This window comes from Phascolarctos cinereus, unplaced genomic scaffold, assembly GCF_003287225.1.
Source record: "Phascolarctos cinereus isolate Bilbo 61053 unplaced genomic scaffold, phaCin_HiC Scaffold_726;HRSCAF=1367, whole genome shotgun sequence".
In the NCBI taxonomy this organism is placed as follows: domain Eukaryota; kingdom Metazoa; phylum Chordata; class Mammalia; order Diprotodontia; family Phascolarctidae; genus Phascolarctos; species Phascolarctos cinereus.
Genome location: NW_027556098.1, coordinates 103,350,664 through 103,879,057, shown reverse-complemented (window position 1 = coordinate 103,879,057; position 528,394 = coordinate 103,350,664). Strand labels below are relative to the sequence as shown.

Below are 528,394 nucleotides of genomic sequence, written 5' to 3'. Positions count from 1 at the left end.
GCAGAATTACCTGATTATGCATATTCGTTACAAGGATTTGGGGGGCTGGGGTCCCTCCTATGTGAAGAAGAGGAAATAAATGTTCATTCCTTGACTGTGCGTGTTTGTTACAAAGATTTTGTTAGTTTTTTCCTCCAATGGGAAGAAGGGGAAATAATGCTTGTACGTGTTGGGGCGGGGGAAGGATTCCTTGACTCTGCAAATTCGTTGCAAGGATTTGGTGGGGAGGGGATCCAGGGATTCTCCAGTGGAAAGAAGTGAAAATAAATGTTCACAAAGGGGAAAAGTCATTCCTTGACTACGCATGTTTGTCGTAAGGATTTGGGTTTTTTCCCCCAATGGAAGGAAGAGAAAATAAATGCTTGTTCACTGAGGGGAAAGGGAGAATGATTCCTTGACTGTGCATATTTGTCACAAGGATTTGTGGGGGTTTTTTCCTCCAGTGGGAAGACAAGAAAATAAATACTTGTTCATTGGCTGGAAAATTCATTCCTTGACTATGCATATTTGTTACAAGGATTTGGGAGGTTTTTTTCTTCTAGTGGGAAGAAGAGGAAATAAATGTTTGTTCATTACAGGAGGAAGTGAGAGGGAGAGATAGCTGGTAGGCCAAGGAGTCAAGATGAAAAGGGACACAATGAAAGGCTTTAATAGTTTTAAACTGCACTAAGACTTTTGGAACACTGAATAGGAGACAAATATGATTGGGATGATCTGATTTTTAAAAAAATAACAATGAGCAGAATGGAGGGGACTGAGGATAAAGCCATAGGATTGAAGAGACATGTAATAATAACTAGCAATTATGTATCACATCAAGGTTTGCAAAGCACTTTACACATGTTAGCTCATTTGATCCTCGCAACACTGATAGTATTATCCCGTTTTACAAATGAGGATACTGAGGCTGAGGGAGGTGGAAGTGACGTCCAGAGTCACACAGCTAGTGTATGAAGATAGGATTATGAACTCAGATAATGATAACTAGTATTTATATAGCACTTATTATGTGTCAGGCATTGTGCTTTTCAAGCACATTACAAATACATTTGATCCTCACAATCACCCTGGGAGGTAGGGTGCTAAAATTATCTTCACTTTATAGTTCCTGTTTGAAGACTATCTAGCAGACTTTGTATGATTTACATTTCAGGACTGTTTGTAGAGAACACTTTTGTTCAGGTTAGGCTCAAAACCCCTTCCAACTGTGAGATTTCATAATTCATTCCTTGAGTAGAGCTTGCAGGTTTTATACTGAGTTAGAAATCTCCGACCAGCCCATCTGCCCTCCTTACTTTGTCCTGTATTTCTCACCTTCGTCCTTATGATGGGGATGGGTTTCAGAGGGTTGGGCTTCCACAGCAGGCTAAGAAATGCCAAGATCTTGTGGATAGTCCCTCAACCAATCAGAAAGTGCCCCAAACATTCTGTAAAGGACTAGTTCCTTAAGAAAGAGCCCTGGAGGCTAAACCAGCTGCAACCCTCAGGGTCAAGGACAGGGCCTCCACCCGGCAAAGGCTTTTCTCTGAGGTGCTTGCTTAATAAGGTTATTAAATATTAACTGACACACTCTGAGGACGGAGATAGCTGCCATTTTTTAACATGGGACCCATGAAGTGGGTGGAATTAACAGAACATGGAAGAACCTTCGATGGGAAGGAAGAGTGTAACTCAGATGAACTAGACCAATCGTAGCCCTGGTGGGTGGAGTATGGATCTTACTGTTTAAAAATTGATTCTACCACTGAACCCAGCGCCCACATGCTACTCAAGTTCCTTGTGCCCGGTTCCCTCTCGAGAAGTATAATGAAGACTTTTCTTCATTCAATCACCGTAGTAGATTTTTGTTTCAGATTTTTTCTAACACCCCTAAAAGGAAAACACCCCAAAAAAGAAAATCCCTGGACACATCTCAAATTTCAGGCATTTGCCTAAGGATATAATCCACTAAACTGGCCTTTCATTGTGGCTACACCCAATCTCCCAGTTCTGTTCTGATTGCCCGGGGCCACTTCCCACCCTTCATCCCATCTAGATTCCATTCTCCCTTGGCCACATGGTCTAGGTCCCTGGTGTTCTGTTCACCCCAGCTTACTGGCCACTCCCATCCAGATCCTCCTTAGACCCCTCTTCCAGTCACCCCAGACTTCTTGTCCACTCCTGATTCCCTCCCACAGTCTTTTTGTATATAAGATTCATCTTGTCTCCATTAAGGTGCTCAGAGTCTTAAGATCTGGCCCTTGCATTAGCATTACAAATGCTTAGATTCCTTAGGAGTCTGGCCAATATGACAGATGTTCTAATAAACCTTGTCTTTGGCTGAGAGAAGGCTTGGGTCAAATTCATTCAGGCAAGACCCAAGTGTTGTGATTTTGGGGTCCCACCACCCCAGGCCCCTAAACCTCAACACATACAAAACTCATAAGCATCTCAATCTGAAGACAAAGCAAATACCGTATTCAGTTCATGGCTTCTGGCTTTACACTTGTTATGTGTGTTGTACAGCTTTTCCTATGTCATCTCAAATCTATATTTCTTCCTGAATATCTGAAATGATGTCCCTTGGATTTAGGCTTTTATAATAATAATAATGATAATGATAGTAGCTTCCACTTATGTAACACCTACTATGTGCTTAAAAAAAAAGCTTTTTACAGATATTTGATCCTCAAAACAACCCTGTGAGGTAGGTGCTCATATTATCCCCACTTTACATTTGAGGAAACTGAGGCAAACAGACAGTAAGTGACTGACTCTGGATCACATAGCTAGTAAATATCTGAAGCTGGATTTAAATTCAGGTCTTCTGACTCCAGGCCCAGCACTCTATCTGTTGAGCCACCTAGCTGCCTATGTAAGATTCAAGGACAATGATTTCTTTAAAAGTGAGATGCCCAATATCATGTTATTTTCAAATTTATAATTAACAAAATTTAATCAGATCAAGTAAGAGATTAGTTGATTCAAAAACCTGGCAAACCAATGGCATGTGTAATAAATGTCAAAGCTGCCAAAAAGAGAAACAATAGCATAATATATTTTGCAGGGATCAACCTTGTTTCTGTAATTGTAAAGGGAAATCATGACTATTTTCTTTCTTTAAGGAGGTAAATAAGTATGTACAAAGGGAAACTACCAGTCAACTTTATTTAGATTTTTAAAAACCATTTGAAGAGGCAACTAGGTGGATAGAATGCTGGCCCTAGAGTCAAGAGGACCTGAGTTCAAATCTAGCCTCAGACACACATAACACTAGCTTCATGGGAGATTAGGTTATAAGAAAAAAAAACCTGTAAGTCACTTTTTTTTCTGTCATTTCAGCTTTAGCCACGTTGGAATGACAAAAATAAAGTGAGATAATCAAAGTGGTAGAACTGCTAAAAACATCTTAGCAAACTTTGAAGGTTTGGAGGTTAATCATTTTAAGATTGTAGGAGAGAACTTCTGGGACTTTGGGTATTTCCAGGAACTCACTCCCTTCTGAAATATCTTAGTGAGTTTTGGGGTACCACTCTGTAGAATTTGTTTTAACAGAAAATAAGAATGAATTTCTATAAAATTCTATGAAAGTAAATGTCACTTAAATAATTTTTCCCTCTGAAGATTAATAGCTTCATTGTTAGGGCAAGAAAGTCAGCTAGTTTGGAAGTAATCCCAGAGTGATGTTCTGAAACATAATATTAATAGGATGCAAATATGAACATCTTACAATTTTAACCTGTCTTTGTGTTTAAATTATAATATAGGGATGATATCTTCCTAAAGGGAGGGAATGATCAGACAAAGTAATAAGACAAAGATGTAATGTAAAAGTTTTCTAATTAAATGGAGTAGTAAATTTGGGGACAGCAACAGGATTAGATTATTTTCTTTAAGAAGTATATACATGTATATGATTGGCTTCCAAATTTATGTATCATGGATATTCAGGCTTTGAGTATGTTTTCATAATAAGTTCTCAAAATTGCATAAAGGATTTTACACATAAAATTATGTTGATAATAGTAAGGAAAGTGAAATTATTTTCCCGTTTTTAAAGTATCTGTCTGGCAATTTTAAAAGGCAGAAGAGTTCATTTTACAGTAGGACCCTCATAATTTTTTTAAAAATATTCTTATATCAGGTACAGGAAAGAAACATCAAATGGTAATATACACTGAAATTCTCTGAAGTTTCAAGATTGGAGAGCCAAATTTAAATGATGCTACCAAACTGTACTGAGGCTTGTGACTAGTAGGATTATCTGGGAACCTCTAGATTTGGAATCAGAGAAGCTGAGGTGTCCTGAGAATGATGCCTGTTGTCCAAGAAAAGATGTCTAAGGACCAATGGTTACCTGAGACATCTGGGACTCAAAATGTGCTGATTAAACAGACATTGAAAATAAGTTACTAGGATATAAGAAAATTTGATGTTAGTTAATATTGGTGATAATTATTATATTGCTTTGGTCTTTTGTTTCAAGGTGTTTATGTTTAAGTTTTCATGGTTACCTTGGTGACATGTGAATCTCACTTCTCAAAACTAGTCCATTATGTGCTCTGTAAGTAATCTGATATGTAACCTGACATTAATGTAATCTAAATTAACGTCCTTATGAACTTGTGAAAAAAACTTATACATTTGGCTTATAGATAAGTGATCTATGCAGGGAGTGGGTTGCCCACTCCCCTATAAAGCAAAAATGGAAAATTGAATGAATTGAGGGGATTAGAACAGCAAGTACTTAATAGTAAAATTGAGTGAAACACACTGACTCCACCTTGTGACTCAGTCCTGGAACTAGCTTAGTATCCATTCAGTTGTGGGTCTAGTCCAACTTCTGTCTTGTGATAAAACTTTGTTCAATTGTGGGAATTGGGAGAAAATGTTATTACATTGTTTGAACCTAACCCTGAATGGCTAGGAAACTAGATCATCCCTATATGCTTTTTAGAGAGTATTAACCAGATTTAAATTATGCTGACCAGAAACTCAGTCAGATCCAAAGACTGATGCAGGGAGTTTTCTCACAATTGAACATCTCAAGCAACTCACATATCTTATTGAGAACTGGCCCGTGTACTAATCCATTGGTTTATTATTTCCATGTTACAGGTATTTGGGGAGTGATTTAGGAAAAACTGAGAACCCTGAGACCCCCATAACTCTTGTAGGGATTTTTTGGTAGTGTCCCTCTTGAAATGGGTTTTGGAGCACTGACTCCCCATAAGGGAACTAAGTAATATTTTCAAGGACTTTTTCACTCTAAGTCAGATAGATGCTTTGGCAAAGAGGTGTGCCTTATGGTGAAAAGGAATAAGTTTCAAGGACCAATTAAATGCCAGTGGCTGCTAATTCATTTGGCTGACTGTTCTATGTTCTAAAAGATATCAGCACCAGGAAATGAAGACTCTTTTTTTTTTATTAATTTATTTTGATTTATCAACAGTCACTTCCATATGCTTTTGAGTTTAAAATTTTTCTCCCCCTTTCTCCCCACCACCTTCCCCAAGATGGTGCACAATCCAATATAGGCTATACATTTACATTCCTATTAAACATATTTTCACATTGGTGATGTTGTAAGTAAAAATTAAAATCAATAGGAGAAATCATCAGAAAAAGGAAACAAAACCCAACAGAAGAGAAAAAAAATAGCAATTCAACTTCCATAGTTCTTTCTTTGGATGTGGATAGCATTTTACATCCCGAGGCCTCTGGAGATGTCTTAGATCCTTGTAATGCTGGGAAGGGTTGTTTATCAATATTAGTCATTGCACAACATGGCAGTTATTGTGTACAACGTTCTCTTGGTTCTGCTCACTAAATGAAGACTCTTCTGAAGAGAAAAAGTTGACCATAACCAATGCTCTGAGAACTGACATATTTCCCTCTACTTATGGGTAGAAAAGCAATTGAAAGTTTTTCCCTGATATTCTTAGGGATATTCCTAAATTCCCTGATATTCCTAAAAATCTCAATGTTAAGTCTCCGGGCTCTAAGCTAAAAGGACAGTGGCCAAATCCACTTAGCTGAAGATTCTAGCTGAAGTATGCTATTCTCTTCTGGTTCTCCTCCTACCCATCTGACTGCACCTCAGTCTTTTTTGCTGAATCACCATCTGTATCATGCCCCTCATTTTGCATGTACCCTAAAGCTCTACTCTTGATCCTCTTCTCTTTTCTCTGTATACTCTCTCACTTGATGACTCTTACATGGGTTTAATTATCAGTCTCTTGTGTAGATAATTCCCATATATACCTATATATCCCCAGTCTCTCTCCTGAGCTCCATTCCTGAATCACCAACTGCCATGAACATTTAAAACTCCTAAACATTTCTCAAATACAATGTGTCGAAAACAAAATTAATTATCTTTTCCCCCAAACCCACCTCTCTTCCTGAATTTTCTATTGAAGGTACCACCATTATTCTAGTCTCTTAGGTTTACAACCTTAGCATTATGATTGACTCCTTATGCTCCTTTACCCTACATATACAATTAGTTGCCATTTTTATCTCCATAACATCTCTCTCATTCACTACTCTCTTATGATTCACATAACTGCCACCTCATTTCAGGCCTTCATTGTCTTTCACTTGGACTATTGCAGTGGCTCCTAATTGGTCTTGCTGTATCAAGTCTATTTTCTACCCCAATTCATTCTCCACATAGCTTCCCAAGTGACTTTCCTTAAATAGTCTTAGAAATAGCAAATAAACATTTATCAGGCACATACTACAAGCCAGGCACTGTGCTAGGTTCTGAGGATACAAATACAAAAAAGAAACAGAGCTCCTGCCTCCAAGAAACTTATAATTTAATGAAGAAACACTACACACAAAAAGAAGATGAGAAGCAGGAGGGGAAGTATCCCCTACATTAAATCAGAGAAGTCCAAGCATCCAGGTGAGAAATGAGATGTTCTGAGCTGAGCTCACTACTTCCATAGAAGTTTTGGAGTTGGCTCTGTCCTTCAATTAAAGGCACAGAGGGTAGGGATGAAGTGGAGCACCAAAGCAGATGAGATCTCGCACAATGATGAAGTTTCCCTGTTAATGAGCTTCTGAAGCATGGTAAGCTCAGAGATGTCCCAGAATAGTGCAGCCAGGTGAGAAATGAAGAGATGTCTTGTGCTGAGCTCTTTCCTTCGATGGAGACTAACTGTAGATCTGACCATTTCACTCTCCTACTCAATAAACTCCAGTGGCTGGCTCCCTATTGCTACTTGGATCTAATATAAGTTCCTCTGTATGGTATTTAAAGCCCTTTACAATCTGGTTCCAATCTATTTTTTTCAGCTTCATTAAACCTTATCGCTCTTCCTATTCTCTATAATCTAGTTAAAATAGGCTTTTTTCTTCTTTTTTCCTCACACACAATACTCCATCTCCCATCTTTGTGACTTTGCTTTGAAAGCCTTCTCTTCCTTACCTCTGCCTCTCAGAATCCAGTATTCACTTTGACTCCAGTACCTCAAGTACTCAAGCATTATCCTCTACATGAAGCTTTTCCTGATCCCCTCAACTACTAATAATACCCTCCCTTCTTAATTGACTTATATTTATTTTGTATTTATTGTGTGTATATTTATATAGCCATGTTTATGAAAAGAAAAATGAGAACAAAATCTAAACCTAAAATTAATTTTTAATAATTTATTTATTTTTAGTTTTCAACATTCACTTTTATGAGATTTTGAGTTTTGAATTGTCTGCCCCCCATCAAGATGGCATGTAATCTGATATAGGCTCTACTTATACATTCATATCAAACATATTTTTATATTAGTCATGATGTAAAGAAGAATTAGAACTAATGGAAGGAATCACAAGAAAGAAGAAACAAAACAAAGCCACAAAAGAAAAGGAGAGCAAATAGTTCTTTCTCTGGATGTGGATAGCATTTTCCATCATGAGACTTTGGAGATGTCTTAGATCCTTGCATTGCTGAGAAGAGCTAGGTCTATCAAAGTTAATTATCACACAATGTTGCTGTTACTGTATACAATGTTCTCCTGCTTCTGCTCACTTCACTCAGCATCAGTCCATATAAGTCTTTCCAGGTTTTTCTGAAGTCTACCTTCTCATCATTTCTTATAGCTCAATAGTATTCCATTACATTCATATACCACAACTTGTTCAGTCATGCCCCGGTTAATGGGCATCCCCTCAATTTCCAATTCTTTGCCACCACAAAAAGAGCTGATATAAACATTTTGTACATGTAGGTTCTTTCCCAATTTTTATGATCTCTGTGGGATACAGACCTAAAAATGGTATTGCTAGGTCAAAGGGTATGCGTAATTTTATAGTCCTTTGGGCATAGTTCCAAATTGCTCTCCAGAACGGCTGGATCAGTTCACAACTCCACCAACAATGCATTAGTGTTCCAATTTTCCCACATCTCCAACATTTATCATTTTCCTGTTTTGTCATGTTAGCCAATCTGATAGATGTGATGTGGCACCTCAGAGTCATTTTGATTTGCATTTCTAATAATCAATCAATAGTGATTTAGAGCATTTTTTCATATGACTATAGATAGCTTTAATTTCTTCTTCTGAAAACTGCCTATTCACATCTTTTGACCATTTATCAGTTAGGGGAATGACTTGTATTCTTATAAATTCTACTCAGTTCTCTATATTTAGAAATGAGCTTTAATCAGACACTGGTCTTAAAAATTGTTTCCCAGTTTTCTGTTTCCCTTCTAATCTTGGTTGTATTGGCTTTATTTGTGCAAAAACTTTTCAATTTAGTGTAATCAAAATCATCCATTTTATATTTCATAATGTTCTCTATCTCTTGTTTTGTCATAAATTTTTTCCTTCTCCATAGATCTGACATGTAAACTGTTTCTTGCTCTCCTAGTTTGCTTATAGTATCAGTCTTTATATCTAAATCATGTACCCATATTGATTTTATCTTGATATAGGGTATAAGATATTGGTTTATGCCCAGTTTCTGCCATACTATTTTCCAATTTTACTGAAATTAATTAATTTTTTAAAATTTTATTAATTTATTTTGATTTATCAACAATCACTTCCATATGCTTTTGAGTTGAAAATTTTTCTCCCCCTTCCTCCCCCACACCCTCCCCAAGATGGCACACAATCTGATATAGGCTTTACATTTACATTCCTATTAAACATATTTTTACATTAGTGATGTAAGTAAAAATAAAAACCAATAGGAGGAACCCTCAGAAAGAGGAAACAAAACTCAACAGAAGGTAAAAATAAGTGATAGAGATTCGACTTCCATAGTTCTTTCTTTGGATGTGGACAGCGTGAAATTAATTTAGAAAGAAGTTTATGAAGTTGTCCAGCAGAGGGAAGAGTGGAAAAAGGGGTTGCCCATTCTCCCTGAATACCTGTAAGTTACATATTATATAGGATTCAAAGGAACAAGGAAACAATAGATGATTGACACGCATGAGGACAGTGTCTAGAGAAACTGGATTACATGAGATACACAACAGGAGAAAACTCCTTACACTCATTCAGTTAACCTTTGGATCTGGTCAGCATAGCCGAGATCCTGAGTTAAGTATGAAACACATCTGGTCCCTCACTAACAGGTCTGGTTTCTCAGCCATGCTAGGTTCTAACAACAGAATCGAGTGTTCCCACAATTTCCCCCTTTTGGGGGCTTAAGATTATTTTAGCAGAAGCACAATTACAGAAACAGACAGCAAGGCTAAGGTTTAAAATAATTTGAGTCAATGGAGGCGTCTCTTTCCCTGCTCATTTCTCATACTTAGTTCAATGTCATAAAAGCGGAACAAACTTAGTTAAGCAGAGTCATAATCTCATTTATCTTCTAAGGAAACAAACCTAAACAGACTCTACAGGTAAACTAAGTCAGGTTAAACTACATTGAATCACTTTATTTCATCTTGAGTCTTAGCTGTCCCATGTAACTCTCTGATACTTTGAAACGTTTTCCCATAGAAATTCAAAAGTCAGCTAGGTGGCACAGTGGATAGAGCCCAGCCTTGGAGTCAGGAGGACCTGAGTTCAAATTTGGCCTCAGACACTGGACACTTACTAGCCGTGTGACTCTGGGCAAGTCACTTACCCCCAATTGCCTCACAAAGAAAAAAAAAAGAAATTCAAAAGTCCGAACAATATCAGATTATAGCCCCAACAGATTTTTCTTCAAACCAATAATTGCAATTTAGGTTTTATTATCATGTTGTTGCAATTGTTGTTTAGTCATTTTCAACTCTTCATGGCCCCATCTGGGGTTTTCTTGGCAAAGTTACTGGAATGGTTTGCCATATCCTTCTCCAACTCATTTTAAAGATGAACAAACTGAGGTGAACAGGGTTAAATGACTTGCCCAGGGTCACACAGCCAGTAAATGTGTGAGGCCAGACTGAATCCAGGCCCTATGCTTTATCCACTACACCACCTAACTGCCCTGTTGAATACGTTAACAATGAACATATACAAACCTTATGCACACTTTCTTGTTTAAATCTATCTTGAAGCAGACATCAGTTATTAGAAATTAAGAAAATAATCACATTCTATGATTGCACACATACAGTGAATACATGATAGTTCATGGAAAACCCAGAAAGACACTGGCTAACGTAAGACTTGAGGCCCTTAGATATCCATATCTAAGTGTATTGCATATTAACCCCTAAGGCCAAAATAAAATCTTTAAAACTGGGATCTGTCAATACTCAGCTGGTTCAAAGATATAACTTCAATATATATTATTCCAGGCGCACTTTCATAATTTTCATAGTAATAGCCAAACAATCCATAAGATAAAATTCATTTTTTATAAAATAAACTTATAAGCTCCTTTACTTCAGTTGGGAGAGATCCTGGTTCTCATTAGAACTTCACAACATTCTTTCAGAAACTAGTTCTCAAGAGCTAGTAAGATTTTATAACCTTGCAAAAGCTGAAGATCCAGAGGAATAAAAATCCAACAAGTCCCCAAAGAGTTCAGATATTCCCAAGGTGTGTGGTACTTTCCCAAGATCTAAGTAATTGTTATTTATTTTAAGTAAAATATACACAGTCAAATACTTGACAGTGACTTTTTTCTTTAACCATAATAACAATAGTCTCTATTAAAAAGGAGTTAATTTTCCAAGAATACAATTGTATCACCCTCTGAGTATTAGTTTTCAAAGTAACAGCATTTCTTATACAATGATTTCCCCAAAATCACAATACAAGAAAAATTGGAAGCCTAACAAAACATAAACAATATTATGAATTTTAAAAACATGCCATGGAACTTTTTGCCAGTTGTTTGTTCAGTTGTTTTTCAGTTGTATCTTACTCTTTGTGACCTCATTCAAGGTTTTCTTGGCAAAGAAACTGGTTTGACATTTCCTTCTCCAGCTTATTTTACAGATGAGGAAACAGAGGCAGAGGAAAGTGACTTGCCTAGGATCACACTGCTAGTAAGTATCTGAGACTAGATTTGAACTCACAAAAATGAGTCTTTCTGACTCCAGGCCTAGTGCTCTATCCACTGCACCACCACTTGCCCATTAAATAACATTAATTTGGTTGAATGTATGTCCAAATCATCTTACATAGTAAGTCACTTCATCTAATTTGGCTCTCTATACTAATCACATTCAAAAACTAGTATAGAGTAATTATATATTAAATTCTTATTAACGGAGTTTCATGCATATCCACCTTAATGCCAAATAGCAAGTATATTTTCTTTCTTTTTTGCTAGGCAATGGGGTTTAGTGACTTGCCCAGGATCACACAGCTAGTAAGCGTCAAGTGTCTGAGACCGCATTTGAACTCAGGTCCTCCTGACTCCAGGGCTGATGCCCTATCCACTCTATCATCTAGCTGCCTCACAAATATATTTTCCATTAAGGTCTGATCTACCTATAAAGGGTCAAACATCACGATTATCTCACTTTAGATGGGACTACATTATAATTTAGTTTTATGACAAAATCAAATCTAATCTGAATTTCCAATTATAAATGGTGTCATTCAAAATCTCAATTTTCCCAAGGACCATTAGCTGTCAGCACTTCAAATTATAGAACCCATTGCTTTCAGTTAGCTCCATTCCTAAGATTTATGGTGGGAGTCTCACTTTCTCCTTCTTAAAATATTTCAGCATGAACAAAAATCTTCAAACCATGATTTGGAAATTTACAGCAAAGATATTACATTTCAATTACAAATTTAGTCTCTGGCTAGTTTATAATGACATAAATTTTTACAAACCAGGAAAAAGTTTTTCTTTCCCTGCTTGTCTGACTTTGTCTCTGTAATCCTAACCTAGCCAGGGCTGAAATGACAAAAAGTATCTTACAGGTTTTTTCTTTTCTTTTTTTTCTCTTCCTAAAACTTTGTTTCCTACTTGAAGTCTGAAGTGAGAATAAATCCCTGCTTACTGGGACAGAGGGTTTAGCATCAGATTACAGAAAGCTAGGAGAACTGTTTCAAGTATGAAACTTCATTAATCTTCCCCAGTATTCTAAACTCTCTGGCTGCATTTTTTTTTTAACAGCAGCCTTTATGGCTAGCTGCATTTTCCTTTCAGAAATCTTCCAAGGTAGCAGAATCTATAAATAATACTATATACAACATAAGACAAAGATTTTTCTGAGAAGCTCATAGGGAGAATAGAGAGGGAAAAAAGAGGGGTTCCCTACTGTTGGGGTATGAGCATTAGGTCCTCAAATGGCTCAACTTTGGACAATAGTTCATTTGACTAAGACAGACATGAGTTTCCCTCCTAAATCTAAGGTCATCCTAAGTGAATGAGTATGGACTAATCAATGTTAGGCCACCAGTTCATCAAGGTTGCTTAATCAATTAACAGATAAAGGATTCCCTCCCTGTAGATCATATGGTTCAACTGATGGCCCTTGTGTTTGCTGTCATCAAGATAGTCACAGACCTGGTATTTAGTTTATTTTCTAATAGTCATGAGAGAGTAGAAGAAATACAGGAAGAGGAAAAGAAGGAGAGAGAGAAAAGAGAAACATCTGCTGGAGGACTGGTCCAATTAACCGGTGCTGGATCTACCTCCGCAGTACTCGTGGTGGATGAGTCCAGGATTACTACTCATTTGCCCATGAGGGTGGCTATGCCAGAGTTACCTCTCCCTGAGTCATTGCCCAGGACATGAGGAGTCCTCAATCCTAAGGCCTAGCCTGGGCCAGGTGCAGCTCAACTGTGTTCCACCTGAACCACTGGGGTATGCACCCAGTTTTCATTTTGCAGAGTGATCCCTTCTAGGCCAAAGTCCACCTCTAGGATCAACCATCAGAGACTCCACTTCTGGCACCAATTGTTAGCTGAGAACAAAATCTACAACGGACATAATTTAGAAAGACATTTATTGAGTAGTCCAGCAGAAGAGGAAAGCTGAAAAAGGAGTAGCCCACTTCCCTCAGTGTCTGTAAATTACATATTAGATAAGATTCAAACAAAGGATCAAGGACAAAGTAGATGCCAGCAGCACGAAGGCAGCTTCCAGATAACACTCATGAGTTGCTTGAGATGTGTAAGAAAACTCCTTACATTCTTTGTGTCAATCTTCAGATCTAACTGAGTTTCTGGGCAACATAACCTAGGTCCTGGGTTAAGCATTAAATCAATCTGGTCTCTAAGTAACAGGTCAGGTTTTACCATGCAGCGCTAGGCTCAAATGCAGTAAAGTTTTTCCATAGTTTTCTCTCCTTACACAATGTAAGCTCCTTGAGGGAAGGGACTATTTCATTTTTTGTTTTTGTATCTTCAGTAACTAGTATAATGCCTGGTTCATAGCAGGTACTTTATAAATATTTGTTGATTAACTGACATCAAAATGTGTAGGATGCAGCTAAATAAATTCTTTCTTACTTTTTTTTTTTTTTGGTGAGGCAATTGGGGTTAAGTGACTTGCCCAGAGTCACACAGCTGGTTGTAACGTGTCAGAGACCAGATTTGAACTCAGGTCCTCCTGACTTCAGGGCTAGTACTTTATCCACTACGCCACCTAGCTGCCCCTAAATAAATTCTTAAACATAATTTTTTCTCCAAATGTATATGTTAATAAAAGAGTGGAGTTTGCAGTTTAAAGAGCTAGAAAATAAATTAATATTCCCAAAACACTTACAAAAGAATAGATTAAAATTTTCAAAAGAGAAAAATAATAGGTTGAAAGACAACATATAATTGAATTAATGCACAAATAAAGAGCTATTAAAAAAAACCCTACAAATGAATGAACTGAAAAGAAGAGATAGGAAAGCCAATTGAAAATTGGAAAATTTTAAATAGAAAAATCACAATGAATAGTAAGGAATTTTTTTAAAATCAGTAATATCACATATAGTTTTATAACAACAAAACTGGGAATAGAAAAAAGTATGAATACATATAAAGTACCCAAATTGACATAATAAAAAATAAAAAAATAGATAACCTAAGTAAAGCTATTTCGGGGGAAAAAAGTGAACAAGCTATCAATGAACTGCTATTGAAAAAATAAAGTATATGCAGGACCATATGTATTCAGAAATGAATTCTACATAACAGTTAAAGAAAAATAATCTTTATGCCATGCAAACAGTTTTTGAAAATAGAGAAAGATGACATTTGACCCAATTCTTTCTTTGAAGTATTGCTAGAGATAAAAATTAATATTACCTATGATCTCTACTGTATTTATTTTCTAATATAACCAGCATTTATGCTGCATTGATTTTTAAGAACTGTCAGTATCTGCCTTAAAAATGTCTATCCCTGTCTGAAGGTGCTTACAGGCAGGGTTGAAAAGGAGTGGTGCTACAGCTTTCCACTAACTTTTCCACCAGCTCCCACTGGCACACTTCCAAACTTCTTTGCTAAACAGTTTAACCTGGAACTCCTGCTTTGTTTACCTGCAAACAAAGAATCAGACTAGGCTGGGCCTCTCTCCCAGAGACAGCTCTCTTGTCCCTGTCACTTCTGGTCAAAATTAGGGGTGATTTGCTCTCTCCAAGGTGACAGCTCTGATTGGGTTGGTTCTGATTTCTAGCCAAGATCACTAGAGGCAGTTGAATCCCATAAAACAATTAACATTTCTTAATTGTAGGAGAAGGGTGTTATCAGCCACCTCTGAAGGTGAACACACTTTCCGCAGCTAATCATAAGGCTTACCAAGTATCCCTACCCTCATTTTTTTCAGGTCTCAATAAAAATTTTTTTTCCATCCTGTGGCATCCTTGACCTTGCTGAAGTAGCCAGAGTGACCCACTTCACTAATAGGTATATGAGTCACTGTTAATAAACTGTTAGCTTGCCCAGAAAACTTGTTTCAATGTTATTTTACTGGCCACAGTATATACAGTTCTGATCCCCAAGTCATGCATGGAAAGATAAAACAGAGGGAAAAAACAATAGGTTAATATCATTAAATATTATACTTAATATTGATAATATTGATGCAAAAGAATAAAATACTTTTGAATAGAATGCAGTTATATATAAAATTGTTTATGACAATCAAATTGAATTGAACAAGATGGTTTACTATTAGGGAAACAATTAGCATAACAAATTATAATAATGTAATGGAGGATAAGTCAGTTGTGGCCCAGTCCAGGAAGCATATGAAATTATGTTCTGCTCGCTGGCAGTTTATGAAGTTACTTAGGGAGCTTGTGAAAACTTGAGAGAGAGAGGCCCAGCTCTCCACTTCAGAATACAAGAAGGTACTTACTCTGTGACTGTTACCCATCTGCTTACTGGGTGAAGAAAAGCCTTTTCATCGGTTGCTGAGGCAGAACTGAGTGTGGGCACAAAAGGCCCTATGCAAGCAAAACTGAGGTCTCTCTTTCCTGACAGTGACTGAACAACCGCTTCTCTAAGCCTCCTAGTTGGGGGAGAAAGAGCTAGGATTAGCAGCCTACACTCCTCACTCACCTTGGAATAAGAACACATGGCCCCACCTTGCTGCTGGCCCTGTTGTAACTGCTCTTTCCTGCTCACTGGGGAAGGAGGATTGGAGACAGAATGAACCAGGCTATGGTGGGCTTTGAAAAGCTGGAAGAGCCACAGAGGTCCAGGAACTGGAGCCTATATACCAGAATTTGCCAGCATCTGAGACTGCTGCATCAGCAACAGCAATGAGGAGCAACCTTCTTTTTAAAAATGTTCATTTAAAATAAACAAATAAGTTTATTATTTTACTTTTTTTCAGCTAACAAACACTTTTAAAATTAACCTGCATCCCATCCCCCTTGCCCCTCCTTTGAGCAAATAGAAAAACAAACCTGCATAGTCCAGCAAAACAAATTCTCCCGTAGCAATGTCCAAAAATGAACTTCTCTTTCTTCTTTTCGAGTCTATCATCTCTCTTTCAGAAGGTGAGTGCCATATTTTATCTTCATTCCTTTGACCTTGTGATTTTTTATTGCAAAGATCAGAGATCAAAAGGCTTTTGAAATATTTTTGAATATTGTTATCTATATCTATAATATTAGTATCCTATATCTATAATATTATAGATTATATATGTCACATATCGATATCTCTAATATTGTTATGATATAGTATGTAAGGGTAGCTAGCTAGTGCAGTGGATAGAGTATAGGACTTCAATTAGGAAGATTTGAATTTGAATTCTGCCTCTGATACTCCTCCTATCTCTAGGAGATTTGCCTCAATTTCCTCATCCGTAAAATGAGGATAATAATAGCACCAACCTTATAGGATCGTTGTGTGACTCAAATGAATTAACTAACACACGTAAAGAAGCACGTTTTGGACCTTAAAGCACAATGTAAGTGCTGTCTTATTATTAAATTGTTCCCTTGGTTCTGCTTATTCACTCTGCATCAGTTCCTTCCCAATTTCGTCTAAAACTGTGTTTGATAATTTTTTACGGCACAGTAATATCCTATTACATTCATGTTCCACAACTTGTTTAGCCATTCCCCAATAGGAAGAAGAAAACTAAGGAAATCTCTCCTCCATTTTCAATTTGGGGCTACCATGAAAAGAGCTCCTACAAATAATTTTGCACATATAGTTCCTTTTCCTCTTTCTTTTATTTCCTCAAACTATAGGCCTAAGACGTGATATTACTGAGTCAAACAGTATACTCAATTTAGTAACTTTCTGGGCATAGATCCAAATTAATTTCTTTTTTCTTTTTCTTTTTTTTAGGCAATTGGGGTTAAGTGACTTGCCCAGGGTCACACAGCTAGTAAGTGTCAAGTGTTTGGTCTGAGGTCAGATTTGAACTCAGGTCCTCCTGACTCCAGGGCCGGTGCTTTATTCACTGCGCCACCTAGCTGCCCCAATCCAAATTAATTTCCAGGATGGCTGGATCAGTTCACAGCTCCGATACCAGTCCCCTAGTGTGTGCGTTTTCTCACGGCCCCTCTAATATCTGTCATTTTCCTTTTTTGCCACCTTTGACAGTCTGCTAGGTATGAGTGCTTTCATTTACATTTATGCAATTAATTATGATTTAGTTATTTTTTCATATAATTATTAATAGTTTACATTTCTTCCTTTGCAAACTGTTTACATCGTTTGACCATTTATCTCTTGGGGAATTGCTCTTAATTTTATAAATTTGAGTCAGTTTCTTATGTATCTTGGATATGAGACCTTTATCAGTATAATCTGTTGCAAAGATTTTTTTTTCTAGTTACTCATTTCCCTTCTAATTTTTACATTGGCTTTGTTTTAAATTTCATATAATCAAAAAATTTTCTATCTTATCTTATGTGATCCTCACTATCACTGGTTTAGGCACTCTTCCCTTATCCATAGATCCAAAAGGTAATTTCTTTTTTTTAATTTAATTTTTTTGGTCTTTTAAAATTTTTTTATTAATTTATTTTTAGTTTTCAACAATTACTTCCATAAGCTTTTGAGTTTTAAAATTTTTTCTCCCTCCCCAAGACAGCGAGCAATCTGATATATTAAATATTTTCACATTAATCATGTTAAAACCAATAGGAGGAACCATAAGAAAGAGGAAACAAAACAAAACAGAAGGAAAAAAAAGGCAAATAGTATGCTTCACTCTGCATTCAAACTCCATACATAGTTCTTTCTCTGGATGTGGACAGCATTTTCCATCATGAGACTTTTGGAGATGTCTTAGATCCTTGCATTGCTGAGAAGAGCTAAGTCTATCAAAGTCAGTCATCGCATAACATGGCTGTTACTGCGTACAATGTTCTAGTTCTGCTCACTTCACTCAGCATCAGTTCATATGTCTTTCCAGGTTTTTCTGAAGTCTGCCTTCTCATCATTTCTTATAGCACAATAGTATTCCATTACTGTAGGTATAGGTATACGGTGTAAGATTTTGGTCTATGCCTAATTTCTGCCATATTCTTTTCCATTTTTCCCAGCAGTTTTTGTTAAATAGTGAGTTCTTATCACAGAAGCTGGGGTCTTTGGGTTTGTCAAATAGTAGATTACTATAGTCATTGATTATTCCACTGATCCACCACTGTTTCTTTTTTTGGGGTGGTGGCAATTGGGATTAAGTGACTTGCCCAGGGTCACACAGCTAGTAAGTGTCAAGTGTTTGGTCTGAGGCCAGATTTGAACTCAGGTCCTCCTGACTTCAGGGCCGGTGCTCTATCTACTGCGCCATCTAGCTGCCCTTCCACCACTGTTTCTTAGCCAGTACTGTTGTACCGAGAAGTCAGTGAGCGAGACCCAGATGTAATTTAAAATGTGGATTTATTAGTGTGCGGCTGCCAGGAGTATGCACATCCAAATCAAGCAGCCCCAATCAGGGGTCGAGCTAGGGTTTATATGGAAAAAAAGCATGGGAAAGAAATGCCTGGAACACTGATGAAGTAATCCAAAGGTGCAGGTGTCTTTGGGGGCTATGGATGGGAAAATACAGGGAGTATACCAGAAAGGGAGGGGGATGGACCTTTGGAGTCTGGCAGGAGGAAGAGTCCTTGGGCTGGTCAAGGACACCCCTCTCCCTCTGTCTTGATGAAAGAATGCTCTGCAACCAGGGAAAGCTTTCTCACAACACAGGAACTTACTAAGGAATTGGGAGGCTTCCAGAGACATGATCTGAGGGCTGGGACCTGAGCAGCCCAGTTCTGTGTAGCTGTATCAGGGAGAGAGATAAGGATCATACTGAGGCCCATGCATGAATAACTGCTAGGCACAGTGTCCTTGGGCTGGGGAATGGTTGTTAGAGACAGTGTTTCTGAGACTAGGGAGAAATTGGGGCACAAGTACAAGCACAAGCACCCGAGCACCCCATTATTATGGGTCAGAGATCACACAAACTAGTCCTGGTCTCTGGTATAAACATAATTATCTAAAGCAATTATATTGCAAGCTTTCTTATCCATTTGCATTGGAGGTACAGGCTATGCTGACCTATGCAAGAGTACATTTCACTACTGTTTAGATTTAGGAGGAAAGAGGTCTGGGGCAAGATTAAGCACCAACTTTTGCTTTCCATGGCTTAAAGGGCCCTACTACCTAAATGATAAAATAATGTTCTGCATTACAGTACCAAGTAGTTTTGATGATTGCTGCTTTATAATACAATTTAGGATCTGAAATAGCTAGGCCACTTTCCCTAGCATTTCTTTTCATTAGTTTCCTTGATATTCTGGGCCTTTTGTTCTTCCAAATGAATCTTATTATTTTTTCTACATGTATAAAATAATTTTTTGTTAGTTTGATTGGTATGGCACTGAATAAGTAAATTAGCTTAGGTAGAATTGTTATTTTTATTATATTAGCTCGGTCTACCCATGAGCAACTGATGTTTTCCCAATTATTTAGATCTGAATTTATTTGTGTGAAAAATGTTTTGTAATTGTATTCATATGGTTCCTGGATTTGTTTCGGCAGGTAGACTCTTAAATATTTTATAGTGTCTACAGTAACTTTAAATGGAATTTCTCTTCCTATCTCTTGCTGTTGGGCTTTGTTGGTAATATATAGAAATGCCAAGGATTTATGTGGGTTTATTTTATAACCTGCAACTTTGCTACAGTTGTTTATTATCAAAAGGTAATTTCTTTATTTCTCCAATAATTGTTTAAAATGGAAACTTTTATATTAGTTCATGTATCCATTTGAGAAACAGTCTGCTTGATCCAGCCCAGCTTTGGATCAACCAGAGACACTCACTGCACCCTGCAAGTAAAGGAGACACTCTCTCCATGGGCTATGCGACTTTCAGAAATAAATTTGGGGGGCAGCTAGGTGGCATAGTGGGTAGAGCTCTGGCTTTGGAATCAGGAGGACCTGAGTTCAAATTCAGCCTCAGACACTTGACACTTACTAGCTGTGTGACTCTGGGCAAGTCACTTAACCCTGATTGCCTCACCAAAAAACAAAAAACAACAACAAAAAAAGAAATAAATTTGATGAGGGAAAGCTTTGTAGTAATTACTTTATGTTTGAGCCCACTCTTGTTTGAGAAGATGGTTTTATTCTTTGATTCTTGCTATACCTTTTCAGTAAATACCTATTTATGAAGCCTAATTGTTTTAATCAGATAATTGATATTGAAGAAAAATAAACTGGTTTAATTGATAGTTAAGTTACTGCCCCAATGTCAGTGACATTTAGGAGATATTAATTAGGCAGCTAGGTGGTGCAATGGATAGAGTGGATAGGCCTGGGGTCAGGAAGACCTCAGTTCAAATCAGGCCTCAGACACTTACTAGCTGTGTGACCCTGGGCAAGTTGCTTAACCCTGTTTGTTTCAGTTTCCTCATCTATAAAATGAACTGGAGAAGGAAAAAGAAAACCACTGCAGTATCTTTGCCAAGAAAACCCTAAATGGGGTCATGAAATGTTGGACACAACTGAAAAACATCTGAACAACAAAACTGGCCCTGACAAATGATATTGGGGCAGTAATTATTGGCAGTTGAGATAGGGCAGAACACAATTGAATGAGAGTATTGATATTAAAAGAATATTACAAGAATACCATTGCCCCTCAAGGGCACCCCTAAACACTGAGGGGGAAATATAGCCAACTATACTTTGGAGACCTAATTTTCCAGTGTGAGAGTTGGGATAAGGACACCCAAAGTTTATAAAGGCTACTTTAATAAGAATTAAAACTGCATGAGTATATTAATAAACACAAAAAGCTTTTGAAAATATCCATTATTTTAACAATATTAAAAATATGGAAATAGAAAGATTTGTACTTATCACAATAGAATGCATTTATTTGAATCTAAGAACCAACATTATATGTAATGCGGAGATCTTAGAACCTTTCTTACTAAGTGTAGGCATTAAGCAGGGCTGCCCTCTTTCATTTCATTACAAATGCTAGCTATAGGACCAAGACTGATTCTATTTGACTGGAACTATGATTTTATGGCCAAACAATTTCCAATGAGGAAACTCCCTTCACCAATGCAGAGTGGCATTTGCTTTGCAATTTATAATCTTAGAGAATTGCCTAAGACACTTAGTCAGTATGTGTCAAAGGTGGGACTTAAATCCAGGTCTTCCTAAGTTGGAGGCTGAATCTCTGTCCACTTTACTATGTTGCTTTTCAGGACTAAGAAAAGTTTAAAAGAAAAAATATTGATAATTTAAAATATCTGTTTGCGGATGACATGTTGGTTTGCTAAAAAAAAAAAAAGCCAAGGGAGTGAATAAAAACATGAAATGAAATGTGACCCTGACTTCCTGATATGAGCAATACTGCTTGCTTCCCTGTGTCCCTTTCTGAACTTCCTTCTGCTTTCTTCTATGGGTTTGTGTGAATGTTTTTACTGTTTCATTGACACTTCTTTCTTCCTTATCTTTTATCACTATCATTACTTATTCACTTCTCCTTCCCCTCAACTATTATGTTCTTCAGAGGTTACCTATCAGTGATGGATTTGACAGAGAATTATTATCAAATTAAAACAGTTTAGAAAATATGCTACAATGCAAAACTTTTTTTATAAAGTTATTGCAAGTTTTGGTAGTAATAGGTGTAGGGAGTAAGAGAAATTAAATACAAGTTTGAGGAAGATTTCATGACCATAAACCAGTTTTGGGATTTCACTGCATGACTCTGCCTCTTTGTGGTGTCAACAGGCAATCACAACGTCATGAGACTTCTGTGAAAACCAGGTTTATTACAAAAGAAATGAGCATGCATGTGGAACCCAATGAGTTCCCAGTCTTTATAGAAGTTTATATTTTTATAATAGCAGGACAAAGGGAGGAGGGGATACCAGGAAGGGGCTGATATGGGAGGGGGACTGGTGCAGCAAAGGTGGGAAAAAAGACAAGACCACTCCCTGTGGGGAGGAGCAAGGTGATGTCAAAAGCCAAATTCTTTTCCCTTGAAAACAGCTAGACTATAAAGATAGAAGGGTCCGCTTATCTGCAAAGGACCCCAGCTGTGCAAGAGTTTTCCTAGCCTGGCACATACTGGCTGGCTCTAAGTCTTGCCTCCCAGGGACACACAGGAAATCCAGCTTGGGGAGCAACAACAACTTATGTCAGCTTGACGTGGTTTAGGGATGCTGGGACCCCTAAAATGTCAGGGTACAGGGTGGCATCACCTGAAATGAATTCACAAACTCAAACCATCTTCCAGTCTAGTGGCAAAGTTTATTTACTATTTATTTATTTTGGCAAAGTTTATTGTGACGTCAGTAAGGCAGGCAAAGTTCCTTAAGGAACTTGCAATTTAATGGGGTTGATACTAATGCTTATATGGAAAAAGGACAGAAAAAGGAATGCCAAGTATGCTAATTAGGTGATGGGGAATGGGGTGGAGTGGTCAGTATATGCAAGTACTCCAGGTGTTGCGCTGCTGGAACATGTTGGAAAACTCCGGTAGTCAACAGAGATAGCTTTGTTGAAGATAGAAGGGTTGCCAGAGCACGGTCCTTGGGCAGGCACCCTGTGCCTACACTGATAGCTTTTATCTGAGGAATTGTATTGTGCCTGTAACAAGGAGAGAATTTTCTTACAGGAGACTACTGAGATTAGGGGTGCTTCCAGAAACATGGTCTTTGCCTTGTGGGGTCCAGGTCCCTTCACTCTACCAGGCTGAGGGGGAGTTTCATTCTTGACACATTCAGGGCCTCCTGCATGCTCTAGGTCCAGTGTTTCTGGAAAATATGACCACTCAAAAAGACAAGTTCACAGCCCTTAACAGTGGTTAGGATCATGGGGCTCTGAAAAGCAATCACATCGTAATTTTTGAAAGTTTAGAAAAACCCTAGGTATAAAGTATTTAATTCCAAGGGCCCTTCTCAACATTATCTTCCCCAGAATTTTGAATGTATTCCAAACTGGTATTCTAAGAATTAGACCATAAAGACAATTGAAAACCAGTGGTGGAGAGAAACAAGAGCCAGTCCAGTACAGGAGCCAGTTCAGTTCCCAAGCAGATCTGCAGGGCCTTTTCTCTTGCTCTCCAGACCTGAAAGGTACAGACCTAACTTTCTCAGGCAACTAGAGGATCATAGCACCACTTGAAAATATAAAATGAGGGCTGGGCAGTAAAGTCTACTGTTGCTATGTAAACCAATAAAGTTTATTTGGAAGCCATATATCTGGGCGAGTAGGTGGTGCTGTGGATAGAGCACTGAGTCTCGAATTAGGAATTCATGAGTTCAAATCTGGCCTTAGACACTTACTGGCTCTGTGACCCTGGGCAAGTCATTGTTTGCCTCAGTTTCCTCAACTGTAAAATGAGCTGGAGAAGCAAATGGCAAACCACTGCTGTATCTTTGCCAAGAAAACCTCAAATGGGTCATAAAGAGTCAGACATGACTAAACTGACCGAACAACAACATATCTGTTTCATTGAGAGAGCTGTGACAATGTGTAATGAAAGTGCCTTGTAGAGACTTGAGCACGTTTTTAAAGTGGTTACAGTCTTGTCTACCAGACCAAACCAGCCTCTAACCTGTGGATGGTTGAAGCCGAACAGAGCAGGCTTAAGATAGGAGAGCAGGAATCAATCAAGAAGTTTAATTGGGTAAGTAAGTGGTTCAGTGGATAGAGCACTGGCCCTGGAGTCAGGAGGACCTGAGTCCAAATCTGGCCTCAGATGCTTACTGGCTGTGTGACCCTGATTGTCTTATTGTCACTTAACCCTGATTGTCTTGCCCCCCCCAAAAAAAAGTTTAATTTCAAGGTGAGGCAAATAGCTTGCGAGCAAAGTCCTCCTTTCTAAGAAGTTCTTATGTGAACAGTCTTGGTGAAGAGTGAAGGCATTAGGCTCTTTGAGCCTTGTGGCTATTCAGAGGGGCTCAGAACCAGGGTCAGTGCGGCCAGGAGCAGCAGTGAGGCACCTGATTTGGTTTACTTGGCAGTTACAAGTGTAGGGGGCAGGGATAATTACACATGTCAAGGGATTTGATTGATCACTTCAGCAGCAAGCTCAGCTTCCAAGTCAGAATCTCCTGGAAAGTAGAGAAGATCCAATAAGTCTAAATGGTTAGCATAATCATTATACATATCATACCTATTGATATAAATATTAAAATATGATTTTGATCATTTCTACTCCACTTCCACAGTCTGCTAGCCACATGATTAGGAAAAGCCTCTTAGGCTGCAGTTGTGAAGAAGGAACTAGGAACACTTTTAAAAGGCCTTAATCAGCCTTGATAAATTCATTTTGTCTGTTGTTGCTCCATCTTGGTGTATCTCTTCACTGACAGTGCCAAGTAAGAGACACTGCTCTTACGGAAAGGGTCTTGCTTCTTCCTCTCCAAGGCCATGTGAAAATGGGCCTCTTTGGGTCTTTGCCTGACTCAGCATTTGTTTATTTCCATTCTAGGTGAAGAAACTTAATCTGGAAGCTTTGACTTTATGAGTTTTGAAAGGTCGGGAAGGTAGGTAACCAACCTATCATCAATGACCTGAGGAGCAAAGAGTGACCTTTGAGACCCAATCTAGTGGTAGGTAGCAAAGAGAGACTCTCATCCAGCAGCCATGCCACATCTGAACATGAACTTGTACCAATGAGCTAAATTGAACCCACCCTACCCAGAGATTGAGGTGGGATAGGGGAGAGTATATCCCTGAGGTGCTTGAGAGGAAATGTTTGTACATTGATATCTCTACAACTTTGAAGTAAAGATCTCTTTTAAAAATATCACTTTAAATAGTTAAGAGGAACTAGGCTGCTAACAGTGGAGGTGGGGGTGGGAGAAACAGCCAACAGGGGCTTGAGTTCATGGCAGGAGAAGAGATTAATCCTCAAACCCCTCAAGGTACCCTTAAAATCCTGAGGGTGTGATGTAGCCAGTCTAGTTCTGAGAGAATTAGCAAGAGCATACTCACTATACCAAGACAATGTGTTGACAACCTTCATAAGTAACTTGGTGGTAGGTGGAATATATCTTACAGAATGCCTGCTTTCCTGGGTTTTTTTCCTGCCCGAGGTTCTTTGGTTAGGAAATTCCACTGGCAAATCATTAGGGTAATGGCAATAGTTACTTAGGGGGTCTGATGGCAGGAAGTTCTTTGCATCCAGAAGAATACATATTATCTCAAAACAATTTTTTGAGGTAGTAAGAAAACATCACATTAAGGCACAGATGGCATTAGGCAATTACTTCATACTAAAATGATCCAGACTTTTTTACAAATGAGTAATTTTGGGGGGAAATCTACACCAAAGTCATGAAAATAAAATAAAATCAAAGACAATCTAATTTCCAGTGCTTTAACTAGAGACTAGTTAGCCTAGGATTGGACTCGAAAGGAGTTCAGCTGAGCACTGTTAATATGTTGCAAAGGGGCAGATGTTTTTCTAAGAAGCAATAAGTTCCAGTCATACTCATATTTATTCAATTTAATGCTGACTTAAGTTTTTAATAGTTAGGAATGAAGGTCAAAATTCATTTTTGAATAAGGTGGGCTGAGGCTGTTGGGATAAAGTTCAGCAAATTCAAGGAACAAGTACCTACTATGGTTAAAAAGGACATTGTACTAGGTTGTCTTTTTTGTGCATTGAATTATGTAATAGTTTGGGTATTATGACTGTTGCATTTGACAGGTCATGGGAGAGAAAAGCTCTAACATTTTGGGGGGATTATAGCAGAATCCACTTCTGGGATTACAGTGGGGCTTCACAGAAGAATTAGATAAATTCGTCAATACAAAATCTGGATTCAGACATTTACTTGCTATGTGATCCTGGTCAAGTCACTTAACCTCTATTTGCCTCAGTTCCTCATCTGTACAATGGGGATACACTGGAGTAAAGATACTATGCCTGTATCTGCCGTGGACTTTGTCCAGGGGGTCACAGAGAGTCGAACACGGCTGAACAACAAATGCAATAGTCCCTTTTATTTGGTGTATAAGGAAAAGCCCCACAGGGAAGGTCATGTGGCTTATTAACTGGTGATACCCAAGAAAGCTGTAGACACAGACAAAGGAAGGGTACTAGGATAGCCCTCTCATCTTTCCTATTCTCTAATTATTTCCCTGCCCTCTATGCTATGCCCCTGCTATCCCCTCCCTTCTGCTCTACTTCTTCTTAGGGTCAGTTCAAGCACTATCTCTATGAGGAAATTTTCTATAATGTTTCCATTTGTTAGTGTTCTCTTTGCCTCCTGAAATTATCTATGTGTGTCTGTTATCTCCCTAGGAGAGAGAATGTAACAGCAGAAACAATTTTTGTCTTTGTATTGTGAGTGCCTTACTCATAATAAGCACTGGCAGTAGGCAATTAAAAATGCTTCATTAGTTGAATGGAATTGTATGCAACAAAAGAGATACAAAGGTAAATAAGACAATACCTATCCTCTTTAAGGATGTATATAAAATATGCATGAGAGGTGCAGAGTGCTGAGGAAGTTCAGAAGAGCAAATTCTTTGAAGGGTTCATGGAGCACCTAACCGGGTCCTGAAGAAGTGAGGGCTCAGAGGAAGCTTGGGGCAAAGAACCATCAAGTCATAGGATGCCCTGGGAGCAAGGGTAGAAAGGGGGCAAATAGTGAGTAATTGATTTTGGTCATACCATTGAATATGTTAAGGGAAATCATGTGAAATATTGGTATACATTTTTTCAGCATAGCAACTCTCAGATGTTATAGGGGGTTGTGATTGAATCCTTGTGAGATTTGATCACTGGGTAATTTCCTCACATTAATGAAATTACAAAACCTTGAAGTTTTAAATAAGTTTTTATGTCAGCTTCTTCTAAGCCATAATGTTTTTAGAAATTGTGTTGGCTTTTTTTTTGCACTCTTCTTAGTGATTTTAAAATATTCTTTTTGAGTATTTCTGTTAGTTTTGCTGCTTTTTGGTATTTCCATTGTACCTTATTCTGATTTTTTCTCTCAACCACCCACCTTGAATCTCTATTCCTGTTTTTCTGTTGACTATCATTGTCTTTAGTCTCACATATCAAATTTCTCATGTTCAAAGCTGGTACAGGCCAGTACAAATGAGAATTGAAGCAACTAGACAGTATGAGTCATAGTATAACAGCAGCCTCACTATTAAACTGTATCATATTTTCATGTTTTTAACATCAGAGAAAATAACTAACAATCTGGGATGTGGTATTTTATAGTGTTATGGCTCAGTGAAACCTTTATTCCTAGGTCATTGCCCACTTTTTTTTTTTGTTTTTGTTTTTTTCATTTTTAGTGAGGCAGTTAGGGTTAAGTGACTTGCCCAGGGTCACACAGCTAGTAAGTGTCAAGTGTCTGAGGTCAGATTTGAACTCAGGTCCTACTGATTCCAAGGCTAGAGCTTTATCCACTGCACCACCTAGCTGCCCCTGTCATTGCCCACTTTTAAAAAGCTCAATTTCCGCACATAAAAAAGACACAAAAAGTCAATTTAGTTATCAAAGATGCAAAATTCTATACAAAGACCACAGTTCAAAATAAAAAATTGCCTGATTTGAGAGACTTAAGTAAAAATCGTTAATGAGAAGATGACAGAGTAGCACAGAAAATACCAGACTCTCCAAACTTCCCCCACAAACAAGACAAAACATCACCTCAGAGTGAACCTAGAATGGCAGAAATAATTAAAAGTCAGAGTAAAGCAATTATCCTCTGTTGTGCACAACTAGTTCACTTGGCTATAGAGCCTACTTAGGGCCTAGGATTTCCCAATCACCTGATGAATCAAGACCAGCTTGATTTTCTATCTCGAATGCGCATTGATGAGGCAGGATGGAAGCAACTCCGTTTATTTTTAGCAAAGCACTTACTTATATAGTAAAATAACAGGAACTCTTTCTCAAGTTACAATGACGTATAGACCATGCTGTGCTCAAGGACAGTGCATGCACGTCCTGTGCGCTTATCTGACTCCAATCCCAGAATAGACTGCTAATGACCATATAATAACTAGGGGAGTTAAAGATTGTTAAAGATCCATACGATGGAGCACTGAACCAGGCGACCTTTGCTCAGAGATCAGCACCCTAAAGGGGCCTCCGCCTGTCAGTGAGACCTCATGAACAGCCTGTGGCCCTCTACATCCTTACAGATCGCCAACAATCCTCCTAAGATAACTCTGAGAAAACCTTAGGAAAGGCCCAACCTCTAGGAGCTGAGGTTTGGCCCTATAGAAGTGCAAACGCATCTAGGCAAACACAGCTGAATCAACAAACAGCTAGGGCTGGGGGCAGTTGGGTCCAGTAGCATCCTGGGCTTCAGGAACTTTCACCTCCCTGACAGTGTGGGGGTCACTGACAGTGAGCTCAGGCCTGGTGAGCGCAGTAGCAGAGAAGGGGATGCTTCTGGCTGTGGACACTTGCAGCAGAGCTGAGTCCCTAGTTTTGGTTCCAGGGCAGAGGGGTGAGCTGACATTTGCACCCATGGAAGGGACTGCAGGAAGCAAGATCATTTGCAGTGACAACATGACTAGGGATCCTAGCTGTGGCTCAGGGACAGAGAGGAATGCCCGAGGTTGGCCCACAGACAGTGCTTAGAAAGCAAAAGGAGGAAAAATTTGAGTCCTGATAGCTTGCTCTCTCTCCTCTCTCTCTCTCTCTCTCTCTCTCTCTCACACACCACACACACACACACACACACACACACACACACACACACACACACACACACAAACACCCCTCAGGATTAGAACCCTACTATAGTAATAAATCACTAAAAAATTAATAATGAGTAAGCAAAGGAGAAAGAATCTGACCATTGATACCTACTATGGGGATAAAGAATATCTGTGTTCATACTAAGAAGAAGTTAAAGTGAAGTTTAAAAGCCACTGCTACTTTAAAGAAAAATGTCAAATGGTCACAAGCCCAAAAAAAGTTCTTGGAGTAGCTTAAAAAGGACTTTAAAAATCAAATAGGAGAGGTTGAGGAAAAAATTGGGGGGAAAAAAAAGAGTAATCCAAGAAAATTATGAAAAGAAAGTCAACCAATTGGAAAAAAAAGACAAAAAACCTCAAGAAAATAACTCCTTAAAAAGAATTGTGCAATGGGAAGTTAATGACATTATAAGACACCAAGAAATAATGGTTGTTGTCCTTCATTCTCGAAGAGGACCAAAATGACATCACTATGTTGGAGTCAAGGTATAGTGTGTTCTACTGTGGCTGATTAGACCAATATGAGCTTGACCTCCTCTACCACATTTGGGCACAAATAGTCCAAATGAACATTTGGAGTAGAGATGTCTCTAAATTTGTGCATCTCACATTTTTTTTGTGGGGGTGAGGTAATCAGGGTTAAGTGACCTGCCCAGGGTCACACAGCTAGCAAGTGGCAAGTGTCTGAGGTTGGATTTGAACTCAAGTCCTCTCAACTCCAAGGCTGGAGCTCTATCCACTGTGCCACCTAGCTGCCCCTCATCTCACATTTCTTTTGAGCTACTGCAATTCTGTTTTACTCATAGGGCACAGTGCCTTCTTTGATTCTCATAAGGCAGGCTGGGAGGTCCTTTGCCAGCATCTCCCATGTCACACAATAGATCCCAAAGTTCTTCAGAGAGACCTTGAGAGTGTCCTTGTATTGCTTTTTCTGACCACCATGTGAGTGCCTACCTTGCATGAGTTTTCTGTAAAGTTTGCTTGGCAGTTTAGCTTGAGAAAGGACCTCAGTTTCTTTCCCCTATTTTCCATCGGAGCCTTTCAAATACTGAGGTAGTTCTTGTAATCTATGTGTCAACCTCATCATCTCTGTGCACATCCCTGGAAAGTATACTGCCAAAGTAAGTGAATTTTCCACAATATTCACAATATCTCCATTTGCTCTAACTAATGGTTCCACATATGGATGGTTGGTGCTGGCTGCTGGAAACCTGTGTTTTTTGGGGGTAAATTGTTAGGCCAACATTAGCACAAGCAGCAGAGAATCGACCCATATTCTGTTGAACCTCAGTTTCAGAGGTTGCATTGAGTGCATAACAATCTGCAAACAAAAAAATCATGCGTCAACTCTCCCTCCACGTTAGTCTTGGCTTGTAGCCTTTTCAAGTGCAATAATTTAGCATCAGTATACTAGCTGACCTTGATGCCACATTCGTCCTCGTTGGAGGTGTTTGACAACATTTCTGAAAACATCCCGCTAAAAAGCGTGAGAGTAAGCACACAGTCATGCTTCATTTCATTGGTGACTGGAGTGTTATCCATTATCCAAAACCTGGGCAAGTATGCCATCATGAAATTGATGTACAATACGATTAACTCTGGGCAACCAAACTTTGAAATAATTTTCCATAAGCCCTTATGACTGACAGTATCAAAGACCTTATCAAAGACCTTGGTCAGATCAACACTGTATACAGACTTCTGTTCTGTTCCTGACGTTTCTCCTGAAGTTGTTGGACAGCAAACACCATATCAACCATTCCTTGGCCCTTTCTGAAGCCATACTAGCTATCTGGTAGGTGATCATCTTCCAATTAAGGAAGACTCTGTCAAGAATTTTGCCAGCAATGACTAAGAGAGAGACCCCTCTGTGATTGTCACAGGACAATCTATTTCCTTTACCTTTATAGAGGACAGTGGAGGCATTCTTGAACTCCTGGGGGATAGATAATCTTCTCTTGCCATATAACTCAGAAAATTTCATCCAGCTTTTTTTTTTGTTTTTTGCTTTTAGGGAATTGGGAATAAGTGACTTGCCCAGGGTCACACAGCTAGTAAGTGTCAAGTGTTTGGTCTGAGGCCGGATTTGAACTCAGGTCCTCCTGACTTCAGGCTGGTGCTCTATCCACTGCACCACCTAGCTGCCCCATCCAGCTTTTTATATGAGCAGTGGACCTCCTAGTTGTAAATCTCAGCTGGAATAGACTCAGCTCCAGGTGCTCTGCTACAGGAGAGGAGCCCAATGGCATTCAAAACTTCTTCTTCAGTTGGAAACTTGGCTAGAGAGGGATTGACTTCAGCCTGAGGTATATGGTCAATGGCATCAGCATTGATTGATGAGACTGCTAAGAACACTATGGAAGTGTTCTTAAACTTAACCCATCTCTCCAGGATCATATCTTTACCACTAATCAATGTGGCTCCATCAGCACTGAGTAGTTGAGATGTAGTATATGTCTTATGTGTCTATATGCCATAAATAATCTTCAAGGCATCACAAAAGTGCTTTGGATTGTTACAATCAATGTAAAACTGAATTTCATCTGCCTTCTTACTGAGCCAAGAATCCTGTGTTTCTCTAAGCTTCACTTGCACTTTACTTATGATGAAGTTAAACACTACCTTCTTAGAGACCTTCTTAGAGGATGAACCATCCTACTGGTAAACCCTGTGGAGCTCTTGTTTTTCATTTAGCAAGTTCTGAATTTCCTCATCATTTCTATCAAACCAATCTTGATGTTTGCAATTGTTCTGACACAGATGAGTAAATGCAGTGCTATACACCAAATCTCTGAAAGCTGCCCACTCCTTTTCTGCTCCACTGTTGCCTACAGTATATTGGCTCAGCTTTCCTTCCAAGTTAGCAACAAACGATTCCCACTCAGAGAAGTGCTCTAATCTGTTGACATTAATTTTCTGGTGGTCAACTTTCCTGGGGGCTGCTGCTTTTGTTGAATACAAATATTTAGTTTGGAAAGAGTAAGTCTATGTTCAGTCCAGCACTCTGTACCGCACATTGCCTTTGTCACTTTCACATCCTACCTGTCTCTTCTTCTTACAATGACATAATCTATTAAATGCCAATATTTGCTGCAAGGGTGCATCCACAAAGTTTTATTACATTTAGGTAAACAAGACAGTGTTGTTAAGGAGGTCATGAAATGCACAAATCTTCTGTAGTTAAATGACCATTGCTGTTGCTGTTTTCAACTCCATTCCTCCCATGGATGTCTGGTAGTCTATGCCTACTCTAACATTAAAGTCACTCAGAATTATAGGCTTGTCTTCTTTCAGCACATTGATGATGAGGGTCTCCAGGTCTTCATAAAATTTTTCTTTGACCTGATCAGGGTTCATCATGGTGGCAGCATATGCACTGATGATAGTGCCATGGCACTTCCCAGCAAGTGGCAAATGCATTGTCATGAGTCTGTCGTTCACTCCTTTTGGTAGGCATACAAACTTGTTGATCAGATTAGTTTTGATTGCAAAACCTACACTAGCTTCATGGTACTCCCCTTTACTGTGACAACTTCAGAAAAACATGTATCCAGCTCTACCTTTGGTAAGCTGGCCTTCATTTGACAGCCTTGTTTCACTCAGGGCTGCTATTTGGATATGCTATCTGCTGAGTTCTCTCTATCTCTCTTTTTAAAAAATTTAATGTTTAAGTTTTTAATTAATTAGTTTGTTTTTAGTTTTCAACATTCGCTTTTATAAGATTTTGAGTTCTAAATTATCCCCCCTCTCTCCATTCCCACATCCCCAAGACTGCATGCAATCTGATATAGGCTATACATGTGTGACCATATTAAACATATTTCTACATTAGTCATGCTGTGCAAGAAGAATCAGAACAAAAGGGAGAAAAAAAACAACAAAAGAAAGATAAAATAGTATATTTTGTTCTGCATTCAGACTCCACAGTTTTTTCTTTGGACGTGGATGGCATTTTCCATCATGAGTCTTCTGGAATTGTCTTAGATTATTGCATTGCTCAGAAGACCTAAATCCAACAGAGTCAGGCATCTCACAATGTTGCTGTTATTGTGTACAGAGTTCTCCTCACTTCTCTTCATATCAGTTCATGCAAGTCTTTCCAGGTTTTTCTGAAGTCCACCTGCTCACCATTTCTCATGGAACAATAGTATTCCATTACATTCACATACCAAAACTTGTTCATCTGTTGAGTTCTCTTGCAACAAGAGTTGTTTGTCTTTCAGGTCTACTGGATTTCGTGTTGTCCATAGACATGTTCACATTCCATGTGCTGATAGTGAGTGGAATCGTCTTTGCAGAAATTCTTGTTACATTTTTTTGTGTTTTGATCACAGGGTGGGATCCCCTCCTGGCAGCAGTAAGCAGGCCAGGTTGGGTAAGTAGACATTTTTAGGGCACATTTTCTAGCCCTTTCCTCACACCAGGAGGTGAGCAGTGTGGTCCTTGAAAGGCTACTCAGACACCCAAGGGGCTGCAGAATCCCATTGCTGCTTCCAATGAAAAGAAGACCCTATGGCCTAGGCTGCCTATGTGCAGGGTCATGACTGCAGTTCTCAGTGTATCTGCACCTGCTGCTTTATTACTTGCCTGTTCACAGAACTTTGAAATAGGTAAAAATAGCAAAATGGTATGAGTGATATCTTTGATTTGTGCGTAAATTGGATTTAAGTGAGGAAGAGTTGTGTGAAGTCATGGGCCTCACTTTTTCTTCCAGAGCCATCACAGTCCAGTGGCAAGATAAAACCAAGACAATTGGTGACGGCTCAGGGTGCAGTGCATGCCTTCGGCTTCTTTGATGTTTGTCCAACCAAGCTCTAAGCACTCCATAGTACCTGCTTCAGGCACCTTCCTGGCAGTTGGAACAAATTGTTCTCATCCCCCCATTCCACTGAGGATGTCTTCACATGCTTGGGGTAGACATCCCCCTAACTTACAGAAGGCTTGAAGCCCTTTGGTCACCCTTGATCTACTTTAGCCCATCTGCCAGAAAGGTTTACCAGGATGTGATCACTGCACATGCTACAGCTTCTTGGAGCCACAGGTGAGAGTTGGGTGGATCAGATGGACACCAAAGGTGGAAAGCAGCCCTCACACCAGAGGTACTAGTCTTCCCTGAACACACCTTACACCCTAATAATAAAACAAAATCGGGGCAGCTAGGTGGCGCAGTGGACAGAGCACCGGCCCTGAAGTCAGGAGGACCTGAGTTCAAATGTGATCTCAGACCAGACACTTGACACTTACTAGCTGTGTGATCCTGGGCAAGTCACTTAACCCCAATTGCCTCGCCAAAAAACCAAAAGAAAACAAAACAAAAAACCAAACCAAAATCAAAAGAATGAAAAAAATAGAAGAAAATGTGAAACACGTAACTAGAAAGAACAGGTCAAGGAGACACAATACAAGAATTGTTGGACAACCTGAAAGTTATGAGAAAAAAAAGTCTAGATACAATATTATATGAAATCATTAAGGAAAACTGCTCTGAAGTTCTAGAATGAGAGGATAAAATAGAGATAGAAAAAATATCAATCAGTACCTGAAAGAGATCCCAAGATAAAAAAAATCATAGAAACTTCACAGTCAATTTAGAATCTCCCAGGTTAAGGAAAAAATACTATAAGCAACAAGAAAAAAAAAATTAAATACTGTGGAGCTACAATTAGGACAACACAAGATCTAGCACCTGAAGGGCTTGGAATGTTATATTTTATTTTTTCTCTCTTTTTTTCAAGGCAATTGGGGTTAAGTGACTTGCTCAGGGTCACACAGCTGGTAAGTGTCAAGTGTTTGGTCTGAGGCCAGATTTGAACTCAGGTCCAGACATTCTGACTTAAGAGCTGGTGCTCTATCCACTGCGTCACCTAGCTGCCTTGGAATGTTATATTTTAAAGAACAAAGGAACTGATAAGGTGAAACTTCAGAATTGCTTTAATTTGCATTTCTCTTAACAATTAGTGACTTAAAATAAAATTGCCTGTTTTTTCTTTTATCTGACTAGGAATTTTCTTGATTTCTAATTTAAAAAAAGCTAAGGGAGTAGAAAAAGAATGTCAGGACTATTGGGCTTGGAATTAAGAGGTTTAATAATTAAAGCACTTTAAGGCTGTGAAGTGATTTATAAAAATTTCATTTTCTCCTCATAATTCTGGGAGGTGGGTGATATTATTATTCTCACTTAACAGATGAGGAAACTGAGGCAGATGGCAGTTAAGTGACTTTCCCAGAGTCACAAAGCTAGAAAGAATCTGAGGCCTGACTCCAGATCCAACACTGTCCACACTGCCACCTGGCTCCCTAAGTTTACCTAGATCTGCTTTCTAGTTCTAACTCTGAAGGCTTGGACAAGTAACCAAACATTTTAGGGCCTCTGTGAGTGTAGTTTGTAAAATGAGGGTGCTGGGATACATGTTCCATAAGTTCTCTCCTAGCTCTAAGGTTGCCTGATTCTACAGGTGTCACTTCCCTTACAAGGAAATTAAATCCCAACACCTGACTTCATTCATACCTCCCCCTTTCTTTAAAAATTTTTTTTTTCCCTTTTCTGAGAATCATTATAGACCCTTCTGATTTTTCATTTGTTAAAAATGGCTTTTCAGTTATTTAGTAACTTGTTAAGTTCCTCAGAAATTGTTATGGAAATCCCGTTTTGTGTTTTTAAGTAACAGAAGCACTTCATGCTCCAACCTATTTCATCACTTTATTTTGGGGAACTGGATGCTTCCTTTTAGCAGGGTTAGATTGAAATGGTCTCTTCTATAGCAATACATTACCTAATATCCTCAGAGTCATTTTCAAAGCACCAACAGACCAAGTTCAGGGCCTTTGACAGAGACCTACTATTCCTTCCTGTGGGTTATTTTTATTTAATGTTTATTCTCTAGAGAAATTTGGGCTTTTCTTCCAAGAGGTGTTTGGTAATTGGAAGGATATTAACAAAATACTGTTTAAATAAACATCCATGTAATTTCCTATGCTTCCTTATAAGTAAGCTTAAATTATTTATAAGTAAACTAATTTATAAGGCTTTACTTCTTGTCTAATAGACCTCTTGAATTTAAGTGCAGTTTTAGAGACTGAAATTTAGAGAATTTTAGAAACAGAAATTTAGAGATTTGGAAGGTTCTAGGTGCTATTCTTTAAAACTAAAAGGAACACAATTTTCTTTTTGGAAGGGAGAGGGGTCGTTTTGGGACCCTATCATTATTCAAATATTAGCTATCAGTAGCAAGATGAAAAGAGGAGTTCACCTGTAAGCTAATTCCAAAAGTATTAGTAGAAATTGATTACAAATTCAAACATTTTGTATAGTATTACTTTAGTAGATTTGGCCACAAAAAAAGGAAAACCCAGGATTACTTTAAATCCACTTTTTATTCTCTCATAGATGAACAATTATACACAACTTGTAACATAAAGGTAGTGAAATCTCAAGAAGAAAATGGGCAATATTTTTGCCTCATTCCTGAGGTGGGGAAGAAATTTTTTAATGGGCACAATGTGAGATTTAACACTGGAAAAAATACAAATTAAACTGGTTGAACTGGCTCCATCTGGCCAGGCACAGCACAATAAATACAGAACTGCATCATCTTTTTTTAAAAGATTATTTTAAGTTTACCACACCCCTATTAAAGAAATAAGATCAGTCTCCCTAATCTGAAATTCTATAACATGGTACAGTGGTGAAGGAACAACATAGATGAAGGATCATGGTTTCCATGACAACTTCTCATACTCATACATCAACATTCTTAAAAGGAGATGCAAACACGACATTCAGGTAACAATAAAATCTTGGTCACTCCTTCTTCATCACACCACTGATTACTGGCACAATCTCAGTTTGCCTGTTGGTTTATGGTAGGTTAAGGAAGAATTTTTGATGTATGGAAAATATGTTTTTAATTTCTGTTGGTCTTAGTGCCAATGGGTAGGAAGCCACATTGGAAGCAAACTGATTAAGCAGGACCATGAGGTCTAGAGGTCAACAATAATCCAATGCATAATTTCTCTTATCTGGCAGTATGTTGAAAAGGTTTCAAAAAAGTTTCATGGGAAGAACACCTTTCTTGAGCAGCAGGCCATCACAAGAATATGCAATCTGTAATGGATAAACAAGACTACAAGTATAACTTCAAATGATAGCACCTACCCTTAATAGGCCAACAAAAAGATACTGTCTGAAAATCAAACACTCTATCACGGAATAAAATAAATATGTTACTTTAACTGGGCTCTTACAACTATTTGAGACAGCTACAAGTGCTCCCTTCAAAGAACTCTCCCCCTTTCCTTCTAAAACCTATTAATTCTGAAGCAATAATGCCAGAACTTTTGGCAAGTGATAGTTAACGGCAAACTTGTTCTCAGAGTCTCGTTGTGGTTTTCCTTATGTACCCCACAATGAGCACATTTTAAAATTTGCAATAAGAGACAGGATGAAACCACCTCCTTTTTCAGATGACTTTTAGTATTTCTGTAGAGTGGAATGTAAAGGCCATTGTCACCAACACCTTTAGGGATTAGTAACAAACACAAGAATCTACTATTCCCATCAGCCCTACAGAATGGAGGGGGACCTTTGAAGTTATGTTGCTATGGCTACAAACAGACAATCTGGGGAATCTCTTGTGCCAGTAATGGGAAAAACCAGAGCCAGCATCACCAATCACGAGAAAGAAAATGCTCTCGAACAGGTTATTTTTCACAAACTGGCGAACAGATACTTTTTTTTTAAAACATGCATACAATGTGGTAGACAGGTAATCATTCCAAAAACGTGATTCTTGGGGCCAGGGTAGCATTTTTACAGTCAAATTTTTCCTTAACAGTACCAAATAGCCACAGAGCCAGCATTCTCCCTGCATCTTACTACTCATACATACTCTACAAAACTTGGTAGAGCTTAGGTCTCTAAAATGGTTGTCAAGGAAAGAAAGGGAGTAAGGGTGGCACATGTCCCTGATGATCACCTGAAGCACACTTTTAAAAGAAATTCATCATCAGTGCAGTACAACAGTTCTTGATGCAATATATTTACCTACAGAAACACAGCATGCTTTCAAAGTATGATGTTAATGGTAAGCTGGCAACCTGGCTCCCCCTCCCTTTTTTGGTACTGATTCAAATATTTTGTTGAGCCCCATATACACTTTCAATACACTCACCATACTTCAGGCACAACTGGAGAAACAGTGTAATTCTCCACAATTTTCTACAAATATTCCTGATTTTTATTAGTAGAAGCAACCCATAATTGGAACAATACTAATCAATCTCATTACTAAAAAAAAAAAAAGGAAACCACTAATTTTCTGCATAGTAGGCAACTAGCAAAATGCTAAGCTGCAAACACCCTCACCACAGAGAATAATGAGTCATTCCACATACTGGCTCCCTGTCAAAAGATACAGAGGCAAGGCCTTTCATGCCAAAATATCTGCTTTAAAAAAAAAAACAACAAACCTGTATACACTCCTGTCTGTAACTTGGGGAAAAGGAAAAATTAGGAGAAAGGGGGAAAGTCATCAAATCATCCTCTATCCAAGTTAATGTTAGTGTAGCCATTCCCACTTTATACCAGATATAGTCCCAGTGATTATATTCGACACTTCAGACAAAGAATCAGGGAGGCCCATCAAACACTGAAACCAAGGAATGTTTGTTTTATGTAAGACCTACCAAATATGACAGGAAAACAAATATTACACATACTCGCGCACACACACACACACACACACACACACACACACACACAAATGTACTGGTCTCAATGATGCACAATGAGGAAGAACAGGGGAAGAGATGTGGAATTTAAAGAGATAAGAACACATGAGCTGGTCGAAGGAAACGAGGAGAGAAGAAATACAGTTCTAGTCTTCCAGGCTTCGGAATGCATTCTGCATATCTTCATGAAGTTGAGCGTAGTCAGCCTTGATCTTAGCTTCACCGTCTTTTACTGGATCCTGAAAACAAGATGCATTAATTTAAACAACCTTGGAAGCCTCTCAGTATTTTTTGTAAGTTACAAGCATTTAATAAAACTTTGAATAAAGTCAGCACAAGTCATATAATTATCAAATGCTGTGCCCTTTTTGGCCGACTGTGAGATACATAAAAGGAAATGTGTTCTAACCAAAGAGAAACAAAAACCCCTTATTTTTGTTTTGGCTTCTGACTATATACATGCAAATTATGAGGTCTTATTCTTAACACTACTGGAAAGTATCGCTAACTACAGGTGTAGAGGACACTGGGTGCCAATGTCTGTCAAAAAGCAATAATGAATATAAAGATAGCATAGTTCATTGCTGGGCCTGTAAAACAGACTCTCTCCAAAAAAGACTGTAATCTAGAACTATACAATAGGAGTTTCAAAAGGACTATGTAAAATAAAAAAAAGGTTTAGTGTCACATACTAAAATTTAAATTCCTTAGCTTGGCATTCAAGGCTCCCACACTCTGATAGCACTCTTCCAGATTTGTTTCATACTACTTCCCTTTACACAACTATGCTCTGGCCAAACCAGACTAATCATAGTATCCCCATACAGATCTTGTAATTTCTTGCTTCTTTACCATTGCCCTGTTGACTATCCATTACTTCTAAGAAACCCATCTAATCTTCACTCCCTGCTCCCCTGACCTTGCCCATCCAGTTGGTGGTGACCATCACCCCTCAGGTTTCATGTATCACCCTCTCTCCATTAGATCAAGATTTCCTGAGCACCTATTATGAGTGAGTCATTAAGTGGGCCACAAAGATGAATAAGGGACACTACTTGTGCTCTAGGAGTTTACAGCCTAGAGGAGAAAAGATATTCATTTCGCATGTTATGCACATATCACACATTATTTTACATAACTGTTATTTTTGTATAATTCTGCACATAGCAGGCACTTAACAGTTGATGCTAGTCAACCACAACATCATTCAAAAATGCAACAGTTAACTATTATGCCACTTATTGTTTCTTAAGGTGATTTACAAAGGAAACTTATGAATTATATTTTATTATTATTTTACTTACATGTTTAATATAATCCACATATTGTTATATTTTTCATGATTGGTTTTTATTATGAATTATAATTATTTTATTATGAATTATAATTATTTTATTATGAACGTTAAACATCAACGTGACCATTTCAACACACAAAGAACAGAAAAAGGATCATAAAGGTAACTGTGAACTTAGACATTTTGAAACACACACACACACACACACACACACACACACATGCACACTCAATTTAAGAAAACAAAATTGTCCTGTCTGTCTGTTTCCCTGCTGAATATCTTTCTACCCTCCTCTTTGTTTTTAAAGAATATTTAACTGATGCTCTTTTTTTGGTATCACTATTACACCATTATTCATCAATTTCTCCCTTTTCACCCTTTGTTAAAACAAGTAAAACACCTAAAGTTTCCCATTTTCCCCTCTGTTAAATGAAATAACTCCGAAAAAACCTCATCTCCTTTTACCATCATTACCTGATATACCCAACATGCCACCCACTTTGTCTACTGACCTCCTGTGGCTGCACCACGTCCCTGCCTTCACTCTTACGCTCCAGTCCTCAGGGAAATTATACTTTATCTGTGACCAAGGAGCCTACACCAGCAGCTAGGCAAGCAAAATCCTTCGGTTTGTAGCATACCTACACTCCACCCTACCCCACCCCCACCCCCCTGGTTGTGACAAGGATCCTTCAGTACTCAACTCCCTCCATTCCTTTTTGTTTTGGGTGGAACTGAGTGAGTTACACAGGATGAACACGTGGATGGATTGTGATTAACATCACATCTCATGACAATCTTTTCCCAGAAATTTATCCATCTTCTATAAACTTCCCTATATCTGTTAACAGTATCATGATCCTTCCAGTCACCCAAATCCACAACCTTTGTGTCATCCTCAGCTTCTCACTGCACACATTCAGGGAACTGCCAAGTCTTGGAGATTCTATTTTCAAAGCAGCTCTTGCATTACTCCCTTCACATAGTCACCACCCTCATTCAGGCCCTAATCATATCACCTACAAAAGTCTTCTCATTGGTTTCCTTGACCTATGTCTCTCTCCATTCCAATCTTTCCTCCACACAACTGACTGACCTAAAAGTGCAGGTCTGATCATGAGATGAGACTGTCCTGGACACAAAACACTCCAGGATCAAATATCATCTTTATTTCAGTTCTCGTCTATCATTAATAAATAAGTAAACAGAGCTATATTGGGGTCCTTACCTAAATTACTGTAGCAGCTTCCTAATTGATTTCCTTGCCTCATGTCTCTCTTCACTCCAAATCATCCTTTAAACAGCCACCAACCTGATTTCCCTAAACCCTATCTCTGACCATGTCATATCTTCCTAATCAACACTCTAGTGGCTCTATACTACCTCTAAGATCACATCTATGTCCTATTTGGCAGTTAAAGCTTTTGACTACTTAGCCACACGTCCCCATACCCAGTCTTCTTTGCACTGGCTCTTTCCTATGCCTGGAACACTATCCTTCCTCACCCATCTCTCAAAATCTCTGGCTTCCCCTTGAGACTCAACTCGAATGCAATCTTTTACAGGAGGGCTTTCTGGGTCTCCTCAGCTGCCAGTGCTTTCTCATCCAAGGCTACCCTGTCCTGCTTTCTGTCTTACATAAGTTTATGTATGCACATATCAGCTCTTTTGAGGGCAGGGACTATTCATTTTTATCTTTCTTTCTCAAACAGTATAGTGAACACACAGCACTAGAATAAATGCCTGGTGGCTGATATACAACAAACATAAATTGGGAGGAAATTTGGTGCAAGGGGAGAAAACTAGACAGTTAATAGCTAGGTGACCATGGACAGATCACCTTTCAGAGACTCAGTCACTTCATCTACATAATGGAGCTAATAGTTATACCGACCTACATCATTAGGTTGTTGTAAGGAAAACACTTGACTAACTTTAAAGTGCTATATGTAAACGTGAGTTATTCTTATTAAAAATAATTATGGAGATGAAGTGCATAAGATCAATGAATTGACTAAATAATTTTTTTCTCCCTCTCCCTCCATGTATTTCATTTATTAATCCAAGACTTAGAGGAATCTTACATATTCAAAGGTAATGCCCTTAATTTAGCAATTGTAATAGTATAAAATGGAGTAGAGGCTATGTAATAGGGTCATATATTGGAAAGCATGCCTACAGTCTCGTAGAATGGGCAGAACCTAAGATGGAATAACATGATTAAGAAATTTAAATCCCAAAATGTTGGGCTTAAAGTTAGTTCAGGATGAAACTTAAGCTAATTCTGTTACTTTTTTTGTTTGTTTTTTAATTTAGATCTGTGACTTCAACAATGCAGGGAGATCTGGGTGTGGAACTCCTCTCTATAGAGGTAGATCAGTAATTTAGCTGTACTTTATCTTAAGAGAGTTGCCTGGGGCATAGAGAACGTAAGTGCCTGAAGTCACACAGGTAGTAAGTATGGTCTTCTTTAACTTACTCTTTTTCTTGCCTCAAATCTATTCTTAGTTTCCCAGTAACTAAGGCAAAAAGGGAAGCATATTATTAAATATGTACAAACATTTAAAATTTGATAACTGGAATTTCAACTGCTATATAATTTTTAGGCCTGCTCTAGTTTCCAGAACCTGGGTATATGGATATGGAACAAATTTGCATGTCTTAGACACAGTAATTAAGAACTTAGTTAGGATTTAGTATTTAAGACAAAAAAAAAAAGAAATTTCCTAGTAAAGAATACTGGGAAAACTCTCAAGAATACCGTATTACCTACCTTGAATTTCATAGAGGAAAGTTTATAGAGAATATCCCCCATATGTTCTCGGATAATGGCCCAGGTGATTTTATTATCACTCTGGGCAGTTGTTTCAACAGCTCTGCGTGCCATATCATAAAAAGCAATCATATTGGAGAGCATGCCTACAGTCTTGTAAAATGGGCAGAACCTAGGACAAATGGAATAACATGATAAAGAAATTTAAATCCCAAGATGTCGGGCTTAAAATTAGCTTAATATGAAACTTAATCCAAAAGATGTTAGAAGATGAGGTGAATTAGGAAAAAAGGAGGGAATTTTGAGCAACGCTTTCTCATGGCAAAAAAACTCAAGATGAATCAATTTCCTTTGTTTTCTACATAGTATGGTAGAAACATATTTGCAGATATCAAATAGAAGGAGAGATGGAATATTACTGCTAAAATTTAATTACTCTCTGGGGGCTTGTTCTGGTGCTCTGCAGTTTAAGAAGTAACTCAAATGATAATAAATGAGTGGTAAGGACTCCTTTGAGATAGATGGACAAGACTTAATGTAACAAACAAACAGCCCAGGCTTTAAAAAAAAATACAAGCTTCCCATAGGCTAATATGGGCTAGTTGCTTCAAAAACGTAACTTGTATCATTGCAAAATGCAATATAAATATGTGGTTGACAGAAACTTTATGGAATACAAAAAATATACAGGATAAGAAGGCCACATTCGCATCTATGGGCTATACTGGTAGAGGAACTATATCATACTGATTAGTATAAAGCATTTGTATCATCAACCTATTCTGACATCTATGGGTCACGTGCACGCTGTCATATGTTGGATTTTCTAATATTTCTGCTGCTGAAACTTTAATACATAAAACAACTTGCTTGCCCAGCAACTTTTCTATGGCTATGCTGTTATCTTTAGTTTTACACTTGGATGTTATTAGGGAATTAGAGAAGACAAATTTAAGGACCGTAGCTGTTAGAAAGGAAAAAAGGTCATGGTTAAGTCAAAGCTGCAGCAGAGATCATGACAAATGAAAACTAGAGATACCGAGTGTGTGAGTGTGAGTATGAGAGAGAGAGAGAGAGAGAGAGAGAGAGAGAGAGAGAGAGAGAGAGAGTGTGTGTGTGTGTGTGTGTGTGTGTGTGTGTGTATGACAGTGTGTTCATCCGTTTGCATACAGAGAGGAAGGGGTTTGAAGCTCCCAACAGAGATTTGGTAAAGAAGAACGAGAAACAGGACTTTTGGGGAAGTGAGGAGCCACAAAATAGGATAGCCATGAGTGGAGAAAGTGAAAATAAAGACCTTTAATTGTAACAAGGGAAAGAGGTGGTAAGCTTATGGTGAGGAAAAGTCTTTGGGAGAGGTAACAATAAATGATTCCAAAATTATCTTTGAGTCAGTGAAATGTCTCCTCAGAGAGTATTACCTGAGCAGTTAGGGTCCTGATGGTCGTAACTGGACAAATGAGCAATAGAAAAATGTAAGCTAAAACAGTAGGAAGGTATTTTTTCTACTCTTCCCACGATGGGATATACTACCACTGGTCACGCAGTAACTGATGAACAGAAAGGCTCTCACTGTACTAAAACAACAACAAAAGAATAGAAATCACCACGGCTTACTTGTCATAAGGAGTATATCCATTTTGCTGCAGGAAGTCATCTTTGATAAGTTTTGCTACCTCCAAGGTAATTTTATCTGTTTCTGCTAAAGAAGCCTATAAAATACAAGGCCCACAATATTTTAAATTGTAGAACAGATAACTGTAAATAAAAACATCATTTTAGTTGGATCTTCACAGCTGTTAATATGACAGCATGTGTAGTTAGGCACTCAATAAATTCCTTGAGATTGGATTCAAAATACCCTTTAGTACTGCTAAATGCTTCTCTCATCTTGGCATATTTATTAAGTAAACACTGTTTGAAGCTCAAATTTTTTATCTTAAAGGTACCCAAAAAAGAGTTCCAAATTACGGTTTGTCTGAAAAGCAGTGATAATGACAACAGTGGTCTCCAACTAAAATGGGGGGGAAAAAAGGTACTGATCTACTTTGAATACGGGTAAAATCACACAGAAAACAAAGTCCAAGTGGAAGGGAATTCAGTATTTTTAAAAAAAATTTCATATACAGTATTTTATTATTCTTAAAAGCTGACATATTAGCCTATTGAAGATTAATAAATGGATTACTTCTCTTAATTGCCTACTCCAAAGAAAGCTGCTGTCTACTGCTGCTTCTACATAGTTATGACAGTCTACCCACTTGAGTTTTCCTTTCAACCTTGTTCTTCATTATTTTTAAAAAAAATTATTAAAATAGCAGGTGCCTAATTTTCTAAGAATTTTGGTTCATTTTTATTCTGAACTTAACAAATATTTCTATATAAAAAAAGGAAGATTCTACATGAAATTATGAATTTCTACTATGTACAGCTGACTTTTCCATTCAAATATGCAATAAATCCAACACGTAATTTTCAAAACTGCTCTTTGTCCAAGTTCCCTCTAGCCTTTCTTCTCTTTTCTTTTGTGTACTTAAAAAAAAAAAGGATTCAATGACCTTGTTTACTTTTCAGCAATCCTATTGCTAGTCCCCTCTCCTTCCCCACAAGCAGAAAAAAGCATGACTCTCATGTCAGTAGGATAAGTCCCACCTATTCTCACACTGCTACCAAAATTTCACCACTTTCTAAACGTAGGTGTTAATAACATACCTTTCCTACGAGCTGCACAATCTCTGCCAGATCCTCTTCTTCCTGAAGGATCTCCTTAGCCTTGGTCCTCAGAGGCACAAACTCTGTAAAATGCTTGTCATAGTACTCATCCAAGGCACGCATGTACTTGCTGTAGCTGATCAGCCAGTTTACTGAAGGGAAGTGCTTACGCTGAGCCAGTTTCTTATCTAAGCCCCAGAACACCTGTCCAAAAGAACAATGTTTAAACCGTTCTTTAAAAAGCCTTCAAAACCAACTCATTTTTATATATGGAGTCCCACCACACATTAATGGTTCCATTATGGATTGCAAATCGCATAATATGGTCACATTTGTATAACACCATCACTTGCCTGTTTGAAAATATTCCACACACTCCAGTCATATTTAGGCAATAATAAAGGCCCATGTGATAGGGGTAATCAATTCTCCAACGATGAATATTTGTAAACATTTTACATATATATTCATAAAATACAACCAGAAAGGCTTTTGGATAGCAGATACAAATTTTACAACAAATATTTTATGTGAGAACAATAATTTTCCTAACTTTTATCTACCCTTCACAATAGACTCATGTAATAAGGGAAAAAACAGGCCTTATACTGGTTTAAATATAAAAAGGCTCTCTATCTACTATGCCATACATCCTGAATATTAGTGATGTCCAACATAAGGAATGTTTCTGAAAAGTATTTAGAGTAAATCTGGTTATTCACTAAGGTTCATGCTTCATAGATAAATTTGAATAACACCCTTAAAGTCACTAGCACAAAGAAAATGATCCAATGTTGGTTCTACCAAAGAACAACATACCTGAACAATACCAAGAGTGGCAGATGTGACAGGATCGGAGAAGTCACCACCAGGGGGAGAAACACTAAGCAGAAAAATCAAAGAGAAAAACAAGTTATTACAAACATCCATGGGAAGAATTCACACACACTCAGAGAAAGCAACATGGAAACACTGTGAGAAGTGACTACTAGGATTTTATCATAAGAATGTTATTAAAATAAAAAAGATGTATCAAAATATTCATAATAGCTTTATTTTCTGGAAAAACTAGAAACAGTTTATATGTCCAATGATTGGGGAATGGATAAATTGTCCTGTGTCACTGTAAAGGAATATTATGCACCATAAAAATGACAAAAATGAAAGCTAATAAAGACATACAGAAAGACATGTTGAATTAACAGAAAGAAAACAACATAGACTACAACCATATAAAAGTAAATGTTAGAAAATCTGATAAAAGATTACAAGATATAGAGCAATTAAGATTTCATGGTAATTATTTTGATAAAGCTATACTGTATATTTCCTTTGGCTACTGATAAATTGGTTTTACAGGTCACCTACTATGTTTTAAGTATGTGAGACTATAAGACATAGGTCAAAACAGAATGAAACAAAAATTGAATGGGACACTACATACACCCAAATGGTCAAGACTGAGTATTTTAAACAAAACCAAGAGCTGACAAATTTAGTACATTTTTATTTCGGCAATTAGTGGCATGATATGTACAAGTCCATCTAACAGTTCCAAAAGTCACAAAGCAGTGACAAGACATCATAGAGTTTAAATGTAATGAACATCTGAAAAACAAACAAAAAACCCAAACCCTTTTATTTGAAGAATAGAATTTGTACACTTACGCTCCAACAATGCTGACACTTCCTTCCCTTTCTGGGTTTCCGAGACATTTTACTCGGCCAGCTCGCTCATAAAAAGAGGCTAAACGGGCACCAAGATATGCAGGATAGCCACTGTCTGCAAAATCAGGAAAGAGAGTCAGTCTTTTTAAAAACTGAAACACATTCATACACCAAAGTGTTTGGATTAGATTAAAAAGTAATATGATGACTCACCAGCAGGCATTTCAGCTAATCGACCTGAGATTTCTCTAAGGGCTTCAGCCCATCGAGAAGTAGAGTCAGCCATCATACTGACATTATAGCCCATGTCACGGAAATATTCAGACAGAGTAATTCCTGGATTTGAGGGGTGAAGGGGGAAAGAGTTATAAGGCTAATGAAATGCCACCAAAGTCTTTTTATTCAGAAGAGTACAAAAATTGTAAAGCAACAAATACAGATTAAGAACATGGTGAAAACTCTCCATGTTCTTTATAGTGCCTCAATGAGAGCCTGAAATGATTTTTATTTAGGAAGGAAGGAAACAAGCATTTATTAAGCATCTATGATGTGTCAGGCTAACAAGCTCTATCTCATTTGATCATCACAACATTTTCAAAAGGGCTATCTGAACATGGATCAAAAAAAATTTCAGCCACAAACATTTAAAATATACATTAACATTCTAACAGTATGTATATCAAATTAGACACTTTCAAAAAAATAACAACCACAAATATTTTGTGGGAGGTCTCAACACAAAACTGAAAAAGATAACAAGTGCTAGCTACTCTGTTATTTAGATCTCCTGTAAATGTTCACCACATTAATATTCATTTTGATACTCTGATAGCTTTTTAGAACAGCAAATATGCCTTTTGGCTACCAACTGTACTGTTAAAAAATTTACCTTAAGTATATTAACTTAAGAAATTCTGTTTTAAATGATTAACACTCAAAAAAAAAAAGAATTATCAATTTGCTGAGAGCCATTACATTTGGCTTTTGATTTGTCACCAACACTGTGTGTTACACGTATAAGCCCATAAGCCAAAAATGTTAGTAAGCAGAACCAGGCACAGAGGAAAATATGAAAGGCTCAAATTTCATACATTTTTTAAAAAACCCATACTAATAGAGTTTGGATATAGAGGGATGAAAGAAAAATCAAAAAGAGAAGGTTAAGACCTAGCACTAAATCTTTTGAGAACAGATGAAGAATATGTTATTGGACTCACCAGTGTAAATAGAAGCTTCTCTAGCAGCCACAGGCATATTGGAGGTGTTAGCCACCAAAGCTGTTCTCTTCATGATAGACTCCACCTTCCCATCCACTTCCATCGTTAGCTGCAAAGAAAGAATCTGTTTAGAATTCTCCTAATTTCTAAGTCAGACTGAGTCACCCATTGAAACAGATTTTATCTTAGAAAATTTCACATATAAGTATCATTCATTCATTATTCATTCAGTCTGAGGACCTGGGTTTGAATCCCAGCTCTCCAGGGAAGGTGAACAAAGTCACTTGCAACTTTCTGGGCCCTAATTTCCCCCTCTGTGAAACGAGAGGGCTGGACCAGAAACTGTAATCACTACCACTAATGTCCCTTTATGGCTCTGATCTTGTTATCCACTCTGCTGCTACCTTCGGCAAGTTACCCTCTCTCTCCCTAGGCCCCAGCTTCCTCTTCTATAAGAGCAGGAGGCTGGACTGTATGATTTCTAAGTTTCTTTCTTGCTCTAAACTGTGATTTTCACAACCAAGTATTACCTATTAAATACTCTGCTGGGGCACCTACATGCTGTATTCATGTCACCAGGAAGCTAATGTACTTTTCAAATTGTCCAGTAATAACAGAAAGCCGTAGTTTATTGACCTTGTAGGATACAACTGAGCAGCACACTGGAGAATCAAGAATGGTGTTGGGTATAAGGCCAAGACGGCCATGGACCTAGTACAAGGTATTTTAGCCCTTGGAAAGCTAGAAGGACTCAAGTCATAGCAGCCTTTGTCTTTAACACGGTCTGACAAAGTGGACACTGACAATATCATCTTATTAATAAAATGAAGAATATCTGAAAGCTCCTAAACACTCTTCTGTTTAAACAGAGATAACTTTTTTGGTTTTTTTTTTCTTCTTTAGATTTATATAATCTTACTTTTCAATGAAATTAAGAACTGACCAAGCATTTCACAGGTTATAAACCATATGACTTTAGATCAAGAGTACATTATTTCAGCATGATCTCTCATTCTGCCAAATTTTTAAAAATATGTTCTTTTTTCTTTCTACTTTGTTTTACTGTTTCTTTCTAAAATTTTAATTTTTATTATTTTTTCCCACTTAATAGTATTTTATTTTTTCCAATTGTTTTCCACATTCACTCTTACAAGATTTTGAGCTCCAAATTTTTGCCTCCTTCCCTCTCTCCCTTCCTTCCGCCCTCCGCAAGATGGCAAGCAATCCGATATAGGCTATACATGTACAATCACATTAAACATATTTCTACATTAGTCATGTTGTGAAAGAAGGATCAGAATGAAAGGGAAAAAACACAAGAAAGAAAAAAAAATGAGAAAACAATATGCTTCAATCTGCATTCAGACTCCACAGTTCTTTCTCTGGATTTGGATAGCATTTTCCATCATGAGTCATTTGGAATTGTCTTACATCATTGTATAGCAGAGAAGAGCTAAGTTTATCATAGTTGATCATCACACAATGTTGCTGTTACTGTGTACAATGTTCTCCTGGTTCTGCTCACTTCACTCAGCATCTGTTCACGTAAGTGGGTTTTTCTGAAATCCACCTGCTTACCATTTCTTATAGTACAATAATAATCCATTACTAATATGTTCTCTTTCTTTTTTGCTGTTACTGTGTACAATGTTCTCCTGGTTCTGCTCACTTCACTCAGCATCAGTTCACGTAAGTGGGTTTTTCTGAAATCCACCTGCTTACCATTTCTTATAGTACAATAATAATCCATCACTAATATGTTCTCTTTCTTTTTTTAGGCTATACATATACATTCCTATTAAACATATTTTCACATTAGTGATGTTGTAAGTGAGAATTAGAACCAATAGGAAGAATCACCAGGAAGAGGAAGCAAAACTCAACAGAAGAAAAAAAATAGCAAACAGTTTGCTTCGATCTGCATTCAAACTCCGTGGTTCTTTCTTTGGATATGGATAGCATTTTCCATCGCAATCTGCCCAATTTTTGGAAGACATTTATTTATCATGCCTCCTTTAGGATAAGCTGATCACCTGAAATCTCATTATGACGTTGGGAGACTGTTAACACCTTATCTCTTTCAGTTGCTTCTCCTTTGGTTTCGATAAACTTCTCCCAAAGCCTTCCTTAATAGAGGGCTCAGAACTTTCATGGTAACTCTCCATTTCCATCATCATCTTTGGTTTGATTCCACTGAAAATCCCTCTCTCCCTCCCCCTTCTCAGTTTCCTTTTGTGTTTTGTCTCTTTCTTTCTACTGTAAACTCTTCAAGGGCAGGTACTGTGTTTCTTTTTCTTATTTTTTTTATCCCCAGCAGTTAACACAGTGCCTGCCTGGAACATAGTATGCACTTAATAAATGTTTGCTGAATTGAACTGGTGATTATACACCATATTCACCCTTATAAATATCCTACAGCATAGTCATATTAACAGCCTCCTCACAAGTCTCCTGTGAAAAATGCAACTGCCTTCCTCACTTAATTAAAAAAATGGATTATTTACTTGAAAATAAATCTATTAAGTTGCACATATTAAAGAACACTCAATATCAAGTTCACAAGTAAAAATTTTGTAGTTGTCTTTTATTATCTTTTTACTAAGAACTGAAAATCATCACAAATTCTAGTGTTTTCTTTGCTGTAAATAATTCGAAAAAAACCCAAACAAAAAAACCATAATCTTTCCCTTGAACTTATTTCCTAAGTGGAAATTCTTCACTTTGCTGAAAGCTAAGGGGTCTTTTTTAGTCTTGGGGGTCCCAGCTGCTATAGTGCTACATTAATTACAATGACCATTCAGTAGCAGGGTGTCTCCCAAGCATTATATGATGTTCCGTCTTGTGGTTACCAACCTCTGGGAAGTCTCTGAGTACTTCAGACATTTCATTTCCTCTTTCTCCACAACCCACATAGATGATCACATCACTGTTGGAATACTTTGATAAAGACTGTGATATCACAGTTTTTCCACAGCCAAAAGCACCAGGGATAGCAGTAGTTCCTCCTTGTACACATCTGGACAAAGAAAATGGGTTCTAGATTATTTACTTTATAGTGAAGCAAGAAAACCATATATATGGCAATACAGCACTTCTATTTCTAAGAAAGTAAAAATACTAGATAATGAAAAAAGCTTTTTCCTTTTTTAAAAAAAGTATTTATAGAGGAAATCACTTTCATTAGATAGTTTGGAGGAACTTTAAAAAGAGGACTGCAATGCTTTTTAGACATGATTTTTTTTTCCAGGAAATTTTATAAAACACTCTACTTTTGAATCTGGGAAAGCATAATTTATTCTAATACAGGGCATAGTAGGAAAAAGTTCTACTACCTGGAGATGGGACTTGGGTTTAAATCCCATTCATGACATTACTGGCTGTAATACCATGGACAAAACATTTTTAACCTTTCTCAGTCTCAGTTTCCTAATCTGTAAAATGGGTGGCATTATCATCATTTACCTCCCCAGGTTCATGTGAAGATCACATGAAAATAGATGTATGGCATTTAGAAAACTTAAAACTGTTTTCTAAGGGTCTGCTCCTGTTAGTAATGGCACGTGGATAACCCATGGCAAGATTAGCACAAACAATCCCAACCAGGGACTAGCCAACACAGAGTGTGCTTACGGGAAAAGGGCATCGAGGACTCGCTGGCCAGTTAACAAAGGGTGATTGGCAGGCAACTTCTCTGTGACAGGACGGACTTGACGGACAGGCCACACTTGGACCATGGTGAACTTCTCTTTTACTCCCTCAAATTCAAGCTCTAAGACAACATCCTATAAGAGGACAACAAAATTTCCTATCAAATTGAATGTTTCTTATTCTAACTGTAACAAAATGATAAATTACAACATTTAATCTAAGTATCTGACATACCTCAACAAGAGAACCATGATAAATTTGAACATTAAACTATAGTTTTTAGAAAAAGTTTCATCCCCGTTATATGCTCATACCATTATATAATTAGGTACATAAATAAACAGATGAGAAGAAAGCAAAGTCTGCTGGATTCCCATAGGAACAGAACATCAGGAGGGCAGAGTTTAAGAGAGGAAAATGAACAAGAAATTTCTCCTCTCTCTTAATCAAGCCAAATAAGAATATACTTTGTAGCCCTTATTCCAAGACAAACCCTGCTAAAAAGTCCTAATTAAAATAAGAATTACAGGAATTCTTCCCGAAGTTTAAGTTTTAATTAGTTAAGGTGAGCATGACATGGAGACAAACATGACACGGAGATATAAGAATTATATCCTTCAAAATGTTTGAAAGATACTTACTGAGGCATCATAGTTGCCAGGTGGAGCAAGGTATGTCACTGTACCTCGGTTTCGGGGTGGTAGCATAATTTTATGTTTGATGAGAGAGTTCTCGTTTACTAATCCATAAATGTCGCCACCAGTGATATGACTGCCAACCTAGAAAACACATAGTTGTTTTATTAATTTTATAACAAATGCTAATCAGTTCACCTCCACTGGCATAATCCTGAGGTCTTGCCTAATTTGTAAGTACATCACTACTACCATTTCACTGAATATGGCTGCTATAAAAAACAGAAAAATTCAAAATATATGTTGTGGTTTATTTGGGATTATACAATAATCACACAGAATCTCCTAGTGTTACTTCCTTCATTCCAACCTCTTCTCCCTTCTAGCTATAAACTCTAAGATCTTCTTTGCAGAACCATTAGAAGATCTTGGTCACTGAGCCACAACGTACCCGAAGGTTTTTAGAAGGTGCAAAATCCCATTTGATATCTCTGCTAAGAGCAGATACATTTACACCTCTGGGAATGTAAATGCTTTGAGTTTGATGGCTGATGTCTGACAAAGGCCTCTGAATGCCATCAAAAATGGCTCCCATTATGCCAGGACCTAGCTCCACAGAGAGGGGTTTGCCAGTCCGAAGTACTGGATCACCAACAGCTACACCAGCTGGAAACAATAAGCTAAGGAAAAACCTGACATAAAAGTTTTAACAGAAATAAAGCACTATGCTGCAATACATAGTGTACATACATATTACAAAATGCCGAAGTACTATATTACAGCAGAAACAAAACTATGAATGATGGACACATACTTTAAAGTTTAATATTGGTGCCTAAAGTCAAGTCCAGTTCTTAGAAATAAGTTCAAAATTCACCAATTAAAGATAATACTTAAGAATCTGGAAGTGATTTATATGAGCAAAGAGATGAAAACCACAGAAAAATGGAGGTAATGAAGTAAAAAATTCAGAAACTGACTGAAAACTGATAATGATAAAATTCATATATTTTACAACTCCTAGTTTCATAGCTTTTTCCTATAGTACATTTTCTGAATCACCATACTTTGAGCTATAGTTTCCTAAAAACGTATTAAATGTTTACTATTTGCAAGGCTTTTTTTAAAAAAATTAATTTATTTTGAGTTATCAACAATCACTTCCATAAGCTTTTAAGTTTTAAATTTTTCTTCCTCTCCCTGCCCACCTCCCCCCCAAGACGGCACACAATCTGATGTAGGCCATACACATACATTCCTATTAAACATATTTTCACATTACTCATGTTGTAAGGAAGAATTAGAACCAACAAAAGGAACCACAAGAAAAAGAAAACAAAACAGAGGGAAAAAAAAAACCAAACAGTATGCTTTGATCTGCATTCAAACTCCATAGTTCTTTCTTTGGATGTGGATAGCATTTTCCGTCATGAGACTTTTGGAGATGTCTTAGATCCTTGCATTGTTGAGAAGGACTAAGTCTATCAAAGTTAGCCATCGCACAATGTGGCTGTTACTGTGTACAATGTTTTCCTGGTTCTGCTCACTTCACTAAGCATCAGCTCATACAAGTCGTTTCAGGTTTTTCTGAAGTCTGCCTACTCATCATTTCTTACAGCACAACAGTATTCCATTACATTCATATACCACAACTTGTTCAGTCATACCCTAATTGATGGGCAACCCCTCAATTTCCAATTCTTTGCCACCACAAAAAAATTTGCTATAAATATTTTTGTACATGTGGGTCCCTTCCCAATTGATATATGGTCAAAGGATATGAACAGGCAGTTCTCAGATGAAGAAATTAAAGCCATCTATAGTCATATGAAAAAATGCTCTAAATCACTATTGATTAGGGAAATGCAATTAAAACAACTCTGAGGTACCACATCATACCTGGCCAACATGACAAAACAGGTAAATAATAAATGTTGGAGAAGATGTGGGAAAACTGGAACACTAAGGCATTGTTGGTGGAGTTGTGAAATGATCCAACCATTTTGGAGAGCAATTTGGAACTATGCCCAAGGGGCTATAAAAATGGGCATACCCTTCCACCCAGCAATAGCACTTCTAGGGCTGTACCCTAAAGAGATCATAAAAACGGGAAGAGGACCCACATATACAAAAATATTTACAGCAGCTCTTTTTGTGGTGGCAAAGAATTGGAAATTGAGGGGATGCCCATCAACTGGGGAATGGCTGAACAAGTTGTGGTATATGAATGTGATGAAATACTACTGTGCTATAAGAAATGATGAGCAGGCAGACTTCAGAAAAACCTGGAAAGATTTGGATGGACTGAATGTATTGTATCAGTGAAGTGAGCAGAACCAGGAGAACATTGTATCCAGTAACAGCCACACTGTGTGATGACTAACTTTGATAGACTTAGCCCTTCTCAGCAACGCAAGGATCTAAGACATCTCCAAAAGTCTCATGATGGAAAATGCTATCCACATTCAAAGAAAGAACTATGGAGTTTGAATGCAGATCAAAGCATACTATTTGCTCTTTTTTTCTTCTATTTTGTTTCCTCTTTCTTGTGGTTCCTCCTATTGGTTTTAATTCTTCCTTACAACATGACTAATGTGGAAATATGTTTAATAGGAATATATATGTAAAGCCTATATCAGATTGCACACTGTCTTGGGGAGGGAGGTGGGAAGGAAGGGGGAGAAAAATGTAAAACTCAAAGGCTTATGGAAGTGACTGTTGATAAATCAAAATAAATTAATTAAAAAAATTTTTAAAAAAGAGGGGAAAAAAAGGATTCTCCCAGAGAAATAAATATTATTGTATATTACTAACATTCATTTACATGGTTATTGGTTTGACTGTTTTCCTTAACAATGTCATCATGCTAACTCTAGGTTTAGAATACAATTTAAAACCAAATTTTTTCATTTGAAGAAACAGGCAATTTCTTACAAATCTTTCTGGAGAAGATAGTAACTCCCTATTTCTAGTGCTTTTCCCTTTTCTAGCAGCTGCTTCCTTTCCCTTTGTTCCCCCAATCTATTTTGCTACATGTTGGAGGAGGGTTTTGTGTGTGTACATGTATTTTTAAATATCCTGCTTCGGATTTTGTAAATTAAAATCTGAAAACCATATCTGCTGCTTTTGCCTTTGGCAGAAAATTCTTGATATTGAGAAAAGAGCAGTGCTGTCTATTAACAAGAAGGATACAGGTTTCTTCATACACCTGGAGAGTGGCCATCTCACCTTCCAACCGAATAATTTCTCCAACCAGTTCACTATGGCCCACTCTTACCAATTCATACATAGCTGCACCGGCCATGTTACAGGCAGTGACCACTGTAATAAAAGAACAATTGTCACGTACTTTTATTTAAAATTAAAATATATTTCAAGAGTATACAGTTGAAACCAAAGCTAAACACAACATAATTTTATTCCTTGTGCTTAAAGAAGCAAAGCAGCCACGGTGGATCAAGGAACATTTATAATAACTAGACATAAAAACTCACTTTCAGGGGCATAAGGAAACGGACAAATAACATTTGTTGAAAAGATCCTTTAGATAATGTATATGAAGGTACTTTGAAAAGTAAAAAGTAAATGATACAAACTCTACAAGTATAATTAGTATATATTATAGTTAATATCTGGCAATGGTTAAGAAAAAGGGTATTCTACTTAATGGAGATGAATTACATGCAAGGATTGCCAATTTTCAGAGAATTAAAATATGATAAAAACAGAAACTGAAGCTATCCTACAGAGCTTCAGGTGGTAGGATGCTAGACTATTCTATTACCAACATTTGATGTGAAATAGGTCCTTCTGATTAAAGTAGCACCTCAACATAATGACCATAATGATCCAGGTACCTGGATAAAGTCTGAATCCACTAATATACATAGGCAAGACAAGACTGCCAAATAAACCAAATTGATAGGCTGGTTGTTTTGATTTTGTGGGAAGGGAGGAGAGGAGGAAGAGACCTGTTTTTTCAGATCTAAACTGAAGTAAGCCTGGTTAGTATTAGGCCTACTGGTACATTTGGTTAAAACTACATAATAGTGAACATTCAAGGAGGAATTATTGTAAAACCTAGGTTTAATATGAACATTTTAATTAACTGTAAGGGTACCACACTATCAGTTATGAAAATAATCACAGATGCTGGTAATTAGTCTAAACATCAAGTATGAAATCAAAAATTAAATATCAGCCCCTGCTAATCTGGATACTAATACTCTCATTACAATGAACAAGAAGCATCTTTTTTTTTTAAAGTATGAACCAAAGACAAAAATTTTGATATAAAGATAAGAAAATAGAGGACTGTATGTGAACACATGAACTTATTTAGGCAGTTTATGAGGTAGTAATAAAACTGTTTGTATCCCTCTTCGAACTTTGCTTTCATGTGGTTTGTCCTTTTTGGCATCTCTATCACCATCCACTAACTCATTCCACCAATACAATCTGTCCCACTCCCAATAAATAACACATAAATAAATAACAAATCAACATGTTGATCACATCTGAAATGTGTGGGAGAGAAGTATTTTACAAAAGCAAAGCTACTCATGAGAAACAGTTTCCAGAGATGGATGTGATTATATAAAAACGTTTAAATTCATATAACAAACACAACAACTAAGTAACCTTATAAAAGAACACGAAAAAATTTAAAGTCAATGCTTCACCTGGTTAGTAATAAAGGGCAAGGGAAAACATACTAACTTTTCCAGTTTACTCAAACACTGCCTATTATGTACATAGTACTGTACCTAATAACTTCTATTTTCGGATCTAGCTAGAGATGACAACCTAGAGCTGAAGGAACCTTCGAGGTCACTTGGTTCAATCCCCTCATTGTATAAAAGAGGAAACTGAGGCCTAGGAAAGTTAAATGACTTGCCCAAGATCATGGTGGCAGTAACTAAGTGTCAAACATGGGGTTTGAATCTAGGTCCTCTGACTAATAAAGTTGGTCGGTGCTCTTTCCACTGTGTCCCACTCCACTGTGTAAACTTGTTGTTTTCTGTCTTTTGGAATCCAAAGGCATTTCTTCTTGACAAAGAAAACAGAAGCAAAATATGAAATGAATGGCCGTTTTCTTTCAATTGTCTGCTATCATTGTGCCATCCACTTCCTCCTTTCTAGTATTCTTATACCTCATTTCCTCTTACACATTCCACAATTCAGCCATACTGGGCTTTGTTGCCCCTCAAACACAATACTATATCTTCTCTACCCCAGATGCTAGAGCCATCAATTCATGGAGAGAAGGTTGCTGATTCCAGCTATGGACTATCTGTTATATTATTTTCCATTTCCCCTAAGTTATTTCATCATGTCCTGAGATCTATAGGCTCAACTAAGTTTTCTTTCTCTAATGCATTTATAAGGACAAGTGGATATTATGTTTCTGGAGCTGTCTATCACATAATGAATGTGGTTGATGGCATCTTCTGCTTCTGTTTGTAATTTATGCCTTTTAAAACTTCTATCAGAGCTCTTTTCAATTTGCCCCATGTTTAATGAGTTGTTTTCAGAAATTTTGTTTCTTTGGTGACACTTCTTTAGCCTTTTTAGGTGAGGTGAGAGGGTCTAGAGGAATAAGGTTCATAGGATTTAGCTAAGCACAGAGTATAAGGGAAAGCATGCCAGGCAGTGGAAACAATAACCAAGAAATAGGAGCAAGGACAGGTATTGTGTATGTATAAGGAAGACTATGAGGAAGTTGGTGTCAGTGGAGCAAGAATTCATGTTAGAAGTATAATGGAACCAATTTAAAACCTTGTTTTAAATTTCTGTTAAAATCTTGTATTTCCTACAAAGCATAGTTAATTTAATTAGAGCTATTCTGAAAGATCTCTGACAGCAGAAGTTTTTTCTCTTTAGCACAAAGAAAGATAAAATTTATCAGGGACTCAAAAATTAGGTTTGTTGAATTAAACAGGGATGAAACACTAACACAGAGGATCTTTTGAGCATGAGAGCTGGAAGGAACTGTAGCATAATTAACCTATGTCCCTTTGTGGTCTGATCTGGAAATCTAGAAATGGAAACTAAAACCTGCCTTTTAATTAGCTAAAATAGACCACGCCTGGCAAATATATTACAGTCTAGGGATACTTTGATGACAAAAAAGTAAGGCCAAAGGTTGAAGACAAGCTGTTAGGGTCTTTTATTTTAGGCAAAGAAATACGATATATTGGTAAAATACATAATTAAGGCATTTCAACAACAAGGTATTTGACAGTTTCCCATGATAACCTTGTGGAAAAGACTGAGAAAAGTGGATTGTATAACTCTATAGTAAGGCTGACTTACATTAAATATTCTGAGGAAAACATGATGCCCTACAGTTTGGTACACTGTCTTCACAGTGGCTTATGTCAAAGAGACCATGGGGAAAGGGTATTTTGGCTGATTAACTCAGTATAAATCAATATTATGATTCACCTCCTCCAAACCTATTAAGGCCTTAAAACCTTGGCAGCAGCTAGATGGCAATGTGGACAGACTTTCCTGGAGTCGAGTCAGGAAGATCTAAGTTCAAATCCAACTTCAGACACTGTGAGACCTTGAGAAAGTAAATCACTTTACTTTGTCTCAATTTCCTCATCTGTAAAATGGGACCTATCTCCCTGTTGTGAGGATCAAATGAGATAATATATTTGAAGCACTTAGCTTAGATCTGGAAGGGAAGGTAATGCAGCTAACACTCTGCTCCCCACTAATTTCCACCCTGGAACCTCCAAAAAGAAGAGAGCTGAATAGTTTTGTCAGAGATGGGACTTTTCCTATATAAAATGGAAAGCTAGGAAGTCAACTTTGGAAAGAGCTGCCAAGTAATCACTCAGGACAAAAAGAACCCTCTTACTGTTTCCATCTAGTTGTAAGGTAAATCTTCTAAGGATTGCTTTGTTCTTTACCATCTGTATTCCTAGCACTTAGTACAGCGCCTAATATACAGAAGTGCCTAATAAATGCCTGATGACTGACTGGCCATGTAAGTCTTATGAATAGGCTTCTTCCTTTCACCTTCTCTACTGTACATGGGTTACCACATAATCAATTAATATGAGGCATTTGCCAACACATGGAGGAAATGAAATAGGTAGAAGAAAACCTATTAAACTGCTTTATTTCAAAACTTCTCCAATTCATAGGGCCCTAATTCCAATTGCTGTGATAAGTGACCCTCATTTTAATAGCTGAATAATTTTGAAGGTTCCAATTTTGGGGGGGAGGGGTGCTAGGCAATGGGGTTAAGTGACTTGCCCAAAGTCACACAGCTAGTAAGTGTCAAGTGTTTAGTCTGTGGCCGCATCTGAACTCAGTTCAAGACAACAGAAAAAGGTTACATGAGTGTACATAATTACTGCTATAAAAGTATGGGGGGAAAGAGAGATCACTGAAAGGCTAAGGTGGTTAGGGAAAGACTGACAAAGTAAAGGTATGGGCTGGTTCTTGAGAGGATGCCAAACATGTCTACCTGTCAGTGTTCCATGCATTTATATAAGAACAAACTCACCAAAGAAATGAAGCAGCAGCACTTACCAGGTCCTGAGACGCCATACATAACCAATCGCACTTTCTTGCTCTTCATCACGGATTTTGGGTAGTTGGGAGAAATTCATCTTGTTAATTTATCTATATAGAACAAAACAAACAAACAAATGGGATTTAGAGTTGAAAGGCTCTGAGACACCACTCAGTTAAACTCCTCATTTTACAGATGGGGAAACTAAGGCTCATAGAGGTGCCATCACTCACCCAAGGCCACCAGAGAACTAAGGAGCAGACTGAAGATCTGAACCCAGGTACCCTAGCCCCACATTTTTTTTTTCACTAGAACACTGATGTCTCCTATAATCAATGTTTATGTTCAGATTCCCCTTCTGTTATTACTTTCTTTCAAATTTAAGGACAAAGTAGGGCTCTTAAAAGTTAAAACTGCTTATTTTCCTGACACAAATGTTAATAATTGACATTTGTGTGAGTTTTGTTTTGTTGTTTACATCATGTCAATTTCTCAATCACATTCTACCTCATGCTAACCCCATTGAAACTCTTTCAGTCTCATTTTCTTCATGTGTAAAACAGAGATAATATCATCCACCTCACAAGGCAGTTGTGAGGATCAAGTGAGAAAAATGGATCAAGTCCTTGTAAAAGGAAAAAGTAAGACTAATTAAGCAAAACAGACACCAATTCTAACTCCCCACACTCATAGTTTCCTACTTCTCTATCACAAAGAAGGTGTATTTCATTCTCCCTTCTCTAGGATCATAGTTACTTATTGCAATTAAATCTGAGTTCCACTGCTTTCCAGTTTTGTTTTCATTAATGCTATTATAGCCATGGTTGTCTTAGTTCTGCTTTCTTTGTATAGAATTCTCCCCTCGTTTTTCTGATTTCTTCATAGCCATTTCTCATGATGAAAAATATTCCACTGCACATGATAAATTTATTCTGGAAATCTTAAAATTAATGAGATTTGTTGCCAATTTTTTACTATTTCAAAGTATTGTTATGAATATTTTCTTTCACACGGGATTCTTCTTTCTGTCATCAAATGTACTTAAATAATCACATTTAATGTTAACAGTGACTTTCATTAATAGACATCATAGCATTCTGTTAACAAGTTCATTATCACCAGGGAAAGAAATGAAAACTTCTAACCTGAAATTCATCTAAAATATATACTATGGGAATAGAGGCTGGACTTACGATTTAACTGATAAAAGGAAATTCCTGTGTGAGGAAACTCCCTCTACTAAAGCAAGTCAGCACTTTCTCTGCAATCAGTTGCATCCAGCACTGAGAAATTAAGTGACCTGTCCAGGGTCACAGAGCCAGTCTATATGTCAGAAGCAGGGCTTGAACCAGGTCTTCTTGACTCACTTCCTGACTTCATTGCAGTATGGCTACCTCTAAAATAAAAATACTTCATTAAATTTTACCGGTATCTGCCTATTGAGCTCTTGTTATTTTTTTTTAATTGATAAACATAAACAGCTATATCCTAGCTATGACTTTATTCAGAATTTGATTGCAGTTAACAATCTAGGATTTTCCTCTCAGTCTGCATTTTCTTCTTCAGGGATGAATAATGACACATGCTCATTATCTCCCAGTTCAAAACAGAGTGGGTATTACAGTGGTTCTTATTATAGTTTTCCACTGGAGCCAGTGACTTCCAGGGTAGTTGAGGATTTGTCTCCTTTGAGACAGCCCCTACTGTCATTCAATGAGTACTGAAGAAGCTAGATTTCTTACTTACCAGACATGGCCACTGACATTTATGTCACCATCAGATCTGGCAAAAGCTGGTTTTTACTACATAGGACCGGGAGACATGGTAGCTTGCTTTGCCTGTGGTGGGAAACTAAGTAATTGGGAACCAAAAGATGATGCCATGTCAGAACATCAGAGACATTTTCCTAACTGTCCTTTCCTGAGAAATCAAATCCAAGAAGCATCAAGGTTCAGCGTTTCTAATCTGAGCGTGCAAACCCATGCAGTCTGTATGAAAACTTTTGGGACCAGGCCACTTCAAATTCCAGTTCATCCAGAGCAGCTTGCAAGTGCTGGCTTTTATTATGTGGGTAAGAAACCTAACTCAGTAGAAGAAATATTCATAGCTAGCCAGTAAATTTTCATTTAATTGGTTGTGCACATTCAAGTTTTGGCTCACTTTTTTTTTTTGTTAGGTTGCGATGATGTTGTCAAATGCTTTTGCTGTGATGGTGGACTGAGGTGCTGGGAATCAGGAGATGATCCGTGGGTGGAGCATGCCAAGTGGTTTCAAGGTAATTATTTTAAATTCTTCCTTGTAAAATTCTTCTAAGTTGTCTTTGGCATTCGTGGATTGAGGAGTCTGGAAACCTCCACAGCTGCCCGTGATTCAGTCCTCTGAGGCCTGCTCCAGGTTTGCTGCGGCCTGTGTGCCCATGCAGTGCTGCGCTGCGCTCCCAGCCCAGCGTGATACACCTTTCTGATCAATCATCCAGGTTGTCTTGGGCTGGAAATTTGTTCCGCTTTGTCTTTTTGTGGGTTCTGCTGCTTCAGAATTTGTTTAGGGCCATTTTTTATGAGTATTTGCAGGGGTTTGGAGGAGAGCTCAAACAAGTCACTGCTTTCGCTCTGCCATCTTAGCTCTTGTTATTTGTTGAGCACCATACTCAATGTCAGGACTCTGAAGCACATCACACAGTCCCTGTTCCCAAGAAAGAACACTAGTGACCCAGGGCAACCTTCTCATCTTACACAAGAAAAAATTATGATTTCAAGAATCAGAGATTTTAGAGATCAGAAAAAGATTCATGGATGAAGCGTGACCAGGGTAGTAAGGCTTCGAAAGAGAGAAACTTCAACCAGTTGAGAAGAATCTATTCCAGGCAGAACAACTTATGTGACTAGTACAGGCAAATTCAGAAAGGCCAGAGAAGGCAGGATGGTTCTGTTCATTTCACTCTGAGTCAGTTCCTGCAAGTCTTCCCAGGTTTCCTTGAAATCATTCTCTTCATCATTTCTTAGAGTGTAGTAGTACTCCATCACATTTATATTCCACAACTTGTTCAGCCTTTCCTCAATTGATGGGCATCCTCTCAGTTTCCAATTCTTTCCACTGGAAAAAGAGCTATAAACTTGTTTGAACATTCTTAGGAGTTTGCTATGCTTAGGACTAATTTCTTTTTAATCTACTTGTCCATCATTCTTTTTTTTCCCTATGCTATTTCCCTGTTTAATGTAAAATATATCTCTGCACCTAACAGTGTGTGTTTTATATTCTTCCCTCCTTTGAACAGGTCAGATGAGAGTGAGGCCCATGTGTCATTTGCACTGCTCCTCCTCCTCCTGGGTTCCATTGAAAGTCATTTTGATCAGTTTGTTTTTTTTCTAAGAGTTAATCACTCCATCTCATCTATATACAGGGATGGTAATACTATCTGATCTCATTAACACCCACCACTGTTCCACATCCACTATGCATAGCTCTAAAATTCCTTGTGGCCATAATCTCCTGTCTTTCTAGCAGTCCCTGGCCTCCCTTAATAAACCTACTTTCTGTCCTTACTGCAACAAGTAGTCACTCCACCCCTCCTGGGCTTGACCTCATTATCCTTTCAAAATCTCTACCTTTTAGTTAGCCATTTCAGCTTTACACTGTCCTTCAACTCTTGAATCTCCTGTTCTATCCCTTTCCAAATTCCATTGTTAGATTAGTTCCATTATGAGCCTTCTCCCCTCTTGTTAGCATGCTCCTGGGAAATGTTTCATACCTCATTCTCTCCTTTGCTCTGGTCTCAAAAGGACATCAAGTCCTCTAGTTGTAACCCTAATCCTATTTTTTCACATCTCCTCGATGATAAACTTACTCCTTTAGGTATATGATCTCCCTTCCCTTTTCTTTCTCACTCCTTATTCATTGGTTCCTTTTCTTATTGTCTACCCCCATGCCCACATCTCCTCATCATACACTTAAAAAACTTTCCCTTCATCTTATGAGCCTTTCAAGCCATATTCCAGTATCTAGCAAACTCCTAAAAAAACTTGCACCATCTCATACCACTCACTTTTCAACCCCTTACAATGTGGCTTCTGTCCCTATCACTCAACTGAAACTTCTCTCTCTGAAATCACCAATTATCTCTATTAATAAATCTAATGACTTTTCCTTAGTCCTCATGTTCATTATCTATCTGTAATTTTTGAAATTATTGACTACCCCCTTCACCCTAGGTATTCAGGATACAGTTTTGCTGTGGTTCTCTTTCTGTCTGACTCACATAATAACAACAGGCTAGCATTTTTATAGCACCTACATGTGTCAGGCACTATGCTAATCACTTTACAAATATTGTCTCATTTGATGTTCACAAAAACCCTTAGATTTTTATCTATCACCTATGCTATTATTGTCACCCCAATTTTACAGTTGAGGAAAGTGAGGCAAAGGTTAAGTGACTTGCCCAAGGTCAAGTATCTGATACTACATTTGAATTCAGGTTTTCCTGATTTCAGGCTCAGTCTTTTCTATCCACTATCTAGCCACCTATCTCAAACTGCCTTGCAGATTCTTTATCCATATTCCAAAAGTATTGCATATACCCTAGGGTTCCATTCCGGATGATCTGATCAGATATCATAGGTTTAACTACCATCCCTACGCAAATGAGTAAAATTTACACCCTGCACTTATGTCTCTTTCAGTATTCATTCTCACAATTCAAACTACCAACTAGCTATTTCTACTTGGCTTGTTCCATATTCATTTCAAAATTAACAGGTCCAAATGGACTTTTCTTAACTGCCCCTATTCTATTCAAGACACTACCATTTTTCTGGTCACCTAGGTTCAAAAACTCAACCACCCTGAATCCTTCATTCTCCCTCCCCTCCTCAACCGGTTGCCAAGTCTTATCTATTCTATCTCAACATCTTTCACATCCATTCTTTTCCACTCTACTTACACCACAAACATCTTATTTCAGGATCTCATCATCTTTTCTGCTTGGACTAGTTTGATAGCTCCTAATTAGTTTTTGTACCTCTAGTCTCTGCGTTTTTTCAATCTATCTTCCACATAATTGCTAAATTTACATTTCATACCATATGCACAGCTTAGTTTTGTTCCTATCATTATCATTTATCCTCTTCTCCACTTGCCCCTCCCCCAAGTACCTCCTTCAAAAGGCCTTTTCTCCCCAGTCCCAAGTCACTATGGGTTTATTTTCTATATATCTGTTGATACTCAGTACCTACCAGTAGAATGTAACCTCCCTGAGGGCAGGGCCTGTTTTATTTCTGTATTTGCCTCCCTAAACATCCAGCAGAAAATCTCTAGCACATAGTGTGATTCTAATAAATGTTTGTTGATAGATTGGTAAAAGTATGGCTGGATTTGGTAGTTGGGGGTCAGGGAAAGAAATCCATGGAAGCATGGCCAATTAAGGGAGGTAAACGTGTTTGGTTTTAGACAGTGAGTTTAAAGTGATGATAGCAAGATACACATGAGGAACTATTTGGTAAGAATCTTGTGTTTGGGTTTAAGTCTTTGAATTATTAACTAAAACTATTAACAGTAATACAATTAACTTATTCATCTTTTCTTAGGGAAGCAGTCAGCTTGCTGGCTAGAATGCTTTTTTTAGTAGCCATCCAATTCTTGGCCTTATTTCCTTCTCTAAATCCAATAATGTGGCCCACCAATTAGGTGGGGAGTTGGGGTAGAGAAGAGAGAGAAAGGAATCATGATAAAGAAACAAGTCATTTCCTTTCCCCTCCTCCCAGGCTTTGCTATATAGCTGTAGCTTTACTTCAGGGAATAAATTTCTGGTCTCATAGTAATTCCCCATATACCCCTCAATCATGGAGAAGGGAAAGGAAACCACTGCATTCAAGCAATCTCCTTTGCTTCTTTTCTGAAAAATTCACGTTGCTACTCAACTCTCTGAACTTGCTTAGATGCAACAATTCAAAAAGCACCCCAGAAATTTATCTATGTTCAACCTACTCCTTGACCACGTGGGACCTCAAAAAACAAACAGGCAAGCCCAAATCACTGGAGGGGTTCTGGCTAAGCCAGATGATGACATGACAAAAGAAAATAGCAAGAGTAAATTCAGGATTTATTTGTTGCCAAAGCGCCAATAACAAGGCTTCAACAGCACTGGAAAACCTATAGGGTACAAAACACTGTTGTGTGCTAAGTTCCTTAAGAAATTATATGCAGGAACAATTTTAAAATACCTCACTCAAATCTACTCTGAATCAATTTATTCAATATTATCAAGTATTTAGTAAGTGCTTATTATATGCCCCAAAGCGGAAGTAGGAAAGCAACATTTCCTGTCCTCAAGGGCGGATTTTTTGGGTGGAAAGTCGGAGGGAAGAAAGAAGATAACATTTACATAACAAGTATAAACAAAATAAATACCAAGTACTTTTGGCAGGGAGGAGGAACAGAGAAAGGTAGCTATAGCAGCCTCAGACACTTACTAGCTATGTCACTTAACCTCTGCCTCAGTTTCCTCAACTGTAAAATAGGGATAATAATAGCACCTTACCTTCCAAGGTTGTTATGAGGATCAAATGAAATAATACTTGTAATGCACTTAGCACAGTGCCTGGCACAGAGCAGGCACTTATAGATGTATGGTATTTAATAAGTCCTACTTGATGTACAGGTACTAGCAGCTTTCAATCTAAAAAAAAATTGTTGCCTCTTTAAAACCTTTGCTCTAACAAGTAGCAAAATGCAGTCAGTGTGACACACAGCTCTGCAGTGATAGAGAAACCAACCTGTAATCATAAAAGAAATGATTCCTACCTCGTTCAGGTGAAAAAAATGAATTCAGTCTTAAAAACTGTTATTCTATTCTCTCATTCGGAAAGATGTAAAAAGCCTGCTGCAGAAGGGAAATTTCAGCAATACAACTGTAAGGATCACCGGATTCAATGAGTGAGTCATCAGTCTCACCCTCACAAAATCCCATAAAACTCTGAAATGACAAATCACAGAGCCAGAGGCCCACTTTATTTCCATTTTGCCATGTCTATTCCATATTTTGGAAGCACTATGCATGCTCTAACTTGGTGGTGTCAAACTTAAATAGAAAGGCCCTGCAGATCACACAGTGACTCAGAAAACCACAAATTAACATTATCTATATTATATTGTAGCTATTTATTTTGTTAAAACATTTTCCACATTACATTAATCTAGTTTGGGAGTTTTGTGGGTTGCAATTGGATTCCTGGAACAGACCCTTTCTAGATACATCTTTCCTCCCGGACAAACTCTCAGATGATATGGGCTGTAGGACAAGAGAATACCGACATGGTATGATGGAGAGATCACTGGACGTGAAATCAACAAAGGGTAAAGACACCACTGATTTGCTTGCCAGAATATAATTTGCCCTCTCAGGCTGCTTTTCTCATATTTAAAATGTGGATAACCCCTTTCAGTACTGAATGGGATGTCCCAGCGAAGACTTCTCAGTGTAATTAAGGTTTGGGAAAAGACTATCCTAAATTTGGAAGGAGGCAGGATAGGGTTAAGTATAGATTTCTGTAAGTCCCCTTTTCTCCCAGTGCCACACTAGTAGTTAAAGTTTGCTAAGCCTGAAACCCTTGAAACGCCCCCCTGTATCTTGTTGTATCTGTTGCTATATTCCAGTTATGGTGACCTGGTTATACAGTACAACCTATCTCAGTAGTCAAAGTCTGAAACCCCCCTGTACTTTGTTGTTACATCTGTTGTTATATTTCGGTCACAATGACCTGGCTACACAACATAGCGTCTAGCTTGACTGCACATTTTTAATTGCTTCTTTGATGTTATTTCAGCAAATATACATATAGATATGTATACTATTTCCTTTGTTCTATGGCAGAGTTTCAAGTTGCCAAGTAATAGACAGTTGGTGGGAGGGGGGATTTGCCCCTTAGGGCTATTTAATCTGGTTCTTTTGTTTCAGTCTCTGTCTTCCCTCACCAGAGCATCCTGGTGGAGGGACACTCTATTCTCGAGAATAGCAAATAAATTAACTTTCTGTTTCTCCTTGAAACAACTTCTAAGTGTGTTTTTTTAAAATTTGAGTGGCATCCCACACAGTACCAATTTCACAAGATTGCAGTGAAGATCAAAAGTGATATTGTATGCAAGCTGCTTTGTAAACTTTAATGCTCTTATAAATTTCATTTATTAAAATAATAAAAGCTTGACATAAATGTTCCTAGCACAGATCATCTATTCACCACAAAATCCTTAATCCAGTAAACTAGTTTAAATAATTTGGCACATTTAAAATTAACATTACTTTAAAAGAATCATCTCCTCAAGAGTTTGAAGAGACTAATTCAGTCAATAGACATTAAGTGTCTACTATGTGCCAGGCACTGTGCTAAGAGACCGGAGCCTTTGCTTTTAAGGAGCTTCCAACACATAAAAAAGCTAAAAAAGGAGCGAAGAGAAGAGGATGACAGAAGACCTCCAGCCCAGTGGGAAATGCCAAAATGGCTGCTCAGTGTGCCCGGATTAAATTAGGACCTGGGAGGAGCTCTCTGGAAATCTCTAATCAGAAGGGGCTGGGGAGGGGGGTCCCTGGGGACAGGGTGGGCAAAGGGTGGGGTGGGTACTGATCAGAGGTATTTCAGAGCAGATGGAATTTTGCAGGAAGAGGAGTTACTGACTAGAGAAAATGATGAGGAGATCAGCCCTGTGAGAAATGAAAGGGGAAGAAGTGCAATCCTGGGGAAAAAATGCTGGATTTGGCATTGGAGGATGGGGCTCAAATCTATCTGTCACTTACTACCTACTAAACTGTCAGGTGGAAGAGGGATTTGACATTTTCTTCCTATGGTCTCAGAAGGTAGAAGTTGGATGGAATCAAATTAGGTTTCTTTTTTTTTGGGGGGGGGGAGGAAAAGACAAACAAATAACAAACAAACAAAACAAAGCAAACAAAACCCCCAACTAACCACTGCAGTGAGCTTAACCAGAGGGCCAGAATGGGATAGTTTAAATACTACTAATCTGTGATGACCAATCAGAACAGTTCTGTGGTCTTCTAAATTCAACAAGTATTTATTAAGCGCCCAACATGTGCCAGACACTATGTTAGATACTTGAGACATAAAATGTAAAAACAAAAAACAGTTCAGTCCCACAAGAAGCAGACATTCTATTGGGAGTGGGATGCAGAATACAACATACATAGAGATATAAATACAAAATACAGACAAAATAAATGTGAAATGTGTGTGTGTGTGTGTGTGTGTGTGTGTGTGAGATACCTTGAATCTGAAGGTATCAGCAAAGGCCTCTTTTAGGAGCTGGTACCACAGGCTCCAAGTGCATTCAGGACCACCTGTATTAAAGCCTGGAGGCCAATTTGGAATGACTAGAGTCTGTGAGGGAGAAGGATGTGTAGAAAGACAGGATGGAGCCAGACTGTGAAGGGCTTTAAGTGCCAAATATGATCCAGGGTTGAGGATTAGCAAGTGCATAGTAAGTAATGGGCATTTATAAAACCAAAGATAACACCAACAAGGAGAATGCCTCAAACTGACTATTCAACAAACTGTAACAAAGCCAAAGGAATCCTCTCATTGAGTAAAACTATTATCTATAACACCTTAAGGGGTGGCACTTATAAATCCCTCTGATTCCCCTTATAATTTATGTGTGGTTTCTGACCATTCAAATATCACAAGCAGCACAGTGAAACAGAAATGATGCTGTATGTAAAAGAGTCAGGAAAGGCCTAGATTCAAATTCTAACCCATTAAATTTAAAAATCTGCGTATATTATGGGCAAGTCAATTGGCCATGAGTCAGCCAGTTTCTTCTTTTACAAAACAGGGATAATTCCAGCAGTACCTATTTCACAGCAGCTGCTGCTGCAATCAAATGCATTAATATACAGAAAGGACTTGACAACCCTTGAAACGATCTATGAAATGGAACTAGAAAACTGGAAACTGGAAAAATGGAACCAGAAAATGGTTGAACCTATATCACATTATATTTTTAATCATGCTTTAACTTTTTAATACTGCAAAACCAGAAGAGTTTAGATTAATTCTGTGAGGACTCAGAATAACCTCTGAACCCTTTTGGGAAATAGTTCTTTAGGAAATACCTTCATGTACACACATGCACATATATAGAGAGACTGATAAAGACATACATCAAATTCAGCAGGAAATTTTTTGCAAAAGGGTTTTTTGCAAAGGCTTGCAGTGATCCAAATTATTTATGGCAAGTTTTTACAGATTACTAGTGAGAACCCAGTTATAATTTTGTCACCTTACTCTTGTGGAGGAGGTAGGACTCCCACAACAAAGACAAAGGGGTTGTAGCACTAAATGTCAATGACAAAAACTAGATTTTCCTGGTAAAACTTATATGGGTATCAAAACCAGCTTATCATTTGACTCTACTCTGCTATACCTGATAACAGTAGAAAAGAACACTGGTTTTAGAATTAAAGGACGTGTTAAAATACTGACTCTGCTAGACGCCGCTGATGTGACATTGAACACATGAGTCATTTTCCTTACAAATAAAATAACACTAAGACAATATCAAACTCAAATAGAAATGGATCCCTGCATTTTAACTCAGAAAACTCTAAGTTAACATTATCTAGGTTGTATTGTATTTTATTCTCATTTGTTAAACATTTTTCAATTATATTTTAATCTGGTTCAGGCAGCACTTGGGAGTTTTTTGGACCTCGAGTTTGAGGCCCTCAGACCAGAGGATCTCCAAAATCCCTTCTCCCGCTATATCTACGATTCTATTAAGGCAGCAGTTGAAGAAAAACAGGATATATCATCAGTACCTCATGACTAGATCAGAAACTACAAGTCATTCAGATGGTGAATTTCCAAACTCTTAACTTCCTTTTCCAATAACCATAAGCATTCTGAGTCTAGAGGAATACATGAGTGTTTTAAGGGTATACTCATTCTCCTTCCATATATGTGTTTAGTGATTTAAAATATAGACATATTTCATTTAAAGTTGCATATTAGAAAAATTACCTGAGGGGAATATAAGTATAGAAAATAAATGAACGATAATGGTAATTTATCACAAATAGCTCAAAATACTTTCTAGATACTTAAAATTCTTAGAGGTAAAGAAGCAGAAGGATGTGTTTTAGGGAAAGTTTAGGTTAGAAAGGTGATCTGCAAGGATCACTTAATGACGAAAAACTGGGTATACAGAAATTCAAATTGGACTCTGGGTTAGGAGACCTAGGGTCCAGTAGGTTGTAGAGCCTGTTAAGACTGTGCTTGATGTATTTCATTTGCAATGTAGTGTCCGTCTGACTTGAGGTCTCTATGACTTCCCTTCTTATGTGTTTGTCACTAATTTTGCTTTTTTAAAACACTGTAACTGAAAATGCTATCCTTCACCCTGAGGAGTATAAATGATTCAATACTGTTTGCTGTAGAATATATGTATACATACATTAAGTATAACTTAAAATATATTGATAAGGCCTTAATCTCTCATTAGAATCTTTGTATATTAAAAGTTTATTGACCCTCTCCTATGGAACCTGAATATGTCATTTGTATTATCATTTCACATACAGAATACCAAGGCGGGATACAGAGGAGAAACCATGAGCACCTTTGCAGCCTTTGATCCCTAGCTTGAGATAATAACTTAAAGGCAGTCTTCAGGCATTTTCCAGATAGTTTAAGACAATGGTGTTAAAATCCAGGCATGTTGACTTAGAAAATCACAAAATAACATTATCTACATCGTATTGAATTTTTATTTATTTTGTTTAAACATTTACCAAACAGATTTTAATCTGGATCAGGCTGCACTCACTAAACTATACTGAGTGCTCCTTAATTTGTAGGCTGTTGGGATTCTTTACCATACTATCCCCTTATCCAGCCCCTGCCTTTGGTAAAATAGGGTTTAAAAAGTTTTGTAAAGTTTTCCATCACTATGACAAACATTTATTGAACAACTAATATGTTAAATTATGGGATTATGCTCCCTGGCTCATGTAAAGGCTATTCTCTGTAAGTAACTAAATTCAACAAGCATTTAATAAGTTCCTACTATGTGCCAGGAAACATACCAGGGGCTGGAGATACACATTTTTAAAAAAGTAACAAACAATCCCTACTGGAAGGAGATTGACAGTTTAACAAATTCTGACAGTATATATTGACATTGTTTATTTTTGAGAATTATTAATTATCTAAAAAACTGATTTATAGCAATGCTGACATCTACTCTTAACTAAATGCTATGCAGAGATTATATTTTAACTTTCTACAGATACTAATCCTACATAACTCTACTTTTATTGCCTGTCCTAAATACAAGATAGAGATGGGGGGGAGGGGAGAGGAAGGGGGCTTGATCTGTGATTTCACTGGCAAAGTGAGTTCCTAGATGAAGAAACTTCCTTTACCAATATCAGACTCTGCAACTTAGATATCCAGAATATCAGTCATCTGGAGCACTGAGAGCTTAAGTGATTTGCCCAGGCTCTACGGTCAGTCTGTGCCAGAAGAGGGCTTGAATTCATGGTCCATCCTTCAATCCCGCCCCCCAGCCGCTTTTAGGCTGTTTCCAAATATATGTAGTGAAATATGAACTCAAAGGACTGATCATCTAACTACTCTTCACAGTCTCTTCTTGACTGCAGATTGGCATTTTTCATACCCTTATTTCTTCTTTATGGATTACTGAATAATCAGAAAGGGTAGGTTGGATTGTATTTGTGAAACTGTGCAATGATTTTTAACGATCCTGTCAGCAAAGAATACCTATTTTTTCAATGCAAGTATTGTCCAAAAGATGTTATATTGCTAGAAGTCTTAGAACACCACAATCTCTGAGGAATCAGAGTTGTGTCAATGGTAGCTCAAAATGGGCTACAGCATGTTTACAGGGATGACTTGTGGAGCAGCCAGTAGTTTAAGAGAAATTATGAAGGAAATATATCAATGAAAAAGGAGGTGTGCCAGTCACCTAAGGAGGAGGAGAAGAAGGCTTCCAAAGAAGGGGTGAACTGGCCCCAGGACGAAATGGGGCAGGTCAAACCTCCCATGATAATCAGCAGTGGGGCTGTGCTGTTTCTATTGCACTTCTAGCCTGGCAAAAAAGATCCAGTGTCCCCCTTTACCTCCTAAGAAAAGAATTTTTACAAAAAGGTTAAAAAGAAAAAAAGTTAATGTCGAATAGGTCAGTACTTATCACAACAGGGCATACATAATATGTTTATAGAAAGATATTTGAATACTAATAAAAACACCAAAAATTCAGGCCTCTCTACAAAAATGCAGCTCTCAAGTAGGGAAAGAGAAATGAGTCAAGAAACTCAAGGGTTAAACACTACCTTTAAGACTGCTATACACTCCACAGAGGCACAGTCAATATTGTTTAAGAAGAAAAGAACTTTTTATTCTATTTTTATTGTAAAAGGATATTTAGCAAGGAAACTAGTTAAAGTGCCACATAAAACAGGATTCTATCCAAAAAAACCTGTATATCTCAATGTAAGTGGAAACTACTCAGCCTTGAGATCTTTAGCAGTAAATTTCACTGAATTAACTGAAACTATTAATTGCCATCACAATCTTTTAATAAAACCATTATATCAGAATGAAACAGTAATCTGCAAGAAGTTATTTAGTAGTACAGCTATTACTCTTAAAACTCTTATTTTTGCAATGCTTTTTAAAAAAGGATGAAATAATGTATTAAACAACTATTGATTTCTCTTTTTTCTAAATATATTCTTATTTGAAACTATGCTTAATTTGAGGGAAACAAACCTATAATTCAATTTTAAAAGCTTATAGAAATTTTGCTCACCCAAACCTTCACATTTCCTGATGTGAATCCTGTCACACGATTAGAAGTCAGGCGACCCAGGCCAAACTTGTGCAATACTCTCTATACCTCAAGGGCAAAAACCATTTCTCAATGGCTTACCAGAACTATCAACTTAAAAAAAAATTATCTGGTATTTATGTTTCAATTTCTTCTGGCATATCCTGATAACCTAAGACTGTATTTACATATACAAAACAAAGTAGAGAATCTATTTTTATTACCTGGATGATTTTTTTTAAAATCCAGCATGCTTGAAATAATCAAAAAATTGTAAAAAATTAAACTGAGATAATTCAAGTGTCTAATTTTACACGTTCAAGCAGCTTGAAAGAGTGTGAGACTCTCTACAAGGTGGTTTGTAGTGGACAGGCTGATCCTGGAATCTGAAAGAAAGATGTGAGTTTGTCTGGCTTCTAATATCTTATTCAATCAACAAGTATTTATCGCTAATTCACTATGTGCCAGACAAATAAAAACAAATGAAAACAATACTTATTTGCCAAAAGCTTATAAGTTAGAGGTGAAATTGATCAAGGTGAAGTATATCACACTTCACTTCCCAGGCAAATGATTTTCTAAGTCAAGTTATAGAAGAATTCCCTTCATTGCTGAAACCATAGGTCTAGACCCAAAGAAACAAAACCCACATAGTTTATGAATTTACTATTCTTGATAGAAATTGTAATTGGTATTTGCTGAACCTATAATTTCATCCTATTGGGAATTCTCTGTGTAGAAAGTCTTGGTTCATACGAAGTGGTAGTTCTCACATCTTAAAGTCTGGACAGTTAAATTTCGGGTGCCAGGAGATGTAGGTATGGAGCCTGTAAAGAGATCAGGGCTGGAAACAGATTTAAGAGTCAACTCCATAAAAGTAAGACTTGAAACTCATAGAAATCATGGAAATTTTGGAAATATGGTAAACATGACTGGAGAGAGACAGAGAGCGTGCACGCTTGGTAGAGAATAAATTAGCCCGCAATGGGACAAGAAAAGAAAAAAGGTTGTGAGAGAACCTAATCCAACTCCTCATCTTTCACCTGAGGAAAATGAAATCCAGGAAGGGAGTAGTACCTATATAAGGCAATATGGGTGAATTAGTGGCAGAATTCACACTTAAACTCCTAACATCCAGTCCAAAGCCCTTTCTACTATACACACTGGCACTAAATTCCCTCAGAATTTGCAATATGTCAGGGGATTGCTATACAGGCTTACTTTGATTTCAGCAAACAAGAGAAAATACTTTATACTATCCTTGTGAAAAAGGTAGACAGATAAGGCCTAGATAATAATACAATTAGGTGGATTCAGAACTGATTGGTTTGCCTCATTTGTTCTCAATGCTTCAAGGTTACCTCTATTGAAAAGTTCCAGCAGAAAGTTCCAGTATCTAAACTAGTTAACATACTTATCAATACCCAGAGAGACACACAGGGTGACTGCTCAACAAATCTACAGATGAACACAATACTGGGGATGGCTAACTCCCAGGAAGACAAACCTAGGATCCAAAAGGATCTAGGTAGCTTAGGACACTCTGATTCTAATAAAATAAAATCTGACAGGGATAATGTAAAGTCTTACACTTAGCTCAAAAACACACAATTTCACAAGTACGGGATGGGTAGGGAATAGTTAGACAGTAGTTCATCTGAAAAAGAACTGAGAGGTTTTAATGGACCACAAATTGAGTCAGCAGTGTGATGTCATAGCCCAAAATGCTAACCATTTATGTACTTGTTGGAATAGTTTCAAGGAACAGGGAGGTGATGGTCCCTTTGTACCCTGTCCTGATCAGACTGCATGGGAAGTATTGTATTCAGGTGTGAGCAACGCAGTTTAAGGAGGGCAATAATGAGCTGTAGTGAGCGCATCTAGAAGAGAGTGGCCATGACAGGTGAAGGGAAAGCATACAGAGAAATTGGGGGTGCTTACCCTGGACTAGAATCAAGGGGGTAAGGGGACATGTTAATACAATCATTTAAAGAGCTGTCATGTAGAAGTGGGGATTTGATTCATGCTGTTTATACTGGGCAGAACTACAAAGTAATGGGTGAAAGCTGCAAAGGGGAAAATTTCACCTTAATAATGATCAGGTAGCAGCCTCCTCCTCTGAGCTGGGTGGTGTAGTGAATGGAATGCTGGACCTAGAATCTGGCAGAGTCTGATTCAAATCATGCCACAGACACTTATTAGCTGTGTGACCCTAGGCTATGTCACTTAAACTTCTCAGGGCTTCAGTTTCTGCATCAGTAAAATGGGAATAAAAATAGCACCTATTTGCCAGGGTAGAGGTGAGGATCAAATGATCCTATGCCTAAGTAAACGGCTTTGTAAATCTTAAAGCAACATAAATGCTACCTATTATTATAAAGATGACGATTAATCTTTGGAATCTCCCTCAGGGCGGAAAAGCACCCAGCAGTCACTCAGCAAATGCTTGTTGAATGAACTATATCTTACTGTCTAACGAACTAACACTTACTGCCTGTGTTATTCTTTTAGCATGTTGAAGCAGCAAAGAATCATAGAGTTAGAGTTGGAAGGGTCCTCAGAGATAATCTAATCCAGGGGTTCTTAACTTGGGGTCCATGAACTTAAAGCACTGTTAATAACTATACTTCAATAAAGGTTTCCTTTATAAATGCTAAGTATTCCATGCATTCAAAAACATTTTTTTCTGAGAAAGGCTTCACCAGACTGCCTGGGCCACGAGAAAGCTTAAGCATCTTTGCTCTGGTCTAACCCTGGCACTTTCCAGCAAAGGAAATTGAGGCCCAGGGTGACTGAATCACTTGCCCACCATCACACTGGTAGGAATTAGTGTCTGTTACCTTGTATTGGGTTACGTTTTCCTCAATCAGACCGTAAGTGCTGTAACTAAGTCTGTCTCATACTAATAATAATATTAATAGCATTTACATAGCACCTACAATGTGGCACTGTGCCCAAGGGCTTTACAAATAGCTAATTTTATCCTCACACAACAACCCTGGGAGGTACTATGATTCTTCTCATTTTACAATTGAGGAAACTGAGGCAGATAGAGATTAAGTGACTCACCCAAGGTCAGACAGCCAATAAAATGTCTGAAGTCAGATTTGAACTAGGCCTACGGCTGTATCCTTTGCCACCTTCCTCCCAATAACACTTTGTATCTATCGTGCACTGCACAATCCATACCACTCTGTAGAGCCGGTGAAAACTGGGAAGTCACATTTGATGGAGACAACTACTTGGTATAATGAGCTATCTTTTCAGTATGTGTCTTAGGTCTCCAGATAGACAATAAGCTACATGAAGGAAGAAGGGCTTCTTAATTCTCCTCAACTCTGTAGCTTCTAACGTGGTTGTCTAGTGTTACAGAAACTTAGGAAATAGTTACTAATCTGATATTTCAAAGAGTAACTCTTTAATTAAATGAGACACACTGATAGGGACAGGGAATGGAACTGAAATTTCTTTAGTATAGGAAATCCAATCCAAAGAAGAAACTCCCTCACCCAAAGAAGGTCTACAGCTTCTCTACAATTTGGAATCTCAGGGAGGGAGGTGTCTTGGCTAATGAGAAACAAAACGACTTGTCCAGGGCAAATTGTGGGCTTCAAGGTTCTCTTTTTAACTTTGACATTTTCTGATTCTCCAAGTACAGCAGCAGTTAAGAGAAAGCCATTGCAGCCAAAATGCTTCCTGAGGACATGAGGCAGAAACTGGAGTTAGAAGAATGAAGAGAATTTGGAAAGACAGGAGGAAAGAAGGAAGACATTTGAGACACAAAGAACTGCAAAAGCAATAACTCAGGGCTACAGCCTGGGCATGGGACAAGTGAAGGGACCAGCTCAATGGGGAAAAAGTTACATATTGGAAAACATAACCAAGTAGTATTAGATCAGATTTCTGCGAGCAAATTACAGAGCCTGGAAATCCAGGAAGCCAAATGCCTGGTGCAATTAAAAGAATGCTGGATATTCTGCTTCTTACTATCTGTGCCTTTCTTATTTCATCTGTAAAATGGGTATAATACTTGCACTAACCTGACAATTTTTTTTTGGTGAGGTACTTGGGGTTCAGTGACTTGCCCAGGGTCACATAGCTAGTAAGTGGCAAGTGTCTGAGGCCGAATTTGAACTCAGGTCCTCCTGACTCCAAAGCCGGAGCTCTGTCCACTGCGCCACCTACCTGCCCCCACAATATTGTTTTGAGGATCAAATGAGAGACCGTACAAAAGCATTTTGCCACCTTTAAAACACCAATCAAATGCCAGCTATTGTTCTGGAGATCCTTGAAGAGGAGTGAAATGATGAAAGTGATGTGTTAGGAAGATTAGTCTGACAGCAGCATGCATAAAGGTTTCATAAAAGTTATGACTATAAAGACTGTAACACTGTTGTCACTTCAAAACATTTTAGAATGTGAATAACTGAAGTCAACAAAAGTTCAAATTCCTATTACATAAATGCACTGGGCTATTCTTGAGGGAGTGAAGATTTTTAAAAGGTAGTTCCCACCTTTAAGGAGCTTACACTCTGTAAAGGATAGTGGTGGACAGTTCTGACATAAAAGAATAATACAAAGTAGGGAGACCAAGAGAGGCAAAAATAGGTATCCAAATGAAGAGCTCTAGAAAAATCTGTGAAAGGAACGTGACGTGGTGTAGATGTGCTTGCGTATTAATTTTAGTTTAATGCTATCCATCAAAGTTAGTTTACAATGAAAAAGGGGCATCTTCCTAAGGTTAAGGAGTAATTTCGAAACTTTTGATTAGTTAGGAATGAAAGATGAGTCCAAGCTAGGAAATACATTTTGATGAAAAAGATTTTTAATACAAAAAAAATAGTACTAGTTATTCACCATTTCAAAACGTATTTTCAGAAAAGATTAGAGGTTATCAATCATACTTCATTTGAACATAATTTTCAAAGCTGTGCCAATGAACGGTAGATTTTATTGCTGTTAAAATACATACTATACTTTGCTTTTGTGCCCAGAAATCCTGAAAACAAATGTAATTGAGAAATGTTTAACAAAATAACACAGACAGAGATTTGCCTAAGGTCATTTGCCCAGATCCACTGACTTCAAACCTAGCCCTCTCTCCTCATCCCCAGCCCCTACTAAAAGTTGGTGTGTTCTTCCCTGCTTGATTCTTAAACCTCTCAGTTCCCTTAAAGGCTCAGCTCAGGTACCAATTCTTACACAAAGACTTTTCTGAGGCTCCCCAGTTGCCAGGATCCCCCTACTCTAATATATTATTTTATCTACTATTGTGTATTTTCTTATCTGTGTACAGGTTGTTTCCCTCAGAAGAACTGTAAACTCCTTGAGAGCAGGTTGCTTCCTTTAATTTTTGCTTACCTAGTAGGTGCTTAATGTTTGTTTAAAAGGTACCAACACTAAAGAGAATACCAAAAATCATTCTTTTATTAGAATTACTAATATTCTTTTCAAGAGTGCAGTGAAACATAAACAAGTGACAGTTCAGTTTAAACTAACGTTTGATCTATATTCAACAATTTTCCAAGCTAAAAAAAAAATCAAAAACCCACATAGACTAATCCTTTTTCAGGAAATGGAAAAATCTACTTGGGTTCAAGTATTTCATTTTCCTTATGTGTCTAACTCATATAGTGGTTGGGAGGATAAAAATGAGATTTTAAAAATTTACCAGATAGTAAATTTAATTTAAACTTTGTATCTTTCTTACTGCCCAAAAGAGTGCTTAGAATATGTAACGTCTTTTTTACTCCGAAAATTAAAGATCCACTTTTGTAAATGTCCAGATAGCATTTATCAAAGTTACCCAGAAAACTTATTTTACACTGATATTTCTCAGGGCTTTTGTTTTGTTTTTGCTTTAGCTCCTTTGCTCGATATATATAAGCAAAGGAGGGAATTCACACATACATACATACATACATACATACATACATACATATATACACATGTACGTGTACCTCTCCCACCTCCCCTTCCCCCAAATTCTTCCATGACTCAGTGTTCAAAGCAAAGATAAACCATTGGAAGTTGAAGGCCATGACTTCCTTTAGAGACCATGCCCATTTTTCAGCTTCAGAGAATACTAAAATGCCACCATCAAATATACATAAGCACAGGTGCTTCATACTTCTAAGTAATAATAACCGAAATTAATACAGCACTTTAAAGTTTACAAAGTGCTTTACACACATTATTTGATTTGATCCCCAAAATTCTCCATTTTACAGATGAGATGAGGCTCGTAGAGGTTAAAGTGAATTCTCTTAAGATCACACGTAAGCAAGGCTGGAATTCAAACTCAGGTCTCTTGATTTTAAGTCCCATGTGTTCTTTCTACTGGTTACCAATCTATTTTCCCCAAACAAATGGCTTGATAATTTGAAAATTTTTGCTGAGGTTATTATTGTTTGAATAATTGCATATAAAATCTTTTTTAACAATTTCCCTGCCCTGTCCCAAACAGTAGCATAGATTGTATTTAGGTTTTCAAAATGTTTCTACTAAGCTTACTCAAAAGTCAAATCAATATTTGACAGTATCCTTAGTTAATATCAAATAGCAAAACAGCCAGAAAGGAGTTCTAATAGCTATGACCTAGCATATTTTAGAATTCTTTTCTAAAATATTTTCAGGCTGAAGCTGATATGTTTGTGGGCTAATAGCTGGTATAGAGTCTTTGGTGTTTTATCCTCTAATTATATGTGCAATTGTTTTAATTAGCTACTATATCCTTTCTGTACCTATGATAAAAAGTGTGTCACATACTCAATGATTACCATTATTGTTAGAAATAACTTGGATTTTCTTATATAATTAATTTTGCAGAAATGTTACGAAGACTTATGAAACTGCATATGGAAAGTGTTTTGAATTCTAATTAGGAAAAGTACGTTAATTAGAGTATCCAGTTAGTTGAGTCCAGGGCATGCTTCCATCCCAGTTAACTTATCACAAAGAAAAACTCAGGTTCTAGTTCACAAGTTCCACACATTGGCTTTAAGCCATTCAATTGTTTTACAAAACAAGCTACTTATTTACTACAAAGTGAGAAAGGGTGGATGGCTGAAGTCATCACTTCTAGAAAATCAAGTCAAACCACCCCTCCCAAAGATAGTCAGCACAGCTACACCTAACCTATGAAAATTCTAGTACCTGTTAATGTTAATTCTAATTTGGTTGTTCACCTCATGTGCATTAGATAAAGTTTTTTTTTCCCCCCAGAGACATTTAGTATGTAACCTTGGGCGAGTCATAATTCCTCCAGGCCGAAATTATTTCATCTGCAAATCAAGGAGGTGAGAAAATAAGATACCTTCTAACTCTAAATCACAAAGTCAGACATGACTGATCAACTAAACAACCACAAACTCTAAGTCCACGATCCCATCAATAATAATAAAAAACACTATAGAACTGGCTCACAAAAAACTGCCAAAATGGATCACAATTGGGTCACTGAGAATTTCACTGGAAGAGAGATTTTGTGTGTGAATGTGTGCACCTATCTAAATACTTCTCCTAGTAACTCTTATCAGCTGAAATGTGCCTTTTGGTCAGCACTCAAAACCCTATGTAGCCATAGGTATCATGGGATTTAGTTATCCATATCCTCAGGGGTTCAGGGATGATACCCTCAGGTCATTTATATACTGGTTTATAAAAATAGTTGTATGGGCTGGGTGTGGTGGTGTACACCAGCAATCTCTGCTAGCCAGGAGGCTGAGGCTGGTGGATCTCAACACAGGTGTTCTCAGCTACACACTGGGTTAATCATGCTGATATAAAACCCTTTCCTTTATTTCTCTATCCTAAATAAATGTAACTCAACAAACATTATATATAATCCTAATGACATCAGTCAGATGGCTTTCCTGGTCATACTGCTTTTGCCTCACTCAGTCTGGACTGCCTCAGCCCTTTCAGAAATCTTGAGAAAATCATCCATATTTGGTGGAGATTCAACTGGGCAATGAAGTAACACTTTCCTGGATATGAAGGGATTTTTTTGTCCTCTATTTAGAGGTCAGGAGAGACTCTCTAATTGGTAGGTTCTATCTGGAGGAGTTGCACATACCAGAAGTGGCCTTTTCATACCTGTGGGAAGTTTGATTATAGAAGTTAGGGCACTAATTTTACTTGTCAGTACGTGTCATCAAGCTGAAAGGGAGTTTGCCATAATGGATGGAGGACTGATATTAAGAGTGAAGACACCTTTGTTCAAGCCTTGTTGCTGACACTTAACTGGAGATGTGGCCACAGTCAATTCACTTAATCTTTTGGAGTCCCAGGCAACTTTAAAACTCCATCCATATTAGCTTTACTTTGTAATCTCAGCTCCCATTAATTATCACCTCTATCTATCTAGACCCAACTTCTCCACTGACCTTGAGTCTAGCATCTCCAACTGCCTTTCAGTCACCTTGAACTGAATGTTTATCTTAAACTCAACATGTTTAAAACTGAACTCACCATTTCCCCCCCTAAACACTCCCCTATCCACACTTTCCTATTACTGTCAGGCAAGCCCACTCTCCCAGTTCCCAAGAGGCTCATAACCTAGGTGTTATTCTCGATTCTCTCTTGCCATTCCTCACCCTTTGAAATGCCTGTTGATTTCACCTTTGCAACATCTCTCCAATATCCCCTCCTTCTCTTCTCTAACTCTACCACCAATCTAGTGTAGGACTTCATCTCCTAAGATCTCAGACCTGGACAACTACAATAGCCTGCTGGTGGATCTGTCTATCACAAGTTTTTCCCCAATCCAATCTATCCTCCAGCTGCCAGGCTCAAGTTGACCATGTCACCACCGTACTCAATAAACTCTAGCTGCTCTGGGTCACCTCAAAGATCAAATATAAAAGTCTGTGTTTGGCATTCAAAGCCCTTCGTAACCTAGCATTCCAATTTTCTTATACTTTACATCTCCTCATGAAGGAATTCTTTGATCCAATGACAATAGTCTCTTAGTTGTTCCTCAAACAAGACATTTCATCTCTCAGTTCCCATGCATTTTCTCTGGCTTTCTCTATATGCCTGGTATGCTAGCCCTCATTTCAGCCCCCTGGCTTCCTTCAACCGTCAACTAAAATCCCACTTTCTATAAGAAGCCTTTCCCTGACCCTCTTAATTCTAGTACCTACCCTCTGTAAATTATTTCCTATTTATCTCGTATATAACTTGTTTGTACATATTTGTTTGCTTGCTGAATGAAGGAAACTTCATTAGCGTGTGAGCTCCTGGAGGGCAGGGACTGTGTACTGCTTCTCTTTGTACCTGAAGCGCTTAGTATGGTGCCTGGAATATAGTCTGTACTTAATAAATGTTTACTCACTGAGAACTGCCCATCTGTGTTGCTGGAAGAAGTTTCCTCTTCGAGAGTTCCCCCACATGGATGAGATTATAGGTCTAATCTAACAATGTGTCAGGCACACAACCAGAGAATACAAAAGAACTGGAAAAAGGGGGGTAAGGTGGAGGGCTATCAAGTCACACCTTTCAACTTTCTTTTGGAACCTACTTATTCAATATGGCAAGTTTTTTCTTCTTTTGGATTTAATAATACTGTATTTACCCAAGCCAAATTATCTATTTTTTTTCTTTTCTTGCACATCTGTTCTTAGATTACATTGAAATGATAGACTTAACTACTGATATATAACATTACAGTTATATTAAGAAAAGTGAATCACATTCTAAATTTCAAAATCAAATTAGTAATTTTCATAGCACAGCTTATGTTGGGAAGGGAGGGGGAAATTCAAGGTGCTGTCTAAGTTTGCTATATATAATGGACATAGTTCATCTCCAACCTAAAACATACCCACCTCTAAGGTTGCAGCACTGTCTGGGGAAAAACACATATCCAAATGAAGTAGCAGTACAAAAAAAAAGTACCAGCAGTACAAAATTCCTAGTCATTCAGAAACGAAGGATTGCTTGTGTTTTGTAAATAAAATGCTTTGAATTTCCGTAGGTTTACAAAACACCAACCCTGACAATCCAACTAGGTCACCCGGAATTTTACAGCTAAGAAATCCAAAACAAAGGTGATTGAGGTTATATACAAATTACAAAAAGAAAAAAACCCCAAAACCAACCCCCCCCAAAAACCCCATCATAAGACCACTCCTTTATCATTATTTGCGAATGGTTAAGAGCAGCTACTAAGGTATGGATCAAATCGGAGAGGGCTAGAGTGAGGAAGGGGGGAAAAAACAACTGTAAAAATGTCTAGGAACTTAAAAAAAACGCCAACACACCAGAAGGACCCAAGATAGGAAGGAAGCAACATAGGCATATAACCTAAAATTAAGGTACACTACTGCTTAATAAATATTGGGTTTATATTCTAGTTCTTGCACAGCAAATTAGTATTGCCTTCCTTTTCTGATTAGAGATCAATCAATGGCAATCCACTTCCCCATGGGTTAACACGGGCCTCCTACAGACCAAGATGCTGCAATACCATGTTCTTCAACTCCTCCCCATCCCATCTGGACTGACGCATCACTACATATTTAAGGATGCAGTTTAATACACGTTATCTATCTAAAATGTATGTTATATACATATACGTAAACATACATAACACACACGGACATATATATGGATATGTATATAAATTACATCCTAGTTTTCAAGGCAGGGAAATTCAAGGTTTGCATTTCAAACGACCCCTCGTTCTGCCCTCCCCGTTGTTCCTGATGACCCGAAAATACCCAAAGGACTCTGAGGTTCAGGGTTGGAGGCTCAGGAGCAGGCTCCGAGCCGCGGACCGCAGCAGGCACGGGGCCGGCCCCAGCCACTCCCAGAGCCAGGTGACTACCCCGACGGGAGACCCCCTCCCCCCGCCGCAGAGCTGCATCCGGAGCGGAGCTCGCCGAGAGCTCCCAAGGCTAAGCGGGTCCCCAACGAAGGCTCGTAACGGCCGGCCGCGCTCGCCTCCGCCCCGACGCTCAGCCCGCTACCGTGACCGGCCCGAGCAGGGCTGCGGCGGCGCCGGGAGGAGGACGCGCGGCGCGGCGGAGGGACTAGAAGCCTCTCGCCGGTGCGGAACGGCATCTGCCTCCGGTGCCGGCCCGACCAAGGCCGCCCCCCCCCCCGCCCGGAGCTCACCTACTGCGGCGCGAGCTACCGAGGACTGGGCGAGCGGCCGGGTGGAGAGGAAGCCCTTCAGCTCTGTCACTGCGGACCTCGGCGATTGCAGGAGCGGCGGTAGAGGGGGCGGAGCCTCGCTAGTCAAATGATTCCCTAAGCCCCACCCTTTCTTCTCCAAACCCGCCTCCCCATGGCGCATTGCATCTCGGGAATTTCTCTTTCAATTGGGATGGTTTTTAGAGACTCACTTTTTGGCTATTTGGGTCCCCTGTTATTGTTTTTAGCTGTCCAGAAAGATACACGTCGTAAGGAAGGGAAAACAATCTCTCTTCATTTATAGAGTGTGAGCGCGACGGGAATGGGGTCAAAGGGTATTGCCAAGGAAATGACGTTTTTCTTCGATGAGCGGAAATGGCGATGGGGATTCCATCTCCCTGGTTCTGATTTTAATAACCCGGGTGCACAGATCACGTGACCGAAAAAGCTCGGGTTGGGGGCAGGCAAGGTATCAGAATGTAATGTTTTTATTAACTTTTAAAAAAAGTTCTCATTACTTTGCACTATTACCTTATAATGGAAGAACAGAGGCAAATAGGTCATTCGGAGCGATATTAAAGTTCGAAGGTCACCCAAGACGGAGGCGGAATGATCCAAAACGCTGGAAAAAGCAGGGGTGGTCTAGATCGATCCAGTCTGAGATAACAGAAATAAGAAAAGGCAGGAGAGGCAGAGAGATCCGGCTTCTACCGCTCCTAGTACGGCGCGCAAGCCCAATGAAAAGCGTCAAGCGGATAAAGGGAAGGAGACATGACTACAGATGGTACAATCCAGGAAGTGGACGGTTTCCTAAGAGATCTAGGTTGGGGCGGGGAGAGGAAGGCGAGCGAGCAAGAGGAGGCGGGAGTAGCGAACTGCGTGCGCGCCGGCGCGCTCGGAGAGGGCGGGGTGAAAGGTCACGGCGGCGCAGCGGCGGGTCTTGGCTGGCTGGCGGGCAGGCGGGCTGGAGCGCTGCGAGCGGCCCCGTGTGCACATGTGGAGGAGCGGAGGCAGCCCCAGCCCCAGGGCAGCGGCCTGAGACGCCCTCGAAGGCCGCGGCGGTCCCTAGCGAATCGTGCACGGCCTCCAGCCCGGAGGCGGTGGCGGCAACGGCTGAAGAGGCGGAGGCCGGTGTGTGGAGTAGGGTCGCTCCCGGGCTCGGGGCGCTGCGGCGGCGACGGCGGCGGGATCGGCGGTAAAGACGGCCACGGCAGGCGGGGAAGATGAAAGGGTGAGGCAGGGGCGCCCGGGCAGCCCTCGGGGGGGATGGCGGCGAGGGGGAGCAGAGGGCGGCGAGTGCGAGACGTGCCGCGCTCTGCCTCCAGGCCGAGGGAGGAGGGAAGGCGGCCTGGTCCGGCGGCCAGAGCAGCCCCGGGCGCGGGGCGAGAGGAGACTAGAGGCCGGGGCGGGGAGCGGGGTTTGGGCTGGGCCTCGTGGGCGCGCGGTGGGGGCCCCCGGGGAGGAGGGGGTCGCTTGCTGTTTCCTGGCGGAGGCAGCGAGAGAGCCGGGGCCGCTTCCTCCTCGTCTCGGTGCGGGCCGTGGCCGGCCGGCGCTGCCGCCCCGCGTGTCCTCCAGCCCCGGGCAGCCGGGAGGCAGTTGTGGGCATTGGCCCACCGGGTAAGGAACTTGGGCAGGAAGGGGAGCTCGTGGTTTGACCGGTGATTGGGGTGTCAGAGGCGGGCGGGGGAGGAGAGCCCGGAGGCCGGAGGAGGAGGAGGAGGAGTGCCAAGTATTTGAGGAAGTGAGCGGGCGCCTCAGTAGGTGGAGCTCTCGGGCCTCGCTGGGGACCCTCACCTCCGCCGGGCCGGGCCGGGCCGGGCACCGGCTTTGTCTGGCCGTGAACGAAAGGCCGGTACTTCGCCTGCGTCTGGCTCCGGGAGCCGCAGCTGGACGAAATGCTTCTCTTCCTTTATCCTGACTAAAATGTTACTGTGGGTATTTAAAGCAAAAAAAACAAAACAAAACAAAAACAAAAAACATGTATATTAAGGCCCATTCTAAAAGAGGTTGAATTTTTTTTAAATGTTGAATGAATTCCTTCCTTGGAAATCAAATCCCCAAATAGACTTTAGTACAATGAAAGTTTGTGCTCATTTTTCGTTTAAAGGACGTGACCTATAGTTTTTGAATAGTAACCTAAGCAGGCTGGTCAAAATCTGTGGTTAAGACGAGGTGCTAACTTTTTTCTTTTCAGTAATCTTAACTAAGCAGGCTGGTGAAAACTTAAGTTAGGATGAGGTACTAATCTTTTAAATATTGTTGAAATTGGCCTAAAGGTTCAGTGATTTGATTTAGCTTCAGTTTTGCTACACTTCCTTTTTTCTTTTTAAAAATTTTAAGTATGAAATTTTTTACGATGGTGATTTTGCTGATTTCTAATCAATTTTTATAACAAAGTTAAACATTTTGTCCCTAGGCAGAAATTTTTCCTAGGGTGTTCTACATTTTCTACCTCTGCCTCCAAACCTTAAAACTGTTAGAAGTTACAATTAATCAGGCATTCTTGATAAAGTTGACTTATCAGGACATTTATTAGTGCTCATGAAAATTTAACAAAAGTACACCGTGGTGAGATGGGACTAAATTATCTTTTCTACTAAAAGGATTTTTTTTTTAAAAAGAAGCTGAGACCACTAATTAGCATAAAAAGTGTGGGAAAGGTAGTGAACTTGTATATTCTTTGGCACTTGAATTTCATTTAAGTAGTTCATTGAGAGACATAGGAACTATGTATGGTCATTAATCTTGTTTCGATTATTATCATAGCATCATAGGTTTAGAGCTGGAACAGATCTTGAAGGCCTTCTAGTTCAACTTTCTTGTTTTTTAGGTGAATAAACAAGCTTAGAGAGGTTGTGACTTGCAGAACTAGGATTTGAACTCTTGATTCCAAATCCTTCACTCTTGCTGTCTCTCCATTAGAATCATAGATTTATACCTGGAAAGGGACCTGACGTAGGAGTTCTTTGGCAGTTCTGTCCCTGTTAGAATGTTTTGGTACCTACACATAATTGATGGAAACCCTGCAGTTTCAGTTGGAAGTTGGAAGTTCACAGATCCTCTGAAATGTATCCATTTGTAGACCTCAGCTTAAGAATCCCTGATCTAGTCCCAACTCTGATTGGTTCCTGGTTAATTCTTCCCAGCTGCTAGTGCCTCTTTTGTATATGTGTATGTGTACATTCTCTTTCCCATTCCAATATAAACTCTTTTAGGTTTCAGTTTTGTCTTTGTGTGTCCAAGCCCAGCACATACCTGATGAATGTTAGGTACTTAATAAATGTTTGTTGATGGATGGAATTCAATTCAACAAGTGTTTGTTAAGCCCCTTCAGTAGCAGGTGGGGTGATGGGGGTAGGGAAGACAGATAGAAAAATGAAACAGTTCTGCTCTCAAAGAGTTAATGTTGTATTGGGGAGGAATGTATATATATACCCAGGTAAGTGCAAAGTAATTGAGTACTAACAAGAAAGGCCTATTGTAAGAGATAGAACTTGGACTAAGGCTCATGGAACTTAAGTGACTTGCCCAAGGTCCCACAAGTAGTGACACAGGTGGGATGTGAACCAAGTCCTTTGACACTAAATTCAGTGTCAGAAAGTGCTCTTTCAATTGTACCATGCTGCCTCGTAGGAATTATGTCTACAACTTTACATAGAATAAGAATTTATTCTAGATGTTTGACTTATCTGATCTTTAACAAAAGAGTGTCTGGAAAGTTCCCATTAAATAAGTACATGGGAGCAGTATTTCAAGATTCTTTAGATTTTCATGTCAGATTTGTGCCCAATCCTGGTAAATGCATATGCTAAATAGACTTTATAATACCTTCTTTTCTTTTCCCCTTCACCTAAGACCTTTCTTAGCAAATACCACCAAATCCCAGCTGAGGAAAAATGCTGAATACCACTTGTGGTTTGCCCTTTCTTTCTCGGATGGATAAAGGCAAACAGGTTAAGTGACTTGCTCAGGGTCACACAGTGAGTGTCCGAGGTCTGATTTGAACTTCCTGATTACAGAACTCAGTCCACTCAGTGATCTAGCTGTTGGTTTGCCATTTCCTTCTCCAGCTCATTGTACAGATGAGGAAATTGAAGCAAATAGAGTCCTTGCCCAGGGTCACACAATTAAGGAGTGTCTGAGAACAGATTTGAACTCGGGGCCTCCTGACATCAGGGCCAGCACTCTAACCACTGCATCAGCAACTGCACCAAACCAATAGAATAGAATCGATACCCAGTACAATAATAGTTCATATATAAAGCTCTTAATAACTTTAGGTCAGATTTTTTTCCTAGGCTAGTATTTCACTTCTTAGACTCTTAAACCTGATCGTATCTGTCAGTATTACTATATTCGTGAAGCAAGAGTGAATAACATCTACATAGCTCAGCTTCAGCCAATATGGTTCATGGGGATTCAGTAATGTTTATGAGGAATAACAATAATACTAGGAAAGTGAATCAAAATAATATCATTTATTGGAAAGGGATGTATAACTCACCCAAACTAGTTTCATATGCCATACTCAACCTAATAACTAGGGAAGCAGGATTTGTTATTTTTTTTAAATCCTGCTGCCAAAAGGATGTTTTGTTTTTGTTCTGGATATAATAAGAGAAATGAGTATCTTTTTGTAGTAAACAGTGTTTGTATATTTGTTTGTGCCTAACCCTTCTGCCTATACTGAGACTAAAATAAGGGGAAATTTAATCTCACCCCAACACACTTAATTTCTCCTGAAACAACCTTAATACCATCAGAGACTTCTTCAAGCAGAACATATTTTGTTCTTACTAGAGCAAAAAGGGTTAAATTAAAGAATTAGGTCTTGATGGGAAAATGAGAACTAGTCAGCATTCTTCTATCCTCTGTACCACTGTTTCTCACTCTTTCCTCCCTTCATCTTTGGGGACAGACTTGAGAAGTGGACTTGACTGAATTTGGACTGTGTTTTCAGATTCTTCATGTGAAAAATGAAGTGAATTGATAAGTGCCCCCTTTCTATCATCTAGAAATCATGTTCTTGTACTTCAGTGTCTATTTTATAAAACATTTGCTAAGGGGAGAAAGGCTAAATTGAGAGTTCACATAATATTGGTAAGTTGTCGTGAAAAATCTCAGATTTAGTGGTAAACTTCTTGTAACTTAGTTGCTATTTTCTAATCCCACCCCAGACAAGATATACAGAAATGTAGCTCGACATATATGTGTCTTCACTTACACATTGCTGTTCTTAACCCTTGCCAAGTGAATTAAAAACAACCTGGAGAGCCTAGAAAAACTTTATGAAACGTTCAGTTTAATTCAGTGCAGTCACTAATTCCTAAATATGCAGTGACATAAATGTGATCTCCATATGCCAAAACCCTGTTTCTGCAGCAAGGTTCAAGGAAGTGTTTTTCCAAAGAGGTATTTTCTCTCACTCTCTTAGGCAAAACTCTGAAATAAAGATTGGAGAAAGGGATGAACAGAAAGGACATTACCCAATGTTTTTTCATTCCTAATGTCTTTTTCTCCTTTGTTTACTGAGTAGAGAGAATAAATTGTTCAATATTTAGCACTCATTTAACTAAGATGTATTAGTCTGGTAGCTGCATTTATTTTCTCTTGCACACACTTAAGACTCCTTTTCTGTCCATTTTTGGTGTTCATAAATAGAGTGTATACACAGTTATTGTAGTTTCTTTTCCTTGCCTACTCAGTGTATGGCTCAAAATATATTTTACTGTAGTGGGCTGTTGACCCTTACTGGATTATTCTCAGGAAATTTTGATTTTGAGAGTGGTGTAGGCAGGTGACACAAATACTGATTAGTGGTGAAGGGTAGGATACGGTACTGACATTTCTTCTATCCCCTATTACAATTTATTGAAACCTAAGAATAGTATTAAATGTCATGTGTTCCAAAATTTCCTTATGGGGAAAAAATTGTTAAAAGCAAGTTAAAGCAGAGATTTCACACATCATGTTAAAAAGAAACCTGCAAATAATTTTCATGTAGACTGTCATATGAAAGCTGGACAGATAAAGAAAATTAATGTTGTTAACAAAAGCTAAGAAAATGTTTTATTAGCTGTTTATGTTCATCACTCTGCTCACATGCAGAGAGCTAATTTTCTTAGCTCATTCAACTTTAACTATTGATATGTCCATAGTTGGTGGAAAGGAGCAAAGGCACGAGGTCCTTTTGGTTTATTACAAAATGAATATAAAGAAGTATAATTTCTTTGATATTTCTAACAAAACTTGCTTGGGTTTTTTTTTTTACCCTAATTTTAGAGGCATCCGCGAGGGAAAAGATAATGAAAGTATAGATTTCATCACTACTAAATTTATGGATTAAATTGTGGGAATTTGGAGTGGAAAAGGCCTTAGAAATGGTATAGTGCTGGCCTTTCATTTTACAGATGAGAGACTATTGTAGGGAAAGTGACTTAACTTTTTATCTTTTATTGGGGAGTGGGGCAGTGTGAGGGCGAAATAACATATTTGCATAAATAAAGGGGGGCAGTATTTCAGTTCTATTTCTTTGGCATAATTGGAGGGGTTACCTTTATTTGCTAAATGATACACCAAGGTTTTGCTCATGGGGGAGAAAATATAGGTGCTGAGCACTGAACAAGATATCTCACATGGTTTATGCCACTGCTACCATTATTTCTGCTTCCAGAAAGACAGGACAATCTAGAGTATCTTAGGAGACACATTGTATGGCACTACTGAAATCAGATCAAATAGTTCAGGTGACTGAATCAAACTCAAGGTAATCTAGAGAGATGGGAAAAGAAAGGTGAATATTATAAAGGATTTAGGCATACATAAGCATCACTACCATGGGTCATACTTTACCACCTACAAATGTTACAATCTTACTGCTACATGATATTCCACTTTATGAAACAGCTTGTTTCCTGGGCAATTTAAGTTTTATCATGGGATCATAGATCTAGAGTTGGAAGAGACCTCTGAGGCCTAGATCTAGTGCAGCCTCCTCATTTTACAGATGAGGAAACTGAAGCCCAGACGTGACTTGCCCAAGGCTACCCAGGGAAGTTAGAGGCAGAATTTGAGTCGAAGTCCTCTGACTCCCAAACCACTGTTTTTTTCTCACTTTATCACACTACCTCTTACATGGTTTTTTGTTAGTGTTAAAATGGCTTTCTTTGCCAATTTTGTTTTTTCTTGAAATTAATCTTAATCAAGGGAATATACTGTGCATAAAACATAGTTAAGGGTCTGTGATTCCCTAATAATGATGAGAAATGTGGATTGGCCAAAACCAAAAAAGCAGACTGCCACCGATTTGCTCTTTAGTTTCAGTGAAGATGGGTTTAGTAAATTGAAATTAAAATGGCCCTTAATTGAAGGTATGCATGCAAGTAGTAAAAATAAAAGGAAAACCCCAAAATACTGTAGCTGTTATCGTCGACAAAAAATATAAATCATGTTAAACCACTTTTTTTTTGGAGTCCATGTACCTACATTGAGCTATAGTAAATTTTTGTTTAAAGACTATTTTAGTGATTGAAGTATGTGAGTGGAGACTATCAGGTACAACTGCAGTTAATCACTTTCTTTTGTTTTTCTATCCTCTAATAATAGGTTTGAAGTTATTATTTGTGATTTGTGTTTGCTTCTGTGACATGCCTCTTTAGAACCATTTAACTTCAAACATGGCTTTGATCTGCAGGAAATAAGATCTTTTTTTCTCCTATGGAATGGGTAGGTTTCAAACTTATGTAGTTGTCTACATATCTGGTGTGGTGAACTGAACTCAGAACAGAAGTTGTTAAATGGGGGGAGGGGAGAGAGCCACAAATCAGGAGCACTTGGAAAGCAATTGCTTTCTTTTATTTTTTTGACTAGGCAATGGGGTTAAGTGGCTTGCCCAGGGTCGTACTGCTAGTAAGTGTCAAGTGTCTGAGTCAGGATTTGAACTCAGGTCCTTCTGACTCCAGGGCTAGAGCTCTATCCACTGTGCCACCTAGCTGCCCTTGAAAATGCTTTCTTAGGCCTATTAAAGGAATTGAGTCTCAAATAGTTTTTAGAAAACCCTAGGTTGGTCATCTGTGCCAAGTCAGAGATTCTAGTTTAGAGGAAAAGAGATCTCATTGGGTCCAGGTGGCTTTTGATGTCACTCATTTCTGATGTGTGCCTTCTCAGACTTTCCATACTATTCTGTTTGGATCATCCTGTGCACTTATATTTTAATTTATAGTATGTATTTTTGTTTTAACTAATTAGATTATGAGCTTCTTGAGGCCAGACTACTTTATTTCATCTTTGTATCCTTAGTGCCTAGCACAGTGCAGTGTATATCATACATACACCTAATAAGTATAAAATGAATTCGGTTAGGGGCAGGGCACTTATTGTTCTTGTTATTTAAGACAGGCATTTAACATACCATAAATACAAAATATATTTCTATAATAACCTAAACATTCCAGTATTTAAGCTCTAAATGAGGAAATGTGATCTTAATCACTTTGAGTGACTTGCAGATTATCAACCTTTCTCAGATTAGTAGAAACAGCCAGGGAATGTGAAATCAGATCAGGCAGTACAAATACTTTATTTTTCCATCTGCCAGTGAGTAGAAAGAGGAGGAGGAGGTTGGGAAAGTATTATCCAGGTAAATAGAGTATGTTGATCTTGGTAATAAGGAAAGGATCTCAGGACTCTTCTATAAAAATTTAAAATTTATTTCTAGTCTTGCAGGAAAAGATACATTTGAATACAAAAAAAGAAAGGTGTGTGTGTTGAGTAGCTTTTCTTGGGTAGAAATGTAGTCAACTGCAGTGCATATTCAAGAAAAGCCTCATATATAAGACATTTTAAAGCTTCGGCACCATTCCTTTCACTGTTATTACTCTTAACTCTTAAAGGGGTTGGACATTTTTCCACTGAGTTCAGTTTAGGATTAAAATTTGTTAGAAAAATTAGTTCTGCTTGGTACATTACCTGGTTAAAAAAAATGATAAAATTACTTCTTAATAAATCTAAATAGGTTTGCATAATTGTCATTGAATTTGAAACAAAATAAAGTTATGTTAGTTTCATATGGTGTTTTAGTCTGTCTTTCATTTCAGGTTCACTAGGTGAACTACAACAAACTAAGTCTGCAGTACTATATGTGCAAGACGTAACAAAACATTCTTTATAAAGAATGTACTTTGAGTTTAATCTTTGTTTGGACTCTACTTATACATCAGTATTTGCAGTGAAGAATAACATATCTTATTGTAAAGTACAACGTTCATCTGTAACCTTGAATTTAGAATTTTAAGATCCTTACAGATCTAAATAAGCAATCTATAGCACTTCAGAACCTCTAAATTTTTGAATTATATAATAGATTTTACTGAGCATATGCAGTAGTCTTATAGCCCAGAGGTGTCAAACTCATGGCCTTGGGCCACCACAACTACCAACTGTTAACAGGAACCAGATTGAAATGTAAACGTTTAATAAAAAAAAAAATGCAATATAGCATAGATAATGTTAATTTTGTGGTTTTCTAATTATACTGCTCAGTGGATCCTTTTGGAGGAGGTAGTTGACAACACTGTTGTAGCTCAGTTTTTTGTTTTAAATCAGACCTGTGATTTTATTGGTTTAGGAAACTCCTATAATGCAGATTGGTAGTTTTCGGATAATTTACAAACTTAGAGAGATTGCCTGGGACACAGAGGTTAAGTGACTTGCCCAGAGTCAGGCTGTCAGTATGTGTCCAAAGCAAGGTTTAACCCCATACCTGTCTGACTCTCTATTCGCTGTGTAGTGCTGCCTTTCTTTGTTGCCTATAATGATTACAGATTTGGCTTCCAAGTTTATCTTAGAATTATCACTGTGAAACATAAAAACAGAATCTCCAAATGTTTTTCTTTCAACTTTCACCAAGTTGCCTATGTGTCACAATCCCTACTGTTTTGGGAAATGTCGGCAGATGGTTTTTGTTCTTATTCTCTTTCTTTATGGGTACCCTTGATATCATATCTAAATTTATCTGGCAGCTTTTCCTTTGTAACTTCTAAACTTGCCCAGTCTTCCTAATAATTCCAAGTTAAGTCAACAAACATTTCTTAGGAGTCCTATTATGTCTTTTCTAGGTCCTCATCATCTCATGTCTGAAGATAATTGCATTTTGGCTAGCCTTACCTTTATTCATTTCTATCTTAGTTACCTTTTCTCTTTAGAAATCAAGGATTTCATTTAAAAAACTCTTCATTTGAAACTAGTATTAATTCTGAGCCTTCCTGGAGCCTCCCATCTGGTATTCTTTTTTCCCTAAATGAGCCCTGATGCAGTTGACATGGTGTATCCCAAGGTTTGGTTCACAGCTGATGGCCTTGGGCATAGTAAGTGCTAAAACTATCACTTAACCTGCTTTCATTTCTTTTTTTTTTTTAATGTGTCAAAAATCTGTATTTGGTTCTGAGAATGAGACATACTTCATATGGTGGTGGGATTGTTTTTGAGCATCTCAAAAGCTGTAGGCTGTTATGATACCAATAATCTATTTAGGGAGATGGATATTTTTATAGTATTTTTTGAGCCTTAAAATGATAATCCTGTATTTACAGTATTTTTGGTATCTAGTACAATTACTGGGAATGGGAGAAGAACATGGGAAAGGAAGAGAAAGAAAAAGTGGAATATTAAGATATTGGGTCCAGTGTGTTACTGAGTTAATTGTAACCTTTTGCTGATAATTTGTATCTCTAGACTTTATGCCTCTCCTTGCATTCTGATCCTGGATTCCAAATTTCCTATTGTAGAAGAGGCAGACATGCAGCTGAAAACAGCATTCTGGCCAGAACACCGTCAAGTGTAGCCTGAACCTATCTGATTTTAATGTTAGTGTAGTAATAACAAAAAGAAATAGATGGTTGTATAATTTCTCTTCTAAGTCAATGTACAACACAAGCAGATCCTTGTGTACAGTTTAGTGGCCCCCATTTCTATTTCGGTTTGATATTACTTGTCTACTGGACCTTTCCACCTCAGACTCAACCTACAGTTAGCCACCCTGATTCTTATTCTTTCTCCCCAGCTTTCAGTCCAGCCTGTACACTGCTATTAGAGTACTCACTCTGCTTCTAATTTTTTTTGTGTGATCTTAGGCCAGTTCCTTAATCTCTTGGACTTAGTTTCCTTCTTTAATAACAATAATAATAATAATAATAATAATACTGATAATAACATGACATTTATATACTACCTTGTGTACATATTTGCATTTTGGTCCTTGTAACAACACTGAGGTATACAGAGTACAAGTATTATCTCCATGTTATGGATGAAACTTAAGCCAAGGTCAAATGACTTGCCCAAGGTACTAGAGCTAAGCCAAAACTTGAGCCCAAGTTTGTCTTTTTTATGATTCAGTGCTCTTTCCAACTTTCTTCTACCACTGATATATTTTCACTAATAATCCAACCTCACCCTACAAACATTTGCTCATGTAATTTCTCCCATCCTTGAACCCCTTTCTCAAAACTTTTTGTTAATGTGAATCCTTTCCAAGTAATACCACTCTTTTTTTAAAATATAAATTTATTTATTTTTAATTTTCAACATTTACTTCCACAAGATTTTGAATTCCAAATTTTCACCCCATCTTGCCCCTCCCCCCACCCCAAGATGGCATGCATTCTGAAGACCCCTTACCCTAGTCTGCTCTCCTTTTTATCTCTCCCCCCCTTCTCTTATCCCCTTTCCCTTGTATTTTCCTGTAGGGCAGGGTAGATTTCTGTACCTCATTTCCTGTATTTCTGATTTCCCAGTTGCATGTGGAAATATTTTTTAAAAAAACATGTTTTTAAAACTTTGGGTTCCAAATTTTCTCCCTTCTTCCCACCCCACCTACCCTCATTGAAAAGGCAATCAAGTCAATATAGACCATACATGTGCAGTTATGCAAAACACTTCCATTGTAGACATGTTGTGAAAAACTAACTCTATTTCCCTTAATCCTATCCTGCCCCCCCATTTATTCTATTCTTTCTTTTGACCCTGTCCCTCCTCAGAAGTACTTCCTTCTTATTACCCCTTTCCCAATCTGCCCTCCTCTGTATCATCCCCCTGCTCTCTTGTCTTCTTCCTCCCCTATTTTTTCTGTAGGGTAAGACAGATTTCCGTACCCAATTGAGTGTGTGTGTTATTCCCTCCTTAAGCCAAATCCTATGAGAATAAGATTCCCTCATTTCCTCTCACCTTCCCCTACTTCCCTTCTACTGTAAAAGCCTTTTCATGTCTGTTTTATGTGAGATAATTTACCCCATTTTACCTCTCCCTTTCTCCTCTTAGTGTAATCCTCTCTCACCCCTTAATTTTATTCTCCAGATATCACCCCTTCATCTTCAACTCACCCTGTGCCGTCTGTCTGTCTATCTATCTATCCATCCATCTATCCATCTATCTATCTCTCTCTCTCTGTATCTATCTATCTATCTATCTATCTATCTATCTATCTATCTATCTATCTATCTGTCTATCTATCTATCTAGTAATACCACTCTTAAGGACTTATACTTATTGGCTTTAACTTCCAGGATAAAGTTTTAATTTTGTCTTTGTGGCGAAATCTACTTTTGTCAAGTCTTATTCTCCAAATGATAGATTCCTTATCCCACAACGTTCATGTGAAGCTTAAATAAAAGTATGTAAAGTTCTTTATAAACTTCAAAAATAATTTGTTTTCATCAACAAGCTTTCCCACCCCCTCCTCATCTCCTTACCCATTGGGAAAAAACAGTAAGAAACTTTATTTGGAAAATTCATAATCAATGTTATAAGAAACGATGAGCAGACAGGCTTCAGAAAAACCTGGAAAGACTTATATGAACTGATGCTGAGTGAAATGAAGAAAACCAGGAGAACATTGTACACAGTAACAGCCACATTGTATATTGACTGACTTTGATAGACTTAGCTCTTCTCAGCAATACAAGAATCTAAAACAACTCCAAAAGACTTAAAATGGAAAATGCTATCCACATCCAGAGAAAGAACTATGGAGTCTGAATGTAGATGGAAGCGTACTATTTGCTTTTTTTTCTTTTGTTTTCTTTGGTTTCTTCTTTCTCGTGGTTCCTCCCATTAGTTCTAATTCTTCTTTACATCATGACTGAAAATATGCTTATTATGAATGTATAAGTAGAGCCTATATCAGATTGCACGCTGTCTTGGGGAGGGGAGGAAATTTAAAATTCAAAATCTTATGGAAATGAATGTTGAAAATTAAAACTAAATTATTTAAAAAAAATTCATAATTAAGCAAAACAAATTCCGACATTGGCCATGTTCGAGAATATCTCTTATGCCGCATATTGAGTCCTTCATCCCTCTGTCATGACTTGGGGAGCTTGCATCATCATTAGTTTTCTGGAATTATGATTGATAATTGGCATTCATCTGAATTCTTTCAAAGTTGTTAATTTTTACAGTCTTGTAACTGTATAAATTGTTCTTTTGGTTCTGATAATTTCACTGTATCAGTTCATGCAAGTCTTCCAATTTTCTCTGAAAGGATCCCCTTCATTTCTTACAGCACTCTAGTATTCCATTGTGTTCATAATACCATAATTTATTTGACTGTTCTCCAATTGATGGGCACCTCTTAGTTTGAAGTTCTTTATAAGTACTTTTGTAAATAATGAGTCCCTTTTTCTTTGCACTCTTTGAGAATATGTGCTTAGTAGTGGCATCACTGGGTCAAAGGGTTTAATTTTTATATAATGTTATCAACATGTTGTGGCCTTTTAAATTATTGGTGCTAAACACCTTGAATAAATGAATTTTCCCAATTATAATTGAGATTTCAAATTAGTACTTGCTTGCTCCACAAGTTGAGAACTTAGGGTTCTTCATTTGGGTTCTGCATTCTCTATTGAAAGAGTTAATCAGCACCTTGTGCTGTGTATAGTGTTTTTCTGAGTCACCTGAGGCCGATAGACTGCTTATTCAGGACAGTAGTAGTCATAAATATAGACAATTTAGTTTTCTAACAAGACAGATCCCATTGCCTTTTTCTAGTATTTAGACAAATTAAAGGATTTAATCTTCTGGTACAACTGTTGATCTTTTAAAAAATTTCTGCCAGATATAGTTCTTACTCACTACTAAATTAAACTTCTTCCTTGCGTTGGGTTAATTCTGATAGGCTGCCAAAGGATAAGATTATGTAATATTAATTTTGTAAATTTAATTTATGTAAATTAAATTTTTATTAAGACTCTTGATTTGTATGCTATATTATAGTTCTCTTTATTGAATATTTCTTTTAATAAGAGACCCATTAGGTTAGAAATGTCTTAAACATTTTTATTGTAATTTATTTTTCCTATACTTAGGAATACCATCAGAATTTTATTCCTGTTTTTTAGTCACAATTTCTAATGCTAATTGAGCTAGGCTGTAGTAGTTTAATTCACCAGCAGAGGTTGTACTCTAACATTTTACTGTTCCAGAGATTCTTAAATTTGAGGATTCTCATTACTTCAAAAGTAGGTAACTAATTGAGTACTTAGGGAAAATCTAGTTTGCAGATCATAAGAAGTCATTTTTTACATAGCTTTGTGTCCTTTTCTGCTCCTGTGTATAATGTACTACTTAATTCCTGAATCAGAATCCGGCTCATTTCTAGCCTGTGTGTTACTTTCTGTATTCCTGTAGTGTCAGAGCCAAATCACCATTGTTGCCCTCTTTGCTGCTGTTCCTTATAACTCAATTTTTCCTACTCCACAGAATGTTAGAGTTAAAAGGGGGCTCTGACACAGCTTTCCACTCCCAATCTACCATTATACTAAGGAAACTGAGATAGAGAAATTATGTCATGTGGAAGGTCACAGAATAGTTTAATTGTGGAGCTTAATTAGAACCAAAGTCTCTTAGTTCCTGATTTAATGTAGTTAGGTTGTACTGTATACAGAAATTTTTCATCAGGAAAGAAACCAAACAGAAGAGGGTTAGTTAGGAATAGAGCAAATTGAAAAGGACTTACTAAGAAGTAACTGTTAGCAGTTAGGGTTAAATTCTTAATTTAGCTATAAATAGCCCAGTTTAAAGGCCTACTGCTTTTTCTTATGTTAAGTCCCTGTCTCTCCTTCCTCAGTTGTCAGAGTGTTGGAATACTTTAATATGCCAAAGCATGTTCTGGGATTTAAAATGTCAAGGAGCATTGTGCAGTTACTTATAAATGAAATGAACACATTATTCTTTGTGAAAATGCTTGTTGTATTTTATAAATCCAAGAAAAAAATACCTTTCTTTTAGAGAGTTTGAGATAATATAAAAAGAAAAAAATACTTTACCTTATCAGAAAATGGGGTAAGTGGTATGCTGTCTCCATGTAGAAATAATTCTTTCTCCCATATGGAATATAGGTGTCTTTCTAGCTATTGAACAGGTCATTTATATGTAGTGAATTTGGTCCTTCCTGCTGTGTAGAGCTCCTCATGTCTTCCTAGCTTTGTACCTTTTATTCCTCTCTTGAGTGATTCTAGATCTCATTTAGGAGTCTGCAGTATTCTACAAACATTGGAAGAAGAAGCATTTATATTGATTGGTAGTTATTATTTTTCTGTTTTGATGAAGCACATACCATTTTCTCACAACATCTATTACCCTATGCTGTTTTAGAAATATTGAAAATCGATCCTTCAGTACCCTCCCAGTTGTCTTCCCCACCACAAAGCTCTCTGTATACAAGGTTTAATCCCACTGCTCTTCCTGTCTGATTTTCTTTAGTGCCATTTGTCCTTCCTTGTAGATAGGCACAAGAGCTGGGAGTGACAGCACACGCAGACCACTGGTCCTGATTCCAGCCCAACCTTCACAGTCATTCTTCTGGCAAGTCAGCTCCTTTGGAGAAGGGACCAGCCATTCCCACCAACTGCTGCCTATCAAACAGGCAAGCTGGTTTCATTGAAGCCATAGGGCACCTTGAGAGACACTGGAGACAGTAAGTGTTAAGCAAATCGGGCCACCACAACCACCTTGACTGCTGTCTTTTCTGGAAGCCTGATAGAGACAGTGAAGGACCCTACACCCGAAACTTGGGAATACCACTGCTTCCAGCTCAGCCATCATCCTGGGAAACAACACCTGGGGAGATGCCGTCTGGCAGATACTCCTGTAGGTGTTCCATCCACAGCCATCAAAGACTCAGAAAAGAAAGTTTTTGTCACCGAAGTCCTGCCAAGGACCTTGGCAATATTTAATAGTTCAACATCTGAAACTGATGTTATTTTATTAATGGAAATGACATTAAAGAAGAGACATTACTATCTACTTTGCCACTGTACCCTAAGATTATGGGATCTTTCCATCCGACTTGCCACTTAAACCTTCCATTTGTGTTGTCTTCCTCATTAGAATGAGTTCCCAGAGAGTAGGGACTAGTCTTACTTTTCTGTTTGTATCCCCAGCATTTAGCTTAGTGCTTTATTTATTTATGATACTTATTTATTGATTTATCAATAGCATTTCAGTGGCTGTGATGTTAAAATCTGCATGTGATAGTGGAAGGAAGTTATTGACAGTTTTGTCTGTTTTCCTTCCAGTCTCATTGTTTACTGTTGTTCTCTTCCTGATTGTAGTTGTGTCTCCAATCAAACTTTGTACAAGTGTTTTTCCTTTCAAGTGATATTATTTTAAGGTGATATTACACATAATCTTCCACTATTATCTTTTGTGAGATTCTACAAACAGGCTTAAATACTAAGCCAGTATTGTCCCTGGCTTTCAGATCTTTTTGCTTGGCAAGATTCAAGTGTTTTGCTATCAGGAAGTTTATATTTGGTCTCCTCACTAGGGTTATTGATTTATATCAGTTAAACTTTTTTAGGAAATGGTATCAGTCTTTCTTAATGTATCTTCTTTTACCCATTTTTCTCCACTAGTAGTTTATTTAAAGTGCTTCAATTATATGCCATATGTGGTTTTCCCCCTCTAGTTTGGTATTGTTTAACCTTGATTTTAACATTAGCAGTGTATGTGTATATGTGTGTATATACACACAGAATTAATTCACTCTTAATGTCAGTAGCCAGTCACTTCTGTCTTAAGTGTCAGTATTATTTTTTTATAATGTTATTTGTTGATCATTTTGTTGAACCTCTCCTGACTCTTCTTGAAGGATGAAAGTATTCCATATGTATAGGAATAAGGTTTGTTTGTAATTTTCAAGATTTTGGGCTTTGTTTTCTCTTTTCCTAAGCTATATATGTTTTTGCTGTTCCCTGTACCGACGTATAGCATTTAAATTACAGAGAATTAGAGTATTTGTGGATTTTTCTTTGGAGTATCTCAATGAATTATTTTTAGACTATCATTACCTCTTCTGTCTCCAACAAATGCTTGGTCAGAAACTAGAATAATCCTTGTGGTGGTGTGGTCTTTTTACCATTGAACATCCTGATTAGTACTTAAATAGGAGTGGCAAAGTATCTCATGAAATGATTCTTGTTGCCTTTGAAAGCACATTAAAATCTAATTCAACTGACTTCCTAGATGTTTCTCCTTGGAATACAAACAGACTTTCAATGTAGCTGCAACTTTTTTTTCTTATAGCACAAATGACACAATTGATTCAGCTCCTCCAATAAAATGTTCACTTGGTCAGTGGTCAAGATCAAAGATTTGTAAGTAATGTTTATAAGTGGTCTAAAAACAGATTGTTAAGCACTCCCTGCTGCTTTTCTTTAACTCAGCCAGTTAGCTGCAGAACCAGGACCAAAGGCCATTTTATATTTTTTTAATGTTTGTTGCTAGGGTTGTCACGTCCAAAGAATTCATTATTTAGTGACCTGTCATGTGTTGATAAACCTTTCTGTTTTGAACTAGGCTGGTCCTTGAAAAGGAGATCATCTGCGGCTCAGACTGTACTAAAACCTTTAGGATTTTGTAGAACCCAGCAGAGCTTGCACTTGACCTACAGTAGCCTTAGAAAACTTAGTCACTTCTATCCTGTGAGCCATCAGAGTAGGACTTTGTGAAGCATTCAGATATCACAGTTACACCTATGCTAAATAAATGGCTTTGGGGAAATGATGGGCCTGAATCCAACAGACTCTTAAGTATGAGGGTCAGATTTCTGACTAGATTATATCTGCTGTTCATAATTCCAGCAGAACAGAAAGAGGAGAGGGGCAGTGGGAGGCAACCCACACATTCTAATCATTCTCATTCACTTGTTATTTGGGGATAGTGATATTTTCAACTCCTTGGACGTTTAACCACTTACAGTAAATTTAAACACAATTTGGTAATCCTAATCTAGAAGGTTAGGTATTTCTATTTCTAGATTGTCAGAATACACGTTACTTCTGTGTGTTTTCATAGATGTCTTCAGAGGATAAGGTTATATAGTCATTTCAAAGACATTTACTGGTATAATTTATAATGCTTTGTGTATTAATCTGGATTCTTAGCAATTCTGAATTAGAAAGCATGGCCAATAAAAATTTTTTTGTTGCTTGTTGCCAGATATTGCTTTCCTAAAATTATTTTCAAACTTCTCGTTTACCTCCTTGTTTGTGCCTTTAATGTAGCGTGATCTATTTACTAAGGTATGTTTACAAGTTGATGATACTGCTCTGCTATGTTTAAAATACCCACAGGCTTAAATTTGAGCCAAGTGATCAGTTACAGAAGTATCTATTTCAATCAGACCTCACTCTAAGGGAACTATATTTGAAGTTGAATTTTGCTGATGAGATTCTATGTAATAAGCATGTCTAAACAGCCTCTGGTATTCTGGTGATGATAAAGCTTTATGCTGTCTACTTTGTACAAAAATCTATTGTATACCAGTTAAACATTGTCCTATGTTCAGGGTTATTTTGTCCTTTCTGCTCAACTTCCTGGCTGGCTTTTACTGATGTTTTTAATCACTCTACCTGTCAAGAAGTTCTAGAACTAAAATACTCATGCTGTAATATAAACTGTTTCCCCTTCCCCAAATCTCTCAGGGAAAATGGAGAATAGCTAGTCTGTTCTTTGTCTGTAATATTTCATCTACTGAAAGGCTGGTTAGGTATGGTCAACCTAACAACTGGACTATGGCTTTTGCTTATTTCTTTTGAATCATAATGGTGGTAAGAAAGTCATAGGCACAAATCAATGTATTTTTTGTTGGAAGAGACCTAGGTTCAGTGCCAGCTTAGCTTTGTGACCGTGAGCAAGTCGTGTAACCTCTTTGAATTTGTTTCCTCCTGTAAAATACTTGAAGTACATACCTCACAAGATTATGAGTCTTGAGGCTGCATGTAAATGTAAGTTTTGAGAAATATTTTTTTAATAAAATAGTGAAAAATGAGCTGGGGAAAGAGTAGTTATTAATAGGTCAGTGTCATCTTGGAAGAGAGGTATTACCTTCAGAGTGCCATGGCTCCCCCCCCCCCGGGAGGGAGGGGGCTCCATCATGTTTAACCTTTTTATCAGTGCACCATTGGTGGAGGCCACATTATGGTATGGTGTGCCCATACGTAACAAAGTCATCCTTCTTTGGTGACTCTCAGTTTGTCAAAGACTATGCATGCAAAATAAAGATGTAGATGTGATACTTACAAATTATTAGAAGATACAAAATTAGAAATAACAGCTAACATTTATGTATCACTTGTAAGTTTTTCAAAGTGCATTACAAATACCTCATTTTACAATAACCCTAGAAAACTGAGGCAGGCAAGGTTAAGTGACTTACCCAGGGATATAAATAGTGTCTGAAGACAGATTGCTAACGTTAGTAACAAAATCAGGATCTGAGATCTTGATATTAGATGAAATTTAATAGGAATAAATTAGAGCTATTCAAAAGTGGAATGGCTTACTTCAAGAGATAGTATTTGATTAATAAAAGCAGTGTTACTAATCAAATCCTATTTGAAGGTCACCAGAAGAAATTCTTAAAATAAGATAGGAGAGAGACAAGGTAGGGATTTTTATTTTGCTGAAAGAAAAAGAGGGAGTTCTTTAACCCTTGCCCAGCAACTATTTTCTGACCATATTTTCCTCTTCTGGAAAGTTACGGGGGGAAGGTAGAAATGATGAGTACAACAGGGTTTTTGTTGCGGTGTGTTCATGTTATTGGAATGAGGCAACATTTTGTTGTGGTATGTGTGCACATAATGAAGTCATTCTACTTTGGTGACCCCTCAGTTTGTCAAAGCATGTACTGGAGGATCACAAGCTCTAGAAGGATCTACTGTGCTAGAGAAGCTTTGAGTATAGTCCTAGCAACAATTTTTCTGCTTTTAGAAATCCATCCTACTGAAGTGTAGAGAGATTTAGTACCAGTTGGCTGACCATCTGATAAATATTTTTGGCCGTGGTACTCTCAAAAAAAAATACAAAATGACTGTCATTCTGGGCAACTATTATCTGTTCTGCAATGCTGATGGGTTGAACAAATTAATATATAACTAATTTTGAATACTGGGGCTTAAAGTTCTTAATAAACTCATGAAATTAATCTTAAGAGAATTTAATATCATATGATCATTTGTTGTTTTGAAATGCTTTTTTTGCTGGTCTTTTGGAATTGCTACTCAAGAAAGGTGTCTCTCTATTGGTTTTAATTTTTGCTTACAACTTCACTAGTGTGAAAATATGTTTAATGGATATGTAGATATAAAGCCTATATCAGATTGTGTGCCATCTTGGGGAGGGTGGGGGGGAGGAAGGGGGAGAAAAATTTTCAACTCAAAAGCATATGGAAGTGATTGTTGGTAAATCAAAATAATAAAATTAAAAACAAAAATCAGTGAACCAATTAAAAAAAAATGTCTCTCCCCCTCCCCGCCTTCCACCTTATTCTTAGTATTCAAAATCTATACCCTTATTCAAGTAAAAGGTAATTTGTTTGGGGATAAGATGGTGGGTGTGAGGAGTAGAGAAAAATAAACAAGTTTATTAAGTTTGACTCAACAATTTTAAGAAAAAATGAAAACATACAATTAACTTAGATTTTTTAAAGTGTGGTTTTTGTAATTTGTGTTATTATTTGCTGTATGAGATATGATCACAGACTAACACCTAGAAAAGGATTGTAGAGGTCATCTAGTCCAAACTCTCTTTGCCACCTTTTATTGACAGGAAAATCAGACAGAGAAGTGAAGTGAATTGTCTAACTTTATTAAGCGTATAGATAGCTTCCATTTTTATTCACTTTGCATTTTCCGTCCATTTATTCAATATTGGATAATGTTGGTACCTTTTGAAGGATTATGAATACAGGAATGACATGATGGAATTTGTGCATAAGGCGGATTAGTTACGGCACTTCAAAGGATGGATTGGAGGCAGGAGAGGATAGAAGTGTGAGGATCTTTTAAGTTATTGCAATAATACAGGAGAGTTGTAATGAAGGCCTACAGTACTGCCTTGTCAAGAATTTAAGGACATAAGAGATATTTGAAAAGGTAGAAGAAACAGATTTTCATAATGTTTAAATTATGAGGGAAAAGGAAATACTAAGATGACGATACTGATATCAAGGTTTAGGGAGATAGGGTGAATGGTGGTACTATTGAAGTCAGATTCTGTAGGGGGCAGGGTATGCCTAGTTTTAGAAAAGTATTAGGCTATTGAGCTTTTTGTGAAAGGAAATTTCTTTTAAAGCAAAATCTGTTCATTTGGAGTCTATTTGGAATTTTTTGTAGAGCTAAAAGTTGTCCAAAGTGTGTTTCACTTTGAAAGGTCATTTTGTTGTGACATTTGAAAAATGTTGCTGTTCATTTTTTTGTAATATTATTTATTTGCATTTGGGAGCAAAGGTGACATCATGAGGTGAAGGTACAAAAGACTTTTTGATGCCAAAAAAGTCATAAAATTGTTGAGTGGAAAGGATCTTAGAGGTCATCTAACCTGATCCAACAGCCTATGTTCATCCATCCTGTGATTTCAGTGGTTGAGCAATCTCTTACCTAGTGCCTTGTTGGGTGAGTGTGATTTTCATAAAGTTGTTATTTTTAACCCAGAATTTACCATCCATTGGTACTTCTAGGTACTTAAGTCCACTTATCTAAAAAACTCTTTGAGGAATTGTTATGTTACAACATTCTTGGTAAAGGCTATTAGTAAATATTGTACTATTGATGTCTGTATTTTTTCATATTTTTAATCAATATTTAGGTCACCTAGGTGTCAGTGGGTAGAGTGCTGGAGTCAGAAAGAACAGAGTTCAAATCCCTCCTCAGACATTTATACTACCTATTGTGACTGTGGGCACGTCACTTAACCACAATTGCTTCAGTTTCCTCTCCTGTAAAATGAGCTGTAGAAGGAAATGGCATCCTACTCTAGGACCTTCCAAGAAAACTCCGAAAGGGATCATGAAGAACGGACGTGACTGGAACCACTGAATAGCAACAAAAATCAGTATTTCAGCAGTGTTCTTCCCTAGGGCCCATCACCTGGTTGTCTGCCAGGTAGTGTGTTTTTTGGCCACAGCAACTCTCAGAGACCATCTACTAAATTGTAGAGGGGTTACACTGTTAGAAGAACCTGTATCGCACATACATAAAATATTATAATACCCCTTCTTGCCTTTGGGTTCATTTGATAACTGAAAGTTGCAGCTTTATTCATTGAGTTCAGCCTTTTGTTTTCAACTGTGTTAATTATTTTGCTCATTTCTTTTGGATAGTTGTCCTGTTACAGTAGCAACCTTGTGAAATAAATGAATATTTTGTTGTTTTGTCTTAGATTTAAAATTAGGCTGAAAAAATTGTTTCACTGAATACAAAATATTGCCAGGCTGTCATTTTAACTAATTGTGCCCTGAACAACATTTATCTTATTATAATAGGAATAAGTAGTTATACTTTTCCTGTGGAGCCTTTATTACTTACCATAACTACTTGCAAAAAGATTATGTTGAATCTTTTAATTCTTAAGGAGGAAAATAGGCATGTAAATTCATTATTCATATAGAAGTCAGGCTTTTTTGGCACGGTATTGAAGTAGTTCCAATAATTGTCATTTGTGGGGGTATTGAGCACATTTTGGTTTGTTCCAGTAGCCGGATCGAGCTGGGAGACGTGACACCACACAACATTAAGCAGTTGAAGAGGTTAAACCAGGTCATCTTTCCAGTCAGCTACAATGACAAGTTCTACAAGGATGTGCTGGAGGTTGGCGAACTAGCAAAACTTGGTATGTGGCTTATGTGGCTGTTTTTGACATTGAAATCTTAGGACTGTGTACTTTTCTACAAATAAAATCCATTGTAATGTAGTTTGACAAAGATTAACTTTGATAAAAAAGAGGCAGCATGGTTTAGTAAGTAAGGAGAACTTTAGAGTCAGGAAGACCTAGCTTCAGATACTCTCTGATGATACTAACAGTCATTATGGGCATGTCACTTCCCAATACAGGAATTCCCTACAATGATATGAAATCATAGGTTCTACCCAAGAAAAACAAAGAACTACTGATAGGGGAAGGGGACCAAATAATATTTGCTTAACATTGTCTGTTGAACCTCAAACCTTTCTTTGTATCCTTTCATGCAGCTTATTTCAATGATATTGCAGTAGGTGCAGTGTGCTGTAGGGTGGATCATTCACAGAATCAGAAGAGACTTTACATCATGACACTAGGATGTCTGGCACCTTACCGAAGGCTAGGAATAGGTAATTTTTTTCCCCCATTTTCCTGAAAGAAACTTGAACATATTGCCTTCTTTTAGCTGACACATCTTGGTATGGGGGTGGGATGGAATTTGTAAATAAATTTTTTTCTATCTGTTTGGACAAATTTTCAAGGAGAATATTGGCCTGTGTTGTAGATCAGAGTAAGATAATTAGTATTAATAAATAACTGATTAAGGCTTAATGCTTTGTCTTATGCTCTTAAAATTCACATTCATAGGATCTCATTTGAAATTATTGCTTAATTGGTCAGCTGATGACGCATTTCATTCAATCCTGAATGTTAATTTTGATATTGGAGAATTGGCTATGATATCTCAAACATCAGTTGGGCTTATGTTACTTCTTTCTTCTTGAGGGAGACCTGTAGAAAATTGTCCTCCCAGCTCTTTAATGTACTTAGTCCCCATGGATGCAAATCTAAGATCCTGGAACATAAATGTCTGTGGCATTTTTCTTGAAAAATGTAAGTATCTATCTTACCATTTTCATTAGAAGGCATTTTTATACCTCTATAGTAGCAAAACTGGAGAACTATTACTGATCACTTGAACTCTTAAGGTTAATACTGTTCAGGCTTTGGGGATTGTTAGCTAAAATGTGATTAGTTTTTGAGGAAGTTAACACATTTAAGAGGAAAGTTAAGACTAGAAGTCAAACCAGTGAACTCTCAAAATCTGTTTGGGATAAATATTATCCTTATTTCCAAATTTCCCAAAGTGAAGCTGTTTAATGTGCATCAGGGTGTAGGATACAAGGGTTGAAATAGTGATTTTGTTTCAATAAATAGCTTTTAAAATGCATTTCACTTATTTACAGGAACTAAAATGTTGAATCATGTCTTAAACATCTGTGAAAAAGATGGCACTTTTGACAACATCTATCTGTAAGTAAATTATTTACATGTCCTTGTTTAAAGAACTACCATGTTGGAAATAATAGCTTAATATTTATGTAATGATTTTCATATCTTAAAAGTTCTTTTACATATTATCTCTTATTCTTCTTGTTTAATAGATAAGGGAACTGAGACAATGGTAAAGCTCTTTATAGACTGGCTAGAGTGGCATACTATATGTTTAATTCAAGATTATCACTGACCTTGAAGTATTAATGATAAAAGATTTGAGGATATTCAGTTGATATAAGATATTTCATTCTTAAGGGTTATCATGTTTTAGAAAGTCAAGACTGGATGGAACTACTCGTTAACACATTAAAGAAAGTCGAGAGTAGCCCTGGAGGAATTCATATCCAGCCTCAGACACTTGACAGTAGCTGTGTGACCACTGGCAAGTCACTTAATCCCAATTGCCTCACCCCCCCAAAAAAACAAACCAAAAAACAAAGTCAAGAGCAGATGAAACTTGCCCAGAGGCCTGCCTGTTTGTGAAATAAAATTTTCCTTTCTTCCAATTTTTTTATTTTGTAGCTATTTATATTCAGTAGGGGAAAGGGAAAGGAAATAGTTGGGTTTCCCCCCCAAGAAATAGATATTTACCCAAAGAAGAATAAAGATTTAAGAGCTTGAGGACTCAGTTTACTTCTTTCCCCAGCTCCTCGTATTTTTGTTCGCATTAATGAGGTTACATCATTGAGTTGCCTTTGTGAACAAGTTAGTTCTGCCCTTTTCCATGGTTATTCTCTTTTTTAAAAAAAATTTCTTTGGTGCTTTTGAAAAAAGTAATATCACTTCCCAGTACCCTTCCTTTGTAATGAAGTTTTTTTTTAATGTTACTTTTAAGCTTTTTAATATCACTTTTTTCAGAATGTATTCCTCTCATCCCCATAAGCCATGTCTTGTTTAAAAAAATTTTTAAGGCAGCTTTTTAAAAGGGTAAAAGGCAGCTAGACAAAACTAATCGAAGTATTGGCCAAGTCTGATAGTGTATTCAATGTTTCAAGGCCTCTGCAAAGAAGGGAGAGAGCTACATTTTGTTTTTTCTTTGGAGTTACATTGTTGTCACTAAGTATGCAGTTTTCTTGGTTCTGCTTATGTCACTCTGCATCAGTTCATAAAAATCTTCCCAGAATTCTCTGAATTCATCATTATCTTTTCTTACAATTCAGTAATATTCCTATGCAGTTCTGTACTTAATTTGTTTAGCAATTCCTCTATCAGTGGATATCTTATTTGTTTCTAGTTGGTACTTTTTGTTGTACATTGTGTCTTTTTTCGGTTTCTGTTTTTTTTTAAAATTAATTTATTTTGATTTATCAACAATCACTTCCATAAGCTTTTGAGTTTTAAATTTTTCTCCCCCACCCTCCCCATCTCCCTCCCCAAGACATCATGTAATCTGATATAGGCTATACATATACATTCCTATTAAACATATTTTCACATTAGTGATGTTGTAAGTAAGAATTAGAACCAATATAGGAGGAACCACAAGAAAGAGGAAATAAAACACAGCAGAAGAAAAAAAAATAGCCAATAGTATGCTTCGATCTTCACTCAAACTCCATAGTTCTTTCTTTGGATGTGGATAGCATTTTCTATCATAAGGCGTTTGGAGATGTCTTAGATCCTTGTATTGCTGAGAAGGGTTAAGTCTAGCCATATTAGTCATCGAACAACGTGTCTGTTGCTGGGTACAATGTTCTCCTGGTTCTGCTCACTTCACTCGGCATCAGACCATACAAGTCTTTCCAGGTTTTTCCTGAAGTCTGCCTGCTCATCATTTCTTATAACACAGTAGTATTCCATTACATTTGTGTACCACAGGTTGTTCATCCATTCCCTAATTGATGGGCATCCTCTCAATTTCAAATTCTTTGCCACCACAAAAAGAGCTGCTATAAATATTTTTGTACATGTGGGTCCTTTTCCCATTTGTATTATCTCTTTGGGATACAGCCCTAGAAGTGCTATTGCTGGGTCAAAGGGTATGGTTCCAAATTGCTCTCTTTTTTTGTTTTTGACCGCCTTTAATTATATGCCTAGCAGTGGGAACTCTGGGACATTAGTCACTCTTTTTTTTTAAACTGTAACTCCAAAACGATTTCCACAACTGTTGGTCTAATTCATAGTAATGCTATTACCCTGTTAAAGATTAGTGTTCCTGGCACACTCAGTGTCAAGGTTGAATTCTAGGCCCCTTCTTAACCCAAACTTTCCTCAAGGATTCTCCTGACCTTTGTAACTTCAGAATAGAGATTTTAGTGAGAGACATCCCCCACCCCCAACAAGCCTGTGAAGGTGGTAAGTGCAGATTCACCATCACTATCATAAAAAACTATAAACTTAAGCCTTACTATTAATAATATTAGTGTAAGTACTTACTGACGTATAAGATTCTGGCTAAGTGCCAACTCCATTTTTACCTGTTTGACTTTGAGACAGTTGTATAGACATCTGTGGGCTAACATGGTACTGATTGTGGAATCTGTACTTAGAAGTATTTTTCATGATATCTTTTATACTTTAGGCATGTCCAGATCAGCAATGAGTCAGCAATTGACTTCTACAGGAAATTTGGCTTTGAGATCATTGAGACGAAGAAAAACTATTACAAGAGGATAGAGCCAGCGGATGCTCACGTGCTACAGAAAAACCTCAAAGTTCCTTCTCTTGGCCAGAATGCAGACGTGCAAAAGACCGACAACTGAACAAATTACGAATGAACTTTCTTGCACTTGCTTGTCGCCAAATAAAAGAGAGGCCCTTTGATTTCTCTTCCCTCCCCCTTTTAGAAGCTTTTTTTCCCTTCCTTAACCTTATTTCTCTTCTCCTTTGTTCCTTTTCCTCCAAAATTTTAATACTTCTTCCAAGGACTGTAAAATTAATCATGTTTGGGTTTTTTGTTTGAGGTTTTGGTTTTTTTTTGTGAGGGGTGGGGTGGGTAAAGGGTGGAAGAGGTATCTTATCTCTTAGTTTTACAGTTGGAGGGGACAGGTGGTCCTAAAAAAATTGGATGTTATAATTTCAGATTTACTTTCGAGTGATTTTTATGTCCTGCTTTCACATTGAAGGGCAGATATTAACAAATTGTTTGTGTATTTCTCTTTTCTCCTCCCCCACCCCCCCAAAAATAGCAATATCTTGTCCTTTAATTCACAGACAAGTTTTGTGTGTTTGTGGTGTTTGGGATTTAAAAAAAAAATCTGTGGGATACTTAATCCCCTGAAACATTGCCTTGCACTCCACCTTTCAACCCTTCTGAGATACTTCTCGGGAGTTTGGAGCATTGTTAACCCTGTAAGAAATAATAAGCTTGATCCTTTTTTTTTTAAGCAGTTATTTCCCCCTAATCTTTGAAAGGGGGTGAAAAGTGTTATGTCCTTTGGTCTCAGTATTTTTGAGTTAAGCTTCTCTGCTTTTGCTGATAAGTGGACTGGTTGTCTTGCAGGCATATCCTACCTGCTGCTGATTGTTACTAGTGGCATTAATTATTTTTGGTATATCTTGGCTGGTAAAGATGTTAATGAAGTCCTTACATCCCAGCTAGTACTATGTTCCTTAATTGACCTGAAAGGTTTGGTGTGACTTACTTTCCTCTTATTTTCTGCAAACACCTTGTCTGCTTTTGGAATCCTTAATAGTGGTCAGTCCCAGCCTTGAAATTGAGTGGACACCCTTATATAAGTCAGTCCTCCTAAATTAACCTGGATGCAGGTACTTGGGCTTTTAAGGGACTGCTCATCATTTTATTCAAAATATCTGAAGTGAGGTTTAGATGGGCTTATGCATGATGATTTGTGCATTTGTCAACTATTCCCCCTCTTCCTTAAAATTCAGCTGATGCAGACTCCTAAACCTGTGGCCACTGGGATTTGAGGTGCAGGGCAAAGAATGTGTGCAAATTATTGTTCTGAGAATTATAATACAGGGATCTTGTGCTTACCCATAACCTACCAGGAAACATCCCAAATTTGCTTACACCATGTGCCTGCCTTGTTTTTGTTACAGGACATTGGGGTATGGAGGTGTTACACATGTTTCTGCTCTTGAAAATTGTTTTCCCAGAAGGTGTTAAATAATGCAAATGTCACTGTGACTGCCTCTGCCCACTGAACTGGTTTTATGCCATATCATTTTATGGCATGTAAAAAGAGGGTATTGACTGGTTGACCATAATACATTACTTTTGTGCTAATTAAAAGCTATGGGAAATAGGTCTATGAAAGTTAGAAATGCACATGATTTCATGCTTCCCTATCATGATCCTACCCCCTATATATTTTAATTTTGAGTTGCCAATGTTGATGCCTAATAATGCAAATGTTATTATTTAGACTCTTGAAGATATAATACATAGAGTTTGAACTGTCTGTCCTTTGTTTTTAAGGATACAGTCAAATTATATTTTTGTCCTTTTATGTAAAGTTTTTACACATTTGAAGAGGTGACAGATTCCACAGGTCATTTGTCACACATTTCATAGCCATCTAACTTTTCAAGAGATACTATATGAAATCATAACTTTCTCCATCTAGGATCATTTTGGGTGCCATAATTAAGTGCTACCAAAAAGGGAGGTCCTTAATGAGTGTAGTGATTGTAGTCATTGACTACACTGGATATCTACAAATGAGTTCCTCATCCACGGTCTACAGTGACTTAAAGCTGAGCTGTGTGTAAAAGAGGCCCTAATTTTCATATGTAGATGAAATTTGGATTATGGTTATTAAGAAAACTGTGTTTGAGTTAAAAAAAAACGCAGCAGAACTTCAGGTTTTTTGTATGCTTCCAGAATTCAGTATAGGTTGTAATGTATATGACTGATCTGAGTTCACTTCACTTCCCATTTCTAAAACCATTTACAGTGAGCCATTACCCCTGTGAATGTGTCCCTAAAAGTGGTTATTGAAAAACTATATCAAAGAGTAGCTGTCTCACTGTGAACCACAAGTACATATTATATAAGGGGGAAGAAAAAATGCAATTCAGTATATGGGTAACCTTTTGTAGGGACATACTGTTCTAGTCTGTCTCTTCTCCACCCCACCCCCCAGGTTTAATCTGAAAGTTCTTATAATAGAAAGTTTTGAGGGAAAGTAAAAGGCAGTAATGGTCATGGAACTGATACTGATAACCAAATTTGTCCACTGAGAAAGGAGAATATGAGAGAAAGAAAGTGAAGAATGGTTCTTATGTCTCAGTAAGATCAAAAGGAGATTGAAATACAGTGTCCAGTATGGAACAATTATTTGGGTCTATAGTAAAATTTCATTACCTCTGGTGTTTTAGGAAAGGAGGAGTTCCACTAATTGGAAGACCATAAGAGAAAATATCCATTAGTGCTTTAACAGTTAAATATTTATATAGGGTCTTAATTGACAAAGTTTCCAGGGGGAAGAGCATGCAAAGAAAATCTATGCAAATAATAACATTCATCCAGATAGAAGTTATCTGTGGGGAAAATTGTTCTCAAATTTTCCCAGCAGCTTGGTCACCAGTTGAAACAATGAAGAAGTAGTTGTCCATACACAGAAATACCAGGAAATTGTGCTGCGGGGCAGTGGGAAAGAAAAGCTCCCTCATTTTTGGGGAGGGAATAACTTTTTAAAAATACTTAAGTGGCTGAGTTTACTTGGTGCAGTTAAGGATTAAACCTGTCAATTTTAACATGACATTGCTGTTACATCTGAAATAAACTTAAGTGATGTTTTGTTCTGGTAGTGCCCTGTGATGTCTGGTAAACTAAATTAAAAATCTTCCACTATATTCTGTAGTTCATAGATATCCCTATTCAGTGTTTTTGTAATCAGTTCCTTTAAAATTTGAACTAGAGAAACTACTCATTTTAAAAGAACCAGATTTGATTGTGAATTCCTAATTGAGATTTATTACAGTATTTATATATGTATATACATGTATAAAATTTGAAGTTAGGTGAGGAGTATACACATAACGAATGGGAACATTATCTAGAACATCATATTTATTTAACCTCCACCATGTGCAAGTACTGCTAAATAATTTTTCATCAAGCACTTTTTTGGTGGCTCCCCCTCCCTGCCCTTCAAAGTTCAAACCACAAAACTTAGGTCAGAAAAATGTGCTCTGAGTTAGGCATGTTTTGTTATGTGTGTGGGTTTTCCCTCCTTCCAAGTATGCTACTTTTTAGTAGTGCAGATAACCTAATGTGCAGTTCCAGTGAAAGAAACATAATTTAAGCTCTAGCATGTTGCCTGTGGAGTTTTATGCTACTTTGGTAAGTGTTTTGGAATTTTTAGGTGGCCCCTTACCTAGCAGGTTTTCACTCTGCATTTGGACTTACAGGTTTCATTGAATTCAAATTAGTCATGCTTTGGATGGAAATGAATATGTTTACAAATGTTCAGGTTGGGAGAGAGTAGAGGGACTCAGTGCACTTACTGACCAGTTTCGAGTTTTTTTATGGAGAAATGCAGTTAAAGATGACAAGCAAAAAATATCAGTGTGATTTCATTCATCTCTTTAAGAAAGTCAAAGCACCCCTAGATAACTCAGTTTCAATTTTACTTCAAACTTGGTAAAGCTGGACCTGTAGTTGAGTTAATAAATGTGAAGGTATTATTTTTCTTGGTGCTTTAAAAGAATACTTATCGAATAAGTAATTTTAAAAAGCACAGTTGCTCCTACCTACTGTTGGGGTTCTGAAAATCTCTCATTCTCATAACCCAGTGTAGTTTTGGAGCCAGTCTAGTTGTGATTCTAACTCATTTTTTATTTAATAGAGAGTCTCTGACAAGTTAATTGTTTCTATGTTTATCAAGTGGAGCTCTTCATATAATTTATTAAGTGCCTACTGTGTCTTAGACACAGTATTAAGTGCCGGGAATACAAAGAAAGGCAAAAGATAGTCCTTGGTCTGGGGAAGCTCATTAGGGAATGCTTGTAGGAGATAATAAAAGTAAAGTGATGTAGATCAGTCAACTTGCTATCCCTATTTTTAATTTGAGAAGTACTTATTTTAAATAGTCTAGGACTTTAATAACACTTCTTAGGGACAAAATTTTATGATTTTAGGCATTTTGCAGAAATTTTGTGGAATAACAATTCTAATTTGTGGACTGCAAAACCAGTAAAAATCCACTTTATTCTACTACAGTGAGGATTGGTAATTTTATTGTTTAGTGATTGGTTTTGGCTTCTCCCAATTAACTCTCCAATACCATAAAGTATTGTATAAATACGAGTCATTGTTTTGAAGAATTTTTGCACTTCTATCTGAGCTGAGAGGTAAGATAGTGGCTAATGTAAGAAGTTGGCCCAGGACTGTTGGAGAATAGATTTTTTTTCTCAGAGATAAGACTTAAAAAGCTCTCACCAATTTAGGTCCTTGCATTGATTAACAATAGGTAGAAAGTTGGTTTTTATTTACCAATACAGAATTTGGATTAGGCACTTAAATTCCATATTGTTGAATAACTTCATTTCATAGATCAGGCTAGAATAATAGCCTACATTTAACTTTCACTTTCAGGTTTACAAGGCAAGATCTGAACTTAAATTCATTTTGTACTACAAGAAGGGAATGCAAGATACCAAATTTGTGTTTTCCGAAACCCAGAAGAAAACTTCAAGTTCAGCTCTCAGAATTGCCATTTCTTAAGTTTCCTAAGGAATCTATATATTGCATTTGGCTTTCAAAAAGGTAAATTTGTGCTTTGTTCAGACCAGTGATTTTTTTGAAAGTCCATGTGAAATAACAAGAGCTGTGGTTATTAAATAGTCTGAGTCTGGCAGAAAGATTTTAGGATTAATGGGGTGTGGTGGAAGTCTTGAGGTAATCAGAATGGAGTTAGAAGGGACTGGAGATCAATCTAGTCGCAATTCACCATATTTTATGTTGTCCACAGAGTTGAGTGACTTGCCTAAGATCACAGTGCCAGGAAGTCCAATGCTTTTTCTATGCAAGTTTAGGCTTGGTGAATTATATAATTTTTATGATTCCATGAAATATCAATGTAGCCACGTAGAAAAGAATTGAATGTTGTAGAATAGGAGGATGCTATTAGAATATTGAGGAATGGGACATAATTGACAAGTCTCTATCAAAGATAAAAAACGACCTTTTTGCTTGATGTGTTCTATGCTGTTTTATCCTGTGTTTGTGTCTCTTGTCTTTTAAAATGACATGCTCTTAAGTCTAAAGCACCTGGCCATAATAACCATATCAAAGACCAAAATCTGCTAGGAAAATCTACTTCACAAAAGATCTGTTGAAAGCATTTTCTCCTGGAAAAGTGTACCTTATAAAAATCAAAGTTTACTTGAAGTTCTGGAGTTGACTGATGTGATTTTACCTCACTGAAATTATTTGAGTGCAGAATTAGTTAAGAACCAGAAGTTGCTGGCACTGAAAAACCTGAAGAATGAGGTAGGCCCAAGAACCATAAATCAAGTTTTTGATGGAAACTTAATTGTTAGACTTGGGACACTAACACAGGATTGGAATGTTCACTGGTTTGCTTAATCTTGTTATAACTAGGCTTCATCTTAATTTTAGATTTAGTAATATATCAATGGTTTACTCTGGGAAAAATAATTTGAATGTTTTAATTATGAAGCACATGAGAAGTGGTAGAGATTGTTCTTTATTAATTCCCCAAACACCTTTGAAATATAAGAAAACTAGAGATATTATTTAGACATCAAAGCACAGTTGAAAAGTGATCCTCTAGGTTTGCTGGTAGATAAATGCACAAATGAAGGCTTGCAACTGATCCCTCTCAGAGACTATAATATACAGATCAAATCCTAAGAGTATAAAACTCGAGCAAAAACACGCTCAAATCCCCAGTTAATTAACTGCTTATTTTAAACAACATCTGAACAAAATTATTTCCATAGGATCTCTTAGATCCCATTATTGTAGGATTTAATCCGTAATGAGTTAAATTCAACTTGCTAGCAATTTGCTATGGTACCCTGTGATGAAGCTACAAGGAAGAAGCATATCATATAAACGTGCATATATATATTTAAAGCAGATTATTTGAATATGCAAAAATGTTGCTGTTTTTTTCAGTCGTGTGCAACTCTTCATGACCCGTATGGGGTTTTCTTGGCAAAGATACTGGAGTGGTTTGCCATTTCCTTCTCCAATAGATTAGATAATAGGTTACCTGACTTTCCCGGGGTCACAAAGCTAGTATCTGAGGCCAGATTTGAACTCAGCTTTTGTTGACTCCAGGCCAAGTTCTCTAAGCCACCTAGCTGCCACAATTTTCAGTACCGTGAAACGAAGTGATCGATTTCTTTCTAAGAACTGGGTAGTACTATCATTACATTCTGATTTTTGCTTGACATTACTATGAAGTCAAATTAATAATCGCTTCTTAAGTGCTTACTTATGTGTCCAATATGCTAAGTACAGATACTACTACTAGCATTGTGAGAAAATAGAGATTTAGACCAATGGATAAAAAAATGGATCAGAAGTTATGGCTTACTCATAACTGATCCTACAGCTAATGGCAGAGAACCTTAACTAAAACATTGGATGAAAAGATTTTGCTTTAGATTAATATAGTTGGATTTTTCTGTTGAATTGTATAATTAAATAGATATCTTTTATGTAACTTGGAATAGAATTCAGAGCTATTGGGTCACCTTAATAGAAAAAGTGAGACCTGCCATATCTGCATTATGATTAGCCCTGTTAGAATGATGTAGGTTGTTTGGGGGCTGCTGGAGGGAATGGGGTGGGCTGGTGCTGGGACTTAAAATTAAGATTATCTGGAATCTTAAGGGAGGATGGTAGAAAAGAGATGTTTGCCAGTTCAGAATGAAAGGTAACCCCTTAGACGGGAAAGGAACTTCATTTTAAAGATAATAGGGCCCTGCAAAGTTGCGACTTGCCTGAGGCCTCACAGGTCTCATCAGCTGAGAATTGGGACCAGGACTCAGGGTCTCCTTGGGGGCTATAGTAATACCAGGGTATAATTTTTACACCTCAATCCAATTATATGCCAGTGTATGATTTCAGCGAAATGTAATCTCCGGATAAAGCCAGAAAGACATCATTTCTCGAGATCGTTGTTTTTTCATAGTCTTACTAAAAAAAATTTGTAGAGGTGTCAGTCATCAGATGCATGTTAGTGTGAAATTCAGAGAAGTACAAAGATCAAACCCTCCAGGGCAATAAAGCAAAAGGGACCCTGTATAGAAGCAACTGCCCTTACAATGAATGGTTTTTGCTTCAGTAAAGAAATAAGGACAAAACAGGATCAATATAATGTTCTCATTTCAATCAGAAATCTGGATTATCTGGTACTTCTGAACGATAGCAGTATAATGATAATTGGTGCCTGCAGTGATGATCCTGAGGCATTTTAAAAACCTGGCCTCCCCTTCATCAGTTATGTGCAGTAGTAAGGTTTTACCAGTGTGTGCTAAATATATATTTTTACATATGTGTGTGTATATATATGTATCTATATATAACTATAGGCAACTGGGGTTAACTGACTTGCCCAGGGTCACACAGCTAGTAAGCATCAAGTGTTTGGTCTGAGGCTGGATTTGAACTTGGGTCCTCCTGACTTCAGGGCCAGTGCTCTTATCTACTGCGCCACCTAGCTGCCCCAGCTAAAATTTTTAAAGTTTTTTTTTTTAATTGGCAGTCTATGTAGTGTAATAACCTGAACCCAAAAGGCACCATTGGTATTGGGGATACAGCTGGCCTCAAGTCCTGGAAGACCTGGGTTTAAGTTCCACCCTGATGCATCCTGCCTGTGACTGGGAAAGTCACTTGCTGTCAGCCTGCATTAGGAGAGGGAGTTTCTTCACCTGAAATTTCCCTAACCCAATAAAATAAGGTCCAGTCCCTATTTTGTCTTGAATATAGCTGTAAAATGAGGATACAAAAGGTACTACAATACACTGGAGTGTCTTTAAGGAAATAGTCTGTAAATCTCAACAGTACATATAAAGGCATGTTGTTGTAGCCCCTTCCCCTATACCTGAATAAAGCACTTTACATCTCTTATCTCATTTGAACTAACAGTCCTTGAGATTGAGCACTATACTATAGTTATCCTCATTTATACATTAGGATACTGGGCTTGAGGGGAAGTGACTTTCACAATCACACAAGGATGATCTGAGGCCAGATTCAGACTCTTGCTTTCCAGACTCTTAAGGTCAGTATTCTATTAAGCCATTAAGCTATTAATTCTACCCTCTACTAAATACATAGTATTGTGCTAAGTAATAGCTCTAAGAGCTTTTTAAAAAATTAAACTTTTTTAACCTGGTATTTTATTGGTTGAGGGAATCTTCCACTGAAGCTGCATTCAAATTCTGGCTGTGAACCCCACCTATATGGCAAGAGATTTAGCTGACCAGGTTACTCATTTGTTTAAAAGAAATGGCAGTTGAATTTAATGACCTTTGAGGTGCCTTCCGGCTTTCAGTCTGTGATTACACGTGCAATAATTTCTAGGGAATGGCCAGAGTGCTTATGCAAATGCATTGGAGGTGGCTGTGGGTTACAAGAGACCAAACCCATTAGACTGAACCAGAATGGGAATAGTGGGAAATAAAGCTGGAAGGATAAATTTCAGCCAAGATGCAACGGGCCTTGAATAATGGCTATAAAAGTTTTTCCCAAGAATAAGGGGAAACCATGGATTAGTAATATCGTAGCAGTATGAAGGATAGATCAGAGGAGTGAGAGACTAACAAGAGAATATAGGCAGAAGACAAATACAACAACAGGGCAAAAGGTGACTGAGGGAGATGAGATGGAAATTTTACACATGCACAGGTACACATTCAGTCAGCATGGCATTTGTTCAGCATATGCTGTGTGCCAACAACTTGGGCAGTGGAGATTCAGATGCAGAAAGTGAGATATTTCTTGTTCTCAGAGTTTGAAAACCTGCATAGAGGCTCTGGGGCTCACTCTCCCAGCCCACACTTAAGATGGTTCATTTGGCAGAGCAATTGGCTACTGCACCCCTCTGGGTTCAGGTATAACCCTGATAGTTTGGGGGGTGGTAAGGTCTCTAAATACTATTATATAGTTTGGAGGGTGGTAAGGTCTCTAATACTATTATCCATAGAGGTAGACGAGATGTACAAGCTTGTACAAGGTGCTATCTTGGGTAAATAATGCAAAAATAATTACAATCTAGACATTTTTGCTTTACAAGAGGCAGGGAGAAGAGCGTATGTTTGCAGTGCACTTTTTGAGATTTGTATTGTGAGGTACATGCATTTTTATGATATTAAGCATTGCAGTGATCCCCAATTACAGATGGGAAATTTGTAAACTAAGGCTGAGAGGCCAGATAATTGCCTCAGGCCCCTGGGCTAGCAAGCAGCTATTGGAGGTTCGAATCTTAAATCACTCAATATATATTAATTCAACACCTACTATGCACTAGGCAGTAGAGCTACAAATATAAATAATTCCTATACTTATGACAGTCTTCCTCTACCTACAAGCTGCAACCATCCATCTGTCTTTATCCAGTATTATCCATGGCCTAAACTGGACCTACCCAGGGTAAGAAACTCCCTTTCCCAATGTAGATTGACACCTCAGAAACGAGTCAAAAAAGACTGCCCAGCGCCTGAGAGGTTAATGTGAAAAGTTTCCTCACCCTATCAAGCTCTGCACCATTTCTGTAATTTTAAAACTTTGTCTCCGACGGCAGAGAGAGATTAAGTGACTTGGCAGGGGTCACTCGGCTAATAAGCATGAGAGGCGGTACTTGAACCCAGGTCTTCCAGGCTGGCTACTCTTTGCCCCACCATACAGAGGCACACCCACTCCCCAATTCAACCCAGCAAGCATTTATTAATTGCACCCTATGCTCACGCTGATAATACTAGGTTGGCAGATGGATGATTAGCTGTTCAGACAGACAGACAGACAGACACACACACACACACACACTCACACCCCTTTTTGTAGCTGCTGGTGCACGTGTACACACGTATCTGTATCCCAGTTAAAAAAAAAGTTCCGCATGCCGGTTCTATGGGTAATTTTGGTCCAAATGCTTGCTGGGGCAATCTACCCGGTTCGGGATGCAGATGAGCTACCTCTGCTCCCCGTGATCCATCAGAACTCAGCAAGGTCTCATTGCTCAAACCCAATTTCCGCAGTGATTCCGACATAGGACAATGACAGAGACGACAGCTGGATGCTAACACCAGCAGCGTCCGGAGCTGAGATTTTCCCAGCAGTCTTTTCCTTTCCGGGCAGAGATGAAAGGCTGCTACGCCTCTGCCTTCAGTCCTAATCAACTTCACGAAAACACTATTCCCACCACCTCGTCCCTAAAGGTGACTTCCTCCTTACCTGAAACCTAGTCCGCTTGTCCATTTTCATTATTGAATGTATCACTATAGGAGTGCATAAGGTGCTTTTAAAAAGGATAGGAAATCTGGGAAGTTTCTTACATTACATTCTTTGAGCGTCCCCTTTAAGGGATTTGGTCCCACCTTTTCCCCGTCTGCCCGCTGGCTCTGCTTCTTGCCAATCACCCGGTCTTTAGAATATTTCCTGTGTACTGCAACTAAACTTGCATGTCTCCGCCTCTTCGCCTCACTCATTGGGCCAGCCTGGGTCCGTAGACTCCTCAGCCTTCCCTCCACCTCCTCCTCCTCAGGGTGTTCTGGCCTCGCATTGGCTGGCACAGCTGACTCCCTGCCGGCGGGTTGGCCAGCTGCGTGGCGGGGGCGGGAAGTCGGACCATCATTGTAGGCTCTGCGCGTGCAGAGCGGTTGCCGCGGGAGGGGGGAGGGGGAGGGGAAAGGGGAGGGGGGGGCTGGGAGAGTTGAGGCCGTGCTGCCGCCGGGGTCTCCGGCCTTGGGGCCTCTTAGCGGCCGCAAGAAGAGGCGGCTGGGGGCGGGGGGAGAGGGGCCGGGGCCCACGCTCCCCCAGCCCCGGAGGAGGCCGAGGCGGAGGGAAGGACAAACGGACGGACCCATCCCAGCGGCCGGACACCCTCCTCCACACCACCCCCCTCACCCCGTCGTCCGCCGGGGATCATGGCCGGGGCTGGGGCAGCTGCCGCTGCGGCCAGGAGCGCCCTGCCGGCCGGTGAGTGTGCGAGGGGAAGCACCGCTGTCAGCTGCCGCCGCCCCCAGGACGGCGCCGGGCGGCTCTGGTCCACCCCTCCCCTGCCTTCCTCCCGGCGGTGCCGGAGCGTGGAGGGGAGAAGCAAAGTGCGGACCTCCCTGGGGCGCGGGGGCGGGGGCAGGGGAGGAGACCCCGAGCTTCGGGGGGTGGGGGGAGGAGGAGGGGTGGAGCACCGGGGCGCCTTTTTCTTCCCCTCCTGCCCCTCTTCCTTTTTTCTGCATCCCATCCCTCCCCATCCCCTGTTTTCCTTTCTGGGAGAAAGATAATTTCAACCACCCTTTGACGTCCCCCCACCCCCACCCCCTTCCATCTCTCGGCCCTACCGCACCCAGCTTGCCTTTCTTTCCGAGAGGTTTCAGATGGGCTGGTTCTCGTCTCTCCACACCCCCCCCCCCCCCCCGGCAGCTGCATGGAGACCGGCTCTGAACGGCCTTAGCCCCTTGTCAGCCCTACTTTGCAGTCTTTCCTCTATTTCCTAATTTCCTCTCTGTTTCCTAATTACCTGCATCCCCCTCTCCCCTCAGACTTGAGCTTAGGGTTTGCACCTTTACTCCCGGGGTCTCTTCCTCCAGAGAGTTATCTAGCTCCTGAGGCCAAACTGCTGTGTAAGTCAGTGAACAGGCATTCACGAAGCACTTAGCATGCGCCAGGTACTGTGCTAAGCTCTGGGGATACAAAGAAAGGCAAAACGAGGAAAATTCCAAAATTTAATTTCAATTCATTCCACTCGATTACTCAGATGGATCTCTGATCTCATCAATGTGTATGTTTCCTTTCAGCTCCTTGTGCCATCTTATCCTGTGGTACTCCCCATGCCCATCCTGATCTGTTTGCCATATTGTTCTTTAAGCATCCACAGCTTTAAGTGCCATATAGAACACAAGAAAGACAAACTTGACCAACATAGTCTGAATGAGAAAGTGGGTTGGTTCTTTTAAATAGTGGGTGAAACAGGGTACAGAGTTCATAAATTTATATTTTGTATTGAAATACATAGATAAGACAACTTATTGTCGGTACAACAGCTTTCTTCAAAGAAGAAAAACTGGCCTTTTTTAAAAGATAAATTCAGCAATCTGACCCTAACCTCCAAATATCCTGTTGAATTTTTTCAGCTAAACGTCATGCTTCATGTGATGACCAGTTGTGGTATGGGAGAGGTCGGGAACAAAAGCATCTTGATTTTAGTGTCATTTTATTTTTGCAAAGTGCTTTAAAAGCATTTTAATCACAGTTCACCTCTTAATAATAGGCTTATTGAATGACTTTGAATGTTTATTGGAGTGGATTTATAGATCTCATAGCTTACTCTAATGAAGGAACATGCATTCCTGAATACTAAATTTTCTCAGTATTTAAAGGAAGCAGTTAAAAAACTGGACTTTAATGTTATGTCTGACTCGTGCTTGTTTACTGTATAGGAAAATCACTGACAAATGTATTCACCATAGTTCTGAAATAGCAATTTTCTGTTATTTGTCAAAGAGATGCCTTGAAAATAGCAATTCTGAAACTGTACACTATGCAATCAGTGAACCAATCATGTAAAAAGAATTGACAACTTTTTTCTGTTTCCAGAACTTTAGCATTGTTTTCTGTATTTCAGTATTTCCAGAGATCTGTGATTTCATGTATGTGGGTTTTAGGAGATGACATGAATTGATGCAAAAAAAAAAATTCATCACCTGGTAGGTAGCCAGCCCTCTACTGACGGACCTCTTCACATTTAACTAGGTTGTTGCTTGGCCAATAGACATTCAGCCTATCACTGAACTGAAAGTCAGTATAGTTATGATAAGGAGAAAAAGCTATTTTAGTACAAGAGAAAAATATCTAAATTTTAAACTACCGCAAGAATAAGTGGGTAACCACTTCAGAAGTGACTGAATATAAAGAGAGGCTCAAACTTAGTTCATAAATTACTGCTCTCCTAACCTTGTTCACCCCATTTCCCTTTTTTAGAATGCTTTTCCTTTTTTTTCTTTGTCTGTTTAGCTTTTCTTCTTTCTTTAAGGCTCATCCTTCCTTCTCTTTTGAGAAGTCTTCCTAGATCACTGCAGTTCCCAGTCATTTCTTCCCTGAATCTAGATCATAGAATTTTAGATCTGAAAAGGAGTTTAGAGATTATATAGACCCAACTCCCTAATTTTGCTGATAGGGCCACTGAAACTCTGAGAAATAAGGTGTTTTACCAGTGTTCCAGAGCTAGTTATTGGAAGAATTGGAACTAGAATTGAATTTTCTTGACTTTTTAGTCCACAAGTGTTTCTCTAGCTTTTGTCTATACCATTCTTTTCTTGAACATTATTATTTAACTTTTCATGTATGTACTTCTTAATTCTCTAACTAGATTGTAAGAGAGTAAGAAACGTCTAGTAATTTTTTTTCAGCTTCTCCACAGCTTTTAGCACATGCTTTGCTCATGGTGCACAGCTCTTGTTTTTTGATTATTTGAAATAATCAGTTTTGTTCAAATATATTTTTGCCATTCTAATTTTGTTCAGGTTCAGTAGTTTTATCAAATACATAGATTTTGTTACATTTTGAGTCTATTTGCCATTATTGGGATTTTTTTGATTGAAATTACACTTTTGGCTAGTGTGTTTCAGGTGTTCTTTGTGTAATTCTTCAGTTTTGAATTCAATTTGGAAAAGATGTATCACATACCCTTTAAATGCAAGGCACTGTATGAGATGCTGGGGATTAAAAAAAACAACAACCCACAAACAAATGAAACTGTTTCAGCCCTCACAGAGTTTACATTCTATTCAGAAGCAATACAAAATATGTACATAGTAATTCCCAGGGGGAGGGCATATGTCTAATATGGAGGGTAGTTTGTTAACAGTGGAGGTGAGGAGGTAAAGGGAAGTGCATGTTGGATATCACAATGGAAGGGTACTGTGAATTGGGCCTGGGACACAGAAGGGATGAGACCCACGTGGATGGGTACAAAGAAAAGGGGAATAGTGGCAGGGAAGGGAATTTTGCCCAAGGCAGCCTAGTACTCCAAGTGCAACAAAATAGGGTAGCAACGATGTTGTTGATTTGATTATCGATCCTTGAGAGAGAGAGAGATTTGTAGTGTGAGGAATGCACCAGTGGCAGGGCGGTCTGGTTCTTTCTGAAGGAAAGGGATCTGTAGAGTCCAGAGTTATGGCAGGTCATAGACATGTAAGACATATTTGAATTGAGATGTGGGTAATAAGAATCCTCCCTACTCTGTAATCACCTTCAGGTTTGGGGTAACTAAAAATAAATTTTGTTCAGGACACAATTTTTGTTGAGACTGTTTTTGTCAGTGAAATCTGTATAGCTTTCAAATAGCTTAACTAACAGAGATAGCACAATTAGTTCATCCCCTTTTAAAAAAAGTATTCAGCACTTACTTAATTTTGCAATTGCTGGGCTAAGTGTACAAAGAGTACTTCAGAAAACACATTCCTACCCTCTGGCATGAGTTAAGAATAGCAAGATAGCTTAGTGTTAGCTGGCTTCTGCAATGAAATAGTCTTATGATGTCCCTTACTTCCAGCTGTTCCATACTAGGGGATTGAACTGTGGGATAATGACAGACCCTGTTAGTTCTGTCTGATCCTTTCCTACTCTACCCATATGTGTACCTTGAATCTTTCATTCAGAGTTCCAAAGTTTGGCTCTTGTAATCAATAAAGAGCTTGTGGAATGTCTCCTAAGAGTAAGGCTATTAACTGTTCAGTTGGATGATTATTCCTTTTCTCATTAAATTTTACATATGGTTGCAGTTGCATTGCCTCAGAAGGCCTAATCTTCTAATTATAATGGTAGGCTGTGATAAGTAGCTGCTATTAATGCCTATATGTTGTATGTTTTAAATTCAATTCAGCAAATATTTATGGAGCACATACTTAGAACTGCTAGTTGCTGTAGATATGAAAAAAAGTACAGGAGAGACCCTGTCTTTCCTATTGTGGATGTAAGTAAGATATGCATGTAACAGCAAAAGCACAATATGTATCTGTAAGAGATAGTGACCAAATTGTGTAGTAAGGTATCATAGGTGCTGAGAAAAATAATAGAGCAGTATAAATTAGAGTCCTTAAGGAGAGCTTACTGGAGGAGATGGAATTTGGGATGATTCTTAATAGGATTTGGATAAACTGCAGTGGAAAGAGCTTTCTAATTGGGGAACATAAACAAATACAAGAATAGAAAAGGTTTGTAAAGATACTGCTCTCAGTGAGGAAGGAGGATACTTAGTGGGAAATTGTGGGTGTAAGATTGGGAAGGAGGGGCCAGTTGATGTAGCATTTTGTTTTCCAGGATGAGTATCATCAGTTTTAATCCAGCAGGCAGTAGGAGGGGAAAATAATAGATTTTTTTTTTGTAGGAAGGGTAGTGACATGATGGGCAATAGAGTATAGGACTTTTTTTTTCCTCAAGAGAAGAGACTTTGCAAGCAGAGACACTAAACTATTTCATTTGAATAGAGCCTGGACTAAGTTGATGAAGTGGATAGAAAATTGGAGTGATGGAAGTGAGGAACATTGGAAGGAAAGAATTGTCAGAAGTTGGTGAGAGAGAAATAGAAGATGAACTCTGACCTTAGACAAATCAGAAATGGTGGTGTTGACCAAAATGGGGAAATTGAGAGTGAGATTGGTAATAATCTCAGTTTGGGACATGTTGAGTTTGAAGCAATTAATTGCCTGATGTCCAAGTGGAAATATTTTGAAAACAAAACTAGTCTAAGAATTGGTTTGGATAAGATCAGAATTAGAGATATAGATTTGGATGTCATTCAGTTGAACGGATATTTAAATACTATTTAAAAACTGCCATGATAGGCTCTAGGGAGAAAAAGGATAAAAATGAAACTATTCTTGGGTTGATCCAATGTGTGCACAAATGTAATATAAGATAATTTGAGGAGAGAGAGAACACTAATAGTTATAGAATGGCAGAGAGGGAAGGTTTTCTTAGAGTGGCACCTCAACTAAGCCTTGAGGGAAGGCAAGGATTCTGAAGAGTAATTTGAAGGAGATCATTCTAGGCGTGGGCAGTGGCACATGCAAATGTATAGAAGCAAGACATGGAGAGTCAAATTCAGAAAACAGTAGTACAATATGGTTGAAGCATAGAGTGCATAAGAAGAGATTTGATGTTGAGAGAGACTGGAAAGATAGGCAAAGAGCCAGATTATGGATGACTGAGATGCCTAGCCTGGGAGTTTGTGTTTTATCCTAAAAGCAAAAGAAAACCATGGAAGGTTTTTGAGCAAAGGAGTGATGTGGTAAGATGTGTAACCTAGGGAATTTATTTAACAGTTGTGTAGAGAATAAGTGGCACAGAGAATAATAGGCTGGAAGCGGGGAAGACCAGTTTGGTTGTTTTAATTGACCAACAAATGGGTTGGTGGTGTTGTTCAATCCCCTCATCTAGTAGATGAAGAAACTAAGGCTCAAAAAAGTTAAGTGACTTGCCAGGGTTACACAGCTAGGAAGTGATAGAGGCCGAATTTGAACCCAGGTCCCATGATTCCAAGGCCATCACTCTTTTACTCTACCAGGAGTTTGGCTGTGAGAGAAGGAAGAGATGCAGGGTATGGCAATGCCAAGTGAGGGTTGGGTGTTTTTTTTTTCCCCAAAACTGGGAAGACCTGGAGCCCCTGAGGAAGGAACCAGTAGATAAAGAGAAATTGACAATGAAAGAAAAAGGCAATGAGGGACCATCAAATATCATCAGTATTTGTTCAACATTGACTTATTAAGGCCCTGCTGTGCTCAGCATTAGGGGAATACTATCCAGGTAATCAATGAAATTATAAATTAATGTTCTTATAGAAGAATCTAAGATTATAGTCTGAGAGCTGGAAGGGATCTGGGGGTCATTGAGTCCAACCCTCTTCATATATTTGATCAAGGTCACATAAGTAGTAGCAGAACCAGGGTTCAAACTTGGGTGTTTGGCTCCAAATCTAGTTCTTGTTTTCCTACACCATGCCACTTCTAAGGGGAATATTGAATACGTATGGAGGTAAAAGGAAGAAAGCAAAATCATGGAGTGGTTAGATATAGAAGAACCAGTATAGTAGATAACAGAAATAAAAGGAGATTTTTTTAAAGTGAGTTATTAGCAGAAGAGTTTTTGTAGAAAAGAAAAGTAGGACAAAAGTGTTTTGTGAGAAGGAAGTCTTTGTTGATCTCTAAGGAATTTGCTTCCATTGAGTAGAGATCCTGAATGTAATGCAATGAGTGAAATGGTGAGGGAGTAGATACTGTATATATAAAGTTTGCCTTTGAGAAATTGGACAGTAAACTGAGGGAGAAAATATGATGGCTAAAGAAGGTAATAGAGTTAATAGGTTTGTCCATCACTGGGAAAACCTGTGTTTTGAAAACAGAAGAGTGCTATTGGAGAGGGAAGAGAGAAATGTGGGGCAAATGGCACAGGTGGAGGGTGAATGTTAGAAAGTAGCAGGGATTCTCTTACTCTAAGACTGTAGGGAAGAATGAGAAAATAGATGGAATCAGATGTGTTAAAGTGAACAGAAAGGCATATGACCCATATCAACATAAGATTATCTGCTGAGAATGGGGAGGAAGGGAAATTAAAGAGCTTGCTAGGCCTGCACAACAGTTGCTTTATGAAGTTTCTGGGATTAGAGGGTCGTGATATTTAAAAGGACCACAGAGATCATTTCACCAAATGCTCTAATTTTATAGATGAGAGATAAGAGATGTAGAGATGTTGTGACTTCTCCATGGTCCTACAGATAATAAGTGACAGAATCAGGATTACAACCAAAATCTTCTGATTCCAAGCCCAATGTTCTTTTCACTATATTGTAATCAAGTTAGCAAATCCTTGCTAATGCTCAAGCAGCCTTACTAATTGATATTTGGACAACTTAATTACACAGTTGGCTAAATCAGTATAGTTCTAGCAGCAGTTGAGAACCTGAGAAGAAAAAGATGATGAAGGTGATGGAAGGATGGGGACTGGCATGACAACCTGCTAAGCATTTGAGGGTGGTGGTAAGGGAAGGAGGTCACTACAGAGGAGAGGGCATAGTGTTAAAGAACAAAAGGTATGTTTTTCCTTTGAGACTGAAGGAGAAGATGAGAGAATAAGTGTAGAGTTAGAAATGTGTTAAGGTGAATGTACGGATAAGTGATCCTGTTAGGACAGCTAGGAAGGTAACTGATGTCATAAATGAAATAATAGGAAAGGTTGAGGTAAAAGCATCTTAAATGGGTCTGGAAAAGATGACACTGTCAGAGAGGGGAGTATCAAGGTAGGCATTTCTTACAAGGGTCTTCTAATAATGAGGCCCCCTGTGGAGCCATGCCATTTAGGAGGAGATACACAGTTGAGATATCACAAAGAGAATATTCCAGGAGTGCACTGGGACCAGCCTTTAAGGCCTTGTTAACATTTGTCATTTATTGACCATGTTGTTATATGCATTTGGGGGATTTTAGGCTTTTTGTTGAAACTAAGAAGTCAAAACTACAATTAATTGCAATAGAATTTGGTTCTGCCAATTTTCAAAATAAATAAGCATTAAGTTTCTGGTACTTAATTCAAATTCACTAACTTTAAAGAAATATTCCTTTTACTTCATTTTATAACTTTTAGCAGAATATATGTGTATGTGTATGCATATATATATATTCACACACATGTATGAATATATGTACATATACATACATATGTACATAAACACACAGGTATCTGTTGTTCAGTCATTTCAGTTGTGTACAACTCTTTGTGACCCCTTTTGGGGTTTTCTTGGCAGAGATCTGGTGTGGTTCACTATTTCATTCTCCAGCTCATTTTACAGATGAGGAAACTGAGGCAAACAGGGTTAAGTGACTTACCCAGGCTCACACAGTTAGTAAAGTATCTGAGGCCAGATTTGAACCTAGGAAGAGGAGTCTTCCTGACTCTAGGTCTGGCACTCTATCCACGCTGCCAACTAGCTGCCTCACACCAGTGTGCTTGTGTATGTTCACAGGGGCGTGTATGTGTGTGTGTGTGTATGTGTGTGTGTGTGTGTGTGTGTGTGTATGAATTAAAATTATGGTTGAAATTAAAAAGCTTCGCACTAATAAAATCAATACAACTAGAGCAAGAAGAGAAGTGGTTGATCAGTTCAGGGAAAAAAACTTTTTTGTCAAATATCTCTAATAAGGAGCTAATACCAAGATAATTATACATATATCTGGCTATCACACTATATACATACATATATAATATATATAAAACACTATATACATACACACACATATGTATGATATACATGTTGTTATTTTCTGTCCTTCATTTTCGAAGAGGACCATGACATCAGGAAGGTTTGCCCTGACTTGCAAGTGAATTGGATTTAAGTGAGGGAGGGCTGTGCAAAGTTACCAGCCTCACTTTCTCCTCTGGAGCCATCCATGTTATTTTTACATAAATATCAAACACCTCAAACCATTGCATAATGTATATATGGTCTAAGGATATGAACAAATAGTTCTCAAAGGAAAGAATAGTAGGCTGTTAACAGCCATATAAAAGTTTGCTCCTAACCCTTTTAAGAAAAATAGGAATGCAGATTAGAACAACTCTGAGATTTCATTTCATTGTCAGCAAAATGGCAAAGGTGATAGAAGATGGAAATTGTCAATGTTAAAAGAGTTATAGGAAGACAAGCATACCGATGTCCTTTGGGGAGAACTGTGAATTGATCCATCGGTTTTGGAAAGCAATCTGGAATTATGTTAGAAAGTGATGAAGGATGTTTAGGCCTTTTGACCCATTCATTGGTCCCACTGTTAAACATATATCCTAAGAAAGTTAAAAAAAGAAAGATCCTATCTATGTATACAAAAATATTCACAACAGAATTTTGTATAGTAGAAAAAAACTGGAAACAAAGTAAGATGCTCATTGATTGGGGAATAGCTAAATAAATTGTGGTACATGAATGTAATGGAATATTACTATGATATAAGAAATGATTAATATGAGGAATATAGGCAGGCATGGAAAGACTTGAATTGGTGCAAAAAGAAGTGAGCAGAACCAATAAATGACTGACACAATAACTACAGCAATATTAATAAAGAATAGCAGCAGTAAATTAAAACTGAGTGCTGTGGAATTAGAATGACCAAGCTTGACCCTGAAGAAGAGAAATGGAATACACCTCCCTTCTTTTCAGAGGTAGAGTATTAGTGTGTTGAACACTGCTTGTGCTGTTGGACTTGATTGTTGCATTGGCTGATTTTGCTGAACTGCTTTTTTCTCTCTTTTATTCTTTGTTATAAGGTATAGTTTTGCTTGGGGGGAAAGAGGGAATATTGGGAAATGAACAGAATATAAAAACAAGATAGTACACATCTTTTTAAAAATTAACTCTAGGGGCAGCTAGGTGGCCCAGTGGATAGAGCACTGGCCTTGGATTCAGGAGGACCTGAGTTTGGGTCCGGCCTCAGACACATGACACTTACTAGTTGTATGATGCTGGGCACGTCACTTTACCCCATTGCCTAACCAAAAAAAAAAATTATCTCTGGTACTATGAGACTTTTATCTTTAACCATAACCATATTTAATATAATGGTGATTAGTGGAACCTAAAATAAGTCCTGGTCCTCATCTTTGTCTGAAGTGACTCATCTTCTTACAAGAACATATGAATCCCAAAACTCACATCTCCTTACTCTCTCCTGGCCCTGGGATCCTTCCCCACTTCTTATTGGAGGGGGTGGAAGGTGGACATTGAAGAGCTTATTTCAGATCTATTTAAGGAAGGGGCTCAGTACAGCCACGTCTTTATTTTCTTACCCTCTGCTGGTCTTCATCATGGCTCTGTGCTTTATTTTCCTACCCCCTTTTCAGCTTTTTAAAAAATGTGTTCTCTTCCTTTCCTTCTCCCCCCCCCCCATTATGTATTATCTTCCTCGAGGGCAGGGATTGTTTTTTGCTTTTCTTTGTATCCTCAGTGCTTAACATAGCCCCTAGCACATAGTAGGAGCTTAATAAATGTTTGTTGATTAATAGGTTGAACCAATGTAATCAATTAACAAATATTTAATGGGACCATAACTTTAGCATTGCAAAGGACCTCACAAGGCAGTGAGTATAACCCCCTCATTTTACAGATGAGGTTGCTGAAGAGGAGTTAGGTGACATAATTTTCCCAGGGTCACACGCTAGTAAGTGGCAGAATCTGAATTTAGTTCTTCCTTACTCCAAGTCCAGCACTCAATCCGCTGGCCACCTAGCTGCCCAATTGAGTGCTTATAATGTGCAGTTTACAACTCACTTCTGTTTATATCATATTCAGGTTGTTATTGTTTGGTGGTTTTCAACCATGTCTGACTCTTTGTGATCCCTTTTGAGGTTTGCTTGGCAAAGATACTGAAGTGGTTTGCCATTTCCTTATTTTACAGATGAGAACATGGAGGCAAACAGGGTTAAGTGACTTGCTCAGGGTCACGCAGCTAGTGTCAGAGGCTAAATTTAAACTCAGGTCTTCCTGATTCAAGGCTTGGTGCTCTCTACTGTGCCATCTAGCTGCCCATTCAACCTGTAGCAGTGATAAATTTTACAAGGTTGATAAGATATAAGATGAGGTCAAAATTCATAGTATCTTTTTTTTTCTTTCCTTCTTTGGCAAGGCAATCGGGGTTAAGTGATTGCCCAGGGCCACACAGCTAGTAAATGTCAAGTGTCTCAGGCCAGATTTGAACTCAGGTACTCCTGACTCCAGGGCTGGTGCTCTAGCCACTGCCCTACCTAGCTCCACCTAAAATTCATAGTATCTTAAAAAGGTTCTTACACCCATCAACATCACAGATCTAGTTTTTATTTCTTGTTCTGTAGGGGGATCATATAGCTATATACATACACATATATATTTTCATATATGTACATATGTGACACTCTGTGCAGTTATTTCCACGAATAAAAAACTCTTACTAGGGGCAAAAATTTGTAAAATCTAATGTTATTTGAATAGTTATAGTTTTCTAATTTGAAAGAGTTGTAATGCAGATTTGGAAACAGAGAGAATTACAGATTTAGTTAAGTTCTATTTCTCCAGTTGTATTACGGCTCAACTCTGTGCTAAATGGTGTAATGAAAGGACCTTTTTTTACATCATGGACTCATTTGTGACAATGTTCTGGCTACGACTTAAAGAATGGCTTTATAGTGAGAAATACTACTTAGGTTGTATACATATAATCAAGTACAACTATCCAGAAGCATTAGGGTTGCCCAGGTGATTGTGATAAGCCAAATAGAGTGATGGTTTCATAGAAAGGGAACTTTTGATTAGTGTTTTGCAGAAGCAGAGGGATTTGATTTGTCAGAATGAAAATCAGGGAGGGAATTTTAAATGAAAGAGGAATGACCAAGTGACCAAAATCTCACAAGGGGAGATCAGGCAAATTATTTGTGGTAATTGTACAGAGTATATACTGGACTGTAGTAGAAACTGGAGGGCATAAGGAAAAGGGAAGCCAGGTGGTAAAGAGGCTTGAAACCAAGAATTAAGAGTTTTAATTAGATTTGGGAGATTTTGAGAAGCAGTGATATGATCAGAATGATGTTTTGAGCAAAATGATTTTCTGAGTGTAAGATAAATTGAAGGTGGGATAGACTGGAAGTCAGCTATGAAGCAGTGGCGTATTTGCAATTGAATAGGACTTAGACCAGAAGTTTGAGTTTAGTTATGATGTTATTTCAGTATCCACTTGATCAAGGAAAGTTATGGATTAGTTTATGGTTTTGGAAATAGAGCTGACCTGAAAAATGTTACAGAGAAATTAGTGTCAGCACTTGATGATGGTCTGAGTGTGGGAGGTTAAGGAGATGAAAAAAAAAATACTTGAAGGTTCTGGGTCAGATCTTTCCTGATCAGTAGTACCTTGAATTTACATTGTCATCGACTTTGTACGTGTTTCATATCTACTCATATGTGTACATGTTGTTTTCCTCAATAGAATATAAACATCTTGAGGTGAGGGACTGTTTAATTTTTGTGCCTATCACAAAACCAGATCATACTTGGCCTTATTAAATGCTTGATTGATACATTGATTTTGGGAGGATTGGTAGTACATCAAAGTTTATTTTGTTTTTCTTTTTTTTATTAATTTATTTTGATTTATCAACAATCACTTCCATATGCTTTTGAGTTTAAAATTTTTCTCCTCCTTCTTCCCCACCACCCTTCCCAAGATGGCACACAATCTGATATAGGCTGTACATATACATTCCTATTAAACATATTTTCACATTAGTGATGTTGTAAGTAATACATCAAAGTTTATTCATGAAGAAGTAGCAAATACAGAAAACTGGTTAGATGCGTGTAACCTAAAGTAACATCAACTCTTTTATAAAGTTATTGCCAATAATTGTGAAAATTTAAAATGTCTCAAAAAACAATCATTATAAACACCAAATTAGAAATTACACATAATCCTTAAGCTATGGAAAAATGATGTAAAATAAAATTAGCAGGATATAAAATACTTGCAGTTAAGGGCATTCAGGTTAGTTTTTTAAAGTCATCGAATCACAAACCATTGAAGTTGGAAGGGACGTTCAAGACCATCTGGTACAACTTCCTTGCTTTATAAATGAGGAAATGGAGGTGCCAAGAGGGGAAATGATTTGCTCAAGGCCACGTGACTGGTGAGAGGTAGAGTGAACCTAGAACTGCACCCATGATTTTAAAGGTCTTCCAAGTTTATATCTGTATTGTTCTTGTAACATATATGTCTCCAGGCAGAAGATGCTGCAGCTTTTGTTCTTCACATTTAGAAGCAGGGCCTAGTTATTCCTTAAGTGCAGATAACAAAGCAGCGATCCTTAGGAAAGTCTTGGAAAGGAATAGTTCTCACACATTCAAACCAAAGTACCATAAGAGTAGAGGAGTTCATTGTCTTCTTGACCTTAGGCAAATACTTTCCATCTTTGGATTTCAGTTTGCTCATCTGTAAAATGAGGTCTAGACCAGGGGTTCTTAACCGTTTTTTGTGTCATGGATCCCTTTGACAGTCTGGTGAAGCTCATGAACTCCTCTGCATAGTGTTTTTAAGTGCATAAAATAAAATACATAGGATTACAAAGGAAACCAAAGGTTGATGAAAATAAATGTAATTTTTTCCCATCCAAGTTCATGGACCTCCCTGAAAGCTGTCCATAGACTTCGAGGGGGTCCGTGGACCTCAGGTAAAGAACTCTTGGATTTTATACACTCTCAGTCCCTCCCAAGTTCAGATTTTTTACACTCTAAATCTCAGTCTTCCACATCCCCAGATGATTTTCAAGTAGTAATGATCTGTATTTAGATACTTCACAGATCAACTAAATGAATTCTTTTTGTAAAGGAAAGAATCTTTTGGTAATTAAAAATCTTCCTCTCCCCACTTATGTACACCAGCACAGCATTTAGTTAACAATTATTCACAGTGCAGTTCTCCAGATAATGCTCTCTTACCAGTTCTTAGTGGACAATGAGAAAATACAAAAAAGCACCAAAACCAAGCACTAGAATTCTGCTTAAGAGAAACAAACTTGACCGAGGTATGCGATAGCAAATTAGCACTCAGAAGAGTTTGGCTTAATTGTCTTCACAGGAAAAAAAAATTGGGTGGAGAATCCCTGTTGTCTAGACTATGACACGTAACCCATGGGGCTGGTCCATCAATATGTAGCTCTTGAACAGATGCTGCAGAAGAAGAGTAAAGTGGACTGAGAATTGAATAGGAGCTAGAAAATGGATTGAATTGCTTTTAACGTATAGTACTTTTAATGGCCATAAGGCTCTTTCTAAAACAAAGAGCCATCTTTTCTGCACCAATATTCTTGGTGATGCTATATCAAGAAGCATTTTTTACATGGTTTTGAACCATTGAATACCATAATATGGTATTCAGGGTAATTGGGATATACATGGTGAACCTAAGTAGGCAGCAGTATGTTACCAATGGAGAATTGCTCACAAGAAGTAGCATAAAAATTGCATGAAGAGGATCTGTAACCAGGAAAGGCTGGCTGGTCATGTAGCAAGAACAAGATAATAGTTTGGTGTGCATATATTGCCAAAAGACCTAGAGGAAGGCTCCCAGTTCATTGGATGGGATCTCAGTGATGGATATAGAGGGTATCATGGGTCAGAGTCCTTTGGATGAATTTTGATGAATGAGTTAAGAGCTGTATTTTGGGGTTTTTTTTGCTTTTTTGGTGAGGCAATTGGGGTTAAGTGGCTTGCCCAGGATCACACAGCTAGTAAGTGTCAAGTACCTGAGGTGGGATTTGAACTCAGGTCCTCCTGACTGCAAGGCCAGAGCTCTATCCATTGTACCACCTAGCTACCCCAAGAGCTGTATTTTGAAAGTAATGTCTATGCAAGTATGATCACAGATCAATTGAAATATCAAAGTATTCTGTAGGATGAGGTATACTCTATGGTTTATCATTTTGTCTTTACCTCATTGAACTAAACTGGAGGTTAAATAGTATTGGTTAAAATGCAGTCTTACCTGTATTCAAGACTGAGTGTTTGGTTAATGATATAGTAGGTAGGTCACACTTATTTAAGTACTTTAAGGTTTACAAAGCTCAACCCCTTTGCCTGTTTCTTGTGTTTAGTGAGTATATATGCCCGATTTCCCTGTAGGGACCTTCAACTATCTAGTTTAACTTTGTAATTTTACAGAAGCTAGAACTTGGGCCTTTTCCTGTCATAATTGTAGCATCCTTATTGAAATTTGTCAGTCTTTCACAGCTGACGTATGAAGATTCTGACTCCTTTTCTTGTAGTTTGCTGGGGAGGTTATCAGTGAACAGATATCAGTACTCAGAAAGTATAGGAGAATATGTGCTGACTGTTGTTGGGAAATGGGGGTAGGGTGGTAAGGTAGAAAGTCCAGCTTTAGCCCTAAACAGAGTAGTATGATTTGGGGGAGGGGGTCTTTGGAAGGTCTCCCAGCCTATTCTGCGTATAATTCTCCTTTTCACATTGTCACACTGTTTGACATCCCACCGATTTGAGAATTGTTTGAGTTTGCAAGAGACCTTTTAAAATTCAGATGTTTCTGAGGAAGACTTTCATTTAGTGATTTAACAGCCCTTTATTTAGTACCTGCTCTGTACATTGTGTGTGCTGTGCTAGGTATGTTAGCTCCCTTCAAGGCAAAAATAAAAAAAGATGTGAACCTGTCCTCAAGAAACCTCACTGTGAACAGTATGTAATTTGTTTAACTCTGGTTTTTTTCTTCCAGCCATTTCACCTGAATTTATTTTCATTGACAAAATAGTTTTAGTTGTTTATTGGATTAGGAAGTCTTGAGGATACTAGGTACCTAAGGAGAGGAGAGAATGCCTTTCAGGAAAGGATAATGGAAAAGATATTATGAGAGGATACCAAAGACCTCTTTCTTAGGATAAGCACCCAGGGAGAACTTTGACCTTGTTTCTGAAGAGGGATGGTATTACTCAAAGGGCAGTATTGTCTCCCAGGCAGTAAGGAAGAGGCCATGGCAGCCTGCAGGCCCTCTTGGCACATGTATACAGACCCTTATCCTATGTTTTTCTGTCAGAGAGCCAGGAACTGTAAATATCCTTTTATTTTTTCTCTTGATAGTAAGAAGAAATTATATTATATAGACAGTCTCCTGGCAGAAGATGATACATATGGATCAGAAACAGAAGTAAGAAGTTGGAAACCAGGAATCCAAAGTGAAGAAATTCTGTGAGCCTTTGGATGAGAAAGGTGATCAAGTATCCTTAAATACCAGGCATTATGATTCTTGGGTTTTTTACCAGTGCCTTGTTTTTAGGTGATTAATATCTTCACGAGTTTCTGGCTGGAGTTGTAACAAGCTTATGGAAGTGGTTCTTGAGCACATCCTTCTTCCTGGGACTCGTTTACCTATTTAACGTTGTTGTTCAGTCGTTTTCAGTTGTGTCCAATACTTCATGGCCCCATTTGGGGTTTTCTTGACAAAGATACTGGAATGCCATTTCCTTCTCCAGCTCACTGTACAGATGAAGAAACTGAGGCAAACAGGGTTAAGTGACTTGCCCATGGTTACATAACTAGTAGGTGTCTGAGGACAGATTTGAACTCAGGAAGATGAGTCTTCCTGACTCCAGGCCTGGGCACTCTATCCACTCTGCCACCTAGCTGCTCTAACCTTCAGGCAGGGCTCAATTCAGGTTTCACCTTCTTCAAGCTTTCTTCAAGTGTCCAAGCTCTGGGAGATTTCTCCCTTCTCTGAATTCCTGTAGGACATAATGATACTTTATTTTGGAAGTGGGGGAGTGGACCTCAGTCATTTTTTACTCTTAGGACGATTTTCCTCCTTTAAATACATCTTTATTTTATTCTTCTATTATCCTACAAATCTAAGCCAGAACTTGAAATGTCTTACAGAGAAAACATAGAAAAGTTTTTTTTAATTTATATTTTATTGAACATTTGAAAATTTAAACTGTAAAACAGTGATAGAAAGGGGACTGCCATTTTAACTTGTGTAGTACCGAGGAGAAAGAATGTTACAAGGAATGTAATGCTTTCTCCTTTCTCTCTCTCTGTCTCTCTCTCTCTCTCTCTCTCTGTTTCTCCTCTCGTTCTCTCATATCTAAACCAGCTTGTCTTTCAAGGCTGTTTCATCCTCTCTATGAAGCTTTATTCAGCTGATCTATCCCATAGAAATCTCTGCTTCTGAACTCTTCTAGTACTTGTTTCCTTTACTCTTCATTTCACACTTAGCATATGCTACCTTGTATTTTTCTGTTTATATCCTCTTTTTCCAACTAAGCCATAAGTTCCTTGAAGAATTGCCTTATGACTGTATTTGAAGCACTTGGCATAGTTCCTCTCCCAGAATAGACATGCAGTAAACACTGCTATTCCAATTCAAGTCAGTTTTCTGTGTTTTGAATTTCTGTATAATTTTTAATTGACAGTATATCTTTTCGTATCCTTCCAGGTCCTCCACTCTATAACCATGCCAGAGATGACAGAAAATGAAACTCCTACAAAGAAGCAGCACCGGTAAGGAACTAGTGCAGAGACAACATACTGACTAGTTAGGCTAGCAATTTTGTTCTTTTCAGCAAGCATTTATGTTATTTTTATTTTCAGATTCTTTTTTATTCTTATCATTTGTTTATATTCTACTCATTTTTCCTTAGTTTCTTCCTCCCCTGGGCTGTTGAACTCTTGCTTGTAACAAAGAAAAATATTTAAGCAAAGCCAACTGACAAAAGTAATTATATCTGACAGTGTATACCACATTCTGTCTCCATAGTTCCTCTCATCCCTCCCATCCCTATCAAGAGGTGGGAGGTGTTTGACAAACATTTATTTAATTAATTTAATTTACTTTATAAAGCATACGTACCTATGCTAGGTGCTGGTGACAAAAGACAAAAACAAGACCGTCTTCATACTCAAGGAGCTTACATTTTATTAGGTGGTTTATAATGTATACAAAAATAAATAAATATTAAATAACGGAGAATAATGTTAAATAATAGAGAATACTAACATTTAGATGTGATAGAGAAAGCTTCATAGAGCAGGTTGCACCTGAACTAAACCTTGAATAAAGATAAGGATTCAGAGAGGTAGAGATTAGGAGGGAGCACATTCCCAGCATGGGAGACAGCTTGTGCAAATATACAGGGAAGGGAAATGGAAGGAAGGTCTAGTTCAGGGAACATATAGTAGTCCCGCTTGACTGGAATGTAGATTTGTGAAATGATGTAATGTAAAATAAGGGCAAAAAAGCAAGTTGGAACTACATTGTAGAGAGCCTGAAAAGTCAAACAGGAGAGTTTGTATTTGATCTTAAAAGAAATAGGGAGCCACTGACGGTTTTTGAGCACATAAACAACTTGAGCAGGCCCAGGAAAAGGAGTCAAAGAGCCTAACTTAGAGAGGTGTCGGTGTGAGTGAAGAAAAGTAGACAATTAGGGGAAGTGTGATGATCGTAGAACCAACAGCACTCGACAATATTGGGTATGGGGGGTAAAGGAGAGAAAGTATTGAGATGTTCAGAAAGCAGTTGGTAATCCAGGACTAGGATTTGAGAGGGAGATTGTAGTTGATCTGTCGATTTGATAGTCATGCACATGTAAGTGATAATTGAACCCTTAGCATGAGATGAGATCATTTGGGAGAGAGAAGCAAGAGAGTCCAGTTTAGGGGAAGTGTAAATTTAGCTGCTATTTTACAATTCTCATGTATAGATGTTGATTTTTAAAACATGAAACCTGTTCATTTTGATGACATGAAAACCATCAAATTTTTTTTTGGGGAATTTTTATGAACACAAATGGAATAACAGAAACGGATAAATGGCTACATTTTTACTCACTTTATTCTTATTCATAGCTTTGTCTTTGTATCAAATGATAGTGGGCATCAGTATAACAGTACTGTATCTTCTATTTAAATTTTATTTAAATCTTTACTTGTGCATAAAACAGGCTCTGCTTGACTTTCTGATTTCTTTTTAGGTATTAGGCAATATGTGCTGATCTGAATGCCTTATATAGATATTTTATCATATTGCAGCCAGTTTTTGCTTCTTGGAATATGAACAAATATTTTTCTTAGACCCTTCTTGGTTTTGAGCTTCTTGTGCCATTTTTCTGCCTAGAATTAAGATGCAGGTGCTGTCATTAACACTTTTCTCTTTTTTGATCAACTAGCAAGATATGTATTCATGTAGTAGGTATTGTATAGCAAAAGGAGGAATCCAGTCCTTAAATTATTTGGCTTCAGATCCAGAATGACAACTTGTGACATTCATGTTGGGGTGGCACAAGGATCTTTGATGAATGACATATAAACTGAGCATTGCTGTTGTGCTTCTCTCACCTGTGCTTGTCACATTCTTCTCCTTTCTCATCCCCCTGCCACCTCAGCCACCCAAAAGGCTAGATGCTTATACACACATGAACACATTCATTCTTGCCTAATGCTCACTAGAAGAACGGGCATTGTGAATTTATGACTAATTCCTCAATTAGGCTTTTGCTTCCTGTGAATTCTTGAGACATAAGAATAAAGAATTTTATGGGTGTGACTCTTCCCTTCTTCCTCCCCGCCCCCTGTGCCCACCATTGTGGCTTCTAATTCACATTGAAATATCTACAATTGGGAGTTTCCAGACCACAGTACTTGCTAGGGAAATTTATCTTCATTTTGATTTCTTCCTTACTTACCAGATCAGATGTTCATTTATATGATTTGCTAAAAATCTTTGATTATTATTTTTATGCAGCCTATTTTATACCTTTTGTTACAGAAAGAAAAACCGGGAGACACACAATGCAGGTAAGAATATAAGAGTTTAACTTTTATATTTGGCATTCTCACACTCAGAATCAAGTTACTGACTTTGGAAACCTAGAAGAATTATTCATTTAGTCATGGAAAAGTACAGTTTTGCTATATTCATTTATTATAAGGGACCTATAATAAGCCCCTTTATAATAATAAAGTTATTATAAGAAGTCCCTTTGCAGTATTTAATTTTTATGAAGGACTCCAAAGTGTCAAGGAAGAAAAAAGACTTTGCTTAATCTGTTTCTGACTCACTGTTGCTTTAAATACTGAAATCCAAAGGTAGTGAAGCCCCAGAATCCATCATTTCCAATGACTTAGATGAATAACATTAATTAAGAAAATCCCAAAGTAATTGAAAGGCATGTATGTATGAGGAGAAAAAGGAGGTTTGCAAAATGTGTGTCACAGGGGTTCTTTCAGATCTTGAATGGAGAATTCTGAGTTTATCAGTTACCAGGAGGGAAAAAACCCTCAGATTTTTATTTATATTAGGTAATTTTAATGTATTTTTCATGTGGAGTTTGACCATACTGAAAGACAGTGTAAGAAGCACAGGAGTTATTTGTGCATATACTTATAATGCTTCGAGCTGAGTAACTTTTTATTTACATCAAGGTATAGAGCCAGGAGAAGCTTTCTTTTCCTATAGGTGCCCTCATCATTCCACTGAAGACCCTGGAAAAACCTGATCTGTTTCCCTGCTGATGCAGGGAAATGTGTGACTGGCCCAGGAGGAGATTACTACTCTCCAGGCAGAAAAATATCTTTAGTGTTAAAGCCTTTGGATTTAAATTGTATGCTCTGTTTTGCTTTTTTTAAAAGCTGTGTCTGGAACTAGGGGGTGGGGAGAGCAATCAACATTTCTCATTTTTTCCTTCATTTCTCCCAAAGAAAAACAATCTGTGATAGATAGAAAGCCAGCCTTGAAACCTGAAAACCTGGGTCTAAGTCCTGCTGTCCTGGTTCTGTGACTTAGAATAAGTCACTTAACTTCTCAGCGCCTCAGGCAGCTCTCCAGTCAGTCAGCCAGCAGGGATGGCACTGGCCTTGCAAAGAAAGGGAAACAGTAGTCCCTGCCTGTAATGGGGGAAGTAACCTTAAAACAACTATATACGAACAACATAGATAACAGGATACATGAACACTAAAAACAGAGGATTTTATGTTTGATCCTAGAGGTCCTAAGGAACTTCTGGAACCTATTAAGTAGGAGCAGACCTGTACTTTAGGAAGAGGAAAAAACATTTCTGTAGCACCTGTTGTTGTTGTTGATCCTTTGTACTCAAAGAGGACCAATGACATCCTGACGTTGGGGGCAGCATGGAGTGTGTCAGACTGTGCTTGAAACAGTCCAGTATGAGCTCAGAAGGCTGTACCACAGGGTGGGCACAGATAGTCCTTTTGGAGATGTCTCTAGATTTGCGCATCTTATGTTTCCTTGGTCCTACTGTGATTCTGCTTTGCTCATAGAGCACAGCACTTTCTTTTATGTGGGTATGGTATGCTGAACAGTCCTGTGCCAGTGTCTCCCATGTCTCACAATTGATTCTAAGATTCTTCAGAGAGACCTTGAGAGTGTCCTTGCATCATTTCTTCTGACCTCTGTGTAAGTGCTTGCCTTGTGCAAGTTTTCTGTTAAATAGTCTCTTAGGTAAATATACATTTGGTATTCGGGCTGTGTGCCCAGTTCACCCTAGGCGTGCTCTCTGCGGTAAAGTTTGAATGCTTGGCAGTTCACCTCGAGAGAGGACCTCAGTGTCCAGTACATTATTTTGCCGGGTGATTTTCAGAATCTTCTTAAAACAATTCAAATGGAAGCAGTTCATTGTCTGGCGTGGTGCTGTTATACTGTCCGGGTTTCATAGGCGTACAACAATGAGGTCAGCACCGTGGCTCTGTAGACCTTCAGTTTGGTAGGCAGCCTGATATTTCTTCTTTCCCACACTTTCTTTTGGAGCCTCTCACACTGAGCTGGCTCTGGAAATGCTTGTGTCAACTTCATCATCTACGTCGACATCCCTGGAAACTATAGCATCTACTAGGTACCAGGCACTGTGCTAAGCAATTTACAGATGTTATTTCATTTGATCCTCACTACAGCCCTGGGACATAGGTCCTGTTATTATCCTCATTTTACAATTGAGGAAAATGAGGCAAACAGGTTAAGTGACTTGCCCAGGGTCACATAACTAGTAAGTATCTGAGGTCAGATTTGAAGTCAGGTCTGCCTCCCTCTTTCACTTTGTTCACTGTGCTACTTAGCTGCTTCATCAACTTGGCAGACCACAGCTGAGTGGAGGATGGAGTGAAATGGAAATAGACTTGAAGTGAGGAGACCAGCCAGCAGGCTATTTTGGTAGCCCTAGGCCTGAGATGATGAGTTCCTAAGCCAATGTGGTAGCAGCATCAGAGGAGAAGAGGGAGTGCTATGAAGAGAGAATTCACAATCCAGGTTGTGAGTCTACATGACTAGGAGCATGGTGGTGCCCTTGACAGTAATAGGGAAGTTTGGAAGAAGGGAGGGTTTTGGGGGAAAGATAATGAGCTCAGTTTTTAACAGTTGAGTTTAAGAAGCCTACTAGATGTCTAGTTCAGAATGTCCAGTAGGCAGTTGGAGATGTGAGATTGGAAGGTGAGAGAGGTCAGGGCTGGATGCCTACATTATTGGAGGGAGTTTTCCTCAATTGGGAGTTCCCTGTATCCTTCAGATCATAGGTCCAGTCCTTATCCTCATCCCTTTATCAAAAACATTTTCCTAAATATCGTCTCTGCATCCATTGCCAGGGAATTTGGGGAAAATCAAGGGGATGCTTCATTTATACTGTGTTGCTTTTATTTCCAGCCTTGTAAATTTATTCCAGTTGGAGGGGTTACTGGCAGAGCTGCCTAACTCTAACAGCAGCCTATTATGGGGGAGTAATCAGAGGCCCGCTAATAAATGATGTTCTCAGCTATAGATCAGAAGGCAACAAAAGTATCCACTATAAAACAGGTGTAGTTACCCATTGTGATAGGACCAGTGTTTTTTTTGACTCAGTGTCCCTGAGTTCCTGGACTTGACTGACTTCATTGACTTCCTCCTCCCATGTAGCCTGATTGGTTCCTGATTCCCTGGTGCAGCTTCCTGGCCTGGGGGCATAAAAGGGATCTGTCAGACTTGGTGGTTGCCCAAGACCACATGAGTCGCCATATGCTGATGATGTACTGACCAGATGTGTTTATCTGGACACGGTGGGGACCACATCCAGAGAAGTTACATCTCAGTGTCCTGGCTGTATATCCTTGCTGTGACAGAGTAAACCTCCTTTGTTCCATGAACACCTCTTTTCATCCCTACATTGAACCTGAACTAAGAGAGGGCAGACTTTATTTATTTATTAGTTAGTTATTTTTGGGCTGGGCAGTGGGGTTAAGTGACTTGCTCAGGTCACACAGCTAGTAAGTTTCGAATGTCTTAGGCTGGATTTGAACTCAGGTTCTCCTGACTCCAGGGCCAGTGCTCTGTACACTGCACCACCTAGCTGCCCCAAGAGGGCAGACTTTAGAGCCATGCCCACAACACCTGTGCTCTTAGAAGTATTATTACTAAAGAGGTGGATTTTGTTAAAGGTATTGACAAAAACCTGATATTTGTGAAGTTACTTCTCTGAGTTTTAATACAATTAAAGAAAATCGGTGTTTCTGTTATTTAGGAAATGGTTGTAGCTTCTTGTATATTTTCCTCTTTCCTTGCAACCTTCAAAAGCACAATTTTGCTATATTCTCATACGATGATTTCTCAAATCAGTTATAGAAATAACAGGCCACAAAATTTTGTATGGAAGTTGTGAGAATCCTGCAGGCCTAGAGTGGGCAGGCAGCCCTGACCTCACAGAGAAGGGACGAGTCTAGAAGCAGAAATTGTTTAGTTGTTTTAAGCCATGTACAATAAGCATTCCTCCACCTAACTAGCTGTCTAGCCTCCTTGAAAAGCTTTTTAAATATCTCTTTTATCCAGGTTGTCAGGTCTAGCACAGCAGCTAACAGTTAAGATGGTTTAGAGTTTGTGTCCCTTGGTAAAGCTATGCAAGTTCCTGATATCTTACTTTGGTTATGGGCTCTTGAGATTCATCATTTGTTAAAGTGTCTAGTAATTGTTAGTTTGAAATAAAATGCCACATAATAATGGACTAATGAATGTAGAATATAAACATCGCCATTCTTTCTTTTTGTAATTTTTGTCTGTCATTTCAATCTTCTACTATGCCTTGATGTGCTTGAGCTTCTTAAAGATCCCATAAAAAAGAGTAGCTGTATTTCTGTTTATCCAACATTGATCTTAAAACACCACAGGCCCTTTAAGAGTTTAAAGGGCTCTCAGAGGCTCCATAAGCCAACTAGTGCCTGACCAAGAATGCTTTCTATGTGGGGTAGTAAGAATACTAGACTTGAACTTGAGAGACCTGAGTTTGCATCCTGACTCTGATGCTAATTGTGTGACTCTGGGCAACTCTGTTAATCAACCTCTCAAAGCTCCTGTTTCCTTATGGGCAAAAAAAAGAAATGGGGATAATCATACTTGTACTACCTGTTTCATAGGCTCATTATGAGGGAAAAGCTCTTTGTAAATCTTTGACTAGTATAAGCATGTCTTAATAGTTATTTCTTTGAAATATCTTTCTGGATAGGAAAAGAGGTTAGATAGCACCTAAATATGGAATAGATATGACATTTCATTAGTTCTGTGATGACTTTTCTTCTATTCAGTGGAGAGGCATCGAAAGAAGAAAATTAATGCTGGAATCAACCGAATTGGAGAACTCGTCCCATGTTCACCTGCACTGAAGCAGGTAAACAGTCATTTATGCTTACATTCATTGCTTAGCAAAACCCTCAGTTGTTTCTTTCCACTTTGGACCTTTTCTTATCATTAGAATATGTCTGCCTCCCGTAGAGATCATGATGCGTGAGATATTTGAATAGTTTTGATTGTTTTTCAACATTTATAGAAACAAAACATCCAGAGTTTTGTCTTGAGTTACTAATTTCCATGACTGTGCCCCTCTTCACCACCTAAGTACTTTGCCTTGTATTAAATTGTACACATTGTTTACAATTATTTGTTTCATGCATATGTTCTGTCTCCCTAAATATATGGTAAGTTTGAGGGAAAGCATTATGTCCTCTTATTCCTTTTTTTCTCTACATAGTACACAGTAAATTTGTTGAATGCACCCTCATATGGTTTCTGTCCTGTCAGGTCCTGGTCTAGGTATTCACCTCTTGGCTGTCCCCAAAGGCAGGTGCAAGGGAGAAACTATGACCCTGCTTCTCTCTCCCCTCCCATCCCCAATCCTCTAAATTCCAAATGGAATCCAGTCTTGGGCATCTGAAAGCAGGAGTGGATAAAATTCTGGAATCATTATGGAGAAGAGCTGTAGATGCCTTCCAGATGACTCCTTTTCTCCATTTTGGACTCTCCACTACTGCTACATGCAGACAGTTCTTGCAAACTTATTTGTGGTGTAGAAACTGGTGGGCAATCAACCAGAGGGGATGGCAGGTAAACTTCATTAATTATTTGTGTGCCTATTTGCATAGCAATCTTGTAAAATAAAACAGCATGATTTTCCCCATCTTACAGTAAAAGGATATTGCTTAGGATCATATAGCAAGTCTCTGCTAGGGCTAATTATTAAAAATTTGGTGGACTTAGCTTGAGTCAAGAAAAATCCCTCTTTGCCTGGAAGTACTTACTGTGTTGCTAAAATCCAAGATTCAGCTTTAGGTGAGCCAGGGCATAGGAAAGTACTTTGCACTTATGTAACAATTAATACATTATCTCATTAGATCATCACAATCACTTTGAAATAAATAATACAGGGTATCACAAAAGTCTTGGTACAGCTTTAAGCTTAATAGTTTAAATAGTATTTAACTAAAAGCTTTTAAGTTTAAAAAACTAAAAACTTCACTGAGACTATAGTACAAATATTACTGTCTTTTTTTTTTTTTAACAAATAATGAAATTGGAGCTCAGAGAAGCTAGATGATTTGCCGAATTCACTTAGCTGGGAAGAAGCTGAGCCAGGACTAGAGACTAAGTTTTCTGATGCTGCTCGCTGCTCTCTCCACCACATTGTGATGTCTTTAATACACATGAATTGCCTACTATGTACTGTATATTGTGCTAAAGATGAAACAAGATGTAGTCTCTATCCTTATTGAGAGGTTTTTGTAGTGGCATTGGCGTATTGAAACATAATTAATGTTTATCAGAATATCTCAACACTTCAAGACATTTTGGTTTAAAATACAATTGTCCTGAATTAGTCTAGGCATAGAGAATGTTGGGGTATGACACTAAAACTCTTCAGTGAAACTTTTTTTTACTGTATCAGATAATACGTTTATAATGGTGGCTACACAGATATAATAACATGAAATGTGTTTGAGGATGGCATTGTTTTAAAGTTACATATAGACCAAATTTTCAGATATTCTTGTTGAGAACAAATGTAAGCCTACTTTTAGGATTTTGTGACTGTTTCTTACCATTTAATGAAATTTTTTAAAATTTGGGTTTCTCTGGCAGAGCAAGAATATGATCCTGGATCAAGCCTTTAAGTACATAACAGAATTAAAAAGGCAAAATGATGAGCTCTTACTCAATGGAGGAAACCATGAACAAGGTAAACATATATCTACTCACCCATAATTTCACTGTTCCATCATTTTTATATAATCAGATAAGTAGTGAATATTCTCAAGTTTCCTGCAAATTTTATTAAGTAGTGATACTAGGAATACTCACTTCTTTTTCTTATGGTTGTGTCTTCCAGTGAGGGCAACATGAAAAGGTTGTAGGGCAGATTTCTGCTTAGTTTAAGTTGAAGCCAGGATCAGTTATTATGATCAGTTATCAATTATTATAGCTATGCCCACTCATGTCTCCTCACATTACTGGTAGGGACAGAAATAGCTGATGCCTCATGATGGTGTGGAAGTGACCAGCAGTTTTCAGAGGCGGTACCAGCAGAGCTCAGGCTCTACCTGCCCTCTTCTACAGTATGTAAAGGCTTCATTTCCAGATGAAGATATTGAAATTCAGAAAGGTCAAATGACTTGCTCCTGGTCATACAGCTGTGAAGTGTTAGGGAAAGATTTTAACTCAGAGCAAATGAAGCTGCAATGGTAACCTTTTAAACTGTAGCGAATTATTTTCTTGTCAAGAATTAAACTTTAAAGATGTTGACTACGGGAAATAGGCATATTCCTGAAGTGGCAAATGACTTATTATTTGTTTAGCCCATGATAAGATCATAGGAGCATAGATTTAGGGCTGGAAGGAACCTTAGAAGCTCATCTTGTTTTATGTAGGTGAAGAAACAGAGTCTCCTGGAGGTTATATGACTTGTCAAAGGTCAAACAAATAATAAGTGGCAGAAGCTGATTCTGAATCCTAGTCCTCTGCTGCCAGGTCCAGCACACTAACTTGTGTTAGAAGAGAACTTAACATTCCCAGTACTGTAGTGAGGAATTTAGACCAATTCACATTGGCAATTTCACTAAATTATATTTTTGTGTTCCTAAGATTATCTTAAGTTGACATTCATGACTTATTCTTATAATTTTTTTTTAAATTTTGCAGCTGAAGAAATTAAAAAACTGCGGAAACAGCTGGAAGAAACCCAAAGGGAAAATGGCCGATACATTGAATTACTGAAAGCAAATGACATTTGCCTGTACGATGACCCTACAATCCACTGGAAAGGAAATCTCAAAAATGCAAAAGTCTCTGTTGTTATTCCTAGCGACCAGATTCAGAAGAACATCATCGTCTATTCAAATGGAAGTCAGCCTGGTGGAAACAACCAAGGGACGGCTGTTCAGGGAATTACATTTAATGTTGGTCATAATTTACAAAAGCAGACAGCCAATGTTGTGCCTGTACAAAGGACTTGCAATCTGGTGACTCCTGTGTCCATTTCTGGAGTTTATACCCCTGAAAATAAGCCATGGCATCAGACAACAGTTTCCTCCTTGGCTGCTAGCCAGTCTGTTCCTCTTTGTCTTCCTGCTACCATTCCTGCTCAGAACATTCTTGAAATTTCCACCTCAGAAAGTGAGTCAAGTGTACTTAGTTCTAACAGCTCACAGATTACCGTTCCATCTGGGTCTGAACCCCACCAACAGAGTTCGTCAAATATGCCACTAAGTGGTCAGAATGCTTCTGAAAGCAAAAATGGACAAGAGAGCCCCAAGTTAGCCAAGAGACCTATGTCCTGTGCTACCAGCATTCCCCCCAGCACTTCTGTACTTTCCTTTCAAGTGCAACATGGAAACAAATCCTGTCTAAGCTTGCAGGATTTTAGAAGTGATGGTCAGGACAACTTTGTGGCACCAGTTGCTGATACAGCTTGCTCCCAATCTCTGAGACCTTCGGTCCCTAGGAATTCCTCTCCAGTGAACATTAGTAAGAACGCAGACTTAACAAGCAGTGCTGGTGTAGAGACACCTTCAGTAGCTTTAGCAGTCAAGGCTGCAACTGCTATAAGCACAGTCTCTGCAAGCCATTTAGACAGTGGTTGGTCTCTTTCTTGCTCTTTGCCTTCTTCAAGTGTTAGTGCTTCTGATTTGAAAAACATAAGCAGCCTTACTCGCATCCCCTCATCTGGAAACACACAAACAACATGGACTACATTGCAATTGGCAGGAAACACTGTTCAGCCTTTAAGCCAGACGCCATCTACTGTTGTGACCCCAATACTAAACGAGCTGGGCACTGGTACCTCAGCTACCAACCACAATAGACACATGGCTACATGTGTCTTGAATGGCTTGAATGGCTCATTTCCTACAGATGGGCAGCAGGTTGAGCAAGTAGTTGTGACTTTGCCTTCTTGTCCATCTTTACCTATGCAGCCACTAATTGCTCAACCACCAATTAAAACTCAGCCTCCCCCAAATATCCTTCCATTTAATTCAACAATGCAAGTAATTCAGATGGCTCAGCCTGTTGGGTCAGCTGTTAATGCAGGTCCAGCTAATCAAAATGTTATCATTCTTCAGCCACCTAATACTACACCATGCCCAGGAGTTATGAGAGCAGAAGTTCCCAATCAAACAGTTGGTCAACAGATAGTGATTATACAGGCAGCTAATCAGAATCCTTTGCCGCTCCTCTCCGCTCCACCTCCTGGTTCTGTTCGTGTCTCTGTTAATGGAGCCAATCCTGTAGTAGTGTCTAATAATTCAGGGCAAAATGTTTTGGCTCCACAAACATTTGGAGGAAAACACCTCGTCCATATATTACCGAGGCCTTCATCATCATCATCATCTAATTCTACACAAACTTTTTCTGTTACAATGTCAAACCAACAGCAGCCTCAAACTATTTCTTTAAATGGACAGTTATTTGCTTTGCAGCCTGTAATGTCCTCATCAGGAGCTACAAATCAAACCCCTATGCAAATTATTCAACCCACCACCAGCGAAGATCCAAATACCAACGTTGCCCTGAATACATTTGGTGCTTTGGCCAGCCTCAATCAAAGCATTTCGCAGATGGCTGGGCAAAGCTGTGTACAGCTGGCTATCAGCCAGCCTGCCAATCCTCCACCTGCTACTAATAGTAGGATCACCCCAGTTAACTGTGTTTCATTACCAACTACTGCAGCATCGCTTTTAACTACTGATAACACAACAGTACTACCCAATACTGCTAATCAAATGAACACTTCTCCAGTGAAAGCTCTAGCTAGTTTGCCTTCTAATGTGAAATCAAAAAGAATGAATAAGAAGCCAGGCACCAAAAAACACGTAGCTAATAAATCAGCATGCCCAGTGAATCCTGTTAGGGATTTGGGGAAATTAGATTGTGCCAACACAGAAGGATCGGCTCAGCAGTCATGTGCTGATGGGCTGCTAGAAAGCCTACCTGTGGTGTTAACTCCTGCTGTTGAATCTCAAGCAAATAGTGTGACTGTTTCTGATTCGCATTCCTTTGAGGGTGTAAATCCTGAGCCTGTAGTCTCAGAATCTGATTCATTAGAGGTGTCCCATTCACCCTCCCAGGAACCCATAACAAGTGAACATTTTGTATTGGCTCCACCTGATTCCAGAGATTCTGTGTCCACTTTGCAATCAGGGAGATCTCACAGTAAGCCAACCACTAGTCCCGAGTTGTCAGACTCTTCCAAGTCCTGCAATTCATCTAGTATCTTAATTCCCTCTCCAAATGATCCACATATTTTGGTTTCTCAGGTTCCTGAGTCCTCATCAACCCAAAGCATGGCAAGTACCAGTGGTGCTTCAGAGGTGGAAATTATGGCTGAGCCATGCAGACAAGATTCATCAGCTGCAGTGCAAGCCACGAGTTTATTAAAGGGACATGGTTTAACTGCATTGCTCTCTGACCTTACTAAAGAAAAAGAGGGTCAGAAAACCCCTCTTTCAGCGCAAGTGGACCATCCTAACTTTTCTTTAGAGAACTCAAAAATTGTTGGATCTAGTATTGATTTGCCTCAGAAACAGGAGCTATTACTAATAAATGGTGAAAGTGGGAATTTACCACAGCATCATTCCTGTATTCCTGATCAAGAGGCCATTAATAGTTCTTTGCTTGCCAGCAGGCAGACAGATTCCCCCATGTCAACGAGCTCTGGTAGTAGTCGTGGTTTCTCAGTTGCTTCCATGCTTCCTGATACCACTAGAGAAGATGTCACCAACAGTACATCAGCTAATACATGTGACAGCTGTACCTTTGCAGAACAAACTGATATAGTAGCACTTGCAGCAAGAGCTATTTTTGATCAAGAGAATCTTGAGAAAGGAAGAGTTGGTGTCCAGGCTGATATCCAGGAAACAACTCCAAAGCCATCTGAAACTTCATCTTTAGAGGGAGACCAGTCTTTCAAAACCCAGACAGCAAAAGAGAGTACCACAGGACAGGTAGAAGCAACAGCAAATGAATTTAGTTCCCAGGACCCAGTTCAAGGAAATGTGGATAGGTCTCTTGAAAAACCAAGTTGTTCAGTATCAGCTGAAACATCAAATACCTCTATACAGGTTTCAACTTCTCAGTCACCAAGCATTTCCAGTTTAAGTGTTAATAATCTTATCCATCAGAGCAGCATCAGCCATCCCCTAGTAAGCTGCTCAGAGCAACCAGCTATTCCTGCAACAGGGAATCTATCAGTTTCGTCTAGTTCCTATGCCAGTCAACCTCCTGAACCATCGCTAATGACTGAATATTCCCAAGACCAGCTAAATACCATGACTAATAACATACCAAATTCACAAATTCAAGAATCACACTTAAAGTCAAGTCATGAAAGTCGTAAAGATCCTGCCAAGCGTCCTGTTCAAGATGATCTTTTACTTTCTACAGCCAAAAGGCAAAAACATTGTCAGCCAGCACCCCTCAGACTCGAAAATATGTCCTTGATGAGCCGGACACCTGACAGCATTGCTGATCAAACTCAAATGATGGTTGGTCAGATCCCTCCTAACTCTTCCAACTCAGTGGTACCTGTTAGCAACCCAGGGCATGTGGATGACCTTTCTCAGTTATTCCCACCCAGCAACAACTTTGTGACACCTGCTTTGAGACAACCTGAAGTTCAGTGTAATTCACAGCCTGCAATGACTGAGCAGCAACAAAGCCAGGCAGGAAGTCAACATCTGCAGCCTTTGCAGCAGCATGTACCTCCTGCTCAAGGCATATCTCACCTTCATAATAACCATCCATACTTAAAGCAGCAACAGCAAGCAGGACAATTAAGAGAGAGACATCACTTATATCAACTGCAGCATCATGTACCTCATGCAGACAGCTCTATTCATTCACAGCCCCACAGTGTACATCAGCAAAGGACTATTCAGCAGGAAGTTCAAATGCAAAAGAAGAGGAATCTTGTCCAGGGAGCTCAAGCCCCTCAACTTTCCATACAGCAGAAGCATCATGGAAGTGACCAGTCACGACCCAAAGGTGGGCAACCTCACCCCCACCATCAGCAGATGCAGCAACAGATGCAACAGCATTTTGGAGGTTCCCAATCAGAAAAAAGCTGTGAGAACCCTTCAACAAGCCGGACCCACCATAACCACCCCCAGAACCATCTAAATCAAGATATTATGCACCAACAGCAGGATGTTGGAAGTAGACAGCAAGGTTCAGGAGTTTCTTCTGAGCATGTGACTGCACACAATCCAATGCAAAGACTTATGCCACCTAGAGGTTTAGAGCAACAAATGGTATCCCAGCCAAGTATAGTAACTAGGTCTTCCGATATGACCTGCACTCCACACAGGCCAGAAAGAAATAGAGTTTCAAGTTATTCTGCAGAGGCACTCATTGGGAAAACATCATCTAATTCAGAGCAGAGAATGGGCATATCAATTCAGGGCCCTAGGGTTTCAGATCAACTGGAAATGAGAAGTTACCTTGATGTTCCAAGAAATAAAGGTTTAGCTATTCATAATATGCAGAGTCGTGTAGATCATACTATTACCTCAGATGTTCGTCTTTCTGACTGTCAGACATTTAAGCCAAGTGGAGCTAGCCAACAGCCCCAGAGCAATTTTGAAGTACAGTCCTCAAGAAACAATGAAATAGGTAACCCTGTGTCATCACTGAGAGGCATGCAATCACAGGCCTTTCGAATTAGTCAAAATAGTGGTCCACCTATTGACCGGCAAAAAAGATTACCTTATCCACCAGTTCAGAGCCTTCCAGCTGGAAATGCCATTCCCCCAAGAGACAATGAAAATGCATGTCATCAGAGTTTCATGCAGAGTTTGCTTGCCCCTCACCTTGGTGATCAAGTCATTGGAAGCCAACGATCAATCTCAGAACATCAGAGGAATACACAGTGTGGCCCATCTTCTGCAATTGAATATAACTGTCCCCCAGCCCATGAGAGCATCCATATTCGAAGAGAGAGTGAGACTCAGAATAGAGAAAGCTGTGACATGTCTTTGGGTGCTATTAACACCAGGAACAGTACTTTGAATATCCCTTTTTCTAGCTCTTCTTCCTCAGGGGATATTCAGGGTCGAAACACAAGCCCCAATGTTTCTGTACAAAAGTCTAATCCCATGAGAATGACTGAAAGTCATGGAACCAAGGGCCACATGAACCCCCCAGTTACTACTAATATTCATGGGGTAGCACGGCCAACTCTGCCTCATCCAGCTGTATCTCATGGGAGTGCTGATCAAGGACCTCCTTCAGTTCGTCAGCCTAATTCTTCAGTTACCCAGCGATCAAGACATCCCCTACAGGACAGCAGTGGTGGCTCCAAAATCCGTCAGCCTGAAAGGAATCGTTCTGGAAACCAAAGACATAACAATGTCTTTGATCCTAGTCTTCCCCATCTCCCTCTGTCTACCAGTGGCAGTATGATTATTGGACGTCAGCAGTCCTCTACAGAGAAGAGAGGCAGTATTGTTCGTTTTATGCCTGATAGTCCACAGGTGTCTAATGATAGTACAGCCCCAGACCAACACACTTTGTCCCAAAATTTTGGATTCCCATTTATTCCAGAGGGTGGTATGAATCCACCAATAAATGGCAATACTTCTTTCATTCCACAGGTTACTCAGCCCAGTGCCACTAGGACCCCAGCACTCATCCCAGTAGATCCCCAGAATACATTGCCTTCCTTCTATCCACCTTATTCCCCTGCTCACCCTACACTGTCCAATGATATTTCAATCCCTTATTTTTCCAATCAGATGTTCCCAAATCCTAGCACAGAAAAGGTAAACAGTGGAGGTTTAAATAACCGATTTGGAACAATATTATCTCCTCCCAGGCCTGTTGGATTTGCTCAACCAAGTTTTCCTCTTCTCCCTGATATGCCACCAATGCATATGACCAACTCTCACTTGTCCAATTTTAACATGACATCTTTGTTTCCAGAGATAGCCACTGCTCTTCCTGATGGCTCAGCAATGTCTCCTTTGCTTACAATAGCAAATTCCTCAACGTCTGACTCTTCCAAGCAGACCTCAAACAGACCTGCCCACAACATAAGCCATATTCTAGGTCATGATTGCAGTTCAGCAGTCTAAACACTGATAGAAACTAAATGTGATGGGTGAGATTATATATTTGTGTATATGTATATATATATGTATATTTCATGTTTGCATGTTTGTATAGTCCATTTTCTGTTATCCACAATAGGGAAGCAACAGCAGAGATAATCCAAAAAAGAAAAGTGGCTTACTGAAAGAAATTACACTTAATTTTGAAATGCACTATGACTTTTCCCCTAGTGAATTTCCCAAGTTTCATTTAGGGTGCTTTGTATTTCTTGGGTAGAAATCAACTGGTGTTAGACATAGGCTAGCCTTGTATTGGGTGGTAAGCAAGAGGGAGCCCAGTGTTAAAACCTATTTTTATAGATAATCCATAGATAGTAAAAACATTATGGCTAGTGACCAAATTCTGGCTAATGTCCATGATGAAAGCAGAACAGTGAGTTGTGTTTATTTAATTCCTTCCTCCCTCTATTCCCCCAGTAATTGGCTTGCTTAAGAAAAGGTTTTTGCCTTGATTTATAAAGCTCCAGTAAATTAAAAATCATTTGAATTTCATAAGTCTTGCATTTCAAAACAGGGAGCCAATTTCAGTAGACACTTTTTTAATACGTTTAATCCAGAAGTCAAAAGTGTTTATTTAGGTATTATTAGCCTCACCAATAGGATAGACTTAGAGCTAGAAGAAACCTTATAGATCATCTAAACCAACCCCCTCATTCACACAAGAGGAAACTTAAGGCCCATTAACTTTCCTGGATAGATTTTAAAAAAATCCATGTTTGAATTTGCTAATTGTTCTTCCTCCTTTTTGGAAAGTAGAGCTATTCTGTAAAGGCATAAATATCCCGTAAATGCTTGATTAATTAGGCCCATTCTATTTAAACTAATTTCCTTTGTATTTGTTCATCATTAGTTCTTGTTAATGATAATATGTTGAATTTCACAAGATTGAGTTTTTCATTTTTCAGTGGAGAAATATTTTCACATTACATAATAAATAGAGAGCCAGCCTTGAAGATAGGAGGACCTGGATTCAGGTCTTGCCTCTAACACATACTGTGTGCAAGTCACTTAACCTCTCAATGCTCTAGTCAATTCTCTTAAGACTATGAGTTGTTGAAGTTGTTGAAAATTACTGATCTGCATCAGAAGAGGAAGTTACCTCATCTATTAGTACCTTATATGATTAAAATCATGGGTCCAACTAGTTCTATTGGTTCATTGCCTACCCCTATCCTTACTGATTTGTCTAAAAAAAAGATGTACTTCACAGTGGAACTATACAGAATTCACTTATAGGAATTTTCTAACTATTCTTCCCTGCTGTGGATATTAAGGAGCTTAATCCTCATTTGGAAAGACCATAATCTTTATATTTGGGAGGAAAATATATACACATATACATACACAGGCCTATATACAGAAACTGGCTCATTGACAGGTCTGCCTTCATACAAATCTGTAGGTGGAACCTGCTAAAGGGGTGAGAGAAAGCTTTTTAAAAAGGTTATTGGATAAAGAAATGTCTATTTCAGAAACCTAATTTTATATAGTTAGTTAACAGGGAAATGACCATGTTCACTCATAATTTCCCTGGCCTTTTTAGTAGGTATTTTACTGCCACAACAAAGTGAGTTGGTGATGGTGAGTGGCTTGTGTTAATTATTCCTACTGCTGTGCTAATGGGGTGAACTCAAAGGACCACAGCTTCTACAGCATAATTTTCCCCCCAGTGGTAGAATCTCTAAATATTTGGTCAGGGCAGTTTACTCCTGTTAATACCTCTTCTAAAGACTCTTTCATCAGTAGGGTCATTTGTGCCTCTTTAGCTGCTCTGGCCAAATTCAATTGCTTTGCGGCCCAGGAAAGCAGCCTCCTGGGCATGGGGGAGGTTGTAGTTGTGAAGATTAAATGAGACAATGTTTGTGAAGCTTTTTGTAAACTTATATAAATGCAAGATATTATTTTCCATCCCCTCAATTCTGTATTTTCCTCATAATTTAGGGATGGAGTATTTACAAATTATTTAAGGGACAGTGGGTAGGTGGTGAATATAGTAAATCATAGCAGGAGGGAGGGCAAGACATGTTTCCGAGCTCATTTTCAGATTTTAATCTACAAAATCAAACTTGTATCAGCTCTCATTTGCCAGTTAGAAAGTGAGCAGGTTTGGAAATATAGACCACACATGAATATGCACTTCTGTAGAACCATTTGTGACCATTCAAAGCCTGGTAGCTAAGCAGAATAGACAAGCTTAAGTAGGAACTAGTTAAGCTGCCTTTTTCTGAAAAGTCCTCAAAACCCAAATGTTTCCCAAGTACCTTCTAATGAACTTACTGCTTTATTCTGCTCAGGTCTAACTAGAGATAGTTATTCATTTGCATTATACTTACCTTTAGATATGTAGACGTTTTGATTTTAGAATGACCCTAAATGATACTCTATTTTGTCAAGGCCCATCCTTTCTCCTACTGTGTCAAAGAAGGTATGGCTATGAATGGAGGGGAGGGATTTTCCTTGCTATGGGCTGTTATATTTATGTGCTTACATATATCTCATTACTAAGGGGAACATTCCAAATGAGGCCTCAAATATAAAAGTAAATTGTGTATTTACCTTATGTATCAATGTACATGCTCTTATTTGGATTTGAAAACATCAGTGCCTATGGTGATATCCTAACAGTATTAAATATGTGATATACAAATCTTGGCAATTGATTCTATAATAATGAGTGATCTGGTATTAGCTAATCATCTACTAAAGTTTTTGGGTAAAGAAATATGAGGAATGGGTTATTTTTGTGGAAGAAATTTAAGCTCACAATTGATTTGCTAATTCAGGGTTGGAGATTGAAGCCAGTTCTGGAGATGATTTTATAATCTCCTGATTGTTCATGGTTAACTAACTCCAAGTCAGTGTAGTTGTCCAGGGAGAATCAATGACTATCTTTTAATTAGTGGATTTGTGTGTGTGTGTGTGTGTGTGTGTGTGTGTCCAATATTGGTTTAGAATTGGTTATGGAAAAAGTAACATTGAAACATTTCATTTCTCTTTAAGTATAGCACTGTCATTTAATGAAATGGAAGATTCAGATTTCTGTTTGTGTGTAATTTTTATGTAATTGTCCAAGATGAAAATATTCATGTTTGATACCATCATTGACTTTGTCACACAACAAGTTAATAGAGGTGGAGGAAAGATGCTCTTTCATGATGATTATGCTTTTTCAGTGAGTCTCTTTTCTTTTTTGTTGGGTGTTTTGGAAGAATGAGACCTGTCCCTATTTTTCAAAATAATGAGTGACAAGTCAGTGATGGATTTGCTTTGTAAAATGTAACATGCATGAACTGTGAAAAAAGGAGAATTGGAAGCTGGGGTTGGGGAAAGGCAGAACATTCCTTTGCCAACAAATCTCAGTCATGTCACAGTGCTTATGCTGAACTGGAACCAAAATGAACCATTTAAGTCATCTTACTTGAATATACAAAACATTTATGCATCTTAAGGGAATTACTATTTGTCTTTAATATTTTAACTACTTGCTTATGCCTTCTTAGCTGTTTCTATAAAGTGGGTGAGACTAGAACCCAACTTTAAAAATGTGATAATATAATGGATTTTGAGTGCAGTTTAAAACATTGGCGAAAATAGAAACTCTAAAAATGTTTTTGCTCATCTTTGCCCTTTCTGTCTTGACACATGAGTACACATACTTTTTTTTTGTTTTGTCACTCCATGTCAAGTGGATGGCAGTCAGTCAGCCTAGGCATTCTTGTAGTAGAATGAAAATTTCCTTTGCCATGAAAAGACCATTGGCCTGAGTAGAAGGTGGTGTGCTATATTCCTAGATCAGTGATCCCCAATCCCTGGTTTTATTGACCCAGCTTGTCTACAGTTATTTCAAAGGGCTGTCAAGGAATTCTCAAAACCAAATTAAAATTGTTTTAATTTTTTTTAAAGTGTTATCTTGCACTAGATTTGTTTTAGAGGTGGTGGAATTGGGCAGGCAGAGGAAGGGATAAGAAAAGTGGGGAAGTGAGGCCACAAATTCAACAGGAACTTTTGAGTGCAACTCCAAAAGGTTGGGAATTTCTTTTCCAGTTTATTAATTTACAACACATGTAGATCTTTGCCCCCAGTTGAAATGCACTTAGGGCTCTGTACCCTCCAGAGGGCAACAGTGACATCCAATGGCCAGTTGAGACTACTGGAGTCAATATCTCCGATGGGTCTCATGACATCCATCAGAAATAAAGGTTACAGCCCCCCCGAAGATGTCTGTTTTGCTGAATGTTGCTTTCTCTTTCCTGTTCCAAAATTAAAATACCACTTTACTTTTTGGGTACCTTCCTTTCTGTCTTCTAAACTTCTTATGTGGACCCTGAAAGAATACTGGTGTTTATTTGCAGGTGATTCCAAGCTTAGCCTAAGCCAATCCAGTAAAATTTACAGAAAGTGAAGATCTTCCCAAGGATACAATGTCTAATTCTGCACACTTCCTCCTGCGACAGTACTGCACTTTAACTGAAACTGTGCCTCTGGTCCTTAGACCTATTGTTAGAACATATCACCCACCCAATCGTTAAAAAAAAAAAAAGCAAAGGAACAGCCAGAGTGGTATCTACCATATCACTGAATGCTTTTCCCTCAGAAGTCCAGCTCTTGTTTCTCACTGTTGCCTTATCTTACTGAGCCATCTTTGATACTGATCTTGTCAGAAACAGTTAATGGTAGCAAAACTTTAAACTGAGAGCTTGTTTGTGATGGCATTTCAGATTATTGACTCTAGGTTTAAGTGAAACCCATCAACATTGATCTTTCTCTTTCTGTGGCCCATAGACCCTGTGTAAAGAAGGTAGGAGTGGTCAGACACATCTTATCCAACGACTCAACCTTTTTTTTAAAAATGAATTTTAAAATATGGAAATGTCATTTTTGGATTACTGCATAACATGTAATGTATCATTGTAAATGATGTGATCCTACAAATGGAGAATTTGGAGGGTGTATCTCCATTTACATTTTTCACACATACTCCAAAACAGGTGGCCTTTATTTTGTAGATCCTTTTGTTCTGTACAACTGGACACTTTTTGACTGTGTCCTAGAAACTTGAAGTTTTCGCTATTTGGCTTTTGAAGATCCCATTGTTTCCTCAAGTCTTAGAAGTCATTTTTCATATGTGGGGTCATTAAGGCACTGGACTGTGCTATGGTGAATTGTCTTTAGGGGAAGTTGAATTACTTCTTTTCCAAGTAGGATGGGACCATACAGTGTTGTTTAAGATGCTGCTGCTGTTTTAGTGTGAAGGAGAATGGCTTGGCTTCCACTTTTCGCACATAAGATGTTTCACTTTGGTAACAGGGTGGAGGACAGTGAGGTAGAAATAACAGTTACCTTCACAGATTTTTACATATGCTGCCTGAGAAGATTAATACGTGGCAGTCACCAAGAGAAATTAAATGCATTTCTTTCAATAGTGTAATTATTTGTATCTATACTAAGCCAGCAGGATCTGCTGTGCAACGTGTCCTATAACTGTAAATTACCTGGTTTATAATTCTGATGGAAATTCTAGTTTCCTTTTTGTAATGGAATTCAGAACAGAAATGTATCATATGATCAGGAACATCATACAGTTGTAAATAAGATTGTGTCCTGTTTATTTTGACATCTTTTTATAGATACATTGCATTAGGGTGTGAATATTCTAAACCATGCTCTTGTTTAAAGTTTTGAAATTTTTATTGTTAAATGTAACACTTTAATGGTTGTAATAATTATTTGTATAGATATGAATATAATATTTTATTTAAGAAAATAAACATTGCATTTTTGCATTGTAAAGTCTCTCTGGTTCTGATTACTAATTGTGTCTCCCAAACTGAAATTGCCCTTGAAGTTTACTTATGAGCAGGCTCTGCATTTTATCACGTTGTGTTCATGGAAACTATGTTGTAAACCGTATTATAACTGGTGGTTGTGTGCCTGGCATCAAATAAATCATAGATAAGGCCAACAATGTGTCATAAAAGCAAAGGTAAAATAACTACATGCTATAATAAATTAAGAGTAACATTATATTCTGTTCATAGAATTTTATGGTTGTAAAGCTTAGAGACCATCTAGTTCACCCATTTTATTCCTAAATAAACAGAGGCCTGGGAACATGCAGCAACTGACCCAGTCATACTAGCTAGTTGGAGGCAAAGCTGGGACTAAGGCCTAGTTCCAATCCCCGAGACCAGTGTTCTTTCTCCTTTAGTCAGAGTCCTATAAAAATGATTCTAAGTTTATTGCATACTTCCATTTTTTATTATAGTTATGTTTTCTTAGCCTTCTGAGTTCTAAGGTAAAGTGTATGATTTATCTAAATTTTCTGTCCCCCCCAACACCTAGCAAAGTGTTCTGCAACAGAGTAATAGGTGGTTTAATATGTATTTTCTTTATGTATACAAGGGGCTCTACAGTACTATAAAGTGTGCATGTAACAAAAAAAAATGTAATTCTGTGTCATAGATTTCACATTTTCACTAGCTACAAATAATATTAATTATCTTTGCTTGTCTTAAGATTTGGAGGAACAAAAGTAGATTACTTAGATGGCCTATGTTTCTTTAAAAACATAGGGATATTTGAACTGATACCTTTCTTTTAGATTTCCCAAGTATCAAGGTGAGATCAGCTCCCATGTATTCAATTATATGCGAATAATTCTGAGATCTGCCCTTTCTCCTGACCTCTAGTTTAGCATCTCCAAATGTCTTTTGTACATCTTAAACTCAGCATTTCCCAAACTGACTTGTTTACTAGATCTGGAGGCCATATTTCTTTCTGCTGCTATATTTTCCCTGTGTATTGATTTATCTGCTTATGTTCAAGGTCCTTTGAGTTTGTTTCTTCCTTCAGATTTCTAGGCCCCGCCTTATTTTTCCCTGTTGTTCACTGTCTGATTCCCTCCCCTCTGATGGTGGTTTTTTTTCCTTGGGGGGTGAATCCTATGTTTCTCAGCCTCCTTCCACACTGGGTAATTTACGGTTCACCAGCCTAGGTCTCTGCCCCAACTGACTTTTCGGGGGACTGGCCTGGCTTCAGCTAGATGCTAACTAAACTCTTTGTCTCAGGCTTAGTGGAATGGTGTACAGCCCTCCCTTGCTGCCCCTCCCCCACCCCCCCATAGTGGGGTGTACTTCACTGGCCTGCTCCCTCTGTTGCGCCTGCTCCCTCTGTTGCTATTTTATGGCCTAGTACCAGCAGGCCAGAGAGTTGCCACGTTGGTGCAATGGGTTGATTTCTTTAGTTTGGGGGTCACCAGGGCTCTGTGAGAAAGGTGGGATGAGAGGTGGTGTTGAACTCTTATTTCAAGACCAGACAGAAGTCCTGCCCCTTGTCCTCTATTCCTGGCATTCCTGCAGAGATCTTTTGCAACACAGACCTCTCCCCAACCACCTCCGCATTCATCCCCACCCCCACTTTAGCAAGTGTCTACCCATGGAGCTGTAGCAGTGCTGGCTGTCTTTTGAGGCCTGAGCAAACTTCCAAAACCCAGAGCTAGAGATCTCCCCAGCGCTAGAGAGAGGGGAGATGGACTGGGGTGTGGGTTTGGGTTTTATTGAGAGCCCATCAGTTGGATCCTTGGACAGGCTAAGTGTAGTCTTGATGCCAGTTGTATGGGATGTTGGGGAAGGGTACTCAATAAGCTCAATATAAAGTCAGCTCATGGTTTGTTTGGTTTTTAAAAAAGTATTTTGGATTCTGGGTGTCCTAAATCATGGAGACAGCTGAAGTTGCTTTATCTTTGGCACATAATTTCTATTTTGGAGAGGTTTGTGAGGTCAGGGGATCAGAGAAATGTCGAAGTCTGTATCTTGCTGGTCAGAAGTCCAAAAGCAACATTGCCTAAACTGAGCTCATTATCTTTCCTCCAAAACCCTCCCTTCCAAACTCCCCTGCTACTATTGAAGGTATCACCATCCTCCCAATCTTAGGACAGTCCTCCTGGGCTTACAACCTGGGTGTTATCCTCACTCACCCTCCATGTCCACTTGGTTGCCAAGTCCCATCGATTCTACCTTTGTAACATCTCATATTTCTCTCCTCTCGGCTGATATGGTCACCATCCCTGTCCAGGCCCTTATCACCATATGCCTAGGAGTGTTGCAGTAGCCTTGGGTGGGTCTCCCCACTCAGCTGTCAAAGAGATCTTCCTAAAGCTCAAGTCTGACTGTGTATGTTCCCTTCTCCAGTGGCTTCCTCTTACCTCCAGGAGTGAATATAAAATCCTATTTGGCCGACCCTTTCCTACCTTTCCAGTCTTCTTACACCATACTCCCATTTACTAGTGACACTGGCCTCTTTTCTGTTTCTCCCCCAAGACACTGCATTTTTTTCACTTCCCTGAGTGCTGTCCTTCCTAACCTCTGCCCACTGGCTTACTGCAATACTCAGCTGAAATCCCCCCCCTAATAGAAGAAGGCTTTCCAGGTCTCTCTCAATGCCAGTACTTTTTTCCTTTGAGATTACCTTCAATTTATCCCTTACAGGTCATGTCTGTACATAGTTGTTTGAACTTTGTCTCCCCCATTCACATGTGAGCTCTTTTTATTTTTACCTTTCTTTCTATCTCTAGTATTTAATGCAGTGCCTGGCACAGAGTAAGCATTTAAATGCTGGTTCACTTGACTGGCAAAGAAAGGCATTCAGAAATACCATGCCACTGATTTTCTTTTCAGGAATAGCCATTGTAACACTTTGTAGTGGAGAGAAAATTTAACCTGAGAGTCAGAACACTGGGGTTTTAGGGCTAGATTTGGTACTGATTACACTAGTGTATCTTTTATTTTTTGGCTAGGCAATGGGGTTAAGTGACTTGCCCAGGGCCATACAACTAGTAAGTGTTATGTGTCTGAGGCCAGATTTGAACTCGGCTCCTCCTGAAACCAGGGCCTGTGCTCTATCCACTGTGCAACCTAGCTGCCCCTCAGTAGTGTATCCTCGACCAAGTTCTGTTACTTCTGGGTAACACTTTCCTCACTTGTAAAATGAAGCCCTTGGATACAATGATTGCTAAGGTTCCTTCTGTGATTGGGACTTTAGCTGAAAGGGTTTCGAATTGTGTCTTGATTTAGGTCTCTAGTTCAAACTCTTTGTACATCAACCCTCTATCACCCCCACCCCAAGAAAGTTACACTAACCAAATGACCTGGTATATGTTTAAGTACTCTGTTATTAAAGGCCAGCAGCTGTTTTTCTCTCCCCAAACACACATATATGTATATTTTAAAATTAATTTTATTTTTTTAAGTAAAAGAAAAATCCATTTCCTCCCCTTCTCACATTGAAAAACAAGAACAAGACCTTTCTAACAAATATGCGTAGAAAAGAAAAGCATTCTTGCATTGGTCATGTTTGAAAAGTATATAACTCAATCTGAAGCTTGAGTACATTAGCTTTCTGTCAGGAGGTGTTGAGATCTGAGAGGCTGAGACCCCTCAGGGACCAGAGTATAGGATGGGGTGGTCTGGAATGAATTCACAGACTCAAGTGTTCTTAAAGTCAAGGTGGCAAAGATTTACTGTTGCACTATACAGTGGGCAGAGGTCCTTAGTGAACTTGCAACCTAACAGAAATGATGCTAAAGCTTATATAAGGAAAGTAGTGGATTATGCAGCAAGTATACTAATTAGGTGATAACATACAACTATGTCATTCCCTACTGGAAACTGGGGAGGAGAGTTTCCTAAGGGGTGTGTTTTTGGTCTGTTATGTCTGTGACAAGATAGCTTCAGGAGTTAATAAATATAACTTGACCTATGGATCCTATATGGTAACTATGGGCATCATTATATGATAGTTTTGTTGTTACAAGATAGTATAAGGCAAATTCTACAGAGGTCAGCTTGTTCTTGTAACAGGGAGAGATAGTTTGCCTCACTGGGCCCACTCATGAGTCACTGCCAGAGAGAGGGTCTTTGGGCAGTAAGGAAACTGCCAGGGATAGTGTTTCCGAGGTTAGGGAGAAATATGATCTTAGAAGTGGGGTCTGAGTACAAGCACCGAAGCACCCCATCAGAGGTGTTTGGCATATTTTGTCATGGATCTCTGGACCCATGTAAACCCTTTTATGTATTTTTTTGGTTTTGGTTTTTGGGTTTTTTTGTGAGGCAATCAAGGTTAGGTGACTTGCCGAGGGTCCACAGCTAGTGTCAAGTGTCTGAGGCAGGATTTGAACTCAGGCACTCCTGACTCCAGGGCCGGTACTCTATCCATTGTGCCTCCTAGCTGCCCCCAAGTCCTTATATTTTTAAAGAAAGCAAAGATAACATTAGCTTCTAGGAGCTTTGAAAAACTCCAACACTCTATTTTGGATGCAAATATAAACTTGTAACCACAGAACGTTGGTCTGGCCGACTAGGTAATGTATTAACTTTGTTGGACCTCATCTTTCAAAGTGATCTGAAGTGAAGCATACCAAGAGAAAATAAGCTACAGATATTTATGGTAGGATATTTTATAAGCCCAGGTTTTAACCAAGTCTGCTGTATGTGCTTGTTTGTGGGCATCTTTCTTAAGTTGCTTAATCTGATTCAGATCAGCAGTTTGGAAAGACCTGAAGCAAAGCTGGCTCTGATTAGCTCCCTAATAGGGAACTTGTGGTGGTGAAGAATGTCCCACTTCTTTGAATGAAGGTCAAATAGAAATTCAGATACTTTGATGAGGTTAAAACATGTGTATATCCGTTTAGGATTTGAAAAGCATATACATGGATGATCTCATTTGATTACCACAGCAGCCCTATGGAGTAGGTGCTGTAATTATCACCATTTTACAGAGGGGCCCTATAGTGGTTTATAGTGGTCAAGTGACTTGCTCAGGGTCACACAGCTAGTAAGTATCTGAGGCAGGTGAACTGAGACCTGGGAAAGGCTTTAGCTTAAAAAGGCTCCCCGACTGCATGTGGGGCCATGGCCAGACATGCTGACCTATGTCTTACCAAAGGACCCAGATGGCTCTGGAGGAAAGAATGAGTGTGATGACTTTGCACAGCTCTGCCTCACTTCAACCCAATTCACTTGCAAGACAGGAAATCACCCTCCTAATGTCACCGGTCCTCTTTGAGAACGAAGGACAAAGAACAGCCAATAGCAGTCTGAGGCAGGATGCTTTGACATCGGTCTTCCTAATTGTAGGTCCAGCACTCTTACCCACTGAACTACCTAGCTGCCTCTAAATACCATTTTGTGAATATTGTCATGCATTTAATGTATGAGGACTTTGCAAGTGTTGCATCAATTACTTAATTATTTTAAGTATTAAGCCAAAGAGCCCTTTGAACAGCTCTATTATGTAGAAAGATGTCAGTTTTTTTTTAAATGGACTGTTTTGCTTGTGATTTGCTTGCTTCTCTTGAGAACTTGTTCCCAGAGAGAGAAGCAAACTTTGTCAAACATTTATGGCCATTATCCCTATGCCCTCCAAATGAGGGATTCAATTTAATGTTTTGGTGTAGGCAAGTTCTGTCTGAATTTGCCTGAGGATGAAATCACTACCCATTGGAAAGGGTTGGGTGCTATGCTATAAGTGAGGAAGGACAATGATTGTTCTGTCTTTAATTGGAGTGGTTGATCCTGTTTTATTCATCTGGCTGGCACAGCCAGAGTCTCAAAGGTAGCCTGGAAAGAGGCCAGAAGTAAAAACTAAAAAACAAAAACAAACAAACCCCCCCCAAAAAAAAAAACCCCAAAACTAAATGTCTCTGACTTTTGACAATGTCTCAAGTCTGGGAATATTCTTTAGGAACTGAAAACATACCAGGGCCCACTGCCTTCCCTCTACCATTTTCTTTGCTTTCTGTGCAGGGGAAACCTGACACCTTATGCTGTGCATGTTTTAATTTTAAAAATGAATCTGGGTCCTTAGCCACTGCCAAGTGCAATAATTGAATCTGTGTAAAAGGCCTTGGCTTTTGATTTTACAGGCTTTGAGTCTGATGGAACAGTTTTTCATTGGAATCCAGCTGTTCCCACTTAGAGGCCAGAGCTTTCAATAGCTGCTTTCTTATTGGTTGGCTTTCCCTGAAACACAGTAAATTTCATTGTTACTCTGGATTGATAAAATAGCCACACCTCTTCTTAATTTTTAGAAAACTCCATTCTTTCCACTAACAGCAACCAGGGAACCTTGTGTTATGGGAAGAGCAGTGGAAGGGTTGCTTAGATTCAGGAATGGATGGACATCAACACTGGCACAAACAAGCTGTGTGACCTTGGCAACTCATTGCATCTCTATGGACTTTAGTTTCCTCATCTCTAAAATAAAGGTTTCTGACTACCTGGCTTTAAAATTGTGAATGCGTATGTTTAAGGAATTTTTATAATTCTAGGCTGTGATTTTAACATATAGACACGTGGCCCCAGATAGGCTTAGTTTATGCTGTGAATGAAGTATGTGTTTGCCAGCTGGGGTACAGAACCCTGTAGCCACTGTGTGATTGGGGCTCAGCTTCCTCATCCCCAAAAGAAGGATGTCTGACTAGATAACCCCTGAGGTATTTTCTAGATCATGATTATCAGTGTGCTGGAGATTGGAGGTGGGTGCAGTGGGACAGTAGTGTGACCAATAAGGCCAGATTATTTGTTCAATATTTCACTAGATCTCATTGTGGGTACTCTCTCCACTGCAGAACACAGCCCATCTATTCCTGATCATCCTGGGCAGTTCTGGTCCATGTCTCCCCATAAATCCAACACAGAGGATCCACAGAGGATTTCCTGAAGCATAGAAGGCCTGTGGCAAATTGGTGGTGTGACTCTGGCAATTCCTTTCTTAATTTACAGTACCCATTGCTATGGTGAATGATAAGGAGGGGCGAATCACAATGCAATGGAGGCCTTCCTGTGAGTCTTTTAATAGTTCACTATGCAGCACTCAGGCCCTCCAACCCTTATTCCTCATTAGACCTGATCGACCCGCCTCTTTTTCTAAATAATGTTTCCTTTATGAAAAGTTGCTGCGACTTGGAAACACCCCCCCCCCCAAAACTTAGCAATTACTGTCCTGGGATAAGGGGCTGTCTCTTCAAAGGTGGGTTAAAATTACATTCTCATCTTTTCTTTTCCTTTCAACAGCAAAGGCTGTCTTCTCTGCTGGCAGGGACCCAAATGGAATAATAACTCTCTTCCATTAAGTTCCAGGCATTGCTTAAGCACTGGGAGGACCTCCTAATTCAAGATCCAGGCCACCTTTCCCTTTCTTTGTTTTATCTGAGAAATTCAAGGCTCCTCTGCCTCTTGCTTGGTTTTCTTTTATTTCCTGGGGAAGAACATAACTGTTCCTTCTTGAGTGGGCATTCTCCAGGCATCCAGAGCCACCAGAACCTTTAAATCCAAATAAGGAAACTTCAAATAGATTCCTGGCTCCATTGTCTCCTCTGGCTCATGTCTCTCCATTACTTTATAGGATATGGTATATTTCTATCTCTTCTCAATTTTCCCCCCTTACTATTGCCTAGTCATCAGACTTCCATTTCCTTCTTTCCCTTTTGTAGGGCCCTGCTCTGAGTCCAGGCTACCCTCTTTACAGAGGACACCTCCCCTAAATGGAATCCAATGGATTCTACCTATTCTTATAGCTTTCTTATGGCTGACCACTGTTACTTCTTCACCTAGCTTAATTCTTTATTTATTGAAAGCACTCCTCAGAAAAACCCAAGTGTGCCCAACTTCCTCTGCCATGTAAAGTTAGGTTCCTGTACTGGAGGAAGGGGAGTCAGCAGCTAGATGGTCAATTACTTCTGCCCCATGCATTCCTAAATTATTACCACTCAGAATTTCTGTAATAGCTAGTCCAGCTATAACTGTGATCCATCTTCAAAGAAATCTTAGCTACTTAGCACTAGTTTGGTGTAGTAGGAGGAGTACCTTTTATGTTGCCTGGGCTGGTTTCCAAGGGAATGGAGAAGCCATTCTTGAGATTAACATGCGTTTAGTTTCCTTGTTTTCTGAGGCATGAAAGACCTATGGCAAATTGGTGGTGTGGGGCTGGCAACTGCCTTCTTGATTACTTTACCTATTGGTGAATGGTAAGGATGGGGTTGGGGTAACTACCTTAATTTATATCTTTTTAACCCAAAGAATTGTGTCCTTTGTCACCAGCAGAGGGGTTTTTGTTGTTTTTCTTATTTTGCGTTTTATGATTCCTAAGTGCCTCACTGCATTCTAACCCTGAGCTTCAATCACAGAACTGATTTGAGTTGAGCCTGGTCCAAGCGGCCAGACGGTGCAGTGGATGGAGTACTGGGCCTGGAGTCAAGAAGATCTGAGTTCAAATTTGACCTTAGATACTGTGTGACCCTGAGCAAGTCACTTAACCCCTATTTGCCTCAGTTTCTCATCTGTAAATTGGGGACACAGTGGAGAAGGAAATGGCAAGCCACTCCAGTATCTCAGCCAAGAAAATCTCATGGACGATGTCCGCGGAGTCACATAGAGTCAGCAACAGGTCCATCTTTAAAGAAATCTTAGATACTTAGCACTAGTTTGATGTAGTAGGAGTACATTTTGTGTGGCCTGGGCTGGTTTCCAAGGGAAGAAGCCTGGTCCAGAATTATTATTCCTTGAATATGTAACTTTGACAGCACAAGTTCCTTTTACCTTTTCACTATCAGTTTTGTTTCCTTGACTCAGTGGAACTGGGGATGGTACTTCGAATGTATGTTACTGTTATTGTCTAGAGTGAGGGGATAGTATGCCTCTCTTTGATAAGGTCAGGCCTGTGGCAATCTTACCTTCAGACAGCTGAGAGTTACAATTAAACATAGTATCGTCTACAAATAGGAGTGTTTGGAAAATTTCTCCATCAATAGGGAATCTAATTCTTTTATTTGGATTTTGCATGGGTGTAGGACATCTTCCATCATATGGGCTAGTACCTTAGGTGAGCATGTATTTTCAAACTGAATTTGAATACAAGTACTCTGTCAAACAAAGTTGTGTCCATAATCCAATCCATTATAGAGGTTTGTATAATTTTAACACTTGGGACACTTGTTGAGATGGGCAGTTGAGACTGTGTTTTGTTCTACAAAGACAGATGCTTTGAAACAATCAAAAAGACAAGATTTTATATTCTCTGTATTTTTGTCGGTTATATGACCATAAAGACATTGGCTGCTGTAGACGCCTGTCTGTGAGAGACAGCCTTTTTCCATCTCATCAAGGATGTGTGTGTGTGTGTGTGTGTGTGTGTGTGTGTGTGTATACGTGTTATTTCATTGGTGCTGGGCACACTAGGTAATGAAACTCCTCTCACCAATGTAGAAAAGCAACTCTTTTGCAATTTATTGAGCCTGTGGGGTTTTTTTTTTTGCCTGTGGCGCTGAGGAATTAAATGATTTGCTCAGAGTCCCATGACCTGTATGGATTAGAGGCAGTAACTGAATGCAGCTCTCTATTCATGCTGCCACTCAAAGATATGCTGGATTAAAGCAAAATCTTAAAAAAAAAAAAACAAAACCTGACAGGGGAAAAAAAAGTGTTACTTTGATGACTCTTATACCTACTTGAAGATACTCCACTATTTAAGCACAAGTTATTTTCTCAATCATGATTATAAGCATGAAGCAGGAGCTGGGGAACCCAAGATTTACCCTTCTCAAGGCTGAAATGTGATGTGCCAGTCATCGGGAAGGCAGCACTGGACTTAGTGTGACAGGATCTGGCTTCTAGGCTCCACTTGCCCATTTACTAGCTGTGTGACCTTCCTAAGCCTCGGTTTCTTCTATCAGATAGGGACAATAATGTTTCACCGTCTCACAGAGTTGTGAGAATGAAATGAGATGATATGTGCAAAGTATTGTGGAAATATAACTGCTATTATTAGAATTTTCATAGTGGAGGAGATGAAAGGTTGATTTTAACCTCTCTGATGAAACATGAAGGGAGTGTATCAGCAGGCCAGCAATTTCTAACCCTTTGGGGATTCTGGATCATAGGGTTTAGAGTTGGAAGGTAATTAAAACCCCTGTCCCTGTTGGGCACATTTCTGCCCTTGCTGCTTGTAAGCACCATAACTCCATCTTCCCTCCCCTGGCTGACCCCATTGTTTATTTAGTCACAGAATCATAACCGTCTAGTCCCTGCCCAAACAGGAATCATTTCTCCAAGGTGCCTGACAAGTGGTTGGTCACTCTTAGCTTTTCTCACCAGCTTTGGCTCCTTCTGAGCTTTGTCAGTCTTGGCTTATTGTTACAGGATTATGCCACACTTTTATATTTATCCCATCACTTGCCCTTGCTTTAATTTTCTGCACAGTTTTTAGAAGTCCAAGTTGTAAGTTGTGGTACATGAATGTAATGGAATACTATTGTGCTCTAAGAAATGATGAGCAGGCGATTTCAGGAAAACCTGGAAAGACTTACATGAACTGATGCAAAGTGAAATAAGCAGAACCAGGAGAACATTGTACCCAATAACAGCAACATTATGCAATGATCAAATATGAATGACTTAGCTCTTCTCAGCAATGAAATGATCCAAGATAATTACAAAGGACTTATGGTAGAAAATGCTATCCACATCCAGAGAAAGAACTGATGGACTCTGAATGCAGATCAAAGCATATTATTTTCACTTTTTTTTTGGTTTTATTTTTCTTTTTGGTCTGTTTCATTTTTTTTCTGCAACTATAACTAATATGGAAATATGCTTTACATGATTGTATATATATATACACACATATATACCTATACCTATATCAAATTGCTTGTCGTTGTAGGGAGGGGGAAGAGAAGGGAAGGAGGGAGAAAAATTTGGAGCTCAAAAATTTTTTAAATGAATGTTAAAAATTGTCTTTACGAGTAACTGGAAAAGATAAAATGCTATTTTAGGAATTTAAAAAAAAGTCCATGTTGATTGATAAATTCCCTATTTTGTCCCTGTTGTTCTCTCTAGACCAATGGTTGGTCTTCAAACTTTGTTGGTCACATGCCCCTAGCAGTAAAGAAATTTTGAGTATGTGTCCTCCAATATGTATCTACTTATTTATAGAATACATACATGTATAACTGTACTAATTATAATTATCATGTATGTTATAATATATTATTATATGATATATAATTATATAGTATATATAATTATAAAAACTTGCACAAAAATAGAAATTTTGAAAGGACAAGATAAAGATAAAATAATATTTGATCCTAGAGTCACTGGGGGACAGTGGAATTTATTGAATAGAGGAGTGACTTGGTTAGTCCTGCACTTTAGGAAAATTACTTTAATAGTTATGTGAATATGGATTGGAGTAGAGAAGAGATTTGAGGTGAAGAGGCCAGTTAGGAGGTACCACAATGGCCAGGCAAGAGTTGATGTGGGCCTGAACTGGAATCATTGCCATGTGAGTGGAGGGAAGGATACAGATGTGAGATGTGCGATTGTGTGATCCTCGATCCAATGTGGGGGTAGAACTGACAAGATTTGGCAGCTGAATGGATATGCGGGATGACAGAAAGTGATGCCGAGGTTGTGAATAGGTACTAGTCAGTAACAGGGAAGTTTGGAAGGTGAGTGGGTTTTGCGGGGGCAGGAGATGATATCTGTGCCCCAGATCACAATCCATCCACATCTGTTCATTTTGTGATTTCTGTTCCACCCAATATGAAGAGGGAAATATGGGACCTTATCCTACTGGTCATTGCCCCCAAGCACAGACCCAGTCTTCTGAGAGGTGTTGCATGTCTGCCACAGTCATGAGATGATTTAGGGGCAGAATTTTCTCATTGGCACCTGCTCAGCTGCTGTAGCTGCCCTGAGAGGTCAATCCCCAGCCTAGAAGGAAGCTTGCTCAGCACAGAGAAGACATGGGTGATTGAAGGAATGTTGGAGTATGATAGTAGATGGATTATGTTGCATTGGAGACAGGTCCCCATGGCAACGCTATTGCAGTGATGGCTAGAGCAGGATGCTACCTGTCTTTACCTCCTCTCATTGGTTGATCGTGTATCTCTTGGGGTCAGGCTACCACTCTACTTTGGAGGCCACTGCTCTGGGCAATTCCCTTTTTCATCTTTCTCATCAGAATGGTTTCTCTTTTTCTCTTCAGAATTTCATTTCTAAGAGCCCCTCATTGTTCCTGACTTCCCCTATAGAATATTGGGCCATGGAATCATACCTGTCCTTTCTCTGAATTACAAAGCTGGAAAGGATGTTAGTAATCAAGCTGGTGTTAGCATGTAGTGTGCTGCACTGGAGTATCATCTTGTTGATATTGGAATTTTGGTGTGCATTTGTAAAGGCTGAAAATTTTAAAAGGCTTTTGTGCCTTTTAATTTAACATTTAAGGATATTTAATGTTATTTATTAGTATTACAATCATTATATATTATCATTTATAATATATCATAATATAATTATTAATATAATAATTATTTAATTTAATATTTAAAGATAGCAATTAGCTCTTGTTCATCTTTAATGAAGGCAATAAGAGAGGAAGTAAGGGTAAATTCTACAAGAAGGACTAATGTTCTGCCAAAAGCTTATCAAACAGCTAGCATGCGTTTCAGAGAAAGTTCAAGATTCTTCATCTAAGATATCTTTAAGAGGAGAACAGATTTCCACCTCTCTGGAATAATGTGGCAGTTGTGTGGTATGGAATGCTAGATTTGGAGTCAGGATAGACTTGAGTTCAAATCCCGTCTCAGATGCTTCCTAGCTAGGCAAGTCACTCTCTCAGCCTCAGTTTTCTTGTCTCTTCAATGGGGTTAATAACTACATCTATTTCACAGAGTTGTTGTGAGGAACAATTAGATAACATATATAAAATGCTTCACAAATCTTAAATTGCCATGTAAATTCTAGCAACGATGATGATGATGATGATGATGATAGTGGTAATGATGATGATGGTGATGATGATGATAATGATAATGATAATGATGGTGATGATAGTGATGATGATGATGATGATGATGATGATGATGATGATGATGATGATGGAGTTACATTAGCCCTTAGTCCTACTCTAATGCCTTATCATGGTGTGGGGATGACCCTGTTTTTTTGAAGACTGGGGCAGGAAGCAGAAGCTCCTTGTTGATCCTATGGAACTTTCAGTATGGCCTGACAACATCTATATGAGGATTGGCTTAACTAAATTTAGAGAAGCTCATTGCCTGAAGGTTAGCCATCATGCAATTTTTTTTTGGGGGGGGAGGTGGGGTTATTTTTGTTAGAGCAACTCATTTAAGCCATCTATTAAGCCATGAAGGGGTCTGAACTCTCAGTGAAGAGAATAGCCACACACATGAAGTCAGGGAGGTGTTTTGTTTTTTTTTTTAAGGAACCGGAACACTGAAATCAAGATTTGCTAGACATAAAAGTGATTAAGTCCCAATTTCTTTACATTAAAATGAGAACAGCAATGCTTCACCCCTGCAGGGATAATTTAATAAAGTCACACTTATTAAAATACTTAACTTTGAAGAGAAAAGTTCTGTCTTTACTCAGTGGTCACGGCATAGGGACAATATGGTCAGTGGAGAATGATGCATTGGAACTGTGACCCTTCCTCAACTTACCCACTAAATCTTGAAGCTTTCCAAATACTTACCCTTTATTTTGGTGGGACCATAGTTGAGCTGCAAGCAAATTAGTCCCTAAATGGGATTAAGCCAACAAACCATGTCCCATACAGTATCATGATGGAGATTAATTCTGCAACAACAGGTTTATAAGTTGCTCTAGACCGAGGGGAATAGCCATTTTTCTTAGCACTCTTTCGTAGCCCGTTTTACCAGGGGCATTAGGGCCAGGGCCAAATGTTACGCCTCCTTTGGCTGCAGCCTGTTTCATCACCATTTACCTGAGGGCTTTCTCCCTATCCTCACACAGCCTGAACATCCAGGAATTCCAAAGGAAGCAAGGGGCAATATGTGCTGGCTTGGTAGACAGTAGACTTGGGTTTCAATCTTAATTCTGCCACTTACTCGATATGATCTTGGACAAATCACTTAGCCTCTGCAGGCCCCAGTTTCCTCATTCCTGTAAAATGAGAGAAAGGAGCGGTTGGGCTAGCTGGCCTTTCCTGTCCCCTCCAGTTAATCTAAGATCCCATCACTGAGGGCCTTCCTCTGAAGATTCCATGATGTTACCATGCAAAAAAGCATTCCTTATGATACAGTTGGAAGAGCTGCTTGGGTTGGGCTTTCTTCTTGAGACATCCAAGGAGAAAGGGATAATGAGGTGTGATACTCCCCAGACAGTTTTTCCACTTAGACAACTTTGACTTCCAAAGTTGTATTTCTCTGAGTTCTGCCTGGGGTTGGGAAGGCCAGGGTCAGGCCTTTACAGTGGGCTAATAGCGGCCAAGTTGTTAGGGATCCGGCAGGCCCTGTCCAAGGTATACAACAGCTGGAACTCATGGGCTGCTCCAGGGGAGGGCTATTCCAGCTGCCAGGAATAACCTTCCTTAATGACAGACATGACATTTGAGTGAGGGTCAGGAGACCTAGCTTATGAAGCCTCTGCTACTTCCTGTGAATCTTATGTGAAGAACTGTTACCACTCTAAGATTCAATCTCTTTCCCTGAAGAGAATAATACCAGTTCCCTATCTACCGATATCTGAATAATAAGTGTCTAACTGATGCATATCCTTTCCAGACAGCCCATGTCTTTCTGTGGCCATGGTATAGGTGTTATAGCATCGTATGTGCTATAGCATTATAGAAGAAAGAATAGTCCTTGCCCTGAATGACCTCTCTGTTTATTTTCATGAACCTTGGAAAGTCCCTTCCCCAAATGAGCAAAGCTTTTTCCCTGAGTCTCTCGTATGGCTAAAATAAAACTGGAGCTAATCTCTTAGCAATCCCCAGCAAACAGGTGGGGTCCCATTTGCAGCAGTTTGTCAAGGGCCTAAGCAGGCTATTTTCATGTGCAGATGCAATTTTGCCCCTTTTGGGGGTTAATACCCTTCCCAGCTTAACTGCTCCTGTTACTTATCTTTGTCCTGCTAACAGCTCCTCACAGGGATCTGAATTTCCTTTGGCTTTCCCATCTACTGAATTCATCATTGTTGGACTTACCCTTCCCTCCTCCTTTAACAAAATAGGCCAGGGATTATCTTAGACTTCAGCTTCCCAGCCACAAGCACATAATTTTAAATTTAGTCACTGCAGACCAAGGCCTGCTCTAAGCTAACTGGTTGCTACCCCCTTACCCTTGGGGTGCTCCTAAGAAGCTTACAGTTTGGCATCTTTCTAGATAGAGTTGTATAAAACTTGAGCAATAATCACTTGGGTCTCAGTATTTATCATGGCAGGGTTGATTTGGGCTTACAATCCTGCTGCACAGAACAAAAGCCACAACAATCAGGGAGTTTACAGCACAAAGCAGACATCAGAGTAATGATAAACAACACAATGTTATAATAACCATCCTGATTTCTGCTGGCCACCTCCCAACCTCTGGTTCTACTGACTTATTTTCCAAGGAAGATGCAGAATTGGAAATAGACCTTACAGCTTGTTCAGATTAGGCCATAGTGCTGGTTGGATAGATTTTTTTGGTCTTATTTTTTCCTTAGTAGGGCTTATAACAAAAAAAAAATTTAAAAAAAGAATTCATGGATTACAGTCTAAAGAGTGCCAGGTGCAGTTAAACAGGCTTTGGACTTATGGTTTAAGATGAGTATGTAATTAATAGCCTCCATGTGTCTGTAACTATAAAAATGAGCCTTTTTAAGAATGAAGAAAAACAGAATGCTATTAAATCCATTTTGGCTGTTCAGAAATTTTTCACAAAATATTTCACTGCAAGCATCTTTGTGCATGTGCACATGTTTTGAAAGCAAGAAAAGGCTTGCCAAATAAAACTTCCAAAATGTATTTTTTTAAATGCTATGCAAATATTTTAGGGTAAGGATAATGCTAAAAAGCACTTTAAAAATGTAAAATTCATCTCTTTGAGGGGCTTAGTCAAAAAAAGTATAGGCAACTTAAATTTCATCCAAAATTCTGTTTTCCTCTCACATCAAACTAAGAAGGGAACAAGGTAAAAATGGAGGCTCCCAGCCTCACAGAGGCAGGCCTGCCACACACTAAGATAGTGGGCCTAGGATTCCAAGCTTTTCCATACCCTTTTTTGGAGAAGAAAAAGACTGTCGGTTATTACCAAAAGAGATCATTAAAATCCATAGAGCTCTCTGCAGCTAGGAAAGAGTGTTTAAAAACAGCTCAAGGCAGAAGGGTCTGAGCCTATTAAAGAAGGGATGAACTAAGGGACAGGCCTCCTGTTAGGGCCAGAGCTCATCTGAGTGCATTGCCAAGTCTCCTGGCTCTGGCTTGTTTGCCTGCTTCCCTCCCATTGATGTTTTAGGTGCACCATCTAGCTATTTGGGTAGAAGAACAGAGTGAACACTTTTACTATGGGGAATTTGCACCAAAGTCTAGAATCTTCTAAGATTGGGCCCCTTGGGGTGAGGCAGATTGTGTTTAATCTTGAAGTTGCTGATGTTCTTGCCAACTGGAATGTTGGGTTGACTTCACTTGCTGGATATCATTATGCTGGTAGTTGGGGTTTTCCCACCCCGACACATGCTTTGAGAGGGTGTCTGTCACACCAAGAGCTGGCAGGAGGATTAAGGAGCAGGGCCTTCCCAGGAAGGTTAAGCTGAAGTATGGAGTCAACAGAAGATCAGTGAGATGCAGAGATGCATGCTTGATAAGCAGGATAGTTAAGAACATAAGTATTCTGAACCAGTTGACCATCATGGAACAAGGGCTCCATCATAAGGAACAGCCAGCAAAAGTCTTATTCTGAGTCCTCTTAATGGACTCAGGAGTCTATACAAAAATATACAGCTTTCCTTCCAAAGAGTGTGCCATGCTGGATCTCATGATACCACCCCTGGCTGAAGGGAGATTTTGACATATACCACCTAGTTTATATACCACACACTGAAAGGGTGACCGTCACCACCAGGGCCCAGAAGATGCAAACTGAAGCTTTGGCTTATCCAGGAGCAGAAGAGCTTACAGAAACAAGTGACTGAAGCCAAAATCTCTCACGTGAAGTCAGTTTTTTACTCTTACTGGGCACTGAGATTAAGGAAAAGTGGGCACCATCAGTTTGCCACTGCTGAGCAATTCTGGAAGTGGGGTTTGCAAGACAATTCCATGTAAATGATATCTATACTTCTTGTTCACATCTCACTTGCAGAGTGGCAAACAGAAGAAGAACTCAAAGTGTTTCACTGGCCTTTGGAGTTGGCCGTGATTCACTATGTCCCTTTTCACGGGGCCGGGGTCTTTCCAGTTCCTCTTCCTTTTCTCACATGCTGACTATTTGAATGTGGACAGGTCTGTCCTCTTGGCAGATGACCAGGGAATCTCTGGCAATGGCTGCTCTGATGCAGTCATTGAATGATCTATGGGGCAGCACCAAGAGTGAGCACTTCCTCTCACATCACGCACAGCCCTCACTCAGAAGACAGGGATCTGATCTCTCCGGACAACATCCAGGTCATCATCTAGAGTTAATAATACCTGAAATGAGAGAGAGAGAGAGAGAAATAGGGAGCCATATTTGGTACCTATTTTCCATCTTACAATCCAAAGGACTGAAAACAATGTGACACTGAACAAAATATGGCAGATCCTGTTACGTAAGAGATATGGTTTTCCACCTTTATTTCTTCCAATGTCCCCTCCTCACAATCCTTGCTTCTATTTTGGTGATCTGACCGAAAGTTGCCAATTTATATGAACAAAACACCCAAAGAGAAAGTAAGATAGCCATTTGGGTTTACATTTTCCATAGGAATTGGTATTGCTTTAAGCAATATTTCCCAAATTAGACTCTAGGGCTCTGTTTACATAACCCCATAATGTATCCAGTGATTGATAACAGTTTGATGGAGAGCTGTTGTCACTTCAGCCATTATACCACCATTTAGGGCAGATAATCTAAGATAACATTGAAAAGGTGGTGATGCTGTCTGCTTATAATAGGGGACTGTTGCAAATATACATGTGAGCAATCAATATCACTGCCAGGAAGGTCAGAGAAGTTTAGATAAAAGACGAAGCTGATTTAGGAAGATTCCAGAATAAAAGATTCTATATTGAGGCATGGGGAAATAAAAAGACCTATCTGGGGGCAGCTAGATGGTGCAGTGGATAGAGCACTGGCCCTGGCTTCAGGAGGACCCAAGTTCAAATCCGGCCTCAGACACATAACACATACTAGCTGTGTGACCCTGGGCAAGTCACTTAACCCCATTGCCTAGCCAAAAGGAAAAACAAAAAAGGACCTATCTGCGATGTTGAGTCTACCAATTGGTTAATAAAACAAAGCAGTGGAAATATAAAATGGTTAGGAAAAATAACCTCCAAGGTCCTTTTTCTATTCTAAATTCTGTGAGCCTAAGAGAAGATTGGGGCATCATCTGGACAGATAGCCTAATGCTACTTTGTAAAAGAAAAAAAAATCCAGTGTGGAAAGCAACATGACTCCTATAGTTGTTAAGGCCTAGTTTGACTTTTGTCCACATGTGCTTAGTCAATTATTTAGCCTTTCTATGCTTGAGGGAAATGTAAATGCAACACCCAAGAGACATAACCAGCAATTTTTGTGCTCAGGACAAATTGTGTAAACTGATACCTCAATTCATCTGGAGTGTGTGTGTGTGTGTGTGTGTGTGTGTGTGTGTGTGTGTGTGTGTGTAGATCCTTAGCAGGATCTCATGACGCTGCTGCTGGGAAACCAAAAGAGAAGAGGGATAAAGCCCAGGGAAAGGGAGAAAGGGGAGAGGCAGAAGAAAAAAAGACACAGAAAGTATTGACGGTGGGCTAGAGAAAGAGAACAGGACAGTAAAATGGAAAAGCTGCAAAACTCACCAAGAAGGAGAAAAACAAGGCAGTAGCAGAAAGGAAGTGCCAGACATCGTGGTCGTCAAAGAAATCCAGCAGGATGCAATCACGATTCTTCTCTCGGGATTCTGCTGGGGTTTCCTGGGGAGGGGAGATAAGCCAGGGCAATATCCCAGTAAATTTACCTGGTTCCTTATTAAATCCCTACTGATAAGGGAGATGATTTCCAAGGCACAGGAAAAAGTACAGAAGATGGCACTTAAGGCCATCCTATCTAATAGTGGGTTGGAGATGCAACACATGCACAAATAACTTTGAGACAAAATAGGATTTAAATCCTAATAAGATAAGTACAAACTAACTGCTATACACAGTTTCTACAGTTATAATGAGTCTAAGTGATAGGTGACATGTGTGGAAGTGGCAAAAGTAGTGCCTGGGGACCTTCATAAAGCATCTACAAGCAGATGCTGAGAAAGTTTTGATTGGTATAGCATTAAAAGTATAGATTTTGATAGTATTGTCATTTTTATTACATTGGCATGGCCTAACCATGAGCAATAGATATTGCAATGAATATTCTTCTAGATATTTCTTTTACATGTTTCACCCTGTAATTTTATCTGTTTTGGTTTGCCTCCCTCCATAAATGACATCTATCCATCCAGGCCTCAGCCATTCTGGTCTTATTCTTACCCTATCAATCTCCCACTTCTCTTAGGGCCTGAAAATCAACTAGATGCCTCTCCTGGGACAGCAGCAGGACTCAATAGGGCAAAATGAGCTCCAGCTGAGGTCTTGATAGTCCTTCTTAACATATAAAATATGAGGAGGGCTGGGCATAAGACCAGATGAGACTCTCTGAGAAGTTTCTAGGGGTCTGTCAGGCAAAATTCAGTCCTCAGGATGGCAGGGTAGGGTACAAGCCAGGTTTTTCCTACTTGAACATGTTTGGGACTGGTCAGTGTCATGCTAGCCTGGTTGGTGTCTGTTCTACTCAGACTCTGAAGTGGAGGAAGTTAAGCTAAACTAAGCAATAAGAGTTGGAGGACAGGATCCCATAGAGTCCTGGGGGCCTTTTGGGCTCTGGCATGGACAGAAATGAACTGACACTATCCAGTTTGATTTTGGCCTTTTTAGGCTTGACAAGCATTCTTTTCCAAACAGTGGCCATGACCCTATCCTGCTTGGTGATGCCACTGAAGTCAAAGGTGGTGATTCAGGATATAATGGATAGCACATATTGCCTGTATACCTCTTCTTCCTCTATAGGGTTCCCATGGAGAGTCAAGTGTCAAAGCTTGGAAAGTTTTGACAGTTTATCTACTTCCATCAGGTGTCGGATGCAGTTGCACTTGAAATAAAGGACACTAAGGTTGAAGACCATGTGGTCAGCACATGGTCAATATTGGAGAGGTCATTGAAGGACAAGTCAATCCAAGCCCAGGTTCTGGGGATGCTCCAACAGCTGCGATATGGTTTGGGTGAAGTTGTGCTGAGGTCATTGAACACGTTGTTTTTGATGCACGGGGCCTACGGTGAGTAACTTACCCTGTTTATAGCATTTTATTGGCTGGAGCCCAATCCTGGGCTTCTGACTTTTCAGACATCAGATGAAATGTATACTTTTGAAAGAAAAGCTGAGAGAATGGCTCTTGTGCCAAAATCTTCACATAATCCCAATGGTCAGTCATAGTTCAGGTCATTATGGGGGTGTGGAAAAAGCCTCGGGCCCTGGGCTGCCAGTATCAGCCAGCTCTGTCTCCTCCAGCCTTTGCTTTCCCAAACACAAGGACACACTTAGTGTAGTGAGTGCCATGGTAACTACCATAGGAACAGCCTCCCAACCCCGGTGCCCTCCTCCAGCTTTTTAAGTTGTTCTTCATTTCTTTAAGGAATACTTTGTAATTGAATCTATACAAATCTTCCATGTGTTTTGATAGGATGATCCCCAGATCTGTTATTTTATGCATTTTGTAGTTATTTGGGATGGGATTTCCCTTTCCATTTTTGGTTCTTGTGTTTTGTTATTATTATATAGAAATGTAGTTGGTTTTTGAGGCTTTATTTTGTAATCTGCAACTTTCCTGAAGCCATTGTCTCAGTATTTTTGCTGATTCCCTTGGATTTTCCAAATAAGCCATCATATCATCAGCAAACAGGAATACTTTTTATGTCCTCTTTACCTCTCTTTATTCCTTTAATTTCTCTCTTGTCTTATTGCTGTTGTTAGAATTTCCAGAAATATATCACATAATAGTGGGGAAAGTGGGCATCCTTGATTCATCCTTATATTTATTGAAAAAGTTTCTAGTTTATCCTCATTGCAAATTATGGTTGCTTTTAGTTTTAGTTAGATGCTTTTTAAGATATTAAAAAAGATCCCTCTATACCTCTGCTTTGTAGGGTTTTTAGCACAAAAGAGTGTTGTACTTTGTTAAAGGCTTTTTTCTGCATCTCTTGAGATGATCATGTGATTTCGGATGTTTTGGTTTTTGATATGATTAATTATAATGATTGTTTTCCTAATGTTGAGCTATCCTTGCATCTCTGGTATAAATTCCACTTCATTGTAATGAATGATTTCTTAAGTAAATCACTGTAGTCTGTTCGACAGGACTGTTTAAAATTTTTGAGTCCATGTTCATTAATGATATTGACCTGTAGTTATCTTTCTGTGTTTTATCATTCCCTGTTTAGGCATTCAAACTAAATTTATCTAATAAATGGATTGTAGTTGGGTGCTTTCTCAATTTTGGAGAATAATTTTGAAATATGATACTGTTTTCTAAAACTTTGATAGAATTCTCCATCAGGAGATTCCATCAAGATCAGGATCCTTTTTTTCCCCCTTTGGTAGTTCCTTTACATGTAGATCTATTTCCTTGTCTGAGATTGGGTTATGTCAATTATGTTTAATTATGTTTAATTGGGTTTAGAGGTATCATGGGCCACATGGGCAACATGTTTGACACCTCTGGTGTATTAGATGAAGTGCTGGGCTTAGAATGTGAAGAGTAGAGTTCAAATCTGCCTCATATAATGACTAGCTATGTGACCTTGGGCAAGTCACATAACCTTTTTCATCCTTAATTTCTTCATCTATAAAATGGAGATAATAACAGAACCTAGTTTACAAGGTTGTTGTGAGGATCAAATGAGGTGATATCTATATCTATAGCTATGTACAGAGCTTTGTAAACCTTAAAGTGGTCTATATATGTTAGCTATAATTATTGTTAGTCTTCTATAATCTTTCTCATATCTATCACTGCTTTCCCATTCCCACTTCCATACTTGCTACCTCTCAATAGGTTTAATATGGTCTCCTTGTCTTTAGTCTCTCTTCCAATCCATCTCTGGTCATGTCACTCTCAAAATATTTAAGTAGCTCCCTATACTCTGATAATACAGGTTGAAGTCCTTATTTTGCCACAGTCTGGCTCGAGATAACTTTCTAGGCTTATTTTCCATCATTCCTTCTCACAAACTTTAGGCTTCAGACTGCTTTCCCTTCCTCAAACATGCTGCGGGCTTTCTTTGCTCATGCTGTTCTCTGTGTCTGAAATGTACTTCCTCCAATCACCATTTGTTTAAATCCTACCCATCCTTCAAAGCCCAATGCAACTACCATCCCTTCTACAGAGGCTTTCAACCCACAGTGATCCTCCCTTGTCTGGACTCATAGCATTTTGTACCTCCCTTACATACTTATCACAGTCTATTTTGGGGTTGTAGTCATTTGTGTGGCATTCTTATCCTCCTTCTCTCCCAGCACATACACATACTGTGAGGTAGGATCTCTGTAAACAGTGTATTACCCAAAGTAGGCATTGCATAACTGTTGAATGAAGACTGTGAGGAGCAAATGAGATGATTCATGTGAAGTGCTCTATGCAGCAAGATATTATTATATGAATGAAATAGCTCTGGTTCAAAAGGAACTTTCTCCCTGAAAATTTCAGATGAATGTATATAGTAATAAATACATAAAGCAAAGTAGGGGATTATCAAAGAAAAGAGCAAAAAGGCAAGATCCCTGAATCATAGATCTTTAAAGATGGAAGGGAGCCCACTGGCCATCTCTTCCAATGCATATCTAAAAAGGAATTCCCATTGCAATAATCTGACAAGTGGTCATCTGCCTCTGCTTAAGGGCTTCTAATGAGGAGAAATTCATTATGTGCTGAGATAGTCCATTCAGTTTATGGACAGCTTGAATTGTTAGGAAGTTTTCCCTAAGTTCAAGCCTACATATTCCCCTTTGCAACTTATACACAAAGTGCAGAAACCAGGAGCAAACAGAACTATTTGCAAAGATGGAGAGGGAATGACTCCTTGTAAAGGAAGATGTTCTCTTACCTCCCAGCTGCTAAGATTCTGGAAGAAAAAGTAAAGGGCTGCTGCCCACACCACAGCTGTGGCAACGATGCAGAACAGTGGGATGGGGAGGACCTTCTCAGAGCTGCGGAGCTATAAGAACAGAAGTGTGAGAAAGGGTTAGGGCTCAGGGCAAAACCTAGGTTATTAGCCTAGCTTCTGCCTGGAAGGCTGGGTGCCTACGAAATCAGCCCTGCCCCTATGCAAACCCTTACCTTCATGATGATATAAAAGGCCAGGTACAGCAGCAGGTTACAGATAAAAATCCCCAACATGTAGGAAGCAAAGTCCCTGGGTCGATACACCAGTCCAAAGAGGGCACTAAAGGGTGCAAGGGGAGGAAGACTAGGTTGGCTTGAATTTTTTAGACTCGGGAAAGTAGATTTATGATAGCATAATTTCAAGGTTCATGACAACTTTATCCAATATTATTTTCAAGGGAAGATTATCTCTGAAGGGAGAAGTACCTATCCAGAGGATGCATTTACTAGGTAATTACCACAGTATTTCACAGATCTCCATCTCTAACCATCATCACTCTCTCTGATTCAATTAGAAGAACCAACTGGTTTGGCTAGTCAGAAGAACACTATGGCTTCCCCATGTCTCAACCCACCCACAACTCTGATATACTTGTATTTGTAGCAGGAAAGAGGGGAAGGAGCAAGAGACTGACTATAGGGTTATGGCTTCTGAAGTAGGAATCCAGTTCATAGGCACCTTGCTTCATAGATCTAGAGTCAGAAGATGCTTTAGAGACCTTTTAATCCAACCCCCTCATTTTATAGCTGAGATCACTAAGGCTCAAGCAGTTGCTTAAGGTTGACTTGCACAGGTATTAAGAATGCAATTTGAACCCAGGTCCTCTGACTCCAAGATCCCTTTTAAGTTGCCAGAGAAGCTCTCAATGACTGGATTATGGTTTTCTCCATGCCCTTGCATGGGTCACTGTAGACCAGGAATGGAGAATTTAAGAATAGGGATAGGGACTAGATCTGTGCTTTTATTGGTAAAGGGAATTCCTCAGGTTGGGGAACTCCCTCTGTCAATGCAGGTCAACACCTTCTCTACGACATATAGTCTTGGAAAGTTGTCTAGACTGCTAAGAAGTTAAGTGGATTGCTCAGGGTCGCAGTATATGTGAAGGACTTAAACTCAGTTCGTGGTTCCAAGACCAGCTGTCTATCCACAACACCGTACTGCTTCTACTTCATAGGGAATAAATCCAATTAGGTTCATAACACAAACAGCAAGTTAATTTAAGACTTTGCTTTGTTCCTTTTCTTTTCAGGAAGAATTAAAAAAAAAACCCTTTCTACTCATTTGATTTTAAATTAAGAACAAGAAACATAGAACTCAATGAAATTAACACAACTAAGAAAAATACATTAATTCTATAGTTCTATTATTGCCAATTAACAGTCAGAGTGAGGGAGAAAGGAGTGGAGGAAGAAGAGACAGAGAAAGACTGTAGATAACTATAGATGGAATGGGAAAGACAGGAAAAGAAGGGAAAATGGAGATGGGCCTTTCAAATATAGAAAATGAGATATATAAACATATAGAGAAATATATACACAACTGCAGAAAGAGACACAGGTACATAAAGAGAGAAGTAGAATTCATGGAATAATATGCATATCATAAGGCCTTTTAGAATATGGCTGCTAAAGATTTTTAAAGCCATATTGAATTTCTGCAACTATAGGTACAAACAGGGCTATCACCTGTTGGGACTTGCCATACAGATCAGATGACATGTTGAGAATGAAACAAAAGAGACCATTGTTTCTATATAACAGGTACTGACTTAGAGGGAAGTCCACTAAAGTCCTATTGTAATGCTTTTATGTGGCATGGAGGTGGCTGTGTATTCTTGAAAGTTATTTTGTTAGCAAGATCTGACTGACATAGTCTATCAAGTTGGAAAGACTTTCAGTATCAGTTCAGTTATTCAGCCTTACTAAGGTCAAAGATTTATCACCAAAGGCTTGGCCATTAGGTAACATATTCTTTGGCCACAGCAATTCATGATAACATGGAATGTTTAGACCTACAGTGGTGGAAGAAATACCTACACCAACAAAATCATGGCTCTTTGAAGTATTTTCCCTATGTCTCTAAAACATAGGCATTGATAAGAGCATGGGCTGGGTATGCCAGCATACTCAGCCCATCCTCCATCAAGCCAGCATAGACCTGTTCTTTCCTGCTTAATTTTAATTTCTTTAATAGACTCAGAGTCCAAACAGTTCTGTCCATAAACCTTAATGTCACAACAATTAGTGATAAGAAAACCACAATGCTCTAAAACTACTTACAAGGACCAGTTAACAAGATTCCCAACAATAAGCAGCACCATTCTGTCCTGGGGGGATGGAAAAGGACATCATATCAGTTCATTATCATTCTGTTTTCTGCCCTATTATAAGGAAGGAAAAGCTGGAAGAAAAGTATTTCTGGGGTCCATGCATTAAACAAGCAAGCAAATTCTTCCCAAGATTCTCAAGGTGACTTCCCTAATACCGGTGAAGGTTTCATTTGATAGCCTCCATCAGACCAAACAGTGATAATCTGCATCACTGAAGATGAACAGGGGGTCAAGAAACAAAACTCAAGCAGTGACCAGGGAGGTAGCTGGGCTGGCCCTCTTCAGCTTCCTCGGTGTTGTATGATGGGTGACAAGTATCTAAAATAGTACAAAATTCTCCAGCTGCCATCACTATTATGTAACAGTATAGTGTATAGAATGAAGACTTTCCTGAGACCTTATTAAATGGCCCTCAGAACACATGTGAAGTACTTAAATAATTTTTCTTTGGTCTGGACCTGTGATTTCATTAGCATGAGGAACTCCTGGAGAAGGGTTCCTCTACCAGTGAAAATTGGGGAAGGGAAGGAGAAGAGAGTAAGCCTTTATATAGTGCCTACTATGTGCCATGCACTGTGTAAGTGCTTTACAAATAGAGTACCAAAAAGGGTATGGGACTCTGAGAGGTTAGTTGGCTTACCAATCATCACCCAGCCAATGTATGTTAAAGAAAGGACTCGAACCCAGACCAGCTCTCTATCCACTATTACATGCTGCCTCTTTAGAAAGCTCCATATCCTCCAGAGTACACTCAATTGTATTCTAATTTCATGGTGGCCCTTTCAGTTCCTTGTATTTTGGACATATGCTCCAGGCCCTGGCAGCATCTTGTGGTCAGAGCTAATTTGCTTGGACATTTTTCCTTCTTCTAGTTCAGCTTATTGAGTGTGGGGGAAGGGAGGGTGAATGAGAAGTCTCAAAACCCTTGCATATTTATTAAAATATGTTTTATTGATTCTTTTTGTTTTTACAACACAGTCCTTTCTAAATATCCCTGTCCCCAATTCCTGCCAAATGAGCCCTCTCTAAAGACAGAAAAATAGTTGAGCACACCCAATCGACATAGTGGCTGACCGTGTACTCAGCATTCAGCATTTGCAATTCCTCATCACTCTACCAAAGGTCATTTCTTGAAAGTTTGACACGTCACCAGTGTTTTTTAATAAGTTGTGCTTTTATAAGCTGTAAAGCATGACACAGATACAAGAGATGATGATCTTCATGATCACTCATTTATGGCTTAGAGAAGAGATTCTTCTTTTCCAGAAAGACCCCTCCCCACACCTCACCAGGGGGACCTGTTTTCATCTAAAAAAAATGCTTTTCATTTTTTTCCTCAGTTTTTCCCTCTTGTGCTCTATAGCCAGGGCTTTCCTTTACCCCAAAATTTGAAGGCTTGTGAACTTTGTGGGCCACCTCAGATTCTTTTTGAAAGCAGGCAGGGTATAAATCATAAATCAACCAAATCTCAAAATGTCTACGACTCTTTTTAGTGCTCTTTTCCTTATTCTTCCCCTAAAAAGCAAACACTAGCCTCATTTCCCTCTGCTTGTGCTTTCTTTTTGGTCCTAAAACCTTGTGCATGAGTCCTGTGAGATTCATGAGAATTTCAGACCCTGAACTGTCATTATTAGATTGTGAGCTCCTTGAGGGTGGGGGCTCTTTTGGCCTTTCTTTGTATCCTAAAACTTAGCACAGTCCCTGGCACATAGGAGGAACTTACTAAGTGCCTGTTGCCTAGACTTGACTTGTCAAGTCCTGATTTGATAGGCTTAAAGAAAAAAAGGCATGAGAGAAAAGCTAGAGGGAATGAGCAGTGACTCTTGTTCAGTTGCCCAGCTGATGGGCCCTCAGCTGCCCTAGGTCCTCTCTAGCTGTGTAACAGCAGAAGCATTTCATGACTGCACCAACCTGCTCTCCTCCCTCCCCTCCAGGTGGCTGATGCTGTACTTGCTGGCACAAGTCCAGGGGACATGAAGACTTCACCTACCATGTACAGCGGTCGGCTACACTGGTGGAAACAGTCAGTATAGAATACCATGGCAATCCGGCGGAAAATTCCCAAATCTGCTGACGACAAGAGAACATGCAAAGAGTCACCATCCAAAAAATAGCACTCACTCAGGCACTGAGTTATGACCCCCAAGGGCAGAGCTGATGGGGGGGAACCTTGCTGTAAGGCACAGGTTTGAGGGGTTTTTTAGATTATGTTAATTTTTGTGAGGAAAAGATGGCATCTTTCTTATATGCTATTTGTTTTTGTTTTGTTTTGTTTTTTGTTTTTTGGCTAGGCAATGGGGTTAAGTGACTTGCCCAGGGTCACACAGCTAGTAAGTGTTATGTGTCTGAGGCTGGATTTGAACTCAGGTCCTCCTGAATCCAGGGCCTGTGCTCTATCCACTGTGCCACCTAGCTGCCCCCCCCTTTTTTGTTTTCTTATATGCTGTTTGGATGAGCACCATATCCACAGTAGGGATTTAACCAGAGTTTGGTTAAAATAAACTATCTAGTCATTGGGCTGGTGTGGCATAGACTAAGACCACCCCTAGGTGTATTATAATGTGTAGTATAAAAGACCAAACAGAAGAAAGGGGAACTTTGGGGCAGCTAGGTAGTGCAGTGGATAGAGCACCGGTCCTGGATTCAGGAGAACCTGAGTTCAAATCCGGCCTCAGACATATAACACTCACTAGCTGTGTGACCCCGGGCAAGTCACTTAATCCCATTGTGTAGCCCACCCCCCCAAAAAAAAGAAAGGGGAACTTACTTTATCAGATAATACTTATAAACAGGAGGCAGCCAAGGCACAAGACAGCCTTGCCCGGCTGTTTTCTTTAGGCTGACTCCACATAATTTTTAGTTTTACTGGTAGTTTTTTACTTGTAGGAAGGGAATGGGACACCTTCTTCCTTAATCCGTACATCTGACCTTGTCCTCATGCCAATCTGATTTTTTTTCAAGTCTTATTTTCCCCCTAGTTGGGGTAGGAGATATTTTAACCTGTCTTTCTTATAGTGGTCATTATTCTTGGTAAGAGTTTACTCATGTAAGTATAGAAAACTCTATAGATCATGTAGAAAAAGCCTACACTTACCAGTCAACTGATTTTGGTTTGAAACAGAAATTCTATAGGATCGTAGACTTAGATGGGCAGCTAGGTGGTGCAGTGGATAGAGCACTGGGCCTGGAGGTAGGAAGACTTATCTTCCTGAGTTCAAATCTGGCTTCAGAAATTTACTAGCTGTGTGACCCTGGGCAAGTCACTTAACCTTGTTTGCTTCAGTTTCCTCATCTGTAAAAGAAGCTGGAGAAGGAAATAGCAAACCACTCCAGTATCTTTGCCAAGAAACCCTAAATGTTGAAATGACCGAACAGCAATAGACAGAGCTTGATGGGACCTATAAGATTATCTTGGTTAATCTCACTTTACAGAAGAAGAAACTGAGACCCAGAAAGCACACACAGGAAAATAAAAGAGGCTAGGATTTGAAACCAGGTCCTCTGACACCAATTCTAGTGCTTTTTCCCTTGTATCTCATGCTTGAGGTTAAAAGAAAAAAGGAGTATAAGCAAATAAAAATCAAGTCAGATGTGGAAGGAAAAGATAAAAAAGAAGTGGAAAAACTTGCAATGAAAGACATAGGAACTTGTTATGTACCCTCTTCATCTGACAGGGGTCCCAGTCTTTTGGGGTACCTCCTGGGTATTTGACAGCTTGGGCACAAGGTTTCTAAAGGAAGACTTTCACAGCAGCATGCTTCTTAAAGGAGGAAGGAGATCACTAAGTGACCTTTGCAGTTGAAGATTAAAATTATGAGGCAGCGGATGACAGGGGATCTGGACCTCACTACCACCCTCCATTACTGTGTGTTCCTCAGAAACTGCAGGTCCAATGAGAAGGGTAGTCCTTGTGCACCCCATACCTGGGGTCTGTCTTCCATGAGGTGCTTAGCCCATGGGGTGGTGGGAGGACTGTGTAGGACTCTGTGGGGAACAAGGATTCACTGGAATATCAGAGGGCTGTCCTGGTAGCATTCCAGGGGATAGCAAGTCAGAGAGAGAACTCTGGGAGCAATTAGAGCAATGTGATTATTGGTGACTTGGGGCAGTTGACCTCCCGGGAGTGCTGATGTAGTCAGTGCCTTATGCGCTTCCAGCATCCATTATGGGCTCTGTGAGTTCTTCCTTTTTTCCTTTCTTTTTTTTTTTTTTCCTGAATTTTCTGTAGGGTGAAATAAAGGTAACTTGAGTGCCAGTATGGGCCACCTGGGTCTGTTATTTACATTTGGGAAAGCCAAGACACAGGCCATATGTAAGCTACGTGGGGCAGCTAGGTGGCATAGTGGATAGAGCACCAGCCCTGGAGTCAGGAGGACATGAGTTCAAATATGGCCTCAGGTACTTCCTAGCTGTGTGATCCTGGGCAAGTCACTTAACCCTGACTGCCTCCAAAAAAAAAAAAGTAAGCTGTATAGGAGAGATTGTTCTGGAGTAACTCCAAGTGGGAGAAATGAGTCAAAGAAAGACAATAACCCTTTAGTATAGTCTGCAAAACTGAACTCTGGACCTTGGGCTACATTTTGCATTTGATTATCTGAGTCCATGTTGTTTTCTCCCAGCCAAATGTAAGCTCTTTAAGGGGGGGGGGGGTGAATATTATATTTCTGTCTTTGTATCTCCAGTACCTAGCAATCCCCAGTGCTTAATAAGTGTTTATTGAACTGAATTAGAAGTTGCTTCATCTACAAAGTGTAGATAATCACTCTTTATTGTACCATCTATCCCAGGATATACTGAGAATGAAAAGCATGCCTTTGTAACCCTAAAGTGCCATATGAGTGCCAGTTATTAGGATTTTCACTATCATTAGTCATAATAGTAAGAACATCCAAAAACTCTCACAAGGGAAGAGAATTTAAGTAAAATGTAGAAACAAGGAGGCATATAAGTAAAGTGATGCACAGAAGCCTGGATAGCTTCCGATAGCTTATCACCATTTAAAAAATTTTTAAAAATCAAGACAAAGAAGGTTGGGTCTAAATGACAAGCATTTTAACAGCTTTAGCTCACAAGGCATAAATTTTTACCTTCTGTGTTGTCTGTCTTCACTGAGCTAATTTTTGTTGTTCTGTCTTGTCAGGCTCGTCGTGAACCCATTTGGGGATTTTCTTGGCAAAGATACTGGAGTGGTTTGCCATTTCCTTCTCCAGCTCATTTTACAGATGAGGAAACTGAGGCAAACAGGGTTAAGTGACTTGCCCAGGTTCACACAGCTAGTACGTGTCTGGGGTCAGATTTGAACTCAGGAAGATGAATCTTCCTGACTCCAGGCCCACTGCTATCTCCACTGTGCCACCTAGCTGCCCATATTGAGCTAGAGAAAGTATTAAATACAAGAAGGTAGGGTGGGAATAGAACCACTGACAGACAACTGAGTAGTTTTTGTCCAGAAAAACTCTGTTCTGCTAGAAAGTTAGTCAATTAGGTGACTGAACCATTTCAGCCAGAGATTGAATTAAAACGCTAAGTTTGGTTCCTTGGTGTAGTTCCCCATTTCCAGTCATTTTATTGGCATCCTATGGACCAGGGCCATCTCTAGAGCGTGGCAATTCACAGCCATCATGCTGAGACCTGTGCTGCTCCAGGGGCCGAACAGCTGAAGCAGCCGGAACACTCAGATCAGAAGGGGGTGGGAAATAGAGCTTGCCAAGTAGGGTTACAAAACAAAACAAAACACATAATTCAGGAATGGCCTTGGTGTGGACACTGCCAACATCTGGCTGACTGTAATGTCAAATGTTAGAGTAACTAGGTCTTCACCCAAGCCTGGTGTGCTGTTTATGCCGTAGCTTTGGTGCGACGGGGTTGGTGGAGAGAAGGTTGGTTCTGGTCAGCCTGCCTGTGTGAGAGGCGAGCTGGTGCAAAAGCTTTACAGAAGACAGATGTTCTTTCTTTGACAGGGCATTTGTAGTAACAGATTCTCTTTGGGACTGACCCCAGGTATAATAGAGAGAGGGAGGAACAAAGGCTTTGGGAGCTGTCAACGACAGGGGGAAGCCACCATCTCCACATGTCCCTGCTTTCCACCTCGCTTCTCTAGAGACTTTGGAGAATTTCTCCTTGGGTAAGAATGGGGCCTATCTGCTGGTTTGGGCTTATCTTGTTCTCAGCAAAGAGTTTATTCACTCTTTCTTTCTTTCTTTCTTTCTTTCTTTCTTTCTTTCTTTCTCTTTCTTTCTTTCTTTCTTTCTTTCTTTCCTTCCTTCCTTCCTTCCTTCCTTCCTTCCTTCCTTCCTTCCTTCCTTCCTTTCTTTCTTTCTTTTTCTTTCTTTCTTTCTTTCTTTCTTTCTTTCTTTCTTTCTTTCTTTCTTTCTTTCTTTCTTTCTTTCTTTCTTTTTCCTTCCTTCCCTTCTTCCTTCCTTCCCTCCCTCCCTCCTCCTTCCTTCCTTCCTTCCTTCCTTCCTTCCTTCCTTCCTTCCTTCCTTCCTTTCTCTCTCTCTCTTTCTTTCTCTCTCTTTCTTTTTCTCTTTCTTTCTTTCTTTCTTTCTATCTTTCTTTCTTTCTTTCTTTCTTTCTTCCTTTCTTTTTCTTCCTTCCTTCCTTCCTTTCTTCCTTCCTTCCTTCCTTCCTTCCTTCCTTCCTTCCTTCCTTCCTTCCTTCCTTCCTTTCTTTCTTTCTTTCATATTCTAATCCGTAGGACTTTTCCACCTTTTGTTGTTGTTGTTGTTTGTTTGCTTTCTGCATGGATATGACTTTACTTTCTTTTAGCTAGTTCTGATGGTCTTTTGTGTAATCTGAATTTGGTGGAGGAAAGTAGCCAAGCTGGTGGGTGTAATTCTGAGGCATTCCTCACTCTTTAAGTTAACTCCAGGTTAGCTGCTTTTTGTTTTAAACGAAAATCATATCCCTAGACCAGCAATATTTGGGAGACAAATAGATCTCATTCTAGTCCAGTAACCTTTTCAGAGATAGGAGGAAAGAACCATCAGCCTCATGGCTATTCTTGGGCCTCTCCCAAGGCAGGAATCACAGTCTGTTTTGGAAAGGAGTGGGCAATATTCCTCCTCTCTCTATTCAATGCCTTTCTAAAGCTCTTGCCCCAAATCTGCCCCTCATGCAGATCTGCAGCCTAGCCTCAGCGTTTAACACTGACTCAGAGCTGCATTTAAGTAGTAACATGACAAATGTGTCAGATTTGGGTCAAATCCCAGTTATTTCAGCACTGACGAAAAGCAGCATGGTGTGATGGAAAGAACACTGGATTTGGAGGCAAAGGACCTGAATAATCTTGGATAAGTAATATTTCACCTTCAGGTCTCAGTCTCCATATCTGTAAAATGATAATGCTGGGCTAGATGATCTGCAAAGTTTCTTCCACTTCTAAATCTACGATCCTGTAAAAGTGGCCTTTGGAATGAAAACAAAAAGAGCAAAACAAACAGAGAAGTGACATGACACCTCAGGCTCTTTACCGTCCTTTCAGTAACAGAAGTTGTAGTCTGCCTGTCCGTCTCTCTGTACTCTCTCTCTCTCTCTCTCTCTCTCTCTCTCTCTCTCTCTCTCTCTCTCTCTCTCTCGTCTCTGTCTGTCTGTCTCAAGTGCACTAGGCAGATATTCATCCCCACCAAACCCACCCCAAAGTGCATTCAAAAACATTGCTAATGGCAAAAGCAGGGGCACTTTTATTACGAACGTTTTCTAAGAACCCCAAGAAGAGAGAACAGTTCATCATTACCTGTGTCAGACACATCTGAATCAGGGGAAGCAGTGGAGGGAAGAAAAAAATGGTTTGTGAGAGTGTGTCCAGGTTGACACATTTGACTACATAGAACACTCAGAGTTTGGTATTCCCTTGGAGTGAATAAAGATTGGTCTCTCTGTTCTCCCACTTACATAGACTCAAATGATACAATACATGTGTTCTCTCTTGGAGTCTATTTTCAACTCAATGCCTAGGGAGAGAGTGAAGAACCCGAGTAGTGCTTTCTGTGGAAGGGCACACATCTTCAAGTCCATTTAAAAAACTTCCAACCTATTATTTTCTGTGTTCTTATGCTCTACTGGTTCACATTTTGAGTACCTATCCAGAGAGTTTTCAAGGGAAGGAGCATTTGGACTGAAAGTAAAGCTAAGTTAGTCACAAAATAAGGCTAGATTTGCCTGAGCATCTATGATCCAATCAACATCTTCTTGGCCTTGGAATGAATTCAGATGAAGTCAATGCTGTGCTGCACAACACTCAGAATTTCCTTTTTTTTTACTTTTCCATATCTTTATCCATCTGGAAAAACCCCCATGATAATAAAAATGAGTAATATTTGGCCAAATACTTGATCCTGACATAAATAGCTCAGTTCCACCCTGTTTCATTTCTACAGGCATACATACATGAGACAATGGTGCGTGCCACATAACAAAATGTCTTGGAGGTAAGAATTGGGAAACAGATCACCTCCCTGCATAAATGGCCTGGATTCATCCCAACAAACAGGTTGACTATGTACCAGGTGCTTCCAATGACAGCACCAGCCTCCGAGGGACAGCTTTGTAGGTGCAACAGATATTAAAATTAAAGGCTATGTGCTGGCTGAGGACAGAATTACCTAGTTTATAAATTGATTTTTTTTGGCTGAATAGGGGTTTCTATCTGGATCAGAACCTACTGACATAAAAGCTGTTTCCTAAAGCAGTGGTCTGCAAAGAGAGAGCTGTGAAGCTATTGTGGATAACGGCATGACTCCAAGGCATAACTTACCGGAGCAGGGTGTGAGGTCCCTTTTTAAACTATGACAACCATTAAAATCAAATATAAAAATAAACTGAACTTAGAACCAGACTTTCAAATGTACATAATTATTAGCAGAGTAGTAAATGTATATAATATATGTAGAGTATGAATAAGTAAACATATACACATAGGCAAACAGGCACATATATGTACGTACATATCTATATATACACATTGAGAGGGAATGCAAAAATTTTTTCTAAAAAGGAAGCACTGTCAAAAAGATTGGGAGATTGCTGATTTAAAGAAGAACTGATAAAACTCAAATACATTTGTGAAATATAAACAAATGTACATGTGTGACAAAAGGGTCACCATCTGGATGCCCACAGTCCTGAAGAGAATATAAGCTATCATATTACAACACAAATCTAGTTTATTGAACCTACTAATTAGTTTCAATTTTGCTTTCACTTGGTATAAATGAGTGAGCAAAAGGGAAACATTAATTTCTTTTGGAAAAAGAGAAGTGACCTACCTATTTTGAAGCGGCCCATATAGTAGATCTGTGTGCTGAGTGCAAGGGATGCCAGAATGTGGATCGCAGAGAAGATAACCCAGAACCATATATCATTTTTTCCAAACAACTGTAAATGAAAAGGAAAGTCACCTCTATCTGAGCTTCAGGTTTTTGCCTACGAAGCCAATTAAAAACTCTTTGACTCAGTGAGATGTCCCACTATTGGACAACAAAGAGGTCAGACAAGAAAAAAAAAGTCTCATATATAGTAAGATATTTATAGTGGCACTTTTTGTAATAGTAAACAACTGAAATCAATGTAGGTTCCCATCAACCCAATCGATGCAAATAAAGTAGGATATTTGAATGCAATGGTACCATCTTGTTGTTGAGTCATTTCAGTCACGTCCAACTCTTTGTGACCCCATTTTGGGGTTTTCTTGGTAAAGATACTGGAGAGGTTTGCCATTTTCTTCTCGAGCTCATTTTACAGATGAAGAACTGAGGCAAAAAGAGTTAGTGACTTGCCTAGGGTCACACAACTTGTAAGTGTCTGAGATCTGATTTGAACTCACCAAGATGAGTTGCCCAGCTGCCCTGCTATGGTATAATAAGAAACCGCAAACATGAGGAATTCAGAAAAATTTGGGCTGGCGTTTGAATAAGCTGAAACAAGTTAGTACAATCAGGGCTTGCTATACAATGGCTCCAATATTCAAGGGATATGTGATCTCATCAATTCTGACATTCCCTACAATGATGCAGATTAAAACCCATCCATACCTGCCCATCCTGTGTGACTCTTATGCATGTGTTCCCATAAGTTTGCCACCTGGGGTTCATCCAATGGGCTAAAGGCTTTCTTCCAACATCATGAAGATAGTAGTGTATGTCTCAAGTTGTTTACCTGTCATATCTTGCCATCACCACATGACCAAACCATATTCTTTTTCTATCACAGAGCTTCCTAATGGTATATTTTTATGTTGTTCTAAATCAAAGCTTTTAAAAGTAAGATTATAAACCAAAAATAAGTACCGTACATCTTTTAGTCAGCTGTGTGATGGTAAAAATGTGGTTCACTTCAGAATACTGTTTGCAAAAATCTGCTTGTTCCCTACCAATACCCTCATCAAGGATGTTCTTGATGTGGTATGGAGATAAATCTCAGATAGGAAAATGGGCACAGAGATCAACAGTTGTTATCTTTTTTTTGGGGGTATTATTAATGTGAAAAATTTCCCACCCCTTTGGTATCATATCCACTTTCATAGTGTTGTTGACAACAACAACTTTCATCTATTTTGTGAATCATTCCCTTAATGACCTTAAAATTGTGTCACCTCTAGCATAGGTTTCCTCTGTTTGTGGTCTTCTTTGGCCTCTTTCCCCATCTTGTTATTTTTAGTGCCATTTCCACTTCACTTATAATATGATGTTAAAATCCAACTGTAGTTGCTCTGCTTCATAGTGAAAATAGTTTATTATGAAATCTTTGTATCTTTTTCCATTTCTCTCTTTTTTGTTGTTGTTGTCGTCTTCCCCTTTCATCCTTAAACGCCCTTAAGGTGATGTTGCTTAGTTGGGTCTCTTGCCAATATTTCTTTTAATTGATTTTACCCTCCATTACTTTTCTTGCTCTTTGAGGCAATACTACTTATAAACTTCCATCATCTTTCTTTATAAGATTTGCAAACAAATGTATAGTCTAAACCAGCGTTGCTTTTGGCCCCCATCTATCTCTTCTTGGCAAATAAATAAAATCTTTGCAGACTAAGCTGATTTTTAAGCTGTTTTGATTTTCCTTGTTATGGCAGTTGATTTATATCAGTTACACTTCTGTATAAAACCATTTTAATTGACATCGATGTCTTTTATACTGTCCATTATCCATTTCTGGTATCGATTACTTGTTTAAATAGGTCAGGTTGGAGTTGTTTCAATTGCATGTAATATATTCCCATTATTAGTATTTCTTCTAGCTTTATACTAATTCTGATATTTTCTTTAACAAGATGGTGGTTTGGCTGTACAAAGACAACTGATTTAAGGATGACTCACACACCAACAAGGAATGAATCTTTCCAGTCTGTTAAAATATAGCCATTTTCATTTTTTGTTATATTATTTAGTGTCTGCCATATCTAGCACCTACTAATTTTTCTTGACTAAAGTAGTCATGACAGGGATGTGAGGCTTCTACAAGTCTTTGACCTTTCTTGTTCCTTCTTCCTGATCAATGCTTTCTGAAATATTTCTCTTACCATTCTTCTCTATTCCCACCATTTCAACAAAGACATGAAGTATTAAAGTGCATGGTGATTTAATTTGGAAGGTCTTAACAAGTTTGTTATAGAATTTCTTTACCTGTTCATCCTTTGCAACTGATATTAGTGTGCAAGCTGCAATTATGAGTACTGCAGTATAAGATAACTAATTATCCCATGAAATGATGTTTTTGGGCTGTTTTTGGGCAAATGATACAACTAACTCTGTCAACTCCTTTTTTTCTCCTTCAAGGAGTGCCTATGAGCTATCATTCTATTTAGTTAAAATTTCCTTCTTCTGGTTTAATTTTTAGTAAGATTTTCAGATTGATATGATGAAGTTTCTCCAGTATCATCATAAACAAGCATTTATTAAGCTCTTACTGTATGTTCAGCACTGACTATGTTAAGCAAGCGCAGATGATAGAAAGTCAAAAATATGGTCCCTGCTCTTGAGGAATTAAAATTCTTTTTTCTTTAAAAAAATTATTTTAAACTTAAATACATAACAGAAAAAAAGAAACATTATAAACGTACATACTAAAACTTAAATACAAAATAAGAGAAGAAAAAAAAAGCATGGCCGTGTGCACAGCAGAATGTAAGAGAGGGTTCAAAATATACAGCAATAAATTTCCATTTGAAAAAATACATAATAAATAAGTAATATATAATAAATACTACACATTGTACTCAGAACTGTCCATCTTCTCTTTGCTTCCTTGTAAATTTTCTTTTGTTCTCTACTGTGCACTTTTTACTTTGTTCTTTTTCCCCCCTTTCTCCTCCCCTCCCCCATGAAGGCTACAATGAAGCATGTATATACATATATTATACATACATTCATACCTATCAAATATACATACATATATATCACACATACACACAAACTATATATAATATACATAATATACACATACATATATACATACATATATATACTTAGATATCTATAATCATGCTCACATATGGACATATACATTCATATGTATCTATGTAAAACTACTATACTTGTTTGTCCTCTGTTTCTCTGAGAGTGGATAATATCTTCCTCCATAAGTCCAAGTCTTTCCATATTCTTCTAAGTCCACCAACTCATCATTTCCTATACCACAGCAATATCCCAACCTAATACTGTCTAGTTATTTTAAGTAGTCTAAAACAATATTGATTAATATGGCTGATATATAGTGTATTTCCCCTATTTTTCTCTTTTGATTAAATCTATTTTAGCTTTAACTTTGTCTGAGATCATGATTACTACTCCTACTTTTTTCCCTAATAAATTCTACTCTTGAACTTTATTTAATGTTTGTGTATATTTCTTATTTCCTCTCCCTCCTGACTCCTCTACTTTACTTCTACCTGCTACCTTGCCCTCATATTACTTAACCTACTCACCCCTCCAAAGATCCCTCCCTTATCCTCTCCCACCTTTTCCCATTATCCTCTTGTTCCTATTTGAAGTTAGAAGACTTTTATAGCCTTCCAAATATATATGTCATTCCCTCTTTATCCCATTCTCTTAGATAGGGTTCCAGAACTACCAGCCTTCCTCCCCCTACATAATTCCTCTGTGACAATTTTTCCTCTCACACCTCATTTGTGGAAGATAATTACTCTTTTTACCTTTTCCTAGATGGTTTTACTTTTTAGAATCATATCATACTCAGCTCTACCCTAATCGTTCTTTCAAACTACTCAATGACTAATAACAATCTTAGACATATAGTTTATATTTCCTCGTATAAAAAGTAAACAGTCTGTCCTTATTGAATCCCTTATAATTAGTCTTTGATGCTTACCTTATATTTCTCTTAGATCTTGCATGTCAAATTTTCTGTTGAGTTCAGGTCTTTTTGCAATAAAATCCTGAATGCCTGGCAATTCATTAAATATTCATTTTTCATTCAGCATTGTGCTTCTTTGCTGGGCATGATATTTTCGGCCACAGCCCTAGTTCTTTTGCTCTTTGATATATAGTGTTCCATGACTTACGGGACACTATGGTCTTTTAGTGTCACTGCTTCCAGGTCTTATGTGATTCTAGGAACTAAATTCTAAGGGGGCAGACAACATGCAAACAGCTATATATGTGTTTGTGTGTGCATGTATGTGTGCATGCATACACACACACACACACATACACATATAATGTAGACAAGGTAAATGGGAGGTAATCTCAGAGGGAGATGAGTCTGGTAGCTGGTCAGTCATTGGGATAAGGGTCTCACATTTACAATGCCAATAGTTAAAGTTTATAGATATTCTAAATCTGTGTGATTCTTAGGCCTCTTTGCCTCCTTTTCCACTTCACTGCAGAAGTGGAAGTGGGTTGTGCAGGTCTGAAGGCCATTTTGTATTTGTCTTTATTTCATGGGTTACCATGGTCTAAGAATTCACTACCAAGCGACCAGTCTACTGGTAAAGAGACTCTGTACTTAGCTAGGCTGCTCCTTGGAAAGCAGATTTAGTCTATTGCCAGGTCAATATTTAAGCTTTTACAGCATGGTGGAACCTGCTAGAGCTTACTCTTTGGTGGCATAACCTTTGAGAGCTTAGGGTTGCCTCCAAGTGCAAAAGAGGCATGGGGATTCAGACTTGGTGGATGACCAGAATGGTCTAAATGAAAACAAAACTAAGAGGTGGTGTGACTACTTCTTGGAAGATCTTGTGGGAGTCCCTTAGCACAGTATGCCAGATAAGTAGGCCACACCTTCTTCCTCTACAGAGAGCAGTGGGACTCTACAGAGGGTGTTCTGTAAGAAGCTGAGAGAATGCTGGGAGGAGCAGTTGTTTTTATCAGTTGATTTTGTTAGAATGACTCTTCTTTCCTTTTTTTTTTTAACAAGGGTTGGGTTATGTATATTGGGAAACAAATGGCGGGTGTAAAAAACAAAAGGCATCAATAAAACTTTGTAAGGAGCCATAGTCATGGAACAGAGGATCTCATCCAGTAACCACAGAATCAGGGTCTTATAGATGCAGAGTTAGATGGAACCTAAAGGAAAGCTGAGCTTCGAGATACAGGCCACAACACTGACTGTCTGAGTGGCCTTGAGGCAATTCTCTTAACTACTCACTGATCTGTAAAATAGATATAATAATCCTGTTCCTCTCATTTGAAAAGGATATGTTAAAAACAAGATTAGAACTCTAATATGATAAAGTCACTTAACCCTGTTTGCCTCAGTTTCCTCATCTGTAAAATGAGCTAGAGAAGGAAGTGGCAAACCACTCCAGTATCTTTGCCAAGAAACCCCAAACAGGGTCATGAAAAGCAGACATAATTGAACGCATTGAAGGAGATTTGTACAGAGTTTAAAAGTAGGTTGATAGGGACTCTTTGGGTGATTTAGGATCATTGAATGGCAAGAAGGCAGTTAGTGCAATAGAAATAACGTTGGATTTAGGCTTAAAACCACAACCCTCCTGCAGGAGTGACCTTGGTCAAATCATTTAACTCCTTTAGGCCTAAATTTCTTCATCTGTAAAAATAGGGAGTTGGGCAAGATGATCTCAGAGGTCCTTTCCAACCTCAAATCTGTGTTCTTTCTGGTACAACTCTCTTATTACAGATGAGGAAACTGAAGTCCAGAATGATAAATGATTCTACTAAAGTAATACATCTTCTGATTAGAGTTGGAATCTGGTCTAGTTCCCCCAATCTGTGTGTAGGTCACCGTTTCACTCTTGTCTTAATGTCATGAGCCTCTTTTTCCAAAAATGAGATTAAGACAGACATACCACTCCAAGGACAGTCAGACAGATGACCACAGCAAAAGATGCATAGGCAGAATAGGCACTGGCATTGATGTCAGGGTGGCGGGTCTGATAGAGCTTCAGCATGCAGAGTCCTGCAATCATGTACATGAAGGAGGTGTCTGGGGAAACAAGGTGAGGCACACAGTATTCATTCATATAGGGACTTATGTTCTGACTTCTTTTATCATTACACTCCTACCTCTGGGTTGTCCCTTACTTAATACCCCCTGGAGCACCACCTGGTATCTTCACGCTATGATTTGGCTAATCAGAGATTCCTTCTCCCCCATCCTCACTTCTGTTCTCCTGACAGACTCTTATATTTCAAATGATACTTCCTTCTCTACCATAACTCACTCTTCTCTGGTCCAACAAAAAACTTCCCAATTCCCTTAGGGGGCACATCTCAGTTAAACTAATTTGTAACAAAATATGAATAAATGGTCATCCCCACTTAATGCTATCTCTTTGCAGGTATATTTTCATTTATTTTTAAGTTAAAATTTATTTTTTTTCAATCAAAAATTTATCCTCTTCCCCCCACCCCCACCATTGAGAAAGAAAAAAAATCCTATTACAAACAAATTCCTATATTAGCCATGTTCAATATATATATATATTATATATATAATTATATATATATGAATTTCAATCTGCATTCTGAGTCCATCAACTTTCTGTTCAGATGTGGGCAGTATGTTGCATCGTGAGTTCTCCGGAATCATGATTGGTCATTATGTTGATATGAGTTCTTAAGTCTTTCAAAATTATTTGTCTTTACAATGTTATTGTTATTGTGTAAATTGTTCTCCTGGTCCTGTTTACTTCACTCTATATCAGTTCATACAAATCTTCCCAGGTTTCTTTGAAATTATCCCTTTCATCATTTCTTACAACACAATAGTATTCCATCACATTCATATTCCATAACTTGCTCAGCCATTCCCCAACTGATGGACACCCTCTAGGTTTCCAATTCTTTGCTATCCCAAAAAGAGCCATTACAAATATTTTTGTATATATAGGCCCTTTTCCTCTTTTTTTTAAAATTTCTTTGGGTATAAACCTAGTAGTGGTTTCACATCAAATGGTATGCACAGATTACTAACTTTTGGGGCATCATTCCAAATTGCTTTCCAGAATGGATGCACCAATTCATAGTTCTACCAGTAGTGTATTAATGTACCTATTTTCCAACAGCATTTGTCATATGTCTTTTTTGTTAACTTTATCAATTTGATGGTGTGTGGTGGAAACTTGGAGTTATTTTAATTTTCATTTCTCTACTTATTAGTAATTTAGAGCATTTTTTTAGTATGACTATCTGAGCTTGGGATCCTATTTACACTTAAAATGGGTTTTATTAATCTAAAAGAATGACTCTCTAATAGTTAAACTTCAGGCAGTATATGAAAGTGAAATGAATTTCAGGTAATATGAGGGAGATATTTTTTGGGTTCAAGTGTCTTCTTGGCATTTATTTAAATCCCATCAAGAAACTATTGTCCACATAACATACAGAGCATGGCCACAGGACCAGACTGTTAATCCTACTTCGACCATGCAGTCCTTCAAAGTTTAGAGTCACTGAAGTAACTCTTTCAAGGCCCTTCTTGTTGCATACTCTGGCTTCTGTCCTAGCACTTAATTCATGCTAATCAACCAGAACAGTCAATTAGCAGAACCATTAGTATTTGTTTAGCATTATCTCAGAGGATGCAAGTAGAGACTAGGAAAAGCAGCTACATAGGAGAAGGATGCCCCTCTACTATGTGCTCTTAGGTTCCTTCATCATTGAAAAGAAGGCATTAAATCCTTTGGCAGATCCATGATTATTTGTGGATGTGGCCTCCCCAGATGTAGACTACAGTCCCCCCAGAGCTATTCATACCATGTGATTCTCGTTTGTGACTTTCAATAGAAGATATTCTCAATGTCAATCAATCAATCAATATTTAGTAAGCACCTACTCTGTGCTAGGCACTGTGATGTGCTAGAGTTCTTTCTGTGGCTCTTTTAATATTTCATAGATTGACCAGTATGGCACTCAGGCTGCCTATCTGTTATTCTCACAGAGGGGTCTACTTCATTTCCAGGTCATAATTGCCTTTGATGATATTTTTTATGCCACTTCTCACCCATAAGTCTTCACAAGTAATATTCTGCTTACATCCACTACGTATCATTTGATCCCCCTTTGGTCCACCGACAATTTTCATTCTTCTGAGATCAAGATATTCCAGGATGTGTAGCCATATAGCATTACTGGAAAAATAGCGTTGGTAAGAAGATGCAGTTTGGGGGTCAGTGAGCCACAGGAATAAGTTCCCCAATGTAAGCCAGTGTAATCTCTAATTTCAGGCTGGGTAAGACTTATATAACTATGTATATATGTGTATATGTATATCCATATGCATATCTGTGCTTGTGTGTGAGTGTATGTGTCCTTTTATGAATTACCTGTATGTGAGTGAATGTATTCTTTTATGGGTTACCTGTTGCTGGAATTTCAAATGAAGTTAATCCATTTACTCCACCAGCACATATGTATAAATACATAGATATGCATGTACATTCACATTCACATACATGCACATATAAACACACATGCACATATGAACATGTATCCGTATCCAAATAGGCATGTATGCATACGCACTGGTGGACTAAATGGATCATTTCATAATTCCAGCAACTGGTAACCCATAAAAAGACATTAATTTTTGAAAAAGTGACTCTAATGCTCTTTTTCATGGTCTTAGGCTCGCTTTCCTATAATTCCTATAATTATGTAGTTGTTACAAATTCTGATTACCAAACTGGAAGTTGGAGTAATTAGGACAGACATGGTAGCAAGCACTGAGTACTCCTTCCATCATCAGAGCAATGCCCATAGCATAGAAAAGGCCAAAGTGTTTGGGAATCCCATATTCCTAAAAGAAGAAAAAATGTGGTAAATAGAAAAATACTTGTAATCCCTGATATATTTTTAGAATATTACACCCCTATATTCATGGTATCATGGAGCCCATTATTCCACACTGTAATGGGTCCATAAAACATGGTGCTCTTTCTCTAGCCATTGCCTTTACTTGATCCTTTGATCCTCCCAACCAGCCCAACTCCAATTCCGGCATCATCCCTTTACCATTGCAAAGATGTCTTTAGCTTCCAATGATCTTCGGTGGAGGATGTCCTTACGCAAGACTATCAGAAGGAAGAGGAAGCCCAGAAGTACATGACCAAGGTTACTGAGGATGTTGTTGAAGGCACTGTGGGGAAGAGGAAATGTTAATACAAATGCAAGAAATTCAATGAATGAATGAATGAATGAGTCCAGCCCTTTCAACTGCAGCCTTTTACTAGGATTTGAGAGCTGCATGGGAACTTAAGAAATCCCCAAGTACAAACCCCTCATTTTACAGATAAGGAAACTGAGGACCAGAAAGATGAAGTAACTTATCCAAATTACTATTTTTAACAGAACCAAAACTGGAACCCAGATATTTTGACTCCCAACCCAGTACTGCTTCTACTATACTAAAAATGGTCTCCATTTTACCTATAGAAGTCACAAAGATTTAGTCAATCACAGCTGACATGGAGAGTCACAGTTCCCAGTTCATCACAATGTATAGATATCACAACAATATTTATTCATTCAGTTATTCAGAAAACACTTGTACTAACCTATGGTGGTATACTAAGTGTTGAGGAAGATGCAAAGTTTAAATAAGACATAGTACCTTGCTTCCATAGAGCTTATAGTTTGGTGGGGGATAAAACCCAAACTCAGAAAACTATAACAGCAATTATTACATAAAAGTGCATTGGATAGGTTCAAAACAACATGCTTTGTGAAGTTGGAGGATGAAATTTGTTACCACTGGGCCGATAATGGAAGGCTTCATGGTGGAGGTGGCATGGAGTTGGGCTTTAAAGTACAGGTAGGAAGTCAGCAGATGACAAAAGGAAGGGATGATATTCTGAGCAGAGGGTACATTAGACACAAGCACATGCTTGTGAGCAAGCATAGCGTAGGTTCAGGAGGACAAAGATTAGACCAATTTGGCTAGAGAGGAGCTAAAGTTGTGTAAGGAAGACAGAAATTTTGCTAGGTAAAGGAAAAATGTCCAGTTTCATCGTCTCCACATGTTCCTTTTCTAGTCTTGCTTCTTTGTTGATTAACATGGCAACCAAAAGCATGGTGAAAGATGAGAAGAATCTGCTCACCCTAATTCCGCAACCTCCTTTGCAGTTGTGCTAAGTGGAATGCCAGTGATATCAAGAAAATCCAAGTGAGTGAACCGGGGTATTAAAAGGAATTTCAGACCATAACTTAGGTAAAAATTTAGAGTAAGAGACCAGATAGCAAGAGAAAAGAATTTCAAAAAGCCAGATTCAATCTAAGCCTGAAGGCTTCTGTTGGCTTTTGCTGGCTGGCTGGCTGGATAAGTCCTCTCCTTGCTGGGGAGGTGGATACTATTCAGCAGATGGTGGCAGAAGGCAATGGAGTTGAGATCAGTGGAGATGCTTAGCAGAGAGCTACAGCAGCAACAGAGAGGTGTATTCCTTATGTATGTGCCCTTTCAGGCATGTTTCTTGGTCGTGTGTGTTTCATAATCATGTTTCCTTCCATACATATTCCATTCTCCACTGATGGTATGGTAACTTTTGACAGTGTGTACCCCTGTGTATATAAAAGAACTTTCTTATCACTTATATTGCTATGATATTTGATTTAATGTCTTTTGCTGTGGAACTGTCATCTTGTTGGTCTAATAAAAGAAACAAAAGGGTGGGGATTGTGATCTGTGGTTATGAGTGGATGCTGACTCATAGAGTACTTTAAACCTGAGGTAGAATGATGGGGGACCCATGTATTAAGGGCCTCTGGGTATTATATTTTTTGGGGGGGAGTTCTTGTTGGCCAGTAGTAATTGTCATTGTCTATTATTGTAGTTATTATAAAACTATATAGCACTTTTACTGGCTTGCAAACCATTTTCCATACATTACCTAATATGTTCCTCACACTAACTTTGGGAGGTAGGTAAGGGTAAGGACTGGATCTGTGAATTTCATTGGTATGAGGAACTCCCAGATAAGGACATTCCCTCTACCAGTGAAGGTGACCACCTTCTCTGCAACTTAGTCTTAAGGAAATGCCTCTCTGTGGGGCAGGTACTATAGATATTACTCCCATTTTATGGATAAAAGAAACTAAGGCTCAGAGAGTTTATGACTCATTTATGGTTTTTGTTGCTTCAGTCATGTCAGACTCTTCATGACCCCATGTGGGGTTTTCTGGGCAAAGATGCTAGAATGGTTTGCCATTTCCTTCTCCAGATCATTTTACAGATGAGGAAACTGAGGCAAACAGGGTTAAATGACTTGTCCAGGGTCACCCAGCTAGTAAGTGTCTGATGCTACATTTGAACTCATGAAGATGAGTCTTCCAGACTCCAGGACCAGTGCTCTATCTGCTGTGCCATTACACAGCTAGCAATTGTTAGAACTGAGATTTCTATCAAGGGCTCCTTGACTGCAAGGCCAGCACTCCTTCCACTACCCTACGCTGACTATGTGAGAATGACGTGAAAAATACGTATATTATATGCTGTGGCTAATTTGACCCGTACGGAGATGTGTGGGGAGGAAGACACAGCATTTTCTGTATTATTTAAAGTGTCTGAAACAATGTGACATTCCAGCATCCTTAAAGAGATGAAGGTTGAGGGGGATTTCTAGATGCCAGTTACTAGTCACCTCCCCCCACCCCCAACACATAGGCACTACAGAAGAGTGGATTGTGAGAAGACCTAAAACAGTCCTGGAAAGAGAAAGTCGGACTGAAAAAAAAATTAAGTGCCTGCTAGAGAGGAAGATAATAGCTGCACTAGGTGGATGGAGAACAGATAGTATTGCAAATAGAAGAGACTCACTTTGAGAAGCCTTTTCAGGGAAGATGCCTTGCTCATCACACAAGGTTGAATCCCAGCTAGAATATGCCACTAAAATAATACACAAGTGGCAGAGGACAGCTGATGGAAAGTCTTAGGGGTTCTGCTTTTGATCTCACGTATTCCCTGAAAATGCAGAACCCGGAGGTACCAGGATTGAAGAAGCTGGGTGGAGATTTTGGTGGAATGGAGATGGAACATGAAGGTTTTGTCCTACTTCTCCACAGCAGCCAACAACATTGTTATTCCCCAAAGGCAGGAAGGTGGTTTGGGGACAGCTTTTGGAGGGCCTTGCAGGCTAGGCAATGAAGTCTGAATGTCATTCAATAGCTAAACAGGATCACAGATCTGGACCTGAAAGGGACATCTAGACCAGCCCCCTCATTTTACAGGTGAGGAAACTGAGGTCCAGGGAAGTTAAATGACTTGCCCAAAGTCACACAGCTAAAAGAACCCAGGTCCTTTGATGCTAGGGCCAATGATCTTTCTTTCCACTGTAGCACATTTATCTGATGTTTTTAAAACATTACATTATTCTCAGGTTATTATTATCATTTCCTAGGCCAATGGCATTTCAAAAATGTCTAGAGATGAAAGGAGCTTTCTGATCCTATCTGCTAGATTCAGTTATTTCAGTGCTGGAGCCCCTCTCCATCATCCACTGCTGCCTTGTTTCCACAGTTTCCCACAGCTGTTCTGGCTATTAAGAAAAATATGTCACTGAGATTAAATAGAGGGGTGTCCTAAAATGCCACTGGTAACCCAGAGGAAACCATGTTTACCTAAGGACCCCCAAGGGATGGGCACAGAGGAAGTTGTAGTAGCAGATGTCCTGATTGCCAGTCACATTCACAACCTAGAAGGTGAATAAACAGAAAATGAAACTCAATTGTGCTCAGCCCCTCAAGTCAAGCCCAGCACCATGCAGAGCTGGTACAGCTTACAAAGACGGAAGGTGAATGATTTACAGTCGTGCCAGCTCCCAGAAGCAGCAGGCAACACATCATTATACTGTACAGCTTTATAGGGCAGAGGCAAATTTCTCATTATATTTCACAGTCTTGCATTGAAGGGAAATATTATTTATATGTTCTCACTCTTATCCCACTTCCTCAAAATGGAATTTATGACTAGCAGCAGTTTTCCCTCTGCTATAATATACCATTATTGTCATTATTTTGTAATATAAATAGCTGATAAAAATTGAGATTGGCAACAGGCTTTTTTACGGCTAATATGTGATGTCCTGCTTTTCTCTTCTGTTCTGGAAGGAAGAATGGTCTTTATCCTCTGAGCTGAAATAAAAACGCTAGGTCAGTAAATGGAATATCACCAGATTTAGATCTGGAATGGCCCTCAAAGGTCATCTGGCCCAACATTGTCATTTACAGAGTGAGTCTGCTGAGGCTGACAGAGTTTGTGACTTGCCCAAAGATATACAAGTAGTAAGGGGAAGAGCCAGGATTCAAACTCAGGTCTCCTACCTCCAAATCCAATGCTTTTTCCACTGTACTCTGCAGATATCTGATAACCTGTCTCAGTTCACGATCATCTCTGTGAGCAGCCACCCACTTGTACAAAGCATTTGGCTAAGTGTGATTCCCCCACTTCTGCAGTACATGTGAAATAGGCCCTGACGTTATCTAGCAGTTTACACTGTTTTGAGAGGTAACCAAATCAATGGGGAAGGAAGGGAGGAGGTGGGGGGGGGGAGCGAGGAAAGGAAAGAAGGGAAAGAGAGAGGGAGAAAAGGAAGGGAAAGAAGGAAAGGAGGAAGAAAAGAAAGGGGAGAAGAAGGAAGGGAGGAAAGGAGGGAGAAAGAAAGGAAGGAAGGAATGTAGGAAGTAAGGAGGGGCAGAGGGAGGGAAGGAGGGAAGGAAATAAGAATTTATTAAGTACCTACTTTGTGTCAGGCACTGTGCTGAGCACTTTACAAATATTATCTCATTTGATCTTCACAATAATTCTTTGGGGTACATGCTATTATTATCTCCATTTTATAGTTGAAAGAACTGAAGTAGACAGAGGTTAAGTGACTTGTCCAGGGTCCCACAGCTAATATGTGTCTGAGGCTAAACTTTAACTCCGGTCTTCCTGACTCCAGGCCCAGTGCTCTATCTGCTGTACTACCTAATGAGAAAAAAAATGAGAAAACTTTCTCTAATGAGAAGATAAGTATTGCATTTCTGCTGAGCACACAGTGAAATGTTGCATCTTCCAAGCTCCTGATAAACCTGCTTATTACCAATTCTCATCACCAGACAGTGGCCTTTGCATTTTCTATTCTGCATTGAGTCAGTGAAGAACAATCTCTTACACGTACATTTAAATTCCAGGGAAGACTGCTGAAGTCTTTTCTAGAAAAATAAATAGCTAAATAAATAAATAAATAAGCTAACTAGAGTCTCCAGGGGCGCTCATAGCCCTAGTATCATCGAACTGGACCATTTGTATCCAACTTATGGGGGGCCCTGGATCACAGTCACACAAGATGAGTGAGCACTGGTAGGTTGTATGATCTGTATTGCTGGAAAGAACAGCCCCATTGGTAAGGTCACAGATCCACTTGTCCATCTCTCCATGTAATGGCAAACTGAGAGTCAGAATAGTCTCAGCGGACCAACTTACAGTCTGGTAGGTGATAACCAGCTGGATCACAGGAAGGGCATAAAACACAGCGATAGTCGTGATGTTCCTGTGAAAAGAGAAGGAATAGGAAACTAACTCCATAATGACAAAAGAGCAATTATCAGAACTATGCAACATTTGTACATAATAGAGATTCACAATTTCATTAAAGATCTGCTCCCTTTTGTTCCATAATATAAGGTAATGTTCATTCCATTTGCTGCTTGTTAAGTTCAGAATAAAAAGAAAATAAAATGGGAAAAATTTCAAATTAAAAAATAAAAGAGTCCTGAGATGTTCAGCCATCATTAGCTACTCTACTCTGACTGCCAAATCTCACAAGTGTTTTAGCCTCTGGTTTACCTGGCCTCCTTCCCCCCTCATCTTGGTCACTTCTGGAATGTTTTATTCATTAACACTTTCACTGAAAAAGGAGTTGGAAAAGTACAGAAGAAATTCAAATTGGCCACTTATTGGCAGCCCTGACAAAACACTTGCATAAGGAAGAAAGTGATTAAACTATGAGCTAAAAGGTGATTTTTGGGTTACCCAGGAACTTCATTTATTCAGTCTAGCTCCAGCCCTCATTATCAAAGTTTTCTAATTTTTTTTTAATATGCAATTTCTCTCAGATACCTTACTATTCAATAGAAGTGATACCAGTTATAAGAGCAACTTAAACTAATTTCACGATGAAATTTGGAAAATAGTCTGGAAAATAGAATACTTGGGCTGAATCCTATCTTTGCTCATGCCTCCCTTTGTGACATTGGGGGAAGCTTAAATCTCTCCTACTTATGTCCTCATAGTTGTAAAAAGGCGTTAGCAATGGGGCAGGTAGGTGGCACAGTGGATAGAGCACTGGCCCTGAAGTCAGGAGGACTTGAATTCAAATCCAGTCTTAGAGTTCACACTTACTAGCTGTGTGGTCCTAGATAAGTCACTTAACCCCAATTGCCTTGCCAAAAACAAACAAAAAAAATGGGGTTAACAGCATTGACTTTTCCCTATTTCATTCCTGTTTTGGGAAAATAATGTTAGAAATGTTTTGAGTTCTTTGGAAGTTCTGAACTAATTATAGGGGCATTCTTAGGGCAATTTGCATCATATGGGGTTTGTGGCCCCTTGTTTAACATTTTTGTATGAGGGAAATATGGTTAAAATGAACATTAAGGGCATCCTTGAAAAGAAATGTCCCCAGCTGAGGTTGGGGGGCACAGTGGGGACGAGAGGAGGGGCATTATATGTGTGAAAGGGTAAAAAGCACAGTTACAGGGCAGTGATTCTCAGTGCCTTGGAGATACAGTGACTGATAGCTGAACGTCTCAGGGCTTTTAATTTTCTGTTTAAAATTTTTCCCATTTTTAAAATTCTGAACTTAACAAGCAGCAAATGAAACGAGCATTTCCTTATATAATATGCAACAGGAGTTGATTTTACATGGAGCTGAGAATCTCTATTATGTACATTTACTTTTAAGTGTATAATAAATTAAACATGTAACTTTCAAAACTGTCCTGCTTGTCCATGATTCCTTCCAGCCTTCCTTCTGTTCTTTTTCTCATTTTGAAGGAAGAGAACTCTATCCCTAGCCTCTATTCTCTCCCACCTCCCTGCAGGTCTCCTTTACCCCAAATAGAGACACCATTCCTTCTCTTCAATCTTGTGTAGCTCCAGCCGCCTTGTCTCCAAATTAAGGAACCCTCCCCCCTCCAAAGCAAAAAGCTAAGCATTATGGTCTCCAATTTGCCATGTTTCAGGATCATTGGATCGTGAATCTAGAGCTAGAAGGAGCCTCAGAGCTCACCTACCCCCACATTTTACAGATATGAAAACTGAGGCTCAAAAATAGAATTACTTTGCCAGGTAGCAAATTGCTGAGCTGCGATTTGAATTCAGATTCCCTGATTCCAATTTCAGAGGGAAAGTTCACTACTTTTTCCAGTACACTACTGGAATGGTGTTGACTATAAATTATTTCATCAAGATAGAATTGTCGCTGTATGCTGTGCTCTAGGAGAAGGCTCTGGGGTTAGGCATTTGTGCATTAACTTGACTGATGGGGTATTACTATCACTGTTATTCTTATTCTGCATTTCTGTAGATATTTTTTCCCAGCAAAGCACCTGCTGAAAATACACTACAATCGTCTCATAGAGACTGACCCCTCTGTTCCACTAAAGTGGCTGTTTCAAAGAAAAGCCAACAAGCTCTTCCTCAAACTCCAATTTAGACAATTACAGTGATTTTTCTAGCTGTGAATTTGTATTATCTGTGGCTTTACCCACCTTTTACTTACCAAAAATAAATCTTATATTTTTTGCTGACAATTCTTCGGTCCTTCCTAGACAGGTCTGACAGGTAGAGGAACATCTGGGTGGAGAGGGAATATGTTATCACAAAGGAAGTTTTTGTATGTTAATCAGGGTTAGGTCTGTAGGCAAGCTGAATGAGGAGAACAAAGTTACTGATACTGAGGTTCCCAGCTTACCATTAACTGAAAAACTTCACCTATACAACAATCTGGATTTCTCATGAGATGATCATTGTTTTTCTTCAAATAGGGAGGAAATGTATAACTGCCCCTAATCACTACTATAAAGAGGAGAAAGGGGAATTGTATGTATTTCAGTGTGATTTTACTCTAGAGGCTAAAGGTTTTGATAATAGCTTTCCCTTTCATTATGTTTTTAAGAACACTTTCTTAATGAAAACAAGACAAAACAAAACAAAACACCAATAACAAATAAGCCAAACACACCAGGATTTTCTCTGGCTATTGGGGATAGATTGAAGTGAAATATCTATTAAGTGTCTGGGATGTTTTATTAAATCATTAGACTGAAAAAGGAACAAAAATAAAATAAAAATGAATTTTGAAAATCATTAGAATTAACTTTTCAGCTTTTTGAGAATCACAATAGGGCAAAAGCCATGTCTTGTTCATTGACACAGTAGTGCTAAATAAATGTTTACTAAATAAATGAATGAATGAATGAATGGATGAATGAATGAAAAAAAAGAGACTTTTCCCTTGGAAGTACATTTTCCTTATAGTATTAGATAATCTGGTTGTCTGTACTCTTTGGTCATGTAATCCTTCTATTTTCTATAGACCCCTTCTACCCTCACTGGCATCAAAACTTTCTTTTAGGATACTGATTGTGGTCCTCTCTCTTTATTCTCTTTCCTTAAAGTTCTTATTGTCATTTTTTTCTAACTTACAGAAAGACATGTTTATTAACAGGTAGATTTACTTAAGTCCATAGTTCTTTTTTCTCTAAGCAATCTTGAAAACTGTAGGACACATCTGACTTCTTTTCATGGAGAAAAAGTGAGTTATCTCTGAAGTTCTAAGTTCATTTCAAGTGAACAAGGCCAGGCAGACATACCTTGGTGCGGATGACATTTTTGTCACTTTCAATATCTGGCATAGTGTCAAAATCACTCTCCTCTTCCACTGAGCTATCTGTGTCTGATTGGTATCGGGCCCCACCATCTGATGAAGACATCTGTCTGCCACCACTGGAGACTGATTCATCTGGAAGCAAAGAAAATGAGGAAACTCACAGAAGTCCCCAAACTGGTCCAAACTTGACTTTCTATAAATGTTGTACAGCTTATAAGCTGATTATTTATACTCAAGACACATTCTCTCCTCCAAATTCCTTCTCACTGGACCGTTGCTTAATATTTTTTCCTTCTGCCTATTTTAATAGGCATTTTAATGATCTAGGCCCAGAGCTGAGTGTAAATAGCTATTACATTAATCCTTTCAAAACAACAGATACTCTTTTGGGGTAGAAAAAATAAATCATGCTCATACTATATATTTCATGTTTTCTAGTACACATTTCACATAAATAGTGTAAAATTTTTATGTGCATAGTTGTGATTCTACCATGCTATGTGTGTAAGCACATGCAAATCTTCTGAACAGAGTATTTGTACACAGGGAAAGCCACACATACCATACCTACATTTATATAATAAAAATATTCTCAGGAAGAAGATGCCTCCTGTTCCCATGAATGTGTCCTGGAGCAGATGGGAATCTGTTTAGTTTGTTGAGGTTTGGCTACCTCTTCTGTTCAGATGGTTTTTTTAAATCCTGTTTCTGCAGCATCAAGCTCACATGCCTCTAATTGTTGCAGGGATATATAACTCTATCATGGGACTTCATGTCTTACTATATGGACATTTTAAGGAACATTTCCCATATGCATGGAGGTTTCCTTAGGGGGTAGTTTAATTTGTACAACAAACAAACAAACAAACAAACAAACATATTTCTCCAAGCTCCAACAAGAGAAGTATTCATAGAAGTTGTATTGCTTGTTGTTATTCAGTTGTGTCTGAATTTTCATGACCCCATAGACCATACTGTCCCAGAGGTTTTCTTGGCAAGGTTACTGGAGTGGTTTGCCATTTCCTTTTCTAGTGGATTAAGGCAAAAAGAGGTTAAGTGACTTGCCCAGGATCATTTAGCTAGTAAGTGACTGAGGCTGGATTTGAACTCAGGTCTTCCTGACCCCAGGCCTGGCACCCTATCCACTGTGCCACCTACCTGCCCAAAAGCTGTGTTAGTACCTATGAGACAATTACTGCAGCAGGAATATTAATGAGTTATGTGGATTATCACATTATTGAATTGGACACAGTGGTTGGGTCAATCACAAAGATAACCAAAAAGAATGGACTGATTCTGGCTACAGCCCAGAGTGCCTATAGTATATATATAGCCTACTCTTCTAATATGCCCTTACTTTTCTGAAGTGTGAGAGTAAGCAATTTTGTCCATCAGCAACCTAGTACCAGACATGTATTATCTAAGCACACAGGATGAATTAGAAAAAGCCCCCAATGGATACTAGGGTAGAAGAAAAAGCAACGTAGGAAATCCTACTAACACAGCACATACAACATCAAGAAGTAGAATTATAAAGTATTAGAACTGTAAGGGATAAAAAAGATTGTCTAGTCCAGCCATTTGTTTTACAGATGAGGAAACTGAATCATAGACTGGATAAGTCACTTGTCTGATAATCCAAGGTCACACAGTCAATGTTAGAAAGTGCCTCTTCAGCCCATGGCGCCCCAAGAAACACTTCCAACAAAGGACTCAGCATGATATACCTATTGCCCCGTAGCTGCTCCCTTCAGGTGTACTGGTGGCAATGGGGTGGGAATCAGTTACATTCCTAGATCCTGTAAAGGAAGCAAAGACGCAAAAAGTTTACCTCTGGTTGGCTAAAAGTCATATCAAAAAACTCAGCTTATTAAACCAGAAGCTTTTTAATATAGTTTTTTTGGTTGTTGTTGTAGTCATAACTCATCTATTACTCTCCTCCTTCTTTTCTATATTCTGTGCCAAACCTCTAGAAGCCAACGAAAGGGTCGAGTCATAGTCTAAGCACAGGGCTTTCAGGTAAGAAGAGCCCTTATTTACATGATGCTGTCTTCACAACAATCTTACAAAGAGGTAGTGCAAGTATAATTATCCTTGCTTTATAGAGGAGAAAATTAAGACTTTAAGCAATTAAATAATTTGCCCAAGGTCACACTAGTGGGTGGTAGAGCCAAACTCTAGACTGCTGACTCCAGGGTCACTGCCCTCTCCACAACATGATACTCCTTTAGGATGAAGGACATTGCTCCAAAAACCTTTATTCTACAATGAGACCTGGCCATGCGCAATTCACTTCAGGAGTGATTCTAATGGCCCATTTGTTCACTCTGCTTATTTTCAAAAGCTTTGAGAGACTGAAGCAAGTAAGAGTGACAGATTTTCTTGTAGGAGACACAAAATTCAGGAAAACTAAATTCAAACAGATACACATATATTACATGCATATATGTATGTATGTATGTATATTTATATATACATATATATATTATATATAGTCTAAGCCACATTGAAGAACTGATATGTCTGTATATATGTTTATAGAAATATTAATTATTGAATGTATATATACATATACACATGTATATCTATCTATCTATCATCCATCTATCTATCTATCTATTTATCTATATCAGTTCTTCAATGTAACTTTAGATTCCTGATCCTTCATTTGTCAGCTCCTTTCTCTTGTTGAAGTTTGCAACCTATGCTTTGAATTCTGTTTGGCATCTGTCTATAGAATAATCAAATATTGTGGCTAATAATCAGGGTATCCCATATATCATATATGGGTTGCCATGTTTCAAAAAATTAGAAGAGAATATAATACACAAAACACTAAAATGACCACATTAACCCAAAATGATGACAACCCTCAATTTAGTATGATCCCTACACAAATGTCACACACAAAATATATTTATTGTGTGTTTGAAATACATTTATGATGAGAATTATTATTTTTTTTACAAATGACTAGCCTTGTTAGTTTCTCTTATTATATCATTTTTATCTTTCAATTTTCAAACTTGTACCTCTTGCATTTCCAGCTGTCATTCTCTTTATGATTTCCAACTTCTTCACTTTTACTCTCTTCACTATTTCTCAGTTTCCTTGAACTCACAGAAATTACCTTTAGTTCTAACCAAGAAATTTAAAATATAGTAGCTCTTAAACTCTTAAATTCCATCTGTATCTGTCTTAGTCCAAGGACAAAACAATGATGTATTAGACTGCCCTAGTAATGGCATGTATCTAGGTGAATTTAAAGTTATATCACAAATTCTTAAATGTCCTGGTAATCAATATTTGTGCCTATAATTTTTGTTACTATATGATCTACACTTACAACTTACAGATCAATTGCTGTATAAAATCCAGGACTCATACAATTGCCCCAAATCTCAGAGAAATTCCTTGAACTTCTCTCTGGGCTTCAGCTTCATTTTTAAAGTAAGGTTGTTGGGCTAAATAATGTCTGAAGGGAAAAGAATAAGTGTTTATACATAAATTGAGGAAACTCAGGCTGAGAGAGGTTAATAGACTTCCAGAGTCAAACAGCTAATAAGTGTCTGAGGCTAGGTTTGAACTGAGGTCTTCTTGACTCCAGGTCCAATACCCTGTCTATCTACTGAGCCACCTAGATGCCTCTAAGTTCTTTCCACCTCTAAGATTTCTATGAGTTGATGCATGAAAGCCATTAACAGTTTTTAGACTTCACCAAGGCCCTCCTCTAATGCATCATCATGACACAGAAGTGACCCTGGTTTCTCCAAGGTTATGGCCATAGATTGCAAGCAGGTCCTACTAAGATGCAAGACTTTGTGTATAGGCCCAGTGATGACTGTATTTCTATCATCCAAGGACAGCCTGTTTAAACTTCAAGAGGTTCATCACGAGAAAGTTAGCCATGGGGGTCATGAATTTTTCTGCCACAAAGACTAATATAGGCCATCCACTAAATTATAGAGGGGATGAGACCTACATCAATGGAAAGAGTAGCCACATTGATGAAATCATGAATCTTTAAAATAAGAAGCATGATAGCTTGTCGGAGATGGTTCAAGGAGCTGGTCCTGCATTAAACTGCTAACAAAACTTTCTTACTGCATTTCAGGATGGGACTGAGCTCAACCCAGATCTGTTTCCTCACTTGACTTTGGATATCAAAGTTTCTACCCTTTTCAGGTCTCTGGCCCAAATATCTTTAGGCCATATACACTAGAAGAGCTCCTTAGCAGGTTCACCCATATCTAAGTGAAATCATAAGATTTGGCACCATCCAATCTGACTCTCATTTGATAGCTGAAGAAACTGAGACCAAGGTGTGTTAAATGACTTTCCCAAAGGTCTTGCCGGGAGTAAGCATCAACACTAAGATTTGAACCAAAGCCTTTTGACTCCAGATCTAGAGCTCTTTTAAATACTCAGTGCTGCTTCCTTTGAGTGTCAACCCCTTATGTTGTTGTCCATTTTCTGATGATCTTCTTTTGTTTGTTTGAATGATGGACAAGATTGAGCTGGCCTAACCTGAAGAGCAAAGAAAGGCTTGCTTGCAGTGATCTCTTTTGGAATTCTTCCAGGGTTGTCTAGCATCCCAGACACTTCATAGCAGAGCCCTTTGTTTCTCTACATTCTACCCAGCTGGCTTGATTGTATTACTCTCACCTGGTACTCAAAGGGATGTCGACTATGACATTCAACAGTTCAGAACTTCCTAACTCTATCCACTGAGCCACCTAGCCGCCTAAGGGAACACAAGAAGTAAGTGGCAGTGTTGTCATTTTTCTATCCAGTCTTCTGATACCAGATCTACCCGCCTTTCTGCTATACTAGGTTGACTCAAAAAGACACTAGGGCTTGAGGGAATTAAGTATTTTTTTTCTATGACTGGTTAACTTAATGGGCTAGGGCACAAGGACCATGAGGCCGTGTTCATCAAGACTTAAACTCCTGTGTGATCCAGGTAGACTCATCCCCCTTCAGAGCCATGGTCCAAACCCCTAGCCTCAGTCAGCTGTTTCATAAATGCACATCCTTGGTCAGAAGGCATCAGAAAAACAATATCAAACGAATGCTCTGATGACTTTTTATGATCTCTGAAGAGAAAGAATAAACATTTATATATACATTAAGGAAACAGGCTGAGAGAGGTTAAGTGACTTCCAGGATCAGTACTTTTAAAAGGATGAGAGAGGCTCATTTTAGGTACATCTCAAAAGAAGAAGGTGTAGATGGAGTCCCCACAGTCTCCTGCTGCAATCTTGTTCAAAATAGGAAGTAGCAGTGTGATCATACTAATAGAATCTCAAATTTGGAAGAGACTTTAAAAGTCATTTAGTACAATCTCCCTACCAATATGTAAGTCTCTTCTATAAAATCTCTGAAAGATGGTTATCCAACTTCTTGAACACCTCTAGTGATAGGGAGCTCACTATTGGGTGAACTTTGTAAAGCTGTCATTCTACTCTGATCAGCTCTAATTATTAGAATTTTTTCTTTTATTGCAACAAAATAAGAATCCTTATAAATTCTGCCCATTGGTACTGGTTACCTCAGTTTCTGTATAATTGTAGAATCATAGAATATTAGAGCTGGCAGGTAATCTAATCCACTCCCTTCACTTTACAGAAGTCTATAATAGCCAAATGACTTTATTCATTCATTCAACAAACATTTATTGAATGACTACTGAGTGGAAGACACTTTACTAGGCAATGTTGGGGATCAAAGAATGACAAGACTTGGTTCATGTCCTCAAAGACTATACGGATGTGGGGGAAGAGTTAGGAAGCAATAAATACAGTTCTCTTTTACCTGACTACTTTTCATCTCAACACTCTGGTCTTTGAAGTGCATCACTGTTAATAATAACGGCATCAACACTGCCCCCCCCCAAAAAAAACCCACGACCCAGTTTGTACTGAATTGCTTGAGAGCCTGTGTTATTATCTAGTGGGTTCCCACAGGTTTCTTAAAAGAAAGTAGCAAAGAGCAATTATATTTTTTATTGAGCTATATGTCCCTGTGCCAACATTACTTTGCAGGATTTATGAATTTCTTTAGCACTGAAAACTTCATTATAAAGAAGCTTTCAGAGGATTCAGTAATTAAAGGATTATTATATATGATTTATATGATTTTACTAGATGGTACAAATTCTTCTACATATTTTATGGCAAACAAGATGAGGCTGGTCAAAAGAATACTTTCTTCAATATCTTCAATACTGAATTCAATTCAATAATATTTTCAAATTTTGTACAGAAAAGTTGAAGGATAGTGTTATTCAGTTTCTATGGAAACTTTAAGTTTTATAGCTAGTTTAGGTCACTTGGTTTGCTAGTCATCCCATAAGTTTAGAATCTGGTTGCTCAGTATTTAGGAGTGGCAACTTCCTAAAAAGGAAATTCTATCTCTACTCTCCTACAATTATTCCACTTAAAAGTTGCTCTGTCAATTGAAGCCAAGTAAATCAACTAATTCCATTCAATAAAAGCCTCCTCAAAGAGCATGGAGTTGATCTTGGGTTCTCCAGAGATAGGCCAGTGGAGCAAAAGCTCTGAGATATTCTATGGAGCCTCTAGTTCTATGTCTACAATTTGAGGAGCAACCCACTAAGTTATCTCATTAAGTATCCTCACTAAAGAGACATTCATAATTAGTATGTTGACCCCTAGGCAATGAATTCTTTGATCACGGCAACCCATGAAACAAAAAATGCAAAATGGCCCTTATTCCTGTATAGCTCTCATTGGCCACTGAATTGTAGAAAAGGCAGCTGAGAGTGCTTAGAATTATATAGTTTTTAGGCTGTTAATATTAATTTGACTGTTGAAACTCTGAAGTGTAAGACCCCATCCAAAACCAACAAATGGCCATTTGATTACAGGCACTAAACCATATCAATCTAAGCATTCTCACCTGTAAGTGAAACCATAAGACATAACATTTTCAGCTAAGTTAAAGGATGGTTCATAAATTGTCTCTGAAGAAAATAAATAAAGTTGTTGGCAAGCTTAGTTTCACTGTGTACTTAAAGTCTTCAGGAAACATTTCAGAGGTTACTTGGTTATTCTTTGCCAACCAGAGAATATAGTGGTCAAAGGCAATACTGGTTTAGAACATAAACTCACTTGTAAAACATAACTGGGGAAAGTCACATTACCTCACAAAACAGCAAAGAACAATAAAGGGAAAAATAAGTCTATAGAAATTTCATTGTAAGATACAACCAAGTCAGATTATACTTAAAGCATTTACAAATAAAAAAAGAACAACAAACATGAAAAAGTAGAACAGATACATCAGCATGTATTTGTATAAAAACTACTTTCATCAATGAAAACACAGTGAAAACATTTTAACATGTCAACCTCTAACGCGGACTATATAAAGAAGCAAATGTCACTAAAGAAGATGAAGGTGGAAAGAGCAGCTAGATCAGACCGAGTGGACGTGAGCAATGACTTATATTTACTGCCTCCCCATCCACTCATTTCTCAACCTTTTGTAATATAGCTTCAGATAACCCACTTAACTTAGCCTGCTCTCTCTAAGGTTGCAAAAGATTCCTTTGATACCAAATCCAATGGCCTTTTCTCAGTCCTTAACCCCCTTGACTTATCTGTAGTTTTTTATATGAGTGACCACACACCCTTCTCCCTCAATTTCTGTGACTGATCTCATCTGATCATTCTCTGGCTGAACACTTCTTTTCAGTTTCCTGAGTGTAGCTGTCTCCCCATATCCCAACCCAGGCAATGACATGGCACTTTTCTTCTCTTTATATTCATCTGGTCCTATGGCTTCAAAAAGCATCTCTGTACAGATCAAATCTATACATCTAGCTGTAGCTCCACAATGCTCGCTATAAATCTCCTTCATTTCCCGTAGACCACTCAAACTCAGCTATGCACTGGGCCAGGTGCTGGGTATACAAAGACAAACACAACAATCCCTGACCTGAAGAAGCTTACATTCTTCTGGGGAGAGAGGTGGGGAAAGAGGCATATAACAATTACATAAATAAGTAAATACAGCTAATTTGAGGAAGATGAGAAAAGTAATAGCTGGGGAATGGGTGTACAGGAAAGTCTTCATATAAGAGATGGCATCTGAACTGAGCCTTGCAGGAAGCTGTAGATTCTAAGCAGAGGGGGTAAGAGAGGAATTGGGGGACATTTTATGCAAAGGCATGATAATAAAATGCAGGATGTTGTGTTTGGGGGAAGCTAATGGAGAGTGAACAAAGACTAGCAATACGAATAGTCTGGAAAGGTAGGTGGGAACAGATTGTGGAGAGCTTCAGATGCTAGACTGAAGGCTTTGATTTTATTCAAAAAACAACAGGAATTTTGGAAGAGTAGTGATATGAATAAGTCAGTGTCTATCCTAGGCTCTCTTCTATTCTTTCTCTCTTTCTGTCTCCTCACCACCAGATCACATGGATGTAATTATCTCTATGCTGATGACTGCCAGATTAATATATGCAGTCTTAGCCTCCTTCCTAAGCTCCAGTACCACTTTATCAATTGCATCTTGGACAGCATGGACATCTTAAATTCAACATGTCCAAAACAGAACTTTTCTTCCAAACTTTCCTATTTTTGTGATTCTTCTGGTCACCCAAGTTCATAATCTTGGCCTCATCTTCAACATCTCAATTTTACTCATTTCACATATACAATCAAGTCCCAAATCTTGCTGTTTCTATTTCGACAACACCCACTGCATCTGTCCTTTTCTTCCTATTTACATAGCAGACATACTTCACACTCTGACAATTCAGGCTCTTTTGCTCATTCATCATATATATATATATATATATACACACACACACATATGGAACTAATCAGTATTTATAATAAAGAGCCATTTGCCAATTGATAAATGATCAAGGGAATTTTTTTCTAAGAAAGAAATCCAAGCTATCAAGAGCTATATGAAAAATACTTTTAAATCACTAATAATTAGATAAATGCAAATTAAAGTAACTTACAGTCATCAAATTGGCAAGTTTGACAAAAAAGGAAATGACAAAGGTACTATGGGAAAACAAGTGCATTAATGAACTGTTGGTGAAGCTATGAATTGGTCCAGCCATTCTGGAAAGAAATTTGGAACTATGCTTTAAAAGTTACTCAACTATGAATATCCTTTGACCTAGTAATACCACTATATCAGACATATTGCCCAAGGAGATAAAAGAAAGGAGAAATGACTCATATGTCCAAAAAAGCCCCAACCTCAACACGTAGTATCTTTTCATAGTGTCAAGGAACTAGAAACTGAGAGGAGTACCCATCAACTGGGGAATGTTTGAACAAATTATGGCATACAAATGGACTAGAATAGTGTTGTATTATGGAAATGATGAAAAGGGGTGGGTTTTATCAGAGAAGCCTAGGAAGGCTTCTATGAAATGATGCAAAATAAAGTGAGCAAAACCAGCAAAACAATCTATATACTGATTTTGTGAACAAAAACAGCTTTGAAATACTTGGAAACTCTGATCAATGTAATAACCAGCCACAATTCCAAAGGACTAATGAGGTAGAGTAGAGCATTCAGGGAGGTGATGCATTCAGTGTAGAATAAGATATTTTTTGGATGTAGGCAATGTGGGAAATTGTTTTGCTTGATAATGCATGTATGTTGCAAGGGGTTTGTTTTCCTTCTTTTTTATCCCCCACCCTCAATGGGGAAGGTAGAACTCATAGAGAAAAGGGAGAGTTTTTTGTAAATCTGTATTTGATTTTTAAAAAGAAATAAAAGTGATTCAAAAAGAAAACATATCATTAAAATTTTAAGTAAAAAAAAATAAAGTTCTTCAAAACCTGGCTCCAGCTTACCTCTCCAGACTTATTACACATTATTCCCTTTAATGTGTACTGCAATAGAGTCAAATTGGTTTTCCTACTATTTCTTATACATGACACTCCATCTTCTCTCTCCAGACCTTTGCTGACTCCCATGTTTGGAATATACTCTCTCCTCATTTTCTCCTCATAAAATTCCCTAGTTTCCTTTAAGGCTTAGTTCAAGTGTCACCTTCTACATGAAGCCTTTCCAGATCCCATCAGCTGCTACTGCTTTTCCCTCAAAATTATTTTGTACCTATTTTGCATATTCTTTCTTCCTCTCTGTCTCTGTGTCTCTCTGTCTCTCCATGTATATAACATATGCACATATGTATGTATAAACATATACGTGTGTATATGTATATACGTATAAAATATACATATATTTTCCCCCTCCAGATTAATTGTAAGTTCCTTGAGTAAAGGTATTGTTTCACCTTGGGTTTTTTTTTTATCCCTACCACCTAGCACAGTGCTTGACACACAATAACCACTTAATAAATGCTTACTGATTGATGAGAAATATTTATTTGGCAGCTGCATAAAAGATGGATAGAGATGGAAGATGCATATATGGAGAATGGATTGGAGATAGAAGAAAATAAAAGCAGGAAGCCCAATTTGGATTCTATTAAGGCAAGAGATGGTAAAGTCTTAAACTAGAATAAAGATGAGTAGAGTGAAGTAGACAGAGATGTTGTGGGGAAACTATACCATTTATATGAGCTGGCAGTCACCAACTACAATCCTTCCACTAAGAGGGATGACCACCAGGCCTGATCATCTGCCCTGAAGCTGAACCCCACTATACACACTGGCTCCCCCAAATATTGTGTGAGTTCTAATTCTAAGAATATGAACTGTTTTGATTTTCTATTTGAATTCCTAGTGTTTAGCACTGTTCTTGGCAAACACTAAGGTCTTGATAAATGTGGTTCTACCCCTCCTCATTCATTCTTCTGATTTGTTATTGGTTTTGATTTCTCCCCCCAACAAACCAACAGTCTGATTATAGTCAGATTAGCTGATTAAGCAGGGACACCCATATCACTAGCCAATGTTTTTTCATTAGGATTTAGAGAGTTTCATGTTTTGTAATGTTATTTGGTGCCAGTCATGTTCAGTACCTCCAATTTCTATGGGGCTTTTGTGTAGACTGCAAGTTTTAAGACTTTTCTTTCTTAATCTTTGAGTCATACTTTCCAACAAATATTTGCTCCTTATGCCTATATTTCCATGGAAGTTGTTGAGAATGAATGTATTTGTTGATTTGTTAGTGGTTTTAGTTGTACATGTTCTCTCCTTCATTCCCTGTAGCAAATGGTTGTACATATGCTGCAGTATCCTGCAGGTTAGTCTTTTTACAAATGCTTAGTATAAGCACTGCAGTTATAAAGTGATCAAGTGCCCATGAAATGATGTTTCTTGTTGCCTTTGGAGGCAAGCAAAAAGCAAATCTGCCAACTCTTTTATTTGCATCTCCAAGGAGAACTGTAAGCCTTCTTCCACTTTCATGTAACTGCTTTATGTTTTTAGGCTTCATTCACAGCAAGAACATCAGTAGTTGTGTGATTCAGGTCCTCCAGTAGAATTCTCACTTGTTGGTCATTGTAGAAGGATCTCACATTTGGGGTGCCAACAGTTAAGTTAGTATCTATAGAGAATTTAAAAACTCTGGCTTTTAGTATCTTCTGCCTTTTTGCCAACCCTCTAGCAAAGTATCTGCAGAAACCCAAGGGGGACTCACAGAAATAAGTATCATTTTGTGGTTTTCTTTGTGCTATGGCTTGTCAAGTTGGCGACCAACCCGTCAGTAATGAGTTCCTGCAATTTTAGGTAGGCTGGACTTTAGAAAGCAGATATAGGCTATTACTGGGGCCATACTTAAAGCCTTTCCATCATGATAGAACCTGTAGATAGACATCTACTGGCATTAATGGTAGAACCATTAAGTCTTGTGGAACCAAACTGAGGAGGAAAGAAAGCATTAGTTGGACCAGGAAAGGAGGATTTTTGGGTTCTACCATCAATTCACCTTGTAACGTTGACAACTATTATAGTCCAAGTATCTGGGAAACTTTTTTTGGAATTAATTGGCAGTAAAATTGAATCATTAATCCATGTTTAGTTCAAATGCTTCAGCTAGGAAGGGGCATGCCAATTAGAAATTCATTTGGAATATTGTTCGTTCTCTCTCTCTCTCTCTCTCTCTCTCTCTCTCTCTCTCTCTCTGCCAAACCCTTTCTTCCTGGTTGTGGGAAGCTATTTTTTGTTTTGTTTTACATTAACCAGAAAAGCTAGTAAAGCTTCTCAGGCTGGTTCATAACTCACTGATTGCTAACTTAAACAGTGAATTGGGAAAAAGAGTTGGGAAGTTGGGAAGTAGCCCAAAAGAATAAAGCTGAAAAGACAGTGGCAAGCTAAATCAGTTTTCTTTTTGTGTTTCCATGGGAGTCTATAAATTCAGCAGAGAGACATACTTCAAGTGAACGCCAGCCAACAAATAGCTGGCAAATGTGTTATGCTGTCTCCAAAGGCAAGTTTGGCTCCAGGAGCACATACCTTGGAATGGGTCGATTTGGTTATATTTTATACTATACGGGCTCACGTGGGACAACTATTCTTTTAGAACAGACCTGGGTATGTTCTGATCCTTAGTTTCTCCAAATGTAAAATGGAGGCTTGGACTAGATCATCTCTAAGGCCCCTTTCATTTCTGACATTGTATGATTCACCATGACTAATTAGTAACCAAAAGTATTGCACCACTATTTGGTGGCTGACAGCTGTTGGAGGAAACAACTTGAGAAGGGCCTCTAGAGGCCATCTACTTCGTCCTCCTGCAGGCAGGCTTACGACTAAATCACTTTAGACAGACAAGACTTCACCTTGGTTAGTGAAGCTGCACAATCAGTTTCCTTATATGTTGTACAGTCCTTCTAAGTTAGGAATGGTTTTCCTTGGCACTAGGCTAAATTCTTCTTGCTCGGTGTTCACCCATTTCTGTATTTTGGAGCCCAGGGAGATGGAGACCAGTGGGTGATTTTATCTTACCTCTGGAACACAGGGAAATTTTTCAAATTCAACGAACATTTACCAAGCACAAAGTCCTGAGGTAGGGCTGAGGCATTGTGATTAGATCCAGATGATTTATGAAGGAAACAGGCCTTAAATTTTACTATTTTTTCTCTCTCTCCTAAAGAGACACGAAATCAACCTCACAAGTTCAAAATAGGGGAGGAAGGCTTTGGCTATATAGTAATTAGTCTGAAGAAGATCTGGTGTTTTTGATAGACTGTAAACTTGGTATCAAAACATGGCAGCCAACAGAGGTAATTCAGTCTTAGGCTTCATTAAGAGAGGCATGGTGTGTGCTAGAGAGGTACTCTGTCCTGTTCAAATCAACAAGCATTTTTCTTTTTTTTGGCTAGGCAATGAGGTTAAGTGACTTGCCCAGGGTCACTCAGCTAGTAAGTGTCAAATATCAGAGGCCAGATTTGAACTCAGGTCCTCCTGACTCCAGGGCTGGTGCTCTATCCACTGTGCCACCTCGCTGCCCCTTAACAAGCATTTTTAATGTGCTTGGAATATATCTGGAAAATTTGCTCTGTTCTGGGTATAATATTTTACTAGTGACATTGATAAGTTAAAGAGCAACCAGGATGGTGAAAGTCCTCAGTCATATCACAGAGAGGAGAGGTTGAAGAAACTGGGAGTGTTTAGCTGGAAAAAGACAAGACAAAGGGAATATGATGACTGTCTTCATGTATTGAAAAGCTGTTTGTGGAAGAGGAATTGATCTTGCTCTAGAGGAAACATACAGGAACTTTCTGATAGGGAGTTTAAAGGTGGAGCTGCCTGGAAGAAGATTTCATCTTGAAGTGAAGGCAGATCTTAATTATTAGCATTGTTTCAAAGTAGAAAGGTTCTCTTTGTGCTGACAGTGCTGTTACTGACATGGTGGTCCCTAAACCCCACAAAATGTACTTCAAGAAGTGTGGCAAGTGGGGCAGCTAGGTGGTACAGGGGATAGTCAGGAGGACCTGAGTTCAAATCCAGCCTCAGACATGTACTAGCTGTGTGACCCCGGGGCAAGTCACTTAACCCTGAATAACTTAACAAAAAAAAAAAAGGCATGTCAAGCAGCAGCCTCACAGACTGACCTAGTATGAGGTGGGTAAATACTACCTATGTGGTTAGGGGGAAGTCGCTATACCTGGAAGCAACAATCTAGTGATCAAACAAAGCCAATATTCCAAATAAAGACCAAGGCCACCAAGAAGAGGGTTGGCTAGATGCCCTCTAGGGCAGGTGGCTCAGTGAATAGAGTGCTGGGCCTGGGAGTCAAGAGGACCTGAGTTCATATCTAGCCTCAAACATTTACTAGCTATGCAACCCCAAGCAAGTCACTTAACCTTGTTTGCCTCAGTTTCCTCATTTGTAAAATGAGCTGGAGAGGGAAATGGCAAACCACTCCAGTATCTTTGCCAAGAAACCCCAAATGATTAAAAAAAAAAAGAATGTAAGGACTGCCATACGTAGTGATCTAGGCAATATGATATTCTTTTGGGACAGCTAGGTGGTACAGTGGATAGAGTACCGGCCCTGAAGTCAGGAGGACCTGAGTTCAAAAAAGGCCTCAGACCAAACACTTGATACTTACTAGCTGTGTGACCCTGGGCAAGTCACTTAACCCCAATTGCCAAAAAAAGAAAAAAAGAAGAAAAAAAGAAGAAAGAAACCCCAAATGGGGTCACAAAGAGTTGGACACAACTGAACCACAGTAACAGATGGCCTCAGAGGTCATTTCCAACTCTGTGATTTTGTGATTCTGAATGAGAGGCATGACATAAGCTCTGCCCCCTCAAATCATCTTGTGAATTGGACCCAAATTCCTTCCTTGGTGTAAAAGCAGGAACATTGGATTTGAAATCAGAAGACTGATCTAGGTTAGAATTATATCTCTTCTGTTTATTCCAAATGTGTCTTTGAACAAGTAACATCCCCTCTCTGGACCTCAATTTCCATACCTGTACAATGAGGAAGTAACCTAAACAGTTGCTTCTAGCTCTAAATATGAAATATCAAATATGTATAAAAGTAATTTTTAGAATGTTAATGCTCTGTCCTTTTGACTGGAATAAAGCTAAATCCAAATAGCTCCATGAAAAGCATGGATGTACAAATTAAATGAAAGGCAAGGTTGATATTAGGAAGCTGTCACATTAAGGTTTAATTTTACATTTTCAATGTTGGAGTTTGCATCCAAAAAAACTGCACCAGAATTTTAGTATATTGCCACTAGGGGGCAATAATTTGCCAACTGGGACCTGAGATGCCGGTTCTAACTCAGTCCTACCTATGTATCACACAATTTTGTTCATATAAAAATAGATTCCTCTATTAAAATAGCTAAAGTGAGCCAAACATTCATGAAATAACAAAAACAGCTTATACTTTGGGGGGCAATTCTTTTTTAAAAAAGGAATAAACTCCAATATGCTGTATGTGTATGTGCACTAATTTTTCATTCCTTTTCTAATAGCTTATTCTAACCATAATCTTGTATAAAGACCTTGATTAGTAAAATAATCTTCAAAACTTGCTCTTAATCTTAACTTTGTCCCATAACGTTTTCTGGGGCAGTTTGGTAGTACAGTGGATAGAACACTGGGCTTGGAGTCAGGAAGAGCTGCATTCAAACTTCTCCCTGGCTGTGTGACTGAGCAAGTCATTTGACTTCTGTTTGCCTCAGTTTCCTCATCAGTGAAATGAGGATCATAATAGCATCTACCTCCCAGGGTTGTTGTGAGGATTAAATGAAAAGATGATAACTGTAAAATGCTTAGCACAGTGCCTGGCACATAGTGTTAGCTGTTTTTATTAATTATTATTTTAGTAACTTGTCACTTAACTGTCAGCTTGCTAGCCTTCATGTTTTTTTCTGTATTTGGGAGAACCCTAATTGCCCTCTTCCAGTCAAATCAAAAGGGAGGTAACAATTTTCCTTCCAAGGCCTCTTGTTCAATTTAAATTGCCTGTGTCTGGATCTGCCACCATAGGCTTCACACTGAAAGCCTAGCTCAGGTCTGCAGAAACCAGATCTGAGATAAAGCCACGTATGTTCCACATATGAAGTATATTCTCGGTATATTATCTGGGGCTGAAGCTATATAATAGACACTCAGTATGAGTTCAGCCTTCTTCTTGGGGACTAGATCTCCAGAAATTTATTGGCCAAACCTCTCATTGGAGCTCCCTGATACCTTCACCTCCCCTCCCCACCCTACCCCCCATCCCATTACAACTCCCTGGTGTTTCAAGATAAAACAGCCACCCACCCTAACTCCACCATATGTCCAACTAGAGAGTAGTGATTCAAATAAACTGGTATTTCCATAGTCCTATTATTAGTAGATGAGCACCACCTATATCCCTAATTCCCACCTTATCACTTTCTTACTTAAAAATCTCCAATGGCTCCCTATTGCTCTTAAAATAAATACTTCTTAGCCTGGCATTTCAGGGTTTCCAGAATCTGGCTCTAATTTTATACAACTTCTTTTCACATATGCTGTGAAATAGTAAAAAAAAAAATCCAGGAAAAAAGAGAAACTATTTCAGGGAGATTTATCAGTGCTTTGGAAACCAGGAGATAATTGTTACTAGGAATGTCCACTGAGGTCTCTTCCAACTCTACCAGCCAGAAACGAGACAGTTTCAGTTATCAACAGACATAACAGAAAGTGAGAGCTCTGTCTACATTGGAGATAGAATCAGGAAGAGGAAACAGTAAGTGAAATTGGTGGTAGCTATAAAAATCTAGTTATTGTGCTAAGTCCTGTTGAGCTGAACTGAATGACATAGTATATACCTATAATTTACCTGTCCACAAGTCATTTGTAAGTCAAATCAACAAATATTTATTAAGTGCCTGTTATGTGCTAGGCATTGTGCTAAGGGCTGGGCACTAACTCAGTACCCTGAAATTTCCCCCCACTCTGTTGAACTTCTCTTTTATGTGTCTGTTGTGGTGAAGATTCTGGGAAGTAGGGATCAGTGGGGGAAAGTCTGTGTTCCCAAGATCATGAGCACGGAGACAGAATGCCAAAGAGCCTTCCATTTGGCAATGAAGTGAAGCATATGCTTCTTCTAAGCTCTCTAGAAGACTGACCCTCTCCAGGAGCAAGACTTCATTGAAGGAAAACTGCAATTGATTCAAAGTAAAGCAAGCATGAGAGAAAGCGTGGGAGGCTGGGACACGGAAGCAGGAAATATTGGATAAGATTTAGCAATCTTTTGTTCCATGGCTGTTGAATGTCAATAAGTCAGGGAATACTAATGTCTCTAAAGAATTGAAATTAAGGACTACACAAAGGGCAATGAAGAGGTACAGAGTGAGCACAATCTCACTGTGACATCGCAATTGTGGGATCATGAGGGAGAAATGGGATAAAGGATCCCCATACAAAAAAAAACATAAGTGAAAAAAAATGAGCTGGTCCCATGGTGAAAGCAAGGGCTAAGTGATAGATAGCCTTGTGCTCTCCTGGCATCCTTGTGATTCAAGCGAGAGTAAGGAAGGCCCAAGCACACTAATGGCAGGATTTGGACAAGAGTCATTCAGAATGGGTAGGTATGGGTGGGCTGCAATCTGCATTATTGGAGGGAATATCCACACTGATGAAAGGTCACAGATCCATTGGAATATTTGAAAATAATGACATAATGCCTTACATTATCATGAATGTATTAATTTCATAGGATAACTAAAAGTAAATATCTCAGTTAGGAACTCATAAGCATATCAGGAAGTAGTAATTTTCATTGTGTTTCCAAGCCCCCTTTCCTTTTGGTGTTTCTTCTCCACCATCTTTCCTTTAGATCAGTGACCAGATTAATTTTCTATTTGAATCTCTAGTGCTTAGTAAAGTACTTTGCACATAGCAAATACGTAATAAATGTTTTACTCATTTATTCATTCATTCAGACGCATGGGACCCCGGTTGTCTCTGGACTGCAGAAAAACTTAAGGTAACAAGTGTTATCTTCAAGAACAAACTTGCACATGACAAATGTCATTCTGACACCCTGTCAATTTTTCTTAGAACCCTTGGTCATCTTACAAGTGAAATCATCTTGTCATAGTAAAGATGAGTCCAGAAAGAAAAAAGAAGTATCCAAGACAAGTAAGAACAGCACAGTAATCTCCAACGGACCAATCAGGGAATGGCTGCGCTGAGCCAATGTTATGGCAATGGTTTTAGTCTCATCACAAAGGGCATGCATTGAAAAGAAGCTGTTCCATAGAGAGCACTTCAGTCAAAGATAGGAATTCATGAGAGGTTACCGCAGGTAGGAAGGAACGCCTTTCACCATCTCAGTCCCGAGTTCTCTGCCTCCTTGGGAGCTTCCAGTGCTACCCACTATCTCCTCTCTAGGGGTCTATTAAGCCTTCTATGTAACCCAATTGAGATGGGGGAAAATGCACTTTTTTCTTCAGTCAGTCAAGTGGGTTGGGGTTTTTAAACCTTATTAAGTAATTAAGGGTGGGAGTGGGGTGGGAGGAAGAAAATAGAAAAGCACAGAAACAAAAGAACTTACAGAATACAGGCTGCTCATCCTAACTCAGTAAGTTTAGCCCCTGCTGGTCTGTTTCAATGTCGCAGGTTAGAGCACACACAGTCCCCATTTCTTTTCTTTCTTATTCCTCTCTGGAGTGAGATGGGAGAAGCTGGACCAGGTTACTCAGAGGTCATATAGTTGGACCTGAATTTGAAAAAGAATCCCCTCTGATCAGATTTAGATGAATTTCATTTGAAATTCTGGCCAAGTATTATAGGATTTTCAGTCCCCTCCCTGAACCAGCTTCTTAAATTTTTTCCCATCTATGGTCCAGACCCCAAGTTTATCTCGTTAGTCTTAGGTGTTGTTGGTCGGTCATTTTTTCAGTCATGTCTGACTCTTTGTGACCCCATTTGGGGTTTTCTTGGCAGAGATACTGGAGTGGTTTGTCATTTTACAGAGGTGGAAACAAAAACAGGGTTAAGTGACTTGCCCAGGATCACACAGCAAGTAAGTGTCTGAGGCTAAATTTGAACTCAGGTCTTCCTGACTCCAGGCCTGTTGTTCTATCCATTGTGCCACATGACTGCCAGCCTCAAGTTGCATGCATTCCTGATCTAGACCTACTTGAATTATGACGTCCTACCCTGGTCCTTGACACCACCATACCCTCTTACCCCCAACACCAAATTTTACTCCAAGATCAGGCCATCTTACAGACATTTCCTTCTTCCCTTACCTAAAGCTTTCTCTGGGCTCTGGAAGTATTACCCTTGACCCATAATCCATTTTCTCAGTTCAGTTTAACTAAATTATATTTGCTATACTTTGGCAAGGGAGAGCTTTGATTATTACTCTAAGACAGTATTTCAGCCTAGTCTCATCAGTGGCCACATGGCTTAATGGGACATGGAGGCTAGGAGTAAATTGCTTTTTCTTGGAACCTGCCTGCATTGCACCAACTTCTAATGTCCAAAAAACAGATTCTTTGTGTCTTTCTATTGCAAAGACTTTACTCCCTTCTTAAGTCCACTTCCTTTTTTTGGAAGGATATGTCTACCACTCAGCTAATGTGCAGAGCAGAATGAGTAATAGGCGCAAAATTCTATGAATGATCATGCTTAAGTTAACTAGTTCCACCGACTTTCCAAACTTTTCTTTGATGATGTATAGTAGGGGTAGGAGAGGAGGGAAGGAGAATTACTTTTCATGTTAGATACTAAGGAAGAGAATCTCAGGGCAAGAAGGGATCTACAGGTAAAACATAACTGAATGAGAATACCTTTTATAACATCACCATGGTTATCCAGTCTCCACTGAAGAGGAATCCACTTTTGACTCTTGTTCCTAAATGCATTAAGATCTAGCCATACCCAAAATCCTACCAAGCAATATTTTACTGATTTTCATTTAAAACACATTTGACAAATAAAACAAATTTCCTCTATCAGCTTAAATATTACTTGTGTTGACTTAAAAAAAAAACCCCAAACCAAACAACACTGCTTAGTGAATACCAGGCTCTATATATAATTTCTCTGCCCTTAAGGAGCTTACATTCTAAAGGATACAAAACACTTTGTAAAGGGAGAAGGATCTGAAGCTGAGGGAAGAACCAGTGAAATAAAGGAATCAATATCATCAAAAATCAATAAAACACATGAAAAATGGGGAGGCAAAATTCTAGGGGGAGTAAGCAGAAGAAATCACTGAAAGTGTCAAAAGAACGGCTCAATAGCTACCACCTACCTATCCTTGATGCCAACACCTAGAGTAGCAGTTTGGAGGAATAAGTTTAGACTTCAGAAGTTTTATGTTTACCCCCAAAAGACCCAAGTAAGACCACTGTACCCTTACTTGTCAAATTCAAATGGTAGGAAATAGGTCATATTTTCTCTAATTGTTTATTTTGATCACCTTTGTGTACTGTGTACTGTTTAATCAATATTAATGTGGTTTTCTAGGACAGTGCTCTTGGTCTATTTTAAATCCTTTAGATGGTTTTAGTTTACATTTATTATTTTTAGTTCAAGGAAATGGCAAGGTAGAATTGAACTGGCTTTTGCCCAGACTGAACTCTGTATGATTTTTGCCCAGACTGAGCTGTATATAACTATACACTGGCCATTGAATGTGGCTCTTGCTAAGGGCCAGTACAGTACATTCTGCCCCTCTGGCAATGGTATGATCCCCAGTCACTCGTGATTTCTGTGGTTTCTTCTAAATACATCACATTTATAAGCAAAAGTTCACGGTTAGTTCACAGTTCAGAGACTTAGAACTGGAAAGGACCCGAGAGGCCATCTGGTCCAGCTCCTTCATCTTACAAATGAAGAAACTGAGGTCCAGGGAGCTTATTGACTTACTGAGTGTCACACAAGTAGTAAGCATCAGAGGTAGGATCTGAACCCAAATCCCCTAATTCCAGGGCCAGTGTTTTTCATTATACCATAGGACGCCTTTACATAATGTGTCTAGTGTCTCAATAATTGGCACTTTATTGAGAACCTAAATCTAATCAAGGTAGGCTTCGTAATTCCTATTGCCTTGGTTGCCTCAGAAAGTATTCTACCATGTCAAACTACCTTGTGGGATATTGCCCAGAGGAAGGTTTTTCAAAGCTACAGAAGTAAGAAAGTATGAGCTATTGAATCATTTTTTCCCACTTTTCTCTGAACGGGGGTTGCTGATATGATATTTACTATCATTCCAAGTTCAACAGAAGGTTCTTTTAGTCAAAGTTTCTTCTTACCATCACTTGAACAATATCTGCCATCTATGGATTTCCCCCGAAATCTGCAAAGAGATACATATAAACATTTTTAAGGACAGAGAAAGCCACAGAATCTCACAATTATCAAGAACTTCTCCCCATGTTTGTTTGATAGGATCAGCAGTGTTGAGGAGGTTAGTGGATACCAACCAATACGCTGATATCGACATCTATTTAATTCTAGTGAGGGTTCTGGGAAAAACTCAGATTCATGACAAGTTTGTTGGTAATAATAATAATAACTGACATATATAGTGATATAAAGTTTGCAAAGTACCTTACATTATCTCATTTGAGTCACACAGCCCTATGAGGTAGAGACTATGGATATTGGGCAGCTAGTGCCAGATCTGAAGTCAGGAAGACTCATCTTCCTGAGTTCAAATCTGGCCTCAGCTTACTAGCTGTGTGACCCTGGGCAAGTCACTTAACCCTGTTTGCCTCATCTGTAAAATGAACTGGAGAAAGAAATAGCAAACCATTCCAGTATATTTGCCAAGAAAATCCCCAATGAAGCCACAAAGAATTGGACACAACTACACAACAACTATGGCTATTATTATCCTCATTTTACAAGTAAGGAAACTGAGGGTCCCAGAGGTGAAGTGACTTGTCTCAGGGTCACACAACTAGTAAACTGTAGAGGAGGGGATTCAAACCCAAGTGTCCCTAACTCTAAGAACTCACTGGAGGTGTACAATTGTATACAATGGCTGAGTCTGCGGCTAAGGAGAATCGTCTTCCTTACTGATCTCCAAAAGATTCTGTCTAGCCTGCTCTGTTTATGCTACCAGTCTTCAAAATGTTGTGATAAGCTTCCAGGGCAATAACGATACTTAGCGTTTATCCCATCTTCTTTCATCTTCAAAGGTATTAAAAATAAATTAATTAATTCACTTTAAGTCATTAATTAATTCCATGAGACATAAATATCCATGCCTGGTTTGCTCCTTGGCACTAATGTGTTTATTCAGTTACAGCACATTAACAGATGGAAATCTTTGCTGGAAGGAGTTTAGATTTGTTTTATCTGTCAGTGATCTCTGTGATAACTAGGATATCTGCCTGTCTTAATGAGCATTCTGTAAAACTTAAACCACTATGCAAATGTGAACTATTCATTATCACAATGCTTGAGTGACCAACTGAGCAAATAGGAGATTAAAAAAAACCAGGAGATTAAAAAAGAAAATGAGCCATAGCCAGGGCCATATATCTTAATCTGCTTTGGGATAAGGCATTTGAGGATCTCATCCCATTAGGGTAGTTTAGATTGAGAGCAGGAAGGCATCTTGGAGGCCCTCTAGGAAGATCCCCTTATTTTACAGAAAAAGGAAAAAGGAAATGGAAGCACAGAGAGAGAAAGCCCAAGGTCATCCAGGTAAGTCAATAGCAAAGCTGGGATTTGAATTCAGATCTTCTCATTCCAATCTGATGTCTTTCCACTATTTAGTGCTGGAATGGAGGGCCTTTTTTTTGAAGGACAATGGATAAACAAGAGAATCCAGAGACGGGTGTCCAAGATGGCAAAAGGCCTCAAAATCATGCTTTGTAATAACTGCTTGAAGAAATTAGGGATGTTTAACCTGGAGCAGGGAAGATTTAGGGGAGAATATAATTATTTTAAAGTATTCCAAAGGCTGTTATATAAAAGAAGGCTGAGATCTACTTCTCTTGGCCTTAAAGGGAAGTATTAGAAGCAAAGAGTGCAAGCTGTTGAGATGAAGACTGAAGCACAATTTCCTAACAAGTATCTCTGCTTGCTGTGCCAAAGTGAAATGGGCTGCTGCAGTGGAAAGCAGGCTCCTATTCCCTCCAGGTCTTCAAAAAAGGCTGGATGGCCACTTGGTGGCCATGTTACAAAAGAGATTTTTTTTTCTTCAGATGCAGGTTGGATTAGTAGAGTTCTGACTGCTGTTCCAAATCTGAGATTCTATGATCTAAAATTTAAGGTAAAAAGACAGTGCAGAACCTAATTACTTATTGGATGAGTCAGCTGTTGTCCTGGATGCTTATTTCATTTCCTCTCCCCTCTATTAAGGAAATAGAGTATTTCACTTAAGTCCTACTATGATGCTTTAATGTGTCATGAAGTTAATCTTAGGTTTATCATGGCAGTTGGGTAGCACAGTGGACAGCGAGCTATAGGCTTGGAGTCAGATAGATCTAAGTTCAGATCTGACCTCAGAGACTTACTAGCTGAGTGATTCTGGACAAGTCACTTAATCTCTGTATATCTCAGTTTCCTCAACTCAAAAAAGTGGATAATAATTGCATATACCTCACAGGTTGTCGTGAGGATCCAGTGACATAAGATTTGTAAAACGCTTAGCACAGTGCCTGGCACATAGATGCTATAAAAATGCTTATTCCCTTCCTTCTTTCCCTTAGTAGGCAAAAGGACAATAAATTTTTGTAGGTCCTACCAACCAAAAAAAGCTTCAATCACGGGGCTGGTTACTGAATATGGGTCTATTGAAGAGATTCCCAAACTTATTTGGCTTACTGCCCCCTTTTTAAAAAATTACTCAGCACCGCTCTGGAAATCTTACAAACTAGGAAAGAAGTCTCAGATTAAGTGTACAATTGCACCTGAGGCTACTCCAACCCCCCCCCCATTGTTCCAGCACCTCCCAGGGGAGCAATATCGCCCACGTATCATCTGAAAGTCAATCAACTTAATTTCAGAGAAGTTTGGCATTGGAAGGTTGGGTGCTGGATGTGAAATTACTCTCATGGTAGAATCATGGAACTCTGACGTACAGAAGGATACAACTCAATTATCAATACCCCTTCTTGGTAATCTAACAGGTATGGCTACACCAACGTCATCTTAGGGGAAAGGGGCACAGAACATTCTGCGAAGACTAGGCTAGACTATTTAAACAAGATCAGTAATTCTCAAAGTATGGCCCAGGAACCTACAGGGGTCCTTGAGACCTATTTGGGAGTTCACAAAGTCAAAACTATTTTCATAATAAGGAAGATGTTTTCATTGCTAATACAGAAAATCATAATGGATGTAGCCCCATAGAAACAATAGCTCTTTGGAGGGTCCTCAACAATTTTCAAGAATGTAAAGAAGTCTTGAGACGAAAAAGTTTGAGAACTACTCAACTAGTTTATGGGATCATAAAGCTGGAAGATAGCATTTGAAGTCTTTCTGTCTCCTTGGTTCTGTGATTCTATGGCCCACAAAAGAAAATGGTATCTAGGTTTAGGCGCAGGAACGAGGTCCTTAGCACATCACAAAGGGATTTGGGGGTTAGAAATGTCTTTAGGGTAGGGAACATTTAGATAAATAGATAGAGAGATAGAGAGGGAGAGAGAGATAGATGTGTGTGGAAATATATGTAGGTTGATATATAATGTATATATATACATAATATATGTAAATGGATACATATGTGTATGTCTTTACATCTTAATATCTGTCTATATAGAAAGGAATCTCTATAATGTAAAGATATTATAAACTCTCCCCCCCAACACACACACATGCACACGTACGTTTTACTCTGACATCATAACCTCTGCTACAAGAGCCATGGGTTGTAAATAAAGACCTACTGAGCAAATGCTATTAGACCTAGAGAAATAATTTGACTTTTGAAAACTTTGCACTATTTCTATCTGGTGCAGTGAAGCAAGAATTTTCCTCCTGTTACCATTTTTTCCCTCATTCTATTTTCCTATTTAGATTGCCAATAGGCCTTATGTCTCCAGATTTCTATTTTCAGTTTGTCTATATTTGGCAAGGATCTCTGCTTGTGCATTTAACTGCAGTAAAATTCTGGCACCTTAACGTTTCAGTATAGCGCCCTGTAACAGTTTAAAAAAAATTTACACTTCTCAGTAGGTTCAATACCAACCAATGGATTTTCACATGGTAGTCGTGTTAGTTTTTGTCTTCCTGTAAGGATGTTACTGATGAATGGAAATCATATCCATTAAAAACAAAAATCTTCAGACCAGAGCTTTCTTAGAACCAGGATCCTGGAATTTCTCTTGAGAATCTGACAAGGCCCATCCAAGACGAAACTGTGACGCAGGCCAGGTTTATCCTTGGCACCTTCTTTGCTTCTTTTGTGATTTCCCTGTACCTATTCACAGTCTTCACACTGTACCCTCACACAGAGCTTGCTTAGGGTCCCTAAGATGTAGCACCCCAAACTTGTTTTTACATGTAATGGGGGGAAAATAAAATACTAAATAAGAGCTTAAAAAAAAAAGAAATGTAACAACCCATCTAGACTTTCCCTTTCCATTTCCTTAAAAGTCACTAGCCCCTCAGGATTCTCTTCCCTTTTCTGCTGATCTGATTAATTCACATAGCTGATATAACATTGGGGTGATGTGTTATCTCTCCCCGGTGGCCATTATTAGGAGCACAATGATAATGGCAACAACAATTCACCTACATACATATAGTGTTTTCATGTCCACTATCTTATTTGATCTTCAAGACTACTCTGTGAGGCAGGCAGGACAGGGATGATTATTCCCATTTTTCAGATAAGGAAACTGAGGATCCAAAATGTCATTGATTTGCCCAAGAGCACACAGCATCAGAGCTGGGGCTGGAACCCAGATCTACTGACTTCTGATTTGAAAATTTTTTCTTTCAAAGTTTTATTTATCCAGCGACTTCTTTTGAAGGCACTCAAAGACATCCCTGGGGCAGCTAGGTGGCTGCAGTGGATAAAGCACGGTTGTGAAGTCAGGAGGACCTGAGTTCAAATGTGGCCTCAAACCAAACACTTGACACTTACTAGCTGGGTGACCCTGGGCAAGTCACTTAACCCCAATTGCCTAAAAAACAAACAAACAAACAAAAGACATCCCCAAAGACACCCTACCAGATCAGTGAATTGGGATATTTTGAGGCAAGAAGGCCTTAAGGAACCTCTTAAACCTTATCACATAGGCAGATAGTAACTCTGGGTCCACAGGGGGCTAGCCCAAGTCCATCAGTCATAGAACTGTTTATATCTGTTTCTTTTGCATGTTCAGAGGGAGAAGTATCATTAGCTTATCATGAAATTCTCTGCTCCTCTTTTGTAGTTATATGAAAAGTGTGTATATGAAAAGTGCAGAGACTCCAGCCCTCTCTTTAAAAATCCAAGCTTCAGGCATAGTGGGATGGGTTACAAGAAATTCTAGCTTTTTTTTTTCAGAACTTCTGGGAAGAGAAAATGCCTGTGGCTTTTAAAAAATTGTTCATCCCTCCATGCTTTCCTCCCCACTGTTTATGGAGCTTTCAGTGGGATATTGGTTCTGTAACATTTAGGTAAAGAGAATGAGGAGATCACTAGAAATAATTTGTGCTGCTACTGTTCCTCATGATCTATTTAAGCTTCCACTTTAATTTTTTTCTTCTGTTCCTTGAATCCCTATGCTCTACTTTTAAAAATGATGTTTAGATGGATCTATGACCTATGATCTCATCAATAGGGTTTTTCCTCCAATAATACAATTCACAAGCCATTCAAGACTTCTGATCCAGGGTGACTCTTGTCCATGTCTTCTAGTAATTCTTCTACTGGGAATCCATCCATCACCCCTTGGGTCTTTCTCTTGACTTCTTCACATTGTGTGAATACCAAAGGAGCACAGGCTATCCATCAATTTTCTCTCCCTCTTGTTATTTAACTGCCCTACTTTTTTCCCTCCCATCATTTATCTTTCTTGTACAATTAATTCTTCATTGGTAACGTGTTGTAAGTTGCTCATATCCACAATGTCCTTTGGGTGATCTGGAACTCTAATACTTCAGAGATTGTGGTATTCCATGACTTGCAACTATACATCATCACTAGAAAAAAATACTAATTTTCAAGTAGAAGAGATTTTGTTTCAATGAAAAGCTTGAGCTCATTAAAAGGAGTATATAATTTCCCAAAGGCTGGTTTGCCAGTTTGATAGCCTTAGCCTGTTAAGGTTTTTTTTAAAGGCAATTGGGGTTAAGTGACTTGCCCAGGGTCACACAACTAGTAAGTGTCAAGTGTTTGTTCTGAGGACGGATTTGAACTCAGGTCCTCCTGACTTCAGGGACAGTGCTCTGTCCACTGTGCCACTTAGCTGCCCCTAGCCTGTTAAGTTTTAATCTAGATTCCTTTCTATCCTCAGTGTGTCCAAAATATATATATTGAAGGACCAGTTGCATCATTAATTAAATAACATAAGACAACGTCCATTAACTGAATAACATAGGACAATAGGCATCCTTTAATAGTTTAACAGCAAATTCCAAGAAGTGCTTTTTAAGCACCTATTACAGGCAAGATAAAAATTTATAATCAAGAATAGTAATGAGAAAAACAAATGGTATATAATTACGAAGATTTAAACAAACCATTGAAAATAGAAAATGGGAAATGAACAACAGGAATGACATCAACACTGGTTTAATTTCATCCAGAAGTTAAACTAATATAAATTAATTGCTGCAACAAGGAGACCAAAAGAGCCCAGAAATCACCTTAGTCAGCAAACATTTGACTTAACTTGCCAGAAAAAGATGGCTGTCAAGGGCAAAAAGAAGTAGGAATATAAACTCATTTATAAAATCTTATGAAGAAGGATAATGGATGATTACGAGCAGAATCTTCTCAAAAAGCAGAGATGAGTAGTGGAGGGCAGAACCAGTTTTAAAAAAAACCTGGCAAAATATATGACTAAGCAAAGTCATCCCAAGGGTATTCTAGATGAAACAGAAGGAAGGCCATAAATGGAAGAAAAATGGAAAAGGTTTGCAAAAATCATTGTCTTCTCCATCAAGAATAGTGGAATCACCATACTTGGGTCCTAATATCACAGTTCTTGAGGAGCTAACAGAGAACACAGAAATGTCACTAAGAAGAACAAAGGTAAGAAAATGTGTATGTGTGTGTGTGTGTGTGTGTGTGTGTGTATGTATATGTATAGATATATATGTGTGTGTATACACATATTTCTATATTGAGACCCTCAAAATTACATTGATGGTAGAGCAATTCTATGTACACATACGCATGAGAAAGACAGAGACAAAGACAGAAAGACAGAGAAAGGAGAACCAAGCTTGGGGGATACATTTACAAGGTATCTAAAGGAGGGGGAATATACCAAAGGCTTGGAAAAAAGTCTTAGACTTTAACGATTTCAAAAAAAGTGACCAAGAAAACCTCAACTACCAACCTATGTGCCTGCACTCCTCTCTCTCTTTCTGTATTTGAGATACACACACACACACATACACACACACACACATAAGCATTTGATTCAGCATGTGATTTTGTATACACACACAAACACACACACATAAAATCTTTATTAGAGTTATCTATAGGGGGCATAGTGGATAGAATGCCAGGTCAGGAATCAGGAAGATCTGAGTTCAAAATCCTGACTCTGGGCAAGTCATTTAAGTCCTATTTGCCTCAGTTTCCTCATCTGTAAAACTGGGACAATAGTAGCATCTACCTTCCAGGGTTATTGTGAAGATCAACTAAAGATAATAATTGTAAAGTGCTTAACACAATGCTAGACACGTAGTAAATGCTATATAAATGCTTATTATTATGATTATTATTATCAGAGCAACCACACCTTCCAAAGGATCTTATATGATTTTGATAGGTGCCTAGGAAACATCATCATAGGAAAACCTTTAAGACACTATTTTTCTTCTTCTTCTTCTTCTTCTTCTTCTTCTTCTTCTGCTAGGCAATGGGGTTAAGTGACTTGCCCAGGGTCACACAGCTAGTAAGTGTTATTATGTGTCTGAGGCCGGATTTGAACTCAGGTCCTCCTGAATCCTCCTATTTTTCTTCTGCTGAATCAAATGCTTTTTAATAGTCACAAACAATACACACAATTGAGCTTATTTTCCTATTCCTTTCGGTCAATTCTGTGACTGTCAGATGTGATCTGCTATAGAACATCTTTTGCAAAAGCCTGCCCATTTCATTCTTCTGTCATTATTAAGGATGCTTTTGATATATGTGCAGATTAATTTCTTAAGGATCTTAGAGATGAGAGAAGGTATATGTGAGTCACAGTTGTTGATGTATTCTTGATCAACTTTTTTTTTTTGCTGATAATAAATTTTGTGATCTTTTCTAAGTGTTTGATATTCTACTGTTTCAAATGTCTTTAGAATCAACCCCTCAATACCCTCAAAATTATATTGATGCTAGAGTAATTCTATGTACACATATGCATGAGAAATATTAATAACAATCCAAATGTGGTAGTTCCGCTGTCATTGGTGGATTAAATGGCTTATTAGAGAAATCTTTATAGATCTCTTCTATTTTTCAGCATTCGGTAATTTTATCCTTAAATCATATTGGGATAAACTGGTTTAATTGGGTCTCTAAACATACTTTATGTAAACTTGTTTTGTCCACTATTGTTTTGTACGTGTGTGCGCGCGCGCGTGCGCATTGCTACTGCTTATTCTCTTCTACCATTCTCTTTAAGATTTATGTACAAATTTATGGTCTAATTAAGAGGTTCTTAACCTGTGGTTCATGGACTTGTTTGTTAAAAAATATTTTGACAAATGTATTTTAGTAAAATTGGTTTCCTTTGTAGCCCTATATATTTTATTTTATGCATTTGAAAATGTTACTCTGAAAAGGGGTCAACAGGCCTTACCAGAAGGCCAAAGTTGTCCATAATTTAAAAAAAAAAGGTTCAGAACTCAAAATGGATGGTGCTCTTTGGTGCCATATCTCTCAGCAAGGAGATTTAAGAGTTTGATCAAGATCACAGAGATGAAGAGTAGCCTGGGCTTTTTTTTTCTACTCATTGTGGTCTTTCATGCATGCTAGTTGTGCTTCCTTAGGAAATAGTAACAGGCTGTGTTGACAAACGCTCTTTTATCTTTTTGGTTAGTGTTGCCTCAATTGCATCCTATGTCTTTTCATTTCTCTTCTTTCTTCTACCTTGGTATTTATTTTCACCTTGGCTCTAACAAGATGGTGGTCTTGATGATACAGGTATAGCTGAGAGCTAAAGCAGAAGTGACTCCATGAGAGTAACCAGTTATTTCCTGCCCATTAAAATATAATTAATTTTATTTTATGTGGTACTTGCCATGTCTAACACTGCTTAGTTTTCTTCTTGAAGAGAGTATTCATGATAAATTAGCATGAAGCTTCTGTAATGTCTCCATGTCTTTTGCATCTCTTATTTCTTACTCCTGAGTCACGTTTTCCAACATTTTTTTTGGTCAACTTCCACTATGCCCACCTTTGCATTAAAGCTGCCGGGTTTGGTTGTTGTTTAATTTTTATTTTCTTTCAGAATCTGGCAAGTATTAAAGTATGTGGTAATTTAATTTGGAGGGTCTTACTGTGGGCTTTATTGATAGAGTGTAGTGATTAGGGTACTAGACTTGGAATCAAGAAGACCCAGGTTCAGATTCTACCTTGAACACTAGCTGCGTAAGCCTAAGCAATTCACTCATCCAATGTATTCTCAGTTTCTTCATCTGTAAAATGATGGGGTTAAACTTAATGGCCTCTAAGGTCACTTCTAAATCTATAATCCTATAGTGTTTGAAGAATTATTCTACTTTCTCATCCTCTGCAACAACTGTTGGTGAATAAGCTGTAGTTATTTTCATGGCGTTCTTTTTGAGATACATATATACATATACATACACACATGCATATGTATACATACACATATATGCACACATGCACACACATATATGTGTATGTGTACTGTATATGTGTGTATATGTATGCATATGTATGTATATGTGTATGTGTATATGTGTGTGCGTATAATTTTTGTGCGTATGAGCACTGTGATCTGAACTGACCAAGAGTCCCATGCAATGATGTTTACTCTTGCTTTTGGGTTCATGATCAAATCAACTCTGCCAATTCCTTTATTTGCCTCTCCAGGGAGAACCTGTAAATAATATTTCAATTTCACAATAACTTCCTTCTGTATTTTGGTTTCACAAGAAGGTCAAGAATGACAGGATTCTTAATAAATGCTGGTTGACTGGTTAGAGGGAAACCAGAGTAGTGTGAAAAGAAGAGAAGAGGATAAAGTAGTGGTGAAATGGAAATATAGTTACCCTTTAAAAATACTCAGACCCATAGTCAACCAGCCACAAAATGATATCTGTCTATAATAATTTTTCCAAGTAGCTGTAAAGTAGGAGAACAGAGGGGGAAAGGGAGGCAAGGGAAGAAGGAAGTGGGAATAAATTAACCAGGTTAAAAAAAATCAAATCAAATCAAATCTTTAAAAAATGACAAGATTCAGTTTCCTCTTCAGTATAGTCCCTCATTGGTTATTCCATATTTGAAGTATCAACAATTGAGCTAATGTTTACAATCCAAAAACTGTTGGTTTTTTTTATACTCTCTATTCCCTTTGCTACAGTCACTGCATGAGTGAAAGAGGGCCCCACAAGACTGAGAGGCACTCTATTTTTCTTTGCTTTGTCAAATACTGAAATAAATAAAAGCCATGAGCTAAGGAATAAAACGTCTTTAATAGAGAGTACAAGGTAGCAAACCTGCTACCCTGGGGGATGTCCCGTGGACTTCCCAACCAAAGAGTCCCAGGAAAAAGTTTTTATAGTTTTAGGAGAGGGGGAAGAGACAGTATGTGGTTGCAAGGCCTGATCTTGAGACCCCAGTGACCCTTGGCAATCTGGGCAAGGAAAATCACTTTATTCTGGCTGTTTTGCCTTTCATGCCATGAATCCCACTGGAAGGAGGTAAGGACACTGGAAGCTGAGATCCAGATTGAGCTGGCTCCCCACAAGGCAAGCTCCCTGGGTGGGGGTGGGGGACTTAGGGTGTGGTTCAGTTCAGCCCAAGCAAGAGTAAATATCTTAAGCGTAGGAATGCAAGGAACTTACTGAAATTCTGACATTACAGGGAACATTTAAGGGAGTGGCAGTCCATATTACATTTGGCATCAATTTCTGTCATTCTATTAACAATTATGCTAACAGTTTTGTCAGCTTTGTGGGTTGTCATGGCCAAAAAATTTAGTGCCAAGCAGCCAGTCTAGAGGTGATGAACCTCTCCATCTTTAACTGGCTTGGTCTTTGGTGAGTAGAGGCAGTCTCCTGGAGTGACTATACTTGAAACCTTTGCAGCACGGAAGACCTCATCAGTGGTTGTGCTCTGCTGGCATGATTTTGGAGAACCTGGGATCACCTCCATGCACGATGACGTATCAGAGTGGAACTTATTTGAATTTGTTATGCTGGGAAGAATTTCAGAATTTCTGTATTCTATCTGACTTATGGCGACAATTCTAGGGACTTGAAAAAAAGCAAGGTCCCAAGTGGATGACTTTCCGTCCCTTCAGAGAGAATCATTTCCAGTCCATTCACAGATTGAATTTGAAGTTCCATAAATGACACTATAAGTTTCAGCAGAGAAAGGGACAGAGGCGTGACTTTCACAGAAGTTCTGTACTTACCTGACATAGTGCACGAAAGCAACAAGCAGAGACCCCAAGTAGAAGGAGAAGAATATAAGGAAGCTGAGTAATATGGCTTTCACATAAACAGATTCTGAAGGAGAAAGAGACACAGTCAGGTTGGGGAAGGAGAGGGGAATGGGAAATGCTTTCTAATCAGAAAGCTTTAACACTTTAAGGACTATTATCCATTATGTCTGGGGTTGGGGTAGCTGCTGGTCCCTAACTTCCATTATTTCTATTCAAAAGCCCAACAGAGATTTCTGTTAGGAGACACAGAGTTCCTTGAGCTCATACACAGACATCATAACCAATGGTCACTGTCTTCACCTTCACCAGTAATGCCCACTTTCTGTAGGAAACTGGGTCTGGAATCTCCATAAACAACTCCACAATTTTTGCTCCTTTCCTTTGGAAGAAACAGTATGATGCAACTTAGTGCTCAGCTATCAGCATGTGCTTAATCAATCTCATATTGAACTAACTTGAATTGCAAAACCAACCCCCCCCCCAAAAAAAAGCAAAAAAACAAAAACCCGCCATTCTTTTTATCTTTACTGGGGAATGGGCTGAGAAAAGGAAAAGGTGGAACTGAAATTGCTACTGTGTTCCCTCAGGCAGGAATTCTGTGCCATTCCCCAGAGGCAGAACTGACCTTTAATGGCGGGAACAACGGTCACTTTAAGGTTCTTTGTTCTCTGAAGGTTCCAGGTGTGGTTTTCCTTTCCTGGAAAGAGAATTACAGACAAAACCAATCGGGAAACTCTTGACTTCTGGTTTCTTGCATTAATGGCTGCTCAAAGGAATAGTCTCTATTGGTTTGATTTCTCAATCTATCAATCAACAAGGACTTATTAAATGGCTGCTCTGTGCCAAGCACTGTGCTGGGTGCTGGGGATACAGATTTAATTTAGTGAACAAAATAAAGAACTTACATTCTGATGCAGAGATGACACGGATGTGTATAATGCATATACAGAATAACCAGAAATAAATACAAAGTTACCAAAAAGGAGGTAGTTTGAGAGAGAGCACCAGAAATTGTTGGGGCTCGGAAAGGCTTCCCATAGAGAGTAGTGTCAGAGCTTTGTCTCAACGGAAGAGAAAAATTCTTCAAGGTTTGGGTGAGGAAGGTGTGTGTACCTTCCTTGCAGGAGGGCAGCTCATACTTTCAAGGGCAGGGAGACAAGAGACAGAATATCACGTGTGAGGAACCGAAAGAAGGCCACTTGGGTTAGATATACAATCTAGGGTGCGGAGTAATGCCCAATAAGGCTGGAAAGATAGACTGAGGTACAGTTATGAAGAGGTTTAAAAGCTAAACAAAGGAGTTTATATCTGATCCTAAGAGCAACAGGGAACCATCAGAGTCTCTTGACTGGGCTGGGGAATGACATGATCAAATCTAAGAAAAATTCCTTTGGGAGGTATGTGGAAGATGGATTTGAATGAGGTGAGACCAGATGGCAAGGGGACCAATGAGTGATTGTTACAATAAGGTGGTGAGGGCCTGAACTGAGGTGGTAGCCCTGGGAGTAGAGAGAGGGCTGAGTATGAGACATATTGTAGATGTAGTAACAGAAAGATTCAACAACAAGTTGGCTTGATGTGAGGTAGACAAACACATTATTTTTAAGAACCCAGTGCTATGCTAAGAACCTAATGAAAACTCCCCCTTCAAACTTCACAGTTTAAACACCAAAGAATATTTGACGGTCTTTTCCTCATGGAATTTGAGCTATCTCCTAGACCTTTCTGTTAAAACCCTCATTTTTTTTCACTGAGATTGACATTTAGCAGTGCTGACTTCTAATATATGCCAATGTGTACCTCAATCTGTCCTTCCAATAAAGTAGGATTGATAGTCCTGCTATAGTCTGGAAGAACACTGATTTTTCAATGTGTTTTTCTAATATTTCTCACTCCAACAAGCTATGTCTTCTTCCTACCTCATCTTCCTACCTTGTATTATCTCCTTTCTGTCCCACTCCTTTTCTGGGGCCATCATCCCCCCACCTTCCCATTTCTAGAATCTTTTATTTTAGAGTGGAAAGTTCCAGATTCCTAGCTGATTGATGTCTCCCTGTCTGTAAGCTCAGCAGAGAGAAACCATTGTGTCAGAAGCCCTCCTCTCCTTATAAAATTCCTGGAGTGGCCCTGACCTAAGAGCTTCCTGAACTGCTGCTAGGTCTTAGGAGCAGCCTCCAGAAAGACCATCATGGCCTCTCTCATATTACTGTAGCCTGAAGGTCATCATGCTCAAAACTCCCAGGCAATATCCTTAGTTGTTGTCCTGACCTCTCCTAGTCTAGCTCTTTTTTTTTCCTTTTTGGTGAGCCAATTGGGGTTAAGTGACTTGTCCAGGGTCACACAGCTAGTAAGTGTCTGAGGTGGGATTTGAACTCAGGTCCTCCTGACTCCAGGGCAGTGCTCTGGCCACTGTGCCGCATAGCTGCCCCCCTAGTCCAGCTTTAAAGGTGTCAGTCATGGCTTCGTTTTGAGGGGGGGCTGGTGGGCTTCTCTAGTAAACTTTGCTTGTTGTCCCCTTGGGTGTCTCCAATGAAGCCATGTGGACTTCCCTTAAACATATTAAACAACAATAACAATAACTAGCATTTACATAGCACTTTAAGGTTTTTCTAAGTACTTTACATGTTATCTCATTTGATTCTCACAACAATCCTGTGAGGTAAATGCTATTATGATACCCATTTTACAGATGAAGAAGTGGAGGCTGAGAGAGGTTAAGTGATTTGATTAGGTTACACATCTAGTACATGTCTGAAGTGGGATTTCAACCTTAGGTCTTCTGGACTACAAATCCAGTGCTGCTATCCACTGTCCCACCTTATTGTCTCAGGGTGGATTACTTTCACCATTGACTGTCCCTTCTGATTCATCTCTAAATCTCCTTTAGTCACCTCAATCCTCTCCCCCTCCCACCCCCGGCCCCAAACAGGACCAAACAAGATACACTAGCAGGGATGTAGGTTTTGGACTCAGGGGACAGTGAGTTTAAATCTTGTCTCAGTCATTTACTACCTTTGTGACCTTGGGAAGGTTGTTGGACCAAATGACCACCAGCAGCCCTTCTATCTCCAAATCAGTGGTTCTACCTTTTGGGGACATTGTGGAAGGATCAATAGGCCACATAACTTTCGTGAGATTTGCTGGCAAAGTGGAATTTAGAAAGCTACCTTTGGTTTGTAATTTTTACAGTCAGTAAAACTTTCTACTTTTATAAGGTCATGAAAATGTATATTGGATAACATGAGCAGAATCTTCATTTAAATACCCAGGGAACCACATCACGGTTATGGTAAATACCCTTCAGCATTCTGTTGTCAGATATCCACTCATCAGCTCAAGAGTTATCTGTGTTCAAAAACAAACCTAATAGTTTCTCAAGGCAGTTCTTGGGACCCACACTTTTTTTTTTTAAACCAGGCTCAATATTTCATACACCTGTTATCATTCAGGGTGAATTACTATACTGTGATAGACACTGTTGATTTCTTACTGTCTGTGAAGGCATATCTTTAGCAATAAGAATTTAAAACTGAATTTTCCTTCTCTACCCAAGACTGAAATGTATAATGATAAATGTTCAGTGTTCTGTTTTCTACCACCTATGAAGGGAAAAAATCCTGGTCTCTTGATTTACCATATAAAAGCTCTGTTCCTTGATATACAAGTGTAAGGATCTGCAAAGGTGCATTATACTAAAGACTCTTATATAGGAATATATTTGCAATCTATCATTTTCTCTCTTTGCTTTGCATTGCCTTGTCTCTGAGACTGTCTTGCTAGGGAATAGTCATTGTCTCTCCTGATTCTTCCCTTCTGGTGAGATCTCATTTAGAGAGAGCTAGAGATAGTCACCACAGGCTAGTTTGCCTCCCTCATTGGTCCTCTTGTAGGCTGAGTGTCTGTCACCATGTCTTACCTGGGATGAAGAATGATCCTCCACAAGCATAATCTTCAGGCTTTATCACAAACACCACAAAGAACTGCTCTCCTGGAAAATCCTTCTTCTGTACAAGACATAACAACCTTATGGTAGGTAGAGAAGAAAGAGAAAGAGAGAAAAGGGGAAGCAGGGGAAGGTGGGAGAAATAAAGAAAGAAAGAGGAAAGTAAAGCCCACCCCCAACCCTAAATCCCTTCATAATTAATTATATTCACACAACCATACAAAATCTTGATATAGTTATTATTTCATGTTTTGGAGGGTAAAAAGATACATATATTCTCATGACTTCTGTCTTGTTCCTAGATACCATAATAGGAATTATATAAACTAATGCATCAATGGGCAAAATGTAATGTTTTGGAAAGGGTTATTAGCTAACCCTTGTGAAATGTTTTTTATTATTTAAAAACTGAAACTAAGTAACTTAAGAACACATAGTGAGTGATCACTAAGAATGAGCTTTTTTTCAAATTTTATTCATGTGTCTTGTTTTTACAAATACTTCCAGATTATCCTCTGTTGTTATTATTGTTCAGTCAAGTCTGACTCTTAATGACCCCATTTGGAGTTTTCTTGGCAAAGATACTGGAGTGGTTTGCCATTTCCTTCTCCAGTTTATTTTACAGATGAGGAAACAGAGGCAAACAGGGTTAAGTGACTTGCCCAGGGTCACACAGCTAGTAGGTATCCAAGGTCAGATTTTAACTCAGGAAGATACGATTCCAAGCCCGTTGCTCTATCTACTGCGCCACTTAGTTCCTCCATAGATTATCATCTACCCTCTGCCATTGTGGTGAAATAGAAGCAATACTGGACTGAGAGTCAGGTGTTGTGAGTTTGAGGCTTGGCTCTGTTACTGTGTGACATCCTGTTGCAGTTTGGGGTGTTGGGAATCCCAAAATGTAAGGGTACAGGGCAAGTCTGCCTTGAAAGAATTCCACCACTCAAGCCTTCTTTCAGTCAAAATGTTGAAGTTTTATTATAATACCAGTATACTGGCAAGATTCCTAGTAAATCTGTGAATTTGATGAGGATGGAACTGATGCTTATATACAAAAAAGTCTGTGAGAAGATTTGGATGGGATTAAGGAGTGGTAAATAGCCTGGGGGGCCCAGATGCAAACAGTGAAAAGAGTGGCCTGAGCTGGGTCAGAAAGCCACAGTGAAAGGACTATTGAAAGGGTTATTGAGTATTTAGGTAGGCTGGGATGGGCCTGATGCCTTAGGCTAGATGCCAGGGACTGGGTTACTAAAATGTATGGGAAAACTCAGGGTCCAGGTCCCATCACCCCATCAATTTCATCTTTGGGCCTCAGTTTCCTAATCTATAAAATAGGAGCTTGGGCAAACTGCTTTTTCAAGCCCATTCCAATTCTGAAATTCTTTTATTATCTTGTTTTGAGCCTAACATTTAGTCTACTGACTCAAAATATCACAACATGGATATACCATTAGCTCTAGAGAAAGGGACTCAAGACTGGAGGTTGTACTCCTAAAGGGGATGCATTGGTATATTTTGTAGTATCTTCATTGTTTGGTATCATAAATACTATTAAAAAAAAGTGTTCTACTGTTTTCATTTTAAAAAATTTCTGTCATTCCCCATTTGGGATCATCAGTGTAATTGTGGGGACATTCAACAAAAAATAAACAATCAACAGAGATAAGAGTGGAGGTTTTGGGTATTTGATCTGAGGTTTTGAAAAATGAAAGAAGGAGAAAAGGAAGAGATAGAGCCTGCTGCCTAATCAATAATTAACCTTTCCCTACTCTTCCACTGCTATTCAAGAAATAGCACCTCTTCTCCAGTAGACCAAAGCCAGCTCAAGTATTTCTGTGTTTCTAGCACTTTTTAGATAAAGCAGATGCAAAGAAGTAAATTAAACTCTGTTTAAGACTGGAGTCCAACTTCGCATATCCTGTGCAAAATCTATGCACACTATTGGTATCAAACAAATGCTAAATGATGATAAAAGAATAATCTCAGTCCTAATTTGGTTACTGCCAGTAAGTCAAAGTGTTAGAATACCTTTAGGGGGATAGGGACTAGACCTGTGATTTTTTTGGGGGGGGGTCTAGGGAATTCCAAGGGGAGGAAACTCTCTTTCCCAATTCAGGTCAGCATCTTCCCTATAACTTTCATAGAGACGCATAAGGAGTTGTCTTGAGCACTGAGAAGTTAAGAGACTTGCCTAGGGTCACAAAGCCAGTATGGATTAGAGACAGGACTTGAACCCAGGTTTCTTGGGATTAAGGCCAACTCTATCCATTACTTGATGCTGCCCAATTATCTTAAAGTTTCATGAGTTGAATCTCACATTAAAGTAGAAATCCTCAACTAGTAGATTAGAATCCAGTCATCTGGAAGAACCTGAAGACTTATCTAGCAGATAGATTTCCACACCCTTTGCTCTTGACTTGTTCCTTCACATTCCACTCTCAGCACAAAGGTTCTCAGGATGCCAAGCCAGGAGGGGAGCAGGGCTGGCAGTGGTCTTCTTTTCTTTACTTAACTCAGAGATTTCTAGAGTCCCCTTTCCTCACATCTTTGCTCTGATCTCTGGGCTTAGAGACACTGGCCTTTAAACAAATCTTTTTATTAAAATAGTATTTTATTATTTTTCTCATTATATGTAAAGATAATTTTAGCATTCATTTTTACAAGATTCTCAGTTCCAAATTTTTCTCCCTCTCTCCTTACCCTCCCGTCTTCCTAAAATGGTAATTTGACATAGGTTAGATATGTGCAATCATGTAAAACACATTTCCATATCAGTCACAGTTGTGAAATAAGAAACAGACCCAAAGGGAAAAAAATGGAAAAAATTAAGTGAAAATAGTATGCTTCAATCTGCATTCAGAGTCCATCCGCCTTAAACTAATCTTGAAAGCAGGAAGTTATTGGTTACATAGGGAATAGTTTTCACTCTGAGGTGCCAGAGTATTGCAGGTAATTTATTATAAACCATTTTGTCTGATAGTCATAGAAAAAGGAAAGCTACTACAAGGGGAAAATATCTCACCTGTATGGTGATAGCTGCTTTCTTGGTCATGGACTGATAAACACCATTAAATTCCACATTATGGTCAAGATCATACACTGGGCACTATGAAAGGTTTGGGGTAAAAAGAAAAGGCCACATAAAACATTGCCAAAGTTGTTTTGGTACCTATATATAAAGGTCTAGATATTATACAAGCACAAGAATTTCTTATTGTGGACCTATGGATATTGTTTCCCTAGAAAAAAAATTAAACAGCCCTCTTAGATTTCTCGCACACATAACAGGTAAAGTCCCTAAGGTCAATTTTTTTTATATCACAGACAACTGCAAAAATATAATCTGTAATGCTGTATAACACAGTGTACTCCATAAATTGCTTAATGCAGCCTGGTGAAACTTTCAAAATAGCATAAATGTACCCATTGATTTCCCTCATTCAGCTTCCATCTAGTTTGGCCTGGCTTCTCCTGGAACATAGCCCTTTGTTCCTCCTTTCTTTCTGCTCCCCTTTTAATTTAAAGCCTCTTTATGTTCCTAATATTGATGACTAAAAACATGAAAAGTCCACTGTGTATAAGTTACTATATTAGGTGCTTGAGAGTTGGGAGAGAGAATAAATTATAAGAGGTCATGATTTCCATTCTCCTCTATCCTTCTACTTTATAGAATATAGGGGCTCCCTCCCTATTCTTCAGGTTGTTCTGGAAGTAGTATTTATAGTATATATCACATCCACATCCACATCCATACATACATAGTAAGTTTATAGTATATCTATGTGTGTGTAGATATATAAACATACATGTATATATGTATATATTCACATGCACATATATGTACATGTATATATGTATATGCATATATGTGTGTGTATGTATATGTGTGTGTATATATATATATATACATATATATATATAAAATCTATTGATCTGTCTGTCTGTCTATCTGTCTGTCTATCTATCTATACCAATATCTAAATAGGTTAACAAGGTACTTGGACTTACCACAATATCCTGTACTGACACAACCGAGCATGGATAGACCATTTCAGATACCACTTTAATGATAACAGAGTCCACATCTTTAGGAAACTTGTATAGAAAATACTGAGAAAAAGAGAAAGAGATAAATTCATAAATGTTCACATTTTCCCTCAATCAGGAACATAATTAAATTTCTATTTTTAAAAAAAGTTTTATCAATGTGTTTTGTTTTTATATTACAAACATTTACAGATTACCTCCATTCTGATAAAGTAAAATAATTAAGTAAAATTTATAATACAATGACCTCATTTGACAGTGCATGAAACATTCCTCATCTGTAGTGCCCCATCCTCACTTCTCTATGTAAAAAAAAAATTGACAGAAATTTATTTTATCTCCTTCTGATTTCCTACCTCACTGGGGGGAAAAAAGAGGAAAGAAAAATTCCTTGTAACAAATATGTTTAGCAAAGGACAACAAATTTTCTCATTGGCTCTGTGTGTGTGTGTGTGTGTGTGTGTGTGTGATTCTACACCATATATATCTTACTTCTCTGTCAGGAGGTAGGTAGTATGTTTCATCCTCAGAACTTCAGAATCATGAATGGTCACTGTATTGATCATAGTTTTTAAAGCTTTCAAAGTTGTCTTTATGATATTGTTGTTGCTATATAAATTTTTCTTCTGCTCCTGCTCATTTTATTCTTCATTGGTTTATAAAAGTCTTCAAAATTATTCTCTTTTACAGTATTGATGTTATAATATAAATTGTTCTCCTGGTCCTGCTTACTTCATTCTGTGCCAGTTCACATGATTCTTTTCAATGTCTCTTTGAAAAAGTAATCAATTTCTTCATTCTTACAGCACAGTAGCATCCCGTCCCATTCACATACAGCTTCCTCAGCCATCCTTCTGTTGATGAACATCTCTTTAGTTTACAATTTTTTTTCTTCCACAAAAAAGAGCTGCTATTAATATTTTTGTAGATATAGAAACTTTTCCTCTTTTGGGTATAGGCCTAGCAGTGGCTTAGTTGGGTCAAAAGACCCAACTACACACTGATTGGTAACTTTTTGTGTATAATTCCAAATTGCTTTTCAGAATGGTTGTATCAATTCACAGGTCCACCAACAATGCCTCAATACTTCTGTTTTCCCGTAGACCCTCCAACATTTATTATTTTCCTTTCTTGTCATCTTTGCCCATTGGATATCACAACTAGAAGTTTTGTGCTCTGGACAAGTGCTATGAGGCACGTCCTCAGTTAGGATGGGAAGGGGGACTTGGGGGCTACAACATGGCCTTCGAAGGAAATAAAGATCTGGAACATTGACATGATGACACTCAGTGAAGGGGTGGGAATAGTGCTGGGAGAAGTTCAAGCTAGCCTATCATTTGTTAGCCTTCTATTTTAACTAATATTCCTTGCTAACCAGGCGATAATAGCTTTTGTTTCAGTGTTGCAGAAGGTGCTATCAGCACTCTCTGAATTAGTGCCCTGGAGCAAAATCTCAGTTGCCCTGTTCTAGTTATGTCTCTGAATAGGAAAGACCCTAGAAATGCTAAAGACTATTCCATGCCATCAGGCAGAAAATTCAAATAACCATCTCCAATGGCTAAAACTTAAATAATTTTCCATTATTTTTCATCTAAACTAGCAATTACTCTTCCTTTTTTTGTAAGCAGACAAATGAGATTTCACATGGCTTTTTCATTCTTAAATGTATCAGGACACTTCTAATCAACCAACAAATCAATTAACAAGCATTTTTTAAAATAAATTTTTTATTTTCTTCTTATTTACTTACAATTTTATAATCAAAGTTAAAATTGGAACCTATAGTCAATATGACGAATTAAACCAGGTAAGCCTGTTCTTCTAGAATCTTTAATAATTCCTTTCACCTGTGCCAAAATGTGATTGCTACATATTTTACTGGCACTTTGCTAAAGAATCTCTCTTGCTTGGTCTGCAACAAGGATATTTTTCTAAAAACTGTTTCGCAGGATGATAGGTTTTAGAGGTGAAAGGGACCTTAAAGGTCTCCTAGTCCAACTTCCTCATTCTACAGATGAGGAAGCTGAGGCTTGGAAAATTGAAGTGACTTGCCCACAGTGATATGTAACATTTGTTCACACAACTATTTGTACAATTTCTGACCGGGAATGAGGTAACCTGGGGCAGCTAGGTGGTACAGTGGTTAGAGCACCGGCCTTGGAGTCAGGAGGACCTGAGTTCAAATCCAGCCTCAGACACATAACACTTAATAGCTGTGTGACCTTGGGCTAGTCACTTAACCCCATTGCCTAGCCAATAAAAGGAAAAGAGAAAAGAAATAAAAGGAATGAGATAACCTGACTTCCGGTGCCAAGATGGCAGAGTGAGGAAGGAATCCTCTGAAGGCCTTCCAAATTCCCCTCCAAACAACTTGCAAACCACCTCAGAATTGGTCTAGGAGCAGGGAAGCAGCTTACCAGCCTGGCAGGAAAGGTGGGTCTCACTGGAGTGGGAGGGAAATGAGGTCCAAGAGCAGCAGCAGCAGCCAGCCTCACAGGGCAGGGGTCCTGCAGCATGGCTCCAAGCCTGCGCCAATCCATCAGCGAGGCCCCACCCTCCTGCAAACTAGCAGCCTCCTAAGCAAGCGAGCAGTCTGTGCAGTGCAGCAAGATCCCTTCCCAGTGACCCCACCCTAGCAGAAGCCAGGTCTTGACCCCATTGCTGACCAGTTGTGAAGCCCCATACTAGGGTTGGCCATCAGCAAGACACCTCCCCTAGGGTCTGCCAGCAGAGAGACTCTATTTCAATAGCAACCCAGCAGCAGGGTCCCACCCCTGGGGCAGGCCAGCAACTAAACCCTATACCCAGGAGAGGCCAACAGGGAGGCCCTACCTCCCCAGTGAAAGCCAGCAGTAAGACCCTCAGCCCCAGCATAAAAAAACTTGAGATAGTGCAGAACCAGAGCCCAACTCTCACATAAAAACACCAAGTCACAAGAAAAGGCAGGGGAAAAAAATGAGCAAAAGCAAAAACAAAACAACAACAACCCCTCCCCCCCAAAACCCCCAAACAGCTCAACTCCTGAAAATCACTATGGTAATATGTAGGATCAAGACATAAACTTCGAAGAGGACAACATAGTTACAGCCAAGTCAAAATGGCTACAGGTGAAGCCTCAGAGAAAAATATAATTTGGTCTCAGGGCCAAAAAGAATTCTTGGAAGAGGGGCAGCTAGGTGGCTCAATGGATAGAGCACTGGTCCTGGAGTCAGGAGGGCCTGAGTTAAAATCCAGTCTCAAAAACATAATGCTTACTAGTTGTGTGACTCTGGGCAAGTCACTTAACCCTAATTGCCTTGCCCCTACCCCCCTACCCCACCCCCAAAAAATTCCGGGAAAAGCTCAAAAATTTTAAAAAGCAAATTAGAGAAGGAAAATTGGGGCGGGGAAGAGAGTAATGCAAGAGCATCATGAAAAAAGAATTTTTTTGCACAAAATCAGTGCAACCAAAATTATAAGAAAAGCAGAAAACTGAGCGGGAAATTTGTAGCAAGTATCTCTGATAAGGGCCTCATTTCTCAAATATATAGAGAAATTAGTCAAACTCATAAAAATTAAAGTCATTCCCCAATGACTTCCTCATTTTACAGATGAGGAAGCTGAGGCTTGTAAAATTGAAGTGACTTGCCCATAGTAATATGGGCAAAGGATATAAGCAGGCATTTTTTGGATGATGAAATCAAAGCTACCTAGTCATATGAAAAAATGCTCTAAATCACTATTGATTAGAGAAATGCAAATCAAAACAACTCTGAGGTACAACCTCACACCTATCAGATTAGCTAAGATGACAAAAAAGAAAAAGGAAAATGCTGGATGTTGGAAGGGATGTGGGAAAACTGAACATTGTTGGTGGCATTGTGAACTGATCCAGCCATTCTATAAACAACTTTTTTTTTTTTGGTGAGGCAATTGGAATTAAGTGACTAGTTAAGTATCTGAGGTTGAATTTGAACTCAGGTCCTCCTAACTCCAAGGTCAGAGCTCAACCCACTACGCCACCTAGTTGTCCCTTGATCCAACCCTTCTGGAGAGTAATTTGGAACCAGGCCTAAAGGGCTAGAAAACTATGCATACTCTGATTCAGCAATACCACTGCTGGGTCTATATTCCACAGACATCCAGAAAAAGGGGAAAGGATCTATTTGTACAAAATATTTATAGCAGCTCTTTTTGTGGTGGCTAAGAATTGGAAATCAAAGGGAAGCCCATCAATTGGAGAATGACTAAACAAGCTGTGGTATATGATTGTAATGGAATATTACTGTGCTATAAGAAATGAGAAAGAATAATTTCAGAAAAACCTAGAAAGTCTTACATGAACTGATGTATAATGAAGTGAAAAGAACCAGCAGCATGTTGTACACAGTAATAGCAATATTATTCGATGAAGAACTATGAATGATTTTGCTATTCTCAGCAATACAACGATCCAAGACAATCCCAAAGGGCTAATGATGAAGTGTACTATCCACCTCCAGAGAAAGAACTGATATTATTTGAATATAGACTGAAGTATGCTATTTTTCACTTTCTTTCATTTTTTTCTTTTATTCGAGTCTTCTTGTACAAAATGACTAATATGGAAATGTTTTACATAATTGCACATGTATAACTTATATGTGATTGCTTACCATCTAGGGAGGGGGGAGGAAAGGGAGGGAAGGACAGAATTTAGAGCTCAAAACTTTAAATAAAAATGTTAAAAAATAAAAAAAGGGAATGAGGTAGCCTTAAAATATTATTAGAAGACTTCCAAAATCTGACAATGGATATAGTGATGAATGTGATTCATATAATTTAGAATGTGAATCTATTCAGTGGAACTTATTTAATAAAATATAAACTACTCTGTTGACTGATTGATTGAATATCATCATAGCATAATTACTTAAGGTAAAATGTGACAACTTTGCCCAACTATATAATTAAGTGTTTGGTTGAGAAATTCCACTTGAATTATATGGAAATGACTCAGATGAGAAAAGGTGTGTCTATTTAATTACTGTAGTGTATTCAATATCATTTGCACAGTTCTCTGTTGTCTTAAGCCTGTCATATGATTGCCACCTTTATTCGTTCTCCTTATTTTATGTATTACAGTCATTGTCACAAGTGAATTTTGCAGCTCAAAAAAATAGTATACCATTACTTCAATAAAACAAGTACTTAAGAAATAATGTAAAATATTTTCACACTTAAATTTCACTCAGAACACTCTTAAGTAACCTGATTTTGGGGAATAGGGCAGTGAAAACAGTGTGCTTCACTAATTCTCAATCTTATTTTTTTCAATGGGGTGGGGGAAGCTCTCTGGATTTACATATGTGATTCGTTTTCTAAAAATGTGTTTGTGCCTCTAAGCAGATAGATGCTCTTCCTTCAAACCCATTCACTTCACTTTACTGTTTCATTTTGAAGCACTATTCAGTACATGCCAAACAAGGCTGCCCTGTAAGTCGGTGCAGTACTAAAGAGCCAGGAAGAATGCTAGCTTCTTAGGAAGGAAAATACTTTATAAATCAAGAATATTGTTGTTCGTAGATCATTGGATCATACATACATCCAGGGCTATCTCAGGGCTATCTCAGGGCTCCAGCTAGTTCAATCCACCTCATTTTATATATGAGGAAACTGAGGCCCAAGGGTGTTAAGTGGCTTGCTTAGGATCACAAAGGTGAGGTGTGAATTAGGCTCTTTGGATTCTAAAGTCAATGTTCTTTTCACTGCATCTTACTTTCTGGTTACCAATAACATTAATAAAAATTAAATATCTCATAATAAAAGGTCTTATTCATTTAGCTGCTACTGACTGAACATCTAAATGAATACTTTACAAAGTATTGTAAACTCACACTTTTTTTGTGATAAAATTCACCAGGAAATTCAAATAACTGGATTGTTGGTATCTCTGTCTCTTGGTATGTTCCACAGAGGATATGCTCAACTTACTTTTGAAGGCCCTTCGCTAGGTCTCCTTATGTTTCACAATTACCAATGTGAGACTCTGGTTGTACATCTCTTTTCGCTGGCTCCTGCCATGTGACTAGTCTTCTTCTTTTTTCCAATTGTACCTTTAGTCTATAATATGCCTCATGCTAACTTTTCCATGTGGAACTCCTATATTAGAAAAACATTGTAACCTATTTGTATATACCATGAATCTCTCCATGGCCTTTGGGACCATAGGCAATTTGGGTTCTTTGGAGACTTCAGTATTCCACCACACGGCAAATTGCTCCAGTATCTTTGCCAAGAAAGCCCCACAATGGGTCATGAAGAGTTGGACACGACTGAAAAGACTCAACAACAACAACAACAACAACAACAACAGCAGAAGTGTTCCAAAAACTCACAACCATATGAGAACACTGATGATGAAAAGATGAGATTTTGTACTGGGAGCAGATTGGGACTACTGAAAGCACTATATAATTTCCCAATCTCTTCCTTTAATTCTGGACCTAATTTATTGTTCATCAGCAGCCCCTGTCTCAGACATCCCTTTTGATATATTATTCTCAATAGGCTAGCTATTATTTGGACAATAGGCATTTTTTTGTCCATTTAATTTTTCCTATGCAGATTATTAAGCTGTTATCTTTTGATTAACACTGAGGAGCCCCTTTAATGTGCTGGCGATTGATGTGATCAGCACATTAACATCCACAATCAGGAATCCCTGGAGGACCCCACCATACATGGATTCATCTGGATCCTGTATGAGGCATCTTCAATAACATTAGCAAACACAGATCTACAACCACCTTTACCAATTCATTTGACAGATTTTGCACAAACCAACCAAGAATAGCTCATGTGTAGTGAAGATTGTGTCTTACACACCTAATAAAAAGACCTCTAATTATTAGGTGTGGGCAGTACTGTTTTGATATTTCTAATGTGCCCATAAGACCTTATTTAAATGATGCTAATATCCAATTTTTGGATGCGTGGCAAAGGGGCTCAGTGACTCTTTGAGGTGGAGAAGGAACTAGATTCTTAGCTGAGAACAAGGGAAAGTGTTTTGGAATGTTTTGGTCCTCAGGTGTGTCTGTACGATAATAGGAGGACCTAGAAGCCATCACCATTCTAGTTCATCTGGATCCCATGAAGAGTCACCTCAAAGACTGTGGCAAACATAAATCTCCCTGTTTTATTCTTCTCTGAAGGCTTGGCTCTTGTGGATACAGGGGAACAAACACCTGGGAGAGAACAAGTTAGTCTTGAGAAACAAGGGAGGAGTGAAGCCCAAACTCAGTGGGGTGGAGCTGGGGGGAAGTCTGGCTTGGCTCGGCCACAAAACCTGCAGCTTGCATAACATAATCATTAAAAGTGGAAAAAGTTCTAAGGCCTGCCTTGTGGACTCTGCTTTCATAACTACGTCAGGATAAGAGACGAAGTGGAAAGGGAAATAGCTTCCAATGCAGCCAGATCATATAGTGATCCAGGGAATGCTGGCACAAAGCCCAAATTTAAGGTGAAAGCTTTAGGGGTGAAGAGGGAGGAATACTTTCTTACCAAGAGTTTGGGAGGTTGACATAGATTCTCCTAAGCTTTGGCCAGCGAAATCTGCACTGAATGACATCTGGGGAAGCAGATTCTAGAGCATTGAAAGGTTCTACAAGCGTACCCAGGCAGCGCAGGAGAGAGAGCACCTGACTTGGACTCAGGAAGACTGGAGTTCAAATTTGGCCTCCCACACTTACTAGCTGTGTGACCCTGGGAGAATCACTTAATCTCTATTTGCCTCAGTTTCCTCATCTGTAAAATATGGATGATAATAGCACCAACCTTTCAGAGTTGTGGTGAAGATCAAATTAAATCTTAATTGTAAAGTACTTAGCACAGTACCTGGTTTATTAATGCTGTAGTATCCAGTACTGGAAGAACCAATTCCCCGGCATACAATAAGAATCAAGTTAATATCAAGGCCCAGACCAAGGAGAAGAATTTCAGGAAGGAGGGAGCTAAGGAGAGTGGGAAAATGTTCTTTAGCTGGCATAAGTCAAGGGGCTGGGCTATAAGAATCTTTGTAAACTGTGAGTTGTTAACCTTTTGGGGTCTGTTACTGTCCCTCCAGCCCCTAAATGTACATTCTCTTGCAGTATGTGTTAGGAATATAGCTATATCTCACTTGATATATCTTGGATATATCTTGGAGCTCATGAACTCCAACATCTACTCCATGGAGTAGAGCACAATCCATCTACCTCTTCTCCTCCTGGGCAACTCTTATCCATGTCCTCCCAGAACATTCTCCAGAGCCCTCCTAGGGTCCCTTCAACATCCTGGGAGGCCTTCCCAGATATCCTGATAGCAAGTGGGCACCATCTGAGCCAAAAGTACATCCCTTTGTTATCCTTACCTCTCATCATGTAAGCAGCCCACCTCCTTTTCCAGCTGTATATGTCTGCCTAATGATATTCTGCTTTTACTGTGCAGTTCTTCCTTGATAAAAGCTGAAGGCTATTCACACTTACCATGTTCCATTCCAACGCTCTTTGGTGACCTATACTTTAAATTCTTTAAAAACTGTGCTGTTTTATGATTTGCAGCTATCTCTACCTCCTGGCTTCCCCACCTTCCTTTAAGTCCCAGCAAAAATCCCATCTTCTATAAGAAACCTTTCCTAATTTCTCCTTAATCCTAGTTCCTTTCTTCTATTGATTATCTCCAATTCATTGTGTATATACATAGTTATTTTCCTATTATCTCTCTCACTAGAGTGTGAGTTCTTTGAAAGAAGGGAGTGGTTTTCCTTTCTTTGTATCCCAGCATTTAGCACAGTGCCTGGTTACATAGTAGGCTTCATAGATGTTTACTGACTAGAAGGATACTAATATTAAAAAATTGGTCCTTTGTTTCAGGGATAAGTTTTGGAGTCACTGAAAGCCTTATATAATTTTCCAAAAACAATCTAGCCTTATTTCTTCCTATTTGATTCTAGGCCAAGTTCATTATCCGTCTACCGTGTCTGTCCAAGATACTAGCTTTTTGACTGTGAATTCAATTGCAAGTCATAATCTGGACAATAGGCAGCTTTCATCCACTTGGGTTTTCCTGTGAGGAGTAAACTAAAAATCTGACTGGTTTCGGTTTGTTCGGTATCTAGGAGATTATGCAATGTTCTGAGGGTTTAAGCAATTGGCATATCATTTGCAAATAGGAGCATCTGAAGTACTCACTATCAATAGGGGATCTTTCTTTCCTTTGTGCTCTATATTGGACATCCTCCACAACTGTGGCAAAGATACTTTAGCAAGTTTATATGTCTCTGTTTTATGTACCAGGTGACATTAATCATCTAAAGGTCATTTATGATCTGGTACAGAGTGAGGTGAGCAGAATCAGGAGAAGTAGAGTTACTAAGTCTTTCACAATTGGTTATCTTTACAATATTGTTGTTACTACGTACACTACTGTGTACATTATGAAAGACTTAGGAACTGATTCATACAACGATCCAGCACAACCTCTAAGGGCTCATGATTAAAAAGGTGATCTACTTCCTGATAGAGAATCGATAGACTCAGAGTGCAGACTGAACCGTATTTTTTTTCGTTCTTTTTTTTCCAGAACATAACTAATGAGGAACTATGTTTTACATAACTTCGTATGTAAAATGGATATTCCAATTCTTGCCTTATTAATGGGCAGGGGAGGGGGGAGAGTGAAGGGGAGAATTTGGAACTAAAAATAAAAATAAATTTGAATTTGCGTACGTATCAAAGAATCCTGTATGATTTTGACATTGACATGGGAGATATCTTGTGCTTCCACTGCTGCTGACTGATGCAGCTTCACCTGATGAGTTGAACGGTTATTTGGAATACTTAGTTCCCGGATCAGTAGGGTGTGGTCCCTCAGGAAAAGAATGACAGGCTCCTTTGTTAAACACCAGAGAGGGTGTATCTCCAAAGAGAGTAGATTACACAAAGACTGCTCTAGAATAATTCTGTGTATATCAAGTTGGTGGATGCTCCAGTGGGTGAATTTCTATATGAAGAGGAGGAAAATTTCTATATGAGAAGGGAATAATCCTCGGCAAGAGGGAAGTCTTTGGTTTCTTATTCTTAAAGCTGTGACTTTTGCAGGAAAGATCTTTAATTCCTATCTAGACAAGGAAAGAGACTCTCAGTGAGAGGAGTCTAATACCAAATATTTTGTTGTTCAGTCGTATCCAACTCTTTTTGACCCCATTTGGGGTTTTCTTGGCAAAGATACTGGATCAGTTTTCCATTTCCTTCTCCAATTCATTTTACAGATGGGGAAACTGAGGCAAACAGGGTTAAGCGACTTGCTCAGGGTCATACAACTAGTAAGTGTCTGATGCCACATTTAAACTCAGGACCTCCAAACTCCATGCCTGGTGCTCTATCCACTGCACCACCTAGCTGTCCAATACCAAATGTACCCAGGGAGATAAATGGCCTGGTGAAGATATGCTGGGAGGACATCCAAGGGTAAATGGGGACAATATCTATGCAAAGGAGACTAGCGGAGCTTTGAGGGGGAGGGTTAATAAGCAGCCATTGCAGAGGACATTGGACAGAGTATACAGAAGAATTGCTCACTAGATACCAAGGACAACAGGTGACAGCCAAAAGCAGGGAACAATAAGCCTGCCACAGAAGGGAGCCCACAAAGACTCCTAGCAGTTGAGAGTAAACTCTTTGTGTTGATTTGCAGAATTCACCAGAATGACAGGACTTGAGCTGGGGGTCTAAGTGACCATGAGGCACACTTAGCCTGGGGCCTTGCTTATGAGACAACTCTATTACCAATCACTTACCATAGAATAGATGATTCTTTGATTCTTATTTTCTCTTAATTAAAACTTTCTTTAGCTATATCATGGCCTGTGTGCTTGCAAACAGCCTATTGCATAATCCAGTCAAGACATTTTCTGCTGGTTTTTGGGAGACTTAAGCCAAGAGAAGGGTGAGACGCCTCAAAAATAACCTAGGCCCTTCTTGCTATGGGTGCCTCAAACAACAAATGCAGAGATTTAGAGTTGTATCTTTGCTTTTATGATGTATTTGGTGATTTACTTGAAATCAGTTTCTTAGGAATTCAACCTACAAGTGTAACTTTGTTCCTATGGTAAAATACCATCTGTCTTATAACTAAATTTCCAGGAATTCAATATGGCAAAAAACAAGGACTATATTCAGTTAGGTTCAGGCTGCTGACATAAAAGAATTTTTGTTAGTGCTGTGATAAAATAAATTAAAATGCTTTCAGTTTTGTTTTATTTGAATACTTAAAATTGAAAAACCTTCTCTTTGTATCTTGAAAACAATTGTTAGGAGGAAACTAGAAAAATTACTATAAATCAGTAAATAAAGGTCTTGTATATGTGGAGAGACATAGGAGGATGGGTGTCTGCTGGCAGATCTAAATTACCCTCTGTCTAGCTAATGGAGCCTCTAAGGGCTGTGGCTGTGTCTGAAAGAGACGTCTTCTACTTTCTCATGCTAAAGGAGAAAGGAGAGCTGAAACCTCAGGAGAGGCTTGAAGAGTTCTGGCAAAATTATACTAGGAAGCTTCAGCACCAGGGCAATGTGATGGTGTGAGGAGGCAGGGGCTGCTGCCCATTCCTGTCATGACCTCCTCTCTACCAGAGAGGCTTCAGCACTGTTATGACAAAAAGCAGGAGGCTGGGCCGGCTTCCTGCCCCTGACACAGTCTCTGTGATTAAGCAGCTTACACCATAAAATTAAAAGGGGCTAGGAGTAAAAAAATGCTACTCATGTGTCACTTGGCTGACTATAAGCCAGATAGCAACTTCTGTGCTCATGATGGTATAGAGACAGACAAAACTTTCATCCTCTCTGCTTCTTCCTCCTATCATCTCTAGGGAGAGATATATCTGTTTTTATTAATCCTTGTTCATTAAAGTCTGTTGGCTTTCTGTTTTACCACTTCCTTTAAAAGAAACTGGCTTTTAAAACCATATGGTTGTTATTATTGCACTGATTTATGCGTGTCCTTGGTGGGAGGAGTGCGAATAGGTGGCCACCTATCTAGGAAGAGAGTTAGATTTTTCATAACTGCTGGGAATATTTCCAGCATAGGGGCTTAGAGACAGGCTGAAAAGATATTTTATTGATTCATATTTTATAACTTCCCAAATATAAAGAACAGCTGAATAGAGGCAGACCAAAAGAAACTCAGGTACAACTGAGCTTCATAGTGGACCTTATGGAGGAAGGGCTGGATTCACCTTTACTGAGACCAGTGGCTTTAGGTACTATCAGTTTCTTGTTCTTCCTGTGCAGGTTTAAGAAACTTGTTCCCCCCAAGGGATGGAGCTAAGGGTTTCCCCTAAAGAGAACACCGTGCTTGGGAGAGGAGCTGGGAACGTGGAGCACTGCCCACTCTAAGGTGGAAATCATACAAGTGGAAATAGCTAACTCCCCTGCAAACTCTTCACCTTCTACCCCACACACTACCAGATGCACATAATCCCACTATTAAAAAGTATTAGATTTATAAAATGCCAAATACAAGATGAGAGGAATACAAATTAGAGTTTAATGATCCTAGGAGTAATAAGAAATTGTAACAGAGAAAGACTATTGCTTCATAAACAAGGAAACTGGAAGCTGAGAGAGAAACTATTAAAATTGTCAGGCTTGCCTTGATTCCTTGCCCCTGCACTCATATCAGCCGGATGTTTTTACCTACAAGGATTAGTACATGCCCCCTTGGAATATCTAGAATTGGGAAGGAAGCTGTTTCCATGATTAGATCCCAGTGAAATTGATGTATGTTGCCCATCCTGCTTCCTATGACCCTGACTCCTTAACTTGACCACAGAACACTTTGGGCTTAAGTTATATTGATAGAACATATAAATGTATTTTTCAGTTTTTTTTTCAGACATACATATAATTTCACATTTGACATTTTGGAAGAAAAACAGTAATATTACAATAGTCATATAGAATCCCTAATTTGAGATCTGTAGAACAAAAGAGTTTTACAGAATATCATTTGGAAAACTCCACAGAGAAGAGGATAAATAACTAGGAAAGACAAATATAAATATTAAATACTTTCTACTTTGTTGTACCAATTTGTTTTAAAGTTTATCATACTACAAAATTTTGAGTTTATACATTAGTTACTTGAGCTTTAGCTATCTTAGACAATTTCTTCCTTTCTGGTTGCCAAGTATGTGGACTATTTTGAGCTATTCTCAAGAGTCATATGGAATAAGGGGCAATTTGCCCCCCTGAGAAGCCAGGAGGTTAAGTCTTAACTTGACTCACATGAGGTGAGCTTTTGAATGGATGCCAGGCTGCCTTTCAAATGAGTACCCCAAAATGAATGTGCCCAGGTTTGGAAATGATCTTGTAAATTTGAAAGGCCAGGAGACTCTGGTCCCATCAGTTGTAGCTAGCTGGTGGCAAGGGAAGATTCCACATCTGAGAGGTTGTCCTCTAACAAGAGGATTGGCTCTTTTATAAAGAGTTGTAAGGACAGTGCCAAGCAGAGGTGAAAAAGAATATACCTGATTAGCAATACTGACTACTCTACGTTCTGATGAGGTTTAAATATCAGCTTTGCAGAAAATTATAACAGTAGTTCTAAGTTGTTATTGATTTTCATTTTAATCATTCTGTTAATGAGAAATGAGATTATTATGTATAGGAATAAATTATCTCTCCCCTATATGATTAATATTGCATATTAAGTATTTCTGGTTTTGGGAAGACCTACATACAAGTTATCTAACTCTTAAGTAATTTCCCCCAGCCCACCTGATTAGGGCATTTAATAAGCCAAAGAGTATGAGAAAAGGAAGTCTAATGTCTATAATTAGAGGAAGGTTCCTCCTAGGATTGAACCTGATCTAAACCATATGCTCACGTTCAGGATAGGGCATGGTATAGTAACATCCTGCAAATAAGTGTCATTTATTCTACTTTACATTAGTTTCAGAAGTAAGATTAAATCCCCTGTCCAAAATTCTGGAAAATGAATAAAGCACATACTGATTTCTCTGTGACATTATGTGTAGCTTTCTTAATTTTCTTAATAAAGTAGGTGAATAATACATATCCTTCAGATATGTGACTTACCTGAGGTTGAGAAGGGCTGGCAGTGAAATGAAAGGCAACATTTGTCCTGAGAAACAGAACAGGGAAAGGGAGAAGGAAAGGAACATAAGTAAGTAGGGCTGTATTTACTTATGTAAAAGACAATCTTTTAAACTATAACAACAAAAAATAAAGCATCACTTTTTGGTGTTTATACATGGATCATTTTGCCCTAGTTGTTCCAGTTCTCCAGAACATATGGGCAGGAGTCAGATAAGACAGCATTCTTATGTCCTTTAAAGTATCCAGGGAATAATACATAATAAAATAATGCAGTGGATAGAGTATTAGGTCTGGAGTCAGGAAGGCCTGAATTCAAATGTAATTGCACTCACTAGCTACAAGACACTGGGAAAGTCACTTTACCTCTGTCTGCCTCAGTTTCCTTAGCTGTAAAATGGAGATAATAATAGCACCAATCTTGTAGGGTTGTAGCATAGATCTAATGAGATAATTGTGAAAAGCACTCAGTACAATGCATGACACATAGTAGAAATTTAATTAATGCTTATTCCCTTCCTATGTAAATCATAACAATGATCTCTATTACATGTACAGCCCTAAGGCTTCCCATCACTTTTGCCTTAGGATTCTCTGGCAATAAAGGTGGAATATCTTGATATCCTTCCCCTCCCCCCAAATCTGAGAAATGGTTAGTTTAGCACTCTTGCTAAGGTAGATGACGTTGGCAGATGATTTGTGTGTATATGTGAGTGTGGAATTCAACCCCAAAAGCATTTGTTAAGCATTTACTTTGTGCAAGATACTGTGCTAGCCAGTAGTGATACCAAAACAAAAACAAAACAACTCCTGCCCTCACAGAGCTTACATTCTAGGAGAGTGGGGGAAATAAGAGTAGATACAAAGGTAAATGAATACAAAGTAATTTCAGGAAAGAGAGCACTTTCACCTGGGGTTATCAGGAGAGGTTTCCATAGGTGGAGGCATCTGAGCCCAAGTTTTGAAGCAAGCTAGGGATTCTGGGATAGGGCTGGATGAGGTTGGAGTCCATTCCAAGGATGAGAGAGGGCTTGAGCAAAGGCTAGAGAATGGAAATGGCACATCAAGACCTGGGAATAGCTGGCCAGTTTAGCTAGAATACAGATTCCACGAAAAGTAATAATATGAAATGGATCTGGAAATGTAAGATGGCACATGAATTATGAAAGGCCTTAAATGCCAGGCTGAGGAATTTGTATTTTGGCCTAGAAATTACTAGGTCATAGCAGACAAACACAGCTAGAGATGTGACCTTAGAGATTTGCTAGAGACAAGTCCAGATGGTCAACTGGCAAATAACAACCACTTCTCAAGTCCATAGCGAGGCAATGGGATCCTCTCTCCATGATGGTCAACCAAGTTAAGTCAAGAAGCATTCACTGTGATAAGTGTGGAGGATACAAAAAACAAACAAACAAACAAAGAAAATAAACAGTCCCTGATCTTAAGGAGATCACAATCTAATGGAGGAGACAACTATGTAGGAACAAAGTATGGATAGGATAAATTGGAGATAACTTAGGGAAAGCTCTAGCATGAAGGGAAATGGGAAAGACTTTCTGGTAGAAGGTGAGATTTTTATTGAGACCTAAAGGTCTTATGGAAGCAGGAGATAGAGATGAGGAGGAAGAGAATCTCAGGCATGGGAGACAGCCAATGGAAATGCCTAGTGCCAAGAGATGCAGTGTCTTATTCAAGAAACAGCAAAGAGGCCAGTGTGGAGTATGTGATGGGAGGGAGCCAAGTCATGAGGAGCTTTGACTGCCAAGCAGAGAATTTTATATTTAATCCTAGAGGCAAAAGGAAGCCACTGGGATTTACCTAATTGGGGGGTGGGGAAAGGAGGATATGGTCAGACCTGTGCTTTAGGAAAATGAATTTGACAGCTAAATGGAGGATGGACTAGAATGGGAAGAGACTTGAAGGCTACTGCAATAATCAAAGTATGAGGTGTACCAGGTAGCAATGTTAGAGGAGAAAAGAGGGCACATACAAAAGATGTTGTGAAGGTACAATTGACAAGACTTGGCATGTGTAGGGTGAGAGAGAGTGAGGAGTCATGGATAACACCCAGCATACAAACCCAGGTGACTGAGAGGATATGTGGCTCCATAAGGAGAGTGGTTTCTATATAACTTTGAACATATGAAAGGCAGAAAGATTGCTGAATTTTAAATTTAATAGTGCCTTAAAAACTGACAACTAAATTCAATTTAGGTATATGGGAAGAAGTCACTGTATAACTTTAAAAAAACCCCAACAACTTTTGAGCAGACCTACACTGCTCACTTTATTGTGGCATGAGTCCAGACAACTTGTCTGAGGTCCTTAAGATAAGTTTGGTTTGACTCAGGGCCAGAAACTCTGAGAAATCAACCAACCCTAAGTGCTTAGTCCCCTTTTGGGAGCTTCACTTCTTGGCAATTTTCTGAGTTTGTTTTATTCCTTTTTAAACAAGCTGCCTGTCCTATTGAGGAGCGAGTCTGGATCTCCACTTGTATTGTCCTATGTGCTACAGAGATGCCTTGGGAAAATTTTAGGTATCCTATATGTTTCATGGACTCACTGGAAATTTTTTGCATGTACCTATAGTTGAAATTCCCTGTGTTATAGTGATGCAGAAGAATGTCTACCCAGTTTGATTGCTCACCTGAAAATGAAAGAATAACTTCTATTGAACCTCAGGTCCTTTATTCCTGTTGGGAGCCATCTCGTCACCAGACTTTCCCTCAGAGGGTGAAAGCTTGATTTTGTTTTCCCTTTTCCTTATTATCTTTGGCCTTTGCAAACACTAAGACAGGTGGTAACCTATGAGAATTTTGTAAAGTGATATCAGCTTATTAAGTTGTATAACCATGAATTTGGGGTGTGTAATTCCAGGTCTACCAGCAATGGTAGGTCTTTTCTCTCATGAAAGCATGTTAATTTCCAGATTGTCCAAGAACTGTGCCTCATGGATTTTGCTGAAGCTCTTTAATACAAGGCACTGAGGAAGGTACTCAAAAGAATAATGCTTGAGCCTCCCCAAGTTATTAGAGAACTATCCACAATTGGGAATATGGATGAATGTGCCAAAAACAGCCTAGCTGATTTGCTGGGGACAATAAATGCCTAATTAGTTTGCACAAAAAAGGAGCATTTATCAAGGAATGCTGGTTCTTTGCTTCCCTCTGACCATTTGATGTTATCACAGAAATTAAATGGCAGGTGGGCTGTTAAATAGACAAGGTATTAATGAGTTGAATGAATTTTAAGGACATGCTGTGCTACTTTTCTATGAAGTATAAAGGAGTTCTCCCTGACACAATTAGAGGGCTAGCCTGCCACTGGCTGGCTAAAGATTGGCCAAGCCACCACCATGGCCTTTAAAAAGAAAGCTATCCAAGACAGTCAAGGCAGGAGGCAGCTAAGAAGAGAGTCAGCCATGGATTCAAGAGAGCCCTGATAGTCAGGAATCAAGATGTAGGGAGGAGTAGGCCCAAAGAGCCAAGCTGCCTATGGAAGACCCTACGGAGAACACTACAAGAATGAAAAAGACATGGGGGACCTGTAGTGCCAAAAGGTGTGAGCTGCTTTGGCCACATGTGACAATACTAGCAACATATTCTGTATCTCTGCCTACTCTTCCATGTATGCTGTGTGTATTTGTGGAAGAGTGCACTGCAGGTTTATGAAGGGAATGTTTTATAGCTACTGTTCTTGGAACATCATCCCAGTAAATGCTTTACTTTGGGTTAATTCTATCTGCTGGCTGACTATCAAAGCACAATGGTGGAGTTTGTGAGCTCTAGTTTAGGAAAGTACCCTAGAAGGGTACTTACTACTATTTACTAGTTACTACTAGTTGCCCTCCTAAGGACCCAATTGGAAATCTATGAATGTAGAGTTGGGAGCACAGCCCCAGAGGGAGTGCTATGGCTTAATTTATAGAGATGTTATCCTACCAATTAAATGGCCAGGGTATTTTTTTTTATAGACTTGTAATTCTATTTATGTAGCAAAGTCCCAATGAGGAAACTTCCTTTATTGCTGTAGATCAGCAGCTGTTCCACAAGTTAGAGAGCTGCCTGGGGTCCTGAGAATTTATGACTTCTCCATGGTCCCAAAGCCAGCATGTCCCCACATGCAGTAATTGAGCCTGTATCTTCCTGCCCTGAGACCAGTTCTCTGGCCACTAAATTATGCTGGCCTTCCTAAAGAAACCAAAGAGTTAACTTGATAGAAACAGACAAGATTCATCGAGAGGAACAAAAGGTCAAGAATGTCAAGAGAAATAATGAATGAGAAAAAAAAAAGAGAATAGGTCATGCCAGACTAACCTTATTTCCTTTTGTGATAGTTACTAAACTAGTAAATCAGGGGGAATGCTCTAGACACAGATGAATTTCAGCAAGGTATTCAATAGAGAAATTATTTTATTCTATTCTTGGGAAGAATGAAGAGATAGGAGACAGACAGTAGTACAATTAGATTACTGTATTTTGGAACCAGTTCAATGGCCAAACTCACAGGGTGAGTCGGCATTAAAGGTTTGATGCTAACTTGAAAGGAGGTCTCTAGAGGATCGCCCCGGGATCTGTATTTGGTCCTGTCCTGCCCAACATTTTCATCAATAATATGGATAAAGCTATAGACGGCATCCTTATCAGGTTTTCAGGGGACATAAAGCCAGGAAAGGAAAGCTGACATGCTGGATGACAGAGTCAGGACCTAAAGGGAACTCAGAAGAAGAGTAGAGAACAGTAGGCTACATCTGATAGGATGAAATTTAATAGGGATACATATAAAGTTTTACACTTGGGTTCAAAGGGTTGATTTCACAAGCATAGGATGGGGAGGAAGTATGTCTAAAAAGTAGTTTGTTGAAAAGGATTTCATGAGTCAGTGATGTGATTAGAGCCCTAAAGCTAATGTAATTTTAGGCTTCATTATCGAGGCAGCTATGTGGTGCAGTGGATACAGTGCTGGGCCTGGAGTCAGGAAGACTCATCTTCCTGAGTTCAAAGCCAGACTCTGGCACTTACTATCTGTGTGATCCCAGGCAAGTCATTTAACCCAATTTTCTTCAGTGTCCTCATCTATAGAATGAGTTGGAGAAGAAAATGGCAAACCACTCCAGTATCTTTGCCAAGAAAACCCCAAATGGGGTCATGAAGAGTCGAGTACTTTTTGCCTCAACAACAAATAGTCCAAACAATTGGACTATAATACTATAATAATAGTACTATAATTACTATATATTTATAGTAACTATAAATTACTGTAATTTATATAGTAAACTATATATACTACAATATAGTATAACTATAATACTCTGCCTTGGTCAGATGATATCTGGAGTCTTGTGTTCAATTCTGGGAAAATTGTTTAGAAAGGACCTTGATAAGATGGAGAATTTCCAGAGGAGGCCAATCAAGATAGAAGATATCTGTGGGTCCATGCTATATGAAGTGATTACTTGAAGGAAGTGGACATCATAAGCCTGGAGAAGAGAAGAGTTAAACAGGCAGGGCAAGAGAGTTATCTTCTAGTATTTATTTGAAGGATTGTCATGTGGAAGAAGGACTGGACTTCTTTTTAGCTTCAGAGGGTAAAACTAGAAGCAATGGATAAAAATGTCAAAAGAGGAAGTTTTGTTTAATATCAGGAAAAACACAATAATTAGAAGTATCTAAAAGTATGTTTCCTCTCATTGGAGGTCTTTGGTCAAAAGCTGGATAACCAGTATTTAGTTTGCATTATGGTGGGGATGTCTTTTGGGTATGAATTGGATGAGAAGATGGGTGAGGTCCCTTAGAATTTTGAAATTCACTGATTCTGATTCTGATACTAAACCCAAAGCCTTTGCAGCCTGGTACAATCTGATAGAGTGTTTCTGATGACACCACTTTCAAGAATTTAGCATCTCCTCCATATCACAGGACTTTGTCGATTTTGGTAGAAATTAAAATGTTTAAATGAAACATTCTTTAACAAAGGGTATAAGAGAGGAATTTATGTATAATAAGATTTTTATATTTGGGAGTAGAGTTAGGAGTGAAAAGAAATCAGGCATTATTTCTAAGGATGGTGACACACTTTTTTTTTTTAAATTAGTAGTAGAGTGAATCACATTTGCTTCATTTCCTAGAATTGGCTCAGAGATAATGGAATTATTTTCTCGTTCATTTTCTCTAGTCAAAAATCCCCTTCATCAGCTACCATGAACTACAATTGGGAGTTTTGGCCCCGTGTCATGAAAACAAAATAAAGTCTACATTAAGGTTCATTTTGTAATCTGATCCAGTGATCAGGGTTCTGTGTTTACATGGCAGGACTTCAGAAAACCTCTGGGACTGCCCTTTCCTGGGAGCATTCAGCTCAACCACCTGGACACTGCCCTTTCAACATAGGTTTCAATGTTGGTAATGTCATCAGGTGTCACCCAGGCAACAGAGCACTCTTACCACCTCTCTGTCAGGCTGTAGGAATGATGGAGAAACTGATTTTCTTGGCAACCCTGAATCACCCTGGTATTTCCGGAAGCAGTTCTATCTTGGCCAAAAACTTGTTTTCTAAGCTTTGCTTGATTACCTTTAATTTCCAATTATTTCCCTGTGTGAACATATATATATAATTATGAGGTTGCATTTTTCTCCATTATTTTCCTAAGCATGACATGCATAAATCCAGGAAACATGTTGTTTTCCTTAAGTTCACCACATTTCTGTCCTCCAATACAGATTATGATAACACATAAAAGATAAATTGATTACTTTAGCAGATGGCATTATGTAAACATTTCTCATTCCTTACCTCTCTCTACAATAGAGATAGGAAATCTTTTATAACAAGGTCCATTGTTAGGGGGAAAATATCATGAAGAGCCCATGTAATTTTTTTTTTTAATTTAGAGAAATATAAAGTGTTCATTTCTCTTGCCACAGTTCCATATTATGGCTAGTTTGGGACCAGGTGAGGATGAAGGAGGAGAGCAAAGGAGACCTAGGCTGTCAGTCTAAATCTGTAATCAATAAGCTAGATATTTGCTAGTGTCTAATCTATCAAACAATACTACTAGCTTACTAAGAGGCAGCTTGGTACAGTACAAAAAATGGTGGATTGAGACAGAGGACCCAAATATTGGCCCTGCCATTTATTATCTGTGTTACATCTCCCCCTCACTCCAAACAAATCTTTTGCCAAGTCTTGTTTCTATTTTCACAATACAGTTATCCTTTCCACATCATGGGGGCTAGGAGCACAATGCCCCTGTGATCTGGAACATCTGTGTAAAATTTTTTGGGCAACAGAAGAAGTTGGAACTTTTTCTTTGTCTTTTATGGGGTGTTTACAGTACCCTGTTGTAAAATTTGGGTTAAGTATTTGGTCATAGGTTCTGTGTTGTCTGCTGGCCTTCACAAGAAAAATATCTCTTGTATATATTCCTTTCTATCCATTCACACAACTGCCAGCCTGATGCAGGCCCTCATCACCTTATGCCTGGACTACAAAATGACAAAAGTTATTTGGTTTTCCTGCCTCAAGTCTCTCCCCAAGACAGTTCATTCTCCACTCAACTGCCAAAATGATCTTCCTAAAGTACAGGTCTGACCATGGTACCCTCTCCCCGCTACTCAATAGACTTTCTTCAGGATCACACAGATAAAACTCTATTTGGTTTTTAAAGCCTTAATGACCTTTCCCCTTTCTACCTTTTCCATCTTCTCACCCTTTGTTCCCCACCCTCTGCTCAGTGTCTCAGCAACAATGGCCTTTTTGATGTTCCTAGCACATGACATGACTCCATGAGCTCTCACTGCTGTCTCCTCCTGGCTAGAACATTCTCTTTCCTCATCTCCCCCTTCTGGATTCCCTGGCTTCTTTCAAGACTCAGCTCAAATCCTAACTTCTTCAAGAGGCCTTTTCTGGTCGGTGCAATGCTCCTCCCCTGCTCAGTTCCTAGTGCCTTCCTTCTGATGTTACCTTTCACTTACATGGTATAGAGCTTATAGGCACACTTTTTTAGGCTTTGTTAATTTACTTATTTTTAGTTTTCAACATTCTCTTCCACGAGATTTTGAATTCCAATGTTTTTCCCCATCTCATCCCTCCCCCACCCCAAGACAGAGTGCATTCTGAATACCTCTTCTCCTGATCCGCCCTCTCTTCTAACCTGCCCCCCCCATCCCTTTCCCCTTCTATTTCCCTGTAGGGCAGGATAGAGTTCCATACCCCATTGCCTGTATATCTTATTTCCCAGTTGCATGTGAAAACAATTTTTAACATTTGTTTTTTAAAACTTTGGGTTCCAAATTTTCTCCCTTCCTCCCTCCCCACCCACCCTCATTGAGAAGGCAAACAACCTGATACAGGTAATACATGTGTAGTCAAGCAAAACACTTCCATAGTAGTCATGTTGTGAAAAATTAAATTTCCCTTCATCCTATCCTGCTCCCCCCCCCAGTTAATTCTATTCTCTCTTTTGATCCTGTTCCTCCTCAGAAGTGTTTGCTTCTGATTACCCCCTCCCAATCTGCCCTCCCCTCTATTATCCCCTCTCTCTTATCCCCTTTCCCCCTATTTTCCTGTAGGGTAAGATAGATTTCCAAACCCAATTGAGTGTGTATGTTATTCCCTCCTTAAGCCAAATCCAATGAGAATAAGATTCACTCATTCCCTCTCACCTTCCCCCACTTCCCTTCTACTGTTTTATGTGAGATAATTTACCCCATTTTGCCTCTCCCTTTCTCCTTCCCCCTTTCTCCTTCTCCCAGTATAATCCTCTCTCATTCATTAATTTTATTCTCCAGATATCAACCCTTCATCTTCAACTCACCCTGTGCCCTCTATCTATCTATCTATCCATATAATTTTTCCCCTCCAACTACCCTAATACTGACAAAGGATTCATGAGTTACAAATATCATTTTTCCCATGCAGGAATGTAAACAGTTCAACCTTAATAAGTCCCTTATGATTTCTCTTTCCTGTTTACCCTTTCATGCTTCTCTTGAATCTTGTATTTGAAAGTCGAATTTTCTATTCAGCTCTGGTCTTTTCATCAAGAATGCTTGAATATCTTCTATTTCAATGAATTTCCATTTTCTCCCCTAAAGGATTATACTCAGTTTTTCTGGGTAGGTGATTCTTGGCTGTAATCCTATCTCCTTTGACCTCTGGAATATTATATTCCAAGCCCTCTGAGCCCTTAATGTAGAAGCTGTTAAATCTTGTGTTATCCTGATTGTGTTTCTTTCTGGCTGCTTGCAACATTTTCTCCTTGACTTGGAAACTCTGGAATTTGGCAAAATATTCCTAGGGGTTTTCCTTTGGGGATCTCTTTCAGGAAGTGATTGGTGGATTCTTTCAATTTCTATTTTGCCCTCTGGTTCTAGAGTATCTGGGAAGTTTTCCGTGATAATTTCTTGAAAGATGATGTCTAGGGTCTTTTTTTGATCATGGCTTTCAGATAGTCCAATAATTTTTAAATTATCTCTCTTGGCTCTATTTTCCTGATCAGTTGCTTTTCCAATGATATATTTCACACTGTCTTCTATTTTTTCATTTTTTGGGGTTTTGTTTTACAATGTCTTGATTTCTTATAAAGTCACTAGCTTCCATTTGCTCCATTCTAATTTTTAAAGAAGCATTTTCTTCAGTGAGCTTTTGGACTTCCTTTTCCATTTGGCCAATTCTGCTTTTTAAGGCATTCTTCTCTTCATTGGCTTTTTGGACCTCTTTTGCCATTTGGGTCAGGCTATTTTTTTTTTTTTGCCTAGGTAATGGGGTTAAGTGACTTGCCCAGGGTAAGTGTTATGTGTCTGAGGCCGGATTTGAACTCAGGTCTTCCTGAATGCAGGGCTGGTACTCTATCTACTGCGTCATCTAGCTGCTCCTTAGACTATTTTTTAGGGTGTTATTTTCTTCAGTATTTTTTTGGGGTCTCCTTTAGCAAGCTGTTGACTAGTTTTTCATGATTTTCTTGCATCACTCTCATTTCTCTTCCCAATTTTTCCTCTACTTCTCTTACTTGCTTCTCAAAATCCTTTTTGAGTTCTTCCATGGCCTGGGACTGATTCATATGACTTTGTTGTCTTCTTCTGGTTGTATGTTTTGATCTTCTTTGTCACTAAAGTAAGATTCTATGGTCTGACTTTCTTTTGGGAGCTGTTTTCTCACATTCCCAGCCAATTACTTGCCTATTAAACTCTTTTTAAAGGGAGGGGTCTGCTTCCAGTGTGGAGAATGTACTGTCCCAAGCTTCAGGGGTTTTGTGCAGCTGTTTTCAGAGATACTTTCAGGGACTTGTAAATTTCTGTTCTTTCAAGGTGGTATGATCAGGAGAGGTGTTTACTCCTTTTTTGGCCTGTGCTCTGGTATATGAGTGACCACAAGCACTCTTTTCTGTCTTGGAACTATGAGGAAGATTTCTCTCTTCACATTCACTACAACTCCACCACCATAGCATTCCTCCTTGCCCCAGGACCACCACCCAGAACTGTGACCCAGATCCAAGCACAGGCAAAGCAAGAGATTCCTGTCTCAGCACCAGCAAAGAGATCCCTGCAATCCCTCTCTGATCAGCCACTTGATTCCCCTCAATCTATGGGCCAAGAGCTCCAGAAGCAGCTGACACCCTGGGGCTGCATTGGGAGTGGGGCTGGGATGGAGCTTCTCTCTCACCGAGGTCTGACAGACCTTTCTTACTGACCTTCTAAGTTGTCTTTGGCATTTGTGGGTTGAGAAGTCTGGAAACTGCCACAGCTGCCCATGATTCAGTCCCCTGAGGCCTGCCCCAGGTTCACTGAGGCCTGGTCTTTGTCTGTGTGCCCACACTGAACTTTACTCCTCTCCCAGCCCAGCGCAATAGACCTTTCCCATCAACCATCCAGGTTGTCTTGGGCTGGAAATTTGTTTCACTCTATATTTTTGTAGGTAGTGATACCTATAATTTGTTTAGAGCCATTTTTTACAGGTATTTGGAGAGCTTTGGGGGAGAGCTCAAGCAAGTCACTGCTTTTACTCTGCCATCTTGGCTCTGCCCCCATATGTACATTTTAATTTTTGCTCACATTAGAATGTGAGCTCCTTGAGAGCACAGGCCATGTTTTTGCCTTTCTTTATATCTTCCCCTGACCTCCAAAAACTTATTCTTTTTCTCCCCTGGCTCCTTTGCCTCTCCCATATACCTGTTGGTTTTTCATATTTCGATGCCTCCTTGTTGACTGACTCCGGGAAAATTACTAAACCACTCTCTGTAGTCCTTCATTTTCTCATCTGTAAAATGGGGAGGTTAGACCACATGACCCTCAAGGGCTCTTCTAGCTCCATACTTAGGAACCCGTGAAATATATTTCCCTAAGCAACTAACTCACTAGCAAGTGATAGCTTAGATAAGATATTAACTTCATTGTTTCTAGAGGTTGAAGAGGAAGGAAAGAGACAAACATTTATTAAGTACCTTTTCTGTGCCAGTCATTGCACTAAATGCTTTATAAATATTTTCTCATTTGATCTTCATAACAGCTCTGGGAGAGAGGTGCTATTATTATCCCCATTTCACAGTTGAGGAAACTGAAGAAAACAGAGGTTATGTGACTTGCTTAGGGTCACACAGTAAATGTGTCTGGATTTGAATTCAGATCTTCCCAACTCCAGGTCCAGCACTCTATCCACAAAGCTGTAATAATAGGACATTATCCTTTTGACTTTTCAATAGAGGTTGTAAACCTCAGATTAAAACCAGAGAATGATTTTTAACTATTGTGATGGGCATTTCTGAACCTGAGATCCTTTATCACTAGGAACAAGACAGAAAGGTATCAATATGAAAGGGAATGAATCCTAGGTAAGTACTCAGAAGATATAAGTACTACCCTGCTCTATTCCTAACTAGCAAAGTAATCTTAAGGAGGAGAGAATAGATTGAGCATTTACTAAACACCCACACGTAGGTGGCACAGTGGACAGAGTGCTGGGCCTGGAGTCAGGAAGACTCATCTTCTTGAATTCAAATACAGCCTCAGACACTTACTAGCTGCATGACCCTAGGCAAGTCATTTAACCCTGTTTGCCTCAGTTTCCTCATCTGTAAAATGAGGTAGAGAAGGAATTGGCAAACCACTCTAGTGTCTCTGCCAAGAAAACCCCAAATGGGGGTCACAAGACTGAACAACAACAAAAATGTGTCACATACTGTGCTAGCAACATTTACAGATATCTTATTTGATCACCATAACAACCCTGCAAGGTAGGTGCTATTATTATCCCTGTTTTATAGTTGAGGGAACAGGGACAAACACAGGTTATGTGACCTTCCCAGGGTAACACAATTAGTAAGTGTCTTAAATAATGTTATGGACTTTAGTGAGAGTCCAATAACCTGCAGGTGCTGGGATCCTAGAATTTGGCACAGGCACATCTGTCCAAATAGAAAAGGGCTCTGAAAATATTGACAAGGACACACCTATCACTAATCTTGTGAAATAATACAATCATTGATTATCAGGATAACCTCACCAACAGGTGAGATCTCACCAGCCTTAGTACTATACACTACCCTCTGCCTGTCAACCTGGAGAGCAGGTGGGGCCTTGAATTCCAGACTTCTATTTAAGGAGACACTTTAGCCTAGACCTCTTCTCATTCCTCCCCTGGCCATACTACCTTGGGGCTTCTTTAACTGTAACTACTCCACTGTGTTTCCATGTTCAGTACCTACCCACTGCCCCACTTTCCATCTTCCTTTTGTGTTTTGTCTTTCCCAATTAGATTGCAAGCCCCTTGAGGGTAGGCTCTTTCTTTCTTTCTTTCTTTCTTTCTTTCTTTCTTTCTTTCTTTCTTTCTTTCTTTCTTTCTTTCTTTCTTTCTTTCTTTCTTTCTTCTCCTTCCTTCCTTCCTTTCTCTTTCTTTCTTTCTTTCTTTCTTTCTTTCTTTCTTTCTTTCTTCCTTTCTTCCTTTCTTTCTCTTCCTTCCTTCCTTCCTTCCTTCCTTCCTTCCTTCCTTCCTTCCTTCCTTCCTTCCTTCCTTCCTTCCTTCCTTCCTTCCTCTTTCTTTCTTTCTTTCTTTCTTTCTTTCTTTCTTTCTTTCTTTCTTTCTTTCTTTCTTTCTTTCTTTCTTTCTTCCTTTCTTCCTTTCTTTCTCTTCCTTCCTTCCTTCCTTCCTTCCTTCCTTCCTTCCTTCCTTCCTTCCTTCCTTCCTTTCTCTTTCTTCTTCTTTCTTTCTTTCTTTCTTTCTTTCTTTCTTTCTTTCTTTCTTTCTTTCTTTCTTTCTTCTTTCTTTCTCTTTCTTTCTTTCTTTCTTTCTTTTTCTTTCTTTCTCTTTCTTTTTCCTTCTTTTTGTATACCCAGAGCTTACCACAGTACCTGGCACATTGTAGGTGTTTAATCAATGTTTGTTGACTATCACTGCCTATCATTTCCTGGCTTTGGGGTGTTATGCTCTATTGAAGATCCCTAGCAGCTAACTAATGCGTGAGACTTTTCCCAGGGGCACATAAGACACAAAAACAGATATGTAGGAAGGCTACTTAGGTAGCTTGAGTGGCTCTGCTCTGCCAAAAAGAGGTCTCATCTGCTTACTTGTGGAGAACACAATGAGTGTTTAGGGGCCTCTGACTACAAGGCCTCATAACTTTTGGCATAGTCATGTCTGAGAAACTAAAGGGTTAAGCAGGTGTCATCCAGGGTTGCAGCTTTCAATGATTTCTATGACCTCAAGACCCAGTGTCATGAGTAACTGTGATATGGGCTATGTCTGAGACCTCTTGTAGCTGACAATATTGGCTAATGCATGAGGCTTTCTGCACACACACACACACACACACACACACACACACACACACACAGAGAAAAAGTCACCCATGTGGGTAACCAGAGTTCCCTGTGTCACATTTCCTATCTTCCTTGCTCTCTCCTTCCATTCAAATCACAGGAATATATCAATGAAGGGGCAAAGGAATAAGCATTTACATAGCACTTACTATGTACCAGACACTGTACTAAAAACTTTACCAAAATGATCTCATGCGAAGCTCACAACGACTCTATGAGGTATGTGCTGTTATTGTTCCCATTTTTCAGCTGAGGAAACTGAGGCAAACAAATGTTAAGCAACTTTCCCAGGGTCACATAGCTAGTAGGATGGATTTGAACGCAGATCTTCCTGACTCCCAGCCCAGACCTTTAACCACTGCACCACCTAAGCTGCCTCATTGCGCAAAGTGCAGAAAACAGTATCAGAGAGGGAGAAAGGATGTCTTGTACCTTTGATTGTAATTACATTTAATTTCCTCATCTGTGACATGGAGGGATTCAGCTAGCTCAAAGTCTGTCTCAGCCCTAAAATTCTAAGATTCTAGAACTAAGACCTCATTTGATACACAAGCCATTCCCCCGTGACTGCAATACTCACTCTCCTTATCTTCCTCCTTCCTTCAAGGCCCAGCTCAAATGCCGTTTCCTACATGAGACCTATCCCAATCTCATCAGTTGCTACCACCCTTCCACCTCAAGTTATTTTCATTTTGTATTTTTGTATTTATTTGTGTGACTATATGTTACTTCTAGCAAATAAGCTTCTTGAGGGCAGGGTCTGGTTTACTGTTTTGTCCTTGCGTCCTCAGTGTTGACCATAACACCTGCTATACAGCTAGTACCTAATAAATACTTGTCAGATGAATACATGTACATTCTACTCTGCCACTTAAAAAACCCAAATTATTTATCTTGGGAGTACAATCATGCAATGAATAATGTCCATGATAGCTCACAGTGCTTTAAGCTTTACAAAATATTCTCCACTTTTACGTTGAAGTTGATAATGTCAGTTAATATTCCTAAAAGAACACACATACCAGTTTGATTCAGAAATGGTTCTCTCTCTTTCTTTCTCTCTCTGTTATAGAAAAGCTAGCTCACCTTTCCCGTGAACTGAAGCCTGTCTTAATATCTCTGCCTTTACTGCTACTGTTGGAAAAATTTCCAAGATGCTGCTTCTGCAACACTATAGTTAGGAGAGGATGTTTAGGTAAGGTTGAAGTAAAACGATATCTGAATGTTCTTTGATGTCTTTTTTTCAACTCTTACAGCCCAATTCTCCTGTCCTCCCTATTCTTTTTCCTTCTTTTTCTCCTCTTCACTCAGGTATTTCTATGTGGATTTGTACTGGGTGGATGAGTTAAAAGGGAGGAAGTGCCTAAATCATGGAGAGGTGACTTGCACAGAATCACAGAGCCTGAACCCATGCTCTGAGGCCAGCTCTTTAGCCATTACACTTCATATCCCCTCTCTTCACAGTATGTAAGTTGCTTGAGGGGAGGGACTATCTCATTTTTGTCTTTGTATCCCTAGTTCTTTGCATAATACTTGGCACATAGTAGGTACTTAACAAATGCTTACTGATTGTCTTTCTTCCCAGTCACTTAACTATTATTGCTACACTTTACCTTCTTTTAGGTGACTTCAGTAAGAGTAATAATGGGTTCTTCTGACTCATCTGCTTCACTCTGGATCAAAAGGCCCTCCTGGCAATTTATCCTCAATTCTATTTTGAGGATGACTTAGCACAGAATCCTAGTATCTGGAGCTGGAAGGAATCTCAGCCCGGCCCCCTCAGTTTTCTGATGCCCAGAAAGAATGACTTGCCTAAGAAGCAGGATCCAAACCCTGCTAGCTTTTCTCTTAATTCTGGCTTCTCTTTCCCACTGTCTTCTGCAGAAAAAGAACTTTCTAGGGAGGCAAAGATAGAAACATTACATTTCCTTCCTTTTAGCTCCCTCATCTAAGATCTTTCTTTTTCCCTCTTCCAAAGTCAATAGATACTGAACATCCATCCAGTAGGACGTGGGAAATACTTGTGATTAGCTTGCATTTTAACCACAGAACATTTTCCTGTTACTTTTTCCTTTGTATGAGTTCATGCAACAAATATTTATTGAGCTCCTACTGTATGTATACTATGATTGCACGTTGTGCTAAAATACCAAGAGGTATAACTAAAACTGCTTCGTCCAAATATATCTGGAACGCTCTAGAGAAAGGGGAAAAAAATGATTAAGCCTTTTAAGAAGTCTCCAGCCAGAGTCGGGATGGGGAAAATATGCTACTAGGAGATGCTTAGTGGTTTGAGAACTGACTGGCATCTTGGGATTTTTAGTTCAGAGGGACAAGCATTTCCCTCTCACCCTTGAGAGGGATTTGAGACTATACCATCTTTGAGCGAGATGGTTTTGACTCATAACCTGGAGTCCTTAAAGAGACATAAAATCTATGAGAAATAGACTCAAAGTGATAAGGTACAGAGTTGGAGGCATGGGACAATAAAAAAAAGAAGGGGGGGGAAAGTGGGGCTGAGCTCTAGCAGAGAAAGGAGGAATGAAGTAGGGCTCTCAGTCCCCACTGGAGTCTTAGAGGAGACGACTTGGACAGAAACTACCCACTTGTACCAATCTCTTCAAGGGCTGAAGGAAGTTCCAATGAAAGATCTGTTCCTTCCCCAACCTGCCCTTCCATGACTTGTCTGGGGCAAGTACTCTGTATCTGTAACAGATACTCTAACAGACTCTACTAATTTTTTACTCTGATGTTTCTAGTAAATTGATTTTTACCTCAACTATAATGAAACTAGAGGTTAGAGATTAACATAAAATTAGAGCAGAAAGCCAAATTTCTGCCTAAATAGTAGACATTTTCCTATTGGCATATAGTAGGTACTTAATAAATGCTTGCTGATTGTCTTTCTTCCCAGTCACTTAACCATTATTGCTATGCTTCGCCTTCTTTTAGGTGACTTCAGTAAGAGTAACTTACTAACTGGGAGCTCTGAGATAATATGTATACTCCTAAGTTTTTGTTGAATATAAACTCTATAAAGCAGCAGAAGAGAGGACCATGTAGACCAGAGGGACCCTTGGAAAATTCTCCCAACTGAAAAAAAAAAGTATGATTTTGCACAGAGTAAGAGCAAAGACATATAATATGTACTTTTCTATTTTGTGAAAGAAGCAAAAATGTTCTTAATCAAGGGGAGACCAACTTCTTCATCTGTAGAATGTATTAGATGACCCTGAAGGTCCTTTCCACCTGTAAATTCTGAGATTCTAAGATCACAGCTAGTTAGGTAGAACTGAGCACTCGTTAACATCAAGAGACTAGGTTATAAAGCATTAGCCAGAGAAGACATATTAGGGACTTGCTGTGAAGCCACTTACATTTTTTAACACTGTAAGTAGGAGAATGTAAAAGTTTTCCTGAAAGAGTTAAGCATTAATTTTTAACAGTCATTATCTAGCAAAAAAAAAGGTACCTAATTAACCTATGATGAAATGACCCTGCCCAGTGACTGGGGAGTGAGAATATGTGGCATCGCTGAATGCCCAGGCATGTTTTATTATCTTTAATGTTGTAACAACATCTAGTCTTCAGGATCCACACCCAGGGAGGAGGGTCCCAAACACTTTGACTCGTACTTGGAAGGTATATGATCTTGATCTGAAAACATGAAAAAGGTCTCAGTTTCTATTGAATCTAGGGTGTATTTGTCAGCTCCGCTAATAATAGGGAGCTCATGGGAAAGCTCATCTAGCAGCACAGGGGCATAGGATTTACAAGGGGAAGAGAACTTGGAGATGATCTAATCCAACTCTATCATTTTACAGGTGAAGAAACCAAGGGTCACAGAAGTTGTGACTTGTCCAAGGTCACTTAGGCAGTAAATGGCAGAGCAAGGATTTGCACCATTGACCCCAGGTTCAGGATTCTTCCCAGCATGCCATGGCTGCTCCTAATTCAGAGTTTGAGAGCCAGTTGGTTTGGAATGAGAAGCCATATGATGAAAACATGGTTACCAAAACTCAGAGGCACCAACTGTGCATTCAGACCAGCAGGTCTGGATTTTGTAGGACACAGATATGAGAAGTGACTTACCCATCAAAGGCCAAAGCAGCCAAATATATTAGACTAGTAAAATTTGCCTCAGGGAACCATCCCTAAAGTAACAGGGCGTGCAAACAGCTTCACAAAGGGATAAAGCATGGAGACCATCTAGAGGAAGAATGAGATGGTCAAGGCTAAAGCTCAAAATTGGGGAAGGTAGTATTAGCACCCAGACAGGGAATAGTCCGTTTGCATTTTGGTTCTGAAAGGGTGAGAGGCTCCAGTGTGCTGAGGAGAGGACTCAGGAAGAGGTATCCTGAGAATGACTGAGGTAAGGACTCTAAGGAAAACCCCAGACTCCCGTATCACACAACTGAGGACTAGAAAAGCAGATTCTGGAGGGCTGAGGAACTGTAGCCTTGCCAGCTAATTTCAGGGCCAGAGAGCCAGAACAAAGGTAATATCAAGACCAAAAACTAGGAAGAATTTGAAGCAGGAGGAAAGAGCAGGCTGAAGTAAGTCCATGTGCCAGGTGGGATGTTGGTGGAAGCCAGCTGTTTCTCCTGACCTGCTGGGTTCAGGCTGTTCTTTCATGGTGCTAAAACATGCACTTTTTTATATTTCCTTTAAAATTGCTCTATATTTTTATCTTGACAAATTCACTATGGAGATGTTATTGATTAGTGAACAGATAATTTTTATGGCTTCTTAACAAAAAATTAAATTTTTATGTTGTTCAGTCATTTAGTCGCATCCAACTCTATGTGGCCCTATTGACTTTATCTTTCTTGGCAAGGACAGTGGAGTGTTTTTCATTTCCTTCTCCAGTGTGTCTCCATTTTACAGATGAGGAACTGAGGCAAATAGAAGTTAAATGACTTGCTGATATCTACTAAGTATCTGGATTTAAACTCAGATCTTCCTGACTCCAGGCCCAGTAATCTATCTACTGTACCACCCAGCTACCCAAGTTTCATACAAAAGGCAATAAATGATTGGATCCCAAGTTAAATGCTTTAAACCTCAGCTAACTAGGCTTTGGGAAAGCCTAGGCAATTGGTTTAAATCGCTATAACCATTCAACTAGTAGCAGTTACTTGAATTCTAGGTATAATACATAGAAAGAATTAATCAATCTCTGTAGGGTTTGCCTGGCAAACCCAAATTTATAGGTGACAAATCTGGTATAATCACATAAATGTTTTATAATAATTTATCATTAGAATTCTTACAGTACATATTTCCTAATTATACCCTGTCTTCCATCTAATTAACTTCGGAAGCAGCAAAGACAGATTGCGTAACATGTCAAATATGTAATCTTATTTGGAAAAACATCAGAGTTTTAGACATGAATAAACTATATGCTCCTTTACAAGTCATGTTGACCTCACTATTCTATTTGGTTCCAACTATCTTCCTATTATCAAGAGTCTGGGAACTGGTTCTTCAACTGTGGGATCTTAGGTTGCTAATGAGAAGATGATTTACTTTCAGAAAATGGAAGCTTTTCTATGAAAATCAAAACTCAAATCCATACACACACTCATACACAACATTGATCTGGCAGAGAAAGAGAGGAGGACCATAATGAATCCTGCTTACTGCAGCTGGAAGCTCTTGATTTTGGTAACGAGCAGGTTGTACTGGGCCCCTCGGGGAGCCATGGACGCTACATCTACAAATATGAGTTGCTCCGAAGGTCTTGTTTCATTGGTGGGTTCAGAAGGGCACAATGTTCGGCTCACTTCCTGGTAGTTATAGGTTCTCTGGTACCTGTAGCCCCCATAGCAGGGGGGGAGAAAAAGCAGAAACAAGAATAATAAGGTTCAGTAAACAGGCAGTAAGAAAAAAATCTTTCCAATTTTACTCCTTCCAAAATACATTTTTTCTTCATTAGGTTTTATATTTCTGACTGAAACACAAGATGTCTTTTTGAGAACAGTGTCATTGAGACTTCTGACATGAAGTAAATTCAGGGAAGTTAGGAATACAAGTCTTGTTCAGGCCTGTCCAGCACATTAAGCCCATACCTATTTAATCTGGCCATTTGCTGCGTTATACCTATATTTCACCAGAACAGCCAAGTTTTATGGTGCCCAGCATACAGCAGGCATTTGGGACACCGGCCCAGATCTCTTTACTGGTATATCCAGAGAATGAATCATTACCCCCATTTGAGATACAGAACATTTTGAAAAAAATTTTCTTTCAGAGCTCTGTAGAACCACATAGGCTTTTATGCATGTCTGAAAAGCAAACAGAACGGAAATATGAAGTTGGCCAGACAGAAAATATGTATTCTCTAGATCCCTGCGTACCCAATGTATTTGTACTTAGCTTATATAAAGTGGCAACAATACAATGATTTTATCTTACTTTCTCTTGCAGTGAAGCAAAGGCCAGTTCTGAGGTCTAGTAGTCAGTGGAGGAAACCTAAGGCCATCATCCTCTACGGAGGAACAATCACTTACAATCCTCGGAAGAGCAGAGGCACCTGCCAGGACAGCACCCCTTTTTGCTGGCGAACCACGAAGAGGACAGGATACTTGAGGTTCTCAGACGAGCTGTTCACATAGACACGCACAGCATCCACCTGTGGGATGAAGCAGAAAGAATTTGAAAAGCATATCCTCCTCCTAAGTCTGGGTAGGATAGTGCAAAGAGGGTTAGGCCTGGAGGCTAGAGATCCTGGCTTGAAGTCTACCTTGGACACTTACTTGACTAAGTGATAAATCATGTAACCTTGCTGATTGAGCCTCTGATTTCTCATCTGTTTGAATGGGATTTCCCAGTGAAGACTTCTCAGTGTAATTAAGGTTTGGGATAAGACTATCCTAAATCTGGTAATAAGTTCAGAAGGTAAGATAGAGTTAAGTACAGATTTCTGTAAGTTTTTTTTTAGTGCCACATATCAGTAGTTAAAATTTGTCTAGTTGTTAAGCCTTAGCCTACCTTTTAATCTTATTCAGATGTGCCTTTGCCCCTAAAAAGAATCTGGCTCCAGAAAACTCTTAAAAGGTTTCTTATCTACTCCCCTTATCTCCCTTTGAAAGGACCTTGCTCAGATGCCTTCCAGTTCCCTCCATTATCTATCCCCATTGTCTATTCAATCTCTCAGACCTTCCAAAACAGTTGTAGACCATCTTTCTGCCATGGTGGCCTGGCTAAGGGACAGCTAGTGGGAAGGGGAATTTACTCCTTAGGGCTATTTAACCTGGCTCTCTGTTTCTGTGTCTTTGTCTCCCCTCATCAGAGTATACTGGTGGAGGGACACCCAAATCTTGAGATTTGAAATAATAATAATAAATTAACTTTCCGTTTCTCCTTGGATACCTCTTTTTTTTTTTTTATTTGAGTGGCATTCCACACATGTTGAATGGATACAAGGATATTCATACCCACTTCATAGGCCTGTTGCAAAGGAAACATTGAGCAAACTTTACAGCTATATATAGAACTATAAAGCTATGACTGCTGGAGGGTTTGTCTTCTGCAACTGAGCTGCAGCTAGAAACCTTTTGATTGCTGATGGTAAATTTTCTTATTTGTATTGATCTTGCCCATTTGTTCTTATCTACTGCACACATAGAGAATTAACTAAACTTTGGGAACTTTTTTTTTGGGGGGGGCGCAATCAAGTTTAAGTGACTTGCCCAGGGTCACACAGCTAGTAAGTATCTGAGGCTGGATTTGAACTCAGGTTCTCTTGACTCCAGGGCTGGTGCTCTATTGAATGCACCACTTAGCTGCCCCTCTTTGGGAACTTTTCAACTTGCCCCTGGAGCATGGGAAAAGAGAAAGAAAGAAGTGCTCTTTGTAGAAAGAACTTTATCTTTTTGAATGGATATTCATATATTCATTGAGTAGCTTCCAATTGACTACTCTTTATGAAGAATGGAGGGGGGGGCAGGGGTGATGGTGGACGTAATTCTAAATTTTGATTTGTTCAATAGTTTGAATTTTGCCAGACTAGACTTGATTTTCTAATACAATTACTCTACACTTTTCAATTTGGCGATTAGATGACTTGAGTCCTTGAACGAAACATTTTTCACTGGCTGTCCTTCAAACCTAGAATTCTCTCATTCCTTGTCTCTTCCTCTTGGCTTCTGTGGCTTCTCTTAAGCCACAGCTAAAAACCCACTTTATACAAGAAGTCTTTCCTGATCCCCCTTAACACTAGTGCCTTCCCTTTGTTGATTATCTCCAGTTTATTCTGCCTAACTCTTTTGTACATGATTGTCTCCCCTTAGTCTCTGAGCTCCTCAAAGGCAGGGGTGGCTTTGTGGTTTTTTTGTTTTGTCTTATTATTGCCTTTCTTTATATCCCCAGTGCTTAGCACTATGTACTTGGCACACAGTCGGTGCTTAATAAATGTTTACTGACAGAATGACTGACTGACTAGAATGGGGGAAAGCATGTTGGATCTGGACTCTAGAAATCTGCTTCTTCATCCTAACTCTGACACTTAAAAGCTGCACCACCATGGGCAAATCATTTCACTTTCATGTATCTTGATTTCCTCATCTGAAATATGAGGATAGATAATATTTGTGCTACCTCACAGAGCTATTGTGGAGAACAGGCTTCCTAAGTCCTAAAGGTCTTTATGAATGTGAGCTAGTAAATACTTTCCCATTTAATAGGTCTTTTCTTTTAAAATGACTGAACAAGAGTAATAATTATCAAAGGTATGCCCTTTAAAATAAAGCATTTTAAGCTTCAAATACATGTAGCTCTATAGAAATCTGAGGAAGTTGAAAAGCTGGACATTGTCCTGTGAGAGCAAATATCAAGGCCAAAATCAACAGAAATCAGGGGCTGAGCCTGTGGACTCAATTGGCAGGTGTTTATTAATCACCTGTAACATACCAGACACTGTGTGCCAGGTGCTGGGAACACAAGTGCAAAGAATAAAGCAATCCCTACTCACGAGGAACTTACATTCTAATGGGGGAGATTATAAGGACACATACAAATATATATAGCATAAACATAAAGTTAATACATACAAGAACACACACAAAGTAGTTAAATGCAAGGTAACTTGGAAGGGAAAGAACTAGCATTTGGGGGAATCAGGAATGACTTCCTGCCTGAGCTATATCTTAAAGGAAGAGAGGGTTTCTGTGAGGCATTAGGCAGTGTGCATTAGAGGTAGGTGGCATGGCCAATGCAAAGGCATGACAACTGTTGATGAACACACAGAAGCCTAGTTTAACTGGATCCCTTGTATAGGAGGGAAAATGCTGTCCAATGAGCTGGAAAGCTTATGTAAGGAAACCAGGTTACGTAAGGCTTCAAAAGTTAAACAGAGGAGTTTATGTTTGATCCTAGAGGCATGAGGGAACCACTTGAGTTAATTGATTCAATTTGTGCTTAAGGAAAATTACTTTGGCAATATGAAGGAGACTAAACTGAAGAAAGACAAGGCAAAGAAATTAATTAGGAGACTGTTGCAATAATCCAGGCAAGAAGTGATGAGGGCCTGAACTAAGATGGTAGCTGAGTGAGTGAAGGAAGAGATGAGAATGGTGATAGTCAGACAAGTGAAGGAAGAGAGGAGAAGAGAAGTAACAGATGAGAGAAATGTTGTGAAAGTAAAAATGGCAATATTTGGCAACTGGCAACTGGTGATATTTGGATATGTAGGGTGAGGGTGAAGAATCCAGGATAATGCTGAAATAAAGTTTGGGGCTAATGGGAAGTCTTCCATTAGAAGACTTTTTAATATGAAAATCCAAATCTTGCAAGAATTGAATATTCAGATGCTTTTTTTTCTCTTGTTGCATTTCTATCACTATCCACTAACTCGCTCCATGCCCTCCTCCCATAGAATTTTCTTCCTTGAAATAAAAATATATAACCAAGCAAAATGAATGAATACATTTGCTGTAACTGAAATACACATTCTTGTACTTCAGACAAGATTCTTGTTGTTCTTTACTGAAATGTTTGTGTTTGCTGATGATTGTTAATTTCATAATCAAAATGTTAAGATTTAAAGACATGATTAAGGATATGATTAAATTTTCCTCTCTATGCTAACACTGAGGCTATGCCCTACTTCGTGGTAAATATGGTTCTCACCATTTAAGTTGGCCTTAGAACAATCATAAAACTAATGTCTCTAATCTCTTTTGGTTTTTGAGACCATTAATATTTCTATAAATTTTTATTTCAAATACAACTGTGTATTCTGCTTGTTCGAATTTTCCCTGCAGTTTCAGATGAAATAATGGCAAGAACTTTAAAATGTGCAAGCTCAATGAATTTAATAAAAAAAAACTCAATTGTTTTTTCTCCTTTCTCACTAAAAACTGTCATTGCTGAGACTTCAAGCAAGATGTCATACTGTGATTTTGCTATTTGTTTCAAATATGATTTGGATATTTTCTAGCATCTGAAATTTTTAAAAATGACACTTGTTATAGAGAATAGGCATCATCTATTGTAATTCCATTGAAAAAATGTGTGATAGGGGCTCATAGGGGTGCTTCCTGGCCAATTAGTCTGTTTCTCTAAAAAGTATGAGATACGCCCATTAATACCTTGTAAAGAGGACAACTGACATTCCCGAGTCATTACTAATGACTAGGCTCCAGATTTAAAAAAAAAATTTTCTATTTTTACTGTGAACTTAACAAAAATCAGCAAACATGATATATGAACAAAAATGAAACTGTGAACTAATGTTACATACAGTTATTTCTTCATTAAGTATAGCCTAGGTTTTTGTTTTTGGTCTGTATTCCCTTCTGCTCTCTTCTGTTTATTTTTTTAAAAGTTTTTATTAATTTTATTTTCACATCCTCATAGTTTTTCCCAGTATCCCTTCCTTTCCCTGAGAGTCATCCTATATGACAAATAGCGTTTTTTCAAGACTGGGAAAAACAAAAGAAAAAGGGGGAAAATCAGCATTATTCATCAACACATAGAAAAAGTCTGAAAACAAGCAAGTGCAATAAGCAGCAACTGTGGACCACCCACCTCCATGAAGTGGTGGATCGGGTGTGTTCTCTCACATCTCTTCCTTCAAGTCATGCTTGATCTTTATAATTTCGTTACGTTCACTTTTGCATTTTTTTGATATGTGCTTGAATGTTCCAAACATTTCCATTGCTTTAGTTGTTTATTTTTTTAATGATTAATTGATACCCCATCCCCACCCCAATACACACACACACACACACACCCTAACTTTTTTCTCCTGCATTAGAAAGTGAGCTCCTTGAGGACAGGGACTATTACCTTTTCATTCCCAATGTTTACACAGGAAGAATTTAATAAACGTTTGTAGTCTTGTGCATTTTTTTCCTGACTGATTTTCCCTCTTCAAAATGCAGATAAGCAGATAGTTGAACAAGACTGTGCATTCTAGGAGGGAAGTCTGTGTACCCAGACACCATGCCCTGGGAGACTGAATTGAGTCAAGTTTGGAATTCTCGTTTTGGGGCTTTGCTGTCCTGATTTTTAAGTCAGTGAGTATAAATTTGCACTGCATCTAGCTGGCCCCAGACCACCAGGCCACGCTACCAGGTATCTACCCTAGCCATATTCTTATAATCCACCTGGTTTATTCCTACCTGTCCTACCTCTCCCCTTCTTGCTCTAGAAATTATAATCAAATCAATACTACCATTACTTCTGGAAGGGGCATACCAATCAACTCTAGAGCTTCAATCACCATCCCTCTAACTTCCCAGACCAGCTTTCCTGGCCACCAACCCCCTTTTCTGTGTTGTCTCTCCCCATCAGACAGTAAGCTTGTTGAAGAAGGACTGTGTCCTTTTAATACAGTATGCAGCACAGTTCTTGGTATATAGTAAGCACTTAATAAATACTTTTCATTCATGCATTGGAAAATTTTCCTCCCTGCAGAGACTGGTAATACAATCTTGGGGCAGAGAGCTCATGGGAGTTCCATGTGCTCATCTAAAACTTTTGGAATACAGGTTAGAGACCAGAGATTTGAAAGTAGACTTTCCCAGCTCAAGAGACCCAAAGTTACCATGGGAGGACACTGGAGAAGCTGAATTGTGATTTTCCAGGTGACTTGAAAAGATCGTTCATGGACAACGATCTTGAATCCCAACCCCTTATGTAGAAGGGAGAGATGATTTCAACTTTTGTGGGAAGGGGCACCTTCTAGCAAGATGCTAAGGATGATGTCTAGCTCTATGGAAGGCTACCCTTTCTGATGAAGTTCCTGGGCTTCTAATCTTGTCCAGATTCTGAAGCAGCTAGTGGTGTAGTGGAAAGAGTAGTGGGCCTAAAGTCAAGAAGACCTAAGTTCAAACCTGGCCTCAGATACTTACTAACTATGTGACTTCAGGTAAATCATATAATCTTTGCTTTCCTCAATTTCCTCAACTATGAAATGGGGATAGTAATACCACCTATCTTTCAAGGTTGTCACTTAGCCGCCGTTTGCCTCAGTTTCCTCAATTGTGAAATGGAGATAATACCCAAAGCTGTTGTGAGGATTAAATGAGATAATATTTGTAAATCACTTAGCAAAGTGCCTGGCCCATAGTAGATGTTATGTGAATGTTAATAATCATTATTATTATCTTAATTGGGGGATCTCATCAAACCAAGAAGTTCTTCAGCACCCTTGTTACAATCCAATTGTTTATATAATTAGCATTCATATCAACATAGGATTTATATTGTTAAAAATAATCTTGTATTTTATTTTGTAAAGCTGTGTCCTGTGCTGTACAATATACAAAGAAAGGGACTAAATACAAGTTCTGAAATCAAAGATGTTTAAAATTGAACTCCAAAGCACCAACTCTAGGATAGGTATTGTCAGTGTGTTGACCAGTAATCAGTTTCTAAATGTAAGCTAATTGTTCTTAATTTAACTTGGATAGAAGTGCAACTCATAGGCGGCCCAATGATTATTTTAGGTAACTTCTGATAAAATTTCCTAAGCTATTTTCCAATTCATTCAACTTCTGCAGACATGTAATTAGACTCCATAGAAAGTCTATAACTTGTTAATCTTGTTGGTTAGAGAATGTTTTTACTTTATTTTTTAAAAATTAATTTATTTTTAGTTTTCAACAATCACTTCCATAAGCTTTTGAGTTTTAAATTTTCTCCCCTACGCTTTCCATCTCCCTCCCTAAGACAGCGTGCAATCTGATATAGGCTCTCCATATACATTCCTATTAAACATATTTTCACATTAGTCATGTTGTAAAGAATTAGAACCAATAGGAGGAACCACAAGAAAGAAGAAACAAAACAAAACAGAAGAAAAAAAGGGAGAAAATAGTATGCCTTGATCTACATTCAAACTCCATAGTTCTTTGTCTGGAAGGACAGCATTTTCCATCATCAGACTTTTGGAGATATTTTAGATCCTTGCATTGCTGAGAAGAGCTAAGTCTATCAAAATTAGTCATTGCACAATGTGGCTGTTACTATATACAATGTTCTCCTGGTTCTGCTCATTTCACTCAGCATCAATCCATACAAGTCTTTACAGGTTTTTCTGAAGTCTGCCTGCTCATCATTTCTTATAGCACAATAGTATTCCATTACATTCATACACCACAACTCGTTCAGCCATTTCCCCGTTGATGGGCATCCCCTCAATTTTTAATTCTTTGTTACCACACAAAGAGCTGTTGTAAATATTTTTGTATATGTGGGTCCTTTTCCCATTTTTATGATCTCTTTGGGATACAGCCCTAGAAGTGCTATTGCTAGGTCAAAGGGTAAGCACATTTTTATCGCCCTTTGGGCATAGTTCCAAATTGCTCATGGTTGGATCAGTTCACAACTCCACCAACAATGCATTAGTGTTCCAATTTTCCCACATCTTCTCCAACATTTATCATTTTCCTCTTTTGTTATGTTAACCAACCTGATAAGTGTGATGTGGTGCCTCAGAGTTGCTTTGATTTGCATTTCTCTAGTCAATAATGACTTAGAGCACTTTTTCATATGACTATAGACAGCTTTAATTTCTTTATTTGAAAACTGCCTGTTCATATTCTTTGACCACTTATCAATTGGGGAATGACTTGTATTCTTATAAATTTGACGTGGTTCTCTATATATTTTAGAAATGAAACCCTTATTAGAGACACTGGTTGTAAAAATTCTTTCCCAGTTTTCTACTTCCCTCCCAATCTTAGTTGCATTGGCTTTGTTTGTACAAAAACTTTTCAATTTAATGTAATCAAAATCATCCATTTTGCACTTCATAATGTTCTCTATATCTTGTTTGGTCACAAATTCTTCTTCTTTCCATAAATCTGACAGGTAAACTATTCCTTCCTCTCCCAGTTTGCTTATAGTATCAGCCTTTATATCTAAATTGTGTACCCATTTTGACTTTATTTTAGTATATGGTGTGAGATTTTGGTCTATGCCTAGTTTCTGCCATACTCTTTTCCAGTTTTCCCAGCAATTTTTTTTGTCAAATAGTGAGTTCTTATCAAAGAAGCTGGGATCTTTGAGTCAAACAGTAGATTACTATAGTCATTGACTACTGTCTCGTGTACCTAACCTATTCCACTGATCCACCATTCTATTTCTTAGCCTGTACCAAGTAGTTTTGATGATTGATGCTTTATAATATAATATAAGATCTAGAACTGCTAGACCACCTTCCCTAGCATTTCTTTTCATTAGTTACCTTGATATTGTAACCTTTTATTCTTCCAAATTAATCTTGCTATTATTTTTTCCAGCTCTATAAAATAATTTGGTAGTTTGATTGGTATGGCACTGAATAAGTAAGTTAACTTAGGTAGAATTGTCATTTTTATTATATTAGCTTGGCCTACCCATGAGCAATTGATGTTTTTTCTAATTATTTAGATCTCACTTTATCTGTGTGAAAAATATTTTGTAATTGTGTTCATATAGTTCCTGGGTTTGTTTTGGCAGGGAGACTCCTAAATATTTTATAATGTATACAGTAACTTTAAATGGAATTTCTCTTTCTGTCTCTTGCTGTTGGGCTTTGTTGGTAATATATAGAAATGCCAATGATTTATGTGGGTTTATCTTATAGCCTGCAACTTTGCTAAAGTTGTTTATTATTTCAAGTAGTTTTTCCTTTGATTCTCCAGGATTCTCTAAGTATATCACCTATCATCTGCAAAGAGTGATAACTTTGTTTCTTCTTTGCCTATTCTAATACCTTACATTTCTTTTTCTTCTATTATTGCTAAAGCTAATGTTTCTAGTACCATATTGAACAACAATGGTGACAATGGACATCCTTGTTTCACCTCTGATCTTACTGGAAATGCTTCTAGCTTATCCCCATTACATATAACACTTGCTGAAAGTTTTAGGTAGATACTACTTATCATTTTAAAGAAGACTCCAGGAGGTGGAGCCAAGATGGTGGAGTGAAAGCAGTGACTTGCTTGAGCTCTCCTCCAAACCCTGCAAATACTCATAAAAAATGGCTCTAAACAAATTATGAAGCAGCAGAACCCACAAAAAGACAGAGTGAAACAAATTTCCAGCCCAAGACAACCTGGATGATTGATCAGAAAGGTGTATCACGCCAGGCTGGGAGCGCAGACCACTGTGAACCTGCAGCAGGCCTCAGAGGACTGAATCTTGGGCAGCTGTGGAGGTTTCCAGACTCCTCAATTCACGAATGCCAAAGACAACTTAGAAGGTCAGTGGGAAAAGTCTGTTTCTGTTGGTGCTGAGAAATGAAGGTGGGGTTTCAGCTCCATTCCCCAAGAGCGTGGTGCTGGGGGGGCAGTTCCTTCCTGACCTTCCGGCCCACAGACTGAGGGGGAATTTCAGTGGCTAATCAGAGAGGGATTGCAGGGATCTCTTTGCCAGTGCTGAGGCAGGAATCTCTTGCTTTGCCCATGTTTGGATCTGGGCCACAGTTCTGGGCAGCAGTGCTGGGGTGAGCAGGAGCACTGGCTTCGTGGAGCTTGTAGTGATTGTGGAGAGGAGCCCCTCCTCACAGTTACAGGACAGAAAGGAGTACTTGTAGTCGCAGGCCAGGAAAGGAGTAAACACCTCGCCCCTTATCATACCACCTTGGAAAAACTGAAAATTTACTGGTCCCTAGAAGTATCTCTGAAAACAGCTGTACAAACCCCGCGAAGCTTGGGACAGTACATTCTCCACATTGGAAGCAGACTCTTACCTTAACAAAGAGTTTAAAACTCAAGTAATTGGCCGGGATCATGAGCAAGCAGCACAAAAAGAGTCAGACTATATTATCTTACTTTGGTGAAAAAGAAGATCAAAATATACAACCAAAAGAAGACAACAAAGTCAAAGCTCCTGCATCCAAAGCCTCCAAGAAAAATATGAATCAGTCCCAGGTCTTGGAAGAGCTCAAAAGGGATTTTGAGAAGCAAGTAAGGGAAGCAGAGGAAAAACTGGAAAGAGAAATGAGAGTGATGCAAGAAAATCATGAAAAACAAGTCAACAGCTTGCTCTAAAGGAGACCCCAAAAAATACTGAAGAAAATAACACCTTAAAAAATAGCCTAACCCAAATGACAAAAGAGGTCCAAAAAGCCAATGAGGAGAAAAATGCCCTAAAAAGCAAAATTGGCCAAATGGAAAAGGAAGTCCAAAAGCTTACTGAAGAAAATACTTCCTCAAAAATTTGAATAGAGCAATTGGAAGACAGTGACTTTATGAGAAATCAAGACACTGTAAAACAAATGCAAAAGAATGAAAAATTAGAAAACAATGTGAAATATCTCATTGGAAAAACAACTGACCTGGAAAATAGATCCAGGAGAGGAATTTAAAAATTATTGGACTATCTGAAAGCCATGATCAAAAAAAGAGCCTAGACATCATCTTTCAAGAAATTATCAAGGAAAACTGCCCTGATATAGTAGAACCAGAGGGCAAAATAGAAATTGAAAGAATCCACTGATCTCCTCCTGAAAGAGATCCCCAAAGGAGAACTCCTAGGAATATTGTAGCCAAATTCCAGAGTTCCCAGGTCAAGGAGAAAATATTATAAGCTGCCAGAAGGAAACAGTTCAAGTACTGTGGAAACACAATCAGGATAACACAAGATTTAGCAGCTTCTACATTAAAGGACCGCAGGGCATGGAATATAATATTCCGGAGGGCAAAGGAGATAGGATTACAACCAAGAATCACCTACCCAGCAAAACTGAGTATAATCCTTCAGGGGAAAAAATGGTCATTCAGTGAAATAGAGGACTTTCAAGCATTATTGATGAAAAGACCAGAACTGAATAGAAAATTTGACTTTCCAATACAAGACTCAAGTGGAACATGAAGAGGTAAACAGGAAAGAGAAATCATAAGAGACTTATTAAGATTGAACTGTTTACATTCCTGCATGGAGGATGATATTTATAACTCATGAGACCTTTGTCAGTATCAGGGTAGTTGGAGGAAAAAAATTATATGTATTTATATGTAGATAGATAGATAGATAGAGGGCACAGGGTGAGTTGAAGATTAAGGGGTCATATCTGGAGAATAAAATTAAGGAATGAGGGAGGATTATACTCAGAGAAGAAGAAAGGGAGAGGTAGAATGGGGTAAATTATCTCACAAAAAAAACCCAGAAAAGAAAAGGCTCTTACAGTGGAGGGGAAACGGGGGAAGGTGAGAGGGAATGAGTGAATCTTATTCTCATAGGATTTGGCTTAAGGAGGGAATAACATACACATTCAGTTGGGTATGGAAATCTGTCTTACCCTACAGGAAAATAGGGTCCAAATTGGTCACCTCATGCCTTGACTACAGCAATAGTCTGCTGGTTGGTCTCCCTGCCTCCAGTCTCCCCCCACCCCAGTCCATCCTCTACCCAGATGCCAAACTGATCTTCCTAAAGCACAAGTCTAACTGTGTCAACCCCTATTCAATTAACTCCAGTGGCTCCCTATTGCCTCCAGGATCCAAAAGAAAATCCTTTCTTTGCTTTGTAAGACTTTCCATAGCCTGCCTCCCTCCTAGCCTGACAGTCTTCTTACACTTTACACCCTAATCCCTCCAGGTAGTCTTCAAGCCAGAGACACTGGCCTTCTTGCTGTTCCTCACACTAGACGCTCCATCTCCTGACTCAGGGCATTTTCACTTGCTGTCTGTCTCCCAAGCCTTGAACTCTCTCTCCCCTCATCTCTGACTCCTTTTTTCCATTTTTTGTCGTATTGTTGTTGTTGTTGTTGAGTAGTTTCAGCTGTGTCCAGTGGGGTTTTCTTGGCAAAAATACCAAAGTTGTTTGCCATTTCCTTCTCTGGCTCATTTTACAGATGAGGGAATTGAGGCAAACAGGGTTAAGTGACTTGCCCAGGGTCACACAGCTAGTAAGTGTCTGAGGCTGGATTTGAGCTAACATCCTCCTGACTCCAGGGCTGGAGCTCTAGCTGTACCACCTAGCTGCCTTCAAGTCCCAGTTAAAGTCTCACCTTCTACAGGTAGCCTTTCCTGATTCCCTTTAGTCCTAGTCCTGCTCTCTTTTGACGATCTCTCTTGACAATCTCCCATTTTTCTCGCTATACTTACATCTTATTTTTATGTTGTTGTTTGCATATTGTCTCCCCCGTTAGACTGTGAGCTCCTTGACAGTAGGAACTGCCTTGTGCCTTTCTTGACATCCTCAGTCTGTTGCACAGTACCTAGCGTGGCGTAAGTGATTAATAAAAGCTTATTGACTGACCCCCAACAAGGAAGAACTAAGAATTCAGCTCACCCAGGTAATTATTGTCAACCTTCAACATTATAATGACAAAAAAAATCTTTTAAGCTGCTAGAAGATGTCACTTAGTTAAAAAAAAATGAATATCATAAGATTGTTCTACAAGTACCAGAAATTAGAGAATCTGGAATATGATAATGATAATGTATCAAATACTTAAGCATTAACCTATGAAGGTACTCACACTTGTAAATAGTAACTGTTTCTCTTTTGGCCAGCAACCCTGAGGGTCTTCCCCTCCCAGTTTGATTTTTTCTTTTTTTGATTAAAGGGGCCATCCCTTGACTCACTTTTTGGAGAAGTCTATTCACTCAATGGCCTTTGCCTCACTCAAAGTGAGAACCTGTACAGACCTTAACTTAAAAGGGCCAAGGTCCCCGACTGCATCCTGAGAGTCTCCAGTCCTTCTTTTCCATATCTGGCCTCTGGACCCAGATGGCTCTGGAGGACAAAGTGAGGCTGGTGACTTTGCACAGCCCTCCCTCACTCAAATCAAAGTTAATTGCAAGTCATGTCCCTGATCATCTCCCTGATGTCATTGATGTCATGGTCCTCTTTGAGAATGAGGGATAAACCACAAACACAACCTTCTGGTGAAAGAGACGCATATGGTTTGGTGCAGACTCCAAGGAAGGAAAAGAGAAAGGCTTTGGTAGCTGCAGACCTATAGGGGAAGCTGGCTCCTCAAAATACCCCTGATTTCCAGCTTGCTCCCCTAGAGACTTTGAAAAGAGAACTGGGGGGTGGGGTGGGAGTGGGTGATTAAATCTACTCTCTTAATTGATCTGAGATCAATCTTACTTTGATCCCATCTGAAGAGCTCATTTACTCTTATGTATTTGCTGCTATATTTTAATCTGTATTATTTCTCCAATTTCTATTTGCTGTTTTTGTTGGATAAACAAGTTTATTTACTATTGCTATTCGTAATGATCTTTTGTGTAACTAGCATTTGATGAGGAGTGAAGCAGGTAGTATAAGTTTGGATATATCCTGCCCCTTAAGAGTGACCAGAGAAGTGGGTTTCCTTTCGAATCCCTAAAATTGTACCCCTAGACCAGCAATATTTAGAGGGGCAATTAGATATAATTCTATTGTTAACTCACATAGTCTTTAGACTATTTACAAACTCTAACTTATTTGTTGGTACTCTAAATGTGAGGTCCTTGTCCAATGACCAATGGGGGAACATACTCTTGGAAGAATTAAATTGTATTAATATCAATATTCTCTCTCTCTCTCTTAACAAAGACAGAAGATGGAAAAAAGTTGTGACAAATGTGAGGCAGTGACAATAGATAGTTTGTGTGCTCCATTTTTATTCTCAAGAGAAAACCAGGAAGCCCCTAGAAAGTTGGTTGCACCTCAAGTGATGGATTTATGGGAAGACAAGGGCAAGAGAAATACAGGGTAGGCAGGTATGCACTAATTGCAAATTATATTAGAGGGCACATCCACATTAATAAGGTTATAGATTTGTAAGAATATTTTTCTAATTTTGTTTATTTGACTGCTTTATTGGTAATTATGTTTACATTTTAATTTTTTAAAGGAAAAAGTCCATATCACATAAAAATAGGTTTCATTAGAAATAAAATTATTATACTCAAACAACAGTTTTATCATTGGCTGTCCTCAAACTCAGACAACTGATTCTAAAGAGAAGCAAACATTTTCTTTACTGACATAAAACAGGCTAAAACTCATTAGGATGATTGACTTGATTTAAATAAATCAACAGCAAAGACTTTCTTAGGGCTGGGCATATTCCCCAAATAGCTCTACTTGAGCTCTAGTTATGATTAAAATTACTTTGAATATGTGAACCACATTTTAAGGACATTTGCTATTTTAACATAAACTGCTAAAACCACAAAACTACTATACTGCAGTGATACTGCTAATGCTGCATGCAAGGAAACAAAAGTATAAAAAAAAAGCCATAAAGGATAATAGTCATCTCTAAACATTCACAATTCTACAAATAATCAAGGGTTGCCAAGATCCTAAGGGGAAAAAAAACGGATGCATTTTTCCAACTTCAATACAAATAACATAAATTCCTAAAAAATGATTTACAAATGTCTTAATGTATGGAGTGCAAACTCCGATGTAGGTTTAGTAAATTCTGTCCTATATCAAAATGTTATTGTGTAATTTTTACAGTTACATCTTTTTAAATCACAACAGATGTCTTCCTGCCTCCACCAGAAATGAATCATAATGTTCTGGCAGGAGAAAAAAGCAAGTGATTATTCTTTTCTCTTTGCTCTGCTTCAGGGTAGAAACCAAATGCTGTCTTACCTTAGACTTCTACCAGTAGCAGATCTGAGCATTTAGACTCTAGGATTGTTATCTTCAAGGTGAAGGAGGCAGAGGTGTGTCTCTGGAACTTAGCCACTTTGGGATCTCTATTCATTCAGTTCATTTATTAAGGGTTCAGTTCTAGGTACTGGGTTGGGTTTGGGGAAGAGCAAAATTCTTGCATTTTAAAAATATTGTGAAAAACATAGATACTCTGATAGGCCAAGGTTTCTCTGTTCCTGCCTCTGCCATACTGGGAGCTATTGGGTTAGTTCTTTTCCCAAAAAGCTAAGAAAGTGTTCCTAAGACTCGACTGGCTCAGGGGGCTGAGACACAAGCCTCCTAGCTACTGACACAGCCTTCTGGTGGCCTTTAGCTATTAGGACATACTTTTTTGGTTATCCAAGGGCATAAAAAGGTCCACTCATAAGGAGAAGGAATCCTTCAGACATGTTGGCTATCCCAAGGCCCCACCAGTCACCACATCCTATACTAGAGACTAGATGTGGTTCCATATGGAAATTGAGGGAGGCAGTGTTTCCACATGGAGGCAAGAAGGCTTCCTACTCAAGCTAAGTACTGTGTCCTTGTAGTGAATCATTACAATCACCTTTTGTCCAGAATTGCCCATTATGAGTAATGAAAGATGGCCCCTCTATCAATATGGGTAGGATTCATTTGGCCTCTATTGTTAAATGGAAATGGTACATTCAATATTGCTCTCCCTCAGGTCACTTGGGCATTGGTGTCCTTAATAGGTATATCTCAGCCATACTAGAGCCTCCAGTACAGATCTTGATACTTTGACTCTTCATAGTCCAATGAGCTCTTACCTATGAGAATCTGCTCCTGAGGAACACTTTACTGATAGCTCCATGCAAAGGGGTATGCACTATTGGACTTCAGTGGCCATTAATCTGATAGTTAGGGATACTCTAACTTAGAGTCTAGAGAATGAAGGCTCTGACAAGTCCTCCCAATGGTCTGAGTGGTGAGCTACATAGCCAGTACCTGAGATACCCCTGAGAGATGAGTTGGATGAGACCTTCATCTACACTGACTCCTGGGTGTTGGTCATGTGTCTGACAAAGTGGTCTGTAGCCTACAGAGAATAGAAGTGCACAATTAAAGGCTCCCCTGCAGTACTAGGAACAGTAGAGAAATTCTGCCTGCCTTACTACAGATGACCCTGATTCATAATGAAGAACAAGTGACTATATACCAGAGGTATCATCATCTTTGCTGTGGTGTGATATTACTAGTGCTGGTCCTAGTCATTGTCATTGTCTTTTTTTTCCTTTTTTGTTTTTATTGTCATTATCTTATACTAGAAGGTCTACCATGAACTGCAAAGACCTCTTATTGACCTTAGTACAGATTACCTGGACCCTTAATGAAAAATTTGTGGCTATGCTAGAGGTGTCATTCTCTGTGCTGTAGCCCTCATGTTTCTGATGCTAACTAGTACCACCTTAAATCAGGAAAGAGCCGTTGTGAATTGCAAAGATTTGACATCATCTGCAATATGGACCAGACCGTTGGGATCTATGACATAGTTGTTCCAAAGTGAGGAGGTGAAGCTTAGGATTTCTGGTCTTTATTCTCATCCACACTTGGTCACTCTTTCTGGAAGCCATTAAATTTTTTGTTTGTTTTGTTTTTGCTGTATTTTTAAATTTTTCTCTTATCTTAACTATTATGTTATCTATGCCAGGTTTCTGACATTCCTGAGATTAGGGTTTTCCATTAGGATCCTAATGTAATTTACATGTTGAAAGGTTCTTTAGAAGACCTACAGGATCTTTCCACCAAAGGGTGGGATGTGATAGGGCACTGCTAGGCTGGTTGTTTTTCTAAAAGCCAGAGAAGCTTTCACCAATATTTGATTGGCCCAGGGGTCTAAAAGCCAAGCCTCTTAGTTGTTGATTCAGTTTCTTGGGGTCCCAGGCCATATTGACATAGCTTTCTGTTCACCCAAGAGAATAAAGAGGCCTGTTCACATGTGATTGGGGCCTTTAACACTTGGTGGATGTGCCAAGGCCAAGCAAGTTACCACACTCTGCCTTGTTGACCAGATATATTTCCATATGGAAGCAAAGCTCACCCTTCCCATCATCCCCTACTCCCTATGTACCTGAGCTGAGTGCTTTAGCCTTATTGAATATCATCTTTATGCTATAGCTACATAAACCTCCTTTTGTTAACTGTTGAATGAACTATGAGTGTCCCATTTTGTTCCAATATCAGATTCAAACTACCAGAGAACCACTCTGAATCAGAATCAGCACACTATAAAGAGTAAAAAGAAAAGGGAGAAGAAAATGAAATGGTAAAATTCTGACCTTAACATTTAACCTATCAAGATTCAGAGTAGTTCTGAATATTTCTTTATTAGAGGAAAGAAAAGAACAAGAAAATCCTGAAGTTTGCTCCAAAGGTCATCTGTATATTCTAACTGACAGGTGATGGGAGGTAGTGAATTATGGGTTTTGTAATAAACATTTGGCTCTTTCATATGAATGTCCTAACCATCGCTTCATTTTTGTGTGTTGAAATAGACCAAATGCTGTTTATTATTAAATCAAAGCAAGGACTTTTTATGAAAGGAGCATTATTAACTCATGTTTAAACTACATGTTTTAATGTAAACTATTATAGTTAAATTTGAAAATGTACTAATTTTTATGTTTTTAATGTAAATAAAACTATATCACAGAATATCTTTCTAAAAAATGAACCATTTGTCTTTTGGCTTCAACTTGGTAATTAGGTTTCATGGTCAGTTTTGGGTCAAAATTGTGAACTATACAAATTTTACTTTTGGTTATGTTAATTTGATTCAACAAATATTTTTCTAGTGCCTACTACAAGTAAGACATTGTGCTAAGCATTAAATATGCTTAGATGAAAATGGCTTAGTCTCTTCCTTCAAGGAACTTTCAGCCTCATAAAATTTAAGTACTACCTGGTCTAGTCGAATAGATTTTGTCTTCTAGTACCATGAGCCCACTAAGATATCAAGTACTCTCATGGGGTCCTCCAATTTCTTTATTAAAACCTGCCTTCAGAAAAGAATTGAGTCCTGGATGCCAAATTTTTTGAAAACACATTTAAGGGATGGGGAAGAGGGTGGGTTAATAGAGAGGGAAGAATAATAAACAAAACAAAGTTTCTGATCCTTAATGGGATATTATACTTGCTTTATCCAATTCTGGGGAACCAAGAGATGAAAATTATAGGGGGATAGATTTCAGTTTGACACAGGGAAAAAGTTCCTAGAGGTTTCCAAAATTAAATGAGCTTCCCTGCGTCATAATTGTGTGACTACTTGCTAGGGATGTTGTAGAAAGTATTCATGCACTGGATTGGTTTTGGACCAGATAGCCTCTAAGATCCTTTTCAAATAAGATTCTGAATATAGGCTTCTAGTCAGTATAGCTGCCTGAACAGTAGGCCATCCGGCTACCATGAATTTACTATAGCAAAACCCTGAAATTTCACACCAGACTGAATAATTAATTTTGTAAAATCTAATAAGAAATTAATTCTCCTGTCCCAGAAGTATACATCTACACACGTGTACACATATAAACAGTACACACACACACACACACACACACACACATAGTCAACAGGAAAAGAGGTTTCCAGCAAAGCTGTTCATTATAGGCACCAGCAAACCTCACAGTCACTCAACACTAGAGATGGACTAGAAACATTAGTAGTCTGCAAGGGCTGGTGTCAAAAGGCAGCCAGATTATTAAAGTTTCCCTGAGAAAGCCCGAAGGTGGTCAGAAACCCTAGGTTGGGACTTTTCAAGCCCTAGTATGTGACAGCAATCATTATCAGCATGACAATACTCAGTCCAGGACCCCCCAAGGGCTCTGAAGTCCCTAACACCTTCTCTTAAGATTAGAGAAAGCCCTGAAGATTTAATACTTTGAACTTCAAAGATTCAGGGGTGGGGCTGACCCCAAGAGGTGTAAGTCAGAGAAGGAACCCAGGGGACACAGGGCTAGACCAAACAAGGCTGACCACCTCATTTAAAAATGCAGCATGGGGCAGATACTGCCCGTAGTGTAAAGCCCCTATTTCAGGTTCAAATGTTGGAGAAGTGAGTAAACCAAAAAAGACACCAATTAATATTAAAAATTATTATAGATCTAGACATCCCCAAAGTGAAGAAGACAGTACCTCTATGGAACAGAGACTTAAAGGGGAAAAAATGGAGTTTTCACAAAGTCTCTAAAAATACAATGGATGAAAGAATTGGAAGGAGAATAAACAGAAAGAAACGTGGTAAGTCTTATCCAAGAAAGGAAATTGTTAAAACTAGAATAAACCCAAGATAATTCAATGATTCAATGAGACAGCAAGAAATATGAGAATAAAATCAAAAGACAGGAAAAAAAGAAGAAAATGTAAAATAGGTGATACCAAAAATGACTGATCTGTAAAATAGTTCAAGCAAAGATCATTTAAGAATCAATGAACTCAATATAAGAAATATGTTTTGCATGACTTCACATATGCAATCTATATCAAATTGCTTGCCTGCTCAAAGAGGCAGAGAGAGAGGACAGAGGAAGAGAGAAAATTTGGAGCTCAAAAAATTTTTAAATGAATGTTTAAAAAAACTATTTTACATGTGATTGAAAAAAATAAAACAAAAGTTTTTTAAAAGTTGTTGTTCAGCTGTTTTTCAGTCATGTCCAACTCTTCATGACCCTATTTGGGTTTACTTGCAAAGATGTTGGAATGGTTTGCCATTTCCTTCAGCTCCTTTTACAGATGAGGAAACTGAGGCAAACTAGGTTAGTGACTTGCTCAGGATACACATTTAGTAAGTGTCTGAGGTCAGATGTGAACTCATGAAGAGGAGTCTTCCTGATTCTAGGCCCAGTGCTCTATCTACCATAGTCCCTATAACCTATAACACTACCTGTACATTGTGGCTTTGTTAAAGCTGGCCAAGAGATTGGATGTGACATCTTTGGTAGGTATAGTTTCATAGCTGTTCAGCAAAGCTTCATAAACCTCCATAAGCTGTATTAACGTAAGGGGTCCTTTTTTGTTAATTTATGGATAAAAGTTAATAGATTTTATTTTAGGATTCCTAAGGATCTATTTTGAAGATTTTTTCACAATTTGGAATTCTTTCAGGGGTTATCAGACATGCAGGAGAGCAGCAAGAGTGCTCAAATGGCTGGAGAAATATTTCCCATTCTGGGTTGGGGGCAAAAAGGATGGGAAAACAGTGGTGATATTATCAATATACCTGCTGAGGTGCGCGCGTGCACACACACACACACAGAGTAACACCTTATTTATTTGGCATTGCTGGGAACAAGGAGTTCCAAATGAGAGAATTTTCTAGATGACTTAATTCTTTAAATGTCAAATACATACATACATACATACATACATACATACATACATATATATATGTATACATATATATATATACACACACACACACACACACACACACACACACTTTTTTTGGGGGGGGCAATTGGGGTTAAGTGACTTGCTCAGGGTCACACAGCTAGTGTCAAGTGTTTGGTCTGAGACCGGATTTGAACTCAGGTACTCCTGACTTCAGGGCCGGTGCTCTATCCACTGTGCCACCTAGCTGCCCCCAAAAATATTTTTAAAATTTATCTATTTTTAATTTAATCTTCACAAAATGTGTTATATTTGTCTGAATCTTAAAGTAAAATAAACATACTTTTAAAAATTTTGGTCATCATTATGAACATCAATTATCATACTATATATCCTCAGAGGCTACTAAAATCTATTGAGCTAGTTATACCAACACTAATTAGCTCCAAGTAATTAATAGATTTTGAGTTTGCTCAATGCTTTTGGGGCTTTTTGTTTGTTTCTTCTCGTTCATTATTGAGAAAATCTAGAGATGGAAGGGACATCATTAGTGGTCAGATAGTCCAACCCCCTTACTTTACAGATGGGGAAACTGAGGTCCATGAAGGTTAAATGACTTTCCCAAGACCACGTAGATACTAAGTAGCTATCACTTACTTAGCTGTTACCTCTTTTATTCAACAAATATTTATTTAGTGCCTGTTATGTGTAAAACACTATTTTAGATTCTAGGAGAGAAACAAGGATACAGTTATCAAAGTACATTTAAAACAGAAATTCATAGAATCCTGTTCCAAGTGTTCCCTCCAATTTCTGTTGGGGGGGAGGGCTGGGAAAAACAAGCTTGTTAGAATTGATGCCTAAAATAAGAGTAAATAGTTACTGAGTGAGGTGAGGGCCTCAGAAACTCTCTTGAGTTTGAAAATATATAGATAGATGCACCATCTTGTCTGTTTTTTGCTTATTTCCTGGTCCTTTGTTTTCTTTCTGTTTCATGTCGTTGATGTTGCTGAATAAAAAATTATTAAAGGTTTCTGCTAGAGGTTTGAATATGGTAAAGTCTTGTTCAGAATTCATTTTGCCATTCCAGAGGTTGATAGGAAGCAGGGAGAATGCAATTAAATTTGGAACATGAAAGCAAGCCATGTGAATAAGGGGGAAAAAAGTAGCCATAGTCTCAGTGTATAATGACTAGATTCCAGCACCTTGTAAAAAGCCAATTTCTTAGGAGTTGAAATATTCCCTCCTGTTGCTTTTTTCCTGTTGTCATGACAACAAGATCTACTTTATTAGAAATCCTCTTCCTCCCTGTGTTTACTACAAATAAAGAATTATGGGGAGGGAAGGAAGAGGGAGAATGAGAATTAGAGAAAGAGAAAATATTATTTAAGCACTTTCATTTACTCAACAATCATGGGGGACCCTAAAGCTTGGAGGCTCCCATTTTAATTTTTTAAAACTTGGCAATATGAAAAGAGAAGGGGAAAGTCCCCAGTGGCATGAAAATGTTTCTGTCTCTGTTATATAAGCAGAGGGAAGAAAATTAGTTTGATTTGAAATCTAGTTTACTTTTGTTAATATAATGAAGTAGCAGGGCCTAGAGATTTTAATACTAGATGATGGAAAGAACGCTTAGCTTCCATTACTAAGCAGCACAATTGTTTCACTTCATGACCTTAGGTAAATTATTTTCTCCATCTGAAAAAACAGGTGTAATAAACTGCCCATTTTCACCAAAGCGTAAAATGTATGAGTCCAATTAAATCTCCTGGAATGTGTATATCTGTGTATGTGTGTTGGGGGTGGCATGGAGGGTGCTGTATACAGTGTGTCTGGCACCAGTTGAGCATCTGTCTTTATTCACAGATTTTCACCCAGAGAAAGGAATTTGAGGAGAATAAGTTGATGATTAGAATGACCAATGGTTTTGTCAATCATGAAATAGCCCTTCTCTTAGCTCCCTTAAACTGCTTCCAAAGTGGTATGAATAAGCCGTAAAGGAGAAGGGGCTCTGATGGTAGCCTCGGGGCAGGGGAGGGAAGGAAGTGGTTGTGGAAAGAATCCAGGAAAGCAGCGGAAAGGTTTTCTTCTGTTCGCACTTTCAGGAGGGCAAAATAGAAGAGTAGAAAGAGTGATGGACATAGAGTCAGACAAGTCTGGGTGTGAATCCTGCTTCTGCCACTCATTAGCTGTTTGGCTTTGGCTAACACTTAGCCTTTTTGGTCCCTGGTTTCCCTCTCTATAAAATGGATACTGGGCAATTAGGTAGCACAGTGGATAGAGTGTCAGGCCTGGAATCAAGAAGACTCACCTTCCAGAGTTCAAATCCAGCCTCAAACACTTACTAGCTGGGTAAGTCACTTAACCCTGTTTGCTTCAGTTTCCTTATCTGTAAAATGACCTGGAGAAGAAAATGGTAACCTACTACAGTATCTTTGTCAAGAAAACTCCAAATGAGGTCATACAGAGTTGGACATGACTGAGAAATGACTGAACAACAACAACAACAAAAATGGATATTATCACACTAGTACTACCTAGCTCAGAGGGTTTCTGTGAGGATCATATGAAATGATATAAGTAGAAGCATTTTATAGCTATAAAGATCTACAAAAATACAGGCTATTGCTATGTTTATACTCTATAAGGACATCAAGTGCAAAAATGGGATGAAAAAAGGGCATTTAGGACCTTGGATGAAAAGTATTCAATATAAACACAAAGAAGTATATATTTTGAAGTTAGTTATGAATTTATATAATTCTGATACTGCAAAATACTCTCAGAAATGTCAAATCAACCACATATCGAATCCTTTAATCCCTAAAAGTATCATTGGCCAAAGGAAAAACAATTTATATAGAAATTTAGGGTTTATAATAATTATGGCTAATATTTATATAGTGTTTATTATGTACCAGGTACTGTGCTAATTGCTTTACAATTATTATCTTATTTGATTCTCACAACAACCCTGGGAGCTAGGTACTGCTATTATGTCCATTCACAGATAAAGAAATTGAGGCAAACAGAAGTTAAGTGACTTGCCCAGGGTCAAACAGCTAGTAAGTACATAAAGCTGGACTTGATCTCAGGCCTTCTGACCACAGGTCCAGAATTCTATACCTCTGGCTACCTAGCTTCCCCTTTTTGGAATACTTTCCTTACAACAAATGAATTGGTACAACTCAAATTATCCTCATTTTACAGATGAGAAGACTGAGGCTGGGAGTAATAGCTTGCCTAGGGTCTAGCAAGTAGTAAGAGTCATAATCAGGATTCAAACCCAGAAGCTGAACTTTGGACTACAGATTCAAAGCCTAAGATTCTTTCCAAAGAACCAGGATGCCTGTGGGAAACAAAGTCTATGTAATTAAAAAATTTGGGGACTAAGAGATAGTGACTGGAACTAAAATGAATCCAAAAAAAGATAAAGACAGTCCATTTTTACCTCAGGCTTCTTTGTACACAGCTGAGAGATAAATCCATTCAAATCAAATGATTCAGAGAAATGCATACTCTAATCATAAGACCCAGGTGATAAATTGTCTCCCTTCCTCTGGACATGTTTATGTGGTCAATGTCCCTACGTGAGGCTAATACAGTACTGAACCATAACGCACACTCCTGAATACTCTCTTATCAGGTCTTTGAAATCTTCTAGCAATAAAGTCATTTTCCAAGGGCCTATGCATCATTGTGAAGGCTGGCTTATCTCCAGCCAGTCACATAAGCCAGGAAAAGACAACATGCATATTCTGTCTCAAAGTTTGGCTCAAGACAATGTAAACCTAACAGTCCCTTTCTCAAGAGGAATGTTCCCATTATTTAACTCTTCTGAAAAGATGACAGCAGCTAACAATTAGAGTTAATTTTAATCACTAATATGTTTTCATTAGTGGTGACTTTTTGAATGGTATTCCCTGAATAATAAGGGCAGCTAGGTGACTCAGTGGGTAAAGTGCCAGGCCTGAAGTCAGTAAGACCTGGGTTCAAATCCAGCCTCAGACACTTACTAGCTATGTGACCCTGAGCAAGTTACTTAACTCTGTTTGCCTCAGTTTCCTCATCTGTAAAACAAGCTGGAGAAGGAAATGGCAAACCACTCCAGTATCTTTGCCAAAAAAACCCTAAATGGAGTCACAGAGAGTTGGATATGACTGAACATCAATGACAACAAAATTCACTGAATGGTCAAGCTACTATGAAGCATTTCCTCACAGACAACCTGGAACCACTCTGGGTGGGGTGCCTGTGTAATTCTGACTACACTAAACCAATTGAGGGTTATCACTAAGTTCTACAACAATATGGTGAACCTCGCAGGAAGGTAGGGGTTGGGGTAGGGAAGAGACCAGATTGCCTAAACGTGTACAAACTGGCCCAGGTAGGAAAAGGAAGGAGGTCAAAGCTTCCATGCTGACCAGAATGGAGCCCAACCCATGGGTAACGCCAAGCTTCCCACCTGCCAGTAACCTCTTCACAGTCCAGAGACAGAGGGAGACCTAGTCTTAAAAAAAAAAAAAGAACAAAACAAAACAACTGTAGGAAACTCTGCTGTTGCAATCATTAACATATACCTTTTTTTTAATCAATTGCTAAAATACCTAGAGTTCTTTCAGTTATTTATACAGACATTCAAAATTTATTCATACCCATTTCACCTCTGGATCAGAGGAAAAAAGGACTGCTGTATATTTGTCAAAATATATGTATTGAGGGGGAAAAAGCCTTCCCTCACAATCCCTGCACGTAGGCACCTTTTTTTGAGAGGTCACAATACAAATCCTATCACACAGTCCTGAAATGGGATTTCATTGTGCCATAAAGGTTAAATCTGGAATTTTATCACAAACATAGGAAAGAGTCCCTTTACCATATATGTAACTTTTCAGTTTTGAATAGTCTACTCTATAAGGTAGTATAAGCAGTCTGGGCAAAAGGACTATTAGATTAAAAACTTCAAGAATATACTGTATATAAACATTGAATAATATCATATAACAAGAATTAAAAGAAATGAAATAGTACAGATGGGAATTTTTCTTTCATTAGCAAAAACCCCTAAGTTCTAAAACATAATCACAGTTTTACACAATTTTGAATTTTTAGTGCTGCTTTTCATAGATTTAGTTCTGCTTTACATCTTTTTTTCTTCAAATAAGTAGAAATTCTCTCTACCCTATTCTAAATGATGACCAAGGAAATATTTCAGAATCTAAGCATTACACTCAATCAGTCATATTAAATCAATCTATCAATCTATTTATTTTCCAATAAAATAATAAATAAACACAAAAGGAATGCTATATCACTTCTACTGTTTCAATAGAATATTGGTATCAGACATATAAACAGATAACAGATTATTCAATAGAATAAATTTCACCAATGCAAAGATAATCTTTTGAATGCCTACTACAGTTTGGTCCCAATTAGTGTGAATAATGAATTCCCCTGTTAGAGACACATTCTTTGAAATCACACTGTATATTTCCGTTGGGCTGAAACCAATTACCATATTTCATATATTGTAACTTAGAACAGTGAGATTATGAATACATGCAACAAATCCAAGTGATTTCTTATTCACACACGTGTATCGTCTATCATATTATTTTTAATAAATATCAGTTCAATTGATAGTCATCATGGATGGTTATCTGATTTCCAAAGTGACATAATATATCTTATTCAGTAAAAAAAAAACCACTTAAATGTTACAACAAATAAAATGTTGGTAATAACCAGAGTGAACTGCTGTTTTATGATTTGTAGACCCTTTTTTAATATGCTTGTAATTATAAATATCTCAGTGATATAATGAGTCATAAAATCTTAGAGTTATAATTTGGTTTATAATTTGGTAATATGTACCAATATTTGGTTTATGATTTATAGACCCTTTTTAAATATGCTTGTAATTATACATATCTCAGTGATATAATGAGTCATAAAATCTTAGAGTTATAATTTGGTTTATAATTTGGCAACATGTACCAATATTTGGTTTATAATTTGGTTTATAATTTGGTAATCATGTACTCTGATCTAAAGTGCTCCTGCCCTATGCTGTGGGCTCCTGGGCATTAGAGACCTCCTTTATTGCACAGTCCAATTTGTTGCTATTAATATCTTACAAAACTCTCCTCCCTCTTTGCCATCTTTCATTACGCCACCTGAAAACAGGAGGCACCACTGAGAAGAGAAGTCATGTTGCCCTATGCAGTATCCCTTATACTATTCGCAATTAGAGGATCTATTTATTAGAAGCCATAGGGATATCACTACCATGGACTATCGTCATGCAATCTTGACCTTAAATTCTGAAATTTCCCTCCTTGATCATAATCTCCTGTTTTTCTCCTCTCCCTCTGACTGATTTCATCCCTTCTTTGTCCTCTCCACCCCCTTGACCCAGTCTCTCCCTTTCCCTGTTTCCATAATGCTGAACTTGCTCTACTTCCTTCTATAAATTTTGAAAAATGTTATTGATATATTTTTTGCTTTTGCACATCTTCATTTTAAAAAATGTTCTTCTTCCTTCCATTATTCAGAGAGTCATTTCCCAGATCAAATAATTAAAAAGAGAAGGAAAAGAAGAAAGCATTTCAGCAAAACAAAGTGAAACCTTGATTGGATTTAATGGTATATAGAGAATAATATTTTACGCCTATAGTCCCAAACCCCTCCAATGAAGGAAGGGAGCTGCATTTTCTCATCCCTTCTTCAAGGGCAAGCTTGGCCATTATAATTACACAGCCTTCAGGTTTTGTTTTTGCTCTTTCCATGTATATCATTACATTGATTGTGTTTACTGTTTTCATTGTTCTGCCCATTTTGTTCCACAGCTGTCGGTCAACTAGCATTTATTAAGCAACCATTATGTGCCAGACGTAGTGCTAAGTGTTGATGAAACAAAAAAGAACAAAAAAAATAGTCCCTTCTCTCAAGGAATTCATAGTCTAATAGGAAAGACAACATGTAAATAACTAGATACCAGCAAGCTATATAGGGGTTCAATTGGGAGTGGTCTCAGAAGGAAAGCATTAAGATTAAGGATGAATGCAACAGGCTTGTTGTAGAAGACAGACCTGATTTTTTTCTGCAGCCACATGCCTTGCTAAATAAATCATTTGTCTGGGTGAAACTCAGTTTCTTTATTTCATTGTAACAAGGTTAACAGGAAGGATGATTTTGGTTCAGTAAAAGGAAGAAACTGGAATCATAGAATGCTAGAATTAGAAGTAACCTAGAGGCTACCCCCCTGTCCTATTAGAACAATTCATATATGTCCAGAAACACAACTGGCTACTTTTTGAAGCAGGTTCTCTTACAGTGTATCTTACATAGAAACCTCACTACGTGCTATAGGACACTATAGATGAGTTTCCTGTACGGTGGGAAGTTGGGCTTGCTGGGCTTTCCTTCACTAGCCACAGTTTTATCATCTCTCTCTCTCTCCAAAATATCTCATATCAATATCCTCCCTTTTGTTGCCACCATTCTCACTCTTGTTGAGGCACTCATTACTTTTAACTTGGATTCTTGTAAATGCTTCTCTCAGTTTCCAGACTCTTCTCTCTCCCATCAATCCTTCAAACTACTGCCAAAATAACCTCCCTAATGGTCATGTTCCTCCCCTACCCCCCAAATCTCAATAGCTAGCAAATAAAATACAAAATCTTTAGCCTAGTATTCAATAGCTTTTGCCCCAGTCTGGCTCCTTTCTACCCTTTCTAGCCAGAATTCATTGTATCCTTCTTTGCACATTCTGTACTTATGCCAAAGTGAACTTCTTACTGTTCCCCACCTTTGTTTTGCCCCTTCTCACTTCCATGAACATGTCTAGGACTGACTACTTTTTATTCCTTCCCATTTATCTCGATTTAGTGAAACCTGTCCCTGATTTCCCCAGGCTAGAAGTGATCTCTTGCTCTTTCAATTTCTCATGCTAATAAGAGCTCAATGATACACTTATTTTAAATGTGAAATATATATGTTAATATATACATAATGTATATGTAATATGTATATAACATGTATATATGTATGTATGAACCCTCCAGTAGACTGTAAGCTCTTCAAGAACAGAGACTGTTGATTTATTCATTTGCATATTCAAAGCACTGGAAATGCTGTGTGATGCCTCATACATAGTAAACACTTAATACATTTTTGTTGAATTGAAGGACCATTCTAGATCCAATTTTCTATGATTCTAATCGAATGAGGAGGAGAGTTATCATTCTGATCCTCCGGGGTAGCACTTCTGTTTTCCTTCTTTGCCACTACTTTGCCCCTAGCTGTCTGACCCTGGCTCTGTGCCTACTTATTCTTTCCATAACACTGCATCTTAGCCCATCTTGCTTTCCAGACATCAATGGTTTTGTGCTTTCCCTCATATAAACGAATATGAATCAGAAACAGGGCTAGAAGGAGAGGCAAGGTAAATGTTCAACTGTTTTTATAAATAAGTTTTTTTAATATGTAAGTTTGGATCACACACAAAATTATATAAAATGCTGTATATGGAAATGCAGTTGATCAGAACTGGAAGGTAGAAAACAAGTATTCATGTTTAAGAAAGCATTAGCAAAGGTTCACTTAGTACTACTTGTCATAGCTCATCAACATGGCTGCATTGTGGGGATCCGGAAATTCTGATTTCCAGCTAGAAATGGCCTTAAACACCATCTCATCTAACCTGTTCATTTTACAAATGAAGCTCAAAAAGACAAAATAACTTACCCTAGGTAACACAACTAATAAATAGCAAAACTGGAATTTGACTCCAGGGCCTATGACTATCCTGGAAGAATAAGAATTTGAGGATGAATGGAGAGGAAGTAAGGAATATTTTTGGACCCTAGTGAAGGCATGCTTGGGTCAGATGCTGCAGTAGGAGACTCTGGAATGTCAGCTGAGAGAACTGGTTTCTTGGGTAAACAGGATATAAGAGAAGTCATCAAGTGTGTGCCGAACAATCATTTGCTGAAGATGTTACAGAGACGATTCTTACTCAGGTATGGGTTAGACATAGCTTCTCAAGTGTCTTCCCAGATTTTGTATCCTGTGATTTTGTAGGGGCTTTTAAATGTAACATAGGTGCATCTAAGAGGAGGACTATATTTCCTGTAAGACTCTGAGCCTCAGTGATGGTCCCGACTGAAGTGCTTAGGATTTAATTTCTGATAAGACTGTCTTATCTTGTATCAGAAGGTCAACAGAGACCAGAGAAAGAAGGAATGGAACTGCATGGAGGAGAGGAGACTGCTATGGCATCGTTCAACAGCCCAGGGCTCCCAGCATGTTCTTGACACCTGATAAGGAAAGATGGCTATGGAAGGTGGAGGCAACTGCAGAGCCACTTGATGCTGCAAGATGCAGCCTTCAAAGAAGATGCCTGTACTTAAGGAGGAGAGAGAGAGAGAGAGAGAGAGAGAGAGAGAGAGAGACAGACAGACAGACAGAGAGACAGAGAGAGAGAGAGACAGAGAGAGAGAGACAGAGAGAGAGAGAGAAAGAGAGAGACAGAGAGACAGAGAGAGACAGAGACAGAGAGAGAGAGACAGAGAGAGAGAGAGAGACAGAGAGAGAGAGAGAGAGAGAGAGACAGAGAGAGAGAGAGAGAAAGAGAGAGACAGAGAGACAGAGAGAGACAGAGACAGAGAGAGAGAGACAGAGAGAGACAGAGAGAGAAACAGAGAGACAGAGAGAGAGAGAGAGACAGAGAGAGTGCTTAATTTAGAGGCCCAAGTTTCAGAAGCACTGTTTTCCTAACCCACTCTGAGTTGGGGATGTTTGTACTCATTCAGGAATGGGTGTTTAGATACATGTTTTCCTATTACTTTTCTTTGCAATTCTACCTTGATTAAATATTTTTTCATATCAATGCATGTTCATTATCTGGTCTGTTAGCCTAATACAAACTGAGTTTAGATGATTTTAGGTGTTTCCAGCTGAATTAGGATGAGGGTGCAAATAAAAAGGAAACAATTGTCACCCAGTATGTTCTACAACAAACCCAGCATTTCACATGAATTCAGAATTCACTATAACTCAGGCTACATTAATAAATAAATTTAATTGAGTTGGTAGAGCAAGTGAAGCTCTACCAACCTGTCCTAAGAAGGAAATGACAAGAAGGTGAGAATGGTGTGGAGGAAAAAGCACTAGATTTGGAGGAAGAGAGTCTGGGTTTGAATCTTGGCTCTCCCACTTACTTCCTGTGTAATTTTGGACAAATCACTTTGTCTTTTTAGTCTTCAGCTTCCTCATCTTAAAATAAGAGAGTTAGACTTCAAGCAGAGGCTGGGCGACCACTTTTTGGTTATACTATAGTGGGCATTCCTTTGGTGTATGAGGTTGCTGCTGAGGTCAGTCAGTCAGCCAATAAATGTTTATTAAGTTTATTCATTAATTGGGCATTTATTAATGCCTACCATGTACCAGGCATTGTGCTAAACACTGGGAATACAAAAAGAGGCAAAAGACAGTCCCTGCCCTCAAGGAAGGGAAGCTAGGTGGCACCATAGTACATAGAGTGCTGGACTAGGAATCAGGAAGACTCATTCTCCTGAGTTCAAATCCGGACTCAGACACTTATTAGCTGTGTGACCCTAGGCAAGTCACTTAACCCTGTTTGCCTCAGTTTCCTCATCTGTAAAATGAGCTGGAGAAGGAAATACCAAACCACTCCAGTATCATTGCCAAGAAAACCCTAAATGGGGTTGCAAAGAGTCAGACATGACTGAAATAACCGAACAACAACAACAAAGCCCTTAAGGAGCTCCCAGTCTAAAGGGGGAAACAACGAGCACATAAATATGTACAGACAAGCTATATGTAGGATAAACAGGAAATAATTAAGAGAGTGAAGGCACTAGAATTGAAAGCAGTTGAGAAAGACTTCCCATAGAAGATGGGATGTTGGCTGAGACTTAACCAGCTCTCAAATTCTGTTACTACATGGTCTCTAAGATCACCTCCCAGCCATGGGATATCAGATTATGATCTTAAAGACAAAACAACGATTATTAGCATTTCTAATAAACCTTCCGCCTATGCCTGGTTTTGTCCCAGACTAGCTTGTGACACCAATCCAGTAAACTTAACAACTCTGAGCCCCATTTTCCTCATCTATAGAATGGGCCATTTGTTCTCGAAGGTCCCTTCCAGCTCTAATATTTTATGATTCTACTCCAGGGGCCCAAACCTTTTTGGTCATCGACCCTTTCGGCAACCTGGTGAAGTCTGATAAGTCCATGTCAGAGTAATGTTTCTATACATTGGATGGCCAAGGCACCAATTATATTAAAATACAGTTATCAAAATTTTAAAAAAAGACTAGTTCATGGGCCCTGGGTTCAGAATTCCTGCTCTTGTTTCTTTTCATCACTAGTCCTTTCCTGTTCCAATCTATTCCAGACCCCTCTGGCAGAGATCTCTTTTCCTCCTTCTTCAGATCTCTCATCACATTTTTTTTTTTACAGCTCCCCAAGGCACTTTTCACATTCCAATATGTATTATAGTTACTTATGAAACTGTCTTTATTTACACTTAATGTCTCATGTATTTTTGTATTCCTTAGCACCTAACATAGCACCTTGCCCATAGTAGGAACTTAATAAACATTGTTTAATTGTTGAATGGATAATGAAAAATTAGTATACAGAACATGAAACTGTCTTTATTTACACTTAATGTCTCATGTATTTTTGTATTCCTTAGCACCTAACATAGCACCTTGCCCATAGTAGGAACTTAATAAACATTGTTTAATTGTTGAATGGATAATGAAAAATTAGTATACAGAACAGAGGAATAAAAATGCTTCCTCCATGCTCTGGCTGACTGGCCAGCCATTTTTCACAAAAGAGGCAGAAGGGGCAGTAGACAGAAAAGGCAAGAAAGAAGAAAAGAAAAAGAACTGAAAAGTTAAGAGGATGGCAGAATGTAGCTGTAACTGTGGCTGCAGCAGCATAGCCTAAGAGGGAAGAGGGGGTGACCAGCAGGAGACATTCTGAAAGCAATAAGAAGAGACTCAACAAAAAAGGAGGCAGGAGTCAAGTGTCCTAGAGTTTGGGGTTGGGGGAGAAAGAACTGCCTATGCCTCAAGGGCATTTGAAATTCTAGCACTTCAACATTTGAGTTCTAAGTTATCTGGGAAAATGCTTTTCTCCAACAACATGACTCATTCTCCTGTGATGTCAGATAACCAAGATTTTATTGTACCATCATCTTGAGAAGTAAACTACTTCCATTAACCAATATGGTTTCAAGAAAAAATGAGTCAAAGGATCTTAGACTAATAAACCACAATATTTTTCTACATTCCCTGGTTTTCAAGTTTAACTAAAATGTGTTTATCTTTGATTTCAATGTAAACACAGAAGGCAATTATACAATTTTAAAAAATAATAATAATATGAAATGTGTTGGTCTTGGTTTTTTGCTTTTGCTATGTAAAGTGAAGTCAAGATAAAAATCTGTTACAACTGACTTTTTTTCTCTCTCACATTCACAAATGTGAAACAAAACTAAGTTTATGAATAGAGCTATTAAACAAAAAGAACTTCCTATTTTTCTGGCAGAACTATGAAATACATGAAGTTGTTCTCACCAAGCAAACAAAATGGATTATTAGATCTCCCATTCAAACAACTGTTGCATTTGAGTGGCTTTAATCATTAACGCGCCATCTTGGTGTGTTGACATGGAACTTCCGCCAGTCTCAGAAAGAAACACCACCAGAGAAGAGCATTCTGACATTGCTGGGAGTGCTTCCTGGCAACGTGGGATAATGTCAACACGAGGTGGTTACTCCTAATTGCAAGGAAATAACAGACCAAACCTGGCATCTTTCAGTAATAAGCAGAGGTCATGGGCTGTCACGACTACCGCGATCTCTTCCCATGCTGTTCTACGATCAGAGATGATATTGTTAACTACTCACCTGAGAAACTCTTACCGAGATGAGAAAGGGGGAACACTATGAAAATCCCTATATACAGCACAAAGTTAAGCCGTATTCCCCTAAGCAGCCTGGCCTGGAAGGTGAGATTACAGCGACAGTTTAGAACATAAAAAGCCACCTTATTACTGTGACCCTTGACAAGAATACAAGCAAGAAGCTAGAAAGAGCTACAACACCATCGCTATACGGGACAGGCATTTAAAAAATATCACGAGGTTGTTGTGAGGAAAAAATGAGATATTGTTGGTGATAATATTGACATAAATTGTTCTATAAATAAAAGTAGTATTAATACTCCATATTATATTGACAGACAGCGCAATTCAATGGCAACATTTGTGTGGTATTCTTGATGAAGATTCCATCTTTGCGCATTTCATTTATTTTCCTATCCAGAATCAACTTCTTATTTGAGTACCAACTTTTCTGGTAATTCCAGTCCAAAATATTCATTCATTTCCTTAAATTTCTAATATACTTATGGTCTAGGACACACAGCCCAGCCTTAATTGGGCTGCCTCAGGAGAAAGCGGGTTCTTCTCCCTGGAGGCCTTTCAGAAAGGCTGGACACTCACTTCAGTAGGATGTGCTAAGGATTCTTTTTCAAGTATAAGTTCCAACACCGAAATTCTGTGATTCTTTCATTATTTACTGCCATGTATTATTCTTTATTACAATAGCTCACATTTATAAGGCACTTTAATATTTACAGAGCACTTTCCTCACAACAACCCTCTGAGGTAGGTAATAGAGTATTATTATTATCTTCATTTTGTACTTGAGAAAACTGAAACACAAGATAGTTCAGTGATTTATCCAGGGTCACATGAGGAATTCACCTCAGGTGCCCCAACTCCAGGTTTAAAACTTTCTTCACTTCATCATGCTGCATTTCTGTTCTCCCTATAATAGTCTATCTGTATGTTAACAACAATCACGGAACATATACTGAGCTGCCCAAATCACTTTGGGCTAACCATACGTAGCTCAGAGCTGAAAGACTCAGGAGCACTGGGAATGACAAAGCAATTCCCTTCCCGAACTTTGAGAAGGAGGAACTACTGCCTCAGTGGATCCCTAAAAGTGAGTGGGTCCTACTCTCAGTTGCTCTCTTTTTTAATGCCCAAAGAACTGACATACTATTGGAAGAAATGAATTACCGTAATATTGAAATTCTTTCAATAAGCAAAATCAGTAGACAAATGGAAGCTACACTCAAAAATTTGGAAAACTGAAAAATATAAAGGTATTGACTTCAGTTATTATCATTTCCTGTGAAAACGCACAATAACACAATGTCTAGAGAGCTGGCCTGGAAGGAACCAAGAAGATCTGGGTTCAAGTCTCACCTCTGACACATATGTGACCCTGAGTAAATCGTTTTCTATTTCAGTGCAATAAGAATCTCTAGACCAGGGGTGGGGAACCTGTGGCCTCTAGGGCACAAGTGGCCCTCTAGGTCCTCAAGCACAGCCCTTGATTCAGTCAGAGGGCTGCAATTGAGGACCTAGAAGGCCACATATGGCCTCGAGGCCATAGGTTCCCCACCCCTGGTGTAGACTATAAATTGTAGAAGATGTTGATATACTTTGTGAGAGGGGGTTTCCTCACCTGGGAGTTCCCCAGCCAATGAAATCATAGGCTCAGCCCCATCTCCTGTCCTGTACAAGTTTAACAGGCCCCAGGAAGATGAGCACCAGAGAGCCCAGACACTGATCGAGAAAGAAAACATTTGAATTCTTTGTCAAGTAGAAAGAGGTGACTCCCAAGGACAACTCCAATATAGACAAATTCATTTGTAAAACATTATAAGATTGACGAGAACAGCTGAGAAAACTGGAAAGCAGGTTGGCAGAAATTAGATTAGATCAACATGTCATACTATTTGCCACAATTAGCTCAAAATATATATACAACCTGCATATTAAAAGTCACACCATAAAAAATTAGAAAAAAACCCAATGAGTTATCATTCACTGCTTTGGCTAGGGGGGAGGAATTCTTAACCAGACATGGAATAGATGCAACCAAAATAGATAGTCTTGATTATATGAAATTCGAGAGTTTTCCCATTAACATAATCAATGCAATAAGATGGGAAGTAGTTTATTGGGCAAAAAAAAATTAATTCAATTATCTTTGATAAAGGTCCAATATCCATGATAAGTGGAAAACTAACAGATATATAAGACCAAAAGTCATTTTCCAATAGATAAATAGTTAGAGAATATAAACAAACTGTTCTCAGTAGAACTGCAATTAGTAAGCACGTAAAAGACTACTCCAAATGACTAATGATGAAAGAAATATAAATCGAAACAATTTTGAGGTTTCACCTCACATTCATCATATTGTCAAAGGTAATAAAAGATAGGAATAGTCAGTGTTGGAAGGGCTGTAGAAAGACAAAGCTACAATCTTAATGTAGCTGTGAATTGGTCCAACCATTTTGGAAGGAAATTTAGAAGTATGCTAAAAAGATAATTAAAATGCCCATGCTTTTTGATCCAAAGATTTCATTGCTTAGCATATACCTCATTGAGGTCAAAGACAGAAAGAAGGGTCCTAATATCGATAGATCTTCTTAAATAACAACAGCTTGAAAACAAAGTGGATGCCCAACAATTATACAAATTATATTATATGAATGCGATGGAATATTATTGTACTGTAACAAACAGTGAATAGGAGGACCACATGACGTCATGAGAAGACATAAAGTGATACAGAGTGAAATAAGCAGAACCAGGAAAACAATATACACAATGAATACAACATAATGAAAAAAATTGGAACTGATCACTGTTCCTTTATGATGACCAAGCTTATCCACAAATAAAAGTCGATAAAATGCAACTTCTTCCCTTCTTTGCAGATATAAGAGACTATAAGTTTAGAACATTACATATGTCAGTCTTAGCTGATGCGATTACTTTTGTTGAACTGTTTTTCTATTTCTCTCTGTCTCTGTCTGTCTGTCTGTCTGTCTGTCTGTCTCTCTCTCTCTCTCTCTCTCTCTCTCTCTCTCTCTCATTGTAAGAATGACTGTCTACTAAGGTAGGGGAGAGAAATAATAATGCCTAACATTAATATAGTGCTTACAAATGCCAGGCACTGTCGTAAGCTTTTAATAGCTATTATCAACTCATTCGAGCCTCACAACAACCCAACAAGGTAGGTGCTATTATTATCCTCATTTTACAGATGAGGCAATTGAGGCAAATAGGGTTTAAGTGACTTGCCCAGAGTGTCTGAGAAAGTGTCTGAGGTCAGATTTGAACTCAGGTCTTCCTGACTCCAGGCCCAGAGCTCTATCCACTGGACCACCTTAAATACTTAGGGAAATGAAGGTGATATAAAAGCAAAAGTTATTAATAAAAAAATTTTTTAATGATGGAGGATGATGGTGGAATAGTATGAGCAATATCATCTCACCAAATATCAAAAAGTAAATCTACAGATGCTTAGGCATGAGAACCAAGTACTGGCTTTCGTATTGCCTTCAATTTTATCAATAGTTTAACCATACTCAACTGATAACATGGTACTTACTATGTTTTCAATTCATTTTAGCTTCAAGGCCATAGCTATTAGCAACAAACAAAAATGTTTGTTGACTTGTCTGATAGAAGAATTTTCTCTCAAGGGCTTTTGATTATACTCTGATCCTGTTGAGTTAGGACCAGAAGACTGACTCTATAAATATACTCATGCTGATTTCTAGGTTGCCTGTGTTCTTGAGCACAGTATCGTACTGAAGAATCAATCAATAAGCACTTATTAAGTGCTTAATATGTGCCAGGCACTGCATGTAGGGAGTGTGGTGACTTCATTGGTGGAAAGAAAGTAGAACAAAGGTCACCAGCACCACTCATGGACATTCAATCTTACCAGATAAGTTGCCTTGGGGCTAATGTACATGGACCAAGGTACAAGATAAGAATTAAAAAGGGTTGAAAGGAACTGTCCTACCCTAGCTCAAAGAGCAGATGCTGTTATAAGGCTTACATTAAAGCATACTAGATGGAGAACTCCTAGTGAGGAAACTCTCCCTACCAATGTAGAGAACAGCACTCAATCTATAGAGCCTTTCTCTCTAGAGACCGTTAGGTGGTATAGTGAATAAGAGTGCTGAAGCCTGGAGTCAGAAAGATCGGAGCTCAAATTTGGCCTCAGATATTTACCAGCTGTTTGATCCTGAGCAAGTCACTTAACCTCTATCTGCCTCAGTTTCCTTGACTTTAAAATGGGGACCATACTAGCACCCACCTCCCAGGGTTGTTGTGAGGATCAAATGGCTTAATAATTGTAAAGTACTTGCCCCAGTGCCTGGCATATAGTAGGCAATAAAAAATGCTTGTTTCCTACCCGTCCCCACCCCAGTTTAAAAGAGCTGCCTGGGGCGATTAGAGTTAAATGGCTTGTCCATGGTCCCACAGACATTATGGGTCAGATGTGGGGACTTAAATGTAGATCTTTTTAACTCCCAGGAAGAAGGTAGTTGTTTGGGGGCATTTTTGCTGTGGGGGAAGGAGGGGGCTGGGTTTTTTTGGAGACTAGGTCTCCTTATCTTACTCAAGCTTTACCACAAGCACTACACACAGACTGTTTCCCACTACTGATTGGCTCCGGAATTTTGACCTTCTTTTCTGACCCATCTAGTCCTTCTTTAGGTAGTCTGGTGACTCCTGGCTCCTCATAGAGGCAGGTGTCTCACCATATTGGTGCTAGACTTAGCGCTGATACCTGATAGCACCTTAGCCCTCTGCAGCTCAAAACTCCCTTTGATAGCTCCACCAGACTCAGCCTCCAGGGCACCAGGGAGGGATTACAGGTATGCCAGAACACAGAGCTAGGGGCCAGCCTGTCATACTCTGCCATACTCCCTTTTGGTATCTTCTTTTCCAGAGTTTAATTTCAAGTCCTTGTTAACAGACTTCAAAATGCCCATGGATACATTTTAAGTGCTATAACATTTTAAAGTCTTCTCCACATTTAAAAGAATTTTCTGATAGGATTTAAGAAGATTCTCTTTTTGAAATCATTTCTTCAACTCAACTATATTAATCCAACTATATGAATTCAAAGGTATATGGGCGAAGGAGGACTTAGTATGAATGTTTTTAGTCTGCACTGAGAAGAGCATTGTATATGTTGTACACATAACAGGATACAGAACAACTCTACATTGATGGGGCCACATCTGGAACATTTTAGTTTTTATTGCCACAATTTAAGAAGGGCACTGACAAATTGGAACATAGCCAGGCAAGGGTGACCAGGATAACAATGATTGAAATGATTCAATCCAATTCAGCAAACAATTATTAAATGCTGTGTTAGGTATAGGGTTACAAAGCTTAGAATAGGAGAATGTAAAATATGTAGCTATAATGCAAAATAATGCATCATAAGTCTAATAAAAGGAAGCAAAGTTTTGGAGAGGTTGTTGAGAAGAATAAAGTCCTTCCTATGAGTGAAGCAGGGGAAGACTTCATGAGGAGGTGGGATTTGAATTGGGACTTAAAATATGATTTGTAAAGGGATGCCCATCAATCGGGGAACAGCTAAACAAGCTGTGGCGTATGATTGTAATGGAATATTATTGTTCTATAAAAAATGACAAGCAGGATAATTTCAGAAAAACCTGGAAAGACTTACATGAACTGATCTATAGTGAAGTGAACAGAACCAGGAGAACGTTGTGCACAGTAACAGCAATATTGTTCAATGGAGAACTGTGATGACTTAGCTATTCTCATTGGTACAATGATCCAAGATAATCCCAAAGGACTAATGATGAAGCATACTATCCACCACCAAAGAATTGCTATTGATTGAATACAGACTGAAGCATGCTATTTTTCACTTTTTTTCTTTTATTCGAGTCTTCTTGCACAAAATGACTAATATGGAAATGTTTTACCTAATTGCATATGTATAACTTATATCTGACAGCTTACCATCTCAGGGAGGGGGGAGGGAAAGGAGGAAGGTAAAAAATAAAATAAGAAGGCTGACAATAAAATAAAATAAAATATGATTTACAATCCAACAGGTGGTGTGCAGTGGGGTGAAGAGGTGAGAATATGAGGAAGGCATTCTAGCTATTGAGAATTTCCTAAGCAAAGACCTGTAGGTAGGACAGCATGGAACATAAACAAATGACAATGAGTAGTCCAGTATGGCAAATGCAAAAGCTTGTGGTGGAGGCAAGCAGTAAAGAATAGGATAAGGTAAGTCTGGAAAGGTAGAATGCCACCAGATAGTGGTTGTCCTTGAAAAGCAATAGCATTCGATGTTTCTTGGTAGTTACTCAATAGGCACTGAAGAGTTTTGAGCAGAAGAATGGCATGACCATATCTATATAGGAGGCGGATTAGTCTGGGATAGGTCTGAAGTATGGGTTGAAGGAAGGAGAGTCAAGTCAGTCAGTGAACAAACATTCACGAAGCCCCTACCTGTGCTAGTCACCATGCTAAGCACTACGAATATCAAAAAAGGCAAAAGACAGTCCCTACCCACAATCTAACTGGGGAGTCAAAATGCAAACCACACTATACCCTCATATAATAGAGAAATGTATTAATTACATTTATTACTTATATACTTAGATACTAGGACAGATGTGGGGGCATGCTCTCCAGCAGTGGAGATCATAACCCACCTGTGCTTCCTCATCCTGTGTGATCACTTGTCCCTGTTCTCCAATAAATCTTCCATATGCATTTACCTAACATGCAGGATACCTTTTTCTCTATGTCTTCAGGTTTCATGGATGCCAGTGGAATTTGCGGGCTATATGCTAACTGCTCCTTGCCCTTGCTACATGACTGGCTCAAATACTTTTCTAGAGATACACTTCTTTTAGTGATATCCCAGCAAATTGCCTCTCCTGCAGTACTTTGTTGGCAATATGTCACAGCCTGCTCATACACAGAATCCACCTTTCCATTATCCTTCAGGTAACCTGCAGCTGTAATTCTTCAGAAACTATGGTATTCCATGACTTGTGGCAATACACTCACCATAAGAATAAATGTGGCACACTGGATATAGAGTGCTAGACTTGGGGTCAGAAAGGCCTGGGTTCAAATGCTATCTCTTATACTAATTAATTATATGATCATGGTCAAGGCATTGAAACTCTCCAAGCCTGAGTTCCTTTGTGTAAGATGGAGATACCAGTAGCACCTACTTTATAGGCTTGTTGTGAAGCTCAAATGATATAATGTATATAAAGTTCTCTATAAACTTCAAAATGATATATATATATATATATGGATATATCCATATATGCTTATATAACTGCCTGTTATTATTATTATTATATGGTATCCCAGGAAAAATATTGCTCTTCAAAAAAATGGGTTTTTGTTTCAGTAAGAAATTGTGTCTTTCAATTTGTCTCCTATGAGCCTTTTATCGATTCCTGAAATATTGCTACCCTGCCCTACCACCTCACATTCAATTTCTGCCTGACAAAATTCTACATATACCATAAGACCCATTTCCACTACTAACCTTTTCAAGTCTCTTTTTCTTGAAAATATGACATAATAGCAAGAGCACTGTGAGTTTAGGGTCAGTCAAAGGACCCAGGTTCCAGTTTGGCCCTGACATTTAACTAGCTGTTTGACATTGGACAAATCACAGACTCTCTGGTCCTCAGTTTCTTCATCTGTAAAATAGGGATATAATATTTGCATTTTCTACCTCACAGGGCTTCGTGAGAAAAGCACTTTGTAAAGATTATTTGAAAATGCTCTTTGACTACTCCAGAACTCAAATATCCTTTTCTTTGTACTTCTCCTGTGTGTTTAAGATCATAAGATTTAGAGATAAGATAGTTCTTAGAGGTCAGTTTATCCTGTTCTCTTTTGTTTTATTGTTATTTTTATACTTTAATCTTCTCATAACTAGACTGGAAACTCCTTGAGGGCAAGAAATATCTCCCCTTTAGTTTTAGTATTAGTATTTCTCATGAGTAGTTCTCATTCCAAGTGCAACGAACAAGCATTTATTAAGCCACCATTTCATGTGCCTGGTGCTGCGCTCGATGCTATGGACAAAGACAAAAATGAAACTGTTCCTTGTCTTCTGTGGCCTTACATTCAATCGAGAGACAACATGTGCACATGTCAGTTCATGCAACACTGATATAAAAGAAAACCAAGGTAATATTTTGGGCAGGTGTTGTTATCTAGGAGGATAAGGAAAAACCCCGTGTAAGAAGTACCCTTTGAGCTTTGAGGGAAAGTCAGGACTCTAAGACGCAGGCGTGGGGAAGACGTGATCGCTTCCTAGGCATGCAGACAACTTTGCAAAACAACAGGTTGGATGGGATGGGATCTGTTATTTATGAGGATTAACAAGACCAGTTTGGCTAAAGTGTAGCATTGGTACCATGCTTTACCCAGTAGTGCTATGTAATAGAAGTTTGCTGAATCAAAGAGTGAATCTCACTGTGAAAATTATGGGAGGATCCTTTTTTTTTTTGCCAGATGATTCTCTACTTAAATTTGGATTTAGCATAGGATTTGGGACAGTGACAGCAGAAGACAAATTTTCTTAATTTAACAGTTAGGATGGACATATACTATTTTGAAGCAAAAAGAATCAGCAATTATGTCAACTTATATACATTATAACAAAGGAGAGTTAAGTCTCATGGGGAAGTAGGAAATTAAATTCTTAATGTATTAGGGCAGCTTTTGTGTGTGAAATGAAGCTGTATTACATCCGGCCCGTTGTGAATACTATTTATAAACAGGTGGTGGTAATGACGCCAATGACATTTTAAATATTAAATCTCAGCTTTACCATTTTCATTAATAGTTTCTCAATAAAAACAAATCCCAACAAAACAGTTCTCTTTTCTTACAGTTCTATTTAGTTGTTGTTCAGTCATGTGTGACTCTCCCTGACCTCATTTGCTGTTTTCTTGGCAAAGATACTGGAGTGGTTTGCCATTTCCTTCTCATTTTACAGATGAGGAAACTGAGGTGAACAGGGTTAAGTGACTTGTCCAGCGTCACACAGCTAGTAAGTGTCTGAGGCCGGATTTGAACTCAGGAAGATGAGTCTTCTTGACTCCAGGCCCTATACTCTATCCACTGAACCACCTACCCACTCTTCTATTTAGAACTATCTGTTAATAGCTTATATTTTTTATCCTGGACAAAGAACTTTAAAAAATGATTAATATTAACCAAAGAGCTTGTACACAGCAAAGGAGATAATGAGCTTGATTATCTCACATGAGAATCAAGGAATATATTTATGTAATCTCAGAGAGAAAAATTCTCAAAAGATATGTACTCTTCTTGTCCATTAGCCCCATTCTTATTGTGGCCATGAGTGCAAGTATTGTGCGAGGTGTGGAACCCACTTATGAGAACATACTAGGATTGGGCATGATCCTAGTTACATGTAACAGTTACATGTAATAACTTTCTTGCAGTTATATAAGGGCTGTCCCTTATATCTCTGATATTTTGAAGTGCCACTTTCAGAGTAACAGAAAATTATTGGAGCTGGCAGTGAGCCCCCCAAATTAATCAAGGGAGAATGATTCTCTCCTAAAACAAAAACAAGTTCAGCTCCATAACATGAATTGAGATGGAGTGGAGACAGAAAACATTAATTTCCCCCTGTATTCAGGGAATACACATTTTTCAAATCAGGAATTCTAATTTGAAATTCAAATTTCAAATTCAAATTTCCATGGATAGATTTCAGCGAATCAACAAACTAGGATAAGAAAAATTACTTCTTTATTTTTATTAATCCTTAACTGAATTTTAGCATTTCCTTCAATTATGTATATAAGCGAAACACATGATTCTGAGGAGTCCCTAGGCTTCACTAGACTATCAAAAGGGTCCACAACACTGAAAAGGTTAAGAGCTCCTACCATAAATAAGAGGGGAGAAGTGAGCTTATGCTCAAAGTGTTTTGAGCTCTTGCTGTGTAGAGTAGACATGCACCAACAGCAAAGGACTCAGGGCATTGTGAAGGGAGCCAAGCACTCTCTAAAAATCCTTTCCTATAATGCTATAGGCCTAAAGCACATGTTCAGGAAAAGAAACATGATAGAATGGACTGGTAGTTTTGTGGGATCATGGCAATGATTAGGAACACTGAACTGGCTGGTCGCCGTGAACACGCCACTCTCTAAATAACAAGGGGCCTGAGTCCTGGGATGACTCCGTCCTGAGGCTGGCTCAACGATTTCTGAATACTAGCCTGAAACTTCCACAGCATGAGAAGTCTCAGCCGTACCACTCAGTCTCCACTATTGGCTCACTCTGCAGTCTACAAGACCTCTATACCAGCTGCCTGTCCCCTGGGGATGAGGATAACCTGCCTGAATTCATTCTGCAATGTTTAGCATATGTTCCTATCCTGCCTTTTGCTCATCTGCTTCCTCTCCTAGCGATTCTGACCTTCCCATTCTCTGTCTCCCCACTGTCTGCCCCCTTGTTCCCACCCCCCCTCAACCCCACCCCACCACCATCCTTCTCAGAATCTACCCGTCTAATCCACTGTGCCTCTGAACACCTTCTCCATAGGTAATAAACTGGTTCCATCTTAAATCTTTTCCTTTCTCACGTCTTTCATCTTCTGGTGCTGACTCCCTTCTGTTTATTGGCACACCACCCTTGGCCACTCTTTCCAGACCTGGTTGCACTTTTGCTCATATCCACCAACTCATACGCCATGGCAGGGGATAGGACTTCCCTGCTCCTCACTCTCACTTGCAGCCTCTCTCACCTAAACTCAGTAACCTCTTTTCCTCGGAGGTTCATTCAATCCATATTTATCACCAAATCAAGATTCTGGTAGCTATTATCTACCTATTTCCAGGACATCCTCTTTTCTTCCTCAATGAATTCAAGGCCTGGCTCACAATCTTGTTTCTCCTCCCCAACTCCTGCTGTCATGCTAGGGGACTTTGACATGTATTGCTTCAAACACTCCAATGTCCTAGCTCCTCAGCTGACTCCTGTCACATGACCTACTCCTTCCCTTGATCTTGCTAATCACTTATGAGGGCTCTACTTCCACGTTCATGAACTATGAAATTCCTTTATCTGATTATAATCTTTCATCATTCTATCTTTCCCTCTGCCTTATGACCCCTATCTCTGTTCTTGTCCTCACCATGACTACTAATCCCTCCACCCTCTGTTCTTTCCCAGGCCCTCATCCCTGCACTGACTATATTCTCCTCTGTACCTCATCTTGATCCCTGGGTGAACCACCTCATCTCTACAGTATCTTCCTAAGTTCCTTGCCTCCTTAACCTAAAGTGCAGGTCTGGCCATGTCACAAGTGCTCCCACCCTGGCCTCCTCACTCAACTAGTTCCAGCGGCTCCCTTTTACCTCCATGATCAACATAAAATCCTCTGGCTTTAAAAGCCTTTTATAACCTGGCCTCTTCCTACCTTTCTAATCTTCTTACACTTAACTCTTTTCCACACTGGTCTCCCTGCTGTTCCTCAAACAAGATAATCCATCTCCTAACTTTGGGCATTTTCACTGGCAGTCCCCTATTGCTGGAATTCTCTCCCTCTTTCTTCTCTGCCTCCTGGCTTTCTTCAGTCTAAGCTAAAATTCTACCTTCTCTAAGAAGACATCCTTTTAATTTTTTTTAACATTTTTATTCAAATTTTTGAGTACCAAATTCTATCTCTCCCTTTGCTTTTGCTTTGTCTGAGATCATAATTGCTACCCCGGCTTTCTTTGCTTCAGCTAAAGCATAATAGATTCTGCTCCAGCCCCTTACCTTTACTCTGTGTGTATCTCTCTGCTTCAAATGTATTTCTTATAAACAACATATTGTAGGATTCTGGCTTTTAATCCATTCTGCTATCTGCTTCCATTTTATGGGTGAGTTTATCCCATTCACGTTTATAGTTATGATAACTGTTCTCCCTCCATGTTATTTTTTGCTTGTTTATTCCCCTCTCTCTTTTACCCCCCAACCCTTTCCCCTCCTCACAAATGTTTTACTTCTGATCACTGCCTTCCCCAATGTACCCTCCCTTTTATCAGTCCCCTGTCCCCCTTCTACTATCCCTGCCCCTTTTTACTTCCTCATATGGTAAGATAGATGTCTATATCTAACTAAATATGTATGTTATTCCCTCTTTGAGCCAATTTTGATGAGGGTAAGGTTTAAGCTTTGCCCAACACCCCCACCACCCATCTTCCCCTCCTTTATAATAGTTTTTTCATGCCTCTTTTATCTGGGATAATTTATCTCATTCAATCTCCCTCCCCCTTCTTCCAGTGCAATTTTCTTTCTCACCCCTTTATTTTGTTTTTTAGTATATCATACCATCAAAGTCACCTTATATCCACATCCTCTGTCTGCATATACTCCTAATTGCTCTTATAATAACAAAGTTGCTAAGTTACAAATATTATCTTGTCATATAGAAATATAAACAGTTTAACCTTATTGAATTTCTTACGTTTTCTCTTTCTTATTTCTTTTTTACCTTTCTATGTTTCTCTTGCGTCTTGTATTTGGAGGTTAAATTTTTTATTCAGCTTTGGTCTTTTAATTAGAAATGCTTAAAAGTCCTCCATTTCATTAACTATCCATTTCCCATCCCCCTGAAAGATTATATTCAATTTTTCTAGGTAGGTGATTCTTGGTTGTAATCCTAATTCCTTTGGCCTCCAGTATGTCATATTCCAAGCCCTCTAGTTCTTTAATGTGGAAACTGCCAAATCCTGTGTAATCCTGGCTGTAGCTCCGTGATATTTGAGTTGTTTCTTTTTGGCTGCTTGCAATAGCTTCTCCTTGATCTGTGAGCTCTGGAATTTGGCTATGATGTTCTGGGAATTTTCATTTTGAAAACTTGATTGGTAGTTTCTTTTAATTTCTATTTTTCCCTCTGGTTCTATTATATCAGGGTAGTTAGCTGATAATTTCTTCAGTGAGCTTTTGGACTTTCTTTTCCATTTGGCCAATTCTACTTTTTAAGGTATTCTTCTCCTCATTGGCTTTTTGGACCTCTTTTGCCATTTGGTCTAGTCTATTTTTTAAGGTCTTATTTTCTTCAGTTTTTTTTTGGGTCTCCTTTAGCAATCTGTTGACTCATTTTTCATAATTTTCTTGCATGACTCTCATTTCTCTTCCCAATTTTTCTTCTACTTCTCTTACTTTTGTATTTCTTTTTCCATTTGGCCAATTCTATTTTTTAGGGAGTTATTTTCCTTGGTAAATTTTTGTATTTCTTTTCCCATGCTGTTGACTCTTTTGCCTTGCATTACTTTCATTCTTTTCCCAATTTTTCTTCTATTTCTCTAATTTACTTTTTAAAATTCTTTTTAGCTCTTCCAGGAATTCTTTTTGAGCCTGAGACCAAATTACATTTTTCTTTGAGGACATTTTGACACTATTATCCTCTTCTAAATTTATGCCTAGGGGGCTGCTGGTTTGCAGGAAGGTGGGGCCCCCCCTCCAGTGGATTGCCTCAGGCTTGGAGCCCTGCTGCAGGCCTCCTGCTGTGAGGCTGGCTGCTGCTGCTGTTCTTGGACCTCACTGGCCTCCCACCTCGGTGAGACAAGACCCTCCGGGAGAGGTGGGTGCAGCCTTTACTGTGATCTCCAACTTTCATTCATACTATTGTGTGGCCTTCAACTGGGATTATGAATTTGTGACTGCAGTGATGAATGCTGACCCTCTGGGTAAGGGAGAAGAGGAATGGTCCTATTCCTTTGCTGAAAGGGCTAGATGCTAAGCTCCTTTTCGGCTCTTTATATTCCTTGTGTTAAATTGATCCTATCTTTAGTAGTAGTAGTAGTGCTTGTATGGGTGGGTCAAGGTAAGGATAGAAGTGAGGACTGAATATTACAAGAGGAGAATTTGAAAGAAGTTAAATTCAAACATTTCCAGGGCCTGAATGTGTCCCCAGGGTGGGACAAATATGAACCATGTAGGTTTTTATTGGAGGGGAGCCCTAGGATTAAATACATGAAACAGGCAGAGGGGAGAGGTCAAGGATCCTCAGTTGGTATATGGGTTGTAAACATAATTAGCTGTTTATAAAGCTATAATTTATCATTCGAATATAAACACAATAGACCAAATATATTCCAGTAGTACTATTAAGGACTGAATAGAAAGTATAAAATTTGCCTTCAGAAGACTGGCATAACTAGATCTAAATACATATTGTAGATCTTAGATGAGATAGAGCTAAAGTATTACTAAAGCTACCCATTATTTTCAGGTTAGTGTGAAATATTATACACTATTAAAAGGTGGATATATCAAATAGATAAACAACATAAAAATATTTTTAGAGGCAGGGTGGCATAAGGAAAAGAACATTAGCAGGAAGTTAGGAGGTGTGGATTCTGTTCCCTAGTGAGGCAATTAACTTATTGTGTAACCTGAAGCAGGTTGCTCCTCTTTGGGCCTTGGTTTCCTTACCTGCAAAATGAAAGGGTCGAACCAGATGATTTCTAAGATCACAGAATCATAGAATTTAGAGCTGGAAAGATACTTAGAGATCAGGCAACTTAGCAATACAGTGGTAGAGTGCTGGACTTGGAGTTGGGAAGACCTGAGTTCAAATCCCGCCTCAGACACTTACAAGCTCTGTGACCTTGGGCAAGTCTGCTTCAGTTTCCCCATCTGTAAAATGGTGATAATAATAACACTTCCACCCCAGGTGAGGAGCAGATAAAATACGTAAAGTGCGTTGTAAACCTCAAAGCACTATAAAAGTACTGCTTCTATTATTGTTGCTGTTGGAAAGGTTATCTTGAGGAAATTGAAGCCTGGGAAGGATAAAGGACTTAACTCAAGATCACATAAATCAAGTACTCAAGAAGCTGAGGTGGAATTTGAATCCAAGTCCATGATTCTTGATTCTAAATTTGATGTTTTTCCTAGTTAACCTCTCTACCTTCAGGTCCTCTTCCTTTCCATGCTCTTCATACCTTCTCTTCTTTGAGTGGTCCTCCCATTCCCTCTTAATTTAAAAAAAAATCTTTTTTTGGGGGGGTTGGGCAATGGGGGTTAAGTGACACAGCTAGTAAGTTTTATGTGTCTGAATCCAGATTTGAACTCAGCTCCTCCTGAATCCAGGACCGGTGCTCTATTCACTGTACCACCTAGCTGCCTCCCCTCCCATTCTTTCTTCCCTAGGGCTAACTCACAACTTCTTCCTCTCAGGAATTTGTTAAACTTTTTCTTCTACACTAAATACAAATTCATGCTTCTGTTCACTCTGTGCTGCTCCAGCAGCTTATGCTGCCCTCATCCCATTCTTCTTGTAACTAGCGATCCCCTGACTCTAGAATAAGGCTTCTATATTGAAGTCTAAGTTAGTTATTTTCAGTAACCTTTTGTTTCCTTTATAATCCTATGTATTTTATTTTATGCACTTAGAAACCTTATTCTGAGAAGAAGGTCTTCCCCAGACTGCCAAAGGAGAAACAGTGGGGAACCACTGGACTTAATGACAATGCTTTTTAATTCTCATGTTCCCCAATCACTCTTTCCTATGGATTCTCCCCGGGATCATCATTCACCCTCCTCTGTCCCCCATGCTTTTTAGCTCTAAAATCCAATGAAACATTGCAAGCTTAAAAACCTATGTGGAACAACTGGTATCTCTGAAACCACATAACTCTATAAGGAAGAGAAAGTCTGACACAATGGTTAGATTTTCATCTAGATGCTTCCTATCTCCAGATCAAATACAAATATCTGACTCTTGCTTTCATCAGCTGGTCCCTTCCAAACTAGTTATTCTCATCTTGCAATAAACCTTGTCCTATATTCTCCATTCCAGACAGACATCTTCTGTTGGCCTGACAATATCACCTCTGACTTTGTCCCAGAAGCATGGAACATCCTTGTAACTGTACTGTATTTCTGTGTTCCTTTAAAGTAGATCTCAGAAAATGAGTGCCTGTTATTCTCCAACTTGCCCAATCCAATCATTATTTTCCTCAATTTCTTCTTTTACTCACTGTATCTGTTTATGTTGCTAAAGATTTTGTACAGCATAAGGACTTCTGATGTTGGATTTGCCTAAATAGGGTTACACAAGCTTGGCTGAATATATCTCTTAGTTGGTGTTTTTGTGTGGACGATACAGTAGAAAAAAGTGATGAAGAAATAGTTCTCAGAAGCACCTTCCTCCCTTTACATGGTTATAAACAAACAGGGGGAAGAAAGGCTCCTTTCTTTTCTCCTCTATATTAAAGAATTATGGGAAAACAACTGAGAGAAACTGAACTTTTGTTACAGACCAACATAAAAATAACAATATCTATGTACAGAACATTAGAACTAGAAAGGCTCTAGTCTGATCCTGTCATCTTATAGATAAGGAAACTGAGGCCCACAGAGGTTAAGTGACTTTTCCCTAGTTATATATACCTTGCAGGTGGCCTAGGCCTTGTATCCATGTCTTCTGAGTCTAAGAAACCTGCTCTTGCCACAACAGCACACTGCTTCAGTGAAACAGTACTGTCAAAAAAAATCAAGTAGTATCTACACTATTAACTTTCTAATCTTTTAAATTAGGACCAGCCTAAATTTTTATTTTTATTAATTTAAAACTGTTTCTTAAGGCACTTGTGCACTAATAATTCTTTGCTCTGTATAGCTCGTTGCACAAAGGCCCACAATTTCTTATGAACTTTCTATCCCCATAATGTAATTACCTTGCAGAAAGTACCAACACATCCTCCAATGATGTGTTCTACCCCCTGACTATCTGAGCTTCCTTACCAATGAATGACAGAGAACTGACCACTCACAGGAGAGAAAAGGGTATTTTCCAAGCTTACTTCTGGTTCAACCTGCAACCAAGCATCCCACTGTCATTCATGATTGGGGTGGAAGGAAGCCAGTTTGTGTAACCGCACATTAGAAAGAGAGTATGATGTTATGTGAGATCAGGGAATAAGAACTGCAACCACTCCTCCCAACTTTTCCCAGATTGAATGGCTCTGTCTCCTCACTTCACAAACCTGGGGTGTGATGTAACTGGGGCTGAGCCAAGCTTGGCTAGGGAGCATCGCTGTGATTCTGCAGTAATGCTCTTGTCTTTTAACACAAACACTCGGAGGTGGGAAATTAAGCTTTTATACACAGTACATGTGATAGGAAATATGTAAATGGTTTTAGCAACTGTCCCCTCTAGCCAATGGAGGAGAGTATTTTAAAAGAATATTCTTCTTTCTTTGTCCCCAAAGGGTTTCTCTTCAGAGGACAACCTAACTCTATGCATTTTATTATACTGTACAAGCATATCTATGGTTAAGGAATAAACTTGCTATTGGTATGATTGCCAGCAATAGATTTACAATTTTCACCAATTTATCAATCAGCATTTACTCAGTCCTTGGAAAAATCAACTAGTAGTCTATGATCCAATTTTTAAAAATTGGATCTGCTGGTGTTTCTAAAGCATAAAAATATGAAAATAATATTTGAAAACAGGGAATAACAGGCATATATTTACATATCATTGTAAGGCCACAAAGCACTTTATTGATGCTATTTAATAGGAATTACACAACCACATTTGATTATTCCCATTTTATACATGATGCAGTACCGACAGCATCAGCGTTTAAGTGACTTGCCTAAGGTCACAGAGCTAGCAAATGGCAGAGTCAGAAAATGAACACAGATTGTCTGACTCCCAAAATCCAAGGCTACTATGATATGCAGCTTCATGGGTTCTGTTATTTTCATCTATTCTTGCACTGGTTTTCAGTTTTGATTTTCAGCAGATCTCCCCTCCTGGCATCAAAATCAGTAAGGCTTGACGGAAGCAGTACATTAACCACAAATGAAATGATAGTCCCAGCATGTCCTTACTTCAAGGGAAAAAGGTGCTCTCTGTGGTACCCCAATAATAAAATTCGAGATTTACCCAGAAAAATGCCCAGAGTGGGAGAGGGACCACAGAAAAGGCTCGGAGATATAAATGAAAGCAAAAAACCGGAGCGTGGGAACACTGCAAAGCACGGGGGAAAAAATGACAGTGACCTGGCACCAAGAAGAAGGGAGGTTAAGAAGAGTTACTCCTCTGGTCTGATGGGTAATTTGTGGAACATGGATATGTCAGGAAATCCAGACTTCGGAAGAGAAAAGGACTAAGGGTTCTTCTCCTCTCCACCTCGGTTGCAGGGGATATAGGACATGGAGATGCAGCACTGTCCTTTCCAAGCTCACAGATTTTGCAAGTTCCCAAGAGACTTGGAATAGAAAAGCCTCTTACCTGCTCTGGTTTGCTGGTGTAATTGAAGGAGTAGATCTCCTCCGTGCTGAGGTTCACCACCCCGCTGTACACGCGATCAAAATCGGCTCCCCTGGCAGTATCTTGGGAGCGGCCACTCCTCGTCCGAGCCTGGGGGAAGCTCTTAGGCTGCCCCCCGTATGGTGGAGGGAGCTGGGGCACTGCAGCCAGGAGCCAGGGGAATGCATGGAGCAGGGCGAGTCCCAAAGAGCCCCGCATGGTGGGCACCGAGCGCTGTCTCCTTCGCTGGCAGCCTTAGAGGTAGCGCCTGGCTGGAATTTAAAAAAGAAAAAAAGGGAGAAAAGGCAGACTATATAACCTTTTAAAAGCCACCTCTACTGGGGCTGGCTAATGTTTCACTCACTACAGGCTGGGCGCTGTCTGACTTCCCCCACTGGTTTGCGCTAGGAATCTGCTAGCGATAGATAGACTGATAAAATATTGATCTAGTCTTGATGGGAGGTAACAGGATGAGGGGTAGGAGGTGGGAGGGAACAGGGGCGACTGATGTTTTCTTTTTCTGGATTAAAAACCCATGTCCTCTTCTTTCAAGCCCACAAGAAAGCTTCACCTAGTCAGCCAGTATTTCCTCTCTGCTCTCACTTCCCTCCTCCCCAACCTCCCACCCTCACCCCAAAGTGGATTTTCTACCATTTGGGAACCTCAAGAGAATGCACCCGAAGTTCAGAGCGTCAAACTATCTAGTTGTCTACCGCAGGGAATTATGTGCACTCCCCACTATGACTTTGGGGGAGGTGGGGGGAGTGAGTTGGGGAAGTGGGGTGGGGGAAGGAGAAGGGAAGGACTAATTAGCAGTAGGCATATTAAGCAGTTAATGCTGACAGAATAGTGAGCTTAATCCAGATCCTAACCCAAACTAAAATGTTTGATTTTTTTTTCCAGGCTGAAACCTATTAAAAACTATTAGTAGCTTAAATATTAATCTAAAGTCTTTTCTTCTTTAAGAGAGCCTCCTTATAAACACCTGTTTCACTTTTTATTTCCTCCACAAAAACAGTCATACCTCATCACATATATACATATATAAATATGTATAATGATAAAAATAAATGTAGTAAAGAGAGCAATTGTGAACACTAGCTGAAGTCTAGTTCCATAAGATACCAAAGACAAATAGCAGCAATTGTATTTATTCAAAGGTACAGTTCAACTAGGAATAATTCTTTCTCTCTATTTATCTATTCAAATATGTCTTCCAAGATTCTAAGAAAAACTCCTAATAGTTGATAGTTTACCTTTTTTTTTTTAAAGACAGAAATCATTGCCTGATAAAGAAAGGAAGAACAGTGTAATTAAAAACTAGAGAATTCTAGAATGTGGTCCTGTAAACCTGTATCTGTGTATTTAAAGAGTGAAGCTTTGAAAGGCATATATTATATGCAGAAGGGAAAAGAACCCAAAAATAATACTCCTACCCCAAAATCCCCAAATCATTAGCCTCCTTGGTAAATACTAATCTCATCATATAAATTGGACACATTATCCCAATAGCTTCAGGTTGTATGTATTTGCTAGAAGAATGTTAAGAGGATTCAGTAAGATTGTTCAAAACAAAGCAAAAGCAAACAAAATTTTGTTCAAAATGCCCACGTTCTTAGATGATGTTCTCTAGCCATTAAAAGTCAAAGCATTGTTTTTCAGTAAGTCTGTGGTATTCATTTGAACATCAAAAATTAGTGTAGAACTCAATGAAGGCCATTTTTCACACGGTATTTGCTTATGCTGTCAAGCTCTTATAAGAGAGCATTCTGCTAACAATGCTGAAGGAAACCAGGAATTTCTTAACACCTAGAAGTATTTTCAGGAATCTGTAATGTGCTTGTAAATTTGTGGACAACTAGGCTGCCATTTCTCAGACTTGAATTCAGCTTGAAATTGAATTCCAGGGCAAAGTTTGCTTGAATCAGATCATTCTGCTTTTGGGAAACATAGCAATGAGCAAAACAAGTACTCTGCACTTGAATAATTTCATTAAGAATTTGCATGTGAGGGGCCAGCTAGGTGGCGCAGTGGATAGAGCACCGGCCCTGAAGTCAGGAGGACCTGAGTTCAAATATGGCCTCAGACCAAACACTTCATACTTACTAGCTGTGTGACCCTGGGCAAGTCACTTAACCCCAATTGCCTTAAAAAAAAAAAGAATTTGCGTTTGAAATACAATTTAAGTGGCCACATTTAATCTTCTTTTGTTCTGAATTGGGTTAAATTTGATTAAGTTAGAAACAATTGGAAGAGAGCTACAATTGAAAATTATATATTCTGTGAAAATTCTATATATGAGGTAGTATAGGATAGTGGAAGAGTATCTTTGAAGTATATGGGATAGTGAAAAGACCCCCAAACTAGGCTTAGCTCATGTGCCATCTCCCACAGGAAGACCTTCAACCTGTATGACCTTGAGCAAGTCACTTAACTTCCCTGGGCCTCAGTTTGTTCATATGTAAAAATTCAGGAGTAGGACTGGATGGTCTCTGAGGTCCCTTCCAACTCTAGACTTCTGATCACTCAAGGATGTGCTCATTCCCTTTCGTATTTTTTTAAAATGTTTAGACATATTTCTCTACTAAAATGAAACCTCCATTGAGACAGGGATTGCTCTACATTTTGCCTTTGTATCCCTAGAAAGAGGCATCTCATTTTGAAATTGAGCCGGCCTCAGAGTCTGGATGGACTAGATTCAAATCCTACTTCTAGCACAAAACAGCTAAGTGACCCTGAGTAAATCCCTTAATGTCTCAGTGCCTCAGGCAACTATGTAAGGCCATAAGTAACAGAAATTGCCAATTTGTTTTAATGGAGAAAATATCACTGGGAGTTCCTTACATTAATGAAAGCACAGGCAGGTTTCCAAAACAAACAGAGCCTAGCATAGTACCTTGCACAAAGGAGGTATTTAAAAGTTTGGATGGGATTTTTAAAACCTGGTTTCTGTGCCCCCCTGCATCATTATATTATTTAGATAAATGACTTAATCTCTTTGTGTATGAGCATTTTCATCTATAAAATGGGAATGCTATTCACCCTCCCTACTTTGAATGGATACTGTAAAGATAAAATGATATGAGGTATATGAAAGTACATAGATAAATATGAAGTGCTACAATGTACTAATGAAAGATATTATTGTATGACACTAAAACAAATGAAAAAGCAAATTCATTCAATCAGTTGTTTCAAATACTCAAAACAAGTACTACTTCTATCCATGCTTTACCTCAACTGTTTTCATGTCGGGCAGACAGAACGTAAGTATTCCCTATAATCATAATACTTAGATTTTCTGATTTTAAATGTAAATATTCTTAATGTGGGGGAAGTTTGTTATTAGGGCACAGAAATTTATTTGTTTCTTTTTTTTCAGTTCTGTGAGAGACATGGAAGTGAATGTCAATTATTTTATGCAAAAATCAAGTAGGAAATATACTCAAAATGTCAAAATAATTCGTGACTAGGATCATTCAAATACTCAAATGGCTCCATGCTCTTAACAATACCAGTATTGTTATGCAGATCAAAACCCATCCATGCATGCCTTTCTTGTGCTAAATGTCTATACTGTTCCATAAATTTAACACAAGGAATCCACCCAACATGCTGAAGGCTTCTTTGCTTTCTCTTAACATCATGAAGATACCATGAAAATTGGTTATCCCTTCATCAGGTGACCATCCCATTTTGGTTTTGGACCATAAATTGCTTTGAGGATATATCCTATAGCCATTTTCACTATAGATACGAGGTATCTAAATGCCGATGAACAAGTTTTATAGGTTGTCCAACCTGTTGCGTATCATAATCTGGACAACAGGCATTTTTCATTATTTGATTTTTGTTGGGCATACTCCTTTGAGTGGTTATGTTCCTCATCCAGGGGGCTCTTCAGTGTTCCGTTGCTTAATGTAATCAGCAAAATGTCATCTGCAAACAGGACTATATGGAGGACCTTGGCATCTGTAAGGAATCCCTTTGCAATTTGGATTCTTCCAAGACACTAGCAAATATCTTTGTTGAATATACAATTCCCTGTTTTGTGCCTCATTTGATAGTAATCATTAGATGGTCATCATGCAAGTTTATCTCTGTTAGAACTTTCACGGAATCTTACATAGTTTTTTGTTTTTGTTTTTTGTATAGAAGGGAGATATCTTGTTAAAAGAAAGCATTTATAGTAGAGTTTTTCTCTACCCAATCAAATGTTTTTCTATAAGTAAAGTGGGATCTTGTATTCTCTGCATGTTCCAGTCAATCGCACGATGGTAAAGATGTGACATGCTGTGGAATATTGCCTGTGAAAGTCTATATTTTTACTGGTCTCATCAAGGATGCCCTTGCAGATTGGTCTTATAACAATTTCATAGAGATGTAAGCACAGAGGTTGGTATTTTTTTTTTATTGTTCTCTGTGTCTTTTTTTTTTGGTATAGTAATAAGGTTTCAGGTATTTTTCTCACATCTTTGTTTCCTTGAGAATAGAAGTCTTGATGCCCTTATGAATGTGCTGGTTCCTACATGAACCTCATCTGTGTGCACTTGATTTTGTTCATATCCTTTTCTTACATTTGTCCTCTTCCATGACATCTTTCCTTCCTCCATAAGCATATCCAGGTCTATGATAGAGAAAAGAGATGTGTAAAAATCTTTGTAGCTCTTTTTCATCTTCCATCCATTTATTGTCTTCCAGTCTTATTATGAAATGTCCATGGGATAATTTTGTTTACTTAGGTTTCTTTCCATATTTTCTTCAAAAATTGCTTCTATTTGTTTATGGGGTAATATTGTTCATAATCAACCACCATCCTTCTCCAAAAGATTTTACAAATGAATTTACATTATAAATTGATATTGACCTTGGTTGCCATATTTTTCTTTCTGGCAAGTAAATCAGTGTTTGCTTTCTAAGGTGCTTTTCAAACTCTTCTCTTCATCCATAGCAATTGATTTACATTGGTTAAACTTCTCTATGAAATAGCTATAATTGTTAATAATGTCCCTTTTTCATCAATATCTAATTGTGGGGCATTAATAACTTGTTTAAACAGATCAAGTTTTAGTTGTTTTAATTACATGCCATATCTTTTTTTCTCATTCTGATTGTTTCTTCTAGGCTTGTATTAATTTTGAGCTTTGCTTCTAAGAAGTTGGTGGTCTGACTATACACAGATGGCTGACTCAGGAATAACTCCCACATCAGTAATGAGTCATTTCCTGTCTGTTAAAATATAATTTTTAGCTTTTGTGATGTTATTTGGTGCTTTCAATATCTAGCATCTTCTGATTTTTTGCTCAAAGAAAGTATTCATGATGCATAGGTGTGAAACTTCTGTGTATTCTACAAATCACTTGTCACTACCATTCATTTCTCCTGATCCACATTTTCCAATGTATTTTTTCCAATATTCTCATCTATTTCTGCCATTCCATTGAAGGCAATGAGTATCAAAGTACTATTGACTTAATTTGGATGTTACTGTCGAGTCCTTCACAGAATTTTTCTATCTTTTCATCTTCTGCAACAGATGTTGGGACATAACCTGAATTATTTTATTGGTGGTCTTTTTGCATACACTAGCACTGCAATTCACAATGATCAAATGTTTCATGAAATGTTTCTTGTTACCTTTGGATGGAAAATAAAACCATCTTCATCAACTCCTTTATTTCTTTCTCTAAGAGGAACCTCTCCTTCCAGTTAGCAGAGACTTTGTTCTGTCTTCTGGTTTTATTGATAGAGAGAATTTAGATTGATATAATTCAGTTAATCCAGTAGTACGTTCACAAACTGGACACTGAACAATGGCCTAACACTGAGTGTCAACAGCTAAATTAATGTTTGTAGTCTAAAAACCATATGATTCTTAGCATATTGCTCTGCAACCATTACTGCCAAAGCAAAAGAGAATGGCACAAGACTTGAGCCATTTTGTATTTTGGGGTTATCCATGGGTTACATTGGCCACAAAATCTATCACCAAGTAGCCTGTCTACTAGTGATAAATTTCTTTATGCTTAGTTAGATTGGTGCTGAATGGGGTGTTGCTGGGCCTATACTAGAAGACTGTTTGGCCTGGTAGAAAATGTATAGCTTTCAAGAACTCAGGGCTACTTTCTGGGGGAAAAGAATTAGAAGTTGAGGGGAAGCCCATTAATTGGGGAATGGCTGAACAAGTTGTGGAATGTGATTATGATGGAATGCTATCGTACTATAAGAAATGATGAGCAGGATGCTCTCAGAAAAACCTGGAAAGACTTTCACGGGCTGATGGAAAGTGAAATGCACTGTGTACAAAGTAACAGCAATATTGTAAGATGATCAGCTGTGAATGGCTTAGCTATTCTCAGCAGACAACTCTGAAGGACTTATGACGAAAAATGCTGTCCATACCTGGATAATGAACTGATGGTGTCTGAATACAGACTGAAACATACTTTTTTCTTTATTTATTTTTCTTAAGATTTTTTTGGGGGGAATCTATGTTTTGTTTTACAACATGACTATTATGGATATGTTTTGCATGACTACACATGTATAACCTATACTGAATTGCTTGCCTTTTCAATGAGGGGCAGTGGGGAGGGAGGAAGGGAGAGAATTTGGAACTCAAAGCTTTAAAAACAAATGTTAAAAATTGTTTTTAGTGTAACTGGGGAAAATAAAATACTAAGTAAAAGTTTAAAAAAACTCTCAAAGATCTGAAACCTGAAATGGTTTCACCAATTGAATGGTTCTCCAATCTATACTGCCATCAGTCCTGACCTATCACCTGATCTCCAATCCTTAATCTCCAATGGTCTAATTTTCTTTTTCTTTTCTTTTCTGTTCTTTTTGTTTGTTTGTTTTTGTTTTTGGTGAGGCAATTGGGGTTAAGTGACTTGCCCAGAATCACACAGCTAGTGAGTGTTATGTGACTGAGGCCGGATTTGAACTCAGGTCCTCCTGACTCCAAGGCCAGTGCTCTATCTACTGTGCCACCTCGCTGCCCCCACAATGGTCTAATTTTCTAGAACAATTTTGAAAGACTTAAGAACTTTGATCAATGAAACGAACACCATAATTCTAGAGTACTGATGCTGCTGCTCACTTCCAAACAGAGTGGTGATAGACTCAAGATGAGTAATCAACTATACATTTTTTGATATGGTTAAAAAAAAAAAGAGCTCAGGGGTAGCTCCATACCACAATGAGATGTCAAAGTAGAACTTTGATCCTTCAAAGTAGGAGGATTTTGAACATAGCCTCATTAATTAGCTTCACATATACATATAACATATAACATCTTGAATGTTACCTAAAAGCATCTTGTATGTTAAATATTTAGTAGACATGAACAAAGTATAATTTTTAATCTTTGACCTTTTCTTAATTATTTAACAAGCATTCATTTGGCAAGCACTTATTAAATGCTCACTATGTAAGGCAGCATGGCAGAACAAATAGAGCTGGCTTAATAACCATAAAGACCTAGATTCAAATTCTACTTCTGACAGAATTGGCTATGTGACTCTAGGCATGCTACTTAGTGCTCTAGATAACTCTCTAAGACTGTAAGTTGCAGAGAAGGTGTCAGCCTCTACTGGAAGGGGAAGTTTCCTCATTTGGGAGTTTCTTATAACAGCTAAATCACAAATTCTGTCACTTTCCCTATCCTAATATGTCTGAGACATTTTGTCAACATTAATTCCAAATTTATCATACATAGGTTGATTGGGCTTCTGTAATAAGTGGAGTTTCATATTTGTACTCTATTGGGTTTTTTTAATGCAAGAATCTCTTTGAATTTTGCATTTTCAAAATTATAACAGCTTTTTTAGACTACCCATAATAAAATTGTATTAATGATGCCAAAAGAACTGTGTGAATTTTAAAAAATCAGTTAGTAAATCAACTGTTTTTCCTATACCATAACCAAAAAAATGAATAGAATTAAATGGCTATTTTGGTGTTAGACATATTATGTAGCCATAATGCCAAAGTAACATAGACAACATTCTAAAAGACTGCTTTTGATTTGAATAACTGAGAGTAAAGTTAAATCATAAACTACTAGTGCTGGAAGAGACCTAAGATCAATCTAGTCTAACATTTTTATTTTATTGATGAAGAACCTGAAATTCAGTCACCTAAAGTGAAAAGCACAAAATCACAAACCTAGTATGAAAGAATAAAGAATCAAGGTCTTCTGGCTCTGGTTTGTACTGCATTGTTTCTGAACATATATTGCAGATTTAACAATTGTTTTTCCTAACTCAAAGAATGAAAAAAAGTTGTATACTGGATTAAAGAATCTTTTTATAGAAACTTTTCCCAGCCAGACCATAATAGAACCTTCCCAAATGGATGAAAATTAATGCTATATTGTGAGAATTTAATGGAAGGACATTCCTTACCCTACTTTGTTAAATAACTTGTAGCTTGCACAAATGATCATCAGCTTTACCCATACTTATAGACACCAGTGCCTTCTTTTTTCTGGATAGTCCTGCTATTCACAGGGATAGGGATTGGACCTGCAAACTCACTGCTATAGGGAACTCTCTGGTGAGGAAAATCACTCTATGCCAATCCAAGCTGGCATATTCTCTGCAACTTGCAGTCTTAGAGAGTCGTCTTGAGCACTGAGAGGTTAAGTGACTTGCTTAAAATTATTCTGTAAAATAAGGCTAGTTGTAGATCAAAATAGTAACACCTGAATTATCTGCAGTAAATAATCCAATATAACTAATGCTTTTTCAATTATATTGAAAGTATCTGGTTATATGCTTGTGCTTATGTTGCTATAGCACTTTTCCTTTGCTAATTAACTGTGAGAGGTAAAAAAGGAGAACTGAACTGAAATTGAGCCCTTCATAGCTTTTTTCTGACATTAAACAGCAAGTATTTTTACCTACACATTCCTCTGTTCCTCACACATATGAACAACCTCTGGAAGAAATATGCATCTAAACTCTTTAATCATCTTCCAAAATAAAATGCACACATACATCCAGCGGCTTGAAGGAAATATAGGGTATACATAATACCTCTCTCTTTGCACTAATATTTTTACAGCACTTATTTTCACTTGCTATTTAACTACTTACCTGGAATTAGTTCTTCATATTCATATATTATGTCCCATCCTAAAATTACTTTGTATTTGTATGTTCTTTGTATATATCTTGTATTTACTTTAATGTATATATAAGGTTCCTGAGGGCAATGGTTCTAGTTTTCTTTTCTCTCCCTCTGCATCCCCAGTACCTAGCACAGTGCCTGGCACAGAGTAGTAGCTTAATGAATGCTTGCTGAGTGATTGATTTATTTCTTGCAACATATTCAGTATACCAAAGTTCCACTACTCTGGAAAAAATGTGTATACCTCATGAGAATCTGTATTAAACTGTTGATATAATACATAACAATATGCATTCACCAAAATTTTATGAAATATTAGCAAAAAGTTAAACAGAGGGTAGAACGTCTAAAACTTTCTAGCCAGTATTGTGGGCATTTTGTTTTGTTTTTAAATAAAAAGGTAGATAAGTACATACTGATTTTCATAACACAAATAGGTAGAAAATATTTATCAAGACTGTACTCATCAAATCTAGAAGAAGAAATTTCCCTCTCTCCCTCTTAAGAAGCTCTAGTGTATGCAGAGACAAAATGGCTTTAATAGCAACATCTCAAGATTATGTAGTTAAAGGTCACACGTGAGTACAGGGCAAATATGTCACAATAATCACAGAACCATAGATGTAGAGCTGGAGGACACCTTGAAGATAATCTAGTTTAACCCCCTCATTTTACAGATGAGAAAACTGGGGCTTAAGAAAGACAGAATGACTGGCCCAAGTTTATAGGATTATCAAGTAGCAAAATTGGGATTTGAAGCTAGGTCCTTTGACTTCAATCTAGTACTCTTTTACTATATCATGATCACAATTATTCCTTTTAGCAGGAACCTTACTTCTTTCCCCAAATACAAGTCATACACACCCAGAAGTACATATTGTTATGAAGGGGGTAACTAATTCATGAATTTTAAATATAGTACACTAGTGGAAATACAAACAAATAGGAGTTTAGGCTTAAAATACACCAGAGAATCAAAGAAGCACAGAATTGGAAGGGCGCTCAGAAGTCATCTAGTCCATCACACACTTTACCAAGAATATTCTCTTATCCTCTAACCCCAACAATTGGCTATCCAATTTTCAAGTGAAGATCTCCAATAAGCAGAATTGCACTATCTCTCAAGGTAGCCCATTTCATTTTTGGATAATTCTGTTAGGAAGCTTTTCCTTACATTCACCTGATCTGGCTCTCTTCAACTTCTAAACATTATTCTTAGTTCTTCACCATAAGGCCATGCAGAGCAAATCTAATCTCTCTTACATTTTTTTCTTCTTCAAATATTTGGAGACCACTGTTCATATTCTCCCTGTCTTACCCTGGGCAACCCTCCCCTTTCCTCCAGTACCTTTCACTCCAGAGAAGGACATTGTCAAGCTGGAGTGAGTCTAGAACAAGGCAATTAAATTGCTAAGTAATTTCAAGATCATGCTATATGAAGATTAATGTTTGAGAGATTAGATCTGCTCTGCTTGTGAGTGGCAGCGCCATTGGTCTAAGGGTTTGGTCTCTGTGGATTTAACTAGTCAGACATTTGCTCAGTCCCCACCCACCAAGAAAAACTCAGTTCTCTTCCCTCTATTTTGTGCACTTCCATTCAGTCACACCAGTATTGTTTAATGGAATTGGTCTCACAGTCATAGTTTGACTGTTTATAGATCTTTATTACTATAGAAGCAAAAGAGTTGAGATCAAATATATTAAAATGACTACCATGTAGGTTTTATATCCATGGCTTCTCTCAGATCTAAGCAGCCCTTAACTAGTTCATGGGTTCACCCCTTTCCTCACTCCTTCCCACACTCAAGAATTTCAGGGATACAGTTCAAGTGCTTAGCTCAGACCTCCACATGAGCCACTCCTATCAGGAGCTGGCAGCTTCTCTATTATGTTCAACTCATGGTGTCCCAGGAAGTTAATGTCCAGTCAATGGGAGGAACTTGGTCCCTATGACACTGATTCCTTCTCTGGATATTTTTCCTTGCTTATCACCACTTTACTGGCTGGGATCTCTGATTCTGACTTTCTTCTTATCAGGATTATAGTATAGCATCCTGATTTCTTTTGATCTATGCTCATTACTGGTGGGGTGCAGTTAAGGGCAAACTCAAGAAGAGAAACTCCTTTTGTACCTGCCATTCCCACTTTTCATACTTGACTTCCCCACTCAGCCACTGCATTCTCCATCACTTGGGCACCAGTCTCTTGGTTCTTTCTCCCTTGGCACCCAAGGCTTGGTGGGCACGATCACTTCAGGAGCCTTATGGGTGGGGCTACCTCAAGACATGGATCTCATACTTTGTTCCCTACTCCTCCCCCACCTCCATTAAAGTTAGCTGAGAGGGGGCTACATATGGAACTGTATCAATTCAATTGGACAAGTATTTTTAAGTTTTTACTACATGTCAAGCACTTATGATGGTGAGAGGAGTACTTTTCTCTTAAGAGATAAGAAACTTGGTTTCTTTTGTGATATATCGGCTCTATCTTCTCCTTTATGGGGCAGTGGTGGTGGTGGTGGGATAGGGAGAATATGAACCAAGACTGTGCTCAAAGTACTGGTGAATTTAATATTATGTAAGAAGGTGAAAAGTCTATGTAATGGGTAACAAAATGAAAACTGCTATGAAGAAGACTCTGGGGTATGCTAAGCATGCAAGAACCAATGGATGAAGAATGAGGTGCTTTAATGCACTGAAAATAGTTCCTTAGTACAGCAAGATTCCATTTAATTGGCAGTCAGTCACTTAGCCCCCTCACCAGTCCAGAATAGGAACAAGTGCAAATGGAACCCAAAAAGCCTCTGAACACAAACCATGTCTAAAATAGATAAGAATTGCTAAAGATGTAAAGATTACCAAAAAGGTGACATGATCAGTCTGTTTGCATAACTAGAAGAAAAGGAGCTTTTTCACCAGCTGAGAGGCAGCATTGGACTTGGAGTAAAAGACCAGTTACTAGGTATGCTACACAGTAACCATGTGACTTAGCATGTTACTAAACTTCCCTTAAGTATCAGTTTACTTATTTGTGAACTTAGAATAACATTCCTTCCAACTACCACACAAGGTTGTTGAGAGGAAAGCACCGTTGTGAAATGTTACCTATGTAGCAATGTGTAGCAAATATACAAATAAACAACTACACACTGATTTACAGGGGATTATTTCTGGATCCAAGGGAATACATGGAATTAGGGAAGAAGAGATCAGAGACCTAGTAAGAGCCTTGCATGTTCAAATAGCCTCTACAGGGAACCATGTACACTTTGAGGCCAGCATCAGATGGATAAGTAACACGGTACTGTGGAAAGGACAATCAGAAGATTTAGATCAGAAACCTAGCTCTGCCATTTATTGTCTGTGTGACCTTGGACAAGTCACTTTACTTCTGGACCACGGTTTCATTGTCTGTAAAGTGAGGGGGTTGAGATCAATGACCCCTAAGGTCCATTCTAGCTTTAAATTTATGATCTTATGAGATCCTGGGAGTCTAAGCCTCAAAAACGGTCCAAAGCAAGAAAAATGGCACTTTAATTGAGAGCAAAAGGAAAGGGATTCAGAGTGCTAATAAAAGGGAAGAAAGGGATTCAGGACATAAATAAGACAGATACTCAGCCTTGCTTGGAGGATCTGGAGAAAGGCCAGATGACTCACCATATGTTTAGCTCCCCAAGGAAATAAGGAATGGCACAGCAGGGAATTACAGGCACTAGAGGTAACCTTGATCTACCTCTTTGCTGATAGTCACATGAATATGTCTCATGGAAAGGAGAGAATTCCCCCCAGCCCCCACCAAACCTAGGTTACTTGATATCCAATAGAAAGGAGAAGAAAGTTTTTCCTTATGGCTTAAGGGCTCGATTAAGAGCCTATTTCGCATTTTTTTTTGGTCCAGTTAAATAAAACCTCCTGTTCTCCCAAGTGCTTCTACAGGAGCTGATAATCCTTCTGTGATGAAGCAAAATGAGCTGCTTATTGATATTTTCATATTTTCTTGGGGTGGGGAGATTAGCTATAAAGATTTCATGACAGACCTAAGCCAGATACTGATGTTCCTAGGATTTCCCTCAAAGTGGAAATGAGCCGAAGAGATATTGAGAAAACTTTCCCCATCTCACCCCCTAAATTGTCCATGATTCTATCATGTTAAGGGCTGTTATCCAAAAATCATATAAGAAATGCAAATACATAAAAATAAATAATAATTATTATTAGGTGGCTGTGATTATACTTGTCAAGTCTTACCATTGCTAGAAGTATGGGAGAAAACACAGGAAAAGGAGAAAGGCAATACAAGAAACAAAAAAATAAGGTTAAAAAATAAGAGAACGCAAAAAGAAAGAGGATAGTGGTTGGAAGAAATGTCAGTGGATTATAGGTGACTTTTTTCCCTTCATACTTTCCAGGGATACATACATTGATAATGAGGTTGATGCATGCATTGCCAGAGCTAGCTCAGTGTTTGGGAGGCTCTGAAGGAAAGTATGGGAGGAGAGGTATTACCAAACTGAAGGTCTACAGAGCTGTTGTGCTGACCTCATTGCTGTATGCCTGTGAACCCTGGACAGTATACCAGAGCCATGCTAGGAAACTGAATTGCTTCCATTTGAATTGTCTTAGGAAAATTCTGAAGATCACTAGCAGGATAAAGTACTGGACACTGAGGTCCTTTCTTGAACTAAACAGCTAAGCATTCAAACCCTACTACAGAGAGCGCAACTCTAATGGGCTGGCCATATTATTTGAATGCCAAATATACATTTGCCTACTGTTTTATGGAAAACTTAAACAGTACAAATGCTCACATGGTGGTCAAAAAAAGTGATACAAGGGTCTTTCTTAAGAATTTATGACATGGGAGATACCGACAGAGGACCACCCAGTATGGCATGCCCTCATCAAAGATTGAGCTGTGCTCTATGAGCAAAGCAGGATTGAAGTAGCTCAAAAAGAAAAAGAAAAAAACAACCAACCCACAAGATATGTGAATTTAGAGAATCTACCCCAAATTTTCACATAGACTATTTATGCCTGACCTGTGGTAGAGCATTCTAAGCTCATATATTGGTCTGTTCAGCCACAGTCAAGACACACTGTAACTTGACTCTGTAGTGATATGATTTTGTTTCTCTTCGAGAACAAAAGACAACAACCTTCAGGAATCTGGTTAAATTTCAAAACCCATCTTTTACAGAAAGCCTTTCTTGATCTCCTTCCTGCTGAGATTACCTTCCAAATATTTACACTATATATCTTGTATATGTGTAATTATTTGCATGTGCTCTCTTCCTTAGAGCATGAGCTCCTATGAAGTGGTACAACCATTTTTGAAAATATTTTGGAATTATGCAAATAAAATGACTAAAATGTCCATACTCACTGACCCAGAGATTCTACTACTGGGAGGTCACTGATAAGAAGATGCTTATTAGCAGCATGTTTTGTGATAGCAAAGAGCTGGAAACAATATAGATGTCCATTGATTTTGGGAATGGCTAAACTGTGGTACACAAATACAGTGGAATATTATTGTGCTGTAAGAAATGATGAATGTGATTAATTCAGAGAAGCAGGTAAAGAACAACATAAATAGATGCAGAGCAAAGCCTAAAACCCAACATATATAACTATAAAAATGTAAATGAAAAGAACAACTTTACACATACAAAATCAAAAATGAATGCTGCAAAATTATAAAGAACAAGCATGGCTTGAAAGAAAAGATATGAGAAGACACTCTAACCTATCCTTTTGCAGAGGTGAGAAGTCTACAACTATTGCACATTGCACACATTCTCATATACTTTTTTTAGTTGTAACTCTCAGTTATATTGATTTTTTCTTCTTCCTTTTTTGTCTTTTTTATGTGAGATTGCTATCTGGAAGGGGGAGGGGAAGGAATATTGAGGGAAACTATGAAGATGTAAAAAACAAAAGATATCAATAAAAATTTATTTTTAAAAAATATTTTTAAAAAGAACACGAACTCCTTGAGAACAAAGATGGTGTTTTTGCCTTTCTTGTATTCTGTTTCTTAGCACAGTGCCTGGCACATAATAAGTTCTTATTAAATGTTTGTTGACTGAATACTGCATAAGAAATGATTACTATGAAGAATTCAGAGAAACAGGGGGAAATTTGTATGAATGGAGCTGAGCATAGGGACCAATCTTGACTACACAGAAGAGAGGAGGAAATACACTGACTTTCTTTTATTGGAAAGGTCTTTGATTTCTATGGGTGTGGAAGTTTTATCAGTCATTTGCTGTGTCTATATGTTTTGCTTAACTGCTTTTCTTTGTTTTGGGGAAGGCTCATTGAGAATTGAGAGGGAAGAGAGAGGTATATACAGAAATAACTGATATAAAAACAAAAAGCATCAATAAAATTTTTTTTAAAGGGAGAATAGGATTGAACTGTAAATAAAGTATTTTTTAAAAGAAAAAGTTGAAGATGGAAGAGTAAAAGCAGTGACTTGCTCGAGCTCTCCCCCAAATCCCTCCAAATACCTGTAAAAAATGGCTCTAAACAAATTCTAGAGCAGCAGAACCCACAAAAAGACAGAATAAAACAAATTTCCAGCCTAAGGCAACCTGGATGGTTGATGGGAAAGGTCTGCTGTGCTAGGCTGGGAGAGGAATGCAGTTCAGCATGGGCTGCACAGGCAAAGACTAGGCCTCAAAGAACCTGGAACAGGCCTCAAGGGACAGAATCACTGGCAGCTGTGGCAGTTTCCAGACTTCTCAACCCACAAACACCAAAGACAACTTAGAAGGTCTAGGAAGGGTCTGTTAGACTGTGGTGAGAGAGGAGCTCTAACTGGCCCCCTGGTGCAGCCATGAGGTAGCGGTGGCTGCTTTCAGAGCTCTTAGACCACAGATACAGGTGGGATTGAGCAGCTGATCAGAGGGGGATTGCAGGGATCTTTGCTGGTGGCGAGGCAGGATTCTCTTGCTCATCCCATGCTTGGATTTGGGTCACAGTCCTGGGTGGTGGTCCCAAGGCAAGAAGGAGTACTGGCATGATGGAGCTTGTGGTAGAGGTAAAGAAGGCATACTCCTCACAATTCCAAGACAGAAAAGAGTGCTTGTGGTCATTAATAGACCAGAGCATAGGCCAGGAAAGGAATAAACACCTCACCTTTTATTATACTGCTTTGGAAGAGCTTAAAATTTACAGGTGCCTAGGAGTATCTCTGAAAACAGCTGCACAAAACCCCTGAGGCTTGGGACAGTACATTCTCCACACTGGAAGCAGACCCCTAACTTAACCAAGAGTTTAATAGTCAAGTAATTGGCTGGAAACATGAGCAAATTGTGCAAAAAAAAAAAAGTCAGACCACAGAATCTTACTTTGGTGACAAAGAAGATCAAAACATACAACCAGAAGAAGACAACAAAGTCAAAGCTCCTACATCCAAAGCCTCCAAGAAAAATATGAATTGGTCCCAGGGCATGGAAGAGCTCAAAAAGGACTTTGAGAAGCAAGTAAGAGAAGTAGAGGAAAAACTGGGAAGAGAAATGAGAGTGATGCAAGAAAAACATGAAAAACAAGTCAACAGCTTGCTAAAGGAGACCCAAAAAATATAACACCTTAAAAATAGCCTAACACAAATGGCAAAAGGGGTCCAAAAAGCCAATGAGGAGAAGAATGCCTTCAAAAGCAGAATTGACCAAATGGAAAAGGAAGTCCAAAAGCTCACTGAAGAAAATAATTCTTTAAAAATTTGAATGGAGCAAATGGCGGCTAATGAAAAAATGGAAGACAATGTGAAATATCTCATTGGAAAAACAACTGACCTGGAAAATAGATGCAGGAGAGATAATTTAAAAATTATTGGACTATCTGAAAGCCATGATCAAAAAAAGAGCCTAGACATCATCTTTCAAGAAATTATCAAGGAAAACTGCCCTGATATTCTAGAACCAGAGGGTAAACTAGAAATGGAAGGAATCCACAGATCACCCCCTAAAAGTGATCCCCAAAGGAAAACTCCTAGGAATATTGTAGCCAGATTGCAGAGTTCCCAGGTCCAAGAGAAAATATTGCAAGCAGCCAGAAAGAAACTGTTCAAGTATTGTGGAAACACAATCAGGGTGACACAAGATTTAGCAGCTTCTACATTAAGGACCAGAGGGCTTGGAATATGATATTCTGGAGGTCAAAGAAGCTAGGATTAAAACCAAGAATCACCTACCCAGCAAAACTGAGTATAATCTTTCAGGGGAAAAACTGGACATTCAGTGAAATAGAGGACTTTCAAGCATTCTTGATGAAAAGACCAGAGCTGAATAGAAATTTTGACTTTCAAATACAAGACTGAAGAGAAGCACAAAAAGGTAAACAGGAAAGAGAAATCATAAGGGATTTATTAAAGTTGAACTGTTTACATTCTGACATGGAAAGATGATATTTACAACTCATGAGACCTTTCCCAGTATTAGGGTAGTTGGAATATATAAATATATATAAAATATAAAATAAATATATATAAAAACAAATATATATATATATACATATATATACATATATGTAGAGAGAGAGACACACACACACACAGACAGACAGACATAGGGCACAGGGTGAGTTGAATATGAACAGATGAAATATAAAAAATATAATTAATGTGTGAGAGAGGATTGTACTGGGAGGAGGAGAAAGGGAGAGGTAGAATGGTATGAATCATCTCACATAAAAGAGGGAATAAAAAGCTTTCACCATGGAGAGGAAGAAGGGGGAGGTGAGAGGGAATGAATGAATCTTACTCTCACTGGATTTGGCTTAAGGAGGGAATAACATACACACTCAATTGGGTATGGAAATCTATCTTACCCTACAGGTAAATAGGGGGCTAGAGGATAAGAGAGGGGGGATGATAGAAAGGAGTGCAGATTTGGGGAGGGAAAATCAGAAGCAAACACTTCTGAGGAGGGACAGGGTCAAAAGAGAGAATAGAATAAACATAGTTTTTCACAACATGGCTATTATGGAAGTGTTTTACATGACTACACATGTATAACCTGTATTGAGTTGCCTGCCTTCTCAATGAGGGTGGGTAGGCAGGGAGGAAGGGAGAGAATTTGGAATGCAAAGTTTTAAAAACAAATATTAAAAATTATTTTACATGCAACTGAGAAATAAGATATACAGGCAATGTGGTACAGAAATCTATCCCACCCTACAGGAAAATAGAAGGGGAAAGGGATAAGAGAAGGTGGGGATAGAAGGGAGGGCAGATCAGGAGAAGGGGTACTCAGAATGCATGCCATCTTGGGGGGGGGAGGGAAGAGATGGAGAAATAATTTGGAACTCAAAATCTTGCGGAAGTGAATGTTGGAAACGAAAAATAAATAAATTAATTTAAAAAAGAAACACCAAAAAAGAAAAAGTTGAGGCTAACTGTAAAAGAAAATAATTTTTGTACATAACTTTAAAAAGGCAAGCATAAGAAACCATTGATGGAACAATACAATTCTGGTCATTCTCAATATTGTGACTCAGAATGAATCAGTGGTCAGATATTTTATAGACTCCCAATCAAATTCAGCTGTTAATCACTGATGTACTACTTAGTATATGGTTAAATCAGAGTACAGTACTCACATCTTGTTTTATATGCAAAGTTCTTAATGAAAAGATCACAGAATGCTCTTATATATATTGGCCCAATACTAAATGAAAAGACTGAAGTTTTTCCAAGCAAAGTATAGCCACATGTATTTTCCAAAAGGTTGTTTCTGTCCCTCAAAATAGATATAATTAGAAAGCTAGATATAGCTTGTGCAAAATATTCAGCAAACCCTGACATCACAGAACAATTTTGTGCCATTTTCAGCAAACTCATTTCTGAATATAATCTATCTAACTCTAAAACTATCATATAATATTGATGAAACAGAGCTATTTTGACAGTGATTTTCAAATTCTACCCTGGTTGTTACCAGTGAATCAAGTTCCCCTAGATTTAAAGTTCTTAACCAACTGCCTGTTCTGATATGCTAACTGTACAGGCACCTATAAATCTATGGTGATGAATAATTAATTATCTTAGGGTTTTCCAAGGCATGACACGTTTACCTAAAAGTTCAAAGATGGCCAAATTTTTTAAAAAATGGTTCCAATATATTCGGACCTATAGAGAAGAAATATTTCAGAACCACAGGCTTATTTGAAGATACCATAATTATGGGGTTCACTCTGAATATTTTTTTTACCATATTTCAACCTAATATTACCTCAATAATTCAAACTATTAACTTGGATGGTATTCAGAACGTGGAAATGTTCTTTCAAAAGAGATTTCATGAAAAATTGATACGTAACATAAGCTCTATGCATGACTTTCATTCTGGTTAAAACATAGAGGCAAAAATTATTACCTATGTCTCAAAGGCTATTAAGGGTATAGATAACTGTGCTTGATATTATATTTGCAGAAATGTTTTCTTTTGATGAGGAATACATAGATCTTAATTCAAAACTAACCCAAGATATAGCAATACACAACAATTGGTGTACTCAATATCCTATCAAACAGCTCCATGGAATAGAAGAATGAGTTGAAGCTGACAAAGAGACTAAGTAGCAGCTACTGTTTTGAATAACAGTGTCATGTCAAAGGATACTGATGATGCTCCTACAACACCCTGCCCAGAACCGAAAACATATGGAGTATTGTTTTCAGTTCTAGCTACTGCATTTTAAGGAGACTGACAAGCAGAAGTGTATCTAGGGGAGCATGACTTGGATAGTGAAGAGACTAGAAGTCATGCTATACCTGGAAGATTTAGTGATACATTTCCTGTCTTCACCTAATAGCTGTTATGTGGAAGAGAGATTAGATCAGTTTTGACTGGTCCCATAGGACAGAACCAGGACCACTGAATGGAAATTACAGAGTCAAGTTTAATCTGGATTTAAGGGAAAACTTTTAAGCTAACCAGAGTATTCTCTAATTCTGAGTACTTTATTACTCTACCAGGCATTATTTTGTAGAAAAGACAGTATCTACTTTCTCCTCAAATTTCTGGAGATCCAAATTCCTTGGTTTCCAGATGCTTTCAGAGTTTCTTTTCCCACTTTAGGATGGTGACATGGTTCACATGGGGTCTGAAGAAATCTGAGATTATCAAATACAATTCCATCATTTGTCAGATAAGGAAACTCAAGCCCAGAAAGTTTAAGTAAGTCAGCAAAGGTCACAAAGATAGTTAAATGGCAGAACCAGGATTTGAACATGGGCAAATCTACTGCTCTTTACATTACAGCTTTGACCTTTCAGGTGCAAAAATGTGACAAACCCTAATTGTTGAGACCCTTTCAATTCTCCCTATACCCTTTCCTAGGACCTGAAGCACTAGTGGCTAATCACTTCCCATTCCCTTAACCCTCCCACAGCTAGCCTGGTAAAGACTTCCCTGTCCCCTCTCCTCCAAATACTTGTGGGGAGAGGGGTATTGGGATTTCCATGGCTTGGCGGCAACCACTAGGCTTCAGAAGTGGGCGGTCTAATGGAACAGGCTCTCCTCCACTCCTCTCCTATAGGCCCGAGCCCTCCCTTCTCCCTTCCATCCAGGGTCAGTTATCCCAACTCCACTTGATCCAGACACACCTTGGCTTATCCATCTACACTGTGGGTTCAGCGGACACAAGCCACATCCAGACACAACACAGTCCTTAAGTGATGCTACTTCAGGGAGTCCTGGACCCTGGTCCATTTCCTGTTCTGTTGGGGGTGGTGCTGGGGGCAGAGGGGGTGGTGCTACGGTTCCCAGGATGGTCCAAGCTTCTTCCCCACCTCATCTCCTAGGGGTTCCAAGAAAACAACAAGGTTCTAGCTCAGGAGTGTGGGGGATTTTTGGTTTGGTGGCAAGGGGACCTATTCAAACTAAGGTGAGGAAGGAAGTAAGAGGGAGAATAAACTGTGGGGTTTCAGCAGAAAATGGAAGTACTACTGCTTAGATATAGGCACCATTACATGTTCTGACCCAGGTGAAAATTGGATCAGTGGATCATTGATTGAGACATGGAAGGGACCTTGGATGTCATCTGCCTCAAGTCCTTCATTTGATAAAAGGAGGAACTGAGGCCCAGAGACATGAAGAGACTTACTGAAGGTCACATAGGTAGTAATAATAATTATTATTATCATAGCTAGCATTTATATAGTACTTTAAGGTTTTATAAAGTGTTTTACATGTGTGTTTTCATTTATCCTCACAATGCTGTGAAGCAGATGCTATTATTTCCATTTGACAGCTGAAGGAAACCCAGGATTACATTTGGTAAATGATGTGCCTAGGGTCACACAGCTATGAGGCAGAATTTGAAGTCAGGCCTTCCTGACTCCAAGGCCAATACTCTAACTATGGTACCACCCAGCCATAAGTTTTCTGGCATCAAATCCAGTGTTCTTCCTGGTATATCACTATATTTCTAGTATATGATATTAGAAATAAGGGATATTTTGGCATATTGGGGATATCAAACAACCTTACTCTGGCTTTTCAGAGCATTTTGTCTAAAATTGTTGTCTTTTAGGGCTCAGAATACTGGTTTAATGCACAAATATTCAGTATGCACGAGGATTTTTGAAATCCAAAATTTCTTTTTTAGAAGGTGAATTCCATCAACCTTCCCTTTTTTTTCATTAGGCAATTATTTATGGCTTTTGAGATTGGTGGTATGTTCTTGGCTGATCAAATGATCACAGATCTTAAGAAATTAGTGTCTAACTATGTGGGCTATGTCCTTGTAAACAAATATTCTTAAAAATCTACCCAGTACAAAACATTAATACAAAAAAAATCAAATAATGAAGAACTTAATTTTAGTTTTTTAAAACTTCCTAATAGTCAAGAAGTAAAAATTATATAGCCCTACAAGGAAATAAACTGAAAATCTTTATATGTTAAGCAGCATTCTGTTTGTATAGACACATATGCATACAGAACACATACAAAAAGATTATCTACAACTATAAGACAATTGGTCAAATTATAGTTTTCTTTCAGGAGGTGATCATTGGATTCTACTTTCATTTTTTTTTTAGCTTTAGTTCTAATAGATTTGGGCACGTCTCATTTTTGATTTATTGAAATATGATATCTAGATTTTTTCTGGTTGTGTCTAAGGGAGTGTCATAGCTTTTAGGGAGTCCAGTGATTCTTAAATTATCTCTCCTTGCTCTGTTTTCCATAGTACTTTACTTTTTCTTCTATTTTTTCCAATCTTTCTATTTTGTTCTAATATTTCTTACTGTCTTATGAAGTCATTAGCTTCTATTTAATCCATTCTAATTTTCAGGGATTTTATTACTTGAGTAAGGCTTATCTTCTGTTACCTTACAACCTTCTCTTCTAAGCTATTTTTCTCCTTATAATTCTTTTCTCCAGAAGTCTTATTTTAGTTATAATTTGTCACTTAATTGATTTGTTTGAGTCATTCTTGTTGCCCTTGTGGACAAGACACTTTTTTCTTTGAAATTCTGCTTATGATTATTGTGGAGTTACTTTCTTTTTCTCAGTTTATCTCTTGGGTATCTCTAGATCCATAATATTTCTTTACAGAGCTAGATGTCATTTTCTGTTTATATTTCCAGCCTCTTTTCGTGATTTAGACTTTCTAACAGGGCCAAGGCTCTACTCCCTTCTGCATCTTTGGACAGGCTGGTGGGCCCCTGTTTGGTCTTGACCTAGATTGCCTAAGCTTTTGCTACTGATTTCCATGCTATCTGGTATGTCTATGCTCAAAGTGCTGGTAGGTTTCAGGCCCCCTGTATATATAGGTTTAAGAGTGCTTCCTTCTTCAAGTCTCTCTGAAACATCTGGGGGTCAGCATGCTGTGAAATTCCAGGGTCTTACATCCATGTTCAGAGGGCTGCAGTTTTCTGACCCTCCCTGAGCATTTTGGTTTTCTCGTCTCAGAGTTCAGTGCTGCAAGTTTCAGTTTTCTTTGAAGCCGCCTGGCAGGCTTCTCCCTTGTTTACCTGGACTGTTTGCTTTTCTGATGGGTCCCTTTTTCTTGTGCCACCTTCGACAGAATGCACTTATTGTAGTTTCTCTTCAGATTTCCTAATAATTTTTTGGTCTGGTGCTCTTTTTATTATCTTTTAGGACCTTTGCAAGTATACATGTAAGTCTTAGGCTCCTTCCTTGCAATCACATAGTCATCTTAATCAGAAGGGGTTAGTGGCCCTCCCCTATCTCTCTTCCTATTTGAGTTTTCTCATCACTGCTCCAGGTAATTCTTTAATACTATAAATTACAGAAAAGATACAGATCTGCATCGGCAGAGGGAATTTCCTCACCTGGGAGTTCCGTATACAACCACAGGTCCAGTCCCTTTGTGGTGCATGAAGCACTTCCTTCACAAGAGTTCTGAGGAAGACAGCATAAACATTGATTGTTAGCCTACTGCTAGAATATTTCTGGCTAGCATTTCTTGCTATTTGGATAGCAAGTGCTTTCAGTTTCTGCATTTGTTTGTTTTTATAGTTGGTGGGGTCTGAGACCTCCTTTACTAAGCTCTTTGAAGGTCAGGACAACGTCGTCCCTTCCGAGACACGTGTGTCTTGCACAGGCTGGTGTTTGGCAAATATTTGCTTGCTTTGCGGGGGGTGGCGTGGGAACGGTTCTTAACGTTTGTTTTCGGGCTGCTTGCATAGGTCAGGATGCGCTGGGAGCAAAAGAAGCCAGGGTGATTTCGTGGAATAGCAACCGCCTTCTTCACGCACCACGAACATGAAAACACCCGGGTTTGGGGGCTCTTCCTGTAGAATTCACTTCCAGTTCTCCACCCTGGGACTGAAGTCTCTCTGCACCTCAGTTTTAGCTCGCACCCTAGTTTCAAGTCACGTGCCAGCTTTAGCTACCAGCCTCTCTCACTCCTTACAACAAGCCACCCTGCTTGAAGGCGGGCTTGAGGGAAGTTCTGCGCATGCGCATCAAATGCTCGGCAGGGTGCGGCGCTAGGCGGGTGGGGGCGGGGCCTCGGTAACCCGGGCGACTCGGCCGGAAGCTGAGGGACCGCACCGAGCTACTGCGGGGCCGGGCCTTTGGGGAGGTGGCAGGATTTGATTAACGAAGCCGAATGGCCGCGGAAACATTAAGGCAAGTGGCGGCATCCCTCTGCTGCAGCAGCGACTTCCTGGGGATCGGGAGGCAGAAGTTGGGGGGCCGAAACGCGCGTACCGATTCTCCTTTCTCCTTCCCTCCCTCTCATTCCCTCCTTCCCTTCTCTTCTGGAGCCCGCCGGGTCCCTGAGGTCGAGCTGAAAAAAAGAAAAAAGAAAGAAAAAAGTGACACCCCCCCCCGTGGGGGGGGCATCGCGCGTGCGTGGCCCCGCCCTGTGGGGGAGGGGAAGTGGAAAGGAGGTAGGAGGGGGAGTGTAGTTGGGGGAGGGAAAGGGCAAGGAGGAGGAGGAGGGGGAGGGGTGCAGCCTGGGAGGAACCACACGATTTTCTCTCCTGCCCGAAGATTTTCCAGGCTCTTACCTCGACCTGCCCTTGTGGGTTAGGTGGGAGACTAGCTGTTGTTGTTGCACGCCTGCCTCAGCGCTGCTGGGGGGAAAACAGAAATCAGATGGAGTCAGCAAGCATTGATTAAACGCCTACTGTATGCCAAGCAGGAGATACAAAGAAAAAAAATGATTGCTATTCTTAAGGAGCTCACTGTTCATGGGAGGCAACATGCAAATAACTAATTACATATTTATATGTATCTATAGATATATCTACACACATACACATATTAGACATACCATATCTAATATGGAATCCAACATGCAAATAACTGTACAAGCAAAATATACACACATATGTATATTGCAGTCTAATCATGGGAGACAACGTGCAGATAAGATGTATATGTATACATATGCATATGTATATATCACAATCTGTGATAGACAACATGCAAATAATTACAAACAAGATATATAAAGATATACATGCATGTATCAGTCTAATTATGAGAGACAACAGGCAAGTAACTATATATATGTATGGATACGTAGGATAAATTGGAGATGATTAGCAGAGAGAAGGCACTTGGACTAAGAGGATCTGGGAAAGGATTCCTGTAGACTGTGGGATTTTAGCTGGAATTTGAAGGAGGCCAGGAGGTGGAGATGAAGAGGGGGAGCATTCCAGGGTTGGGGGACAGCCAGTGAAAATGCCCAGATGGGGTATGTTGTGCCAGCAAAAGCAAGAAGGCCAGTGTCACAGGACTGTAGACTATGAAGGGTGATATGAGGTGTGAGAAGACTGGAAAAGTAGGAGGGGTCCAGCTTATGAAGGGCTCTGAATAAGAGACAGAGCGTTTGACCCTGGAGGTGATAAGGAACCACTCAAATGTATTGAATGAAGGGGGATATGGTCTTACCTGGGCTTGAGAACTACAGTTTAGTTGATAAGGAAGACTTGAGGCTGGGAGACCAACCAATAAGCTATTGCAATACTAGGTGTGGGGTAATGAGGGCCTGGACCAAGATGGTGGCAGTGTCAGAGGAGAGAAGGGAGCATAAAGGAGAGACATTGTAAAGGTGCAGTTGACAGGGCCTGGCAACGAATTAGATGGAGAGAGTGAGGAAGGAGTTGAGTATGACATCTGCTTGAGATTCTGGGTTACTTAGTGATTTGCTCAACAGAAGAGGTGTTCAGATACATCCTAGAGATTATCTACCGCGACCCCTTTATTTTTGTAATTGAGTCCCATCTAGGTGGAAATGATTAGCACAGGAGCAGAATTTAAGCTCAGGCCCTCTGGTAAAGTGGATTGAGGGCCGAATTTGAAATCAGAAGACTTGTGCTTTCACTAACCAGCTATATGACTAGGCAATTTGCTTAATCTCTCTGGACCTCAGTTTCCACATCTGTGAAATGAGAGGATTGGATTAGATCAATTCTTAACCTTTTTTTGTGTCATGGACCCCTTTGTTAGTCTAGGGAAGCCTGTGATGGTTAGTTCCTCAGAATAATTAAAGTAAAACAAACATAAAATACATAGAATTTTGAAGAAAATCAGTTCTGCTTTAAAAAGTTCAAGAACCCCAGGTTAAGAACCTTTGATGGCCTTTGAAGTCACAGTCAACTACCTAAGGTACTCTGCCCAAAGAGAATGTAAATTTCAATCTCTGAAATTTAACCCTTTAACAGCCTTAGCCCGTATCACTCTGGGTCTCTTTGATTGGCCAGCAATAGGTCCCACAGGCCAAGCCCTTGGCCATTGCTTGGGTCCTGATCGGGGCTCAGAATGAATGTAAATAGCAATTGTTTCTGTTTTGGTCTGAAATCCTGCTGGCCTTCCCCTCCCAGGTTTTTTTTTTTGACTAGGTATAGAGGCCATTCATTCTCTGTCTCATTTCTTATTAACCTGGTGAACCTTAACCACTGAATGGGCATTGCCTCAGTCAGCCTGAGACCTGTTGAACACCTTAGCTTGAAGAGGCCAAGGTCCTGCACTGCATCCTGGGCCATCTTCTGTCCTGACTCCACTGACTCCTGTCCATCTCCACTGGACCCACATGGCTGTGGAGGAAAAAGTGAGGCAGGTGACTGTGCACAGCCCTCCCTGACTTAGATCCAATTCACTTGTGTCATGGCATCACCCCCCTGATGTCATGGTCCTCCTTCAGAATGAAGGACAAGCAGTTGTGGCTCTGGCATGGTGATGAGTCTTGAGAGAGACAAACAAAAGGTCCCTGCTTTCGAAGAGTTCACAGTCTATAGGGCGAGACATATAGGTTGAAAACAACCATTTACGAATAGGATATATAGGATTAATTGGAGATAATCAGTTGAGAGAAGGCATTAATATTAAGAGGAACAGGGAAAGGCTTCTTAAAGAAGGCAGTTTAGCTGGAACTTAACAGGAGACTGAGATGAGGAAGGGAGAGAATTCAGACTTGAAAGACAGTCAGTGAAAATGCCTGAAGTGTGGAGATTGAGTATCATGTATGAGGAACAGCAAAGAGGTTAGTGCCATTGGATCACAGAGCACATGGCGGGGGGGAGGGAGTGGGAAGGTATCAGAAGACTAGAAAGATAGGAGGGCCCAGATTAGGAAGGACTTTGTGTATCTACCAAACACGGGATTTTCCATTTGAACTGGGACCAGGTGGAAAACCTGCAGTTTATTGAATAAGGGAGTGTGTAACATAGTTGGACTTGTGCATGAGGTCCTTCTGGCTATAAATCTGTGATCTTAGGTGACTTTTTCAGCTCAAAAGCTTTGATCTTGTAATCTTTTCAGTATACCTCTCTGACTGTTATTGATTATTATGCTGAATATGAAGATGCCCTGTTGGAGGCGCTATTGAAGATTTGTATGACTGCTTACTGCTAAACTTGATTTCACTAAACTGCTGTGCTTTTAATTTTTGTGTTTTTTTAAAAATAGTTTTAGTGTCTGAACCTTCCCTTACTAATATGCCTACAGTTATTGTGGTAAAGTAAGAAACTTTAATAGCAGTAATAATATTTATATTGTCCTTTAGCTATATTTTCTCTTTGCTTTAAGGGGCTTAGAATTGTACATGAAGTAAAAGAGACCCTTTAGATCCATGGAAGTACTCCTTTATTTGGAGAATTTTGTAGGCATGATTTTGCCCATTTAGAGGGCTTTCTCAGGTTCTTGGAAAAAGTGTGTGTGTATGTGTGTGTGTGTGTGTGTGTGAATTGAATGCAGAGTTTCTTGAAAATTATCTTCTTTCCTCTCTATGTTCTGTACTTTTTTAATTTCATAGTCAAACTCTTAGAAAAAGTTGTCTAAAGGCTCCCTCAATTTTTTCTACTTAGTTCTTAACCTCTAGCACTCTGAACTCTACAGAAAGTGTTCTCTCCAAAGTCAGAGCTGCCCAAACTTACTGTCTTTCTCAGTGCTCCTCCTGTTTTGACACCGACTTCCCTCTCATCCCTTTATTTTTTTCTACATAATGCCACTGTCCTAATTTAGGCCCTTGTTAGTCTCTTGTCTGAGCCTTCTAATTGATCCCTGTGCTTTGAGGCTCTTGCTGATGTCTTCTATCATCTGCAGAGATGAAGGCCCCAACAGATCTGTTCAAGGAGTCCCTGTTCATAGGATATTAGTATCATAGATGTAGGCACCTTGACTCTAGTCCAGTCCCTAAGTTTACAGATGAGGCAACTGAGGCCCGAAAGTTTAAGTGATTTGCGCAGTGTCACATGGGATGTCAGTGTCAGTTGCCTCTTGAATAGAAATTCCTTATCCTGACATTTCTCGTGGTCCACAGTATGGCTTCTCTCTTTCTTGCCTCTTCTCACACAACTTTCATGACGAGCTCAATGCTCCAGCCTACTATGCTTCTGACTCTTACCTTTGAACTTGAGCTCCGTCTCTTACCTCTGTGCATCTGCTCAAGGTGTTTGTTCTCTGTACCTGGAGTGCACTTCTTCCTTATCTCTGCCTGTCAGTGCCCTGTGGCTTTCTTCAAGGCTTGTCTGAGGTGCTGCATCTTACATCGAACTTGCTGTGAATACTTTCTGTCAATGTACTTGTTCTGAGAAACCAGTTCTGCTACTGTCTTTATGACCTTGAGCACCTCACTTTGCCTTTGTGGGTCTTAGTTTCTTCAACAAAACAAAAACAATATTTGTTCATCACCTATTATGGGTGAGGAAATGGGGATTTTTTTTTTTCTGAGCCTGTGAATTGTGGTAAAATCTTAGGCTTACAACTCCCTCCACTAAATGCAGGTCAGCGACTCAACAGTCATGATAAAGAGGCATTTATTAAGCACGAGGCACTATACTTGGTGCTGCTGCTGCTGTTGATGATGAGAGTGAATTCAGGCTGGCGCTCTTATCTATTGTGTGTGTGTGTGTGTGTGTGTGTGTGTGGTGGGGGTGTATGGTATAGTTAGCAGTAATGTTCTCAGTCTGGTAGATGAGATGAAGAAAATGAAATTTAAGGACTTTTTTTTCTAATCATCAAGTCTGGGATGAATTTGTAGTGCAGAAACCAGTCAAAAAGATATGATAATGAGGGGCTCAAGGGCCTGGGTTAAATTTTACATCTATATATTATAGTTCTTTAAGTTTATAAATTTTTAGGGAGCAAGAAGCATGAGTCTTAGATTTTTGTATAGAGTCTTCATTGTTAGGAGGATAGGTATATATTAGTGGTCAGTCAATACTGGTTTTTAATCATCATATCATTAAGCATTATGTAAAGCATAGCAGGCCAGTATTGGTGTTATTCCTCATTTGTGTGCTCTTTAGTTTTAAGGCAAAGACACTTAGAGTCATTTGGGATTGAGTGTTCAGAAGCATGATGGATTAAACACAAACTTTATCCTCTTTTGGTCCCCATGGCCTCAACTAAGGCCCTTTTTAACCGTTTTTTTGTGTCATGAATCCTTTTGGTAGTCTAGAGAAGTACTTCTTAAACAGTGGGTTGTGACCCCATATGGCATTGTGAAAAATTTGGCAACAGTAAGAGGTTTCTGAATGCACAATGACCAAAAATTAAAAATCAAATTCGTAATGAATCCGAGGTGCTTCTGGCAGCACTTGCCCCTGTTGCATTGGGCAGCTTCACTGCTCCTTGATTCTGAACACAAAGCATGTGCACTTTGTATTGCATATTCCTTCAGGCCATGCAGTCTGACAAAAGTTAAAAAGGAATCCTAGTGGAAAAAGTTTAAGAAGCCTTAGTCTAGAGAAGCCTGTGGACTTTTCTCAGAATAATGTTTTTTAAATGCATAAAATAAGATACACAGGATTACAAAGGAAACCAATGACATTAAAATACAATTATCAGAATAGTTTGTGGACTCCAGGTTTAGAATCCCTGCTCTAAGATATTAATTATCAAGTGCTTAGAACTTTCCCTATTGTGTATTTGCATGTTTGATGGCAAGTTTTCTGACTTCAATTCTAATTCTATTTTTTAGGTTATATTTAACAGATTTATTTATGACAAAATTAGTAATATGATTGACTAAAAAACTTCCATTTAAAAAAAAAAGCAATCACTCATTTCATCTAATCGAGACCCCTCATTTTATAAGTGAGTTAACTCAGTCCTGGAGAGGCAGAGAATCTGCTTACAGTTGCACAGAGAGTATGAAATAGAGCTAGATTTGAACCCAGGTCCTCTGATTGTATGTCTGTTGATCTTTATATGATACTATATTAGAGGAACTGTCTAGGGAGAGGAAGTGAGGTATAGTAGAAGGAACTCAGAATGAATTGAAGGAAGAACTCTTTTAATGATTTTGCCCAAATGTGAACTGTTACAATTTTTTTAAGTGTCTTAGTTTTTCTTCTAATTTTCAGATGCATTTTCATTGAAAGAAACATTTTCTACAGGCATACTTGAAAAACTAGCACTGATTTCACTTGAGAAAACAATAAAATATCTTGTATTTTTAAAGTTTACATTATCTTATTCGTTGCAGATGTCATTTGTGAGGTTGAGTCGCTTTGGTCCCCGTGGAAATGGAAGAAAAGTGCTGAAAGCTAAAAAGAAGAAAACTCCAGTGAATCAAGAATGGGATGTAAGTCTGGGTGGGGTGTTATTACATTACTTTTGAGGATCAGATGTGATTCCGTGGCCTCAGCCATACATTGGATTGCTCAGAGTGGTGGTCAGTATCATTGGGATGGAGCATGCTGTCAAATATAAACCATACCTTAATAACCTGTGGTACTAAAAGGCCCTGAGAAGCATATGAGGTGATTTCATTGAGTCAGTTACTAAACATTTATTAAGTGCTTACCATGTGTTAAGTGCCAGGGACTCAAAGGAAGGCAAAAGACAGTCCCTGCTTTCAAGGAACTCATAGTCTAATGGATATCCCAGCAACTATATATACAAAGAGCTAGGAACAAGATAAATTGGAAATAATCAACAGTGGGAAGGCATTAGAATTAAAAGAGACTGGGGAGAGCTTGCTATAGAATGAGGGATTTTATCTGGGACTTGAAGGAAGGCAGTTCCCTAAATCATTGAAACCACAGGTCTTGATTGAAAAAACAAACCAATCCAAAAAAACCATTCCAAGGGCATACTGTATATATAGTATCTTTAAAATAGTAACCTTAGAAGACTATATGCACATTTCTACAAGTTATGATTCCTAGCAACATTCTTAAAAGACTTCTTTTTTTCTGAGCTTGCATCACATAATTTAATGATATGATTAAATTTTAGAAACTATTATTTTATGAACTATATGAACACAATTATGAAACACTTTTCACACAAATAAAGTCAGATATAAATAATTGGAAAAACATCAGTTGCTCATGGATAGGCCAAACAAATATAATAAAAATTACAATTCTACCTAAGCTAATTTACTTATTTGGTGCCATACCAATCAAACTACCAAAAAATTATTTTATAGAATTAGAAAAAATAATAAGATTCATTTGAAAGAACAAAAGTTCCAGAATATCAAGGGAACTAATGAAAAGAAATGCAGGGGAAGGTGGCCTAGCAATTCCAGATCTTAAATTGTATTATAAAGCAGCAATCATCAAAACTGCTTGGTACTGGCTAAGAAATAGAGTGGTGGATCAGTGGAATAGGTTAAGTATGCAAGACATAGTAGTCAATGACTATAGTAATCTATTATTTGTTAAGCCCAAAGACCCCAGCTTCTGGATAAGAACACTCTTTGAAAAAAACTGCTGGGAAAACTGGAAAAGAGTATGGCAGAAACTAGGCATAAAAATCTCACACCATATACCAAAATAAAGTCAAAATGGGTTCATGATTTAGATATAAAGGCTGATACTGTAAGCAAACTGGGAGAGCAAGGAATAGTTTACCTATCAGATTTATGGAGAACAGAATTCATGACCAAACAGGAGATAGAGAACATTACGAAAAGCAAAATGGATAACTTTGATTACATTAAATTGAAAAGTTTTTGCACAAACAAAGCCAATGCAACTAAGATTAGAAGGAAAGTAGAAAATTGGGAAAGAATTTTTACAACCAATGTCTCTGATAAGGGCCTGATTTCTAAAATATATAGAGAATTAAGTCAAATTTATAAGAATACAAGTCATTCCCCAATTGATAAATGGTCAAAGGATATGAACAGGCAGTTCTCAGATGAAGAAATTAAAGCCATCTATAGTCATATGAAAAAATGCTCTAAATCACTATTGATTAGAGAAATGCAAATCAAAACAACTCTGAGGTACAACATTACACCTATCAGATTGGCCAAGCTGACAAACAGGAAAATCATTAAGTGTTGGAGAAGATGTGGGAAAATTGGAACACTAATGCATTGTTGGTAGAGTTGTGAAATGATACAGCCATTTTGGAGAGCAATTTGGAACTATGCCCAAAGGGCTATCAAAATGTGCATATTTTTTTGACCCAGCAATAGCACTTCTAGGGCTATGTCCCAAAGAGATCATACAGATGGGAAAAGGACCCACAAGTACAAAAATATTTATAGCAGCTCTTTTTGTGGTGGCAAAGAATTGGAAATTGAGAGGATACCCATCAACTGGGGAATGGGTGAACAAGTTGTAGTATATAAATGTAATGGAATACTATTGTGCTGTAAGAGATGATGAACAGGCTGACTTCAGAAAAACCTGGAAAGACTTGTATGGTCTGATGCTGAGTGAAGTGAGCAGAACCAAGAGAATGTTGTACACAATGACAGCCATGTTGTGTGATGATTAATATTAATAAACTTAACCCTTCCCAGCAATACAAGGATCTAAGACATCTCCAAAGGCCTCGTGATGGAAAATGCTATCTACATCCAAAGAAAGAACTATGGAATTGAATGCAGAGTGAAGCATACTATTTGCTGTTTTTTTTCTCTTCTGTTGAGTTTTGTTTCCTCTTTCTGTTGGTTCCTCCTATTGGTTCTAATTCTTACTTACAATATCACTAATGTGAAAATATATTTAATAGGAATGTATATGTATAGCTTATATCAGATTGTGTGCTGTCTTGGGGAGGGTGGTGGGGAGGAAGGGAGAGAAAAATTTTAAACTCAAAAGCGTATGAAAAAAAATTAAATTAAATTTTAAAAAAATTGTAGAAACAGTCAAAAGTCATTTGGTAACAAGTCTGGTGAATGAGGTAGATATTTAAACTCAATAATAATTTTATTTTTGGTTAAAAATGAGTATTGAATACAAGTTAGTCAAAGAAGTTTTCATGTAAAGTGGCTGAAGGCAGTTCCAAAAGATGAATTCCAGTGATGTTCAGAACATTGGCAGCATTGCTAGAATAAATGGATAGCCTCCCAAGGTGACTGTTTTGAAGTGAAATATATATATTTTTTTTGCATTTATTTATTCTATTACTTTAGGACATAATAGTGTTGTGGTATATGCTTGAGAAGGAGCATTATCTTTCAGTATCATCATGATTGTTAAAACCAGTCTCATCAAATTATAGTTTACACCTTGTACTTTTGTAAATCTGTATGAAAGAATTCACATTTTACAGTAGGAAGTCATTAGTTTCAAGCCAACGCAGAAAAAGGTTTACTCTCTGACTTTTGAAAAAACTGTTTTATTAACATCAACTTTCTTTTTAGTGTTGTTCTTATAGAAATATACCGTTAATTCTGAGTAATAGTCGTTCATACCTTTTTACCTCACTAAATTTGTTATATAGTATATAAAGCAGCTGAGTTCAGTCTGAAAGGTCCATGTTGCTTTACTGTTTAAGGTAGTATATTTTAATATCTCCTGAATGTATATAATATTCTGGAACTACATTTCCTGGGCTCTCATGCCATTGCAGTGGATTAATAAACAACCTAAAATGATCACTTTTTCCAGGAAGCTATACAAATGTATCCACAGACCTACAGTTCCATGAAACACAGTTTGAAAAATACTATTTTAGTTTAAATGGATTAATTTTAATAAAGCTCTAGCCTCCTTTATTCTTATAAACTCACTAAACAGGTTTGGTATACTAAAAAGGTCTGTGTTTAAAAAGGGAAAAGCAAATGCCTAGTACCAAAACCAGACTTCTTAACACACTAACATATTTACTCACATTAGAATATTATATATTTCATTATTTAAAAAAAATTTTTCTTTGCAGAGTACCGTGAATGATCTAACAGTACATCGTGCAACTCCTGAAGACCTGGTAAGTTTAATACCAAAAGTAGTTAAGATTATTTATATGTAACATTTCAGTTGAAGTGTTTTTGTTTTTAAACTAAATGATAACAGACTGCCTGCTAGCTATTCATCAAGTATTCCTTGAGATTTGCCTATGTCTATACAAAACAGGCCAGTTGTTTTAAGTACCCAGACTTGAGCCAAGAATCTCAAGTATCAGATCTAGATTGGGTTCTGAATCTTACTCTATCTAGCTCTATGTTGCCCTCCCCAATCTGGTCCCTTCCTTATTCTTCTAACTTTATTTCTCATAGTAATCCCTTATGTGAATCCTCTATTCTAACTCTGTGGTCTGCTTATTCCACAGGTGTATTGCCACCTCAGTGTCTCTGGTTCAGGTTATTTTTCCTGCTTGAAAGGCCTCTCCCACCTTTCCTCTAAGTCTTAACCCTTCCTTTGAGGTCCAACTCATATCCCACTTCTGTGAGGACTAGAGTAACTTAGTCATCTCAGTGATTATTCCTTCTGATCTTGTGTAACACTTAATGTCTAGAGAACTCATTTAATGCTTAGTATATACTACCTTTATTGTTATTTACAAACACCTACACACACACTTGCTCACACAGACACACGTCCTGTCTACCTAGAAGTATTCCAGATTTTTTGAAGGCAGGGGCTTTCTTCTTTATACCTCTCTGTATTCTGCCTACTATGGTGTTCTGCATGTAGGAGGTGCTCATTTATTTTTTGCTAGTTTTAATGGCACTTAATTGTTGATTTTTTTTTTTTTTAGGCAATTGGGGTTAAGTCAGTTGCCCAGGGTCACACAGCTAGTAGGTGTCAAGTGTTTGGTCTGAGACTGGATTTGAACTCAGGTCCTCCTGGCTGCAGGGCTGGTGCTCTATCCACCTCACCACCTAGCTGCCCCAATTGTTGATTCTTTATTCACATATCAAGAAAAAAACAAACATGCACTTTAATATAAGATTGCTTATATATTTTCTTCACATATGTAGTTCTTAATTGTTAGTGTTTTGTCAAGGCAGACTATTCTTGCCTTCCTTCTTCTTCCCAAACCAGTGAACTCTTGTAATTCATTTACTTAAAGACCTTGTGCGTTTGCTCTCGTTCCTGTGTCTGCCTGAACTTCTGCATCTCTCTTCACATTTCCATGAGAAACCATAGTTATATTAAATACCTATAATAAGGAAGTGATCAGGTGACTTAAAAATATGTTCACTATTGACAGAGATTTACTAGATTGTATAAATACTCTTAGAGAAGTAGAGATTTGCCTCTCAACTTTTTACTTTTGTCAGGTTGGGAGTTCAAAGGACCTGGTTCAAATCCTGCTTCTGATGCTTTCTACCTGTGTGACCTTGAGAAAAACACTTAACCTCCCTGGGCCTCAGTTTCTGCAGCTTAAAATGAGAAGGTTGGACTGGATAGCCTTGGAGAATCTCTTTGAGCTCTAGATATAATCCTGTGATCTTTGCCTGCCCTGTTTTTTGAAAATTCAGTGGACAATTAGAAGTTTCTTGTGATTTCTTGTTTTGAACTAAAGGAATCATTGAGTATCTTGCACAATGCCTCTGTCAGCAGTGTGCTTTGCATGCAGTAGATACTTAATAAATATTTGTTAACTTGAACTAAACCAGGAAGACAACTGATTGAAATGTCATATTGTCCAGATTGGGATATTGTTTTCCTGAATATTGACATTTGCCTTAGGTGAGTGCAGAACCATGTGGCTGGTATAAAACCCCAGGGGCTGAGGGAGGAAAGAGAGGAGTAGTAACTATGTTGAGTTCTGTAGGGGAATACTGAGGGCTTGAATGAAGCTGGATTTGTCTTTACTAACAACAATGATGTTTTTGTTATTTAGTTGTTCGGTTTTGTCTTACTCTTCATGATGCCATGGACCATTCTGTCCATAGCGTTTTCTTGGCAAAGATCCTGGAGTGGTTTGACATTTACTTCTCCAGTAGATTAAGGCAGAGATTAAGTGACTTGCCCAGGATCACACAACTAGTAAGTGTCTGAGGCTGGATTTGAACTGAGGTCTTCCTGCCCAGGCATAGCTCTATTCACTGAGCCACCCAACTGCTTCTCAGTGAGAGCTGCTGCCAGGGGGCTATAACACTGGGGGGTGGGGGTGGGGTGGGGGCTGCTGCTGTGGAGGCCCATAAGAGGCGGACCCCTGAGAGGTGGGAGGAAGAGCTAGAGAGAAAGAGAGAGAGAGTGCTCACAAGGCCCCCTCCCGATGTCACCCAACCCAGAGCCCACGTGGTGACCTAGGTCCCTTTTGGCCCCTGCCACAAGTGAACCAACCATCTGGCCAGGGAAAAGGCTGGCCTTCCCAGCTGTTCAGGAGATGGTTGCAGTGTACCACCTCAGGGGAAATGATTAAAGCCAGGTTAGAGGTTATTGAGTAGATCGGTTAGAAGGACTGAGATGGCTATAATCAGTTTCAGGGAGAAGTAGAGGAATAAGAGCACAAACTAAGTTTGCAGATACTGAAGGTAGGTGAGGTAGGACAGGAACTGTGCTCAGTTGCCAGGTAAGTGGGTTAGAACAGAGTTCATCTAATTGCTGTGTTTATGGTTGCAATGGCTAGACGTGCCTTTTATATATGAGTGCCTGTGCTCCCACCTATGCACTGTCCTTTTTCCTAGGGGGCCTTCCCAGGGCCCTTTGTTAGCTTTAGGTCATGAAGGTTTCTGTCAGGCTTTAAGGAACGGCCCTCTGATCTGTGGCTTTTCCAATATATAAGGAAATAGACCTGATTTTTACCAAGGATTTGATTCCAGAACTTGTATACTCACACGTGACGGCCGATGAAGTGGGTAAGGGATGAAGACTTGTGGGGAAAATCTCTGAGGCGTAGGTGTATCTTTTATAGTAGTGATTGATGGATTAGACCTTGGATTTACAATGAAATAGGGGGAAAGCACTGAAAGGCTGCAGGACTTGACTGTTAATATGATAGCAGAGGAGCCAGTGGAATGATCCTCCAAGCTTCTCGGTGGCTGCCAGAGGAAAGGTTCTGGGTAGACAACCAGATCTGGCCTTTAACTTAGAAAGTCCATCGAGTTCTGATGTGGTTGGCTATCTGCTTGGATGCTGTCTTGGCTTTTTCCAGGGAAGTCAGTCTCTAGTACACTTGGCTTCACAAAGCCATATCTCCACTTCCTTCCCAGCCCATTAAATTCTTGCCCATCCTTTAAAGGCTAATGAATTGGGTTCTTTTAGCTTTGGCAACATTGTATCTTGGAAGATTGTACCCAACTATTCATACTCTCACAGGTCACTTAGAAATGTAAAGGTAATTTTAGTAAGTTTACAGATTTAAAGCATACATCAATAATACTTGGAAAATTTTAGCTCACAGACAAGTATGCATATCATTGTTCATTGAGAAAAAAAATTAGGTCAGGTAACTACTATGAATTAAAAACTTAACTTTAGCAACTTCTCTTTGTAAATCACATACCTCACAGTCAAGTCCGAAATGACAGAGAAGATGAACAGGGTGAAGTTCATGAGAGGGAGAAGAAATATATATTAAGAAACAATATTGGGAACAGATCTGGAGGCTGCAACTTGGGGTGAAAGTAATCTCTGGGAAGATAGGTTAGAACAATAAAGAGACCTTTCTTAGGGTCATGTCCTAGGAACTTTGAAGTTCCTAGTTAGACAGATAAAGCAAGATAGTTTCCAAGCCTCTCAGGCGTCAGAAAAAAAGATGAGGGGGTGTCCCCTGAACTATGCAAGCCAGAAAGAGAGAGAAAAAAATTCCCAGCACAAAACTCTTTCTTCACAAAACAAGAAGCACTAGGAAGAGAGAAGAAAAAAAAACCTGCTTCTACTTTTTAGTACATGTATTTTTTTCTAAACTGCAAAATAAATAGATATTGCTGTCTCTTACTTTCACATTGTAGGGATGCATATGGAACTGTTCTAGCATGTTGTTCTGTTTTAATCTGTGTTTCTTCTTTATAGACACAAATCAGGTAGTTTTGCAAAAGATGGGGGGACACTTAAGTGTCTTCCTTAATGAATTTGCTGGGGGAGGAGGTGAGAAGAGAGGAAAGGAAGACTGGTGGGGATCTTTTGTAGAATGTTTTTCCAAGTGTCTATGTGACCATGGGCAAGTCACTTAATCTTTTAGTGCATTAATCTCCTTATCTGTAAAATGAGAGGGTTGAACTAAATGATCTCTAAGGTCACTTTCAGCTCTAAATATATGACCCTGGGATCTTAAGTTTTAATCTTTGAATTGCAGACTGACTTTGCATAGTTTTTCTGTGCCTAGTTTAATTCTGTTTTAATCCTTGCTAAAAGTTAGGTTCAGAATGATCAATTTATGTAATTGGTCTTTGGGTATAACAATTAAGCCCTATTGTCAGTCAGCTGGAGGCTTCTCTTTTTGAGAGGAAACTAATGAAGTCTTCAGAAAAGCCCAGTCATCACCTTCATGAGGCTGCTTCTCCAGTCCTTCCCATTGCAACTATATATCCACCTGAAACGGATGCAGTGCTCAGATTGGCATGCAAGACCAGTATGTGTTTTATAAGCACTCCGCTAAGCAGCCTGCTACAGCTGTGTACCAGCCAGGGTGGATCCCCTGCCCCTGGAGAGTCTAAGGAGATTTGAAGTTGGATCTGGGTATAAGAGTTCTCCTGCAGCTGTTTGCAATGAAATATTTGATGTCCACACATGGCTGAGGGGCTGTGAGATTCTTGGCTTGTAGGAGGGCTTGTGGTGGTTAATCCTCTTTAAGCCCTCCAGAATTCAGTTTCCTGAACATAGCCTTGTTAATCGGTTTGTAACCTATGTACACCTGCACATCCCATGTGACTCATCTATCTATTCCTATAAACTTATCTCGATATGCTTGACTTTAAAGTTATGAAGAATTGGGATGAAGACTGGGACTCATTGGATTTAGTGATGAATCCTTTTGCAGATGGTCTGAAAATATTTCTGGCTTTGAGGTCTATTTGCATGAAGACTGACTGCTTAGACCCCTTGAAATAGTGTCACCAAACTTCAAAAGCTGACTGGCCAGCAGTTCTTTCTCCAGTTTTTTCTACCTATGGATAAGTTCTATGAGTAGTGTGTGATAAAGTAGGATGAACTGTGGGCCAAGAAGACTCCTGCTTTGTTAAACATATCTGCTTTTCCCTGAAAAGGTTCATGTGGGGATTTTATGAGGGGCTCAGGAATGGGTTTCTTGGTTTTGTTTGTTTGTTTGTTTTTTGGTGAGGCAATTGAGGTTAAGTGACTTGCCCAGAGTCATGCAGCTAGTGAGTGTTATGTGTCTGAGGCTGGATCTGAACTCAGGTCCTTCTGACTCCAGGGCTGGTGCTCTATCCACTGCGCCACCTAGCTGCCCCAAACTTCTTGTTTTTGGAATGTCCTTTCAGCTCCTTATGGTCACTAGAATAATTTTTTATGTAGGTTCATGATGAGTGTGGAAGGGAGGTGATAGAGGGGGTACCAGGAATGAGGGACCTGTAGTGAAACAATGCTAGTATCTTGTAGCTCCTTTCAAGGAATTACTGTAGAGTCTTCATGTTTTTGTCCCTCCCTCCCTTAGGGTAGCATCCGTTTTCTGTGCGTCTGTTTCTGCTTATAATGTGCCTGAGGATTCCATTTCTTCCCTATGGAAATAACACTTCTCTAGTTTTATATAAAGTTGATTGTAAAAGGTGGCCCAAAACCATGTGGAGTCGTTGAATGTGGTGTAGGCATCCCAATAATAAATCAAAAGTATTGCCTGAATTCAACACTTCCAATTAACTCAGCAGGTTTTATGAAATGGAGTTCATGGAATGTGATCGGGGTATTTCAGAGCCTAAAAGGTTTGACAGTATATTTAGTAGAAACCAGAGGGTAGCCTGGTAGGGCTAACCAGCTGATCAGCCAAGTTCCCCTAGAGAAATAGGCCAGGAATGAGACCTTTTTGCATTGGACTGTCTACTGAGTATCCTTGATATTTCCTAACATTCAGGGCTCTCATAACCTTTGATTGAGTAGCTTCCTGAATAGCATCAAAGTTTGTAGTAGTATGAACAGAGGCATTGTAGTATGTATATGTGTTCAGTAGATGTCAAGCTTCTACTGTGTGTGTGGATTCCAGCACAGTGGGGTGCCAGATAGTCTCTGTTCATTAGTGATAGATCTGACCAGATCCTCAGAGGATGCAGAGGTATGACTTAATTCCATGTCAGGTCTTGACATAGGACACAGTAGTAGTGGTAAAGTCAGTGACCAGCCCCTTTTATTGCTGGGGTTTTTGGGTATTCCAGTTGGGTGTGTCACCATGGAGGGTATTATCAGACTTCTGTCAGACCTTTGAAGTGAAAACTGCAGACTCCCAACAGAAGGCAGTTTTCCATAATATAGGGAATGGTGCAACAGCTGATTTGCTTAGTAAAACAGGGGAAAAGAAATTTCATGTTGGCCTGGTCAATGATGACAATTCTAGGGTCTTTATTCTAGGAATGGTTGAGTCAGGGCTAGACACTGGTGTGTCTATTATTTTCTCTGATAGGGTATGCTGAGTGGAAACGCTTGTTTTAGTTGATCTTGGAATTAAGTTTTTCTTCTTGAGGGGCATATTATTCACCTGGTGCTTGTCTATTTTGGTTTGCAACTCCATGAGGGAAGCCCCCAGATCCTCCATGTTTGGTTAAGGGCAGTATGTTCTTACCCAGCCCAGCCCCATGCTCTTTGGGTGACTGACTTGAGTATTTCTGGCTGTCAGCTGTGGCCAGGACAAATTTGGGATTGAGCCAGAATCTGTGTGCTGAAGGTCCTGTGGTGGGGAAGGCACATTTTCTGGGAGATGTTTTCTTGAGTCATGCTGAGTCTGCATTGATGTAGGGTAGCAGTTATGGATGGTCCAGGAGCCACATGTTTGAGGTTGCAAATGCAGGTGGTGGGAGGAAACTCCTGAACTAACCCGAGCTGGCAAGACCTCAAGGTGACAGTGGATAGAGTGGGACAAGAACTGTGGCCAGTTGTCAGATAAGCAGATTAGAATGCAGCTAGTCCTAGGAGATGCACTAATTGTTCTGCTCTTTCAGTGACTTGCTACAGCTTTCATTTGATTGCTGACCCTGCCCCCATGGGAGGATTGTGATGGACTGCCTGGCTGAGCCCATGTTCATTTGTAACAGGAAATTTTTTCGTCTATATTAGGTACGTCGTCATGAACTGCACAAATCAAAGAATAGAGCACTTGCCCATTGGGAACTTCAAGAGAAGGCTTTGAAGAGAAAATGGAAAAAGCAGAAACAGGATACACCTGATCTTCTTGGAAAAAGGAGACTGGCTATCATGAAGGAGGTAATGCTTAAAACTTTATTCACATTTAGTAGTTCTGACATGATTAGAAAAAGGAGTAGACAAGTGATTTTTTTTTTCCTTTTTGCTTTCTCACAGTTGAATGGAATTAGCAGAATCCTGTTGCTCAGTAATTGCCGTATATAAATACTTTTAGTTCATCAAATCAGTAGTAGAAGGAAACAGTGTGTAATCTCAAATCTAATAGTGTTTTATATCGAATTAAAATTGAATGCTTGGCCAGCTGGTTATTAAGTCACTTAATTCTACTCTCACCTTTTACTAGAAGTAAAGTATTTACATCAAGGATTGGATATTGTTTTGGAATGGGCTCATAGGTTAGAATGAGGGAAATGGAGAAGGACTACAGTTGTATATCTTATCTTCATTTGTCATTGCCTTTGAATAGTATGGAAATTTGTTCGTCCCTTATTCAGGGTGCTTCTTGCAGGGTTAGTGTTTAGCTTATCAGGTAGAGTGTGTAGCCAAGTGACTTTTCAAGTCTGCTTTAAAATATGTTATATCTGCCTTTGGAGGAGTTAAAAGTATTTTGGTTCTTTTTCCATTTTCTCAGTGAGAAAATCTCATCAGGAAATACTTTCTTGAACATAAAAAAAGCAATGAATTTGTGAATGGGTCTTATCATTGGAGATTTTTATCTGACTTTTGACAGACATTTACATTTTCATAATATCATTTAAGAGCTAGAAAAGACTTTGGAAGAATGTATGTTATAATTCCTTCATTTTACAGGTGAAGCAGCTGAGGCCCACAGAGGTTCTGTGATGTTCCAAAAGTCACACCAGGTAGAAATGGTCGCTTTCCTACTATTGTATTCGTGATCTCTGAGAATTCAGAACACCTTGTATACGTAAAACTACCAGATGCTTATATCATGATTCACTGCTTGATGTGAGGCCTAGCATGGGATTGGGTCAGTGCGTACTTGAAACCAAACTAAACCTTGTTTACATTTGCAGGGATCTATATAACATTGAATACCAACCCCAAGCATGCAGAAGTATCCTTATGTTTTTCCCTAATATTATTTATACTTCCCTGTAGATAGGGAGAGAAGATAGTAAGAATATGCTGTTGATTGGTTGCCCCATTTAATATATTTCCCATTGAAAATCCAGTTGGGTGCCCAAAAGAACCTAAGGTCCATGTACTCCTCTTCCTCCTCTAAGACTTTGTCTGTGGTATAAAAAGTCAACGTGTTTGTTACCCAGTGATCCTTATCCTGTTCTGTGTCACATTTTGTTCTTTCAGTTTAGTGAAAACAGATCCTCGTCTTTTTTCTTCTTTCTCCTTTTTGGTGATCTCATCAGCTTTCAGAGGTTCAGTTATCATCCCTATGCAGATGATTCCCAGATCTGTGTTCTCCTGAGTTATAGTCCCTCATCACCAAACCCCTTTTGGACATCTCAAATTAGATGTTCCACATGCAGTTCAGACTTAGTCTGTACAAAACAGAACTCATCATCTTTCTCCCCATATTTTCCGCTCAAGTCACCTGGGCTTGCATCTTTGATGTCATCCTCAGCTCTTCATTTGCACCCCATGTGTCTGGTCTGCTGCCAGATCTTGTGGCTTCTACCTTCACAATATCTCATATATGTTCCCTTTCTCCTACTCACATAATTAGCACCTTAGATTAGGCCCTTGTCAGCTCTTACCTGGTCTGTTGTTATAGTCTTCTAATTGGTAACCTTGCCTCAAATCCCCCTATTCTATTTCCTCCTTTACTCAATGGACAAAGCGATTTTTCTAAAGCACAGGCGATATCATTTCACTACTTACTGAGCTCCAGTGACTCCCCATTACCTCTGGGATCAAATATAAACTTTTCTTCCTACTTTTACAGTTTCTAACACTTTACTCTCCTCTATGTATTCTGTGCTAGCGTACTTGCTGTTCCTCCTGCATGACACTCCGATCTGTCTTCATGCCTCTATAATAAGAGACAGATTTATTCCTCTTGACAGTTAAAGCCTTTCGCAGTGTAGTTGTCGTCTACTTTTCTGACTTATTTCACATTTCTTCACTTTATACAAGGTACATTCCAGGGCAAACTGGTCTATGATTGTTCTTTTTAAACTCAGTCTCTCCATCACTGTCTCTGGTCTTTGCATAAGCTATCTCCTCCCATGAAATATTCTTCCCTCCTCACCTCTGCCTCAACTTCGTTAGCTTCCTTCAAGACTCAGCCTAAATCCCACCTTTTTCAGTCTTTTCTGGTCCCAGAAGCTTCTAGTGAGATTCTTCTGTGAGATTATCTTCCATCTACTCTATCCTGGTCATACCTGTATTTTAGGAATATCACTTTGATGGCTGTGAATGGAAGATGGATTGGAGTAGGGAGAGACTTGAGGCAAAGACACCAACAGAAGGCTATTCCTTCAGTAAAGCAGGAGAATAGGTCTTCTGCTGAGAGAGAGTGTGAAGGAAGTGACATAACATAGGCTTGAAGAGAGAAGAGGAAGTTTGAAACAATTGCTGTGGGGAGTTTGATGGAGAGTCAATTAGGGGAGGATAAAAGTAGTGTCTTGCTGAAGTGGGGACTCAGTGGAGATTCTTTTGAATCAAACCTATGATTTCATTGATTAGGGCATTTCCAATGAGGAAACTCCCTTTATCAACATGTTAGTGCCTGCTTTGCAACTTGCAGTCCTAGCGAGTTGCCAGCTGATATTAGATAACCTGAATTCATAATGAATTTAGCATGTTTGTATAGCTTCTTATACTGCTATTGATGGGGAATGCTGATGTTTATGAATAGGAGTAGAGGCAGTTGGCGGGGATCACCAGGTTTGGATTTTGGCATCTTGGATTGGAAGGCCTGAGTAGAATAGGGAACCAGGAATGTTAGTTGGGGTAAATGAGGTGAGGATGAGGAAGCAGGTTTTTGATTTGGCAGTCTATGACTGAATTACTGGGATTAGGAATTGAGAAGGGGGATGTTTGTGAGCATTAGGATGGGGAAATATGGAAGACGGGAGATTTAAAGGGCATCAGAGTTAGTAAACACCTGGTGATTGAGACCCAAGGATCTTGACCCATCTTACATTTAGCATCAATTTCTTTGTCTCTTCCCAAGATGGCAAGAAATGATTAAAGCACAGTCAGAATGTACCTAAACAAGGGTGTTCTTGATGAATGAATGAATGAGAAAGGACTAGAAAAGCTTTCACAAATGGTATTCTTTAGTAGACCACATCTCTGTGGTCACAAAATTAACTGAAAGGTAAAGATCCTGCTGTTTACTCTTTGTTGGTCTTGAGAAAGCATTTGATTAGGTTGAAAAAATTATTGCCTAAGGTTGTCTTCCAAAGTAATGTCACCCATTCAATTTAAATCATACAAGATTCTTTGAAAGATGAAACAATGAAAAACTTTGACAACCTCTGGTTAATATTTAGTGAGACATAAAATACAGAAGTGTATATTTTGCTAAAGGTGTTTGCCATCATCATAGAAGATGTTCATCACAGAATGCAAATTGGAGAGGGATTCCTTTTAAATGGTCAGGTCCTCCAGTGTTTCTTTTTGTTAATTACAGCATGTTCAAGCCCTGGAACATTTTAAAACCTCCTCATTGAGATCTGTGAATAATCAAAAAGTTTCTCCTAACTATACACACAAGAAAAACTTAACTGGATGAAGACTGCTTGTCATCCAGACCTTGGTATGCATTTGGACTGGTTCATCAGTACATGTATGTTGGATGGGCATTGAATGACTAGAGAACATTGTCTAACAGAAGTGACTTGGAAGAGGAGAGCCTTCCAATTGCCTGTGGGAATTTGAGCAGTGTTTCCAATAATCCTGAGCTTCTTCCTGAAACCAAGGCTCATCATTTTTCTGAATTGCTGAATGACTGAATTACGGAATACCCCATTCTTTGAAGAATGACATTTTGGGGTTACTCAGTGAGGAGCGGAGAGTGAACATATTACTAATGAAGAATTACACAGAACAAATTGTGTAAAGGATGTCTTCAGTGGAGCCTGATATTGTGGGTTGTCCACCTTCTCAGACTTTTACCTTTTGTAAATGAGTTCATATTACATTGTATGGCAGGATTTTGTCTGAAGATTTCACAGAGGGTATCCCCAGATCCAGACAATCTCACTGCTATTACTTGGGTCTTTTGAAAAATCTATAGGTGAAAAGCTATTCTACTTTATTCAGCACTTCTTGCCATAGAGATTTTATCTGTTCCTTTCTGAAGTGTACCACTTTCCTTCACAATGTCCAGTAACAGTTGCTCAAAACCCAAGAGTACCGCACCCTTTTTTTCTCCAGGTTCTCTGGACCCTTGAGTTCCAGAAGTGACAGCTTTCCTTTTCCCATTTCCTTAGTTTTCTAACCCTTTTTATTAATAGGGATTTCCCAACATATTAAGGCATTTATCCCCAAACCTCTAAACCAACCTGACCATAACACAGGACTGAGATTTACAGGTCTTCTTGAGTGATCAGGTCAACTCCTTGTGCCCTAATACCCTCAAAATGAATATAGATAGAGAACTTCTGAGTCTGTTATGATGTCGGTGCTGAGGGCCCAGAAAAGGAAGCTTAAACTAGGTAAGGAAATACCTTATAGCAGATTTCTTTGAGAAGGATCCTGTAGAAGTTAGGACTGTGGGGAAGATGAAGGGATCTCAGGAAAAAGTGAGGTATGGTTTATTGCATGTACTGTCTGTATGACTTTAGACAAGTCACTTAACCTACCTGGGTTTTAATTCCTTCCCTATAAAATGAGTAGGTCTGACTTCTGAGGCCACTGTAATTTCACAGCCCTTTTAGAAGTCAGAGATTGGGAACCTGCAGCCCTTGAGGTCTTCTGGGTCCTTGAATACAGCCTTTTGACTGAGTCCAAGTTTTACAGAAGAAATCCTTTTATTAAGGGGATTTGTTCAGGGAAGTTTAGATTCATTCAAAGGGCCACACACTTGACCTAAAGGACCACATGTGGCCTCAAGGCCACAGGTTCCCCACCCCTGCTAGATATATGGTCTTATGACCATATGATTTCCTAGCGCTCCTCCTGTTGCTGTGAGTATCTCATATGGTGTGTGGATGTGAAAATGGGAATTAGAAGAAGAGTCTGGATGAGCAGGATATGTGGGTTTTCTTACTCATCCAGTGGAATGAGGGAACTCCCAGCCAACTACTTTACCTATTTCCATTAGCTGACTGTTCACTTATTCATTTTCATAGTTATTTATTAAGTAGCAGCTGTTGGAGGAAATACAAAAGATAATTAAAATGATTGACTTCATAGGGTTTACAATAGAGTGGAAGGGTACAACACAAATGATACATTAGTTATAAAATAACTATATAGTAATTTTAATGTAAAATGCAGGATAAAAACATGAGTACAAAGCACTATAAAAGCCCTAAGGATTGAAAGATATTTTCTTTTTGGATGGTGGGAAGGGAATCAAGAGCGACTTCTTGGAGGAGCTAACATTTGTTCTGGGCTTTGAAAGGGGAGAGTAGGATTTCAGAAAGTGGAATTAGTGGGCAGTAAGGAATGGTGTTAATAAAGCCTTAGAGGCTTTGGACGTGGGAGAAGTGATTTAAAGATTGTAGCATTCCCAGCTTTCTCTAGGACATAAGAAGTGGATGGGGACATTGGAAAGCATCTAATGATAAGGGAAGTTATGAGGATGAGGAATGGCAGTGATAGGATATTCTATAAAATATTTCTTCAAATTCTCAGGCCCTCTAGAGATAAGTAGAAGTCATGGGGCTTAAAGTAGTTAGAGAAACGTTAGGAATATTTTGCTTCTCATATCACTTCTTTATGATACTGGGTCTGCTGGTAATAATATGAAACAATGAGTCTGGAATATTTTATGAAAACAGGATAAGAACTAGATGGACTGTGCTTTGGGGTGTGTAAGTAGATTCTTATTTATGTTGACTTAAGAACACGTGAAATGCTGTATGGCGTATATTCCAGTGGTTTCACTCAGCCCCAATTTATTTTCTGTTGCATTGTGGTATCAGGCATGTTTTTTGGCAGAGCACTATTAAACAGTCACTCTCTATTTTATCAACCCCAGATGATTTTATAACTTTTGCAGTGTTTTGCCTTGTTGCTCTCCAAAAAAGATTCAACCAGTCATGTGGCTGATTGAGAATCCTCTCATGTAGTAACATCCCCATCTACTGGAACTATAGGATATTGCCACTAAGACTTAAAAAAATATAATGCTATCTCTGGTTTTACATAACTTACTTTCCCCATCATATTATTCCTTCTACCCACTCCGAGAGAGTTATCCCTTATAGCAAAGACTTTTTAAAAAGAGGAAGGAAATAAAGTTCAGTAAAACTAAGCAACATATAGAAAAAGGCTGTCATTATGTGCAGAGTTCCACATACATGGTCCTGTACCCTTCAAAGAAGCAGGGGACATGTATTCTCATATCTTTTGGTCCAAGTTTGGTCACTATAATTTCATAGCATTCCATTTTTTTGGGTTCTTCTTTATTGTTCTTTCTATTTATATTGTTTGTCCTCATGTTGTTTGCCTTGTTGCTCTTCAAAAAAGATTCAACCAATCATGTTGTGTTTTCCTGGTTCTGCTTACTTCACTTTGTGAAGCACATTTATATAAATATTTTCAGGCTTCTCTGTATTCATTATAGCACAGTAACATATCATTACATTACTTTTATATTATTCTTACAGCACAATAATATTCCATTACATTAATCTACAGTTTGTTCAGCCATTCCCCAATCAGTGGGCATCAACTTTATGTCCAGTTCTTTGCTACCACAAAAGTATTACTTTTAGTTTTTTGGTGTATCTTCCTTTTTGCTGTTGACCTTCTTGGAATGTATTTATAGCAGTAGAATCTCTGGGCCAAAGGGTATGACATTTTAGTCATTCTTTTACATAGTTTCAAATTGCATTGCAAAATGTTTATGTTATTGGTACAAATACATACTATTGGTAGTTTGCTTCCAATTTAGTAGTTCCCTACACTTCCTTAGTGTGCCTGCCTTTCTGCCTTCCCTCCAGCATTGACTGTTCCCATCTTTTGTCATCTTTGCGAATTCGCTGGATATGAAGTGAAACTTCAGAATTGTTTTGATTTGAATTTCTTTTATTAGTGATTTGCCACCAAAGAGTTTTAAAGGCAAGTGATGTCATTCTTTGGGTAACTACTGGCATAGACAATAACTGAGAAAAACAATTGGAATCTTGTTTTGAAAATAGAAAAGAAGGAAATTAAAAAATGCTTTAAAATTAGCTTTCCTGGGTAGAGAAGGTGAAGACACCAATTTTCCTCTTTCTAAAAGAGCAGTACTACATTTTTTGTCTCTAGACAGAACCCAGTATAAGGATATAACATCTGTAGTGCTAATAGTAATTTGAAGGTGGTGGTAACTTCTTCCAGTATATAGTAATTCATATGACTTTCATTTTCTAATCACACAAAATTCGCTCACTCCTCTGCTTAAACTTAATGTGATTGGTAGCACCTCATTTATCTGACGTTGGAAAACAGAACGTTTCATATAAGTGAATTTCCCATGTTATTGAATTTTATTGCCAGACTTCATTTATTTTGATCATTTTAATGGAAAATTTTCTAAAATATGTTCTGTACTTAAACCAAGAAGAGTAAACATAATTTAATCTTTTCCTAGCAACTCAGGGTTGTCATTATGAATACTGTTTCTTACTCTTTGATACTTTGAAAATCTATGCTTTCATTGGAATAGATAGACCTTTCAACAATGCAGGTCATAGGTAACTCCAGTTTTCTCATCCTGTAAGATTCTTGGTTGTATTTTTCCATAAATCACCATAGAAGATTTGACCAATTGGAGGTTGTCTTCTTGTTTCTTTAATTTCATTGGGATACTATTGTTCTAGCTGCCCATCTTTTGTTTCTTATTCTCATAATATGATTGATTCATGTGGTCATATGTGTTCTTGATAATGTTATTTATGCCACTTTTTGCATAAGAATATAGCATAATAAACAAAATGATGGGCTTAAATCTAGAAGCCTTGTATTTTCATCCTATCCTCACTTTGGCAAGTTACTTAATTTCTGTCCACCTTAGTTTCTTCATCTGTAAAATAGGGATAATAATCAACTTACTTCACAGGATTGCTGAAGGATCAAATAAGGAAACATGTAAAGTGCTTTGCAAACCTTAAATTACTATGTTAGTTACTATTATTATTATCATCATCTCATTCTTCTTTGAGGTTCAGATAGAAATGATTGTGGGACAAGTCACCATCCTACTACTATACTTTTTAAATTTAATTTCTAAGATTCTGCACTTACTCAACAAAAGAAAAAACTACAATTTCCAAATGCACAGTAGAATAGTAAAAAATTGATAATCTCTATATGTTCTCTGTCCAAGTGTATAATAGATTTGGCATATTATTTTCAAAGATGATTGTGTTTTCTTCTGAACTTCCTTCTGTTTTCTTTTTTCATTTAAAAAATGTTAGAAGACTCTCTTTTTTTTTCCCCTTTGGGACAACATGATTGCTTTTCTCCCCATCCCTGCAATCCTCACCGCCAGTTTAAAAAAAGAAACAAAATTCTTGTAAGCAATATACATATTCACCCCAAACTAATACATTCATTGGTCATCTCAGAAAACTGCGTATTTATTTCTTCATTTGAGACTATCACCCCTCTGTCAGAGGTTGGGTAGCTTGCTTCATCCATTAGTACTTTGGAGTCACTGTGATTGCTCACGGCATCAATCAAAACTTGTAAGTCTTTCAAAATTGTTTCTCTATACAGTGTTGTTATTGTATAAATTGTTCTCTTGGTTCTGCTCACTTCACTCTAGATCAGTTCATATAAGTCTTCCCAGGTTTCTTTAAATTAATATTTTTCATAATGTCTTAATAATATTCCATTGCATTCATATTCAGTTTGTTCATCCATTCTCCAACTGGTAGGTACACCTTCTTTGTTTCCATTTCTTTTCTACAACACAAAGTGTTGCTAGAAATGTTTTTGTGCATATTGGTCTTCTTCCTATTTTAAAAAAATCTTTTTGGGGCACAGATATGGTAGAAGACATTGTTGGGTCAAAGTGTAAGCCTAGTTCAGTAATTTTTTTGGCTGTAGTTCTAAAACACTTTCCAAAATAGCTGGACCAAGATAAATATCTACTAACAATGCATTATTATTAGTTCTATCTTCCTGCAGTCCTTGCAACAACTTATCATTCCTTTTTTTTTTTTTAAAGTTCCTTTTGCCACACTGTTGAGTATTCAGGAGAACCTCAGAATTGTTTTAATTTTAATTTCTCTAATTATGTATTAGTGATTTGGAACATTTTTTTTTTCATATGGCTATTGATAGCTTAGATTTTTTAATTTGAAAACTGTTTATAGCCTTTGACCATTTATTTATATTTTGGGAAATGACTCTTTTTATATATTTAAATCAGTTCCTTTTATATCTTTGATATCAAATCCTACCAGAGAAATTTAGTTAAATTTTTTTTAGCCCAGTTCACTTTTTTTCCTTTCTTATTTTAACTGCATTGCTTTTGTTTATACAAAAGCTGTTCAATTTTATATAATTAAAATTGGCTACTTTATCTTCTGTGATCCTCTTTATCTGTGATTTGGTCATGAAATCTTCCTTCATCCATAGTTGCAAAAAGCTAACTCCTTTCCTGCTTCTCTAATTTGTTTATGATGTGACCTTTTATATCCAGGTCATGTACTAATTTGGAGCTTATTGTGGTATGTAATATTCTAAACCTAATTTCTGACAGACTAGTTTCTAGTTTTCCCAGTAGCTTTTTTTTTTTTTTGGTGAGGCAGTTGGGGTTAAGTGACTTGCCCAGGGTCACACAGCTAGTGAAGTGTTATGTGTCCAAGGCCGAATTTGAACTCAGGACCTCCTGAGTCCAGGGTTGGTACTCTGTCCACTGCGCCATCTAGCTGCCCCCTTTCCCAGTAGCTTTTGTCAAATACTAAGTCCTTACCCCTGGTTTCTCACACTGTATCTATATCTATATCTATATTTATATCTATATCTATATCTACATCTGTGTCTATATGTGTGTGTATAAAAACGTTTATTTGCTTCTAAATGTTGTGTAACTAATCTGGTTCACTGCTGAACTATAGTCTTTTTTTAAAAACCAGTACCAAATAGTTTTGATGATTACTGCTTTGTAGTGTAGTTTGAGTTCTGTTACTGCTAGGCCTTCTTCTCACTTTTTTGCATTGACTTTTTGTTTCTCTAGATTAATTTTTTTGTTATTATATCTCTTTTTGTAAAGTTATCTTTTGGTAATTTTATTGATTTGGCATTAAATAAGTGTATTAATTTGGGTAATATCATTTTTATTATATCTGTACATTATGTTTTGTTACATTAGTCCAACCATGAGCAATTAATATCCCTACTTTCATTTAGGTATGCCTTTATTGCTATAAAGCATGCTTTGTAGCTTTATTCATATATCTCCTGTATGTTCCTTTGAAGGTGGATTCTGAAATATTTTAAACATTCTGTAGTTATTTTAAATTGAATTTCTCTGTTTCTTCTTGATGAATTTTGTTGGTAATATGCAGAAAGGCTGATGATTTATGTAGATTAATTTTATATCTTGCTGTTTTGTAAAAGGTATTATTTCAGTTAGCTTTCTAGTTGACTCTCTAGGATTCTCTCAGTAGGCTATCATATCATCTGCAAAAAATGAATTATGTTGTTTCTTCTTTATCTATGTTTATTTCCTCAATTTATTTTTCTTGTTTTATTGCTATGGCTATCATTTCTGTAAATTTCCAGGTTCCTTAAAAATAATCCAAACAAGAGTGTTGATAATTGATATCCTTGTTTTACCTCTGGTCTTATTAGAAAGGTGTCTAGCATTTCTTCATGACATATAATGTTGGCCTTTGGTTTTAAATAGATTCCATTTATTATATTAAAGAAAAAGAAAAAATAATCTTGGAGAAAGTACCAGTATGCTATTTTTTTTTCTTTTTAATGTTCTTTGGGCACAGGTATGTAAAATAGCATTGCTTTTTGTTATTTATTAAAAGTATTAGGGAATAAATAGTTAATTAAAAGCATTAGGATATAAATATTCTCTGTAAGCTTACTGAAAGCATCCTCCATACAACTATGGTAGCCGATGAGAAAATAGGGATGGTGTGTACCTCATTATGTTTCTGTATGATTTTGATCTCAGGCAAGTGATGATAATGATGATGACGATGATGATAGCTAATATTTTTTGAGGAGGGGAATACCTCTTTTTTCTTATTTCTTTGCTTCTTAAGTTTCTGTAGTAAAGTTTTTGATGATAACATGGGTGCTTTTTTAATAACAATTGACAATGCAAAGGCACTCAGATAGGTAGAAGAAGACAGGGTAAGATCAGGGAATAACAAGTAGTCCAGTTTGGAAGGATTAGAGAAAGTATAAAGGGGTATAATATGAACTAAGGGTCGAAGCAGGTTAGAAGCAGATTGTAAAGAGCCTTGAATGCCAAGCCAAGAAACTTGTATTTTATTAGGAAGGCAAATTAGAACCACTGGTTTTTTTTTGGTTTGTTTTGTTTTATTTTGTTTTATTTTTAGCAACAGGAGTGATATAGTTAAATTTTTACATTAGAAAGGTTACTTTTGTAGTAGTTTAAAGGATGGCTTGGAAAGGAGAGAAGTTAAAGTCAGAGAGATCGGTTAGGAAGTGATTAGAATAGTTTGAGCCAGGATTAAGATGATGCTAGTGATAATAGAAAAGAGGGGATGGGTACTTCAAAGATATAATTGGTGGGAGCTCTGGTTCACCTCCACCTGAAAGTTCCTCAGCATCTGTCCTATTGTGCTTGGCCACCTGGCCAGCTTCCACGTCAAATGTGATGTTGTTCACTTTCTCATCAGTTCAACTTCACTGGGTAGTGTCCTGCCTCTTGTTTGTAATTATCCCAGCTCTGTGGACTCTTTGGTATTAATAAGTACTAAGAAGTGGCAATGTTTGGGACAAATACAGGTAAGGAAAGAATTAGAGCAAAGAGTTAGTTGTCCTACAGCTGTCGAAGGCCCAAGGAACAAGGATCTTCTTACCCTCCTCAGAGAGAGATAAAGTTAGAACTGGGGAAACTCCTGTGCAGGTTCTTAGAATCAGGAAAGGTGAGAAGAGGGGTCTTACTTGTCTGACTGGTGAATTGTAAAGCAATAAAAAGTAGGTTTTTTGCCTTAAAAAAAATAGGGGCAGCTAGGTGGAGCAGTGGATAGAGCTCTGGCATTGGAGTCAGGAGGACCTGAGTTCAAATCCAGCCTCAGACACATGACACTAACTAGCTGTGTGACCCGAGGCAAGTCACTTAACCCCATTGCCTAGTAAAAAAAAAAAAAGCAAAAAGAAAAGTTAAAAAAGAAGGATTTGGTGCTCAAGTTTTTCTTCTTTACCTCCCTGCATTCTTGCTGTGTGCATTCTTGTTAATAAAGGCCTTTTTTTTTTCAGATGTAAATTTAGGATGGTCAACCAAAAGAGAAAATTGTGGGGGCGATTCTCTCCCCTACCCCAGTTCTGTATAGGATAAAAACTTGGGACAGTGGGAAAAGAAAAGACTCTATGTCCTAACCTTAAGTTAAAATATACCAGTTATTGCTTGTGTGCTGTTATAAAATAGAGAAGATGGGTAGGAAGAGAGCAAATGAAGGCAGGAGTGGATATAGGATGTAAGCAGAGGACACAGAACTAATTAAAGGGGCTTTCTTTCCCTTCCTAACATAGGAATGTTAGAATGACTCGTTAAAGCAAGAAAGTAGCTTCATTATAAGAAAATTGGTTGTTAAAATGAGAGTCTATTTGCATATTTTTGTGGTTATTTCTCTAGGCTTTGAAGTTTTTGATGAGTAATCAGATCTCTCTCTTTCCCTCTCTCCACCCCCTTCTCTCTTCCTCTTCCTCTCTCTCTCTTTAGATTCTCTCTGATCACTATCAGATGCAAGATGCATTGGAAAGATCTGATGAGATGATGGCTATAGCAAAAGATCTGTTTGGTGATGCTCCTCGTAGACGCACAGGTAAATTGTTCAATTTAAGCATAAGAGATTTTCTTTTATTAGCAATAACACTACCAGTGTGTATTGAATACAGTTCTTTTCCCTTACCAGCTGCACTTATAGGTCGAGCTGGCTAATGAATCTGTGCAGACATCTCTGTTAGGTATTCTTTGGTCATTTAACTGGCTTGTGTCCTTTAGGAATTTTATGGAATGGACTAGATCACCCTTTCAAGTCTGAGATTCTTTGTTAGCTACAAGTAGCATAGCTAATGGAAGACTAATATTTGGATTCCAGTAATATATTTATTTCAAGATGTTTACAGGAACTGTATATTAGGTACTATATAATTAACAAGAAGTGGCCCATTTAACTTTCATTACAACTAATTATTATAATAAATCATAGCATAGCAACTAATTATTAAATTTTAATCCAAAAGATAAAACATTTTGTCAGAACAAATCTCATTTTGAAACCAAAAACTTCCTTAAAGTCCTCTCTTTAAAAGTACATTTAGTGACTTGGGCAGTGTGGAGTACTGTGTATGGAAAGTTGGCCTTGGAATAAGGAAGGCATGGGGCCAAGATCCATTTCTGTGTGACTGTGGGCAAGCAACTTAAACTCTCAGTGCCCCAGGTACTCTGAGACTTTAAGTTGGTAGAGGAAATTTATTTATCAGGAATTCTCTGTCCTAGTGAAATCACAGGTCCAGTCCTCTCTCATCCCCTCCAGATGATGAAAACACAAAACGAACTAATTATCCTCTTCCCTGTGAGGAGGCACATAAGTATCTTAACTGAAAATATAAAACTTGTATATTTTAATTTGGGATTCAGTATTTCATAAAAGACTATATATAAATGGAGAGCTATCTTTTAATAATACACAACAGTATGGAAATCAGCTGAGTGAGTTAACCAAATAATTGTGACTTGCTTCTTTGTCTTCTGTAGGCTATCCTAATGTAACAATAGCTCCTGACTCTGAGATTGGTTCCTCCTCTGGCCCTATTGTGTCAAAAAGAGACCCTCTTACTCAGTCAATTCTTAACGAATCTGCTATTGACCCTCAGGTAATGTTATCCTATTCTAGCTCTAACGATATATTAAGTGCTGGAATTAAATTTAAGCTTTGCAGTTGAAACTTAAACAGTTAAAATAGCATCAAATGTGAGATTGTTGTCATAGTAATGATTACTCAATTGCCATGTACATTCTGTGTGTAATATTTGGTTTTACTATGCTAGGGAAAAGTAGCTACAAAGTAGTATGGCTAATTCCAAAAACAATACACAAATCAGTGTCATCCTTTTATGGTTACATGTCTTACACATTATTAGTATGTTTAAACCATAGTGGCTTTGAGAAATGAATTTACTGTGTAGACAAATAATACTACATCAGTTATTTGGAACCTAACTAATTGCAATTAGATATTAACACAGACTTTTACTGCAATCATTTTTATGAAAGAGGCAAATAACAAGAAAAGCTTATGTTAAAAGTATAGCTTAAAATGTGTCCTGGGGGAAAATAAGGACAACTTCTAAGGACTGTCCTGGACACAGTAGTTACTCAGCCCAGCCTTCTAAATCTCTGCTGACCCTATGGTAACTTATGTCTTTTGGACCTAACAGCAGAAAGAGTGCTGGATGTGAAGTCAAAAGACCTTGCTTTGAGCCCTGACTCTGAGGCTGGTTGTATGATCTTGGGCAAGTTCATTTAACATCTCAGCTCCTGTTTTCTCACCTATAGGATGGGAATAGTAATACTTAACCTCTCTATCTCACAGAGTTATTGTGAGGATCAAATAAAATAATATATTTAAACTACATTGTAAACTCTAAAGTGTTATATAATTATATTGTCTAATCATAAACCATAAAGCATAAACTTACTTATTAAATTGATTATGTGAATTAACATAATTTTGAAAGATTTTCAGGAATAAGGGTCAGATCAAGGATTCCTTTACCAGAAAATGAAATTAACCAGACTTCCTTAATAATTTCATGTAACAATTCTACGTAATCAAGATTTTACTCAATGTAGTATTTATAAAACTAGCTAGTAATGTATTTTGCTTCGTAGTCAAGAATTCCTGTACAGACCCTTCACCCCTCTAGAACATAGCTGCTGATCTGGAAGTAATTGGAGGGGGAGAAACCCTAATGAAACAAAAAGGGAAAAATCTTCATAGAAGCGAGTGGAAATAAATTTATTCATACTGTAGCAATTCAGAATTTGTGACTGTATGGTTTTTTTTTCTGTTTAGTAGATCCCTTCTTTATATATTATATGTCAAGTGGCACTGTAAATAGGAGTTTAGTTTAGTAGTTGAAGCTGTTAAAAGGAAATTCTTTTAAAATATGTCTCGGCATTCCTGTTGCCAATTGATGAACTTATTATAATTCATTCTTATTTATTAAAGCACCTTTGATAAGGACCTCTGCTAGCCAGCACTTTGACTACTTTGAAATCCATTTCAAAGTAATAAAAGTTATTTCTCTTTAAAAGTAGTCACTAATCTTAACCTCACAAATTTCATCTTCCTTTCTTCTGAATTCATTATTTCTCAGTGAGTAGTTTTTTTTTTTTGCTTTGTTAAATATACAGAAACTTCACTATGATACAGTGATATAATTCATAGAAACTTGCATAAGGTAATTGTCAACTTAGACCCCTGTCCCCACTATCACCCAAAGGGATTTAATTAATAAAATACTAAACAAAATAACTGTTATAAGTCACTCTTACTTATAAGGTAATCTTAAGATATTAATGTTAGATAGCAGGATTTTCTGTTTAGGCCATTCAATCAGTATAGGAAACTCTGCTGGTACATCTGTGCCATCTACAGCTCATAATCCTAAAACAATTGTTTGAAACTCAGAGAGATTAAGTGATTTGACTGTACTCACATAGCTTGTATGTGTCAGAGGCAGGACTTGAACCCAGGTCTCCCTGAGTCCAGTGTCAGCCATCTGTGCACCACTCCATATTACCTCTCAAGGACAGTGTTATAATTTTGGTACTATATTGTACCTAACATAAAGGAAATACATTGGATCTCTCCATACCACCTAGCATAGAACTATACATACAGTAGAATCTTGATAAGTGATATTGACTGTTTTCTTTTTTTAAGAAAAATTTTTAAAAGTAGCTAGCATATTGCAGTTTTGGCTAGATGTGAACTATTTTGAGTTAATATATTTGAAAACAGAATTCTTTTAATCTGCTATATCTAAACTATCATTTTGTACTGTATATAGAATTATGCTGTATGTAGGATATAAAGTAGCATAGCTCATGTATATTAACATTATATGTAATATGCATAGCATATATAGACACACACACACACGGCATATGTTAACATCTCACTTATATGGAGGTCAGAGTTCTAACAACCTAAGTGACAAACATTTCTAAGCTGCACAGATGTTATCACAAAGCCATGGTATGAAAGACCATATACTTTACTTCATTTGCAAGGCTCTGAAATCTTATTCAGAGCTTCTTTTCTTCAATTTTAGATACAGGTTTTATAGTTAGGATTATTTGGTGTTTTTAGCACATATTGGATTATGTTAACAAAAAATGATAGTTGACATCTAGGAAAGACATAAGAAAATCATATTAAACACGAAAGCACCATGGTCTAGAGCTATTAGGGTAGCCTCAGGGTACTATTCAATTACAATAGAGTAATTGATATTGATAATAATGACCCTTGTTCTTCAGTAAAAGGTTGATTATATTTATTATCTTCTGCTTAAGAAGACAGGAAAGTACAGAATACATGTTGGGAAGATTCCATCAAAATGTTTAAATGGTATTTTAGCATTTAAAAAGGGTTGAATTATACTTAATTTACAAAATTTCTTATTTGGAACACCTTCCCTGATAGTGCTGGATAAGTGTGATGTTATATGTGCCTTTATTTTTGCACAGAATCAGATTAAATTGAAGCTTTTGTGATTTTGAGTTTATGCTGACAATATTACTCCTAATCCAAAAGAAAATTAGTGTTGTATAAAAACGGGGGCTGAGGGGAGAACTGCTGTTTCCTTTCTGATTGGTGGGAGCTTTGCCCAACTTGATCCCAATTCTCAAATTTGCAGACCAGGGAGCAGACTCTCATTGACCTTTGGGTTTATATAATAAAGAAAACAGTGATGTTGTAGAAAAAGTCCTGGATGTTGGTTAAAATCCACATCTACTTATTATCTGTGTGACCTTGAGGAAATCACTTAACTTGTTTGGTCCTCAGTTTCTTCATCTATAAAATCAGAAGTATAGACTAGGTAACTTTTAATACCCCTACTAGTTCTAAATCTTTTGATTATGTGTAACGGTGGAAAAGAACCCTTAGGTTGTAGTTCATAGTACCTGAATTCAAATCCTGATTCTGCTACTTATTACTTATGTGACCTTAGACAATTCATTTAAAATCTCTGAGCCTCAGTTTCCTTACCTTAAAATAAGAATATTGAACTACCTATCTCATCTTTAAGTTCCTTGAAGCTCTAATTAGATCAGAGGTCAATAAACTCTGGCCCACACTGCTTGTTTCTTGAATAGCTGTGAGCTAAGAAAGGTTTTTTACATTTTTAAGTAAGATTTGTTATATTTAAAAAATGTGAAAGACATTTTTGGCATGCAGACTCTACAAAATCAGGCAGGCTGTAGTTTGCTCACCCCTGATCAAGATCAATGATTCTATGGTCCCTAAAGGAGCAGTAAGTCAAGACTTACCACCCTGTATGGTTTAGTAGCTCTGTAGTTGGAGCCTAAGAAAGGGGAGAATTGATCTAAATACACAATTTTTTGTGATATACTCTGAGGTAGGCTCTTAATGAAGTAGAGGAAGGAGAAGGTGAAGAAACTGTCAACAGCCAGTCAGAAGAAAGTGAAAATGAACTGGATGACTCTATGAACTTTCAGTCTAATATGAGAACAGACAGGTAAGAATATATGAAAGAAATCTCTGTGACTCTTTGCTTCTCAAAACTATTTCATATTATTTATTTAATGCATCTTCTAAGGACCATATTCCATCTTTGGAATTGGAAGCCTTTACTAAAGAGTCAGACTTGGCTGCTGACACTGAAAGCAGTAGTTGTTTCTTTTTTTTTTCTTTAGCAAGCATATTTTTTCTCACCCAAGGAATGCTTGTAGCTTAAGCAAACATCCACAGTGGGAACACAGAGGAGAAGGGGAACAAGAGAAAGCTACAAGTAGAATGGTCTTCTGTCTTTAGACTACTACAGTTGGAGGAAGGGTGGCTCACTGCTCTGGAGAAGCTTCTCCTTGACCATTGCAGAGTGTTTAGCTCTCCAGACTCATTCTTGCTAATCACTGTGGGAGGTGGTTAGATTCTCTGTGTATCCCATGGGGCAGTATGATGAACCTTGTTACGGGACCAGTAGCCAACACCTCCAAAACCAAGGTTGTCTAGTAGATATCTTAAATTCAACATGTCCAACATGGAACTCATTATCTTTTCCCCTAAATTCCCCCCCTCACCTTCCTAGTTACTTCTTAGAGGGCAATACCATCTCCCCCGTTAGATTGTAAGCTCATTGAGGGCAGTAACTGTTTTTTGTCTCTTTTTGTATCCTCAGCTCTTAGCACAATGCCTGGCACATACTAGGCACTCAATAAATGTTTATTGATTGCTATAATAAAAAATTGACTATTTTATCTCATGTAATTGCCTCTATCCTTTGTTAGGTTAAGAAATCATCTTTTCATAGATGTAAAATGTATATGATTTGCTTTTCTTCCACTTTTTTATGTTGTAATCTTTAATACTCAAGTTGTATATCCATTTTGAATTTACTGTGGAATATGGTAATGAAGTTTTCACTCAATTTTATTCTGCAGTGTTGTCTTCAGACTTGCTGTTTTTCTTCTTTGAAATGTAACTTTCTCTGCCTGAGAACACTTGAGCTTGCTTTAACATAGGAATGCTGACGGACTTCTTATAAGCAAGAATACCTGTAGATGAATCTTTCTGATACTGCAGTTTTTGGGATCATGCACTAGGATAGACACGCTTTGTACTGAATTCTGCTATATAGGAAGTTCATATGGTGATTCTTGAATAATAAACAGGTAGTACAATAGTGTTGATTATTTAAAACCTGCTTTCTGTAGTTGTCAGTATCATTCTCTCTAATAATTTTTTCTTACTGGAAGTGAAAAAATGTATTTTCTATTGGGATCTAGAGACAATCTGGTGTAATGGGCTGGAACTCAGGAGAGTTAGGTTCCAATCCTTGCTTGAACTATCTAATTGATTTTAAGCCAGTTAGTTGCTAAGCTTCAGTGTTGTATTTATACAATAAGGGAATTGGAGTGGAGAGTTCATAAGGTGTTTTGAAATGTTGCTATTGCATGATTCTAAAAGTTATTCTAGACTTAATCAAATTGAACAATTTTAACAGTCAGACTTGTTGATATTTTATTGCTACTTAAACCATAACTATTTACGTATGTGTAATTGGTCTGAAGGCTTCTTCAGCGCCTAAATGAAGAGAATTCTGAATTCATATCTAAGTTATGTACAAGTTTGCGGCAGAAAATAGCTACAGCACAAACAACTCCGCCAACAACTCCAACAGTTGCTACTCCATCACTGGAACATAGAGGTTAGTTCCAACAATACAGTGTTCTTAATACTGTTCTTAATATCTCGTATTTACATAGTACTTTAAGCCTTATGCATTATTTTCTTCACAACAATCCTGTGAGGAGGTATTATCTCTGTTCTACAGGTGAGAAAATAGAGTTTTGAACAGAAAAATTAAATGACTTGCTACAGATAAACATCAGAACTGGGAACTGAATTTAGGTTTCCTGGCCCTAAATCCATCACTCTCCAGGGTCCTATGACCCATCAAGGAAGGGGATGACTACTGTTTAGTGTTCTTTATAAAACAGGGCGGTTATGAAAGGAGCATCAATTGAGTTTTGGCCTGAGTATGATACTGATATTTTTGTTACTTTAAATAACTTTGTATTTTGTTCACATGAGGTGAAGTTGTTTCCTTTCAACAGCTTTGAATGCTACTCAGGCAGTCAAGAGGATCCAGTCAAGGCTACCACCTGAGGAACCTGCACAGAATGTAGACTCAAATTATGTTGTGGGACAAGTGCTGAATCCTAACTCAAGAAAACAAAAACAGCAGTTAGGCAAAGGTTCGGTTTCTTTGTTAATAAAGATGGATTATATGTTTAACGTGATAGAATTATTTTGGTGCTGAATAGAATTTTCTTCCTGGCATATGGTCAGCTACCAAGCTAAAATAGAAACTTATTGAATGATTCCAGGAAATTTCTTCTTCTATTCCAAGCGACTGTGTAGAGAACTGATTCTGTTTTATTTAGAGTAGGTGCTATAGTATGCTCTTTCTAAATTATAAAAAGTAAAACTCTGTTAAGTATGTATTTTATTTTAACTTATCTTATTTTTATTTTTTATTGATGTATTTTGTTGTAAGATTACAAACATTTACTGATTACTCCCACCCCATGTGAAGTCTTTTGAGGTCTCTTGTAACAAAGCAAAACAGTTAATATAGTGACCTCATCTGAAAATGTATATAGCACTATCCACATCGGTAGCACTCCCCACCCCTCTATTTAAAAATTTTTTTTAACAAAATCTGTTTTTTTTCCCTCCCATTCCTCATTCCATTGGGAAAAAAAAGAAAAGAAAAACAAATTTCATGTAACAAATATGTAATTAGGCAAAACGAATTCTCTCACTGGCTGTATTCAAAACTATAAATGTCTTATATAAATCTATATTATCTTTCTGTCAGGAGGTGGATAATATATTTAATCATTCCCCTGGAATCTTGGATGGCCATTGTATTGATCATAATTCTTACAGTTTTTGAAGTTATTTGTCTTTACAGTATTGCATACATTTTTCTCTTGAGTTTGCTTGTTTTATTCTTGAACAGTTTATTAAAGTCTTAAAGTCTTCATTTTTAAAACATGCATGTTATGGTATAAATTGTTCTTCTGGTTCTGCATACTTCACTGTACATCAGTTTGTATCATTCTTTCTATGTTTCTTTGAGATAATCTGTTTATTTCTTATAGCACAATAGTATTTCGTCATATTCATATATCACAAGTTATTTAGCCATTCCTCAATTGCTAGGCATCTCTTTAGATTCTAGTTTTTTGCCACCACAAAAAAAACCCCCTACTTTAAATAATTTTCTATGTGTGGGACCTTTTCATTTTTCTTTAATTTTGGGGGGGGGTATAAGCCTGGTAGTAGTATATCTAGGTCAAAGTACATACATTACTTAATAATCTTTTGTGTATAATTCCAAATTGTGTTCCTTAATGATTGTAACCATTCACAGACCCACAAATAATGCATCATCATTGTGCCTATTTTCCCACAGTCCCTTCAACATTGTCATTTTCCTTTTTTGTGTTCTTTGCCAGTTTGATAGGTTTGAGGTAGAATCTCAAAATTGCTTTGAGTTTCTCTAAATTAGTAGTGATATGTAGCATTTTTTTAATATGACTGTAGATAGCCTTGGTTTCTTCTCTTGAAAACTGCTTGTTCTTATCTTTAGACCATTTATCAATTGGAAAATGGCTCTTATTCTTACAAATCTGAACCAGTTGTGTGTGTGTGTGTGTGAATAGGTTTTTTTGTAGTAGGTGTTTGAATGCATCTTTGCCTGGTTTTTCATCAAAAGATGCTGCTTTCTCACTCTCAGTGAAGAAGAAACCAGGTTTACCTGTTTCTTCCAAGGTGAAGAAGAATGTTTCTTTCAACAATGAAACCACCTCAGATTTACCAAGTGCTGATGTCTCCAGCCTGGATACCCTGAAACACATGATACATGAAGTGGAACATGAAATGGAAGAATATGAACGATGGACAGGGCGAGAAGTCAAGGGATGGAAAAACAATCAAGGTCTAACTGGTTTTACTTTGTCCCTAGTGAGCTCCCTCTGTCGGCTGGTGCGCTACCTTAAGGAGGTAAGAGAAAGCGCAGGCCCACGTGGTTGTTTTAATTTCTAGTTCACTTTGTTAAAAACCTAAAAGTAGCTTGAAGCACCAAACTAAGTACAATAAACACTTGACCATGTAAGTTAATAGAAGAGGGTTCTGTACTTTAAATATTATCTGCAATAAAATTTTAGCTTCAGATAGATGTTCATTGGGTACTAAGTGAAAGTCAGCATAATGAGGAAACACATGGTAGTTTTAATTTGAGCCTAACCAAAATGTAAGTAGGATCAAAACATATGTCAGACCCAAATACAAGTAATGTCAAACTTATATGTAATTTTGGATTATTTTACTTTGCTTCTGATAGTTCACAGCTGAGAACTGAGCATAGATGAAATGAGATTGAATTAGTTTGTTCCCCTTTCATGATTGTAATGAAAGCACAAAGAATTCACTGTATAGCTAACTCAGTCTCTTGTCACCATTTTAGAAATTACCAGACTAAACATTTTAGCGTCATATTGCCTTTTGCTTCCTATTTTCATCTTTTTTAAGTTCAGGTAGTAGCTAGCCTGTGAACTATAGCTATTGCAATTAGATAATCCTTTATTTTACCTTGATAGGTAAGATTCACTCATTCCCTCTTACCTTTCTGTTTCCCCTCCACTATAAGTGCCTCTTCTTTTCTGTTTTTTTGTGAGATAAATTACCCTGTTCTACCTTTCCCTTTCTCCATCTCCCAGTATAATCCTCTCTTACCAGTTAATTTTATTCTCCAGCTATGACCCTTTCATCTTCAACTCACCCTGTGCCATCTCTCTCTCTCTCCCTCTCTCTCTCTCTCTCCCTCTCTCTCTCTCTGTCTCTCTCTCTCTCTCTCTCTCTCTCTTTCTCTCTCTCTCTCTCTCTCTCTCTCTCTCTCTCTCTCTATATATATATATATATATATATATATATACACATATACATATATATACATATACATATATATGTATGTGTATATATATATATACATATACATATATGTATATATATATGTATATGTATATATATGTATAATTTTTTCCCTCCAATTACCCTAATGCTCACAAAGGTCTCATGAGTTATAAATATCATCTTTCCATGCAAGAATGTAAGCAGTTCAACCTTAATAAGTCTCTTATGATTTCTATTTTCTGTTTACCTCTTCATGTTCCACTTGAGTCTTGTATTTGAAAGTCAAATTTTCTATTCAGCTCTGGTCTTTTCATCAAGAATGCTTGAAAGTCCTCTATTTCATTGGATATCCATTTTTTCCCCTGAAAGATTATACTCAGTTTTGCTGGGTAGGTGATTCTTGGTTGTAATCCTATCTCCTTTGCCCTCTGGAATATTATATTCCATGCCCTGCGATCCCTTAATGTAGAAGCTGCTAAATCTTGTGTTATCCTGATTGTGTTTCCACAATACTTGAATTGTTTCTTTCTGGCAGCTTGTAATATTTTCTCCTTGACCTGGGAACTCTGGAATTTGGCTACAGTATTCCTTTGGGGATCTCTTTCAGGAGGAGATCAGTGGGTTCTTTCAGTTTCTGTTTTGCCCTCTGGTTCTACTATGTCAAGGCAGTTTTCCTTGATAATTTCTTGGAAAATGATGTCTAGGCTCTTTTTTTGATCATGGCTTTCAGATAGTCCAATAATTTTTAAATTCTCTCTCCTGGATCTATTTTCCAGGTCAGTTGTTTTTCCAGTGAGATATTTCACATTGTTTTCTAATTTTTCATTCTTTTGGATTTGTTTTACAGTGTCTTGATTTCTCATAAAGTCACTAGCTTCCAATTGCTCTATTCTAATTTTTAAGGAAGTATTTTCTTCAGTAAGCTTTTGGACTTCCTTTTGCATTTGGCCAGTTTTGTTTTTTAGGGCATTTTTCTCCTCATTGGCTTTTGCCATTTGGGTTAGGCTATTTTTTAAGGTGTTATTTTCTTCAGTATTTTTTGGGGTCTCCTTTAGCAAGCTGTTGACTTGTTTTTCTTGATTTTCTTGCATCACTCTTATTTCTCAGTTTTTCCTTTACTTCTATTACTTGCTTCTCAGAATCCTTTCTTGAGCTCTTCCAGGGCTTGGCACTGATTTATATTTTTCTTGGAGGCTTTGGATGTAGGAGCTTTGACTGTGTTGTCTTCTGGTTGTATGTTTTGATCTACTTTGTTACCAGAAAAGGATTCTATGGTCTGATACTTCTTGCAAGGTTTGCTTATGATACCAGCCAATTACTTGAGTTATAAACTCTTTATTAAGGTAGAGGTCTGCTTCAAATGTGAAGAATGTACTGTTCTAAGCTTTGGGGGTTTGTACAGCTGTTTTCAGAGATACTTCTAGGGACCTATAAATTTTCAGTTCTACCAAGGTGGTGTGATAAGGGGCAAGGTGTTTACTCCTTTTCTGGCCTGTGCTGTGGTCTGTGAGTGATCACAAGCACTCTTTTCTATCTTGGAACTATGAGGAGAATTTCCTCTTCATGGCCACTACCAGCTCCACCAGGCCAGTACTCCCCCTCGCCCCAGGATACCTCTCAGAACTATGACCCAGATCCAAACATGGGCAAAGCGAGAGATTCCTGCCTCAGCTCTGGCAAAGAGATCCCTGCAATCCTCCTCTAATCAGCCACCCAATTCCCCCTCAGTCTGTGGGATGGAAGCTCAGGAGGCAGCCACCGGTCCAGGGCCACGTGGGAACTGGGGTTGAGACCTAGCTTCTCTCTCACCACAGAAAGAGACTTTTCCCACTGACCTTCTAAGTTTTCTTTGGTAGGTTGAGAGGTCTGGAAACCACCACAGCTGCCTGTGATTCTGTCCTCTGAGGCCTGTCTAGGTTTGCTGTGGCCTGCACGCCCACGCCGAACTGCACTCCTCTCCCAGCCTGGCGTGATATGCCTTTCTGATTAACCATCTACGTTGTCTTGGGCTGGAAATTAGTTTCACTCTGTCTTTTTGTGGGTTATGCTGTTTTAGAATTTGTTTAGAGCCATTTTTTATAGGTATTTGGAGGGGCTTGGGGTAGAGCTTAAGCAAGTCACTGCTTTCCCTCTGCCATCTTGGCTCCATCCCTCAACTATGAATTTTTTTTAAATGTATAGGCCTTTTGTACATTAAAAAAAATGATGGGAAATAAGTTCTAGCAATAGAACCATACTGAATTAAAAGATATGATCAATTTTATGACTCTTATTTGTGCACTTACTCTTGAAAATGCTTAATAATTTAAATCTATAGTCATTCACTTTTGAATCTGCACCCAAATTTTCATTAGTATAGTGCTAGACATACTACTGTTCTCTTACCAGATCTCATGATATTAACAATTGAGATCAGTCTTCAAATTGTGTTATTTCAGGAATGGTTTGTATTGTCTAAAATTCTTCCTCATTTAAAATAATTTTAAAAGTAGCTTTAAATTGTGTCATATCAGCTGAATAGTCTTCATTGTTCATCATGCCCTTTTTAATTCTCTTAAAGAAGGGCTGAGGCAGCTTAATTTATCCAGTGGAATCTTAAAATGTGAAGTATCATTCTGATTAGCAGTATAAGGCATGTATTTCTGTGTATTAAAGCATGTATTACTTTTCATGATTCTTTCTTTTGAATAATCCTCGCTTCTTTCCCTCTCCCTTTTAACTTGTGAATTTGTTACCTTTTTTTCTTAGAGTGAGATGCAACTGCGTAAGGAGGTAGATACAAGGCAACGCCTCGAAGTGGTATTAGGTGATCATCGAGAATTGATTGATGCCCTGACTGCTGAAATTCTCCTTCTCAAAGATGAAAATACTGCTTTACAAGTACTTTAATAAGATTCCAAACTTTTAATGTGTGATTATTTTGAAACCTACTGTAAAGATTTAATAAAGGATTCTAGTATAGCTGTTGATATTATAGTTTCAGTATTTGAAACTAGTCATAATTACTTATTAATTATTTGTTCTTATCACCATTGACAACATTTATTGATCACTTGCTGTGTACTGAGTAGTATGCTACATATAGAATGTTGAAAGAGGCACAGATATGGTGTACCCTCTGAAAGAGCTGATGGATCTCTAAAATGGTATGGATTGACTCATGCTAAATACCAGTAGAGTAGTGTAGAACTGAACTACTACTTTTTTACATTATAATCTGTAAGAGGCACTTTGCAATTATATTGTGTGCCCTTTATAGTTGTGTGAAACATTCATATGTACTAAATAAGCTGGTACTTAATAATGATTTTAAAATTCCTTCAGAAATATTATATAGGGTAGCAGTTTTCAAATTTTAGATTTCATTTATTTATTACACATATATTCAAGATATGATGATTCAGGAATGTTGTTTAGATACAAAATAAGAGACAAAATGGTAGACTCAGAGGACCTGAGTTCAAATGTTACTCTGTTATGTTGGTTAATATTTGTGTGATTTTGGGCAAGTCACTTAATCTCCATGGGTCTGAGTTTCCTTACTTTAAAATGAGAGGTTTGGACTAAGTGGTTTCCATGGTTCCGTCTTGCTCTAAATCTACGTATTATCATATTGTGTTATTGTGCTGTCAGTCTGCTTCTTTGACTACGCGTGAAAAGATAAAAAACAAGGTAAACGTTAGTAGTATTTTCCGTCTCAGTAGAAGTAGTTGAGTGCAGACTGGCTGTTCACTTGTTCGGGATGTGGCAGTGGCCTTCTTATTCTGATCCGGTTTAGGTTAAATGGCTTCTGAAGCACAGCTTCTAGATTCTGGGAGAACGGAGTCAAGTCCTGAAAAAAAGCCACAGTCAATAGAGTTATTACAAGGGCGTTTTTGGTGGAACCTTGCCCAGAGGACATGAGTTCATGTCTTGATTTTTGGAAGAATTAAGACCAGTGCAGCTGGCAGAAAAAGGGTACTTGGAGAGTTGTGATGAAAAATTTAAAAGTCCGTAAGATCAGAGTGTTTGGTTGTTGTTCAGTCATTTCAGTCGTGTCTCACTCTTTGTGACCCCATTTTTGGGTTTTCTTGGCAAAGATACTGAAGTGGTTTGCCATTTCCTTCTCCAACTCATTTTATAGATAAGGAAACAGAGGCATACCAAGTTAAGTGACTTGCTCAGGGTCACACATCTATTAAGTGTCTGAGACTGGATTTGGACTCAGGAAGATGAGTCTTCTGACTCCAGTTCTGGTACTCTATCAGATCAGAGAATTACAGAAGCCAAATTTAGGAAGAGTATCAAGGAGTAATTAGGTAGTCATTAGTGTCAAAGGGGTAAGATTGAGAAGTACCTATTCAGAATTATTTCATTCAGTTAACTTTGAGTGCATTTCTCTTCACTATCACCAAATATGCAAGTGGCATAGTTGAAAGAGTATGTGGTTTGGAGTCAGAAGGCCTAAGTTTGAATCCCAGTTCTCTTAACTTTTCTGTATGATTTTAATCTTTTTGGACCTCACTTATCTCATATAAAATGATGGGTTTGGGCTCCAGAATTTCTGAAGGCCCTGCCAATTCTAGAACCTCAGTGCCTGTGCTCTAGAAAGCTCTTTCTATTTTTTAAAGCTCTTTTATTTATTTAGTCTTGTGCTTTTATTATTATTATTTATCGTCATTTGTGTTTAATTTCTTTAATTTCTATTATGACCCTAAGTATTTCTCAGGATATCTTTCATAGTCTTTTTTTTTTTCTATCTCCTAATTGTATTGGTACTTTGCTTTTTTGCATTTTAAATTGATTTTTATCGTGTGTGTGTGTGTGTGTGTGTGTGTGTGTGTGTGTGTGTGTGTGTGTGTTCTTTTGCCATTTCTTTTCTCTTTATTGTCTTACAGTGTTGGTGGGGGGAAGAGGAAAAGGGGGTAAGTGGAGAAGAGGAACCTAGCTCTTTTATTAGATCAGTTTCTAATTTCATTCAATTTAGAATGTAGGCCTTTGGGGCCATACTGCCTTATACCACTAATTTATCAACCATAAAGAAAATAAATATAGTAATTAGTAACTGATTTTGTCCTGAAAATAAATTCATAATTCAAAATTCATAAAAGCTTATGGAGTTGAATTGCTATATGGTAGATTGTAAGATCTTGAGGGCAGGGACTTTGTTTTCCCCATTGCCCCCATAGTGCTTTGCATATAGTAGACACTTAATATCTGTTGAATTGAATATCACAGGGAGTCATTTTTAGCCTGTTAGACTAGAATAAAATTATCCTAAACTTTCTAGAATGCTTTAAATTATGAGTTGGATAGTTTCTCTTAATATACGTGTTTTGTTTTTCCTTTTTCTAATTCAGATGCTTTGATTTCAGGATATGGGTGTGTTATTTTGTTATTTTTTTTCCTTTATCTTCCATAGGCAAAGTTCCAGCAGTACATGGTAACAACTGATGAGCAACTAATTTCACTCACACATGCCATTAAAAGTGTCCCTGTAATAGGATCTATCAGAGAAGAAAGTGTAGCCTCAGAAAGGGGAGTTGCAGTCAGAAGCATTGCCAGTAGTCAAGGTATATGTGTGGGTAGTATTGAATTATGTGAAACCATGTCTGGGTCGTACTGGATTTTGGAAAGTTGTATTTTATCTTTTATCGTTGAATATGACTGCAAAGTAATGACATTGACTTTGATGTGTGGCTTGTAAAATCCTTCTCATTACTTTGTAGGCATACTTCATTGTTCATCATGACCATCAAGTGAACCTTGAGAACTTATTGTAGTGATGAACATGATCTCTCTGAAGTGGTTTTCTTGTAGTCCCCTGGATAGCTCCCCAAAGCACTTCTCTTTCCCACCATCTTTCTAGGGCTGCATCCTGGAATTAGAAGTCGGGGCCTTGATATTCAATGCTGGGAGGGTCAGAAGCTGAGTGATGGAGGACGTCCTGTATTAGTAAGGTGTAGTGAGAGACTGTAGCTGCCTAGCATTCCAGGGAGACATACATAAATTCATGTGGAATGTTCCCATTGTTGATGTGATTCCTGACTTCTGTGTACTTAGTAGAGCCTTTTTTCTTTTTCTTCAGAGGCTCCAGTTGTAAATGATAATGTCTCTGTTCCATTGATATTCAGAAGAGATGAATTCCCCCAGGAAGAATTACCTGTTAAACTGACTCAGTTGCCAAATCCCACAGATGGTTTGAACCTTGCCAATAGTTTACCAGCCCATATGTTTGAGCCAGCTGTTATGCTAACACCTCCTAGGCAAAAGAACAACCCAGAGTTCCCTCCATTGCAGGAAGGTAAGGAAGCTTCTTGTCTAATTCAACTCAGCAAACATTTCTTAAGTGTTGACTGTGTTAAAGGCCTTGTGTGTAGTATTGGGAGTGCCAAGATAAAAATTAAATAGTCCTTGTCCTCAATGAGTTTACATTCTAGTTGGGGGAATAAACATACACAGATAGTAAATACAAGGTATTTGGGGATGAAGAGAGTACTGATTATTGGGGTAATTATGAAAGGCTTCTTGTAGGAGATGAACCTGAACTTGGCCTTGAAGGAAATCGAATTGTAAGAGGCAGAGTATGTTCTAGGCATACCGTGTCCTTTGTGAAAATGAGAATACCAGGTGCTGGGAAAGGCTGGCATCACTAGACCATACAGTATGTGAAAAAGAGTAATAAGAAAAGAGGCCAGAGAGGTAGGGTGGACCTGGACTATAGAGGGAACACCAGACTGAAGAGTTAGTATTTTAACTTAAGGCAATAGAGGTTCGAGGTTTTTTGAGCAGATGAGTGACATAATGAATAAGACAACAAGCCCATACTTGTGCCTTAGGAGGATAATTTTGGTATCCTTTCGGAGGAATGATTGTGAGGAGAGAGTCTGAAAACAGAGACCACATAGGAGTCAGTCATCCAAGCAGAAAGTGATGAAAGCCTCTGAGGTAGTGGTTGGGCATGTAAGGTCATAAAAGGGGATAGATTCAGGAGACTTGGAGGTAGAATCAACAAAACTTAGGAACTAGATAAGGAGGATAAAGACTAAGGAAGAATGAACAGTGACTCAAAGGATTAGAACCTCATTGATTGGAATGAAAATAGTACTCTCAACAGAAATGGAGGGACTGGGGGAGGGGCAAGTTTAATGAGGGAGATAATGTTTTAGAAATGTTTAGAAAATTCTAATCATAACACACGATATCTATAGATAATGCTATCTAGCAGGCAGGTGATATAAGATTATTTCTGGAGAATGGTTATTACCATATTGTTCCCTTTGGGGAGTCATCTGCATAGGAAAGAAAGAAGAGAACCTAGGATAGAGCCTGAGGGGGTCCCTTGGGTAGGAGACTAAGGATGACCCAACAGAGGATCATCAAGTCAGAAATTAAGTTGGAGTCAGGGAGAGGTCAAACTGATTGGGTAGAACTGGGAGAGAGCCATGTCCTGGAAACTAAAGGAGGAAGGGGTCAAAAAGATGGAGATGTCAAGTAGAAGAGGATTGAGAAAAGGCCATTGGAGTTAGCAGTTAAACAGTCATTGGTGTCCTTGGAGAGAGCCAGTTTCAGTTCAGTGCTGTGATTGGAATATAGATTGCAAGATTTTGAAAAGTGAAAACCTGGCAAGTTAATGAACATTGATAACTTTTTTGAGCAGTTTCATTGTGAAAGGGAGAAGAGAAATGGGATATAAGTCTTTAGATTAAATGAAATTTTATTGTTAAATTTTCCGTGCTTAGCACAGTGCCTGGCACATAATAGGCACTTTAAAAATATTTATTAACTGACTGACTCATATATAACTTAGGGTGCTCCTTGTTATTTAATAATTTTTAACCTACAGAATGAATAAAAGGAATGACTGTGTCTTGTATAACCCAAAGATACAAACTTAAGAAATTTTTACATTTGCTTAATAATATGTTAGATGACAGCATCTGTTGATAAAATGTGACCAAAGGAGAAGGCTGCCATATATTCTGGGAACTGTGAAATTGAGAGGTGTTTTAGGTAAGGAGATAATGGCAGGAAGACTACCCTTACCTCACCAAAAATTTTCTACTTAATCTATTGAGGGTTTTTAATTCTTTTGGGGGTAGAGCTGAAATTTTATCATGGATTTTAGATGAGAACGTAAAAGGAAATGTTAAAGAACTTTGAGAAAGGATTCCAGTACACAAGTTATGTCCTCTGTGTAGAATTTGTGGAAGGATAGGAGGATGGGATGAGAATGTTTAGATGGATTGTGATTGGCACCTTTGAAGGCAGTACCACATTTATGAAGTTGTGGATCAATTAAAATTTTGTCATTTAACTTCAATACTTTCAAAAAGTATTGAAGTTAAATGTAAAAAGACTAGTTTTAGAGCCACCTAACTTAATTGGAAGGTGTTTGGTAAATTGAAGTATACTTTACCTATATTTGACTATATTTGAGAGTTTAAAAAAAACTGCTCTAATTCTTTAAAATTCTCTCTAGAATTCTTGGAGAAAGGATAACTTGCTTTAAAAGATTGGTAATTTTTTATTATGTAAAAATTGTTAAGAAATATTGAGTTGCTATGTAGTATATCTTAGAAAATTCTATTGATTTGAATTTAATTAAGCCTCTGATTTCAGGGGCAAGTGAGTGAAGAAATGGCATCAATATGCATTGACGACTTTTTCTAGCACTTTGGCTGTGAAAGGGAGAAGAGATATAAGATGGTAGTCTTTAGATGATAATGAAATTTGATTGTTATACTTCCTATATATAGGAGTTGTTTCAGTTCTGATACTAAGTCCAGTGTAAAACTTCATTTCCTAGTATAAAAACCTTCCTCAGAGATTTTAAAAACTGAGGACATAAGATGAGGATAGAGACTTAATAAAAATAAAATACAATAAAATCTTTTGCATCGAAGTTAATTGCAATTTGTGATTCTTTGGTGACTGAAGTTTACTTTCATGTAGCTGACCTTTTCATAGATATTAGGAAAATGTTTAAAAGTATTTTAGAGAGAGAACATTTTCCCAAGCATTTTCAATTGTTTCTAAAACTATTGTTACAGTGTTTTAATTGAGATAATTTTTGTATGTTCATTAAAGCAAGGACCTTTGTAGATGATACTTTGTTAGCCTACTTCAAATTATTTTATATCCTTGAAAGTTGTAAAATTCTTTAAAAGAATTCACTAATTTTTATCAACCTTTCTCCTATTATTCAATAAATTCAAAGAACACTAAGTACTGGGTTGTGTCCAGGGAGATAGAAAGATAAGACTTGCTCTAACACTCATGAAGCTTACAATTTAGTTGGAGAGGCTGTGGCATATACATAAATAACTGTAATACATAATTAGAACATAAGTTCATAAGAGAGGTACAAAGTGCTATTTAGCTTGAATAGTTTTATGATGAATATTATTTTAAATCCTTAGATAAAAAGTTTAGTAAAGATGTAAGTGTGAAGAAAGGGTCCATTAGTAAATAAAATGTCCTTTAGAGAATAAAGAATCATTCTTTCAGAACAATAGGAAATCATTTTAAATATCAGACTTTTAACTAGTAATATGAACCCAGATCAAGATACTTTGGCCTTTGTTTTTCCATTCTTTAGCCAAAATATTTGTTAAATGTGAATTTGTCAACTTGCATCCCAGAATGATTTGGTAGAGTAAAATCAGTCTGTGCATTAGGATAAGTGGCTTGTTTCTGGCATGTTCCCTGTTTGAATTAATGAAGCCATTTGCAATCTAAATCCTTGCATAAAGATATTTCTTTGATATTTCCATATTACGCTCATGACCTTTATATATATCATGGACTTGCTATAGATTGAACTTCATTGCTCATTTCTTTATTCTTATCTGTAGTATTGAGGAGGACAGTTCAGACTCGTCCTGCCCCACGTATTCTTCCAAGTGTAGAAATAACTGAGAAGGAACAAAATTGGGAAAAGAAGAACTTGCCTAGTGCTGTAGAAATTCCAAACTCAAATGAGGAAAACCGTCTCTTCACCCAGAGATGGAGAGTTTCTCATATGGATGAAGATTTAGCGAACAAAACCCAGCCTTTATTTGCTAGTGTGCCGCAGGCCCAGTGCCCTCCTTCCCATTTTCAGCCCTCAGGAAACTGTACTTTTCCAGAAGAACCTCCAGTACTTGGAGATGGACAGCAGCTAAGAACAAACGAGCCTTTCCTGCAGAACAAAGATCTGATGGCACGAATTGCTGAGTTAACGCTGCAGAATTCTGCTATTAAAGCACATCTGAACAATTTTATAGGACCCTCAGGGGAACAAGGGGATGCACCTCAGGACCTGGCCAAACTGGAAAATATAAATGACATGACAACAGTAAGTACCAATCACAGATTGCTTAGTTAGGGATGAATTCAGGTTTTATTTAGTAACTTTAGTATATAGATGGATTTATGTCTCCTTAGTATTCCTACTTGGTCCTTCTGTAGCTGTCACTAGAATTCTTAACACTCATTTAATCAATTGTCATAATTTATAGTTGTTATTACTTTTTAACTAAAACTGGACCTTCCTTTGAATTACGTGTAAAAGAATGGTATGTACATGCAGTCTTCAACTTATGCAAGGTTTATTTATCAAAATTTTAATTATAGTTTGTTATTTGTAGATTGGAAAGTTACCATCCCATACAAACTATTATAAAATGTGGTTAGGTTCCCAGGCTAGCCCATAAAAGCCTGTTAACCTACAGTGTAACTAACTATAAGGTTTATTATTTTTTTCAATGGGAAGAGGTAATCTGAATTCTGTTTTGGGGATCCCAGGAGCAAATCTTTACCGCTCCTAGTCATGAATAGGATTCTACCTATTTCCCTTTTACTCCAGCAATTTAAAAACTTCAACAAGGGTTAATTAAGGCTTTGGAGTATGTATGTCATGTCGTGGGAGGGGACTCTTGAGCATCTGCCATATTTTAATGGTGGATGTCGCAGCAGGGGAAGGAGAGGAATGAAGGGATAGATGAGGAAGGCGTAATGGTAGCTATGCTTCAATCAGAGCTCTAGTAAGGGTAGATCAGGGCTCCAGTGAACAAATAGGATTTTCCTGGGCAGTGGATCACAGAGGGGTAGGAACTATAAGTTAGAAATTGAGTCCCACAGATAGTAGCAGCAGCAAGAACTCTGGCATAATAGGGTAGAGAATATTGGCAGTACAGCTGACTAGTTGTATGTGTGTGGTACTTATTAAGTCCAGGACTTATGATATAGTGGATAGTGTGAATAGTGGACTGCTTATTTTTTGAGTATTTGAGGATAATAGTTGTGTAAAATTTTTAAAGAGCCTTTGACACAAGCTTATTTTGGTCAAACACCCCCACCTCTCAGTCTAAATGTTAAATAAAAATGTTAAAAATGCTTTTGCTTTTTGTAATTACTGTATACTTGCAGAGTCACACTGCAGTATAGAATCTTTACTTGTTCTTTTACCGTGATCCAGAATACTTCCTAATTTCATACTTTTTTCGGTCTTGCTATTCTGTTAGTGGACATAGGCTATCAATTAATGATCTCTCTAATTTGTATTCCTCTTCTTTCCCCACCAAGGGCAACATCTGTCTATGAAACAATTCAGAGGTTCTGATATATGTATGTGTGTGTGTGTGTATATATATATATATGTATATGTATGTATATATAAACGTTACAAGAGCATCCCTATATAGAATGTACAGTTATTCCCTTGTTATTTATTTCTTCTTTGCTCCTTTCACTGTATGTGTTTACTACCCTCTTGCAGTGTGTTAGGAGTTAGATATACTATCAATAATAATAGGTTGGTAAAGATGGATAGATTGAAACAATTTGATAAATAATTTCAAGGAAAATGGTAAAGTTTAACTTGAAAGCTGTTCCCATGTCATACCAGGTGAGCAATAGCCTGAAATCTCTGGCCGGCTTTTCAAGCCTTCAAGTCTAGATGCATCCTGACTTAGGGCATATAGAAGGGCCTGGGCCAGCTTCTCTTAGTTTTGCTGCCTGTACTGTTTAAAATTAGCTAGGGAGAGATTGCATCTAAGGAGTGACTGAGTCTTTGTGGCAAGTTACTGAGCTCTCATACATAATGCATTTGTGTAATGAAACAAACAGTCCATGAAAATCTCTTCCCCCTCAGCCCTTCAAGGATTGGTGCAGACCAATCTCTGTTTTTATTAAATCAACATAGTTGGTCTCTCTAGGTTAGGAAGACATTCTGGAGAAGCTATGATGAACAGTATAGGTTTTGTCAGCCTCATTCCCCATGAGGGGATAAGCTAAATTGAATGGACCTGTTGCTGGTACATATTTCAAGTCGCATAGAAATGCATTCAGAGGGAAAAGGGCTTATTCAGTGCCAACACTAGAAGAAGTAATATTCCATAGCTATAGGCAAACATTTCTAATTGCAAAATATGAAATTCTGCTCTGTTTGGCTATGCAGGTTTATAGAGAGCACTGTTTGCATGATTTTAGTAAGTAGTTCTTATGAGGAAAAGAGCTAGTTTATATAAAATGCTGAAAGATAGTATAATTGAGTTTTTGAATTCTTATTTTTCTTTAAAGACTTTTCCAGCTATGCAGCCACAAACACCAAACAGCATGGAGGAACGAATAGCAGAACTGAACCGCCAGAGTGTGGAGGCTCGAGGGAAATTGCTGCAGTTAATAGAACAGCAAAAACTTGTCTGTTTGAATCCTTCCCCTCCATTAGGTTCCCCTGGTCATTCACCTTTGAGAGCATGGACTGGTGGGTATTGTGGTTTAAAAAGCTAGGAATAAGAGCAGTAGATGAATAATTAGCATGACTATGAGGCTGTAGTGTATGGGGGGGTGAGGTAGGAAAGAACCTTTAGGGTAACATTGCACATTATGCTGAATGCAACCCTGAAGAGCAAAACTTTTCATTTATCTTTTCCCTCTAAGCACCTCTATTACAGATTCAGTGACCATAGCAGTAGAATTGCTTTGACCTCTAGCACCACTTTGTAGACTCCAAAAAGATGTTTTTGACAAGTTTATTGAATAAGGGGAAATTAATTACTTTCACTTTTTCATATAGCACTTGTCCTAGAAAACTGTTTGATACAATAAATAGTTACTAAGCAGTGACTCAGTTCACTTAAAATACTATGTTTTTTAATTGATGCAATTAAAAAATTACCTATAAGGGAATTAACTTGGCAACTGTTCTGTGAAATTACATTTTAGTTTTGTTTTCATACATGAGATATTGGATATATGTATATAAATCACTGTGGTACAAATATTTCTAAGACAGTCCTGTTTTTAAGAAATTTACAATATATTTGGGAAAACAAAAGTAATATTTATGAATTAAATATTAAATATCTAATATAAATTATAAATGTAGAGGTTATGACAAGGAAGAGTTCATTGTAGGTAGGAACATAGCACTATATACCTACTTATGTTTATGCATATGTAAGTATCCACACACATAGGAGATTATAATAGGTATGTAGAATATGTATTTATAAAATGTGCATGTGGTGCACATAACATACGTATATGTATTTGTATACACCTGTTAATATAAATATAGATATGTGCTTTAGGATTTACAGTTTCATAATACTTTTATAATTTGCAATTTTATAACTTTAATATGTCCTTTTGAGAATTCTATTTAAATTGTATAATATATGTACGTGCATACATATATATATATTTTAGGATCTATATATTCTTTGGGGGGGGTGTGTGTAGGAGGTATAATTTGAGCTGGGCTAGAAGGATGGAAAGGACATAGATGGTAATGGAAAGGAACAACATTATTCTAGGCAGAGAGAACAGCATCATAAAGAGGCTGAAGCAGCAGTGACCAAATCTACCAAACTGTGGCAGGTTCTATGTGTGGTGGTAAATAAGTTTGGATAGGTAGAGTGGGGTTAGTTTACAGAGGACCTTGAAAACCAGGTAGAAAAAAGGATAGATTTGATGCAGTAGATAATAGGAAGGCATTATGAATTTTTGAACAAAGAATTTAACGTGGAGAAAGTGTTGTCTTAGGAAGATTAGTGTGTTGATCATGTGACAGATGACTGGACAAAGAGATTTGAGGCAAAGATGCAGCCCACTGGCCATCATACACTAGATGGGTCTATGATAGCAACAGTGAGAAGGTAGAGGAAAGGGAAAATTTTGAAGGACGTGACTTAAGTGACAAGACTAAGTTTCAGACTGGAAGACTTGAAGGATGATGGTTTCATTGAAGAAACTTGGTAGTTGGGGATAGAAAAATAAGCTTTTTTTGGTGGGAGCAAGGATGGAGAAGAATATGATAAATGAATTTAATTTTGGATATGTTGGAGAGGATGACATATTTATCTAAGAAACAGAGGATTCCTTGTTGCCTATATAAAAAATACATTGGACAAAAGGAGTCATATTTTGATTACGTGACATTTATGCATAGTAAGTCAATTAACTTGCTTTAGTGTAGTGTGTTGTTTAATTAGAATTCAGTTTGGTAGACTTTTTAAAGCACTGACAGGGCATTGTGCCAGATCCCAAGGGAGATAGAGTTCAGCTAAGATACAGTCCTTATCCTTAGGAAACTTCTATTCTGGTACATTTAACTAATGTATGTAGTAAAATGGTCTAGTACATCTATGTAAAAGATGTTTAATCTAAATGCTTTAATATTTAGAGGATTTTATCAGTCTGGATACTCCATCCACTGATGCAGGTCACAGCTCTTGTCTATTTTAGTACCTAGATAAAATACTCATTAGCCTATAGTCAGCTTGGTGAGGAGCCTTTCCAAATTTAGCCATACTATGGTCCTTGGGCAACGGACATTACTAGACTCATTCTTGAAGCATTTCCACCTGGAGTTGTTTACATTTTGCTGGCATAGCTTTTGATAAGCCAATGTTTCTTCCAAGTAGAAGGGTGACTTTTTAATTTCCTATTACCTCTTAAACTCTTTTACTTACTTAACAAATGTTAAACTCTTCAGAGAAGCATCTGAAAACTTTCTTTTGTCTGAAAACTTCAGACACATGACGTTTGATTGAAGACATCTTTGGGTTTCTTTTAGATATTCCCTGTTTTCCATTTGTTACTTTTAAAAGTTTACCATGGTTTCTGTTACTAGAAAGTTTCTGATTACATGGGTCTCACTTTACTGGGATGTTATGTTATTAACAGCAAAAACTACATTATTTTTTTTCCCCACAATTCCATTTTCTAATAACTCAGGCATATCTGTGGGTCATAATTGTCAAAAAATAAAAAAGTACTGAGCAAAAAGATTGCTAATATATAAATTGTAGCAAGACACAAACAAAATTGAATGATCATTTCTTGAAAGAGAAGATTAATGGAACTAATATTTTATTTTCTAGAAGGTGGAAAGAGGACTATTGAGGTGTCTGTTCCAGGGGCAGAAACTACAGAGAACTCAAAAGGCAGTGCTATTTCTCCTGCCAATGGGATGAATGCCAGAAGGTGGGGTTATTGTAAATAAATATGTATTAAACACCAGAAATACGAGAGGCACTTTGTACAACTCTTTATGATAAGGTATTTGTAGTCTGATTTAGTTTTAGTTGAGAGGGTAGATTACTTGGATAAAGAGAAGAAAAGAGGTCAGGAGCAAACCATAATTGGGTATGAAAGGACTTGTGGACCAAGAAGCTCCAGAGAAAAGTGGAATTGAGGGAGATTCGGTTCTCCCAAACCCACTTTTTTAAATGAAACTAATACTTTATTGACTGGAAGGACATATGCAAGCACACTTATATACTGTAAAGAACCTGGGCTTATCTAGGCATGAGTCATCTTTTTCTCTTCAAACAACAATTAAATGCAAATATGTTATTTGAAGGAAATTTGTTAAAATTAGGAACCATAAAGGTGTGGTTTTTACAGAATTTTAATAAGTTCTTTATGTAATAATCATTAACTTACAGTTTAAAAACACATTTAATTCAACTTTCATTATTAAAGACTTTGATTATGGCATATAAAATTACACCAGATATGAGAATAGTGCCATCATTCTAAAATACACCCTGACAGTAAGAATTTTGTATTTTGTTTGGGATTTTCTGCCTTTAACTATTGAAGTTTTGTTTTGTTTTAGAAATTTGCTATTAATTCTAGTTTCAGTGCAATTTTTTTCGAATAGTGTTTTTATTCCTCTAAGCCTACAGATGGTTTTCCATTTTTATATGTAAGTTTTGAATTGGTTTCGAAGATACTGCCACAGGAAACCCAAGAGAATTCAGTGTTCTGGTTTTCAAGGCTGTGTGAAAAATGATTGTAATGTAACTGTTGTAGCATGTGGAATCAGTTAAATTACGTTATAACTATGTCATACCTGTAGGACCATCATATTTAGATTGGTTATATTCAGTAGAATCATGGGAAGTGCTTTGCTTTTTCTCCCTTAAATGGATCTTTTCCACATAAAATAATCTTTGAGGGAAATTATCCAACATAAAAGTACCACAGTGATGATATTTTAGTTATAAAACTCTGTGAAACTGGTATGTTAACAAGACTTTGTAGAGGAATAACAGAACTATTATTGATCTTTGCCTTTAAGGCAGAGTTTGCTAACAAATCAGTTAGGACTTCACATCAGTAGCTAATGAGTTTGAAAATTTTTTGAAATGATAAAATACTAAATGAAGGCATAAATGCACAAAGAATATAGAATATTACAAAAGTTTTGTGAAATGGAAGTCATGAAAAGAAGTTTAAATTCAGAATTTATTGTTTCTCCCAGTAGAATAAAGGGAAACTCTTTCATTCCAAGTGATTATTAGGTTTCTCTGTTGATAAAATTCTGTTTATTATTGTTATTGTTAATAGTTATTGGTTTTATGTTAATTCACATTTATATAGTGTTTTATAATTACAGAGGACTTATGTACATTATCTTATTTGCAGTTAGCAACATTTGTAGTTGTTTTAGGGTATCAGCTATGTTGTTTTAATGTTTTTAATTTTTCACATAGCCTTTAATGTGTTTAATAAATATTTGTTAAATGTATGAATGCTTATTATTGCAAGATTCTATAATAATGTGACTATAAACACAGAGTTCTTAATAATTTAAACTTAATGTGGATAAAAGCAGAGCATGATGTTAAAGGAATGTTGAAACTATAACTACTAAGTATTCCTAAAATAAAGGAAAGGGGGTTCTTTTCTAATTATTTACCTTTTTTTGTAAATATTTAAATGTCCTGAGATTGAGAAATTGCCATGTTTTCTGAAGAATCTATTCAAAAATGGAAAGAAAAAGCACTGGACTCTAGGAATCAGAAGACCTGAATTCAGATCATAGTTCTCATAACATCTAGCTATGTGACATAGGGCAAATCACTGAACCTTTCTGGGCATCAGTTTCTTTTATGAAATCAGGGGCATGGGTTAGAAAATCTTTAAGGTGTCTTTCAGCATTAGGAATTTATAAATTAGGATTAGGAAGAATTAAAAAGCAACTAAGAATTAATGCATATTCATTTAAATTGGAAAGATAAACACTCTTCATAGGTAATTGGTAACTAATATATTACCAGTCTCCGTGGTGAAAATGTAAGGGACTTATGAAGTTACGTGATTTGTATATATTTTATATATTGTATATATGCACATGCATACATATATATGTGTGTGTATATATGTAGTGCATATAAATATCTTTCTCCTACATCACCTGAGCCTCTGTCTTATATTTCTTCCTACCCTCTGGATAGCATGGTGTGGTAGAAAAAGCATTGGATTCAGAATCAGAGAATCTGTTGGACCTTCATCTCTGCTATTATTTTTGTGACCTTGAGCAAATCTTCTGGGGCTCAGTTTTCTTAAGTATAAAATGAGGGGATAGGACTAGGTGACTAGGTAACCTCTGAGGTTCTTTCTAACCCTAAATCTTATGGTTCTATCTCTATATACCACCTGGGTTACCCATTGTGACCTCCACATTAATACTTCTACAACTAAATTCATTATCTTCATCCTGCCACAACCAGCTCTCCTCCCATCAGCTCCTTCTCTAGCTTTTCTTCCTTTTGTCAGTGGTACCATCAGTTTTCAAATTTGAAAGTTTGAAGTCATCTGACTTGCTTATCCCTTCCCACATCCAGTTAGTTTCCAAGTCCTGTTTAGCCTTCTTTCATGTTATTCCTTATATCTGTCTCTTCCTTTCTAAACTTATTGCTGCTACCCTAATCTACAGTCAATCATTACCTTATAATTAAATTAGAGCAGTAGCCTCCTGGTGATCTCTGTCTCTATTCCAAGCTACAAAGTGCTGCTAGATTTCAAAAACACTGCCTTACTTCTGTAAACTACACGTACAAAAACTTTTAAAACTCTCCATTTACTCTAGAGTTAGAGTTTAAGTACTTTATCCTAATATTTGAACTCCTACCTACTTTATCCTTTATAGCATAGGTTCCCAAAGTGGGCAGTACCACCCCCCTGGGGGATGCTGGAACGATTCAGGGGAGCAGTAGTAGCCTCAGGTGCAGTTGGGGGGCATTGACTAAAAATAAGGAGGCGGTGAAACATAAGGAAGGAAGAGAAGAAAATTTTAAAAAACCATTCGTACATGTTTTATCTGATGTGTAACAGAGTTAAAGTCATAGTGATTATATTGTTTTCCAGATAACCACACAAAATGCAAGTTATAACCAATCAGTGGTCAAGTCTGCCGACAGGTCTTAACAAGCAAGTGTTGGCAGGTGAGCATGTGGCACATTGTTGGAAATCCAGTGTGCATCAGCAGGAATATGTGCGTGTAATGACTTGTTTACAATACAATAATATACAGTTTCATGATACAATACTTTGTCATCAAAATTTCAATACAGGAACCCCCCCCCAAATTTAAATAAATTATTAAATTTAAGATACGTCATTTAAAAAAATTTATGGTTTTTTTTTGAAATGATGTAAATTTTTAAAAAAATAACCATTAAAAGGTTAAAGAAAGTAGATTTCCAAGGCAGGTGCTGAGTAACTTTTTTTTTTTTAAAGGGGCAGTATGAGGGGGGCAGCTAGATGGTGCAGTAGATAGAGCAGTAGCCCTGGAGTCAGGAGGACCTGAGTTCAAATCATATAATTGACACTAGCTGTGTGACCCAGGGCAAGTCATTTAACCCCATTGCCTAGCAAAAAGCAAAAAAAAAAAAAGGAGAGAAAAAAGGGGCGGTATACCAGTTAAGTTTGGGAACCTCTGCTTTATAGGAATCCTCTGCTTCTACCAAACTAGCCTATTTGCTGTTCACTGAACATACTGCATATGACCAACTTGATGTCTTCACTTATGCCTTTCTCCCTTCCTAGAATATCCTCTTTTCTCCTGTCAGGGTCCAGGCTAAATGCCATCTCCTTCATAAAGCTTTCTTGGGTTGCTCCAATCTTTGGTGATTGATCCCTTCTTTGAATTCCTTTAACATTTTTCTATACCTCTCTTTGCTCTTAGCTCATGTACCTTGTATTATAATAGATCTTTTCATATGTAATTAAGTCTCATCAACCTAGCTAGATAGCAAGTCATTTGAAGATAGGATCATGTCTTATATCCCTCTGTGCTTCCACTTTCTTGTGTATATTAGTTTCTCAGGAAAGGTTTATTGATGATGATATTTTAATACTTCAGTATACCTTATTGATAAGCCTACTCCCTACATCAGTGCAGATCATAGCCTACATATAGCTTCTCATCCTGTGAATTCTTCCAATCTATCCTGCAGACATTTAAGTGTCTACTAAAGATGGATTTCTTTGATGGGGAACAGTATAGTCATTCTGAGTGCTGGGCAGCTTTCCAAATAAAAGCTAACCTTTTTTATTCTTCCTGTTTAATTTTTGATTCAGATGCAGTCTTTGTACTATATGTCTTAATGAATTAATTTGATGAATGGCCCATCCAGCTCTATGTTATATCCTATCCTCTATTGAGATCCTATTCTCTATCCACTTGATTTTTTGTATGGATTGCTAAGGCAGTCTTTCTTGAATATTTGTGGATCTAATTGAAAAGGCTTTTAAATCTTTTAGGATTTGATGCATTCATCACAATGTGTTCTGCAAAAAAGAACATCTGGAAAACCTTAAAGTCACTTCTATAGGAAATCTTTTTTTCATTTGAACTTTATACAAGACAGGCTCTCAGATACTAAGAAACATACATCTGCTTGCTTCATCACTGGTAATGATATTTGGGAGTATTGAACAAAGTTATCTCTGTAATTGCATTTATCCAGTAATCTTGTATGATCTTAGCATTTGAAACACCTTGTTGAAGAATAGCCTTTAAAGGCAGTGTTTTGCTTTGCCAAACAAATGCTGGTAGGTTGTTTTGGTTTTTTGGTAATTAAAAATGTAGACTTAGAAAGTTCTTATGTTCTTTGGGCCAAGTCATTTGTATAACTGTGAAGCTATAGTGTGCTGTAGAAAGTACTAGAAATGCATGCTATGGCAATAAGACAAGAAAAAGAAATTTAAAGAGTAAGCACAAGTTTAGAGAAAATATAATTATGACTTTTTGCAGAGGATATAATGGTTTACTTAGAGAACCATAGAGAACCAAGTAGGAAACTAACAGAAACAACAACTTCAGCAAAGTTGTAGGGTATAAATCATCATTTCTGTGTTCTACCAACAAAATCTAACAAGAAACTAGAAAGAGAAATTACATTTAAAATTATTAGTCAAAGCATAAAATACCTGGGAGAGCAGCAACTTCCCCCCTACTCCCTTTCTTTGCATTGTCAGCATTTAGCAGCCTGCCCTACACATAGTAGGTATTTAATAAATACTTGTTGACTTGTATTGGAGCCTCTGCAACATCCTGGCTATGTGGCTCTGGTGAAGTCAGTTAACCTCTTAGTGTCTCAGGCAGTTCTCCAAGACTGAAGTTTCAGAGCTGGTGTGCGTTGGTAGAGGGAAATTCCTCCTTAAAAGCTGAAGAAATCACAGATCCAAGGGGGAAAAGTTTTTCATGGATAAAATCAATGAAAGACAGATTTAGAAGAGAAATGGTAGAAGAGGAGAAAAACATTTTTCTCTAAAATCACAACTTAAACAGAACTTGCAGTTAAAATTTCATTGTGCTCTTTGTGCCAAGTTCCAACATTTTAATAGTTTTACACCAGTTTTGAGTGTTGAATATGATAGCTTTCTCTTTTTTTCTTCTTTATGACTAGATCTTCAGGTGCCACCAGTTATTCCTGCTCTCCATTAAATACGACTTCAGGGAGTGGACGATTTACACCTGTCAGTCAGAGGGCAAAGGTACGTGAGAAAAAGTGACTGCAGTGCTTTGCCATTCCTGTTATATTTGTGCTATCGCTTTGGGATGGGGGTGGGACAGCGATTAGTGGGAGAAGGAATTATTTTTCTTTTAGGACTTTAATTCTTAACCTTGACTAGTCACCCAGGTTAAGAGATGCTCATCATTGGAAAGTTGGCCCCCAGGTGATGAATTTTTTTTGGTCATGACAACTCATGAAGACTTTTTACTAATATCTCTTGTAGTACTTTTTTGTGTGTGAAGAGTGTAGTATACATGGTGGTATTATGGATTGAGGAGAAAAGATTAAGTTGTAAGATTTTAAAAAAAAATGTGACAAGTCCAAAAATATTGTTTAGGATAATAATGGCCTAAGGCAGTGCTTCTTAAGCTGTGGGTCAAGACCCCACATGGGGTTGTGAAAAATTTGGCAACAGTAAAAGGTTTCTGAATGTTCAGTGACCAAAAATAAATTAAAAATCAAATGTGTAATGAATCTAAGGTGTTTCTGGCAGTGTTTGCCTGTGTTGGTTCTAAACACTGCATTCGTACTTTGCGCTGTGCATGCCCTCATGCCACACAATACCAGCAAGTGCTCCTGAAACTCAGAAAGGGGTTGTGCATGAAAAAAGTTTAAGAAGCCCAGGCCTGAAGGATGGATGTCTCTTATGAGTGTTTTTCATATGTCTAATTGTGCTATAGGAACATATATAAGTTTTATATCTTGTAACATATTTAAAAGTTTCTGTTATGACCAGACACAACAAATCAACAAATCAAATTTTGTGTCTCTGACAATCATTTCTGAGGAAGAATCGCTAGGAATCTTCTTACATCCTGCTTCTGACACCTAATGCCTGGTCAGGTGACTTAACTAGCCATTTTATGCCCCAGGCAGCTTTCCAGTCCTCTTAAGTTTGCATTGGCAGAGAAAGTTTCCTCTGTGGTAATTAATTCCCAATACTGAAATCCCCCTAATGAAAGCATAGGTACAGTCCAAAAATAAGTAATATAGAAACTAATAAGTACTTAAGTGCATCTTACTTGCCTCATACCACTAAGATTGGCTGTTGTTTTTCCTATATGCTAGCAAAATGTTATGGATATCCTGTGTAATTTATCCCTTTTACCTGCACTAGGAAAACATTACTTCTTTTTCTCCTTGTTAGTTTGTGTCCATGATATGGTTACACAGATCAGTCTTTAAAAACAAAAAACTTCAAGATTAAAAAGTGAGAGATTATCTGTTCCTTCTCCAGGATATTTTATTTGGCGATCACTTTCTTAGTAGAGGATAAAAGTTTTAGGCAGTAGCAATTGCAATTAAAATCTGATTGTCTGATATGATGTATTTAACTTGCTTACTTTAACTTCTGAAAACCGAGTGATCTTCTGTATATTGTACGACTCTTCAGATAATTTATTTAAATCCTCTCTGCCTCTGTTGAACAGGTTGAAAAGCAAAGAGAAGAAGGCTGGTTTGCTCTCTCTACACATGTGACATAAGTGAAGTCATGTTTTACAGATCTTGTTTTATTTTTAAATATTTTCTTCATGAACTTCCATTTCCCAGCCCCCCCCTGCTTTTTCATGTTATTATTCCTTTAATTAGCACACAAAAACCAATGCATCAGTTCTTCTGGTGGACAGAAGTAAAACATTTGTCATATTTCTGCATTTATTTTGAATGTTGACCTTTTGGAAGAATACCTATTTAAGAAACAGCCCTTCTGAACAGAAATTTGACAAGTGGGGAATTAAAGTATTACATTCCAGTCAGTGTGAGGACATAACAAGCCTTTTAAATTTCTCATGATTAGATTTTTTATAAAAAAAACTCTATGACATTTGTACCTACAACAAATTGAATTCCTGTTTTTGGTTACATAATAAATGTCATCTTTGACATCTTTTAAATTTTTTTTCTAAAAAACAGAGTTGCTGTGGGTCAATCTTTGTAATAAAAGTTTTCTCTCTGGTTTGAGTATAATTACTGACTTATGGAAAAACTTTTAACATCATCTTGGTCTCAGACTTACTGCTTTGAAAGTCACTGCTTTCTCCCACCTTTTTTTGAGCACATTGTTTATAGAGTTATTTTTTTTTAAATGGATGTGTGAGTATGTTTGTGTTTTCAGTAGATGAGAATAGTTGTATATATTATAGAATATGCTTATGTGTTTTTTAAATGTAAACTTTTATCTATAATGGTGTGCAGTGAATTTTAAATAAAAAATCATAGTAATTTGAATCTTAAATTTTTATATTAATTATTCCAGCAGTACCTGTGTCAATAAGCTAGCAAGTGTCTAAGAGCAATAATAATGAGTTAATTCTAGAACTAGTACTTGAAAAGAGATTATGGTTCAAAAATGATTCCTTCTCTGTGTTATCTTGAAAGAGGCCATTATGGGACACTAAGCAAACTCAGTATAGGTAAGTACTTTTGTTGATTCCCAGATAAGTTGGGCATTGAGTTCTCTTGAAAACTTGATTTTTAAAATCTTGCTTTTTTCTTAGGAATTGACTAATTCAGCCTACATTTGCTTGAAGCTTTTATTTATTTCTCATGCTCAGTGGTAGAAATGGAAATTATTTCCTCAAGAAATACTGAATATATTTCCATGAAACCATATGTATAATTTGCTTGTCCTCCTCCATTCTTATTCAGTCTTTTGTTTTAACTGGCACTGCACTGTGTATAATTGGTACCTTAATAAATGTTATCCCAATCTGAGTCATAAACCTTTCTAGTCTCATCCCTTTTTTGTACTTCTGAAGAATCACACAACTCATTTTGATCAATGAACTCATTCTCTTACTCTGCTTTTTGTTTACTGTTTTCCCAATGGTCCATTATCTAATTTTAGTTTCTGGTTCTTCTGAGCCCAAGATTCTACAGTAGCCACCAATCCCACATTTTACCCAGTGGGTAGGTTGTGGATTTTAGCACTCACCATATTCATGTCACTTCTCTCCTGACAAATTAGAAAAGTAAACATCTTAAAAATGAGAATGAGAGACAATATGATATAGTGTATAAAGAACCAGCCTCAATGCCAGGAAGATCTGGATTCAAGATTCACCTCTGATGCCTCCTGTCTGTGTGACCCTGGTCAAAACATTCAGTGCTCTAGAAAACTTTCTGAAATGATGAGTTGGAGAGAATGTGCAAACCTGCATTGGTAGAGGGAGTTTCTTCATCTATGAGTTCTCTCTACCAGTGTCATCACCGGACTAGTCCTCATAATTAATAACAAACAATAGATGAGATAAGATAGTGGTAGTTCATCTCTTCATTTTCTGATTTATCTATGTATAGGTTACCTGCTATTTGATCCATATCAGAGCCTTCCATTATTGTTACAACAAATAGCAGGCAGCCTTCTTCAATTGTTAGACTTAAAAAAAAAACCACTTTCTAAGGTTCATTTGTGACCTAAATGCAAATTAAGGTAGTGTAAGTTTACTTTTTATTAACATTGAGAGTGAAGGAATATTTTAATTCCTTCACAATGTCTGAGTCAACAGAGGTATTTGCATCCATCTTTGATACATATGTGAATTCAGTATTTATACAACAGTATATATAATACGTTAAGCATTTACTATATGTAAGACAGTTCACTAGATGCTGGGAATACAAAGTTGAAATAAGACAGTCCTTGCTTTCAGGGAGCTTGCAAATTGGGGATAAAAATCAGGATGTGGTATCCCTAAAGAGACTATTGACTTTTAAAAAACAGTATACCCACTCAACAAATAGGCCTTCTTAACAGATTTTTCTGCAAAGAAAAATTTCTTTCATATCCCAGTTATATCAGTCAATAAACATCACTGTCAAATATGTATGCGCTAGACACTGTGCTAAGCACTAGGAATATAAGAAGAGGTAAAAAACAGTCCTTACCCTCAAGGAGGTTACACTGTAATGGCAAAGACTAAGTCTTTACAAGCAACCAAATCAAGCATTACACAAACCTTTTAAATGTCTTTCTTTGGTTCAGATCTGTTATTTCATTAGTCTAAGGATGCTGATTGTGGAAATTCCTTCCACTGATGCAGATCTGACAACTCATATGAATTTTCTAAAGAACCTAGAGGTTAGTAACTTGGTCATGGTCACACATCTATTTTGTGTTAGAGGCTAGACTTTAACCCAGATTCTCCTGGTACCAAGTCTGATACTCATATCCATTATGTCACATTGTATTTTTAGTAAAGGACAGTCTAGGGTGAGGCATTTTTACCTGCAATAATCTATATTTTTATAATTTTTATAATTCTCATGTCTTTTTTCTATGTATGTAATATTTTTTCCTATATTAATACACTTGAAATACAGAAAGGTAGTGATTGCCTTTTTCTGTATCAGACTGTGACCTAATAATGCCTTATATTTTTGTGGCATTTGTCAAAATATTAAGGAAAAAATGATGTTCCCTTTTGCTTGCACAAAAACTTCCTGGTAAGACTATGTCTTATTTATTTTTGTACTTCTGGTGACAAGCTCAGTACTTTGAACGGGATATATATTTATTAATTGGTAGCTCAGTAAGTTCTCCCACATGACCAAAAATCAACTATACTGTCTAGGGAAAAGGAAATATTGGTTGCCTATAGCTGAACTTCATTGAAAATATAAACTTTCATAACTTGGGAGAAAATGAAATTAATATTCTCAGTTGTGTTTTTAGCATTTTGAATTCCTATTTAGATAAATCTCATTACTTGTAAATAGTATAACTCACATTTAGGTCACACTTTGATGTTTATAAAGTGCTTTTCCTTACAACAGTCCTGTGAAGCAGATAGTACAGTAATTATCATCTTCAGTTTTACATAAGAGTATACTAAGATTCAGACAATGACATCTTTATGATCCCTTGGGATTGTGAGTTGGGCATTCTGTCATCCTTGCCCACCCAACATCATTCCTCACAATAGACTGCTCCATTTGTGTCCCCAAACTTCTGCTGTGTTCCTCATTTGTCATATGGCCCCAAAGAAAGATTTTATGCAATGATCTTTACATTGCATGTTGGGTAGCTGAAAGCTTTTATTTTCCATGGTTTGTTGTGGACCAGTTAGTATTCTTAGGTGTAATTCATTGCTAGCAGCACAGAAGATTTCATCCCTAAGCTTTGATCTCTTTTCATTAATCATTGTGATTATGACTGAAAGAATCCAGCCAGAATTTTTTCACCTTGTCTGATTCACTTTTATTCTTTGCTGTCACACAGAATTCAGTCACTAAGGTACACATTTCCCACTAATCTCCATACTGTCCGTATATATTGCATGAAATCTTTGTTTCTTATTCACATTATTTTACCGGAGCTCATCTCTAAGTTATATAATTTTGATACCTTTGGCAGATGTTGCAATGATTTTTCTTTGGGATATGCTCCTAAATTATTGAAAACTATCTTGGATATACTACACCAGCACTTGGACTGGAAGAATGGAATCATGATTGATGGTGAACACTTTGTGCACTTACTTTTTGTAGATTATAGCTTATTTGAAAGTGCTATTCCATACAAATATTTGTAGCAGAGTCTTTTGTAGTAGCAAAGAGCTGGAAAAAAAAGCAAATGCCCATTGATTGGGGAATGGCTAAACAAATTGTGGCAAATGAATGACATGGAATATTACTGTGATGTAAGAATAAATACTAAGATGCAGAGATGCATGGGAACACTTACATGATCCTATGGAAAATGAAGTAAACAATCAGGAAAACAAGGTACACAATTACTACAACAATGTTAACTGGAAAGAACCATCCCCCTCTATTACACCCCCCCCAAAAAAAAGCTGAATAGAATGCTGTGTAATCACAATAATAAAGCCTGGCCCCAAAGAAGAGAGGGAAAATGTACCCTTTGAAGAGTTCGGGGACCACAGATGTAGAAAATTAAAATTTACTTTGTCTCACAGTTGATGTGGTAGTCTATTTCGCTAAACACATGGCCTTGAGACCACAGGTTCCCCACCCCTATAAGCAGTGATTCTTAACCTAGAGTCAGTGAATTTTTTTTTTCTTTTTGGTGAGGCAGTTGGGGTTAAGTGATTTGCCCAGGGTCACACAGCTAGTGTTAAGTGTCTGAGGCTGGATTTGAACTCAGGTCCTCCAGACTCCAAGGCCAGAGCTCTTTACTGTGCCACCTACTTGCCCTAGAGTCAGTGAATTAAAAAAAAATTGATAGCTGGATTTCAATATAATCTCCATTGTTATCCTATTTTATGCATTTAAAACATTCTGAAAAGGGGATTATGACCAAAAAAAAGGCAAAAAACATACTTGATAAAATGGAAAGAACAGCAAATGTAGAATCAGAGACAGCTCTCTGGCCATTCCTTTCTTCATCTGTAAATAAGGAATTTATACTATATGGTCTCAAAGGTCCATTCTAGATTTAAATAATTTAAATAATGATTTTGTCTACCTGATAAGTGTGTATGTGGGGGGGGGGTGTTGAGCTGGTAGAATGATGGAAGCAACTTACTAATACAATATATGTGGTGACCTTAACTAAAACGTGTTCATTATATTATGTACATCCAGAAATACTTTTTTGTAAGGTTATGATCATAATACGAGCTGGATGCCACAAATACACGAATCCCTTCGAGTGTGGCCCCTGCTCCAAGAAAATTGTTTTCAGTCCCTAGTGCTAGGAACTGAAATACAAAACAAATGTTCAAAAACAAAATAGATATTCAATTTCCATACTTTCCCCACAAAATAAACAATTGAAAACGTCCGAGTTTTCCTGGTGTATGCTTACATAAAATCATTACTCCAATAATGTTAAATGCAAGTGCGATGCTTTTATGCACAGTTCCCTGGAACCAAAAAGAAATACATTTGAAGAGCACAAACCCGTGGTGTAAATCATTCAAAAGCAATTTCAAAAGGATAGATAGACCATCAAAATATGTTGTAACGGTAACTTTAAATACAGAGGTAATCGAGCAACAAAAAACAAAAAAAGCATTAAAGAGTTATTTTTAAAACAGCCCAGTAAATGGCAGAAACCTGTCCTGCCCGGATGTACCTTCGATTCCGCCAGGTTTCCTTTACTAAGAAGCTCCGGTTGTAAAATCCTGCCGGTTTTTTAAGACCACGTGCAGGACAGCGCAAGAAGCTGACGTACGTTTTAACTTGTCAAGTCGATGCCACATTATAAGAAGTTGGGCTTCCTTTGTGCCTCTGACAGGTTTGCAGCAAACTCATTTCAACTGCATAGTTTCATACTGAAAGGAGAAAGGCCTGGAGGTGGGGATATCTTCGGGGTAGCTTTGGTTTTTGAACCCAAACGATCTTCTGGGAGGAGGTAGACAGGAAACCACCGCCTCTTCGGCGGCCTGGAACTGGCGCGCACCAGCACCTTACGCAGCCTGGACCACGGCCCATCAGCACCTGTTACCTGTCACACCCGGGGATGCTTTTCAGGGCTCCATCACGGACCCGAGCATGCGCATTGAGGCTCCACTGAGGCACTCCCCTTGTGCCTCCCCTCTCAGAGGGAGGCTGGCCTGTGGTTGCCGTGGTAACGGCGGTAAACGAAGGGAGAGTTCAGAAAGTGCTTTGGAGTGAGCTCTGCCGCTGGTTCTCTCGGTGAGTACCACGTCCCCAAAAGCCCGGGCCCCCAGCCTCTGCCTAAGAGCGGGCTAACTTCGATTCGTATTCACCCTGGTCTTGACTGTCTCCCCTCTCAGAGGGAGGCTGGCCTGTGGTTGCCGTGGTAACGGCGGTAAACGAAGGGAGAGTTCAGAAAGTGCTTTGGAGTGAGCTCTGCCGCTGGTTCTCTCGGTGAGTACCACGTCCCCAAAAGCCCGGGCCCCCAGCCTCTGCCTAAGAGCAGGCTAACTTCGATTCGTATTCACCCTGGTCTTGACTGTCAGCCTCCCACTTCGTTCGTCCTCCTCCTCTCTTTCGTTAGCTTGCAGACATAAATTCACACACACGCACACACCCCTCTATTCTTCTCCTTTCTCTCAGAGCTCCCCAAAGAGTGAGCGTCTTTTTCCTCATTCATACATTCAACAAATATATGTATATGTGTCTGTATGTATATATTTATAGATGTTTATACCGAAACTAGCAAGTTGTAGGTTAATAACATTTAATGGCATAATTAGGATCCTCAAAGTTCTGGACAAAATAGAAGAATGGGTTGAATGTAGAAAATTGTATATATTTTGTACATATTTTTGTGTACTTTGATATGTACCCTTTTCATGCTAGGTAGGTGGTGCACTCTTAGATAGAGCACTGGGTCTGAAAGTAGGAAGACCTGAATCGAAATTTGGTACTAGCTGTGTGACCCTGGGCACTTGCTTTGTCATTTAACCTCTTATTTGCCTCCATTTCCTCAACTGTAAAATGGGGTAATAACAGCAAATACCTAGTAGGGTTGTTGTGAGGATCAAATGAGAAAATATTTGTAAAGTGTTTAGCACAGTGCCTTTCACATAGTAGGTACTATGTAAATGCTTATTCCCTTTGCCAATAGACTGCAAGCTCTTTGAGGTCAAGGGCAGCTCAATTTTTGTCCATATTTGTACCTAGTTTAAGCCTCTCACATAATAGGTGCTTAATAGATGGTTGCTGATTAATTAAAGAAAACCAGCTACTTAAGGATCTTAATGGGAGTTTTTGTAAAGAAAAAAAAAGACCTGGTCAAAGACTTGGAATTACTGGTAAACGAGAGGAGCAGTCACTGGTAAAACATACAGGAGACTGAAGAAAGTATACTTGTCATATAACTTATTATAAATAAATGTAAATTTTCTTTTTTTTTTCTTTTGAATTTTTTTTTAAAGCAATTGGGGCTAAGTGACTTGCCCAGGGTCACACAGCTAGTTAAGTGTCAAGTGTTTGGTCTGAGGCCAGAGTTGAACTTAGATCCTCCTGACTTCCCAGCCGATGCTCTACCCATTGTGCCACCTAGCTGCCCCAAATGTACATTTTCAATGTCAGAAAATTACATTCTGTGTCACAGAGATTCTAATTTTGTGATTTCAGATTGCATGTATTATTACAATGAAGATTCAAAAACCTCCATTCTACAGTAACACATAAGGTGAAATGTAAAAAGCTCTAAGCTGCACAAATAGCTTGTCCCAGTGCTGCCTGCCTGTTGTTGTTCAGTCAGTAAAAAAAAACATTTATTAAGTGCCTACTATGTATCAGGATACAAAAAGAGACAAAAGACAGTCCCTGCTCTCCAGGAGCTCACGATTTAATCAGAGATAATAAGCAACCTCATGTGTACAAGCAAGCTATATACAGGGTAAATAGTAAATAATTCAAAGAAGGAAGGCATTAGAATTCAGAGAGGGTAGGAAAGGCTTCCTGTAAAAAATGGGATTTTATATTTATAGCAGCTCTTTTTGTGGTGGCAAAGAATTGGAAATTGAAGGACTGCCTGTCAATTGGGGAATGGCTGGACAATTTGTGGTATATGATTGTGATGGAATACTGTTGTGCTATAAGAAATGATAAGCAGGATGTTTCAGAAAACTTAGGAAGGCTTATATGAACTGATGCAAAGTGAACTGAGCAGAATCAGGAGAACACTGTACACAGTAACAGCAATATCGTCCTATGATCAACTGTGAATAGCTGTTCAGTAAAGACACCAACTATGCCATTTCTTAGGTAGGAGACACAGGAGGGCTTCTAGCACCTCTCTCACTAGCAGGTTTACTTTTGATCCGGCCACACAGGAAGACAGGAATGGAGTCATAATAAGGGGTTAAATAAGCTTACTTTAGTATAATCTAGTCTTCTCAAAGGGGGTTGCTGGTAATGGGGGCACCAGCTCCTACAGCACTCCCTAATTACGCTTCTTGAAAGGGCAGGTGAGAATAGGCGTATAACTCCTTCAAGATCCTCTAAGCCTCAATGGGGACTGGTTGAGGCAAACACATTGCCCCCAAGACTTGATGGAGGTACATGCATTCCTCTATGCATTACCCAAATGCCCAAAATGGGTCCCTACCCCCTTACTGACCAGTGCCCACATGCTTTATAGGGCAACATTAAGCTCACAGTTAACTTTAGCAATATTGTCATGACCTAGCACAGCACAGGTGTACATTATGTCATCCCTGTATCTCACTGTGCAAGCGTGGTGGAGATGTTTTCAACCATAATCTGTGGGAAGTATTATCTAGGATCCTGGAACTATTATCTAAAAAGGATAACAAAATCCTCCTTACACACACTAAAATTCACCTTACTTACAATGGATGGCATAGCTATTTTCAGCAATACAATGATTCAAGACAATTCCAAAGTACTTATGGTATAAAAGCTGTCCACCTTCAGAGAGAGAGAACTGATGGAGTATGAATGCAGACGGAAGCCTACGTTTTACTTTATTTTTCCTGTTTGGTGTTCTCTTTTGCAACATGGCTAAAATGGAACTCTGTTTTGAATGACTACCCATGTATAATCTATATTAAAGTGCTTGCCTTCTCAGGGATGAGGGGAAGGAGGGAATTTAGAACTCAAAATTATTTTAAAAAAATTAAAATTGTTTTTACATGTAATTAAAAAAAATCATTCTTAAAAAATTAAAAAAATATCAAAAGAAAAGAAAATGGGATTTTAGTTGAGACTTTAAAGACTCTAGGGAAGCCAGGTTGTGAAGATGAGGAGGAAGAGTATGCTAGGCATGGAGGACAGAGAAAATTCCTAGAGCCAAGAGATGGAGTGTCTTGTTTGTGGAACAGCAAGAAGGCCATTGTCACTGTATTGAAGAGTACATGGTGTAAAAAGACTGGAAAGCTAGTACGAGGCTAGGTTATGAAGGGCTTTGAATGCCAAGCAGGGTTTTGAAATTGATCTTAAAGGCGATAGGGAATCTCTGAAGTTTAATGAGTAGGGGAGGAAACAGTCAGACTTAGGCTTTGGGAAAATCTCTTTGATGGCTGAAAAAAGGGTAGATTGGAATAGGGAGAGACTTGAGGCAGGAGACCCACCAGGGGCTACTGAATAGTCATGAAGTGAGGGCCTGCACGAGGGTGGTGGCAGTGTCAGGGGAGAGAAGAAGGTACACTTGAGAGATGAAGGCAAGGTGAAATTTACAGGCCTTAGCAACAGCTTGAATATGGGAGGTGAGAGATAGTGAGGAAGAAAGGATAACACCGAGGTTGCAAACCTGAGGAACAATGAGGATAGTATTGCCCTTGACATTTATAGAAAAGTTAGAAATGGGGGTAGCCTTGGGGGGAAAATGATTGATTCAGTTTTGGACTTGTTAAGTTGAAAATGTCTACTAGACATCCAGTTGTAGATTTTTGAAAGGCAGTTGGATATGCAAGATTGGAAAGTAGGCAGAGAGATTGGGGCAAGATAGGTATTTTGGAGAATCATAAGCATAGAGAAAGTAATTCAGTCCATGGGAGCTGATGAGATCACCCAGTGAGGTAGTATACAGGGAGAAGAGGACAGAGCCCTGTAGGACACCTCCAGCAAGGTGTGGCCTAGATGAGAATGTAGCAAAGGAAAATGAGGAGGAGAACCAGGAGAGAGTGAGTGGTGTTCTGGAATCTAGAGAGAAGAGAGTGTCAAGGAGAAGTGTAAACGGCTGCAGAGAGGTCAAGGAGAAGGAAGACTGAGAAAAGGCTTTGATCACCAAAGGATTTGACAACTGAGAAATCATTAGTGACTTCAGAGAAAACAATTTTGGTGGAATGAAGGGGTTAAGAAGACACCAAGAGAAGAGAAAATGGAAGCATATCTTAAGTCTTTCAGAACTGTTTTGGATCATTGTATTGCTAAGAATAGCAAGTCAAATATCTGTTGTAGATGCTCATTTCAAGGAGCATAGCCACAAAGGGGGAAGGGGGAGATACTGTACAGGACAATAGGGGATAGAAGGATCAGGTGAAGGTTTTTTGATGATGAGGGAGACATTGGCATGTTCATAGACAGTAGGGAAGGAGCCAGTAGATAGGGAGAGATTGAAAATAAGTGAAACAGTGGGGATGAGAGAGGGAGCAATCTATAGGAGAGGACAAGATGGAATGACATCATTTGTGCAGGTAGAGGGCCTGTTAGCCTTGGCAAGGAGTAAGGCCACCTCATCATGTCAGACGGGATGAAGGAGGAGAGAGTGGCAGAAGGAAAATGAATGAAATGAGAGAAAAGGGAACTCGTGGCAAATGGCCTCAATTTTTTCCTTTAAAATATAAGGCAAAGTTTCCAGATAAGATGATGGGGAAGAGGAGCCATGGGAGTTTTGAGGAGAGGTGAAAAAGATTTGAAAGAGCTGCTGGGAGAGTGGATAGTGAATTGATAACGGAGATGTAAGATTGCCTAGTAGCAGTGAAGGCCCGGTTGAAGTTGTATGACATATATTTGTAGTGGACCAAATCAGAACAGTTGTGTGATTTTCTCTACCTAATCAGTATGCCAGCAGTATCATGTGTTTGCTAAAAAAATTCATGAGTCCTTTGTTGTTGTTATTGTTCGGTCTTTTTCAGTCATGTCCAACTCTTTGTGACCCCATTTGGGATTTTCTTGGTAAGATATTGGAGTGGTTTGCCGTTGCCTTTTCTAGCTCATTTTACAGATGAGGAAACTGAGGCAAAAGGGGTTAAGTGATTTGTGCAGTGTCACACAGCTAGTAAGTGTCTGAGGCCAGATTTGAACTCAGAAAGATGAGTCTTCCTGACTTCAGGCCCAGTGCACTATCCATTGTGCCACCTAGCCGCCCCTCAGGAGTCCTTAGGGTGCATTAATAGAAGTATAATAACCAGAACAAGGGAAAGTATAGTGTCACTATTCTCTGCACTGTTTAAACCACATTGGTAGAACTGTGTTTTAATGAGTATTATATTCTAAAAGCAATATTGACAAGTAAAGCCCACATGTCATTTGGGCTCTGGCCCCTACCACAATGGACCTGGTTATAACTTTGGGGAGTATTGTCTTTTATTATTTTTTTTTAAAATAATATTTTATTTTTTCTCAATTACATGTAAAAACAATTTTAACATTCTTTTTTTTTAATGTTGAGATCCAAATTCTCTCTCTTCCTCCTTCCTTTACCTCCTCCCTCCTTGAGAAGGCAAGCAACTTGAAGTAGGTTATACACGTGCACAAAACATGTTTCCATATTAGTCATGTTGTGAAAGAAAGCACAGACCAAAAAAAACCAAACAAACAAACAATAAAAATAAAGTTTTAAAAAGTGTGCTTCGATTTGCATTCGAACTCCATTAGTTCTTTCTCTGGAGGTGGATAACATTTTTCATCATAGCACCCTCAGAACTGTCTTGGATTATAGTATTGCTAAGAATAGCTAAGTCATTCACAGTTGATTATCATACAATATTGTAGTTACTGTGCATAATGTTCTCCTGATTCTACTCACTTCATTTTGCATCACTTCATATAAGTCTTCCTAGATTTTTCTGAAAGCACCCTATTCATCATTTCTTATAGCACAATAGTATTCCATTACAATTACATACCACAACGTGTTCAGCCATTGCTGCATTGATGGGCATCCCATCAATTTCCAGTTCTTTGCCATCACAAGAAAGCCTCCATAAATATTTTTGTACATATAGGTTCTTTTCCTTTTTATTTGATCTCTTTGGGATACAGACCTAGTAGTGGTGTTGCTGAGCCAAAGGGTATGCACAGTTTTATAGCCTTTTGGACAGAGTTACAAATTGCTCTCTAGATTGGTTAGATCAGTTCACAATTCCACTAACCATGTATTAATGTCTTAATTTTTCCACATCCCCCTCTGACATTTGTCACTTACCTTTTCTATCATATTAGACAATCTGAAATGCATGACATGGTACCTCAGAGTTGTTTTAATTTACATTTTTCTAATCAATTGTGATTTAGAGGGTTTTTTTCCCATATGACTATAGATAGCTTTGGTTTCTTCTGAAAACTGCCTATTCATTTACTTTGACCATTTGTCAATTGAGGAATGACTTGTATTCTTAAGAATTTGACTCATTTCTCTATATATTTGAGAAATGCAATACAACTATTTTGGAAAACAATTTCAAATTGTGCAAATAAAGTGACTAAAATGTCTATAACATTTGACCCAGAGATTCCACCACCCAGAGATTATACACCAAAGGGGCCTTTGGTAAGAAGAAAGTCCCCACATATACCAGTATATTCATAGCAGCACTTTTTGTGATAGCAACGAATTTGACTTGAATTTCTCTTGTTATTGATTTGGAACATTCTTTAATGTGGTTGTTAATAGTCTGCAGTTCTTCTTTTGAGAGATATTTGCTCAAATTCATCTACTTGATGACATTTAAATAGCATTAGGTTAACAAAGCATTTTATATAACTTTATTATGTCCCTTGATGCTTGCAATCTGTGAAGTGGGTACAAGGATGTGTTGGAGCCATCTCCAGCTGGATCACAAGAGCTGATTATTAAAGTTTCAATGTGAACATTTACTCCTCAGAAATTAGTGAATGCTACAAATCAGTTTCTGACTTGTTTTATTGATTGTCTAGACATAGGAAAGTGATGGAGAAAATGTTAATGCAGATTAAGCTTAAACTTAAAAATGTTTCATGTATATATTTTTCAAAGAGCTGCAGGCACATTTATACTACTTCAAGTATTATTATAATGGTGGGAGGAGCATCATGGAGGAGAAAATTCAGTTTGCAAAAGAAAAGAGGACTGAAATTAGACTTTATTGCATGATGTTACCTAGGGTTGACTCTGATGGGAAGCATCACTTGATGAATTTGATAAGATTTAAACAATTTTATTTATGAATGCTTTATTTTCATTTTATAAACTGCAAAAGTACAACATGGCACAGCAGATAGAGAGCCAGCCTTAGAGTTAGGAAGACCTGGGTTCAAGCCCCACCTTTGACACATACTACTATTATAAATTTGGGCAAGTCACTTAATAATAAGAATTGCTAACATTTACATAAACCTTAAAGGTTTGCAGAAAGCTTTCCATACGTTATCTCATCTGGTCCTCACAAATCTTTGGGTGCTATTACTATTCCCATTTTACAGATGAAGAAACTGGGACAGATAGAGATTAAATGACTTGCCTAGAGTCACACAGCTAGCAAATGTCTGAAGCACAGTTTGAATTTGGGTCTGCCTGATTCCAAATTGACGCTATCCAAAGTAGCATCCAGCTGTCCAATCTCTCTGTGCCCCAGGCAACTCTCTAAGACTATAATTGGCAGAACTATTGTAGGTAGGCACCAACAGACTGATTTTTTTCACTGGAAAGTTTGAAATAATATGTATGGACTGAAAAAAAAAAAGCAAAGTGGTTTAAACTGCCTTGGGAAAGACATGTAGAAAACTGCAGCATTTTCTCTGAAAGAAAATTGTTATAGATACTGTATGGGAAAGTTTATTTACAATGGAATGACTAGGGAAGAATTTAAGAATAATTGCTGTTCAGTGGTCCAGATTTCAGATTTGAGGTCAGGTATCAAATCTGAGGTTGAATGGTGAAATTCTTAACCCCAGTATTTTTTATTTATGGGTTTATTTGTTTATTTGTTGCTTTGTTGTTTTGCTTTGTTTTGCTTCTTGGAGATGAGAGGGAAGAGAGTTCGTTGTTAAAGGGAACCACTGGAAAAATCTCTGTCTGCAGAAGTAACTTACCTCAAGACATAATTTGTAAATATGTTTGAGGCTGAGTGATCATACTTGGTCACTTTCTCAAAAAATAGAGAACTGGGAGAGGTGTGGGGGACATATGAATAGAAACAGTGATTTATTGAAGCCATAGCTGATGCTATTGAGTACCAAACAAATTGTACAGGTGTGTCTGTGTGTTGGGCCTACTTCTCGTTGGTGCCTGGAGTCTTCTTACCCTAGGATGAATGCATATGGAAAGGCACCCAATAAAACAGTGTAAGCTCCAACATTCAGGGGTCACTGATGGTCCACTGGTGGCCCTGGCACAGTTGGAACCCTTGAAGTGCTGAATCATGTCTTTTATCAGGACCAAAGGGACCTGGCTGACTACATCACAGGCTGGCTCATTTCTTCCTCCTATTCTAATGCTTTCCTGGAAATTGCTTTAAGTAATGATTGAGTCAAGTTTCTTTACCTTTACCCATTTCCAATTTCATGTATTAAAAATGCCATGCTGGGGCAGAGCCAAGATAGCAGAGTAAAAGCAGTGACTTGCTTGAGCTCTCCCTCAAACCCCTACAAATACCTATAAAAAGTGGCTGTAAACAAATTTTAAATCAGCAGAACCCAGGAAAAGAGTGAAACAAATTTGCAGCCTGAGGCAGCCTGGACGGTTGATCCAAAAGTTATATCACTCTGGTCAGGTAGAGGTATGAAGTTCAGTATGGGCACATAGGTAAAACAGGCCTCAGCAAACCTGGAGCAGGCCTCAGAGGACTGAATCATGGGCAGCTGTGGTAGTTTCCAGATTTCTCAACCCAAATGCCAAATACAACTTAGAAAGTCGGTAGGAAAATTCTGTGACTATGGTGAGAGAGAAGCACGGTTCCAGCCCCAGTCCCCAAGCATGGCCCCGGGGTGGGGGCTGCTTCCAGAGCTTCCAGCCTACTGACTGAGGGGTAATCAAGTGGCTGATCACAGAGGGACTGCCGGGATCTCTTTGCTGGTGCTGAGGCAGGAATTGCTTGCTTTGTCTGTCCTTGGATCTGGGTCACAGTTCTTGGTGGCGGTCCTGGGGGGGAGAAGGAGTGCTGGCGTGGTGGAGCTTGTAGTGGTGGTACAGAGAGAATCCTCCTCCCAGTTCCAAGGCAGAAAAGAGTGCTTGTGGTCACTCATAGACCAGAACACAGGCCAGGAAAAGAGTAAACACCTCATCCTTTATCATACCACCTTGGAAGAACTGAAAATTTACTAGAAGTATCTCTGAAAACAGCTGCACAAAACCCCTGAAGCTTGGGACAGTACATTCTCTACACTGGAAGCAGACCCCTACCTTAACAGAGTTTATAACTCAAGTAATTGGCTGGGATTATGACCAAACCTTGCAAAAAAGTCATATCATTGACTCTTTCTTTGGTTACAAAGAAGATGGAAACATACAACCAGAAAAAGACAATAAAGTCAAAGCTCCTACATCCAAAGCCTCCAAGAAAAGTATGACTGGGTCCCAGGCCATGAAAGAGCTCAAAAAGGGTTTTGAAAATGAAGTAAGAGAGGTAGAGGAAAAATTAGGAAGAAAGATGAGAGTGATGCAAGAAAAATGATTCAATAGCTTGGTAAAGGAGACAAAAAAATACTGAAGAAAATAACACCTTAGAAAAGGCTAGGCCAAATGACAAAAGAGGTCCCAAAAGCCAATGAGGAGAAGAATGCTTTAAAAAACAAAACTGGTCAAATGGAAAAGGAAGTCCAAAAGCTTACTGAAGAAATGCTTCCTTAAAAATTAGAATGGAGCAATTGGAAACTAGTGAGTTTATGAGAAATCAAGACACTGTAAAACAAATCCAAAAGAATGAAAAAATAGAAAACAATGTGAACTATCTCATTGGAAAAACAACTGATCTGGAAAATAGATCCAGGAGAGATAACTTAAAAATTATTGGACTATCTGAAAGCCATGATCAAAAAATGCCATGTTGGAGCTGTTATAATTTCACTCAGTGTCTTCTTCTTTTTATCTTTTCTTCTACTTTGTTGTTGATTTTATCTTTTATTCTGTTTGATAGTCTAACTTGCCAGACACAGATGGTTCTGAGGATGACTTCCACATGAGTTAGTAGTTATTTTCCTGTCTATTAAATTATAGTCAATTCATTTCTTGTGTTATGTTGTTCAGCCTTTACTATTCCAAAACATTCTGGCTGTCTTCCTAAAGAAAGTATTCATATATGTTGCAATCACATATATGAAAATATTTGTGTATGTTGTAATTACATGTAACAGATGTGATTGCTTTGCTGATTTTGCTTAGCTTTTTTTTTTTAACAGGAAGGTTTAACAGTGGAGGTGCTATGACGGGGTGTATGGGAAGTTATATAAAAAGACAAAATGCACCAAACTTTTTTTAATAAAACAAAAGAAAATATTCACCCTGTATTGGCACAAAGCTTCTGAGTAATCTTTATGACGTTGACCTATCATGTTTCTTAAATCTGAACCATATTTCCTAACATACTTTTGGCCATATTCTCCAATATATACATACCTTTGAAATCATTAAGTACCAAAGTAAATGGTGATTGGATTTGAAGGTTTCTGCCAAGATCTTCGTATTCTTTCCTCTACCTCTTCATTCTTGGCAATTTTTGTTCCATAAGCTGAAACTGTCTCCCATGGAAACTTTTTTTGCTTATGATCATCATTGAATGCTGCAGGCCAGGATGACCAAGGATGCTGTGAAATGATGATTCTTATTACTCTTGAGCACGTGATTAAAACACTTCTGATAACTTCCTTGTTTGACTCTTAAAGGGGAACCTGAGTATCATCTTTCCATTTAGTGGCAATTTTCTTGAGCTCTTTGGTTTCATTCATGACAAGTATGCCAATGTTGATGTAGGTCTGTTCCTTAATACATCAGCCTGCTTTTGGGGAGGGGCAAAGACCTCACATTTTGAATTAATGATTAAATTAATATTTATAAATGGTGGCATCATTAAGGTTTCAGTGGCATCAATAGAGGACAGCGGAAGCCTTGCTCATTGTTGGACAAAGCCCCAAAAATGTCTAGCCATGGTACAAAGAAGTGAGAGCAAGATAGACAGAAAGTAAGAATACACGTCAACAGTGTGAGATCCATTTAGACTTGAGAGGGGACCTGGTAAAGCCAGCTGGTTTATGATATGAGTTGTAGTGTAGACAAGGGTAATCTGATATTAATTTAGGCATACATAGTACCAGGTAGGCAGGGTCAGAAGAGAGTAAAGCAGAATATCAGGTTTGAGAAGCAGGTCCAAGATTGTAGTCAATATAGGTAAACATACAAAGAATAGTTAAGTAATGTGACAGACGCATAGCAATCAATCAATTAAATATTTAGTAAGCATTTCCTGTATGCCAGGCACTTTGCTGGGCTCTGGAGATACAAGTACAAAGAATGAAATAATTTCTGCTTGCAATAGCTCTACAAGACTGAAAGCCTTTTGGTAACCACTCCCTCCTTCCAGCCACTGGCTCTCCCCTTCTTCACTATACCCTTATCCCAAGTTCTTCCTCCCACCCTTCTTCTTGACAATTAAAGGATTCTTCTGATAGCTCTGGTGCCTGACACAATTTATTTATCTCAAGTCCACCAGCTGGAATTTGGTAGCAACTTCGAGGCTTTTTTGCAGACTGGTGGTTGTCCATAGGAGTGAAAGGATTCTTATAAACTTACCATCTGGTTGTTTCCCCAACTCAGTTATAAGCCACAGAGGGACTCTCTCTATTTCTTTTACATCTCCTCCAGTGCCTAGCATAGTGCTTTATTCAGAGAAGATCCTAACCAGTTGGTTTATGAGATGAGTTGCAGCATAGACAAGAGTGATCTGATATTAGTTTAGCATACATAGTACTAGGTAAGCAAGGTCAGAAGAGAGTAAAGCAGAATATTGAGTTTGAGAAGCAGGCCTAAGATTGTGCCAGTGCCTAGCACAAGTGCTTTATTCAGAGGAAATGCCCAGTAAATACTTCCTGAATGATTGAGATCATCCTGGATCTTGTCATTTTCCTTCTATCTCCATGATGACTTCATGATGAAATACATTTGTATTTCAAAAACAACTCCTATTGGCTTTAGAATACTTAATACTTCATAGTTATATTTGAATATAGATAACTCTAGTCCCTGCTCTGGAATGCTTGCTACCTATGTACCCCCTTTGAGAAGAAAGGCATTATTTTATAGTTATTTTCTTTTATTTTTTATTTAGTATTTTATTTTTCCCCACTTACATATGAAACAATTTTTAACATTTGTTTTTAAAACTTTGAGCTCCAAATTCTCTTCCTTCCTCCCGCCCCCTCCCCATATTGAGAAGGCAAGCAATTTGATATAGGTTCTGTATGTAGTCATGCAAAACATATCTGTAATAGTCATGTTGTGAAAGAAAACAGACAAAAAAAAACTCAAGAAAAATAAAGTTAAAAAAGTATGCTTCAATCAGTGTTCAGAAACCATCAGTTCTTTCTCTGGGGATGAATAGCATTTTTCAACATAAGCCCTTCAAGATTGTCTGGGATCGTTGTATTGCTGAGAATAGCTAAGTTATTCACAGCTGATCATCTTACAATATTGTTGTTACTTTGTACACAATACATGTCACTTTGCATCAGCTCATGTAAGTCTTTCCAGGTTTTTCTGAGAGCATCCTGCTCATCATTTCTTATAGTACAATAGTATTCCATCATAATCACATTCCACAACTTATTTAGCCATTCCCCAGTTGATGGGCATCCCCTCAATTTCTAATTCTTTGCCCCTAGAGAAGAGCTGCTTTAGATATTGCTGTACGTGTTGGTCCTTTTCCTTTTTGTTTTTTATCTCTTTTGGGCTACAGACCTAGCAGTGGTATTGCTAGGTCAAAGGGTATGCATGGTTTTATAGCGCTTTGGGCATAGTTCCAAATTGCTCTTCAAAATGGTTGGATCAGTTCACAACTCCACTAACAGTGCATTCGAGTCTCAATTTTCCCACATCCCCTCCAATATTTGTCATTTACTTTTTCTGTTGTATTAGCCAATCCAATAGGTATGAGGCAGTAGCTCAGAGGTGTTTTAATTTGCATCTCTCCAGTCAATAGTGAGATATAGTATTTTTTTCAAAAGGCATTATTTGAAAAACAAAGAGAACAGAATTATCAAGGTCTTCTTTTCACTTTCTTATTTTCTACCATCTGTTAAGCTACAAAACAAAGAATTCTCTTCTTGATATCAGTTCATATAAGATTGCTTCCCTATCTCCCACCCTTTGCCCACCTCAACTCTTAGTGTATGTAACCTGTTTTTGTTCTGTGATTCCATTTAAGCCATGCAATTCAAATTAGGGACCAAGGCCTGGGTAGAATTAATAGCCCCTAAGACAAAAAAATTACAATTTTTTATTTTCTTCCCATCAGTTTCTAACATGGATCAGGACGAAGAATCAGAAAAGCCAGATGATGAAGAAGATTATTACGAGGAAGAAGATGAATTTGAAACAGAAGTAGAAGAATCTGAAGAAATTTCTGAAAGAACAGACACGGCTCCAGAACGTAGGGGAACACAGGCCCAGTGGGGTGGGATATGGGTGGTGCATGAAGGTGTAGTGTAGATGAATAACACTATCGTTACATCAGTTCCCATTATGACTTTAAGTATATCCTGATCATTTTCTCAGTAGAGAAGTAAATGATCATGAACCAATGCAAAGATCAGTAACAATAGCTAACATGTATGTAATGCTTTGAGGTTTGCAAAGTGCTTTACAAACATCTCATCTGATCCTTGCAATAACCCTGGGAATGTAGGGACTATTATTACCTCCATTTTACAGATGAAGAAACTGAGGGTGAGAGAGATAAAGTAGTTTGCCCAGGGTCACAAAGCTATTAAGTGTCTGGAGCTGTATTTGAACTCAGGTCTTCCTGATTCCAGGTTCAGGGCTCTCTCTACTGTGCCCCCTGGCTGCCTTAAGAACAACCATGCAGGATTAGTGATGATTGCAAAAAAAAAGATTCCATTTCATGGAATGATGTTGCCTAAAACATCCTAATCTCCCAGTTCCTCACTTCAATTCCCACTACCTTCTCCACTTTACATGAATGGTATTCATTCCTATGATTTCAGCCACCACCTCTAAGACTTTCTGAGGGCTCTTAGATTTTATTATCCTCAGTTATTGTCTTTTCATCTTTCAGAATCTGAATATTCATATTCTGAAGATCCTTTCCTTGAAGAAATCGAAAAATCAGGTGAAGAACCAGTGAAGAAAATTTCAGAGAATTTCTTCTACAAATATAATGAGGTGGCTTCAATTCCTTTTGTGACCCAAGACTCCGGCATACCATTAAACCTCCTCACACTGATGTATCCCGTCTATCTGAATACGTATACAATAGAGGTTTCTCCATTTGTTGGATCCTTTTTTTGTTGAGGCAATCTGGGTTAAATGACTTCCCTAGGGTCACATAGCTAGTAAGTGTCTGAGGCCGGATTTGAATTCAGGTCCTTCTTGACCCAGGGCTGGTGCTTTATCTACTGTGCCACCTAGCTGCCCCCATTTGTTAAATACTTTTAAAAAGTAGTTTGCTAGTTAGGGGATTATGGTCAGGACACATGGTTAAAGTTTGTATTGAATAATTATTTTGCCACAGAGAAAAATAGAGTGAAATATTTATCTTGGGCAAGCTCTATCTACTACATAGTTGGAATAGGCAGAAACTCATATGCCTTGCTTTGAGGGAAACTAAAAGGTCTTCTTCCCCCTGGGTACCTCCTGAACTCTCCCTGAACTATAGTGCCTAAAATTCTCACCATGCTTTTAAGGCTTTGAAAGCCATTACTAAACTACAAATATGTTTTCTGGGAGGTTTAACATATTATAACTATTACTAGCAATGAATGTATTAGCAGAAATGGATGGGGAATCAGAAAGCCCTGGATTCTAGACTAAGTTATGTTGCCAATTCGTGGTCAGATCTTGAAATTCATCACTTTCCCTCTCTGGGCGTCAATAACTTATCTGGAAAGTGAGGAGGCCGTGTCAGATGAGCACTATTGTTCCTTTCTGAATTATGATGAGGAAAGCTACACTCCATGTCAAAATACCAAGCCCCATCTACAGCCATTCCTTAGGCTCAAGGCTGGCAGCATTTTTCTGTAGGATGAACCTGAGACCTCTACATCTGAGAACATCATTGGATTGTCAGATTGTCCCCTCCCATTGCTGACCTTGTCAGACTTGTCACCTGCTGTTCCACAAGGTCTGCTTTCTCCACACTCTCAAAGAAAGTTTTTGAGCCCTAAAACCCCAGGCCCAATTTTCCAGTTTTTTAGCCTTACACCATCATAGTCTATGGTCAGAAGGAAAATTTGTGCCAACATCTCTACGTGTCCATTTCATCACTATATTCAAAAAGTTTTTGAGCCAGCTTCCAGCTTAGCTTACCATTAAAGTCAAGTTTCCTTGAGCTGATTTTCCACCTTATCTCAGCAATGAGTCAAGTTTCCTAGCAGAGTTGCCACAAAGTTTTCTTCTCCTCCCTAGGTGGTTTGAATTAGTCAAAAGGAATGTTTGAGATTGAGACTAGAAGAAAATGTTCTGAGCACAGCACACCAGGCACCTCCTTTGAAGCATCTTTCTTATCCTTCAAGGCACCCTTAAATCAATGTGTTCATCCTCATTTCCTTTCCCACTCCCTGTAGGAATTGTACTTTCAATCAGTCTTTGCAAAACACACCCTCTTCCCACCCCTCTAACCAAACTGGTCTCCATCCTGCCTCTCCCTTTCCCTTCTTCCAGTATCTTTCAAAAGTGGACTGACGCTGAATTGGATGTATTTGACTGTCCTAACCAAAGACAGTCACTTCAGAGGGAATTTGGTAGAATTCACTTTGTGCTGACTTGCCTGAAGCTGAGGCAAAGAAACTAAACTAAAAGGAAGCCCCTTCTCTTCTCCCTTCCCTTCCTCCTCCCCTTTTCTTTCCTTCCCTTCCCCCTCTTCTTTCCCTTCCCTTATTATGAAGAGACTGAGGTCCAGGGTGATTTAATGAATTGTCCAAAGTCAAACAGGTAGGAGATGGAAGATCAAAAATTTGAACCCAGACCCCTCCCCTGATACCAAATATAAATCTATCTCCATTCTGTCATGCTGTATTGGGACTGTGTTATCTGCTGGGCAATAGAATCTCCAAAATCAAGGCTTTGGTTTGGGTGGGAATAATGACATAAGAACTAAATATAGACAATGACCAAATTGAAGTGGTGTTTAGAGATCATAGTCTGGGGAGGTAGTGAGGGGAGAGAAACTGTTGGTAAAAGTATCTAGATCTTTGTTTTATCCTATCACAGAAACCACTTCAGCTGCAGGCAAATGTAAACAGCATAGTTTGAGGAATGCACCTATGAACCTAAACACAATTTCAGAAAGTGAGCCTTTCCCAAATCTCAGGATAGCCTGATAATACTACTGGAGACTGTAGGAACCTGTAAGGGAAAAAGGCCCAGAAGCTGGAGCCTACACAGTCTGAAAGAATGCGCCTGATCAGAAGAGACATGTTATAAGCGAAGGTAAGGAGCAGACACGGTAGAGAGTGCACACAGTTGATGGGAAATCCAGCCACACACCTTGCTCTCAAGTATGCAGTGGTGATCCTGGAGGTTCAGATTAGCTATGGTGCTACAGCTGAGGTGCTCTAGCCTCTCCAGAACACTGTTTACTTGTGGAAAGGTCAAGTCTACAAAAGACCAACATATATTGGTCTCTGTGAGATAGCTGAGACTGGGAATGAGTATATTGACAGTGCTCAGGTCCTGTTAGCTAATTCTAAAGTTGAGAATGTCACAGAGTGTTTCCCAGGTTCTAGGGATCTAGAATAGTCTATAAAACAGGCTATAAGAAGCTTTGTGTATGGTGGTGGTGGGGAAACCAGCAGTACATTCCAACATATACTGGTGAGCCTGTTGGCATTCACAGACAACAACCAAGGAGCTGAGAACGGCTAAGCTCTCCATTTATAAATAATAAAAACAAAGACTTTTATTTTCTCTAGCCCCATATGCATGTATTTTGTAAACCTGTCAATTCCTAGGTAATATTGCTTACCTATGTCTAGTAAAGCAAATGCTCTTTTACTGAAGATTATTAATACTCTAGGGGCAGCTAGGTGGCGCCGTAGTGCACAGAGTGCCACACCTGCAGTCAGGAAAACTCATCTTCCTGAATTCAAATCTGGCCTCAGATTCTTACCAGCTGTGTGACCCTGGGCAAATAATAAACCTGTCTGCCTTACTTTTGTCATATGTAAAATGAGCTGGAGAAGGAAATGGGAAATCACTCACTATCTTTGCCAAGAAAACCCCAAATGGAGTCATGAAGAGTCAGACACAACTGAAATGACTGAACAGCACACAAATTGCAAAGCCCCATATGAAAGCAATAGTTAAAAAAGTTGCTAATGATACGTTGAACCTGTGACAAAGGCCAGTCAGAGCAGGAGGAACAGGACTGGTGTATGTCGAGGGAAGCCAGAAGTGAAAATAAAAAGAATCCAAACCAGAAGATAAAGATTATTCCCTGGAAACAAAATTGTAAAGGTCATATTGGGGCACCAAAAATCCCTAAAAGAAAGCTACTGAAGAGAAGTAACATCAGATGCAAGAAGACTAAGAGAGTCAGATCACTTTGGATTTCACTCTCTAAAGGAGGTTATTATTAAAAGAAAAAAAAATGCAGTGGTAGATTTTGTTCATTTTGACTCCAAAGAGTGTGCCAAGCCTGATGGTACTCTTTCAGCTCCTGTCTATGAAAACTCACATTGAAAAAAAGTATTGGCCAAGATGGCAGAGAGATACCTGAGCTCTCCCCAGTTTATGCTAAGTCAAGCCTCTAAATGGATTCTGGAGCAACAGAACCTACAAAAAGACAGAATGAAACAATTTTCCAGCTTAAGATAACTTAGAAGGACTTCAGGAAAGGTCTGCCTCTCTTGGGTAAAAGGGGAGCACAGTGTGAAGCAGCCCAGTGCAAGCAGATGGAGGCTCTTAGCCACAGCACAGATCAACAACTGAGGCCCCTGGATCCTGGCTCAGCAGACCATCTGTGAGACCTCCAGCCCCAATGTGGAAGGCACATTTCCAGCCCCAGAACCTAGGCTACAATAGGCACAACTAGGCCAGACCACCTTAGCTCAGTGGGCAAGCCACAATTGCCTGAGGCCTTAGCACAGAAAGCCAGTGACCAGGCCCTTGGCCGCCAGTGCAAGAAAGCTGGGACAGTGCAAACTCCCCCCCCCCCCCCACAGCTCAACTTTAAAATATGAGCAAAAAAAAAAAAGCCCAGACCATAGGAAGCTACTATGGTGAAGGGAAGATAACACAAACTCAGAAGAGAACAACAATGTCAAAATGCCTACATGTGAAGCCTCAAAGGTGAATATGAATTGGTCTCAAGCCCCAGAGGTCCTTTTAGAAGAGTTCAAAAAAGATTTTAAAAATCAAGTAAGAGATGTAGAAGAAAAATTGGGAAAAGAAGTGAGAGTTATGCGGGAGAATTATGAAAAAGGTGTCAACAGTGTAGAAAAGGAAGCACAAAAATTGAGTGAAGAAAGCAACTTTTAAAAAAATAGAATTGGCCAAATGGAAAAAAAATCCACTGAAGAAAACAACTCCTTTAAAAGTAGAATTGGCCAAATAGAAAAGGAGGTAGGTATAAGCTAACTGAAGAAAATAATCCCTTAAAATTAGAATTGGGCAAGTGGAAGCTAATGACTCTATGAGACATTAAGAATCAGTCAAACAAAATCAAAAGAATGAAAAAGATAGAGGAAAATGTGGAATATCTCGTTGGCAAAACAACTGACCTGAGAAATAGATCCACGAAAGATAATTTAAGAATTACTGGACTGCCTGAAAGCCATTACCAAAAAAGCCTGGACAGCATCTTTCAAGAAATTATCAAGGAAAATTATCCTGATATCCTAGAACCAGAGGGTAAAATAGTCACTGTGAAAGAATCCACTGATCTCCTTTTGAAAGATATCTCAAAATGTAAACTCCAAGGAATATTGTAGCCAAATTCCAGAGTTATCAGGTCAAGGAGAAAATACTGCAAGCAGCCAGAAAGAAACAATTGGGAAAAAAAAAAGTATTTATATGAAATCACCCCTTCCCCCAAAAGAACTATGTGAGTCTGTAGAATTTTATACAGCTGGACATGGTAAGGATTATTCTGATCTGAATAAATACCCTGCTCTACATCAGTTACAGAACCATGAAGGAAGATGTTGTGCCTCTGGACAAAGAGACAAAAGTGAAATTGATCAACTCAATGTGACTGTCTCATGATTCAGAGTAAATCGTTACAGGACATTTATTGGATTAGCATTTGAAGACAGCTATGACAAACTGGTGATACAGTTTTTGTCTGGGAGATTATAAAAGGATACACAAGGGTTTCATGTAGAAAAGTGTGTCGAGGAAGGTAACGAGAGTTTTGTGAATCTGGCATGTCTGGGAGCAGGTGACAGAAAATTGGAACTCCTCAACCTTCTGCATGGTGACTTTGTTATTTCAAGAATAGCCTACTATTAAGTGGCATAGTTGCATGTGTTCATGAGGAGCAAGGATGCCTTCTGTTGGATGACTCTGAGCCAGCCTTTTACCTTCTACCTTTGCAAGAGGTCAGGGGAGTACCTGATATATACCTGGGACATGCTTAGGTCTCATTTACCTCTAGTGCCAAGTAGTCCATGGACCACATGAGGATGAGAGGGTTCAGCAACCTGAGAGGTAAGTAACCATGTCTGTATTCAGGAGAACATTTTCTAGGGTAGCTACCTAATATGGTCCTTCTGGGGCTTATGGATAATGATGCACTGTGTGGGAATTATGCCCAAACCCCTTCATTATGAAGTTGATTTTGTGGCTTTAAATGTGTAGAGCAAATAGATTCCAGCTGGTCCCCTGTGACATGTGTGAAGCTAGAAACTGGATTAGAGAGTGCCTGGAGGATCACATGTTCCTGGTAAATCACAAAGGACACTCCCAGGGATACATTCTTTTCACCTCTGACTTGCCTTCTGACCAGTAATGGTTGGACCATTAATGGCTTATTGAAACAGGGAATCTGAGGGCAGAAAAATGTTTTGTGTTGCTGGATTTCCTGTCATTCAGTGTGGGATCTGTACCAAGATCTACTTCCTAGCTACATTTGTGGCATGTCTCTCTAGATTGGGACACATTCTTTTTTTTAGCATTTTGTGGAGGCTTCAGCTTCTGGGCCTCTCATGGACTTTCTCATTCTCAAATAGTGTTATCAGGTGTCCTAAGGTTTAGGCCAAGGCACATGTCTTGTGATTGTCTTTGGGTGCATGGGGTGAGTTCCCCAAACCACTGTTTTTGTTTGTTTTCAAATTACATTTTTTCAGTTAACCAAAATCCATCTTCTCTCTCTCATACTTCCTGCTTCCCATTAAAAAGGAAAGAACAACAAAGATCTTGTAACAAATACGTATAGTCAAGCCAAACAAATTCTCTCATTGGCCATATCTGAAAAATTATATAGCTCAGTGTGTGCTTTGGATCCATCAGCTTTCTGTCAGGAGGTAGGTAGCATTTCAAACCATTGTCTTTAGGTTTGCTTGCAATTAGAGTACTTTCAGAACTGGGATTAAAAACAAAATCTAGATTTATTTAACCAACCCCTCCCCCCACCACAGTCAACAATCCCTAAAACCACTTTAATTTGTACATTGTCTAAAATCATTGCCACCCAAACCAAAGCTTTGATTCTACATTCTATTGACAACAGACAACTTAGTCTCAAACAAGCCTAGTGTAGTGGAAAGAGCATTAGATTCACCAATAGTGAATCTGGGTTTGAATGTTTATTTTCCACCTCTTACCCGTATGACTTTGTACAAGTCACCTAACTCCCTGGGTGTCTCTCGGTTTCTTCATCTATAAAATGAAAAAGTTGGAATAGATGACCTCTGAACTCCCTTCTGGCTAGAAATCTATGATCTTATGACCATGAAATTTTGCAAGTTAAAAAATATTTTGCCAACCTAAAGTTGTGTGTGTGTGAGACAGAGAGAGAGAGAGAGAGAGAGAGAGAGAGAGAGAGGAGAGAGAGAGAGAGAGAGAACACAGAAGTCATTATAACATTACGTTCAGATCTCCAAAAAGTGACTGGCTCAAATTCCCTTTAAAGCATTTCATCAGTTTTAGTGCTCTTTTAAGAGACAAAGGGAAGAGGAGGAAGGGGTGGGGAGAGAGGCCGGTTGTTGAACAGCTTAGTTGAAGGGTCAGGGCTCCGGTGGGGTTTTGAAGATTGATTGAAAGTCTTTGTCCATAGAGATGATAGGAGGGGATATGGGTGTGCAAATTGATGGCAAATTTCCTTGAAGAGATGGAAGGGAGCTATTTGAAATGAAGTGCCTGGCATGGTAAGTTCACAATCTTTTCTTCTTGTCTCAGACATTCTTTTTTTTCCAGAAGAAGAAATTTGAGAACACAATCCTGCTGAAACTTAACAAAACACTGAGGTAAATGGGAGATTGGAAAGCCAGTAGGGCTTTGGGGCTTCAACCTTCCTTCTAGTATAGGGTGTAATGGTGGAAGCTGGAAAGTGGTCAGGGACACCAGGCTCAAAAAGTTTTCTCTCAGCCTTGAGGGTATAAGGGGGAAGTTGAAAAGGGAATTAGTTTCAAAGTAAGGAGAGAACATGTCTTACTTTTGAAGGATTTGGAGACAAGAGGTGATTCCATCAGTGAGGGGGGCTCATTGCATTCACTCATCTGGGGTGATGCCAATGATGTCACATGGTAAATGGATCTTGGGAGTGGGGTTAAGGCCAATGATGCCCCAGGGGGAACCCGTATGGCAGTTACAGTGATGCCACAGGGTAGGCCAGGTTTGAGTTTTACTGAGAGTTGTAGAAAGAACTTAGCATTTTGACATGTTCTTTAACCTCTTTTTACTACTGTGATTTCTTTCACATTATGGAAGCTGATTCAGTTTTAGAGAAAGAGAGGAAAATTTACTTGATTATTATCTGAAGAGACTTTTTATTTTATGATAAAGTTGAGATTTTTAAGGTGAATTCGGGATGGCTTGGGGGAAACTTAAAAAAAGTTGAAAAAGCAGCAGTAGTAGGACTTTTTCTGCTTAAAAACAAAACAAAACAAAAAATATTCTCTTAGCATCACAAGGTAAAACTTATGAATTTTAAGGCAAAGATCAACCACTGGTTTATTCTGTATATAGCAAAGAAAATAATTTTGTTCCATCAATTTCTGTTGTAAACCTGTTTGTTATTAGAAGGGTGGTATGTCTACTTTGGAAACTTTATCTTCCTTGACAGTTTTGCATTAGACATTCCTTTGGTTATGACTCCACCAGGCGGGCCAATTTGCATCTTCTAGACAGCCAAACCTTAATCTTCATAGCTGGCAACCAGATAGTCTTTGTGGATTTGACCACCTTTGAGCAGAGTTACCTCCGGAGCAACAGTGGTAGAGGAATTGGTGCTCTTGCGGTATAGCTTTTAGTCACTTCTGGGGGTGGGAGAAGATTCTATTTCTGTAATCATTTGAATCCATCAAGTAAGGAAGACTCATCTTCTTGAGTTCAAATCTGGCCTCCATCACTTACTAGTTGTGTGACCCTGGCCAAGCCACTTAACCTGGTTTCCTTCAGTTCCTCATGTGTAAAATGAGCTGGAGAGGGAAATGGTAAATCATTCCAATATCTTTGCTAAGAAAATCCCAAAAGGGGTCATGAAGAGCTGGAAATGAGTAAAAAATGGCTGAACTACAACTATGTGCCAGGCTCTGTGCTATTATTAAGCTCTTACTATATGCCAGGAACTGTGCTAAATGCTGGGGGTACAAAGCAAGGCAAAAAAACCAGTCCCTGCCATCAAGGAGCTCACACTCCATTGGAGGAGACAACATGTCAACAACTACGTACAAGCAAGATCTATACAGGTTAAAGTGGAGATAATCTCAGAGGGAAGACACTGATGTTATTGAGTATCAACTATATCAACCTCATTAGACATTATGGGGGACAGAGGAGAAATACAAGCAGTCCATGACTTACAGATAGACTCTTAGGCTTATAGGTCTAAAGTTGAAAAGGGGATTAGTTTCTGGCAAGAATCTTTGCCAGCAATGAGAGAGAGAGAGAGAGAGAGAAAGAAAGAGAGAGAGAGAGAGAGAGAGAGAGAGAGAGAGAGAGAGAGAGAGAGAGAGAGAGAGAGAGAGAGAGAGAGAAGACTCCCTGTGATTGTCCTTTTCCTTTATAGAGATAGACAGTGGAGGCATCCTTGCATCCTTGATCTCCTTGGGGATAACTTCCTCTTGCCATTTAATCCAGAAGATTTCAGTCAGTGATTTCTGCTGGGGTGGAATTCATGCCATGCATTTTGCCACTTGAGAGGAGCCTTATGGCATTCAGTACCTCTTCTTCAGCTGGAGGTTCAGCTAGATAGTGATTGACTTTGATACATGACCTAGCTATAAAGAGAGATGTTACAAGAAAATTAGAAGAACACGGAACATATTATTTATTAGACTTATGGATAGGTGAACAATATATGAATAAACAAGAGATAGAGAGCAGAGTGAAGTGTTAAATGGATAATTTCAATCAAATTAAAAAGGTTTTATACAAATAAAACAAAGCCAAGATCATAAGGAAAGCAGAAAATTGGGAAAAAATTTTATAGACAGCTTCTTAGATAAAGGTCTCATATCTTAAATATTTAAAGAACTTTCTAAAATCTATAAGAATTGAGTTATTCCCCAATTGATAAATGGTCAAAGGATATGAATGTACAATTTTTAAAAAAAGAAATCAAAATAATTTATAGTCATGTGAAAAATGCTCTAAATCATTATTGATTAGAGAAATACAAATTAAAACAACCTTAAGATAACCTTTTATGCCTATTAGATTGGCTAGAATGATTGAAGGGACAAGAGAAAAATGTTGGAGGGGATGTGGAAAAATTGGGACACTAATTCATTGTTGGTGGAATTGTGAACTCATCCAACCATTTTGGAGAGCATGCTGGAATCATGCCCAAAGAGTTATTAAACTGCCTAAAGTCCTAGACCCTTTGACCCAGCAATTCCAAAGATGATTAGTAAAAAAGGAAAAGAGCCTCTATGTTCTAAAATATTTATAGCCACTCTCTTTGTAGTAGCAAAGAATTGGAAATTGAAGAGATGCCTATCAATTGGGGAGTGGCTGAACAAATTGTGGTATATGATTGTGATGGAATGCTACTGTGTTATAAGAAATGATGAGCTCAATGATCTTAGAAAAACACAGATAGATTTGCATGAAATGATGAAGAGCAAAAGGAACAGAACAAAGAGAACATTGTATATAGTAACAGCAATATTATTTTAAGAACAACTTTGAGTGAATAAGTCATTTTGACTATTATAAATACCCAAATTAACTACAAAGGACATAGGAACGAAGATGCTGTCTGCATCCAGAGAAAGAACAGATAAATAGAAGTATATATAGCATGTTCATATATCTATATCTATCTATATCTATATCTATATCTATATCTATATCTATATCTATATCTATATCTGTATCTATATCTACACATATATAATCATATGTATACACACATATATATGTATATGTGTATGTATGTCTAATGGTAGTCATTTGTAGGGCAGAGGGAGAGAAAGAAATTTACACAATAACTTTATTATGTATATAAAAGTAATAGCAAGTTGTACATAATAGACTTGCACTTTCATGTGCAACCATCTTTTTTATTATACTATGTTATGGAAATTCTTGTTTTATCCCATAAATTAAAAATAAATAAAATTTTTAAAAAAGAGGGAGGGATTGACTGCAACTTAAGGCACATCAGTGACTTCAGTATTAGTTGATGATGCGTACTATGGAAGTGTTCAGCCCATCTCTCCAGGATCATGTCCTTGTCAGTGATCATTTTGGCTCCATCAGCACTGAATAGTTGAGAAGCACCAGAGGTCTTTGTCCCATAGATAATTTTTAGCACATTATAGAAGCACTTTGGATTATTGCTGTTGGCATAAAGTTGAATTTCACTTGCCTTCTTACTGGGGCAAGAATCCTGCATCTCTCTAAGCTTCACTTGTACTTTACTTTTGACAAGAGTTAAACACTACCTTCCTGGAGACAGACCAGCTGCCCTGCTCGTAAACCCTGTGGAGTTCTCATTTCTTGTTTAGCAGCTTCTGAATTTCCCCATCATGTTTGTCAAACCAGTCCTGATGTTTGTGAGTGTTCTGGCCCAGATGAACAAATACAGTGCTGTACTCTAACTCTTTGAAAGCTGTCCCCTCCTTTTCTGCTCTGCTATTATTAACTGTGTGCTAACTCAGCTTTCCCTTCAGGTCAGCAGTGAACTGTTCACTAGGGAGAAGTGATCTAATCTGTTGATGCTAATTCTGGCAGTCATCTTGCCTTGGGGCTTCTGCTTTTGCTGAATGTGAATTTTTAGCTTGGAAGAATGAGTCTCTGATTGGTCCAGCACTCTATGTCACACATTGCCTTCATCATTCTTACATCCTCCCTCTCTCTTCTCCTTACAATGACATAGTTTATTAAATGCTACTGCTTTCTGTGAGTGTGCATCTAGGACATTTTGTTAGGGTTAAGTGAATGGATGTTGGTGATGAGAAAGTCATGAGCACACAAATCTTCAGTAGTAAGTGGTTGTTGCTGTTTCTGACTTTGTTCCTCCCAAGGACTGCCATGTCTAATAGTCTGTGCCTCCTCTGGTGTTAATCACCTAGAAGTACAAGCTTATCCTCTTTTGGCACATTGATGAGGAGGGTCTCCAGGTGGTCTTAGAATTTTTTTTACACCTTACCTGTGTCATGGTGGGAACATACGCACTGATGATCATGGTGTGGCACTTTCCTGCAAATGACAGTTGCATTGTCATGAGCCTGCTGTTTACTTCTTTTGGATGGAATACCAGCTTGCTGACTAGATTAAATCCTTTAGTTGGAAGACATCATCTGTCTGAGAGCCAGTGTGGCTTCAGAAAGAGCCAAGGAATAGTTGACATAGTATTTGCTGCCCTACAGCTCCAGGAGAAATGCCAAGAGCAGAACAGAGATCTGTACACAATGTTCATTGACCTGACCAAGGCCTTTGATACTGTCAGTTGTGAGGGCTTGTGGAAGATCTTGGCAAAATGTGGTTGCCTGGAGAAGTTCATCAGTATTGTCCACCAGTTTCGTGATGGCATGCTTGTGAGGGTGCTGGATGAAGAATAATGTTCTAATGCTTTCCAAGTTGCTGATGGAGCGAAGCAGGGCTATCTGCTTTCCTGTGATGTTGTCAGACACCTTTAATAAGGATGAAAATGGAATCGAGGTTAGCTACTGCACTGATGGTAAATTAGTTAACGTGAAAAGACCATAAGCCAAGACCAAATTGGAGTGAGTGCTGATGTGTGACTTTTTGTTCTTAGATGATTGTGTACTCAGTGCAGCCTCTGAGGCTGAGATGCAACAGATTATGGGTTGATTCTCTGCTGCTTGTGCTAATTTTGGCCTGAAAATCAACATGAAGAAAACAGAGGTCCTCCATTAGCCAGCACCACACCATTTATACATGGAACCATTGTTCACAGTAAATGGAAAAATTTTGAATGCTATGGATAAGTTTCCACTTACTTTGGCAGTATTCTTTCCAAGGATGTCCACAAAGAAGATGAGGTGGTTTCATGCATTACCAAAGCTAGCTCAGCATTTGGGAAGTCCCTAAAGAAAGTGTTGGAGAGAAGTATTGGGCTGCATACCAAGCTGAAGATCTGCAGAGTCATTGTGTTGACTTCACTGTTGTATGTCTGTGAAACCTATATGGCGTATCAGTGCAATGCCAGAAAGCTGAACTACTCAATTGACAAATGGTCAAAGGATATGAACAGACACTTTCAGATGAAGAAATCAAAGGCATCTATAGTTATATGAAAAAATTCTCTAAATCACTATTGATTAGAGAAATGCAAATTAAAATAACTCTGAGGTACCACCTCACACCTATCAGATTGGCTAATATGATAGAAAAGGAAAATGACAAATATTAAAGGGTATGTGGAAAAATTAAGACATTGATGCACTGTTGGTGGAATTGTGAACTGATTCAATCATTCTGGAGAGCAATTTGGAACTATACACCAAGGGTCATAAAACTGTATACTACAGCAATTTCACTTTGATTCAGCAATACCATTACTAGGTCTGCATCCCAAAGAGATTTTTTTTAAAAAAAAAAAGGTAAAAGGACCTATTTGTACAAAAATATTTTTAGGAGTTCTTTTTGTGGTGTCAAAGAATTGGAAATCAAGGGGATATCCATCAATTGGGAAATGGCTGAAGAAGTTATGGTATATAATTGTAATGGAATACTATTGTGCTACAAGAAATGATAGGCAGGAGGATTTCAGAAAAACCTGGAAAGACATATGCAAATTGATGCAAAGTGAAATGAGCAGAAACAGGAGAACATTGTACATAGTAACAGCCATATTATACAATGAACAACTGTGAATGACTTAGCTATTCTCAGCAACACAATGATTCAAAACAATACCAAAGAACTCAAGATGAAAAATGCTGTCCAATTCCAGAGAAAGAACTGATGGAGTTTGAATGCAGACTATTTTCACTTTCTTTTTCTTTTTTGGTTTGAGTTTTCTCCCATGAAATGACCAATATAGAAATACATTTTACATGATTGCACATACGTAACCTATATCAGAGTACTTACTGTCTCAGGGTGGCAGGAAGAGAGGGAGAGAAGGAAAGAATTTGTAACTAAAAAAATTTAAAAATGAATGTTAAAAGTTTTTAAATGCAATTGGGGAAAGTAATATATTAAAAAAAAAAAAAAGAAAAAACTGAACTGATTCCATTTGAATTGTTTTAGAAAAATTCTAAAGATTACCTGGCAAGATAAGGTACAGGACATTGAAGTCCTCTCTCAACCTGAACTACTGAAGAAAGCACTGCTCAGATGGACTGGCCACATAGCCCAAATGCCAAATGCATGCTTACCTAACAGACTGTTTTACAGGGAACTTGCACAAGGCAAGTGTTCATACAATGGTCAGTGGAAGTGGTACAAGGAAACTCTCAAGATCTCTCTGAAGAACTTTAGTATCAATTGTGAGACATGGGAGATGTTGGCACAGGACCGCCCAACATGGCGTGTCTGCATCAAAGAAGACACTGTACTCCATGAGCAAAGAATCGCAGTAGCACAGAGGAAATGTGAGCTGGGCAAATCCACAGACATCTCCATCCCAAATGTTCTAATGGACTACTTATGCCCGACCTATGGTAGAGCCCTCCAAAGTCATATTGGATTGATCAGCCACAGCCAAAGACACTGTACCCTGACCCCAACATCGTGATATCATTAGTATTCTTTGAAAATGAAGGACAGGATGAACAACAACAAATCTAAAGTTGGAAGAGAATTCAGAGGTCATTATCTTTTAGATGAGGAAAGTGAATCCCAAAAAGGTTAAATAACTTGCCCAAAGGTAGTAAATATCAGAGGCAGGATTTGAACTCAAGTCCCCTTGACCACGAAACCAGTGCTTTTTCCATATATAACAACATTGGCCTAACGTTCATTGTTACATATGAGTGGCCACCCCTAGATAGTTAATAGTTGCAGGATTTCCTTGTCCCTCCATTTTTGCCACTGGTCTCTCATACTCCATGGCATTCGGTGGCAGTGTGGTATTATGAATAGAGAGCTAGCCTCAGACTTAGGAAGAAGTGGGATCATGTCCTGTCTCATTTTTTCACTGACTGTGTGACCATGGATAAGTCATTTAACCTCTTAGTATTCCCAGATAACTCTGTGATGCACCTTGGTAAAGAAATTCTTCACAGGGAGTTTCTTATGCCAATGAAATACAAGGTCATGACCCGCCCCCCGCCCCTCCTTCCATGGCAAAATGGAAACTTCATTGGCTGTGAAGTTAGAGGACCTGGTTTAAAATCTTGTGATCTAGTCCCTCATTTTCCAGCTGAAATCTGGAAATTTTTGGTGGATTGAAGGCTCAATATGAGTTAGCAATGTGTTACAGAAGGCAAAGAAGGTACTGTGATGTTAGGCTATATTTAGAGAAGCATAGATATCAGAAATAAGGAGGTGATAGTCCTTTCTGCCTTGGTTAGACATATTTATGTCAGCATTGATTATTGATTTTAAAACAGGTTTTATAGTAGGCTGGTGGCTGACTTTTGGTGGAAGTTAATTTGGCCCTTGTAAGCCTATTTATAAACCTATTTAAGTTGTTAGATAAGGTGGATATGGATCACATAATCAGTCACCCTAATGAAAGAAAGCAAAGATCATCAACAGATCTGAGGTGGTTTTTAGGTACAAAAATAGAAATGATTATTAGTATAGAACGGGTTCTGCTTGGTTGAGACGTTGTTAATGAACTCACCTAGGATTTATAGAAGGAAATAGTTATCTTGTCAGTGTTCCATTGCAGTGAGAGCAGCAATTTGAGAATTTCTATAGAAATTCAGCACAAAAACCTCACCCTGCCCCCTCCAGTTTGGCTAAGTGAAGAGCCAGGGTAATCTGCATATCCTTAGTGTTGATCTCCAGTGATGTAATGGGAGTAAAAGCAGTGTACTCGCAACAGCCTAAATATTAGGCAGGCCTGGGAGAATTGCATCAATGGACATGATAGATATGACCTAAGCAACTATTTCATTTTTACTGGCTTGATATAGCTGTGTGTCTGACTCACGATAGAACTGAAATAGTCCTAAGGCTCTGGGCTATGCTCACAAAAGAGCTGTAAACACAGACCTGCAGAGAATAGACTAACTATATAGTAGTTACAAGTCATCTGTGTACTAACAGATGACAGGCACAATTGAGCAGACACTGAATTTACGTTGTAGTCATTTTATTCCCCTCCCCATTGTGATAAAGAAAAAAAATCTAACAAAATGTGCACTCTGTCATAAGGGGCTAGATATATTTCATTATTTGTTTTCTTGTAGATTCATAGGGTTTTCAGTTACTCATAGTTTGACTGCCTTTTTGTGATCTTTTCATTTGTGATTTTGTAATGATTTTGTGCATTATTCCATGGTTTTACACAGGTGATCTGGATCTACATTTTCATTATGGAAATGCCCCTCATGTGTGATCTTTATGTGTGCGCACTCTTCCCACTGATAGTGTATATTTTTATAATAGACTGTGCCATAGGTTTATGGGAGGAATATTTTATTGATACTTGTCTTACTGTGCTCTTTCAGTAAATGCTTTTGCTTTGAACAAATTGTGTCTGTGGAAGACTAGAGAAAAGCAAAAACATCATAGGGGCTTGTAAGCTATGGTTTGGGGGTAGATGTGGACCTATATGGTACCTTGAACCTAGGATGCCTAGAGAACCTTGAGTTTATTTTTTTAAATAATATTTTATTTTTTCCAATTACATATAAAGACAATTTTTAACATTCATTTAAAAAATTTTTAGTTCCAAATTTTCTCCTTCCCTTCCTACCTCTCTCCCCTCTGCCCTCCCTAAAATGGTAAGCAATTTCATATAGATTATATATGTGCAATCACGTAAAACATATTTCCATATTAGTCATGTTGTGAAAGAAGAAGTAGACCAAAAGGAAAAAAAAACATAGAAAATAAAGTAAAAATGTCATGCTTTGATCTGATTCAGACTCCATCAGTTCTTTCTTTGGATGTGGGTAGCATTTTCCATCAGGAGTCCTTTGGAATTATTTTAGATCATTGTATTGCTGAGAAGGGCTAAGTTATTCATGGTTATCATCTCACAATGTTGCTGTTACTGTGTTCAACATTATCCTGGTTCTGCTCACTTCACTTAGCATCAGTTCATGTAAGTCTTTCCAGGTTTTTCTGAAGTCTGCCTACTCATTTCTTATACCGTAATAGTATTCCATTACATTTATATACCACAACCTGTTCAGCCATTCCCCAATTAATGAACATTTCCTCAGTTCCCAATTCTTTGCCACCACAAAAAGAGCTGCTAAAATAGTTTTGTACATGTGGGTCTTTCTCCCATTTTTATGATCTCTTTGGGATATAGATCTAGAAATGATATTGCTGGGTCAAAGGGTATGCACAGTTTGATTGCCCTTTGGGCATAGGAGAACCTTGAATTTCTAGGTGCCCACTATGTGTAGGAAGGTAGCACCCCCATTGCTACAAATATATTTTTCACTGGATTCCCCTTCTTCTGAGAAGTATCTGAGGAAACCTACAATTTTTCTGCTTTTATTGGTTCCAGTATTAGCTTTGTAAAATGACAAAACCAACAAAATACAATATGAACATCCATCAAAATGATAAAATTTCTTTTGAAAAGTTTACATTCGTTCTGAGCACATTATTGGTGTTTTGCTTCACATCCAGTTGAGCACCAGCTGCATCTTCTTCTCTAAGTTTATTTGCCTTTGTCTGGAAAGAGGGAACCTTGCCAGAAGTGATATTTTTGTAGAGGGGAATTTTTAAAGCGATCAACCCCTTAGACAACATGTATTGAAACCTACATTTTTATATAGAAAAATTTAACTTGACCTAGACATTGGATCAACTTATACCCCATGTCATATAAAATCAAGTTAAACCAATAACTACTCCATCTATTAATATAAAATATGTATGTTGACATGGTTATCTATATATGTCTAAGATGAAACTCCAAGTTAGCACAACTTTACTTTTAGTTGAAATCAGAGTATTCATTATTGTTATGAAATATTTATGAAATGGCTATTTTTGTGCATGATCCTAACAATAAAAGCTTGAATTGAGTGAAATTACTAATATATAATTGTATTATATGTGACAGTTGCATCCAGAAGAACCTGATTCTGGTGAATTAGTGAATTTCTATTTTTACAGGTTCACCCAGACAAAACCCACTTTGTGGTAGCTGAGAAAGGAGTCTATCCAAATGTTATCATTTATGATTATCCTTTGCTGAGGCCCTACAGAATCCTCCGAGGTGGGTTCAGTGGAACTTGAAGCGTAAACCCTGACCTAAATATTAAAGGTTACAGAATATGGCAGAAAATGTAATATCATGCCCTTTTATGTACTGCCCTTCTACTCTCAATGAGTTGATTCTGAACATAGGCTGTTCAGAATGCCATAGTTTCACTTTGGAATGTATCTGCAGCAAAGTTTTAATACTAGGTTCTGTGTCCCTGCTCTCTTGTTCCTCCTCTATGTAAGCTGGGTTCAGTGAATGCAACCAAAATTTGTGTTTTCCCAAATAAAACAGAGTACTCTTCTAATGAATATAAATCCTGTAATGCTTTCCAAAGTCAAGGATTCAGATTATATGTAATTCTTTTTTTTTTTTGTAATTCTTGATTATATGTGATCCTTTCTTCTTTCTTTGTCAAAAGTGGTAGTATTTGTAAAGTGCCTGGCATAGCGTGTGGCATATAGTAGGTGCTGAATAAATGCCTGCTCCATCCCCCCTTCTTTAATATAAGTAATCAAGAGTTATGGTCAATATAGTCATTAGGGAGATCCTGAATAAAAATGATATGTGTAAAAATTTTTCCTGTTGATGTAGTATAAAAACATTTTATATGGTCTTTCCTAATTATCGTTTATTCTTCCAGAGGGGACTGAAGAAGCCTATGCATATGCAAGCTTTAATTCTGTTGGTTCATTGCTGGCTACTGTGGGTAGCTACCCTGATTACACAATAACAGTCTGGAATTGGAAAGAAGAACAGCCAATCCTGAGGACAAAAGCATTTTCCCAGGACGTTTTTAAGGTCACCTTCAACCCTGAAGATGAAGAGCAACTTACCACAGCGGGATCAGGTCATATCAAGTAGGTTAAGTGATCAGTACACTCTCGCTGTCAGTGGAGATCAATGGGGATACCTTGTGAAAGGTTCTTGGAGCTGGGATATGTTTTTCCAGTTTATCTTTGGATTATTTTAAAATGTGTTATTTTTCCTGCTAATAGGTAACATGACTTTTAAAATTAGACTCTTAGAATGACATGGAAAGAAGTCATCTGATTCATTGCTTTACTTTCAAGTATGTCTTTACCACTTGAGATGTGTATTTAGTATATTTCAATCAACCAGGCAGTCAATAAATTAACATTTATTAAGTGCCTAAGTGCCATGCACTGTGCTAAGCACTAGCGATACAAAGACAAAAGTGAAACAGTCTCTGCCCTATAGCTTGTGTTATAACAGATTATATAACATGTGTCTATATACATAGATACATATATGATATATGCTCAGAGAATACAAGGTTGTGTTGGGAGGGGGTGCACTAGCAGCTAGGAGGATCAGGAAAGGTGTCAGAGAAGGCAGTGCTTAGGCACAGCCTTGAAGGATTATGAGAGGTGGGGAGGGAGGAGTGAGTGCAGTCTAGGCATGGAGGATGAGCTATTGCAAAGGCGATGAGATGGGTTGTGTGTGGGAAATAGCAATAGGCCAGTAAGGCTGTACTGCAGAGTGTAGAGAAAAGAGCTATATGTAAGGAGCCTTTACACATTGTGTAGAAAGTAGAGGGGAGTTTTTAAAGGGATCAACCTCTTAGACAGCATGTATTGAAACCTACGTTTTTATATAGAAAAATTTAATTTGACGTAGTCATTGGATCAACTTATATCCCATGTCATATAGTATCAAGTTAAACCAATAACTACTCCATCTATGTGAAGAGCTTTAAATACCAAGTAGAGGAATTTCTGTTTAACTCTAGAAGCAACAAGGAGGCATAGGAATTATCTTAGTGGGGGGAGGGGTGACATGGTTACACCTGCTCTTTAGGAAAATACTCTTTTTAGGAAAAGTCATTGTAGAGGATGGATTGGAGAAAGGAGAGGTTTGAGGTAGGGAAGCCAAATTGGAAGCTGTTGCTATAGTCCAGATGAGAGATAACCAGCATGTGCTGGCCAGCACCTAAATAGAAGAGGTTATATGTCAGACATGTGGGGACATAACTAATGAGATTTTGGCATCAAGGATGAGGTCACACACCTAAGAGCCTGGAAGGTTGGTGGTGTCCTTGACTATAATAGGGAAGTCCAGAAAAGGGATGGGTTTGAGGGAGGGGTAAAGATGAGTTTTGTTTTAGATGAATTCTGTTTCTGACAAGTTGCATTTGAGGTACTTATGGGGCATCTAGTTAGAAATGTCTAATAGTAGAGATGTGGATCTGGGGCTCAGGAAGAAGACTAAGGCAAGATAGGCAGGTCTGGGAATCATCTACAAAGAGGTGGTAATTGAATCCATGGTAGCTGATGAAGGTTCCAAGTGAGAGGGCACAAAGAGAAAAGAGAAGATGATAGATTTTAGAGTGCATGCACATACACACTTCTGGGTGTTGTGATGTGGATCCAGGAAAGGAAAGGTCAGACAGGTAGGAGAACCAGGAGATAGTAATACAATGAAAACACAAAGAACAGACAGTTTCCTGGAGGAGAGGGTGGTCAGTCAGTCAATATACATTTATTAAGCACCTACTATATGCCAGGCAGTGTGCTAAGCGCTAGGGTTACAAAAAGAGGAAAAAGCTCTTTGCCTTCAAAGAGTTCGCAATCTAATTGGGGATGAAAACAAACTAATACATACAAACAAGCTATATGCAAGATAAATAAGAAATAATTAAAAGAGAGAAGGCACTAGAATTAAGAGAGGTTGGGAAAATGGGCTTTTGTTGGAACTTGAAGTCAGGAAAGCCAGTAGGCAGAGAGAGGGAAGGGAGAGCATTACAAACATGAGGGAAAGCCAGAAAAAAATGCCTGGAGCCGAGAAGAGTGTCTTGTTTGTGGAACAGCCCAGCAGCCAGTGTCACTGGATGGAAGAATATATGGTGAAGAATAAGGTGTAAGAAGACGAGAAAGGTAGGAGCAGGCTGGGTTATGAAGGGCTCTGAATGCCAAACAGAGCATTTTATGTTTGATCTTAGAGATGATGGGGAGTCATTGCAATTTACTTAGTAGGGAGTGGGTGGCAGGTAACATGATGAAATTTGCCCTTTAGGAAAACCTCTTTGACTTCCTGATCAGAGACTGCTAGGAAACTGGTAGACAATGAGATAGATTTCTTCATAATCACACAAATAGTAAGCTCTGTTGGCTACTACAAATGTCCTGGCTCATGGGGAGGTGTGGTAGGAAGAGCCCTGGATTTAGTGAGACTTAGGTTTCAGTTCTTCTTTGATGCTTGTTAGCTGTGTAACCATAGACAAGTTACCTTACCTCTCTAAACCTCTCAGTTTCTATAACTGTAAAATAGGAATGATAATAATATACTATCCATCTTATAACCTTGTTAGGAAAGTGCTTTGTCAAGCTAAGGTACTATAGCAAGATGAGCTCTTGTTTTATTTTCTCCAGTCCTTGTTGCAAGGGATCCACCTCAAACGTGTGCTTTATGAGAAATAGGCATAAAGGGAAGCCCAGCTATATGAAAGAAGTTCTAGTGTATCTGCCTGGAAGGACTGAAGATGAAATTCAACTACAATGAGAAATAGTATTAAAAATTTCCATCTTTAGAAGAAAGAAAAAATGAGTCTTCAGGAATGGACAACAAAGAAGAAAGAAAAAAAAGATATGTTGATGTTGAAAGAAAAGTCAGAGGAAGTACTCATGACTAATGATCTTCAACAAGAAGATTCCCAAAAACAAAAAGAGGAGCAAAGAAAGAAAGAGAAATTAGCAAACAAAGCCTGGAAAAAGCAGAAAATTATGGAATTATCTACGAAACAAGCATCTCAATTAAAAGAAGAAGAGGAAAAAGAGAGGAAGCAACAGTGAGAAAATTAGTTCCAATTTCACCTAAAATTACTGCTACAAAAATATACTCAGTAGAAGAAAGAACAGGAAGAATTGTTGAAACTTGAAAAGGAGATGGGAGAGAAGATTAAAAGAGAAGAAAGAAGAAAAATGTGTATAAATGAAATTGTTAGGTTTTAAGAGAGAGATTTATGTAAAATTGAATTAAGAATTCTGGAGAGAAAAGCAAAGAGAAAAGATAGAAAAAGAAAGAAGATTGGCAAAATTAAGAGAAAAGGTTGAAGCTAACGTTAGTCAGAATCCATCCAGGTTGTACAAACTTACCAAAGGATTGGAAGAATGTACAAAAGAGATAGGTCCAACAGGTGCAGGGCCTCTTCTGCTATACACATAGGGCTGTTCCCACTTGGAGACAAGGATTATAGAAGAGAATTTAACCAGTAAAATTGCAATCCAATTAATGTGAATATTGGCATATCCTTTACACATGAAAATAAATGATTTATATAAAAAGTAGAGAAAAACCATGTTCTTTAACAGGTATTGATTTGCCAGGTATATAGGGGATGGATCGATGAAGAGAGAGACTGGATATAGGAAACCCAATTAGGAGGTTATTGCAATTGTTCAGGTAAGAGGTGATGAGAGCTTGACCTAGGATGGTGAGAAGAGATGGGAACAGGTGTGAGAGATATTGTGGAGGAAGAGGTGACAGTTCTTGTTAGCTGATTTGATACTGGGGGAGTGGGTAAGGGAGAGTAAAGAGCTGTGATTGTCAATTATAGAGATTAGATTATAGAGTGTATAGATTATGTTGTGAACTTGGGTGACTAGAAGAATGGTGGTGCCCTGGTTATATAAAGGGATGTTAGAGGAGAAGTGGGCTTAAGAGAAATGAGTTCTGTTTTTAGAAATTTAGAAAAATGAAATTAAGATGCTTATGGGAAAACGAGGTGGATATGTCAGGCAAGGCGCTGGAAATGTCAGGGTAGAGCTCAGGAGAGAGGTGAGGGGTAGATACGTAGATTTGGGAGAGGGGGAGAGAGAATATGAAAGAGAGAGTGAGAGAGAAAGAGAGAGACATGAGAGAGACGACAGAGAGAGAGGAAAGAGAGATATGATGCTGCTGCTAAGGAGACTGAGGTGGCTTAATCAATCATTCAGACAGGGTATGAAAAGTTAGGGAAGAAAGAGTATCTTGGCAGAAGGGATGGTCAATAATGTCAAGTGCTGCAGAGAGGTAAAGGATGAAGGCTGAAAAAAGGCCATTGGATTTAGTAAATATAGAAATTCTTGGTGAATTTGGGCAGAACAGTTTATTTTGAGTGGTGGGTTTGGGAAGTGAATTGAGTGAAAGGTAAGAGAATTATGTGCAAATAGCTCTTTCTAGTAGTTTGTGAAAGGGAGAAGATGTAGGCAGGAGGATAACTTGAGGGGATGGTAGCAAGTGAAAGCTTTTTAAGGATGGGGGAGGAATAGCCATATTTATAATTAACACTAGGAGCCAAGAAAATTGTAAAGGAAATAAGGTCTTCTAGAGGAATGGAAAGAGTACTATATCCTGGATGATTTGTTTGAAGTTAAGGGGGTTGGAGAAAGCAAGTCACTAGGAAGAAAAGTTAGGAGGAACCAAGGATATCAACAAGATTAAAGGTTCAGACCAAGGCTACTATCAGCCCAGAACAGAGGAAAATCTACCCAGGAAATTTCTGTGGACTGAATGTAGGAAGGCAGGTAGGTAACAGTGAAACTTTGGAACTTGAGTCAGATGATCTGAGTTCAAATCTCAATGCTACCACTTATTACCCATGTGATTTTGGGCAATCTGCTTAACCTCTTTGGGCATTAATTTCTTGATCTGGAAAATGAGTGAGTTGGACTAGATGAACACTAAGGTCCCTTCCAATTTCTAGTTCTTATCATCTAGTGGTAGGAGGCTTTGAGGAGTTCAATTTATACTTGAAATCAAAGAATCAGATTGAGAGCCCTGACAGAATTAGGTCTTGATCCTGCAGGGACAAAGGGATGGAGTTAATGGCTCAGTCCTTAGAAGGCACTTATGATGAGTGAGCAAGAAAAGACAGTGACAAGTATAAGGCATTGAGGGAAAAAAATAGAAGGTGGAAGAGTAATTAAGCAGTAGATAATGGAAAAGAATTCCTTTAATTTTTTAAATTTAAATTTGTAACTGACCTTATTGAATAAACTGAAACTGGATACCTGTAAGTCTTCTAATCTGTATAATTTGCGCTTTGAGTTTTACTAGAACTGGTGTAGAAATGGATATGCATTCCACAATTGAGTGCTTGTGTTATAAAGCATTTGACAGAAAAATATGGCGGTATACCACCAGGGAAGTGAAAGGGGTGGGGTCACAAATTCCAAATAGGCAGTTTTGGAAAAGAAAATCACCCCCACCCCAACTTTTTGAATACTGTGGAATGATAGTGGAAAATTATCCAGAGAAACAGTAGAGAGAATATGGAGAGGGGAAGCCTTTTATTTTGAGGAAATCCCAAGGGTAGAGAATGGGGGGAGGTATTTCATAATATAAACTTCTCATAGCATCTGCTTTCCCAAAAACTGACAGCTTGTGCCCAATAGGAAAGTGATTTAGTTGCCAGCAGCTGTTTGGTCTTTAAAAATTCACCCTACAGCTAGAAAGCTCTCTCAAATTTGTCTGCCCAGATGGAGAACAGAAGCACGAAGCAAGAAGATGAAAATAAGACTGAACAATAGAAGAGAGGACAGACAAAAGCAAAGCACTAAGAAATTAAGACAACAGGAATGAAACCCACGCTTGAAAATTGACTTCAACATCATGGCATTCAGGAGGAAATTACAGCAGTAAATGTGAAGGTTATTTAAGCAATAGAATTGACTGGCAGTGACACTAATAATCAGAGGGTCACTGAACAGAGCTGTCTTAATCTTGCATTTACCTAGTAATCCGGTACGGTTTTAATTTATGTGTGGTCTTAATTTTTGTTGGAAGAGAGCCTTTAGAACATTTTGCTCTGCTAAGTAAACCACTTTTTTTTTTGATAGTCAACAAATAAAGGACAGTAGAGTTTTATATTCTCTAGTTAGTTGTGTGATCATGAAGATATAAATCTGCCATATAAAATAATCTGCAAAAGTCTTCATTATTTCATCAAGGACACCACTTGATCTATGTGTACATTGATTCTGAATTGAGATAAGAAGGGATGCATATGGATTGCTAGTTACTAATGGCCTCTTACTCACCTTTTTGATAAAAATATTATCTATATATATTTTTCCATTTGGGGGATATCTCCTTCTTCCTGAGATTCCTTATAAAATGATCCCTCAGTGCTTTCAAGACTATCCTGCCTCCAATATGGACTTCCTCAGTTTGTACTTGGCTTGGGGCAACCATTCTTCCTGACTTCCTTAAAAGTACTATTTCCACTTCTTCGTATGGCACAAAAGGGATTAAAGTCTAAATGTCATGACTCTACTGTCATTGGTAATGCAAATAGATAATTATAAAAACACTGAAAAGTCTGTTAAATTTTCCATTTTTTGGTTTTTCTTCTGCCAGTTTCATCTATGAATGATCTGGAGATGATATAGCTTAGAAAGTTTCAAGACAAACTTGAGTTGATACTACTTGTAATTTTTTAGCATCTTTCTCTATAAGTTTTACAAATGAATAAAACTATAACATCCTATTTTGATGGTCTATCATGACATAAAGGTGACCCTGCCTTCTTAAAAGTTATGCCAGTGGAGTGTAAATTCTGGCAGTTTCTTTTAACCTGGAAAAGCTTCAAGTATGGTCCTGGTGATGGATTGAGTCTGCTGTCCAAAAATGAAGCAAGCTAAGCACAGAGAGGCTCATCATCAGTATGTTGGCCACTGGTGTTTAATCTTTTCTGTATGGAAAGCTGTGAGATAAAGAAAAATACAGAATGGTCCTTGGTGCTGTATGCTGGGTTGATGGTTCCCCTTCTCTTCCCTTAGAATAACTGAAAAGGAGAGAGAATTAGGGGAGGGATTTTAAACCATGTGTAAATATTAACTTAAATGGGAGATCTTTGTCTTAAGGACTAGCAGATTGACATTATTGGAAGAATTGGGGGATGTTGACATTTACTCTAGGAAGTTGCTGCAAAAAGGAAAGCTGGTACCTAGGTTTTCCTTGGAAAAAGAAAGCCGGTGAAGCTAGTGCCATCATGCAAAAAAAAAGAAACCAAAGAGAGACACAGAGGGACACGTGGTTGCCTTGTCTTGCAGTATTTATAAGTATACACAAAAAGACCACTACAAAGATAGAAGTTGTGCACAAATGTCTACTGCAGATGATGAAGAAGTCAAAAAATTCTATGAAGAACTTGATGATATCTTGCAAATCAACTCAGCAGATACTTTGATACTAAGTGATTTCAAGAACAGGGAAACATAGCAAAAATATAGTTCAGCTTTAAGAAATGGAAGAGACCAGAGGCTTTTGGGCTACTTCATAAGAGAGAAAAAACGCACTGGGCAGGGCTTGGAGAAATGAACTTCATGACGAAAAATGAAATTGATTCTGAATAACCAGGAAATAAGTATGGCCAGTCCATTGATGAAGCAGAGCTCAGGGGTTCTTAGCCATTTTTGTGTTATGCACCTGTTTGGCATTTTAGTGAAGTCAATGGACCTCTTCTTGGAATAATGTTTTTAAATGCACAAAATAAAATGCATAGGCTTGCAAAGGAACCAATTATACTGAAATATTTCCAAAATTTATTTAAAAAAAAAAGACAACCACATTTGCAGATCTTAGGCTAAGAACTGCTGTTAGAGAAGAAGGTAAAAACAACATGAGATTAAGTAGAAAAAATAAACATGAGAAGACACTATACATAATTGCATACAATACAGTGCCTCGAACATAGCAAGCCCTTAACAAATGTTTTCTGAATTGTTGAGTTGTAGAAGCTTCAACCTGATCTACTCACCCACTTATCAATAGATGTCTGAAAACAAGACACTGAAAAGGCAAAGGTTTTATACAAAATTTAACATGTTAAAGTTAGCACAGTGAAGAACACCAAGCAACCCATGAACTTCCTTAGCCAGGAAAAACCTAATCTTGCTCATTGTAGAGACATGACACTCAGCGTAGACAGAGAAAATGCAAAAATTCATAATGACATTTATTAAAACTTTACTATTCAAACGAAAGTTTTCTGGCTTGCCTCTCTTATCATTTTAAATGAAAGACACAGTTAAAGGGATAAAGGGAATTGAGCAGAAAAGCAGCTATATTCCCTGTAAATAAATTAAAATAGCCGCTTAGTAAGTGTGTATGTGGGGTCAAAATAAGAGGGATTCAAACAGAGGAGAGACTCAAAATTGGACAGTTTTCAAAATGTTCTTTTTTATTACGTGATTATGAACAAAGATGGACATTTCAGCATATGAAAAAAAGGTGATTGTATGTGAAACAACTGTTAATACTATAGTTTGCTTTTTAAAATGTATATCAAATTTTGCAAAATACCAACAGAACTGGCCTCATTATGTCCCCTTATGAGTTTCATTTTGTTTTTTTATTTGTACTCTTAAAATATGTAATTGATATTATTTCCTTTTGTAAATCTGTCACTGTACACTAACTCCTCTCCCCAAATAGAAATCCTCCCTTATAACAAATATATATAGTCAAGCAAAATAATTTAACACATTGACCATGTCTGAAAATGTCTCATTTTGTACCTCTAGTCCACCATCTTTCTGCCAAGAGGTGAATGCATGCTTCATCACCAGTTTATGAAGTCATGATGGCTTACTGCATTGATTAGAGTTCTATAGTCTTTCAAGGTTGTTTTCCTTTACATTATAGTAATCATTGTGTAAATTGTTTTACTTCTTTCACTGTGCCTCAGTTCATAAATTTTTCCCATGTTTTTCCAAATTTGTTATATTTGTTATTTTTTATGGTGTAACAATATTCCATTACATTCATACACTACAACTATTCCCCAATCAATGGGAACCTAATTTATTTCCAATTCTTTGCTACAATAAAAAGCATTGCTATAAATATTTTCGTACATATGGGTCATTTTCCTCAGTCTTTTTAAAAATTTTAATTTAATTTTATTTTCAGATCCACATTCTCTCCCCCTCATCTCACCCCACCCCCATTTAGAAAGCAATAAAAACAAAATGTAATACAAACATGTATTGTCAAGCAAAACAATTTCCTACATTGGTCATGTTAAAAAAAAATAGACCTCAATATGTACTTTGAGTCCATCACCTATTTTTCTGGAAGTAGTTAGTGTATTTCATGATGAGTCATTTGGAATTATGGTTGATCATTGTGTTGATCATAGTTTCTAAGTTATTCAAAGATGTTTGTCTTTATAGTATTTTTGTTATTGTATAAATTGTTCTCCTGATTCTGCTCACTTCATTTTGCATTAGTTCATATCATTCTTCACAGGTTTCTCTGAAATCATCCCCTTCATCATTTCTTATAGTACCTATTACATTCATATAGCATAATTTGTTCAGCCATTCCACAGTTTATTTTCCTCAGTCTTGGAGTACGCCTGTGAGTATGCATAACTAGCAATAGTATCCTTCAGTCAAAGAGTATGTATGTAGTTTAGTGGCATTTTTGTTCAGTTCCAAATTGTTTTCTAGAATGGTCAAATTAGTTCACAGTTTCACCACAGTACATCAGCGTACCTGTCCTTTTACATCTCCTCCAACAATTCTTCTTTCCAACAATTCATCTTCTATAGACAAGTCTATCTGATGGGTATGTAACATGGTACCTCAAAGATGTAATTTTCATTTCTCTTAGCAATTTTTTGGAGTGTTCCTATCCTTTGAGAATGGAGAAACTACTTTTATTCTCTTAAACTTGTACCAATTCCCTATATATCCTAGATATCAGACTTTTATTAGAGAAATTTGCTATATTTCCCCCAGTTAACTGTTTCTTTTTAAATTCTAGCTGCATAGGTTTTGCTTGTACTAAAATTTTTCAATTACATGTAATAGAAATTTTCCATTTTATCTTTATGATCACCTGAAATTCTTGTTTAGTTAAGAATTCTCCTCTTAGCAATAATTACACAAAATATCTCTTTCCTTTAATTTTTAAAAATCATATGACCTTTTATAATTAGATTATGTATTCATTTGAAAGGGCAGCTAGGTGACTCGGTGGATAGAGCCCAGGCCTACAGTCAGGAAGACCTGACTTCAAATCTGAACTCAGACATTTACTAGTTATGTGACCCTGGGCAAGTCACTTAACCCTGTTTGACTCAGTTTCCTTGTCTGTAAAGTGAGCTGGAAAAGGAAATGGGAACCCCTTCCAGTATCTTTGCTAAGGTAACTGCAAATGGGGTCACAAAGAGTCAGACATGATTGAAACAACTAAACAACAACAAAATCCATTTGGAGCTTATTATGTTATTTATGGTGAAAGATGTTAGTCTACAGCAAATTTCTGGTAGAACATTTTCTAGTTTTCTTTGTCAGATAGGGAGTTCTTGCCCCATTAATTGGTGTCATGGGTTTATTGAACATTGTGCTGCTACTTTTGATTGCTGTTATTTACCTACTCTATTCAACTGCTTGACTTTTCTATTATTTAATCTATACTAGATAGCATTAGTAAGTACTGCTTCATAGGATACTTTGATATCTGGTAGTACTAGGCATTGGGATTCTTGACTTTTTAATTCCTCAAGATCAATTTTATTAATATTTTATATTTCTATGATATAACCCTTTGTTAGTTTGATTATTATGGTGCTAACTCTATAAATACATTTAAGTAGTACCATCAGTTTTATTATACTGGGACAACCCATCTAGGGGCAATTAGTATTTTCCCAATTATCCAAGTCTTTATTTCTGTAAAGAATGGTTGTGTAATTATTGCTAGGAGGAGAATTCTTAACTAAACAAGAATTTCAGGTGATCATACAAAATAAAATGGAACATTTCTATTACATGTATTGAAAAACTTTACTACAAGCAAAACCTACGCAGCTAGAATTAGAAAAGAAACAGTTAACTGGGGGAAATATAGCAAATTTTTCTAAGAAAGGTCTGACATCTAGGATATATAGGGAGTTGGTACAAGTTTAAGAGAATAAAAGTAGTCTTTCCCATTCTCAAAGGATAGGAACACTCCAAAAATCGCTAAGAGAAATGAAAATTAAAACATCTTTGAGATACCATGTTACGTACCCATCAGATGCATTTATATAAATTCTGAGTATGTCTGGGTGGGTTGATTCCAGATATTTTAGATGTTTTATAGTCATTTTGAATGGAATTTTTTTTCCTATCTTCTGTTGTCTTTTTTTTTTAGTCATACACAGAAAGATTGATGTTTTTGTGGGTCTGTTTTACATTGTGCTATTTTGCTGGTTATTATTTCAATTGATTGTTAGCTGAATCTCTGCAGTTGTCTAGTAAACCATCAACAAATTCTTCTTTAACTATGATTATTCCCCCAGTTTCTTTATATTGTCTTATTAAAACAACTAGCATTTCCAGAACTATATCAAATAAGAATGATGACAATAGGCATCCTTCTTTTACTTCCAATCTTACTGGAAAAGCTTCTGATATTTCTCTACTACAGAAAGGTTAGCTCTTGGCTGTAGATAGATAATTACTTTCTTATATTTTGAATTTTTATTTCTGAGTTTTTATAAACATGGTTTTTGACTACGTTATTAGTCCTATATTTCTTTTAAAATACATTTTTGTTAATTAGATAGATAGTGCTTACTCTATGTGGTCGGAGCAATGTCTGACATATAGGCCAAGCTAATTTTTCCCTTAAAAGGTATTGAAACTGTCCTTAAGACTTAACTGACTCAAGGGACTGAGGCTTGTGCCATTGGCATAGATTCCTGGTGGCCTGAGTATAAAAACCAGTCCAAAGGAATGCTGGAGTTGTTCTTGTAGGCTTGGTAGGTCAGCATAGCTAACACAAAGTCAAGGAAACTGCACTCAGCTAAATCAGTGTTATAGCTTTGCTGAGTATCCTCATATTATGTAGCTAAGTAAATCTCCTTTTGTTAGATTGTCACAAGTATCACATTTCATTCAAACTCTGATGGAAATACCAAACTGACATGAGTCAGACCTGGCCTACAATACCACTTTCAGGAAAATTCCATCTATTCCTATGTTCTTTAGTCTTTAAAAAGAGAGAGAGAGAGAGAGAGAGAGAGAGAGAGAGAGAGAGAGAGAGAGAGAGAGAGAGAGAGAGAGAGAGAGAGAGAGATTTTATCAAAAGCTTTTCCTCTACCTATTGCTATAATCTTGTGATTTTTATGATTATTTTTGCATATATCTTCTTCAGAAACTCAGTAAAAACCGAATAGCATTATTTGGGTGGTGTTAGTCATTAAGATCACATTTGAGGGCTGGAAACACTTTCTAGAGCCTGTTTTCTTACCCCTCTTTTTTGCATTGTGGACCTCTTTGACAGTCTGGGGAAGCCTGAGGACCACTATAAGAATAATGTTTTTAGAAGCATAAAATACAATACAAATTTATAAAATATCACAAAGGAAACCAATTATATTGAAATAGTCATCAAAAATTTTTTAAAATTCATGGATTTCCAGGTTAAGAACCTTTGATCTAGAGCAATGGTCCTCAAACATTTTGATCTCAGAACCCCGTTACATTCTTTAGAATTATTGAGGATTGCAAAGAGCTTCTGCTTTGTTATATCTATTGCTGTTTACCACATGAGAAATAAAAATGGTAAAATGTTAATATACTTATTAATTCATTCAAATAATAATGAACTCATTGCACACTAGTATAAATAACATGTTTTTGTGAAAAATAATATTTTCTAAAACAAAAAAATTATTGGAGTAGTGGTATTGTTTTTCTTTTCTTTTCTTTTCTTTCCTTTTCTTTTTGATAAATTTCTTTATTGATGTCCATCCTAATAGAAGACAGCTGGATTCTTATAACTGTTTTTGTGTTCAATCTACTGTGATATTCTGTTTTGGTTGAAGTATATGAAGACAATTCAGCTCCACATAGATATGTAATTGGAAAACAGAGGGGGTATTTTAATAGGCAAGTAACATCTTAGTATTGTTATGAAAATAGTCTTGACCTCTCAGACCCTGTTAAAAGGACGTGGGGACCCCTTGAGGTCAGCAGACCACTCTTAGAACTGCTGATCTAGAAAAATTTACCAAATCTCTCACCTTTTTTACAGAAACACTAAAACCATGAATGTTTTCTGACCATTTGTAAATTCAAACAATGCCAAATCCACTGGTCCTCTCTTTTTGAATTGCAATTATATCTAGCTCACAAAGCTCATGGGCTAAAGCTCTTGCCTTATAAAGACTAAATTTAGGATAATGTCAGAGGAGAAAGGCCCAATTTTATCTACTCTATTGCTACCATGTAATCCTATAGCAATAGGGTTCTTTTGTCCTAGGACAGATTAAAAAAAAGATTTTATATATATATATATATATATATATATATATATATATATATATATATATAATATATATATACACATACATATATACATATATATGTACAGATATGTGTATATATGTGTACACACGTAGACACACCTTTATTATCTCAAGGGATTCATTCTTATTGGAAAGTGTCCAACATGTCTGTGTGTCTCCTTTGGAACTACCTATACTCTCCCTATACATGTGTCATGACTTGCCTTTGATATTGATTAGTTTTTCTAAAATCTCCAATACTGTTAGCCAATATTTTATGGTGAACTTGAATCTGAGGGGACATGTAGTGATATATAGAGACATCTATGAAATTTGTACCAATACCCAAAATTGAGTAATTGAAGTATGCCCTTAGGATGGTGGAAAGTTCATGATATAGTTAGTAGATTTAGTGTCCTGTCTTATAGGAATGAGTTAGAGGTAAGGCCGATCTTCTGATGGTCTAAAGATCCATCCCTTGGATGAATCCATTCTACTGGCTTTTCCTTTGTGAAATCTAAGTAGGTAAAGAACTATATACACAAGGGGTGATCCTAACCTTATTCTTTCTTATTATTTATCTACATAGACAACTTTTAGAAGTTTGAGTCTGAGACATTCTAGACTTCATAGTATGGAAGAGATAACTATTTCTCCTTAAATTAATTTTAATCTGCCTCTGACCTGTATTGGCTGTATGACCCTGGACAAGCCACTTTTATCTCTCAGTGTCCCAGACAACTTTCTATGACTGAGGTATAGGGTAATTACCAACATGCATTGGTGAGTTTCTTCAGTGGGAACTCCATACATGGATGAAATCATAGTTCCAGACAACAATAAAATCTTGTTACATTTGGTCAATTGTTCCAGCCTATTACAACCTTTTAGCTGTAATGTCAACTTGACAATGTCAGCAATGTCACCTGATATGTTTGCCATGCCTTCCGGCTTCATGGAGAGCAAAAATTTGATAAGCATGCCATTCATGTCTTCAACCAAGTCATTAGTTTGTAAACCTTAAAAGTGTTGTGTGAATATGAGTTATTATTATAATAAACAATAACACATTTTCGAGGCAACTAGGATTAAGTGGCTTGCCCAGGGTCGCACAGCTAGCAAGTGTTTGAGGCTGGATTTGAACTTTGATTATCCAGACTCCAGGGCCAGTGGTGTATCTACTGTGCCATCTAGCTGCCCCAATAACACATTTAAATAGCACTTTCTGGTTTAAAAAACATATTCTGTATAACAACCCTATGAGACATGTGGTATAGATATTATTACCTCCATTTTACACATGAGGAAACTGAAGCTTAGAGACATGAATCTTCCCATTGTCACAAAGTGTCCGAGGCAAGATTTGAACTCAGTGCTCATTCTATTACAATAAATGGGACTAAATACATCTTCTACAACACTCTACTCCACAGGATCATACAATTTCAAGCTAGAAAGAATCTTGGTGGTCATTTTTATAACTTCGTCCTTTCTCATAACTGAGGGCCACAGAGATTGTGTCTAGTACAAGGTCACAGAGAGGAAGTAGCTCCATGTTAACAATGATTCAATTACCCAAATATTCTTTGGTATGATTATTCAACTTGTTCTATATACAGCTAACTATGCAGTTGCCTAGTGCCTATTTCTCCCTCTTGTCCATAAAGATATGAGGAAGATTCTGATGAAGGAGGGATGGAGAATCCCGAGGACGACATCCTTGTTGGATTGAAGGGCCATTTGGATCTCCTTTACCCAGGGGACATTACCCACAGATACTGACACAAAGGAACATGTTTAGCTTAACTTCCTTATAATGATTACTAGTTATTTAACCACTATTTAAGCTTCTTTTCTCTTTCAATTTTTTAGAAGGAAAATACTTCAGAGAGAAAATATATGCTTTACAACAGAGCAGGAATTGAACCAGGTTTTAGCTGGTTTCATTTCAACCCATCAAAATAAAATGTGATGATAAGAAAGAAGATTTATTTACTCTGAGGGATATTTGCATTATGTTTTTTTCCTCTTTTTTCTTCTTCTGTGTTTAGGTTCTGGTTAATGGCCTTAACGTTCACTGGTCTTAAACTACAAGGATTTTTGGGTAGATTTGGCAAAACAGCAGTGACTGATATAGAAGGCTATATGGAACTTCCTGATGGTAAAGTAAGTACTGTTTCTTGTGAATTTAAGCAATTTTGCAGAAATAAGGAAGTCAACCAACATTAAACTCCAAAATATTTACCTCTAGGTCTTCTTTGGACCTTTAATTTGAATGCATACATTTTCATTATTATAATCAGTATGTACATACTATTTTGTATTCTGCCTTTCTTTTAATATTCCATAATATAAGCATTTCCATGTATTTACATGCTTATAGTTTTAAATAATGATATCTTATTTATAATAGTATATGTGATATAATATTCAATAATATTAATTTACCACTCCTCCAGTAAACATAAGTGCCTACTGTGTATGAGACATAGGATAAGGATAGAGGGCTGGCCTATGAGTGAGGAAAGACCTGAATTCAAATTCTGCCTCTGGTTCATATCAGTTGTGTGACTGTAGGCAAGTCACTTCAACTCTTGAGTGTCCTAATTAACTCCCTAGGACACAAATTACAGGAGTTCCTTATCTTCCTTGGTTCTATATGGTGTTTCCTTTTGTTGTTGTTGAGGCAATCCAATCATGTCTGACTCTTATGACCCTGTGAATCATACTGTCTTTGGGGTTTTTGTGGCAAAAATACTGCAGTGGTGTGCCATTTCCTTTTCTAATGGATTAAGGCAAACAGGGTTAAGTGACTTGCCCAGGGACATACAATTAGTAAGTGTTTGAGGCTGGATTTGAACTCAGGATTTCCTGACGCTAGGCCTAGCTTTCTATCCGCTGAACCACCTAGCTGCAAAGGTTTCCTTACACTAGTGAATTCACAGTAGTCTGAATGATGATGATGACCACTAGTACAGCTGCTGCCGCCGCCGCCACCACTGCCACCACCACCATCGCTGCCACCACCACTGCCACTTGCCAATACTACTACTCCTCTCAATAACAACAACAACATACAAGGCAATGTGCTAGGTATGGGGGAAGATATAAAGGTAAACAAGATTTGGTTTTCAACTGCCAGGGAGTAGATTATATCATGTTTGTATTTTTAAAAAATTCTGTGGTTTCCAATTTTTTTCTTTTTATGGTAGGGAAGGAAACAATTATTTATAAAGCACCTACTATATGGCAGATATTTTACAAATATCATCCCATTTGATCCTCATAACAATTCTGTGAGTTAGGTGCTAATGTTATCTCCCTTTTATGGTTGAAGAAACTGAGGCAGCTAGACATTAAGTGACCTACCCAAAGCCACACAGCTAATAAGTGTCTGAGGCTGGATTTCAACTCAGGTCTTCCTGATGCTGAGCCCAGCACTTGATCTACTGCTCTACTTAGCTGCATCTGTATGGTGCTGCTAGGAATACATTTGTGCAAATTACTTCTCTCCCTATTCCCTACCCTTCTCTTCTTTTCAGTTATTTACATGGCATGTACAACCCAGAGTGGAACTTCTGGACCCAAGGATGTTTGTAGCTCTTGTTACAGGTTTGCAAAAACCACATGGACAGTATGGTCCACAGGGTCATTCCCTAGGTAGTTCCCTAGGGAAAAAAAATGAAAATGTGTAGTGCCACCAGGATCTTTGCCAATAAGGAATCACATCTTTTTTATTTATTTTTTGTTGGCATAATTGGTACATTAAAGCTGTTTTAGTTTGCATATCTTTTATTGTTAGTAAGGTTATGCATATTTTTCACGTGATGGTTCCCTGTTTCCTCAGTATAAATAGTCAATTTGTCTCCTTTGACCACTTATAAATTAGAATCTGACATGATATAATCATAAATTATTTCTTCATTCAGTTGGGTTTTTTGTTATTTATTTGATTTTTTGGTACAATATTTTATTCTGTAAAAGGTTTTTTTCCTAACATTTTTGCCTATTTAAATGTATCTATTTTGTCTTTGAAGATTGCCTTCATTTCCTGAATAGTTACAAATGTAATCCATAGCTGAAGTAATGCATTAATATCTTTTCTTTCTTATTTCTTTCTAAGTTTTTAAAGACTTTTTATGTTTAACTCTTTGACTCTTATAAAGTATATTTTCATTTATGGAGAAAAGTGTGGATCAAAAGTAATTTTCCTCCGTACTATTATCTAAGTGTCCTAACAATATTTATTAAATAGTGTTTACCTTATCTATTTTTGGGTTACCTCAGATTAGTCATAAGTAAAGTCTTCTAATAGTTGGACTCTTACTAGCCTGGGGCCCAATGCTGACCAAGTGCCTGATCATATTAGTTGATGAGGGGGCACCACCCCACACCTGACTGTGCTCTGGGGATAATGCCCCAGCTCCCTCTATCCCCTGGCTCCCCTGAGGAGAGGCAGGCTCTCCTCAGTCTCAGGTGTGGTGTATGTGGACTTATTCAGTTATACTCATGATTACTGTCCCCCTCACTGATGGGGATTTGCTGCTATATTTCATTAGAATCAATCATAACAGCAGGGTTTAATTGTAATAGGTTTTTTTTGCTTATAACTATAAAAGAAAAATAAACAAATATATATTTGAAAAGAACAAATATATATTGTATTATATCACATTTATCATATTGTATCATATTAATAAATTAAGTTAGTTATATGTTATATTAATATATCATATATCATAGCACATCATATATTACATATCACATATCATATATCACATCATATCATATATTGTATCATAACAACCACCCTTTGGGCTGGGTGTTTTATGGTTCCTATAAGCCGAGAATTCCTAATCTGCCTAGTTGGTAGGCAACTCCCCAAACCCAGGACATTAAAGCAACTTTCTTTGCTTGGGTACAGACCCAACCTTTAGCTACTTCCATAGGGAGCTGACAGTTGTTCTCCAAGGCAGGTTCCAGGATCGTTAGTCCTCCTACAGGATCCATGTTTAGTCAGCTTAAGGATTCAGGGGGCACTAACGTGGTCATTGCTGTTTCCTCCTCAAGAGCAGTATCACTTCTATTGAACTATACACTGATTCCTCCTCCTTGCTTTCTGCTGTTCTGCCTTAGCCAGCCTTCCCTCTGCCTTTTCTTGCCACATACACTCATGATGCACCCTAGACTCTGCTCCTGCCCAGGGGCGACTAAAGGGCGTGAATTAGGATCCTTCTCTGCTGAAGGCCCTCTTTGTTTTTCTCTCTCTCTGTCTCTTAAACCTATATAGTGTGTCTCCCCTACATTAGGGATTCTTCTTCCTGATTTCCTCATTTTATGATGTGTTCCAGGCAACTCAAGTCCACCATGTTCCTCTCCTTTTGGTAATACTCAACTTCAGTTCTTCAGAGACTGTAATATTCTATGACTTGAACATAATTCTATAAGTGTTGATCTTAAAAAAGATGGGCTTGTGTTTTAGGGAGGAATTAAAAATTGAGGGAGGAATTTCCTGAAGGCAATACAGCCTGATCTTCTTCCTGATCAATTCTAAGCCTGGTTCATTGTTCTTTTACAGTGTTTATCTAAGACAAATATACTAATGGACAATATCAGTATAACATCTGTCCAACAATTTATCATAGTCTGGACAATAAGCATTTTTAGAACCTTTGGTTTCCAGATGCTATTACATATGCTTACATATTAATATATGTTAATGTATGGTAGGGTAAATCCAACATTACAATTATATTCTTATTTACCTATTCTTCCTGATGAATTTTGCCATATTTTAATGAAAATATTGCCCAGATATTTTAATTACATTTATATCAAATCAATTAACTTACAAAGTATTATTGCTAGGTCGGTGAGAGCTGGGGACCTGGTAAGAGGGTCCCATGAGACTTTCCCCATCTCCTGCATAAGGATAGTTTTGAATGTAGATGTCTATAATTGTTTTCTTGTGAGCAGGGTAAAGAGGTTGTTTCCTAGAAGATTCTCTTTGCTAATAGGCATAAGGATCCAGAAGAGCCAAAGAGTAGGCTTATATCAGAAGTGCAGAGCAGGCATGCTATGGTATTTAGCTATGTCCAAAAAAATATGTCTCAATCTATACTTTGAGTTCATATCTTCTCTATCAGGAGGTGAGTGGCATGTTTCCTCATGAGTGCCCTGGAATCATGGTTGTTCATTATGTTGATCAGAGTTCCTAAGTCTTTCAAAGTTGTTTATTCTGATGACATTCTGAAGAAACCATGCCATTTTTAGTATTTGTCCTATATCATTTGCCTTTGCTTCTATTTCCATATATGCATTTAAAAAAATCTAAAGAGTACAGTTATTAAAAATATTTTTAGTTTTTACTCTGTTCTCTTTTAGTTTAAAATCTAGTTAGAGGGACAAGATTAATGCAAATGAAACAATTAATTAGTGAATACCAGCACCTAAGTAGGCATTAGATTGAATGGTCTGAAGAATCCATTATATATCTCCATTTATGGCTATTTTCATTTCCTTTTTTTTTAATGTTCAGAATACAAAATCAAATAAAAGAATTTTGATCTTTAAAAAATAAAATGAATTAGAAGCTCTGAATTGTGCATTTCTATTTATAATTAGCAACTAGCAATTTTAATTTTGTTAAAAATAATTATATTAAAAATGGAAATATTGTAGCAGTGGAAAATTATTCTTATAGTACATTTTAATTTCCTGTGCTTACAGGAAGGCATATCTGGGCACTACCATAGTGGTAGTTATTCAAATTGTAGGCACAGTCCTGAGTGGAAATAAATGATCTCTCATGCCAGCCTTGCAAAATCAAGCTGCAAATTCTGATGTTAGCTCTTAAGTTTTCAGGAAGTTATAACTTCTCCAATGATAAAAATGTAGCCAAATTTTAAAAATTTGATTGACTAAATTGAACTTAAGTACTTTTGTTTTTTAACTTTTTTTGTTAGCCACAGAAAGATAAAATTTTTTAAAAACAAGTTGTACAACTCTTCTTCCTCCAATAAAATAACAAAATGGCAAGTATAGTCCCTAAGAGCTGAAGCAGAAATTCATCTAATGAAGGCAACGATGAAAGTTCTAGTAGTCTGAGGAGACTTCATGGAGGAAGTGGAACTTGCTCTGGGCCTTCAAGAATCAATAGTATTTGAATAGGTAGACAGAAAAAGAGAACTTTCCAAATGAAGAAAGAAGAAGAGGGGAAGTATGATGGCAGAAGGAAGTAGTTAGACATGTATGGAGAACACTGAGGAAACTACCTTGATTGGAGCAAATAATTTATGCAAGGAAATAGTAATAATTCAGGTGAACTAGAATAGGGCCCAATCATCAAGAGCCTTGGAAAACTAGGCAGAATAATTTATGTTCGATATGGTAGACAGTTGAGAACCTCAATAGGTTTTTAAACAGAGGAGTGACAGATGAGGTATTAGTCTGTGGCTGAATGTAGAATGGATCAGAGCAAAGATTCTTAACTTTTTTGGTATCGTGGTATTTTTGGTATCATCAATGTTTTTAAATAATCAAAGAAAATGCTAATTTCAGTTAGAAGTTAGTGAAAAAAAAAGATGCTATTCCCCACCCTGCCCCCCCAAGTTCACTAACCCCTTGAAATCTAACCTCAGACCACTTAGAGGTCCATGGACCCCAAGTTAAGAACCCTCAAATTAGGAGAGTCAGAAGTCAGAAAGGAGGCTCTCTAAGCAATACAGGCATAAGATGATGAGGGCTTGAATTAGGGTGACATCAATGGAAATGGAAAAGAGGATATGGACATGAAAGACATTTTAAAGGATGAATCTAAGAGCTCTGTGATTGACTGGATAGAACAAGTTAGAAAAATAATTTGAATTGGCACAAAGAAGATCTGCTAGAAGAGAATAGGAAGGTATGCAAGATGTGAGAGGTCCTCTGACCCTACTCTTGATTTAAAGCATGGCATAGAGTATATGGTGGAAGACCACTGTTGGCATTTTACTGGTTACATGGAGCTCAACCAAACACTCCAATCATTTGTGGAATAACCTATTAGCACAATACTTTCTTAGAAAGAAATTATAATTCTTACCACACATATGTAGTAATGAATGTTTATTTCTTCTCTCCATGCCTGAAAGGTGCTCTCAGGATCAGAGTGGGGCAATTTGCTGCTCTGGGAGGGGGGCCTCATCAAGGTAGAGCTTTGTCGACATACACGGAGAACCTGCCATGTTGGCCCCATTACTCAGATAATGCTAGATGAAGGAGAAATCATCACGGCTGGAGAAGATGGATGCATTAGGGTGAGTTTCTTTGTGGATTTGGACAGAATCCTTTTTTTCTTTTTTAAATGTTGCAATCCATTTCTTTCTTAATGGTTGGAAATAAGAGTGGATAGAATTGGAAGTAAGGTTGAATTTCCCTCAAGGGCTGTTCTATAAATGGGGTGAGTGGCATTGTGCTATAAGATCAGACTCTCTTTAATTCTTATGTTTCGTGTTCACTTGTTTTTCAGTTGTGTCCAACTCTTCACGACACCATTTAGGGTTTTATTGGCAGAAATACTGGAGTAGTTTGCCATTTCCTTCTTCAGCTCATTTTACAGATGAGCAAACGGAGGCAAACAGGGTTAAGTGACTTGCCCAGGGTCATCCAGCTAGTAAATGTCTGTGACTGGATTTGAACTCAGTAAGATGAGTCTTCCTGATTCCAGGCCTAGCACTCTATCCACGGAGTCACCTATTGCCTCTTATAGCAAGAGATATAAATTGCCAGAAGGAACTGATTATACTATATCATAGTACTGAAAATTTCCAAGACAATTCCTGGTGGTTTTTATGTTTTTGTTGAACCAATAGCCTTAGAAAATTAAAGACTTCTATATAGAAATGATAAAGGCAGTAAACAAAAGCTTCATCCATCAAAACAGCAGCAATAATAGCTTTCATATAGCACCTATCATGTGCCAGGCACTGTACTAAGTGCTTTACAAATAATGTTTCCTTTGGTCTTCACATCAGCTCTCCTAGATAGATGCTATTATTATCCCCATTTTACAGGTGAAGAAACTGAGGCAGAGGCCAAGTAACTTGCCCAGAGTCATACATCTAGTGTGACTAGTGTCTCCTGTCTGAGGCTGGATTCATTGACAAGGGCTTTCTGATTCCATTCCCAGCATTCAGTGCACTATGGTGCCACCTACCCATAGTGTGACAGGTTCATTTTCTAGGAGCCAGAGTGTCAGGGAATTTTCACTCATAGCCATGGAAACTTCCAGCAGTAGGTCACCACTTCTATTTGACATAGTATTAGAAATTCTAGGTATAGCAATAAAACACAAAAAAAGGAACTGAGGGAATAAACATTGGTAAAAAAGAAATAAAATGATCACTTTTGCAGATGATATAATGATAGTATACTTAAAGGACCCAAAGGACTAACGGTAATTCAACTAAAAGTAATCGAAACAATGACTTCAGCAAAATTCACCAGCATTTCTGTATAATATCAAGAAAACCCAGGAAAGAGAGATAGCAAGAGAAATTCCGGCTAAAATAACCAAAGAATATGTAAAATACTTGGGAGTTTACTTGCCAAGATATACATTACTACAAAAAACAGTTTGTGGAAATCAAGACAAACCTAAATAATTGGAGAAATATTAATAGCACATGAATAGGCATAATTAACATAATAAGAATGGCAATATTACTTATTTAATGAATTGCTTTATAGAACTAGAAAAAATAATAACACAATTCATATAGAGGCACAAAAAATGAAGAATCTCAAGGGAAATAATGTAAAAAAAAGCAGGAACAAGAGGAACATGGCTAGCAATAGCAGATCTCAAGCTATACTACAAAGCAGTAATTCTCAAAACATTTGGGTACTAATTAAAAAATAAGAGGTTTAATCAGTGGAATAGATAAGTCATATAATACATAGAAGAAAATCTATCTAGTAGCCTGGTATTTGAAAACACAAAGACAGCAGCTACTGGGATAAGGATTCACAATTTGATTAAAATCTGGGAAAACTGGAAAACAGTATGGAAGAAATTAAGTTTAAACCAGTACCTTACACTTTATGCCAAGAGAACCTCCAAATGGAGATGTGGCCTAGATATAAAAGGTCACATCATAAACAAGTTAGAGAAACAAGGAAAAACTTCCTATAGAAGAAAAGGAGTAGAGAGGATCACAAAAAATAAAATGGATAATTTTGTTTTGATTACATAAACTTAAAAAGTTTTTGCATAAACAGATCCAATAAAGCTAAGATTAGAAGAAAAACAATTAAATGGGAACAAATCTTTGCAGCAAGTTTCTATGATAAAGGTCTTATTTCCAAGATATATAAGGAAAGGACTCAAACTTATGAGACATATTCCTCAATTAAATAAATGGTTTAAGGATATGGATAGATAGTTCTCCAGGCTATCTAAAGTCATAGAAAAAAATTCTCCAAATATATGTATTAAAGACAGTCTGAGGTTCTACCTCATATTCATCAGGTTGGCAAAGGTGACATAAAAGAAATAAGATAAGTGTTGGAGGAGCTGTGGGAAAATACATGCACTTTTTTGTGAAGGTGTCAATGAGTCTCTAAGCATTCTGGAAGGCCATTTGGAATTATACATAAAAAGTAACTAAACAGTACATGGCCTTTGACCCAGCTATACCACTGCTAGGACTCTATCACCAAAGAGTCAAAGAAAGAGGAAAAAGTCCTATATGCCTAAAAATATTCATAGCAACTTTTTTGTGTGTGTGGTGGCAAAAAACTGGAGCCCAATTACTACGTTCCCTCCTTTGTAATATTGAGCCTCCACCTTACAGCTCAGATTAGGCTATGGCCAAGGCAACCACTTATTACAGTCCTAAGCCGGCTTCTCTGGGATCCGTGTCCATAATTTGGGGAATGGCTGAACAAATTGTGGCATATGAATACAATAGAATTGTATTGTGTCACAAGAAATAAAGAAAAAAGATGATTTCCAAGAGACATGCAAAAATGTATGAACTGATGCAGAGAGTGAAGGGAGCAGAACCCGAGGAACAATTTATACTATGACATCAATATTATAATGATGAGCAATTATGAAAATTTATATGAACTGATAAAGAATGAAATGAGAAGAACCAGAAGAACAACTTATAGAGTTTTCAGAGTGACAACACCCTAAAAATAAACAACTTTGAAAGCTGTAAGAATTCTGATCAACCTTAATCATCAGAATTTTAATGATCCCAGAGATTCAAAACCTAGTGAATTCCTGATTCCAGAGACTGACAATGAAGCATGCTATCCAACTCCTGAAAGAGAGGTGATGAACTTGGGGTGCAGAATGAGACATATCTTTTGAACATGGCCAGAGGAAGAAATTATTTTACTTGACAATGCATATTAGCTACAAGATTTTATTTTGCTTCTTTTTTCCCCCCAGTGGGATGGAAGTAGGAAGGAAAGAAAATGGAATTCTGTTCAATTAAGAAAATAGAATTTGATTGAAAAAATTAATCAAGAATTTGATTGAAAAAGAAGTTAATCAGAGATTGTAGCTGCAAGGGAAAAGAGATTGCTCAGAGACTTGAATTACAAGGTATTAACAAGAGACAGCATCTATTAGAGGCTTTCTGCCTGATATACCCTGGAGAAGCAAAAAGGCAGATCAAAGAAAAAGCTATAGAGAGAAACATAGATCAATACTAGGCACAACATATTTTCAAAATTGTGAACTGCAAAGATTCTCTTTCCAGTTGAATTTTGGAGCACAGACTCACTGCAATAAAGCAAAACAATAAAAAAAAAGTTCAGACAGTTTATACCTATCTCTGCTTTACAGACTTTAAAGAAAGTTAAGATTGTCTTTTCCTATGTTAATATATAGAAATTATTCTAATACATTAAAACACTCCCTCTTTTCTCCTACTTTTAATTCTGCAAAGATATGGGATTTTGAGACAATAGATACTGCTGATGCTGTCGATGAGTCTGAAATGATAGAGATGGAGCCTATTAATGAAATGCAAGTAGGCAAGAATGTCAAACTCTACTCAATGGTGAAAATATTTAAACCTGGGAATTCTATCTGGTTTGCTCAGGTAAGATTCATTTGCCTCCCTAGACTTTTGCATGTATTAGGTGTTTGTATTAGGTAGCCACTCGTTTGTGGAATCATTGTGTGTTATATATTCCTTTGCTATGTTTGCTATGTTAAAATATTTCATTTGCCCTGAGTGGGGAATCTCCCTAGGCATTTTCTTTCTTGATTGGCTGGGGTTAGCATCAGGAGTCCATTCAGCTAAGATTGTCCTAATAATGATGATAACTAGAACATATATAGCACTTTAAGGTTTGTTAAACACTTTCAAAATATCATCTCATTTGATCTTCACAATGATTCTTTGAGGCAGGTGCTATTATTATTCCTATTTTACAGATGACGAAGACTGAGTCAGTGGTTCAGTGACCTGCCCATGGTCACACAATAGTAAGCATCTGAAGCTGGATTTCAACTTAGGTCTTTCTGACTCTGGGTCTGGTGTTCTATCCACTGCACCATCTTGCTTCCTGTAATAAGGATTTTCTATAAACACAGAATGAGTTCTGTCACCTGTTGGAACAATACTTGCCAGCCTGGCCTCTAGGAAGACTCTAAAAACTGGGTTGCATAACAAAGATCCCTAGCCATAGATTGGCTTTAAGATAGATAACATTTTGAGCGTCTAATTAATGCTTTTGGGATTTAAAGACAAAACTAGCAGTTATTCTCTATGTCAGAAATCTAAATGAGACCATATTCACTAACTTTGTGAAACTGAATTGAATGAATTGAAGGTAACCTTGAAATAACCATGGAAGCATAGTGGAATTCCCTGTGTGTGGACATTCATTGTGGCTATGGAGGCACGTATGGATACTTTATCAATGGGTTCCTACAGTTCTGTTTTTATTGCCTTACATTTTCCTTCACAGCAAACTGAGTAGTCCAGCAGAATGACTTTATTCCATTCCATGTTTATAGGTATTACCCAGACTGTTTTGTTTCCCACCCAGTTAATAGTCATCGATTCTCATTTTCATTTGGAGAGTTGAATGGAAATTGCTTTGATCAAAGTTTCAAACAAATTGTAAACAGCTAACTAATTATATAAGCATTCAGTGATACACTATTGGTATCATTTATAGAGTGTGGTGGAAATACTTTTTACTTTAAAGCTCTTTACATTAACTAAATTCATTAAAATCTTTTGAGAAGGTTTAATTAAAAAGTCAAATTGTTAGAAATATCTGAAGAATATTTTGCTCTATTTCTTTAGGATGCAAATGGTGCTATATGGAAGCTGGACCTTAGTTTTTCAAACATAGTAAGTTTTCTTCCTTTGATTATTTGTTCTTCTCATAACTAACTGCTAGGATTATGATTTTTTTTTAAAGAAAAGCTATTATTTGTTTTTGTGAGGTATTAGATGGCAATTCTTTATGTGCTGGTAATGGTGTTCCCAGAACCCACCAGAAATTTCCTCATATATCAAAAATGTGTTTGCACATGAGATTCTGTGAAGTCCCACCCAATTTAAATTTTAATAACAACTTTTCATTTTACCTGGCAATTTACAGCATTAGTATATTTTACATCTTCAGATGATATAGCTATACTCTCATGGAATATATCATTTAAAGAAATGATTGTTCATTTATTTTTTATTATTTTCAATCCTTAATTTTTTAAATTTTGTGTTTGTAGGGGAAAAATTACAATTTTCCATCAGAGGAAAATGTCTTACATTCTGATATTTGTTTTTCACTTTTGTTTTTTATCCTGGAAGTTTTTGGAAAGGTAACATCTAAATTCTTAAATATTGAAGTAACAGTAGGAACCCCATGATTTTATTGAGCAGAATGTAATTTTAGCAGGAAAATGGGGTGAGCTAATTGTTTTTAAGATTACAAATATTTCATAAAATCGTCTATGTAAAATATGAAAGAAGTTTCAGAGGACATCTAGTCTAACTTCTCCCCTCCTCCATTTTACAGATGAGGAAACTGAGGCACACAGAGATGTTAAATGGCTTGCCTCAGATCATACAAGTTGTAAAAGTTAAAGATCTCTGTTCCTCTGATTCCAAAGCCAGTACTAAATTGACTTTTTATATGTAATGGTACATCTAAGCGTTCAAACTGGCCTTTAATTCCTTATTAACCGAGCTTTCAGTTCTAGAAGGGATTATTTCTGTTCTGTTCTTTAGACCCAAGATCCAAAATGCCTGTTTTCTTTCCACACCGGACCTATCACTGCCATGGCTGTCTCTCCATTCACCTATCTCATGGCCACTACTTCCCATGACTGTATGTATGACTATTCTTTCCTATCAAAGTTGTTAAAAAAAACCAAATCTGATTATTTTTCTGGAAAAAAAAACACTACAATTTATAGAAAATGTTCATGAGCTAGTCACTGATTATATTGCATCTAGTGGAGGTAAAGAGAATTGCAGAGATTGCTTGAAATCTAGAATTCAACAGCTTTGGTTTTTTTAATTAAAAAAATTTTTTTATTCAGTTTTCTTTTTCCTTTTTTTTTAATTAATTTTTTTAATATAAATTTATTTATTTTTAGTTTTCAACATTCACTTCCACTCCCCCCACCCCAAGATGGCATGCATTCTGAATATCCCTTCCCCTAGTCTGTCCTCTCTTCTATCTCTCCCCCCACCTCTCTTATCCCTTTCCCCTTCTATTTTCCGATAGAGTAGGATAGACTTCTGTACCCCATTTCCTGTATTTCTTATTTCCCAGTAGCATGTGAAAACTTTTTTTTAAACATATGTTTGTAAAACTTTAGGTTTCAAATTTTCTCTCTTCCTCCCTCCCCACCCACCCTCATTGAAAAGGCAAGCAACTCAATATAGGTTGTACATGTGCAGTTATGCAAAACACTTCCATAGTAGACATGTTGTGAAAAACTAACTCTATTTCCCTTAATCCTATCCTGCCCTCTCATTTATTCTATTCTTTCTTTTGACCCTGTCCCTCCTCAGAAGTATTTCCTTCTGATTATACCCTTTCCCAATCTGCCCTCCTCTCTATCATCCCCCTGCTCTCTTGTCCCCTTCTCCCCCTATTTTCCTGTAGGGTAAGACAGATTTCCATACCCAATTGAATGTGTATGTTATTCCCTCCTTAAGCCAAATCCTATGAGAATAAGATTCACTCATTCCCTCTCACCTTCCCCAGTTTCCCCTCCACTGTAAGAGACTTTTCTTTTCTGTTTTTTTTGTGAGATAATTTACCCCATTCTACCTCTCCCTTTCTTCTTCTCTGAGTATAATCCTCCCTCATTCCTTAATTTTATTCTCCAGATATGACCCTTAATCTTCAACTCACCCTGTGCCCTCTATCTATCTATCTATATAATTTTTTTCCCTCCAACTACCCTAATACTGACAAAGGTCTCATGAGTTATAAATATCATCTTTCCATGCAGGAATGTAAACAGTTCAATCTTAATAAGTCTCTTATGATTTCTCTTTCCTGTTTACCTCTTCATGTTCCACTTGAGTCCTATATTTGAAAGTCAAATTTTCTATTCAGCTCTGGTCTTTTCATCAGGAATGCTTGAAAGTCCTCTATTTCACTGAATGACCATTTTTTCCCCTGAAGGATTATACTCAGTTTTGCTGGGTAGGTGATTCTTGGTTGTAATCCTATCTCCTTTGCCCTCCGGAATATTATATTCCATGCCCTGCGGTCCTTTAATGTAGAAGCTGCTAAATCTTGTGTTATCCTGATTGTGTTTCCACAGTACTTGAATTGTTTCCTTCTGGCAGCTTGTAATATTTTCTCCTTGACCTGGGAACTCTGGAATTTGGCTACAATATTCCTAGGAGTTTTCCTTTGGGGATCTCTTTCAGGAGGAGATCTGTGGCTCCTTTCAATTTCTATTTTGCCCTCTGGTTCTACTATATCAGGGCAGTTTTCCTTGATAATTTCTTGAAAGATGATGTCTAGGCTCTTTTTTTGATCATGGCTTTCAGATAGTCCAATAATTTTTAAATTCTCTCTCCTGGATCTATTTTCCAGGTCAGTTGTTTTTCCAATGAGATATTTCACATTGTTTTCTAATTTTTCATTCTTTTGGATTTGTTTTACAGTGTCTTGATTTCTCATAAAGTCACTGTCTTCCAATTGCTCTATTCTAATTTTTAAGGAAGTATTTTCTTCAGTAAGCTTTTGGACTTCCTTTTCCATTTGGCCAATTTTGCTTTTTAGGGCATTTTTCTCCTCATTGGCTTTTTGGACCTCTTTTGCCATTTGGGTTAGGCTGTTTTTTAAGGTGTTATTTTCTTCAGTATTTTTTTGGGTCTCCTTTAGCAAGCTGTTGACTTGTTTTTCATGATTTTCTTGTATCACTCTCACTTTTCTTTCCAGTTTTTCCTCTACTTCCCTTACTTGCTTCTCAAAATCCCTTTTGAGCTCTTCCAAGGCCTGGGACTGATTCATATTTTTCTTGGAGGCTTTGGATGTAGGAGCTTTGACTTTGTTGTCTTCTTCTGGTTGTATATTTTGATCTTCTTTTTCACCAAAGTAAGATAATATAGTCTGACTCTTTTTGTGCTGCTTGCTCATGATCCCGGCCAATTACTTGAGTTTTAAACTCTTTGTTAAGGTAAGGGTCTGTTTCCAGTGTGGAGAATGTACTGTCCCAAGCTTTGGGGGGTTTGTACAGCTGTTTTCAGAGATACTTGTAGGGACCTGTAAATTTTCAGTTCTACCAAGGTGGTATGATAAGGGGCAAGGTGTTTACTCCTTTCCTGGCCTGTGACCACAAGTACTCCTTTCTGTTCTGTAACTGTGAGGAGGGGTTCCTCTTCATAGCCACTACAAGCTCCACCAAGCCAGCGCTCCTCCTCACCCCAGCACCGCAGCCCAGAACTGTGACCCAGATCCACACATGGGCAAAGCAAGAGATTCCTGCCTCAGCACTGGCAAAGAGATCCCTGCAATCCCTCTCTGATCAGCCACTGGATTCCCCCTCAGTCTGTGGGCCAGAACCTCGGGAAGCAGCTGCCTCCCCCAGGGCCACGCTCTCGGGGAATGGAACTGAGACCCCACGCTCCTCTCTCAGCACTGCAGAAACAGACTTTTCCCACTGACCTTCTAAGTTGTCTTTGGCATTGGTGGATTGAGGAGTCTGGAAACCTCCACAGCTGCCCAAGATTCAGTCCTCTGAGGCCTGCTCCAGGTTTGCTGCGGCCTGTGCCATGCTGCACTTCCAGCCTGGAGCGATACACCTTTCTGATCAATCATCCAGGTTGTCTTGGGCTGGAAATTTGTTTCACTCTGTCTTTTTGTGGGTTCTGCTGCTTCAGAATTTGTTTAGAGCCATTTTTTATGAGTATTTGGAGGGGTTTGGGGGAGAGCTCAAGCAAGTCACTGCTTTCACGCCGCCATCTTGGCTCCGCCTCCCAACAGCTTTGGTTTTTGAAAGAAGTTAAACTCAATCAACACATAGTAATCTGTGCCAGGCACTATGTTATTTGGGATGCAAAGACCAAAATAAAATGGCCCCTGTCTTCCAGGAACTGATTATTTCCCAAACACAAGGAGAATTGATATGTTCACATATAAATATATGCCAAATGCATACAAGGGGATTTCAGAGCCCAGGCAGTAGCAGCTAGGTTGGAGGATATGGCTGTTGACCTGAACTTGGAAAGAAGGTAGAGATTCTATCGAAGATGAGGAGGGAGTGCATTCCAGAAATGGGGGACAGCCTGGAAAAAGGCATAGAGACCAGAAGTAGATACCATGTTTGAGGACCAGGAAGAAGGCCAGCTTGATTAGACCAAAGAGAACATTAAAGGGGGGATGAAATGCAATAAAGACAGGTTGCAAATGCAAATGGAAGATGGTTTGGAACCAAATTGTAAGGGCTTTGAGTGCTAAACAGAATTTAGCTAAACAGGAGTTTCTATGGGAGTTTAGTGCTAAACAGGAGTTTCTATGGGAATCTAGAGGCCATAGAGAGCCACAGGACCATCTTGAGCAAGGGTCAGACTTTGGAAATATCACTTTGGCAACTGTGTGGAGAATGGATTGGAGATAGGAGAAGCTTGAGGTAGGAGATGAGTTGTTTTTTGGCTGTTGTTTTTTTCTTTTTTTTTTTGGAGGCAATAGGGGTTAAATAACTTGCCCAGGGTCATGCAGCTAGTAAGTGTCTGAGGCTGGATTTGAACTCAGGCCTTCCTTTTTTCTTATTTTTGGTGAGGCAGTTGGGGTTAAGTGACTTGCTCAGGGTCACACAGCTAGTAAGTGTCAAGTGTCTGAGGCCAGATTTGAACTCAGGTCCTCCTGACTTCAAAGCCATGAACTCAGGTCTACTTGACTTCAGGGCCAGTGTTCTATCTACTGTGCCCCCTAGCTGCCCCAGGAAACTCTTTCCAAACCTGAGGCAAGCTGTGATGCGGGCCTGAATGAGCAGGTTGGTCATATGAGTTTAGAGAAGGAGACAGAAGCAAGAAATGTTATGGAGGCGGGCTCAACAAGATTTGGCGATTGGAAATGCGGACTGAGGGTAAGTGGGGAGTCAGGAATGGTTCTGAGTTTGAGAACCTGGCTGGAGAGAAGATGTTGCCCTTGATGGAAACAGTTCAGAAGAGGCGTAGTTTTTTCAAGAAAGAGAGTGAGATCTGTTTTGGATGCATTGAGTTTTGGATATTCAGTTCAAAATGTCTAATAGGTATCAAAAGTCTACCAATGGGAGCAGCTCGGTGGCGCAGTGGATAGAGCACCGGCCCTGGAGTCAGGAGGACCTGAGTTCAAATCCGGCCTCAGACACATAGCACTCACTAGCTGTGTGACTCTGGGCGAGTCACTTCACCCCAATTGCCTCACTTAAAAAAAAAAGTCTACAGATGAGGAAGTGGATGCTAAGAGACGCGACACAGTTTACTCATTGTCTCTCAGGTAATACAGAGGAGATATGGGATCAAAATCCCAGTCTTCTGACTTCATATCCATTAGGAGGTTTGGCAGAGAGAGGGCTTTGAAGGATTTGAAAGGTGCAGGAAGTGAGGGGACGAGGACAGCAAAGAAACCACTGTGACTCCATCTCGTGACTCAATCCTGGAGCTAGTTCAGTTCCCTTTCTGCTCAGTTATGGATCTACTGCAATTTATTTCTTGTGAGAAAACTTTATTCAAGTGTGGGAATTGGAAGAAAACCTTATTGCATTGTTTGAACCTAGCCCTGCATGGCTGGGAAATTGGACCACTTCTCCCTGATGCTTAGAGACCCTTAACCAAGGACTGAGGTTACGCTGACCAGAAACCTGGTCATATTTAGATATTGGTATAAGGAGTTTTCCCTTAATTGCACATTTCAAGCAACCCATATGTCTTATACGAAAACTGGCCCCATGCTGACCAATTATTTATTGTTTCTATGTTCCTTTGATTGTTTACAGACGTTTGGGGGGAGTGGGATATCTCTTTTTCTAAATTCAGGGAATTGCACCTGTTCGTTCTCTCTCTCCCAACTTGGAAAGTCCCTAATCTTTCATCTAATTAGAAATCAGATTACCTAATGTTGTATTCTTTCCTTTTGTTAATTTGGTCTCATTTGATTAATTGTTTTTAATGTATAAATGTCTTTCTCCTCTTGTATTTGGGGTCCCATTTTGTTAGGTAATTGGCATGCATTGCTTAATAAATCAATATGCTTGGATGATAGAATCTTTGTTTCCTCAGTCATTTTCTCCTTTACTCACCACAAAGGCTGAGGTGGGCTGGAACCAGGCCATGAGCAATAGTTACAAATGTCCCAGACACAAAGTACAAGAGAGCACCAGGAAGGAGAAAGCACCAACTATCAGGTGTTTCAGGAAAGCGATTCTATAGGAGGTGGCATACACAACCTGTGGGCATTGAAAGAAGTTCATCAGGAGCAGCAATGAGGAGGGAGAGCTTTTCTGGCCAGGGGCACAGACTTAGGGGGATTGCGTGAGATAATAGTGAAGTAGGCTGGAGCCAGACATAGAAATCAATCAATTTGTCCACAAGCATTTATAAGCCCCTGTACAATGGGGATGGTTTCTTAAAGAAGGAATTGTGTTATTAAGTTCAACAATTCACTTTGCAGATAAGGAGACCAAGACCCACAGGGAGGAGATGGCTTCCCCCAAGGTAACCTAATGGGCTAGAGTGTGTATGTGTTTCAGTCACGTCTGACTTGTGGTGACCCCATTTGGGGTTTTCTTGGCAAAGCTATTGGACTGGTTTGCCATTTGCTTTTCAGGCTCCTTTATAGATGAGGAAACTGAGGCAAATAGGGTTAAGTGACTCGTGCAGGGTCACACAGCTAGTAAGTATCTGAGCCTGGATTTGAACCCATGAAGATGAGTGTTCTTGACTCTAGGCCCTGGGGGCTCTATCTACTGCACTGCTTAGCTGTCCAGTGACTAGTAGTAGAAGAACCAGGAGTGGTACCCACTGCTCCTGACTTGCTAGGGCTCTTTCTGTGAAAGGAGATCATATTTGTAAAGTGCTTAGCATAGCTCCTGGCACATAGTAGGCACTTAATAAATGCTTATGCCCTTCTTCTACCACCATATGCAATGAGCTGTGATCCTTCATTAGTCGTTCTTTACAAAGTTTTCTGAGGGCAAAGATGCAAGTTAAGAAAGCTGAGAAAGGGCTTTGGATTTTCAATTGAGGTAGTTTATTCATGAAATTTCTTACTTAGATAAGAATCATAATTATAAGAAGATTAGTAGATGTAGTATAATATTCTCTCTCTCTCTCCCTCTCTCTCTCTCTCTCTTTCTCTCTCTCTCTCTCTCTCTCCCTTTCTCTCTCGTAGGCTCAGTACGCATCTTTGACTTTGCTGCTAAACTTTTTTTGACCCAGATGGATTTCAAAGAAGGAGGAACAGCTCTCACCTGGGCCCCCAGAGTGGTAAACCTTCTTTTTAAGTGGACCCAATCAGGATCCTCTGATAAAGACTACATTAGTAGTATTCCATTGTAGCCCACGTATATCCTGACAGTTTTTAGTTGAGTTCACTTTATTGAGCCTTTATGAAGATTCTCCTGCTGTGAAGGTAATTGAAGTCATCTTCAGGCCTCACTGTGGGGTGGTATCTGGTCACCCTTTTGTGGAAATGTTAGTGCTAGTAAAATTACTGTATTTTCAAGCATGTCATTTTTGGGAAAGAAAGTAGAACTTTGTTTGCCTATCTTTCATCCACTTGAATCTTGCAATGACAGTGCATTATTTTAGATTAAGACGGGGCCACCAGATGGAAGCTAACCAAAACAGAGACAAAAGAAGGGATTTATGGTGGGACCAGGACAAGGAATAGGTTCTAGGGTAGAACAGTGATAATGTCAGGAATGAGACAGAAAAAGAAGCTGCAGACTACTAGAAGACTCATATAGTTTGATGATTCTAGCATGATCCCAAGTGCTCCACACATGTACTAGCTACTCATAATTTATTGCTCATTTAGGCCTTGGGCAAATGAAATCATTTGGTAAACTGGTTTTGGGATATTGTATAGCACCAGAGACATCTAAACCTATTTTAAGCCATATAGCTCAGGTATAGCAATTTTATATATGTGTGTGTGTGTATTACTGTTAAATGTATATATGTATATACATACACATATATGTACATACATATATATGCATATATACACATATCTATATCTATGTATATCCTCACTCACAACAACCTTGACAGGTAGACAAAAAAAAATCATCATTATTCCCATTTTACAGAGGTGTTGTTATTCAGTTATTTTTTTTTTCAGTCATGTCTGACTCTTCCTGACCCCATTTGGGATTTTCTTGGCAAAGATACTGGAGTGATTTGCCATTTCCTTTTCCAGCTCATTTTAAGATGAGGAAACTGAGGCAAACAGGGTGAAGTGACTTGCCCAAGATCACACAGCTAGTAAGTGTCTGAGGCCAGGTTTGAACTCAGGAAGATGAGTCTTCCTGACTGCAGGCCTGGCACTCTATCCACAGTGCTACCTAGCTGTCCCCTCACAGAGTTGAGAGCTAAAATATATCACAAGGTCAGATTGGTCACCCTTGAAATATAACAAAGAGACAGTGTGGTAGAGGAGACAGAGAGCTGGTTTCAGTGCCAGGTAGACCTAGGTTTAAGCCTAATCTCTAATATGTGTGTGTGTGTGTGTGTACATATGTGTGTATGTATGTATGTATGTGTGTGTACATATACACACATACATATACAGACAGATATACATATGTATATGTGTGTGTGTGTATAGATATAAGTTATATCTATATCTACTTACTGCTAAGGCACAGTGGATAGAATGCTGGGCTTGGAGTCAGAAAACTCATTTTTGTGAGTTCAGATGTGGCTTATAGCACTTACTACCTGTGTGACCTTGGGAAAATTACTTGATCTTTCTGTGCCCTGAGCTAGTACTGTCAAATTCACATAGAAAGGGAGGTCACTAATCTGTCATACTGACTTAGTGAGAACACTTCCTGAAGCACATATTTCCTTTTCTAAGGACTGTCATAGCTACCTAGACCAGGTACCAAGTTACATTTTTTTTTTACCATGCTTTAAGGTTTACAAGATATTTTCCTTAGAATAACCCTGTGAGGTAGATAGTATAAACATTATTCCCATTTTACAGATGAAGAAACTGAGACTTACAGAGGAGGTATCGTGCCTAATGATCACACAGCTGGCGGAGACTTGAGCCCAATTCTGTCTGGCTCCAGGGCTAGCTCTCTATCTGTTACACCATACTGCATCTTTACTATATTTTGTGGAGACTAATCTGACTCTTGACATACTTTAGCCCTCACTCTACTTCTGAAAACTTTGTCAGAAAGCAAGGATTCAGATATGGTCACAGACTGCCCAGAATCTATTAAGGAGGTAGGAGGTGGCCTGGTAGTGGGTGTGAGTTGCCAGAAGATGAGGTAGAAGGTTTATATATCTAGACATGAGACTCCCCAGTATATGTGAATAATCATTCAACAAAGGCTAGGTGAGGGTGGTGGAGGAGACCCTGTTGTCATGACTGCTGCATTCTATTTGTTCCTAAGGTGAGCTACCGAGGAGGACTCCTTGTTGCAGGGTTTGAAGATGGGGTCATTCGCATTCTCGAACTTTTTGATCCCAAGGGGCTTGTTGTCTTTGCTGGGAGGAGGAAGGTGATGGCTGCACAGCTACACCTGAAGCAGGCTATTAAGCCTCATACGGCAGCAGTTACAGCAATAGCATATGAACAAAATGGAGAGGTCCTCGCCACAGGGGTAAGAAAAATGCTTTAAAAATTTGTGTTTCCAATGGGAAGTCCACAGCTAAGTTACCAGTATTCACTAATCTCATTATATAACTCTGTCTAACATAACAGAGGTAATAATAATGATGGTGGTGGTGATGCTGCGGCTGCTGCTGCTGCTGACATTGATAGTTAGCATTTATATGATGCCTACTATGTGCCAGGCACTGTGCTAAATGCTTTACTAATATCTCATTTGATCCTCGTAACAACCCTGGGAGGTAGATGCTATTATTATCCCCATTTTACAATTGAGAAAACCGAGGCAAACGGAGTTTAAGTGACTTACCCAACATTACGCATATGTTGATTCATCTGATCCTTACAACAACCTGGGAGGTGAGGTAGGTGCTATTGTTATCAACAAAGAATCACATTTTGCAGATGAGGAAACTGAGGCACAGAGAGGCTAAATGATTTGCCCAGGGTCATACAGCTAATAAGTGCCTGAGGCAGGATTGGAACTCAGGGCTTCTTGACTCTAAGTCCTGCATTCCACCCCACAGAACCACCTCGCTGCTGTCTTAGAGTGTACTGAAACGTACAGGCTAAATCTTATTATGTCTACACTTCCTTTCAATTTAGATTTCCCACTAAAGATTAAACTGGCTTTTGCTACTTGGATTCTAACGTGCAACCATCTAGTTGAGCCTACCACAGAATGCAAGAATCCCCTGTCCCTCATCTCAGATGTCTTAGAAGATCTCTCAGATCTCTTACAGTTCTAATCATCCAACCTTTTCTTGAGAACTTTCAGTGATGAGAAGCTCATTCCTTCAGAAGCCAGCCTATTCCATTTCTGGACAGCTCTATTAGGAAGTTCTTCCTTGATTGAAAAAACAAATCTCTTTCCTACAACTTTCATAATTGGTCTTAGTTCTCCCCCTTGGAGTCCAGTAATTTTTGTGAAACCAATTAAATAGATAAATGTGTCTATGCAATATTTCATTGTTCACTGTGAAATAGATTTAAACTAACAACTCTGTGTATTTTTGCTGGTTTTCCTTTCACAGAGTAAAGACAAAACTGTTTTCTTCTTTGTTGTGGGTAAACAGTATGAGCCAATTGGTTATATTAATGTTCCTGGGCCTGTTACACAGTTAGTATGGACTCCAAAATCTTATGTAAGTAATGAGTATTTTTCTTCCTAAAATCCCATTTAGTAGAGGGAAGGGGAGGTGGGTCTAGGGAATAAAGTATTGTGTTTAGAATGAGTTGCTCTACACTAACTGGCTAGCTGATTTTGAGTGGGTTACTTAACTGAAAATTAAAGATACTCACCAACACAAAGAAATAACGTGAGAATTTTTGCGTTAGTATATAAACCTCTTTGAACTCTTGAGAGAAGTATCATAAAAGTTTATCGCAGAACCCTCTCTCATTCCTTCACTCATTTTTTAATTCATTCCATATTTATTGAAAATGCTTACTATGTGAATTTTGTAGAAATAATAAAATTGCCATTGGGTTGGTTGTTGCTGACTGATGTCTTCTCAGTCACCTTTTTTCGGGGGTAATGATATTTTCTGTGCTCTTTTCCATCCTTACGGAATCTTCTACTCTTTGGGATAGCTTGAAAATAGATCCTTGTGTATCTTTAACACTGTATCACCTTCAAAATGGATTCCTTCTTTATCTGTTTGGTCAGGTCTATGCTCTCTTCCTAGTTTCTTCATCTTCTTTTTTAAAAAAATTAATAGTATTTTTTTTCCCAATTATATGTCAAGACAATTTTTAACATTCATTTTTTTTACAAGATTTTGATTTCCAAATTTTTCTCCTTCCCTCCCCTCTTCCAAAAATGACAAACAATTTGATATAGACTATGCATGTACTATCATGTAAAACATATTCCCATATTAGTCACAATTGTGAAAAGAAACAGATCAAAGGAAAAAAAACACAAAAAAGGGTAAAGCAAGTGAAAAAAGTGTGCTTCAGTCTGCATTCAGAGTCCATCAGTTCCTTATCTGAGTCCTTTGTACTTGGCTTGGATCATTGTGTTGCTGAGAAGAGTTCAGTCATTCATAGCTGATCATCACACAGTGTTGCTGATACTATGCACAGTGTGTTGCTTCTTCATCTTAAATATCATTTCCACTTCCTCACAAAGCACGTCAGGTACTGAGGTGTTAGAATCCATCCCATCATGGTAGTTCCATTGTCATCAATGTTGAGAATAGATCATCACAGAAATGGGATCTGACAGGTCTGTGGCATTTCACATTTGTTTGTTTACAAAACAACTTTATCTGTGAAATGCCTATTATAGATGAAACACTTTCCAGGTTTTATGCACAAAATATCTATATGAAATCTCTATTATCTATAAACATCTTCCAGTTTCAAATATAAATGTTCTCAAGAGCAGTTTGTATATGTAAACAACTTAACATGGGATCATGCCTAATGTGTCTTTTTGCTGCTTTTTGAGACAAAACTATTGGTATTTTTCCATTATCTGCTTCCATGATGTTTTGTAATTGAGATTGTATTCTAAACTGAATCATAGGCTCATGGATCTAGTGCTGAAGGAGACCTCTAAGGGTATCTAGTACAGCCCCCTAACTTTTCCGACGAGAAAACTGAAACCCAGGGAAGCTATGTGATAGCCCAAGGTCAGAGATAATTGGTTTAACAACCGTGTCTCTCCACTTGGCAGGAAGATCAGGTGTTTTTTGACTGGCATTGTTTGGGTGTTCTTTTGGACTCCTCATTACAGCAACCATTTTAGGATGATTAAATTTCTAATAGAATTAGTGATAACTAGAGTCAGTGTCTTTACTTTTTTTCCCCATTTTTCATTTAAAGAACCAATAATTTATTTAATCTTTTCTTTCTGATTTAATATTGTGTTTGACCTTTGCTCTAACCAGTCAATGATCTAAAACTGTACATAGATAGCTGGTTCTGAAATACTCTGAAATTGATAGCCAGTTGTTTACTGTCTGTTAAAATTAATTTTTCCTTCCTTCCTTCCTTCCTTCCTTCCTTCCTTCCTTCCTCTTCCTTCCTTCCTTCCTCTTTCTTTCTTTCTTTCCTTCTTTCTTTTTCTTCCTTCCTTCCTTCCTCTTTCTTTCTTTCTTTCCTTCTTTCTTTTTCCTTTCTTTCTTTCTTTCTTTCTTTCTTTCTTTCTTTCTTTCTTTCTTTCTTTCTTTCTTTTCTTTCTTTCTTTCTTTCTTCCTTTCCTTCCTTCCTTTCTTTCTCTTTCTTTCTTTCTTTCTTTTTCTTTCTTTCTTTCTTTCTTTCTTTCTTCTTTCTTTCTTCTTCTTCTTCTTTCTTTCTTTCTTTCTTCCTTCCTTCCTTCCTTCCTTCCTTCCTTTCTTCCTTCCTTTCTTTCTTTCTTTCTTCCTTCCTTCCTTCCTTCCTTTCTTTCTTCCTTCCTTTCTTTCTTTCTTTCTTTCTTTCTTTCTTCTTTCTTTCTTTCTTTCTTTCTTTCTTTCTTTCTTTCTTTCTTTCTTTCTTTCTTTCTTCCTTCCTTCCTTCCTTTCTTTCTCTTTCTTTCTTTCTTTCTTTCTTTCTTTCTTTCTTTCTTTCTTTCTTTCTTTCTTTCTTTCTTTCTTTTTCTTTCTTCTTTTCTCCCTCCCTCCCTCCTTCCTTCCTTCCTTCCTTCCTTCCTTCCTTCCTTCCTTCCTTCCTTCCTTCCTTCCTTCCTTCCTTCCTTCCTTCTCTTCCTTCCTTCCTTCCTTCTCCCTCTCTCCTTCCCTTCTTTTTTGTTTCTTTTACCAGATCTACCAAGTTCATTTCTTGAGTCAAGTCTTCATGAAGTGTAGGTGTAGGTCCCCTGAGTAGTCTGTGGGCCTTTGGCCTCATTTATTTCTCAATCTTAGGCCATATTTTCTAAGAATTTTTTTGTTGTCCTCCTCCTTGATGACCTTCCTATCAAAATCGCTGAGGACCAAGCTATGTGTTGGCACAGTTTGAAGGGACTTGTTAAGCTCTTCACAGAATTTCTCTACTTCTTTATCTTCATGATGCTCTGTTTACTTATGCTTATCATGATTGCTGCAAGGGGAGATGAACAAGTATCCCATGATATAGTATTTCGTGTTCCATTTGGTTGCATAATGAAACCAGCTCTGCCAATGCCGTTTGCCACTCTCAAAAGAATCTGTGGTTTATTTAGTGCTACCTTTCTTATGTCTTCTGGTTTCATTTAATAATAGTTGTTGTTCAGTTGCGTCTGACTCTTTGTGACCCTAATTTGGGGTTTTCTTGTCAAAGACGCTGGAGCGGTTTGCCATTTCCTTCTCCAGCTCATTTGACAGATGAGGAAACTGAGACAAATAGGGTTAAATGACTTGCGCAGGGTCATACAGCTAGTAAATATCTGAGGCCAGACTTGAACTCAAGTCCTCCGGACTCCAGGCCCAGCACTCTTATCTAATGGGCCAACTAATTGCCCCCATTTTTATAGAAATTATATAGAAAAAAAATTATATAGAAACTTCATATGGAAAAAAATGTGAACTTATGCTGAATTGACATATATCTTATTGAATTTTAAGGTGTGATGGTACAAGCTAGCCAAGGCTAATATTTCTGTGATCTGATGCTATTTAAAAGTTTCTTTGTGTATTTGATCTTTTCTCCCATTCAGGATGATAGTTTTCTCTTGATTCTCTGTGAAAATGGCTATGTTCTTGAAGTTCCTGTTCCACAAGTCAGGGAAACGGAGACTCTACCAACCTTTGAAATCAAAGACCTGCCCATAAAATGTTTTCATTTCATGAGCATCAAATCAAGGATCCTGGTATGGAGTACCCCTGTGAAACACAATCTTTCTGATTTCTCCCTTCTCTCTAAGATAGCAAACTTTGGTAGAAGGGAAGATGGCTGATGGGGTATTCTGGGTAAGCACTGGGGAAGCACTGGGTGCTTTGGGATGATGTTACAAACCCTGGGTGCTCCTTTGTTCCCATCTCATTCAGATGAGGTGCCCTCCTCTACCTTTCATGAAGGAAGTTTCAGAGACAGAGAGAGAGAGATTTCCAAGGGAACAACCAAAGAGCAAAAACACAAGTTTTGTGTGTCATCCCAAAGCCTTCAGCTCTGATCCACAACACACATGGCCCTCTGGCCAATCAGTCAATAAGTATTTATTTATTAAGTGGCTACTATATGCCAGGCACTGTGCTGAGTGCTGGAGATACAAAGAAAGACTCAACAATGTGATGAGAGATAAACAAGCAAAATATTTATGAATAAGGTATATGCAGGATAAATATGTAGAAGCAAGATATATATATATGTATATATATATACACATGTACATATATATGTATATATGTATATGTATATGTATATATATGTGTGTATATATACACATACACACACACACACACATATATATACACACATACACACACACACACACACACACATACAGGAGAAATAGGAAATAACAGAGAGAAGGCACTAGAATTAGGAAGTGGCCCAATATCCACGGATCAGGGAGCATCCATCTGGTGAGGGCCAGAAACCAGGGAGGTATGAGTTAACTCTTCACAGTCCAGCAGCGCCATCTGGAAATGTTGGGAGTAAAGAAATTGTGGGACAGTTGGGGTTAACGCTGCCCTAAGGTAGATTGATTTGAGATACAGCGATGGGGCACTTTGTGCAAGAGGAGGATAAAAATAATTTTTGAGGATTTGGTAAAGAGGTGCTGAGACTTCAGGGAGCCGCCTTGCTTTTTCATATCCTTGCTGACTTTTTTCACCTTCAGGATAGTGGCTTCTGTTTTCATGCTCTGGGCTGCTTTTAAGTAGCTTAAACAAATACCCCTATCTAATGGTTTGTTGTTCAGTTATTTCAGTCATGTCTGACTCTTAATTAACCCCATTTGGGGTTTTCTTGGCAAAAATACTACCCTCCCTCTTTACTTGCCATGGGCATTTTTCAGTGAGGAGAATGATATGGCCAAAAGTGATCAAACTTCAAATGCCATTGACCAACCCTATCCCAACCTTCCACAAACAGTTTCAAGAGAAAGTGGGCAGAATTAGAAGTTGCAGCCTTGATCATTGAATACAAGTGCTTGTGTTCATCTTGGTAAGCCACTTGCGTCTAATTCTCAAAACCATCCTTTGTGTTTGCAAGAACATGACAGAACTGAATAAAGCCTCCAACCCCAGACATGCACCCCATAGCACCCCCCAAGTTATAACCTTCCCTCTAATCAGCACTGTTCTACCTCACCATTCATTGGAAAGGCCCACAAGGGAAAGGAGCAAAAGAAAGAATAGTTATTCCACCCATACCATTCTGTGGTTTGGAAATGGTTTGGACATTTTGGCTAGCACCAGACCATCCTTGCTGTAGACATCATGTATTTAAATACAGTTTGAAAATATAAATTTGAAAAAAAGCAAAGCCCACAAAAAAGCAGGGGAGCATTGATGCAGTGACTGATTTCAAGTATATCCACAAATTATAGAAAAATATCTTACTTGCAGAATGATATTTGAAATCTTTCCATTGCTAGAATTGGAAACACAGGTTCTGGAGACATATTGTGGGTTATTACTGTCTAGTTACAACTGGGACGGTTTAAAAAGGAAAAATGGGCCTAGTGTATGGAGTGATTAACCTTTGCTTAAAAACTGTATTCAACTTTCCCCTTATTGGCAATGGAACCCCTGTAGATTTCTCTATAGCACAAGGATGCGTGGGATAAAACAGAAATGCTTGAGTGATTTTTTGGGGCTTCTTGTCACTTTCAAGAGTAAAAGGACCTAGATGGTGACAACTCCATTATTTTAAAATGGTCACCTACCATCATAGAAATAAAAAACCATATGATCAGTGAGTTCTTTTTTTTTTTTTGGCTTTTAGGCAGTTGGGGTTAAGTGACTTGCCCAAGGTCACACAGCTAGTAACTGTCAGGTGTTGGGTCTGAGGCTGGATTTGAATTCAGGTCCTCCTGACTTCAGGGCCAGTGCTCTTATCCACTGCACCACCTAGCTGCCCTGATCAGAGAGTTCTTTCAGGACTCCTTGGAAATCTTTCTTCATTTGGTAAGATGTATATAGTTTATGTTTAGTAAATTCAGATTGAATGAATGTAATCTATGAGTTGTTTTTATTCTCTTTCATTTTAGAGGGACATAGAGATTGAACGCAGAAGAAAAAGGAAGGAAGAGAAGGAGAAGGAGAAGGAAGAAAGGAGAAAGATACGACTTCAAATGATGAAAGCCTTGAAAGAATCAGAAGGAGAAGAGGAAGAAGAGGGAGAGCAGGAGGAAGAGGAGGAGGAGGAAGAGGAGGGGCCCCTGCCAGAAATTTTCACTCCAGACAAACCTTGTCCCATCCTCTGTGGATTTTACTCTGCACCAAAGAAATTCTGGATTTCTCTGGTAAGTTTAAGGTTTTGTACTTTTTCTGGCTCTGTCCTAACATATCTTGTAGCTACTATTTTCTAATATATTGTTAGATTAGTGATTATGATCCTAACATATGGATATCTGTCAACTAACATTTGAGGGCCAAGACAGTTAATCCTATAATGTTAATAGCATTTGTCATTATGTTTATTATAACACTAGGCAGCCAGATGGTGCAGTGAATAGAGCACTGGACCAAGAATCAGGAAGACCTCAGCGTCCAGCCTCAGACACTTGCTAGCTCTGTGACCCTAGGCAAGTCACTTAACCCGGTTTGCCTCAGTTTTCTCATCTGTAAAATGAGCTGGAGAAAGAAAAGGCAAACCGCTCCAGTGCCTTTGCCAAGAAAATCCCTAATGGGGTCATGAATAGTTGGACACCACTGAAACGACTCAGCAAGAACAAAATTATAACCCACAGCCACTATGCGTTATGGCCTCCAAGATATATTCTTTAATCTTGCTAGCCACAAAATATTATCTTACACTTGCCTTCAAGAATGTTTTTTTTCTTGTGATAATTATAATTGCCAGTCAATAATAATTAAAATAATGATATAAAATAACATAATGAACCACATTGTGTGTTGTAAGATTTTAACATTAATCCTTAATTGGTCAAAGGAGGCTGAGGACCCTTCAAAATTATTGTTCAGTTGTTTTTCAGTTGTGCCCAAGTCTGTGTGACCCCATTTGGGATTTTCTTGGCAAAGATACTGGAGTGGTTTACCATTTCCTTCTCCAGCTCATTTTACAGATGAGGAAACTGAGGCAAACAGAGTTAAGTGATTTGCCCACGGTCACAGAGCTAGTAAGTATCTGAGGCTATATTTGAACTCAGGAAGATGACTCTTTCTAAATCCAGGCCCAGCACTCTCTGCACTACCACCTAGCTCCCCGCCTCAAGATAAATCAATTAACATATAATAAATAACAAGTAATTCCCATGCTACATAAAACTGAATAAAAAAAAGACTTTTTTTTAAATCCAGCTCTGTCCAATAAGGCAAACTTTGTCCTAATTCCCAAGTCAACTAAGGCTAAGGCAGAAAAAGAGAATTGTAGACTAATATTAAATAAATAGCTGACAAATAATATATCAAGAAAGACTGACCACGATAAAGCTAAATTTACACCAGTAATGCAAGCACATTTCAATATTAGGAAAACAAGTAATATAAGAAATCATAGAGATTTTTCATAGATAGTGAGGGGACCTCAAAGTTTGTCTAGTCTAAGCCCCTGATGTTACAGACAAGGAAACTGAGACTCAGAGAAATAACAGGTCTTGGTCAGAGCTAGGATTCAAATCTGGGATATCTTACGCTATATCTAGTGCTTTTTTCTTCCTGTTTGCAGGTGGTATTGTATTGATTTCATTAAGTCAAGTCATTTATTATATGCTGACTAGGTTCCAGGCACTGTTGCTATGATAAAACAAAACAAAACAAAACAATACAAAACAAACCAAATAAACTGAAGAGTCCCTGCCCTCAAGGAGCTCACAGTTTGAATCCAAAAATTTGTATTGCTAAATGACAGAGAATTGGCAGCTTTCTTACTATGCATAGTATAAAACAAGGTTGTTCATTCTCACTATTCATACCATTCTACATAGTCTTGAACTGCCAACTGTGTCTGTAAGTAAGATAAGGAAATTGAAGGAAAGGCATCAGTAAAGAGAATTATTGTAGACCAAGGATATGAAATAGTTTATTTAGAAGTGATATATCCTCTATCCCTAACTCATTCACACACACACATATACACATACACACATGCACACGCACACACACACACACACACACACACACACACACACACACACACACACATGAACATCTCCAAATTGCCAATAATTACTCATGGCCAGTCTTTGGATCCAGTGACTTCTCCATGGTCTCTTTTGTCCTAAGGGTACTTCTGGGTCTCAGAACCAGGCCATTCATTTATCTTCATCTGCCAGAGCTTCACTATCACAGTCCTTAAAATTCTGACATTGCATTTTAGGATCTGACTCAGGGCCCAGGGCCTTCAATTTTTCTAACCACTTTATAAGTAGAGGTCAGTTAGAACCACATATCCCAGACCGAGTTAACCCTGGAGGCAATGGAAGCCTCTCCTCCCTATGTGACAAAAATAGCCATAACTGTGGTGGTACAAGGTACTTCCTTCTAGTCTTCTTTTCATGATGTTGTAATTCTTTATATTTAGTCTATATCCAATTGCAATTTACTATGGCATACAGTATGGGATGCTGATAGAAACCTTATTTCTTCCAAACTACTTTTTAGTTAGCCTATTTTTTTGTCAACCTTGCACTAATCAAACACTAGGAAACTATAATGTAGTTGTTTTTGGGTCTTGCTTACCTAGTAGTTCTGATCATTCCTTTTTTCTTTCCTTCCTTCCTTTCTCTTTCTTTATTTTTTTCTTTCTTTCTCTTCTTTTATTTCTTTCTTTCATTCTTTTTCTTTCTCCTTCCTTTCTTCCTTCCTTCCTTCCTTCCTTCCTTCCTTCCTCCTCCTTTCCTTCCTTCTTCCCTTCCTTCCTCTTTCTCTTTCTTTCTTTTCTTTTCCTTCTTTCTTTCTTTCTTTCTTTCTTTCTTTCTTTCTTTCTTTCTTTCTTTCTTTCTTTCTTTCTTTCTTTCTTCTTCTTTCTTTCTTTCTTCTTTCTTTCTCTTTTCTCTTTTCTCTTTCTTTTCTCTCTCTTTCTCTCTCTCTCTCTCTCTCTCTCTCTCTCTCTCTCTCTCTCTCTCTTTCTTTCTGTCTTGTATCAAAGAATTCTGATGATTACTGCTTTATGGTATAGTTTGATATCTGATACTGCTAGGCCTTTTCATCTCTACTTTGTTTCATGATTTTACTTGAAATTTATCATCTCCTATTCCACCAATTTTGTTATTATATTCCTTGGTTCTACAGAGTAACGTCTTTATGGTTTGATTTGTGTGCTACTAAATCGGTAGCATCATTTTTTATTTCAACAAGTATTTGTCTTCCTTTATTTCACTAATAAATGTTTTCTAATTGTAGTCATATAAGCCCTGAGTATGTCTTGATAAACTCCTTGTTATTTCACTTTGTTATTTTTTGATTTTTCTTTTTTTCTCTTCTTGCCAGGTTTTTATTAGTAATATATCAGAGATAATTTTGCTTCCTCTTTGCCAGTGTTTTCCCCCTCAATTTATTTGGCTTATTTCTATATCTAGCATTTCTAGAACTCTGTTGAATAATAGCAGAGACAGTGGGTATCCTTACTAACCTTGATCTTTTACTGGAAAATATTTCTCTGTTACAAATAATACCAGGTTCTGGTTTTAAATAGATACTTAGTCAATTAGGTGGTACAGTGGATAGATAGAACATTGGGCCTGGAGTGAGTAAAAGCTCAGTTCAAATCTAGCCTCAGACACTAACTAATTGTGTGATCCTGGGCAAGTCCCTTAACCTCTGTTTGCCTCAGTTTCCTTATCTGTAAAATGGGAATAATAATAGCAGCTACTCCCTAGGGCTGTTGTGGGGATCACATGAGATAATAATTGTAAAGCACATAATACAGTGCCTAGCACATAGTAAGCACTATTTAAATGTTAGCTATTTTTATTACTTATCATATTAAGGAAAAGTCTGTTGATTCTTGTGTTTTTGTTCCTATTCAAAAACAAATGTTGTATTTTGTCAAAGGCCTTTTCTATATCCTTTGATATAATCATGTGATTTTTTTGTCTTTATCATTAATATGATATATTATGTTTATTGTCTAGGTGGCACGGTAGATAGAGTGCTGGGCCTGGAGTCAGGAAGACATCTTCCTGAGTTCAAATCTGGCCTCACACACTTACTGGCTGTGTGACCTTAGGCAAGTCACTTAACCCTATTTGCCTTGGTTTCATTATCTGTAAAATGACCCAAAGAAGGAAATGGCCAACTATTCTAGTATCTTGCCAAGAAATCCCCAAATGGGGTCACAAAGAGTTGGGCACAGCTGAAAAAATGACTCAACAACAACCACCTCAATTTGCTAGGTTTCAGACAATAAAAAGCAACATTTCGAAAATAAGAAGGAAAGACATACATTGTTAGAGAAGATCTTCATGATAAATGTTTCAGATAAAAGTTTGGTATTTAAATTCTAGCAGGAACTGACATAGACTTCTAAGAGCTAATCCTAGCAAATAAATGTTCATGCAAATAGGCATTTTTCAAAATGAGAAACACAAAGCATTCATAATAATAACAAAAAAAGTGTTTAAACTCTCTAATAATGAAAGAAATGTAAATTAAAACAGCCATCAAATTAGTAAAGAGTTAAAAATTATAACTTTCGACTCAGGCACAGCTGCAGAAAAATAAGATGTTATCACATTATTCGCCAGCTGCTACAGCTGTGGATTGGTTCCATGTCACTGAAAAAGAAGATGGAATCATAGGATGAGAGCTTTAAAGTTGTTCATGCCCTTTTAGCAAGTCATTCTCCTACAAAGGCTGTCCTTTAAGGATGTTGCTGACAAGAAAAAGGAAAGCATGTCTATACAAAATTATTCCCAGAAATTACCGGTGTGCCCAATGATTGGGGAATGGCTGCTTCAGTTGTGGTATATCACTACAATGAATTTTCAGGGCATCATAAAAAAGACAAAGAAGAAGAATACAAAGAAATATAAGAAGTTTTACATAAGCTGAAGGTGTAAACAGTGGAAACAATACAGTGATAAAGCTTGAATAAGGACATGGAAACAAAGTTCAGAAAGGGATTTAGGAATAAACAGTATGATTTTGTCACTACCTTGTTAAAGCAAATGTATGCATTTAAAAAACCCAAATTATAATAAATGTTTGTAGTTTGATGTCCCATCTTTTTGTCCATCTTTTGCTATTGTTTGTCTATTTCAGTTTAGTTCAGTTAACATGTATTCATTGCGTCCTGTGTGCCAGGCACTGCATTACGCGCCCAACTATTTGAATATATGTTTTTGGTTATGGAAATTTATAGAATTTTTTTTTAAGTGTCAGAAAAGTAATACAATATTCACCATTTTTGCCTATCCACTGCTACAGAGTGCCTAACAGAAACTTTCCCTTTGTGGAAAATTTATGCCATTTGGGCCCAATAGAATAAGAGGAAGGTTCTGATAAGGATCCGTTGGAGGGGACAGCTTTTATCTCCCCATCCACTGCTACCACTATCTGTTGCATTTGAATCTTAACAAAAGAGCAAACTGAGACAGATCAAGATGACATTCATTAGCAGGAGCTTGCTACTTATCAATAAACAGGTCAATGGATTGCCTCCATTTATGCCAAAGACACCGAGCAAAGGGATAGTTCTCCTTGCATAATTTTTGGGGAGTATAGAACAAAGAAGAGAACAGAGTAGATGACATCATGGAATTAAGGGCAACATGATTGTTTAGAAGTTTGGTAATGGGAAGAGACCACCCTTCTTTCATGAGACCAAGAAGTGCTAATTGTCTGAGTCCAGATGCGAGATAGTGGCCCAGACTTTTGGACGGCAAACCAGACATCTTTGGAGGATAGCGTGGTGGAGTAAAGATATCAGGCCCAAACTCCTTTTCTGTTCATACACATTCTCCAAGGTCAGTTAAATTCCTTGAGCAGCAGACTTTTAAACTTAACCCATTACAGGCCAGCTGAACTCTGAACTAAGTTCAGAGACAAAGAATCATGACTTAAGCAGGTACAGGACAAAATCAATGAATTGTAAACAGGATCAATAAGAAAATGATACAAGATCAATTTTAATCTTCTCAGCTCCTATGGATTCAATTATCATCTCTATGTTGATGATTGTCCTTTTTTTTTTTTCAGTGAGGCAATTGGGGTTAAGTGACTTGCCTAAGGTCACACAGCTAGTATGGGTCAAGTGTTTGGTCTGAGACCGTATCTGAACTCTCAGGTCCTCTTAATTTCAGGGCCGGTGCTCTATCTACCGTGCCACCTAGCTGCCCCTATGTTGATGATTCTCAAATCTACTTACCAGGCTTTAACCTTTCTGCTGACCTCCAGTCTTGTATCTCCAGATGTATATTAGACATCTTGAACTAGGTGTCTATAGATATCTTAAACTTTACTTGTCCATTGAATTCATTTCCTGCCAAAACTTGGCCCCCTTCCAGACTTCCCTATTACTGTAAAAGTAAAGGGATTTGAACACCAAGCATCTTCCCAGTCCTCCAGGCTTGCAACCTACTTGTCATCTTTGACTCCTTACACTCTTGCCCCTTATATCCAATCTGTTTCCAAATACTGTTGATTTTACCTTCATTACATCTCTTGCCTCTGCCCCTTCTCTCCTCTGACACTGCCCCTACCTTGGTGCAAACGCTCATCACCTAATAATGGCCTGAGCTGCTTCAATAGCCTGCTGGTTAGGCTGCCTGCCAAAAATCCCTCCTAGTCCAGTCCATCCTTCCTTCATTCAGCTGTCAGAGTGATCTTTCTAAAGTGCAAGTATGACCATGTCACCCCTCCCCCTATTCAGTGAACTCCAGCAGCTCCCTATCACTTCTAGGGTCAAATATACATTTCTCTGCTTGGTGTTCAAATCCCTTTACCTTTACCTTCACATAATCTCCAACTCCGCCCCCTGCCCCATTCCAGTTTTCTTATAATTTATACCCCACCACGTACTCTGAGATGGAGTCAAACTGGCCTCTTTGTTGTTCCCTGAACAAGTCACCCCATTTCCTGACTCTGGGTATTTTCACTGGCTCTCCTCATTCATATAATGTACCCCCTCATCTCTGCTTCTGGTTTCCTTGACTTTCTTCAAATTCCATCTAAAATCTCACCTTCTACAGGAAGCTTTTCCCTATTGCTCTTAATTCTAGTGCCTTCCCTTTGTTTTTTTATTTTTTATTTCTAATATTTCCTGTATATAACTTGTTCATACATAGTTATTTGCATGTTGTCTCCCCCAATTAGATTGTGAGCTCCCCAAAATCAAGGACAATTCTTTTACCTTTCTTTATATCCCCAGCACTTAACAAGTGCCTAGTATCTAGTTAATTGACTGTGTATCTCTCAAGCTGAAAGCCTACTCAAAGCCATGCACCTGCCATTGCAAAATGACACCAGCTCATTCTATTAACCATTTGCTCTTGGCAGTGCTATTCCCTGTTACGTACCTTGTAAGTAGTTCTCACGCTAGTGAAATAAAGTGCGTCTTGGTTGAGCAAATTTCATGTGCATATAAATTCTTCCTCTAATGTACATTGGCCTAACATCTGCAAGGTTAGTTTCAAGGCTGTTGACAAGCTGTTGGGCTTGTCATTTCTTGAGTTGCAGAACTGTATGTGTTAGAAGTAGGGCTTTCACAGCATTTATTAGCTATAGATATCTGAAAACTGCAAATGGATTCATTTTATCACTAATCATTTTGAATACTTATAGTTAACCATTTCTGTCATTGTTGTGATAATCTGAATGCTTCTTCCTTTTTCAGTTTCTTCACCCTCTTTTTGCCCCCCTCTCCCACTAAACTTGACACCAAAAGGTTATTTTGATGCTATTGTAGACACATCACCAATAGTTTTGGGGGCAGCTAAGTAGCACAGTAGATAGAGTGCCAGGTCTGAAGTTAGGAACACTCATCTTCCTGCGTTCAAATATAGCCTCAGACACTTAGCTGTGTGACCCTCAGCAAATCACTTAACCCTGTTTGCCTTAGTTTCCTCATCTGTAAAATAAGCTGGAGAAGCAAATGGCAAACTACTATAGTATCTTTGCCAAGAAAACCCCAAGGAGGGGAAGGGGTCTCAAAGAGACAGACATGATTGAATCAACCAAACAAGAACAACAAATATTTCTCTTTAAACCTGTTTATAAATAATCTGAGTCAGGACTATGCAATTTCAGACTGCTGTGATTTAATGCCATCTCCTCTTACCTCCCATGGAAATTTGTGAACAGAAATGCTCTTCATCATTGGACAGCCAGAAATAAACCTGTTTTGTTACAAGTAATGATGACCAGTAGCACTACAACAGTAGATGACTGAATGTTTAAAATGAAACTTGCTCCTGGCAACTGGAAATAAAATATTTGCCTTGAATATCTCTGATAAGAGTTTGATATAAAAGGAACTAACACAGAAATGTAAGCCCTAAAGCCATTTCCTAATTTACTACATGGTTAAAAGACACGAACAAACATTTCTCAAAAGAGGAATTGTGAACAATTAACAGTGATGTGGAAGATTATTCTAAATCACTAGTAAGAAAAATGCAAATCAAGACAACTTTGAGGTAATATCTCACACCTAGCAAATTGGCAAACATGGCAAAAGATGGAAATAGTGTTTGAGTTACAGTGAAAAGGCAGGAACACTAATACACTGTCAATGGAACAGTGGTGAATTGTTCCAACCATTCTAGAAAGAAATTTGGAATTGAGCTAAAAAAAAAAAATGACCTTGAGATCTTACTAGTCATCTACCCCTCAAGGAGGTCAAGGACAGAAAGAAAGGTCCCATTTCTACTGAGCTATTGATAGCTGCATTATTTGTAGTAGCAAAAAAATGGAAATGAATAGAAACCTATCTGTTAAGGAATGACTAATAGTGGCATGTGAGTGTAATAGATCATTATCAAACCTTAATAAACGATGAAAATGAAAAATTTAGGGTAGTATGGGAACACCTAGATAACTCCTCCCCCTTTAATGATAGTGCCTGAGTGGGATTTAGACCACTTACTCAAATAAAAACTCAGAGGTTTCTCCAGGTAGAAAACAGAAGTTTTATTCTAGCAAGTCTCATGGGAGAGTTGGGCCTCCCCTACCCAGGGCGGACTGGAGTAGTGAGGCCAGGCACAAACAGCAGCAAACAGTTTATATTGTCTTGGACAAACCACTCCAAAAAGCCCCCCTCCCCACCTGTTTGTCTCAATCTCTTTATCCTCATTGGCTGAGGCAAGAGACCTCACAGTCTATATTTAGAACCCAAGAGATACATTTTACTCAAAACTAGCTTGGAAGCTAGAGGATTGCCTTATTTGGTAAAGTTAAGGCACAAAACAACAGAGGGGGGTGGTTACAAAACAAGGGAGGGGGGTGGGCAGCTGGTACACAACCCCCTTCCCCAAAAACAAAAATGAAACTTAGGCCCGGCCCATGCTAAAGCCTCACTACATTTTTGGAGCATAGCTTACATCTGACATGAGAAACTTTCACTTGTCCCACACGGTGCCTCCCCCTGAAATTATCCTCAATTTATCCTATTATATATTTTGTCTGTACATAGTTGTTTCCATTTTGTCTCCCATTAAACGGTGAGCTCCTTGAAAGCAAGGACTGTTTTTTCTTTTGTCTGTCTTTGTATTCCCAGCACTTAGCCCCGTGCCTGACACAGGCTAGATACTTACCAAGTGTTTGCTGACTTGACTGACACAGAGTAGACATTTAATAAATGCTTGTTGACTAGACAAATTCTCCCCTGATCACATGTGAGTGAATGCATATTCCTTTTCCCAGACTTACTTTTGCATCTCTTTCCTAGGGTGGATATGATTCTGGTTTTCTCTATCACTGTAAGTTTCCAGATAAGCAAGCAAAAACAATGGAGGAGCAGCAAGATGAGCCCTTTGATTTTCACCTTGTAGAAGATACAGATGACAACCCCATCCGAGTTATCAGTTTCAGGTAATGAGAGAAATGATTATTAAATAACAAATTATCAGGGAATTCCTTGACCTTTCCCTAAAATTTACCCCACCTAGACTATCTTATCTAGGTAGAGATGTTGCCCCACCCAACTAGAAAACCTTACAAAGAATTTAATCTAAGGTGAATTCTGGCCTATTGAGTTTCACGTAGCAGGTTTTGGTGGGTGCATTTGTCTAAATTGCCCAACTGGGGGTGATTTAGAAGTAAATGACATGATCAAAGTCCAAGTCCCCAAGTCCCTCATTAGAGGAGATCCACCTCTCATTATAGTATTCATTCTCCCATTACTTGTTAACCAATTGGAGTCAATTGCTATCCTCAGAAATACCCATTCTTCCAAGGGCATTTAAGTGTTGAATGGGTTCCATGAGGGGTCTTTGTCATTTGAGAGTGTCACTGATCTCTTTTATTAATGTATGCTAGCATAGTTAATCAAATGATTAATTACCCAGAAATTGTGTCTCTTGAACTTTTCATATGTCACACCCATGCAATCATTTTTTGATGGAAAGAGTACTTGAAATTTAGAAACAGAAGCCTGGGTTGATAATCCCAGCATAGGATGACTTATGTGACCTTAAGCAAATTTTTTATTATCTCTAAGCTTCAGTTTTCTCATCTATAAAATGGGGATAGTCATACTTGCAATATTTACCTCACAGGGTTCTTATAAGGGTCAACTGATGTAACAAATGGGAAAATACTTTGTAGCTGTAAAGTATTGGTTAAACAAGTCTTTTTTTTTGGTAGTTGGCATATATAATTTCATAGAATTGTAAAACGTCATCCACTGATAAAGAGATCATTTCATTTATTATCTATTGCTAGAGGCACTTTGACTAAGTATCAGTATCCTTCTCAATAATGAATGTGGCTGATTTTTGATTATGCCACCAAATATAGAATAGGAAAGCATGAGCAAATAAAAATAGATAATCACGAGACATTATTGTCATCTATTATTTCCTAGTCCTCTCTTTACCAAGGGTGGAAGGGTGTAAGTGGAAGAGAAAGGGGACCTTTGCAAACATACCACTCACATGGTTGGCCACATGGTGAATTTCTAGGAGGACATGGGCAACGGTTGCTTGGGATGAGCAGGCATGGGTGGGTTGTGGGTGATCTTCATTGTTAGAGGGACCTATAGAAACAATAAGATCACAAATCCATTTGAGGTCACTAGCTTTGTGACCTTTGGTAAGTCTTTTAACCTTCTGAAGCCTCAGTTTCCTCATCAGCAAAATGGAAATCTTGTAAGGTTGTTGTGAGAAGGAGGATATGTAGAGTCATTTTACAATCCAGTGGAATGTTAGCTCACCCAATAGAATTTAAATACCTGTGGATAGGAACTGTTCTTTTTAAAAATTAGTCTCTCTAGTATCCAGTATAGATTCTTACATGTAGTAAGTGCTTTAATTGCTTGGGGAATTGATGAACGGGATTAGAAACTCAAAAGTCTCTGTTTTGCTCCCATTTTCCTGTCTGCTAATTCTTAATTTGGTTATTTACAGAGTTTTGTTAATTCATTAGAAACTAAGCAATTTGAAGACCAGTACTCAGAAGGATTTATTTTTGGTTTCTTTCTTAGCCTTTCCAAATTCATGATGTTTTGTGGGATGCAAAAAGGACAGATTAGGGTTTACATCCTGAAGGATCAAAACCTTCAATTGACTGATATGCAAAGCTACTGGAGCTACAGTATCCATGACAATGATTATGGACAGATCCAGGCCTTATGTCCTAGCTATGATGACCGTTTTGTGGTGACTTGCGGGGCAGATAGCAATATCTTTGTCTTTAATGTACTGTCTGAAGAAGAACTCGAGGAAGGTCTCAAAGCCACAGTGCCTCCTGCCAGGGTATGTAACCTTACACAAATATCTCAAACTCTTCTGAAGGACTGATGACTTTAGAGTTTCTCTGTCAAGCAGAGTCAGTCTTTGGAGACTTTTACCTTATATCATTGGCATTCAGGTAGCCTAATGCAGTGGTGTTAGACTCAAATAGAAAAGAATCCCTGTGGGCCCATATTGACTTGGAAAACTACAAATTAACATTATCTATGTTGTATTATGTTTTTATTGATTTTGTCAAACATTTCCCAATTACATTTTTAATCTGGTTCTTGCTGCCCTGGAGAGTTCTTCAGGCTCCGCAGTCATGAATTTGACACATCTAGTATAATGTTAAAAGTCTTGGACTTGGAATCAGGAAGACTTCAATTAAAGTCTGGGTTCAGAAATTTAGGAACTGTGTGACTATTGGGCAAGTCAATTAATCTCTCTCTCAGCCTCCATTTCCTCTTCTTAAAAAATGAGGATAATAATGGCATCAACCTTACAAGACTGTTCTGATATTCAAATGAGATATTGCATATAAAGCACATTGGAAACCTTAAAGCACTATATAAATGCAAACTGTTGTTATTGTCCTTCTACCACTAATTACCAGGAAAAATTCATACCACTTTTGTGTTTAAGTGAGCTTATATGTTGGATTACTAAGGCTTTCCATTTTTTCTTTTTTAAATGAAAAATTATCAAACTTGCTAAGCAAAAGTGGGGAGGCAGAATATATCAAATTATTGCTGCCTGAGTATTTGTCAAGAAATCTTGTGTAGTTCTAAGCCAAGCACATTAACAAATGATTTCTCTTCCACAGATTGGTATTGAAACGGAGAAACGAGCAGAAGATATTGAAGATCCAAACACCTATAGGTACCAATAGCATGACACCCAAGTGTTTTCAACCCCAACTTCCATACCTTATGAAAACAAAATGGATTTAAAAAAAAAACAAACCAAGCACTAATTTTCTTGCTTTGTTTCATTTTAACACCTACATTTCTTAATATACTGGTTTTTGTTTTGTGTCTTCAGCATTGAGGGTGCCAGGCGAAAAAGAGAACATGACCAAATCATGAAGGAAGCAGAAGAAATAAAGGCCCAAAAGAGGGCGAAACTGAGGGATTTGAGGAATGAGTTTGAGAAGTTACTGGTGAAGAATGCTGAGTTACCAGAACACATGCAGCTTCACCGGACTGTAGGTTTTATGACGTAGCCTGTGGTCATCCACCTAGGGGTTGGAGATGCGGGGGAGAAGGGGAAACAAATCTTGTTAGCTCTCAAAGTAATTTGTGTTCTTATAGATCCTCTTCTAACAATTTCAGAGCTATCATCAGTTAGTCAACAGCCAGTCAGTAATCATTTATGTGCTTATTATGTGCCAGGTGTCTTGATTTTCTGGGGTGTGGCAACTTCCCTCAAACCACAGAATAATACATGAAGACAGAGAATTGCTTGAGGCTCAGAGAGTTTAAATTGCTGGTGGTCACAGAACCAGTGACTGCTAGAGGCTGGATCTGGACCCAGGTCTTCCTGATTACAGGTCCAGCATTTTGTTTGTCACATAGTATTGCCTTCCTGACGTGATACTAGTGGCTTGCCCAGGGTCACACAGCTAGTGAGTGTTATGTGTCTGAGGCCAGATTTGAACTCAGGTCCTCCAGACTTCAGGGCCAGTGCTGAATCTGCTGTGCCACCTATCTGTTCCCTAGGCAACTCTTGAAGATATAAGTTGGACAGAAAAAAATTTTTTTTTCATTGGTAAAGGAAATTCTTAACTGGGAGCTCCTGGCACTGATGGGCATCTGGTCAATAAAACTACATAAAAAATAAGAGTAGGTACTAGTACAGAAATAGTCTAGTTAGTTACTGAAGATGTGGTTTGTAAACTCTAAAGCACTATATACTTATAATAGTTATTCCATGTTATAATAACATTACATTAGATATTATTATATTATTAGCCTTGGGGATAATGGCCAAATGGTTATAACAAAATTTTCGTAAACTAATTGGAAAGGAGAAAACCCCCCAAATCCATGTGATACTTGAGTTTTTCCATTTAAACTTATTCTTAAATTAAACTTTCATCACTGTTAGTCATATTGTTGATGATCAGTCATTGAAGCTATGTCGTAATCCCATCTGGGGTTTTCTTGGCAAAGATCCTGGAGTGGCTTGCCGTTTCCTTCTCCAGCTCATTTTACATATGAGCAAACAGAGGCAAATAGGGCTAAGTGACTTACCCAAGGGTCACACAGCCAGTAAGTGTCTGAAGCCTGATTTGAACTCAGGAAGATAAGTCTTCTGGGTTTTAGGCCCAGTGCCTGCCCACTGTGCTACCTAGCTGCCCCTTACATAAGTCATGTATTAACTTAAAATTTGTCATGCTATTCATACTGGTCCACCTAGTATCATGTCATTTTTTTGTTGTTGTTGCATAAAAACACCCAACCAATTATACTTGAGAGTTTTTTAAAGTATAATCTATTCAGGTAAATTCTTCAGTAAGAAGCCTTTTTTTTTTTCTCTTTAGCAAAAACCAACATGATTAGGGGAAAGATGACCATTTCAACATAGGAGAGAATCTAGGATTAAAAAATAAATTTACTTCCAACACTGATTTATGTTAAAATATTTCCAAGAAAAGCTCCTGTGTTGTATAAGAATGCAGAAATGTTTTTGAAAATGACTAAACTGTTGTGGTGCAAAGTAATGTGTTTTTGTTATAAAAGGCATTCAGACTTTAAAAAAAATTTTAATTTATTTATTTTTAGTTTTCAACATTCACTTCCACAATATTTTGAGTTCCAGATTTTCTCCCCATCTCATCCCTCCCCCCCCCCCCAAAATGGCATGCATTCTGAATACTTTCCCCTAATCTGCCCTCCCTTCTATCTCTGCTCCTCCTTCTCTTATCCCCTTCCCCTTCAATTTTCCTGTAGGGCAGGATATATTTCTGTACCCCATTGCCTATATCTCTTATTTCCCAGTTGCACGTGAAAACAATTTTTTAACATTGTTTGTAAAAACTTTGGGCTCCTATAAAAGGCATTCAGACTTTTAACTGGAGAAAGTGGATACCGTAAGCCCTTGAGGGCAAAATCTGAAAACTGTGTTTAAAGTAATCCCCATCTTTTGCAACATATCATGATGGTGAAACTCCCACTCTCCATAGGAGTTTGATGTAGATACCAAAGTCAGAGAAGAGACTGAACGAAAAATGGTCAAGAAAATCAAGCAGGTGGAAAAGGAACTTGCATGGGAAAAAGAGAAACATCGAATTGCCCTATTGAAGTTACAGCAACGGTAGGATCCACTTTGATTTAAACTAACTCGATACTGTGATGATTGACCAGCCCACTTTGCTCCTCATTTCACTAGTATGGACTTCACTCAGTGGCTTTTGCCCTGGTGGCTTTGTCTTCTTTTTTCCTTCTTTCTTGGGCTTGGATTCCCTCACTCATCTCAGCCTACCTGTAGAGAGAGGCACACTTCTTCCCTGCGCTTCTGCTTCTGAAATCTACATACAGCCCTTCTTTAGACCTTTTTGAAATGGAGAAATATGCTGGGGTTGAAAATAGTGCCTCTCCTGAAAAGTTTCTAATACCAAAACAAAAATTAGTCCTGTTGTGATAACCCAAGCAATCCCAGAGATATAAGGAGAACTTCTTTTGTTGTTGTTTTTGTTTAATTGTTTCAGTAGGGTCTGGCTCTTCGATGACCCCATTTGGAATTCTCTTGGCAAAGATTCTGGAGTGGTTTGCCATTTCTTTCTCCAGCTTATTTTTTACAGATAAGGAACTGAGGCAAAAAGGATTAAGCGACTTGCCCAGAGTCACAC

At 38.3% G+C, this 528,394-nt stretch overlaps 6 protein-coding genes and 2 pseudogenes across 10 annotated transcripts in view; 5 read left to right on the top strand and 3 right to left on the bottom strand.

Moving 5' to 3' along the window:
- Positions 1–36,349: 36,349 nt before the first annotated feature.
- Positions 36,350–60,302, bottom strand: ATP6V1A (ATPase H+ transporting V1 subunit A). The gene is given in 15 exon segments (XM_021007185.2): positions 36,350–38,962; positions 42,794–42,965; positions 44,408–44,502; positions 45,503–45,706; positions 46,322–46,385; positions 47,171–47,285; positions 47,384–47,506; positions 48,388–48,496; positions 51,241–51,403; positions 52,018–52,169; positions 52,677–52,814; positions 53,122–53,336; positions 55,863–55,991; positions 60,219–60,235; positions 60,237–60,302. Coding segments are annotated over 15 exon segments (1,851 nt in total). The 5' UTR covers positions 60,299–60,302; the 3' UTR covers positions 36,350–38,869.
- A 25,855-nt stretch (positions 60,303–86,157) lies between these two features.
- NAA50 (N-alpha-acetyltransferase 50, NatE catalytic subunit) lies at positions 86,158–115,481 on the top strand. Of its 2 annotated transcripts, none has more exons than XM_021007187.2 (5): positions 86,158–86,425; positions 108,227–108,360; positions 108,720–108,839; positions 109,677–109,743; positions 112,289–115,481. In XM_021007187.2, exons 1-5 carry the CDS (start codon positions 86,418–86,420, stop codon positions 112,467–112,469), a joined length of 510 nt encoding a protein of 169 aa, XP_020862846.1. In that variant the 5' UTR covers positions 86,158–86,417; the 3' UTR covers positions 112,470–115,481. The 2 variants fall into 2 exon arrangements, with proteins under 2 accessions (XP_020862846.1, XP_020862845.1); XM_021007186.2 differs by having other exon boundaries at positions 86,159–86,425; positions 108,224–108,360.
- Positions 115,482–123,580: 8,099 nt separating this feature from the next.
- USF3 (upstream transcription factor family member 3) lies at positions 123,581–163,130 on the top strand. Its single transcript, XM_021007121.2, has 7 exons — positions 123,581–123,850; positions 139,524–139,652; positions 140,875–140,939; positions 143,203–143,231; positions 147,990–148,072; positions 149,818–149,914; positions 150,874–163,130. The coding sequence occupies exons 2-7, from the start codon at positions 139,644–139,646 to the stop codon at positions 157,299–157,301; spliced, it is 6,711 nt and encodes a 2,236-aa protein (XP_020862780.1). The 5' UTR covers positions 123,581–123,850; positions 139,524–139,643; the 3' UTR covers positions 157,302–163,130.
- Positions 163,131–176,701: 13,571 nt separating this feature from the next.
- SIDT1 (SID1 transmembrane family member 1) lies at positions 176,702–342,969 on the bottom strand. Its single transcript, XM_021007140.2, has 25 exons — positions 342,461–342,969; positions 291,288–291,409; positions 290,419–290,589; positions 270,941–270,986; positions 256,809–256,910; positions 255,823–255,906; positions 252,774–252,861; positions 249,483–249,554; positions 248,828–248,921; positions 237,359–237,402; positions 217,909–217,980; positions 216,165–216,313; positions 215,072–215,145; positions 212,773–212,839; positions 210,927–211,000; positions 207,330–207,453; positions 206,997–207,114; positions 204,164–204,300; positions 198,168–198,276; positions 190,892–190,968; positions 188,852–188,898; positions 186,746–186,851; positions 186,513–186,623; positions 182,178–182,291; positions 176,702–180,824 (listed from the first exon to the last, which is right to left on the bottom strand). The coding sequence occupies exons 1-25, from the start codon at positions 342,695–342,697 to the stop codon at positions 180,762–180,764; spliced, it is 2,502 nt and encodes an 833-aa protein (XP_020862799.1). The 5' UTR covers positions 342,698–342,969; the 3' UTR covers positions 176,702–180,761.
- On the bottom strand, positions 183,175–183,844 carry LOC144454227 (leucine-rich repeat-containing protein 51 pseudogene; annotated as a pseudogene).
- Positions 342,970–366,590: 23,621 nt separating the features above from the next.
- On the top strand, positions 366,591–431,044 carry SPICE1 (spindle and centriole associated protein 1). 4 transcript variants are annotated; one of them, XR_013482957.1, is made up of 18 exons: positions 366,591–366,722; positions 373,033–373,131; positions 376,677–376,724; positions 383,912–384,058; positions 397,023–397,125; positions 398,061–398,179; positions 401,961–402,076; positions 403,629–403,765; positions 404,175–404,315; positions 405,845–406,131; positions 409,789–409,920; positions 412,442–412,592; positions 413,108–413,323; positions 416,877–417,358; positions 419,584–419,767; positions 422,391–422,493; positions 425,668–425,744; positions 428,214–428,300. XR_013482957.1 is itself a non-coding variant. In XM_021007135.2 (18 exons), exons 2-18 carry the CDS (start codon positions 373,033–373,035, stop codon positions 429,803–429,805), a joined length of 2,586 nt encoding a protein of 861 aa, XP_020862794.1. In that variant the 5' UTR covers positions 366,592–366,722; the 3' UTR covers positions 429,806–431,044. The 4 variants fall into 4 exon arrangements, 3 of the variants coding, with proteins under 3 accessions (XP_020862794.1, XP_020862793.1, XP_020862795.1); XM_021007135.2 differs by lacking the exon at positions 425,668–425,744 and adding an exon at positions 429,752–431,044 and having other exon boundaries at positions 366,592–366,722; positions 405,866–406,131; positions 428,214–428,301; XM_021007134.2 differs by lacking the exon at positions 425,668–425,744 and adding an exon at positions 429,752–431,044 and having other exon boundaries at positions 366,592–366,722; positions 428,214–428,301.
- A 4,881-nt stretch (positions 431,045–435,925) lies between these two features.
- CFAP44 (cilia and flagella associated protein 44) overlaps positions 435,926–528,394 on the top strand; it is a 142,243-nt gene continuing 49,774 nt past the window's right edge. The window contains exons 1-21 of the mRNA XM_021007126.2: positions 435,926–436,121; positions 449,375–449,509; positions 450,155–450,323; positions 458,332–458,494; positions 467,926–468,028; positions 468,657–468,873; positions 484,352–484,466; positions 490,433–490,597; positions 494,246–494,401; positions 495,620–495,667; positions 496,550–496,649; positions 503,163–503,257; positions 505,402–505,611; positions 506,654–506,764; positions 510,241–510,393; positions 512,740–512,994; positions 522,540–522,682; positions 524,295–524,565; positions 525,368–525,423; positions 525,586–525,748; positions 527,729–527,859. Of these exons, the coding sequence (XP_020862785.1) occupies positions 449,383–449,509; positions 450,155–450,323; positions 458,332–458,494; positions 467,926–468,028; positions 468,657–468,873; positions 484,352–484,466; positions 490,433–490,597; positions 494,246–494,401; positions 495,620–495,667; positions 496,550–496,649; positions 503,163–503,257; positions 505,402–505,611; positions 506,654–506,764; positions 510,241–510,393; positions 512,740–512,994; positions 522,540–522,682; positions 524,295–524,565; positions 525,368–525,423; positions 525,586–525,748; positions 527,729–527,859 (2,951 nt within the window). The 5' untranslated portion in view covers positions 435,926–436,121; positions 449,375–449,382. The remainder of the gene's footprint in view (positions 436,122–449,374; positions 449,510–450,154; positions 450,324–458,331; positions 458,495–467,925; positions 468,029–468,656; positions 468,874–484,351; positions 484,467–490,432; positions 490,598–494,245; positions 494,402–495,619; positions 495,668–496,549; positions 496,650–503,162; positions 503,258–505,401; positions 505,612–506,653; positions 506,765–510,240; positions 510,394–512,739; positions 512,995–522,539; positions 522,683–524,294; positions 524,566–525,367; positions 525,424–525,585; positions 525,749–527,728; positions 527,860–528,394) is intronic.
- Positions 471,380–472,229, top strand: LOC110222250 (coiled-coil domain-containing protein 112 pseudogene; annotated as a pseudogene).

Excerpts from the sequence above, each read along its gene's own strand:
- NAA50 (XM_021007186.2), top strand. Across the intron at positions 108,840-109,676 it reads TTACCGAAGGCTAGGAATAG|GAACTAAAATGTTGAATCAT; the intron begins GTAATTTTTTTC and ends ACTTATTTACAG. Across the intron at positions 109,744-112,288 it reads ACTTTTGACAACATCTATCT|GCATGTCCAGATCAGCAATG; the intron begins GTAAGTAAATTA and ends TTTATACTTTAG.
- SIDT1 (XM_021007140.2), bottom strand. The coding sequence starts at position 342,697 with ATGCGGGGCTCTTTGGGACTCGCCCTGCTCCATGCATTCCCCTGGCTC. Across the intron at positions 249,555-252,773 it reads AGGATCATTCTTCATCCCAG|GAAAGGAAAACCACACCTGG; the intron begins GTAAGACATGGT and ends TTCTCTTTCCAG. Across the intron at positions 186,852-188,851 it reads AATCTTGTTAACTGGTCCTT|TGCCCTCTTTGGACTGGTGT; the intron begins GTAAGTAGTTTT and ends TGCACCCTTTAG.
- USF3 (XM_021007121.2), top strand. Across the intron at positions 140,940-143,202 it reads CCTACAAAGAAGCAGCACCG|AAAGAAAAACCGGGAGACAC; the intron begins GTAAGGAACTAG and ends CTTTTGTTACAG. Across the intron at positions 148,073-149,817 it reads GTTCACCTGCACTGAAGCAG|AGCAAGAATATGATCCTGGA; the intron begins GTAAACAGTCAT and ends TTTCTCTGGCAG.
- SPICE1 (XM_021007134.2), top strand. The coding sequence starts at position 373,033 with ATGTCATTTGTGAGGTTGAGTCGCTTTGGTCCCCGTGGAAATGGAAGA. Across the intron at positions 376,725-383,911 it reads GTGCAACTCCTGAAGACCTG|GTACGTCGTCATGAACTGCA; the intron begins GTAAGTTTAATA and ends CGTCTATATTAG. Across the intron at positions 413,324-416,876 it reads GTTCCCTCCATTGCAGGAAG|TATTGAGGAGGACAGTTCAG; the intron begins GTAAGGAAGCTT and ends TCTTATCTGTAG.